The sequence below is a fragment of the Ctenopharyngodon idella genome, chromosome 6 (assembly GCF_019924925.1).
Source record: "Ctenopharyngodon idella isolate HZGC_01 chromosome 6, HZGC01, whole genome shotgun sequence".
Classification (NCBI taxonomy): Eukaryota; Metazoa; Chordata; class Actinopteri; order Cypriniformes; family Xenocyprididae; genus Ctenopharyngodon; species Ctenopharyngodon idella.
Window position 1 is genome coordinate 2,507,493 of NC_067225.1, and position 514,402 is coordinate 3,021,894.

Below are 514,402 nucleotides of genomic sequence, written 5' to 3' on the forward strand. Positions count from 1 at the left end.
TTGCGTATGTTTTGGGCCTTAGAGAGATGGTTACCAAGACCAGAAACACAAGAAGGTATAGTTCAAATGAATGTATATTTTTGGACATGATATCTTGTTAGAAATGCCTCATGCCACTCACATCCAGAACTGAACAAAGTGCTGGATTCATTGCTTCAGAATGCCTTCTTTGATCATTATGAAATCCAAATCTATGTGCACTTTTATAACAAGATTATCTACACGCATGAACATGCCTCAGTGTCACACATGTAGATAAAACACATTCACCTCATTCAACACTCCAGATTACGTTTGCTGAATTCTCCTTCTTCACTGCATGTATCTGTTTCTGAACACGCTTGTGCATGCCAGCACTGCACTGCATGTGTGTTTAATTATTCTAATCCGGTTCTCTATGTGCTCCCTGCTGACTTCATTGCATATATTTAATTCAGTAAAACACAAATATAGAGGCACACAAGTCGACTGCACACAAAACACTCATCTTAATCAACGAACCTCCAAGAGAGAGGAACAGAGACGTCTTTTCATAGTATTACTGTAGGCGGACTTGAAAAAGCAACATGCATGATGATCATTGCTGGTGTTAAACTGATGGCACTACTCACTCTGTCTGCAGCTCTGTTGATCTATTCATCAGTCCATCCGTGTGTGTGTGTGTGTGTGTGTGTTTGAGTTTATTACAGGCCTTTTAAAGCTTGTTAGCCATGGCCTGGCTTTAATTGGTTTAACCTCACTGCTGCTGCAGAAACAAAAAGTGAGCACCCACCTTTCAAGCGGCCTTACAAAAGTTGTATCATGGTTTCCACAAAAATATGAAGCAGCACAACTATTTTCCACATTGATAATAATAATCAGAAATGTTTTTTGAGCAGCAAATCATCATTAGAATGATTTCTGAAGGATCATGTGACACTGAAGACTGGAGTAATGCCTGCTGAAAATTCAGCTTTGATCACAGGAATAAATTACATTTTACAATATATTCACATAGAAAACAGTTATTTTAAAATTGTTAGAATATTTCACAATATTACTGTTTTTACTGTATTTTTTGTGATCAAATAAATACAGCCTTAATGAGCAGAATAGACTTCTTTCAAAAATCGTACAAAATATATATAGTGAAAATTATGCAACTGAATCACAAGTGATAGTACAATATAAACTATGTTAATATTATTTTTTAATTTAATATAAATAGGAAAACATAAATACATAATTCCCAGTACATCATGGGAGTGGGTGCTCTCAGATGACCTATTTTGCATTTTTTTCCATTTCCATGGTTACAGCATCTTCTCTGATTGGTGGATCTCTCTTCTGGATATTGGGCAGAAGGGTTCTTCTCTGGGAATTCTGCTAATAAACAAGATTTTAAACAACTTTCCATTTCAGTAAGTCAGATCTGAACAAAAAACATTTGATGGCATGAGTTAGAATATTTCAAGCGCTGTGAATAGTCATACAAACACACACGTTAGCTGTCTGAATCAGGACGTTCCATAGACTTCTAATATTTGTATATACAGCTAATTATGAATACATTAACCTAACCCTAATCCTAATTCTAACAGAAAACTTTCTGCATTTTCTTAAATTTACATTTTATGCATTTGGCAGATGATTTTATCCAAAGCCACCTACATTGCATTCAACATTTTTCCTAGTTCATACATTCTCTGAGAATCAAATCGATGATCTTAATATTGCAAGCGCTATGATCTACTGTTTGAGCTATACAGGAATGTGCTTTTTATGTGTCACCATTATGTTCAGTTAGTTTTAGTTTCATGGACTCTATGGCTGTTTCTCAATATGCATTCTTAAGCGATCTTGCGCCCTTGTGTTCTTGCTACGTCACACTATGTCAGAAATAGTGTCTTCGTCTGTCTGCCTGCACACACGCATTACATTATGTCCCTAAAAGAGGTTTTGTGAGGTTTAGCCAGTGTTAGGGAAAGTTACTTTTAATGTATTACAATATTGCGTTACTCCCTAAAAAAGTAATAATTGCGTTACTTAGTTACTTTTTATGAAAAGTAATGCATTACATTACTTTTGCTTTACTTTTTCTCACCTGGGCTGGGCTTGCTTGTTTTTTTTTGTTTTTTTAATAACAACAGAAAGTTCTATTTTTGGCAAATGTTAAGGCCCTTTCTCACCAACAGAGCTGGGAAAGTTACTTTCAAAATTTAATACATTATACAGTTGCAAGAAAAAGTATGTGAACCACTTGCAGAATCTGTGAAAATGTTAATAATTTTAACAAAATAAGGGAGATAATACAAAATGCATGTTATTTTTTATTTAGTACTGTCCTGAGTAAGATATTTTACATAAAAGATGTTTACATATAATCCACAAGACAAAAAAATAGCTGAATTTATTAAAATAACCCTATTCATAAGTATGTGAACCATTGATTCTTAATACTGTGTGTGGTTACCTGGATGATCTACGACTGTTTTTTTTGTTTTTGTTTTGTGATGGTTGTTCATGAGTCCCTTGTTTGTCCTGAGCAGTTAAACTGAGCTCTGTTCTTCAGAAAAAATCTCCAGGTCCTGCAGATTCTTCAGTTTTCCAGGATTTTTTGCATATTTGAACCCTTTACAGCAGTGACTGAATGATTTTGAGATCCATCTTTTCACACTGAGGACAACTGAGGGACTCAAACACAACTTTTAAAAAAGGTTCAAACATTCACTGATGCTCCAGAAAAAAACATGATGCATTAATAGATGCGGGGTGAAAACATTTGGAATTTGAAGATCAAGGTAAATTGTATTTAATTTGTCTTCCGGGAAACATGCAAGTATTTTCTGTGTTTTCACCCTCCGACCCCGTTTCCTTCTGAAGCATCAGTGAATGTTTGAACCTCTTTTAATAGTTGTGTTTAAGTTCCTCAGTTGTCCTCCTTGTGAAAAGATGGATATCAAAATCATTCAGTCACTGTTGTAAAGGGTTCAAATATGCAAAAGATGGTGGAAAACTGAAAAGTTTTTGGGATCTGGAGATTTTTTCTGAAGAACAGAGCTCAGTTTAACTGCTCAGGACAAACAAGGGACTCATGAACAACCATCACAAAACTAAAAAACAGCTGTAGATCATCCAGGTAATGACACACAGTATTAAGAATCAATGGTTCACAAACTTTTGAACTGGGTCATTTTAATAAATACAGCTATTTTTTTGTCTTATGGATTATATGTAAACATCTTTTATGTAAAGTATCTTACTCAGGACAGTACTAAATAAAAAATAACATGCATTTTGTATGATCTCTCTTATTTTGTTAAAATTTTGCACATTTTCACAGATTCTGCAAGTGGTTCACATACTTTTTCTTGCAACTGTATATTACTAGTTACTGTCATTTGAAAGTAATTAGTTACAATCTCAATCTCAATTGTCCAAACATTTTAGTAAATTGAGGGAACGAAATAGTAAATCGTGCACACAATTTTGTAAAATCGAGGGAACGAATTAGTAAATCGTACTTAAATCACAATTAAATTTTTTTTCTTGCATGTCATGTGCGGGGCTCCGTACATTTTGATATTGTGAAATCGATATTATTACAGTGCAAAAACTGTGTGCATAAACAGTGATTTCTTTAATCCTGTTGAAGATTAGTGAGGAGCAGCAGCAGCTGGCACAGCTGGCATCACATCTCCAGGAGGCAGCTGGGTGATGCTCAAGTGATGCTCAACACAGGTGACAAAAAATAATGCCCATAAAGCAATGATATAAATCTTAGGATGTAAATCCTGTTCTAGATTAATATAATATTAATATTATTTATAGAGTTTTGTGTCTCCTGAAAGATTAAAATTGATAAAAATCAATTTTTATTATAGCACAGACAACATATACTATAACATTTATCACTTTCAGCAGTGTTTTATTAATTTCTTATTATGTAATTTCAAAGGGTTTTCTGTAAAATTACACTGGGATATTCCATTTATGCCATTTATCACCTCTATGCTTCAGCCTTGCTATAGGTACAGCCAGGAGCATGTAGTCCACAGACCTAAGGGACCTTGATGGGACATAGCCAGTGGTTTTATGTGGTCAGAAAGGTAAATGTGACTAGTAAAGGTAAAGGTATGGGGAGACTTTAGATTTGGGTAGGCGGAAATTACATAAAAAAGGTAATATTCCTCCCTTCAGGTGCATTTGATTAACTTTTGCATACAACATGATAGAGACAAAATTCTTTTTTCCAGTGTTTGCAGACATCTAGTGGAAACAACCAAAAATGTCTGCATGGTGCTAGAGCACACAGGGCCTGAGTTATTCATTTTCAAAAAAGAATTTATAAAAAACACAGACAACATATACTAAGTTGTTTTTGTTTTTTTTTATCACTTCCAGCAGTGTTTTATGTAACTTCAAAGGATTTCCTGTAAAATTACACCAAAATTTTGTATTTAGACCACTCTATGTGGGTATGGGAAGCTTTTCAATTTGGGTAGGCCAAATCCAGGTGGAAATGCCCAAAATGGTACCCGATCTTAAGAGGCTAACAATATTGAAATAGAGATATTAAATATTTATTCAAAATTCGGCACATTTGCCTACAGAAAAGGCGATTAGAGAATGAAGGGAAACAAGAAGAAAGCGAAAGATCCCGTTTGTTCTGAGAAGCTTCTCTGGACCAATACTAATCTAACTCCAACACAATCTGTTTGATGTTCAATTAGCTGCACAAAGTCTCGTTCAGTGCTATTATCATCCAGAAGAGCGTCGCTCGCCTGCCTACACACTAACTGCCAGACTAAATGAAGTCTGAATTAAAGATGAAGCGGGGGATAGTCTATATGCCGTCGTTGGTATTGTGTGGCGACTGTATAATTGTTGTATTATATTAGTTGGCTGATAACCTGTACTGCTCTTGGCAGCTTGCTGATATGATTCTTATACAGAAGTAGCTGCATATTTGAACACTGTCAGCGGATGAAAAGCTCTAATCAGGTACGTGTGAGAAACCTTTGGACTATAAAACATCACTCAAGAGTCTCTTATCACACTCACTCAAGCACCTTTAGCCACGACTGCAGCTGACGATTTCTTATAGTTGTTTTAGTTTTACCTTCTTTCTTGCTCCTGCATTTACGTCTGTATTTTATCCATCTAGTACACATTACAGCAGCATGTGTGAATACTGTATCTTAAAACATGAGGAGCGGAAAAGATGTGCCTATTCCTGATCTAATGATCTGTGAACACTAATGTAGTGCAAAAGTGGTGTTTATAATATAAAACCGTAGAAAAGGTATGTACTTAGTCATGTAGTAATCAGGTAAATATGTTCTAAGAACATTTCGCTAACGTTCCAATTGAGTTATGAAAACGCTATTTCTAAATTTTCAAAATGTTTTAAAAACGTGGTTATGAGAATGTTAAGGGAACATTCCATTCTATCATTCTTTAAATTGGAATATTACTTTTGAATGTTCTCTGAATGTTCTAAAACAAGTATAGGCCTAACATTTAAAAAATGTTAGACAAACATCCAACTAAACCATTTTAGAAAAAAGTTCCATGAACAATGTATGTTTTGTTGTGTCCTTTTGTTCCTATTTAAGTGTATTATTTGAAATGAAAAACTGTCATTAATTTAGTTGAAAGAAACAATACATAATATTGTAATAGAATAAACAATAGTCTTTAGAGGCCTTGGCTAAAGGCTTTCGTTGGGAACAGGTCATACTGGTATGTTGAAATGGAGAGCTAATGCTGTTCCAGGAGCTCATGTTCATCCATGTGAAGCAGCAGCGTCTCTAAAACTGTCTGAGATGATACCAGATAGAGCCTAATGCCAGTTCTAATAAGACCCGGGAGTGTTACTGAAAACATTAACACTCCTGGCTTGTTTCTGAGAAAGAGCTCAGAACCATCTGGACCCGAGTTAGGACCTCTCGGACCAGAACACAGGACGCATATGTCTGAAAACAAGGTGGACCTGACAGTGTTCAGAATACTAATGTACTACTCACTGAATACTGCACAGCTCATGATATATACTAAAATGTTTTTAAAGAAAATAGTATATGAAACAATGCACATTTTAATTCAATTCAATTCACATTTATTTGTATAGCGCTTTTCACAATACATATCGTTTCAAAGCAGCTTTACAGGAAATGCATGTCAACATTACAATTTAGAGTGATCTGTTATCAGGGGTGACTGTCCAAATTATGTAATTTCAGAAATGTATATATACAAATCATGCAGTTAACTAACAATGTATTAATTTAAAATGATAATTAAAAAATGAGTATGATACATTATGGTCACATGACCTCATTATGTTGCACATTTAAATCAGCTCAATTTAATGCATTTGTGGAGACGTTTATCCAACACTGCATTCAAACTACACATTTTACGTGGTCATCCAGCCTGGTCTCATTGTTAATACGTAGGTATTAATACGTAACTTTCAAAGACACAAAACGTACATTTTTGTACGTTTAGAAAGGTGCTAAAACGTACAATTTTGACGTAATTATGGCACTAAAACGTAAAAATACTTACGTTTTTACAGCGAAAAAACGTAAAATATTTACGAATCTTTCATGTCATAAAGATATATGTATAATTTCCATTTTATCGTTTTGTAGATAAATGTAAGATCCCTAATCCCCATCCTGAACTTAAACCTACCCATTTTATACAGAATGTTAAAAGAATAAAACAAAGAACAGAAATGTGTAGGAAAATGACAATTTTAGTGAAAATATAACATTAAAACGATATTTTGAGCCACTAATCCTACACCTACCCCTACACCTACCCATAACAATTTCTTTAAACTACCTACTGTTATAAATAAAAGAATGACAGACAAACAAGCGTAATCACAATAATTTATTTTTTGCGAAAATGTCAAAAGTGGTACCAAAAGTAGTTGTGTGATGATGAGTTCCAGTCACAGTCCTCTCTGGCGGTAGGGTACAGAGTAGAATTTAACGTATTAATCCATGAAAATATGATAAATCCGGCTACTCTCCGTGAAGGCGCGACACTCATTTCAAATGTCAATCCACTGAAACACGGCATGTCGCAATCTGTGACGAAGCAGGTGAGAACCAATGAGCGTTCGATATCAGTGCCGTAAACCATGTCGTAACGCTTCTCGAGGGTGGCGCTACTTTCAAATTTGAATCATAACGAGCGCGAGCTTTGACTGTGGTGGTCGCTGTTGCTGAGAATGAAGATGAAGATCGATGGATAAAGGGCTGAATTTGGATCTGTTCCTTACAAACATGGATTCTAAAGATTTGGAGTACAGCGAACAAATAAAATGGATGTGATTTGTGAATTTATGTTGTGCTTTGGTGTATCTTATGATTGTATTGTCAGTCGCTGCATAGGAGAAAACGCCTTCTGTGTCTCACAGCAAACAAACTAAATATTACAAAATGGTTAAAGAATTACAGAAATTTTAATTGTTTCAAATTGTAGTCTTGTTTAACATTATGTAATCCTCCGAAACGAGCAGCACAAGTCACGAACAGAAATGTTATTTCATATTAAGTAGATGAGTAAACTGTTTTCAATAAATTCGACAAAAAACATCGTTAAATCATTAAAGCCACGATATTTAATATTAATACATGGAAATTCATATACATTCACACTTTACGTTACATGATTTACGTTTTTTTTTTGTTTTTTTTTGCTGTTAATACGTAAGTATTTTTACGTTTTAGTGCTATAAATACGTCATTGTACGTTTTTGTGTGTATGAAAACGTAAGTAAATGTACGTGTGGTAGAACCACAATTTACGTAAAAATATATAGGTTTTCTCATGAGATCACGTTGGGTCATCCACTGCCCGGGAATCAAACCTTTGGGTTTGGTGTTAATAGCACTGGGCTCTACTGTTTGAGATTTTATTTATTTATTTATTTTTGCATTTAAAAATGCAATTTTGTGTAAAAATGTCAACTTTTGTCGATCAAACAAGAGATTGGTAATCAATAGTATCTTCAGTAAGCTATCCATTAACTATTTCCCATTCACTCCTTTTTTGACATAAAACTAAATAATAACACATTTGTCACAAAAAAACAACTAACAATGTATAAGTGGAACTAAGCATGCAATAATGCATTTGAGCCCTTTAATATCTGCATAGCCAAATATAGATATTAAACTAATTCGAGCTCTATCTAACATTTATTTGAAGGCTATTGAATGTATCTGAAAGGAAAAAATGATAAAAATGGAGGAATAACCCAGAACAACCCAGAACTGAAGAAACATTTTTAAAAATTAAAGGAGGCAAGAAAGGGGGAAGGGCATGAGAGCAGCATTCAAGTTGGTGAAGTGTGTGACAGAAGTTTTCAAGTATAGCGGGACACACGATTCCTCGACGCTGCAGAGCTGCTGCATATTTGATGTTTCACTCAAGCTCATTCTCAGACCGTTCAGAGTCACGGCTGTTATTTCCACACCAGACCCAGCAAATCCTCAAATAGATTTTACTCCATTGAGGATTCACTGGGTGACAGTTTGCAGTCGCGTTTCCACACAGACTAAGAAAACAACAGTGAATGCTGGATGTTTTTTTGAGGAGGTTCTGGTGCTTCACTCCATTCCACATGAAGAAAAAGAAAGAGCTTTTTTTTTTTTTTTTCTATTTCTAGTGGCATCGTCACATCATATCGACTGTCTGCTGTTGTTTACGTGCCGTCTGCAGTAGTTTCTCTCTGACAGACTTGAGAGAGAATGAGTAATGATCATCTATAATGGATATTGCAATATGCAAAAGATAAGCATGGTATCAAACGACACAATTCATTGTTAAACCTGGAATAAATGTGTACAATGTCGACTCATTGAGCTGAACTCTCTTGCTCTGGACTCAACAGGAAGTATAAAGATAGATGCATAAAAGGGCTGGGCGATATAGCTTAAAACATTTTGATATTTTTGAGCCCTTCAATAATATTTATATCTCAAAATGTGTAAAAATGTATATTGTGAATTAAAAAATTAGATGTTTAATACAAGTAAAATAAAGCAAAAATCTAGTTTAAAATAATCAAGGCATATTTAGCACATTGTTTTACTAAAAAATTCAAGAAAGAATATTTAATATGCTTTTAAAATATATAAATATATTTTACAATTTGAATACACTGAAATGAACTGAGCTTATATAACGTTCTCCTACTCATGAGAAGACAAAAAAGGATTGTGAAACTATCGACACAGAATCTTCAATTTTCAAATAAGAAGTGCAGTAGATTCATCACAATATTCATGCAGTATATCATCAGCAAAATCATCACAAATATACCAAGAATACTCATATGTTACCCCGTCCTATACACCCCCAAAAACCCACATTCATCATCTGACTAAACAGACTTTCCTCCAGGGCCCTTTAAAATTGACAAAGCTTATAACAAACCATAATGCATGTTGATGAGAGCAAATGCATGTTTGAGTTTGTGTGAATTTTCTTACTGCATGGTGTATAGGCTAACTTTCAACATACCTCCAGAACTACTTCAGAAACCAGTTAAAAGCACCAAAATAAGCAAGATATCTGCTGGCTGAAATATCTTCGAGAAGAATGGGTTTCCTTCAGAGCGATTGAGAGCTAGGTTTATTCATGTGGGTGTGAGGACATGCGTCAGAGAGGCAGGTGTGTTCCGTCAGATAAAGCAAGCTGGAGATATCATGAACATACGGCCGGACTCATCTGATGATCGGGTCAGCTTGATAACAGCCTAACATTCTCACAACAGCTGTCAATCAAATGAAGTCATCTCCACAGCCGAGCTGATGGCTACTGAGATTAGGACGCCGGTCGCTTTACATAAGGTGTTTCTGTCAATGATGTTTTACACACTGAATTAGAAATGATCACATATCAGAATCACTGAAAGATCACTGGAAAAAAAAACAAAAAAAAACTGGCAGCTGTGGTTGCTAGAATAATTATGTAAAAATACAGTAACAATGTAAACATTTACAGAACAGCCTGTAAATTTTACAATTTAAAAATAATTTACCCCCTCACCCCCACCCCAAAAATTGTATTTAATTTTTACCTACAGGAAAAGACAACTAAGAAGAAACAATAATTAAAATGAAAAACCAACAAATGTGAAGTGTCACACAGGGAATTCAGGGAATGTCAGTATATTGCTTGTCACTGTAAATTATATGATGATTTGTTCTTTTTTTTTTTCTTTTCAAAAATGGTACATTTAACAATATCTGAATAACAGTAACTGAATATATTAAGGGAACATACTGTTAACAAATTAACAGGCTTTTACTGTAGCTTTTTTACTTTTAAAATTACAACCATTTTTATAGTGCAGATTCATTGTTTTTGGTGAAGTTCGAAACTTGTTTCAGTACATGAATCATCTAATCATGATTTACAGAATTACACAAATATGAAATTCTTTTTCTGTACAATTTGTCTAAATGAAAATATTCAGCATGCTATCTCCATAATAAATGATTACTTAGGTTTCTCCAGAGATTGAACTGGCAGGTCAGTCATGTGACAAGAAATCAGAGCTGATGCTGAATTTTAATTTTACAAAATAATTTGGAATCTAAAATTGCTAGAAAATAAAAGCTAATTGTCTAAACAAATTTTGTTCCAAATTTTAAGTTGATACCACAAATATTGAGTTTTGTTTCCATGGTAAAGCAATGTCCAATTTCAAAACGTTTTTCACAGGATATAATGAAACTGCTCTGAGACTTAAAGGTTGAGGATCCAAACACAATATTTATTAGAAGGGTAATCCACAATTGTAATCCACAATTGTAATCCAAAAGGCCAGGCAAAGGTCATATACCAGCAAAACAGTCCAAACAAAGATAAAACAAGATAAATAAGGCCCTGTCCACACAAACATGGGTATTTTCAAAACCGCAGCTTTTTCTATGCGGTTTGGCCGCTTGTCCACATGCAAACGCAGTATCCGGTCACTGAAACCGAACATTTTTGAAAACTCCTGTCAGGGTGAAGATTTTTAGAAACTCTGGTTACAGTGTTGTTGTGTAGATGGTGAACCGGAGATTTTGGCTTGTGACGTTGGAACCGAAACCTGTAATAACCTTTTTTCCAGGCTTCTGATTGGCCAACATGGCTTTATGGTTAGGGTTATATCACCACCTGTTGGTTTGTCATGCTCTTAACAGCGCTTCATAGCGTGTTTTTGTGTTTTCATGTAGATGCAATTTTTAAAAAAAACAAAGGAGTAAAAACTCTGTTTATAAAAATACCCGTGTACGTGTGGACTAGGCCTAAGGCTCAGAAATGCAGTAACAATCAGAAATGCAGTGATTACAGACATGCAAGACCTATAGCAAAGAGAAACTAACAAGCTAATGAGCAACAGCTGAATGTAATAATGGCTGATTAGTCCGGGCAGTGGGTTATGGGAAATGGAGTCCATGATAGGGAGGCAATAGTCCGGGGTGGAGTGCCCTCTGGTGGCTATGAAGGGCACTCAAGCAGTTGATCATGACACAGAATACCTAATTCAAGACAATTACTGAAATATCTAATAGAGAAAAAGGCAATAAAAAAAAGTGCCAAGTGTTTTACAACTAGACACTGACAGTTAACAGACTACAAATATAAAATCATCCAATACAATTTACCCCCCCAAAAAAAAAAAAAAAACCAATCAAAAATGACTTGAAAAATAAAAAAGCCACATTTACCATATTTATACTTTTACTCCCTTCAAGGCCTCTAATGTCTCTAATTATGATAATTGTGTAAATAATTAATGTTTCTCAACATTCTAAATCTAACCGATAATAGAATGTTGGATTTGTGGCAGTGTGAATTGGCCTTAAGACTTACAACTGGAGACTGTATGTTTCTCGTGGTTTTAATTATCAACATATCCATAACAGTAAGACAGTGAGAGAGAGAGAGAGAGTATGCAAATAGAAATCTGAACGCAGCCCTTGTGATCCATGGCAAGTTTCCCTTTGTTGTGCATCTTGCTGAATAGAACTTAGAAATATGATTCTGAAAGGAGCCGTGACAACAAAAGGAAATGAATCTTAATAAAGCCCAAACTCTCTTTGAAAAACCCCATTGAGACGGACACAACCTGATTCTCAGTGGTATGATGTGCTAATGGTGCTAATCTTCAAAGAACGCAGCAGGTTGTTTAAGCCACATTCAAACTCCATGGCGCTGGAATGAAAGGGGAACCATATTTCTGTGCCTTTTGTTTCCGTAATGCAGACCCACATATGGGGGACACACAAAGACAGATGAACACGCAATAACATAAAACCCCCAGAAAACAGAGGAACGGAACAAAGGAATATGATTTACCACATCTCACAACAATCAAACTTATTGGGCTTAATAAATTGTAAGATTTGTTCAGTTATGCTCAATGTTTTTGTCCTCATTGTGAACCATACAATTGCAGCACAGTGATGGTTGGCAGTTTATGAAACCAAAGATTAAAATGTTTGTGAGACCAAGAGTAATTTAACTGATAAATTTACATAAAAATAAATCTGAAATGTCTTTCAGAAACAAAGAGTACACTGAACACAATAGTGGGTCATATTGTTTCACTACATGTAAGCTGTCACAACCTGCTGTTAAACAGCTTATTATAAGCTTTTCTGCAAAATGTCAACACTTATGATTATGACAATCATGAATGTAAAAAATGAATGAATGAAACAGAAAAAGGTAATGTACAGCAATATCAAAAAAGTCCAACAAATATTTAATAAATTGCATAACTTTAAGTATTTTTAATGGTTGTGACAACTTGCCCAACCTGACATTTATGAATACAGTTCAAATCTACTTTCATTATTGTCAACCTGTCAGTGTAATTTTGTATCGACTTGTTATCAAACATGCATAAATAATATACATATTGGGAATGTATTTTTTTGTTGACTGAATTCAACAAAATTAGCTCTTGTGACAGACAACTTCCCTGTCACTATAATATTCCCTATTATTACCTGATATTTGGTTACAAAGCCTTCCTGTGAGTAAATTATAGAATCAGGCAATAATATCAAGCATTTAAATGCTGCTTTAAAAACCATGCAACTAATTGATAATTGCAAAATTAATATTTTCACATGGAACAGAAACAATCATGCTACTGAAATGCACCTCAGGCAACAACAATCAATTAAAATATTCATGGCAGGACTGACTGCAGCATGAAAATTATTTCATACAAATTAGCGTTTACTAATTAAGCAGCTTTATTTATAAAACTGTGTAGTGATTTCAGCTCTCTCTCTCGCTCTCTCTCTCACACACACACTACACATACAGCCTGTTAATAGATTATTGTGTTTCAGTAGATTAACATACATTCTAGGCTGCAATATTTAGCAATCCATTTTCATTATTTATTTATTTTTATTTTTTTTCACAGAGCAACAGGTCTGGATTTATAATGGAAGCCTCGAGGCAAATGACATACAGTATCTCACAGAAGTGAGTACACCCTTCACATTTTTGTAAATATTTTATTATATCTTTTCATGTGACAACACTGAAGAAATGACACTTTGCTACAATGTAAAGTAGTGAGTGTACAGCTTGTATAACAGTGTAAATTTGCTGTCCCCTCAAAATAACTCAACACGCAGCCATTATCTGTCTAAACCGCTGACCACAAAAGTGAGTACACCCACAAGTGAAAATGTCCAAACTGGGCCCAAAGTGTCAATATTTTTTTTGGCCACCATTATTTTCCAGCACTGCCTTAACCCTCTTGGGCATGGAGTTCACCAGAGCTTCACAAGTTGCCAGTGGAGTCCTCTTCCACTCCTCCATGACGACATCACAGAGCTGGTGGATGTTAGAGACCTTGCGCTCCTCCACCTTCCATTTGAGGATGCCCCACAGACACTCAATAGGGTTTAGGTCTGGAGACATTCTTTAGCAAGGCAGTGGTCATCTTGGAGGTGTGTTTGGGGTCATTATCATGTTGGAATACTGCCCTGCGCCCCAGTCTTCGCAGGGAGGGGATCATGCTCTGCTTCAGTATGTCACAGTACATGTTGGCATTCATGGTTCCCACAATGAACTGTAGCTCCCCATTGCCGGCAGCACTCATGCAGCCCCAGACCATGACACTCCCACCATCATGCTTGACTGTAGGCAAGACACACTTGTCTTTGTACTCCTCACCTGGTTGCCGCCACACACGCTTGACACCATCTGAACCAAATAAGTTTATCTTGGTCTTCTCAGAGCACAGGATATGGTTCTAGTAATCCATATCCTTAGTCTGCTTGTCTTCAGCAAACTGTTTGCGGGCTTTCTTGTGCATCATCTTTAGAAGAGGCTTCCTTCTGGGACGACAGCCATGCAGACCAATTTTATGCAGTGTGCGGCATATGGTCTGAGCACTGACAGGCTGACCCCCCTGATGTGATAGGGCATCTGCCCTTAGGTTCTTGTTGCCTGGACGATATGAGATGGTGAAGAATAAACGAGTGAAACGAGTGAAGAATAAAGCCCATCCTGCCTGCCTGGGGTTGAAACGTTTGGCGTCACAGAGATATTGGAGATTCTTGTGGTTGGTGAGTACCGTGAACTTCTCCTTAGCACCCTCCAACCAATGTCTCCACTCCTCCAACGCGAGTTTGATGGCCAGTAACTCTCTGTTTCGGATGTCATATTTGATCTCCGCCGGGAATAAGAAGGCGCGTGGATGGAGCCGTGCTGGATTCCCCAGCATTTACCTTCCCCTCGTCCATCTGGATGCTGTGTTCACTTTTGTTATAACTAAGGAACTGGATGGTGGACTGATGGAAGGAGCATTTTTCAGCTTTCAGGAAGAGCTGATGTTCTCTCAGGCGTTGGAGGACCTCTGCAACGTGTTGGCGATGTTTAGCCAGGCTCTGGGAGGAGATCAGGATGTCATCAATGTAAACGATCAGTGGCCTGTTGCATGAAGCTAGTTGAACAAACTCTGAGTTTCAGAGTAGGTTTGGAGTTGACCAGAATCCAGATAAATCCAACCTGGTTTAGATCAGGATCAACTGTTGCACAACGCTCGGTATAAACTTTCTCTGTCAACTCAGGTTTAATCCAGAGTTTGCAAAGCGCGTGCACCTGAAAGTCTGACATGTGCGGCAAACAGCCAATCACACGGAACAAGGAGAACGTCAGTTTGATTCACTTCTCGCGAGAGAGCCGCGCAATTCATGTCGCTTCTGAAGATTAAGAGATTGTTATGAAAAATATGAAATTAACCGCATTTACAAAGCAGGAATAAACACTGATGCAGTGAAAGTTTGAGAAGGCAGCTGAAAGAAAATATCTGACTATATCAATGCATGTGAATCAAACAAATAGACCAAATAATTAATATAGTTTCACAAATAGCTCAAAAGAATACATGTAAGCTTAATCTGTTTAAAAGCTTTATATATTATGCATGTATTATATTTATTTTAATTTAAAAGCAAAGTTTAATATTGTCAATTAATATAATCGGCCTAATTATATGAATATGTCATGAATTATTTATAATTTTAATTTATTTAATATAAATATAATGAATAATTAACAGCAAATGTTGAGAAATTTTGTCTCTAAAATGTTTTCACTATAAACTGATTTAATTTGGAGTGAGAGATACAGAGGGAGTGGCTTTATTGCATCAGATACATGTCACTTTACTCACAGCTGATTGGTCGAGTTTGGGTTTGTGATCTCTAACCCAGAATAAAACCTGCTCCGGAGCAGGTTAGCCGTGTAGCGTCAGTTACCATAGCAACAAACCCCGCTAAAAACCAATCCACCTTCATAAACCCGAAAAATCAGAGTTTGATCAAACTAATCTTGAACTTACCTGGGTAGAAACTGAAACCGGCTTTGTGCAACAGGCCACAAGAAGCGATGGAGAAACTCCCGGAGCACCTCATGCATGAAATCCAGCATGACGAGGTATTCATAGTGTCCAGTAGGAGTCACGAAGGCGGTCTTCCACTCGTCCCTCTCACATATCTGGATGAGGTTATACGTGCTGCGGAGGTCCAACTTGGTGAACACGGCTGCTCCACAAAGTTGTTCCAGGGCTGCTGGGATGAAGGGAAGAGGATACCGGAACTTGACGGTGATTTTGTTGAATGCTCTGTAATCAATGCAGGGCCGCAAGCCTCCATTCTGATTCCAAATGGTTTGGGCCCAGTGGAGTGCTCACCCCGTCAGCAGGGAGATTATGAAGGCGATCTTGGCTCTCTCAGTGGTGAAACGGTGCGACTGCATCTCTAGGGCCAGCGAACACTGCAGAAGAAATCCGTCGCAATCCTCCGCCGAGCCAGAGTAGGGCACTGGATTGGCCACGGGACTGGAAACCACAGGTGGTGAAGGAGTGGCGGTGTCGGGTGATGCGGAAGTGGTGCCAAGATGGAAGATGTTTGAGACACAGATGAACAGGGAGACGCTGGAGACATGGAGGATCAGGGGAGACGATGGAGAAACAATGCATACACAGTCCAGAGGTAAGTGTAGCAGGTGAGTCCTTACACAAAACGAGACCAGACAAAGTGCCAGAGTAAAGTGTGTGCTTATATGCTGCTGTGGTGATGAGGAGATGATGATCAGGTGCGGGTAATTAGTATTCAGGTGACAGTGATCTCTGTGATTGGGTGGTGATGGAGCCTGGCTGATCTCTGACACAGTTATTTTCAAGACTGGATTATTAGACTTCGATCAAGATAATTTTTAGATGACAAATGTCACAATTTTAGCTGATTTAGATATTTTTCACTTTAAATCACTTTTAATGATAATAATTTAAGAACTTCACAGACTTCAGGTTTAAATTTGAATATATATGAACATATATTTAAATCTTTACATCTCATCTGAATCTAAACAGTATTATCTCAACATCTATAATTACAACTGACAAATGAAAAATAGACATTTGTGATTTGCTGAGTCTGACCCAATATAATCACATCAATGAAAAAAAGTAATTGTTTTGCTAAAGACATAAATTAGCATCATAGTGCTTGAGTGAATGTGCTTTAGACTTTCTGGTTAAAAACACACAGAGGATATTCTCTGTATCTGGCTACTGGATGCTTTAATGGTTGTCAGCACAAGCTCTTCTCAGGTCCCTGTAAAGTGCTTTCATATAACTAACCTCAGAAATGATCCAATTTATGAAGCAGAAGCAAAAACAAAAAGATAGAAGAAATGTTTCTATATATTACCTTTCCTTCTTAAAGTAGTAAAAACAGGTTTACTCTCCAGATCACTCCTAAGCGTACATATAAACTTGAACTTCGCTGCAGTAACCTGATGAGACGAGATTCAAATCCATGACTTGATTCATGTTTAAGACAAATACACCTGCTGCATCACATCTGTCTTTTTGTATGGATCTTTATAGTCATGGGCTCTAAACGGTGCTGTAGCCTACTCAACACTCCCTCTCGGACACAGCGTTTTGAGAGCCTGAATCCGCTATTTTTTGAAACCGGGTTCCAGAGTGGATAAATCTGAAAACGACACCCTTGCATTTTCGTGTGTACAGCCAATCCGTATATTTTGTGAAACGATGATGTCATCACCACACGTGTTGACCCTATTCAGACACCACTAACAGCACAAAACAGCAACAAGAACAACAATAGCGGACTACATGCTTGTGTTCATGCTGCAGAAGCTACTGAGCCTATTAGCTTTACTAAAATAAAGCTTTATTTCTAAGCTTTACTAAAGTTTGTATACAGCGCGCAAGGTTTATACACATGCTCCAAGTCTCGTTCTCTGTTTTTAGTCTATCTCTGTGGCAGAATTACAGCGCCACATACTGATCTGGCATGTATACTACATCGTTTTGAGTCGGTTTCAGTGGTTTCGTGTGTACACAGATATTTTTTGAGATGAGGAAAAAAAAGATTGGATAGGGAAAGCTCTGGCTTCGTGTGGATCTAGCCTAATTTATTCACTATGGAGAAATGAGCTCTCCTACTCAGATAGATCGGAATGAAGGGACATATAGGACGGTTCTCAGATTATTGTGATGGCCAGTGAATCTGTAATCAGAGCAGTTCAGACTCCAGGATTTTTTTTTTAATCTAGATTTTCAGTGTCTACTCATCCCTTTCCTTTTCATGCAAATGATGGTTTAGCCCACCTGTGACTCCATTCAGCCTACACAGAATCTGAGGATCATCGTCAAATCTTTCAGGATGATGATACAACTGTTACTCTGACCAATGATGTTCTCCTCAGACAGAATGAGATGAGTGTTTGCTGCGTTTGGATCCAGTGAGGTCAGTCACTGCACATAAGAAGAGAGAACATTTAACATTACAAAACAACAGATCACAGTCTCTTCTTCATACGGTAATCCCGAACTACAATGTTTAAGCCTAGTCCCAGACTAAAATGCATGTTTCAGCTGTCTAAACTGAAAGTAACTTGCACTAATATATCTTAAAATATGTCCGTGCCATTAATTTGTATCAAGATGCACAACAGTAATGTTTTTTTTTTTTTTTCAAAATTAAAAAAAAAAATACTTAAATGTCCTAATTTAACTAAGGCCTAATCCTAGCTTAATCTAAACCCTGTCTGTGAAACCAGGCCATAGATGTTTACTTGATGAGGACATTCCATAGAATTTTGTTTTTTGTTAAAATGTTAAATGATAGAGTAACCCAAACCCTACCCCAAAATGAAATGCATTTTTGGAGTTAAATATTATCTTTGATAAATATTTTTAAAATGGCCGTGCGTTCCGCTCACAACTTGTCCTGCCTATGAAATCCCCCTTAGGCCAGCAAACCAATGAGAATGCAGGACAATGATGACATTCCATAACAAAAGAGTGAAGGCGCAAAAGCTGCTGTAGATCCCCTTACCCGGAAGTCTCCGTAACTGGCAGATTTCCGTAACTGACCGTCGTTTGGCAAATAAATAAATTACGGACAGTTACATACGCATTACCAAGATTTTATGATGTAGGCTTTATCAAACAAGGGATTTAATCCACGAATAGTATGCAGAGCATTCACAGCTTATATGGACTGCACACCACTGTATATTAGGGAATATATATATATACTTATCGTGAAATTAGGCATACACCATTTATCTTGTCTAACACGTCCATTTTGCCATCATTGCCTATATCCAGCAAAGTAAACCATCAGATTGAAGTGTGATTTTCACAAAACTGTACTTTTCAAGGTAAATTTAGGTGTCTTTCCAAAAAAGGACACTTGTAGACTCCAAAAGGACACCAAATAACCAAATGATATGATTCCATATAATTCATACATTTACCTACACCTAAGCACCCATAAAAAAAATCACAGCAAAAAACGTTTCAGAATTTACAGTGTATAGTATGTGCAACAGCAAAGAGCTTGTTTACATTTTAGACAAGTCAAGTTGCGATATTCAACAGGACCACATGGAGATGCCAAAAAAACCTAAACCAACTGCCTTGACCTGCATATATACTAAAGTACACAGCAACATGCACAGGACAAATCCAAACATTATCCTGAATGTGTGTGAAAACAACGTGAATGTACTGAAATGTACAATACAATGTACGATCAGAGCATACCCTCTCTCTCAAACCCTCTCACTTACCTCAAACCAGTGGCTCACAGCTGGAACGTCTGATGGCTCTCCTGACCAGGGAAACGGGGTGGTTAGAAGGCAGTTGTTAAACCTGTGGTGGACTGGTGAAGGGAGTTCTGTGCATCCACAGCAAAAATCGGTTCCAGCTGTGTTGATGGTTATGACAGTATGACTTCAGGTAATGGCTGATAACCATCAGATGAGAGGATGTCCGTTGTGAAGTTGATACCGATGTGAGACCATGGTCGTCTGGGAATTGGTAGAGGGACCAATTTAACTTCAGGCAGGCGAAGGGTGGTCTTTGTGATGGCACAGTTGGTGCAGCCTCTCACAAACCGAGCGACATCCTGAGTCATACTGGGCCACCAGTAATGGTTATGGAGGAGCAAGAGGGTCTGTTGGCTGCCTGGGTGCCCAGAGCCCAGTGAAGAGTGTACTGAGTTCATGAGGGAGAGGCGCAAGGTGGTTGGAACATATAGTCTTCCCTCAGGACCTCCCGGCAGAGCTAGATTAGTGCGACTGGCCACGGCTATCTGATCTTCCAGGGACCATTGGATAGGGCTGGTGATGATGGCTGGAGGGAGGATGGGTTCATGAGGTGATGGACAGGCTTCTGAAGAATACAGTCGAGATAATGCATCTGCTTTAAGATTTTTCTCACTGGGTCTGTAGGTCACCTTGAAACAGAAACGTGTAAAAAAAATAGGGCCCAGCGTGCTTGTCTTGGGTTAAGACGATGAGCTTCTCGTAGGTATTCCAAGTTTTGATGGTCGGTGATTACCTCAAAAGGGTATTTCGCTCCCTCCAGCCAGTGCCTCAAGGGCCAGTTTGATAGCTAATAACTCCCAGTTACTGATGTCATAATTTTGCTCCACAAGGGACAGTTTATTTTGAATAAAAGGCACATGGGGTTTTGGGGGATTCCCTTGCTGTTGTGACAGCACTGCCCCTATTCCCGTGGTAGATGCATCAACCTTGACAATGAAGGGTAGTTCTGGATATGGGTGAACCCATAGGGGCAGGGGAGGTAGGGGCAGTGTAAAAAGCATCCTTGAGTTGATGGAAGGCTTTCGTGGCAGTTGGACTCCAGGATAGAGATTTGGTCTTTCAGCATGGAGGTGAGTGATGAGATTATCTTACTGTAATTCTCAACGAATCGTCTTTAGTAATTGGCAAAGCCAAGGAATCTCTGAAGTTCCTATACCGTGGATGGTTGTGCCTAGTTGTGGATAGCTTGCACCTTTCCCTGGTCCTTTTCGGTGTCTTGGGTGCTGATGATTTAGCCAAGGAAAGTGATGGTGGTTTTGTGAAACTCACACTTCTCCAAATTGAGGTGAAGATGGTGTTCTCTCAGCTTTTGCAGGACCTGCGTAACGTGGTGGTGGTGGTGGTCGGCCAGGGTCTGATAGTAAATGAAGACTTGCTACACCATCCAGTGAAGAAGCCAACGCAGCGGCAGCGGTTGGAGAGCTTGTCGAAGCACTGTTACAAGCTCTGAAAAGGCATCAGAAGAGGGATTAGAAGTGGCACCGCCTTCCATAACTTTTGTGGTCTGGTTTTCTGTCACACACACAGAAGAGGAGATGCTAGGAGATCGTTGAGGAAGTTTATTGAACAGAACTCAACAAACAAGCAGGTAAGTAGACTTAGCTCAGTAACTGTTAAAGTGTTCTTGTTCAGCAGATGTAGAGAAGAACAGTCCACGAAGAAGAAGTAGTAATTCGGCAGAAGACAGAAAATCCACCAGGGTGATCATGAACATGAAATTGACTTCCTGTTCCACAGGAGTATAAACAGGACGAAACACAAAGGCCAAATTCCCATAATCATTCATCACAATGAGTAAAACCAATGAATATAGTTCTGATGTGCAGCAAAAGATTGTTGAGCTTCACAAAATAGAAAGTGGCTGTAAGAAAATAGCTAAAGCATTGAAAATCCCCATTTCCACTATCAGGGCAATAATTAAGAAGTTCCAATCAACTAAAGATGTTACAAATCTGCCTGGAAGAGGAGGTGTGTCTAAATCGTCCTGATGCGTGGTGAGGAGGAAAGTTTGAGTGGCCAAAGAGTCTCCAAGGATCACAGCTGGAGAATTGCAGAGATTAGTTGAGTCTTATCAAACAGCACCTACATCCCCACAAGTTGCTCAGGAGGGTTTCAAGAAAAATCCTCTGCTCTCATCCAGAAACAATCTCTAGCATATTCAGTTGTCAGACAAGACTGGATCTTCAAACGGGACTGGCTTCTATGGTCAGATGAAACTAAAAAAAGAAAAAAAAAACTTTTTGGCAGCAAACCCACCAGATGGGTTTGGTGCACACATGGATAAAAAGTACCCCATACCCTCGGTTAAATATACTGCTGGATCTTTAATGTTGTGGGCCTATTTTTCTGCTGGAGGTCCTGGACATCTTGTTCAGGTATCATGGATTCTATCAAACACCAACAGATAAAAAATCAAAACCTGACCGCTTCTGCTAGAAATCCAATAATGGGCTGTGGTTGGATCTTCCATCAGGACAATGATCCAAAACAAACATCAAAACCAACACAAAAATGTGTCACTGAGAACAAAATGAAGCTTCTGTCATGGCCATCCCAGTCCCCTGACCTGAACCCTAAAGAAAATGAGTGAACTGAAGAGCAGAAGCACCAACATGGAGCTGGGAATCTGAAGGATCTGTAGAGATTCTGCATGAAGGAATGGTCTCTGATCTCTTGTCAGGTGTTCTTTAAACTCATCAGGCATTATAGGTGAAGACTCAGAGCTGTTATCTTGGCAAAGGAGGTTGCAAAAAGTATTGAATAAAAGGGTGCCAATTAGGGATGCACCGGTATCGGTCCGATACCAAGCTTGTGTACTTGTACTTGTACTCATAAAAATACCCCTGATACCAAAGACCGATACCTCGCGTGACGTAATTGACAGAATTTTCCGTGCACAGAGACACCGGTGGCAGCATCAGAAACAATGTCAGCCTCAGAGGTGTGGAAATACTTCAAAATTAATGATGACAACCCACACATTGCGAACTGCATGCTTTCAATCACAATTCGTTATCGATTAGTGAAGGCGGGATAGGTGGAATCGCGCTGAATGACACAGACCAGAAGCGCGCTTGCGCGTGCTCTCTCTTTCTTGCACACGATTCCAGTTCTCTCAGACAGCGCGCGATCAGTTCTCCTCGCGCCTGAATGGTCAAATGCACACATAGTTGTCAAAATGTCCATCGTGTGGAGTATCTCACGTAAATACAGTCGGTTATGGCTTAAGTGGACGTAAACATTTGGGTGAAAACAGGATATTTGTCAGTATCCATGGATTCGGTCTTAAAAGGACCGTATCCTATATTTGTCATTAATGTTAATAAAACAACAAAAGATGTTAAATAAATGTATACATGGTAAATAAACCTACTGTATCTGAAAAACAAGTTCGGTATCAGTATCGGCGAGTACCAGAAAAAAATATCGGTACTCGTACTTGGTCCTTAAAAAATGGTATCGGTGCATCCCTAGTGCCAATAATTGTGGCCAACGTGTTTTGGAGAAAATGTGATTTCATAATGTGATTTTCGCCCCACTTTCAATTCTTTTCCTTCAATGAAAGGTTAGATTTTTGCTAATTTTATGAATTAAAGATCAAAAGAATAAACAATGCAGATTTATTTTTACAGTCATCTTTGATCATATTTATCAAGAGTGCCAATAATTCTGACCACAACTGTATATATATATTAGGGTAAATACATTTTCGGTACGCCTCTTTCGGTTCGGTGTATATAGATATATGGGGAAAAATATCATGCTGGATATCTATACTGATATGGACTGGGTAATGTGTTAGGAATGAAAGGATGGAAATGAAAATTATGATTATGAATTATGATCCACTAGAGGACATCAGACATCAGGCACCTGTTGTTCATTTCATTAACACCAAAGCAGCTGAAACTGATTAACAACCCCTTCTGCTACTTAACTAATCAGATCAATATCCCAGTTTAACTGACTTGATGCTATTCTCTGATTTAAAAAGTGTTCCTTTAATTTTTTTTGAGCAGTGTGTGTGTGTGTATATATATATATATATATATCTTGTCCAAATGAATCCCCTGATGGTAAGTGCAATGAAACTGCATCAGAAGCAGTATTAAAACAAGGAAGTACCTCAGTTAAATAGGAGTATTTTGGTTTTACACATTGTAGTGAACAGCACATTCCAGGGCCCAGTTTATGGCCGGGCCCCTCTCTGTCCGTAACAGCGGACAAAGGTTTGCTACATTTTGATTGGATCTTGGTGGACTAACACAAACAAACTGTCCAACGCCATCAGATAAAGATGTAAGGACAACATCCAGACCTCTCTTAGAGGGCAAGAAGAAGACCAAAAGCAAAGAGAGATCACAAAGATCCATCCAAAGCCATTCAAAACTATGTTTGAAAACCTTAGAACTGATGCAAACTACACATCCATTTCATACTTATTCACAGGAATAAGTATTCTCAGTGACAGCTATTTGTAGTGCAACATCTGACACAGATTCAGCTGTTAATGTACAATTGAATGAAAGCATGACGGTTCAATTTTCTTCCATCATGTTTAGTCTCTATTTGTTTAGAATATTGCCAAAGGTATTCTGGTGGTGGTTTGGAAAGTGAGAAATGCATTGGTAAACTTTAAAGACACTGTAAAGACTTCCAACTTTGTGCTTTATGCAAATGAGTTCCACAGGGGAAAGAAGGGTGGGCCACACTATGTGTGTCCCCTCTGATGCCAGCAGCCAATCACAGCACTCGAATGGAGAAGCGCCAAATTGCAATCTCCTCCTCATCGGAAAGGGATAAAGGTACCCTTTCAACAGACATTCCTTGTTCTGAGTCTGCCCTTCAAAGGGGAAAGACATAACAGATATACCGTTCTGGGTCTCAACTCTGTAAGGAGTGAGACATTAACAGATACACCGTTCTGAGTCTGTCCTGCACGGGGATAGGCATTGACAGATACATTCTCGTTCTGAGCCTCTGGTTCGTCCAGAGAGACAACAATAGATCCCATGATCTGAGTCTACAGCTGGCGAGGCAGCAACAGAGACGACCACGTTCTGAGCCTCCAGCCTGTGAGGAAAGAGACATTAACAAACACTACGTTCAGAGGTTCCGTCGACATCTGTAACGACAGTAACGACATCTGCAACAAGGTTAAGCTCAGGAGAGCAAACCTTCACTCCAAGGTACCTTCGTCTGCGTGTTCCAGATTGTTAAGGACCTTCTGCACCTACACCAGGGCCTCATCTGCGTGTTCCAGATTTTAGGACCCTTTGGTGCTTCCGGAGATCAGCATCCCGCAGAGCTTCGTGTTCAAGACTGTTGAAACAGATTCTGACTCCTCTCCCCACTGCATTGTCACCCAGCACAACCAGTGGAAGACGTCACCGTCATCGGACTCAACCACGTGGAACGTAAATATCACTTAACCAAACCTCTTTCCAGAGACCTTGGCATTGTTGTATATTATCAGTATATAATTTCCTAATTCCCATTAGATGTAATATAGCTGATGTTAGTTAATAACAAATAATCTTTCGTTTATTTGTTTAGTGCATAATAAGGTTCTCCACCTTATTATTTTTCAGAGAAACAGTTTATCTTTCCATAAGATAACGTAACTCTTCCATAGCCAAACCAACTTAATAACTTGTATTTTATGTATCTTATGCACTTTATTCCTTTATCATTCATGGTATTCATTTAGTAGTTGTGTTAGTTATTCTTTTTTATCTTTTGTTAATAAAATTTATTTTATTACACTTGTGTCTTTCTTGTGCTGATAATACAGAAAAGGCTCTACAAGTTAGCAATCTCACCAATCTTTCAGATAAATCAGCTGACCGCTTTACATTAACTCCAAATGAATGAAATCCCCTGTTGGGAGTGTTCTCATACTGCCAAGGTAAAGACCTTGAATGGTGCCCTGAACTAGGAAAAGGGGGGAAGTGGTCATCTGATGTACTCATAACCACACCTTAAGAGACGTGTGATCCAAAAATTACAATGTCAGTGGTGACGTGAGTACCAATCCCTATTTTACTTCGCATCCTTGGATGGGCGAAAGTAAAAATCACTACAACATTGAAGAAACACAGTCAAAAGTACTATGTTAAACCTGTACAGTAGATCACATGTGGCCACTCAGAGAGACAACATGCCAAACCTGCAGTCGAAGCATAACAAGTGTAGTTATATCTGACCAAGCAATCCACTGATTCTGAGTCAACTAAAACCTAACCTTTGTTCAAAGGATAGTTCACCCAAGAAAGAAAATTCTGTAATCATTTACTCATCCTCATGTTGTTCCAACCTTGCATACATTTCTTCTGCCAAGGACAGAAGATGACATTTAACTGAATGTGTGATAACAGTTTGGCGACCATCGACTTACATTGTACATTGTATAGGGGAAAAAAAACGTCTTGGTTACGTATGTAACCCTCGTCCCCTGAAGGAGGGAACAGAGACGTACGTCAGTAGTGACCGACGAATTGGGATATCGCCAGAGAGCCCTATCAGCTTCGAGTGAACTAAAACAAGCCAATGGAATTGGCGTGTGATATTTGCATAATGTGCATCGCCTCCGCCAGGTGGTATAAATAGGGGAGCAGATGCAATCGCACTCTGTTTTTTGCTGAGGAGACAACCTAGTCTGCACTGCAGCGAGGGTACAGAAACTGTGGTGACAGGACGTACGTCTCCGTTCCCTCCTTCAGGGAACGAGGGTTACATACGTAACCGAGACGTTCCCTTTCAGTCGGTCACATTCGACGTACGTCAGTAGTGACCGACGAATTGGGATCCCAAATAAAACGCCACAGTTATGAACCCCTTCCAGTGCCCAGCGCAAGCTCTAGCCACCCGGCGCACCAATGGGATGGGGAAGGGGGCGAGCTTATGCCGAGAGAGTCTATTGCTGTTCCGAAATACCCACTAAGTAAACTAGACTACACTGGGGAAGCGAACCCATAGGGGACGCTGCGGAGACCACTACTTACCCTGCAAAGGAGGAATTTACATGGAGAATACACATATGGACTGGCCGTGGGCAGTACGCATATGGAGAGCAAAGCTAGGGCTGGGTCTGCCTCCTCCGAAGGCAGCGCTTGCAGGTTCACTACCTGATCTCTGAAGGGAGTGGTAGGAACCTTGGGCACATATCCAGGCCAGGGTCTCAGGATAACGTGAGAGTCACCGGGCCCGAATTCCAGGCACGATTCGTCGACCGAAAATGCGTGCAGGTCCCCTACCCTCTTGAGCGAGGCCAATGCAACCAGGAGGACAGTCTTAAGGGACAGTACTTTTAACTCAACTGATTGCAAAGGCTCGAAGGGATGACCCCGGAGAGATGTAAGTACCAGGGTGAGATCCCAAGAGGGTACAGAGGGAGGGCGAGGCGGATTTAGTCTCCTCGCCCCCCTCAGGAACCTGACGATCAGATTGTGCTTCCCCAGCGGCTTACCATCAACTGCATAGTGATGTGCGGCAATAGCGGCAACATACACCTTGAGGGTGGAGGGAGACAGCCTTCGCTCCAAGCCCTCTTGCAGGAAGGAGAGCACAGATCTGACCAAACAAGATTGGTGGTCCTCTTGGTGAGAGGAGCACCATTCGATGAACAGGTTCCACTTCAACGCATAGAGGTTCCTATTAGAAGGAGCTCTAGCGGAAGTGATAGTGTCTACGACCGCTTGCAGGAGATCACTCAGAACCTCCGCGTCCCGTCCGGGGACCACACATGGAGTTTCCACAGATCGGGACGTGGGTGCCAGAGGGTGCCCCGTCTCTGAGTCAGGAGGTGCTGTCGCGAGGAGCGTGAGGTCCGAGAACCAGGTCCGAGTGGGCCAGTATGGAGCCACTAACAAGACCTGCTCCTCGTTCTCCCTGACTTTGCACAGGAGCTGTGTGAGAAGGCTTACTGGGGGAAACGCATATTTGCGTAGGCCCCGGGGCCAGCTGAGTGCCAGGGCATCCGTGCCGAGCGTGCCGCCGGTCAGGGAATAGAACCACTAGCAGTGGGCAGTCTCCGGGGAGGTGAACAGATCTATCTGTGCCTCGCCGAAGCGCTGCCAAATCAGCTGGACCACCTGGGGATGGAGTCTCCATTCGCCCGGAAGTGGAGGCTGCCGTGAGAGCTCGTCGGCTGCACGGTTGAGCACACCTGGGACATGAATGGCACGAAGCGACCTCAGATGCTTCTGACTCCATAACAAGAGATGGCGGGCGAGTTGCGACATGCGGCGGGAGCATAGACCACCCTGATGGTTGATGTACGCAATGGCCGCAGTGCATCCTTCGCCAGGAGGACAGCAATCCCCGCCCGGAGAACAGGTGCATTGTCCAGGGACACACGAGTGTAATGGACACCCCTGAACACAAGGGGACGCCGGGCAAACTGAATCGCATAGCCAAGTCTGATAGTACGAACCAGCCAGCGGGACGGGCTGGGAAGCGCTAGTCAGGCTTCCAGACACCGAGCCAGTGGGACCAAATGCACCACAGACGTACCGGGCGTGGGGCAGCGAGGTAGAGTGCCAGGACCCGACTCGGACAGCATAGCGGCCCAAAGTGGGGTCAGACTCTGCAAGGTGGCAGTGTGTATGGGAGACAGCACATGGAAGGTGGCCTCGACCAACACACTGGGACCTGCTGGCGAAGTGAGAGGGGGCTGAGAGCGGCGAGGCGGGGCCTTGCGCACTGCCAGCCGTGCCCTCTTGGGACCTGGAGGATTAGAAAACAGTTCTACTTCGTGGGTATCGCTGGACTCCGGAGAGGCAGCGGCAGAACAGACCAAAATTCTCCACCCGGCCCTCCTCCGGGAAGGGAGCGATGCGTCCATTGTCTCCCGAAGAACTGTTTACCTCAGCTCCAGGTCGCCCATTTCTCCAGGACCACTTCTCGCTAGCCAACTGGCTTGGCTGTGGGCTGAGCGGGCTGGGTTTTAGGCCAGCTTGTGAGATGAGAGCATCGAGAAAGTGTACTTTGACGACGACACACCTCTGCAAAGCTAGCCAGGGGTGTTTCCGGACCACCATTGTGGACATTGTCTGGCCAGGGGCCTGCGCTATGACTTGCATTATGCGTAGCTCAACCCCGACTCAGAACTACCCATATGCAATGAGTGCTTTGGCCTTCCACAGACTTGCCGGGGGCCAAGACCCATGCAGGGCAGAGGTGGTGTGCCCGTAGCACTGCCACCCCACCATAGAGGGTAGTGAGAGAGAAAAAACTTTTAATGCAGATTATGGCCTTTTTGGCGTTCCATATTTGGCACCAAAAAAGGCTTCCAAACTGCCAAGTTTTTCATGCACGTCCGGGCTAAAGACAGGGGGTGGGGCAAGGCGAGAACGCATCACACCACGCCCCCAGGGGCCCGGGAAAGCATGGTCGTTAACTCTGAATCTGATTCAGCATGAGCACATCACAACCGTGGGACGCTCAGCCTCATCTTCATGTCCAGAGCCCAACAATCCTCTCTCCAATGTAGCAGTCGACATCTGATCCTCTGCTGGAGCCCTGACTAAGACGCTAGGTCCCCCATGAGAAGGACCAGCAATCCACCCAGAAGCTACCACCATGTGGGACAGTGAACGTGGCCATCTAACTAGACGACACAAGGCGTGCTGAGCGCCAACATGACCATGTTGTTACTAAACAAAAACCACCCACAAACACAGTCACAACATGTTTGCGATGCAATAGAGGAGTGGGGGGCCCACAGAGATTGGCTCGGTGGGTATTGCCCCACTGTGATCCTCTGGTCACCCTGGCTTATTCACCAAAAGTAGTACTTTTCTGATTCAGAAGAAGAAACTAGATCGGGGAATAGGTGAGAGGACTCCACCTCATTTGAGGCGCTCGAGTCTCGACCACGCATCTAGAGCGCTGAACATTGCGCTGGGTTGCCATGGCAACACGCGTCGTCAGCCGGCAGCTCGACGGCACACGGTGCGCTGAGTGACTGCAGGTACACTTTTCACTCCCTGAGTCACAGACACAGAGGAACCGGCCCAAATTGCAAACCACACGGGGTATATAATGCTGTGAAAACAGCAGTTGAGAGCTGTATAAACAGCTCGAGAATCTCACTCTGGGAAAGCTCGCAGCCTCGCTGTACGGTGCCATAACGCCAGCACTGTAGAACAAAAGCTCTTCAAAGGCTTGAGAAGTCACTCTCAGTCTAATAGCAGGAACACACAGGTTGGCTCCGAAGCGAAAGAGTGCGATTGACTCTGCTCCCCTATTTATACCACCTGGCGGAGGCGGTGCGCATTATGCAAATATCGCACGCCAATTCCATTGGCTTGTTTTAGTTCACTCGAAGCTGATAGGGCTCTCTGGTGATATCCCAATTTGTCGGTCACTACTGACGTACGTCGAACGTGACCGACTGAAAGGGAGCAGACTTTTATATAGTTATACTCAAATACATATACAAACATTCACAGGATGAGATGAAACTTACTTCTGAATACACTCAAGTTTGTTCAGTGTGCAGGATCGTTCAGTAGATCTTGAGTCCTGATTGTCCTGGGTGATTGTATCTCAGATCCAGCTATCTCAGGTGTGAGGGGTTTGAACGCAGAGCTGAAGCCAGATAACAACAGCCTTTATCTCTCACCTCACAGCCCCATAATATACAAAGACACACAGAAAAAATGAAAACATCTGTGATATTAGAACAAAAGCTTAAATCTTTTGACCTCAATGAGGTGCTTATAAATTTCCTGTTATGATATATTATCACCAAACAATTGGCTTCAGTCTTTTTGTCAACTTGTGTTGGCCTCAGACATATGCACGCGTACATGCATACTCACGCTACCATACACTCACACACAGTTTTTCATAGTAATCAAAACATTATTTAGTTTGTTCATTAATCATGGGGACCTGTATACACACACAGTCTCTGTGTGGTTTATTCAGATCAGGTTATCGTTCAGTAATTTGACATGGAAACACTTTCTAAAGTCCCATGCAGAGATGATAGGAGAGTCAGAAAATAATGAGACAGGTGGACAAACAGCACTGAGACACAGGTAAGCAGAGACAGACACATTTATTAGCTTCAATGTAACCTCATAAACGGAGTTCACCTAACATTTTAAGTCATATTTAGAATAAAATTCACTTACACTAGTGTTTCTTGTTTGGAACACAAATTATAGTGTTTAGAATCATTTCTAACTGCCAATGTCAGATAGACAGATATTTACAATAAACAAGGTTTAATACACAAAACTATTTAAAACTATTTTTAGTTTCAGAGCTGAACAAAACTGTTTTCATGTTCAAAATCACCAATAAAATCACTGACATTTACAATTCAGACACTTAAATAGTTTTGAAAACGTGCTAATAAATGATGGTATAGATAAAAAAATGAAGGCGTTAATGCTAGATTTGAGACCGCTGTATATCAGCATACTTTATATTAAAATCTGGATGGAGACCAGCAAAGATCTCATTATTCATCAGCCTGTTTGAACACCTGCTCCAGAAAACATGGCATGGATGGAAATGCATATTAATGCACATTAGCTATGTAAACTTATGGTAGATTTGCATCTTTCTGGCATCCATATTTAGACTCATACAAGAAGAAAACAGGAGTGCATGAGTGTGTTACCATGCACACATACACACTGTACTAATGACAGCGCAAGTGTTTCAAACATCGGCACAATGTTTGACTGTAAGACAGCCAATTATCCAAAAATATCTTAATTCATATACCTCAGTCAAGCTTTTGTAAGCTCTGGCGCTTGTTTGTCTTGCATTAAAAACAGGTGGACTACCCCCGAGCCCTTGGGGTGTCTCTCTCATCTGGCTGCTGTGGGAACAGCTTGCAGGTCCAATGGGGAAACAGCTTTCAGATGAGTCGGCCAAATGTATTAACGGGTTTTGTATTTAGCATCAGCTCTCAGTTCGGTCTTATGCTTAATGTCCACTACGCTCATATCTGTTTCTAACTTGCAGCAGTTCAAACACAGGAACCATCCTGTAGTGTAGGTGATTTGGTTAAGAGGACACTGATAACAGGATTCTCTCATTAACATGGAGGTCTACAGGTTTACCCTGCATTGCACTTGCATTTCAAAGCTTTAGCCAATGGGCTCTCAATTAACGTAACCCATGAAAGAGCAATACAAACAGAACATATATTAAATTAAGGCATTTTGATATCTGATTTTCTTGACTCATTAATATGCATTATGTTTTACATTTATAATTAAGCTTTTGGCATACTCTAAATGACTTGAATTGCATTCAAACCACACATTTAATTAGTTCCATGCACTCTAAAAAATGCTGGGTTAAAAACAACCCAAGTTGGGTTGAAAATGGACAAACCCAGCGATTGGGTTGTTTTAACCCAGTGGTTGGGTTAAATGTTTGCCCAACCTGCTGGGCAGTTTTATTTAACCCAACTATTGTTTAAAAATTACTATATGGCTGGCTTAAAATGAACCTAAAATAGTAGGTTGGAAATTAAAAATCAGACATAATTACTAGAGGCAACAATAATCAAAAGGTGTTCATTTATTAATAAGCAATTTAATAAATGTTTATTGTTTAATTATTATTCATGAAACTTATTAATAAACATTAATTTCTTAAACATATTAATAAATGTTAATTTCCAACATATTTTGGGTTCATTTTAAGCAAGCAATACAGTAATTTTTAAACAATAGTTGAGTTAAATAAAATTACCCAGCAGGTTGGGCAGACATTTAACCCACCCGCTCGGTTTGTCCATTTTCAACCCAACTTGGGTTATTTTTAACCCGGAAATTTTTAGAGTGTGGGAATCGAACCACAGCCTTGCTGTTGCTAGCATCATGCTCTACTGTCTACAGAACTAGAAATGGTAATCAAATAAAGCATACTTAGAATATTTACAGTATCAGTATCACACATTGGCAACAGCTATTAATAGACCATATTAACAAAGAAAAACTGATAGCTACTTTCAAACATAAAATAACAAAATTTAATGAAATATTTGGCACCATTTCTGCATCTCTAAACATTGGCATACCCTGACAAGTGAATTAATGCCTCACTAATTACCCATATTACTTAAAACATGCAGGTTTTTTTTTTTTTTTTTTTGTATGTATCAATATTAGTGAATACCCTTTAAATAAACGTATAATCGATATTAATACATCAGAAAGTGTAAAACATTAAGACATTTGATATATTCTTTGGTATTGTGTTGCATTTTACTTATAGTGTTATTGTTATTGTATTATTCATTTTCCTATCATTAGGTATAGGTGTGTATAAAACTATATGATTGCATATATAGGTATATGTGTAGTTATGTGTATGTACATATATATTTGTATGTATGTATATGTCTATTTATATATGTGTATATGCACGTATGTATGTATGTGGACAAATATATGTATATGTGTGTGTATGTATACGTATGTATATATACATATGTTTTTGGCAATTAATTTGAATTACTTTGAACTGCTGCTGTATGATCTATATGAAGGACTTTAAAGCCCTGAATTACATGTACATCTAGTATATAAGTACCCTTACCTTCTTCCTCTCCTTTCTACCTATCATTATCATATATACATCTAGAGTCTTTCTTTTTTTTTCTTCTCCATTCTCTCTTTCTTTAGTTCTTTCTTTAGCTTCATGCATTCTTTTTTATCAACACTTGAATGTGGGTAAGTTTCAACATTTTATACAAAAAGTTGAGAAAATTGCATTTTGGTCAAAGACTATGCCTGGATCAGATTTAGAACGATGATCAAAACACAGATGGAGTAGATTGAGTCCATCAACACCCCCAAAGCTTCACAGTCGTTTCCTTTTCATGGGTTCATCATTTCATTCAGTAAGGCAGTTGTGATTTACATGCTGTTTAATGTTTGATCACGTTATTTTACATTTGTGTGAGCAATCCTCGTCTATCACTTGTTTCAGCTGCTTCTCCTGTGTTTTGATCTGGAGATTCTACTAGAAGATGCGTAATGCGACTGTATATAAAACTACTCAGTCAAAAGATTAAACACAACTTCAAAGCCAAGTATATTTCTAATAATTATACTTAGATTTTGATCGATTGAGTACAAGTGTCAAATATACTTAGACTTTTGTCAGCATAAGTCAAGTATACTTAAGTGCAATTTTAAGTATATTTCTGAGAAGTATATAAAAAGTAGACTGAAAGTATACCTTCTTATTTTTAGTTTAAAAGAAGTATACTAATAGAACACTTGAATTAACTTATTTTTTTTAAGGGAAAGCATGATCATTGGACAGCAAAATGCTCATTGGGTCAGCAGGGTCAGACAAAAACAGGTGGAGAAGAAAAGACACATGTTAACTGCAAAAGAATTAAGAATTAAGGTGCATTATTAAGTGTGAAACCATCAGGAACCCTTAGTCTCCAGCGCCACCATTTTCCAGCACTGCAACCTACCTGGAGTCTCCAGAAGTGCAAAGTGACAGGATCTCAGAGACTCAGGTTAGGTAAAGAATCCTAAAAATGACCCCCACTTAATAAGAATCACAAGCTGAAGTGTTGTGTTCCTCATGTACTAATGTTTGAAGAATTTATCTTCCAGAATCTGGCAGTAAGTTTTGTAAAATCATTTTTATTCCATATCTGCACGACAGACTTTTCAGGATAGGCGATGAACTAAAAATTAACTCCCACACCTTACTGCCAGATTCTGGAAGATAAATGTATACACAAGTAGTGTATACAAATCAGAGAAATGGGAATAAGAATAATGGTTTCTCATTGGTCCTGTGTTTCTGAATACACTAAAGTTCCCTGCTAATTAGCAGCAGCTTTAGAAGAACTCACTCTAGGCATGGTGAGACTGGCGTTGAATGGTAATGGCTGGCACACTGTGACACTGCTTGGCTTGGACCTTCCTCACTGGCACAGTCTGGTTTAGATCTGGCTTCAGATGTAGAGGTTGGCATACTGTCAGATGGCAAAGTTTGGCAGGGCACAGCAGAGGCTGGCATGTATAAACAAGGCTTGGCATGGCATGTGCCTGCGCTCTGTGCCACCCAAACCATAAAGAAGTTTAATTAGAGGACTAATGCCCACTTCTGGGGGTGGCACAGTAGGCAGCTTGCACAGACTGGCAAAAGCACACTGGGGAGCAGACCTGGACATGGCGAAGAGGAATAAAACACACACACACAAACCAGTGAACCAACAAATCCAAATGTAAAACCATGGAAGTGGACTTGCAAATCTCATAATCACGTACCTCTATTTTGCAGTTGCTCTTTCCCAATCTGTCTTTGTCCCACACTTGCTGCAGGATTTATTGAGTGTATTTGCATATTTAAGGAAATGAATACATGTTTATAGAATGCAGAGATGCTCTTTTATTTGGCCATTTCCTGCATATCACAAGAGGGGAAAAACTTTTCCACTTTTTTTTTTTTACATTTATGGTTTTATTTCTGCATTGAAATGTAGAGAATATAAGTGAAAATAAATTCATTTCAATATAATATTGTTTGATACAACTCAACTTCTCTTTTTGTTCCATGGCCCTCAATCAAGTTTGATTTTTGGCCCCAAAATTTGGGCACCTCTATCTTAATGAAATTTATTATTTATAACAATTATGCAACAAAACAAAATCTAATTATCTAGTTTTTATGAGTGAACTACATACCATATTAATGTGATCAATTGTGCTCATGCATAAACGTGCTCTGAATGCGTTAATCACAAAATCTATTGAAATGATCAAGATTTACATATGTGATATGACTAATTATAGCTAATTAAGCCTGACACTGCTACTAATGTGGCTATTCTGAGCCAGACTCTCCTTATTGATTGAATTTTCTTCTTAAAGCACATTAAATTGAAATTAAGAGAAACACATGGCCGTAAAAACACTGCTGTCAAAAACTCCAGTTTTTATAAAGAGCCACAGAGTTTTATATTATCACTCTCATATAGACAAACAGGCAGCGACGATCACACTGAAATCATAATCATCAGTGTATGGCTCGGGATTTCCAAAGGGCAGGATGGTGTTATCTGAAAACCGCAGATTCTCCTGCTCTTGACCTGAGCTTTCCTCACTCAATTCCATACGGATACGCTTCAATGTGCATCCAAAACCTTTCCATCTAGACAGAGATGAAGAAACACAGATATTAAATGTAAAGGAGTGGGATTATTGAAGAGATAATGGAGAGAATGCAGGAAAGAAATCAGGCTGATACGCTACATGAAATGGATTACAGATAAAGTGTTATTGAAACTGTAGTTTGCCATGCCTCAAACTACTATTTTAAAAGTAGTTAAACAATCAAGTTACGGAAAAAGCAATTAGCCACAGAATAAAATACAAAAAAATTAAGCATATAACATTGATGCAACTGAAGGGGATTATACTATAATTACCAGATGATTGATATTTATTTTTTCGGTATTTAAACTATGAAACATAAACACAAAACTTAAACATGAAACTTGAACAAAAGTTTATTCTAAATAATAAAACAAGAAAAGACAAAGAACTTCAAAACTAAACAGCAAAAATAGGACAACAGTATTTTAACAAAGAATTTTAACACTACAAAACAGAAGATGCAAAAAGCTACAAAGGGAATTAATCTTTATATGCTGTTGGGGTTGTGGGCAACCCCAAATTACGTTTGCTGATTTTTAAAAAAATGTTTCATGAGACTTAGTGACTGTCAACACTTGCTAGTTCTAGTCACACTCAGGATGTTCAGGGTCTCCCCAGAACCCACATTTTAATTTGTCAAATAAAATCACTAAATCAGCCACAACACTGAATAGGGCTGTAAAATCAATTAATCGTGATCACATCTAACATAAAAGTTTGTGTTTACATGATATAAGTGTGTGTATATATATTATTATATTTATTTGTATTATATATATGTCTGTGTGTGTATATATGTATGTATAATATATGTGTGTGTATATACAGTACAGTGAGTGCATAATTATTATGTAAGTTGATTTTCTGATCATAATTTTTTTCCAAGCACATTTTACTAATTCCAAACCACATCAATCTTAATAACTACTATTTTGTATTAAATCATTTATAAGTGATATATAATTGTTCATGAAGGCTGGAAGTGAAAAACGCCTTATATTCAAGTGTGCGTAATTATTAAGCAGGTTTTCTTTTACAGGCAAAATGAGCCAAAAAAGAGATTTAACTCTTATATTTAAATTTAAAAATTATTAAATGCCCATGAGAAGTGAGAAGCATACTGCATGCTAGAAATTGCAAAATTAAGGCATGACCATTGGACAGTGAAATGCTCATTGGGTTAGCAGGGTCAGAAAAAAAAAGGAGAATAAAGGACACATGTTAACTGTAAAAGAATTAAGATAAAGAATTAAGTGTGAAACCATCAGGAACCCTTTAGTCTCCAGTGCCACCATTTTCCAGAACTGCAACCTACCTGGAGTCTACAGAAGTGCAATTGGTGTCAGGATCTCAGAGACTTAGGTTAGGTAAAGAATCCTAAAAAATGAGCCCCACCTAATAAGAATCATATACTGAAGTGTGCAGACTGATTTTTTGTATAGGCTTTATAGACAGACAGATTGAGAGTGACTCTTGAAGGACCAGCACCACATCCTCTTGTACCACTGTTTGAAGAATTTATCTTCCATAATCTGGCAGTAAGTTTTGGAAGTTCATTTTTGGAAGTTCATTCATTTTTTGGAAGTCCATCTCCTATCCTGAAAAGTCCATCTTGCAGAGATGGACTAAAAATGATCTTCCAAAAGTTACTGCCAGATCCTGGAAGATAAATTCTTCAAACAGTGGTACAAGAGGATGTGGTGCTGGTCCTTCAAGACTCACTCTTAATACAAAGTCTATAAAGCCTATAAAAAAAATCAGTCTTCACATATTTTACTACACTTCAGCTTGTGATTCTTATTAAGTGGGGGTCTTCTTTACCTAACCTAAGCCTGAGATCCTGACACCTTGCACTTCTGGAGATTCCAGGTAGGTTGCAGTTCTGGAAAATGGTGGTGCTGGAGACTAAAGGGTCCCTGATTGTTTCACACTTAATTATTCACCTTAATTCTTAATTCTTTTGCAGTTAACATGTGTCTTTTGTTCTCCACCTGTTTTTGCCTGACCCTGCTGACCCAATGAGCATTTTGCTGTCCATTGGTCATGCCTTAACTTTGCAATTTCTAGTACTGCATTAGTATTGCATCCTTATCATAGGCATTTAATAATATTTGACTTTTCAGTCTGAGTTAAATCTCTTTTTTTGGCTCATTTTGCCTGTAAAAGAAACCTACTTAATAATTATGCACACCTGAATATACAGCGTTTTTCACTTCCAGCCTTCATGAACAATTATATATATCACTTATAAATGATTAAATACAAAATTAATAGTAGGTATTAAGATTGATGTGGTTTGGAATTGGTAAAATGTGCTTGGAAAAAAAAATATGATCAGAAAATCAACTTGCATAATAATTATTGAAACATGCATTGTATATGCACACACAGACATATATAATATATATAAATATAATAATATATATATACAAACATATACATTGTGAACCTTTTAGAATTTTCTATATTTCTTCATAAATATGACCCAACCATCATCAGATTTTCACAAAAGTCCTAAAAGAAGACCAAGAAAACCCAATCAAACAAATGAGACAAAATAGTATACTTGGTCATTTATTTATTCAGGAAAATGATCCAATATTACATATCTGTGAGTGGCAAAAGTATGCGAAGCTCTAGGATTAGCAGTTAATTTGAAGGTGAAATTAGGCTCTACCTGTTCTTAGATTTTTCAATCAATGGGATGGCAATCAAGTGTCTGTGTGTGCCCTGTTTTATTTAAAGAACAGGGATCTATCAAAGTCTGATCTTCACAAAACTTGTTTGTGGAGGTGTATCATGCCACGGACAAAGGAGATTTCAGAAAAAGAGTTGTTGTTGCTCATCAGACTCTGAATGGATGAAAAAGAGAAAAAGTTTATAAAACCATCTCTAAAGAGTTTGGATTCCACAAATGTACAGTAAGACAGATGGTGTACAAATGGAGGAAATTCAAGACAACTGCGACACTCCCCAGGAGTGATCAGCAAAGATCACTACAAAAGCAAGACAAGACGTGTAATAGTCCGCAAGGTCACAAAGGATCCCAGGGTAACTTTATAAGCAACTAAAGACCTCTCTCACATTGGCTGATGTTAATGTTCATATGTCCACCAACAGAAGAACACTGCATGGCAGAGCTGCAAAGAGTACTGCTTTCCAAAAAGAACATTCCTGCCCATCTGCAGTTTGCTAAAAATCATGGACAAGCCAGAGGGCTATTGGAAAAATGTTTTGTGGACGGATGAGACAAAAATATAACTTTTTGGTTTAAATGAGAAGCGTTACATTTGGAGAAAAAAAAAACAATGCATTCCAGCATAAGAACATTATCCCCTCTGTGAGACATGGTGGTCATGGTTTGGGCCTGTTTTGCTGCATCTTAGCCAGGATGAATTGCCATCAGTGATGGAACAATGAATTCTGAATTATATCAGCAAATTCTCCACGTTGTTGTGCAGGACTGATCAGCAGTTACCGGGAACGTTTAGTTGCCATCATTGCTGCACAAGGGGGTCACACCAGATACTGAAAGCAAGAGTTCACATACTTTTGCCATGCACAGATATGTAATACTGGATAATTTTTCTCAATAAATAAATGACCAAGTACATATTTTTTGTCTCATTTGTTTGATTGGGTTCTCTTTGTCTACTTTTAGGACTTCTAGCACCATTGTATATTATTTAAACAAACTTTTATGTTAGATGTGTTTAATCAATTTTACAGCCCTATAACACTGAACACAAACACACAAATGAAGTGGCAACCCTATAACATCCACAATGTGAAATGCTAGTGATCACACACACTTCAGTACAAAAAAAGCTTTGACAGAGTAATTTGTATTTTAATAATAATGATTTTAAGATGTGTAAACATAAAGCTATATACCTATGTAGAAATGGTAAATGAGCCAGAATAATCCTCTGCAGCCATAAAATTTTATATTTTAATTTTAAGTGTTTGTTTTTCAGTAGATGGCAGCAATCTTCCACAAAACTATCACACATTTTTCATGTTATGACCATGAATGAAATTGAGAAAATGTAGATCTTCTTTAAAAAGTGAATTTAAGTGAAATTATTACAAATTGAGGCAAAATAAATTTAAAAATACCATAAATCCTCCCAACTGTAAAGGAAAAACATTAATAAAGTGAGTGATATTAGGTTTGGTTAAAAAAAAAAAAAAACAGTACAGGGTGTCCCTCACACACCCTAAACGAACAGCGCAAGGGTTTAAAAGAAAATTGTGACATGTCAGTGTCAGTGTTTATTGAATAATCATTAAATTTCTGATGATCATCATTTCTCTTTCTTTCTCTGGTCAGTCTCTTGAATCTCATTCTCAACTGTTTGTGATATGATGGTGTTCGGCAGTCCGCTCTGCATTATTGAACTCAAATTCTCACAGCTTCTGTTTGCGAACAAACTTTTGGCCACTAAAGCTTCATATTTCATCTCGAAACATGAAATTACTGACCATTTTTCCTCTAGCTTTTCCACACTTTGTCTCAATATCACCAATATTATTGTCCTCTCTATTTATATCACGTCTCAGATACTTTGTCATTCTCTTCACTACAGTAGATGCTCTATGTAGTAGCGCTCCTGTTGCTCAAACACAAAGGTTGTGAGTTTGGTTCTCAGTAAATGCATAAACTGATAAAAATATACTTTGAATGCAATGTAAGTTGCATAAACATAGTCACTATGTTAAGCCAGTGTCTTAAGAACTAGTCTGGCCAACTAGCAGTTTGTCAAGGGGTAATCAGTTTAATCAGTTTTTTTTTTTTTTATTCAAATTTGACCAATCTACTTTTACTGACAGTAAAATTACTGAAGTTATGACCAGTGTTAAGAAGTTATGACCACAAAAAAACCATGACTAACTAACTAAGCAGTTTAAGCAACCAGCCACAGCCCCTCCTAACTGCTAGTTTGTCAGACTAGTTAAGGCAGGCTTAACTTAGCGGCTATGTTTATGCAATTGACCCCTGCAGCTGGACTGCACCTTCTGCAAAACTGTGGACATGGTAATAAAAAATAAAGTGTCCTCAAGGCGACACACGTCGTTGAAGCTGACAGTCAGACAGGCACGTACTGTATCATCCTCAGGCTTTTAAAGAGTACTAGACTGTGAACTCGGCCCAGGGTGCAAATCAATGAGCATTTCAAAAGACGAGGGTTTGGACCAGAACAACACTTGATTTCTGTGGCTTAGAGGGACTGAGAAAATATTACAAAAGCTTACAAAACTAAAATTGTTGTCATTTCTGCCTAGCCGTGAGGGTCTCTAAAATATTTTATGTTTATCATTGTTTCCATACATAATCTTGAAAAGAAAACCTCCTGTACTCTGTACTAAGGTTGCGTTTCAGCAACATAATCAATGATAACATAATGAAATGGACTCAACCTAATGATGGATGCAGTCTCTGAATCTAGCATGTAAATCCACCGGCACAATCCAGGTCTGTAAATCAATAAATCAAGCTGAACTCCAAAATCTATATAATCCAAAAGCAATAGGTCAAAACACAAATCACTGAGAGATCTCAGGAAACAGGCCCGGGTCAGAAACATGCTGAGACAACAATACATTACGAGACACCGAAATAGTCTACCAGCATTAGACAATTGTGAGGTTTTTGGGATGAAACTGGTAAACACTGACTACAACTGAGGGTGCAGGGATGTCTGATGAACTGATTTTTAATTGACCACTGGTGATCCCTGAAGCTGTTACTTTTAAGCACGTTGTCAGTGCATCAAATTCCTAGGGGGAAAACATAAATCCATAAAACTGTTAACTGTCAAACTTACTTAAGGAATCTCAATGAACAGGTCTTCTTCCATTTATTGTCATACTCTATCAATATGAGTCTAAGATCTCATTCACAGTGTTCACACACAGAAGGCCCACAGTCAACTGTGTGATTTGTCTGGTAAATGGCGTAAGAAATTGCTGCTCATTCTAATGGAGTGCTGAATATATTGAGCAAGTCTTAGTTTATCATCTGCTTGGAGTGTCCCATCAGCTTCGGATCATAAATACTTTTCAATGCATTATTATTTTATCCATTCTCAGTGCCTGGGGAATATTTTACTGCAGAGCTCTCATTCGGTCTCAGTCTTAAGAGTTGTTTCCATCCACATTCTTCTACCATCTATAGACTGAATCCTTAAACTCATTCTAAAATAAAGGGGCACTTTCACACTGGAGTTTTTGGTCTGGACACAAGCTTAGCAATTGTGTCAAAGTAATCACAAAGGTCATATTGTCATATTGACACCAAACACCCAATTAGAGTTAAAAAAATTTTTTTAAGCAGCACAACTGTCATATTATTGTTTCAACAACAAGAAATGTTTAAGCACCAAATCAGCTTTGCCACCTCAGGAATAAATTATTATTATTTAAAACACTGTTCTTTTAAATTGTAATATTTCACAAAATTTCTGTTTTTACTGTATTTTTATCAAGTACATGCAGCATTGATGAACATAAGATTCTAAAAACAAATTGACAGATCTTTTTCACGCAAGTCCTGTGCACGGCTGCCGATGACTTCCGTAAAGCCGAACGAAGCGCGTTGATGGGCGTGCTCTTGCTCTCTCGCTCTGGTCGATGTGTGCACATGCGCTCTTCCAGGAGAAGTGCCTGTACAATGAATTCCACCCATTATTACGTAATAAAGGGCCATACTAAAAAAAAAAACTGTCCGAAGTCTGTGAGAAATCTGAAGAGTATTTTTGGCACAGAAATCGGCACTTGTTTTTTGAAACTTTGGCCATGTTTAGCATGAGAATCCAACTCTTTAACAGTGTAAATAAGTCAGAATGCATGAAATACACTATATTGCCGAAAGTTTTGGGACGCCTGCCTTTACGTGCACATGAACTTTAATGACATCCCATTCTTAATCCGTAGGGTTTAATTTGGAGTTGGCCCACCCTTTGCAGCTATAACAGCCTCAACTCTTCTGGGAAGGCTTTCCAGGAGTGTGTTTATGGGAATTTTTGACCATTCTTCTAGAAGCGCATTTGTGAGGTCAGGCAGTGATGTTGGCGAGAAGGCCTGGCTCGCAGTCTCTGCTCTAATTCATCCCAAAGGTGTTGAGGTCAGGACTCTGTGCAGGCTAGTCAAGTTCCTCCACACCAAACTCGCTCATCCATGTCTTTATGGACCTTGCTTTGTGCACTGGTGCGCAGTCATGTTAGAACAGGAAGGGGCCATCCCCAAACTGTTCCCACAAAATTGATAGCATGAAATTGTCCAAAATGTCTTGGTACGCTGAAGCATTAAGAGTTCCTTTCACTGGAACTAAGGGGCCAAGCCCAATCCCTGAAAAACAACCCCACACCATAATCCCCCCTTCACCAAACTTTACACTTGGCACAATGCAGTCAGGCAAGTACCGTTCTCCTGGCAACCGCCAATCCCAGACTCAACCATCGGATTGCCAGACAGAGAAGCGTGGTTCGTCACTCCAGAGAACACGTCTCCACTGCTCTAGAGTCCAGTGGCGGCATGCTTTACACCACTGCATCCGACGCTTTGCGTTGCACTTGGTGATGTACGGCTTGGATGCAGCTGCTCGGCCATGGAAACCCATTCCATGAAGCTCTCAATGCACTGTTCTTGAGTTAATCTGAAGGCCACATGAAGTTTGGAGGTCTGTAGCTATTGACTCTGCAGAAAGTTGGCGACTTCTGCGCGCTGTGCGCCTCAGCATGCGCTGACCCCGCTCTGTGATTTTACGTGGCCTACCACTTCGTGGCTGAGTTGCTGTTGTTCCCAATTGCTTCCACTTTGTTATGATACCACTAACAGTTGACCGTGGAATATTTAGTAGTGAGGAAATTTCACGAATGGACTTATTGCACAGGTGGCAACCTATCACGGTACCACGCTTGAATTCACTAAGCTCCTGAGAGCGACCCATTCTTTCACAAATGTTTGTAGAAGCAGTCTGCATGCCTAGGTGCTTCATTTTATACACCTGTGGCCATGGAAGTGATTGGAAGACCTGAATTCAATGATTTGGAGGAGAGTCCTAAGACTTCTGGCAATATAGTGTAGCATTAGACCCCCCTTTAAAAAAATCTTAATTATTCTAAACTTGACCATTAGAACAAACCCAGAAAGCGACAAAAATTTTCCATAACACATGCTTATGTTGCATTCCACATGTTCTGGAATTCAGATCAAGAGTGCTTTCTCTTACACACACACACACACACACACACACACACACACTGCTGACTCTGAGTATTCTCTGCCTTGCATGGTGATCAAAGGGGTTTCATCTTCAGATGAGCTCTGCCCTTCCACATAACCTTACGCTGTCAAAGTTATCTCTTTCAAACACCCACACTCAGATGGTTTTAACCTGCTCTCTCTCTCTCTCTCTCTCTCTCTCTCTCTCTCTCTCTCTCTCTCTCTCTCACACACACACACACACACACACACCTAACTAGACATGAGGACACTATGACTTGACTGCTCTACTCAAAGTAATAATGTACAGCTGTTTAACTTTAGAGCTCATATCACAAGAAACAAAACGTTCCTTTATATTTTCAGATAAACGAGATCAATGTACTATGAAACTTGCTGTAACTTTCAAAGTCAAAGCTGCATATGCAAAAAAAAAAAGTGTTTATTTAAACTAAACAGCAGAAAGGATTTGTTCTGAACTTTTTTAGCTTTCTGTCATCACACAGATGAACATCAACACATGACGTCAACATTTACACATCACTGATCAGAAACTTGGTCATCCATTCAGAGTAATGAGGAAGACTGACAGATAATTTTCCTGAACAGCAGAAGAACTTGATAAAAGTCAAATGTAGTAAAATGAATTAATCATTAAAACTCCTCCAGAGTTCCACTCTGCAAAAAATAAAAATAAAAAAATAAAAGCAACTTAAACTTCTCTCTGTGACAATGCTACAAACATCTGCAGGATGTATCATGTCATACATTACATGATACAAAGAGGTTGATGAAGATGCACACAAACAGTAATGATGCTCTGTCTTTGTTTTAGGGTGACTTTTTAACATTCTGTCAAGGGTCTACAGATGAAAAATAGCCTTTTGGGCTAATTCTGGTACATTTACAGTGATGTTTATTAATGTGCATTGCCCCTGTTAAAAACTAAACTAAACTAAACTAAAGAGATGATTGAGAGTGATCTGGCTGGTAGCCAATCAGAACTAATCAGAATAATATCGCTGCAAGCAGTAATTACAGGGCAAAACACTTCAGTGTCATAAACTTTACAAGTAAATTTAATAGGAACAATTATCCCAGCAAATTTTAGAAAAGTAAAGTTACAAATGCGTATGACTTTTGACCAATAGGTGGCACAAATTGCTTTGCAATTTTCAGAACATTGTGCTCAAGGCACATGTATAAATTTCATGTCAGTTCACCAAAGCATTTCTGAAATACAACCTCAGATCCAGTCTGGTTTCATTGTGTTGAATTCATTGATGCATTACATGTGAATGGTTTGGTAGATCGAAAAGCTTTTGATAGCTTTTGGCCTGCACAGTCTGAAGATGACCTGAGACAAATTTTGGAAAGATTTGATGAAAACTGTAAAAGAAAGAAAAAAAAAGAAAGAAAGAAAAAAAATACAGATTTTTTTTTTTTAATTTAATGACCCTACACTTCTCTGACACCATTTTAGGACAAAATTTAAAAATGGTGGAAAGGCAATAATCACTGATCATACAACACTGGACATCACTGAACTCTGTATGACCCAAAGAGTCTAAACCAACCATACATTTTGGCCAAAATATTCAAGTTATATCTAAAATTATCCAATTGACAGACATCCTGTTTGTATTTTTGTCACGCTGCAGAGTCACTCAAGCTACTTTATTTTGCCTCGACATCTGAATTAAAATGAGTTTCTTTATACATATATGTGTGATTTGATTGCTATGTATTTTACTGTTTACACATTTAAATAACAGACAGTATCATTAAAGCTTCTTGTGGAAAGCTTCATGGGGCGGGTTCATGAAACATTCTTAAAGGATTAGTTCACTTTCAAATGAACATTAGCCCAAGCTTTACTCACCCTCAAGCCATCCTAGGTGTATATGACTTTCTTCTTTCTGATGAACACAATCGCAGATATTTTAATAAATATCCTGACGCATCCAAGCTTTATAATGGCAGTGAACAGAGGTCACGAGTATGTGCTAAAGAATGTGCTTCCATCCACATTCGTCCATCATAAACGTGTACTCCACACAGCTCTGTGGGGGTTAATAAAGAATCGGCTTCTGAAGAGAAGCGTTGCATTTGTGTAAAAGAAAATATCCATATTTAATAAGTTATGAAGTAAAATATCTAGCTACCGCCAGACCGCCTTCCGTATTCAACTTACGAAGAAAGTGTAAAACTCTTGCAGTTCAAAAAGCTTACGCTACGTCCTACACCTTCCTTATTCAACTTACGGAAAAAGTGTAACTGACATGATGCCAGTTTACACTTTCTTCGTAACAAGGCAGTCTGGCGGAAGCTAGATATTTTACTTCATCACTTGTTAAATATGGATTTTTTTTTTTTTACACAAACGCATCGCTTCACTTCAGAAGGCCTTTATTAACCCCCCGGAGCCGTGTGGAGTACATGTTTATGATGGATGGATGTGGATGGAAGCACTTTCTTCAGCTTATACTCGTGACCCCTGTTCACTGCCATTATCAAGCTCACCTCGGATGCGTCAGGATATTTATTAAAATATTTGCGATTGTGTTCAAGTCATATAAGAAAGTCATATACACCTAGGATGGCTTGAAGGTGAGTAAAGGGGTAATTTTTGCTTGGAAGTGAACTAATCTTTTACGAATAAAATTCTTCTTAACTGCCATATTTTTAACTTCAGAATAAAGTTAAGATTATTTTGTATTGCCAAAAACAGTTCTTGAAAATGTTCTGAACATTTTTTCTTAAGACTGTTCTAAAGACAAAACGTAAGAAGGATTTGAATTCCTGAATAGAATGTCCTTAAAAACCATCATACATATCCTCTTAAAGTTAAAATAACTTGTCTTAAATCCCCAAAGGTAAGAGGTTTAATTGAGGTTTAATTGAACTTACAAATGAATGCAACAGAACGCTCAATCTCTTTAAAACAACAACAACAAAAAAATTTAAAATACAAGGCACATTCATTTTATCATGAATTGCATTATTCTTACAAACTTCATCTTTAAAAATCTTTTTTCTTTTGCCAGATCATGTTGTTCCTGGTCTCTTATGGAGCTGCTACCTGTCTGATACTCAAAGAGAAAATGATACATGATCTACCATTATTTCCCTGAACATGCAGAGCAGAGAGTCACTGTATAACTGCAGTATGCTGTATAGACATTTGTGTTTGTTGTGACTAGTAAACTGTCTTTCGATGAAGAACATGTGGAACTAGTGGCCACCAGGTAAAACAGTACGCTAAGGGCCAGATTTACTAACAGCTTGCACCAGCGGAAACCCTCTTTTGGCGTTAAAACACTATTGTCAGGATTTACTAAAGACACGCAATGAAAAATTAGTGCTGAAAAGGCGTGGACAGTTATTTTTGAAGCTGGCCTTATTGCATATGCATTTGTAGGAGTTTCTCTTTCAGATGTTAAATTTATGGGAGGAGAGTATTTAAATGAATCATGCAAGGTGATTTACTAAGGTTTGTGCTAGTCAATTTACTGGCAATTGCCGCCATTATTTAAAGCCCAAAAAACATGTCTTAAACCAGATGCTAATTTGCACTGCTCTTGGTAGATTGCGTTGGTCATTATGGAAATGATCTGGCTGCATCTGTGTTCTTTAATGTGCACATTGTCAGTATATCATGTGCAGAACTTTCCACTCACATCGGCGCTTTAATGGGATTGCGCTCTCACGCTAATTTGCCGTTTAGTATAACTGGCCCTAAGAGTCAAACGGTAATACTAGCTTTATATGTATGAGTTACTTACAAAATACTTCAAAGAAACCATGGTAATACAAGTGGTCCAACAAAACACTATGGCTCATACACCCTGAGAGACTTGTGACCCAAATTACAACCTGTCTAGAATGTGGCTTTCCATCATCAAAACTAATCACAGAATGACTGAATATCCACCAACACAGAGACTCATACTACAGTCCTGCAACTGTTTGTTCTTTGAGGAGAATTTCATCTTCCTGAGCTGTTCTTTATTTGACTAAGTCTCGTCTACTCTGACTAGCGGAGGTCTCAAGGGTTCAGAAGCAATAAATTAATCATCACACTCACACACACACACTTTAGAGACTCCATCAACCCCCAACACATCTGATCATTGCAAAAACGTTGCCCCTAACGACAAGACCCTTCCCCCATGACGCATGCATAATTAACACGGTTGTAAATGAATTAATCATTATAAACATATTGATATAGATATAAAATTCATTATATAAATTCAGATCAATAAATCATCACAGAAAACATTCTCTCATCTCCTTCTAAAGGCAATATTGAGGTCATGCAAAGCACTGACTTCCTCTCAGGCATCCTGAAGGCCACATATGAAGGTGTCAGCTGCGTATTGGGAGGTCTTGAGGTTTACTTGTATGATTTTTTTTTTTTTTTTTCATCGAATGCCCGAATGACCTACTTACCACATTGCCAAAATATGCAGTACACAACCAGAACACATTTTTTTAATCATCACTCTGAATCCGATCCGGACAAAGTCTTTGACAAAAATGACATTTTCTCACCTTTTTGTTCAAAATGTTGCTTTTTATGAAACTTACCCACATTCAAGTGCTGAAAAAAAAAAAAAAAGCATGAAGCTAGAATATTTTTTGTTTGTTTAAAAGCAGAGGCTCTGTTCTTTCTTTTGATATATTGCATGTTCAGATATTCATACAACAAAATATTGAAAGTTTTGTGAAAATTATAAATTCTGGTGAAGACCTGAAATGAAGGTCATGTGGCAATGGCATGTATACCAGTGTGATTCATTGAGATACTATTATAGTTTTTATTAATATTTTGAATTAGTTTTTATTTTATATTTTGTTTTTATTTTAATTGTAGTAATTTTGTTGTGTTTTTGTATAGTTTTATAGTTTTCTATATAGTTTTTATTCATTTCTATTTCAGTTTTAGTTTTTTTAGTACATCAAATTAAACATTTTATTTCAGCTAGCTGCCAAGACAATATTTCATTTTTATTTAGTTTAAGTTTTTTATATTTATATTATTTTATTTCTAGTAATGAAACATATGGTTTTTGTTAACTATAATAACACTAATGTACTTTATACATTTAAATATTGTGTAAAATAGTGCACTTCTTATTTTTAGTATAAGTGACAATCGCCTCATCAACCATCTTGGATAATTGTTTTACTGAGCTTTTTGTCTAATTCTCAGTTTTCCTTTGCTATGAATGCATGCAATGTTTCAATTTGACCTCAAGAAATTCTCTTGCTAATAATTAAGAAGTCCATCTGCATCTATCGACATTGCACCTACAGTATGGTACTTTAAAATGCTGCCTATATAGGCAGTCTTTGAATTTGCAGTGATGTTCAGTCGGCATACACAAATGAGAAAGAAATCTGTCAAACAAAACTGTTTGTGCTAGTTTATAAAAAAAAACTTAAGACAAAAACAAGACTGTAATTTCACTCAAGACATTTTGCCTTTTTCTGTTTCTTTCTCTGCTCATATGTATTTCTAGCAGAACAGCAGAAATTGCCTTTTATCTGGGGTCGATTTTTAATGTGCTTGTAAATTGGTGAGTATTGACACACTGTCAAGGAGGAACAGTCGATGTTAACCGACTGAGTAAAGCAGCAGTCTGGACCCCAAACCCCTCCATCTGTGCAAACACAGATCGAATGTGACAGACAGAGAGAAGAAAGAGAGAGACGACTGCAGAGAGAAAAAAAAAAAAAAAATGGAGACAGTTGGAGGTTGCTGTTGGTCAAGTAAAAAGTAAAATAAAAATGAAGCATACCTGCTGTGTAAGAAACATGCAAGAATACATTCTTAGACAATACAAGGAAAGGCATCAATTTGTGCATGTCTACTGACACTTCATCTAGATGACTTTTGAAAGCAGTGTAGATCCTTCAGATGTTTCCTACAATATCTCACAATCATGCGAGCGAGATTTGCCTGTTGGTGGAAAAAAAAAAATGTTACTAATAATAAATTCAATATCATATGTTCTCAGCTTGAGATTTCTACTGTCAAATGACTGTTATAGCAGCTGTGTGAATATTAACACTACCTCAGGTGTAATGACAGACATTTGAAGGAAACTATCACCCCCTTGAGTACTGAAGTTTGTTACTGTCATAACAGAACTGTGCATTTGCAATGAACTGGCTAAGTATTCACTTCTGCACCCCTGTTTAGGTGTTTCTGGGCTGACAATAAAGCATTAGACAACAAAATGTTGCACATTATAGATACTTGGTAAAACTTTACAATAAGGTCTCATTTGTTAGTTATTTGTTGCATTAGCTAACATGAACAAACTATGAGCAATCAGAATTTATTAATATTTGCTAATGTTAGTTAATAAAAATACAATTGTTCATTGTGTCAGTTCACAGTGCACTTAGCAGATACATCTAATTTGAAAAATGTATTGTTAAATGTTAAAGTTAATGTAATTGTTAGTTATTAAATTGCTGTATTGTTCATTGTTATCAAATGAAACGTTATTGCAAAGTGTTAGCAGACATTATCACTGCAAAACACAACAAAAATACTGATTCAGAACATGATTTTTCTCCAGCGCAGTTATCACATAAAGTGCTGTTAGAGAACAACGCTGGATATTGTGAAAAATATGTGGACGTTTTTCTAAAACGTGTGACAGAATAGAAAAGTGTTATGCTTGATTTTTGCAGATACTTTTGGCATGAGGAGGTAAAAGATGAATAATAACATAAAATATGTGTTATAACAGATCTAAGTGTGTTTGCATGTTCTCCCAAGTGAACACATTCACTGCCAAGACGCACACAAACACATCCCAAACCCATCCTTCGCACAATCTCAAACACACACAAATCTTGTCACTCTCTTTCTGTTAGTCATACTGATTTTTTCATGCTTCAGTGTGTCTATTTCTTCCCTCAAACCCTTGGAAACAAAGAGAGAGTCAAAATGACCTCAATCTGTCTCCTTTCATTATACATTTTGACGTGCTCACTGTGGAACACCTTGAGAACTATAAACCTCTGCTCAACAACATGTCTGCATGCGTGTACATGAAAGTTGTGTTTATGACTGATATATTTATGTGCACAAAATGCATTTATATTATTTATATATACACCAACAGAAAAATTTATTATTGCATGCTTGTCTTGTCTGCAGTATCGCGCCCTCCCTCTGGCCTTTGCCCTTTTATTGTCATCTTCTCTCTTTATTTTGCATTTTTCTGATGTTTAAAAAAAAGAGCATTTTTTAAACAACTCAGATAAATGTGTGTCAAGATCTGACAGAAAACCAGACCTGCTGCCAAATTCAAAAATGGAAAACTACACCAAACACAAGATAATCCTATCAACACTTCCTGCTCTTTTCACTATATTTTCCTCCACACTTTAACAATCTCCCAGCAGACACAATAAATAACAAGATAATTGTCTTATTGTCTCTGTATCAGATGCACCGCCCACAGTTCATTCACTAACCATACAATGCAAACAAAAATGGAAAGCAAGCTCTCATCTAATTGGTTGGATTTATGCAAATTCCCTGAGTAAATGCACACAAATGCACACTCAGACGACACTGCATCACTCATCGGCATGATTGTGTCAATGACATTACTAAATGGGCCCAGGAATTGTCCACTGTCAGTAAAGAAACCATTGTCAGTAAACACAATCCGCCGTGCCATCTGCAGATGTCAACTAAAGCCCTATCATGCCAAAAGGAAGCCATATGTGAACATGGTCCAGAAGCGCCGTAGTGTCCTGTGAGCCAAGGCTCATTTAAAATGGACTGCTTCAAAGTGAAAAAGTGTTCTATGGTCAGACAAGTCCAAATTTGACATTCTTGTTTGAAATCACGGACGCCGTGTCCTCCCGGCTGAAGAGGAGGGAGACCTTCCGGCGTGTTATCAGCATTCAGTTCAAAAGGCAGCATCTCTGATGGTATGGGGGTGCATAAGTGCATACGGTATGGGCAGCTTGCATGTTTTGGAAGGCACTATGAATGCTGAAAGGTATATAAAGGTTTTAGAGCAACATATGCTCCCCTCCATACGACGTCTATTTCAGAGAAGGCCTTGTGTATTTCAGCAGGACAATGCAAAACCACATACTGCAGTTATTACAACAGCATGGCTTCGTCGTAGAAGAGTCCGGGTGCTGAATTCTATGGAATCCCAAGCATGCCAAAACTAAAAATAAATAAATACATAAATAAATATACAAAGAAATGTAAAAAAAAAAAAAAAAAAAAAAAAAACCATAAATAAATATATAAATAAATATACACAGAAAAGCAATAAATAAATAATTATTTATACATTTATTTCCTTATTTATGTATATATTTATTTTTTCCATATTTATTTATTTTTTCTTTTATTTATTTATACATTTAAATTTTTATATATTTCTACATTTATTTATTTATTTATTTATTTATGTATTTATTCCCATATTTGTTCATTTCCACATTTGTTCATTTCTACATTTCTTTATTTTTACATTTATGTATTTCTACATTTCTTTGTCTGTAAGGTAATGAGGAGGGCGTAGTTTACCTCAGACATAGCAATCGAGCCCAAAGTAGGCGAGAGCAAGCGTTGAGGCCACAGTGACACTTTGTGGTGTGGCCGAAATAGTGTAGCCTACTGAAGAGCCTGCAATGCTGGGATGAATGACTTGGATGGGCAATATGGCCAAAATCTTATATCACGGGTTAAGTTGTATATCACCCTAACTGTACTGTGTGACATGGATAGGCTACTCTTTATTCCGACATGGCCGTAGAACATCGTCTGGTCTGGATTTGTAAAATGTCCTGGGGCTGGCAAACATGAACAGCAACATCTTCTGACTTGTGACTGTCCACACGGGAAGTGACGTGACGTGACAAAATTTTCTACTGTAACCGACGCCTCGTTCTATTTGGATCTTTGAAATATTCGTTGTATTTATGCGTTTGTCACATAAAAATCACATGTGGTGCATGTAAAAGTAGGAAATATGAATGTGAAGTGAATTTGTGGTCTCATTTCAAATGCATTGATCAAAATGCTTGCATCGACTTCACTGTAGCCTATATGTGCGCTGCTTCCTTTCCATGTTCTGACCGGTGTCCGAATCTCAATCAAATGCAAGCCCATTCATTCAAATGATTGTTAATGGAAAATAACAAGCGCTTCCATTTCAGAGTCCCTATTTACAGATCTGTTGAAGATGAGCCTGTATCGCAGGCTCTTCAGTAGGCTACACTTCTTGTATTTTGGCCACACCACAAGGTGTCACTGTGGCCTCAACGCTTCGCTCTCGCCCTACTCTGAGCTCGATTGCTATGTCTGAGGTAAACCACACCCTCCTCATTACCCTACGGACAAAGAAATGTAGAAATACATAAATGTAAAAAATGTAGAAATAAAGAAATGTAGAAATGAACACATTTGGACATGAACAAATATGGAAATAAATAAATAATGCGGAAATAAATAAAAATCGAAATGAATAAATGTATAAATAAATAAAAGAAAAAATAAATAAATATGGAAAAAATAAATATATACATAAATAGGGAAATAAATGTATAAATAATTATTAATTTTAGTTTTTTTGCTTTTCTGTGTATATTTATTTATATTTTTATTTTTTTATTTTTGCTTTTTTACATTTCTTTGTATATTTATTTATGTATTTATTTATTTTTAATTTTGGCAGGCTTGGGATTCCATAGAATTGGCCTGCCTGCAGTCCAGATCTTTCACCTATAGAGAACATTTGGCGCATCATTAAACGAAAAATACGTCAAAGATGACCACGAACTCTTCAGCAGCTGGAAACCTATATCAGGCAAGAATGGGACCAAATTCCAACACCAAAACTCCAGAAACTCATAACCTCAATGCCCAGACGTCTTCAAACGGTTTTGAAAAGAAGAGGAGATGCTACACCATGGTAAACATGCCCCTGTCCCAACTATTTTGAGACCTGTAGCAGTCATCAAATTTGAAATGAGCTCATTTTGTGCATAAAATTGTAACATTTCTCAGTTTACATTTGTTAAGTTATATATGTTCTATTGTGAATAAAATATTGGCTCATGTGTTTTGAAAGTCTTTTAGTTTTCATTTTATTCAAATTTAAAAAAATGTTGGGTTGTATAATTTACAATCCTGTCTGAAATATTTCAGAGTGAAATAGAATATTTAACAAGAAAAATAGAGAGTAGCACTTGGTTTTATGAATTAGGAATTGACTGGATCAGTGGACAGTGGGTACATGCCATAACTGAGAGGCTGAAAAATAAAAAGGCTTAATGAAGTGAGTTCAAACAAAACAGTTTGAGAGGCAGAGCAGGTTAATACATTTTGATGACAGATTACATCATTCCATTTTCAACAATATTTTACTGGTCTGAGATCTGCAGACTGTACAGGCCACTGCAGATGTCACAAATGTGTTCATGGAACCAGCTGACGGCTTGCTTGGTGTCATGGTACAATTTCCTGCAGGAAGTCTCTATTTGACAGTTGGGTCCATGTTTTCATGGCATCTATGCCAGATTCTGACCCTCCATCTGCACATCTCAGAAAATGAGCTTTGTTTGACTCTTTATGCTCTTCACTTATGGCGTTTGGTCAGTGTCGTGGCCTCTGATCTCTGATGACAGCAGTGCAGCCCAGCGGGTCTTTTGATGCTGTTCACCATCTGCTGCTGTGTTTGACACAATCCTCTTCTCTTCTGCCTACAGATGAACCGTCTCCAGCATTAGACCCCTGTAATGCTGACGGAGAACAGTGTAAAGTCAAAAAGCATTGTGCTTATAAATATCTGTACATCCCAGAGGAAAACTTTATTGCTCTCAGGTTGCGCTTTTATACTCTAACTCAGGAAACTTAGACCGCATTTGCACTTAACCAATTATGATTTTTGTTCACAGATATCTAGCACAGATCGAATCTTGTTGCAGGCTGGTAGCAGAAACACAAGGTTTGGATTTTTTTCCCCACCCAATTAGGGACGCTTTCAATAGTGGCTCTAAACCTGATGCGTCACCTGACTAGGGATGGACGATTATAAATTTTTCAAAAGTCGATGCAGATATCAATATCTAAAGAGCAGGATGGTTGATGTAATAATGTTATGTGAAATTTAGAATTCAAAAACACCAAATAAAACATACACAAAATCATGGAAATGAAATGAATAAATATTGCGCAAAACAGGGGTTTTATAGGTGAAAAGATTTTTGGAAATGACAGGAGAAGGAAATAAAGCAGTTATTGGATAATGGTGATAATTTCAAAATAGTCATACATCAGCTGTTTACTACTTTCAATTATGTTTCAAGTGAATGTAAATGATATCAGATCTCTGCACTGTCTTATATTTTATTCAACTATCATTTCTGTCTCAGATGTTTCTCATAAAATTCCTCAGAAGAAATAAAAATACTCAAATAAGTCAAGAGTTTTCATTCACTATGAATAACTCTAGAGAAGACGATGTAGAGCAACTGATATATATATGAGCTGGATTTTTTGAATAATATTTAATAACCTGTTGCACTGCAGGTTTGATTATAGTGGGGTGTTAGTATTTTCTTATTTCTTGGGCTTCACTTTTTGACATTCTTTGTGCAACACTGCCTTGGGAAACCTTTTTCCATTATGTTATGTGCACATCATGGACACGCATAGACAAAACAAGTAGTCGTCCTTGGACACACTGACACACTCGCACGCAACCAAGAGTTAAAGACACACACACACAGTTGTGCACATACATTTCTTACTTGTTATTATATTTCTTGAAATAATTAAGGTTTGATTTAAGTAGTATGATTGGATGCTCAAGACATGCTGGAGATTGTTGTTTGACCTATAAATATGACCCTTCTTCCTGAATAAAGTTGAGAATGCCATGTACCACACTTGCTCTGTGTCTGCTGAGATATCTCTGCCGAGATATCTCATGCTGCTGCTGTTGCCACACATTACAGGGGTTGGAGTGCCTGTGCTCGACTGATGACTGAAAACACTGAGGCTACAAATAATCTACCTGCAATTTAATCTAACATGGGGTAAGAATTAAAAGTACCAAACTTCAGCTGTTAATACTGGATAAACTTTAACCTATATTTTACTATTATACATACTAACATCTCTTCCAATCTTCCAATCCCTTAAAAATCATCTTTGATCACCAAAATTACATTTTTAAATGTTTTTTCCTGTGAAAAAAAAAATTATTCATGCCTTATAATAGCTTGAATGTAACTTTACACCCTTGCTTCATTTAGTATATGCCGATCCATGAATATGCTAATTAGCCCAGCCTCCACTCACTCACACTAGCTCAGAGATCCACTCGGTCAACTTACTGAGGTAAACGCTGCACAATGGTATTGCTCTTTACAATGTCGGACACATAACGATAATTAATATGATTAGCCTTTTGCTTGACTACATTATCAAACAGCTAATAATATGTTGCTAATGTTACACAAACCATAGTTGCGTCCCAAATGATGCACTATACACTAACACTATACACTTACACACTATGTACTTATGCACTATGTACCTATCCATCTAGTGTATGAATGTTATAAAGTTATTTTGCCATTCAACATCGAAGTCTAATAGCCCCTCCCCCTCCGCTACGTAATTAAAGCTGTGACAGTTGAGTGCATAAAGTGTCCAACATTCCACACTTCGTTTTTTTCTTTAAATTTAGTGCATCATCCAGGTATTTAAAGTGCACTTTTTCTTTTTGGAATTTTCTGTGTGAACACACTACTCGCAATATTCATACTTAAAAATGTCATAGAATAGTGCACAAGTACGTGACCTTATGTTTTCATTCGCCACCTCATAGTCAGACAGCTGCATTCTAACAGTCAGTATCCTTAGAAACGCTTTGAACAACTCAGAACGTCAGTGGAGAAAGGCATATAGTTCATCATAACATCGTAATATACATCATACACCCACTATATTGCTAAATCTACCCAATTTTTCATATCAACAGAAAAATATACCGGGATAACCTTGCTCCTCTTGAGACTCCACTGCTTCGGAGCAATCATATTTAATGATATGCTAAAGCCCGCCGGCACATTGACGTGATCGGTTACAAGGTAGTTTGTGATGTAAGAAACACCAGCTATTTCAAACCACATTTTTTAGACTCTTTAGATCACTGTAGTTTTAAAGAAAAAAAACACTCAGCAATGGTGTTGACTGATGAATTTGCACATGGTTAGTCTTAAAGCATATTAAAAAGACCACATAGACATATAAACAACATTAAAAATTCGATTTTCACCACAGGTGGACTTTAAAAACCATCTTAAACTTCTTGAACTTCTCAAAAGAGCTAGAATATGTCCAGAATATCTCACTGTTGATAATGAACAGAAACCACCATGCAGATGCATTATAAATGCTTTCATTAAGAAAAGATTTAATTATCATATAGCAGTGTATGTCTAACCAAACATCATGACAAAGTGCCTCATAAAGCTCAGTCATTAGCACTCATCATACATTATATATATTTGGCTGCGATCTATTATTTAAGCTCTATTATCGACTGTGGCATGAGTTATTCTGCAGGTATGAAAATAGTTTTTCCATCGCTTTTAAAAGGTTAGTTCATCCAAAAAAAGAAAATTCTCTCATTATTTACTGACCTTCATGTCGTTCTGAACCTGTATGCCTATCTTCTTCATGCTGCTCGTTTCCATGCAATGAGGATAAATTTGGACAGCTCCAGATCTGCAAAAAAGCACAACAAAACTTTCATAAAATCTTCCATACAGCTTAGCACTATAGTCCAACTTATCTTCTAAAGCTATACGATGGCTTTGTGTGATGAATGGACATATAAGCGGTGCTGAAAACCATCGGTTCTTGTGTCTTGTAACATTATGGTTTGACTTTATAAGATCTGGAATATAGTGCATGAATCAAATAAACTTTAATATGGTGCTTGGAGCTTCTTCTTTGGAGCTTGGCAGATTCAATCACCATTTACTTTCATTGTATGCAATGAACTCTAAAGCTGAATAAAGCTTATTCTGAAAAGAACAATTGTGGAATATTCTTATGATATAACCTGTAATTATCTTTGAGGTCTAGCAAACACACAATAGAGCATCTGGGGAAGAAAGAGTTTCAAGGAAGAAAATTGGCTGTAAATATATGTAATTTGCAACAAGTCTCTAAAAGACGCAAAATTCAATCAAAAAGTTTCCTTGTATGAAACAAATTGAGACCATTCTATGCTCCCTCTGTGTGTGTGTGTTCAGAGGGATGGGGAGAAAGACTAAAAGTGTTAAGTAAGGGATAATCCATGGCTAGCTGTGCGTTGAACTATTTTAATGCACGATGTGGAGGCAAACAACCACCCGGCGTGAAGCGGAGTGCATTCAAATTGTTTAATGCACAGCAAGCCGTGGATTGTCCCGCTTATATGGTCATTTGCCAGCACTGACAACTTAAAGCTGTTATATTATTACTTAAAGCGTAATATTTGGCTGGAAGGGTAAAAATGACTGTTAATTCTGTCAGTTACGGCTCGTCAGATCAAGCATTCTGCTCGCTTTGAATCAGACACAGAGATAAAGTAATGCATATGATTACATTTATATGAATGAATTAATTATAGCATTTATTTGAATTCATTATCGAGAGAGAAAGATGAGAGATGCATGTGTGAATTACTTGCATCTGTTCAGCGTCTCTCTCTATTAACAGCGAAGTTGACTTTAATTACTTCAAAACCAGCAATGTTACCCCTCGTTGCTGAGAAGTGTAAAGTAGCGATTCAGTAGCGAAGGTATTTTATTAATAAAATTTCTGGGGCAGTGTTGATAAGTTTCTGTGCTCCTGAATGTTTCTATGTGCGTGCACAGCGTGATCTCCGAGTGACGCTTCAATGAAAATATTCCTAAATAATATTCAATATTCCTAAATAATAACTAGGGAGTAACAATTTAAATAATGTACATATATATATATATATATATATATACAGTATCTCACAAAAGTGAGTACACCCCTAACATTTCAGCAGTCATTTTAGTATATCTTCTTAAGGGACAATACTATAGAAATGAAACTTGGATATATTTTAGAGTAGTCAATATGCTGCTTGTATAGCAGTATAGATTTACTGTCCTCTGAAAATAACTTAACATACAGCCATTATTGTCAAAAGCTGGCAACAAAAGTGAGTACACCCTAAGTTATAACAGTTGTATGTTGTTTAACCATGCAAAGCCACATGTCCTATTCATCATGTTTTTGTCTGCTTGACAGGACCATACAAAGGTGTGGATCTTGTGTTAGAGCAGTTAAAATTTGGTGCTTTGAGTACAATTCTCTCATACTGATCACTGGATGTTCAACATGGCACCTCATGGCAAAGAACTCTCTGAGGTCTCCACAAGGATGGCCTAGGCTATAAGAAGATCGGTAACACCATGAAACTGAGTTACAGTACAGTGGCCAGGGTCATAGAGAGAGGTTTTCCAAGACGGGTTCCACTCAGAACAGGCCAAAGAAGTTGAATCAAAGAAGTTGAGACCTTGTGCTGTGCGTCAGGTGCAGAAGCTGGCTCCAAATAACAGATGCATGAGTGCTGCCAGCATTGCTTTAGAGGTTGCAGAAGCGGAAGGTCACCTTGTCAGTGCTCAGACCATACGCCATACACTGCAACAAGTCGGTTTGCATGGCCATCGTCCCAGAAGGAATCCTCTTCTGAAGCTGGCTCACAAGAAAGCCTGCAAACAGTTTGCTGAAGAAAACCTGTCCAAGAGCATGAATTACTGGAACCATGTCCTGTGGTCTGATGAGACTAAGATAAACTTGTTTGGCTCAGATGGTTGTCCAGCATGTGTGGCAACTTCCTGGTGAGAAGTACCAAGAAAATTGTGTCTTGCCTACAGTCAAGCATGGTGGTGCATCATGCATCAAGCATCATGGTCTGGGGCTGCATGAGTGCTGCTGGTACTGGGGAGCTCTGCTTTATTCAGGGAAACATGGATTCCAACATGTACTGTGACATTCTGAAGCAGAACATGATGCCCTCCCTTCAGAAACTGGGCTGAACGGCATGATAATGGCCCCAAACACACCGCCAAGATGACAACTGCCTTGCTGAGGAAGCTGAAGGTGAAGGTGATGGAGTGGCCAAGCATGTCTCCAGACCTGAACCCTATTGAGCACCTGTGGGGCATCCTCAAGCGGAAGTGGAGAAGCGCCATGTGTCTAACATCCAGCAGCTCCGTGATGTCATTATGGAGAAGTGGAAGAGGAACCCAGCAACAACCTGTGCAGCTCTGGTGAATTCCATGCTCAGGAGGATTAAGGCAGTGCTAAATAACAATGGTGCTCACACAAAATATTGACACTTTGGACACAGTTTTGACATGTTCACTTAGGGTGTACTCACTTTTGTTGCCAGTTATTTAGACAATAATGGCTGTATGTTAAGTTATTTTCAGAGGAAAGTAAATCTGTACTGCTATACAAGCTGCACATTGTCTACTCTAAAGTATATCGAATTTTCATTTCTATAGTATTGTCCCTTGAGAACATATAATAAAATCGTTGCTGAAATATGAGGGGTGTACTCATTTTTGTGAGATACTGCATATATATATATATATATATATATTTGTGAACTAATGTTCATCTTTGCCTTTTACGGAGTGTCTATTTAAATGGTGCGTTACCACCATTACTAATAATGAAAAAATTATTTAACAACAATAACTTATATATATAATCCCCCCTTTTTTCCTTACTTTTTCTCCCTCTTTTCTTTTTCCTCCTTCCTCTTTCCCCTTTTTTGCAGAGCTGTAAACTATCTGCCAGACCCATGTCCTTTAGGAAACTAAATAAATATGTAGGCCTACTAATGTAATTTGATGTTTTTCCCAGTAGTTCCTTAAGTGAATTCCCTTGAACCCCCAATCTTCTTATGCCTTCTTTCATCTTTATCCTTTCCCTCTCATACTTCTGACATTCAAACACCAAATGTTCGACAGAATCAATACTATTGCAAAATTCACACGTTACTGATGCTTACCTATAATATATAAGTTCTTATTTACCCCCAGTGTCTAACCTTTAGCCTAGTAAAATTATTTCTTCCCTTCCAGTCCCTCCCTGTCCCAACCTTTCATTGTATGCTGTATAAATGTCTCCCTTTCTCCTCTGCATCGCAACGACTCTGCCACTTTTCCATAATTTTCATTCAGATTTGGGCTTTAGTTTCTGATTAACTTATTGAAATTGATAATTCAAAAGAAAGCTGTATGCTTGTTTCTCTGCTGCATAAGGCACATCTTCCAGCCAATCAGAATCAAGCATTCAGACTGACTGTGTTATTTCCCAACCACTGTGCTGTGCCGTGACAGGTTGTCAGGTGTGCCATGGAAAATTACCAAATGCCAAAAAAGAAATAATGGAATAAAATAAATGCTATACAATCAAGAATACAGTATATAGTCGCTGTCAGACGGACGCTGTCCTCATTTTTGTTTTATTTTATTTTTTTAAATCAATGCTACTGGTCTTCCTTTACGCTTATGTGGGTTTTAAAAAAATTAATCAATGAAAATTATTTAAAAGCGATTAACTAAACCTCGTAATTCTATTGGATCTCCAAACTGTCAGTAAAACCTCATAACCCCTGAAGGAGGGAACGGAGACATTACGCCGATACTGACATAATGGGGTCTCGCTTGGGAGCCCAATCATCTCCAAGTGGTACAAAATGAGCCAATGGGAATTGACCAGTGAGATTTACATGCCGGGCCACACCCCCAGCATCCGGGTATAAATAGGACCGGCATACTCACTTCCATTCATATTTTGCTGAGGAGCCGAGATAGGTACCCGGCCATTCAGTGGTGACTCAGGGCTATGGCAAGGGGACGTAAAATCTTCGTCCCCTCCATTCAGTCAGTCACGTTCTACATTACGTCGATACTGACGTAATGGGGTCCAGTGGCTATAGCCAGTGAACCACGTTACGAGTGTTAGGGAAGCAGATGCTGGCAAGCTGCAGCATGCCCAATACAGGTGCAACCACAGAGTCGTAACCTTCCAGCGTCCGGAGTAAGCCCGTAGAAGTCAGAAGGAGGTGGCGTGTGGAAGACACATATGGACTGACCCGTGGGGCAGTAATGCATATGGAAATCTCTGAGGTAGGACCTACCTAACCAGGGAGGAACACTACAGAACAGAGATAGGGCAGAGCAGAGCCGCCCAGGGAAAGACACGGGTTTACCATCAGGGAAACCGTACCATGGACAAACACATATGGGATTACCCGCAGGGAATCACATCATATGGGCATCTAGCCCAGTACAAGGGCTGACCAACCTGGCATGCACACGAGTACCGGACCTGGCGTCGGACGCCTCCGCCGTGTCTGACTGCCACAGGATGCGGGAGGAACTCCACAGGGTTCACCATCTTGGGAACTGAACTGAGGAGCAGAAAAAGTGCTTGTATTACCTCGTCCGAGGGAAATGGCACAAGCAAGCGAAAAACCCGTGGCCATCTACGTGTAGACAGCACACGGGAGGACACCGGGTCCACTCGGAGATTATAAAATCTCACGAATGTGTTAGGTGTTGCTCAGCCTGCAGATGTCTGCTACAGAGGCGCCGTGCGCCAACGCCCAGGAGGAAGTTTGCAGCGCTATTTACGTGTAGACAGCACATGGGAGGACACAGCGTGAGCATCTTGAACGGGAGCTTGTGAAGGGCCTGATTCAAGACATGCAAATCCAAGATTGGCCGTAACCCCCCACCTTTCTTGGGTACTATGAAGTACGGGCTGTAAAACCCTGACTTCATCTTGGCTAGAGGGACAGGCTCTATTGCGTCCTTCGCCAAAAGGACCGCAATTTCTGCCTGCAGGACAGAGGCGTCTGTGCCTGCCACCGAGGTGTACAGGACGCCGCTTAACCTAGGGGGAACCCTGGCGAACTGAATCGCATAGCCGAGTCTGACTGTTCGAATGAGCCAAAGGGACGGGTTGTGGAGGCGTAGCCAGGCCCCCAAGCACCGTACGAGTGGCACCATCCAGACAGCAGAAGTACTTGTGAGGGGGCAGCGTGGACCATTGTGGCACAACCCGGGAGGCAGAGCGTCCCGAAGTAGAGGCTGTGAGTGGGGTGCACTCACATGGCTCCGAGTGTGCCATGAGGGACAGGGCAGGGTGGCGTGGGGAGGCTGTGCATCCCCAAGGCGCCAATGCCCTGCCCGTGGCGAATGAGGGTGGGGCTGAGAGTGAGGAAGTGGTGCATCGCACACTGTCAGCACAGACCCTGTATGGCCCAGAGATTTTGGAAACTGCTCTTTTATTGAAAAGGTGGGTACCGCTGGCGGAACAGAAATAAAACTAAACACAGGATTTTCCACCCGGCCCTCTCCCGCTGGAAGGAGCGGTGCCTCCACCGTCTCCTGAAGCAGAGCAGTTCCCTCCATCTCTGGGCCACCCGTCTCAGGGCTGCTTCGGAGTTTTCTTCTTCGAGGGCTTAGCGGCCTGGACGGGCTGCATCGCCTTCCTGCGAGAGGCTTGGGGAGGATGGGAAGGTTTCTGATTTCCCGGGAGCCTGTGCAGCCGCAGGGGGACGCTCTCGGCGACAAGCAGGTTGGGGGCCAACCTGCGCAGATTGGTGGCAACATCACGCCGGGGCAAGATGTGTTTTATGGCCTCCGTCTGCTTTTGTACTGCCGAGAACTGCTGGGCAAAGTCCTCGACAGTGTCGCCGAAGAGGCCGGCCTGGTAAATGGGGGTGTCGAGAAAAGCAAACTTTGTCGTCGTCCTTCATTTCGGCCAGGTCCAGCCAGAGATGGCGCTCCTGGACCACCAGGGTGGACATCGTCTGACCCAGGGCACGCGCCATGACTTTCGTCGCCCGGAAAGTGACGTGGGGAACCTCCGCAGAGGGTCCCGCGGCAGCAGACGGCAACTCGACTGCACATAGCATGCTAGAGGAGTGGGAGGTTCGTGGGGGCGGACCCGACAAAGAAGCTTCCACTGTGACCCTCAGATCTCACAGAGTGCTAAACAGACCAGCAGCTTTAAATACCGCGTGCAGCTAGGTAGCAACAGAGGGGACTCGTACCTCTGTATTAAAGAAGGAGAGTTGCGACCGCAACGCCAGCATGGACATGCCCTCGCAATGAGGGCATGTATCATCCACGAGCGTCGACTCAGCATGCTGTTTGCCCAGGCATGTGAGACAGCGATCGTGGCCATCAGAGGAGGTCAGGAAACGACCACATCCAGAAACACACAGGTGAAAAAACATCTTGAAAAAGACGCTGAATGCCGTGCTTGCTCTTTTAGGAACTGCTCTTTCAGCTGAAGCGCGCAGGGATGAGTGCCGCACCGTCCTGTGCCAGCGCGCTGTCACACACACACCGCTGAATGCGCCTTCCCACCAGCCAGAGAGAGATCCACGAGCTGCAGCCACCGGCACAAAACAATAAAAGCAATGAAAACTGCTGTTGAAGGAGATCACTCCAAGCAATTAAAATTGCTGTTTTGCTCTTAGTAGAAATTCACACTCTTTCTTGAAGGTGAGAGAGAAACGATCAGACAACCGATCGGCTCCGAAGCAAAAGTATGAATGGAAGTGAGTATGCCGGTCCTATTTATACCCGGAATTCGGGGGTGTGGCCTGACATGTAAATCTCACTGGCCAATTCCCATTGGCTTGTTTTGTACCACTTGGAGGTGATTGGGCTCCCAAGCGAGACCCCATTACGTCAATATCGATGTAACGTCGAACGTGACTGACTGAATGGGAACTGATGTTTGAATAAGCACAGCGTTTTCTTTACACAAGAAACAGTCTTTTTTTCTTTTTTTTGTTTTTTGAAGAGCGAAGAAGAGATTCACTGTTCCAGTGACAGACAAAATATGTCTGTCAAATTCGCTGGTCAAAAACCTTGCAACTCCATCTGAGCTTGATTTTCATAAAATGTTAATAGGCTATTATAATGACACATGCATGTGTTTTACATATATAAAGCCACAATACCAACTTTGATGACCCGATGTTTAATTATTTAAAAAATACAAGGTTTCCGCCCGACAGCGACGATGTGCAAATTTGTTGTTTTATCATCATCATCACCAACATCATATAGCTACCTATATATTACCTTATTGTGTTCATACCTGTGCCGTGGGATTTTTATCAAAACTGCCCTGGCAAAAAAAAAAAAAAAGGTTGGGAAACACTGGTGGGTAAATAATATATAACCATTCTCAGCAAATAAAGTAACCAAACTAATGCAAGACAATATCTGCCACAGCTGTACTGAAAATCTATAATACAAAAAATTAGTCAAAAAAATCTACAGAATTTCTATAAGAAAAATTCAAGATTATGTTTAGATTAATCTGTACAGTATTCACCTGTGTTCTCAAGTTTAGATGCTGATTAAAAGTTAGGACACAGATGTGAATCCTATTACAAGAGATATATTTTTCAAATTAACTTTTTCCTTCTGTCAGGGCAAAGTACTTTTGCTTTAAAGATCCAGCTTTATATTTCTCTTTAAAGTTTAATATATCAATCTACAAAATGTGAAAAAAAAAAAAAAAATTCAATGGGTATAAGATGTAATTTTCAAGATATATTCTCTGAAAATAATTCTTAATATCTCATGGTGATTTTGATATTTTCACTGAAAAACAAGTCAATCAAAACAAGATGTTTTTCAGTGTAGTCATTATTTGAGCTTGTTCCTAAATTAATATGACATTAAGATAAATAGCCAGAAAGACAAAAACCTGATCCATGATGAATCAACACAGACAGGAGGGTGTGTTTCCATAGTAACACGTGATGAAAGCGAGTGTACAGTCATGTTAAACATGGTCAAGCTATTGACCCAGAAACATCTGTAGAGCAAACCCAGAGAAATGGGGCGCGACAGACCTGCTGGGCCTGTTCGATGTGACAGCGGGAGCACCAGAGGAAGACAGCGAGAGATTCAGAGTGACGCTTGCATTTGAACCAACATCCATCCTTCCAGTTTAGCAGCATGAAAGATGGAGGAGGATTGAGAAAGAAATCAGAACAGGAGAAAAACAAGCCCAATCCACACCTGCTACTGCTCCTCTGAACACCTGCGTCCAAAACATTTCATTTCAACACACACAACAACATTAATAACCATGTCCGCATGGACTTTGGACAAATAGACCTCTGATGTTCACAAAGAGGAGAGAGATACAGGAGATGGTAAAATAGAGACAGAAAACTCTCTATAATGAGAAAATGCATGCAGTGATTATATGTGGATGTTTCTCTTATTTACTAGGGCATCATGCTGATTACACAGTAAACAGTCTTTTATGGCTTTCGTGCTGCGTTTGTTTAAAACACAGCATATACAGCAGAAACATGTTACCATGGAGACCAAGATGTTCCATGCAGTTTGTCCTGCATTGTCCTCTGTGTCTCTTTCTCTCTTTAGATCAGAAGGATGCAGCACCAGGGTGGAGTCTGACAGCTTTTTGAAGGCCTAGTGAAGTCTTATTCTGCAGTAAGCGAAAATGAGAAAATCCACAATATGGTTAATGAAGTAAATGAAAACACAAGGTGGCACTTTACATGAATGGGGTACAGATTGGTTTTTAAAGTTAGTCTTTGATTCACAAGTTCGCCTTCCCATTCAGTCTGAATGGTTAATGGTAAAACAAACTTGGCTTGCTGTCCTCGAAGGAGGCTCGAACCCGAGGCTTGGCTTGAGCTCCGAGTTAAAGGGTTAGTTCACCAAAAATTAAAATTCTGTCATTTATTACTCACCCTCATGCCGTTCCACACCTGTAATACCTTTGTTAATCTTCGGAACACAAATTAAGATATTTTTGTTGAAATCCGATGGCTCAGTGAGGCCTCTATAGCCAGCAATGACATTTCCTCTCTCAAGATCCATTAATGTACTAAAAACATATTTAAATCAGTTCATGTGAGTACAGTGGTTCAATATTAATATTATATAGCGACGAGAATATTTTTGGTGCGCCAAAAAAAACAAAATAACGACTTCTATAGTGATGGCCGATTTCAAAACACTGCTTTAGGAAGCTTCGGAGCATTATGAATCAGTGTATTGAATCATGATTCGGATCGTGTGTCAAACCGCCAAACTGCTGAAATCACGTGACTCTGGCACTCCGAACCGCTGATTCGACACGGTGATTCATAATGCTCCGAAGCTTCCTGAAGCAGTGTTTTGAAATCGGCCATCACTATATAAGTCATTATTTTGTTTTTTTTGGCGCACCAAAAATATTCTCGTCGCTTTATAATGTTAATATTGAACCACTGTACTCACATGAACTGATTTAAATATGTTTTTAATACATTAATGGATCTTGAGAGAGGAAATGTCATTGCTATGGAGGCCTTACTGAGCCATCGGATTTCAACAAAAATATCTTAATTTGTGTTCCGAAGGTTAACGAAGGTCTTACGGGTGTGGAACGACATGAGGGTGAGTAATAAATGACATTATTTTCATTTTTGGGTGAACTAACCCTTTAAACCCTGCCTATAAACAGTCCTGCATAGAAGGAGAATAAGAGAAATAGAGGAGGAGATGGGGAGGAGGAGGGATGCTGGAAGAATTGTCGCTGGGATGACGCAGTGACTGCTGCTTATATACGCTCGTAATGATGATTGACAGGACACATATATAATGATTCCAACCTCCCAAGTTTAATGAACAATACGAACAGAAGTGCAAGGTTAAGCACCTCCTCACATTAAACATTTTTTGAAAATAAACATAACTTTGTGTGACTATTGATACAATTCTATAGCTTTTTAGTAGAAAGTGCCAAGTTAAGCTTTCTGCAAAAGTAGCATGCTGTCCATCTCCCTCCCAAGCTCCACACTGCTTTAAAGTGACCTTCAGGAACTACAGTATCAACTGAATCCTTGATGTGATACTGTTTTGAAAAGCTTCAGAATGAGTCAGCATTGAGATTCACTTTACACAACAAAAGATGAAAATCCACAATGATGAAAGATCTGAGCATTGAATAAAGTTTTCAGGTTCATACACAGTGTACCGAGTTTTAAGAGCAACAACAGTTCTGGAAGACATACTATTCATCTCCATGAAGAAACTGTTTTTAGGGATAAAGTATAAACCCTTCAACATAGACAGAATATGAGCTACATTACCCACAATCCTCTATACACTATATCAGAAGTCTCTGTTACCATGGAAACACAGGAAAAATAATAGTGACCCCACATTCTCGGAGCATTATGAACAACACAATCAGATCAGTCTTCCTTATAAAAAAATATCTATACACACACACTGGTAATATTGATTGTCAATTGAATATTACTGTATTGTTATTACTGATTTGATTAATTGATTTTCAATGCTTTGTGGCATTAAGTAGTTCATTATCTCAAAAAGTACACATTTAAGTATACAGTCTTGTATCTTTATCTTTTTCCTACATTGTGTTATATCTAGCTTTGATTAAAAGGAATGGCTCACCATAAAAAGCAAATACTGTCATTATGTACTCACCACTTAGTTGATCGGCTGCCGCAGGACACGCAGAAGTCCATCTTTGCACATGATGGGATCACAAAAGTTTGAGTCATAAATGCCACGTGACTAATCATGCTGGAGCTGCAAGAGAAGTACATCATGTCAACAATGATTGGCTACTTTAAGTAGGAACATTTACAGGAAGTCATCAGTATCTGTGACGGCTGGCAGAGAAGAACATTAAACGAAGGCAGGAAGAACATGAGCTTGTGAATTATGAATCCTGAAGGTTAATGAAAAGTGTGGCTTCTTTCCGCCCCTATCATTAATAAGACACATGGCCTGAGGAAAACAGGAGATACAGGACATGTGTGCGGAATATACATACTCAGTACTGCACACTACTGTATATGCTGGATAATGCCTACTATTTTTATAAAGAATAGTCAGTGAAACTTTATAATCATAAGTGGTGTCCGATAATTATTTCCAGTAATTAATCATTTAAAAAATATAGTTAGGTTCATTTTACAAGTGATATCCTCGTGAGAACCAGGAAAAAAAAAGTCTTTTGAATTTAATTTTTAATTGTCATTACATTGTTTGGAGCACAAGAAACAAATGGAAAAAGTTTGAAAAAAGATATTTTATTCATTTGTTATGCTATGTCCACCGTGGTGGACATCAGGACTGACTTTTATTAAAAAAATAAAAAAGCATGAAAAGACATGTATAAGCAAAAACAGTTGATTTTTTTTTTTTCATTCATTAATCTTTTTTTAGGTTTCAGGATTTTCTTTCACTAAACATTGTATAAAGATGATTCTCAACTATGTTATGAAAGATATAACAGAATCATTTAAAGGTGCCATAGAATTGAAAATTGAATTTACCTTGACATAGTTGAATAATAAGAGTTCTGTACATGGAAATGACATACAGTGAGCCTCAAACACCATTGTTCTCTCCTTCAATCTTGTGCGTGAAAAACACCACAGTAAAAAGGGCGAATCCCATCATAACACCGACTGTTACGTAACAGTCGGGATCATTATTATTTACGCCCCCAAAATTTGCATATACCAGCCCATGTTCAAGGCAAGCCAGTATTAACATCGTGGAGCTGCACAGCCGAATCATCAGACGCAGGTATTGTGAAACAAGCAAGCAAGGACAATAACGAAAATGGCAGATGGATCGATAATAACTGTTCATGATAAATGATATCATGACATATTTAGTGATATTTGTAAATTGTCTTTCTAAATGTTTCATTAGCATGTTGCCAATGTACTGTTAAATGTGGTTAGAGTTACTATTGTTTCTTGCTGTATTCACGGAGATCAGAGCCATGTTGTTATTTTCATTTTTAACCCGAAAATGCTTGCAGTCTGTATAATTCATAGACGCAAGAGTGTGTAGCTTTAGCCACGTTAGCCGTGCAGCACACTATCAAACTCATTCAGAATCGAATTTTAGCAAACATCCACAAAATACATGCCATACTTACGTGATCTGATATGCTGCTTCACGAACAGTTTGTAAAGATCCATTTTGAGAGTTATATTTGCTGTATGAACAACTTCTGTGGTATTTATGCAATGTTTAATGGAGTCGCGAGCTTGGGGGCGGGGAGCACGAGCCTTTAAAGGTGTACACTAGAGCTGTACGATTAATCATAAAAAGTGTTCTTGGGGCAACATGTCATGAAAAAAGAAGTGTAATAATGGGATTATTTTCATAAGAATATCTAATATTTAATAGGAATATTGATATATAATTTCTTGCACTATTCACAAGTTTGTGTCTCCAAAATGCCTGATATGCCATGATGTAAGTCCTAGTGTCCTCTACAGTGGACATGTATGAAATCAAAGCCCTTTTTTGTAACAGAAAGTCATATTCTGATTTGATACCCCATAACAATATACTGAGATGTTGATTTATAAAAAACAATTTGAAAATTAGTCAGATTTAAGTGATAATTACAAAATAATATCATATTTCCATAAGAGTGCTAAATTTGATAATCAATGCCAATAACTTTTAAAGACCAAGGAGAGGAAGTTGTGGTGAAACCTCCAAACATTTGGTATCTCTGAAAAGCCCTGAATGTGCTCTTTACAGGACATTCAGACTTAAAACTGTGACACATACGGAGTCAGGGAAATTTGCTAAAATATAATGCCCACTACAGTGGACAAAAGTCTACGCTTGGGTCTCAGAAGGATATCACTTCCATGCAGTTCATTCATAACACTGGAAAGAGAAGGAAACGTTAAGCACACTGAATTGTGGAATATAGTATACCATTGTTGTATTCTGCACTTTAAATCAAATGTAGAAGGTCATCTGGGTATGCATACAGACAATTCACATACAATGCCTACATAGTATATATACACTATACAGCACATCTAGTCTGTCTGTTGTCAATGGTTGTGTTTGTAAAGGCATACTTTTAGTATTCTGCAGTCAACAAATGCACAGAGAGAGAGAGACGTTGAAAGGAAACTTTAAAAAAAAAAAAAAAAGAAAAAGAAAGAACAGATTCTCATGTTGAAATAGAACAATGGGATTCTAAAGCGGATCTGGGCCTATCAGGTCTTCTGTCTCGGTCAGATATGTGATTCTTGGCCCGACTGCCCTCTTATAATTAATTAAACACACAGAGCTTGTTTCTCATCTGTAATGTTGCCAAGCATATTGTGAGCTTATCTGCAGGTCATTTGAAACAGCTCAACAATGGCTCCGTTCCAAAGCCTACCTTCTGCATACATAGACAACTACCTTCTAAGTGTACATCCTGACTGTCACGGAACGCAAGTCACTACATCTACAAACAGCAACTTGAATAAAATAGTGCACCATACAAAAAGCACTCCACAGGTACACATAGAGACTTGACTCACAACTGATTTCATTATATTTTGCCAATTGAACTAATTTTAGATATTGAACAAACTGATCCAATTTTATCACTTGATCAAAATGACAGTGTGAAAAGTCACATTTGAAAACCAAATTGGATTTCCGCCCAATCATATCCATCATCATGCTTGCACTTCTGACATCAAGTCTGTTTCCAAAAGGTAGCATCTTAAAAATGCTTCTTACATACACAGGTTTTGGAACAGATCTCGAGTTGAAGAGTTTAAGATTTAATGCTTGACAAGGTAAAGCAGGATCAGCAGAACGGAAGAAAATCAGCCGACACAGGGTCAGGTAAACACAGGTGACCACGAGAACACAATCAGACGTGCTGCTCTCCTCTGGCTCTCTCCATGCCATTTTCATCCAGGGAATCACTCACGAGGCTTTGGCAGAGCATATGAGCGTTACTCATCCAATGGAAATGGCCCATTGGTATTGGTGTTGAAAATCTGCCTGTTCCCCAGCACTGGGTTTTGGCAGTCCAGCTTTGAGAGGTTGTGCAACTCAGCAAAGAATACTGTTACATTATCACTACACTGTAAAACTGAATAAGTTGGCAAAACTAAAAAAAAAACACAATCAGTTGCCTCAAAATTTTTAAGTTAAGAAATTCAAAGTTTAAGTAAGCAGAACTAGCAGATTTTTATTTTTAACTCATATTCATGTAACCTCAATGTAAACATTTTTATTAGGGTCAAGCTAATTCAGAAAATGTTAACTTGCTAATTTGCTAAAATGTTAATAATAGCATTACTTGCTGAATGAGTACAGCAATATAAAGCATTTAACATACTTGCTCTCAAACCAAGCCGCATGCAACACTTGCCACCATGATAGTAACTCTACAAAAACCCACAGAAACTCTTCTAAATTAGCATAAAAAAACAATCACTACTAAATCTCCCACTTAACATTAATCTTGCACAAAAAAATATTATATAACACCTAATTTTAGCACTTACTCTCCCTTTCAAGTGTCATGGGCAAAGCATGCTGGGAAATAGAAATCCTAGCCCAGTTTCAGTTCAACTTAAGTTTGTCTAAATTAAAAAAAATAAGTTAATAAAAATCAAAACAATGAAACAGTTCAGTTTACTAATATATATCAGTTCTGTGAACTTGAAAGAAAAAGAAAGTGATAAATACTCATAAGTTGATTTGACAACTAATTTGTTTAATTTAAGTTTGTCCTACTCAAACCAATTAATTATTTTGAGCGTTAGGGTTTACAGTGTATGCAGGGCAAATGCAGGGGTTACTTAAAGAAATAATTCAGCCAAAAATAAAAATTCTGTCATGTACTCAACCTCATGTCTTTCCAAACTGACTTTCTTCTGTGGAACACAAGAGGTTAAAAAAGCACCATAAAGGTATCACAAAAACACACACACACACACACGATAGCCTTGTGCCAGAAACATGAATATTTCCCTCCATTGTAGTTCTCAAATGTCTTTTACAATCATGTTCATTTCAGATGATATAAAGGCACATCCCACCAGGTTCAAATGTCAACGAAAAGACCAATGACCAATGACATTTAATGTAACAAGTTCTTGTTAATGCAATGTAATCACTGGTTCATCAAATGTCATTGGTTCTTGCATGTCTCTTTATTGATGTCAAACATTCTGCAATCTAATTTCTTTTGTGAGAAATAAAAAGTAGAGTAACTGATGACATATTTAATTTCTTGGTGAACTCATTCACTAAATAATAGCAACCACCTCCGAAACTGCTAATGTCAGATTGATGAAGAATATAAGACATTTTGCTAATTTAACCCATAATACATTTGAATTCAAAACATACTATTCTTCTACCCTGCAGAATACAGATGAGAAGAAAATATTTCTTATTCGATCTGCACAGATTCTCATCATTTGCGAGTCACCCTTGGTTGTAGAAGGGAAAACTTTCTGCAAAAAAAAAAAAAAAAAGCACATCCGAATTGTTTGGTTCCACTCACTGTCTTTTTGAGTGTATTAGGTGGGTGGTCTGCCTGGGATCCTGAGAATATTGTGTTTGATTATGCCATCCAACACCTGAGACCCTTTTGGCCCACGGACCACCCACGATCTGTTCATGGACCTCTGATGCATATCGCACACAAAAATGGTAGTTCAAATCTAATTGGTTACCTTGCGCAACTTCAGGGTTCACCAGACCGCCTAGAAATAGTCACATTTACAAGGCACCTGGTTGATAAAATGAGTGCGTTTGAGTAAGAACAAATCACTAATGCCATCAATGATGAAGTGATGCAAGACCAACACCATCAATGAATATCACAATATCAAGTTGTGATGATACTTGGCAATAACTTACGGTAATACAAATAACTTCATAGGGATGAATACTCTTCTCTACGGTCTACAGAGTTCAGCTTAATGCCTGGAGTCAGAGTGGGTTTGGGTTGGTGAAAGAACCAAGCAGACATTCAGCACTCTGGAGAGCAGCACCACACCAGAACACCTCCAGACGCTGGAGGCTGAGAAACCATGTGAGAACATGAACAAGATGCTTGCACTAATGGACAAATATTAGTGTAGACTTGTGCTGATCATCAAATCAAGCATTAGCATTAAAGGGTTAGTTCACCCAAAAATGAAAATAATGTCATTTATTACTCACCCTCATGTTGTTCTACTCCCGAAAGACCTTTGTTCATCTTTGGAACACAAATTAAGATATTGTTGATGAAATCTGATGGCTCAGTGAGGCCTCCATTGCCAGCAAAGTTACTGCACCTCTCAAGATCCATAAAGGTACTAAAAACATATTTAAAACAGTTCATGTGAGTTCAGTAGTTCTACCTTAATATTATAAAGCGACAAGAATACTTTTTGTGCGTCAAAAAAAAACAAAAGAAGGACTTTTCAACAATATCTATATGAGCCGATTTCAAAACAATGCTTCAGAGCTTTACGAATAGAATCAGTGAATCGGAGCGCCAAAGTCACATGATTTCAGAAGTTTAGCCGTTTAATAGGAGATCTGAATCACTAATTCGAAACAAAAGATTCATAAAGCTCAGAAGCTTCATGAAGCAGTGTTTTGAAATCGGCCCATATAGATATGGTTGAAAATTCGTTATTTTGTTTTTTTGTTTTAAGTATTCTTATCACTTTATAATCTTAAGATAGAACCACTGAAGTCACATGAACTGTTTCAAATATGTTTTTAGTACCTTTATGGATCCTGAGAGGTGCAGTAACATTGCTAGCAATAGAGGCCTCACTGAGCCATCGTATTTCATCAACAATATCTTAATTTGTGTTCCGAAGATGAACGAAGGTCTTACGGGTGTAGAACGACATGAGGGTGAGTAATAGATTACATTATTTTCATTTTTGGGTGAACTAACCCTTTAAGAGCAAAGCAATGGCAGTCAGTCAAAAGCATTAGTGGCCTTGTTTTTCTTTTTTAGACAACACCACACAAAAGGGCTGAAACCCTGCTCTGGAACAGCACCGCTTTGTGGTGCCAAACTTGTACAGTGTGAAACGATGCGGTGTTCAAATGTTACAACTAGATGATTAGCAATCGACAACCAATCGCGATAGAAAGTGAAGAAGAGGCCGTCATTCTTACCTTTATAGATCGAAAAGTTCACTCAGAAGAAAACTTTATATTTGTGTAATATAAGCAATGTGTAATATGAGGATGCGCAATGCTAGAGCCTTTATATAAAAAGGTCACGTGCTGCGTTTGTCCAGTCAGTGACACTGACACCACAAATATGCAGATAAAGACTTTTACCCGGGGTTTAGGAATGAGCAGTGTGAAACGTGAATAAAGATAACCCAGGATTCCGTTTACCAGGGGTTTAGAATGACCCAGGGTTAACAATTTCAAATGTGAAAAGCCCTAAAATATCCCTACCTAACAAATATATGGTTGGGTGGTGTTTTAACATGCCAGCTTCCTGGCTATTTTCATGGCAAGTAACAAGTTTAAATGCTATAAAAGAGCTATTTAAAAGGCTTCTAAAGTTTTGGATTCAGGGCTGACGTTAAAATTTCTTCACAGCACAATTTAATAAAATAGGTTTTGAAGATACTGGACTGAGAAACTGGCACGAGAGGCATAGCAGTGGATCTTCATTTGAAAAAGGAACAAATTTTTCTCTTTTTATGTGCTGGTTTTTGACAAGTGTTTATATTTTGTGGAAATCTGCAGAGGTTTCTAGGTAATTTGTCATTGTGTTATTTTCACATTGAAAATGATTTTAATTTAACCCATGATGGTGAACTCTAATGTACAGCATTTAAATAAAACCATCAGAAATGCCCAATATCATCCACTTTCACAGGTGTGTGTCTGTTTTACTTGTGCTGATGACTCTGGTTCTTGTTAATCCATCCTACACCCCCACCATCCTTCAGTGTGGATGAGGGACTTGACTGCTACCATCAGAAAGACACACTGCTCCTGTAGGGCTTGACCTGATTGGAGGAAAAGGAAACAACATCGAAAGATATCTGTTGAAGCGAGGGAAAGGCAGAGAGAAAACAAGAACGGAAAATGTGGAAAAATGCAATGCATGCTGCCTTTATATAAGCCAAAAACATTTTCTTCCCCTCAGAGCATCTTTACATCACAGACTTAGAATTATTCAAATTCAATTAATTCCCCTTTAAGCTTTGGATTGAAAAAAATCTCTTAAATGTTTTGAATGAAAATCTATCTGTGTAGATAGTAAATATGTCATAGATGAACATTACATTTAATTCAATGTAATTGAAGACAAAATTAGGCCACTTTAAACCATTTTGACATATTGAAGCAATTATTACTTAGATAAATAGACGGATGCATTTATTGATACCAGGGGAAATACAGGCGCCAAACAAAGCATGAAGTGCTGTAGTACACATGCACACAGTGCAGATAGAAAGAGAGAGTGTGTAATATGCATGATAATGCTACAGGGCCCATGAATAAGATGATGTGTCCTTGTGCAATGTCATTCCTCTTGGCTCGGGTATCAGCCAGCCGTCACACGCAGGCAAACTCTGTGGTAGAAGAAAGAGAAGACATTCCAACAGGCAGCAAAGATTCCCGGCAGCACGTCTTAAAACATTGTGCTAGAAGATGCCGGTGGCTAAAGCAGCTCTAAGACAAAGTGCTGCAGAGAGGATGAGCAGAATTATTCATGATACACCCCAGTTTGGCCACCAGCTTTTCTCTGCATCTGTCTTCTCTGACTCCAAGAGAGAAGCAAAACTCACAAGAGTTTTGATCCACTATTTGGAAGCGCTGGTGTTGGACTCCTCACAAAAATTACCATGGTAACCATAGTTAAATCAAGATTATGATGGTTTTACATTTTCAAATATAAAAATGTACTATTCTCAAATGTAACTCACATTTCAGTTTAGCTTCAGGAATGCTTTTAGTAGTTGCAGTTGTTATTTTATGCATATTTCTTTTCCATTTTATATTTTAGTTTTTAGTAATTATAGTTCAAGAATTTGTTGATAAAACCACCAAACGTTGAGCTTAGATTTACATCTAATAGAAGCAAGACCTTTGAGGATAGAAGCCGCATCCCTGTTTGCATAAGGATCAAAATTGTAAAAAAATATCAAATCAATATGCTTTTGTAATAACAATGGTGACAACCAAAGTGCCATAACTTACCAGTTTTATTTTAGTATAAAATGCTATTTGTAGGTTACCATTCTTAAAATGGGTCTAAACAACACAAAAAAGTAGTATACACAGTATACACATTTTCTGCATGCATTGAAAATACTTGAAGCATTGTGAAATGCAGTATTCAATGCACAAAGGAGTTTATATATATATATAAAATATACATATATATATGCTAGTATTCCATTCTGAACAGTGTGTCTCTGCCTGCATCATCATGAGCGGCTTCATAAGCCAGACATAAGGTTGTGATTAACACACTGGAAAAATCAAAGGACATACCGACTGTGATGCTCTTAGTCCAGGCGGGATCAGGCTGCGTGGAGCTTGTAAATCAGAGTGATGCCCACATTTCTGTGAGCCCAGATCAGAGCTGCTCACATGTGATGCGAAGTTTGCTAGGATGCAAAACAAGATCTTTATGGACTACAAAATCCAATCACATATTGTCATTCAAATTTTAAGTCACTCATAGTTTTTTTTTTTTTTTTTTAAAGGAACATTTGTGATGTGATCTGCGAAAACCCCTCACATGTTGAAATTTTACCTATCACAGGTTTCAATACCATATGAAAGCTGGATTCGAGCCCTTTCCAAATCTGTTTTTACTTCTTACATAGCTTGTCTGTAACAAAAGGTTATTTGAAGTCGGCTGATCGCTCTGATTTTCAGGAACGGAATTTTGAGAAAAACGGGTTTAAATAAATGTCACCCCCTTTTTTGGCACAGACATGAAAATGCACTATCCAAACATAAATGGTTGTAATTCAAGAATGCTTTGGAATATAGATATATAGAAGGTTGGTCTTGTTTTAAAGAAGACACATGTCAGATTATTGTAGAAGTGAAATAAATTATGAAAGTGATATAAAAAAAAAAAGTTATAGAAGTTTAAGTTTATGAAAATGTAAAAATATAATTGTTTATATTTTATAATAATATATTACAAAGCATGTTTTACTCTTAAACTGCAAGAAAATAGAAGCATAAAAGCCAAAAATGTCAACATTCCAAATTTTAGGTTGAAATATTTCAAAAATGAGCTTTCAGTAAGATTTTGTTTGGGCGCAGTACCAAACTTTTTCACTAGATGACACCCAAGCTCCATTACTGGCCATTTAAGGGCGCCTCCATTTTTTTGAGTGATCTGAACCATATATGTCCATATTTTCATTCATTTTATGAAGTAGACATCCTATTCAGAAGTAGTATGGGCATTTTGGCAGTATTTGATTTGAATTAAACCTCTAATAAACACATAATTAGAACATGTGTGTTCATTATAGCTCCGTTGTTCTCTTGTGCTCCGCCTTCTCACGATAACGTTGTATTAGAAAAAAAAAAAAAACTTTGCGTGCCATAGTTTATACAGGACTGGCGGGAAATTTGCATTAATACACCTTCATTCTACATGTTATGTGGTTTATTTTGATAGGTGAACTGTCCTTGTAGTGTTAAAAGAGGAAAAGCTATGGCCGTTTTTTTTTTTCTCCGCTGGGTGTGTTCTCGAACAGTAACGTTAGAGAAATTGCCACTATAAATCGCTATTTTTCTGCACTTAACAGGCGTATTTTTGCCAAGATATTTTCAGATATGATAGACAAGATAGAATGATAGTTTAATGAAAACCCAATTTTGACAAAAAAAAAAAAAAGATTATTTTCGACCTATTTTTTGACTTTACGGAAAACGTTCCATCGCACATCCGACTGGTTTTCCCAGATTTTACATTTACGTAACACATGCCAAACTCCACTAGCTACTTAAAGCAAAATCAATGAACAAACTGGTGTGACATCATTTCAAACAAAATCAGGGCTAAATGAAGTTTGTTTATAAGTTTGAACTTTCCGGAAAAGTCCATTGGTCAATGATGTAGGTGTGGCTCTCAGGCCCTGCTTTCTTTGCATGTAAATCTTCTCCAGTTCATTTCTTCTGTTCAGCCCGTTGAGGCCAGACGCGAGAAAAAACATAAGTTTGTATTACAAAGTGGCTCTCTAGTGTTTAAATTGCAGTCCTAACTGAAACAGTCAATTAACTTTTTTTCATACTTAATTACAGTATTAAGTATGAAAAAAAAAGTTAATTGACTGTTTCAGTTAGGACTGCAAAAGCTGAATGCTTTAAAGCAATCAAATGTTTAAAGTACTGAATTGCATAGCTGGTACAAACATATCCACGTCACAATGATCAGATGCTTTCTTAGCTACCATTTTTTCACCGCTCTCATTTTTATTGCGTTTATTTTGTTATTTAAAGGAAAGCGTACAGCACATATATACAGATTCATCTAAACATTGCTCTCAGCAGTGTGGGCGCCACTGAGATGTTCACTGACAGTATATCATTGTTCACGGATTTTTTTTTTTCTTTTTACCCCTAAGTAAAGAATGAAAAAGAACTTAACTGAGTAAATCAGGACATTATGCGAAATCTTCCAGAGCTGAATCACTCTCGTCAGGCTGAAGGTGAGGGAGAACAGGTGCTACTGAACCCCACAGAGCCGTCTGGCCCATGACTGAAGCACCCTGGGTCTGTTTCCATCAGACACACACTCACCTGTGAGATCTCCTCACCTGAGCAGCAGAGGGGCGGGAAGTGTCCTGTGTCCCGCTGGAGCTGGAGGTGACGGAGGGACAGGCAGAAAACCTGTAATTCTGTAATTTAGCCAGAACCTAGATAAAATGTGCTTTTCACACTTACACCCACACAAGGCCAGAAATAATTACATCTAAAAGCTAGCTGAATTTTTATACATGTAGAAACACTGAAAAAATAACACTGCCACTGACGTCTGCTAATTAGGAAGCTTTCTATGTGTTTATTTCAAAACTTCCTAGCACAGTTCTGAAAACTTTGCAGGCTTTCAGGGAATAGTTAATCTAAAAATAAATAAATTGTCATATTTACTCATCATCATGTCTTTCCAAACCTCTGAATTTCTTTTGGTGGAGCAAAATACTGGAAAAAAACTTTTTTTCCATAATGTAAACTAAGGCTGTTGAACTACAAGTGACAGAAAAATATAACATCATAACGCTATATTCCAAGTAGCAATGAGTAAAAGACGGTCTTTTACTAATTTTACACAGTTACTGGCCGAAATTTAAGTCATTATTCATTGATCAATATGCCATGCTAAAACACGCATAAGAAACAATGACAAATTAATAAACATCAAACCTTGACTAATAAAAAAGCTTTTGTGACTTGCGAGTCAAAGCATTGCTGTCAATGCTCACAGTCAGGCGTCCGTTCAACGGACGATGCTCCAGGTTCAAATAATTTCAACTTTGACCGCTTTGCCACATGAAAAACATTGTTTTAATATTTTTTGATTAACGCAGCATTTAAGATAAAGCAAAGGAATTTAAAATCCAATTAATTGGGGCAGATTAGTGTCATCTGGTGTCAGTGGTGGAAAGACAAAGAAAATCATGTGTAATACCATGGTATAACCTCTAGATGTCTGTAGAGGTCTACATAAATACATAAACAGGGTTACGCAATTTTTCTAGACATAATTACTTTTATTAGGTTTTGCATTTGGATTTTTTTTTTTATATATATGAAGACTTTTTTGTTTTAAATGTTGATCTGGACTGTCAGATTTTGCATTAATAATCAGTTAATATGTGTGCGCATAATTGTGCGTGTGTGTATTTTGCACTCATGTTTTACAGTTCATCCCGTTTATTGTGGTGTTCTTTAAATTTACATCATGCAGATTCAACAGAAATTATTAAAAATCCCTGATCTAAAAAGATTAAGTATTTACAGTACCATCAGAAAGACAGAAGAAAATCACCAGAGTCTTTTTAGCAAAAACATGTTTAATCTCTCCTTAATGCCTGTTTATTTACAAGTAGTAAATCTGCAAAAACAAAAAAACAAAACAAAAACAAAATTACACATGAATCGATACCAGTGACAGTCTGAGTCCTGAAGCATAATTGTTCAAAGGTCTTTTGTTATTTTAGTTTCACCAACAACACAAACCATTTTGCTTCATCTCTGTATTTTGTTCAGGTCTGAAGGAAAGATACTTCATTTTTTAGAAATTACTGGAAAGAAATGAAGCAAAGGAGGGATGAGGTTAGAGTTTCTATATCTGTGCTGCAGTATTATTGCATGTTATCAAGGTGGACCTTCATGGAGATCTTGAGTTAAAGAGCAGATTCATGAAAAGTGTAGAAGCCATTACAGGAACATATAAAAGAAGAGCAGAGAACACTTGAGAAGCACCAGTTTAGACACATTTCAATCTAAGAAACACAATGACAGGATCAAAATATAAATAAATTAAAACACAATGTGAATTTTTTTTTTTTTTTTTTTTTTTTTTTACATGTGATTTGAAATACAGGTGTAAACATTGAAAGTCCCTGGGAAGAACCGCAAGCCAAACGTTCAGATCATCATCAGTGAGTCCAGCAAACTGACCACAGCAGTTCTCTGGTCAAGAAATGACAAACTCAAGAGTGGAAGGAAGATCCTGAGATGTTTTGAACTCATTTTAAAGCATGTGAAATCAAACTAGACTGATTAGGAGGTCAACGGCCCATCCACTGCAGTTACACTGACCAAAAACATCAACACAACTTCAGTCAGTCGAATTCAACTGTGAGTGAGTCTGTGTGATACAGGATCAGTGGAGCAAAGTGCCGACATGCACCATCCTACTGACAGCACAAGGTTATTGCAAGAAGATTATATAGAGCAGATTTTAATGTCAAAATAAACCAGTCGAGCAGGGAAAAAAGTTAAAGTTTAAACAAAAGTGTTAAGATAAATCCTATTTTTCTGCTTTTTGACGACCTGGCTTTGACATCACTATCAGAGCGAGCAGATTACTTTAGTTACAACCAAGATAATAAACTGGATTTGAGGTTTGTTCACACCAAGAATGATAACTTTAATCATAAAATTTTAGCAGAGTGTAACGGCTCAGAGGACATATATAATTGGAATCACTTTGAGCAATTTATTTTTCCAGCTCATGAATGATTAAAAACATTGACAGCCAATCAAAATCCTTCCCATTTAAAGGTTTTATTTACAGAACATATCAGAAGTGCAAGCTTGGAATGAACAATGTTATTGTCCATTGGTGTGGATGCTAATGTAGTTATCGTTCTTGGTGTGAACAGGCCTTTAGCTTTTACTTAGCCATTTTAGTTGCATGTTATTGAGGAAAAGTTGCCAATATATCCGATATATTTGGTCTGATTTCCTGGAAAAGGAATCAGACCAAATATATCGGACCAATGTATTTGGTCTGATTTCCTGGAAAAGAAACAGCAAATTTTAAATCTAATAGACATGTTGATCTCATGGGGTCTTTAATATGAGAAACTGGCCAAAAAATCTTCAGAAGAGACTCATCAAGAACATGGAAGATTGAGTAAAGATAATAGAGAATCTAGAACAATATTTCACCACATTTCATACCTGCTCATACCACTTTACTGCGTTATGAAGCCATAAACAATAAAACATTCTCCCATGAACGATGGATCTCATGTTCAAGAGGAAACAAACGTATCAAAACAAAAGCAGCTCTTCAAATAGTTGGACAAACATGCAGTCGTCTCTTAAAGTGTTCGATGAAACCAGAGCGATTGATCAGTCTAAATCAATCAGGATTGCTCAGGTCCGTCTCATTAAAGACAAAAGGCCATTTCTCTTTTCTGATCACGGAGGCTGAAGGCCTGATGAACGAGCGTCTCCTCCCTCCGTATCGACATGCCGCAGAAACACTGACTCATGGATCTGAAACAATTCACTCGGCCTCATTTTCACTCATTTATTTCAGCTCAGTCTCAGTAAATGTAGTGATTTTTTCAGAAGATGCTGAAAGACCAGGATGATCGAGTGTAATGAGTACACGTGTACGAAAAGTGAGTTTGTTTGGTGTCTAAAATCAAGAGCCCGTCCTGTAGCATCTGATGAAATAGTAATTAAAGCTTTGCAGTTCAGTCAAAATAAAAAAATGTGTCATTTTTGGAAGAATTATCTCTCCTGTCATAATTTTTTTCATTGTAAAACAATCAGAGCACATTCCTACTTCACAAACCTTTTTCAGCATTAAACAACATTCAAATAAAACATGGCACAAGACAAGATTTTTATTCATATTTTTGTAATTTTTTTCCTTCTTTTTGTCATTGTGTAATGTCAAATTCACCTTCGTCAACACTACTGTATGTAAAGAATAAAACAGACGCACCGTTGCGTTTGCCCAACGTTGTGTACATGGAGATGGAGGCAGTTGCTCGTTGATTCTGTAAACTGTGCAAATTCAGCAGAAACACAAGTGGCAAAGAGAGCGGAGAGGGGCAGTCGATAAAATTTGTACAAAATAATAAAACATTGTAAACACGCAATCAGTGTCCTTTGATCCGCCGCGATCATTGGCTCGTGACACAGTCACATGACTTCATTAGAGGTCCTAAACGTCCTCATTGTCTCTTCAAAACAGGAAAGAGCGTCTTTGTCCGTGTTGTGTGAAAACATCCACCGCACTCAACAAATCATCCAAAAACAACGCAAAAAATCTACACCACCTACATTCAGCATTGTGGTTTTGTCCGTGTAAAAACACACCAACTGACTTTGAGAGTCCCGATCAGCTGGAAAGAGCCATCGTGTCAATCACCTGCTCCAGTTTAGACCTCAATCTCTGGCGGCGGGACTGTTCATCCCGCTCTAGAGCCGACAGGATCTACAAAAGCCGAACGAGAAAAACCAGTGAATACATGACAACGAGACAGCAGATGGAGAGCGTTTTGAGGCCTTTGCTACTTACCTCGTCCTTGTATTTGGTGATATAGGAGAAGATTTCGTGCAGCGCACTCATGCTGTTGAACTGACTTAAATGGAGACGCGATTGTTCAGCCAGATACGCGCTCATATCCTGATCGCTGATCGCAGGCATCCGAGAGATATCAGAGTAATACCTGCACATCACACACACACACAGCGATCGATTAGCAGTTTAACACACCCGTCAGCAGATCAAACACAGCAAAAAATGTTCATCCAGACATCTGCTGTAAATGTGTAGACACACTTTAGATAAAAGCTTCAAAGATCAAAGTTTCATATTCTACACTTCAGAGCATTTTATTACCTGTATGTGCAATTACAACATCAGCATTTCTAGCACTAAAAATGATTGAATGAGCTCTTTTTTTTCTTTCTTTTTTTTGCAGTTTGGTTTAAATAAATGGTGAACTACAGAGGCTGTTTTGCATTATGAACACTAGTCTATATTAGAATGTCTACATAGTAGGGTTGGACAATATATACACTACCGTTCAAAAGTTTGGGGTCAGTACATTTTTGTTAAATAAATAAATAAATACTTTTATTCAGCAATGATGCTTTAAATTGATCAAAAGTGACAGTAAAGACATTTACAATGTTACAAAAATTTTTATTTCAAATAAATTCTGTTCTTTTTCTACTTTCTATTCATCAAAGAATCCTGTAAAATAAATTGTATTACGTTTTCCACAAAAATATGAAGCAGCACAACTGTTTTTAACATTGATAATAATCAGAAATGTTTCTTGAGCATCAAATAAGCATATTACAATGATTTCTGAAGGATCACGTGACACTGAAGACTGGAGTAATGATGCTGAAAATTCAGCTTTGATCACAGAAATAAATTTAATTTTACAATATATTTACATAGAAAACAGTTGTTTGAAATTGTAATAATATTTCACAATTATTTTTCTCCTTTATTTTTGAAATGCAGCCTTGGCGAGAATAACCGATCCCAAACCTTTGAATGGTAGTGTAAAACAATTATACAATTATAGTGTAATAATCTCAATATTTTCAGCTTTTGATGATATTCAACACACAAACTATTTAAAATGTTAGATTTAAAAAATAGTAAAGAAATATAGCTAAAATAGTCAAGGCATGTTTTTACACGGTTTTTCACTATATAAACATAATCATTATACCAATATAACAATACATAGTGATAAAAAGATATATTTACAGTACATATGTTTTTGCTAAAAAAATAATTCTAATATATGAAAAAAATTCCACACAGAGACATCTGTGAACATTTTTAAATTGTTGATTCTAAATGATTCATTCTAACTGATTCACACAAACAGACATTTTGAACTGAATCATGTAAATGAATCAAACTTAAATACCAACTTAACTAATGGTATTTTTGCTACTGAAGTATAAGTCAGAGATGCTATTAAAAGATCTGTCATGATGCAAAACCTTAGGAAAGTTGGTCAGATAAAAAGTGCATATCTTGCGATATCTACAATGTAGCTTAACTGCACATTGTGAATATATTATGAACAGATATATCATCCAGCATGTCAATGGATATGGTAGCATGTAGCTTTTCTAGTGTAAACTCTATTTCAAAAGACTAAGAAACATTCTGTTAAGTAAAGTGAGCCCTTCATGAACATCCCCGTGTCATACCTCTCCACCCAGTTCTTGTAGTTAGGGATGTCTTTAGCGTAGAGCAGCTTGTTGGAGGGTGAGTCTTTGCCCAGCTTGTGTTCTGACGTGGAGCAGGAGTCCATGAAGGTCTGAGCCACTACGGACAGACACGCGTCTGTAATGCTGTTCTTATGAATGTCGAACACAAACTGAGGGTTCTTGATCACGTTCACCCAGAACCTCAGCGGCAAACTGCAGAGGAAAAGAAACAACGTTAGAATACAAAGAGAGGATGTAAACATGCTTTCAATGAGCTCCTCGATTTCCAGACCACACAAGCTCACCAGTTGCTCTTCCACGTGTGCCTGACGTCGGGATCTGATATCACGTGTCTGTCGGCCTGCTCGTCTAAGAAGTCGAACATGTATTTGATGGCCAGAGGAAGTGCGCTGCCCCGGTGGGCCGTACTGAAGATGGTCTCAAACAGGTCATCTACAAACTTCTGCAGTGTACCCTGTGAGAGATGATCAATCAATCAAAAATGAGCACAGACTGTTTGTGAATATTCTTTACAGAAAATAACATTTCCGTAGAGCAAAAATGTCATTTTGTAAAAGTAAACTGAAAAAGTAAAATTCTTCAATGTAAACTTATTAATCTTTGTAAAGATAAACGTAAAAATCTAGATTCTAAATTCTACAACTTTTGTAACTCTGTGCTCACAATTTTTACTTTTGCTTGTTTGTTCGTAGATCTTTATAGTAAATATCATTAATAGATTTGATATTCTGTTATCTAATGAAGTGACATTCAGACATTTTTAAGTGTGACTTGATTAAAGCTGCTGTAGATTCTGATGTACGTGTTCTTGAGCACTACAGAGCTGCTGGGAAATGCAACTGAGATTTCTGTGTACTGTCAGACGGAGACGGGAGCATAGGATGGATAAAGACCTAGTTTTTCCCAAACCGCTCAATAAGCAAAGGTCATTGGTCTAATTAAGATACAGTTCTTCATGAGAGTGGGACCACTGGTAAATGTTAATGAGCAACTAGTCATTCACACACAAAGGTCAACACTAACTGTCTGAGGACTTCAGCTAAGAAAATCAGACATGGGCTTCAAAAGTGAGGCAATTAGTTTGAATGTGTGTGTGTGTTTATCAAGACGGAGAATATTAGTGACAGATTTCAGTGTACTAAACACTCCTGAGTAATACATTAGAAAAATATAGTAAATTATAGTGATTTTTTCTGATTAAAAGTATGTGACAGTGTTGTTATTGTTAACTAAAACTATTAAAAAAAAAATTCAGTAATTTAAATAAAATCTAAATATAAGATCAAAAACTTAAACCTAAAAAACTTGATGAATTAAATTTGAATGAAAATTAGAACTGAAATGAATGTTTATGCAGTGAAGTCCTAAAATTACTAAAACTAAAGCTAAAAATAAAAATAAAAATAAAAAGCCAAATAGAAACATTCTTTAAAAAAAGCAACTAAAAGAAACAAAAGCACATAAAAAATGACTAAAACTCAAAAACAGAAAATGTATAAAAAATAAAAGCTAATTCAAATATGAATAAATACTATAATAATAATATTTAGCTGTGTCTCATTTATTGGCTGCATACATCATTGAGGCTGCCTCATTTCAGTAAAGTAACCACTATGTTCCAAAATAATTAAGAAATTACAACAATTTATGATTCACAAGGAATAACTGTCAATTTTATAATGGTTACTTTTATAAAATAAGATGTACGCGGCCGACAAATGCGACCTTCGAAATAAGACAGCTCATATAATACTAAAATTAGTTTTTTTTTTTTTTTCAGAATGGTATGCAGTTTGTACTACAGTACGTGGAAATCTATATGCACAAATACTCAGATGATCTACTACATTTGAAGTATACGATAGAACACTCTTCAACAATGCATCAATGCTTGACTCAACCTTCCATTTCCAGTCTAACAAACAAATGATTTATAATGAGTGATTTTTATTGATGCTATCTATTATTTTTAATATGCTTAATCTTCTCTTTTAGAAAGTATTTCTAAATGAAGAATATACTGCTTGAAGTTTTTCAAGGTACTTTTGATATCCCTGATAAAGTGCAGTATGCAATACACACTAAGTGCATCCCACGTGTTCTTGTGCACTATTCTATGCTGTTCTGTAGTATAAATAGAGTGAGTAGTGTGTTCAAACTGAAAATTCTAAATAGAAAAAGTGCACTTTAAATACCTGGATGATGCACTTAATTAACTGAAAAGTATGGAATGTTGGACACTTCATGCACTGAAGTGTCACAGCTGCAATTATGTAGTGGAGGGGTTATCAGATTCTGATGCTGGATGGCAAAATAACCTTATAAAATTCATACACTACACAGTTGAGTGTATAAGTACATAGTGTATAAGTGCATAGTGTAGAGTGCATCATTTGGGACACAACTCATGTCTCTTCTCACCTTGGTAGCCAGCAGGCGCGTCAGGTAGATCTCGGACACCATCTTGCTGCCGCGGTCGCCCTCCCTCTGGTCCATGTGGTCGTGGTTCTTCACCAGGTGCCAGAGTTTGGTTCCGCTCTCCAGGTCTGGCGTGATCATGGGCGTCCGCGAGCGAAGGCTGTCGGGACTGCTGGCAGTTCTCAGCATGCTCTCTATTGAGACAAAGTGACAAGAGAAATTACATTTATTACATTTAGTTGTTTGTCTTCGCTTCAGTAACTTCATGAGAAGCTTTTGATCTTAAAAAATATGCAAACAAACTGTATAACTAAAGAGAAACTAGACTGGAGAGAAATTATAAATTAAGAGTGAAATACAGGGGGAGTGACAGTCCAAAACAATATTACCTAGAGATAAAAACCTAGTGATAAATCAAAATTGGGCAGAGAGTAAAAACTGTTTCTTTTCTCTCTCTTCCTCCCTCACTGGCAAAACACAGACTCTGGATTTGATATCCATCATTTCCAGTCTGTCTGAAGCTCTGGACCGCTGTAATCATTCCACTGAGGACCAGAGCATTAGGATAGACAACAACACCACAAACACACAATACTGCTGCACAGAGGAAAACCATGCCAAAGAGAAACATATAAATAAAGAAAGACAGAAAGGCTATGTTCGGAATAAAATAGGCTACTACGGTAATGCTTACTACACTATTTATTCTGTATACTGCCTATTTTTTGACATTTGTGAAAAAATATAATTTAGTTTTTGCTATTTTAATTCATTTCTGAGTACAAATTTATTAAAATTTAGTTTAAAATTTATGCTGATTACTTCCAGTTTGTTACACTAGTAACGGAATACTGCCTTGGCAACTACAGAAACTGAAATAAGTAAGGAATGACTGATGACGGGCCGTTGAATTATTAGAAAATAATGCTTACCCGATGCGGCCACGACACAAAGCGTTGTGTCCGTTCTTCTGTGTAGGACTAATTTCTTACATGTCTAATCCCACACTTCCATTGCTAATTCCAAAGCGTAATTTTAGAGCTAGTAACGTAGGCTCGAACCATTGATAGCAGACTAATGCTGCTATTAATGCAGTTATTAGAGAGAGAGAGAGAGAGAGAGAGAGAGAGAGAGAGAGAGAGAGAGAGAGAAAGAGCGTGAGCATATTACGTAAGTCTGTGCATCTCTACTAATAGCGAAACTGTAAGTTTATCTGCTTCAAGAACAGCGCTGTTATTACCTTGCTAGTGGGAAATGTCATGTAGCTTTTAAGTTGTTAAAGGGTTAGTTCACCCAAAAATGAAAATTCTGTCATTAATTACTCACCCTCATGTTGTTCCACACCCGCAAGACCTTTATTCATCTTCAGAACACAAATTAAGATTTTTTTATGAAATCCGAGAGGTATATGACTCCTCAATAGACAACAATTTAATAACCACTGTCAAGGTCCAAAAAAAATTGTTAAATCGCTGTCTATTGAGGAGACATAGCGCTCTCGGATTTCATCAAAAATATCTTAATTTGTGTTCCGAAGATGAACGAAGGTCTTACAGGTGTGGAAGACATGAGGGTGAGTAATTAATGGCAAAATCTGACTTTACTGATAAAATCGTCAGAGCAGCGCTGACAACACATTTCTGTGCGAGTGTGTGTCCATACTGTATGTGTGTTCGAGTGAGAGAGCGAGTGGAAGAAAAAGAGTATGTGCTTTCCGACAATTTTTTTGCAATTTTGTTGCAAAAAACATTTATTTTATCCTATTGTTTACTATATGTATTTGCTTGGTCAGTGTCTTTGTGGGTTTTGGTTCTTTTGCTGTTGTAGGCTGTAAAGTGAAGTGAAATGGAACTATAACGTGGTCAAGACCTGCCTGGAACTACTTTAGCTGTGTTTCCCTGAAAATAATTACACACCTTAGAACGTTCGTCAACCAATCAGATTCAATCATTCAACAGCCCCGTAGTAGGGCAGGGACAATGCTATCGCGATTCGTGGATAATTTCTGATATTTTAAAAACGCATCGCAAATTGATTCTGAGTTTAGTTTTTAACAGCAGATGGTGCTCTAGGCTAGTTTTTAACTGCATGCTCAAATGCTCACGAAGAAGACCACTCGTGCGTTCGGCTGAGTCTGATAATGTATTTGGACCTCAGAATGCTTTTATGACGTGAGATTAATGTAAACAGCCCATTGCAATCACCCTTGTAATTCGCTTCAACCTTTTTGAACTTTATGAATAATTATTTTATAGAAGGTTTAAGTGGTGTAAGGAACTGGAAGGAAGCAGAGTACGTCTGTTTCTAAAACACGCAGTGCCACCTGCGGTTGAAAACTAAGCTCAGAATCAATTCGAGAGAGGATCACGATACATACTGAAAATATCAGAATCGATCCAGAATAATTTCTCGATTCGCAATGCATCGATGTATTGTCCCAGCCCTACCCCGTAGTATAAATAAGTTTAAGCTGAAGTATTAAATTGACTAAAACTGAAATAAAAAATTAAAGCTAAATAGAAATGTATTTAATAAAAACAAAAACTAATAAAAATGACAAAAACATTTAATAAATTACTAAAAACTTGAAAATATAAAAATAAAAGCTATACACTGGCAATAGACCTTATTCACAGCAGCGCCGTCTTTGATTTTTAACGGGAATGAAAGCGAGACTGTTAGGGATAGACATACATCTCTTCAGTGGGTTGTACTGCTATATAATGTGTTTTTGGATTGTTCTGCTGACGAAACACTGCAAAATATCTTTCCAAGAAATTTCAGTAGTCAAAAAACTCCCGACAACATGAGCCGTGAAAAATTATAAGTGATCTAGGAGCTTCATACAGGTTTTTATAGCGGATGCCTAACAGCCTCGCTTTCATAACTGTCATGGCGCTGCTCTGAATAAGGTCTAAGGAAGGTCAGGTTTAGTCCATTGTGGAATGCAGTATGTTCTGATTTCATGCTGCACTAGAGACAGAGAGAAGCAGAGCTCCCTCACCGTATCTGCTGAGGGATTTGGTGAACGTCGAGGAGTTTGAGATGTTGTAGGCGGAGTTTTGCTTAGGGACCAATGCGATTGCTGACCCATCTGTTACCTAGACAACAGAGAGAGAGACAGATTGACACTGACACTGTCTATTACCGACACAAATACATCAGACAATCAGCACTGGCCAATATCTGCATCAGTCTGATCAAGCTGATCAAGCAAAAATTGTAAAACTGAAATTTTGGAAAAACAAAACAAAAAGTACAATACTATATTGTAAAAAATGTGTAAACATGAAAAAGTTAAATTCTTCCATGTAAACCTATTAAGATTCTACATTTTAAAATCTACAGAGACACTTTTTTGTGACTTATAAATTGAGTCATATCAGATATCAGCCATAAATTCTAAATTGTAAAACTGAAATTCCGTAAAGACGAACATGTATAAATCTATTTTGTAAAATTACAATTTTGTAAATGTGAAAATGTTAAATTTGCACATTTGTAACAATAAATATGTAAAATTCTGATTCAAAATTCTAGAGCTTTTTTGCAAGCACAGACTTGTAATGTCGGTCATCATTTCAGTTATAAGCCATAAATTCTATATCATAAAATTTGTACATTTGTAAAGATAAACTAATCTAAATCTAAAATCTAGAGTTTTTTTGTGAACACATTTATTTCAGTCATCATATGATCATCAGACATAAAAATTATGATCAGTTATCAATATCTAGATCAGTGCATCTCTACTGCTTTTGTGGTTTTGTGAAGTGTTGCTATGGTTACCTGATCGTGCGCTATGTGTTAAAATGCTTCAATTGTCACCTAGTAACTTGCTGAGGGGTTGCCATGGTTACTGGGCAGCGGGGTGTAGAGGTGTTGCCATAGTAACCTGGCAGAAGATGTGCAGAGGCCACTGCAGTTACCTGATAGTGTGCCAGTGTGTTGAGACGTTTCCAGTCGTTGTCGATCTTAGTGGTGACGTCCTCGTCCTGGAGAATGATACGAGCCATGCGACCCTGCCGCCACTCTGTTCAGAGAAACACACATGAGCAAAAAAAATCATTCTATGTACAGATAATCTAGACATTTTTTTGCTGGTTAGCTGGTTATTTATGATCAATTGCTGGAGTTAAAGTCAACCTGGTTGAGCAACTTGTTCAAGCTGGTAGACCACACTGTAACCAACCACAATAAACCAGCTTTACTTGATTGATCATTATTTTCATACCGAGGTCCATGTCTCCGACTTTCGGCCGCTGCGAGTACGGAGTGCCTTTAAACACGGCGTCCAGCAGTTTCTCTTTGACCTGTGTGATGGTGTCGCAGTTCAGGCATTTAACGGTGACCTCTGCGCCGTTCTCATTCTCTGGGTTAATGCAGTGCAGCGTCTGCAGACCACAGCAAGCACAAAAACCACTTAAATAAATCACATAAACATTATTTACTGAAATAAAGTATAGCTGAATAATATTAAAGTGATTAAAGTGCCCCTATTACGCTGTTTTAAAGGTTCCTAATTTTGTTTTGGAGTCTCCTACAACAGGTTTACATGGATCCAAAGTCAAAAACACTTAAATTTTCTCATAATATCCATTGCACCATCAGCTCTTTTCTCACAGTGTCTGAAACGGTTTGATCAAGGATTCGGACTCTCTGAAACCCCTCCGAGAGCTGCTGATTGGTCAGATGGCCCAGTCTGTTGTTGGGTTTATACTTAAATATTACTAATATTTAAATTATATTCGAATTTAAAAGGCATAATTTCTGTTAGGGGGGAAAAAGGCTTTTGGCTTGTCTCTTGAGGCCACAAGAGGGTGCAATGACCAAAATATTAATGCACCACATTAAACTGTTTATTCAAATCAATGAAATAACATGACTGACTGTACAAAAAAGTGCATAACGTTTATAAATCAAATATAATGTCGTAAATTGCATAAACAATTATGAACAAAACAGTATCGTTTATTTATGCATAGTTTAATACAAAGCAAAAGCGCAGATCACAAGGAGTACTTTTTGTGTTTAAAAACATGAGATGCAGTAGAATGGGAAAAAAAACGCACAAGTCTTGAGGCATGTTTTTAAAAAGTTGAACTTTTAATTTTAAGTATTTCTAAACATGCGGCTTTCTGTTGCGAGATGAGAGTGCAATGGTCAAAGATGTCTGTCTAGCGCATGTTTACATAGAAAACAATGGAAAAGCAGTGCAGAAAATGCGTTCTGTGTGAACGGCTTGATTACGGTTTAGTTCTGGATAGGCTAAGAAAAACATTAAACCGCAACAACTCTAACATCATCATGATCATATCTTGTGCGCACACTTAAAATTAAAATGCACCTTTTTGCATTCGAATGTGGATTTTTAAATTTGACGAATATTCAAAATTCGAATTTTAATTTGACAGCCTTAGTCTGTTGTGATTGGTTGGAAAACAAACGCTCATTAACATATCTGAATATCAGCTCTTCCTCAGCACTTGATACACAGTGATATGAACAGTAACAATGGTGTTGATTTTACCACATCAAATCTCATCAAAGTGGATTTGCTTTGGCAGCAGAAAACAGCATCTTCTCGACATGTACAACACAAAGCAAACTCTTCCAGTCTCAGTAACAACTATGGTGTTTGAGGGCGGGGCAAAGCAGACAATGTTCACCGACAGCTAATGAAGACCATAGTCTGGCATTATTCAAATGAGTTACAAACCTACGTAGGTTCAGCAGGAAGTAAGACTGGAATTACTGACAACTCGTTTCAGGCAGTTCAGAATCGCTTCTTTGATCTTTGAAACTGCAGACTTTTTGCAAAAATCCCTATTAGACATGACATTTCATGTACTATCTGGGCACTTTAACACTTAAAACAAGCAATACAGACAACTATGACAAGATTCTGTCATAGCTTCAGATGCATTCAGAACCATTGCTTGTTGATTTTGAACTGGGAGTCACTGACCAGTGTTTTGTAGTCGATCTGTTGTCGGATGAGTTTGTCTTCACTGAGGGAGTATCTGGCCTCTCCGGTGATGGCGTCTATGGGCCCTTTTTCCATCTGCTGCTTTATAGCACAATACAGCATGAAGAGGGGCTCACCTGCACACTCCTGAACACACAGGACAGATATTAGAGAGTGAGATTAGACCTCAGAATAACACATGAAGACATACTCAAAGGGAAGCACTTGTATATTTAAGGGTCAGATAATAGAAAGTTTCTTGTCCTAAAACAGTCCCAAAACAGACCCAAATAACTCATGCATGCACACCTGTCTGACTCTAGGAGAAGCTATAACCAGCCAATTCATGCTTTTGCTTATAAATTAGGACCGTATAAGGTAAATTAATCCTTCAGTTTCTCCATTTCATCCTGGCAAAAGCACCATGCCATTTTGAGTTTCACTCAGCAGTAATATTAATAGCGAATGGCCGGTCATCATGGAATTTACACAACATAAGATTGCTTCATTTTGTGAGAAGTGAATAAGTGTTCATGAATATTTAAAATTATATGTGCCTGAAAAGCTTTCCTTTTTCCCAATGCACTTTCCATGGTTATGGATTTTCAAATACAGCCCAGTTTATATGAGAATTGGGGTTTATAAAAAGTCTTGAAAAATGTGGACACCAGGACAATCTGGGGACGCGTCCCAAATGACATCAATTTCTGGTCCTGTGGGCCGTTATAAATAAAGTGTCTCCATAACTGTGTGATCGAGGAAGTTTTCCACCATTGGATAACTGTGTCTGCAGCATCCATTCTTCCAATTTTGCCAATAGTAGTCATTTTCTCCACTTTGCCCAATGATTGACACTTGTGGATATATTTGTACTCGTGCCTCTCGCTCTCATTCTGCCCATTTCACAGCACTCCACCACTCTGTGACCATGAAATGAGTGCAAGTCATATACTGTTAGTGGGCCACGCCCTGTTTTTATTTTTGCACATCTACTCCAGCCACTTTATCTCACTAATAATGAAAAATCCCTAATTTTACCTATTTCATTATATAATTCAATACCTTTTGAATGAATGATGTTTCTGCTCTCTGGCATATTTATAGTTGGCTTTCATATTTGGTTTCTGATCATATATATTTGCAGTTGTAGCAATACTGACATCATGTAAAATTCTTTCACTATTACTATTTCACTGATCTAAAATAACCCATGCAAAGTAAATATGCAAGGTAGTATTCAGTAATATTATCGATTTAACTGGACTCTCATTGATCACTTGAACGAGAGTAAAAACACAATCAAACGGCTTGTTTCAAACTCTGAAATGTCTTGAAGAGCTAATGTGCAACTCCTACAAAAATAAATAAGACAAAACACAGAATCCTGTGACTCCCAGGAGCCTCAGCCATGTAAAAACGGCTGTTTAGACGTGGAAATGAGCGGCGGGGCACGTGAACAGACCCGAGGCGAACAGACGAGCGATGGAGGGTTAATAGAAGGCTAATGACTGTGGAGGAGAGAGCTGGAAAACACTTCAGAGCATGATAGGTGTCAAACAGCCAATCACACGCCTCTCTCTCTCCGTTTTACTCAGTCTCTTCCTCCTACACACATTCTCTGGCTTTCATCATTTACAACTGCTGCTCTTCTCGTCTCGGTCTCACTAATTTGATCATCATCTTCGTTCTATCAGTGCCGTCTGTCTCCTGAGAGTTTGTCTCTGATGCTTGACAGAAATGTTCCCAAACGAGAATGCAGAACACACCACAAGATCAGTGCATTAGGCTTTAAAGACAATATAATATCAAATTTTACTTTCTTAAAGGTGATGTGTGAATTTTTTTTTTAACTAAATACCTTCTTGTAGAAAAAAAAAAATTTGTAACACTGCTTTCAAAACATTGATTTGTTTGTTTAACACAACTGATTCGACCAATGGTGAGAGTTTGGGGGCGGGACTATCATTTTGATTGACCAATGGCAGAAGGGGTGTTCAGGAAACTAGTTTGAAAGTAAGCCACATTGTTTATGTTAAAGTGGCCATATTATGCCCTTTTACAATGTCTTGATTTTGTTTTTGGGCTCTACTAGAACAGATTTTCATGCTTGAATGTTCAAAAAACATAATTTTTTTCCCATATTTGACATTGTTGCAGCTCCTCTCTTCCTAGTCTGTCAGTAACACTCTGTTTAGCTCCTGTCTGTATGAAGCCCCTCCTTCTGAAAAGCACAATGTGCTCTGATTAATCAGCTGGACCAGTGTGTTGTGATTGGTCAAGCGTTTTGAGCGTGTTTGGGAAATGTCCCGCCCCTTACCATAACCACGAGTTTCTCCACACTACTAACTATCTCAACCAGGCCTCGCCTCTTTATTTTGAGTATTCCTTGGGCAGGAATTATTTAAATTAGGAAAATTGTGACGTGTTCATTCCTGGAAGAAAACTCAAGACTACAATGGAGGCGTTTCAGGGAGTTCAGAAACAGTGCACACTGATATAGAGACACTCCCGCTGTGCTTTGCAGAGCTTTTTCATGCTCAAGCAGCAACATTACACACTAAAGACAGTTGAACATGTAAAAAAGCATAATAGGTCCTCTATAAATGAACGCTGCTTCATGCAGTCTTAAAAATCTCATGGCTAATTACCCAAAGTAATTAAACTGTATAAGACTCAGACAACTTTAATCAGCAGAGCTCACGCTCTCAGGTGAAAACATTGAGCGACAAACAGCCGCCCGTGACTCCTGCTGGATGTTTGTTGTCTCTTGTGTCCCTCACTGGGATCCGTAGCATGAAGGTTCGGCCCATCCATATGCTGGCCCTGCCACGCTGGGCTCATTAGCACAGGGGATAATTAAACACACAGCTGTTAATGAGCAGCAGGAGACGACACACATACACACACACAGACGAATTGACTCTCACTCCAGTGTGTATTTATGGAAGCGCTTTATATTAATGCAGGTTTTTAAAGATTGTAATAAAGAACTTCCCCAGGGAGACTGATAAAGTACACCTGTCTGTCTTGTATCTGAATCTCAAGATGCAGCCACAAACAAACCCAAGGAGAAATATGAATTCAACAGCAAGGGCAACATGATGTTGGTACAGAAAGTGGGCTGCATGTGTCTGGACTTCAAATATGCAATTAAAAATCATAATGTTTATTCATTTTCTCTCAGGTCACGGTTGAAAAATAGTTTAAAACCGCCTAAAGTTGTTTGCTGGTTTCAGGTATGGCTTTAGTCATAGTCATTTAATCATTGTCTGTTGATGAAAATTTCCCTTACTTTGGTCAATACTTTGCCATGCAAAAAAAAAAAAAAAAACACACACACACACCCCCTCACACACAAGATACAGTAAAAACTATTGTGAAATATTACAATTTAAAAGAACTGTTTTCTATGTGAAAAGATTTAACATTTTAATTTATTCCTGTGATCAAAGCTAAATTTTAAGCATCAATACTCCAGTCTTTAGTGTCACATGATCCTTCAGAAATCATTCTAACATGCTGATTTGCTCCTCAAGAAACATTTCTTATTATCAATGTTGAAAACTGACTGTGGAAACTGTTTTTCTAGAATTCTTTGATGAATAGAAAGTTCAAAAGAACAGCATTTATTTGAAATAGATATATTCTGTAACATTATAAATGCCTTTACTGTCACTTTTGATCAATTTAAAGCATCCTTAATAAATAAAAGTATTAATTTTTTTCCAAAACAGTATCTAAATATATTTAATGATCATCATAAAGTGTATTTCGTCTTGACTTTGGTGCATTCAAAATCCAAGTAGTATGGAAATGGGTCAACTAAAAATAATCTAAAACTAAAAATAACAATATAAATGTTTATTTCATCTAACGCTGTTATTGTATATGAAATCAAAAATCAAAATAATTTTTAAACTAATATTTTTATCAATAATTTTGTTGACAAGATGGCTGGTTTAGTTGGTATCCCAGCCTGACAAGTGTCCAAAACCTCTCTAAAACCTGTAAACCAGACCAGACTGACCAGCATAAGACCAGCAAACCACCTTCAGCTGATAAATCTTTTTTAACATCGTTCAAGATACACAGAAATACAGTAATTCATTCCAGTTCCTTCACCTTACCTTAAGAAACTTGTAGAGGAGGAAAGTAAACCAGTTTGTTAGCATCTTCTCAGCCACAGATTCAGTCCTGAGGGGGAAACGGAGTAAAAAAATAAATGTCAAGGATTTATTTACTTGGGTGTCAGAGTCCCTCAGGGAACCTTTAAGAGCAGAGAGAGATGCTTTGAAGGCTTCTTCATTTCCCAATTTCCCAAGTCTCACAACAAGAAAAACAGCTATTCTGATAACCAACATCTTTTGGGGGGGTGTTGTATTAAACTCCCATTTGACATCAAAGTGCCGCGGCTGAATTATTCCACCAGCGGTGGTGAACGCAGCTCCGGGAAAAACCTTCAAAGGACCTGAGCGCAAAGCACACACGCTAATAATTTAGCATTAATAACAAACCAAAGCACTGCTCTCTTCCCTCGCAAAGCAAACCACTAAACTTCATTAAGAAAACACCAATTAAAAACATTCTGTATCTTCTGTCATTAAACAGAAACCTGGCGCACAATAACAACCCTCCGAAAAAAGTCCCTCGGAATGAGGCTAATTACACGGCTTGGTAATTAACGGACCTTATTAGCGCTAATCTGCTCACGGCGTGCGAGAGGAGGCGTAGACGAGGAATCTGGTGAAATATGTTTGTTTTTACCATCTCTGTTGAATTATTCACTCGTTCTGATGCCAAGACAGATGCAGAGGAGAATGATAAGGCACAAGAGCTCAACGTGAAACACAGACTGTGAGGAGTTATTAAAAAAACTGAGAATATTGTGCTGGAAACGTTCCTGGAGGGGTGAAAGATTGAGATTTGACTGCTCACATTTATTTGATCGTTAGGTGATGTTTGTCATGTCACAGAGAAGAGAAACTGAGAAGCTACAGTGGAACAAAATCACTCGGAAGCCAAATCAGATGAGAGATCAGTACAGTCGATTTAAAACAGACAGAATTATCATTACTGACAGTTTCAATGTCGATAGTGAGATATTGTTGCCACACATGAATATGACTTGGGTATGAATCTCAAAACATGTCAAGAACATGACCTGGTCATAATTTACTTTTCCAATAATAATAATAATAATAATAATAATAATAATAATAATAATAGTAAATGGGTTAAGCTAAATAAATAAATAAATAAATAAATAAATAAATAAATAAATAATAATAATAAATGGTTACATGAAATAAATAATAAAAATAGTAACAGGGATAGGGTAATAAATAAATAATTTTTAAGCTAAATTAATACATACATACATAAATAAATAATAATAAATGGGTTAAGCTAAATAAATAAACAAACAATAATAAATGGTTTTATATATATATATATATATATATATATATATATATTTTTTTTTTTTTTTTTATTATTTTTTTTTTTTTTAATGAGATAAAAATAAACAAAAATATTAATAAATAAAATGTATTTAAAAGATTATATTTTGTTTAAAGAAAATATTAAGAACCACTGGGTTTTTGTGCGTTATTGTCATGACAATTACTATAGTGACAGTATTTTCAAGACAATTAAACAAATTCTCATTACTGTAATGGCATAGATGAATTAAAATAGCATTTGTTGTATATTTTTGTAAATGAACTGATTAAACAAACCACTAATCAGTATGAAAATTGCTTAATTGTCATGCAAATAATGTTACAATTCGGAAAAGTCTTAATGGTCCTAAAACAGGCTTCATTTTTTTATGCAAAATATAATTTTTTCCTTTTAATTTTGGGGAAAACATCCATGGTAAATAAAGCCAAAGTGAAGGACGTGATATTTGTTTTTGTGATACTGATGTAAGACTGACATACACCATGTCTATGTTCTAGACTAAAGTCATAAACTCTTCTGACTCTCCCGCTCAATCTCTCATCACATCTCTCCTGGTCTTGTCACGTCTCCTCCAGGAGCTTCATCTCCCGCAGTGCTCCTCCCTCACGCTCATGCTCTGCAGGGAACGTGTGTGTTCAGGTGTGTAATATCATCTGACAGAAACAGAGGGATGAACCACATACGGCCGCGAAAGGGCAAAATGAGGAAACGGGGGGATGGAGAGCAAATGAATGATGGGAAAGAAAATGTGACCTCTAGAAGTCAAACTCACGATGTCCATTAACACCGTGTCCTAACCAGGTGTGACATGGGAACTTGAACGTCAAGTAAGATGCTGTACCTTCGCAGCAGGAGTTTGGGGTGGTTCTTGCTCTCCAGGTTCTTGTCGATGAGGTCAGACAGCAGCTGTTTCAGGACGCCGGTGGCGTACTCCATCTCGCCCTGCAAGGCGCTCATGATGAGAGATGCCACGTTCCCACGGTCACGCATGGAGAATGAGCGCTGAGCCTCTAGCGTCCGGATAAACGTCAGCAGGAAGTGCTTCTTATTCAAGAGCTGCCCGAACAGAGTCAAAGCCTTCTCCACATTCGCCGGCACCTGGGAGACAGAGACGAGAAACACTTCATCCAACTGCTACAGACCACATGAAAACATCAAGTCAAGTCACATTTATTTATTTAGCAATTTATATCATACAGATTGTTTCAAAGCAGCTTCACGGTAATAAACAGGAAAATAACAGAGTTAATGTTGCAAATTACATCAAATAAGAAACAAATTCATTTCAGCTATAAAGCTGTTCTGCAGAAGTCAATGGTGTCATTATTCAGCTCAATTCAGTTCAGTGTTGATTCAAGTCAGTTCAATAACTGTGCATAAAAAATGGGATAGGTAAAAAAAACAAAAAACAAATATTAATAATAATAATAATAATAAATGGGTTAGAATAAATAAACAAATAATAATAATAAATGAGTTAGGATAAACAAATATAATGATAAAATAAATAATAACAACAACAACAACAATAAATGATAATGATAAATAAAAAATAAAGGCAAAAATGCCAAAGATAAATCTTAAAAATAATATTAATAATAATAATAATAATAATAATAATAATAATAATAGGTTAAGGTAAATAAACATAATAAATGGGTTAGGATAAAATAAATAAATAAGGTTAGGATAAATAAAATAGAGTAAAATGAATAATTGGTTAAATAAATAGGTTAGGGTAAATAAAATAATAAACTAACAAAAACAATAAAAAAAATGCAAATGTTGCAAAGTTTATCAATTATAAAACAAACTCAAATTCAGCTGTAAGGCAGCTTAACAGAAGGCAATAGTGTCATTTTTCAGCTCAATACTGTTCAGTTTTGTTCTCATTCAATAGTGTCAAATCGATAATATGAACTTGTCTTTCAAACCCCAACTAAGCAAGCCAAAGGAAACCGTGGCAAAAAAACAAACTCCATCAGATGACAGTAGTGCAGAATAAACCTAGGTTTATTCCAGGGTTAGTTCACTTCTGGACTAACATTAGCCTGGGTTAAATCTGTCAGCACGTCTGTAGGGCTCGTACCTCCATCTCCTTCAACACCGGATGGTCCTCTATTCCAGGGAAAAGCACTCTCATGGCATAAGTGCGGTAATCCAGGAACGGAATTCCAGCTCCATCCAGATCCTGAGTCAACTCATGGATATCAGTCTGTAGCTCCGCAAACGCTGGAAACAGAGTCAGAGAAACTGTGAATCTCGGTGTCAAGCAAATAATAAAAAAGTGTTTCTTGAATTTTGATCAGATATTCAGTCCGTCAGAAGTACTGTTTATTAGAGGCGTTTACTAAGTCAAGCATCACTAGTACTAATGCTGATAGCGATGTGCTCCAAGAATACCCAAGAAACCATTTAGCAACACACCAGAAAACACCCTCACAACCACATAGCAACATGCTTAAACATGCTTTCCTTCCCAAACTTCCAATCCAGTCTGCTGCACCTGTCACTCGCCTAATCAATCTGGATGTTGTGGTTATTTATTGCCTCTTTTTATTCATCTTGGAGGACGTCTCATCACTTATCAGTGACCTGTCACTCTCACCTCCTACTATCCATCTCTTTTATCCTCTCTTCCCTGTCCTCATCCCTCTCTCCATGTCTGGAGACAGACAAGGTCGTCACCTCGGGCCCGACAGAGACAGATAATGGGCGACTCGTCTCACGCCCTTGTGACCGCGGCGGGAATGAGACGGGCGTTCAGTGCGCGCGTGTGTATGATAAATGATGTGTGCATCATGAGGTCATCGCTAACAGGAGACCAGAGAAAATAAAGCCAATCAGAGAGAGAGAGACAGCGAAGAGAAAATGGAGGAGAATGATAAAATTAAACTAGGAAAACCACTTGAAAAAGATTGAAGGTGAGTGATGAGATGGAGAGAACAAACAAATTAACGAAAGAGAACAAGAGAACAGATAACAAACAAACAAAAAAAGAATAAAGAGCCAAAGAAAACATGAAAGAAAGTGTGAAAGGAAGAACAGAAGGAAGAAATAAAGAAAGAAAGAAAGAAAGAAAATAACGAAGGAAAGAACGAAAAAAGATAGATAGAAAGCACAAAGAAAACACAAAAGAAAGAGTGAAAGCATGAAAAGTATGAAAAAAGAAAGAATGAAAGAGCAAAAGGAAAGAGATTGAAATCACAAAAAAGAAAGTGCAAAAGAACACAAAACAAATAGTGAAAGAAAGCGCAAATAAGTGAAAGAGCGTAAGAATGTGTGATAAAGCATAAAAGAAAGCACAAAAGAAAGAGCAAAAGAAGAGTGAAAGATAGCATAAAACATGACAGAAAGAAAGAAAAAACATGAAAGAAAGAAAGAAAGAAAGAAAGAGAGAAAGAGAGAAAGAAAGAAAGAAAGAGCAAAAGAAAAAAAAAAAGAGCAAAAGAAAAAAAAAAAGAGCAAAAGAAAGCACGAAATAATGAAAGAAAGTGTGCTGAAATGACGGCTGTTTTACCCTCTTTGCACTCCAGGGCGACTCTGGACTCCAGGTTGTGCATCTGTAGCTGCAGCCGTTTGAGCGTTCGATCTGCGTCACGGGATTTGCGCTTGTAGGCGATGAGGATGATGATGATGACAAGGAGAAGAAGGCCTCCTCCTCCCCCGATCCCGATTATGGCGGGAAGTGTCAGCAGGCTGTCGGAGTAGATCTGCAGAGTTCCTGGAGAGTAGCGGAAACCTCCAGCCAGGACCTGCACAACACACACACACACGCTGAGCCCGTCACATGATGATTGACAGGTGTCAAAGCTGGCACTGCACAGAAAACAGCAATTTTCTTTTTCTTATGTGGCAATATAGTTTGATAAAATGTCTGCGAAGAGTAGTTATTGACTAAACTGTAAAAACAATTCAGAAATTCATGAGCTCATGAACACATGACTGTCTAACACTATTCCTCATTTCATATGCAAAAAAGTCATCCAATCATGAAAGAGGTAATTTACATATGTAGCCTGTTTAAAGTTGTTATGAAAGCGGGAGTTGCGATAGTCTTTTCTTCCCTATCATGACATATATCCAAGTGAAACGGCTTCTGAAACAAGAACAAATGTAGGGCAGGGCTTGATTTTGTCTGTGGGGAATTGATTGGATGGTTGTGGTTTGCTATTGGTGGATCTCGTGTGAGTGACAGGTTGCCCCGCCCTCATCATCAGAGAAGAGAAGAGATGTCACTGCAAGAGGGAGGGGAAGTTATTCTGATTCAAGATAAGGCACATGAATTCAAATCATGATGTGTATCAATAAATCATTTATAATAAATACTGCAATATTCCATAAATAACAAAAAATGTAAATTGTGATTTCATGGTGACTTTAATTGTAAACTTCAGAGAAAGTGGGAAAATGGTCATGAAAAACTAAACTATGATTGTTTTTGGTGCAAGACTCTCATTATAATTGGACTTCAGGGGAAAATACAGTATAAAAGGAGCTCCTGAAACATGTGACTACTTTTTATCCAACAATATCCCTTTGTGAACGCACATCACAGCATCACATAATATATATCCCATAATTCCTCATTGCTCAAATAAAGCTGCATCTTTTAGAGGGTCTTAATAATGTAGATCACACTTAACCGGGTTTAAGGAGGCTAATGGGGTCAAACGAGCTAGTGTGAAGTTTTATACCGTGAGTAAACCGAGATACTGAGCTAAACGGTGGTCTCTCGTTGTCACACAGCTTCGATATGGGTCATAATATATGGGTCGAGGACAAACATGTGGGTCAAAGCGTCTCTGCCGTTCTCCCTTCAGGCTCGTCTCACACAGAAAGAGAGCAGACAGCTTGGGAAAAAACATTGGAGTGATGTTTTAATAACTCTGCCATACAAAATATAATTTAACGCACATGTTCAGCAAATAAAGACAGCTATTTAAAGATGAAACTGACTACATGTACATACAGATCTGCTTCTCAGATTCTTTGCAAACTCAGTGTAAATAAATACAACCCAAAACCCCCAGAGAGCAACGACAGAAACTCCCATCAGTAATCTGATGCTGAGAAACATGGACTGAAACGCAGAGGAAAAAAGATGAATGAGAGGAAGAGCCACAAATGAGACGGTGTGATAGTCGTGGGAAAGAGCAGAGTGATGTAAGACAGAAGAGGAGAAGGGAATCATCACATCTGTATTGAAATACACAACGCTGACACACTTACGGTGACTTTATGTTGGCCGGTGAGGTCCGGCCATTCACACAGCAGCTGCGTCTCTGACACGGTCAACACACACGGTTTGTCACTAATCAGAACGGTGTAGTTCAACCTGTAGTTACCAGCAGCTGAAGGAATCAGATTCTTGCCCTGAAACACACACACACACACATGCAGACATCTTTATTTTTATCATCTTATCATATACAGAAGATCATCCTAAAATACTCAACTCATAAGTTATGCTTTTGAATCACTGAAACTCAAATAATTAAAGGTGAAGTATGTAAGAATGTTTATGCTAAAATACAGTAGCCATTCTGTTAACATTAAAATTCTTTTAACCCAGTTTATTGTTCACTGATCATTATTAGTACACCATTCATGGGTTTATCTTCCCCAAGTGTAAAAATTGAGCCTCAGGCACCAAAACTGACAGTAGTCAGCCTCGATTTGTCAATCTCTTTCCATATATTCCATATATTCCAATATATAGCATGAGTTTGGGGCATGGCCACTGTAGCAGGTGGGGAGTTTGGGGCGTGGCTTCTGTAGCAGGTGGAAGGTTTGGGGCATGGTTACTGTAGCGGGTGGAGAGTTTGGGGCGTGGTGGAGAGATCGGGGCGTGGCATGGTAGAGAGATTGGGGCGTGGCTACTGTAGCAGGTGGAGAGTTTGTGGTGAGGCCACTGTAGCAGGTAGAGAGTTTGGGGCATGGCTACTGTAGCAGGTACAGAGTTTGGGGCATGGCTACTGTAGCAGGTGGAGAGTTTGGGGCGTGGCTACTGTAGCAGGTGGAGGGTTTGGGGCATGGCTACTGTAGCAGGTGGAGAGTTTGGGGCGTGGCTACTGTAGCAGGTGGAGGGTTTGGGGCATGGCTACTATAGCAGATGGAGAGTTTCGGGTATGGCTACTGTAGCAGGTAGAGGGTTTGGGGCATGGCTACTGTAACAGGTGGAGAGATCGGGGTGTGGCTACTGTAGCAGGTGGAGAGTTTGGGGCGTGGCTACTGTAGCAGGTGGAGAGTTTGGGGCGTGGCTACTGTAGCAGGTGGCAAGTTTGGGGTGTGGCTACTGTAGCAGGTGGAGAGTTTGGGGCGTGGCTACTGTAGCAAGTAGAGAGATTGGGGCGTGGCTACTATAGCAGGTGGAGAGTTTGGGGTGTGGCTACTGTAGCGGGTGGAGAGTTTGGGGTGTGGTGGAGAGATCGGTGTATGGCTTCTGTAACAGGTGGAGAGTTTGGGGTGTGGTGGGGAGATCGGTGTATGGCTTCTGTAACAGGTGGAGAGTTTGAGGCGTGGCTACTGTAGCAGGTGGAGAGTTTGGGTCGTGGCTACTGTAGCAGGTAGAGAGTTTGGGGCATGGCTACTATACCAGGTGGAGAGTTTGGGCCGTGGTTACTATAGCAGGTGGAGAGTTGGAGTGGAGAGTTTGGGGCATGGCTACTGTAGCAGGTGGAGAGTTTGTGGTGAAGCTACTGTAGCAGGTGGAGAGTTTGAGGCATGGCTACTGTAGCAGGTGGAGAGTTTGTGGTGAAGCTACTGTAGCAGGTGGAGAGTTTGGGGTGTGGCTACTGTAGCAGGTGGAGAGTTGAATGGAGAGTTTGGGGCATGGCTACTGTAACAGGCGGAGTGTTTGTGGTGAGGCTACTATAGCAGGTGGAGAGTTTGGGGTGTGGCTACTGTAACAGGTGGTGAGTTTTGGGCATGGTTACTGTAGCAGGTGTAGAGTTTGAGGCGTGGCTATTGTAGCAGGCGGAGAGTTTGGGGTGTGGCTACTGTAACAGGTGGAGAGTTTGGGGTGTGGCTACTTTAGCAGGTGGAGAGTTCAGGGTGTGGCTACTGTAGCAGGTGGAGAGTTTGGGGTGTGGCTACTGTAGCAGGTGGAGAGTTTGGGGTGTGGCTACTGTAGCAGGTGGAAAGTTTGAGGCTTGGCTACTGTAGCTGGTGGAGAGATTGGGGTGTGGCTACTGTAGCTAGTGGAGAGTTTGGGGCATGGCTACTGTAGCAGGCAGAGAGTTTGGGGTGTGACTACTGTAGCAGGCGAGCCAGACGATGTTTAGCCGGTCTGGGACAATGACTGATGCTTTACATGGGAAAAGACATTGAGCTTCCTGTAAGTGTAAGCCAAATTTCTCTGTATTTAGACCTTCAAAGATTAAACAGAAGGAAAATATGCTTTATTTTTATAATTTTGCTAGGTGCCACTAGTGTCGCAGAAATGACATACTTCCCCTTTAAATCAGTCTGTGTAATTGCAGATACAGATTTGAAAATGTTTCTATGTTAGTAGAAACAGTTTGTGCACAAAGCTTGTCCATTAAATCAGTAAAGAGCCAGAATCTGAAGTGGAATCTAATCTTGTTAAACTATTAAAAATATGTGAAATAAAGCTGAAATAAAATAAAATATAAATATTAGATGAAAAACTTAAACTTAACATGATTAAAAATGTTGCCTGACATAAAACAAGTTTAAATTGCAGTACTAAAATTACTAAAACTGAACTAAAAATAAATTAAAGCTAAATAGAAATATTTTTTTTAAAAATGACAAAAGCACACATAAAAATGATTAAAACTTAAATTAAAATGAAAATATAAAAATAAAAAGCTAATTCAAAATATTAATACTATAATAGTATATAAATAATACTAAAATAACACTGTTGTGAACCAGGATGGCTAAATTCCTCATGATTTCCATACTCATTTCCAACACACACTACCTCTCTCCGCCCAAGGGGCTTATGGGATGGCAAAACCTGGAGGCAGAAGCATGCATAAATATTTGCATGCTTCATTTAGAGACGCTTGATACTGAAGGGCTCCATTTAACATGTAGACTCAACTCATACTACGCATTACCCAGAAGGTTTTGCATGTAAAATTGAATTGCGCAGATAATCCGATGCATGTAATTTTTCTGAAATTGTTTAACGCTGTGCATGAAGTGAGAGACAGGACCTCAACACCACAGCACCAGCATTTTAATGAACTAAATTTTTACATTTTCTGAAGTAAATGAGAGGTGTGAAATGAGTGGTTGCCAGGTTGTTGCTATGCAGTTTCTACCTCAGTTGACTCAAGTCTATAGTATAACGGTATAAGATATAGTATAAGATCTCCTCTCACACTCTTACCTTCAGTATCAGAGGAGAACCGGGTTTGAGCTCCTGCATGGACGGACCGAAGGGTTCAATAACAGGATCGGGATAGAAACTGAAGGTCTCGTTCACCACCAAGAGTGTCTGAACGTTATCCATGATGAATCCGATCTCATCCGGCCCGCTGCCCACCTCTGAGAAGCCTCTTTCAGAGCCGGCCACGGACGGCACCAGACACACCATCACGGTGTTATTTAGCACAGTGCAGTTCTGTGAGAGAAAGAAAGAGAGGAAACCATCACAGATTACTGAAGACACTAACACTGCTTAAGAGCCAATAAAATGAAGACACAGGAAGTAGAGAAGAGGAAAACAGCAGCAAGAGCCGTTCAGATGAGCAGGTCAAGGAGGAGGAAAGGTTATGGTAGCCCTGCGGGACTTTCTCTGGGCTTTATAGAGACATTTTATGTTATATCCCGTCAGCCATTGACATTTTAAAGGTTAAACTGGGAAAAGGTGATTCAATGTCACACATACACAAAGAAAAACATGTGCAGGCACACAGGGCTTCGGTTGAACACACTTGTTTGTCTGTTCCTGCTCCTTTAGAGCTCAGAAGAGACAAAAAAGTACCATAAAACTAGCTTATACAGTAAAGTTTACAAGTTTGAGGTCAGTAAATGTTTTTGAAAGAAGTCTCTTCTGCTCACCAATGCTGCATTTATTTGATCAAAAATACAGTAATATTTTGAAATATTACAATTGTTTTTTATGTGAATGTATCTTAAAATGTAATTTATTCCTGTGATCAAAGCTGAATTTTCAGCATCATTATTCCAGTCTTCAGTGTCACATGATCCTTCAGAAATCATTCTAATATGCTGATTTGCATATTTCTTATTATTATCATTTCTTTGGACAAACTGTTGCTAAACTATTGGGTATAACTATAGAGATAAAGGAAGGAGAAAGAATAATGAATAGAATAAAATAACTACAGAGAGAATAACATGATAATTTCAGTCTGCAGCAGTGAATCTGTATATTAAGACACTTACGTTGACAGAACTGATGTTGCCGTATTTGGCTCTCATCTTCGGCTCTCTGACGGTGGCGAGGTTGCTGCCGGTGACCGTTAACGGGGTTCCACCACTAACAGAGAGGGAAAACAACAGCGTAAACCTCAAGAAAACATGGATTTCCTCTTAACCATCCAATTTTCATTTCCTCCTGAAGCCGCTTTAGCCAGTGGAGACTTTGACTGAATGACAATTTGAACACTTCTGTGCACTAAGAGTATGTATTGAACTGCTGAAGGTAAAGTATGTCATTTTAAAAATGCAGTGCACTACCATTCAAAAGTTTGGGGTCAGTAAGATTTCAGAAATTAATCAGAAATCAATCTGATTTCTGAAGGATCATGTGACACTGAAGACTGGAGTAATGATGCTGAAAGTTCAACTTTAATATTTTGTTTTATTTTCATATTTTATTTTTCACAATATTGCCATTTTTACTGTATTTTCAAACAAATAAATGCAGCTTTGGTGAGCAGAAGAGACTTTCAAAAACATTAAAAAAAAACCTTACTGACCCCAAACTTTTGAACAGTAGTGCATATGTTCATAATTTCAAAATATTAAATTTTTTTAATTAAAATGCATGTTTGTAAATTTGCATAGAAATACATAAAAATTAGTATTACTAGTCAGGATGTAAAAATATCACATTTATTTAATATGTACACAACAGACGTGAAGATGAAACAGCTGTTATTTGTGTGTGTGAACGGTGCTTTTGAGTGCTGTAAAATAATTTCCACAATTTCAAGCACAAAAACTAACCAGGGACTCTCTCCTCAGGCTAGGGCATTAACCTGTTTAACATGTCTTTCTCTTTCACAACTGTCTCTCTCTCTCTCTCTCTTCACTCATGTCTGTCTCTCGTTCTCTCTCTCTCCTGTGGACGTGAAATGCTTCTTCACAGTTCAATTCTGTTCAGGTCCGTTGGCAGGTTTTCTCTGTCTTCAGTTTCATGATGTGATGTTACTCAACCCTCCAGAGACAGAGCTGCAAATACTCACGCTAAAGCACCTGCGATCGCCACTAGTGGACTTTTTTATTTTCACAGAAAAAACACTCTCATATAATGCATGGATTCAAACTTAAAGGAACATGTCAGGATGTGGTAATGAGTCACACCTGGCGATGCTCCAGTCAGGCTCGATCTTCAGGATGGTGGGGTCGTCCGTGTAGTTGAACTTCACCTCCGGGTTTCTGAGCTCGGCTGCATTTATGTCCACCATCACTGGGGTCCCGCCTGTACCCAAACCCGCCGGAGTCACACACACGATCTCACGGGCGCTTCGCCTGCCAAACACACACAGCATGAGCAAAACCTCAAGATTTCCTTCTGTTAAAGGACTCATATCATGGAAAACCGGAATTTCTTGGTCTTCAGGAGTGAGAGTTTGATGTCAAAAACTAGTACAAATCAAACTCAACACTGTAACACACTTTACAACACATCAGATGGTTTCAAACATTTTGCAAGCATCTACTTTTTTGTTATTAAATATTTTTTTTATTTATTTATAAATTTTTTTATTAAGTATTTTATGCACATATATGGGCATTTCATCTGCCATCAGCCACTGACAAAGAGAGAATTTATTGGAATTTAGTTATCCACAACTAAATTATAACTGTGAGCAATGTAGTAAATATTGTGCTAATTTAATTAATTTTAAAAAAATGTGAATTTATTTATTCATTCATTCATTTTTATGTATTTTATTTTATACATTATTATGTATTTTATTTAAGTATTTTATGCACATATAAACATTATTCACAAATATTGTGCTAATTTATTTCATTTAAAAAAATGTATTCATTCATTTATTCATATGTATTTTATTTTTATTTTTATGTATTTTATGCACACATATACATTATTCACAACTAAATTACAACTATGAGTAATGTAGTAAACATTATGCTAATTTATTTCATTGCAAAAATTATGTGATTTTAATTATTATTATTTTATTTATTTATACTTTTATTTCTAAGTATTTTATACGCATATATGAACATTTTTACTGATCATAGACCTATATCACTCGTTTAAATGCATTTTACTTTCAGAATTAAATTTCAGAATAAGAACAGCAGCACAAACTCATCGACCTGAAGGTGTCTGAAGGAGAAGAGTGAAGCGGATCATGTGTGTGACGACACGCTTTCATCAGGTTGCATCAAGTTTAGAGGTTCAAAGATCACTCAGAGCCACGGCTCTGAACATGACAGACCTTAATCTGATCAAACGAACATATGCGCGTCTGACGGCGCGTTTAGTCATGTGACAGATAAGATGAGAAGATGAGATTCAGTCTGAAGGTTTGTTCTCATGTTTGATCAGACATGCATGTGCGTGTCCTCTATGTGCGTGTCCTTGTGTATGTGAAGTTGCTGTGTTGCCTAGGCAACCGTGTTCACAACACACTGGTGAGACCTGCCGAGTTCTGGATGTATTTTGACAAGACTGTCGTCACATGAGTGGAGGGAGGGGCTCCGACAACATGAACCCATCAATCACTTCTGTTTGCTTTTAGACTTGACAAAGAAAAAAGAAAACAGTCGCTCTGAACACCTCTGCCAGTTCCTGTCTGATGACAATATTTTAAACTTACTGCATAATATATTTTCCCAGAGACAATAAAGTCATAAAAATGACATACATTAACCCATGTTTCACCTCTACAATAATGTACTATGACAGCACCATAATTTTGCAGTTATCAGATGCTAAAGGGAAGATTTCAGGTGAAATTTCACCACAAAATCGAAAGATAAAAAAATAAGATGTCATATTTAGCTTAAAGAAAATGTTATGATTTTTTTGGTGTATATATACAGTACCGGTCAAAACATTGCTATTTTTAATGTTTTTGAAAGAAGTCTCTTATGCTCATCGAGCCTGCTTTTATTTGATCAAAATACAGAAAATAACAGTAATATTATGAAATATTACAATTTCAAATAATGGTTTTCTATTTTAAAATACTTTAAAATATAATTTATTTCTGTGATGCAATGCTGAATTTATCAGCCATTCTAATATGCCGATTTATTATCAATGTTGGAAACAGTTGTGCTGCTTAATATTTGTATAACCTATGATACATTTTAAAGGATTCTTTGATTTTTGATATTGTTAGAAAAACATTCTATTTCGAATAAATTCTGTTCTTTTTAACTTTTTTTTCATCATTGAATCCTGAAAGAAGTATCACAGGTTGCAAACAAATATTAAGCAGCACAACTGTTTCCAACATTGATAACTGAGTATCAAATCAGCATATTAGAATGATTTCTGAAGGATGTGGCACTGAAGACTGGAGCAATGATGCTGAAAATTCAGCTTTGAATCACAGATATAAATTATATTTTAAAGGATATTAAAATAGAAAACCATTATTTTAAATTGTAATAAAATTTCACAATATTACTGTTTTTTCTGTATTTTTGATCAAATAAATGTAGGCTTGATGAGCAATCTTTTAAAAAACACTTTTGACCGGTACTGTATGTATATGTATATGTATATGTATATATAAATGTGTATATATTACACACATTTACATACAGTACCAGTCAAAAGTGTTTTTTAAAAGATATATATATATCTCTTTTAAAAACTTTGGACTGGTATATATATATATATATATACACACACACACACATATACATACACATACACATATATATATATATATATATATATATATATATATACACACACACACACACACACACATATATAAATATATACACATACATACACAGTTTTTTTTTATTATTATAATACATTAAATAAGCATTAAGAATAATGGTAAAATAGATGCATTATGCTAATAAGAAAAAAAAAAACTAAATGGTCTTATAAAAGTTTTTATTTCTTTGTGCAAAAATGTAATATAAAATATAATGTTTAAATATTTAAAAAGTATTCAATCAAAATTATTTTAGTATTGTTTATATACTATTATAGTATTTATTAATATTTTGAATAAGCTTTTATTTTATATTTTCAGTTTATTATTTTTAAGGTTAGTTTAGGATTTAGTAATTTTGTTATGTGCTTTTGACATTTTTTTATATTTCCATTTAGCTACAATTTATTTTTATTTCAGTTTCAGTTTTAGTCATTTTAGTACTTCAATTTTTTTTTTTTTCAGGTCCAAAGCAACAATTCTAATTTTTGTTTATGTTTTTTTTCCTCCTAATATTTATAATTGATTTAATTTCAGCATTACTCTAATTAAAAAAAATATTTTTAATAGCTTTAGTTAACAATGAGGGACATATATGAAAGTGTAAAACCTAACAGGTTAAAGCTTAAATAAAGTATGTCTGATGTTAAAATGGTGTTGAAAATGACTGACTGAAATTAAAGCACATTCAGAGAAGCTGAACAGATGATCAGTACCTCTCGAAGCGGCAGGTGTTGAGTCCGATCTTGATGGAGACGGCACTGCCCGCATTCAGATGGCTGCCGTGAATGGTGATTCTCGTTCCTCCGGAGATCGGACCGTATGACGGCAGCACCCGCGTGAAGTACGGCGACTGGACATGACATGAGTCTTATGTGTGACATCAATTTGTGAGTAGTTTCTTGACCAAATCTGTGTCAGCGTGACACTAAACTCACCACAAACGTGAAAGCTTTAGGAGACACGGCCCTGTACTCCGGCAGACAGTCTCGGACACACACTTCCACCTGAGCTTCCTGCACACGGTAACCTGTGGCATCGGCCAAACGACACACAATCCTGCAGAGAGAGAAAGAGAGAGATGAGGGTCTTAGATGGGTCTGGATCCGGCCGCCTGCACTCACCGTTCAAAGCAATAACTGAGTGGCCGAACATGTGACAGGCAAGTTACAGCACTGACCGCAGGAGCTACATAAGCACACACCACTGTAATGAGATGCAGTAAAACCCTCGCTGGACTGTAAAACGGGTCTCTGTGATTAATGGAACGGACAGCAAACCCTCCCATCATGCCATCGGGAGGCTCGTCTCCGTCTGCAGCGAGTTATTAACCGCCCTGTGTCTGTGTCGAGCATTTCTAGTGTCACGCAGCAGCCGATGCAGCTTACGGCGGATAAGAAAAGAGTTTGTGTTTGCAATTAAACCCTGATGCTTGTTTAGTATGTTTTTCCAGGAAACTGTAAAGTCATTGTCACTCCGATTCAGCACCACGACTGAAAACAGTCTAAAAGACGCATTTGAAAGCGTTTAAGTTAGAAAACGACTCTAGCAAACAGACGTCACTGGTTTTCAATGAGATGGTGATTTACAGCGATACTAAAGATGCATCAATATTAAAATTATGACCTATAAGGCCTGTTTTCACCAAGGACAATAACTAACAATAACAATAAAATATACTTCTAAAATCATTCTAAACGTAAAAAGAATAGCAGGGGTCCATACCAATAACTCAACTATAGCCATAACGGCACAGAGAAATGACATCGCTGGAATCACTTTCAAGAACAATTTTATACAGCTGATGAATGATAAAAACATTGACAGCCAATCAGAATCCATCCTGCTTTAAAGAGCTCGAGCATTTAAAGCAGCAGACGACAAAACTGCAGTGCGCACTTAGAATAAACAGAACTATATTGTCCGTTGGTGTGGACATTAATATAGTTATCGTTAGTTATCGTCTTGGTGTGAACAGGCCTATTATGGGTCATTGACGAATAAGGTTTTATTTAAGTGTAAAAAAACATAATGGAGATATAATTCATTTTGAATTTTTATTAAGTGTTAACAATGAGATTGTGGTTTTTATAATAAATTAACACTGCTTTTGTCATTTTTTACAAGATGGACAAAATTTGCCACCCAAAAATTTCGGTTTTACCGAATGACACTTTTGGTTATACCGAATGACGATATTTTCAAACAATGCTAACAGGCTGATATCTAGCTAGCTAGCAAAAGGACAATCAAACATTTTATATTTAATACAAGTTTTTAAAATATTACAACATTTTCCATGTTTTATAGCGGTTGTACCGAATGACCTGATGTTTCGGGACATGCGTATGAGTGAGTGAAAACATACATTTTTCAAATAGTTAAGAGAGAGTTAGTTACTTTGCTTCATGACCATGTGGTCCTTTGCAGGTGACCATGTGGTCCATGTGGTCCTTTGCACATGATAATGACCGCATGACTTGATCCAAAATGGTCCCTTTATATTGGTTACTCCAAATTACATAAATGAAATTCATTTTTCCGGACATTCTTTCTCATAACAAAGCAATGACTTCTACACATAATTTTAATACCATTTTGCACTATGTTGATATATGTTATAAAATCATGCCAGAATAAAAAATATATACATTTTTGACCTTGGATGCATGTAAACCTGTTGTAGGAGACTCCAAAACAAAACTAGGAACCTTTAAAGTAGCATAACAGGGGCACTTTAAATTGAATTATAAAACAGAAACTCTGTCTGTATCAGAGACTCACTGCTCAGCGCTGACGTATTCCTCCTCGACGGGCTGACAGGCCACTTTCCCGATCCGCACTCCGTTCTGGATGTCTTTGAACTGAAGGCCCAAATTCTCTCCGGTGATGGTCAGTCTGGTTCCGCCCTGCCGTGGACCGGTCTCAGGAAACAACTGGACCAGGAGAGATCAACAGAAGAACGTGAATGAACTATTCCTTAAAAAGCAATAGTTTGGTGAAGAACATCAGATCCTAGTTCATCTGCGGCCACTGAGAGCTTCAGCCAAACAGCGCAGGAGACAAACACTAACGCGAAGAGCGAAACAAGAAGCGCAGAAGCAAACAGTAATTGGTTTCAGAGGGACTGCTTTAATTTGACATTCACACATTTATACAGATAGACGGTTGAAAATACGAAAGCGCAGCTTGAGAGAGAGTAAAGCAGAAGAGCAGAGAATAGGTGTACATCTTTTGAACAGATGGCTCTCAAAGCGCCTATGGTGTGCTAATAATCCATGTGATAAATTCATTCTTCTCCAAATTAAATTAACACCTAATCTAATAAGTAAAAAACGACAGCGGCGCCGCACAGATAGAGAGAGCGCATGAGAAATCGAATGACGAGAACAAAGGAGGAGTTTAATTAACACGAGGGGATGTAAATTTAGTAAGTAGACGTTCTAAAAGTTAATATTCCACTGACAGGAGGATTTGGAAGTTGAAAAGAAAATCTACTTCGAGAGAAACAGAGAGAGAAGAAGATCATCAAGAACAGAGTCTGTTTTAGTCAGGTACTACAGAAAGAAAGAAGAAAACTGTCCCTCATCAGCACCTGTAAAATTATCTGTGAGGAACCTGTCATGATATCAAGGGTTCAACAGGCAAAATAAGAAGAGAAAAGTTTATTCCTTATCCAATATGACTCTATAATAATAATAATAATAATAATAATAATAATAATAATAATGCAATAGTTTATAATGTTTACTTTATTTTTAAAATGTAAGTAAATCATTATTTTGAATAATAATACTAATACTATAAAATAATAATAATAATATATTATTATTGTTATTATTATTGTTATTAATCAAAATATTTTATTTACATTTATAAAATAAAAAATTCAAATATTTTTTAAATCAAACATTTTGCAATACTATAAATAATATTAATGCAATAGTAATGTTTACTGATTTTTTATTTTTAAAATGTAAATAGTAAAATATTATTTTGAAGAACATTAAAAATCACTAACAATAATAATAATAATTATTTTTAATCAAAATAATATTTTATAAATACATTTTTTTAAAAAAAATCAATAAACATTATAGCAATAATACTATTGTACTGTAAATTAAAAATGTAAATAATCATTAATAATAACAATAACAATACTTTTATTTAAAGAATAACAGTAAAATTATAATACTAACATTTAATACTTTTTGCTTTCAAACACTAAAACAGAGCTGTTATTTTGTTGGAAAGCATAGGGAGAACATAAAACATCTCTTTTGTTGACAACAGATTTATAATTAAGTCTCCTTACAAATTTTAATGTTTGAAAGCAAAGTATGTAAGACACAAACATGGAGCAGCATTTAAGGTTACAGTATCCATGCATTAAATAAATGTATTTTAAATGCATTTGAAAATGCAGCAATTATTTCTCCTTGGATTTAAGCGATTTACAGTCATACTGCTCAGGTTGGTAAATACCGAAATCCGCATAATACAAAAAACCCATATCGCTGGTTTGTTGTGTAACTGACCTTGGTGATGCGCGGGTGCGTGCAGCGGCTGTTGCCGGCAGTGGCGTGCATCCACGTGTTCTCCGGCTGGGCACATTCCTGCCGCAGAGAGCACTTCCTGTCCTGAACGCACCAGCCGCACTCAAAGCTGGGGTCGGCCTTCAGACACAAACCACAGCTCTCCCTCAACGCATAACACTTATACAGGTGCGCTGGAGAGAGGAAGACAGCTCCATGTAAGATTTTGGACATACTGAAACTATCTAAATCTCATGCTGCATCCCCTTCAAACCAGGATGTTGAACTTTTAAGCTTGCTACTCACAAAAGTGCAACAGAGCAGCACTTGGAAACTAGTCAAGTCAAGACAAGTCACCTTTATTTATATAGCACTTTTTACAATGCAGATTGTGTCAAAGCAGCTTTCCAGTGGTAACGGATAAATAATTTTGGCTGCACAGCAGCTCTTAAAGAAAATGGTGTCGTTGTCCAGCTTAAGTAAATTCAGTATTGATTCATTCAACACACAACTCAAAGCTTCTGATGCTATCTGGGAAAATGTTCAGAGAAAAACAGTGTAAAAATGTAAAAAATAAATTAAAAATGGATTAAAACAAACAAACAAACAAACAAACAAACAAACAAACAAGCAAACAAACAAACAAAAGATTAAAATACGAAAATAAGTAACTAAACAATAAATAATATTAAAATGAACAAAAAATACATTAAAATAAAAATATAAGAATAAAATAATAGATTTATTAATTAATTAAAAATATATTAAAAATAAGAAAATAGATAAATAAATAAGATTAAAATAAAAATATTTAATTAAAATAAATAGATACACAAAATTATATTAAAGAAAATAAATAAATATTTGATTAAAATAAATAAATAGATAAAATAATTAAAATTATATTAAAATAAGAAAAATAAGTAAATAAATGATTAAATAAAATTATTTTTTTTATTAAAATAAATAGATCAATATATAGATACATAAAATTATATTAAAATAAGAAATTAAATAAGTAAATAAATGAGTAAAATAAATAAATAATAAGATTAAAATACATTTTTGATCAATCTAACAGTTCAGTGCTATAATGAGAAGAAAAACAATAATTAACTTAATAGAAACTAAATATTTTCCAAATAATATTTAGACGTATTTTTAAGGTCTGGATCCTACGCATGAGGATGATCATATTTGGCATCGAATAGACTGAAAAAACCTCTGACACCATCTATCCTCTGTCTTTGGTCTTTGTGGACAATCAAAAAACTGCAAATGGTAACACTGCCATTTTATTTCTCTGAATGCTCTATTCAGACACAGTCAATGGAACTTATGGTCAGAAGTAAAGGTGATGATACACGGGGCAACTTTTTGAGCAATGTTGCCGGGCAACTTTCCCATTGAGAATGAGCAACAAATTTCTATCTGGATACTTTAGATCTGTCGTGGGCAGTTTTTTGAGATCCTCCAATCAGAATGCTAGCATCCGATCACGTGACTGGCTTGGAGATTTCAGAAAAAATTCAAACAAGATGGCGGCCCAAAACAGGGAATAGGTTGTTTGCAATTATGTGGTTCTGGTGACGCGCAAAATTAATGTGGAGGGCAAGCAGTGAAGATTAGAATGGAAGAGATGGAGAAAAGTCCGTACTGTGCTGGTTTAGAACAGTAAACAGAAAATCACAACATATTTTGGACGTGAACCTTATGTTATGAAGAGGAGCGATTTTTCTAGTGAATTGAAAGACTTGACTGCCATCGAGGACGTAGATATAGAGAATGTGAAGCTGCCGTCACGCAGTGTTCAAGTTCAAAAACAAAAAAAGGTAAGCAGGTATCCATATTCATTTCAGTATCGGCAGACGCAAAATTTTAAAGTTAAAAAACGATATAAGTTACGTAAACGATAAAAGCTCATTGTGGTTTCTTGGTTTGATAGATTTGAGCAACCATAAACGACGCAAAACATAGGAATTTTGAGTTTGTGATAGGATTCCTATACAGAAAAATCACTCCTTGCCCTCCAGCCACATTTCGCGTGCAGCAATGACGTCATGTGCAAACAACCTATTTACCTCACCTTTTGCCAAACTCGCTCTTCTCCCTTTTCCCATCATAAATCAGATCAAAAAGGCATTTATATTTAATAAAAACGAAGAAAATATTTGAAAAGTTAAAATAAAGTGCCTAACAAGTGTTTATAATGAAGTATTTATTGGGTTAGCAATAGATTTGCTTGTATCTGGTTGCTGCCAACTGTCCGTTGCCCTAATTAGTTGCCCTGTGTCTCACCAGGTTTCCCACTGACGGCAACATTACCCAGCAACATTGCTCAAAAACTCGCCTCGTGTATCATCACCTTAACAGTTGTGAAATATCCCACATCTGCTGTGAATGGACAGCAGCATGAGATTAAAATGATGCCAGGATTATCAATCACAAATGAGCAGCACAACAGCGCTGAAGGACAGGAATCATTTATTACAATATTGCACCTACTTTTCCTGCTTACAAATTGTGAAAGCACACTTGTTTACACAAGCAAAAGATGCTCTGAAACATTTATAAATGCTGCAACTCTCTGCAGCATACTGTGAAGGTTGCTAGGCTACCCGCTACAGCATGCCGCAGTGGTTGCCACGGTTACCTTGTATGTTGTAAGGGTTGTCGATGATAAAGTTTCCATTCCACACCACAGACAGATCAACAGGGAGATCGCTGATGTCACTTCCTTCATAGTTATACTGCAACACAAAAACACAAATTAGTGTAATGCGATTAAAACATGCATGAATGATTAAGATTTATAGTAAAAATGAACAGTGCTTGACCATGCAAAACTTGCTAGGGTCATGTTAGACGGTTGCTTTAACATGCAAATCACATGGGACTGTTCTCGACCTTTACTCTGTCATAATATGATATTTAGTTAGGAGCCGCTGCATGTATACTGCACACAGTGAAGGGTTTACAGAACAATGTCCTTCTGAACTCATGTCTTTGGTCACCCGGAGTAAAGGGCAGAAGAAATCAGCCCAAAAAACATCCATCAGCAACAACCCCTTTCATCCGTACTTAACTCTTCCTCCCTGTCATTAAAGTTTCAGTGAGACTGTTCTCCCACTGGACATTTTCCCAAGACAAACATCTTCTAGTTCTTTTATTTAACATGACTGTTGTTTGCTTAAAATATTACAGGTCCTTGAGAGGAGCTTCAGGTGTGTGTATGTGTGTGTGTGTTTGGTTTTTAATGTGTTGCTATGCAGTTACTAGGCTGTTCTGAGTGTTTTGGTTGCTAGTTTTATGGTTACAGAGAAATCATTGCTTTTGAAAATACAATGGTTTTAACATGCAACATCATTCATAACCCATTTTATTTCCGTAATGACGTCAGAAAGTAAACAATTTACACTCATTTGTCACATTATGTTACACTTTATTAGATTTACATAGATAATCATTTATTAATGGTTTTAAATATATTTAACTCTTTCACACATAGAGGTCACTACAGTGCTATTCAAAAAGCCATTTCCGTGGATATGCATGGGTTTTGACTGCACAGTTGCACATCAACCACTACAGTGGACTTTAGTGATTCATCCTATACAATTCCACCCTGAGGCAAGCCGTTGTGTGTGGGTTTTTTTTTTTTTTTTCTCTCTCTCCAAACCAAGATGGCTGACGGCCAGTCATAAATGCCAAGTTGCTCCGGAATATCCATCTATTCCTTCTATCCTAGAAGACTGTTGCAGGTAAATTAGGGTGTACTCACACTAGGCATGGTTGCCTTGAACCGTGCACGATTTGGAGCTTTACTCGCAAACTACAATTCCTGTTCATCAATAAGGTGAGAACCAGACCCGTTATAAACCCAAATACACTCAAATTAAGTACATGAATTGAAGTGTACTATCAAAGTAGTAATAAAGATGTTTGCCGTCGTAATGATGACAGTAGCGCACACAAAGAATAGCTGTTCCGTGCTCCAGCACGGTTAGCGCTCACACTGCATGCGAACCGCGCTCGAGCCCAACCGAACCGTGCTCTGGCCCACCTCTTCCAAGCGGGCCAGAGACGGCTAAACGAACTGCACCCGGGCACGGAACGATCACACTTGTCAAACGAACAGGGCTTTGGGGGTCAAACGCGCTCGGGCACGGTTCAGAGCACCTAGTGTGAGCACATCCTAAAAGTGTTGTAACATCAAGTAACATCTAAGGAGTCATATATTTATTAAATTTTTATTTTTGTTTTGCAAAAACAAAACAAAAATAATGACTTTATTCAACAATCTCTTCTCTTCTATGTCATTCTCCTATGTTGTTTACGTTTGTTATTTTTGTTTTGTTTTTGCGTACAAAATGTATTCGTCACTTCATAAAATTCAGGTTGAACCACTGCAGTCACGTGGACTATTTTAAAGATGTCTTTAGTACCTTTCTGGACCTTGAATGTGGTGGTTAAATTGCTGTCTATGGGGGATAAAAAAAAAAAAAACCTCTCGAGTTTCATAAAAAATATCTTAATTTGTGTTCCGAAGATCAGGTCAGAATGAAAAGTCATTAATGAATGAAAAGTCATTAATGAAAGTCATTCAGAATTTTCATTTTTGGGTGAACTAATCTTTTAATTTTAGAATTGGAGGAAATTCTGATTAATCATCTGTCCACTATATATTTCAGCTACAATTCATACTATTACTGTGACTGTTGTTCTTGAAAATACTTCATCTGCACTAACTTATAAATGTATTTGTGTTATTAGAATGTAATTTGCAGTTACGTCAAAAAAAGTAATCTGATTGCGTAATGCGTTACCAACACTGCTCATTTCAGAGATTGAAAACATCTGATCGCTAGTTTTGTTTCCACAGTCTAAAAACATCAATAGATCAATGTAGATTTCAATCTGAGGGCTTCTCAGAGTGGAGAGCTACGGTAGAAATTTGACCATTTTAAACAATCAGAATTATCAGCTAAGGGTAAATCAACACACTGTGGTGGACTGGAGGGAGCATGAGCGTTATCTACAAATAGTCTGAGTTGGGTTTCCAAAGAGTTGTATCACTGACATGCAACGTTCAACTTGTATGAAGTTCTTCGTCTGCTGGTCGAACAGAAAAAAACTCAATTGCTTTTGCAATAACTAATTATATTTTTTGTATATATTTTATAGTTTTCATATGATTACACAGTGAATACACACAGTGCTATTACTGTATTATGTTCAAAACAGTATCTCTTCAGTTAAAACCAATAACGCATACTGTCCACTCAAGTGGACACCTGAAAATCTCTGAAAAATATGTGTAAAAATAGTTCAGATCTTATTTCATGCCCTAAGAGCAATAAAAACACATAGAAAAAAAATCCTGACTGAGGTTGTCATAATTCATGCATGAAAGGGTTAATATATTAGAAAAATAAGGAATGTAGTCCCAGACCTCAGTCATAGATGAGAGACTACAGGAGAGCAGGAGGAATATTCATGTGTGTGTGTATCAGTGTTGGTGATGGTGAAGTCAGCAGGACTCACATGAGGAAACACACAGAGACACGTCTGAACCGCCGGAGAGAGCGACAGCATGAATCACTGAATAGAGATTAATGAAGGAGCACTACAGCGCTTCACCACAGCGCCGAGAGCAGCAACACGGAGGAATAAATAAATGAAATGCTTCAGAAAGAGAGCGAGAGGGATTCGGTACCAGTCATGCTCAGATAATTGGTTATTTTGAGAGAAGGCCTGCATTCAGTTGTTAGAAAGCACACACAACAGAGGTATCTAATCACTAACCTCACATATACGCGATAACAGTGATACCTGTCTTAGTATAAAGCACACACTCATCTGTCATTCATTATTTCCATTTGCACACGTGAGCTACGGATAATTAACTAAGCGCTAATGATTTGGTCTCTCATTAGCTCAGAAATGAAACATGATTTATGGTCTGTAAAAAAGAGCTCTGGTCTGTCTTACATGTATGTTATGGTAATTCATTCACCCTGCAGGCTGCAGACGTGCGATCGATTCATTTGGCGAGAGACTGACGAGTTTGAGCAGCCGGTTAACCTCTCACCAGCGTGGGAAGACGAACGCTCGCCTAATTAAATAAACGAGAAATGACACGGCAAGGCTGAAGAGGACAGTGTGCTTGCGTGTGTGAGTGGCCTGTATTAGATGATAATCACTGCAATAGGGTTTGATTTCATTTACTAATATATGTGTTCTATAAAAAGAGAACACAGACGCCCACAGCAGAACATGTGCTTCCTATTTCCTTGCCTCACCAAGATTATTACTGTTAACCAAAATCACTACAACAATAAATACCAGCAGTGAAAACTAATTTAAAAATGAAAATGGGGAAAAAAAATAATGCATGCATTAATAAATTCATTAATACATGCATAAATACTTATAATAAATAAATACTGTAGGTGCATAAATAAATGCATTAATGCATGCATAAATATTTTAAGTGTGTAAATACATAAATACTGTAAGGGCATAAATAAATGGATTAATGCATGCATACTGTAAGTGCATAAACAATAAATAAAAGCATGCACAAATATTGTAAGTGCATAAATAAATAAATAAATGCATTAAAGCATGCATAAATAAATGCATGAATACGGTGTGTAAATAAATAAATGAATAAATAAATGCATTAATGCATGCATAAATAAATAAATGCATTAATGCATACAACAATATTGTAAGTGCATGAATAAATAAATGCATGTATACAGACAAAAGCAAAGATGAAAAAAGCAAAATGACATTGAAGTTAAAACAAACTCCAAAAAATAAATAAAAATAAACTAGTGATTTTTTTTTTTTTTAGTATAATAAGCCAAGTTGTTGTCTTGCTTTTGTTTTGTCGGCCTGATCTTCACACCGTCACAGCAGTAATCAGACGGTTGGTGGTTCAAGTCTCATGTGGGACATGTGAAGGATGTTGATTTAGTGGCGTTCAGCTGATGGTTTAATGATCTTGTCCTTCCTCTGACCCTGTCTATTGTGTCCTGGAGCAGGACCCTCGCTGTGGGAACATGTCTCAATCCCCCTGATGCAAATGTTCAGTGGGGTTCTATATATAATCCTAGGGTTCTTCTTTTAAAGCCAAAATGGTTCTACATAAGGACAAATGTTTTAAATGATTGCACAATACTTTCACGTTTAATGGATTATTTCAGATGTTTTCTAGTGATAAAGTATGTTTACAAGCTGTTTAATTCATAAAAAGTTCATTAAAATATTAATAAAATATATAAATCTATAAAATGATGGAACTCCTAAAAGTTTCTATATATGAAGCACCTGACAGAACCGTTTAAGGTTCTATATACTGTGGAAACTTTTCTTCTAAGATTGCATATTATATATAATAAGAGTGTGTGCTTATATCAAACTCGTCTCATTCAACCAGATTCAGCCTTATTTGTTGCTTATTCAAAGATATATATACACATACAAAGCAGAGATGCAAAGCACATACAACAGAGATGAGTATAGAACAAAATAGTGTGAAATTAAATGTTGCAAAATAGTCTTATATTGCTGTTGCCACAGCTTGTGGCTTATTGTTTTCCATCTGTACGTCAGTTAAGAGTGAGAGAATCATGCATCATTCAGATTCATCTTCATACCATTACAACTACCATTACAATAATAATTACTCTCAAGTCCCTGCATATTCAATTGTAAACTACTTCTCTTGAGTGATTAATAATTTAAACCAGGTCTATATCTGTTGTCCCGACACCCACAGACACACACACAGACACACACTCTCTCTTCTCTCTCACTGAAGCAGGTGCAGTGAGTTTCTAAAAGCCTCTTCTGCTTCTGAACGCCCCCGGCTACAGTCTCCATCTCTCTTCGTCCTCTCTTTCTTCATTTTTCTTTACCGTAGTATCTATTACTGCTGTGTCGCTCTCACACTGTAATTAATCATCATTTTTTATCGGTGTCTCCTCTAATTGGTTCTCATCAGAACTCTGCTGCGCCTCACACAAACACACACAGATACACGCACACTCTCTCTCTCTCTCACACACACACACACACACACACACACACACACACACACACACACACACACACTCTCTCTCTCTCTCTCTCTCTCTCTCACACACACACACACACACGCGCACACACCTGCCGCCATCATCAGCTGTATGAGAGCCGCTCTATTAGTTTCTATTCTCCGTTCAGCCTGTTTTCTGACAGACTGAAAGAGCTTCATAAAGGAAGATGAATTAAACACAATGACAGTCTGTGCTGATATCGTACGTCAGTTTTACTGTCTTCATAAAACATTCATACTGTTACAAAAGATTTCTATTTCAAATAAATGCTGAACTTTCTATTCTGTAAAAAGTGTATCACGGTTTCCACAAAAATATAAAGCAGCACAACTGTTTTCAACATTGATAATAATCTTGAGCAGCAAATCAGCACATTAGAATGATTTCTGAAGGATCACGTGACACTGAAGACTGGAGTAATGGTGCTGAAAAGTCAGCTTTGATCACAGGAATAAATTACATTTTATAATATATTCACATAGAAAACAGTTATTTTAAAATCACAATAACATTTCTCAATCTTACTGTTTTTACTGTATTTTTAATCTAATAAATGCAGCTTTGGTGAGCAGAAGAGATAAAATGTCAGAAATAAATTTGTAATTATCTAGCTTGACAGCCCTTCAAACCACATTTCCCATGAGCCTCTCTCACTTCCTGCTTTCCATGTGCAGCTGTATCCAGTCAGAGGAATGTCAGCTGTGGTTTTCCCATGCAGCCGAGCGCCAGCTCACGATCACAGCTCTGAGCGTCTGGATGCGGTACAGACGCCACGAGGAAGGAGGCTGAAGAGGCGGAGTGTGTTTGTGTGTGACGCTGATGCAGTTTTTGGGTGCGTTCTGACCACTAGGGTGCAAGAAGAGCCTTCAGATGGAAACCACAATAACACAATACAACCGTATCATCCAGAGAGGAACACACAGCCAAACCCAGACAACAAGAAGCTCGTGTCCAAAAACACACACCCATCTAGACAGGCCTGACTGTTTATAATGCTTAAAGTCTGCCAAATAAGTTTCTGCTTTCAACTAATGGACAGCAGGACGAATCCTTCACCATCTGTGCTGCTTCAACAAAACAATGAGACACTGTCTGCGTGTGTGTGAGTGTGTTTGGATATAAATACTGTTCTCATCTGGCATTCTCCTTATTAGATCAATGCGCCAGTTATTAAGTATGTTTGCAACAGTGTGTGTGTAGGAATAACACAAGTTCACTTTAATCTTTCCACTCTGGATAAATAACCAGAACACACACACGCACACACAAACTGTAGATTAGCATTCTCATTATTGTATTGATCTGTTAAGACCCAGCACACGTTATCAGGAGCGTCACATACGCTGGCGTGTCTGTATGTACATGCATGTGTCTGATTTGATCATGTGAAAGGAGCTGAGCTCATTGATTTTAGACCATCAGATTCAGACTAACCTTCCATCAAGGTTTCAATCAATGTAGCACTGCTGATATTAATGTGAAGATTATATCAGCATACAGTGATAAGCATGATGCTTTTCACTGTGAGTTACTCTATGCAAGGACGTGAACGCAAACACTAATGCAAGCTCTATTTCGTGTGTTGTTGCCACTTGACTTCTGAAATGTTTTGGACCACAATTAAAGGGATAGTTCACCCAAAAATGAAAATTATCCCATGATTTACTCATCCTCAAGCCATCCTAGGTTTATATGACAATCTTCTTTCAGACGAACACAATCCGAGATATATTTAAAAATATCCTTAGTCCTCCAAGGTTTATAATGGTTGTGAATGGTAAATGGCGGTCGTCCACCGGAAGCTCGTTATTCGAATTTATAAAATTTTATATATGGATATTTTTCTTACAAAAACACATTCCTTCGCTTCAAAAGGCCTTTATTAACCCCCTGGAGCCGCATGGATAACTTTTTTTAATGGATGGATGCATTTTTTCTGTCTTCAGAATGTGAGTTACCATTCACAACCATTATAAACCTTGGAGGACTAAGGATATTTTTAAATATATCTCGGATTGTGTTCGTCTGAAAGAAGATTGTCATATAAACCTAGGATAGCTTGAGGGTGAGTAAATCACGGGATAACTTTAATTTTTGGGTGAACTAACCCTTTAAAGGGATAGTTCACCCAAAAATGAAAATAATGTCATTTATTACTCACCCTCATGTCGTTTTACACCCATAAGATCACAAAGTAAGATATTTAAGATATTTTTGATTAAATCTGATGGCTCAGTGAGGCCTCCATAGACAGCAATGCCACTGAAACTCTCAAGATCCATAAAGGTACTAAAACATATTTAAAACAGTTCATGTGAGTTCAGTGGTTCTACCTTAATATTATAAAGCAACGAGAATACTTTTTGTGTCGCCAAAAAAACAAAATAATGACTTTTCAACAATATCTCATGATGGCCATGAATCAGTGATTCAAACGGCTATCAAACGGCTACACAGCTGAAATCGTGTGACTTTGGCACTCCGGACCACTGATTCGATTCGTAAAGCTCCGAAGCATTGTTTTGAAATTGTCCATCATGAGATATTGTTGAAAAGTTGTTATTTTGTTTTTTTGGTGCACAAAAAGTATTCTCGTCGCTTTATAATATGAAGGTAGAACCACTGAACTCTTAAGAACTGTTTTAAATATGTTTTTAGTACCTTTATGGATCTTGAGATTTTCAGTGGCATTGCTGTCTATAGAGGCCTCACTGAGCCATCGGATTTCATCAAAATTTGTGTTCCGAAAATGAACGAAGGTCTTACGGGTGTAGAACGACATGAGGGTGAGTAATAAATGACATTATTTTCATTTTTGAGTGAACTAACCCTTTAACAATGCAAGTTCATGCTGCATTCTCAGCACTGCCACACGAGGCACTATAGCGGACATTAAACAGGCTTTCAATAGTTTGTAGTCAGTTAAGACTTTTTAATGTTTTTGAAAGAAGTCTCTACTGCTCACCAAGGCTGCATTTATTTTATCATAAATACAGTAATATTGTGAAATATTTATACAATTTGAAATACCTGTTTTCTGTGTGATTATATGTTAAAATGTAATTTATTGCTGTGATGCAAAGCTGAATTTTCAGTGTATATGGAAGTCCATTTCTGACACATAAGAAAAAAAAACATGCTTTTGTAATTCATAATAAAATAAACATTCCTAATTTCGATATAAAACGTTGAAATTATGAGATACGGTCATAAGATAAAAAACTAAATTATGAGCAACTATAAGAAAAAGCCAAAATTATGACATAAAAAGTAATAAGTATAAAAAATATAATTGTTTAAATATAAAAACAATTATTTTGTAAATTATATTTACATAAAATAATGTTTATGTAATAATCATGATTTTTTTCTTCTAATAACTGTGACTTCTGTTATAATTTTGACTTTTCATCTCACAATTATGATTTACCAAAGAATGATTTCTTTTCTAATGTGGTGGAAATGGGCTTTCATAAGTGTCACATGATCCTTCAGAAATCATTCTAATATGCTGATTTGCTGCTCAAGAAACATTTCTGATTATTATCAATGTTGAAAACATTTGTGTTGCTTCATATTTTTGTGGAAACTGTGATACATTTTATTCTCTGATGAATAGAAAGTTCAAAATATCAGCCTTTATTTGAAATAGAATATTTTGTAACATTATAAATGTCTTTACTGTCACTTTTGATCAATTTAATGCATCCTTACTGAAAAAAAGAAAAAGACCATACTGACCACAAACTTTTGAATGGTCGTGTACACCAAACCTCAAGTGTGAAATACTTCAGTATGTTTCTGTCACAATAAACAGCTATTCTTTAAAGACAAGTGCTTGTCAGTGTAACGTCGCTGTATGGAGTCTTGAAGACTCGTGTGAGATGGTGTGTGTGACTCACTGTGGTTTTCTGACACTGGATGCTGGAGCTGTTGAAGCGCAGCGCCGTCACACTGTACGTCTCTCCCTGGATGTGGAAGATGCACTCGTAGTTCCTCTGACCGGACTGAGGCTGCGGAAGGTTCCGGGCCGACAGCGTGATGGGCTTCGGGACGCCGACAGGAACATAAATCTGTGTGGACGGCAGAATCTGAGGACAATCCTGTAAAAAAAAAAAAAGACAAAAATCTGTTATCATCAGCTGACTCAAACAGGGAAATTATTCTTATTAAAACAACAAAACACAGGAAGGACATCGAATCATTAGTCGACCAGACCAGAGGACATGTTTGACATTTGGTTAAACAAGCCTGATGGGGAACATATGGAGCAACGTCACGCAAAGACCTGAAGGAGAAACGAGCTGGACGCTTATCTGGAGAACGTCCCAGAATACCTCACTTCTCTGTGTGTGTGTGTATGTCTGTGTTTGAACACTTGAGGAATAAAACATTCAGTTGAGTCCCACACCACTTCTGTTCAAAAGATCTAGTTTTGAGTCTCTTCTGCTCACCAGTGCTGCATTTATTTGATCTAAAATACAGTAAAACTGTGAAATATTATTAAAATTTAGAAAAGCTGTTTTCTATTGTAAAATATGTTAAAATGCAATTTATTCCTGTGATTAAAGCTAAATTTTCAGCATCATTACTCCAGGCTTCAGTTTCAACTGATCCTTCAGAAATCATTCTAATATGCTAATTTGCTGCTCAAGAAACATTTCTGATTATTATAAATGTTGAAAATAGTTGCTTAATATTTTGTGGAAACCGTGATACATTTTTTCAAGATTCTCTGATGAACGAAGTTAAAAAAACAACAACTTTTAATTGAAATAAAAATCTTTTGTAACATTCTACATGTCTTTACCATCACTTTAATGTGTCCTTGCTGTATAAAATGTTTTTAAAAAATCGTACTGATCCCAAACTTTTGAAGAGTATTTTATATGCAGCATGTGATGGATTCAATCAGCAATGCGGCACGACAACAAGCACAAAGGATGGAAAAACGAGAGGACAGAAGACACTCCACAGACATAGAAAAGCTCTAGTTGTATAAACACCATAAAAACAGTGTTACAGATGTGAATGGTAGTAGAACTGAGAACTGAAAGAGAGTAGAGGAAGTAGTTATTCCAATCTGATAGTGAATAAGATCTCATAACTTCTCTCTGAATGACGGCCTGATAAATGAAACTCTGAAATCAGTTCTTAATGCAGTGCGGCGTTAGGGAGCACTTATGAGTCTCACTGAGATGAAGAGGATAAAACCAAGAGCAGGAAATCACTGGATCCTTCAGGTGTCTAGACAGCAGAGGAGATTCCTCCTCAAACCAAAGGAAATTCTCCTGATGTTACTGATTTCATCTGTAAGCTGACAGTATTTTTGGTAACAGTGCTGGTTTCCTGTCTTGTGCTTATTTACCGTAAAGACTGACCACAGAAAGGCCGGTCAGCCACCCACACGCAACCTTACAGATGGAAATGAGGAGAAAGCAAGCTTTGAGCTCTAAATGTCCAAAAACAATCATGACTTTCAGGTGTTTCATTCAAATGTTTGAGATCAGTAAGATTTTGTTTTGAAAGAAATTAATACTTTTATTCAGCAAGGATGCATTAAATTGATCAAAAGGAACATTTATAATGTTACAAAGATTCTATTTCAAATAAATGCTGTTCTTTTGAACTTTCTATTCATCAAAGAATCATGAAAAATAAAATGTATCATGGTTTCCACAAAAATATTGAACTGTTTTCAACACTGATAATAATCCAATATGTTTCTTGAGCAGCAAATCAGCATATTAGAATGATTTCTGAAGGATCATGTGACACTGAAGACTGGAGTAATTCAGCCTTCATCACAGGAATAAATTATATTTTAACATATTCATATAGAAACCAGCTTTTACATTTTTATATTTCACAATATTACTGTTCAGTGCTTCCCACAGGTTTGAAATATACTTGCGGTGGTAGCTAGGTGGAAAATCCTCCTATTACCCACGGCACAAAAATGGTGTACTATATGTTACAAAACAACAAATAATGTGTGATTTTTAACAATATTTTTATTTACTGACATTCATTTTAATTACATAGGCTACTATTACATTTAATTACATACTAATATTATGCATTGTAAATTACAGCAAAATGCAAAATTACAGCAATTAAAATGATAGATTTCTCCTTGTTTTGTCATATAGTGTCTCTATAGTGTCTCTGATACTAGTAAAATCAATATATTGAATATGTGTCAAATGTTATTAGTCTTTTCTTCCTGTGTGGGAGCATCCCAGACAGATATTACAATAGTTTACTATGAATTAATGGAAATTAATTTAAATACAATTTATTGTGTAACCAAAATACCAATAATGCCCAGATGAGAAAAAAAATGTTTTATAAACAAGCCGGAAATACACATGGACTCTTATTTTGAAATGTCTACACTTTAGCAGGCTGATAATAGAGTACCTCAGGGATGACGCGGAAGCGAGTTAGCATTTTAGGACTTCCAGTTCCATCGCACTAAAGTCTATGGGTTTTTTTGAATGGGTTTTTGCTTAATCGCCTGAAATAAGGTCTGTGGTTAACAAAGCCTCTAAATATTTTCACGTTTTGATCTATGACATAAAACACACCAGTTATAACCCACTTGTGATTTTTTTAAACCTTTATTGTGTCTTAAAAAAACGGCGGTTGCTAAACAAATTGCTAAAAGGGACTACTTCCTTTGGCGGGGACTTTAGATGTTATCATGACAAACAGGACATTTGGACAGCATTTCTCATGAAAAAGTGGATAAGTATTCATACACAGCGCAGATCATAATCAGCGAGCATGTTTTTAAATAAAGTTGTTTTTTAAATAAAGTTTGAGGAAGCTTGGTGGTGGTGACGTTGATCCGCGACCATGGTGTGCTGTAGTCCGTTTATAGCCTACTGTTAGCTTTTTATATCTGACGACTTTATTTAGGCTTCAAAATGTATAAATGTTGTGTTAACTTGTAAAGATTATCTTGATAGACAAAATGTGTAAGTGTCATAACCCTTTGTTAAACACAGAGGTTATTTTTTGCGATTTTCTGAAAGTCTGTGGGAAAAATGCATAGGCTTTTGATCGAGGGAACCCGTGCGCCGCTAACTTCCAGGTTGGCCTACAAAAACATGTCATCCCTGAGGTACTCACATTACAGGTACATCTATTCAGATGAGAGAGATAAAATATGCATTCCTTCAACCTTCTCTAAAACATATATAAAGGCCATACATTCTCATATTTCATCACCTCGAGTTCATTAGCAATCGCTTGGCATAAATGTGCGCTATTCATTGATTGTGAATCACTTTGAAGCAGTCTGAAGCGCTGTTGCGCGAACCTGTAGAACGTGCAACAGCGCCGCCTTTGTGACATATCCACCACGTCTCTGCAGCGCACGTGGGACTAAACAGTTCTTGCACACACAGAACGAGCAGGTACGAAACATTTAGGGCGAGGGGAGATTTTCCACTAATTATTCGTGGCGAATGGTTTCATTATCTCGGGCGGATAAAAAAGTATAAGATGATAAAAATAATAAAAGCAAAAATGTGTATCCAAATATAAATTCTATGTGTGGGAAGCACTGCTGTTTTTACTGAATTTCTGATCAAATAAATACAGCCTTGGTGAGCAGAAGAGACTTCTTTGAAAACATAAAAAAAATCTCACCAATCGCAAACTTTTGAACAGTAGTTTACACACAAACACAATTATTAATATGGCAGCAAAAGCTGCTCAAAGATAATTGGTTTTACTTTAACAATGCCTGCTCCTAAATTATTTTATCTCTCCCCGTAAAACATTCATATTTGTTCCAGGAAGTGGGGCAGAGCAACCTCACATTTTCACATCTTTCCAGCGGCCCGAAGCACAAGCACCATAAAATCCACTTTCACAACAGCTTTGTGCAATAAATGGAAAATGAGCCGTAATACGACTTCAAGAAGGCCATCAGAAACCAACTGATCATTCTCAAGTCAGTGTGCTGAACTAATTTAAATATTTAAATTCAATTTATTTAAATTAAATGGCCTCATTTAAATATATCTGTTAAATTGAATGGAAAGCAAATGTCGTTTAGATGTCAGAGCTCCTCTGTATGCGATTACCCATCTACACACTCTCTATCAATTCAGACGCTGTTCCCAGTGCTGTCTACATAGGCAGCTGCCTTCAAAGACAACATCCCATCGCAAATACAACCTGATAGAACTGATGTGAAGAACACAAGACTCTATTAACACTGAGTCTGTCGTTAACATGTTACTAAACTAAAAACTTGATAATTTAAGCATAAATACAGAGCACACACAAACTCTGGGTAAAATTATATTACTTTTTCATATTAAAGAAGAAAATCAACATTTCTCTAGGCTCTGTCCGCTAATCTTGGATGAATTTTGCTGCCTTCAGGCTCCCTTGGGAAGTTCCTGCTTACAAGTTTGGAAATGTGAATTTGGTCAGTGAAAGTAAAAGATACAATTAGCAATCTCTCTTTTTCAATAATTGACAAAGATAATAAGCTTTTTATTGCTAATTCAACAGCAATGGGTGAGTATTTGGTGTGTAACTGATGTTGTGAGTATTTTATTCTTACACTGGCACAGAAAATGAAGTAGTAAATGCAGTTTATGCTTCACAAGCCTGTCGTCGCAAAATTCAATAGAATTAGTAGTGTTTTCTGTCCACTCTATAGCTATTCTTCATCAATAGCATAAAATACTTGAATAAATTAATTGTACAGTTGAAATGCACAATTACAACATTTATTTAATTAATACCAATCAGCGTTGTTAATGTTAACTAAAACTAAAGCTATTAAAAATCATTGTCAGTAACTAAAATAAAACAAAATGTAAATATTACAAATATTTATATGCCAAGGCAATTAGAAATATTAACTTGGCAAATAACTGAAAAAAAAAAAAAAAAAAAAAAAAAAATTCTAAAACTAAACCTGAAATAAAAAGTTAAAGCTAAATAGAAATAAAAAAAACTAAAACTAATAAAAATGACAAACGCACAAAACAAAATTCCTAAAACAAGCTAAAATAAAAAAAATTGAACGTAAAAATACAAGCTAATTTAAAAAGTTAATAAATAAAACTAAAACTGAAATAAAAATTACACCATCTCTGTTTGAGAATTGCAATTGCAGTTACAGTATTTGCGGAATTATCATTTTTACGTGGGTTGTGGATCGGCATGGCTCCTCAGCACAGACGAATCTATGTTTGCTGTCAGTCACCACATCGGTGTGGATACTGTACTTCGGAATCACAGATTCTACGTCTTGGAAGTATGACCAAAATAAGAATTTTCACCGGAAAATGTCATCTGAACAAGTAAGTAACATGTCTGCCATTTTTGTTCTGACCAACTGAGAAAAAAAAGCAATAAATCACGCTGCCAATGGTAATTAAATCTAACGATCGCTTGGCTCAGATCATGTGAAACCGTGCAAATTATTATTGTTATGCTTTGTTCTCAAATTGTTAATGTTAACAACATCAGCATTGCATGACTATTTGTATATTTAGTGTGTATTAGCGTTACCTGTAGATTTCAATTCCTGTAGCCACTCCACAGTCCGAAGTCTTTTGTTTTTGACTATGGGTGAATCTCCAGTTGTCACTGATGATTGTCATTTGGACCATTCTAGATTACAATCCGCCGTCAAAATGATAAGTTTAATTATTGCAGCTGCTGTAAGAAAAGGCTATAAAGCATCCTCCACATGCCTTATAGCCTACTAGCTGGGACTACTTCTCTATGTAAACAGACGTGACATAATGATGCAAAGACGAACGGCTGCATGCTCGAATTTCCCGCAGAAACCCACCAGTACCATCCGGATAACGAAACATTTTTACAAGCTTACAGTTGTGAATCGGGCTAAGGTAAGGAGATAGTTTTGAACACTGGCTGATTATGTACTTGCTCAAAAATTGATTTTGAATAATTTTTAACCAAAAAAAGTTACAGACTGCAGCTTTAAAGCTAAATAGAAATTTAAAATATGAATAAATACTATAATACTATATAAATAATACTAAAATAACACTGATACTAAAGACTTTCCATGAGCCATGATTCACTAATTGACAGATTTTGTTCAACTCCAAATCCCGACAGATTTCCCACCGGTAATTGTGACACTGGCGTTATTCATGTGAACACCTCATAAATATGATCATTCGCACTTGAATGCAGCATGATTCATGATTCACCACAATGCATTCTGGAATAGTCTTTTCTGTGAAGGACACAATATGATTCCGCTTTAGAATTCACCCAAAACGAGTTATCTTTCAGGACAGCACAGAGCTGCTGCCTATCTTCTGGAACAGTCTCCGCATCCAGAGCGCCAATGAGGCCTAAAAATACAGTCTAGGTAGGCAGCAGCTCACCGGCGTTTGTAGCAGAGCTGAAGGGGAGACAACATGCTAAAAATAAGAAGTGATGCATTTAAATATAAAAGTGACAGAAAGTGGGGAAAGCGTGAGAGAATGTGTGCTGGCCGCCAAGAACAAAGAAAGTGAAAGTGAGAGGGAAGACAAGAGAGGAAGTAATCAGTCTGATAAAGTCATTTCTCTGCACCTCCTTCTCTCTCTCTCTCTTCTCCTCTTCTGGTTTAATTATTCAAAGTGGATTAGATCTGTGCTTCAGCTGCCCAATGCATCCCAGCGATGAATATTACATAGTGGGGGGGAGATAAAACAGGGTGGCGGATATGAACTGAGAAGAAAGGAGCAGAGCAGAGAGAAAATGGACGAACAAAGACGAAAACAAGAGGCTTGGAGCAGAGAATTGTGGGTAATGGGGTCAGGGGTGACATCAAAGGCTATGCGACCTGTTTTCAAGGTCTCTATGGAATGCAGACGCTGTAATTAGTGCTGTAGTTATGACGACTGCTGTGTTTCACTGCATGTATGTGATAAAACTCCTGAACGTCTTCTATCATCTCGACTTAAACCAGCTGTCACTTGTCGTCTAGTTGTTTGCTCACTCCCAAGAAAAGAGGTCGGAAGATAAGAAAGAATCCTACACAAGGAATATCAGTGCGACGTGACAGGAAAAGTGAAGGAACAGACAATCGTAAAAGCAAATCATGTGTTAAAAATGAAGCGCAGACTCTTTCTGCCGCAATGATTCAAATCTTTTCCAACTCAAAGCCTCTGCTGATATATTCTTGCTTTTTTCACTCAAATGATGAACAAACGTTCAGCAGAGACCTGCTCAAAACAATGAGCAACAAACCACAACAAAGTGCAGAATACACAAATGCATGTGCAAAGTTCTGTGCCAAATATGTGAGAAGTCGAACTTGGCTTTGGAAGGTAAATAAAATCAGCGGTAACTTAATTAGCCTATTATAATGGAAGGATCATGTGACACTGTGACAGTGTGTTGTGACTGGTCAAGCACTGCCAGCGTGTTTGGGAAATGCCCCGTCCCTTACCATAAACGTGAGTTTCAACACACTACTAACTCAAACGACTAACTCAACCAGACCCCGCTCCTTTTCCATAACCCGTGAGTTTCAACACACTACTAACTCAAACTACTAACTCAACCAGACCCCGCTCCTTTTCCATAACTGTGAGTTTTAACACACTACTAACTCAACCAGACCCCGTCCCTTTTCCATAACCGTGAGTTTCAACAAAGTACTAACTCAGACTACTAACTCAACCAGACCCCGCTCCTTTTCCATAACTGTGAGTTTTAACACACTACTAACTCAACCAGACCCCGTCCCTTTTCCATAACCGTGAGTTTCAACAAAGTACTAACTCAGACTACTAACTCAACCAGACTCTGCCCCTTTTCCATAACCGTGAGTTTCAACAGACTACTAACTCAACCAGACCCCGTCCCTTTTCCATAACCGTGAGTTTCAACCAAGCGGCAACCTCCCTCAGTTTCTAATAAAGCCAATACGGAAGTGAATTAAACTGCAATTCATCGACTGGGTGAATTTGTTTTATAACTCATCTGTTTAAATTATATTAAGCCTTAAAGTTCTGCATAATTAAGGGTGTGGTCACTTGAGTGACAGGTAGATTGCCGCTGCTGTCTGTGAGCCGTCACTTACCTCAGCTAATTCCAGCCGCTGAATTTGCCATCTCTGCCGTATTTGTGCTTTTTTCTGGATTATTATAAAATAATATGGCTTGCTGCGTTAATCGTCGAGACCCGAGGCAGATTTGCGTCTGTGTACAAGTGCTCGCATGCGGAAGGTAAACAGAACACACGTTGTTGGATCGTGGCATTGGCTAAAAGTTTTGTTTGTGAGATTTACTACAATGACAATGGCGGGAGAATATTAAACTCCGACAGCACTGCTTGGATATTATAACTAAAACTGCTGCACTATTTTGAAAAATTATATTTTGGACGTGGGCTCATTTGTTTGTGAGAGTCTAATGTACGATCATATACAGTTTTACAACATAAACACTGTTCAGGTTGCATCATTTCTTGAAGAACGATGATGGAGAGCAGATCATTCAGAAGAAATGTTATGCAAACAATGGATAATATATCAATATTTCATGGATTTAACGCTTTTGTGGACAAAAAGTTTTTTGTTTTGCAATGCACACTCATGGAAATTTTACCCAATTAAGTGCCACGGATTGGATTGATCTCGCGGTGACGCGCTGCTAAGATGGCCGCGGCCTCATTTGCACTTCAAATATGCTATTCAGAAATCTACGAGTGACGTCACAGACACTACGTCCATATTTTTTTATAGTCTATGGTTTGAACACACTATTAACTCAACCAGACCCCGTCCCTTTTCCATAACCGTGAGTTTCAACACACTATTCACTCAACCAGACCCCGCCCCTTTTCCATAACTGAGTTTCAACACACTACTAACTCAAACTATTAACTCAACCAGACTCCGCCCCTTTTCCATTACCTTGAGTTTCAACACACTACTAACTCAACCAGACCCTGCCCCCTTTTTTGTGTATGCCTTGGGCAGAAATTACTTAAATAAGGAATACCGTGATGTGTTAGTTCCTGAACTCACTATTGATCCAGCTGACCAATCAGAGCACATTGTGCTTTTCAGAAGGAGGGGCCTCATAGAGACAGGAACTAAACAGATTATTACTGACAGACTAGGAAGAGAGGAGCTGCAACAATGTCAAATATGTGAAAAAAAAGAACATTCAAGAAAACCTGTTCTAGCAGGGCCCAAAAACAACATCAAAACTTTGTAAATGGGCATAATAGCTCCACTTTAATGATTATAATCCTGGTTGGAATCTGCTGTCTGGGTTCTGAGCAGCTGTGGAACCATCTAGAACCTGATTTATGCGCATGATGCTTGTGTGCTGTCAGCGGCTGGTAAGAGAGAAACTACAAGCAACCACAGTACGACTGTCGTCCAGCTGGCACAGACGGACGCGGTTACACACGCCAACGCCTTTCCTTCCCGCACCCCTCGTTTTATTTTCCACCTCTCCTCATTATGGCTCTTCCCTGCTTCTGAAAACTGTCTCACTCTCCGCCAGAGCATTTGTGAAATACATGGCGTCACATCTATAATGTAATCTCCCACGTTAGTGCCAGAACTTTCTCACTCCCCTCGTTTCACTCACACTTTCCCCCTCGCACACATCTGGAGTCTATTAGAGGAAACGAGTGTTTCATCTGCTCTCTTACAGGCTTTTAAAACACAGAATTATGGGAGATTCCCAATGGACTCGCATCAGCCAATGAGTGAGCGGCTCCGTCAACATGATGACCGGACTCTCTCGTCTTATCTCACTCGGTTCAGTACAACAGATCAAGTTTCTCATGAGTGAAAATCTGAGGACAGACATGCAGGAGGAGAAGGAGGAACCATGACCGATCACATGAGAGAGATAAACACGCCGGATAGTGTCCTAACCAGCCGGGATGCATCAGGTTTCCAGTGTCAACTCAGTGAAAGCGAGAACAAATCAATGACATCTCAGTCAATCAGAACATATTTGATTTTTAAACTCAACGTGAAATGTAGTTTGCAACCCATTATACTTGCATTGTGCAACACTTGTAGTTTGATGCATTTACAACTGAAACTGGATATTTAATGAGGGAAAAAAATGGGCGGGGCTTGATTTCATCCACCAGATTTGATTGGATTCATCATGAGGTATTTCTCCCATTTACTCTCTTATACATGTTGCACTAAGTAAATAGAGTCAAATTTAATTTCATGTTGATTTTTACATTTTCATAAAGAAATCTGAGGCTGTTCGCAGAAAAAAAAACCATGCAGGATTAGTGTAATATAAACATCTACAATAATTATTAAATTTTAATGATTAGTTACACTACCATTCAAAAGTTTGGGGTCATTAAGATTTTTATTTATTGCTTTTATTCTATATTAATGCTGTTATTAAATATTAATAAAAAATTAAAACAAATAATAATATTAAATAATAACAATAATAAATATTATATAAATAAATATGAATTATTATTTAATATTTAAAAACAATATTAATATTGAATAAAGATATCAAAGCATTAATATTGAATTAAGATTTTTATTTAATTCTTTTATTCAATATTAATGCTGTTATAAAATATTAAATAAATATTAAATAATAATAATAATAATAATAATAATAATAATAATAATTATTATTATTATTATTATTATTAATTATTTACAATAGTTAAAATTAATGCTGTTCATCATTAAAGAATGTATCACAGTTTCCACAAAAATATGAAGCAGCACAACTGTTTTTAACATTGATAATCAGAAATGTTTCTTGGGCAGCAAATCATCATATTAGAATGATTTCTGAAGGATCATGTGACACTGAAGACTAGAGTAATGATGCTGAAAATTCAGCTTTGATCACAGGAATAAATTACATTTTACAGTATATTCAAATAGAAAACAGTTATTTTACATTGTAATAATATTTCTCAGTTTTTACTGTCTTTTTGATCAAATAAATGCAGCCTTGGTGAGCAGAAGAGACTTCTTTCAAACACATGACAAAATCTTACCGACCTCAAACCTTTGAACAGTAATGAGCAGAAATTTTAGGAAGTGATGCGTTTCTCACCTCTGACATGTTCACACGTCCCTCCTGGAAGGAGCAGTCATTGGCGTTCTGTGTGCACAAATGTCTGTATTTACACCAGTGACACGGGAATGAGCCGTTCACACAGGACAAGCACCTGGAAGAGAACAGACAGAGGTGAGACGCACAGAATCAACCCCAAAAACACACTATACAGTAAGAAAGCACACCGCTCTGTGTATTCTGACCTCACATGCTCTCATTCTGCCCATGAAACTGTGTGAAATAATCTCTCATTCCCTCACAAAGACCCACTTTATTAGGTGTCTCCGGTTTAGAAAGAAAGTGATGACAAAAGAAAGAGAGAGCGATCAAAGAGACGAGGATTTCCCATTAAAACTTGACAAGAGTAGATAAGAAAAAAGAGAGAGACAAAAAAAAAAAAAAAGAAAGAAAAAAGCACACTGCCTACATACGCAGCTGGAGCAAACTAACTAAAACAGAAGCTTTTACCTTGATATGGATCACTACATATAGATGACAGCTCAAAATACACCGCACACACACAAGTGTTTGTGAAAACAGCTCATTTTTAATCAGATTGAAACGTTTCTCTCAGCTGACTCTCACAGACACTCTGAAACCATCTGAGGCTTCTGACTGCAATACAAAGTCATTTGTTTCAATTATTCAGTATTAAGTCCAGCAATTTGTTCACTCAGTGACATTAATTGATGCTTTAGGACAAAGAGCTCTGACCTCATAATGGTTTCAAGCACTGGGTCTAATTGACCAATCAGCTGCAGCGTTGAGAGCAGCTGTCCAATCAGAGTAGAGAAATGATTGCTTAATGAAATCTGGAATCTTAAAGAGAGCAGCATTCACAATGCATTTAACCTCTGATTGCGTTATCAGATAAATCAGAAAATTCCATCAAAAAAAAAAAAAAAAAAAAAAAAACAGAGAGAGAGAGAGAGAGAGAGAGAGAGAGAGAGAGAGAGAGAGAGGATATAATTTATATATGTGTAAGATACAAATATAAAAGTAATGTAATATAAAATACACATCTTTTAAAATATATATTAAAAACATTTTATATTACATTATTTTGTATTTTTATATTATTTTACAGTTACATTAATTGTTTATATATATATATATATATATATATATAAAATTTACAACATTACAATATAACTAAAAATTAATATAATTAATATTACATAGATAACTGTTTATATATTTTATGTTTCAATATATACACATAAAATAATTATATGTATATATAAAATAAAAATATATATAAATACATATTATATATATATATATATATATATCATATTATTCATTATTCATAATATAAATACACATATATCTTACAATTCAAAAGGATTACTATTGATTAACAAAATGTTAATCTTAGTCATTCAGCAATAGCATGCTGTCTTATTTTATGAGCATTTTAAGTATTTTAAGCAAAAGCGCCAAAGCGTCTGGTGCATAATTGTTGCATCTCTGAGTCCCATGAGGAAACACAAGCACATGTGGTTGAGTGTGTGTGTTTGTGTAGGTAATGATCCCCCATTGAGGCGCCATTTGTCAGTTTGTTAATGCTGCATCTCCAGAGACACATAATCTGCTAATCAGCATGAATAAATCGAGAGGGTGGCCGTGATGGAGAACAATTGGATGTAGGTGAAAACACAACATGTCTGAGATATGCAATAACACATATAAATAAAGACAGTAAAGACTTAAGATCTTTAAATGTCACAATGCAATATTCCTTAGTCAGGGCAGACGAATGAAAACAAGTCCATGAAGGACAGATGTACATGTTCAACATGATGAACTGGGTCTGGATTAGATTACAGTGTAATGAGTTTTTCTTTGCACTCTTAAAGGGGTCCTATTACGCTTTTGTACATGTCCATCTTTCTTTGAATGAGAAAGCTCTGTAAAGTTACAAAGTCCCTCCAGCAGGAGTTACTCTATTTATCAGTGTCACTGTTTCTGAACTCCCTGAAACGCCTCCATTGTAGTCTTGAGTCTTCTTCCGGGAACGAACACGTCACAGTATTCCTCATTTAAAAAATTCCCGCCCAAGGCATATGCTACATAAAGAGGCGGGGCCTGGTTGAGATAGTGTGTTAAAACTCGTGGTTATGGTAAGGGGCGGGACATTTCCCAAACACGCTTGAAGTGCTTGACCAATCACAACACTTGTCCAGCCAACCAATCAGAGCATGTTTTGCTTTTCAGAAGGAGGGGCTTCATAGATACAGGAACTAAACAGAGTGTTACCTACAGACTGGGAAGAGACAAGCTGCAACAATGTCAAATATGTGAAAAATGTGTTTTTTGAACATTCAAGCATGAAAACCTGTTCTAGTAGAGCCCAAAAACAACATCAAGACTTTGAATCTGGGGATCTTTTATACTGAAGACTTCAAACATTAAGTTTACCCCAAAATGTGGGTTATAATGATTGCTACAGCCACATTGATTGTTTAATCAAGAACCCTAAAATTATGTCTTTTCAAAACATTTCCAGTGGATAATTTTATAAAAGCTCCAGAACAAATAGGTTGTGAAAATTAGACATGACCCAGAGCCTTAAAACAGTACAATATATGTACATCCATCCATCACTGTTTCATTTTCATTGAACTCATTTCATTAAATTTGCCATCTATCCTGAGCATTTGCTTCCAATTTGTAATTCTTTTACACGTTTTCTTTCTTCTTAATGTTTCCCCCAATCTATTATCACCAACTGTTAAATTTAAACTGGTTCACTTAAAGCAGAGATTTCTTAAAATAAGTGGTAAGAAGATAATAAATGTGCCCTTATTTTTCTTCCTGACCCCTGCACCAATCCCTAGAGAGGATTTAATCCGCGTCCCGTCTGGAGTGGGGGTGATTTCAGGGTGTCCCCTGGTTTAAGCCCCTCACGCTGAGCTCTCTTCCCTGATCACTGATCAACATAAACCCCCCACACACACACACACACTGGTGGAGCGGAAATTTAACACTCGCCAGGAGGGTCATTTCCTTCTCTCACATTAAGATGCTGGACTGTTCTAAAGCCTCATTCAGAAGGACACCGAACACCTCAAATTCATGACCATCTCCATTTGGGTGAATCTCACAAAGAAACATCCAGGTCATATTTCTCTTCAAAAAGAAAAGAGATGAGAAACTGTATTTTGCAGATAATGAAGGGTATTTTTAAAACCATGAAGATGTTTTGCATTGCAATTTGATTATTTTCTTGACAATTAAGAACACCCAAATTCTCATTATCATAATGCAACATTTAATTTTTGAGTTAAAATTATTTTCTTTTTTATAACTATTTTTATTGCAAAAAAAGAATGTCTTGTCTTTGTATAAATAATCTACGAGCTCTTTGTATAAATATAAATATACATACATACACACAAACATTATATATATATATATATATATATATATATATATATATATATATATATATATATATAAAATTAATGATGATTATCAAATGATTGCCATTGTAAAACAATGATTTAAAAAAAAAATAATAATAATAATCACCATGATGTATAAAGGCATCACATTTTAATTGGATTTTTTTTAAATGAATTTTTTAAATGAAAATTAGATATTTGCTTTACATTATTAAAAAATATAATAATAAATTGTATTTTTTCTAAAGAAAAGGCAGTATGTGATGCTAAATGATAATATTTGAGGGGGAGAAATTGTTTTTAACTGCTATGAAATTGCCAAAAAATTGTAATGTTCAAAAATAGGCTTTATTTGCTAAATTCCTTATTTCTTTCTTTTGATTTCGAGGTGAAATATGACCTGGAAATGTTCTTGTCAGGTTTTGTGAAATTCACACTCTTGCTTTATTTCTTTATCATCTCCACAAAGCTTCAACAATGTCCATAAAAACACTTTATTATTGAAAATAAAACCCTATAATTGGCTGTTGTGCTTTTAGAGACTCGTTGAATAAAGAAGCATGTGATTATCCAATTATGATAATACTCATATGTAGTGTGTATTTTTCAAGTGCACAAGCTGGTCTTATCAGGGAAGAGCAGTGTGACCTAGTTTTAAAGCTCACTGCTGATAGTGTGTGTTTGTGTGTGTGTGTGTGGGAAGGTATTGTGTATCTGAGATGCTGTTACTCAGAGAGGTGTGTGTGTGTGTGTGTGTGTGTGTGTGTTATATCTCTGGAGACAGCTTTGGCTCATCTGTCCTGCAACAAGACACTCCACAGACCTCCCAAAAGAGTCCGAACCCATCTGGAGCATCTTAGAAGTGTGCGCACACACACACGGTCAGCGCAGTGTATTCATTGGGATGTTCAGCTGGGGGTCCCACTATCTGTAGGATTCTAACCACAGTCTGTTTTCAAGAGAATAACTGTCAATCAACACGCCACCGGTTGCCATGGCAACAGAAATATGACCCCACCCCCCTGAGTGGTGAGGAGCTTGTGGGTAAAATGAGAAGAGCAGAGATAAAGAGAGAGAGAGGAAGAATGGACTCACGATCTGTGGATGCTGCAGTTGTAGAAGGTGAAATCCACACTGGCAAATTTCTGTCCCGTTTCCCTCGATTTCAAGTAGAGCTTCACCACATGAGTGTCTCCTTCAGAGTGACGAACAAAAAGAGAGAAAAGAGGTCAGCAACATCTCTCTCTCATCATGAAGGATCATATACGTTCAATATTGTGCCACTGAATCAGTGGCTATCAAAACATTCATGTGTAATCAGTATTTCCACTGAAACCTTGAGTGGCTTGTTGCTTTAATACCACAAACAATGTAGTGCACTAGTGTGCTTGAGTATTAATATAGTATACAGGTTTATGTCTATCTACATTTATCTACATGCTGTACAACGGCAGCAAAATTTAGAGCCAGAACTATCCATTTTTCAACATGACACTAAGCACTTGTTGGATTTAATCAAGTCGAAATGTGAATTAAATAATTGGGACGAAAATTTAAATAATTTCCGTCCCAATTCACATCCTTCTCTATGAGTATGTACTTCACTAATGATAAAGAAACTATGCCAGCATTGGACATACAGCATCATAAAATGTGTTTTGAAACCACCGATCCCTTTGATGCTCAAGGCTTGTGTTTGCATGTAATCATTAGTATCTAACAAGATTCATTACCTTAAAATACAATGTTTTTAGATTCATACTGTTAAAAACTGCTAAGGCAGAATCAGCCTAAAAAATTCAGACAACTAAAACATTTGAATGCAATATTAGCTGTAATGCAGTGTTATTTTAGTATCATGGAGAAACTATTTTTAAAAATATTAAATATTTTGAATTAGTCAAAAAATTAGTCATTTTCTATTTTCGTTTTGATTTTAGTTAAAGTTTTTTTTTTGTCATTTTTGTATTTTTTTTATATTTCTATATAGGTTTTATAATTTTTTCAAATTTATTTTTAATTTTAGTTTTAGTTATTTAGTTTAAGTTTTTTTATATATATACATATTTCATTTCAGTTAACGTTTATTTGATTTCAAGTAACAAAGATTTTTGGCCACACTTTAGTCCAATTCTCACTATTAACTAACTATTAACTATGACTTTTGCCTCAATAAACTCCTAATTACTGCTTATTATAGTTTTTAAAAAATACTTAGACAGTTTTTGAAACTATGGCTCCATTTCTGAAAACTCTACACACAAAAACACAAAACACAACATGCAAAACATCACACATATCTTGCCAAAGCAAACACTTCATTCAAAACTATTTTAACTCTTCTAAAAATGGTATTTTTGCATAGTAACTCTACACACAAACATAAAATGATTAGCCACATACATGCCAAACTACACACAGATGCGAAAAATGTAAAACACTCTTGTGTCTTTTGCTTGTTCAGTTTGTCATAGCAATCACACGTATATGCATATGCACAAATACACTGTATATATTGTATGTATGCACAACTGATGAAGTTTACACAGTTATGGAACTGAACTGATTCAATACTGAACTTACTTGAGCTGTATAATGTTTACTGTAAAGCTGCTTTACAGCATAATTTGAATTTGTTACTATTGTGAAGCTTCTGTGAAAATCTATATTGTAAAAAGCACTTTAGAAATAAACGACTTTCTGACCCCTATATATATATATATACACAAACACTGTATGTATATATATATCTGTTATATATAAACAGAAATCTTTTTTTTCCCTCAAAAAGTTTTGATTTCTTTGTTTTGATTGTTTTTTGATTGATTGTTTTGATAAGTGTTTTCACACATGATCACTGGGTGTAGGTCATCAGTAAATGAGTGTAGCATTTAAATGGCAATGCTTCCCAAATAAACAAAAGAGCTGTTAGTTTTCAATGATGTGTCTAATGTAGAGAACTGTGTTTAGAGTTTTGCAAAAAGTTTGTTTTACAATAGCAAACTGAGTTTAAAGCACATAATATGCTTGTAGTCTTGCAGACTTGGTCTAAAGATGAGGTATATGAGTGAATGGTTTCACTGAGTGGGCCTCAAATACCACTTTAAGTGTCTAAGCAATTTAAAAAAACAAAAAAACAAACAAACTAATAGTTAGTAAGGTAGTTGTTAAGTTTAGGTATTGGGTAGGATTAAGGGATGTAGATGTAGGCATTAATATGTGCTTTATAAGTACTAATAAACAGCCAATATACTAGTTAAATGCATGCTAACAAGCAACTAATTAATAGTGAGAACTGAACCCTAAACTAAAGTGTTACCAAATTTTTTTTTTTATGGTTTTAGTTTTAGCTAACTGTATTAACCCTGCTGTACACGACCCATGCACATTCAGAACACTCTTTTTGTATTAGCATACAATGATTTGGGACTAAAGATTGTAAATAACTGAAATTTTGCAACTTTGATTCAACTTATTTTTTTCTTTTCCCAAAACATTCACTTTTGTGTTGATTCTCATGCTCAACCGAACAAAAAAACAAAACAGAACAGTGGCACATGGCTTTGATGCAGCATTTAATTTATATACTACTGTACACTATTCTACTGTACTAGAGCTGCCACAGACAGGTCAAAATGCGCACTTTCCAGAACCATTAATGCAAGCAAACATTACAAAATCCATCAGTTTTAGTATTTTTCTTTAATGGAACCGGATCTGAATAAGAGCTGGTTCTCAACCCCCAATCCTATTTGGTACACAGTAATCCCTCAAACTATATAGGACAGATTTAATGCGAATTGTAATGTAGCCTATGATCTGAAAACAACAACACTGAGTGAATCTCTGAAACAGACTGAAGATATGATATAATACCCATCATAAACATCAATCAAATCTGGTTCGTACTCGACTGGATTGATGTTACTCTTAAACTTCAAGACTTTTAGATCTAAAGGCGTCTGCTGCAATGCTTCTAGTTAGTAGTCGTTGACTGGTAGTGTATATCTACTAGTAGCCTAGAGCAGATTGAGTGTGTGTTTACTGACTGTGTTGGCGTGTGATGGGGACAAGCTCTTTGGCTGACGGCGAGAGGCAGTAGATTCGTGATCCGTGTATTGTTCCCTCGGTCTCTGTGTAATTCTCGAAGGAGCAATCCACTCCTGCGGAAAGATCCGGAACGTTGCGGGCCTGAAGGACCAGCTGGCAGATCAATGGAGAAAACAGACAAAGTGAAAAAGCTTGGCCCACGTCCCCATATTTCATCTGCCACGACACTGAAGGAGGCTTGTTTTTAAAATACACTCTACACGACATCTGCTGCTCCATATTGCTGCGTATCTGCTAACGCTCCATATGAACATCTATGGAAAAAGTGACAGATATAAATTGCTGTGCTTGTAGTATCTACTGTAGTTCACACACCTGGACTTCGGCCATGGTGACAGAGATGTTGTTGGGCTGGACCGTCAGCTCCACACACTGATCCACTCTGGAAGCGAATCTCTGGGGTTCATCTGCTCTCTCACAGCGATCACGGCGAGAACAACTGAGGCCAAAGAGAAAATAAACTTACATTACCACAAAAGTTCCAGCCTTGAGCGGTTCAGAGTATTAATAAACTCTAATATAATCAACACTGAGAGAAAGTCTGTGTAAACTCAAGGATTGCACATTGTCATTAAAGCTGCTTATGGGCTAAACATTCATTTTATCCACAGGGATTTCAAAAACATTCTTCAATAGAGAGTTTTAAGCCATGAATCAAACAAACCAGCTTCCAGACGAATCATAAATAAAAATTTAATTTTAAGCATATGAACTTGAGATACTGTGTACTTTCCAGACAGTAGACTATACAATTTCTGACATCTTGATTATGAAGTACATATTTATATACTTTATAATCAATACGTCAGAAATCGTATAATTTATTATACTAATATATGTGTGTATACTAATATGTGAGTTTGTGTGTGTATAAAGAATAATTAAATAAAATCTTAAATATATAATTAAAATAAACAATTATACACCTATTATAATATAAACATTATTATTATTTATTAAGAAATAAATAAGTACACACACACACACACACACAACTTACATTATTATTATTTAATTAATTAATATATTTATTTATATATATTTAGTTGGGTAGGGCCAACTAAATCTCTCTTCAATGGGAATTCGAAAATGAAACAAAATGTTTTAAAGATGTTAAAATCACATCAACTTTTACAGAAGCAAATATCATCACTTTGTGACCTCAGTGTTCAGCCTTAAAGTGTATGATATTGTTAAAAAAAAAAAGTGTCACTATGGAGAAAAATTGCATTTTTTACATCTGGAATCTGACTTTTGCACTACTTTGGCATTTAATGTGGATGTTACATAGGAAAACTATTTAAACTGCTTGCAAAAATGCTTTTTTGTGGCTGAAATTGTGGTAAAAAGGACTATTTGCTGCTAATGTTTGCTAGAAGGTTTGGCAGAACATAATATTTTTACAAAGACAGACTGATGCTCATGTGCGTTTATATACAGCGCTCAAATAATCCGCACTGGAACGCAACCCGAGCACTCAGACATGAACAGGCAGACTTCATGGATCCCTAAAGGGCAAATTCAGACATCTAAAGATAAAACTGACATCTGAATCTTCAGGGATAATGACTGAATGTGATGTTTATTGTGGAAGAGAGAATAATGGGAGTATGTTTTGGCTTTTAATTATTTTTTAACCACAGTTCAGTTCATGGCTGAAATCCAGCTAATGTTTCTCCTGTGACTGAGATCAGAGGAGCGTCAAGGACCCATTTATGTGAATCATAATGAATATTTTCTGCAGCCTGAGGAAGAGTTGGGTGAACTGAGACACTCAGAAAACAAGTTCAGGATGACATATTAACATGCATATAAATATCAGTCATCACTCTATATATGCCAATAATATGTCTTGGTAAGATGATTTTTAAATGCTTTCATGATCAAAGCTCTGTAGTTTTCAAACATATAATGCAATGCAACACAATGATGATTGAGAGATGAACAAAAACTTTCCTCAAAAGCCTGATGATCATATTTGAGACTCACATTTAAACATGATTTTTCTAAAAAAAATATGTATGGATTATCAAGTAAACCGAAGTTCCTTCAGTCCAGTATGTTCCCCTTGAAATATTACTAATAATATCAAAGTTATTACATTTACCAGTACAGATTTCACAGCAAAAAAACATGTGAATCACGAGCTGAAGGTGGAAGTTTGTACAATTATGCAGGAAATCCTTTTACTTGATAAAAAAAATTATGAACTATAAAGTCAAGAGAAAGTAGATTGCAGATGTAGTAGACTGTGTGTAACATGATTTTCAGAAAGTTTTGATCATGTTTTTCATGTATTAAACACGAAAACAGTACATTAATAGGGTAAAATCTTCAACTTATTTATGTCTGTCAAATTAGATGTTATGTAAAGTTAAGGAAAGGTGTTCATATGAAAGTGTTTGTAGACATGTAACCCCTGTGATGTGTGTTTGCTTACATGTTGTGAAGGACACACCAGCCGCAGTGAGGATCTTTGGAGCTCAGACACTCGGAGCAGTTTGTGTACTGAGAGCAGCTCTCCACCGGCACACGCGTCACCTGCAGAACACATACACAATCATAATCACACACACAGAGCAAATCAGAGTAAAACTGCTGTAAAGCAGCACATCCGTGATCAAACTATGGACACACGCTGGAGGGTGAGAAATGTTTGCTGCTGTATGCATGTGTACGGTAGAGGGGTGTATGTGTGTGCATATGGAAGGCACAGAATCAGCTTATCGCACGCTGTGCCTTCTGACAGTTACCACGGAGATCAACATTTGAGTGACAGGAACCCTGAAGCCTTCCTGCCGAAAACAGAACAACATCAGTGTGTGTGCAAGAGGAAGCAAATGAGAGGAAGGAAGGAAGGAAGGAAGGAAGGAACAAAGGAAGAAAGGAAGGAAGGAAGGAAGGAAGGAACAAATAAATAAAAGGAAGGAAGGAAGATTGAATGGAAAAAAGCTGTCAGAATAAAAGAAAAGTGAATGAAATAAAGAAATTAAACTAAGGAAAATACATGTACAAAAGTATAAAAAAAAAAAGTATGAAAAAGTTAATGAAAGAAGTATAAAAGGAAAGAATGAATGGAAAGAGGAAGTACAAAGTACAAAACTATTATAAGAATAAATGAACAAATGAAAATGTAGACAAATGTAGAACATAGAAAATAATTTAAAAAAGTACAAAAGAAAGAAATTGTGAAAGTGAAACCAGAGGGAAAAAAAGTTGTGCACACATACACACACACATAGTCAGGTGTGAATATCAGTTTACAGAGTGAGAAACAGTGATAGAAGGATGAAGACGAGCAGAGATGAACAGATGGTGAGATAGTGAGGTTGGAAGGGTCAGGTGTGTGTGTGTGTATGTACACCTGTATGTTTTTCTATCCCGGTATGGACTTTAACCTGAATGCACACAGACTCATGGGGACTCGTGTCACTGTGGGGACCTAAATTGAGGTCCCCATGAGGAAACAATACATATAAATCATACAGAATGTGTTTTTTTAAATGTAAAAATGCAGAACGTTTCCTGTGATGGGTAGGTTTAGGGGTAGGGTTAGTGTAAGGGGATAGAATATACAGTTTGTACAGTATAAAAACCATTACATCCATGGAGAGTCCCCATAAAGACAGTAAACCAGACAAGAGTGAGTGAGTGAGTGAAGGGCTCAGGGCACATAAGCTACTCTTTGAAATCAGTTCACCATATGCAGCCTGTCTGTGTGTGTGTGTGTGTGTGTGTGTGTGTGTGTGTGTGTGTGTCTGTGTCTGTGTCTGTGTCTGTGTGTGTGTGTGTGTGTGTGTGTGTGTGTGTGTGTGTGTGAAAACGTACAGTGAAAAATAAAGAAAACGAATATGCAATAAAGAAAACACTGTTTGACGCAAGCTCAATATTAATTTGTCATTTTAATACGTTGAAACTCATCATGTAACACACACACGCTGGCGAGCAGCCGTGAGCAGCGTTCATCTGATCTTCAGCATGTTAAACTGCAGCCTGCAGCCAATACACACGCAAATGAATTCAAGATAAACGACAGACACACACACACACTACACAACAACACCTGATGACAGTGTGTCAAAACACACACACACACACACACTCAATCTCAGACATGAGGAAAACTCAGCGCCTCAGGCTTCAAACGTCAATCAAAAATGTGACACGATGATGATGCGTGTATGTGACATGAATAACACACACACGGGTGATCTCTATATCAACCACTATATCTCAGGTAAAACAGAAACTCAAAGCTATCAGCTGATGTGGGAAATGGTTGCATTGGAGAGTTTTTACATACTTTGACAGTCAAAGCGTTGGGCGACACACACAGGACATGTTTTTAGAACATCTCAAATATAATATATATTTTGCAATACACATGAACAAATAGGACAGGACAGGGAAGGAAGGAAGGAAGGAAGGAAGGAAGGAAAGAAGGAAGGAAGGAAAGAAGGAAGGAAGGAAGGAAGAAGGAAGGAAGGAAGCAAGAAAGGAAGGAAGCAAGGAAGGAAGGAAGGAAGCAAGGAAGGAAAATCAGCAAAATCAGAATGACAAAAAGAAAGTTAAATGTAAAAAAAAAAAAAGTAAAATAAAGAAATTAAACCAATGAAAATACAAAAATGAAAATAAAAACATAAGTTAATAAAAGAAGAATGAAAGGAAAGACTGCAATAAACGAACAAATACACACAGTAAGGTCAGTAAGATTTAAAAAAAAAAAAAAAAGAAAAGAAATTAATAGTTTTATTCAGCAAGGACGGATTGATTAAAAGTGACAGTAAAGACATTTATAATGTTAAATGTTATAATATTAAAAAGATTTCCATTTCAAATAAATGCTGCCCTTTTCAACTTTCAATTCATCAAAGAATCATCGTTTCCAACAAAAAATATTAAAAATATACGTTTTCAACATTGATAACAATCAGAAATGTTTCTTGAGCAGCAAATCATCATATTAGAATGATTTCTGAAGGATCTTGTGACACTGAAGTCTGGAGTAATGATGCTGAAAATTCAGCTTTGATCACAGGAATAAATTACATTTTACAATATATATTCACATAGAAAACATTTTAAATTGTAATAATATTGCACTGTTTTTACTGTATTTTTGATCAAATAAATGCATCATTGGTGAGCAGAAGAGACTATTCAAAAGGCTCCGACCCCAAATTTTGAATGGTATGGTATATTTTGCAATAAACATGAACAAATATATTTCTTTTTATACAAAATGACTATGAAATCAATAGTTTTATATTGTATCATCACTACATAATTTGCAATGCTTCATGGGAGTAGTTTGTTCCCTCATTAAAAGGCATTTTGGCAAATCCTTGATTTATCTAACTGTTCTATAGTTTTAAACTAATATTGATCCAATGTGAAAGCTTTTTTAACTAGTGTTACAGTGTGTGCGGGCAGGCAGGCGAAGACACAGAAGAGTAAGGTTCCAACACTAAGTTTACTTATATTAATCCAAACTGGTAGCGATCCATACAGGTAGCAGAGTCACACACATATGCATAAACATGATCAGACAAAGAGTGCAGGAGAAGGTACCATAATATAACAAACTCAAACAAGATAATTAAATCAAACACAGCTGAAACGAACAAACTAATAATGACGGTAACCAAGGAGACAAACAAGTGGCAGGAATCTGGACAAGGAAGACACGTGACAAATGAAAACAAACTGAAAGTCCATGAAAACTAAGACAAACCAAACGTGACTGTGACAACTAGAGGAGCATGTCCTGTGTGAACGGCCCTTAATGCAGAAATGAGAGGAATCTCTCTCTCTCTTCCATTACTGTCAGCGGGTTTCAGTAAAAACATCAGACCCTACACACACACGATACCTCCCCCCCCAACACACAACTGAAGTTCTTAATTGCAGTAAGACTGGATGGTTCACTCTGTGCTGATATGAAGGATTATGGGATTAACTTTGCTCCAGATGATCAATGATTTGATTAGACAGAACAAAAAGGTTAAGACTCTAAAATGCACAGGCTTAAACACACGCTCCTGTGTGTCCATGCGATAACCTCCATCACACATTCACACCATCACAGCTCCTCTTTATTAAACCACAATTCTTTCATTCAACTTGAATCATTCATTAAAGAGCTCATATTCTACACCTGTAGCATTTATTTTATTCCATGCAATCCATTTATAATGTTAGTCAAGGTCTTTTGTTACTGTATATGTAAATAACCTCTGATATATGATTCATTAACCTCCACATTCCTGCATATTTCACACTGCTATTTATCAGCATGATTCTGATATGTTACTGTGGGCGTTCAAACACTACAAAAAATGGTTTTCTTACTTAGTAGTTTTGCTGTTTTTCCAGTACACAAATTATATGTTTGGAATTATCAAAGTTAAGTTTAAGTTTAAAACAAGAATGAATGTCTGCAATGGGGTCAGAAAAATAAACTTAATTCAATGGGAAAACAAGAATATTTTTCCTAATTAGCAGAAATCACTTAGACACTGTGAGAACAGAGCTGATGTTGCAATGGATATTATGAGAAAACGAAAATGTTCCCTTTTGATACGGTTCACTCGCATTGCATCAGTTTTGCTGACACTTATAGGGAAATCTCCTCTTTTCTCCGAATCCTGAAGCCCGATTGGTTCACGTCTGTGCAACTGTACAGACAATTAGCATTTCAGCCCGCCAAAAAGGGCAGGGTTGACTGCCTATATCAGTCACACTGGAACGCCATCAGATCAGAATCTTTTTCCTTCAGCACAAAGATAATCTCATTTACATTTTCACAAGAAGAGCTTTCCTCCTTCTCTTGATGCTATAACAGGTGCTGCTCTCCCAACTCCAGCGCGAGATAGAGCCTGTAGCACTTCAATCATTTGCCACTCGACTTCGGGCATGGCAAGGAAGATGGCAGCCTCTGGCCCATTCTTGTTCTGAGATGCCTGAATCGCACCCTCATGAGACGGCCATTCAGAATGATAACCCCCAGGGATTGGTTTATATTGGTGGATCTAAAAGACGCTTACTTTCATATCCAGATAGCCCCCCACCACAGACCGTTCTTGAGATTCACGTTCAAGGAGGTGGCATACCAATATACAGTCCTTCCATTTGGACTCTAACTCCGCAAGTGCGTAGACACAGCTCTCTCCCCTCTGAGGCAGATGGGAATCCGCATACTCCGCTACCTCGACGATTGGCTGCATTTAGCCCAGTCGAGACAGGAGCTATGCGCTCACAGATCCCTGCTCCTCAGACATCTGAGCGACTTGGCATTAAGAGTCAACTTTAGCAAGAGCTCGCTACTCCCCAGCCAACAGATTTAGTTCCTGGGGGTGGTATTCGATTCAGCCCAAATGCAGGCTCGGCTCGCTCAAGAGCACGCACTGAAAATCAGGAGCATGGAAGCCTTGTTCAACTTGGCGTCTCTTCTCCCCCTTAAGTAGTTTCAAAAGCTGCTGGGCCTGATGGCGGCAGCTTCCTCAGTAGATCGCTAGGCCTGCTCCACATGCAACCACATCAGCTTTGGTTGAAAGGCCATGTTCCACCCCACATGTGGCACACAGGCCAGCACCTTCTCAGATTGACCCACGGTTATGTCAAGGCCTTGGTCCCCTGGAAATCACCCCATTTCTAGCAGAACGGGATAATGCTGGGCTCTGTTTCCAGAAGGAAAGTGGTGGTGACGGACGCCTCCAAGGTGGATTGGGGCACCCTGTGCAATGGCTCATGGGAGACTCCCTTGATGAACTGGCACATCAACTGTCTAGAAATGATGGCGGTAATCTTGGCCTTCAAGGAGTTCTGGACGGAACTCAGAGGTCATCATTTCCTGGTCCGCTCAGACAACAGGACGGTGGTTGCCTTCATAAACCACCAAGGAGGTGTCAGGTCTTGCCCTCTTCACAGACTGGCAAGCCACCTTCTCCTATGAGCACAGGAGAACCTCCGCTCACTGAGGGCTCCTTGAACACAGGAGTGGACATGTTGTCCCGAGGCGGACCACCACCGGAACAGATATGGATCTCTTCGCGACGGAAGGACTCCCACTGCCAGACATATTTCTCGATGATCTCAGAGATGAGGGCACCATCCAAAGGGCACCTTTATGCCCAGAAATGGTCTAATTTCTGTAGCTGGTGCTCAGCTCAGAATTGAGACCCCACTGATTGCGAGATCATGTCAGTTCTCACATTCCTGCAGGAACTGCTGGATGGTGGACGTGCCTCCTCCACACTTAAAGTGTATGTGGCATCCATCACGGCAAACTGCACTCCGATGGCTGGCCAATCGATTTGGAAACACGACCTGGTCGTTCGGTTTCTCAGAGGGGCTAGGTTGAATCCTCCCTTGCTAGGTTCCATCTTGGGACCTCTCCACTGTGCTCAGGGCTCTCCGAAGGCCCTCCTTTTGAGCAGCTCGAGTCAGCTAACCTTTGGTCCCTCTCGCTCAAGACTGCTCTCCTGCTGGCTTTAGCATCAGTCAAGCAAGTTGGAGACTTCAAAAGTGCTTTATACCCCATTTAGAACGCAGGCGCTTGCGGCAGACGAACAGGCACCTCATCCACTCTGTCCTGTAAGGGCTCTCGAAGTGTATATTGAGCGTTCTAGCCAGTTTCGGCAATAAGAGGAGCTGTTTGTCAGCTACGGAGGCCACACTAAAGGGCTGCCAGTTTCAAAGCAAAAACTTTTCAGATGGACTGTGGATGCGATAGTGCTGGCTTACAAGTCGGTGGACTTGTTAGGAGTGAGGGCCCACTCCACTAGAGATATGGCCCCCTCTTGGGCTTGGTCCAGCAGAGTCTCTATTGCAGACATCTGTGTGGCGGCCGTCTGATCCTCACCATCCACTTTTATCAGATTTTACAACCTGGACAACCTTGTAGAACAGCGTGTTGCATTGTGTTCCACATAAGCATCAGCAAAACTAAGGCAATGCGAGTGAACCGCATCGAAAGGGAACGCTCTGGTTACTCCGGAACCCTGGTTCTCTGAGATATTGGGAACAAGCATTGCATAGCTGCCAGCGAGTCATGCTAGGAGCTGGTCAGTTGAAAGATTCTGATTTGATGGCGTTCCAGTGTGATTGATATAGGCAGTCAGCCCCACCCGTAATGCACCACGATTCAGAGCGTTTTTTGATCTTGGATGCATGTAAACCTATTATAGGAGACTCCAAAACAAAATTATGAACCTTTAAAATAGCATCATAGGGGCACTTTAAAATGCTGGCTGACTGAGGAGGAAGTTTTGAGTTTGATTCCCGTTCCGAGTGTCATCCAGATGTGTCTGTAATCTGGAGAGCTGTAAGAGCTGAGGGTGTCCTATCGTGCGGTGGTTCGCCCGGGGCTGAGCGGAGCGGATGGCGAGAAGAGACAGGCTATCAAACACTTTTTAATTAAGTGCTGGAGAACAAGGGGCCAATGCTAAATTACTCTGTCAGGGCTTTAAATGGAGCTTGCGCTTTTGCTGAGCAGCGCCTCAGACTCTCTGCCAGACGTTTTCATTATCCTCCGAAAAGTGAAGGAACAGGAAAAATAGAAACCGACAGAACACAAAGAGACAGGGAATAAAGGACTTCTTGTATTTTGCGGGCATATTCTTACTGTAGACACCATAATTTCATCTTTGCAAACTTCAAACAATGTCACTGTAGTCGCAAACACTCACATATAATGTCAAAATTCAAAATCATTAAAAAAAAAAGTAAATTCTTCCTTTAAAATGGTGGTTTAAAACTGTTTTTACATAGGCTTCTCCACTCCTTCCATCTGTCACTGGTCAGTCAAACAGATAGTCCCACCCCAAACTCACGTGATTGGATGATTTAGAAGTGGACATGTGCATGTGTGTTTACCTACATTTTATGACTGCATTAAACATTGCTCATCATTTCTATAATCATTCAGAGAATGAGAAACACACACTGAAAATTAAAGAGCAAAGCAACACATGAATATGTATTATATCAAAGCAGATTAACTTTAAACATCACACTTTACATAATATCATGAGTTTGTGATGATTATTATTGATTATGTGTCTGGCAGTGATGTTTTGATCTGGATTCAGAAGTGTATGTTCAACAGAAAATCAATGGAGTCTCATGTGACGTATAGAGCAGATACACACACGTCTGCATTACAGAGGTGTGTGTGTTTATGTATGTATGTATGTATGTGTGTGTGTGTGTGTGTGTAAGAGTGTGAGAGAGAGAGAGAGAGAGAGAGAGAGAGAGAGAGAGAGAGAGAGAGAGAACACTAAAACATCAATAATCAGATCAGATGACACTGTAATGTACATCATCTCATTGATCTCTCACTGTATGGTCTACATGTGTGTAAGAGACTAAAATAACTCTATACTTCATAACACACACATACATGACTGATAGATCAATGAGTAAAAGCCTGAAGCATTTAGAACAGTGCTTGTTTTAAAAAAAAAAAAAAAGTTCATAAATTATGTCCATTTTGTATTTTATTATTTCTGTTTCAAATATCAAATAAGTGCAATCACCTGACAATACAATAAACATCCTGATGCACCATGATTCAATTATATCATAATTGCATTAAGATTGAAACTACATCAAACAAATGAGAATGAAATATAATTGCTGCACAACAGAGTAGAACAGGTTTGCTGTTTAACCCTCCTTTTGTGTTCGGGTCAATTTGACCCACATTTAAAGTGTTTGAAACATTAGTTAAACTAGTTCTTTGTGAATTTCTGTGACTTTTTCCTCATTTAAGGTCATGAATGTCTATGCAAAGTTTCGACACATGGATGTGTTTTGGAAAGGCTGTGGAAATTTTGGTAATTATAATAATGGGATCAAACATTTGTTTTTTATGCAATTCATCAAAAAAATCAACATGGTAACACTTTACAATAAGGTCCCATTAACTAACATTAACTAACAATGAACAATTCATTTTAGAGTATTTATTAATCTTTGTTAATGTTAGCTAGTAATAATTCAACTGTTCATTGTTAGTTCAGGTCCATTAAAGGGGATGTATGTAGAATTTTAGCGACACATGTAGCCGTTAAGTGAACTGCAGCCAGAACTTATTGTTTGTGCATACGTAACGCACAAGAGGCTGAACGTGATTCAAGACCCTAATATACTCATGGCTAAGTTCTTTTTTGTTCTTTGCTTAGAAAGAAAGTTGGAAATACCTTTGCAGCAAATCGATATGTTGTTAACGAACATCCTGACGCCATCCACGCTGCTGAGAGCGACGTTTAGAAGAATATATAAATGTGTGTTGTGAACTTTCCTCTCAATAACAAAATAAACACACAACAAAAATGACAGCGGTGAGAAAACAGCAGTAAAGAAATCATCTGATCATAGCGATGTGGATATGTTTGCAGCAGCTCTGCGATTCACCGGCACCATGTCGACAGATTAGGTAATTAAAATGACACTGTTATGATAGTTTGATTATAAAGTATATTTGAGACTATAGAGTATATAAATTGAATTAATTGAAGTTTGAATTAATCCCTTTTCTTTGCACGACACATTGACATTACAGTTTGTGGTTCAACGGATCACAAAACTCACAGCTCGGATCATATTACGGTTTTTGAGCAACGGATAGGATAATTTTTCAGATCAGCAAGTAAAAAAAATATTTTGGGGGTGAGGGTAACTTTGCTTTCCAATTATTACCTAAAGCACACTTTAAGTACTCTGATACCACAGCAAAAACTACTAGCCTAACTACGTTAAAACATTATTAAAGGCAAGTGAACAGTCAGTAAAGAATAAGAACAAATTACAAGCATAGATAAACACAATATAGCCTAAAAAAATACAAATAAAGTAAAGTCTAAGTGTAGTATTCATTTAAGGTACAGAAATGTAATAATTAAATGTAAAATAACACTGTTCAGTGTAAATTTAATATAGATTAATCTTTGTTAAAGCTGTGTTTTGTAGTTTGAGTAACATTAATGAAATATAGACAACAGCAAGTATTTATAGGCTGCTGTCACTTTAAGACCGATAGCACGGATCCAAAATAATGATACACATTCTTCTCTTTTTCTCTTTACAAGAATACTTGCAGATACTGGTATTTTGACATAATTTTGTGTGCGTACGTGTCCATCCAAGTGCAAGTACACGCGAAAGAGGAATTATATGGAGTGAATTTTGTGCCATAATTAAACAAACAAATCCAGCATTTTCCAAACAAACTCAATCTGCTTTGCAAAGGGAAAACTCGACTCGCAAACGAACAGAAAGCAATGTGCAAATACAAAGGCCAGTTTGAGCGAGAACGCAGAGGAGTAACAAATGTATTGTGTTTTACAAATATAAATAAATATTTCACAAATAAATACAAGCCATCCTACAAATTGCATATAACCTGTGAACAAATACCAAACTTGCCGCTGCCAGGATTTGCATTTGCTCTCTAGCACTAAATTGATCCCCTAGCATAGCGCCATCTGCTGTTTTGGAAGAGGAAGTTGCTTAACTGCATTTGTGAGAAAATCTGTCTGGACATTTGTGAGAAAATCGAGCCGAGAGATCTCATAAAAAGGCAAGTGTCTCACAATCGTAACAGACAGCCAGGTATGCATTTATATGCTATAGGTTTGGTATTTGTTCACAGGTTATATGCAATTTTTTGTAGGATGGTTTGTATTAATTTATATTCGTAAAACACAATACATTTGTTACTCATCTGTGTTCTCGCTTAAACTGAACTTTGTATTTGCACATTGCTTTCTGTTTGTTTGCAAGTCGAGTTTTCCCTTTGCAAAGCAGATTGAGTTTGTTTGCAAAATGCTGGATTTGTTTGTTTAATTGTGGCACAAAATTCACTCGACAGAATTAATTCAAAGTTTGCTCGCTATCTGAAACGCGCCTCGGGTGTGTGCGGCTGTGTGCGCGAGTAAATTCTCTTTTGCCTCTTCTAGCACTGAAATGTTATAAAATCTATTGAATGTGCAAACTAGCAAGACAAAACACGTGCAAATTATAAACTTTCAGTCTATGGCGGTCAAACTGGAAATTAATTTGTGAATCATATGTGTGCCGAACCGTGGAGCCTGGTCCATTCGGATCACAGATGAATAATGATCCGTTTAACCCCTAATTACAGTACAGAATGGCTCTTTCTACATTATCCTGAACATTGTATAAGCATGTTTCATGTGTCATTGAACAGAAGGATCAGGAGTGTAACCATCACATCCTTTCAATTTTCCAGGCGTCCTGAGTCCTTCACATAAAAATCAGTCTACAGGCTTTCATAGACAACCTAGGACGTTGGGGAAGTGTCGTTACAAGCTGTTCTTTTGGTTGCATGAACATCACTTTTGTAAAAGCTTTGTGCAGAACCATCAGAGTTGTAATGATTGGATTATGCATAATGAACACAAAACCTATTTGTAGGACCATTAAGGTTTCTTGAAATTTGACATTTTCATGGCAATTAAGCACATTTTGACACCAAATTCTCATTGCAACACCGTACTGAAAATAATCCTGTCCAGGTAATTTTTAATTACAATCAGCATTATGTAGTCTGTAAAAGTGTGTGCTCACCTTTTTGTCGGTGAGCGTGTAGATGAACTGGAGGTCGGGGCTGAACAGCATGTCCCGTAGCACTGGACTGCCCTCGCTCACCGGGACATTCTCGTACACCAGCGCCGGTCTGGACGGACTCACCGAATTAATCAGAATCTGACAAAACAAGAGCATCAACATCTCATTAATATCTCATAACATGAGCGTAATCATCTCACACACAGAAACACATGACACAAGGCCAAATGCTTTCATCATGTGAAAACACAAACATCATTACAATAATGACATCAGACCGTCAGGACAACAAAAGCGTGCGCTAATCGCCACGAATATAATCATCTCTGTCTGCGTCTCTCAGGAGAGAATCGGAGAGAGGATGAGAGCGTTTCCATCCCTACACTGCCTGGATCAAATCCCTCAATTCAGCATCAATCTCTCCGTATGACTACAAGAGGATTAGATACATTAGCCGTTAATTGAATCATACAGTGAAGACAGACGCAACTGTTACACTGACACGAATGGCACATTTATACAGGCTTATATTGCACCAAATCACACACAATCCAATCACTGTGCTTAAAAAACACCAAACTAAACTTTAACAAATTCTTATCTGTTCACAAAGGCCATCTGAAATCAATGTCATTAAGTATTTTCTTTATTAATCATTATGATTTACTCAAACTCCATGCGAACTAATCAAATAGTTACGAGAAAGAAAAAACATTTAGCAAAAAGTGACAGTTCTAGTGTCAACTGCTGAAATAATGCTGAAAATTCAGATTTGATCACAGGAATAAATTACATTTCACAATATATTCACATAGAAAACAGCTATTTTAGATTGTAATAATATTTCCATATTTTTGCTCAAATAAATGCAGCCTTGGTGATCATAAAGGACTAAAAAAAAAATCTTACCAAACCCAAACTTTTGAACAGTAGTGTACATATGAAGTACAGAAGCAAATTTAAGTCACTATTCACTACAAATCTCAGCAGAACAAACATCTGCATATAGATTTTAAAGGACAGGAGGGTGAATGATGACAGACTTTTCATTCAGATAAAGTGAGCATATATGAGTATGAATGTAACGAGACCCAGTGGAAGTATATATTACTTATGTAAATATGATAGGGTGAGGGGAAACGTGCTGTTCTTGCATGTTGAACACATCCATCACTTCTATTGCTCTCAATAAACATGCACCATTAACTGAGCAGCATCTGACTGTGACGCAGTAATCGCTCTCCTGCGACGCGCTCGTGTGCTTCAGCGAACAGCATATGAGGATAGAGTATCTGAGCCTGTTAATATACCAACATTTCATCTCAAACCACATAAAATCACTTACACACACACTGAGCACACATGAATGAGCAATACACATATCAAATTGAGTTTTATTGCCATTACAGGCCCAATGCAAGGAAAATATTAAAATAAAGCCACCTGGGATCATGCTGCAACAAACGGCACAAGGAAATGACGGTGATCAATTCACAATAAATACAACAAAATCGAGTAAATTCAAAAGGAATGATTTGAACAATATATCAAGATGTCTTTATTGGCAAAAAAAAAATAAAAAAGGCATGGAAGTCCAGTTAGTTGAGATGTAATCAATATTTGAATTTGGTTATCCTTTATTTTAAAGAGTAATTACACAAATTAATCATGAGTAACATACAGTTTGTAACTAAACATGTTACTACAGGGTTACGGTTTGGTTTAAGGTTAGATGATTGCAATTATGCATAATTTACTGTTATTACTATAGTAAGAACTTGTAACTATGTCACCTTAAAATAAAGTGTTACCAATTCAAAAACTGCATGGAAGTCCTGTTAGTAGAATTGCTGAGATGTCGAATCAATATTTGCACTTTAAGTGTTTATACATCTGCAAAATGTCTCAAAAATGTATCTGGTGCATATTAAACTTGCAACATTTATGAATTTAAATGCATGTGAATCTGCAGTGTGACAAGTTTCATATGTTTATCACACATGTTGCCTAAAAGAGAATCTGATGCTTTCCACATGACGCTCACTTTAATAGATGTGACACTGATGTATCTGTGCTTACCAGGACTAGTAAAGTAAAATAAATACAATACAGGATGAGAAACAAAAGTATCTGCTCTTCATTATTATCATTAACTAAAACTAAAACAATGACTAATAATAATAATAAATACTTGAAACAAAACAAACATTAACCAAAATAAAAACTTAAATTTATTTTATTTCAGCTAGTTGCCAATTAAGGAAACATTTCTCATTTTCGTTTAATTTAAGTAAAACTAAAAAATAAACTTAAGAACAAGACATTATAAAATTTTATTATTAATAAAAGTTAACTATACAATGCAGTTAACTAATGTTAACAAATAGAACCTTATGGTAAAGTGTTAAAAAAAATACACAAAAACAAAATTACTAAAACTTTAACTACAATTAAAATCTTATTCAACATATTAAACTATAATGGTATATCAATGATAGTAAAATAACATGGGTACACACAAAGGTCAGTGTCTTTCGGAAATTGGACGAACTCCCACTCGAGTCATATTTACTACTGGGAAACTCAGAGATAAATGTGATACCCCAGTTGGGCAGGCCATAAACTTTATATATGGCGGAGGGGAGAATAAGGGTTACACTATTTTGATAGTCCACTTTAGATATTCCACTAAGTATAAGTAACTTTGCAACTACATGTCAACTAAATCTCATTAATTTGCAACTACATGTCAACTAACTCTCAGTAGAGTATTAGTAGACTGTTAGATTAGGGTTCGGGTTAGCAGAATATGCTGACATGAACTTGCAAAGTTACTTATGGACAGTAGAATGTCTGTTGGGGAGCATCAAAATAAAGTGTTAGCAGATGTTAAGCAGTCAGTCTACTAATACTCTAATGACTGCTAGTTGACATGTAGTTGTAAAGTTACTTATGTTTAGTAGAATGTCTAAAGTTGACTATTGAACTAAAGTGTTACCGAGAACGATCTCTGTGACTGGAATTATTTATTAGTTTCTTTCCACAACAGCTCCATCAGCTTGTCTTGAAGTTGAAGTAGTGCATATTTACATATATGAATAATCATTTGAAGCATACTGTATGTTTTATACACAGCAAAAATAGTGTATTCGTACCGAAAATCAAAATCTACAGGTGCTGGTCATATAATTAGAATATCATCAAAAAGTTGATTTATTTCACTAATTCCATTCAAAAAGTGAAACTTGTATATTATATTCATTCATTACACACAGACTGATATATTTCAAATGTTTATTTCTTTTAATTTTGATGATTATAACTGACAACTAAGGAAAATCCCAAATTCAGTATCTCAGAAAATTAGAATATTACTTAAGACCAATACAAAGAAAGGATTTTTAGAAATCTTGGCCAACTGAAAAGTATGAACATGAAAAGTATGAGCATGTACAGCACTCAATACTTATTTGGGGCTCCTTTTGCCTGAATTACTGCAGCAATGCGGCGTGGCATGGAGTCGATCAGTCTGTGGCATTGCTCAGGTGTTATAAGAGCCCAGGTTGCTCTGATAGTGGCCTTCAGCTCTTCTGCATTGTTGGGTCTGGCATATTGCATCTTTCTCTTCACAATACCCCATAGATTTTCTATGGGGTTAAGGTCAGGCAAGTTTGCTGGCCAATTAAGAACAGGAATACCATGGTCCTTAAACCAGGTATTGGTAGCTTTGGCACTGTGTGCAGGTGCCAAGTCCTGTTGGAAAATGAAATCTGCATCTCCATAAAGTTGGTCAGCAACAGGAAGCATGAAGTGCTCTAAAACTTCCTGGTATACGGCTGCGTTGACCTTGGACCTCAGAAAACACAGTGGACCAACACCAGCAGATGACATGGCACCCCAAACCATCACTGACTGTGGAAACTTTACACTGGACCTCAAGCAACGTGGATTGTGTGCCTCTCCTCTCTTCCTCCAGACTCTGGGACCCTGATTTCCAAAGGAAATGCAAAATTTACTTTCATCAGAGAACATAACTTTGGACCACTCAGCAGCAGTCCAGTCCTTTTTGTCTTTAGCCCAGGCGAGACGCTTCTGTTGTTCAAGAGTGGCTTGATACAAGGAATGCGACAGCTGAAACCCATGTCTTTCATACGTCTGTGCGTAGTGGTTCTTGAAGCACTGACTCCAGCTGCAGTCCACTCTTTGTGAATCTCCCCCACATTTTTGAATGGGTTTTGTTTCACAATCCTCTCCAGGGTGCGGTTATCCCTATTGCTTATACACTTTTTTCTACCACATCTTTTCCTTCCCTTCGCCTCTCTATTAATGTGCTTTGACACAGAGCTCTGTGAACAGCCAGCCTCTTTTGCAATGACCTTTTGTGTCTTGCCCTCCTTGTGCAAGGTGTCAATGGTCGTCTTTTGGACAACTGTCAAGTCAGCAGTCTTCCCCATGATTGTGTAGCCTACAGAACTAGACTGAGAGACCATTTAAAGGCCTTTGCAGGTGTTTTGAGTTAATTAGCTGATTAGAGTGTGGCACCAGGTGTCTTTAATATTGAACCTTTTCACAATATTCTAATTTTCTGAGATACTGAATTTGGGATTTTCCTTAGTTGTCAGTTATAATCATCAAAATTAAAAGAAATAAACATTTGAAATATATCAGTCTGTGTGTAATGAATGAATATAATATACAAGTTTCACTTTTTGAATGGAATTAGTGAAATAAATCAACTTTTTGATGATATTCTAATTATATGACCAGCACCTGTAGATAGCGTGGTGAATGTTTATTTGGTTGTCAATGAATAAACCTGGTGACCTCTTTCTTTCTGACAACAAAGCACTTGAATGCAGCGAGCTCATAATTATGTAATTATGACTTCAGAAGTGGGAAGTAGGACATTTCTGATAGCAGGTAAAGGCAGCATTATTACAGCTGGTGTCGCGTGTTTAGACTGCAGGTTAAAGTGACCCTGACAGTCACACAGGTAATAGATTTCAGAGTTCAAACAAAAAGTACACGAGAAGAGAAGGTTCTTAATCTGGTGCAACTCTTTGTGCCAGTCTGAACCCTGGTGGGGATCACAAAATTAAATATTCATCTATTTCAGATGAACGCACCTCTAAATGCACCTCATGCAATGGCAAACTGTGGGCCTGAGTCTCAAAAATCTGCAAAGTGCACAAGACTTCATGCTAAAAGTCAGTGCTGGTGAACTAAAGTCAGTTTCAGAGCACATGAGGTCTTGACTCGATTTGATGTTGGTGTGGTGATACTAATTGCTGCAGATTTGTGAGCATGCTTGCCATTTTTAAGTCAAGGTTGTATGTCAGCTCACATTCAGAACATGCTGTACATCTTCCACTGGTTTGATGAAGGCCATCCAGCGGTGCTGATCTCACTCCTTCTGGTCACACTTTGATGAAGCTGATGCTGTTTCATGTTTCAGCAGCGCATGCAGCGATGGATGAGGAGGGGCGACTGCAGACATCATGCATTTAACTTTAAACATGTGCTGACTAAATTTAAAATACATGTTCAACTGTACATAAACTCGTGAAATATTAATCAGACTAAAACAGGAACAAAAATACACAAAACCAAAATCTGAATGTTTACACAGTCCAGTGCTGCTGCATGAAAAACACACCAGTGTGCGTGTGTGTGTATGTGTGTGTGTGTGTGCGAGAGAGAGAGAGAGAGAGAGAGAGAGAGAGAGAGAGTGTGTGAGTGAGTAAGTACAGTTATGTGAAAGTGGAGTCAAATATAGTGTGAACTGTTGGTCCACAAGATTGTGTGTTCATTTAGCTATTGCTATTACTTTGTGGACAAAATTGTTTCCTGAAATGAATTACATGTCAAAAGCATCCCTTTTGCATTTTCTCAAATGTAAACATATTTCAAATAAGTAAATGTTTTATAAAGTTTAGGGGTAGGTTTTGTATTATAACAAATAATAATAATAATAATAATAATAATAAATTTAAAATAATTTATAATAATAACAACAACAACATAACAACAACAAATAATAAACAAATAATGACAGTAACATGCTAAATCTGACAAGCTGATTTTGGAAATTTTTGGATAAAAAATAAAAGTTCTCTTTCAAAGTTTGTGTTTGTCAATTACTTTCATAAAAACAATAGTATATATATGAATGTATGTATAAATAAATAAAATGTTTTTTATAATTATAACATTTTTCTTTAAAGGTTTGTGTTTGTGTTATAGTCATCAAAATAACTAAATAAATAATTGAGTTTATTAATTCCAAAAGTTCTCTTTAAATATTTGTGTTTGTGTTATTAAAAACATCAGTCTATGGTGTGTTTAAGTGTGTGTGTGAGTGTGTACTTGTTTTGGCTATACTTGTGAGAACCAAATGTCCTCACTTATATTGTGAAATACTTTGACAACCCACTAGAGAGGACATTTGACTGGTCCTCACTAGTTAAAAAGGCTTATAAATCAGCCAAAAGTTTTTATTTAAATAATAATAATGTTTTGCACATGTTTCTGTGATGGGTAAGTTTAGGAGAAGGGGTTGGGTTATGTGATAGAAAATATCATTGACCTGATATAAAAATCAATGGAAGTCAATGCAATGTCCTCACTAAGACAGCAAAACAAACATGTGTATGTGTAAGGTTGCTATGTGAGTGTGTGTGTCTGAGTATATGTGGCTGAGAGCCATGGGAGGCCAGTGGCGCGTGTGCCAATGAGTGTCTCTAGGCCTCTGGTCTCACAGAAGAGCTCCGGAAGGATAAAGGAGTGACAACAGCGAAGAACAAGAGAGGACCAGGCCTGGACTTTATGTTGTTGTTTTATTATGTTTATATGCGGCAGTCATTCGTGAGGGGCTGCTGCTTTACTTTCGTTTTGTTATTTATTTTATTTTTTTATTTTTATATTACATTTTTGCGTTAAACGTTCGCCAGTTCCAGCCTCCTCCTTCCCTGAGCCTTTAACTTTGCTACAGTGTGTAAGTTTAATCTGTAGTCACTAGAGGACTGGTCTTCCTGAGGGAGAAGCAGGCGATTACCAAAGCACTGATGCCTAAAATGAGTGTTTAAGGAAGCCAGACGTAATTAAACAATGACATATTCCACTTCCTGTCTCCGGATATTACTGCAGCGTCCACCCACACAAATCTACTCAACATCTCAAAGAGCTGGAGCTGCTTTAAGAGTCAAAAACAATGCTGGAGCCGAACCCTGTCATCTCACACACTGTCTGTCTTCAGTCAGCCTGCCAAAAGTTATAAATCTGTCCAGCCTGTTCCTCTTAAATTCAACAAAACCACCAGAGGAAGAGGGAGTTTTTTTTTTTGCATGTTTAAAAATATCTAAATGATTCATTGTTAATCTAATTCAAATATAAACTTATTTATAAAGCACTTTAAAAGTGTAGCAAAGTACAGTATCAAAAAAGATTTGTATCTAAATGCCAATAGTGAATTGAATTGATTCGCAGTCAAACCCTGTAAAGGAAACACAAACCATCTCAGTAACATTGTGAGTGTACAGTAATGTGCAGAGCGACAAGACACACTCACACACACTCAGCTGTGGCATGTGGCAATGGTGTGCTGACAGCTGGGTGGTCGCCAGGCAACCAGGTGGGAAACAGATGCTGCAGCTGCGGTCTGGCCTGTTGCCACAGTAACACCAGGGGCATCGACCCCTGGACGCGGCGTGTGTGTTGAAACTGAATCCGGTGCACAGTGAGTGAACTCACAGCGAGACTGTTTAAAGGTTCATCAGAGCCGACCGCAAGCCAACGTCAGCGCCGCCAATTAAGAGTGAAGTGTGTATCGATCGGTTTGTGTCAACAGCCGTGTGTGTGTGTTTCTGTGTGTGTGTGTGTGAGTGAGTGTGTGTGTATGAAAGAGTGTGTGTGTGTCAGAGAGAGAGAGAGAGTAATTAATGGCGCTCTAGGGGCGTCTGGAAGGAAGTTCTTGGGGTCAAACAGGAAGTGAACAACATCTCAATGAAGGCAGAAAGGTTCCGTGTCTGTGTGTCTCTGTGTCTCATGGCTGCAATTGACCGTTCGCAAAGACCCGCCCCCTTTAGTTACTGTTGCTATGTCCGACAAGCCATGTTCTCACGCAGTGAAAAAAAACAACGTGGAGAGGAAGCTGACAACGCGTCGACAGACAAGGCAGAGCAGGTTACTTTTGATATGAAACAGTCTCAAATTTTGTCATTTTTAAAGAAATGTAAACAATAAATACAATAAAACAATAAATAAATATCAAACTCCCAGCGAAGGGTCAATTATCAAATTAAACATTGGCAGACTAATTAGATGATATAATTAGATGATGAATTAAATCTCAAGTCAAGTAAACAAACTTGGTTATTACAATCATTTTGACCATCTGACCATTTTCAAATCTTTAGAGACAATGTCAAAATCACATCTACAATTAATATGGTACCATGGTAATACCATGGAATTATTTGGAGTGCCTTTCAGCACCATGTAAATGTTGAAGTTGAGTAAATGAAGGCAATCAAGCCACTGATTATTAGTTAGATTTATGTATTAATGGATTTTGTGCAATGATTTTCTTCAAACAATGTGCAAACCGAATGTAAACAAAGTTTAATATACAATAAAATAAGAGAACAGACACAACAAAATAATAATGAAATTCATTTGAACTATTTTTATAATTGATTCTATGGATTATATTTCAAAGTGTTACCATGTGATAATCACCACAGCACATTTCTGTAAGGGAGGTGACGTAAATAAACTGTTCTGATCAAACAATAGAACTGAATCATGGGAACGTTATGTTCTGGGAAAAGGAGTGTCTGCCAGTGAAAACCGCTGGCACATAAAATGTCTTTAAGTCGTGGCAGAGATCTGATCAAAGGTTTCAGAGGCCAGGACAGCCAATCTCTCACACACACACACACACACACACACACACACACACACACACACACACACACACACACACACACACACACACACACACACAAACACACACACACACACACACACAAGGACAGAACGGAGACGGCACTGGCTCATAACATACAGGAAGATGTTAATTTACTTCCACAGGTGGTCGGCACATTTCCTCTCTCAGCATTCCTCAAATCTTTCCACTGTCACAAACTAACAAAAATACAGCAAATCATTTACAATCATGCTCTAAAATAAAAAAAAACAAAAAAACAAAACAAAATTAAAATATAATATAAAATATTAAATTAAATAAAATTTAAAATAAAAATAAATAAAATTTAAAATAAAATAAAATAATAAAATACAAGGTAACATTGGTTAAAGTGCTGTTATTAAAAGTAAAACTAAATAGGAACATTAATATTGGCAATAACCGGCAAATCATACCTATAGTGATGGAGCCATTTGCTCTGTTCTGAGACCTAATGAGCAGCATTTTAAGAAACATTTTTAATACATCATAGTTGTGATCCTGATGCAAATTAATAAGAATATTGAAAATCAGTAGTGTCAATTCTCACCACCGACTGCAGTTGCTCCACTATCACAGACTAACAAAAACACATGTTCCTTATCAATAAAATAAAAAAAATAAAATATAAAATAAAAAATGAAATGAGTAATATTTGTTAAAGTGCTGTTATTAAAAGTAAACTAAATATGAAAAATAAGACTAAATATTGGCAATATTTGGCAAATCATATAGCAATGGAGCCATTTGCTCTGTTTCAAAACCAAGAAACTCCCTATGTAGGCAGCATTTTAAGACATCAGAGATGTGCTCCTGATGCAAATCAATAGAGACATCAATAGTGCAAATCAATAGTGATTGAATTCTCTCATGTGCTTCATGTGTGAGTCATTTATGTTGTTCTATCTCAGTTAGGATGCTGTCTATGTAGGTAGCGTACAGTGATGAGCAGAGCTGATCTCTCTTATATCTCACTCCACTAACTGCAAATGATCAAGTAATGTGTGTGTTTGGGGACAGGTGTGCAGTATGTGTGTGTGTCTCTAATGCAACAGGTTGCTATGGTAACCCTTCCTGAAGCGTTAAGCGCTGATCGCTGCAGAACAGAGCCAATGAACAGATCAATCAAAATGATTAGCTGGAGTACAGCGCGAAGATCACAGCTAATACACACTGAGATTGATCCGCAACAATTACACAGCAGAACACGCAGATGAGTGACAGAGCAATTACTGATGAAAATACAGACACACACACACACACACACACAGTCTTGTGACCAAACACTGGTTAATCAGAAGATACTTGGTCATTTTGTGATTATCGCACTGATAACAAATGCAGGTATATAAATATGATACAAGAGAGACACAGTGTTATTTTGTGTCCTCTGGGAATTCATAGCACTTTCCTAATAAGACATCCGTCTCCTGGCAACAGTTTCTATTAGCTAATTAACAGCCTAAATGAGGACATGCTTATTTCTGGCATCAGCACACACATACAAAAGATTAAAAGGATACTAGTTCATCCAAAAATTAAATCCTGTCATCATTTCCTTACCCTCATGCCGTTCCAAACCTGTTTGATTTTCTTCTACAGAAAACAAAACGAGATGTTCAGACTGCTGTTTTTGCATTTACTGAAAGGATACAGTGACCAGCGACTGTTATGATCAAAATAACATCAGTAGCATAACAGTAGACCAGAAGTCTTCCTTCTGAGTCATATATGAGTGAATAATGACTTAAATTGTGTCTGGTTTCTCACACAAAGCATCATACGAGTCCAGAAGACTTATGAATAGAATGCATGAATCAGATTGATGACTGTTATGATGCTTTAATAGTGTTTTTTTGTCGGTTTTGAAGGTTGACAGCACAAAATTCTTATTTGTATTTCCACACAAACTCATCTCTGATGTTTGGGTCACTTATTACATGCATTTGAAAATGTAAATTCACAAACCATCTTAAACTGAGAAGCAGCTGTTATTGACAAAAGAGAAAATTTAAGATTTAATGTTTCAAAAAGAAATCCAAGACAGCTGTACGGTAAAATATAAATTTTTCTTGCATATTTTCACACACAGTATATTACAGTGAAATATTATAATATCACAATATATGGAATATTACAAAATATTACAATATAAAATTCTTTTGTTTAATATTTGTATTATTAATAATAACAAAAACAATAGTAGTAGTTGTAGTTTTTATTTTTGTATGAACAAGGTTTCCCAAACTGGAGTTCACAAACCCCTGGGGGGTTTGTGAAATTGAAAATCTAGCAATTAATTCATAAAAATTAAATATTACAATAAAGAAATAATTTTTAAATAAAAACACCCAGAATAAATCATGGGAACATTATTTGTTTAGCTGCAAGTCATGTGACCATTAAAAAACATCAGAGAAGAACTGTGAACATGTGAATGTGTTGATAAATTATTGAAATATTAACTTTAAATCTCAGGGGGCTTCAAATAAATATTTTAGCTCAAAGGGCTTCGGCTGACAAAAAAAAAAAAAAAAAGGAATCCCTGCGTCAAAACATTACAACATACATACAAAAGAGGGACGAAGTCCCACATGTCCCCTATAGCATGTGCAGTTGAACAGCAGATGGTTGCATGTATAACACTCCTCCATCTCACCCACACACTCCAGAAGAGCAGATGACCTGTCTCACTTCATTATACAGACACAATACAGACACAGAGACAGAGAGAGACATCTTCATTTACTTGCTGTGAAATGTCTGTTAGCATGTTTTAGCAGTCTATATCTCATGCCATTCCCAAAAGCACCACACATTCATTCTCCTTGTCCTCTGGGAGAGAGAGACACGTTCCCGCTCAGAAGGAGAAGGTCTCTCTCCTCAGGCTGTTTACAGGCCCTCTGAACTCAGTTTCTTTTTTTTTATATGAACACAGCACAAACGCTTCTTTTCCACTATCTCTCAGTAGTTTAGTTATTATGATCGATGTTTCTTCCTCTCCTGAGAAACATTAGGCATCAGGAAAGCACTGTTCCCAATGGACAGATAGGGAAACAAGAAAAGAAGAAGGGAAAAACCTCTACTGAAATTTGGGACACTAATTCAGCGTGAGCCCAACCAAACATATGCATTAGTAGAGCTGGATGATTAATCGAAATAAAACTGTAATTGCAATATGGCTCAGTGCGATCATCAAACCACAAAAGCTGCGATTTAATTAAATAAATATATGCAACACGTTTTAGAGTGAATCCAGTGTTCATTCATGATCCAGTGCTATTATATTATTTCTTATTTTTATTATATACTTTTTTCTTTTATTATTACAAAATATTACAAGAGTTTTGTTTCATATTTTATTTAGTAATGAAAATCCTCATAAAAAATATAATAATACTTATTATTTTAGTCATATTGATATATAAAAATCACAAAACAAAAATTGCCGCCCTACAAACAAACAAACGCAGCAAACTTGCATTAAAAAAATGCACTTTCAATTATTTTTTAAATTATTTTTAACAGAAAAATAGCAATTGGATTTTTCCCCAAATCATGCAGCTCAATACATTAGTTAAACAGATTCACTATTTAACACCATCAAATCTCATTCATGGTTCAGCACTTTCAAACTTGCAGTCGAGCTCAGGTCACATGACACACCAGAACCAATGGTGTTTGTCAATGTGGCATCAAGCATCTAAAACCACTAGCTGATTTCATTCAGCTTCATTTACATAGTTGTGCATCTTTTCATGTGGCCACGTCTCTCTGGATTTTATCCATCGGGAATTGACTGGAAGGTGAAAAGGTTTTTGCATGTTATTCTTTGGTATTAATGTGCACTGAAGAATCGAGCAGAAATGTGTATTAAAAAGCAAATAAGGTCAATTTTGAGTTCATATTGACTTTAAATATTCAGCGTGATGAGGTCATACGACTACTATTTGACACAATTATCATTATATTCATTGTGTTCTAGTGTACTTCATGTTTCACAGAGGCGGTCAGAACACACATCTCGTACGCTGGCGGCAGTGCCAGTGATTGTAATAATCACACACACGTGTTTGGCTGCGGCTCGCCGCCGCTGAGGGGTTTGACCTCGCCTGATGGAGGGCCACAAACTATTACAAGCCTTTTCTGCTAAGAGCAGAGCAATTGAAAATCCATTCATCCGACAGACACACACACACACTGCCTCCATCTGCAGTTATTGGCCCACTAAACAGCATGATACACACACGTTATCATAAGAGCGACACGCACGTTCGCAGAGCAATTATGACAGAAGTCAAGAGTGTGTTTGAGAGACCCGTCTTTACCACAGATATTCACACACACATACACACACACTGTTTGAACTGCCATTGGCTGCAATCCGAAAACTTAGGCAGCTGACTTGCTGTCTGCAAAGTCATTGTCTGATAAGGCAGTGAAGCAACGTTGGCACACAAAACTGATTTTGGACAGAATTCTGAGGCAGCATAACAATTTAATGACCTACAACAAACTAGAGAGCCAGTGTTGGGTGTAATGCATTACACCCAATGATTTCAATCACATCCAAAAAAAATAAATAAAAAATGTCAGTGTTTTTCCTCACACAACTGCAATAAAAATTACCAAGCAAATTATCTACTGTTCTACAACCCATAATCTCACCAGGATATGAATGACTGTGATCAAAGCATTTCATTTTTCTTCTCAACACTGCATTTAATGCTGGATCCACCGATCATTAAAAGAGGATTAAATCAATAAAGAATTGTGCAGAACAGACACTAATTTTATACATAACTTTGTCATCTTATCACATATGCAAGTCGTTTTTATCTCAATCGGTTTCATGCCCTTCTGCAAAGCTCATGCCCAGACTATATAGACATCTTAGTAAAATCTACAATGATCCCAATCTCATCTAAATCAGTATAAACAGGGCTGCATGATAAATCGAAATTATCAAATGTACATGTCGCAATGTGCATATCGCAATGGCTTGCAATAACTTCATGATTTTAATACTGAATACTTGATAAAGATTACAAAAAGTCCAAGTTTTAGGTCACCGCAGACAGCAAAGAGTAGATTGGGCACATGACTGTTAAATACATGTGACATGCTTAATTTTATTAAATGTGATAAGTATTCACACGCACAGAAAGCCACCTCTCAGACAGCAAGTGATCCTGAATTCCACAGCATATATGGCCAAACACACACAAAATTGTCAAAATGTCCGTCTTGGTGAGTATTCACAAAACAGTCAGTTATGTCTTAAGTGGACTAAACAATTAAGAAAGTGCACGTGTAACAATATATTTGATCTGTGCATTAGCTCTTAAAGTGACAGCAGCCTAATAAACCTGTCTGTGTGCTTAATGTTAATCAAACAAAAAAAGTGAAAATCGCTCACTGCTCTTGACTAAATAACTTTTGAAGCTTTAATAAGAATCAGTGTATATTTAATTCACACAGTGAAGACAGTGTTTTATTTTCACATTTGATTATTCAATTTCTGTTATTAAATAAACCTAATGTAGGCCTACCCGAAACCCTAAACTCCCCTGGTTTACACTGACGTTAAAATAACACTTACTTTTTATTAGGGCTGTCAATAGATTCAAATTTTTTAATCACGATTAATCGCGCACCCTTTTGTGCGATTAATCGCACGCTTACGTGAAATTAAGCATACACCATTTATCTTGTTTAACACGTCCATTTTGCCATCATTGCCTATATCCAGCAAAGTAAACCATCAGATTGAAGTGTGATTTTCACAAAACTGTATTTTTCAGCTTTTTTTAAGCTAAATTCAGGTGTCTTTCCAAAAAAGAACATTTGCAGACTCCAAAAGGACACCAAATAACCAAATGATATGAGTCCATATAATTCATACATTTATGTACACCAAAGCAACTATAAAAAAAAAGTTTCAGAATTCACAGTGTGCAGTATGTGCAACAGCAAAGAGCTTGTTTACATTTTAAACAAGTCAAGTTGAGATACTGAACAGGACCACATGGAGAATCCAAAAAAACCTAAACCAACCGCCTTGACCTGCATATATACTAAAGTACACAGCAACATACACAGGACAAATCAAAACATTATCCTGAATGTGTGTGAAGAAAACGTGAATGTACTGAAATGTGTCTGTGCATAAATACAATGTGCGATCAGTGCGTCGAGAGCACTCATACATGATTTGTTTGTTTGCGCATCAACGGACTCACGCATACTTAATGTCCAACTCCTGTACGTCACCGCAATTGTCTTTACTTTGATTGCAATCCTCATCCATCAAAACTTTACTAGCGAGACACTGGTTTGCTTTATCCAGCCGAGAAACATAGATTTCATATCATCTGGCCATACAGCGGTGGGATGTTTTGATGTTCCGTTCAGACAGGAACAGCGCGATGCGGGTGGGCTCACGCTCTTCAGATACAATGACAGAATATGACAGAGAGTTCGTGTTTTAAAGCGAAACAGACATTGGAATGAACAAGACTCTATTCTCTCTGCCATCTCTGATGTTGCCTAATCAGCATGGACTTTTAAGATCATCTAACTGCGTGACGTAAATTATGATAATGACGCAATTTCATATGCTTCAGTGATTTATTTGCATTAAATTATTTTAATGCGTTAAGGATTTTGAATTAATCGCATGCGTTAATGCGTTAACGTTGACAGCCCTACTTTTTATGTAATGCTACAATAAAACACTGCTGTTCACTTTCAGAAGTTGTAGGGATGCTTTCTTCTCACCAAAAGAATGTGAAACGTGCATGCTGGTTATATCATTTTCAGTTTTTAAATATATTTAAATATAATTTAAATGTATTTTACACACTTAAAGCATGATCATAGTGCATATCGCATTATCTAACAAATTATCGCATTTTTCTTCAATATCGTGCAGTATACACGTAAAATCACAGACATTCAGTGCTAAAAACTGTAATTCAAATGTCATTTAGAAAACGAATAGTTTGAATAGTGCAAATGACAGTATTTTCATTTTTGAGTGAACTATTCCTTTAATCATTTAGCTTTTTTCAGTTTCAGTTCTTCAAACAGAACAAGATAAAGAATCACCCCCAAACGACACACACACACACACACACACCCACCCACGCACACGCACACGCACACACACGCGCGCACACACACACACACACACACACACACACACACACACACACACACACACACACACACACACACACAGTAAATCCTCTTTTATCCCTCACTGAACTCATTCTCGGCTGGCCTTGACCGCTGCGCTCCGTCAGATGCTACTTTTGGCCCTGATGTACGGCTCCGTGGGTCTGCCAGCGCAGACGGCTGCTCTCCAATGAAACTATGGATTTAACATTCAGTCAGTGGCACCGAACTGCTCCTCCTGAACACTCAAAGCACATCCATCGCCGGCAGACCCTCGATAATCACGCCAGAAAAATGAGCCCAACGAACAATGTTTGAACATGCTGAGCGTGCTTATATAGTCCTTCACGTGATGTACTGCGCTCTCGAACAGAGAGAGTCACTCAGTCACTTGTCAATGGACTGGATGAGTGCGCTTCATCTGAAAGAGGAGCTTCACATCCTCAACGCTTTATAAAACAGATATTTCTGCCGCTAAAATATGATTGAATGAGCTGAATTCTATATTAATATTAATCATGGTAAAACCATTGTAATGCACAACCTCTGTACTGCACAGACATCATTCAGAAATAAAAAGGTTGCACTATAATCCGACTGTGGTTCCGGTTTCAGATCCAGATATTGATTGCGGTGAAGCTCAGTAACACGCACACTTATGCATTAATATTTAATTAAGGTTAATCCTGAAATATAAACCTCTCGCTGGGCAAGACACATTCATTATGATTAAAGTCAGTTCAGTGACCCGTTACACTGCTGAGACTGCAGGTAAAGTACAGCGCTCTGTTTTTACATTTATGGGATGTGAGAGAGTGTTTAGAAAGCTCAAATTCACATGCACTTGAAAAAGCACTCTTGTATCTGTAGATCTAGTGTTTGGCTCTCAGTCTAATAAGCGCTTGCGTTCAGACAGAATTGAGTGTGACTGCAGCCCCACGAGACACACACCGAGTCAAAAAACAAAGCCGGCGATGGTCTAATAAAGCAGGACACGCTTTGCTGCTGTGGCATTTTCCCACTAAACCCTAATTTCCACACACATGCAGCTAATTAACAGGCTGGTAAAGCTGCAGTCGCTGCACTTCTGTAGCGCTCACACACTTCAATAGCTTCATTCTGACACTGTTACAATAACACACACCTCAGAGAAACACCTGGACACATTCGCACTGATTAAAATGTCAGAACAGCTGGGGAAATCTTTACATGCAGTGTGTGTTATTAAACCCAAGGCGAGCGTGTTTCAGTGTGTGTGAGGTGGGATTTCATTTCACCTGAAGAGATTGAAGACAACTGAAGAATCCCTGAAGTTACCATAGAAACACAATGATGAAGAAACACACAGAGATGGACAGATGCGTCGCACTGCATTAAACAAGCCTATGAAGAGAGGTTTATTATCTGAACATCACAGATGGACCTCAATGCAAAGAATACAAAGAAATATGCTATTAAGTATTACAGAGAGCCATGTAAATATATTTTTGATAATTATTTATTGATACATTTATTTATTATAATTTATTATTTATTAAAGGCACACTATGTAAATTTTTCGCCGCTAGAGGTCACCGATTCAAAACAGTCGAGTGTGACACATGCCTCGGAAGGAGCGGAACTTTTATTATGCCACAGTCGCCGCTTCTGCTTCTTCCAGTCAAGCGTATGTGGGGTAAAGCACCGCTGTTTTATCATATAGATACATTTGAGTGAGTTGAAAATGATGTTATAACGTTACTCGGCTGCTATGAGGCACTGCAGTAAGCTAGATCGATATTAGAATATCATATTAATAAATTCTGGATGGCTTTTGTTGATAAATGGCATGCAATTCATTTTAAAACATTGTATGACAGAGAAAATGCTGTATTGCTGTTACTAAAAATAAAGCTGCATCTGATTATGCTATGTTAGCTACTTGACAAAATAGTGTTCTTCTCTGAGGCAAGGTGAAAAACCTTGCCTCAGATTCCAGATTTAAGCTTCCAGATTTAAACAATAAGACTAAACGTGTTGAGCTATATAAAAATGATTAGTTTTCTGTCTATAAATGTAACCAAACAGTTGTTCCGTTGTCTAATAAAACATGTAATATATTAAAGCATCTTTGGTGTTTCCATGGTTTTTACAAAATAAAACCGGAAAATCGAGGGTAACGCAGGCATGACGTCACTGATAGGCAACGCACAGACAGTCCGTGTCCAGGTTAAAATTGCTTATTTCTCTGGATTTAAACATTCTTGGAAACTTCTGGGATAATATAAGTACACAAGTCAACAAAATATATAAATCTTACATATTGTCCCTTTAATGTAGGGGGTTTGTGAGTTGATGAAAAGCTAATAATTAATTATATCACAAAAATGTTGGAAAATCAAGATAAAACACCTAATAAAAAAGATTAAATATTTCATTTGTTTACCTTTATGTCATGTGACCATTAACCAATCACGAACATGCAAAAGCATTGATAAATTACTGAAATATTAACTCAAAATCTTAGTGGGGACTTCAAGAAAATATTTCACATCAAAGGGAGGAAAACAAGGTTTGGGAATCCCTAAACTAGAGCATGAAATAATGTGACATCCTTTAGTACAAAAAATAAATAATAATAAAATAATAGAGAGAAAAAGAAATTAGATGCAATGAAAAAAATAAGGCGGTACTAAAAGTGTTTAACAACAAACAATATATCTTTATAAATGTCACTAACGAATCATTCACAAAAAGTGTGCCTTATTTTTTTCAAATAAAGTCTGTGTTTACTTTTTCATGCTGACCTTACAGCCCTCGAAAAAAATCTGTAAATAAGCCTTAATTTAAAATTAAAACATGTCTCATTGATGAAGATCATGTGATCTACTCAGACATTAAGTTATTTCTCACACCTACTGCACGAAAAGACCAACCTGAGCATCACAGAGACAACTGTGTGTGTGTGTGTGTGTGTGTGTGTGTGTGTGTGTGTGTGTGTGTGTGTGTGTGTGTGTGTGTGTGTTTGTGTTTTTGTGACATATCAGGACACAAATTTGTATAATGACATGGGTATGACATAGGCATTACAAGGAGAGGGTGACTTATGAGGACATTACCCCATTTTTCAAAAGGCTTATACATCATACAGAATGAGTTTTTTTGAGAAAGTAAAAATGTGCACAGTTTCCTGTGATGGGTAGGTTTAGGTGTAGGGTTGGTGTAGGGCAATAGAAAATACGGTTTGTACAGTATAAAAACCATTACGCCTATGGAATGTCCCCACAATTCACAAAAACAAACCTGTGTGTGTGTGTGCGTATGCATGTGTGTGTGTGAGAGAGAGATTTAAAAGCTCTCAGAGCAGCATGTCATGAATATTTCAGCACATCAGAAAAGATGACAAGCTTTCTCTCTTTATAACTCACCCGTCCTGTCTCACTCTCTCTGACCACAGACAGAAAAACTGAATATATTTAAAGGTCAAAGAGGAATGTGCATGTGTTTGTGTGGTTAGTCCTAACACAACACTCACACACACTCACAGACAGACAGATGTGTCTTTGTGCTTTGTGTGTGTGTGAGTTTGAGGTGATGAACACTGTGCTCTTTGTGAGATGGTCCCGAGGCATCCGTGTGTATGTTTAGGACATGACCGTGGGAATGATCTAACAGGAGCTTCCAGTGGCATATGATCACCATGTGACTGTCGTGCACACATTTACACACACAGACGGCAGTCTACGCATCCAATTCCATCCACTTACATTTTTAAGCATCTGAACACAAGACAGCCGCGAGGTCTGCTGCAAAGCCAACGAAACTGCACACCAAAGTTAAAGTGAACAGAGAAAAGATGTTTAACCAGCAGAGGATGTAAAGTTCACAGACTGACCACTGACCTCTTTAGACTGAATTCATAGACTTAAAACTGCATGATTGGCAGTGTGTTGCATGTCTCTGACGTAATTTTGCTTTGTGTGTGTGTGTGTGTGTGTGTGTGTGTGTGTGTGTGTGTGTGTGTGTGTGTGTGTGTGTCAATCAATGATCTGAACGTCAGTACTGGAGAAGAAACGCTATTGTAAATGAAAAGACGATCTGAGGAAACGGAGCATTAACAGAGATGATCTTCTCATTTATTCATTCTTAAAGCTCCTCTAGTTCATGGAGTCTGTAATTGATTTACATCCTACATCATGAAACATAATCGACGACACAATGAGCCTGACGGCTGTCAGAGATCCAGCGGGGGAAAATGCTGAAGTGATTGTACTTCATTACTACATTTAAGTATTGTTTTTGGCAATCTGCACTTATGATACACAATCAACACTGAAACCGAACACTCTTGAACAGTCAAGTTCATTACCAACAGAGGGGATAAAAACTATACTTTCTTTCTTTAAAGTTTCAATTAGAAATTCAAAGAACAAAGTGCCTCTATCAGAGGTCATCACTCTTTAAATCTTTCCACTTTTACCATATTATACAGCTAAAAAGCTAATCACATCTCACTGACATTTGAACTATTGACATTGACAATCACTTAAAAAAAAAATCACAGTAAAAAAAAAAAAAAAAAAATTTAATTCACTACAACGATGTCTATAAGTGAAAGCATAAATGTCACATAAAACTGTAATTGGTTCATGAAACAGTCTCTTCATGACACTGACAGCTGGTCAATATTCACTGGTTCCCAGGCATGTAAATCACATAGAAGTCAACACAGTTGTGCCAAAAGTCTGTTTGCAATGGGATTTCCTTTAGGGTCAGTAAGATTATTTTAATGCTTTGAAAGAAGTCTCTGTGCTCATCAAGGCTGCATTTATTTGATTAAAAACACAGTAAAAACAGTAATATTGTGAAATATTATTACAATTTGAAAAAAAAAAAAAAACTGTTTTCTATATGAATATATTGTAAACTGTAATTTCTAATCCTGTAATCAAAGCTAAATTTTCAGCATCATTACTCCAGTCTTCAGTGTCACATGATCCTTCAGAAATCATTCCATATGCTGATTTGCTGCTCAAGAAACATTTCTGATTATTATAAATGTTAAAAACAGTTGTGCTGCTTCAGATTTTTTTCAGTCCTCTTTAAATAGAAAGTTCAAAAGAACAGTATTTATTTGAATTAGAAAATTTTGTAACATCATGAATGCCTTTATTGTCAATTTAATGCATCCTTGCTGAATAAAAGTATTAATTATAAAAAAAAAATCTTACTGACCCCAAGCATTTGAACTGTAGTGTATAACGCCCAACACACACATCATCCACAAAAACAATGCAAAACAACAGATGAACAGACGCTGATTGTCACAATGCACCCAGTGCCATCTGTAATAATCAGTCAACACCTAATCTACACTGATGAATCTGAGTAATAATAAATCAATAATAATCATTAAATGGGAAACGTGTCAGAGTGAATTGGCATGTTCATGACTGAGTGTGTGTGTGTGTTCTCGGCCAGATCTCATGCTGAGACACTAATTACAGACATGTAGAGCTCAGCATAACACACGCAACAACCAGCAGAGCTGTGATGCGCACACGCGTGTGTGTAATTAACCTCCGCGGCTCAAATCACAGCCAACGCTTTGAACTGAATGTAAGAGGAGCGATAATACAGAATTCCTCTGTGTGTGAGTAAGTGTGTGTGAGTGAGTGAGTTGTGATTTATGAGGACACAAATTTGTATAATGACATGGGTATTACACTTGTATTACGCCGTAAACATGAAATATGAGGACATTTCATGAGTCCTCATATTTAAAATAGCTTTAAAAACATACTAAACAATGTTTTATTAAAAATGTAAAAATGCAGAATGTTTTCTGTTATGGGTAGGTTTAGGAGTAGGGTAGTGTAGGGGGATAGAATACAGTTTGTACAGTATAAAAACCATTACGCCTATGGAATGTCCCCACAAAGATAGCAAAACAAACCTGTGTGTACAACCCTGTGCATTCCCAGATATTCCCACAATGCATCATTTATCCATCTTTTATTATTATAATTACCAACTTTTATTGTTTTACTAAGTCAAGTAAGTAACATTTTACTAGTGCCGTCATTTAATTTTGATGCATTTCACAATTACAGATTTGGCAGATGCTTTTATCCAAAACGAGTAACATTGCATTCAAGATGCTCGTTACAGAAATACAGGAATACAGCTGAACTGTTGGATGATAAAGGTGTGTGAATTTAATATACATGTCACATGATTTGAGAAATCAATGTTTGGAGCATAAACTGAACTTAACTTCAATACTTAAGTATGAGGGATAGTAATAATAAAGGGCACTAATAATAACAGTGATTTAAAATGTATGCAAGCATTCAACCACTAGCACATTATTAGAAAGAGTGAGCGAGACAGAGAGAGAGAAAGATCAAGTGTCTCAATAAACTGTCATCTGTTGAGGGTCACAGAGGTCAACAGGTCAGTGGGTCAGTAGATCAAATCCAGAGCTTTCAGGATGTTTAACTTCTAAAAACAGCTAAGCTTAAATCAACCCTGAGGATTAGCGTCTGATGACACAATGTGCATCAACTCAAAATCAAAATTTATTTTAGTTTTGCTTTATATCGGACACTGAATTCAGGGTCTGTCATTAAAGAGGACAAACACACACCTGCTATTGACACTCAAGGCCAGGAAAAGCTCAACAGAGGAATCTGCTCACAGACGCAGCAGCAGTTTTGTATGGAGCCATAATTAACAACATTATTACTCTGAGAGAGGGAGGCTGGCGGACTTTACTGTGAGTTTAGACCGCAGTGTGTGTGTGTGTGTTTGTGTATGTGGCCCAGTTGGCTCGTCCATCTGTTGTTGATTTGACCAGACTGAATCGTCTAGCGCGGTAAACCCAGACGGGAGAGCTCAAGAAGGGTTACTCATGCCCAGACGTGCTGCGACGCTCCTGATCAGCAGGATTAATCCAGGTTCAACAACTCCAGACACACACGAACATCTAAAACAGCCTTAACCAGCGACACACTAAAGATGAAAAAGCTCAATCGCAACATTACACTTTCAAAAAGTTTAATATATACAGTTATGTGGCTCTAAAGAAATGGTCTCACCGTGAATTAAAACTGCATACAATTGCTTGTTGCTTGATGACATTGTGCCTGGTTAAGACTAGTGTAAGGGCCTGATCTGAATTGGCTTCAAATTTCAGCAACAAGGACCTAGATGATGTCTTAAACTTAATTTGTATGATGGGAAAATATCACATTTACAAAGCAAGATATCTTAAATTTAAACCATATTGTAAACACGTTTACTATTATAATCACTTCAAAATATTGCCTCCATTAAAAACAAAGTTTTAAAAACCTCTTACATTACAGAACAATTTTTAAATAAATTGTAACTTTTTAAGTATTGAACTATTTATTTTCCTTTGTATTCCCCCACTTGTTTTTGTTCTCTAATGTCTTGATTTTGTTGAAATCCCATCTGGCTAGCGCGCTTCCCATAACGTTTACGCATTCGGTCAGTAGGCGGAAAGTAGGTGGACTTTCTTGACTTTTCAAACACATTTGACCACATGAGCGCCTACACTACAAAATCAATCCAGTCAAATGTGTTTTCAACTACCTCTGGAAGTGGTTGAAAGTGGACAAGCTGAAAACTTTTTACACCGTTTACACCTGTATTATAGAGCCGTCCACTTCACAGTTTTATCCGATTTATGAAAACGCATCTTGATACCAGGTATAAAGAGGGCCTTAGTTATTATTTTTTTATTTTCCATTCTGGGTCCTAAACACTACAAAAAGATGAACCCGAAAGTAACAAAAGTGAAAGACACACAGTAGACGTTGTGTGATAAAAGCACTTCTGTGACTGACTGTCACACACATAACATAAAGCTGCTGGATATTTCATTCACATCTTCAGTCAGTCTCTCAGGGATGGACAGAGTCTGTCCTCCATTTCACATCTCAGTGAACCCATCATGTGATGCTCCAGTGAGTCCTTCCACTCCTGCGAGACTCTAACACACACACTCACACATGCACACACACACACAATCACACATGATGAATTCTGAGCTCATCATACACACAAACACCTGATGCATACTACACATTTCACACCTCAAAACTGCAAAAATAAGTCATGTTGCCAAACTACCATTTACTTTTGAACACTTCAGCCAATTTGCACAGTTTCTCAAGCATCTAAAACACCAACAAAAGACCTACAAATAAGAATAACACAAGCAGAAGTGATTAATCTAGTGGAGAATGCAATACAAATAATGCTCTATTGAAATAGTACTCTATTGACCGATGCCGATAATTCAAATATTGGCCGATATATCGGGAAACCATGCAAATTATACGTCAACATTAGTGGTTGACGTCCGAGGTCTGAAAACCACTTTCCACAGCGCAACAATGCAATGCCTAAATCATAACAATGAAAATTATCAGCTACAAACAATGAAAACCACAGCGTAACAATGCAATTACTAAATCATCTCTAAATGTCTGTTGAACACATATAGACTGTTTAAAACACTACTTGTAGTAAACGAACAGTCCCAAGCACAACACCTGAATCTAATCAGCAAACACTGAATAAAAACATGCTTCATTAAAACCAACATTAAAATAGCATTTGCAATTTTTAAGGTTAACCAACAATTTTCCCTCATCATAGCAGCTTTAAACAAATTTAGAACACAAAACACCAAGAGTTGCATCATAAACCTCTTCAAACTACCTTCTTCTGTTCAACAGCGAGTTAAGTGAACAAAAAGATGACAACTTCGAGAGTATCAAAAAAAAAAACAATAAAATCTAGAACTGCACGACTCTTACCTTCTTCATTCGGCCGTTGCGTGTTCCAGCAAAAACCACTGTGTTGCTGCGATAATCGTAAGCAGCTACCGAAGTCATTCCATCATCTTTGTCTATGAAGAGCGGAATGCCCTCGATAGTGCTGGTGCCCCCTAGAGGCTGGTTAAAATCCTGCCCGCAGAAATCATCGTCAATCTGGAGAGGCTGAAACAGACAAACAGAGAGAGTTTAAGAGAGGGACTCCACCAAAAAGTCAATGCCTGGGTAAGACAGGCTGTCAGGGTGGGTTTTTCCTTAAAACAGTATCAGTGGAAGTCTTACACACACACACACACACACACACACACACACACACACAGTAGTAAGGCCATTTATTACATGGATGCCAAAACGGAAAAGCAAGGTCACTGTATTGCAGGAAACCCTGGAAGGGTAATGTAAGGACATGAAAGTTAGTGAGTGGGAAAAGGGTAACACATATTTACAATACTTATAAAACCAATTTACTGTTCTTGTTATTTTCCAACAGAATGTCATCTTAAAGTATCTGTTAATCATGTGATATACACACTACCATTCAGTGTTGAAAACAGTTGTACTGCTTGATATTCTTTTGGAAACTGATGAATTTTAAATTCAGCATTCTTTAATGAATAGAAAGCTCAAAAGAACAGCATTTATTTGTAATAGAAATCTTTTATAACATTATAAATATTTTACTCTCACTTTTGATCAATTTAATGCATCTTTGCTGAATAAAAGTAATAATTTCTTTCAAAAAAATAAAAATCTTACTGATCCCAAACTTTTGAACAGTCTGGAAGTATTTTAAAGATTTAAAGAAATTCTTCAATAAAGTTCAAAATTTAATTTGTGAAAAGGTGGTATTAGTAGAGTATTGTTTGAAATGAATAAATTACTCATCCCACAAAGCGAGTCATGGAACTAAATCATTTAAGATGAAGATTAAAAGTTTCTAAAAGTTGAAATCATGTTGACTTTTTTGGGTTCTGACCACTCATTCTAAATGTTACGATTACAAATAGAGATTCTGAATGGAATGTTTACTTCCAGAATAAAATGTTGTGAAATTTTCTTTTAGGGTTAGAGTTTAGGTTAGTCTTCGCTGTATATATAAACAACAGTCTGTGGTATGTGTGCTCATTCAGAAAGCTAAGTAAATGTGTATGTGTACGTGTACGTGTGTGTGTGTGTGTGTGTGTGTGTGTGTGTGTGTGTGTGTGTGTGTGTGTGTGTGTGTGTGTTCTGAAGCTGCCCAGGCACACATCAATAACCTTTCTTTCTTTCTGTCTATCTGTCTTTTCTCTCTTCACCTCCCCTTTTCTCTTTGTTTTTCTTTCTGTCTTAATCCATCCAGAAGAGTCTCTACCTCACAGCAGGAAGAAAGGAAACAGAAGAAAAGGAGGAGGAAAGAGTCAGGCGGGCATCAATTCACTTAGCAAACTCACTTTTTCTCCTCTGAGCTAAAAACCTGATGTCAAGCAGTCAGACACTTCAGACACAATCTCACACACACTCTCACACAGACACACACACACAAAGCCTGGCTGGAGGATTTATAGCTTTAAAAACATCAAAAGTAATTTAATTCAACATCTTTATGCCATCATGAGCTAAGCTTATTTAAATATCAGTCTTATGTAGTCAGACTTTTAACTATTAGCATAAAAGCAATCCCTGTGAACGGCTGTACAGAAAACCCCAGAACACAAAAACTAGTAGAATTTGGTATTGGATATATTTTAATTTTGATGCAATGCATTATGCGACTGTCTTCTCTAAAGAGATACAAAAACAGTAATATTGTGAAATATTACAATTTATTCCTGTGATCAAAGCTGAATTTTCAGCATCATTACTCCAGTCTTCAGTGTCACATGATCTTTCAGAAACTATTCTAACATGCTGATTTGCTACTCAAAAAACATTTCTGATTATCAATGTTGAAAACAGTTGTGCTACTTGATGTACTTTTGTGGGAACTGTGATACATTTTTCCAGGATTCCTTGAAGAATAAAAAGTTCAAAAGAGCAGCATTTTTTTAAAATAGAAATCTTTTTGTATTATAAATGTCTTTACTGTCACTTGTTTTGATTAATTTCATGTGTCCCTGATGAATAAAAGTATTAATTTCTTTCAAAAATATCATACTGACCCCAAACTTTTGAATGGTAATGTATCTGTTACTGCCTAAAAAATTTGGCCCAAAGCAGGCATCTGAAGGGCTCATGACCTTACGCTGCCTTCTGTGACGCCTTTATGCATTTTGGAACAGAGCTCTAGTCCCACTGCTATTTCACACTTGATTGATGGCTGATTTGATGCAGTATTTTCTCAATACTCATGGGTCACACAAAGAAGATGAGCATTACATTCACTCAAAGTGTGTGTGCTAAAGTAATTACATTCTCTCACACACACAAACGCACATTCACACTTTACTAGTGAGGTGAAAACTAATGCAGGACTAAACTGGTTGCAGAAAGACATACCAAAACACACACACATGCATAACTCCACAACAATGGGTGTGTGTGTGTTTTCAGACTGTTGATTATGTATCTGCCCAGGGCAGAGGCGAAACCAAACACAACACACCACATTCCAGAGGGAGAGAGGGACATGACTCTATATAAATTACGTTTCAAAAAGTTGAATGCGTTAAACAAGTTACATTAAACAAACACACTGCCCTGATCTGATCAGTGTGAATCATTTGAGCAGCACCAGATTTTCAACATTCTATTCTGATGAGATTTAAACGGCTGATTTCTGTGTTCCTGTGAGTAAAAATACACAAGCACTGTGCTTCTGTCAGACATACAGCATTAAATAGGTTAATTAGCAGTGTACTTGATCTCTGACAAAAAAAAAAAAAAAAAAAAAAAATTTCAAAAACCAAAATTATTATAAGCAATTTTGAATCTGATAAAGATTATATAAAATGAAAAGAACATTTGTTTGAAAACAATATTTTTAAACATGACACCAATTTGTTCACCATGGACTGCACCAATTATAAGCATTCAATTTAGATGGCAATATATAGTTATTCTAAAGTAGCATAAACCCTGAAAAAAATGTAATGGGCTTTTCTGGCATTTAAATTGTTAGAGTCAAGAAAGGCTCCAAAAAAGCTGCACAACACCCTATACACACTTTGGATGCAGATTGAAGTGCTTCAAATGAAACTTTTGGACTCACAGGGCAATAATCATTTGTCATACGAGTCTCCATTTAAAAGCACAGAAAAAAAAATTATATCACTAATCAACATCACTAATTAATGGCTAGTTAGTTGTTGGATGACTAGTCAACCATCTTGGAACTTAAGCACTGAAATTTGGGGTCAGTTATGTAAAGGCCAGGTTTATTAATAATTAAAAATGGCCATAAGATTTTAAAAGACATTAATTCAGTGGTAAATGAAAAGTGAGAAGAGGAAAAAAAAAAAGAAAAAAAAAAATATCGAAGAGTTCTGAACAATTTTAAATGTTGAAGTATTTAGACGTGACGCGTTCAACCGCTCTGTATCGGTTTTGCTTCCAAAAAATGTCTTTCATTCTCTATTAATCCATCCGCTTAGAGCTCTACCGATAGACTTTGAATATAAAGAAAGGGAAAAAGATCAAACCGATTTGGAATGAGTCAGAAAAATAAAAATGGGAATCTTTATCTCTAAGTGCTTGGTTAAATGAAAGCCATTCTTTGCCACTGAAAGCCCCAAGAAAGACAGAGCGAGTGAGACGAACAGAGACGAATGAGGAGAGAGAGATTAAGAGTGAGCGAACGAGAGGACGAAAAGCAAGCCCTGGTCCCAGAGGACCGTGATGGCAGAGAAGATGGGATCAAGCCTCGCTAAACGAATTAGAAAGCATGAGCGAGAGAGCAACTCATGAAATTTACTCAACTCCCCTAATGATGTTCCTGTCTGACTGAATAATGGAAGCACTTGGGAGAAAGACAGTGAGAGAAAACGGACGCAAAAGGAAACAGGAGGTGGGTGACAGGAAGAGTGCTTGTGATATTTATATTCTACAACATTTAATGAAGTTAGACTATTAGGCACAGTTAGACACAAGCTAACAGTGTAGTCAAGTTTCTTGACAATAGTTGTACTATAGTCTTATCCAGTGTCATCCTTTAATTTGCATCCCAGCCCAATAAGTAGACTGCGAAACACTGGGAGCAGTGTTTCTCAACTCCAGTTCCACCAACCTCCCAGTTTTAGATGCCTCCTTATTCAACACACTAAGAAGGTGATGAGTTAAATCACGTAGTGAGACATCTAAAACATTCTAGTAGGTGGGTCTCCAGGACTGAAGTTGAGAAACACTGCTATAGAGGACTTTACTAGGCCACTCCTCAACATTCCCTGTTGTCCTACCCTGACGACCCTAGTCTGATCTACAATTTCTCCACTTATATCTAATCACAATCACCCTTTGCACCAAGATAATGGAAGCTGAACTCTAGCAGGGGACATTACTGAAGCACACCCATTCATCCAACCCAACAAATCAATCGTCGTAGCCATGCAGTGTGTCTTAATGGCCTGCCATCAGAGACTTACCGAGTTGATGCATGGTAGCTCCTTGTTGAGTAACCAGGGCAAAGACAGCTTGCCCTCTCCTCTATAGCACGACTGAATCCTTTCCTTGATCTTCTCCTTTATTCTGGTTAGCGTGAACAGGCAGAGTGCTGATTCTTTAGGGGGTTTGGCCCGGTTCTTCTGGCCTTGGGAGAAGACTGTAAACAATATGTCCTCTTGCTCAGACACTCCCAAAGAGTTAGCAAGTTGCTTTCCGGGTTTGCTCAAGTAGGCGTCCTGGATCAGTCGATACTCTACACCATCTTTGGTGCATCCAATTGGGAATTCCACATAGGAATAGAACCTGGGATCAGCAGAACAGAGTCGGACAATCTTAGAGGTAAAGAACTGTTCCCCGCTGGCATCAGGAGAAGTTAGTTGGGTATCCAGCTGCAAGGTCAAGTAGTAGACAAACTTTTCACTGCTAAAGCTGTATATGTAGTAAATGTCAAATGCTGGGAATTTGGACAGCGTATCCGAGGGGATCTTCAGCTGGGATGAGACAAACTCATCCTGGTGGACAAAGCTGAATATGTCAGCATCCTCCTCATTGGCCATCAACTTACGGCTGGAAAGTGTTGGGAAGTACTCAGATTTCCCATCGATGGGCGTTCCAATGAAAAGCTTGCTGATATGACCGTCAGGGATGATGACGCCGGACATGGTTCCTGACTCAGCGACGCTGGAGAGGTAGTGTTCCTTACGGTGGTGTGGCTCGCCAAGCTTAAAAAGGTCATCCAGGCGCAGAAACTGACAGACGCCTTGCCAGGTGCTTCCACAAGCAATGAGTCGGTTTTGGGGATAGTCTATTAGCAGCAGCTTATTCACATTACTATTTGGGTAAAGGTCATGGGGGCATAACTGTACACTTGGAGGTGGATAGCATTTCTCGTTGTCCACTACCGGACCAGTCTCATGACTCCTCAACTTGGTCAAGTTGCTAGAGAGCTTGTAGATCCAGTTTACCGCGCCAACGTACACATCTCCTGTCTTGTTATGGATGGCTAAATGTGTCAGACCCCAGTCAGGGGGCGAGAAGGACTTAAATGGCTCCAGTGCTCCTCCAGAAAGGTGAGGGGAAATGCAGATAGTCAGCAGCCCAAGGAGCATTACCGTCCTTGGGCTAATAATGCATTGCGGCCCCTGCTGAGGCCACATATCTGCGCTGGTCCTCGCAAGTGAAGGATGTGGTGGTCCACACTATTAGTCTTCAATCTGGGACTTTTAAAGGAACTCAACAAAGAAAGGGAGGCAGCACAAGCCTTATCGATTCAACGCTTCCTTGCCTTCTCACACAAAAGTCATCCACTCCAACATCCACCTCAATTCCTCGTCCGGGGCTCCTGCAGGGCAAAAAACACATTATGAGTGCAAATGGAACATATCTGATTCATTATGCATCATTTCTCAAAGTCAAACAGTGGGGAAAGAGATTCAAGACAATATCTTTCGGTTTGCAACAAATCATTTAGAACCGTGTGGCTGAATGAGGTGAACCGAGTCAACTTTTAATTACTAAGACTGATAGCTCTGGGGGTGAAGATGGATTAGAGATGCACTGTAAACAAACTCTTCACTAAACAACACCACAGCAGAGTTGGACCCGCTTCAGTACAGGCATAAGACATCCATCATCACAAAGTGTCTGACAGCAGCTTTGGGTACATCAAGTATGCAGGTACATAACGGTGTCCCTTTAAAAGGGTGATGAAAAACATTGTCTAAAATACGTTTTTGAGGTCTGAGATTCTTGAAGTTGTTCTTAACTTTACAAGGACAAGAAAATTACATTGTCCTGTTTCAAGTCAACTTGAAATGATCTATTCCTTTTCTAATTCACAGCTCTGAGAACACAAATTGCAGTATAAAACCAATAGGTGCTCTACAATGCATTATGATGATTCATATGTGCATTATAATTGTTTTCTCTGTACACCATGATTATATGATCCAAAATTCTGTTGAAATAGTGACAAACCATTGAGTAAAATGTGGTAAACTGTACTAAAATATGCTATACAACAATTATTTGTAATAACTGGGCCCTAAGTTTAGACCAGGGGGCAAATTCCAAACGGATGGATTCCAAAAACGGATTGCAAACTATGCCCTACTCCCTTCAAAGGGCAGAGCCCTTGAAGTGGGGACTTTGGAGTGCCATAATGCGTGCCATAATGTAGCTGTTTGGAATGCACTTGGCGAAGGGAGCAATGAAAGACAACGCAATTTCCCATCTTCCCATTACAATGCAGCACGGTGTCCATCAGCTGATTAGCTGTTCTTACGACACAAATTTCTTCTTATTGCTGTTAACATAACTGTTGCAAATAAAGATACATTTTATATAGTTAAAAAAAAGTGTTATATATGTGTGTGTGAGTGTATTTCTCTGTTCTCAACTTTAAAACTTGCCATCTCATCTTTGGACAATGCAAGAAAACACATTTCTTATATATAAAACTTATTTAAACATAACATGACAAAAACGTGTGAAATATATCACACACAAAAAAAAAAAAAAAAACACCATCTAGCTTTAAAATGAATCACAAGTATTCGCTGAGTCACGTGACCATAATTTATAAATGATAAAATTACTTCCTTAAAGTGATCATAGCATGTACCCTTCGCAAACGGCCTTGTGGAAAGGCCCTTCGTGAAGGGACTCAGTTGTTCACTTTCGTTTCGAACACCCCTAAAAATGGTGCCCCCGTCTTGAAGTACCCTTCAAGGGCGCAAAAATGCCTTTGGAATTCGCCCCAGGGTTCCTCAAATCCAGCCCTGGAGGGACACTGCCCTAATCAAAGATACCTGAACAAGCTAATTAAGGTCTTCAGAGTTACTAGAAAATTACAGGAAGGTGTGTTTGATCAGGGTTTGAGCTAAACTCTGCAGGCAGTGGCTTCAAATCCAGCCCTGTTTAGATGTTGCCATTTAAATCAACAGATTAACAAATCCTGGACTGACATCTCAGTGAATAAAGATCTGGACTGGTAACTCAAAAGGGCAACCATGAAACCATGAAACCACAGGTTACTCCAGAGGAACTACCTGTAGCTGTTTTGAATAAAAGCACTTGATAAAAATTACTACCCAATTAATTGTTAGGGAAACAAATTGCAATTGTGCTGATGACAGAAAATACATCCAAACAAAACAAATGAGTTCACCACCATTTCCACTGGAAAAAATTATGAGACGGAACTACAAAAACAGGAAAATCTCAGCAACAGGAGAAAGCCGGAGGCAAGCGAAAACTGTGAAAGATAAAGGAAATAAAAAGAGGAGATAGAGCAGAGGGAAAATAGGAGGAATGTTTTCCTTTCTCTATCTTTTCTTTGCCCATTTCTTATCTCCATTGCTTTTTTCCTGTTCGGGTGACTGAGGACCTTCTTATCTGTCCATCATTCCCCAAGGACGAGATGATGGGAAGTGGCGTCATTCCACAGATCTCCAGAAACATGCGCAAAAAATGGACCACAGAAGGGAAAGTATTCCTCTGTCTATCAGCAGAGGACCAACCAACTAAAATCAACTTAATACCAGAGATGAGCTATCCTATTTTATACAGAAAAGTTGAATTACTTTGTTATTATTCCATACAAAAAAGTACAAGCATTACCAGTGTAACCCAAAATGGTTCCTACAATCATTGTTACTACTGTAAAACCAATAATATAGCTCTGCTTCAAACAGCATAAAGAAGCTTTCAGAATCTGTTAGTTTTTATTTTGATGATAGTAGTAGTGGCTAATAGCTAGTGTTTATTTTATTACTGTATTCATACATTTTATAGCAAGCTATAAAACAGAGCCAGTTGGCTCTTTAACAACAACAAAAAATGTACCACAGTATCCTACTTCCACGTTTTTGGACATGTGTCATTGTACCATTGTGTATTCTTCAAAGTACGACAAAAGTACATGAATATGGTAACCATTCAGTACCATGCTATTACCATCACTTTACTATAGTACCACCACTGTACTGTAAGGGAAGTCATAAGATGCCTCTGAGTTACTATGTGTGCATGTGCGTGCAAAACAGAGCAAAAGAAAAAAAAGAGAGGCAGAAACCTGTACTAGATTCCCAGTCTCATTTCTCTTCATTTGAGTGGATCGGTCGTGACAGAGTCGACCGTAAATATCAAACCAAATTGCATCTGTCTGTCCTCATATTGTTATCCGGCAATGTCATATTGTTATCCGGCAATGGAATGGTTAAAACAGTCTACACCTAAGTAGTGAGCTTAGAGATAAGGTATAAGAATAAAAGCGAATGAACATGAAAATATAAATGACAAAATGTACGCCAGAATGCCTCAGAAAGGACTGACAACTTAAGAGAATTATCAATCTCATCAAGAGATAAAAGAAATTCTTGCCTAACATCCCTGAACGCTTTCTTTCATCTTGTATTCTCATCTTCCACTTTTCGCCAATTTCCCATGAGTACCTGCACTTCAGACGATCAGTAAGTGCTTAAATGATGCCAATCAATGAATCTGCAAGTGCCTGAATCAGCCTCTGAATATTTATCTGTCTGTGCATGCTGCCATTATCATAGATATTCTTGTTTATATCACAGATCTCAGCCTAGCTCGATATTATCAGTGGCATCAGTTTCTGCTTGTGTCAGTCAAATGAGCCGCTCACACTTATCCTGCCTGAAAACCGCAGACTATTGTGCAAACACATTACAGTGCTAGAACCTGTATTTACTGGCACATCTACCACAAGCTTTATTTACGTACAAGCATCCAAAAACAATATGCAGAAACGTTTTAAATTTTTTATTTAATTAAATAACAAATGTAAAAATTAAAAACTACACCACCATGGAAATGCAATGTAATGCAAAAACATCTTTGCAAAAAAATGGTTCATTCTTAAGCAAAATATAATTTTTTTTCTTTCTTTTTTTTTTGTTGCTTTGGGCAAAAAATTTTCCCGGTGAGATTCACCCTTAGAAACCGCCACACTCAAACGTAACAAGTGCTGGAGTCCATTTCAGCATAAGGAACATGAGACAGAGTTAATATGGAAGTCAATTCATTCTCCATTTTTCCCACAGCTGCCCGAGGACACGTTATTCAGCGAGTCATCTCACAACCCCTCTGCTTTAGAAAACAGAGCATAAATTCACATACACACACTGTGGACAGACCTCTAAACCCGTCTCCTCAGATAATGGCGAGCGGTGGCAGGCGGCCGGCTGATTTATTACTTGTGGCATATCAATTACAGAACTCGCCTCTCAGATGGAGCGAGAATACACACAGAATACACTCTGAAAAAGACGAAATGTGTATAAAACACACAAAAGCAATATACTCATATAAAAAAGTAGTCTCAAATGGAAAAAAACAACACACAAACTATATGCCATACTCTTTAAAAAATAAAGTACTATACAATTTGCATTCTGTGCACAATATGCATACCCGAATTATGTTCTGTATTTGCCAAGATGTGCAGAACAGAGCACACCATGGATATTGAATCCCACAATGCAATGTGCTTGATATTGCTTTTCATTTGCAATGCGACTAACTAGACGGCACTTGTGGTTTTAAACATTAAGTTTAATGTTTAAAAACTACACTTTATTACTGCATAGAGAACAGAACACCATTTAGGATTACATTTTTTTAGTATATAATATTTGGGTGACTCTTCACTTTAGTTTCGACTGCTTGAATAATGACATTTCTGATATGTTAAACTCTGAACGATGGAGGATGGGAAGGAAAACACGAGTTCACAGGAAGTGGCCAGTCAGCAATGACACGGTCATTTCACAGCTTATTATCCCACTAATTAAACACAGTAAATAAGCCTCAGACAAACGAACTGCATGCAAAAGTCAACATGCGTGTTTATCCAGCAGTACACAGATGATACAGCGTTGGCCTATGCATGGAGGGGTGTGAATATTACAATGTACATGATAATCCAACACTTATGAATTGTATGCATAACATTTAACCATATTTCCCCCCAAAATACCTCTACTACTCTACAATCATAATAAATGAAAATAATCTTCTTCAAACATTGTAAGTTATTTTAGAATCTAAAACCATGCGAGCACAATTTTACTGTAGTAATACCTGAAGTAAGGCGGGGGAATAAACAGATGTTGTTTACACTTGTCCCTTTAATGTCTGACCCTGTCCAGCCCTCTTACCCCCCATGGAGTAAAATCCCCCTCACACACCCTCATCTTCAGCTCTGCCCCCGTATCCAGCTCTAAATTCTAAGAAACAGGTTTTTGAACCTCCCGCATGTCAAGATTACTGCACTCATGTAGCAAAGCAAACAGACATCTACCACAATACGTTTATAATAAAATATCTATACCTATAAAAGTATCATATGATCCCATTATCTGATCTGAACATATTTGAATAAGAAGGAAACCACCCAGCAACCACTCAGAACACCCTAGCAACCAAACAAAACACTACAGCAACAAAATAGCAACATTCTGTATTAAAATGAAAATAATTGCTGAAAGAAAAGTTTGGCAGAGGTAATATATTCTGTCATCTAAAGTCTCATTTTATCAGATCTTCTTACATTAACACTGATTTTAGTCATGAAAGCATGTTATCATCTATACACCAAACCGCTACGAGGTGAATCACAACAGTACAAACTTTGGTTTGAAGAAAAAAGTATTTAAAAATCAGACAAAAAGACAAAAAGGTACGAATCTTTTGTTTCGAATCAGTGATTTGGATCACGTATCAAAATGCCAAACTGCTGAAATCACGTGACTTTGCCGCTCCGAAACACTGATTCGAAACAAAAGATTCGAAGCAGTGTTTTGAAATCGGCCATCACTAGATATCATTGAAAAGTCGTTATTTTGTGTTTTTGGCACACAAAAAGTTCTCGTCGATTTATAATATTAAGATTGAACCGCTGAACTCACATGCACTGTTTTAAATATGTTTTGAGTATCTTTCCGGATCTTGAGAAGTTCAATGGCATTGCTGTCTATAGAGGCCTCACTGAGATCGGATTTCATCAAAAATAAGTTAATTTGTGTTCCGAAGATGAACGAAGGCCTTACGGGTGTAGAACGGCATTTAGGGTGAGTAAAAAAATGACATTTTCATTTTTGGGTAAACTAACCCTTTAATGATGGAAAGAACCTCAATCGAATTATATTTGAATTAAAAAAATTATTGAAAAAAAAAAATACACAATATTTTTTAGTAGTTTGGGAGTGTATGAAAATTTAATCAGAATTCAGAATCGTGGGTAATGTAGTTTTCTCCAGGAATTCTGCAGTTAAACACATTTAAAAAATAAGTTGAAATAATTATTTGTAACTGTCGAGACACGCAAACACTATACGAATGTAGCCGTCATTCCCGCTGTTAAATTATATACTACATACATATTAATACTACAGGTAAATTCAAACACGCCCTCTCTTGATCTTCCAGCGTTGTCTAGGCTAACTGTGTCGAGACCATATGTGAATGGTGAATTACTGTTATAACGCAGATAGAGCAGGAATCAAGGCTTCGTCGGGACATTCTTGCACAGAGAAGCGCAATTACACAACATTTTAAGATGAAGAGGCGCTCTTTGGTTTTCAACTATGGTAACTAATGTGCTCACTCACAGAATCAGACACTAATGCTTTTTATATAACATTTCCCATTATGAATTATCGTTTGGTTCGTTGGGTCGGATTGCTTTCACATCTCAAGTGAACTGCTCCAGAGTTCGTTTGAAAGCGTACCGAGACAACCTCTTCAAGGAGGTCTCGGTACGCTTGTTTGGTCCGCTTTTGTTGCGCACCTGAGTGCGATTGCTGCATTCACACCTGCCCAAATGAACAGCACCAAAGGGGACAACGAACTCTAATGCGATTCAACCAAACTAAATGAGGCAGGTGTGAAGTTATCATAAAAAAATCAATTACCTTTTGAAAAAAAGAATGGCATTTTGGCTTCCAGAACCGGACTGTTGCGCTCTATAGCCACATTTCCACTGTCGGGCCAAAAGCTAGCGTGCCAGTGCATGCCAGGGCATGTTTTCACTGTCACTTTCAGGGCTTGATCAGGCCTCCTCAGGTCTTTGGCCCGTCGAATACCTTGGTCCAAAGTGGGCCAACTAGAGCTTAAGGAGCGGTCATGAACAAAGGCGGAGTTTATCTGATTCAGGATAGTGTCAACACTGCTGCTCATTTCCTATGTTTTCATTTCAGGCTACCAACTAACCTCCACATTTAAAACCATTATATTCATATATGTGATGCTAAAGGCTACTTATGTTAACCATTTCGATAAATACACATATGATTATGGAAAAGACCGCTTGAAGAACATAGACAAATCATATACAATTATAATCGTGTATTTATTTGGTTTCATGTTCCACCCGTCTCTTCCCTGTGCCTTTGTTGATACCGGACTAACGCAGCCGTATATGTCATAAACGACATATACTCCGGTTAACTCATATAACTTATAACTCCAGTTTTCTGCTTGTGAGCTCCCTCTGTTGCTCTGGCAGAAAGGATAACAGCATAGTGAGATGGGAGATATCACTCAAACATCCTTCCTCAGATCACAATTTCATGGAAAATTAATAGAAATGCTCATTCTTTATAAAGAAATGTGATGTAAACATGATATTTTATCAATATTTTTCTAAATGTGTAAGCCTTTGGACTTAAAAGCCTTAATGGAGTTGAAGATCCCAATTAAATGGAAGCAGGCGCGACTGAATAAGTATGTGTGTTCTCTTTTTATGTGAGCTAATGATCAATACCTTCGTTCATCTTCAGAACACAAATTAAGATATTGTTGATGAAATCGGATGGCTCAGTGAGGCCTCTATTGAGAGCAAAGCCATTGAAACTCTCAAGGTCCATAAAGGTACTAAAATCATATTTGAAACAGTTCATGTGAGTTCAGTGGTTCTATCTTAATATTATAAAGCAACAAGAATACTTTTTGTGTGCCAAAAAAAAAAAAAAAAAAAAAACGACTAACAATATCTAGTGATGGGCCGATTTCAAAACAATGCTTCAGAGCTTTACAAATCGAATCAGTGGATCGGAGCGCCACAGTCATGTGATTTCAGCAGTTCAGCCGTTTGATAGGAGATCCGAATCACTAATTCAAAACAAAAGATTCATAAAGCTCAGAAGCTTCATGAAGCAGTGTTTTGAAATCAGCCTATCATTAGATATTGTTGAAAAGTCATTATTTTGTTTTTTTGGCGCACAAAAAGTATTCTTGTTGCTTTATAATATTAAGATAGAACCACTGAACTCACATGAGCTGTTTCAAATATGTTTTTAGTACCTTTATGGATCTTGAGAGTTCCAATGGCTTTGCTCTCAATAGAGGCCTCACTGAGCCATCGAATTTCATCAACAATATCTTAATTTGTGTTCCGAAGATGAACGAAGGTCTTACAGGTGTAGAACGACATGAGGGTGAGTAATTAATGTCATTATTTTAATTTTGGGGTGAACTAACCCTTTAAGTCTTTAAGTAAAGACCAAATGTTCGCTTCTGTCAAATGTTCGCTCATTTTGCAATCTAGCTAGTTTTCAGTCAGCTAGCCCCATGCTGGTCAAATGGAGGCATGTTAAGGGTGGGTTTTAGGGTAGTGCTGCGAGGCAACTGGCACGACAGTGGAAAAGCGGCTTATGACCTTAAAACTTTAACTGTTTTGGTAAACAGACATGACACTATGAAAGTAAGTGTTTGTTGAACATCCTTCAGCATTTATTTAATGTTGGACTTCATGCAAGTCCTTCACAGCAGAGTGGTTCATCTAGGACTGTGAATCGAAAGAATTTACGGACGTTCTCTCATTAAAACCATCAAACTACAGACCATGAAAGAGAAAACCAGTTGTCTCAAATTATTTCAAAACAGACCAAGATGACCAAAAACCTTCCATTACATCACCTCGCTAGTGGGATTACGAGACTGTTACCCAGAATCCCCTGCGTCGATGACTCGTGCTGCTGTTTGCTGTGATGATTCAGCCTGTTAACACTCCAAAGGAAAAGAGAGGAAACGAAGAACACAAGTGAAGCAGCAGCATGTGAACTCTGTCTGTCCTTCTCTCTTTCCTGCCGTCTTTCCCGTTTCCTGCTTTTCACATGGTCAGTGAAGCAAAAGATACAGTACGGCTACGGCATGTGTGTGTTTGAGAGATAAAACACAAGATAGAAAAATTACAGAAAAATTGCGCAAGTTCTTTAAATCAAACAGGTTCAGCGGAGAGGAATGAGAGAGGCATGCAATCTGAGAGGAGACAGAAATGAAAACACATCTGAGCAGTCAAACTCTGAATCACACGATGATGTGCATAATATACACGTGTGCATATTAGCATACATGCATAAGCATGACACACAGAGAGAGAATGAATGATTAACTAGTAAAACAGGCTAAATGTTGCCATGCAGCTACACAGACCTGTCGCAATTATTACATCATATCCATTGCGCTTTTTGCCAATGACTGATTAAGTTGCACTTTAAATTCCAGTCATATGCTGTTATGCAAATAAGGAAATGAAGTAAATTTTGAAACACATGAATTGTTTTTGGTGCAGCAGTGCATTATGTGAGTGCTTCAAATTAACTCCGATGCATGAAGAACAGGTGACCACCTCCTGAACAACTATCAAAAAAGCTAACTAACTATACTATAAAAACTAGTGCTTTAGTTTACACTTTACTGAAATATTAGCTTACAAAGCCTTAAATCATTGTGTGATAGTCATACTGTAGTCTTACTTTATTTTATCTTTTGAATTTTAAAAATATAAACTCATAGAAAACGAATAATTTCCACTGGTTTCCGGTCTCTCTCTCTCTCGGTTGTGTTCTGTAAGCTGTCTGTCTCTCAACACAAGAGAACAGTTTTAGAACGGTGACATTTTCCATTCGATTTGTTTTCTTGCCGTCTCAACTCTCATTTTGTGACCTTTACAGACAGATAATTCTATTCTGTCTTGCGTCTCATTTGCTGTGGATTCGTGTATGAGTGTGTGTGTGTTGACACGATTCCTGTGAGCTAATGAATGAGTGTGCGAGCACTCTGGACTCCCTCCTCTCTGTTTAGCATTCTCATTATCAGAAAGGATACATTTGCATCTTAAACACAAATTAAACCGTTGCAAATTGAATTGCAGATTTGTGCCACTGCACAAAGAGAGATAGACGGAGAGAGAGAGAGTCGTGTATAAAACAGGTGCTGATTGCGACATCAGGGAAAGGTGATGATGTCACACAATTAGACGCTTAAAAACGTTAACAGTGGAAAATGAAGATTGAGAAGTCAAAAAAATTGGTGTTATTACGAACACACTTGAATTCACATGCAGCTGTCTTAAAGGATTAGTTCACTTTCAAATGAAAATTAGCCCAAGCTTTGCTCACCCTCAAGCCATCCTAGGCGTATGACTTTATTCTTTCTGATGAACACAATCGGAGAAATATTAATAAATATTCTGACGCATCCGAGCTTTATAATGGCAGTGAGTGGGATCAACAAGAGCTGAAGAAAGTGCTTCCATTCACATCCATCCATTATAAATGCGTACTCCACGTGGCTCCGGGGGGTTAATAAAGGCCTTCTGAAGTAAAGCGATGCGTTTGTGTAAAAAAAAAAAAAATCCATATTTAACAAGTTATGAAGTAAAATATCTAGGTTCCGCCAGACCACCTTCCGTATTCAGGTTACGAAGACAGTGTAAACTGGCGTCGCGTCAGTTACACTTTTTCCGTGAGTTGAATAGGGAAGGCGTAGGATATAGCGTAAGCTTTTTGAACTGCAAGAGTTTTACACTTTCTTCGTACAATGAATACAGAAGGCGGTCTGGCGGAAGCTAGATATTTTACTTCATAACTTTTTTTTTTTTTTTTTTTTTACACAAACGCATCGCTTCACTTCAGAAGGGCTTTATTAACCCCCCCAGAGCTGTGTGGAGTACACATTTATGATGGATGGATGTGGATGGATGCATTTTTTTCCGCTCGTACTCATTGGTCCCGTTTACTGACATTATAAAGCTCAGATGCATCAGGATATTTATTAATATTTCTCCGATTGTGTTCATTAGAAAGAACAAAGTCATGTACACCTAGGATGGCTTGAGGGTGAGTAAAGCTTGGGCTAATTTTCATTTGAAAGTGAACTAATCCTTTAAAGAACACTTAAAAAGTACAAGAAAAAGTACACTCTTAAAAGGTTCCAAAAAGGAAGGTTTTGCAATGATGCCATAGTACTAGAACCATCTTGGATCCCTGCAGAACCTTAGTGAACAGTTCTTAAAAGAACCATTCTTTTCTTAGTGTGAAGAACATTTAAAACAATCTAAAGAACCTTTTTTTACTATAAAGAACATTTTGTGCAATATAAAGGTTGATGAACCATCAATGACCATAAAGAACCTTTATTTTTAAAAGTGTACTATTGTATTAACATGACTAAAAAAAGTAAATTTCTGGAAAAGTTTGGTAATTTGCATTTTGGATAATTGTTTGTAGGATGACACACACATACTGAAGCTTTTATAATTGGTGTTAAGTTTAATCACATCATGAGCACTAGTAAAGACAACTGACTTTACAAGCAATGCTGATAGTACAGATTACAAGAGTGACCGGCTGCAAAACCATAAGAGTGTCCGTATAATATATCCCGCAGATCTGTGTGGTTTATGGTCATCAAACTTCAACCTGCAGCTCAGCAAGAGACAAAACCACCTGTGACAAACCAACTGGTTCATTAAACCTCCAAACAGTGACTCAACCAGACAGACCAGCTCGACTGCTTTACCGCTGACACACACACACACACACACACAGTTTGAGTGTTTTGTTTTTTTTTGTGTGTGTGTGTGTGTGTGTTTTTTATTTACATGAATGACATCAGTGTGTGGTTTTCTCCTCTCAAACCTCAACATTTAAATAGGTAACGTGTAAACATACAGAGCTGGGAGATATACTAAAGATCTGAGATATAGCTTGTTTGCTACTTTAAACTGTATTTTCTCAAACTACAAGCCACTCGATTTAAACAACAGTCAAGCTACTCTTTAAACAAAAAAAGATATCCATGCTACAAACTACTAACAAAAAGTGGCTAACTAACCCAAAGCAACTCAGGCAACAATATGTTTTCAAATTTTTGGCACAAGACAATGGATATATAGTATTACTGTTTTTATTATATTTTTGACCAAATAAACACAGCCTTGGAGAGCAGAAGAGACTTCTTTCAAAAACATTAAACATTAAAAATCTTACCACAAACTTTTTTTTATGTAGTGTGATAAAAAAAGCCTATGTTTTAGCCAAGATCTACTACCTGACTGATTTGATCAGACTGCCAAGAGTTAAGATACACAGGATTGAAATAATGTAGAACGAGGCTTTATTTTATTATAGTAGATATAATATTTTTGCTTAATTCTCCACCCACGTCGCTTTAGTTTCACACACAAAAAACACATTTCTGATCGATTTTGTTTTTCGATAACCCTTCTTTGCCCTCTCATCATCTCTGTCTGCTGCTTTCATTCAATCAGACGCATTTATGATCAGAGTTTTCAGCATATCTTGTTCTTCCATAAGCGTCCCAGCGTGACACGCGTGTGCATAGGACGCTCTAGGCGTCTCCAGCAATCAGTTGTCTGATGCCAGCGCAATCAAGACGCTGATTTCTCATCGAAACCTCCAGCAGTGAAATCAAGCCGGCTGCAATGTGATTGGCTGACACTCTGCGATCAGAAAAACTCATGCAACTAATATAAAGAAAATGTACACGCACAATCTGGAGATAAAGAGGGATGCAGCTGAATGAGCACTGCATAAACCTAAAAAGCATACTTTGTCATATTTGATAGGCCTGTAAATGATCAACATATTCAAAACTTTGATGAAAAACCTATTGCACATAATCTACTACATGTCTTCTGTTGTCTGATTGCCTTTTAGTATAATTGTACAAATGTCCACCTTCAGCTTGTGGTTCACGTAAAATCTTTACTCATTTTGATAAAGTAAACGAAGGAATAACTTATATATTGTTAGTAATATTTCAAGGGGAACACTTACTGGACTGAAGCAACTTCGGTTTACTTGATTATCCAAAAATTTTATCAAATATGTTTGTTCATCGCTCAGTCATCACTAGACAACTACATTGGCTCTAAGGAAGAACTAACTATAAACTAGTTCTGCACATTCTGTATCTCACAATCCCTCATCCCTGTCTTATCACTGCTGGTGGTGAGAAACACCAGGGTTTTGTTCAGTTAAATTCCCTGTAATCTTTTCTCCGAGCCGATCACTGTTGCTCTGATACGAGCAGAGCCAAACTCTCAAATCACTCTGCTGAAAAAAACCCGCAGCTCCTGCCAATGTCCACACCTCTGAGTGCTGGCGGCAGGTGTAAGCGCTCACCGCCGCAGGCCGCAGACGCACACAGACCCCTGAGCTCAACACACTCACACCTCACACACCAGCAGGGTTGACACTGTGTTTGCTGTCATGGGTGTGAAGGGTTTCGGGATTACAGTTTGAAACGTGTGTTGTGATAATGCTCAAATTGTTAGACAATGTTTGATGTTAACTACTACACAAGCCATTATAATTAATGGACGCTAAATGATACATTTGAAAGGAAATGTTTCTGAAGCGGCAAATCAGTATATTAGAATGATTTCGGAAGGATCATGCGACACTGAAGACTGGAGTAATGTTGCTGAAAATTCAGCTTTGATCACAGGAATATATTCATACAGAAAACAGCAATATTTCACAATTTTAACTGTATTTTTGATCAAATAAACGCAGCCTTGGTGAGCAGAAGAGACTTTTAAAACATTAAAAAAATCTTTGAACAGAAAAGTTATTTACTTTATTTTTTTTTTTTTTTAGAAAATATTAGCATTTCTGTAGCTTAAACAGCAGAATATAGCGCTAACAACAACAACAACATCACCATCATGGGTTTGATTCTCAGAGAATGCATGAACATGATAAAATGCTCATTTAAATGCAATGCAAGTTGCTTTTTTATAAATGCATAAATGTTTGTTTGTTTAAGATTTAATGCCACGCGAGCTACCTTGCTATATTCACGGCGAGGACGAGATTTTTTTTTTTTTTTTTTCAAGATCAACAGAAAAAGAAAAGAGTTCTAACAGATTTCAAACTATCACAATCCATCAAAATATGCTTCAGTGATAATGGATTCTTAAATGCATAAATGTAAATACATCAACAAAAAAATTATTTTATCTAAATATAGCAAACTGGAGGCCACAAAACTCTCATTTTAATCTGTGCATCTTAATCATTTATAATAAATACTGCAATATTCCATAGAAAACAACAAGAACTTTCCATTTTGATTTAATGGTGACTTTAGCTACTACAGCTAAACATTATTCTGTCTGAATAGAACAAAACTGCAGCCAAAGTCAGTTTATTCAGAATCAATAATAAGCTCATCTCACTATATGTAAACACCCACAGGAGTGTTGACCGAGACGGCAGCTAGACTAGTTTCCCAGCTCTCCACATGGACCGTGTTTCTGTGGGTGTGTTAGTGTGTTTGTAGAGCAGCCACAAATGACAGACAGATTTGGCCTGGTTCTTCGTTTCCGTCTGGCACGGCCCTTTTATCCAATCTCCTGTACGGCAACCGAACGCCTACCCAGAAAACCGTCAGATGAGAGCTGAAGGGCGCGAGAGGGAGCGACCAGGTCACGGAGAGAGAAATATGTACCGTTGTAAACTGGGACAATCCCACATCAGATCATCCGACCAGATGTACGACATTCCCCTGCCGTGAGAAACACTCAGAACAGAGAGGAACAGAGTTGAGAGAAAACAACAGGGTGGAAGAGCTTCCTGTTAACACTCATTCATTCACATATTCTTTATTTGTAATATGCAGAATGAAATTTGATTACTCATCAAGGATTTGGAATAACAGAATTGGAGAGAACACAACACAACTGAGACCAATCAAATTCCATCATAATCCATGTCATCATTATTTCCACAACACCCACTTTCTAAAGCAGAAAGTTTAAAAAGGGTTTTAAAAAGTTTTTACATTTCAGTGTAACAAAACTTACATTTAAATACAATGATTACATTTAAAACAATTTACTATATTTAATAATTCTACAAACATTAAACTATGACAATTAAATTATTTAATACAAAGTAATTTAAATTAAATATTAAAATAAATGTATTATTAAATTAAGAATAAACAAATTAAAAAAATAAAAAAATAAATAAAAAAAATATGATTTTAATTAAATATCATCCCAGAAAAACATTAGGATGTAATAATCCACTAATGCTTTTTTAATAAATGTTTCTGGTCTCATTGTGAGTGATTCAGTCAGTGTATGTTACTCTAAAGAAAGAAAAGTATTTTTATACTTTATATCTTATATATATATATATATATATGTATTGTATATATTTATTGTATATATTTTTTCATTTTATTTTTTATATTTTATTTAATATTTTATATTTTTTCATTTTATTTTATTTTACTTAACCAGGAAGGAAAAAATCCTTTTTCCCCCATCTGAATGAACTTTTCTGCTGACATAACCAAGGCCATGTGGGTGGGAAATATATTAACCAATAATATCACATCCTTTTCATGATTCAATCAAATCAGAATAAGGGCGGGATGTAAAATCTAACATACATACACAAGCAGCCTCTACGTCTACATCATATGGGTGTCGCAATTAAAACATTTAAAATAAAACTTTTCCCATTTGTTTTGCCCAAAACTGTGCATCCATAAGCGGATTTGCACCCGATGATGTGCAACTATCCACCAACATCCCATTTCCTACAAAAATCACAATAACGAACAAATTTCCATGAACCTCTTTGATGAGATGAACAGCCTCTCACATACAGCTAAACGGGTTAAGCCCAAATTAACACCGTTGTCGTAGTTCGACCTCTGCGTTCATTTGCATCAGCCGCTTGTGTGGGATAAATATTTTCCCTTCAGCGTATGTCACGATCCAACCCCAAGAGTACAACGCCACTACATTTCACTCGCAGCAAACAATGCACCGATGCCTCATCACTGCTGACTCTCTAGACCTTTGACAAACACAAAAGCAGCGAAGACAAAGAGTGAGAGAGAGAGAATGAGAGGCAGATAGATGGATGAATGCGGGGCTTTTGAAGGGGTCGGGCGGATGGAGGGGTGGCGTGTTCGTGTGGGTGACGCCGCATTCCTGATGGACACTGAACCGTTTCACGCATCGCTGACCAGTGCTATGGAAACACACTAGCATTGGGCGGTATGATGGTACATGTGATGGTACATGAGACTCTGCAATATAGTTTATACCACAAATTTGGCAAAAATCCAATACCAAGAAGAAAAATACACCCTATTAGAAGAAAAGCTTCTGGCTTCTGTTTTGTGACATTAAAAAGTGCACTTTGTAGTTGAATTTCCAGCAAAAATAGCTATATTATTACATATGCCGTAACCATATATATATATATATATATATATATATATATATATATATATATATATATATATATATATATATATAAGGTCAAACACACACGCTGGCCTGTTTCAGCATCACATGCTGCTGGAATGTTAGTAATGTGAAATCAGGCTCCTTAAAAGGTGCAATGAGGTGTGAAATAACAACATTAGCACAGTACAGAAATTACACTATCAAAACACACAAAAGCCTCTCTGATATCTGATATACTCATTGAAGGATTATAGGAAAAAAGCAGGAATGTCATACTGCAATCTACGTTTGGCCATCACATACATGCTCTGTTCTAAAACCCAGTGAGCTGCCGAGGCAGAATTTAAAATCTTTATAGGTGCGTCAGATGCCAATGAGGTAGAAAGAATGTTTAAGGAACCGTCTAAGACACGGCTTTCTAAGCGGCTTCACATGCATTCTTCACAGAGAAGGCAATCCTTAAAAACACTGTGCCAAGATCAGTGGGGAAAAACATCCATCCATAATGGTGGACAAAGTAGGAATTCATTCAATGCCAATAAGTTAATTGTAACTGAAAAGGAACTATTTTACCAAATATTTGTGTGTGATGTATTTTTATGCTGGCTAGAGAAACACATTCCCTGTGTCCGAATATGCCCATTCCATACTCTATAGTAGGCAAAAAGCAGTATGTGAGCCAAGTAGTAATGTCCGAATTCATTGTATTCATTAACCGAAGTGTGCATCACAGACACTTCCCCGTGTCCGAATATGCCTACTTCCATACTTAATAGTAGGCGAAAAGCAATATGTGAGCCAAGTAGTATGTCCGAATTTATAGTATTCATTAACTGAAGTGTGCATCACATAGACACTTTACTATTCCATGAAGCCACAGGAGAGGATTTGTGAATGAAGCAACTGACACCATTGGTTACATGACAGTGACATAATGGTGGATGTAGTATGTCCAAATTTCAATCATGGTATACAGAACGTACATTTAAGACCAAACGTAGTAATATACAGTATGCGATTTCGGATGTAGCAATTGTTTGTTTAGCATCTTATGAACAAAATCATATGAAAGTCAAGTCTCCACATACATTTCCCATGAGGAACATAATTTCTATGATGGACAGAGTAAAAATGTATCTTAAAAACAACTGCCAAGGCTGTAGACGGCTCACTAGGTTGTGGAACATAGCTGAGTAAATAAATAAATGAGAGAAAGCAGCTCACACACAATTGACAGCCAAAATGCAAACAGCATTAATGCACTCATTTGCATGCATTTATAGTCCTCAGTGCTCCTTTCATGTCTCAACTTGTGTAACTTGCTCGCAAGTCAGCAAAAGAAAAGTGTTAAAGTTTTTGATACGTTTAGATTTTAGGCAAAGACTTGGAATATTGTATAGTATATTGACTAATTATGGTGTTTTTGTAATTTTTGGAGCTTGGCATTAACATTCCTTGTATGGAAAACAGAAGCTCGTACATTCTAAAATCTCCTATTGGCAAAAAAAATAATAATATGGGGAACAGCATGATGACAGATGACAGAATTTACATTTTTGGGTGAATTATTGCAAAGTGGTTGGGGCTAAATTAATTGCAGTAAACAAAAAAAGGAATTTGGATACAGTGCTGCCTCGCAAGCCCTGTAATAAAGCACCACTAGATATACAACCACTTAGTGCAATCAAACAAGACAAACATAGTGTGGAGAGCACGAACGCATAGGCTCATGGGAAGAAAACTGTTTGAGCAATGCCATAACTCAGCGAAGGAAATAAATCTCATTAGCTCTCACTGGAGCACGTTATAATTAAAACTATGTGTTGCAGTGTGTGTACATATGTCATTTATAATTGAAACATTCGCATTAGAGATTTGTTTCATGGTTTTTTTGCAATTATAAATGCACTGAGTAGAATTAAATTAAACAGTTTGCTGCAGTGCAATATGTGGGGCTCGCATTATTTACAAGCTGAGCTTAAGATGCTGAATTATTTAAACGTCTGTGCAGTTAAAACTGCAGGAGGAGAGCAGCCACAATACTGAGGAAAAAAAAATGTGTTTGAGTGAACGCATGTGTGTGTGTGTGTGTGTGTGTGTGTGTGTGTGTGTGTGTGTGTGTGTGTGTGTGTATATATATGTGTGTGCGCAACATGCAGAAAAAGCAATGCCGCAGCGCTGTGTGAAATCACAGGGGAGAACAGTGCTGCGATTGTGATTCTAGTGCAACGGTTCTCAACTGGTTCTGCTTCAGGACCCTGATTTTGCATTGAACATCAAAAGGTAAACATCTTTGAAGAAGTGAAATGCATCCATTTTACCATGAACTGCAGAGGCCTGACAATACAAAACTTTTAAACATGAAATAGGCTCAATAGTTTCATCATGCTGTCCATAACCAAAACTTGTATACACTTCTAAAAAGAAAGGTTCTTTATGGGCATTTATGATTCCATCAGTGGAACAAAAGATTCTTTAAAGTGGAAAATGTTTCTTTAGATTAGACAAGACAAAAATGGTTATTTTAGGAACTGTTCACTGAAAGGTTCTTTATAGGGAACCATAAATAGTTCTTCTATGGCAACGCTATGAAAATCCCCTTTTGAAAGCTTTATTTATAAGAGTGTACAGGTCACAACACACTAGTTGAGAACCACTGATCTTGTGATGAGTCGCAGATTGAAATTCACTCAATTCAGTCAACAACCTGCACCAAGAAGCATTACACTGCAAAAACAAGCAGAAAATACTGAGTAAAAAAGAAAAAATATTGGAGAGGTCAGACCTCCTGATTGCTGCTTTAGCCACTGACTGCATTTAAAGGAAAAACATTGCAGATTGGGGCTGGACCCCGGCCATTTACCAGGAACACATCCAAACACTGACATACATACAGCAGATGAGCAATGCGAGGAGAAAGAAAACAAGGGGGAGAAAAAGCAGAGCAAGTGGGAGTGGTGAGAGAAGTCAAGTTGACAAAGAGAGAGAGAAACATCATCCATATCATGTATGACCATTTCCTATCCTATCTGAATCACACATTATTTGTGTGACCCAAAAATGACTCGCACAGCAGTAAACATTTGTTTGATTTCCGTCCAAACAACACAAAAAGTATCACCACGTCACATGCTGCAAAACACACAAACACAAGTCCATGCTGCAGTCCAGATTCAGAGCATGAAGATTCATTCATTAATTCAGATTTTGCTCTCTTTTCATTCTGTGTGCTGTTCAAACACACTTGAGAGCATAAATGACAAGTTTAAAGGAATAGTTCACCCAAAAATGAAAATTATCCCATGATTTACTCACAATCCATCCTAGGTGTATATGACTATCTTCTTTCAGACGAACACAATCCGAGATTTAAAAATATCCTTAGTCCTCCAAGGCTTATAATGGTTGTGAATGGTAGGCCAAATTCTGAAGACAGAAAAAATGCATCCATCCATAAAAAAAAATTAACCCATACGACTCAGGAGGGTTAATAAAGGCCTGCTGAAGCGAAGGGATGCATTTTTGTAAGAAAAAATATCCATATTTAAAACTTTACAAATTCAAATAACGAGCTTCCGGCGGACGACCGTACGCATATTGCACACGTCAATTTGGGTGGATAAGCAACCTTTGACCTGAGGCGATGACGCAATGACGCACGTGGAGGCGCAGAGGAGAGAGCAAAACAAAACACTAGTCACGAATTATAAGTTTAAAATGAGAAATTTTAAAGAGATGTCGGAGGATTTCAATACAAGAGAAGAAGAGCTTGAGTTTGTTGCCCAGCCGTATTTGTTTGAACCGTGAGAGGCGTCTAAGCTTATGATACTCCTACATCCTGCGTCATACATCGCGTCAGAGGATTACTCATTTGCCGCAAGTCGGCTTGCACATTCTGTGTGTGGTCTTTCGCCGGAAGCTAGTTGTTTAAATATATAAAGTTTTAAATATGGATATTTTTCTTACAAAAACGCATCCCTTCGCATCAAAAGGCCTTTATTAACCCTCAGGAGTCGTATGGATTCATTTTTTTTTTATGGATGGATGCATTTTTTCTGTCTTCAGAATTTGGCCTACCATTCACAACCATTGGAGGGCTTAAATATATCTCGGATTGTGTTCATCTGAAAGAAGATAGTCATATACACCTAGGATGGCTTGAGGGTGAGTAAATCATTTTTGGGTGAACTATCCCTTTAAGTCTTAACTCCATATGACATTTTAAAGCTGAAGTGTGTAACATTTTAAGTGTTAAGGTACTTCAATTCCAGCTTAATATACAGAGACAACTTAAAGTAAACCATTTGATTTGATTTCCCTGAAAAAGTGTAAACATAGTGGCGCCATCAAATCATCACTCTGAAATGCCGCCCATCCAGCCTGACACAGCAACACTGACTCAACCAATGGCGTGAGTATCTGTTTGAAAACATTCATTATTTTGTGATTCCGTTTAGTGGAGCAGAAGTCACACACTTTAGCTTTAAGTTTACAACTACTCTAAACCAAATAGCAGGCAACTCACTGCATGTGCCAAAGATCACAGATGCTACAAAACAAATCTCTCAGATGTGCACACTATCAACAACAGGAAAGAAAGCAGCAATGAGCAACTGCCAATAAAATTGCGAGAAAGAGTGTGAGGGTGAAGCTGGAGCCAAAATACAAACAAACAAATTAACAAGCCAAAGTGGCAGTGAGCTGCTTCCCACGTCTTTTCAACCACTGTCTCATCTGTAATTTTGTTGGCTCTTTTTCCATACTGTGCAAAACCGACTACATGCCCTTCCTCTAAGTTGTTTGTTGACATGCAGTTATGAATCAACTCTCGAATAGCATAAGATTATGCAAGAATGGAATTACAGTCGGAGAGGAGGATAATCTCATCACTGATGCACCTACTCTACGATTAACTGTGTAAGCTTGTGCACTAAGTCAACAACATTACAAATACGAAACTGAGTCTTTAAATGTGCACAAGGCAACAAGCTTTTGTCTTAAGAGGATAGATGAACCTGTTCGCATAAATTATATGCATTCAAGTACAGTATAATCAGGAAAGTTTGCTTGCAGGGTGTAACCGCAAGCAATTGTCCGGCATTCCTGAAAAACAGCTCATCCTAAATAACAGATGTCACACAGAAGAGACAGAGAGAGACGGAGAGGGACAGAGAGAGAGAGAGAAAGAAAACGAAGGCCCTTTGAAGAACATTAAAAGTGTAGAAGATGAAAATAAAACTGGGAAAAGATAGATATTAATAATTTATAACTCAAAATGTTCACATGCCATCCAAAGAAAAACCACATTCCGCTGAAAGCTAGTTTCTGTTGCAGAGTTTTATTAAAGGTGATACAATTTTCTAAAACTAATGAAACTTTGAAATGCCTGTTTTTCTTGTTCTGGATCAGATTTTCTTGTGACATTCTTGATTCAAAGCACTTTAAAAAGTAACATAAATGCACTTCAAACCGAGGGCCACATATCAACAGAATTCAAATGGTATGAGTAATTCACAAAAACAGACTGAATGCTAGACTGCAAAGGTCACAATGAATGTTTGTTGTGACTACCATGAGTCTTGACTGAAGCTTGCAGAACATTTGTCTGCATTCTAAAGCATGATATCAGTGATCTGAGAGTCTCCAGTATAGTATGCTGACCAATATTGGAAGATAACTAGAGAATGAGGCAGCCACTGTCAACAATAAAGATGCAGCAATTCACTCAATATTCACTAATAATATTTGAAAACAGAAATTGGCCATAATCCATCAACAAGTCTAGTGGGTAAAGCCAAGTGGGTAAAGTTTTCAGCCAATGTTGATGATCTCAAAATGGGCAAATATCATCCAATTTATCAGTCTATCACTAGTATGGATGCAAGTGAACGCGTCATTTAATGGGAGGTTAAACTGTGCGGTGACTGCCTGAAGGTTGGACAGAGTTAGCAGTGTCTGTGTGTGAAGAAGACCTCTCACTGTTTGCTCTTTAACAAACAGAGTAACAGCCAGACCTCTTAAATGCTTTTTAATATCACCACTGGCCTTAGGACAAGAAAGAAACACACACATATACACACACAGAGAGAGAGAGAGAGAGAGAGAGATGAATAAAGAAAAAGGAAAAACATGTATGCTTGTACTTTTTCTTTTAAAAATAAATAAAACAAATTTTACAGTTTTAACTTAAGGAAGCCCTGTATTTTACCTTTTCCGAGTGGGTTTTACCATGTAAACAGCTCAAACTGAACATGCTAATTAAAGAAATGCAGCTAAAAACAGCAAAACTAATATATATAAAAAAACTTAACATCTAAAGTTTCCTTTAATTTGCTTGGGAGCCTTGATATGTCTCTGGAGTCACATGCTCTGATCAGAGATAATATTTTTACAGCGCACTAACATTATGTGTTATACCTTTTGTATTATAGAGCATAAGAGACTAATAGATCATAATGAGACATAGGCCGCATTTACATTACATGGTTCAAGAGACCCAATTCCGATTTTTTCCTTCCATGTGGCACAGATCGGATATGACCCATGAATGTGTAAGCAGGAAAAAAAACACATGGATTCTGATATTCTCAGATCGGTTTCAGACCTCCTTCATGTGTGGAAATAAATCTGATGCCATGTAAGCAGACAGATCGAATATTCCCATCAATGCGAGTCATACGTCAATGATAAAGTGATGGTGGCGAATGACGTCAACTCAGGTGGACACCAACCGCAATCACGTGACTCTTTTCAATGCCCAGGCTGCAACAAGGGCCGTCCTCTTTTTTTCTCTGCCTTAAGAGATCAATGTTTTGCTAACCTTTAAAGATGGTACGGAAACCAAAAGCTTGTATTATCAGTTTTTACTTCCTTTTCGGCTTAAGCTTTTCCGGGTCAGTACGTCTACCTTGGGTTGATTCACCAAGTGTATAGTGTAAATGCAGATATTGGATATGGGTCACTTTTAAAAGATGTAAGCTGGTTGTCAAAAGAAAAAAAGTCAACAAATCGGAATTGGGCATCAAGACCCACAGTGTAAATGAGGTACAGAGACTTCTTTCAGTCAGATTTTGGGGCTTGAAACCTTTGAGTGATAGAATGGCAAGGCGGCACACAAACATTTACCCAGTACCATGTGAGAGACTAGCAGAGAGAGAGAGATTATAAATAGAAGTCAAACAGAGGGTGAGCTATGGGCCAGAGAATACCACAATTATGAGCTCTCATGCTGCAGCCTGGGATGTTGACAACGCAAGAGGAGCACAAAATATACAAAGAAGAGTCTCTTGTAGTTGAACACCAGCCACTAACAAACAAATAATGCATGGTACTGCCATTGGTTTTGGGGCCTCTGAATGTATTATCCATGTAAATAACATGGATAATTGTTCAGTACCATGGTATATTCCATTACCATTTGAAACCATCACAGTACCATGGTAGTGTAAATTGTAATATGTAATAGCAGCAATCTTGCCAAGAAGATCTTATCTCTCTCCCCCACACATTTATTAATCTTCTCCATTTGGCCAAATTTATTTCACAACTCCACTCATATCATAATAATCTATAACAAAAACAATAGCCTGATTCTCTCCCTTTGTGCCCAATTTACTGCAGCGCTTGTATCTTTCTCTTCATAATTATGTCCCTGCTCATGCGATTTATTTCCAATCATTTTTGTCTTGCTGAGATCAATTATTTTGGTAAAGGAGCTAATCTTGGCCATTATTTTTGCTGTGGGTCTGAGCAAAACCAGTCACGCTAGTGAGGAGGAGAAGCCTACGCGCATGCGCACATCTGCCGTTTTACAGCAGCACGCGGGCCAGTTCGCATTCCAAACTCCATACATCACAATTGTTCCCGGCGTGAATCTGTGTGTAACGGATTTTTCACGGTAAAAAAACAGACACGTAGCAGTATTACAGGTCTTAATTCTTAGGTAAAGTTCATATAAGTTCATATAGATCAAGTCAGGTTCATATTCTAGACTGTGTGTGGTCTAAGAGACCTCAAACTAAGCTAATTTTATGGGAATTTCTTACTTGACTTACACGTTTCAAAGTCCTCCATTAAACATTTGACGTTTTGAAATAATTTTACACGCGTACAACATTGAGGATCTGGGGCTACAATAGTTGGATAATAGTAAACTCAACCTCAGCATGACGATGTGAATTTTATTCATAATTCATGCCCAAAAGGAGGGAGATGGCTTTAACTCGCTGACCCACAGGGCCTTAAGTCGTTTTTTTCATAGGTAAACCGTAAGATTATTCCCGTTAGGGTTGTGTTGGGAGTCGTGCCTCTTTCTAAACAAACGATTCCCTCACGCCTGAGGAAACACATTCCCAATTTCCATCTGAATGTCCGTCACGCTCCTAACCGTCACGTCGTGATAACAATGGAAAAGACAGGGACCATGAATAGTCGTCTGAGATGTCGAGACCAATCGTTTTTCTAAGGTCTATGTCTTAAACCCTGAAGAACCATCAGTAACCAAAATCCCACCAGTCCATGATCATTAAAAAGCCTGCGCGAGCTCAATGGTCATGTAGGGGCAGCTGATGCGGTCACGTCTGTCAACTTCTAAAAATCCTCGCAAATGGTTTACATATGGTTTTCATGCAGCGAACATAATCACATACATGCAGACCTACTGAAGAATGACCAAGAAAATGAATAGCATGTAGGCGCGTATAGGCTACACACACCCACGGACAGGCAGAACCTTAAGATGCACCGCAGCAGCAGCTTCCATAACCAGTTCTGCTGTTAACGCCCTTTTAACGCAACACACCGAGACTAATCATTTATAAATCAATTAGAGCCTATCGATTTTTACCAAAAGCAACATGTGGTCCTCTGAGATGAGGGAGCCTCTTAGAGCTGGATGGAGAAACAGGAGGGGTAGTTTAAAAATAGCCCGTTTAACAACATATGGTTCCGAGACAATTTCAAATCGGAATGTTCATAAACAACATTCTTGCAACGTCCGCGTCATTATTTATGAGCGAATTTCTCAAAACGATTTTGGAATGTCAGTTTCTTATCGGTTTCAGTAACTTTGACCTAACCCTACCAGCACAATCCGTCACCATGCCGCTTGCTGTTGTTCTTCTCGGGGATCTAAACGCTTTGACTCAAAGCACTTACAACCAAGACCTGAGTTTGTTCAACTCTACAACGTGTTTGGAAAGTATACAAAACGGATCAGGTAAACAAAACCGATACATTTGATACAAAACACTTTCATTCATCCGGAGCGTTCGAGGAAATGTAATCGGTAATAAATTCCCAGCCTTACATTCCATGATACGCGCTTGTAAAATAGATTATGTGAATATACACTTATACGCCAACAAACCATAGATCTAAATGTTCACAAAGTCTCTAAATATGATCAATACTCGAAACTCGAGTCTCGGAGAACAAGTGGAACGGCGGGTTCTTAAAGTTTTATACGTGGTGTTTGGATATTGTAAAAGCCAAATGCTGGTTTCCACACTTGAAACACCACAGCAGTTCTTAAATTACACACTACACGAGTCTAGTCTCAACGCAGCGCTATGCTCCAAGATCCTTCTTTCCAAAACTACTGCCGCGAAGATATCTACTCACATTTCTAACCATTTTAACGTAGACAGTTTAGATAATTCCTTTATGGTACTTACACGTTCGTGTGATCTTTGGATGGCATGTCGTAGTCATAGTTAAATTCCCAAACTCGTTGAAATATCCCGTTCCGTGGCGCGACAGGAAAGCGGCTCGGCGTTCAAAACGCGAGCAGTCTCGATCTGAGCAGCGCGAGGACTGACTGCACTGGAAACAATCAATCACGCGCGGAGTGCGCGCCCAGGCACTACTCTAGCGCGCCACCTTGCGGCGTGTATAAAGGCACGACACTGTAAACTTTCTTGTGAAGTTTATTCGCCAAACTTGATCCCAAAATTAAGCATAACACACTATACAGTGTAGTACACTATTAAATGCAGTATACAATAGAGTAAAATGCAATATACAAAAATGTTTTATTGTTTCACATAATATAAACAATACAAAAGCACAATACAGCACAACAAAATTACAATTACTTTAAATTTACATTTCTCGAAAAAGTCAGAACTTTAACAGTTTTTGTTTCACTTTACAGAAATCTTTACAGGACAGCAATCATACTGATCCTTCTATTATCAGTGACATTAAACCATAGGAAACTCAACTCGTGCTGAAAGCATTAACATAAAACATATTTACCATTAATGTTATGGAGTTAAGTACAGAATGGTGTGTTTGTGTGAGCATCTGATTACTTGAATAGAGAACAAAAGCTCTCTCAGGCCACAGAGTCGATTGATCCACTGGTGGTGACATCTCTTCACTCCACGGACTCACAAACATTGTGTGAATACAAGCAAGCATGCAAATATAAGCATTTGTCAATATAAATAGTTCATACAAAACAAATACAACATCATACAAATGCTACAAAAGGCTGAAGCTGCAACATAGCCAGATCTTGATCAATTTCACCTTTCATTAATTAATCACCCATTTAAAATCACCTTTGATTAATGTCTTCCTGACAGTCTTTTATTCTTTCATAAAAAAAAAAAATTAAAAAAACTCTCGGCAAACCACATCAAAGCCTCTGTGTTCATGTCACTTAATGACATGTCTTAGTATACAGGTCATACTGGCCAGCATCTGGTTCTCAGTCAGTGGTGCTCACATTAGATAATCACTTAAAGGGTTAGTTCACCCAAAAATGAAAATTATGTCATTAATTACTCACCCTCATGTCGTTCTACACCCGTAAGACCTTCGCTCATGCCTAGTGAGGCCTCCATTGTCAGCAAGATAATTAACATTTTCAGATGCCCAGAAAGGACCTAAAAACATATTTAAAACAGTTCATGTGACTACAGTGGTTCAACCTTAATATTATAAAGTGACGAGAATACTTTTTGAGCGCCAAAAAAACAAAATGACATTTCAACAATATCTAGTGATGGCCTATTTCAAAACACTGCTTCGAAGCTTTGCGAATCTTTTGTTTCAAGTCAGTGGTTCGGATCGTGTATCAAAGTCACGTGAACTATTGAAATTTTTGAAATCCTGTGACTTTGGTGCTCCGAACCACTGATTCGAAACACAGGATCACTAGATATTGTTGAAAAGTCGTTATTTTGTTTTTTTGGCGCACAAAAAGTATTCTCGTCGCTTTATAATATTAAGGTTGAACCACTGTACTCACATGGACTGTTTTAAATATGTTTTTAGTAGCTTTCTGGGCATTGAAAGTGTTAATTATCTTGCTGGCAATCCGAAAATGAAAGAAGGTCTTACGGGTGTGGAACAACATGAGGGTGAGTAATAAATGACATAATTTTCATTTTTGGGTGAACTAACCCTTTAATAAAACAACATTAATATGCTGAATGCATTTATTTAATTAAGTCACTTGATAAACGACAGCACAACAACAGTTTTTTTTTATTTTGTAATATATATTTTACCTCAGAACATACACTCACTGACTGGTCATCACTAAATAAAGTGTTCACCTTCTGTTCTTCTGAATCCTGTTAGAGGCGAAGCCACATGGCAAGGATTGGCAACCCTGCTGGGATGAGATTAGACAAGCTATTAAAACACACACACACACCCACACCAGACCATGTTAGTACAACCATGCACCACATTCCACTACTTAAAGACTGCAGCCATAAGGAGATTAACAACTCTGTTTTCTGCACAGGTGTCATATGGACATCCACACACCACCAGAGGCACAAGCGGCATTTATTTGCCATGGCCGATCCTGTCCCCACCACTCTATGAAATAGCTCAGGGCAGGGATGAATCTAATACAGAAGAAGATCTTCAGTTCTTCTAGTGTGTTACAGTGAGTGGTCACCCAGCACTGGAATTACTTTTAATGTTTAGCTGAGTGGTCATTGCAGACAGCAACAGCAGCATACATCCATTCTGTCTGTTCAAAAAACAAAATGCAAATTCCAGATATACATCCGCTGGCATAGTGCTGCAATTTTGGTTTATTAAAATTATTAGGCTTATAGACTTGACTGCAACCTGAAACCCTCATATTCAAAGCAACAAAAACATTCCCACTCGTCCAACCTGTCATACTGGACCATTAACTGGTGATCCATGTATTTATGCACTGATCTACAAATTCCTGGGATTGGCAGATGTTGTAAAGAAGGTATCAAGTTAAGACACTTTCCCCTGGTTTCACAGACAAGGCTTAAACTAGTCCTAAATGCATGTTTGAGCTGCAAAGCAACTTGCACAGACATATCTTAAAATATGTCAGTGCCATTGTTTTGTCTCAAGATGCACACCAGTAATGTTTTTTTTTTTTTTTTCCTAAGGCATGTTTATAAAAGCTACTTAAATGTCCTAATTAAACTAAGGCCTAATCCTGGCTTGATCTAAGACCTGTCTGTGAAACCAGGCCTTAGTTTACTACTTGACAATAATGATTGTTTCCTAAATTTGCTTTGAGAATTTTAATGTAAAAATGGTTTAAATGATTTTTTGGATATTTCTAAGCCAATTCTTATTGTTTATTTTTCAGCCTTTTCTCTATCTATTTGTCTACTTGTTTATCAGAACAGTACACGATCATGTTAAATTATTTGTGCAAAACCTAATTCATGGCCTGGTTTCACAGACAGGATTTAGTTCATTTAGGGTATTTAAGTAGCTTTTATAAACGTACCCTAGAAGAAAAAGAAAAAAAAAACATTACTGGTGTGCATCTTGAGACAAAACAATGGCACTGACATATTTTAGGATATGTCAGTACAAGTTGCTTTCAGTTAAAACAGCTCAAACATGCTTTTTAGTCTGGGACTAGCTTAAGCCAATTGTCTGTGAAACCAGGAGCATATGTGCTAAATCTTTTCTATTTCAGCAACTAGCACGTTTGTGCACCAAACTTTCTCCACCATTTTTAAAGCAAAGTGATGCTCATCTCACCTGTTTATTGTGATTTCACCTGTTAAATACTTTGCATGTCTCTCTTATGCACCGTGAAGTCATGTATGGAAACACTGCAATATGAAGCCTTCTTTTTCTGCTTTGAGGGTCGTTGTGCTTGCGTTCTTGGTTTCAGATTACATTCTGCCTCTTGTCTCTCTGGAATTTGAATTGACTATTTTGGCTTTGACCTCGGACACTTTAATGTTTACGGTCTTTGCATTATGGCTGGAGTTGAGCTTGTTAAAGAGTCCAAGGCACTTGTTTAACCGTGTAATTGTCTTTATAGCTTATAAAAAAGTTTGCCACATTCATATACACACACACAGTTCCTACTGAATTGCTGTTATATTGGCTGAGACATTTAAACCTCAGTCACTGAATGTAAATCTGTGATGGCTTCCTATACAATCACATCTAATTCCATCAGCTCAGCTGAAGAGACAACATACTCGACTCGAGTTACAGAGCTTTTGATCACAGCTACAGCTGCCCATATTAAGTTCATCATGATTCTATTTTGGAGTCTCATACATTGTAAAGTTTTGTTTTGAAGTCTTGTATTCTTGAGTAACATATTTGAATCATATTATTTAGGATTATTATTTTGATTTTGGAGTCTTATATTTTTTGTAACTATATATCTGGAAGGAGAAAGATTTTTGCTCAACCTATGTTGCTTTTCCTTTAAACAGCTGCTTTTCTGAGAATGACTTCTGTTGTGTCTCATGACAATTTTTTCAAGCAGATGATGGGTTTTCCAATTGAGCTTTGGTTTTTCCCACCACTAACTGCTAACTAAGACTGCTTGTTCATTGGATGTCTTTACTTGCATAAACCCAAAGTGAAACAATTACTATCATTTGAGAAACATTATGAATTAATCTTAATTTAATAAATCAGCCCTCATTATCAAATGACAGCAGAACAGAAGACGGCTGATGCTTTGAAACAAATTAATATTTCTGAGCTTTTCTCCTTGGATGTCTTCTCATTATCACTGATTAAAAGATCTCGGATATTAAACCCAATTAAAACCAGCTCGTGTGAAAAATCGTGTGAAAGACATGTTCAGTAGTTCTGATATTCAAACCACAACTGATGATTCACTGAGATATTTTTGTATGGTCTGGTGCTTATACTACTATAATTTGATGTGCAATCAAGTGCTGTTCAGACTAGGCGATTGACAATTAATGGCAAACTCCTATTGAAAGCTGAAAGAAGAACATACATGTTGTTTTTCATTTGTTAAAGCAGATCTGAAAGCAGGAATAGCCGAGCAATGAAAACTGTTTCTTAACTTCTCATAAGTCTCATAAAATGCCTACTTGCATAATTAGATACTGAAACTGCACCGAACAAAGCGGAAGTTTGTGACTACAGTGATGACCGCAGATGTTTATAACGTGATCTGTGGAATGTACAGAGTGAAAAAGTGAAAGCTACAGTCAAATCCTGCATATACAGAGACTGATCTCAGAAATTTTTCATATTTTAGAATAAAACTAAAGTCATCAAATGGATGGAACAGTTTGTAAATTATGCAACAAAACCAGATCTTATCTTACCTTAGATTTTTTTCAAAGTTGCCACTCTGCCTAGATTACAGCTTTGTAAAATCTGCTGTGCTGTAGTTGTTTGTTTGTTTGTGTGAACTCGATGTCACTTCAGCACAAAAATCCACAGATGTTTAGCACCATGAGAATGAGCACACGGCGGGGACTTGAAAACAGCTGAGGGAATGTCATCAGTCTGAGGACATTGGTTGGCTTCTATTCACTGGATTTGGCAAAGATTATGACATGTTTCTGAACATCCAGCACTGTTGTGCTAATATTTGATGCAGAGTATTTTCCTTGTCCATCTGTTATTGTACCATTTTCATTTTCAGATTTACTGAGCCCTAAATGACACATAAAAACAATGCCAGCATGGACAGGTTGCATGATGTCCTCATCCTCAAAAACAGTATGAATACATTTCAATGTTTGATTTTTGTTACTTTTGCACAATCAATGATTTTGGTCAACGCTTGATGTTCATTGTAAAAATTGTGTCCTAATGCAAAACTTGTCAAGAACAACTTTACTAGATCATTCTGAGAATTAAGGGTTAGTTCACCCAAAAATGAAAATTCTGTCATCAATTACTCACCCTCATGTCGTTCCAAACCCGTACGACTTTCATTCATCTTCGGAACACAAATTAAGATATTTTTGATGAAATCCGTGAGCCTTCTGGCCTCCGATATACTGCAACGCGATTACCACTTTCAAGGCCCAGAAAGGTAGTAAAGACATCGTTAAAATAGTCCATGACATCATTAAAATAGTCGTTAAAATATAACAATGTCAACAATTTTTCCTACATTGATCACGTAGTCAATACAGTGCAGCGCTACTGGGTTCTGCGTCAGAACGTCAGTATTGGCCGATGCCGTTCACATGAGCAGCACAACACGTGTGTGATGCTGACGTAGGAGCCGGCCAATGCTGGGTTGGCGTTCTGGCGTAGAACCCGGAAGCGCTGCAATGTGTGTACTACGTGATCAGCGTAAGAGACTGACATGGAAGAGAAGAAACTGTTGAATAAAGTTGCTATTTTTGTTCGTTTTTTGCACACAAAAAATTATTCTCATTGCTTCTTAACATTAAGGTTGAACCATTGTAGTCACATGGATTATTTTAACGATGTACCACCTTTCTGGGCCTTGAAAGTGGTAATTGTGTTGCAGTCTATCAGAAGGACTAAAAATTTCATCAAAAATATCTTAATTTGTGTTCTGAAGATGAACGAAGGTCTTACGGGTTTGGAACGACATGAGGGTGAGTAATTAATGACAGAATTTTCATTTTAGGGTGAACTAACCCTATAAGTGTTCATCTACCATGAAGTGGTGTAATGTAACGAAGTAATACTTTGTTACAGTACTTAAGTATTTTTTGGGAGAATCTGTACTTGAGTTTATATATTTCTGTCAACTTTTACTTTTACTCCACTACATTTCCTAAATAAAATGTATACTTTTACTCCGATACATTTTCCCAAAGCATTTTCGTTACTTACTACAAAATAAAGTAGGAAGAACACAGACTACAAGCAAGCATGTCCAAACAATGTGACAAAAACACCAACTGTTTAATTGTCACGATTGTTACCATTCATTTGCATTAGTTTATATCCATTTGTTCGCTTTTATGCATTCGTTATTCAGCGAAGTTCCATATTTAAACTGTATCCTCATCATGCAGCGACAGAAACATAAATTAGAAATGTATCCGATTTCAGTTCTTTTTTTATCGGCACTGTAGCCTAACACATATTTTAATTAGATAATCATCAAGTTTTCTAAAATAGAGGCAAATAATGTGTGAAAGTATACATATAATGTACCTTTGCTATGCCTTTGTGTGTAAAGATGGTAAAAATTTTTAAGCATGACTGTTTGGATTTATATAAAATGGTAACACTTTACAATAAGAGTCCATTTGTAACATTAAATAAGGTTAATAAAAGTATTGTTCATTGTTAATTACAACATTTACATTTTAACATTTTAAAGTTGTCTCTTACATTAGTTATAATGCACTATGAATTAACATGAACGATCAATGTATAATTAATATATTAGTATTTTTATATTTAAAAATTACAATAAAAATTTAGCCATTTTTTTAATTCAAAGAAACAAAATGTAAGAAAGAGTTGAAACTAAACACAATCTTGCTGCTCAAACTGTGTATAGAACAATTTTTAATATTTTTTTTGCTCCTTCTGTATTTTACATTTACTTGTACTTTTACTTTCAATACTTAAGTACGTTTAATGTCAAAAAAATACTTTCCGTACTTAAGTACAAAAAATATCACATACTTTAAAACTTTTACTCAAGTAAGATTCTAAACAGTGACTTTAACTTCTACCAAAGTAATTTTCTGGTAAGATATCTATACTTTTACTCAAGTATGGTTTTCGAGTACTTTATACACCACTGCTACCATGTATGATCCATAAAATAAAGCTTATTTAGCAAATTTAACAATATATATTGTTTAAATACATATGCATTTCAAACATTTGAGGTACCTCAATTCATTTTCTGTTTTGAATGACACATAAGCTTTGGTTGCTCATTAACACTTATCTCCTGCTTGCCATGCCATCACATCCGGTGACACATGAGATCACTTCAACCTTCTCTAAACACACACACACACTCCTCCACAAACAAACCATCAGAGCCATTCATCTCTGTCATATAACAGTGACAGAAATACAATATAGAGAAGAGCACAGAGAAACATCACACACAAACGCGTTTAACACCAACAGACACTGTCCATGTGCTTCTAAACAGGACCTATTATGCTTTATTATGTTCAATTTTTTTTTTAGTGTTTAAAGTGTTTGAGCATGAAAAAGGTCTGCAAAGTTCCAAAGCACAAAGTCCCTCCAAAGGGAGTTATTCTCTAAATCAGTGCGCACTGTTTCTGAACTACCTGAAACGCCTCCGTTGTAGTCTTGAGTTTTCTGCCGGGAATAAACACAACACAAATTCCCGCCCAAGGCATACACAGAATAAAGGGCGGGGCCTGGTAGGCAGGACATACACTGTGCGATTTTTGTCTGATTTTGAGCCGAATACTGACTCGTTTTCAGCTTTGTTGTGCGTGATTTGTCGTGCAGTGTACAGGGGGAACCGAGATAAACCTCTCCTGGCCGGCAATTGGATGTTCGGATGTCAGAAATTTTGGTCACCCCTCGTGAGGGTATAGCACAGTTGAAACAGAGCTACAAACCGATTGCCCTAAACTCAGTGATTCACTGCACCTGCGCAAAAACATTAGTTAAACTATTTCGTCTTTAATGCAGCAAGAAAGAAAATGAAAATAAGGAGATCTTTATGTTCTGTAGCTGTCAAACTAGCTGCAATTTAGGGAAATGAGAACTGTTGTCCATCATTTGGCAATTTGGTAATAAAGAAAAATGTCACTTCACAATATTGGAAATTTTTCCATTTAATGAAGGCGAGTCAGTAGATATTACACAAGCAATGTGTTTTATTTGAAAATGGACATCAGGAAGAATTAGCGCTGCAAGCTGTTTTCTCAGTGATCTGTTCTGAAAAACCCCTGAAAAAGGAAAAAACAAAGAATATGGGTGAAAGAATGGATCAGCACACACAGGCACCAGGGATTGTCTGTGCTAGAGAGAGTTGAAGGTGAGTAAAACATGTTTATATGTTGCTGCTGCCGTTTTTCTTCTGGTGACCTCAACCCATGCCTTGCTCTCTCATTGGCTGTAGTTCGTCGTGACACTTGACATCACAGGATGTCAAGTCGGCCGACAGCTCCAGATATTTATCATGCTAGTTATTTGTCAGGTGTCGGTGAGGCATTGGCGAGGCATCAGCAAGCCAATTTGATGCGTCGTTGAGTAGTTCACACATAAAGATTGGCGAGTGCTGATCACCCGCTGATTTGCCCCCGATCACCGCCGACCTGTCGGTGAGTTCGTTGACTTGCAAATCGGCTTAAAATCCTGTAGTGTGAACTTGGCATGAGTTGGTAACCCTACTGAAATTGCAGAGTGTATGCCCGCCTTGACTTAGAAGTGTGTTGAAACTCGCTGTTATGGTAAGGGGTGGGAAATTTCCCAAACATGCTCGAAGCGCTTGACCAATCACAGCACACTGGTCCAGCCGACCAATCAGAGCACACTGTGTTTTTCAGAAGGAGAGGCTTAATAGAGACGGAAACTAAACAGTGTTACTGACAGACTGGGAAGAGAGGAGCTGCAACAATGTCAAATATGCAAAATAATAATGAACATTCAAGCATGAAAACCTGTTCTAGTAGACCCCAAAAATCAAGACTTTGAAAAAGGCATAATATGGCCTCTTTAATAATCCTTCATAGCTCATAGTAGCTCTTCTAAGGCTCTTACCCAAGCAAGATGAGCCCTACCTGGGGTTCAGCTCTGAGAACGGCATCTGTTTACACCTGGAGGCGTGGAGATGATCCTCAAATAACTTTCTAAAGCGATAGAAGTGCAGTGGAGATCTGGTTTCTGTGTTTAACAGTCCTGAGGCAGTTTATTCAGGACCACAAAAGAGTCAGATAAATGCAAACACACGCCTGAGGTGAAATGATCAGTTATTACTGAAATAATCAAATATTGTGTGAATGAAGAAAACTCACAAATGCAAACATATTCTATAGCATGTTTTTGTGTTCTGTTACCTTACACCACACACTGCTGGGAGTCTCAGGTAAACCTGTTTTCCACGCTTCTCATCTCCCCAGAGCTCTTCATGTGAAATGACACTCAATCTCAAATGGTACCCTCAGGCCACCGTACAGCTACAGGAAGTGTTTTCACATATGTGTGCAATTTCACAAGTTTCTTTTCCTCAGCTATAATTGATGTATTTCTGTTTACTTGTATGTTTTGCAGCTTTGTCAAGCCAACAAACTTTTATGACATAGCAATCCCAAAAAAAATTCCACATTGATTGTTCTGGGTTCATTTTCCTAGGAAGGACTGGAGTTCAAGACCTTCATTGATTAGTGACATCACAGTAACCTATCGTTGACCTTTGACCTTATTACCTGCAGCCTTTGAACAATTACCAGCATTTGTAATAAGCATTTAACCTCATTTGTATTTGTGGTGAGAGAAGGACACACACACGCACACAAACACATTGTGTTACTGAATAGTTATGATTGGTTATAATAGGTGATGCCAGATGCTTTATAAAAATAAATAAAAATTGACAATTCACTTTCTGTCACCTTTATACATGCAGCATGTAGCAGATGCTTTTATCCAAAGCAACTTAAAAAAGAAGATCAAAAGCTCATGCATTCTGCTTATCTATTCACAAGATATGGATTAAGACATTTAACCAAAGTCTTATGGGTTTGGAATGATGTGTGTGAGTAAATGATGACAGAATTCTCATTTTAGGGTGATCTGTCCCTTTAACAATGTTTCTGTGATCTTTTGCCATTGATTGTGTGCTGAATTTAACAACTGCTAAAACACATACAGTGCTCAGCGTAAATGAGTACACTCCCTTTGAAAAGTAACATTTTAAACAATATCTCAATGAACACAAAAACAATTTCCAAAATGTTGATGAGACTAAGTTTAATATAACATCTGTTTAACTTATAACATGAAATTAAGGTTAATAATATAACTTAGATTACACATTTTTCAGTTTTACTCAAATTAGGGTGATGCAAAAATGAGTACGCCCCACAACAAAAACTACTATATCGAGTACTTTGTATGGCCTCCATGATTTTTAATGACAGCACCAAGTCTTCTAGGCATGGAATGAACAAGTTGGCGACATTTTGCAACATCTGTCTTTTTCCATTCTTCAAGAATGACCTCTTTTAGAGACTGGATGCTGGATGGAGAATGATGCTCAACTTCAGTATTCCCCATAGGTGTTCGTTTGGGTTCAGATCAGGAGACATACTTGGCCACTGAATCACTTTCACCATGTTCTTCTTCAGAAGTCCAACAGTGGCCTTAGATGTGTGTTTAGGATCATTGTCATGTTGGAAAAGTGTATGACGACCAAGGGCATGGAGTGATGGTAGCATCTTCTCTTTCAGTATAGAGCAGTACATCTGTGAATTCATGATGCCATCAATGAAATGCAGCTCCCCGACACCAGCAGCTCTCATGCAGCCCCACATAAGGACACTGCCACCACCATGTTTCACTGTAGGCACCATGCATTTTTCTTTGTATTCCTCACCTTTGCGACACCATACAGTTTTGAAGCCATCAGTTCCAAAAACATTTATCTTGGTCTCATCACTCCAAAGTATAGAGTCCCAGTAGTCTTCATCTTTGTCAGCATGGGCCCTGGCAAACTCTAGGCGGGCTTTTTTGTGCCTGGGCCTTAGGAGAGGCTTCTTGGACGACACCCATGCATGCCATTCTTCTGCAGTGTACGCCGTATTGTGTCACGGGAAATAGTCACCCCAGTTTGGCTTTCTACTTCTTTAGATAACTGCAGTGAACTTGCATGCTGATTTTCTTCAACCCTTCTCATTAGAAGACGCTCCTGTCGAAGTGTTAACTTCCGTGGACGACCTGGACGTCTCTATGTTTTGTGCAGTTCCATCTTTTTTACATTTTTGTACCGCTTTTGCTACTGTATTCTGACTGCTAAGTAAAGCTTTGCTGATCTTATTGTAGCCCTCACCTTTCTGGCGTAAAGAAATTATTTTCTTTCTCAGGTCTTGTGACATTTCTCTTCCATGTGGTGCCATTGCTGACAGCATGAAATGGGAAGGGGTTTTAACACCCTTTTATAGTCAACTGTCTGCTGGACACATGTGTAATGAATAATTAGACTCACCTGTGGTTGAATTCTTGTTAAATTAGACATTTGGAGTCTAAAGTTTAGCTTTGCTCCAGAGACTTTCAGTGGGGTGTACTCATTTTTGCATCACCCTAATTTGAGTAAAACTGAAAATTTTGTTCTCTAAGTTATATTATTAACCTTACTTTCATGTTATAAGTTAAACAGATGTTATATAAAACTTAGTCTTGTCAACATTTTGGACATTGTTTTTGTGTTCATTGAGATATTGTTTAAAATGTTACTTTTCAAAGGGGGTGTACACATTTACGCTAAGCACTGTATATGTATTTCTAAATTTTGATTTAATAGCATTTTACTTCTGAAATCGTCTCACTCATTCTTGAACCTGTTATTTGTATATATCTTGAGCAGAAACATTTCAAACTACATTTTAATGTTCCATTTTGCATCTTTATTTGAGCAGTGCTTCATAATTTATATAAAGTAAACTGTTAGTAAAATAAGATAATGACAGACCGACTATAATTTCCTAATCATAATGTTTGTTGGCATGAGAGTATGTTGCGGTTTGGCATCTGCATTATTATCTGGCAAACTGTGATTAAGGATGAAATTTACTGCAGATTACAGTTCAACGAGTCTCAAACTGTTTTCCTTCAGTCGTGCAACAGCCCGAACTATTCACCATCAAATACTCATTATTGCAAAGAGTTGGATTCAATTATTTGACATTATACTAAAGCAAGTAAACAGCATCATAATGAGAGCAGAACACGGAGCTCGATGGAAATTACGACAGAGAGGCTTTATTTTCATGAATATGCTTCCGCGAGTGTTAAATGAGCTGTGAAATGAGATTCCATCGCATACACACAGTGTTTAAAAAAGTGTTAAAGTGTTTAAAAGGAACACTGAAAGAAAGTAAAAAGCCAATCTCGTTTTTCAGGAGGAAATCTGGGATCATTACATTGACTTTTGGAAGACATCAGAGGAATTTGATTTTCTAATGGCATAATGAACACTGAGTGTGGATAAACATGCTTATATGCAAATGCAAGACACATACACTCGCACACACATACACACACTCGAGCACACACACCTTGCAGTGCCGCTGTCAACTCACACCAGAACTTCTAACAGAAGCTTATTGAGAGATTTACAGATTCACAGACACTCTGTCGCTGTGTGTGTGTGTGTGTGTGTGTGTGTGTGTAGTTCTGCAACAGCTCAATTTTTGCATTTTCTCATGGTTTGAAGGCATTTTGCACCTGTTGTGCAGAAACTTTCACTGAACTCATTTGCATTTATTCACTTTGCGTCTGTTTCTGAGCTTCAGGCTGTGAATGAAGTTCATTCTCTATTCAGTAACACAACACAAGTGTGCGAGGCATAAGAGCAAAACATTTTAATCAAAATCCCATATTAAATTAAATTAAAACCAGTTGAAATGACAATTTCCCTGATAATACTGAGAATAATAAACTTTTATTGCTCAAATGGTATTTTGGATGAGATAAACGGGGCATCCATCTATGATATATGAACATCTCCAGCAGAACATCTGTCTGTCTCAAATGACAGATATTACATCAACATGTTTAATCCAAATGACATTTAAATGCAGATACAGTCTATAAGATCAAGTGACATCAGTTACCTCTGAAGAAACTGATGCTGTGAATCAGTAATATATTCTCATATATAACTCATATGTTCATTGACTTCCATAATGAATAGCCTATGTAACAACAAACATGCTGCACTTGGTGATAACATGAATTTTATGACAACATAATGATGGTGAAAATCAATGAGTCTCTGATACTTTAGTTTCGTGTAGTCAGACCTTTGATGGCAGAAGGTCTGGACTCTATCGCAGCTTTCATTGGCCAAGGACCGCCCAAGAGGACGTTTGACAGGCATGTAACGCAACCAATCACATTTCGTCTTGTTCTGTGTCATGTTTAGGGGCATGAAAAAGTCGATGTCCCTACAATAGAGTGGTGTAGATATGACGTCACTTTGTAGGCCAACCCGGAAGTTAGTGGCGCACGGGTTCCCTCTATCGAAAGCCTATGCATTTTTTCCCACTTTTGGAAAATCGCAAAAAATAAGCTCTGTGTTTAACAAAGGGTTATGATACTTACACGTTTTGTCCATCAAGATAATTTTCACAGATGAACATAACTTTTATCAAGTTTGAAGCCTAAATGCAGTCGCCAGAAGTAAAAAGCTAAAGGTAGGCTATAAACGAACTACACCACGGTCGCTCGACTTCAACGTCACCATCACTAAGCTTCCGACAACTCTTTCAGTTTTTATCTAAAAACATTTTCCCAGCGCGTTTGAGTTAGAATAGTTTATAAGAGCACAATTATGAACATAATGAGGCTGTAAAAGCAGACTAAGCTTACCTTTTTGCCGTGATGACATTTAATGTCCCTGACTGCCTGTGTAGTCCCATTTAGCCACTTGCTAGCCGCCTTTTTCAAGACACATAACAGCTTAAAAAAATCACAAGTGGAGTAATACTGATGCATTTTATGTCGTAGAATAAAACGTGAAACTGTCTTGAGCTTGCGTTCACCACAGACCTTATTTCAGCCATTTAACCAAAATCCCATTCAAAAAACCCATTGACTTCAGGGCGATGGAACCGGAAGTGCTAAAATGCTAATTCACATCCGAATTTTGGCCTACAACGTGATGTCATACCTGCACCACTCTATAACAGACCGGCTTGCATCTAATAAATTATTCATTCAAGAACGTTGTGCAAGTTTACTGCAACAATGGAGCTGCTAACTTCACATACTTTTGAAAATCCAGCGTTTAGTTGATCCTGGTAAGCGCTTGTCACAGTTGCGAACATGGCGGCATTCTTCTTCCGCGAGGGGGTTTGGCGTCACGGCATTTGTTTCTAGGCCGTTAAAGAACGCGACACACGCGTCTCCTGGACATCCTGTAGAATGATGACAACTTCGAAACTCCTGAAGTGTTTCCAGATAAGTGTGCCATATGCATCATATGTTCAGCCAATGGTCTGTGGGCGTGACGTCTGACGCTGAGACTACTGATACTGTATATTTATATTCTCAGTGTTAATGTATATTATTCACATTAGTGGTCGCCAATCGCCATGACAGGTTTTTCAACACCTGATTTTTACCTCCATTTGTAAGTATAAGGTGTGGTATAATAACAGGGTTGAAATATTTAGTGTTAACAACTATGATTTTGTGCATCCATGATTTTCATCAGGCGTGAAACAAATGGCAGCATTTCCTGAGAAAGAGCCTGATCTGTTTTACTTGAGCTCAGTGTTTTTGACCCTTTATATCATATATTCTACTTCAAACAAGACATCAGTTTTATACTCTGGTATTATTTTAATATGGACTCAGCAAACATAATAAACCGCTGTGTTATTCAGTGTCAGAGATGCAGACGGCACACGTGTGAACTATATTTCTGTGGCCCGTCGTGTTTGAATCGATGTTTAACACTTTCTCTCTGATTCCCACATGGATGTTTAGTGATGGGAGATCAATACGGCACATCGAGAACACGAGATTCCATTTTCTGACCTGTTATCTTCATCCGTCTCCACCAGAGTTGCCATGACTACAACCAACAGGCCACCTTCCTCTCCTGAGCATCCGCTCCTCATAAAAACAAGTGTGAGTTTGAGATGAGCAATGCATGAAAATCCAGTCACATGCACTTGAATGGCATCTTGATAGAGATTTTATTGATCCCTGAGGGATCATTTACTCTGAAACAGACGCTGATTTCACCTCTCGCAGGATATGCATCTATTTCTGAACTTCATGAAACACTCAATTATCAAAGCACATGGATGTGTCACACTTCACTGGAGCTCTTAGATGCTTTTCTCAACTTACTGATGGAGAATCTCCAAAAATCAAACCTGTGTTTGTGCAGGTCAGAAAATTTCAAAGTATAAAAAGCAACCAAAGGAGGGAAAAACATTGCCAACTGCTCCATTTGTGCAAATCTAAATTGAAATGATGCAAAGATGGTTAAATGTTCTTTATGCCAATTATCGTAGATTAATATCACACTAATCTCACATAGCTGGACTTTCAAAGAGAGCTAGTCATTGGCTATGTTTCAATCCACCTATTTTTATGCAAATATTGGGATATCGCATTAAAAGCACTGGATGAAAACACCAAGATATGCATAAAAACCGATACGCTTAATTGAGGTGGATAATTTTTTTTTATCCTATAAAAAGACATGCACATAATCTATGATGAAACACATTTACTGAATAAATTACTTGATTTGCAACAATAAACTCAGATGACTTTGCCTCAGCAGTGGATGTGATTGGATAACTGGACTAATCAGCGGACCAATCGCATCACAGCATCTCAAATGTTGGTTTAGTGGTTCTGAAATGCCTGAGTCAAAGTCTGTCATCAGAATGGTTTGGTTTAATTCCCTCCCTCACACGATTGTCTTCCCAAACACCAGCATCCGAACGCAAGAGAACGTGATAAGTGTTTATTGCGTTTCATCTGCCGCTCTGAGACGCAAGTCATTTATGATGGAGGAAAAAAGAGTCACACTTTCTTCCCCGATTGGAGCAACTTAATTTTTATTAGATATTTTGCACCAATTTCCAAGGAAGTGACGATTTTGTTCTCTTGAACACATGGGATGGAAACGGTGCTATTCGCAATTTTTTATGCCATATTCCAATTTTGCGCACAAGTTCGCAAAATTCACAACTTTGGATGGAAACATAACTAATGACAGTGGAGAAAAGCACACAATTTCAAATCATGCACTGATGAAACATCTACTATAGTGAAATATTAGTGATTTATATGTTCCTTGCAAAAATGCATTTCCTCAGATTTCACAACAGCGAAGAAACATGCTTTTTGCCTCCATAATGTAGTTACATCATATTCATGTGCACAGACCTTCAGAAAATACAGTTTCAGACTGATCAACACTCTTCAAATTTACTGTTTGGAAAGCTAACAGAGCAATGAGAGACTGAAGAGATAAACAGAGTGCTGAAGAGACTTTATTTGCTCACAGTAAATGAAGATCAGCTCAACAAACCAACACAATCCTGATACCACAGACACACACACGCATTCACACACACAAATGAATCTGGATGGACGTCTTCTCACGCTGCATCAACCATCCTCTTCATCCGTGATTCACCAACATGTTCTGCAGAGAATGAACAAACCGACATGTCAACAAGTGCTTATTTCCATAATAAACGTCCTTCATCAATTCAAGCGTTCATGTGTCCCTCACCGCTTCTAGCTTTAGTTTGTTACCCTATAACCAGCACATGCTCAAGTCAAACTCTCCCACGCATGCACACACACACACACACACACACACACACACACACACACACACACAGAGACACACACAGAGACACACACTCACACATGCACTCACACGTTTTCACAATATTAGTGAGGTCCTCACATAGACGCAGTGGTTTCTATATGATGATGATATTTGCACACAGACCTGCTGAAATCAGATTTAAAACAAAACTCGATTCGGTTTATTATTTTTATTAAATTATTTTTGAGTCTTTCAAACAGTGAAGAGCTCTTTAAAAGTCACTTTTCAATATGTTTCACTATATTTGTGAGGACATTTTAAAAAAAAATTCACCAAAGACTATAGATATAGAAACACAGTTTGCTCCTATTACCTGTGAATGGGAGAAACTGCAACGCGCAATATGGTGGAATACGTCCCGCCTTCTAAGTAAAAGAGCCAATCGCTGATTGATAAAGTCATTGCCTCACTGCGGCTGCCGTTAGAAGCTCCGGTTCCCATAGAAACCTGAGACACGCGCTTAGGACTGCACATGCGCATTGGCTGGTCTACCCTGAAAAATAAGCTTTTTTAAAGCTATTTGAGTAGAAGAAACAACATTTATGGGGCAGTTCATTTCAGATTTTGTTGCTGATTTGAAATATGTTATTTAATTGTAAGTTCACCAAGCAGTTCATGAGATTTCAGGATTCCCCCATTCAAATAGATAGGACTTGGTCTTGAATGCCGGAAATAGCTGCCCGGAGGCGTTCAGACATTCCTTGAAAGTAGGGAGACCAGACGTCCCGTTTTTCCCGGGACAGTCCCGTATTTCAGCTCTATTTTTAGTGTCCTGACTTATTAAGAAAAAATCATGTTTTGTCCCATATTTCATCTTTCCTAAAATTTCATTATGAATATGTGATCATAGAACTAGTAGTAGTAAGTGTTCTGTCACAAGAACAGTCCAATCAATTTGTCGTAGAACAAAATTACCATCCAATCACAATTAGTTATTGATCAACTTGCCGTTAGTGAAGGCGGGATAGGCGGAATCGTGCCCCCAGTTCTCTCAGACCGCGCGCGATCAGTTCTCCTTGCCCTGAATGGTCAAATGCACACATAGTTGTCAAAATATCCATCATGTGGAGTATCTCCACGTAAATACAGTCTGTTATGGCTTAAGTGGACGTAAACAGGTGGGTGAAAATCGGATATGTGTATATTATGCAGTATATTATGCTGCCTTCACGTGCTCTTGGAATTATCGTAAATATGACTTTCCTAGGTAAAAATTCCACATGAATGCCCTCCCATTTCGAAATTTGAATGCGATGAGCTTGTAATCACAACTTCAGAAGTGGGAATTATCAAATTACCGATAGCACGTGAAAGCAGCATTACATCCATGATTTCGGTCTTAAAGGGACAGTAGCCTAATTAAATATTTGTCTGTCATTAATGTTAATCAAACAACAAAAGGTGTTAAATAGATGTATACATGTTAAATAAACCTACTGTATCTGTATCTCTATCTTATTTGTCGTGTTGTTTGTAATTTGTTTGTAAATTTCTTATATAGGCTATATGTGTGTGTGTGTGTATATATATATATATATATATATATATATTATGAAATAAAATTGCTCATATCATGGTCATGTTGCCCAACTCTTGCTCACCCGTCCCGTATTCCACCATGAGAAATCTGGTCACCCTGCTTGAAAGGGACTTTGATTTAACCCTTGCAAGTATGTAAACAAACTGTCTTAGTGTATTTAGAACACTATTGATTCTAAATAAACATTAATATAAGTATTTATAATGAAAAAATCTACTACTCAAAAGACTAAATTCAGTTGTTAATGTCTCTTATACTGGGACCATGGTTTAGTTTAGTCAGCAGTTTTTTGCATTTAAGTTTTTGTTTTTTCTGGTTTCACACCAAAGTAGCATTTGTTATTTTACTGTATTACTTAAATGAATTTAATGCTATTACATTACTTTATCATGAAAATAATGTCAAATGTTCATGATAAAGTAATACTATAGATTTACATTTCACTATATATATTTTACCATTCAGAGAACAGACAATATTCACAATACAGCAGCATATGATACGTGTCCTTTTTTTGTCAGTAGACGTTGTAACAAAGCTGCACATCTTCAATCCTCAACGCAGATGACACGCGGCCTTCAGCCCGACAACACCGAGCCAAAAAGGCCACAGCTGGAACGAGGCGTCCCAATCAAGCCAAAGGAGCGTAAAATGAAGATGCCAGCCTGAGCTGAGGAGCGCCGCGGGCATCACAAACCACTAAGCAGCTTCCTCCTGTCCCTGACGTGCAGATTGTGCTGAAGATTAATGAGTCGGCCGGCGGCTTCATCAGTGAGCAGCTTCACCTTCTGACTCTCTGAACAAGCACACGAGTCAAAGCTCACGCTGAAGACCTGCTGCCTCACTTTATTATGACACACAGCACCCTGCAGCCATCTGAATGGCCGACCGTCATTACAGTCCTGGACAGATGATGGGTCTCACTTAAAGACACACGACAAGGCTCAAAAAATAATAGACACTTTATACAGTATGACGACGGAAATGATTCAACTGATTATCGTTTTATAACAGATATATCTGATCAGATATCAGTAGACAAGTCTGCTATATGTTATTCTGCCTTCACGTGCTATCGGAAATTTGATAATTCCCACTTCTGAAGTCGTGATTACAAGCTCATTGCATTCAAGTTTCGAAATGGGAGGGCATTCATGTGCAATTTTTACCTAGAAAACTCGTATTTATGATAATTCCGAGAGCATGTGAAGGCAGCATTATTTACAAATGAGAGTGACTTATGAATGTATGTCTGTGTGTGTGTGTGTGTGTGTGTGTGTGTATGTATATATATATATATATATATATATATATATATACTGTATTTATACAACAGTTCTTTCTGGTTCTGATTGGCTGAGAGGTCTTTCCAGCCATGCGATATTCTACCAGTATCGCCACGGGAACCGTTTCACCGTTTGAATCACTCACAGCGAGTGTCATGGCGGACGAGCAAACCCACCATATTTTTGTAGATTTTTTTTTTTATATATTTATGAGTTTTATGATATATTTTTGAGTTTTTTAGGCAAGAATATAGTTGCTTAGACCTCAGATATGTGATTTATATGTAAACATAGCGCCTATTTGAAAATTTGTTTAGACGATTTCGGAGATGCGAGCTCCAGGCCGTCAGCAACCGTTCAGCGCTCATGTACCGGCAGAGAACAGCTTCATCTCGGCCAGTCCTTCAGGAATTTGCCGCTGGCTCTTATGTAGATAGTGTTTAAACATGAGGTATAATTCATTTTGGGTATATCAAACAGGCAATCTTTGGTCTTATTAATTTATTACTTGTTCCAGAGCTAATACATTTGCTTTAATGGCTATATTAAGTTTCATAACTTTATATTTACATTGAAATTAAATCCTGTAATGTTACTAACTAGAGCGCTGCTTTTGTACGTTTCTGAACTGTTTGCTTGTATTTATTTCCTATTTTACTTCTTATACTGTTATAATGACTCTTGTTGTTTCCGTTGTTTTAACTTTAAACATCTTACGAGACGCAACTGACAAATGCATTGACTACAGCTGTCATGGGAATGTCTTAAATGTTAAAAGGACAAAGACAAAAGATATCGCTTTCCTCAGCAGACATTCAAACTGATTTTTTGAATATAAGATTGACCTGAAGAATATCAGCTAGATGCAGGTAATACACTCGCTATCTGTCTCTCGTAATACTCTACATATTACAGTGAGTTTCAATGAAGTGATTCAACATTCCTTCATCACTAGTTCTAATGTGACGTTTTAGAATTAGTAACGGAGGCTTGGGCTCAACTGTTAAACTGTCAATTTGAGATTTGAATCCGTGGCGGAAGAAAGTAGTTCCTCACAAAAGAGGGTTTTTAAAGACACTCCGTTGTTGTTCTTATTTATTTACACACTTGTGCCGTCGAACTGCTGTATAAAAGCAACATCAGACGAGTAAGCCGTGCGATATGGCTGTATATCAGCTGATATACAGCCATATCACACGGCTACTTGTGTGATATTGCTCATATATATATATATATATATATACACACACACACACACATCAGCATATTAGAATGATTTCTGAAGGATCATGTGACACTGAAGACTGGAGTAATGATGCTGAAAATTCAGTTAAAATGACATTTTAACATTCACATAGAAAACATTTATTTTATAGTATTTTATAAATAGTAATTTATTATATATATATATATATCTCATAAAATTTTGTACAAAAGCACTAAATATATATATATAAAGGTATATATTTAATATATAATATATAATGTATTGTTCATGTTAAGAATCGAATCTTCTTTTAGTTTGTGTCCATCAAGTTCCAAATTAACACAATAATCTAACACGATTTCATTTTAAATCAAATCAAATGTGATTCTTTCATTTGTAAATTACTGAAATAATATTTTTTAGAAATAAACTATTTACTGTATTTATGGCATTAATTTATTGCATTTCCAACTATGCTATGATATATACCATTAGTATCACATAAAATTACTGATATATTCAACTTGTTTTTCAAAGCAAAGCATTTGACAAAAAATTTGTTGGGTCTGAAAACTGTCTGAGACACACAGTTACAGATTCAGATATTTAAAAAGAAGTAAGAGTAAGAAAGACTCATATACAGGACTTGGTAGACAGGAAGAGGTGAAACAGAATGACAATACAAAGATACTTGATTCATGTGGCACTTCTCATCCAGTACAGTTTGTGAAATCATCCAATATGAAATCCTGGAATATCCAGAATGAGGTTTAGTGTGAAAGCCTTACGAATATGACAGTCAGGGGACATCTACTGTCTGCTAGAGATATAAACACGATACCACAATCATCATGGTCAGAAGGAAACAATGTCTGTCAGCTTCATTATCTGCATCAATCACACAGACAGTCTTATAACTGCAGGACGGCACATGAGAAATGTCAGAAGCATTCATGATCTCAGGATCGTCTTGACATGCGTTTCTTTCATTATCAGCGCTCTTTCAATCAGCCAGCGGAGCGAGTTCTCGAACGTGGCATTAAACTTGGCTGATCTGCTCCAAAACACCTGGACAGGAAGATCCTGAAGTCGTTCACTATACTGTGATACATAGATGTTCTCAGTTGGAGATATCAGGATATGAAAGTGACCTCTTGTTTGAGGCAGAATATCATATGATTCGTAAGGGACAATGGGTGACGGGACGCAAGAATCGTTTTATGTCGTATAGTGTGCAATAGTGGATGATTAATTTCACATCTGTGATGTTGACTAATAGGAGCACAGAAGCTCTTCCGTATACAGCTTTCAAACATGGCAAAATGAAAGAGAGACGATAGTATTGGTGCTTCTAGGTGGAATTATGTGATGGAGGAAAAGGTTCATAGAGCTATGGCAACAATACTCCTGCCTTTATGATGTTTCCTCAAGGGACGACCACAACAGAGTGAAAAAAGATAAAGTAGTTTCTTTAGCCATTGTTTGTTTACAGTCTTGTTTCCGGAAGTCAGTCACTAGTTCTTCCTTCTCGATGACATCTCACACATGGTTAAAGAAGGCAAGCGATGATTGGTCGGGAAGCAACGTGTAGTCTTACATGTTTCTTGTCCATCAAAAATCATTAGGATATTAAGTAAAATCATGTTCCATGAAGACATTTGATAAATTTCCTACTGTAAATATAATTAAAAAATTATTTTTGTAAGTAGATACGCATTGCTAAGGACTTCATTTGGACAACTTTAAAGGCGATTTTCTCAATATTTTGATTTTTTTGCACCCTCAGATTCCATATTTTCAAATAGTTCTATCTCGACCAAATATTGTCCTATCCTAACAAACCATACCATCAATGGATTTGATATTCAGCTTTCTGATGATAAATCTCGATTTCAAAAAATTGACCCTTATGACTGGTTTTGTGGTCCAAGGTCACAAATGTCAAAATTATGAGATACTAAGTTATAATTATGAGATAAAGTGAAAAACATGTTTAAAAGAAAATCTTAATTATGACAATTATGAGATGCTTAGTCATAATTATGAGATAAAACACCAAAATAATAATACAAAAATCTTAATTATGACAGTCATAATTATGTGATAAAAAATAATCTAATCATTATGACAAAGTCAAAATTATGAGATAAAAAATAATTATGACAAGCTGAAATTATGAGATAGAGTCATAATTATGACAATTATGAGATGCTAAGTCATAATGAGGTAAATGTCAAAATGATGAGATAAGTCATAATAATGAGATAAAAGATTAAATCATGAGATAAAAAGTCAAAATTACTAGATAAGTTGAAATGAATGACAAAAAGTTTAAATTAAGAAAAAGTTGACATAAAAATTTGAATTTTGTCAAAGACTTTCATAATTATTTTTATGTCATAATTATTTTTTATGTCATGATTCGACCTTTTATGTCATAGTTTAGATTCTCTTCAAATAAAGGCAAAACTGGCCAAAAACCTGGCCAAAAACTAAATGTCATGCTACAGCAGATTATGAGAGTTATATGGAGAGGGTCTGCTTGTATGAATCTAGTGTTCATCAGTGAGTCAGACTGCTTAGACTCACTTGCTCTTCATTTATTTGCAGATGATTCTTTTGAATGTAAATGTCTTTCATTAGCGCTGTGTTTCACTTCAGTAGCAGTGTGGCATCGTGCCCGCTCTAGTTGGCATATGGCCACTGTGCCAGCTTCACACACACACACACACACACACACACACACACACACAGAAATCATCTTTAATAAAGACTGTTGTTATCTGTGTATGTGTGTATGAATGATCCAGTATTAAAATGAGCTGCTCACACACACACACACACACACACACACAGATCTGAGATGAGACACACAGCAGTGGTCGCCACTTCTTATTTCCTGCAGAGAAAATGACTCTGGCATGTTTTAATATGAACCAGCTCTCCATTACACAATGGAAGGGAAAAAATGAATAAAAATATCAGTATCGGCCAGTATTAACATATTGTTTTATTATCAGCATGGGTCTGATTAGACTAAAATTGGCAATATCATCAAGGCTGATTTCTTACATTTCAAACTGGTTCAATGACTGGTTGACTGTGCATTGTCTCTTTTATGTTATATACAGTAAGTATAACATTAATAATAATAATATTCCTGATAAAACACACAAACCCCACACGTACCTTCTTGGAGGTGTTGATGCAGTTCATGTAGTCTCTGGCCAGCTGTGAGCAGTGCAGCGTCTGCTGTCTGTTCAGTCTGTAGCAGTTCAACACCTGCGACTGCAGCTCAGGGCAGATGGGACTCACATGACGAGGCCTGATGACCAATAAACACTCTTACAAATACATATACACAGGCTTTATGGAACATACTGGTGGATGAGTAATATAATAATCACTACAACAAAAACTTTGATACCATTAATGATCACACCACTGTAAAATCAAAATAAACAAACATGGAATCACCTTAGTGCCAATATTATATTTTTCAGATATGACCTTTCAGATAAAGCGATTCTGAACTGCCTGAAACAAGTCATCAGTAATTTCAGTCTTACTTCCTGCTGAACCTACATAGGTTTGTAAATAATTTGCATAATGCCAGACTATGGTCTTCACTGGCTGTCGGTGAACAGTGTCTACTTTGCCCAGCCCTCAAACACTGTAGCTGTAGCAGAGACTGGAAGAGTTCGGTTCATGTTGTTCATGTTGAGAAGACGCTGTTTTTTGCTGCCAAAGCAGATCCACTTTGAGGATCTGCTTTGAGATTGATACGGTAAAACCGACGCCATCGTTACTGTTCGTATCACTGTGTATTACAGTTTTTTACAATTGCTAACATTGTTTACCAAGTACCTTTTCCAAACTCTTAACACAGCAACACACCTACATCACACAATTAGCCAAATAGTTAATTTTCTGCCCAAAACCCTACTTTGTTAAATAAATACAAACTCTACATTTCAAAATGCTAAAAAAAAAAAAAAAATTCCTACATATACTAACTCTATCAAAACACAGCAAACCTGATTCAAAATTGAATTGTTCTGTTAAAACACTAGCACTAGTTTTCTATCCAACATGAACATATAGTCAATCATAGCGCAATGACTGTCAAAATACTAACAGCTGATGGCATTATGAAAACTGCATTACTTGTCATGTTTTAGTTCTACCTGCAGACAATATGAATATCCATTGTTTTTATAATTCAGTTTCATTTTACTGCAGTAACAGTAGAATGCTTACATGTAAGCCATTTTACATTTTTGGTTGAGTGTTGAATGTGTGCATTCTTGGCAACATACTATGTAAAAGTGAATGAGTCATTACTTTATTGAATGTTCAGTAGAAAAAAAGAAGAAAGTAACAGAATTACTCAAATGGTCAAATGAGTCCTTTTCTTTTTCTGCTCCTCTGTGTTGTTCTGCATCCCAATGAACAAAACCAATTCAAAGAGTTTTACTGTATGTCCATGTAATGAAAAGAACATCAACACCTGACTATGCCTCCAACTGAGATTGGAATCTGCTATTTCTCAATATTTCAGTGATCTGCTATGATTATCAATTGTTTCAGTATTTGTTTTATATATATATATATATATATATATATATATATATTTTAACCCTTTTGAGCTGATATTGTTTTAGAAGTAGAGGTTTTGTACTATATTTAAAGATTGGAACATTAGATCTTAATTTCTGACATGCTGTGTTTAAGCATTTGTAAATAAGATGAAAAAGATCCATGATTTTGGTATGGGGTAAGCTTGTATGAAAAGAAAATAAGCATTTTAGAAATGTGTTAATTGACTGCACTTTGTGTGAAAACAACATTAATTGTGTTAATTTTATGGTCACAACAGACGGATGTTGTGCTAATTGTGTTTAGAGTTTTGAAAATGTGACTACAGACTGGACAAAAGGATGTTAGCAATTGAAAAAAATCTGTAAGTGCTGAGGAAGAGAAGAAATTCAGACATGATAATGAGTGTTTGGTTTCCGGCCAATCACAACAGACTGGGCCATCTGACCAATCAGAGCAGAGCAGCTTTCAGAAAGGAGGGGATTAGAGACAATGAATCCTTTATCGAACTGTTTCAGACAGAAATAAGGTGATGTGCAATGTACAGTGGGTACGGAAAGTATTCAGACCCCCTTAAATTTTTCACTCTTTGTTATATTGCAGCCATTTGCTAAAATCATTTAAGTTCATTTTTTTCCCTCATTAATGTACACACAGCACCCCATATTGACAGAAAAACACAGAATTGTTGACATTTTTGCAGATTTATTAAAAAAGAAAAACTGAAATATCACATGGTCCTAAGTATTCACACCCTTTGCTGTGACACTCATATATTTAACTCAGGTGCTGTCCATTTCTTCTGATCATCCTTGAGATGGTTCTACACCTTCATTTGAGTCCAGCTGTGTTTGATTATACTGATTGGACTTGATTAGGAAAGCCACACACCTGTCTATATAAGACCTTACAGCTCACAGTGCATGTCAGAGCAAATGAGAATCATGAGGTCAAAGGAACTGCCTGAAGAGCTCAGGGACAGAATTGTGGCAAGGCACAAATCTGGCCAAGGTTACAAAAAAATTTCTGCTGCACCTAAGGTTCCTAAGAGCACAGTGGCCTCCATAATCCTTAAATGGAAGATGTTTGGGACGACCAGAACCCTTCCTAGAGCTGGCCGTCCGGCCAAACTGAGCTATCGGGGGAGAAGAGCCTTGGTGAGAGAGGTAAAGAAGAACCCAAAGATCACTGTGGCTGAGCTCCAGAGATGCAGTTGGGAGATGGGAGAAAGTTGTAGAAAGTCAACCATCACTGCAGCCCTCCACCAGTCGGGGTTTTATGGCAGAGTGGTCCGACGGAAGCCTCTCCTCAGTGCAAGACACATGAAAGCCCGCATGGAAGGACTCCAAGATGTTGAGAAATAAGATTCTCTGGTCTGATGAGACCAAGATAGAACTTTTTGGCCTTAATTCTAAGCGGTATGTGTGGAGAAAACCAGGCACTGCTCATCACCTGTCCAATACAGTCCCAACAGTGAAGCATGGTGGTGGCAGCATCATGCTGTGGGGGTGTTTTTCAGCTGCAGGGACAGGACGACTGGTTGCAATCGAGGGAAAGATGAATGCGGCCAAGTACAGGGATATCCTGGACGAAAACCTTCTCCAGAGTGCTCAGGACCTCAGACTGGGCCGAAGGTTTACCTTCCAACAAGACAATGACCCTAAGCACACAGCTAAAATAACGAAGGAGTGGCTTCACAACAACTCTGTGACTGTTCTTGAATGGCCCAGCCAGAGCCCTGACTTAAACCCAATTGAGCATCTCTGGAGAGACCTAAAAATGGCTGTCCACCAACGTTTACCATCCAACCTGACAGAACTGGAGAGGATCTGTAAGGAGGAATGGCAGAGGATCCCCAAATCTAGGTGTGAAAAACTTGTTGCATCTCTCCCAAAAAGACTCAAGGCTGTATTAGATCAAAAGGGTGCTTCTACTAAATACTGAGCAAAGGGTCTGAATACTTAGGACCATGTGATATTTCAGTTTTTCTTTTTTAATAAATCTGCAAAAATGTCAACAATTCTGTGTTTTTCTGTCAATATGGTGTGCTGTGTGTACATTAATGAGGGAAAAAAATGAACTTAAATGATTTTAGCAAATGGCTGCAATATAACAAAGAGTGAAAAATGTAAGGGGGTCTGAATACTTTCCGTACCCACTGTATATTATGAGAAAATTAAAGTGTTTTTTGACCTTGGATGCCTATTGTAGGATACTCCAAAACAGAATTAGGATCCTTTAAAATAGCATCATAGCAGCACTTTAAACTGTGTTAAATATCAACTCAAGAACACAACAACACACATGGTCACTGGTCAAAGACTGACGAACACAAAACAGTAGTAGTAGTGCTGCCACCTAGTGGCCTGCTGAAATATTGTGGTGGAATTTGCTGATTTTTGTCTTTCTCACAAACAGACAGACATTGTACGGAGCCCCGGACATGACATGCAGGAAAAAAATAATAGGCTAAATCGTGCGCACAAATTAGTAAATCGAGGGTAAATTTTTCTTGCATGTCAGGTGCGGGGCTCCGTAACATTGAGAGCATTATGGTCCTTAAAAGATGAAGTCATTGATATTGAGCAACAAAAACAGATTTTTGCCCTTTCACAGAACAAAATGAGTCATTAAAGGCTAAAATGTTCTCTTAGTAAATTACGTTGTTCTGACATCTCAAAAAAAGTGTTATTATAGCAAACTAAAACTAAAATCATTAAAAAATGTGTTACTTAAACGTAACTAAAAAATAAAAAAAAACATTTCAGCTAAAAATTCTATTTCAGCTAGTTTCTCATTTTCATTTTGTTTAGCTGGATGTAGTAAACACTAATAAAAATGACAAAAACACAACAACATTACTAAAACTTAAATAAAAAATATTAATAAAATATTAATAAAAACGAATATTAAGATACTAAACCAGGGTTATTACAGCTAACTAAAACTAAAATCATAAAATATGATAAAAAAAAAAAACTTTATTTCAACTAAAACTTCAATGTCAGCTTTTCATTTAGTTTAGCTTAATGTACTAAAATAACTAAAACGGAAATAATAATTAATAAAAACTATTTAAAAAAACACTAATAAAAATGACAGAAACAGACAACAAAATTACTAAAACTTTAACTCAAATTAAAATGAAAACAGAAAATATGAAAATAAAATCTGGCTCAAAATATGAAGAGAAACTACTGTTTCTAATGAATAGAAGATACTAAAACAGCACTGTCACATACACACAGTGATATTTGTACTTACTTCACCGCAGCCTCTGCTTTAACCGCCTCTTGCGTGTACATGTGTAGAGTATGTTGATAGTAGTCAGTATTCTACACAAACACACAGAAAGAGCTGGAGTTTAGTCATGTGAAGCAGCATTCATTCATATAATACACAAGACAGTTCAAATCTTTGTGAAATATTGTATTTGTTTTCCTCCATTTACAATGAGCAAATGTTGATTTACAGTCCCAAACAGAAGCATTCATACCCTTTCTGCCATATTTATCATGCAAATTCATATGGGGAAATGAAAATAAATAAATAAATAAATAAAAATCAAGAAATCCCAGAATGACAGATCTCATGTTTCTGTTACCTTTTCTAAACCAATCCCACAATGCAATAAACACTCAAAAAACATTTCTTTTTATATGTGTATGGAGTAACTCAGCATTGTGAGGTTAACTGTGCCTCACAGGTTCAATTAAAGCCGCGTCATTATTTTTCTGACTCCGTCAGCACATCTCTTAGCCAGTGAATGCCAAGTGAGACGTCGTAACGTTTTATTTAGTGAGTTTTATGGGCATTTACACGGCAATTACCACAATAACAAAACACAGCAGTGCTGAACGTTTGGCCACATTCGCACGGCTAACTCAGATTGTTTTGGTGTAAGAAACCTTGACTGGCATTATATGGCATGTTGAGTTTTATCATTGCAATATCTGCTCCTTACTTCAGCTCTGAGCTGTTAAATTCAGTACGACGCAAAAAACAATACACTGTAAGTGATTATAATCTATCAATGTAATTACAATCTCACAGTCTCAGCTGGAGTAATTAGACTCTCTTGTCTTATTAAATCTACAATTCCTGAAGAAAAAAGAGGTAGAAAGAAACAGGAGGGACAGAAAAAGCATTAAAAATCATCTGTGTGTAATTAATAACAGAATTGTCATTTTAGGTGAATAATGGTTGCCTTATCAAACACCTCTAATAAGAGAAGTGAAGTTTCACAAATTCCATAATTTCTTCCTCAGAGCTATTAAGAGTCTAATGGGATAAACAGCAAATAACTAAAGCTCACTCATGTTCTACAGATGTCATTTTCCTCCACGGTTTCGCAGCCGCTTTCTCTCTCAATCGCTCCATCTTTTGATTCTCAGCTCGTTTTCTCGTTTCTCGCTTCATTAATACCTGATTCGCAGCTCTGTTGAAGCGTATCTGTGTATTTTCATCTGTCTTTCTGCTCTGGAATGTTTTTCCAAGTCAAATTTAGTTGTATAGTGCTTTTCACAATACACAATACAATTTCGAATCAGCTTTACAGAAAATCATGATGCTAATGTTTATAATATCTTCATGCCTTATACTGTAGTCACTTTTAGCAGATTACAGCTGGGCGATAATATAGTTTATTACACAGTCTGTTTTGTCAATCGCGAAATCCAGTGGTATGTTATTCCCTGTTATTACATGGCTCTGTGGAATACTTGATTCTGATTGGCCAATTGCGAAATCCAACGGTATGTTATTCCTCAATAACAACCGCTAAAAACAGATAACACAGGCTCATCTGCTATATGCTTGCTAGGAATGGTTTGCGTTTTGTGTTTGATGAGGTAATAAAATATTAAAAATCAGTCAAATCAATATTTTGTGTACAGTTACTTAATTGTGTCATCTGGTATCGCGGACTCGCTCTCTCTTGTTTCATACAAACGCAGCTGCTGCCATTTTGTGACTATTGTTTTGTTCACTGTGATGGATTATAAGATTACAAACAGGTACGATTTTAAATCAGTTTCATATCAGATCAATATCTCTCATCCAAATAATTATTTATGTGGCGAAATGCCATGTAATATGTGGTATGACTGTACCGTATCTCTTAAATGTCTGTCTAGTTTGAACTTGCTGCTTGCTAGCAAATAAATAGCTAATAAAATATTTCGACTCAGATCAATATTTCTGATTTTCTAATTTTCATGTCTAATTATTTACTTATGTGGCAAGTAGCCATGTAATAAGCTGGACAATGTACATCCAGCCGGTTGTTATCGCAAAAAATAAACCCCTTCAGGCTCATGCAAGATCACCTGCAAGTCCTGATCACCCTACAATCCAAAAAGAACTACAATTAAAATAATGGATAATCATTCATGTTTATTGCAAAATATGCATATATACAAACATTTATAGTAGTAGCATAGAAGACTCTCGATTATGGCATTTCCAGTGTTTCATGGGAGTAAAAGGGTGCAAAATAGTTTATTTGGTGCGATTTACTCATTTTGGAACCCTGATTGGTGGAGATTTTGTTTGCAGAATCATGGGTAATGTAGTTTTTCGCCTGGAATTCACAACTGTTTAAAAAATAAGTGAACTAATGTGCAATGATGGCTTCAACAGAAGTATATACCATCGATTAAAGGAACCCTGGGTATTAAGACTTGTATAGCTTAATATAACATAAATGATGTCTCTTACTGTAATATGTAGTAGAAAACCCATTAAAGATTTACGTTATTGAAAAAATCCATGACATATTTGGACAATGGGGGGCGCCATTTTGTTTAGGTGCACAGTGCATTCTACGTCGATGACGTCAAATGGTTGCACTCGGTGAGCTACTGACACTGCCCTGTTGCTATTTTTACCGCAATACAACTCAGAATATAATATACAATGCCAATTTTCAGTCGATGGGCTACAGAAGAAGCGATGCAAGTCTTCACTGCTTTACTATCGATAAGAGGAGAAAAGATTAGGAAGTTGTGATGAATGTGGACAAATAAAACTTCCTAAAGACCCGTGTCTTTGTTCTCTCCATTTTAGCCCTGATGCTTTTGATTCCATTTCATCTGTAAGTTTTGGTGCAACGGTATCTAGTAACTTCCCATTCTTTTCTCCTCTTATAGATCTTATAGATTCTCCTCAACATTGTATTTGGTCCTGGACCAAAGCATGTGAACTAGTGGACTTTCCTGGTGTGAATACACCCTCAGACTACAGTGAAGGACCGCGTACTCACCTGTCAATCAAGAGTCTTTGGGCAAGATTTGCTAAACGGAGCAAATTAGCGCGAGAGCGCAATTCCACAAATGCGCCGATGAGTTTTGCGTGTGATCTACTGCTGATGCGCAAATTAAAGAACACAGATGCAGTCAAATCATTTACATAATGACCAACACAATCTACCAAGAGCAGTGCAAATTAGCGTTGGGTCGCAAATAAGCAGAGCTGATGCTCATCAGATGCGGGTCGACACAGGCACAACTTGTTAAATGTAATATACAGATAACGTCTTCCTCTGGCATTCCAAAGAAATTAATACGAGTGGAAAATATTTTCTCCCTTCGACCACACGCTCTGTTCTCTGCGGTGTCTCCTGCTAGCAGCAACAATTGCAGCCATGGTTCAAAATGGGTTAAGACATGCTTTTTTGGGCGTTAAATAATGGCGCAAATACCAGTAAATTGACTAGCGCAAACATTAGTAAATCATGTTGCGTGATTCATTTAAATATTCTCCTCCAAAAATTTTGTGTCTGAAAGGGAAACTCCTACAAATGCATAGTATATGCAATAAGGTCAGCCGCAAAAACAACTCAGTCCACGCCTTTTCAATGCTAATTTTGCACTGCGTGTCTTTAGTAAATCCCGACAGTAGTTTTTTAACATCAAAAGAGGGTTTGCGTTGGCGCAAGCTGTTAGTAAATCTGGCCTTTTGATTGTTACATGTAGAATTAGAGGAAAGTAAGTGAATAACTGCTATATGTTTTTCTTAGTATAAAGAACATTTAAAAAAATCTAGAACCTTTTTTCACTATAAAAAACCTTTTGTCCAGTGGAAAGGTTCCATGAATGTTAAAGGTTCTTCATGGAATCATAGAAGCCAATAAAGAACCACTATTTTTTAGAGTGTAGGAAAAAGCTAAAACTGAAAGAGAGACAGATTGAAAGTAGCGTAGATTTGTGTATTCAGACTGTATGAATAATAATGAGAGAAATTACACCTGCTGTCCAGGTAAATCCTCTCAGATTGGAGCAGATATCAGTCTGATTATCGCGTCAGACCTGATATTTCTGATAACACGAGTAGCTGAGTCGGTTTTATTCTTGCAAATGCTTGACAGAGTGAAAAGCACAAACCTTTTTTGAGATGAAGGACATGAATATTACATGACAGTGTGAAGAGTGCAGATAGAAATGCAGAAGAGAAAGCCAGTGGGATCAGGATCTTTGTTCCTCTCTGTCTGTGTGTGTGTATGTGCGTGTGTGTGTGTGTGTGTGTGTGTGATGCGTTTGCGTCACGCTCAGGATTTCTCTTTGAGAGCTTAACCAAAGCGTTTCAGATTAGTGTGTGTAGGCTGAATCTTAAAAATGTGAGCTGTCATTTAAAGCATCACACACACAGACTGCAGCAGTATAACGCACACATGACAGACGAGAGCCGATTAAAGGTCTCACCTCAATAGAGCAGGAGAGAGAGTTACAAAGAAAAAAGATTTCAGGAATGGAGGAGTGTGTATCTGTGTGTGCAGAGCATCACATCCACTGTGTGTGCATCACCAAATGAAATTGCACAAATAATGAGACAGGTTTCCTTGTACACTTCCTCATCTTCCATGGGTTGGATGAACAGACAGACCCACTTAAACACTTATATTTTAATGAATCTAAAACAGACTTTTTCTTGATACAAAGTATAATTATTTTCATGAAAATTAAGCACAATTCAAAACCCCCCAAAATGAGGATTTTTAAACAACATTAATGAAAGTGTTGGTGGGAAATGTGTTTGTTATGAAAATAATGTCACAAAACATATTAACTTGATGCAAAGCATAATTATTTTTATGACAATTAAGCACATTTAAAACCCACCAAAAATGAGAATGGTATTTTTTTAATGACATTAATGAAAATGTAGTTGGGTTTAATTGTCATGAAAATAATGTAACAAAACATCTTATCTTAATGGTCCTAAAAAAATAGTCTATAAGCCTTCAAAAGTTTGGGGTCAGTAAGATTTTTTTTTAAAGAGAAATATATTAACACTTTTAGCCTGCAAGGATGATCAAAAGTGAAAGTAAAGACATTTATAATGTTACAAAAGATTTCTATTTCAAATAAATGCTGTTCTTTCAATTTTCTATTCATCAAAACATCCTGAAATAAATGTATCACAGTTTGCACAAAAATATGAGGCTGCTGAAAATTCAGCTTTGATCACAAGAATAAATAAAATTTAAAATACATTCAAATAAACAGTTATTTTAAATTGTAATGATATTTCACAATATTAGTGTATTTTTGATCAAATAAATACAGCCTTGGTTAGCAGAGTAGACTTCTTTTAAAAACATTAACAAAAATCTTACAGATCCCAAACATCTGAATGGAAGTTTACATTATTTATTTTCTTTTTAGTGAATATCTTGTGCATATTTCACTGTATATAGTTGTGTATATTATATTTGTGTGCAATTGTTTAGACACACACACACACACACACACACACACACACAGCTAAAGCGTAACTAAGCCTGTTAAGTCTCAGAGCAAGAGATGCTGAAAAGACATTGTGCCATAAACGCCGCAGGAATGATCCATCTATAACCTCAGTTCAACTTCATAGCTGATATGAAACACATTGATGTCCTTACTGTAATGTGTCATATACTGCATTAAAGGGTTAGTTCACTTTAAAATGAAAATTAGCCAATTATTTACTCACCCTCAAGCCATCCTAGGTGTATATGACTTTCTTCTTTCAGACGAATACAATCGGAGTTATATTAATAATCACGGTGTTTCATATCAAATTACTTCTATAGAGGTTAAAAAGCCCCCTGTTCTGGTTCTTCTCTTTGTTCCTGCTGATACTATGGTTTGCTGTTCAGGTAAAACCTCGGCCACCCGGGCCGGCGCAGCCGGACGGGCAGGCCTCATTCACTTCAAGCCATGCACAACTTCCTCAACAACAGGGTCAAATTAACCGTGCAAGTTTGACGTCATTTTCTTCATTCAACGCAGAAGATATTGATTACAACTTCAGCGCCACTGGACCGAACCATCAAAAATTTCTCCTCTGCCTGCAGATCCGGATGCTACTATACGTTTGTGTAAGAAAAATATACATTTTTAGCACGTTATAAAGTAAAAAAAACTAGCTTACGCCAGACCGCCTTCCGTATTCAACTTACGAAGAAAGTGTAACGCCTCTCGCAGTACAAAACGCTTATGCTACGTCCTATGCCTTCTCTATTCAACTTACACAACAAGCAAGTAACTGACGCATTGTCAGTTCTTTTTCCGTAAGTTGAATACGGAAGGCGGTCTGGCGGAAGCTAGTTATTTTACCTTATAACGTGTTAAATATGGATATTTTTCTTTCACAAACACATTTTGATTAAAAATAGTGTAAAACTTCCCAGCTTCCAGTTACAGCAATTGACTAAACACTTTCCGTTATACAGTCATATTTAACTTCAAATCTTCATGTTAATTTAAAAAACAGTTCATGAACATGTTATGTTAGGTTCATATTTAAATCCATATCTGTTAACCATCAGCTCTGGTCTTATAACATAGCAGGTTTGATAATTTTACAGTTTGTTTTATTTTTAAATCTTATACAACTTTATTGGGGTTTTGTAGGCGTTAAAGAAGCTGAAGGTTCAAAGGTTGACTTTCTCTTGAACATTTGCAACCTTTGAACCTACAACCTCTTTAACAACTACAAAACCCCAGGTCTTTAAATTTAAATATGTAAATATGGTTAACTCGAATAAGGTAAACAGACCTCCTGTGCACAACACCACAAGCCTGTAACACATTTAAAAACATTTCCGATCAATCAGCGTCCTTCACAGACGCTTCAGGCCACCTGATGCTTTTAATTGTTTCATTTTTTACAGCACTAAATAAATGAGTTTTTCCACAGCTATTGGCTTCCTATTTATAGTTTACGAGTTCATGGATTTCTTTTGAAATAAAGTAAATATATTATTTTGTTATATTTCAGTTCTTATAAAATTCATTTATTTTTTCTTCTGTTGCTGTGATTTTCTCTGTGTGAAACACATCAAATAAACACAAGTTCAAACTCTCTCTCTTTCCTTCCTCAGGCAGTTAATATTAATAAATGATCTAAAACAACTTTCAGAAGCATAAAATCACACATTTGGATTCTACCCACAGTTCAACTCTCCACATCGGTCACACACACACACACACACACACATTAAAGTGGCGTATCGCTAATCAGAAGAAGCAGATGAAGCCGCATAATCACCACCTCTGTTATCGAGTTTATGCAAACAGTTGTATTTATAAATGCTACATTTCATATGACCATGAAGACATCAGAGAGAACAAATCATCTTCAGCCTGAAGCACGTACAGTAACATCAAAGAGATGAGAGAAATGTGTAGAAATGTTTTAGATTTAGAGTGTTTAGTGGATTCTTCACCATCCGTCTGTGATGTGAGCATGTGTCTGTGTTTGTACTTCTGAAGGCCACATTTTGTAAATATCATCACAAATAAGCTAAAATCTGATGTGTGATGAAACAAAGGTTCATACAACCAAACCGAGTCTTAAGATCTAAAAATGGCACAGTTTGTGAGGAAGCGAGTTTGTGATGTACACACCTTCTCCTCCATCAGTTGTAGTTGCTCCTTGTAAAACTGTTCGAGATGTTTCAGTTCATTTTCTTTCGTCTTCAGCTGTCGGGCCTGATAGAGACACAGAATAAACCTCTCAACATCATGGGGTCATTTGCAATTCAACCAAACTCATGATGGCTTTTAAACACGGAAGATGTTCCACAGACACTAAAGCAGCGAGGATGAGCAGCACACACGATAAAGAGATCGATGATGTACCCGACACATGACGGAAACTGGCAGTTTAAGAAGTGTAGCAGCATGCAAGAGGACACAGACACAGGAATATCATCACAAACTCTCTGAATAATGATTCAATGATTCAAACTCCAGTACTAACATGAAGTAAAATAACACACACACACACAAAAAAAAAAAAAACAAAGTATGATGGGACAGAATGAAATGACACACTTCAGCTGCATGTATAAGATGATACACATTCAATGTGTATGTGTGTGTGTGTGTGTTTATTCACACTGACTACACAAATATGATCTGATGATCTGAAGACAAATACATATGATGACATACGGTAAACTTACAGTAGCAATAGCACGCACACACACACAGACACACAGATGCTCACAGACACAGACACACACACACACACACACACACACACACACACACACACATTTGCATGACACATGATTATCTGGACAACAGCTTTAAAGTCAACATGAAAAAAGGCTTGTCTTTATAATCTTCATCACAATATAATAACTTGCTCCGCCTCTGAAACAACAAAAAAATAATTTAAATTTAATACAAATTTAATAAAAATCATAACTGAGAATAAGAATTACAAAAAGTAAAACTTCTAAACATATTACAGTATTGAGAATTTGGGTAGAAATATGCATAATTGACACAAACAATACAAATTAATCATTAATTTTTTTATTGTTAACTAAAACTAAAACTATTAAAAATTGTTTTTGGTGAGTGAAATAAAATAAAATAAATATTAGATGAAAAACTTAAACATTAAAAATTTAAATGGACGTTGAAGTAGTAAAATTACTAAAACTGAAATAAAAATAAAATAAAACAAAATAGAAATATTGGGGGAAAAACTAATACAAATGAGAAAAACACTTAACAAAATCACTAAAATGAAAATATGAAAATCAAAGCAAATTAAAAATATTAATAAATTCTATAATATTCTATAAATAATATTTAATCAATCCCTACTATTTTAATAACCTTCCATTATAGACACTTTCATGACATAAAATCATCCTAGATTTCTCGTCAAATGTTGTGTTTCACTCCAGTAGCACTGGTTGTGAACACAGTTGCGTGTTGACTTTAAAATGACTCTGATGAAGAAACTGTGTGTGTGTGGTCTAATTTACATGCAGTTACAATGACACATAACAGCTAAAATAAAACTGAGATTTACAGCTAACGGCTGCCGCTGCTTACCCGAAAATGCAACTCATCCGACTGAGAGAGAGAAGAGAAATAATGAAAAAATTTTTACAGCTGACGACCCTCAATCATAGCATTCATTATAATTACATTTAAAGAAAGAAAGAAAGAAAGAAAGAAAGTTGGTTGTACTGAATATTATTTCTGCAAATTTTAATTTAACAAAAGCACTTGGACAGGATTCATAATAATGAATGAGCTGAAGATTATCACTCATCAGAGTGTGTAAATGAGCCTGAATATACATGCATGATTGATCAATGCTTTTGACAGTAATCAGAACCACATCAGCTGACAGAAAGACAGAGAGAAAGCACAAAAACAAAAGATTGCAATAATAATAATATTATTATTACTATATATAGTAATAATAAGCCAATTTCTGCCACATAATTTTTTTTTGTACATCATAATTATAATATAAAAAGTTGAAATGATTACATACTAAGTCATAATTATGACATAAAAATCTAAATTATGACATACTAAGTCATGAGATAAAAAGTGCAAATTATGACCTAAAAGACAGTATGTAATAATTTCTACTTTTTATCTCATAATTTTGACTTTCTATGTCAATTATGACAGTATGCACTGTAAAAAGTAATACGCTCTATCTACTCAATAAAACTGTGGCAACAGATTACACGCAATATTATTAATTAAATTCAACATATAAGAATTGAGTTAGAAATTAATCTTATTAATTTCTTAAAAGTCAACCACTTAAAATGTGTAAAATTATCAAACACCATTACAAAAACCACAAAGTGACATAAAAAGCAAAGAGTAAAACTGAATGGAACAACACTAAAATGTTTTCAATAAAGTCATCAACATCAACATCTAAACCTCTGTTAATTCTTGTGTTTCTCTTTCCTTCAGTGATTCTACTTGTTATCATCAGGTGTCTTCAATGTTGGCAATAAAAAATAAAGAGTTCTTAATTAAACTTTGACATCTGTCTGTTATTCAGATATTTTTGTTTAAATTTTACTCATTTTAATTGGTTGACGTTTAAGGAATTAATTTGATTAATTCTAACTCAATTCTATTTGTTGAATTTAATTAATAATATTGCTTGTAATCTGTTGCCAAAATATTCGACTTTTTAAGTCATAATTTAGATTTTTTTAAGTCACAATTATGACTTTTTCAGCTAAGAGAAGGTTAACTGAAAGAGAGAGTGCACACAAAAATAAAATATTGTGAGCAAAAAAAAAAAAAACCTTTATAAGAAAGCTTTACATGCAAAACAGGGTAACATTATTAACATTGAAGCCTGGTTATTATAAATGACACTATGTAATTAAATGGCAAGCATGGCCTCAAACAGCAACAGCAAGATGAAATCAAACGCCACTGCTGCCATCTAGTGCCACACTAATCATTTAATAATACAAGATGTAGCTGTAGTTGAAAAAGGTTTGTTATGCTTTTCCAAAACATTTGAATTATTTGTGTTTGTGGGACTTAAAGATATTCAATTAAACTAGTTTTTGATTTTTAAAAAACATATTTTAATTAAACATTAAAGCATGCAAATGTGAATTCAGAGGAGTGTGAAATCAACTGATCACATGTGTCATAAAGATAAATGCAAAAAATATCTGAGAAAAACACGAAGACACCGAGAGCATTTACTTATACTTTACTTACAAAATATTCTTTCATAAAATTAGAAACAATTTTGCTGAAATAAAACATGTTAAGATGCATGTGTCAGAGTAGCTGTTTCCATCCACCTATTTTTATGCGCGTTTTGGGATATTGCATTAAAAAATGCTGGATGGAAACGCCAAGATGTGCAGAAAATCTAAAAATGCACATATAAAACATATATCCTATATGTGCATAAACTACGATGAAATACATTTACTGAATAAATCCCTCGATCCACAACAATAAACTCAGGTGACTTTGCCTCAACAGAGGATGTAATTGGATAACTGTTTTATGCTATATTCCAATTGTTTGCATAAGTTAAATTTGCATTGCATGGAAACATAGCTAGTGTTTGGAGCAAAGACAGAAGAAGAGAGTGAATCACTGCGTGTGTCTCACCAGGCTGTGTGTTTTCTCCAGGTCCTGGCGTGTGTTTGTTCTCTCTCGCAGCACTGCTGGGTTCATGTCGTCTCCCGCCGCCTCTCGCTCTCGACGGGCGATCCGGGCCAACTCTTCCTGGACCAGAGCCTGTTCCCGCTCGAACCTACAGCCAAACACACAGACATCATGACTAAACTACTGCCCCACCAGTGACCAGCAAAGACTGTTCAAGAATTAGTCATGTTCAGTGAGCCAATTAGCCTTGATTCAATTGAGCGTGAGTCACATTTCAGCCGAAACCCAACTGTAATGCATGATAATCTCATTCTCATTACTGCAAAGTAAAAAAATTCATGATATATTATTTAAACTGCCAAGTATTTAAGCATCATGGTAGTATTAGATGTGATGATTTTCAGGATTTTTATCATAAACGTTTGGTCACACTTTAGTTTAGGGTCCAAAATTCTCACTATTAACTAACTATTAACTATGACTTTTGCCTCAATAAACTCCTAATTACTACTTATTAATAGTTAGTAAGGTAGTTGTTAAGTTTAGGTATTGGTAGGAAAGGGATGAATATGGTCATGCAGAATTAGGCTTTAATATGTGCTTTATAAGTAATAATAAACAGCCAATATCCTAGTAATATACATGCTAATAAGCAACTAGTTAATAGTGAGAACTGGACCCCAAACTAAAGTGTTACCAAACATTTTTGTTCATTGAAATAAAGATAAAATATAATATATTAGATGAAAAATTGAAACTGAATAAATAGTATTATTTAAAAAAAAAAAAAAAAAAAGACAAAGACAAAATTACTAAAAATTACTAAAAACAAATAAAAATAAAAACTGAAAATATAAAAATTAAATCTGATTCAAAATAACACTGATGCTTTTAATGTATGATGATTTGAATAAAAATAAAAAATCATCGCATTACAGTATGTTTTTACTTAAGTAAAAAATACTGTATTACGGTAATGAGCATTTATTTTATATATATATATATAATACTTTTTTAAAAAAAATTATAATAAAGTCTTGGAGATCAAGGCTTCCATTAAGCCATCAACATATGATCCCCCTTTGAGTTGTTCACCAGCAGATTTACTAACTTGTTTTCTTCCAGTTATCTTCCAGTTATCTAAATCCTCCAGCTGTGAGTCCGATGTCATCTCAGCTCGTCTTTTCAAGGAAGTGTTTGTAACCTTGAGCCAAGCTGTAACAGCCATTATTAACAGTTTTCTAGCAAATGGAGTTGTATCTGCTACTTTTAAACATGCTGTAGTTCAGCCTCTGCTTAAAAAACCCCATCTTGACCCATCTATCCTTAGCAATTTCAGACCTATCTCCAAACTGCCTTTTATTTCAAAGCTCTTAGAGAGAGTTGTATTTCTATATCAGTATGTCTAATATTTTAGATACTTTTCAGTCGGGTTTTAGATTAATGCACAGTACGGAAAATGCACTGTTGAAGGTCAGCAATGACCTGTTGCAGGTTTTCGATACTGGTTCTTATGCGGTGTTTGTCATGTTGGATTTAAGCACTGGATTGGATACACTTGATCATAGTATTCTGTTACATTGGTTGGAAAAGGTGGAGGGTAATTAGGGTGTTGCCCTGCAGTGGTTGGCCTCTTACCTCAAAGACAGAACCTTCTCAGTGAGCACTGGAAAGTTTTCTTCTTCGACGGTTCCCCTGTTATGCGGTGTGCCTCAAGGGTCTATTTTAGGCCCTCTTCACTTTTAACTTTATACGCTCCCCTTGGGTGCCATTTTTAAGAAATATAAGATCTCCTACCACTGCTATGTTGACGATCCGATTTTATCTACCAGCTAAAACTGACAGTAGTGATTCTTTGGATGCGCTTTGCAACTGTTCTGAGGAGATTAAATGTTGGATGGCTAATAATTTTTTGCAATTAAACAAAAGCAAAAGCGAAATTCTGATTTTAGGCCCCTCCAGGTCTCCATCTGTTTTTAATTTAGGTTCTCTTTCTGTTCAACCTCATGTAAGAAATCTTGGGGTTACATTTGATTCGTCACTAAATTTTGAGAAACAAATCAGTACAGTGGTAAAGGGCAGGTTCTTTCATCTGAGATTGGTTGCGAAATTAAAACAGTTTCTACCCCAGAAAGTTTTGGAGACTATAATCCATGCTCTCATAATATCACGCCTGGACTACCGTAATTCCCTATACTGTGGCCTGCCTAAAACTGCGATTTCTCACCTGCAAGTTGTCCAAAATGCTGCAGTGAGACTTGGAACAAAAAAGAAGGATCACATTTCTCCAATTTTAGTGACTTTACATTGGCTTCCTGTAAAAATTTCTGTTTTTGTGTACAAGGCTTTATCTGGTGTCACACCAAAATATATTAGTGACCTTCTGATTCCTTACTCTCCTCAAAGAGCACTTAGGTCGAGTAATCAGCTTCTCTTAACTGTCCCACATTGTCGCTGTAAAACTGAGGGTGGTCGGGCCTTCTCTGCTGCAGCAGAGAAGGAACAGTCTGCCCGTAAATGCTCGACGTTTTGTTGTACAGCACTTTGGAGCAACTCTGTTGCTTTTAAATGTGCTATAGAAATAAATTTTGACTTGATTTTGAAATATATATATTAATGAAAGACATGAAGATTAAGCACATGATTTACTGATTCTTATAGCAGAGTTGCAGTGTATATTATGGCAGAAGTTATTTTCAGAAATAATAATAGAAATAAATTTCCACTGTTGAACACACTAACCGTCTCCTGTGCTCCTCATGTGTCTCTGCTGCAGAAGGTCTGGAAGGCCCTGAAACATAAATATAACACAGTCAGATATGAGATGAAGGGGGATGTTGCTGTGGAGGAGCAGAAGCAGTCGGTACCTGGCTCAGGTTTGGCACTCTCTGGTTTGGGTGAAGCTGGTTTCTCTGGAGAAGATCCCGACTCCCTCATCCGCTGAAGAACATCACCGGACAGCTGAGAGCACACATAAAAATATCATAAATGATGCTCTAATCTAAATATCCCTTTAAAATACAATTGTGTTTATTTACAAAAGTGTAGAAACTTTTTTTTTTTCACTCAAGTATGCTTTTGGCTAAATACTGTTATTTTATTAAGTAAATACTTAGTATGTTACAATTTTGACTTTTTATGTCATGACGATTTACCAAAAAATTTTTTTTTTATCTTGTGTCAGAAATGGGCTTCCATACAATTGGCTCTGTGTTTGTTAAAACAAATGCAAACCACTTTTCTAAATCTAAATAAGTGACATTATCTGAAAGATATTTGTTATTTCACTACTACATAGCTGATCTGTTGTGAAGAAACACACACACACACACACACACACCTCACTGTTCACAGATCAGTCTTATCTCACTGTTTTGTATCTTTGACCTTGTGTGAGAGCAGATAAAATTACTGTAGGTTTCTATTTCACAGTACAACTATGATATAAAAGAACTGAGGATTAACTTGAGCACAGTGCTTTAAAATTAACAGATTTCATCACTATATCACATATGAATCAATGCAGTCAATGGAACGCTAACAAATCAACTGATGCTTTCACTTTCTCAGTGCCACTAAAGTTCAGAAGAGGACAATAAGGACAGTTACAATAGTTATCTTATAAAAACACAGTTACAATAAAATATCCCATTAAAATCATATAATGGTATAATAGTATCTTGCAGGACATAATTACATTCTAAGTCTGTGCTTGTAATAATGTGTTGTGGTGTCACCTTAACTCCCTGTAGGACTGTGACATTGTCCTGTTCGTCCAGTCCGTATGACACAGATCTGCTCCTACTGTCACCGGCCCCCATCAGCCGCCAAAATCACCCCAAATACTAAGATAGCAGAAATAAATTCACCCCGATTCAGTTCAGGGTCACTGTGTCCCTCTACATGCGGATAAAATCATCGAACATCCTATTACAGTTTACCAGGCGTCATCATGTGGCCGCAATGAACCATGGGAAATGTAGTTTTTTTTTTTTTCTTTTTTTCTTTTTTCTTTTTAATTTCTATTGAAGATAGAACAAATAATAAACACAACTTAGCATAAAATAGTGCAATACAAAACATTAATTAATAGCAGGGGATCCGAAAATAATATTTTAAACATGTTAATGACTTCTTGTTTTTAACAATTTCAGAGAAGATATAAAACAATAAGAGTCGGGAAGTTGGTAGACATCACATGACGACAGTGTGTGAAGCACTTTCGATATGACGTATAAATAAAAGCACAGGTCACAGAATGGGAACTGCTTTATTCATCTGGAATGTTAAAATGTAGAAGAAACGCCTGAACGTTCTTTTATTGGTAGTATAATAAGAAAATAAGACGTCTGGTAGTTCCTGCTTATAAAAAAACGTCATTGTAAGATACGTTCCAAAATAAAAGTCCTCGGTCCTCTGAGACAGTCTATGATTCAAGACGTTACAATACTGTGACATTCAAGTATTTTTGCTGGACCTCACTGTTCACCTGAATAAAATACATCTAATGTACTGCTATATACTGATGAAATAATAATAATAAAAACCCTGATCTTTAACAAAGCTTTTTAGGGAAGAAAAAAATATAAAATATCTTTGAGATATGCTTCTACTAGTAGGCTACAAAATCAGGTGAAATAATCAGGCAGTACGAGCAGTATGACATTTTGCACTGAATTTAAGATGATATTAGTTATTTTACAGTGGCATTACAGTGCAAAAAACAACTCCAAGATTAATTTGATTTACTTAAAATCCACTGATGTGCTCAAAAAACCCCAAAGCAAAGCATCCAAACACATCTCTAAATAGATACATTTTTAATCATAAAACATTTTCTCTCTCAAATCATAATAAAAGAGCAAAGAGAAATAAGCAATAAGAAACAAGCATTTTACTCAGACCAAATTTAATTGAAGATGAATTATAGTGTTTTCCAAAAACGCTGGCATTTTGTGTGTGTGTGTGTGTGTGTGTGTATGCACCAAGAAAATGTTACGTTGTTATTAACTTGCAGGATTTTTATCAAATAAAATAAACCGGGTCAAATGCTTTCTCTCAGTATGGTCCTTTTTTCTTGCATCAGGTTCTTTCTTCCACATGGAATGATGTTATAACAAATCAGACTTGAGCCAGTTCCATTTTCACTATCAATTAAAAAAACAAAACAAAGGTCAAGTTCACAATTTAAGCTTTAACTTTTAGGCCCAAATCTAATGACAGGCTAAAATGAAATTCAACAGATCACTAAAATAAATAAAAATCAAAAGAAAACACTACAATATAGCACTGAGAAACAAATGATTTCTAGACAAACGCCCAGCATGTGAAGCAAAGTCAAGGTAGATATTAGGGTCCTTAAGCCTTCAAATTACAACACACACCAAAACTCAAAATGCCTGGTGAGCCAAATGAATCATTTTCAGTGCAAAACAACCCTAACGGTAGAAAAGAAACATCAAAAACTGAGCAGATGTTTCGCTGGCATCAGTAGCATAACTCAGAAACTAGCTAATCCAGTCTGAAATCACCTAGAGATAAGATCATATATCATTTCAGAAGAAACATATTAGGTTATGCACTTCACAAAAGTCCAATAAACTTGCTTTGAGTACACAAATGTAAAATTAAGAGCACTGTTGTTACACAAGGAATGTTGGATTCATGGAATACAAATTTTTAAATAACAGCGCTGCCTGTGAAAAGGCAGTACATGACAAACTGAACCGAGATCCGCAGCATGTCAAATGTTCGTCTGGTCATGGAGGTCATTGTTCAAGCGTGTCTCAGGCGTTCAGGGCTCTCCAGCGGTCACTGTCGATGCTGTTGATGCTGTGTGCTCCTCCGTACGGTCCCGACACCACGTCGTCCAGGTACGAGCCGGAGCCGTCGATCTGCGTGCTGGAGTACGAACCGTGATCCAGCTCCTTCCTGCCCAGTCCAGAGGATGACGTGTTGGGCAGGTGCACGTCGGAGTCTTCTGGCTCATCGATTTGTGACTTGTAGGAGAAGAGGATTTTGGGCTCGGAACTGAAGAGAAATGAGGAAGTTTGTTACATGAAGAAAAATAGCTGTCATCTTTTGCTGTGTTGAAAACCCTGTAACACCTTTGGTGTTCCGGGTCAAAAATTACCGGCCTTTTAAAAATTGCTTGTAAATCACTCATATGCTATATTATCACTAAATATTGGATTCAATATTTTTGTCAGCTTGTTTTCTTTCAATTTGGACAGGTTTTGTATTTCTTTTTGGAACTGACTGATCATAGGCCTCATTGATCTGAGCTCATGCACCTCAGTTTTTGAGTGAAAAAAAAAAAAAAGCATTATCTGTGCATAATTTTGTCAATATTCAACAAAGTATGGAACAAATTTGCACTGTTTATCACACTAGTGTGCTTTAACCAGGAAGTTTCTTTTGAAATGCTTTGATGATCTGAGGATAAAGTTCATCTCTGTGAAAAAGAAAGCCTGTAATACTCAAATAGTTTGTTTGTGTACATGAACGTACGTGTTTGTGTGTGTCTGCACGGTAGCACGAGTGTGCATGTATCCACGCATACACAGGTCCACAGCCTTTATCTTTGCAAGCACACATGTACATATGTGAAGTGTAAACATGAACATGATGAACATGCTCCTGAACACTAAATGTTTCTCTCTTTATTATCTCCCCCATTCATTTTCAAGGTATGGACATTTTTGACTAATATAAGGTCAGATCAATGAGGCTTACATTCAGTCAAATTCAAAAATAAATACAAAACCTCACCTAATTAAAAGAAAACAAGTTGACAGAATCCAATATTTGGTGATAATACAGCATAACAATAGATTTATAAGCTATTTTCTTGTAGGCCACAAGTGTAACAGTGTGTGTGTGTATGTATGTGTGTGTGTGTATGTATGTGTGTGTGTGTGTGTGTGTATGTATGTATGTGTGTGTGTGTGTGTGTATGTATGTGTGTGTATGTGTGTCTATGTATGTGTGTATGGGGGGGTGGGGGAATCCCCCCAAAACTATAAAAATAATCCAAAAAATTTTGGGAAGTAGTTATACCCTGCGTGAGTCAGTAAGTTTCTGTCCAATGCAATAACATTAACTAACATTTTCGAGAAAAAGAAAATCTCTCTTCTCTCCTCTCAGACCCAAACACAACAAAAGGGATATGAACATTGTATTAAAATAGTTTCCTTTTGGACAGGAGGTGCAAAATTTAATGTTTTTTTAAAACATACACTACTGTTCAAAAGTTTTCTTTAAGTCTTTTTTTTTTCTAAAGAAATACTTTTATTCAGCAAGGACTTAAACTGGTCAAAAGTGACAGTAAAGACATTTATAACGTTATGAAAGATTTCCATTTCAAATAAATGCCATTTGAACTTTCTATTCATCAAAGAATCTTGAAAAGAATATGAAGCAGCTCAACTGATTTCAACATTGATAATAATCAGAAATGTTTCTTGAGCAGCAAATCATCATATTAGAATGATTTCTGAAGGATCATGTGACACTGAAGACTGGAGTAATGATGCTGAAAATTCAGCTTTGATCACGGGAATAAATCACATTTTATATTTTAAATTGTAATAATATTTATAATGGTACTGTATAATAGTAATCTTTTTTAAGTATTGAGGATACATTATGGATGCTAACTATGAAGTATTGCTATACAAAAAAAACAAACAAAAAAAACAAAAAAAACAGATAATATTTAGTGGCATCCAAATAAAGATTTTGTAGATTTTTTCATACTTTTATTCTTTTAAAAGATTTGGAACAGGGAAATAATTGGTTGTTTCCGCTCCTGTTATCATAAGTCCCCTGATTTTACCGTATTTCTGGATAATTTCTGTAAAAACTATCCAAACACAAAGGATGTCCAATTGTTCATAGTTGTACAACAGAAAGTGCAAAAGCTTACATGATATGATGGTTAGCACCAGTTGCTAATGACAGTAAATGTCTGTAAAGTGGAACTTGGCGCAGTCATGTAATGGACAACAAGAATTTCCTTGATCTTTTAAAACAGAAGATTTGATTTGGCATACAGAAGCATCACAACTCATAACTTCAGGAAATCAATGACTGTTTTTGATGTATTAAAAAATAAAACTTTCTGGTATTTTAAGGAAGTTGAAAACCACCACAGCCGATTCATCTCATCTAAATACAGTTACAGTTACTCAGTTCCGCATATAGAACTAAAGCATCACAATATGACAGGAATGAGTCTGTCTAGGGGGAATGGACTGATATGTTTGTAATATCCTGTGACAGAATTAACTGAAGCAGGTGGATCTACTTACCCGAAGAATCCTTTGAGGAACGTCACGTAGATCAGAGGAGCAAAGACAGAAAAGTACAGGAATGTGGTCACGTCCACACAGCTGCCAACACACAGAGGAACAGAAACAAAGTCACCATCAAAAATACAGTGGCTGTATTCATCTGGAATCCATTTAAACCTTGACTTAAATACATTTTTAGCAATTTGTTTAAGGTAAAACAAATTAATATTATGATATAATATCAATATGTTCCAATATTATGCTTTTTGAATATTACCTTTCATGTAGTGTGTAATAAAGCTGTTTGTGAATATAAAAGGTCTGCAAAGTTTCAAAGATCAAAGTGCAGATAAATGTTATTGTCTCCCAAAAGAATGAAATGATTCTGAACAGCCTGAGTCAACAGTAATTCCAGGCTATATGTTTGTAACTAATTTGCATAATATCAGCCTATGGTCTTCATTAGCTGCTGGTGAACAACATATACTTTGCCCCGCTCTCAAACACTGTAGTTATAGCTGAGACTGGACGAGTTTGGTTCACGTTGTTCATTTTGCGAAGACGCCGTTATCTGCTGCCAAAGCAAATCCACTTTGATGAGATTGATACGGTAAAACCGACGCTATCATTACTGTTCGTATCACTGTGTAAGTGCTGAGGAAGAGCTAAAATTCAGATATGATAATGGATATTTGGGTTTCCGACACACGCTGTATGCAGTTGACCAATCACAACAGACTTGGCCATCTGACCAATCAGAGCAGAGCAGACTCTCAGAAAGGAGGGGCTTAGAGACACTGAATTCTTTATCGAACCGTTTCAGACGCTGTGAGGAAAGAGCTGATGCTGCAATGGATATTATGAGAAAGTGTTTTTGACCTTGATGCATTTGAACCTGTTGTAGGAGACTCCAAAACAAAATTAGGAACCTTTAAATTAGTTTAAGGTTTTTAGCAAATATTTTAATATTTCTATTATCTTTGTCGCATTCTCAAATCATCAGACAAACCAAAGGCATTCTCAGATTCATGCTCATTTCTCAAACTTTTCACTCATATTTTTTATATAATGATAATATAATGTTGACAAAATAATGATTTTGTATTATATTAGAAGAGAATACAAAATAAAAGCTTTTTCACTTTTGGGCTTCACTCAGATGCATTTTTCAATCTGGAGAGCAGGACATAGTGTCAAATACATGATATAAAACATAGGAAATGAGATGTATACAAAATTAAAATATTTATGGATATCGCATAAAAAAGCTGGATGGAAACACCAAGATGTGCATTAATTCTAAAAATGCACAACGCAAGAGAACATGATAGTGTTTATTGCGTTTCGTCTGCCGCTCTGAGACGCAAGTCATTTATGATGGAGGAAAAAAGAGCCACAGTTTCTTCCGACTGCAGCAACTTCCATTTTTATCACAGATATTTTGCGCCAACTTCCCAGGAAATGACGATTTTGTTCTCTTGAACACATGGGATGGACACAATGCTTTATTTACGAATGTTTTATGCAATATTCCAATTTTGCGCGCAAGTTAAATTTGCTGAATTTGCTAAATTTAAAACTGTGGATGGAAACATAGCTAATGACACTTCTCTGTTAATTGGACTGCTAAAAAGTAAAAACATAATATGTTTGACAAAGACATGAATTCTCACCACAGGCCTTCGATGATGTCAGCGCAGAGCAGCGCACTTCCCAAACCCTGGACCAGATTCAACACGGACAGGATCGCAGCATACACATAAAAACTCCTCTTAGCTGCGGCGCGAGAATGAGAAACACATTCACATCATCATCTGAATGATCTGCCATTCCTACACGTCAAACACTGAACACACGTGACCAGAGGCATTTACTCACATGGTAATGAGATTCTCTCTCTGATTGGAGTTTTAGGTAGAATGACTATTAAGGAATACACCTAAAACAGATTTTAATGAAGAATAAAATTAATAACTGAATATATAAACTCAAAATGGATTCAAAAGAAAGGATAAGTACTTAATTAGGTACCAGGAAAAAGAAACAGGAGCTGGCCAGCCAGAAGTGCCGCCCACCGTGGCCGTAGATGTTGAAGTCTTTGGCGGAGAGGTGTTTGTCTGGGAAACGAATCTCCAGAGTCCCCTGAAAGAGCAAGAGATGTTGTATTAAAGCAATAAATAACCCACAGGACTTACAAACAGCTTTATTACACACTACACGAAAGGTCAAATCCAAAAAAGCATAATAGGGGGCACTTTAAAGATACACCTTCACTAAAGAGTTTTTGGTGCAATAAATGGCTCTGTAAACACACCTGTGTGATGGAGTACGCCAGAGACAGGACTGCAGTGATGGCCAACACACGCTTGATGCTAGACTTGCTCTCCAGATGGCCTGAACAAACACAATCATAACACACGCCACTTTAACAGGAAGTGCAGCACATACAAAAAAAACCTTCATTTGAATAGGCTCTCACTGCACAATAAGGGTGTATTCACACCAGGAAAGTCCAAGTGCGATTGCTGTATTCACACCTGCCCAAAAGATCCGCACCAAGGGGGAAACAAACTCGAGTTTGATTCAATCGAACCAAACAAGACAGGTGTGAATACACCCTAAGTTACAATCCAACATAACATAGAAATGTCTTAAAATCACTGTCACTCACTTTAAAAAGTAGATTTTTATGAAAAACAGATATGAGATCCCAAAATACACATGTATAAAGCAGGAACATACCAAAAGCCAATCCGAGTATGATGACGCTGAGCTCAATAGCTAATAAAAAGAACCTTGTAATTTCCCAAAGCACCTGTAAACACACAAATACATTAATTACAAATTACCAATGGATTTTCATCACAATTACACTACAGCCATCTTAATGTGTTCATTACATTGCCATCAAACCAGATACACCTGCAAGTCAACATGAAATTTAAGACTATATTTACTTTCTTAATTCATGTTCCTGATCTGATTGTGAATGATTCATTAGTCACATTATTCTAAAGATATAAATGTTTGTCATCATAATGTAATAATTTGTTCCATCTCAACTTTCTGTTTCAGCTCACTTGTCATATAAACACCATCCAGTTTCACAGTCTAATCAGTTTAGGATGGATAAAATCAAGCCCTAGCCTACATTTCTTCTGTCAACCTTTTCTCACTGACTATACATTTCACTAAGTACACTACTGTTCAAAAGTTTGGGGTTGATAAGATTTTGTAATGTTTTTTTTTAAATAAGTCTCTTCTGCTCACCAAGGCTGCATTTATTTGATCAAAAATACAGTAAAAACAGCGAAATATTATTACAATTTATTGAATTTATTGTAAAATGTAATTTATTCCTGTGACCAAAGCTGAATTTTCAGCATCATTACTCCAGTCGTCAGTGTCACATGATCCTTCAGAATCATTCTAACATGCTGATTTGCTGCTCAAGAAACATTTATGATTATTATCAATGTTGAAAACAATTGTGCTGCTTAATATACTTTTGTGGAAACCATGTTACATTTTTTTTCCTGGATTCTCTGATGAATAGGAACTAGAACAGCATTTATTTGAAATTCTTTTATAACAATGTAAATGTCTTCACTGTCATTTTCTATCAATTTAATGTATCCTCCTGAATAAACGTATTAATCTCTCACTGTATTAAGAATCTTTGTGACCCCAAACTTTTGAACGGTAGTGTGTCAAATACATTAAACAAAGCAAACTTGATAGGTCTAGAGCTGAATATAATGAAATCACAATATCATAGCTTAGATAACAGGAAAAAATAAAGGCATTTATTTTGAAGACATGTTTCAGGCCCAACACTTCTTTTCATGTCAACAAATTTCTTCTTAAGTTGTATGCAGCTCCATAAATAATTAAAGATTGACCGAAATCAATATGAATTAATCATTAAGATAGTTCTGTGTGATTGTTTGTGTTTTTACCTTATCTATGAGTGTGGCAGAGCTAGATGTGCTGACGGTCATGGAGACTACGGCACGTGTGATGCCTACAGCTGCCACCACAAACACCTGAACGGCACAAGAGAAAGAGCCTGTTACCACATACCAAACCTGAAAGTACAATCATTCAAACGCTGCAGGACGGTGCACAAACTTAACTTTAAAGGGATAGTTCACCCAAAAAATTTAATTATGCCATCATTTACTCACCCTCATGTTATTCCAAACTCATAAGAATTTCATTCATCTTCAGAACACAAATGAAGAAATATTTAATGGAATCAGAGAGATTTCTGTCCCTCCACTGAAAGTCCATTCACCCAAAACTCTTCAAAACATTCATTAAGAGATCATAAAGAACCGAGTGGTTTAATCCAAGTCTTCATATTAGAGATGCGCAGCTATATCGGCCAATTTTTGATCAATTTAAAACCATCAGCATATCGGTTATAGCATGAAAAATGCCAATATAACAAACCGATGGTTTATTAATTAAATGCGTGAAGGCAGTGAGTTGAATAATCCAACGTTTTTGCTCTGGGTAATAATTAAATACTTGCTAAAACAAAATAAAATCGGTACAAAATACAGCAAGGCTCGACAATAAGGACGGACTGCCCAGTATCAGCGTGAACGGCGCTCGGGACAATTGACGGAACTGTCCCAATCATGCCAGTTCTGCATCTTCATGAAAGTTTATCCTTTGCACGTGTTTTTAAGCCTTACGATTTTAAATATTCAAGCACAAGAAGATGTGAAAGATAACTAAATTTGGTACTCGCTGTGTGAGAAGTTTTGTGCACACACATCCAAAGCGCGCGCCTGGAAAGCACCGTTTTAAACAGCGTGCAAATACTGAATTGAGTTCCCTTTCACTTCTTATAATTCACACAAAATGATATCAAAATGCCCGTCTTGGTGAGTATCCTTGTAAACATAGTACGTTATGTCTTAAATGAACATAAACAGTTGAGAAATAAAATGCATATGCAACAGTATATTGGATCTGTGCAGCTCTTAAATTGTTAATCTTAAGAGCTTAGTGTTAAAGCTCTTAGAGGATTAATCTTTATTTAATTTATACAATGAAGAATATATTTTACATTTCATTACTGTATTCCTGTACATGAAAACTACTGTTAGACCTAACTGAAAAATACTGTTTATTTCATATGCATCTGTTGTATTTACGTATTTATGTTGACCTGTTAAATGTTAAATAGTTCCAATCCATGATCAGTAGAAATTATTTAATAATGCAGCAATAAACTAGCTAGTATACCTTAATCCATGCGTTTTTGAACTTTACTAATTTAAAACATGTTCAAAACACTAATATATTTTAAAGTTCAAATAAGAGAACAAGTGACAAATATCGGTATCGGAATCGGCCAACAGTAGTTTGTTAAATCGGTATCGTATGGGCCAAAAAAATCCTAACTGTGCATCCCTAGTTAATATGGATTTATTGTACCATCTCTATGAACATTTTGAAGAGATTTGGGGGAATAGATATCTTCATTTATATCTATATATCAATATATCTTCATTTGTGTTCTGAAGATTAACAAAAGTCTTATGCGTATATAACGACATGAGGGTGGGTAAAGGATGACAGAACTTTCATTTTTGGGTGAACTATCCCTTTAAGATTTAGTGCTAGAGGTTTCACAGAAACTGAAGAAAATCCCACAGAATTCAAACACTGCAGTTTCAGGTCATGCGAGATGTTTTGCTGCTTACCAGTATGTAAAACGCCACGAATATGGGGCTGGAGGTCAGACGGATCTTAGCGCGAGCAGAAGGAAGCTTCCACATCAGGAAAATGAGGAAAGCTACGTTTGGGATGAGCAGCATCAGATCCCAGAAACGAACCCTGTCAGACAAACAGAGACAAATTTTTACGATCTCGCCCTAAACAGAAGCTTTACTGCTGTGAGAGAGTGTGAAGACAGTGTTCATTAAACACGTTTAGATAAAACAGCACAGAAAACAGAAATTTATTACTACAATACTAGACCACACACACACACAAAACACACACAAGCACATCAAAAACAGGATTTTCAACTTTGATGCTGTGATGGAAAATACCTATTTACCCAATACCCACACATTCACCTCTTGGGAACCAGAAAGAAAGGTTTTAGTGTTTAGATTTTCTTTTTTTTTGTACTTCATTATATCCTTTGAATATTTTAATGTGTCTCTCTGTAGAAGACATTGGGTGTTGTAAGTGATGTCTTTGATTAACAAATATATTTTAGGTTTCAGACTAATTTTCCTCTTTAACTTGTTCTCTGTAACATTCATAAAAATAAAAAGATATGTATAAAATTGTTAAAATGTTTATAATAGCAATACCTGCAGTCAATGAAGTTTAATTTTAAGCTGAAACTTACAATAAACATAACACTTTAGTATAGGGAACACATATAAACTATTAACTACGACTTTTCCCTCAATAAACTCCTAATTTACTGCTTATTAATAGTTAGTAAGATAATTGTTAAGTTTAGGTATTGGGTAGGATTAAGAATGTAGAATAAGGTCATGCAGAATAAGTCATTAATATGTGCTTAATATTCTATTAATATGCATGCTAATAAGTAACTAGTTAAAAGACCCAAAAATAAAGTGTTACCTTAGATTTTTATTAATTTTTAAAGAAATTCATAGCTTTTTTCAACAAAAAACACATTAAATTGATCTAAAGTGACAATAAAGACGTTTATAATTTTACAAAAGATTATTTTTTTCAAATAAATGCTGTTCTTTGAACTTTCTATTCATCAAAGGATAATATATTTATTACAAAAATATGAAGCAGCACAACTTTTTTCAACATTGATAATAATCAGAAATGTTTCTTGATCAGCAAATCAGCATCTTTGCATCACAGGAATAAATTGCATTTTACAATATATGCAATAGAAACAGTTCTTTGAGATTGTAATAATATTTCACAAATATTAGTTTTTCTTTAGAAAACATTAAGAAATCTTGCCGACCCCAATCTTTTAAACATTAATGTAATACAAAACAGTACTGTTATAAAGAAAATATTATCTTGTTAAAGTTTCATAGGAATATTATTCATTTTTGTGTGCACTATTCACTTGTAGTGTAAAAAAAGTCCTGATGTCCCTTACAGAAATTCTCTGCTTAAAAAAACTCACTTTAAAAACTGTTTTGCTGACAAGAAATTACTCAGATATAATAGGAAATTTCAAACAATAGACCTACTGTTTTACTTTCTATTCAATTTGCTGATATGTAATTTTAATAAACAAGTAGAGGAAGTTGTCTTCGCTGATTGAGCAAACATCTGTAGTCTCTGAAGAGCCTTTTTAAGACACTTAAAACTAGGCTGAGCTCAGAGAGACATTCCCTAACACAAATATCCTCAAAGGAAAACAAAACTAAACATCCCAGGAGAATCAGAAGGGACTTTTAATAAAAATACAGAGGACAGTCCCATTTGATAGAGACATACTGGCACAGAAACGAAAGCAGAATTGAAAGCTCGTGTTGTAAATAGCCTCCACATCTAAAATCACATTTCACGCGCCTCACAAGCGTCTACTGTCAGATCCGACACAAGACCAACTGTATCTAAGAGAAAACTGAGCTTAGAAACTACATTCTTCAGGCATTCAAACACGGCAAAATGCTCAGACCAAAAATACAGTCAGTTTCACAACATATTTAACATAACTAGATAAAACGCATGCACTACACGGAAATAGAGTACATAGGCTAGATAAAGAAATTAGGAAGTATGCTTATATGCAAATAAGACTACATGATTTCAGACAATCAAAGAAAAGCCAAAGCAAAGAAAAAACTACAGATATTTTTTCTGCAAATATAACACCCTTGCATGAATGTGCACTGACATATAAAAGCACCATATCAAAGGACATACGTGTCCTGCAGACGGCCGTACCTAGACTGCCCGATGTCCTCATACAGGATCTGAAGACACTTGTGTGGTTTGGTGATGTTGATCTCACGGTCAGGGTTGAACTGAGAGCTGTTGTCCGCAGTGGGAAACACACTGGTGTTGCCATAATGGACCAAATTTGGCACATCAGTCACAGTCTCCAGCATTCTGGATTAAACCTCTGCAAGACACACAACTACTTCAATTTACACTCATTACACATATAATACATATTCATACACAAACCATTTATTTGCATGTAAAGCACATATTTAGGAGTTATTGACAATAAAATGCACAAGATTAGATTCACAACTGTGTCGAAACACAATCATTTCACGTAAAAAGAACTTAAACTTAAAATACTTTCGAAAATTCAAAATGTTGCCTTGGCAAGTACTAAAATCACTAAAACTGAAATAAAAATAAAGCTAAATAGAAATATTTTTTTACAAAACACATAAAATCCCTAAACTTAATCTAAAGTTAAAATGAAAACTGAAAATATATATATAAAAAAAAAAAAAAAAAAAAAATCACACTAATCACAATATTAATAAATACTATAATTGTGTATAAATACAAACAAAATAACACTGCCCCACTTTAGATAATTTAATGACTGGATGACTGTTCGTCGCCCCTTAAATATTCATTTTCATTTTCATTTATTTTTAAAAATATTATATTTCGAAGAGATCAGAATGTTTCGAATGTAACAAAGTTCTTCCGCTGGAATGTGTTTGTGTATTTAAAGATATATGACGTTACATAACAGCTCACAGTCTGTGTGAGAAAACACAACATATACTGATCCAAACACAAATTCAAAGCTTCAATGAACTAGAATATTCCTGTATGTGTATTGCACGAATGTGATATGTTTATATTGTAATGTATCATATAACACAATTCACACAGACCGCAATGATACATATCAGCTGATAAACCTCATAAACACAGCTCACCTTTAAGTGATGATGATCTCAGATCAGAGGCTGGTGTGCTTCAGCATTAACGTGATCATAGGTTATTATTTGAGGCATAATAACTTTAGTCGGTGTGTCGGTTGTTTGTTGTTTACAGGCGGAACGAAACTGATGCGTCAGCCGCGATTCGTTTGTCAGATAAAAGTCGGCGTGAATGCGTTGTCGTATCAAAGATGGCCGCCATCGATGCGACACTTCACAATAAAAGACTCAAGACAAACAATAAATGCATACAGTGTGTGTATAAAATTAACTACTTTCATAGGTTTTGTTTTATTTTATTTTATTTCAGTTTACTTTAGATCCTCCTGACATCCAGCTATGGAGTTTTGTAGTCTGTAGACGACATTATATTTTAGCGAATTTCTCTGAGACCTTACATGTCACCGTTTTGTCTGGCTGTCCTGTTAAGAGCACATTCAGGGCTTTTCAGAGATACCAAATGTTTGGAAGTTTTACCATGACCAGTCCCTCTCCTTTGTCTTTAAATATGGCTGACATTAATTTAGTGAACAAATTTAACACCCTTAAGGAAATATGATAATATTTTGTTAATATCATTTAGCCTACATCTGACTCATTTTCAAATTGTTTGTCATAAATCAACATATCAGGAAAAATGTTATGGGGTTTCAAATCAAAATACGACTGTGTTACGAAACAGGACATAGATTTAATATATGTCCACTGTAGTGGACACCAGGACTTAAAGCATGTTAATGAGGCATTTTGGGAGACACAACAAGTGAATAGGGAAATAAATTATATATCCTATGAAATATGAGATGATATTATAAAAATCTTGCCAATTATTACTCCCATTATTACACTTCTTTTTTCATTAGATGTTGCTCCAAGAACACATTAATATGCAAATTACATACAGCATGTAGATACATTGTATATAATGGGAAAAAATCCCATTTATGGCTGTTTTACACACATATTGCATAAAGCAAATGGTATATCAAATCATTCTGTTATATCTTTCATAACATAGTTGAGAATCATCTTTATACAAAGTTTGGCATAAAAAATCCTGTAACCTTATTGATTGGTGATTAAAAAAATCCAATTTTTTGACCTTTCATGTCTATTTATGTCTTTTTATTTTTTTAAAAACTGCATCCTGGTGTCCACTACAGTGGACATAGCATAACATATGAATAAAATATCATTTTTCAAAAATGTTATTTTTCCATTTCTTATGCTCCAAACAATGTAATGACATAAAAAATACAAAATTCACAAAACTTTTTTTTTTCTGGTAGTCAGGAGGATATTGCACTAATAATATATTGTTTAATGTGTTCATATTTGATTTGCATTTGTTATATATTATTTAAATCTTATTAATTAACTCTATTCTTTATCAGTACTAATATATAATTAATAATAGTAATAAATTTTTTTGATGATAATAAAACACGCTAAAATTGAAATTTATTTACATACTACATATAAATATACTAGCTATAACTATATATATATATATATATATATATATACAGGTGCTGGTCATATAATTAGAATATCGTAAAAAAGTTCTTTTTTTTATTGTAAATTATTTAAAAAAATGAAACTTTCATATATTCTAGATTCCCTACATGTAAAGTAAAACATTTCAAAAGGTTTTTTTTTTTAATTTGTTGATTAGAGCGTACAGCTAATGAAAGTCCAAAATCCAGTATCTCAAAATATTAGAATATTTACATTTGAGTTTCATTAAATGACCATCCCTACAGTATAAATTCCGGGTATCTTTTGTTCTTTGAAACCACACTAATGGGGAAGACTGCTGACTTGGCAATGGTCCAGGAGACAATCATTGACACCCTCCACAAAGAGAGTAAGTCACAGAAGGTCATTACTGAATGGGGTGGCTGTTTACAGAGTGATGTATCAAAGCATATTAAATGCAAAGTTGACTGGAAGGAAGAAATTGGGTAGGCAAAGGTGCACAAGCAACAGGGATGACCACAAGCTTGAGAATACTGTCAAGTAAAGCCGATTCAAACACTTGGGAGAGCTTCACAATGAGTAGAATGAAGCCGGAGTCAGCGCATCAAGAGTCACCACACTCAGACATCTTCAGGAAAAGGACTACCAAGCCACTTCTGAACCAGAGACAACGTCAGAAGCATCTTACCTGAGCTAAGGAGAAAAAGAACTGGACAGTGAACAGTGGTCGAAAGTCCTCTTTTCAGATAAAAGAAAATTTTGCATTTCATGTTGAAATCATGGTCCCAGAGTCTGAAGGAAGACTGGAGAGGCACAGAATCCAAGCTGCTTGAAGTCTAGTGTGAAGTTTCTGAAGTCAATAATGATTTGGGGGGGCCGTGACGTCTGCTGGTGTTGGTCCATTGTGTTTTATCAAGTGCAAAGTCAATGCAGCCATCTTCCAGGAGATTTTGGAGCACTTTATGCTTCCATCTGCTGACAAGCTTTATGGAGATGCTGATTTCCTTTTCCAGCAGGACTTTAGCACCTGCCCACAGTGCAAAAACCACTTCCAAGTGGTTTGCTGACCATGATATTACTGTGCTTTATTGGCCAGCCAATATGCCTGACCTGAATCTATGGGATATTTTCAAGAGAAAGATGAGAAACAGTCGATCCAACAATATACAGATGATCTGAAGGCTCAATAGTGCCTCAGTAGTGCCACAGGCTGATCACTTCCATGCCACACTTCACTGATGCAGTAATTTGTGCTAGGAGCAAGTCATTTGCTGTAATATGTCCTGCCGATCAAGTATTGAGTGCACAAAAGAACATACTTTAAAGAACTTGAACTTTTCTGTTTTGCAAATCCATTTTTTGATTGATCTTAGGAAATATTCTAATATTTTGAAATACTGGATTTTGGACTTTCATGAGCTGTACGCTCTAATCATCAAAATTAAAAAAAAAAACTTTTGAAATGTTTTACTTTACATGTAGGGAATCTAGAATATATGAAAGTTTCATTTTTAAAAATAATTTATAATAAAAAAATGAACTTTTTGATGATATTCTAATTATATGACCAGCACCTGTATAAACTACAGAGATCCCTATCTGAGCGACACTTCAAAATAAAAGACTAACCGTCTTTCCGAAGTCGATGGTCGCCGTGAAGGCAACACTTCAAAATAAAAGATAAAATAATCTTTGGGGTTTTAAAAAGACAATAGGCAAATAACTAGAAAAATGTAGATGCTACTGTTTATTTAAATGTAGACAGAACAAAAGTATTAATACACATGTTAAAAGAAAAGCACAGCAAAGAAACAGAAACAGAATTAGATTTTTTTTTTTTTTTTTTTTTAAATGACAAGCAAATGTAATGCAGGCTTGTATTAATGTCACATGCTCAAACGCAACATCACATGAGTCAAGAAACACCACATTTTGATTAAATTAAATATTGAAAGCAGAATGCACGTGACAATTAATGTGCAGCAAGATGCATTCAGTGCATAAGAGGTGAACATTAATGACGTATTGCATCATAACTTCATCAGAAAAGGGCAAATATGGATAAGCTGCAAAAAATATATTTGACAACTAGTGGCACAAGGTGAAAGCAGTGCAGAAACAAGTGGTTTACTCTAATGGCCATTTAAATAATCTCCCAATACACCTCTGTAATGGAGTGCATTAAACTTTAACCGTCTGCAATAATTCCATTGTAAGGTGTAGTACAGCATTTGTATGAAATAGCTAGTTGACTGTTATATGTGCTTTGGGCTGACCAGACATCATCCTTACAGCCAGATACACCGGGTGCGTAAAGCTGACTTTAAAAGTATGCAGATGAGTTTTATCCCCACTCACATCACTAATGCTGTAAAACGCTAAAGTGCCAGTGCTGAAGCTGAGGTGTATCTCCATTCTCTTCAGAGATGGCGTACGTCTAAGTGGTGTGTCCTTTCCTTTTTCGTACGCCCTCAGAAGGTTATCACAGTACATGAGGCACCAGGATCCAGCACTGCTCTCCAGACCGCTACCAGAACCGGATCGGGGAAGTTCACCGTAGCACACGGCCATAACCCAAGGACAACCCTCAGCCTGAAAGGTCCAAAGATGTTCTCCTTGGACGAAGCTCTGGGAGCTTAAAGCTTGGAAAAAACTGGTAAACCTCTGAGAACTGGCCGAATACGGCTGTTTGGCAACGCTAAAAGACACAGTTTTAAGGTCTTCCGACAAAACCAGATTGGGATGGATGGTATCGGGGTTAAATGTCACCTCAGATGGGTTGAGAACAACGCGTAGAGCCCGCTGAGCGGATCCAAGTCCAAGACGGAGTTGGTTATTTTGGTGCTCGATTTTCTCACAGACTTTTTTCAAATTGCTGGATAATTCCAGATCGCTCGTAAAGTCCCGCAGAGGCTCCACGGTCAAGCTGGAAACTTGGCTCTCGACATCTCGGACTCCATCACTGAAACACGGGTCTTCAGTCTCGCCCATTAATGCGTTGACCCGAAGTTCAGCCGATCTCAGCTGCTTCTGGAGGTCTGATAGCATCTGCACTCTTTTCCCAACAGCATCTTCTCTGGGCTTCAGTTCAACCTCCAGAAGTTTCATTCCAGTCTTTCTGTAGGTCTCCAGTAGCTCTGCCATCTCCTGTAGAACGCTGCTCACATCTTTCCTCAGATCAGCATGTGTCGCTTTGATCGCAGCCTCTCTGGCCGTTTCTTTATTGACCAGATCATCTACTACAGCAAGCTTTTCTTGAAGACTAGTTATAATTGGACTTAATATAGACCTCCGTCCATTGGCTTCCGTCCCCTCAAGAGAGATTTTCCCACAATCTGTTGACGTGGACTCATCAGTGTCTTCTGAAGATGGTTCATCATTGATCATCTTGTCCTCTGCACTGGAGTGAAGCTCACCACTGGCACTGTTGGCCTTGTAGTTCTCAACTATTTGTTTCAGTTTGACATTTCTCGGTAGGGACTCTGGGCTGAGATGTTCCTGTCCACATACTGGGCAACAAAGTTCTTGAGCAGATCCAGAAGTTTTATCCCTATCAGATGTTTCCAGGCAAACCAGGCAGAAACTGTGAGCGCAAGGAAGAGTGACCGGGTCGAGGAAGAGATGGAGACAGATGGGACAGGTGAGCTCTGACTCCAAACAGCCCTCTGAATATAAGTCTGCCATTATGATTATCTCTGTGTAATACAGAAAGAGAAAACATATAGTTAGCCTACATATATGGTCATTTGGCTTCATGCTAATAGATATGTGACAAAATGTCTCCCTTCATGAAAATAAAATTTTAATTAAAATTTCAAAATATAAGTACATCTGACATTCCATGATGAATTACGTGTAGCTATTTATTTTTACTATCAATTATGAACTTTCTCAATGTATCTTAATTTCATCATGGAATTTTGAAACAAATTTATAAAAATAGGCTTCCCTATAAGTGTTTAATAGCAGATAAGAATCTCATTAAATGGTCACACTTCAGTTTAGAGTCAAATTCTCACTATTAACTAACTATTAAATATGACTTTTGCCTCAATAAACTGAGAATTGGACCCCAAACTAAAGTGTTACCCATTAAATTAATAACTATTTTGTTGAAATCAAATAAAACAGCATCTAGCATTTTGCTAACAACCACTTTAAGTTAATAAGACGTTATTTGCTGAATGTTGAAAACATCCAGTTTTTAAAATGATTTAAAAACGTTTTTTAGTTGTAATGCAAATGGTAAGAGAACATTCAATTTTATCATTCTGCAAACATTATGGGAATGCTATTTTTGAATGTTCTCTGAACGTTCTGAATCAAGAAGTAAAATTTAAAAAAGTTACACAAACTTCATAAGGTTTCAGTAAAACGTTTCATGAATGATAACGTTTTTATGTTAACGTTTTGAGAACATTATTAAAGAACAGATAACCAGGAACAAACGTACTATTAACATTAGTGGAAGAACATTTGTCCATAACTTTAAGAGAATCTTGCCAGAACAGAACGTTTAGCAAAAGCTCTGAGAAGCTGGGATATAATTTGTGGTCAGATTGCCGAAGCTAAAATAAAGCGACAGGACGCCAACTAGCGGCGAATGGCGCGACCTGCAGCCATGAGCTCGCTGACAGACAGTGTGAACGAGGCTAGACTTTGACACCTTCCTCCAACAAATTTGTGGCCGTCAACCACTAAGACACACCACTCACTTTCATATCCTAAAACTCGCCATGCTGTTTATCGCGTGTAGTATAAGGGTAGAAACCCTTTCACAAAGACGTGGCCGCTTTTAGTTGTTTATGTTCAGCCATTTTTTCCAACATAAATTAGAAACGTGCATGTCTTACCTAGAACGCACACAGATGCAGATGCAGATGCACGTCGAACTGTGTGTATACAATCATCATAGCAACACAATATTATGTTTTCGTTTACATCAAGCCAAACGCGACGCACTCCCGTTAACGCCTGCAGTAGTAATCGATGCAGTTTCGTTTCCCTGCCGTTACCGTCGCACCGCCTACATCATCGCTCGTGTGTTACTGTATAACCCACAGAGATTACTACATAGACTCGATTAATTTATGGGTTTATGTCACAGTATTTCTACTTATATTTCTTTAAGGTTAATATGCTGCACATACCTGCATTTTCCTCTTAAATTTCCTCCTGATATTGAAAACGTGCTGTTTGCTACGTAAACCAAGTTACTGTTCATACAGACAGTGAGTGTATCGTTAAGAGGTGAAGGAGTGCCTGTGATCTGCATTTACAGCCATACACACCTTTATTTAGTCAAACTGCTGCAGCAGCTCAATCGTGTTTACTTAAGCATTTACTCCACACATCCGAGGTAACAACAAAACACTAATATGACGTAATTGGAGTTTACAGAAGTTGTCTTTGACCTGTTTTATCACGCTATATAAAAAAGAAGCACATCAATACCTTCCTTCATCTTTTGCTGATTTTATTTCTTTTTATATTTTGAACCACACCAGAAAAAAAAAAAAAAAAAGATAAAACTACAACAACCTCCATTAACAAATAAAAGTTCCCATTTGACAAAAATATTACTGATGTGGACAAGAACCGGATAAAAATAAGGTAGCTACATAATATAACCAATTTTTTTTATTAATTATAATAGATTGTTAAATATGTTTTTACACAGTAATAAAAATATAAAGATAAATAAATATATTTTGGCCAGCCAGGTAGTATCAACCTAAACATTTTTTATTTTTATTTTTTTTTGTCAAACGGGAACTTTTATTATATATATATATATATATATATATATATATATATATAAGTTTTTGGTTGATGTTTCCCTCTTTATAACCGGAGTTCAAAGTTTGGAATCATTCCTTATCCTTCCTATACAGAATGCAAAATTACATTTTTTGGTGTCACAGATCTTAGTTCTTAAAATCAGCATGTCAAAGGTGTCTAAATGCTAAACTATTTTCCAGCATGGATTCATGCATTCTTTGCACGTTACGTTTAACCACAATATTAGGATTTGAACTAATGAATGAGCAAGTAAGGCTTACTTTGGGAAACACCACTAACAGTCAAGTGAATTTTCAAGTGTCACTCAGTGATGTTTTTATTTTCAATGTGTTTTTTTAAATACAATAAATGGAAGCCAAATACATATAGATTGTCTTTGCTCAATTTGAAAGCTCAAAATAAATAGAAATACAATTTAGTTGTATAAAGTATTTGCCAATAAAACAAATTCACACTCTTACAGTAACCACTCAAATAAAGCATTTGTATAAAAAAAAAATAATTAAAAAATACAAATAAAAATCCGTCATAGGCCATTATTTGGCGGAGAAGTTGAAATGAACATACATTCATGAGAATCCCAGCTCAGTATTATAGTAATAGTGAAGGCACACAGAGGCTTTAACACAGATTCTTGAGTTTTGTTTCCATCTGTGGGGTCAAAAAACATTTCTGATAAAGAAAAGATGCTCAATATAGTGTTATCGCATTACAGTTGCATGTGTCATGCTGTGTTTGTGTAGATTCACAGGCTTGCTTGTGTGTGTGTGTGTGTGTGTACATCTCCAGTTTAAATGCTACAGCAGGTTTCCCTGTAAATGCACAGACACATTAAGCTCTATATAAAGAAGAAATATTGAGAAAGAGGTATAACTGATTGACATTGAGAGATGATTGGTGTGGAGTTAAACCAGACGGATGATGCGTCTAGATCAGATCAGCGAGGTCCAGCGGAGGCAACGGCTCCCTCCAGAATGAGAAATGGCTGAACTCAGGACAGTCGAAGGATGTGGTTGGATCTTTACAGATGAAGGGGAAGAAGTGATCCACCAGCTCGCTGAGATGAGAGTAGCTGAAACACACACACACACACACACACACACACACACACACACAATGCCAGTCAAAATGATTTTTTTTATTTGTGAATATTATCAATGAAAATAGAAGTAAGTGTGTGTGTGTGTGTGTGTGTGTGTGTGAGATGTAACTTACGAGGACTTGTTTGCTTTGGTCTTTTCTTGTATTAGTTCTCCTTTCGGGTTGACAGTGAATATGTGAGTCTCGGGCACACCAACCTCCTTATATGCATATGCATCCTAGACACAGAAACAAAATATGGTCAGACTTTTCCATAATTCCTTGGAAATGCATGTTTGTAATATTGCAGAAACCCTCACATTAGTTCTGTTGCCGAATGCAGCATAGAAGGGATGTCTGATGGGACTGAACAGATCTCTGATATCAGTGAGACAGGCGATCTTAAACACCTCTGGCTTCTTCTCAATCACCTCTCTGAAAAACACACACAAAGAATTACATTAACAGTAGTCTCAGCCTCGGTATCATTTGTGCAGTTATCTGTAAAGTGGACTTTAAGGTTCTGGCTACATGAGATTAAATTAAAGTCACCATGAAATCAAAATTGACAATTCTAATTTTTTTATGTAATGTTGCACTATTTATCCATGCACGTCATTATTTCTTTAAATTCATGTGCCTCGTAATCTTGAATCAGAATAACTTCCCCTCCCTCTTGCAGCGACATCTCTTCTCTTCTCTGATAATGAGGGCGGGGCAACCTGTCACATGAGATCCACCAATAGCAAACCACAACCATCCAATCAATTCCTCATGGACAAAATCAAGCCCCACCCTACATTTGTTCTTGTTCCAGAAGCCGTTTCACTCAGATTTACGTCATAATAGGGAAGAAAAGACAAGCTCATCTTCAATTTCATGGCGACTTTAACAGTAACACAGCCCACTTTTCTATGTGCTCACCTGTGTAATGCAGAAAACAGGCTGCTGGGAGCCAGTAGCACTGGTCCTTTGGGTAGGACAGTTCCTCTATCATTGACCCACTGTAAGTAACCCTTAGTGATGTCTGCCATGCCTATAGCTCGAGCCGAACAGTACAGGAACTTATAACCATTCCTGCAAGAGAAAAACAAAATCATAAATTATTGTTAAATACACCAGCATTCAAAAGCTTGAGGTCGGTAAGATTTTTAAAATGTTTTTAAAGTCTCTTCTGCTCACTAAGGCTGCATTTATTTGATCTAAGTATTGAAATATTATTACAATCTAAAATAGCTGTTTTCTATGTAAAACAGTTGTGCTGCTTCATATTTTGTGGAAACCTAGCATTTATTTGAAATAGAAATCTTTTGTAACCTTATAATTGTATTTACTTTTGATTAATTTAATGCATCCTTGCTGAATAAAAGTATTAATTGGGCTGTCAATATATCAATTACATAAATAAATGAATGCATCTCACACCATGCATTTTAAAAAAACAGCTAAACAGGGCAGACCAGAACAGCAGTGTTTTTAAAACTGTTCATGCTCATGGAATAATGGAAGTGAGATGTGATATTGCAAAGCAAATTGCATGAGGGACTTTGTCAACAAATATAGTTCTGTCATGACAACTCTCAGAGTGTTTGGTATGGTAAGGGAGATGACAATGTTGATATGTTTGGTCTTGGTGGAATAGATCTGTTACACTGCTGCTGCTGTTATTGCTGCTGCTGAAGAGCAAGTACGGGACTTGCTACTGCTAATACACACACGACACGCTGCTGTGAGCAAGTAAGACATGCTGCTGCTGTGCAATAGCATACATGAATTACCCGTAGCAGATCTATACAGGTGGAGCTGGGGAAGGTGGAGGGTTTCTGAAAGCGCGCTGCAACTGCTACAGCAAAGGCTGACCAAGTATTTGAAGGTTGAGCAGAGAGCTCATTGGCTACTGATACAGTAGAAACCAATCAGCTGTGCCTTATAGAGAATGATGTGATTACAAGCAGATTGAGTTAAGGACCCATCAGCCTGTGCCATCTTGTTTCATGACAGAACTTATGCAATTAATATATGCAATTAATAATTCATTAAATGGCATGCCCTTATTTCTAGTCTAACTCGGGGAAAAAAACTAAATTATTAAAGTATGATATGACACCTTTAAAATATTTGCATTGCCACTGCTTTAAACCTGTATCTATCAAAACTATTATAAAAAAATCGCACATGATAATAGTGAACTACAAATGTTTTATAAAAATCAGAAACTTGTGAATTGAACCTTGTGTGTTTCTTACTGATGTATTTTGTGATATAGTTTGGCGATGCCATGATGAGTCCAGTCTTTCCCCAGCTGCGGTAAAATGTGACCCAGTGCGTCTGACCTGATACCGTGAGAAAGGTGAACAACTGTTAGCATAATGTACACATAGTGACTTGAAATTCTGCAGAGGCTCAGACAAACACACGGACTCACTTAGTGATGGTTCCGTCGATGTCTGAGATGATGATTTTGTCATCATAGTTCCACAGGTAAATGGCAGCTTCACAGCGGCAGGTGCCCTGATACTGCGTGGTCACACTGAACACAACATTATTGGCCCCTTCACGCAGATTTAGACTCTCCTGCCACACACAATAAAATAAATAAAATCTAAAATTCATACAAGTCATTACACGTCTAGTTTATTAAAGAGGCCATATTATACCCTTTTACAAAGCCTTGATTTAGATTTTTGGGCTCTACTAGAACAGGTTTTCATGCTTGAATTTTAAAAAACACATTATTTTCCCCATATTTAACATTGTTGCAGCTCCTCTCTTCCTAGTCTGTCAGTAACTCTTTGTTTAGTTCCTGTATCTATGAAGCCCCTCCTTCTGAAAAGCACAATGTGCTCTGATTGGTCGGCTGGACCAGTGTGTTGTGATTGGTCAAGCGCTTCGAGCGTGTTTGGGAAATGTCCCGCCCCTTACCATAACCGCGAGTTTCAACACACTACTAACTATCTCAACCAGGCCCCGCCACTTTATTTTACATATTCTTTAGGCGGAATTATTTAAATGAAGAACAGTGTGACACTTCAGAAACAGTGCGCACTGATATAGAGAATAACTCCTGCTGGAGGGACTTTGTGCTTTGGAACTTTTCATGCTCAAATAGCAACATTACACACTAAAGAAAAATGAACATGGATAAAAGCATAATAGGTTCTTTTTAATAAATAACTGTTCAGTATGAAATGTCCAGGTAGTGTTGAGACATTTTCATGACATTCACATTAACTATATTTTCAACCCAAATTATCATTATTGTAATGCAACAAACCCTCTCCTTACTGTAATACAGTCATGAAAATGAATATCAATGGCATTTATCTACATTTAAAATAGTATTTCTTATTTCTATCTTTGATTCTGAGGTGCAATGTTTCAATTTATTTCCAAATTGTAGAAAGTCCAGTTGCTCCTGACTAAACTCTACCACTCAAACGATATTGATATTGACAACGATGATGATATTGTTAGATGTGATTCTTACGATCTGTTCAGAGGTCAACCGGAGGGATTTGCGATACATCTGACTGATGCACTGCGCTGTGTTCAACGTCTCACTGTTCTTCTTCATGGAGACAGAACCATCCTCATCACTCGAGAGTTCAACAGAACTCCTGTCCACATACAAAAAACAAAAACAGCAATTATTGACTTTACTGTCAAAGATAAAATAAGCAATGCACATTCCCACAGGTCAGCCATTAGTGTTGATAATACTGACTTTCATAATGTTTAACTGAAGAAAGAGTCAGTATGTCAAAGGTTAAGAGCTCTCTGAACAGGAGAGGAAGCCCATTTATTTACATGGTGCTTTCGTACCAAACTTACTTACAAAATTATGCAATGTTATAAAATGGCTGCATGAGATTGAGTGTGAAGAGAACAACTTGCTGTGATGTGGTGCACAGATTCATTCAATTTAAAGGTGTTTTCATCAAGTTTTGATTATGTTTAATTTGTTTTTTATTTGTCCTGTTATTTTTGGACTTTATACTGACAACTGTTGGCGTGGATGCATGAAGTTTGGTTATTAACTGTCGCTTTTGTTTTGTTCCTTTGCATCCTTTTTTGTCTCATATGACACACAAACAAGACATTTTATGATTTAATCCTAACACATTTTCATGCATTGTTGGTGGTTTGTGCTGGTGCATGGCTAGAGGAGGATTTGTCAAATGCCCTTTTCAATTATTTGTGTCAAATTATATCCATATGTAATATTCTGCATGCATGCAAACACATCTTACTTCAGTGAAGAGGGTCCAGCGATAGCGGCAGATGCTTCAAGCTGAATCCCTTCTGAGTCAGGCTTTGTGTTTCTCTAACATGGGAAAAATGTTCAAAATTAATGTGCAATGCAGTATTAGAGATATTCATGCGTAGTCAGCAGTTATTGTGCTCATGAGTCTCTTAAAGAGGAAACTGCACAATCATCTCAGAGTTGCTCGTTTCAGTTACAAACATAATTTCTTTACTGTTAGATTCTGTTAGTTCAATGAAATGGACTCAGTTTTTACCGCAATATTGTTCAAATCTTTCCTCCTCCAGGAGAACCACCAGCGGCCAGACTTCTTTGGCATCTTATCTTTGACTAGTTGGTCAATGGTGCTCTACAACAACAAAAAAGTCATTATCCGTGAATGATTAGTCATTTAAGCACTGATCAAGGACCTCTGAGTCAACCTACCTTTGGTAAAGTCTTCTGGAAAGCTTGAACTGACAGAATCATTGGAGCAGCAACGGCCCAGTTATAATACCTGAAACAAATCAACCGCAAAGCTAAAACAAAAGCCATATTATAATATTATCAAACTGCAGATGTGATGAAAGACCATTATGAAACATAAACAGCTCTGGCTCTAAAATCTGATTGTATAATCCATGTCTAAATCCCTAAAACAGCAGATATATGTGACTTCACCTCAGTTTAATTCTATGTTAATGCACCAAGTTGGTAACCAACCAACAGTTAGGCTTCTTATATTACTTAGAAGAATTGTTAGTATATTAATACTAACATTTTATCACTGTAGCAAACGATATCTTGTGGCTCTTTTTGCTAAATAAATAAGCATTACACATACTAACTATATTGAAACAAGTATTTTCTGTAAAGCATCTTTGAAACAATATGTATTGTGAAAAGTGCTATACAAATAAACTTGAATTGAAAATGTAACTAACTTTGAGTTGATGCAGATGACCAGATTTGGGTCTTCAATTATTCCAGGGTTGTTGACAAAGTCTTGATACTTGACAAGATGCTCCGTAAACTTCTCTGCAACACACGCACAAAAAGTTAAAAAAGACATCAGCTTAAAGCTTTTTTTTGTCTTTGCTGAAAATAAAATGCTGCATGAAACAACAAAATCTCAGCCAAACAGAATACATTTGATGTTTAATATACGGTTATTCGAAGCAGGGGTGTGGACTAGTAAGATTTCACTGTGGGTGGAGCTACACAGCACAATGCAACAAAAGCAGAAACTAAGCAACCAACAAAAATGTCTCGCATGTCTGTCTCGCTCTTTACCTTTACTAATTTGACTGATGTCTCCTCTCCCACATAGAGACATGGTCACGTCCAGCGAGTCTGTCGTAGAGTCGGACAGATACTCCGTGCCGCTGTCTGCGTTGGTGCTGCCCAGTGACTGAGGGGACAGCTGACCCAAGGGAGGAGACGGATCGGGTGGATGGGTCGAGCGGAGATCTGACGACTCTGCCTCACTGAAAAGACAGAGGGAGGAATTTAAAAAGAGAAACACCTACTCATTTTTATACTCTTTTCCAAATTTAAAATAATAGTCAAGTCATCAACAACTACCGCAGAACAGACAGAACCACCATAGACCACAAAGTTGATCAATATGGCTTTTCAGTGGCAGATTCTTAAAATGGACCCCAATATTGAAAGTTGGTCATATCTTTGATGTAGAGCGATTCTGCAATGTTGTGTGAATTTGGAGGCTCTCTGTTGTTGCATGAAGTATTGTTTGGATAATTACTCAATATTTTAAATAACAGTGATTCAAAAACAAAGATGAAAATATATGTGTGACTATACTGATCACAAAACAACTTATATATATATATATACCCAATTAATATTATATTTTATTGTATTATTAGTAATAATATACTCAAATATTATATTTTATTGCTGCAGTCCAACATTTAGTTATTGTGTAGAGAAATAAACCAATCAAATAAAACAAAATAGTTTTATTTTTATTTTATTTTTATTAATAGTTTTGCTATTATTATTTTATTACTAATTATAATATTAATTATATACTCAATGAATATTATATTTTATTGTTGTAGTCTATCATTTAGTTATTGTGTCAAAAAGCAGAAATAAAACAAAATAAAACAATAAAAAAAATTATTTTACTTTGGATTTCTTATTATTATTGCTAATAAAAAATACTACTACCACTACTACTACTATTAATAATATGCTCAATGAATATTATATTTTATTGTTGTAGTACAGCAAAAAATTAGTTATTGTGTCAAAAAGCAGAAATAAAACAAATCAAATAAATCAATAATTTATTTATAACCAATATGTTATGCATATTGGTTATTGAACCTTCTAACCTTTTGGGAAAATAGAGGGCAGCGACTTCAGGGTTAAGACTGGAGAGGTCATCTAGATAGATATCAGATGGTCCCAAATGTTGACTCCGCTTGACTAGGAAGAACACATACATGTAAAATGTTTCACATCATTTTCAAGCACTGAATTAGTACAGATAAAGTAATCCACTACCTTTCCTCTTGTCCTGAGAGTCTGTCGCTTTAGAGGAGGACTCAAGAACTGTCTGATCCTCTGATTGGATTATGGACTCCGGAGCTGGCATCACTCTAGCGTCATCAGCGTTCTGATTGGTCTGTAAAATCTCTAAACCCTCCTCTGAGTCTCCCGTCCTGAGTGTCAGTTTTTCCGCAGAGCTTTGGTGTTTCGGTAATACCGTGATTGTGTCCGCTGAGTTTATCTCTGTTTCTGCTTCTAAAAGCTTTGATTCAGTCTCACTGAACGTGACATGGGAAATGGTTTGGATTTTGGAGACGACCGAGATGTTTTTCTCATCACAGGTCTCTTGGCTTTCTATGTCAGCATCTAAACTACCTGCATTGTTGACAGCATTGGTCCAGTGGATTGTATTAGCAGAGCTAGTTATATCATACGTCTTAGTTTCATTGTCTGTGCTGCTAACAGTTTTAGCTGTTAAGTCTCCAGTCTCTTTGTTTTCCGGTGTGGTCAAGCAGTCATCTGTGGCCTGAAAGGTCACTACATGCGTTTCGGTGACCTTGACGTTCAGTTGTGTGTTAATTGATGAAGAAAGCACTTCATGAGGGTAATCTGAAGGAACAGGGCTGGTCGTACCAATCTGAGGTTCTGGTCTCACCACAGTCACCGTCGCTATAGAGTCAGTGGCGTCCACATCAAAGGATGTTTGTCGATGGATCGTGCGGAAGTGGGAGTGGTCAGAGGGCATAATGGGTGATAGCAGCAAATCAGATTCATCCCTCTCTGCCTGACATACCTACATGAACAAAGAAATCTTTTGTAAACTTGCACATGCAACCATCATAGATATTCTTCAGAAAAAGTTCTATAACAGCCTTGTCCAGGTACAAACCTAGAAAGGCAGCTCACTTGGCGTTGAAACATTCTGACATTTTGGAGTGACTTTATCTGTGATGAAAGCTACGCATGCAATACAGCACTGTACCTTGGGAAAAGCTCCCCAGTTCCACTGCATCTGAGGTCCTAAAGACTCCTGTGGCTTGCATAGCTCTGAATCACTCTTAGGAGAAGAGGGCCTACTGTAGAACACACTACAGACAGAGACAACAAAATAGGCAGAGCTGTCCGTTCAGATACTCTCAATATGAACAGAGAAAGTTAACATCATTTGAAGATGTTTAAGGATATATAAGTACCTCTCATTAACAGAACACTCTCCATCAGAGTGAGGATGAACGTCTCTGCTCTGAGCCCCAGACAGTTCCTCGCAGGGTTCCTCTGACATCGAGAAGTATATAGACTTACTGTAGAGAGTAAAACACAAACCATCAGTGATCTAATATAAATTTAAAACATTATCAAAGACAAGTAACAGTAGTTTTCAGGTAAAGGCACTGAATAAAGTAATCAAATGTAAAATAACACTGGATAGTCTTCACTGTATAAATTAAACATAATCCTTATTAAAATTTCAGAAGTTATTCAGTCAAGAGCAGTAAGTGATTTTTTTTTGTCCTGTTTATTGTTTGATTAACAATTAAAAACAGACAGCAGCAGAAATATTAGGCTGCTGTCACTTTAAGACCTAAAGCACGGAGTGTTTACCAGGATAACTTTGCAGAGATGGCTTTTTTTTTTCTTTTTTTTTTTTACATAATTTTGGTATGAATATTCAAGCGCAAGAAGACGTGAAACAGAGCTGATTTCAGTATTCACGCTCTGTTTGAAACGCGGCTTTCTGGGAGCGCACTTCAGAACACTAAACTTCCCAGCACGTAAGTAATAAATTGAGTTCCCTTGAATATTCAAATTGGCAAGGCTCAAACGATGCAGCGCTGACCTGTCAACTGTCCCGAGCATCGTTCATGACATGTTTACGTCAGGTTCTCACAACATTGCATTGTTAGAATTCATAAAAATGTTACCGGGCAACTGGTAATTGACACGGTTTCATATACTGATTTTTACTAGCATTTGGCGCTTGGCGAGTGTTAATTTAGGGCCCTGGTTTACATGTAGAGTTATAAGTTTTACACTTTATTTTACAGTATTTGCACTTTCAATGTACTTACAGTGTACTTACCCACGAAAGTACTGAATAATGAAAAGGCAACTACATGGGCTAAGGTTAGGTTCAGGGTTAGTACCTAGTTATTATCTAATATGTACATAGTATGTGCATGTGAAACAGGACTGTAAAATAAAGTGCTATGGTGTTATGCTTCAACTAAGTTTAATTAGTGCGTAAGTTGTAACTTAGGGCCCCTTTACGTTAAAACTATGCTGTAACTCATGCATAGCTGCTGCAACTAGTGCTTCATGAAATAAACAGCTACCAATCTTACTTCTTTCTGACATTTTCAGAAATTTCTGGAAAAGTAAATGTACAATAACCTTAGTAAACATCTAACCTGGCCGCCAAAAGTGAATCCTCCTTGAGGACATCCTGATCTAGACTTTCTCCTTTCTCGTCCGAGGAGGAACTAGCATCCTCACGCAGATGGTTGTCAGAACGCGCCCGTTTCCTGCGACGTTTTTTGCGACGACTGGAGGAAGACGTGACACCGCAGGGAGACTCAGTCGCCTCAGACACTTCTGGAACATCAGTGGGGATCGGAGAGGTGCAGAGATGAGCGGGAACCCTCGTCTGAGATGGACACAGAGAGAAAACCAAAGCAGAACATTAGACGAGAGATTAGTGAACTCGCAGGACAAACTTGCATCATCTGGACAGACCTCAAAATCCTCGTTCTCCTCCACGAAGAATGCCTCTCCATTATCTCCCAGCTTCATATGCAGGCTCACAGGCTCGCCATTGATCTCAATATCCACCTGTGGATGGACGAATACAGAGATTATGTGACCTGAACAAGGATCTGGATGAATATTTAGAAATATGGATTTTAAAAACCAACCAATTAACGAGAGAAATAAGATTTTCTTCTCTCGTTTGAAATAAAATGATATGCTATGTAGACATACTCAGACCTCAATCATTATCCTTGAGCTCATTAACATATGAACGCCCCAAATGTCAGTACATAGAATGAAGCACGCCGATAGGCAGAGGTCATTTACAGGTACAGAAGCAAAAAAGCATGTTTAACTGGTTAGAGAGAGTGGAAATGGCTATGAAAATCTTTGACATCATAAGTGGGCCTAAAAGAATGCTACAAGCATTTTAATAAAAAAACAAACAAAAAATGTAAAATGCTAGGGAAATAATATTGCTGAATGAAATTATGCATGGCATTAAATTTGCTGGAAAAAAAAAAATGTTAAATTAAGTTCAACTTTAATCAAGTTAAATGTGAATGAAAATATAACTGTCATTAAATATGCTGTAAAAAAATACATAATAAATAAATAAATAAATAAATAAATAGTTACATTTAAAATGAAATGAAATGCCACTGCTTTTAAATTAAAATATGACTGTCATCACTATCTAGCAAAATGTGTTACACCTTTAATATGAGAACTTCTGGGTAGTTATTTTCACTCTGTTTTTGACTCGCTTGTACATCTTGAAAACTATTTCCTGCTAACAAGATGTTCTACCCATATTCTGGTTTTAAAGGTTAGTTTCTAAAGGTTAGTTTCTAAGAAAGAGGAACATTTTGTCAGACAAGCATGAGAGCATTAACTAACCGATAGATCAACCACAGTAAGCCGTTCAGAACATAAACACAGTTTCCTCTAAATCTACACTAATAATTTGTGATGGTAGATAACTGAAGTTAACAAATTTCCACCTCACCACTTTCTCTTTGGACCGCAGAACTCCGAGTTTCCCAAAGCGTACATGGAACGGTGAGCACTGGTAGCTGCCATCAGGCTGGCGAACCACAATGACGTCGATGCCGCCAGTGAGTGTGGCCGGGTTTAGACCACGATAAAGCTCCTTTACAGTCACAAACACTGTCTCTGCCAGCTGACCCACGTAGTTCATGGTCTGGGACTGAAGAGTAAGAGACAAAGAATATGAATATGTGGCTTGTACGAGTTTTAGGTAATATTTTGTTCCTGACCCTTAATGTACGTCTTTGACCTTTGCACACAGAGCAAAAGTCTGACAGTGTTATCAGATGTTGACATTAAGAAACACCTAAACGTGTTGAAATCTCTTCAGCTCACTGCTGTCTGATTTCGTGATAAGCCTGAGGATGACATCTTTAACAGCTGGTTAAACATCTTTCTGATCCATTTTTTTTATATAAAGAAATATATAAATCAAGCAACAAGCTGAAGTAGCAAAACGCCAGAGGATGAGCTTGAGATGAACAGAGATTTTTGGCATTAAAAAAATCTCAAATCTGGCATCATAATTGAGGAAAAACGTCACATAAAAATACTTTGTTCAACAAACACCATATATGACCAGACCAGACCTTTTTTATTAATAATTAGGTCATTAATGAGTAAATAGTGCAGCCTCAGCCAGTTCTGGATGACAATCAAATAAACAAACAAAAACACAAACTCATTTCAGCATTTGGATTGTGATTTTCCAAAGGCAGATGCCTATTTAGAAAGCAGGGTGCCTGATGGCCAATATAAAGTCATAAAAAAAAACACTTCATCACAGCAAATAGGACATATATGAATACACGCACAGACGTAATGAGCACAATAATTACAAAAAAATCATAAACATTTCAGAATGTTTCAAATCAGAACTAACAATGCTGTCTGTAGCTGTGCGTTTTTGTACAGACACAAGGAGAACTATAACTTCAACTAACCAGCCTGGTTTAATGGTGCAAACTAGTGTTGCATTGGCTGATATGACAACTGACACACTTTGCCACAAATCATAAATCATCATAACATACATTTTAAGTTATTGTATAATTTATGCAGAGAGCAAACATAACCAGTAACAGGAGGGTTGCAGAAATACAGTGAGCAGCATTCAGTTGGTCATGTGACCTCAACATGTCAGACCTGAGCCGCTCCATGTAGAATAAAACATCTTTTATTAGGCCACTGATATGACATGGCCGCAGATATGAAATATGAACTTGACTGACTGTACATCATTTTAAACACATTTTTTTTTACCCTGTAAAGCCTGACCAAAAAATAAGTCAGAAAAAAACTTTGCATATGTGTTTTTGTTGAGTATCATATTTTTTGATACATCAGGATTTTATGGCTTATATAGTCTGATATAGTGAGAATACTGTATGGAGCTCAAACTCGAGGAGGAAAAAAAGCTCAGTTTTATTCAGAGGAACAAACTGAGCAGAAATAGGCAGATTTGGTGCAGATGCTGATATTTATAAGATGACATTCTGATATCTTGTAATGTAAAATCTCAACAGACTCCTTATTTTAAATGCATATAAATAATATCAGTCGTCAGTCTATCCCAATAATGTCTTAAGACGATATTTAAATGCTTAGTTTTATGTTCAAAGCTCTGTAGTTTCAAAACATACAATGCAATGCAATACAATGATGATTGAGATGAACAAATAAACCTTCCTCAAAAGCCATTATCATATTTGATAATCATGATTTTTCTAAACAAAAAAAAAAAAAAAAGGATAATCAAGTAAACCGAAGTTGCTTCAGTCCAGTGTTCATCTTGAAATACTATATTACTAACAATATAAAAGTTATTCTTACATTTACTTTATAAAAATCATCAAAGATTTCATAGCAGAAAGACACGTGAATCACGAGCTGAAGGTGGATGTTTGTACAATTTAAAAGGCTTTTACTTGATAAAAAGTATAAACTGCCAATCAGATGATAGAAGGCATGTAGTAGATTGTGTGCAACGGGATTTTCAGATCATGCTGATCATTTAGAGGCCTTAGAAATATCAAATATGATAGAATAGACTTTACTGAGCTAAAAATAGCTAAATTTAATGAGGAAAGAGTTCAAGGGATTTATAAATTATTAACCTGCTGTGCACTTCTCAAACATACAGAGGAAATTCTTCTGCTTGGATGATCCATGATGAGCACATACCCAGATTGACAGATGATGGTGATGAAGACCTGTAAAGCCTGGAACCCTCCACCCTCCAGCTGCCATTGAGGAGTAAAAATCTCCTTCATCCTAGAGCTGAGTTCACCACTAACTATCTGGATAGATCATCCGCACCACAGAGAATTGTGTGCAGAGCTTATTTTACCTAAATTCAAGCCCTTTATTCCAACTCTCTCTGTGAACGGTGTGTGTGGAATGAACAAAGAAGGCGATACTGGTGGTTCTGAGAGAGACCCAGTACATTCAAGCGCTCACACAACACACATCCCACCCAAACAAACACACACACACACATCTACACAACATCTATCACTCGTGTCTGAAATCACACACACACTGTGACCTGGCTGCACATACAGCATTAAAAACTATTATTCCAACATTAAACCAGCTAAACATGAAAACAGCACACACACTCTCTCTCTCTCTCTCTCTCTCTCTCTCTCTCTCACACACACACACACAGTATGAAAGCCATGCCAGCAGTTTGTAACAGGCTCAGCCATTCTTTTCATCTGCTATTGTGTGGATTTGTGTGTTTGAGAGAGAGAGAGAGAGAGAGAGAGAGAGAGAGAACAAACCGGCTGTTTAATTCTGTCAGACGACGCTCTAAATTTACAGACTGATGTAAACACTCATCCATTCAACGTCACATTCATCTTGACGATGACTCAACTCAAAACCGATGTACTGCTGTCAACGTTAAACCTTGCACAAGGGTAAGTGAGCGCACCGTAACTGTCTGTCAATCTTCTTGGTGACCTTAATGACCTCTAAACAGGCCAGAATTCATTAACATAGCTCAAATAACCTATCCTAGTTGCCTGGATTAAACTTTACAAGCGCAAAACAAGCTCATCCATGTGGAAAATTATGTCATTAAAACTTCAATAATAAATTTATACGTAGGCATAATTTGTATTTGTGTCTAAAACTAATTTTAAGTAATTAAGCATAACTTTAGGTCAAAATGAGATACATAAGTTCAGTCCAAATGTTTGACTGATATGACTGAATTTACGCTACCGTTCAAAAGTTTGGGGGTCGGTAAGATTTTTGAAAATAGTCTCTTTGGCTCACCAAGACTGCATTTATTTAATGAAAAATACAGTAAAAATTGAAATATTTTTACAGTTCAAAATAGCTGTTTTCTATGTGAATATATGTTAAAATGTAATTTATTCCTGTGATCAAAGCTGCATTTTCAGCATCATTACTCCAGTCTTCAGTGTCACATGATCCTTCTTATTATCATTATCAATTAACAGTTGTGCTGCTTCATATTTTTGTGGAAAACATGAAACATTTTGTTCAGGAGTCTGTGATGAACATAAAGTTGAAAAGAATAGCATTTATTTTGAAATACATATTTTTGCAACATTATATATGTCTTTACTGTCATTTTTGATCAATTTAATGCATCCTTGCTGAATAAAAGTTTTAACTTTGTTTTTTTTTTTGTTTTTTTTTTTAATCCATGTCACCTCAGTTAATACCAGTCATGGCAAGTTTATCACAAGTCAAGACGATCTAAACGTATCATGTTTGATCAGGACTGAGGACTGAGAAAAACTAACCTCAAAGAAAACCATTTAAGATCCAAAATCAATTTCTAAAAGTAATGGACGGGGAAACACACTACAAATTTCAGGACTCTGAGGGAATTAATTATTTAATCCAGTGAAGGTCTAACAATTAACTAAGTTACACTACGTCACTCTTAAAACATGAGAAGAAACCATGTTTTTTTCCTCCTATTTTAGAGGTTTAACATGATGAAACTGATTATGTAACACTCAAATGACTTCCAGAATAAAGAAATTAATATGTCAGAAAATTCAGATAAATAAATACGTTGTTTTGTAAGACTCCGTGTAAACCGTCGAGAATCAAAGTCATACAATTTGCAAATTGTTCTTACAATTCGCATACAAAGTTGTCTTTAGAACATGAAGCGATTTCCTGACTTTATGTTTCTATATTATAAACACTAAAGCTTAATGTAACAATCCAGATACTCTTTCAAATATCTCAGAATGATGCGGTTACACTCTTCATTGAACAAAAACACAGCGTTGCTCTTTATAAACACTAAACACTGATTTTAGCAGACAAAAACTGATAGACAAACACACTAAATCAAAATATCACGTGAAATGATAAAGGTAATGCGAATGCTCTCACCTCAAAAACAACAGCGATTCATTAAAAACTTCCTGCACTCTAACGCCCACGTCAGCGCGTCAATCAAATGACATCCAATGACAGGCTAGGACTCGTCTCAGGACACGCCCTCTTTCAGAGTCGCTCTGTTGACGTGTGAGTTTGTGTTCAGTTCCTCAAGTGTCAGTAAAGCACCGCTAGAGGGAGCTTGTGTAATGCTTTATTTATTTATTTATTTATTTTTTAATGCTTTTATTATTTATTCATTAATCTTTTATTATTTCCTTTTGTAGCAATTATTATAATATTTATGTGATGTATGTTATTTATAATAATAATAATTCTCTAAATAAATATTTACAAAACAATACGTTTTCGTTGTTATTTTTGACGTTTTCGAAAGAGTGTCACTCTTATTCTTAAAGGGATAGTTCACACAAAAATGAAAATTCTGTCATCATTTACGGATATATACTTATATATATACTATGGAAGTCAATGGGGGAAGTCAAACTGTTTGGTTACCTACATTCTTCAAAATATCTTCCTTTATGTTCAACACAAGAAAGAGCTTCATGCAGGTTTAAAACCATTTGAGGGTGAGTAAATAATGACAGAAATGTATATAAAATACTACCTTGTCACACTCATGACATTTGTATATTGTTCAGAGATCTGAAATAACTTATGGAAACATGCTAGCAATTACAATCAAACTGACAATAAAATCATAAATGTCCTTGAAGCGATTATGTAATTTGGATATTAATTATGTGTGCTCCAGCATTAAATAATAATAATTAAAAAAAAAACTATAACTGCTGTGCATGCTTATGCTCAATTATCATAATAGTTTTTAGTATTTAGACAATCTGTAAAGAGACACTTTGGAAATGGTAATCAATTCCAGCTTTAATGATGGGTATAAAAGACCTCTTCCAAGAACAGTAAGATAATAACTTCTATAATAATAACTCTCTCTCTCTTGTTTGGTTCATGGCTCATGTCATACTTAATGGCACTGGAAGACAATAACCAAACTACTGTCACACATAAAAGTTATTTAATATAAACAGAGTTATCTAATAATGTGTGAGGGAACAGATCTCTGTAATGAAGATTAATAGAGTGCTCAGTGGTAAATTTTGCGAGACCACTGTCCATCCAAGGTGTGTTAAACCATGGGTTTTGTGGAATGTACACAAACACATCCATCCTTCATGATGTGAGGCCAGTTCTCTCTAAATAAGGCAGCTTATCTCTTTTCCTGTCATTTCATGTTGATTCCTCCCTGGTGTCTCATTCTCTGTGTGGCGTACACACAAAGACAGCCTGAACATTCTTTGCCCTTATATGGCTAAATCCCTGCTGTGGGCCGGCTCTGTTTGGGAGAACAGAGACCTCTGATTGGCTGAGAGTAAAATGGGAGGGGCGCATTACTCGATCTGATGCTCTGAAGAAACTTTTGTGTCCCGTAAGTCTAACTGTCTCACTCTCCAGCACAAAAAACACCGTCCAGTGGACAGCACAATCCATTATCTGTAGCAAAGGTGAGTTTATTGTGCTTTGGTTTGGTTTTGTGTGCTAAGAAGTCTTTCCACAGAAGTTCTGGATGAATTTAGGACACTGAGGAAAGATCTGGATGGAGCTGGTGACGTATGATGGGGTTATGGAGCTAAAACTGTTCCAGGATCATCTCTCATACTGCTGAGAAAAGGATCTGGACATGTTAGGACTTTGTTTTAGTGTTCAGTGAGTGAATACTGCTCTCTAATGCAGTTCAGTGCATTTCTGTTATAGATCCAGGAGTTTTGTCCTTCTCAATGATGGTCACAAATTATATAATCTTTCATTAGAACAATGAATAATGTTTTTCTTTGCTTGAAGCTGTGACATGGTCGCAAGCGCTTCATCTGGAATACAGCTTTTGGCTTTTTTGTTAGTGTGCCGTTGAGGTCAAAAGTCAGAGGTGAGACCCATGACGTAACCATTGGCTAGAGGACAGGACCTGAAATGATTGCAATAGAAATTCATTAACAGACATAAAGAAAGCAACTATAGGGATATCATGATGTTGTTTGATTTTTGTGTAGTCTTTATTCAGAGGGCAACCAAACTTTACTGTTGTCAAACTGCCCAAGTTTTATGAAGCAAAATCACTGGATAGCTTGTTAGTGTCTCTCTGAATTCTGTAGATGTTTGCCAAGATGCAACAAACAAATGAGGGTAGAATGTAACAGTGTTTGGGTCATTCACGGATGTTCATAACAGCTAAAGTGAGTGATTGGCAGTTAGAGTACATTAGGACATCAACTTGAAGTTCATACATGTTGATTTGAGAGACACAAACCAACTAACACCACAGAATTCATCCAATCCATTGATAATACCAACTGATGATTGTGCTACTGATTTCCCAACATAATGATGTCACTTCCAGATTCATTTTTGTTAGTTAAATTGGTTTTACAAAAAATAAGAGGATGGAAAGTGACATTGAATTTGAGGACATAAAAAAACAAAAAATGATTGACAATTAAAACAATATTTAAACCCAAGTTTAACCCAATTTATCCAATTAGAACAAAATAATATTGTCTTATTCAGTATATTAAGGCATACTCAATGAGGGCATGAAAATGTCTTGCAGGGAAGAGAGTTTGATGTCCTTCAGGCAGTTGTTCCGGTCTGTTTCTAAATTCCTGCATTTAATCCTGTGGTCGAGTTGGACATTGTGTTCTGATGATGCTGTCACAACACACACAAACACACACACACACACATTGGGTTTTCGTGTTTTATGGGGACTTTCCATAGACATAATGATTTTTACACTATACAAACTATATATTCTATCTCCTAACCCTAAACCTACCCATCACAGAAAACTTTCAGCATTTTTACATTTTCAAAAAATCAATTAATATGATTTATAAGCTGTTTTCCTCATGTGGACCAAAAAATATCTCCACAAGGACAAGGATTTTGGATATTGCCATCTTTGTGGGGACATTTTGTCCCCATAATGTAGAGTTGATGTAAACCACACATACACACACACACACACACACACACACACACACACACTGCCTGAAAATAAGCAGTTAGTTAATCAGTTACATCAATTCTAGTCCTACTTCATACTCACAAAGCACACAGGACAGCCAGGAATAATGCAGTCAGAAAGTTTAAAATAGAGAATAAGGTAATTTTACACCAAAAATAAGTTAAGCAATTATTGGAGATAGACTTTTGGCATATTCATAATAGACGATTTCCCAGCTAACAGTGAACGTACTCAGAACCTTAGCTAATGTTCTGACAAGGTTCTCTTAAGGTTATGAACAAAAGTTCTTCCAGTAACATTAATAGAATGTTCGTTCAAAGTTATCTGGTCTTTGTTAATGTTTATCAAAACGTTAGCACAAAAACATTATTCATACATTGTTTATGGAACTTTTTTTTAATGAAATATTTTATTTAAAAGTTCTTCTAAAGTTTTTTTTTTTAAATGTTACTACTTGTTTTATAATGTTCAGAGAACATTCAAAAGTAACATTCCCATAACGTTTGCAGAATGGAATTTCCCCTTAAAGTTAACAAACAAAAGTAAAACATTTTAAAAACTAGACCTTTTGAATGTTCAAACAACATTCAGAAATAACGTTTTCATAACTTAATGGGAATGTTGGCAAAATGTTCTTAGAACATATTTTTGTTAGCTGGGTTAGTGCTGCTGTTCACTGTGAGATTAATGCCTTATAAAGACACTGAGCAGGTTGTTTGCATATGGACCAGGACTGATATAGAAAGAATGCATGGATCATCCCACAGCATTTGGTTGCTTCATTGAGCAGACATTGAGAAACTATGAATACAAGAGCAATAAAAACATAGACATGAAAATGAGTGTTAGCTGACTGTGGTCATCCATATAACATGAATTACTCATTCACAATGAATGAGGTATTGATAAATGTCATGGTTATGAAATGTGCTGCTGTTCACATGGGACTTAACAGAAACCATCTGTAACATCTTCTCTGATGCTAATGGCATTATAGGCCTTTAGGAATCTGCTCTGTTTACAGAATGTTTTCCTAGATCAAAATGTTTTCCTAGATCAAAGTTGACTAATATCTTTAAATCACAACCACTTTGGAGTTAATCGTATAGGGGCGACAGCTAACTAAATCAGTCTTAAAAGGCGCATTTTAAAGTGACTTTTGGTCTGTCTATAAATCCTCAAATTCAAAAATTCATTACAATCCTGTCTCAGCCGAGTAGTGCTTATGTGAGTGTTTCTGAGAGTTAAAATATGTTCTAAGAATGTTTTGTTTAAGTTATGACAATGTTATTTCTGAATGTTCTCTGGACGTTCAAAACGTTGAATGTTTTAAAAATGTTTTTTCTTAGTTGTGCGAACGTTAAGGGAACATTCCATTTTGCAAACATTATGAGAATGTTACTTTTGAATGTTTTCTGAAATGTGAAAATATCTTGAGCTTGTGTTCACCACAGACCTTCGTTCAGGTATTTTAACCAAAGACTCATTCAAAAAACCTGCTGATTTCAGGACGATGGAACCAGAAGTGCTAAAATGCAACTTGTTTCCGGGTTTTGACCTACAAAATTACGTCCTCCCTTCAGCATTGTATTGATCAATCTTAATCCGGCATATGGCCATTTAGTGTCTTTTGCATTTATGCAATATACTGGAGCCATACCTGAGAAGGGAGTCCAGAAGATTCAACAGTGTTCCTGGACACGTAATTTACGTAGTTGTAATTCATAGGTGGGGATTATGCTAATTGTAAATGAGCGTGCACGCGCGCCCTATTTATGAATTATTGTAATTCATTAACATACGTTTAGCTATCAAATCTGATGTTTACGAAGCGTTTATATATCCGGAGGAGAGTTTTCGGGAAGGTGTTTTACGCGCAAATTACTGCCCATTGGCTCTACTGTTTAGAACTGTTTTCTTCGGCAAAATAGAGGAAAAACAGACAATATTGACAATATTGTGTCTAAAATGTAAGTCACCTAATAACCTATTAACTTATTGTTTATTGAATTGTTGTATAAAATCAATATCACATTTGCAAATGTGCTGATATTCGGGAAAACAGCACTTTTGCATATGATATTAGTTATAATGTTTTTAAGAATATATTACTTAAAAACAAAAACTTATACACTTTTTTTGCACCGTATCTTGATTTTTTGATATTTTTTTTGCTCCAAGCCTCTTCAAATGCAAGTGGAAGCTTATTCTGTTGCAAGGCCTGTTTTTAAGTGAAACGGGTTAAACATAGCAAAGCCGCTACTAACTCTGGACCCTGTAATTGTTGCTTGCAGACATATTAAAGAACATCTTCTGCTCTTTCCTTAGACCTGAATCACCATCAACATGTCCAGCAAGCGAGCGAAGGGGAAAACCACTAAGAAGAGGCCACAGAGAGCCACTTCAAATGTGTTTGCCATGTTTGACCAGTCACAGATCCAAGAGTTCAAAGAGGCCTTCAACATGATTGACCAGAACCGAGACGGATTCATCGATAAAGAGGATCTGCATGACATGCTGGCCTCTTTGGGTAAGTCTGACAGAGAGGAACTGACATAATATCATGTGCTGTATACATCTAATGACATTGCCTTTGGTGTGTTTGTGCTCAGGTAAGAACCCGTCTGATGATTACCTGGAGGGAATGATGAGTGAAGCACCAGGTCCCATCAACTTCACCATGTTTCTCACCATGTTTGGAGAACGGCTCAATGGAACCGACCCGGAGGACGTGATAAGGAACGCTTTCGCCTGCTTTGATGAGGAAGGATCTGGTAAAACAAACACCGCTTTAATATAAAGAGTTTGACCATCATGGAGGGTTACACAGTATGGAGGCCAAACCTGCGAAAATTAAAAATAAATAGGGCTGGGTATTGACACAAATTCAAATGCTCAACCAGGCTGCAATTATTTCTATTTGAAAAAATTTAATACTGTAATACAGTCTATTTGAGTGTATTTTAAAATGTAAATTATTCCTGTGATACAAAGCTAAATTTTCAGTATCATTACTAGTCTGCAATGTCACATGATCCTGTAGCGTATAAATTAAATGATATATGTACTAGAATTTTATAACTGTCACTTCATTCAACAAATAGAAGATATGGAAGTAATTTCTCAAAATGCAGGTGCAAACAAAACACAAATGCCAGCAAAATAATTTTAAAATGCCTCAATATTCAAATGTAATTCATATTTCATACATATATAAAAATGTAAGGTCTTCTAGCTCTAACTTTATGTTTTATTCTCGTCTGCACAGGTTTCATTCATGAAGACCACCTGCGAGAGCTGCTGACCACTATGGGAGATCGTTTCACAGATGAAGAGGTGGACGAGCTTTTCAGAGAGGCTCCCATTGACAAAAAGGGAAACTTTAACTATGGCGAGTTCACTCGGATTCTCAAACATGGGGCCAAGGACAAAGACGACATGTAGACGATCAGAGCGCATCAGCCACAGCTGGACAGCACATTACAAACACATACATGAGAAACATCCACTGGTGAAAAACAGCATTTCATGCGACAAATATTTGGTGATCTATAAAATAAGTAATTCTATCTCTAAATGTATTCAGTACGATCAGATTACATTGCAAACCATCTACAATGTATATTTTGCATTTTTATGGGGGACTTAAGAAATATCTACAGTATGTTTGAGTAGGTTGAAGCAGCTGTGGCTCGATCTGTGCAACTCAGAAATTAAACTATTACATTGGAGATGCCATAAACCTGTTTAGATGTAGTGCAAATTTATTTTTGTGTGTGCATTTATAAGGATTCTCAGCATCTCCTTTTTATTGATCGAGATTAACCAATATCAGAGTATTTTTAAGGCAAGACACTACTGGCAAAACCATTGGGTTCAGTAGTCAGAGCACTGATCAGGGAGTTGGCCATTTTAATTACATTTCATTCCTAAAAACATGGTGACAGTTCATATTTTCTGGTTGTTGACACTATTTTTTGATTAATGGAGTAATAAAAAGAGAAACCCAAAATCCCCTCGTCAACAAAATCAAGAATTTTGAACCTGGCTTTATCCAGTGTTCTGTTCTGGAAATGTATGCAAATTAGCAAATATTTAAATTAGACCATGCATATTTAAACATAACATTTTAATACAAAAATGGTCTTAAGTTTACTGTGATTACTCAACTGGGGAAAGTATGGCTATATTATACACACACATATACATACACACACAAGTTAACAATTTTACCCTATATTCACATATTCACATGTAGTGACTTGCCTTATACATTTTGAAGTGAGATGGATATACAAAAAGATAAACATCTGAATATGAAATATCGGTCATCTCCTTTCAAAGCTGTATATTATCCAGGAAAAAAAAAAAAAAAAAAAAGAAAAAAAAAAAATATATATTGTGCCTCAGACTTTGGGATGTGTAGAATTTTCAGTGGTACTGCAACTTATATTTCCCCATCAAACCTGTGAATATCTGGCTTATAAAATGTGTGATTACATGTGGCAGCTCTCAGACATGAAGTCATCCACCATACAAACATGACGTATTTTATACTGAAATAAAGATGGTCTCATACTACAGTGAAATTCCCAAAAATCATTTGTGCACATGCAGAAATCAACAGGAGTCATTTCTGGACATCGAATTGATGAAAACATAAAATAAAGGAAATTAATTTCTCCAAAACATGAATACAAACATATGAAAAACAAGGCTTTTATTTCTCTGTAATGTTTGTACAAAGGACACCAAATAAAATCTCTGTGTCAAATGTTTAAGGCAGATATTGCACAGACTAGTCCAAAGGTTTTCTAAGGAAGCAGGTAAGGCACAAAAGCCAGTTTTACTGTCCTCAGTTATACATGCAAACATATGATCTTTAAAAAAAAAAAAAAAAAAATCCATCATGTATTTGGTCGTACAGGAGAGAGACACATATCTGATGTATAACACAAGTTAAAAGCAGGTCTATGCCAGACAAAAACCTGAATGATATTTACATGTTTCACATTGTCATCTAGAAGATCCATTTTGCAATAACAATAATACAGTTCTAGGAATATTAATATTGGCCTTTCTGACCAGGTGAAAAAATAGAGTATATGAAAAATATAGATAGTACTGTTCCAGTAACTAACTGAAAGATCACAGTGGTTTTGAGTTAATTAGATCTGTAGTACAGTTTGAGGACGCTACAATATGACAGTCGGTTTCTCATATTCAGCTCAGACATGGCTTAAAAATACAGATGCACCTTATAGATTCCTTAACTCAAATAATTAAAAAACGCCATTTGTTTCGTCAGAGAGGTAACATTACAATGACTCGAACCCACAAAAAAAACAAAAACAAAGTCAAGTGAAATCTGAAAACTACAATAAACAAACCTGAGACACACTGAAAACCAATGAGAAGTAACCTGTACAGTACTACAGAACATGACCTCTGACCTTTGCACTGACCTCACTGAGAAAAACTAATCAGAATTATGGCACGTTTCTGAACAAGTAAACTGAAATTATGTGAACTGCATCATAAAAAGACTAAAAGGTTAAAATCATTACTATAAAGACTAATCTGACTACCTTTACATGTTCTCAGTTTCATGGAAACTACAAGCAATAAATCATAATCCATCTAGATACTCTAGTGTCCAAAAAGAAAGACTGAGGGAATCGCTTATGAAGACACTGGAAATAATCTTCTGTTTCTAAATAATATTTGTCAGTTCTCTAGATACATTCACAGATTATGAGCAAGAAAGAAACACTTCAGTTCATCTCTGAGAGGTACACAAGACTCCTTTAGTGTCAAAAAAAACAAAAAAAAACACACTCTAAATTCACTCACTAACAATTTTAATAACCTCATAATGTCTCCCTCTACATTGTGATAGAGAATTTATGAAAATGTAAAACACTGTTAATGCAGATCTACTTCACCCAATACCATCAGAAAAATAAAGCTACAGCTCTACGCTCAAGTTACATGAGAACTGAAGAAAATCAATGTCAGCTCTGTCTTTGAGACGACCTCCCCTCCGCATCTCAGACAGACATGAGGCGTGAGCGATGATCTCTGCAGTACGATCAATTTCCCAACGACCGGCCACAGCACGGACGCACATCACGCCACGCCACACCAGAGAGCTCTCTGATATTATTCTGACTGGGAATGGACAAATGGTTCTGACATAATGACTAAGAGGTGAAATTAGACTATAAAGTGCAGGAAATAATGACAAAACACACTATTGGGAAAGACTTTCAAAGCTGAGATTGTAGAAGTAGAGGCTTCATCAGCAGTGGCTCTCAGGCAAAATCAGAGCAAAGTATTAAATCTAAGAGAACACATTTGGTCCCTAATCAGACTATTTAAACGCTGCATGCTGGTCTTCGCATTCACAGATCACAAAAAAAACAAAAATTAAGTAAAGCATGCTACATGATGGATAGACGTCTAGCCCTGGATATACTGATGCAAACAGGCAAGAGCTTCTTTATCAAAAATTCTGTAAGGCCACTTCAACAAACATTCAAAGGAAAATCTCTTGGCTGTTGTTTGTAAACCTGAGATGCACAGGTTTTCTTGAGTTGGGAGAATGCTTATGTTTCTGCCTGAAAGGACATCCACCTGGTCTTGAAGATCCCAGAGTCTGAAATGCTGGATTATTCACAAAGAGGGTTTTACGGATGCCCATAAACTTCATGTAGTTAAAAAAGGTAAGAGGTTTTGGTTTAAAAAGTGTTTTAAAAATGTCTCTGAAATACATCTTTGTGTTCAAAGAGAGGCTTCACTCCAGAATCCACTGAAGTGAACATCGGTAAAGAGGATCTCCGGGTATCTAGCAACATCCATAACAATGATTTTGAAAGAAATGTACTAAAAGCGCCCAGTTTTCCATCTGATCCAGAGGCTTCTGAGAAAAATGAGCAAACAAAAAGAGTTCAAAGTCAGTCTGCTTGAGTTTTTTTTTTTCCTCTCGCACTAATCAATTGACCGCTTCTGTGACCGTATTATGCACATACTGCGAAACCCACGTGCTCGCAGGTGGACCGGGTTGTCGGACGCTCCACAAGCCAGAAGACGTAAATCGAGCAGAATCTGTCACATTCTTGCTGAGGACATCGGACACACCGGCCGAGCTTAGATCGACGGGAAGGCCCGGATGAAAAGAGCGGCTCATGACAGGAACTGATACTGGTAATACTGCGCTCTCCATCAAGCCTGGTGCAGCATCAAATTCATCCCTTGAAGGAGTTTCTGCTCCGGAAATAGAGATGGTCTCCGAATTGCCATTCTGGACGAGCTCACTTGAACTTTCATTAGAAGGACCGTTTGCTTGCTGTTGCATCGTTTGCTCTTTCTGCCTGCAGTTTTCTTGCTCAGCTGCTCGTTGCAGGGCCGCGTCCACTAGAAGCTTCAGATCGCTGAAATCTTGTGCGCACAGCTCCGGTGGGGTAGGAGGAGGCGTGTTGAACAGGACTCCACTCGGGCTCACCGCTCCCAGGGTCGGGACAGAGGAGGAAGCAAGCGGGATGGTCGTCAGGTGTTGATCTTCGCTCCGAAATCCAGTTAGACCTTCTCGTCTCAGCAGACCTCGTGTGTCAAGCTGCATCAGAGCCTGAACACCTCCGTCTTGACTGCCTGAAGACGACAAACAACCGGCTCCGGCCAAAATTGCCGTTGCAGTGTTACCCAACAGCCTCAAGTCCAATGTTGGGGCAGGGCAAATGACAGAGGTGCGAGTTGAAGAGGCAGGGCATTCTGGGGAGGCAGATCTGTCTGGTTTGCTGGTGCGTCGTGACATTGTAAACTGAGTGGGGTCTTTGCCGTCTTTCCTGAGCAGGTCCGGAAGGAGCCTCCGGCGGGCGTTTATGAACCAGTTACAGATCTAAAAACAAGATTAAACATTCCAGTGTTTTAGAAACTTAAAATGCCATGTAATTATTTACATTAAATAACATTTAACCAAATACATACAGCATTACAAGGAGATATATACTATATCAAACTTCAACTGCTTGATTGCTTGCATTAAATCTAGTGTTGCCGTGATACTAAAATTGACTTCAATACGATACCCGACTAAAATACCTTGATAGCATGGCCAAAAAAAAACAAAAACAAACTGAAACAATGTTTTTTTTTTTTTAAATGTAATTTTATAAATTACAATATAGTTATTTTATCTGTTACTAAAAACAAACAAAGATGCACTCAAACAATATGACACACACTGTAAACCCGAACACTCAATTAATTGGTTGGACAGCATAGTATTTTTTTCTTCCATACAGGGCTCCAGACTGCGCCTAAAACGGTCGCATTTGCGACTAAAAATATTAATTTGCGACTGATATTTTTGCCGAGGTCTCCATTGGCGACCATACAAATTCACACGTTATGACTGTAAAATCTGCATGTTATTTGCGTATTCCGTGACCAGTAGCCTATCACATCATTTGCTGTGTTGACGTAATTAAATGAGATGCTGCATGTAAATGTTTCACTGAGTTAGAGCGCCGAAATATGAACAGGTAGGGAAAAATTGCACACACCAAACAGACGCCAAAGAACTAGAGCTGATGAAAGCCGACTGTGTTGTTGCCTCGCGTCGCCTGCGTCGGTGCAAAACAGCTGCATTTGCGTTCTGTTCCTGCGTAAACTGCCTATTTCTTCATATAAAGTCATCTATATTCGTCATTCAAAAGGGAAAACCGGCTCTACAGACTGCAGATACACACACAATGCCTTGCGTGCTTACCGTTTTGAATATCAATCTTGCTGATCACTTTCATTATTCCACTCCGCTCATGCTCAGATAAATTTAAGGTCATTAAAAGACTCCAGTGCCTTAAACAGTATAACAAGAGTATAAACAATCATTTTAAGGCGTCTTATATTTTGTGGATGGAAAAACAAATCGCGATACTCCCTAATGTGATGATTATTAATTTTATTAAATAAATGTGAGCGCTGCATGTTTTAAAGTCAAAAGATGGCGCTGTTGCGCGTTCTTTAGAGCAGCTCGCATTCAATGATTAGCGCACATTTGTCAACCAATTGCTTATGAACTAATGCTGATCAATTATCACAAAGTTTACTTTATATTATTTATATTATATTGTGTTGTAAACGGTTGTAGCAACGTAATTATTTAATCCTTATCTGAACTTGAATGAGCAGCAAAAGTAAAGCACATACATTTCAAAATAAGAGTCTCGCTGTATTTCAAAGTAATCAAAGTCAGATAGTATGTATATCAATTGCCTCTGTTTGTTATTTGGTTACACAAACCAAATTTAATATATTTATATATTTATATTTATTTTCATTTGATTCAAAGTAAACGGTTGTAGCTTCAGGAAGGAAGGACTAAGAACATTATTTGACACATAATATTCAATATAAAGATTTTACTAGCATCAGGGTTATTATAGTTAACAAACCATTAAAAACATTTTTTATTGCTTGAAATAAATGTTAATACTAAAATAAAAATATATACAAATTTTAAGTTCATTGCTGTGTGGCTCTTAAAAAAAATTATTTGGCGCCTGTTTTTCCCCCTATAGAAGCCAATGGCTCCTTAATTTTTTTTTTGTCTGGAGCCCTGTCCATACTATAAAAATTAAGTGGTGTCTCACAAATGGTGGGACACCACTTATCCATATTGGTTATCCATATTCTTTAAAATATCTTTTGTGTTCAGCAGAAGAAAGAAATTCATACAGGTTTGGAACAACTTGAGGGTGAGTAAATGACAGAATTTTCATGTTTGGAACTATCCCTTTAAAATATTATAAACATGAACATCATGATTTTCAGTAAAGCTGCTTTGAAACAATTGTTAAAAGTGCTATATAAATAAATTTGACTTAACTAAATGCATTTAACTCATTCTGTGAGTTTCTGCACTCTGACCAAAAATTTCCCAATGATTTATTCAGGTTTAATTCTATTAGAAAAAAAAAAAAAAAAAAAAAAAAAAAAAAAAAACACTTTAGTAGTCAATGAGGGGCGAGATCTGCTTGGTTACAAACATTCTTCCAAATATCTTCCTTTGTGTACAGCAGAACAAAGAAATATATACAGGTTTAGAACAACTTGAGGTGAGTAAATGACGACAATTTTCATTTTTGTGTGAACTATCCCTTTAAAATTAGCTTTTCACAAAAAAAAAAAAAAAAGTTCAATTTAAAGAGGTATTGTATTGGTAATACTGTCCTTTATATTTCTTAGTATATGGTCAAAAAGGAGAAAAAAAAAAAAAGGGGGGGGGGGGGGGGGGGGAGACAACAAAAACATGCATTTTTGGATTCTAACGTGGCGCCCCCTGTTGGCAAGGCAGTGAACCACATGCTGTGTCAGACAGACAGCTGGCTCTAATGGAGACCAGAGGAAATATGCAGCACAGGCCTCGCCGCCCGCATTCCTGCGCTCTGACAACACTGCAGCTCTCGCTCAAGGACAAAACACAGCGCAGACTGTGTGAGAAAGTCTTGTCTTTGAAGATTACGGCCAAATGTAAAAGTGAAGATTGGATAAAAGACACACAAAAACACAGTACTGGAAAGAGAATATTCCTCATACTCAACTTGATGCTTAGACTATTGACTCAGTCTGGTCCACTTTGCAGCTTATTCTGGCAAAAAGCATGCTCATTTGGACAGAAAGAGCACCACTGACATTCATAACCAAATTAACAGGTTTGTGAACTATATTCCAGGTCCTCTGAAGGAAGGTGAGGAACAGACCCAAACTTAAGTCTAAAGTTTGAATTAAATTTTTTTTTAAAATGGTAATTTGGCCTTCTTTTGAGCTTGAAAGCTTCAGTTTCATTGTAATTGCATGGAAATATCATACTGGTTTGAAACATGAAGTCAAGTAAAGGACAATTTTCAAATTAAATTATAAACTTTAAATACATGATACTTTCGCATCCACACTTGAAAGCTTCAGTTGTGTGCTAATTGCATGGAAACCATGTTTTGTGCTCACCTGTGACACAGACAAATGCGTCTGTCCAGACAGGCTCAGTTTCTCTTGCTCTGACGGATACGCATTGAAGCGATGCTCATACAGCCAGTCCCTCAGAACCTGAACAGACTCTTTGGGGAGGTTTCCACGGCGGCGGCGTTTGGTGGAAGACCCGCTTCTCCTGCCGCTGGTGGACAGGTTGAGAGGGTAACCGTCGTCTTCACATGGGTCACTGTCCGACATGGCAGAAAACTCTGTGTCTCCGTTCTGATCCTCCTCAAAAGCTGAGAAGACGAAGGCAGTAGTATATTATTAGTCTTGAAGTGCAACAGCAGATGGAATGAAAGTGATTCAGTTTAGGTCACAAAAAGTTTACAATGCCCTTAAATACCAGAAATACCACAAATGGGTACACTATGCAAAGTATGCACATTTTCTATATGCAGAAGATCTTCTAAATCTGGCAAAATGTGCAGTACAAAACATACTGCAACCTACAACGCACCCATTTCACTGGAACTAGAACTGTAAGTCTTTTTTTGGACTTGCATTAAAATGGCAAAATGAACACCTTTATTTCTGAGGAACAGAGAATCAGTTCTTTTCTTCCGCCTGAATCATCCCGGTCAGTCATTTAAAAGCATCCTGCAGATAAATCCGTTTGACTGCACTCAATTTACACATCAAAAGACTATTGACTCTGAACAGCTCCTCTCCATTCACACCTTCAGCATGACCCTCACAAACTGAGGGAAAGGCAGCTTATCTGGTGCTCTATTGGGCTCTACAGGTGGGCCAATCAAGCATTATCATGGGAGCATTATCTGCTGATTATTATGATAATCATTATGACCAGATGAAACAGACAGGAATTCTTGCAAATGATTCTGAACACAGCCATAACCAATAATATAAAAATACACAATAGAGTGTAATATGCTGATGCTAAAACGTTTTGCATTTGAATCTTTGATCACAAACATTACCCCTGTAAAGCCTGACATATGAAATAATCTTGAAAATGAAGTGTTTTTTGAAAACTGATATTTATATGGCCAAAAAGATGAAACTCTGATGCTTGTAATGTAAATCAATGAGATCTTTATAACAGTACAACAGACTACTTACACAACATTTAATTCTCAGTAATACACTATATCTCCCAATAATAATTGTACATTATTGTCCCAATAATAAGACTACAGTCACGGCCTCTCAGCATTAGACAAGGCCAAGAAACTCTGGACAAGCACCACAAATACTAATCTGAAGTTTCACGTTAAATCAAATCCTCAAAAAGTCCTTTTAAATTAATTGCACAACACTCAAAGTTTCAAAAATTATTGTTAATTGCATTACAGGATCTCCTTCAAACAATGAAACAACCTTCTGAATTCTTGACAGTGATGATAATACCAAGTTTCCACAGTCTTATTGAAGTAACAATCACAGTATGTGTCTAAACACTGTATTTTTGGCAGGAACTGCAGTCAGTGTGGTTATGGGAAAAGCATAGGCTTTCATTTATGTTTGATAACTACTCAGTATTCAGTGTTTCAGAGAGACATGAATCAGACACACTTCAGCAGCTCAGAGTTTCTTTCTCCTGTTGAAACCTGAAGCCCTAAAGAGCAGCTAAAAATGTGGGAGTTCCTGAGTCCCTCTTTAACAAAGCAGATTGTGTGTGTGTGTCTCCTCTGGACATTCATGTTTCAGTCTGCAACTGTATCCGTGTCACAGTTTTGCATATCGTTTGTAGCAGTATGCAGTTCTCTCTAATGTATTTGACAAAATGAAAACTTGTGTGTTTTTTGTGAAGGAGGATGAATAGTCCTGCATTAGAGATCATTATATAAACTCAAAATTACAGATGTTAAAACTACTTCGAGTAGAATCAGATTTGGAAAAGCTGGCCCTCAGAATGATACGTGTAAACTTAGGAAAACCACAACCAAACTATTAGTTCACGCACCTAATCTAATATAAAATCAATGCAACAAATGATTCATTTAACTCCATATACGACGTCATTTCCGTCTTCCTGATTTTCGTATTGCATATTGATATTGAAATGGATAAGTAGTAAATTTGCAGACCCAAACACTAGGGTCATAAGCAAACAAATACTAACAACAAATGACTGAATAACCTCTAAATCTCCAACGTAATTTAGTGCTACTTTCTCACTTTTAGAAAACGCTTAAATTTCACACAGAATACAAAAACGACCAAACAAAAGTCCGTTTGCAGACGCGAATAAACAAACGGGGCCGCAGACGCGCGAAAAAAAGCGATTCACCAAACAAACAAACGCGCGATGACGTCATCAGACCACAATGATACAATGTAACAAACGCGTCTAAGTCAATAAAGCTGGAAAGATTGGAAGGGCCCTTCAGAAAGGAGTTCAAATGTATAAAAAAAAATCAAACGCGTGGATCAGCTGCATTTTGAAAGGCGAGAATCAAAAGCACATCTGCGTTTCACGCGTTCAGACTGAAAATCACGCCACGATCACAGACGTGCAGATGGGCAGCGTGATCAGACACCAAAACACCATTCATACACTCACACGACACTCAGCATTCACTCGACACAAAACACGCGCATCTGTAAACGATTCTCACCTCTTTTGCTGGGCTTCATCCTGGATGTTGGAAAATAAAACACAAAATGTTTGGAAAAAAGTTGCTGGTGTGGAAACGCGGGTCCTCGTCAAACGGAGAGTGTGTTCTTCTCACACACTCACACACAGCTGTGTTGAGTTGAAGCTCCAGTTATCAATGAATCTGCTCATTAGCCATTAGTGTGTCATGAGGGAAATGATCCTGTTGACAAACAGCCGTTTACCTGCAGCACCGCTGCTCCACCAAACTCTCTCTCTCTTTCTCTCTCCCTCTATCCCTCTCTCCGTCCCTCAATGACAGGATCTAGATCCCTCCTCCACACTGCTAGGGGCCAATAAGGGCCCCACATCTGTGTGTCATCACTTTTTTACATTCAAAACTCACAATTCAAACACTTGTGCGAGTTTATTTCATTAGCTAAGTTTTAGAATTAATCATCATTTTATAGTTTGAAAACGTAATTCAATCTTCCAATCTAATTGAGTTCGATAGAGTGATTTTTTTCGAGTCTTATCTAAACTTTATTTAAAGTTTGTTATTATTTTGTATGAATGTGTGCTACAGTGTGCTGTGTGTCGTATCTTCTAACATACTGCAGTATGCATTACATTTTATATGTGCACATTTATAATATTTATTACTATCTTTTTTTTATTATGCATTTTTATACTTTACTGAAAGTCATTTTATTTTATAATTAATAAGATATAAATATATTTTAATATAAATAAAAATATACATATTTTCTGACTTTTAAAAAATATTTTCAGCTATAAATAACTGCATAAAATATAAACAATAAAAATTAATCTTTAATGTAATTTATAATTATTTAAAAATTTACTTTTTATGTAATTATTTTAAATAAAATATTTTCTAATTTATTTTATAATTTTGACTAATTATAATCTTTGTTTTCTTCTCCCCATTTTGGTTACTATTATGTCAGCAGTAAGAGAAAATTAAATTCATTGTAATTTAGCATTTTTTTTGTTGTAATATTAATATTTAAAATTTCTATCCAATACTAGCCTAATAATTTGTGTACCTTAGTACCCTACTTAGAATACAAATCTGCAATGTTTATTAGGGAAAATTTTATTATAGAGTTAGTTCTGAACCAAGATAACTTGTGGTGAACCTAAAAGTTCTTAACATTAAATAACATTAAATATATTAATTTCATATGGACCATTATGTTTCTGAAAAACAAAGTGCTTCTCTATAACAGCGTAACAGTGCTGTTGGGTGAAAAAAGGTCTTTTCATAATACAGTTCTTGCAGGAAATGGTTCAGTGTTTGTTTGCGTACAGATCAGATTTGTGATGTATTTTCTCAACCCCTGTGGCAAATCTTGCTCTTTCATATGCAGGAATGTGCAGTTCACAGTCACAGACAACACAGAACAACATTTCCTTAAACTCTGAAAATAAGTGCTCATTATTTCACCTCTTGGAAATCTTGGATTGTTTCCCATTTCAAGCAGGAAATAAAAATAAAAACAAACAATCAAACAAACAATAAAATAGAATATATATATATATATATATATATATATTTTTTTTTTTATTATACAATATGTTTTTACAATATTTGTATAATATAGTTTTATTATTTCTATTATATATATGTATAATAGAAATAATAAAACTATATTATAAAAATATTGTAAAATATAAGCAGCAATGAGGTACGAGAGGCTGTGCTGTATCGTGAATAAGTCACGGCTGAAGGGCTTTGTTAGGCACAACGCGAAGCTGAGCCCTTCAGCCGTGACTTATTCACGATACAGCACTAGCCTCAAGTACCTTATTGCTTTTATAAAAAGGTTTATAAAGCCAAAAAAAATATGTATCAATGCAACTTTCATTAAGTAAAATCACTAAAAGCCTTCCTTCCGCCAGAAAAATAGTCCCTGACCGTGAACAGCAACAGAAGTTACATTATTATGCCATTAGGTGGTGGCAAAGACTGTCTTTATGAGTGTGTCAGTCAGTAGCCAAGACTTTTACATTGAAAAGGCTGAATTGTTGTGAACACGGAACAAGAAGCAACTGACAAATGCTTTGACTAAAACCCCTGTTAAAAGGACAAGATATTGCAGCAGACATTTAAACAGATTTTTTATTATAAGGACTGACCTAAAGGAAAATGCTAAATCTGAATGCAGGTAATAAACTCACTCACTCGATCTCTTTTTCACAACGCTCTTCTACATAATACAGTAAGCTTCAATGAACAATGTAAATTGAGAACAAACTGTTTACGTTGCTAAGAGTGGTTGCTAAGTGTGTTGTGTAGTGATACACAGAATCGTTGGGTCATAGCCTGTTTATCGTGAATAAAACACAGCCATTGTCCAATCAGAATCAAGGACAGGAATTAAATAAACATTAGGAGTGTGTATATTATATATATACACAGGTGCTGGTCATATAATTAGAATATCATCAAAAAGTTGATTTATTTCACTAATTCCATTCAAAAAGTGGAACTTGTATATTATATTCATTCATTACACACAGACTGATATATTTCAAATGTTTATTTCTTTTAATTTTGATGATTATAACTGACAACTAAGGAAAATCCCAAATTCAGTATCTCAGAAAATTAGAATATTGTGAAAAGGTTCAATATTGAAGACACCTGGTGCCACACTCTAATCAGCTAATTAACTCAAAACACCTGCAAAGGCCTTTAAATGGTCTCCCAGTCTAGTTCTGTAGGCTACACAATCATGGGGAAGACTGCTGACTTGACAGTTGTCCAAAAGACGACCATTGACACCTTGCACAAGGAGGGCAAGACACAAAAGGTCATTGCAAAAGAGGCTGGCTGTTCACAGAGCTCTGTGTCCAAGCACATTAATAGAGAGGCGAAGGGAAGGAAAAGATGTGGTAGAAAAAAAGTGTACAAGCAATAGGGATAACCGCACCCTGGAGAGGATTGTGAAACAAAACCCATTCAAAAATGTGGGGGAGATTCACAAAGAGTGGACTGCAGCTGGAGTCAGTGCTTCAAGAACCACTACGCACAGACGTATGCAAGACATGGGTTTCAGCTGTCGCATTCCTTGTGTCAAGCCACTCTTGAACAACAGACAGCGTCAGAAGCGTCTCGCCTGGGCTAAAGACAAAAAGGACTGGACTGCTGCTGAGTGGTCCAAAGTTATGTTCTCTGATGAAAGTAAATTTTGCATTTCTTTTGGAAATCAGAGTCCCAGAGTCTGGAGGAAGAGAGGAGAGGCACACAATACACGTTGCTTGAGGTCCAGTGTAAAGTTTCCACAGTCAGTGATGGTTTGGGGTGCCATGTCATCTGCTGGTGTTGGTCCACTGTGTTTTCTGAGGTCAAAGGACTTTTGGATTGGAATTAGTGAAATAAATCAACTTTTTGATGATATTCTAATTATGACCAGCACCTGTGTGTGTGTGTGTGTGTGTGTGTGTGTGTGTATGTATGTATGTATGTATGTATGTATGTATGTGTGTGTGTGTGTGTGTGTGTGTATATATATATATATATACACACACACTAGTGGTGTTCTGAAATGAGGAGGCAAATTTTTTATTTATTTATGAATGTAAATTCATGTGCATTACTCTTAACGTTGACACATCTTCCTTGTTAAATGAACATTACATCAAAAAAGAAACCAAATACAATTCTATTTTGTAATTTTACATTAACAATGTATTGTAATAAATGTTCTATTTATCAAAACCAAGTCAATCTCATCAAGTTAGTGTTTTAAGCATTTCTACATTCATTCCAAAATAATAACTAAAGGCAATAATAATTTAAACAATATATTTTATTTGTGTATTGATGTTTTTCTTTTTAATAGTCAACTTAAGCTATTGGATAATCAGTCATGCTCCGTAAACACCGTCTGTCACAGACACGAATTGTATTTTTAATTTCACCAAGCTGATTGCACTAAAAAAACCCCGCAGTCATCGTGTTTTCAGTCCATTTCAAGCTTGATTTCAAGCCGGGGACACACACACACACACACACACACACACACACACACACACACACACACACACACACACATATATATATGTTCAACTCACGTTCAGTTTGTAATCCATTATGCTGAGAAATAAAGAGTCATAAACACATTTGAACTTAACTCAGATTTACTGTATTTCTTACTAAACAAAAGACCCTGACATACACAGCCTAAACTTCATACAGCATTAGACATATTCAACAAATCCTAGTCAGTAAAATATGTGCTTGTTTCATAAAATATTGATTATCAATCTTTATTATAATAATCTTAAATCTTGTTGCTACAAACTCTTGCATTTAGATTATTTATCCTCTGACAACCCCCCCTCCCCCAAAAAAACTATAGTAAAACACAGCTGAAGAAAGAGGGGCTGAATGACGTCTGGCGTCACGTCACGTCGAACATCATAACCTGACCGCTGTTGTGTTTCACCACTGGCCAGTCACTTAACAGGTGTAGAAAACAGTTTATCTAGAATCCAAGCAGCATGAACAGAGAGGGGCGAAACACAAATCCCTGTGTTGCACATGAGAGTTTCTCCAAAATTCATCTGCTGTAATCCATAAGAGGGCCGTGTTTGTGTCATCGTCCTCAGGGAAGCCCACAAACATGATCAAGATCACATGTGAACATACAGCGAGACAACAGGAGAAATAAAACATCTGTGATCTCTCACCAATCATGTGAAAATAAATCTCACAGCACTAAAACACTAGACAGTGAAAAAAAAAGGTTGTCAGGTGGACAATTTCAAGACATTCAACTGATATAATGATGTTTTCATAGAAAAAGATTGATCCAAGAAAAATAAATGATCATAAGATGGTATCTATAGAGTGAATAATAGAATAAAAATCAGACATGAGATTGTAGTGTATTTTTGCACGTTGACGTTGGTTGATTTGTCTGTAGTTCTCAGTGTCTGTGTGCTTGAAACATTCGGGCTGCAGGAGCGTCTGTTTCCATCTGAACCACTTCAGCATGTCAAGTTACCATCGTAAACATCCGGTTACTGAATCCCTGCACGGAATTGCTGTTGTGTACACACAGATAGTGCTGACAGGAACTTCTGCTCACCATGTGAAGATTCAAAACTCAATGTTAGGCATTTGGTGAACAACTGCATAAAATAAAATAATAAAATAAAATAAAGCTACCCATCATTTTTTGGGAAAATGCTTATTTTAACGTTTTCCCCCTGTTTGCATTACTATAATAATGCATCTGAATGTTTACATTTAATTTTTTTGTACGTCCCATTATTTTCAGCATTGTTTCTCACTACTCTAATGCAGTTTTTTTCTGTTTTGTCCCCTGCAAAATTACTGTAATAAATTAAAACAAATTTAAGTTAAATTAAAGTTAGTGAATTTATTAAAAGGTAGTATAAAAAACTACCATGACATAAATGCCATAAAATATAGAATATATAGTACTTATTTAAATTACTTACGCTTCATGGTAATATTTTTGTATGCTGATTTAATTGGGGAAATAGTGTCAACGACTGGTAAAATTTGAATAAATTGGGTTTCCCACAAGATTCGTGTTCCTGTACATCTGATATGAAACTTGAGTTTACTAAACAAAGGATATGTGTATTCAAATATTCATGCACATGATCATGATCCATTATTCTGGATTTATCTGTGGAACTGCAGGGTTTTCAGGAATGTCAAGACGTTTAAACGGCTGAGTATGTCAGACATTCAGCAGGCGTCAACGACTCGACCGACACCAAATGGAGGGAACGACTGGGAGAGGCTGAAAACTGAAGAGATGCAATTCACACCATCAGCGGCTCGGATGACACACAATAGGAGCCAATCACTGAGCTGTTAGTGGACGGGCAGTTTGGGCTGATTTGGGGGACATTTGTGGCCTCTTGGTCACTGAATGCAGAGCTGCAAATGGAAGATCATTTGAGTTCATGAGTGTGTATGTGATGAATACCTTAACATTAAAAAGTTTGGGGTCAGTATGATTTTATTATTATTTAAAAAAAAATGATCAAAAGTGACAGTAAAGACATTTATAATGTTACATTTCAAATTAATGCTGTTTTTTGAACTTTCTATTCATCAAAGAATCCTGATAAAATGTTTTCAACATTGATAATAATAAGAAATGTTTTTTGAGCAGCAAATCATCATATTAGAATGATTTCTGAAGGATCATGTGACACTGAAGACTGGAGTAATGATGCTGACAATTCAGCTTTGATCACAGGAATAAATTACATTTTACTATATATTCACATAGAAAACAGCTATTTGAAAATGTAATAATATTTCACAATATAACCGTTTTTACTGCATTTTTGATCAGCCTTGGTGAGCAGAAGAGACTTCTTTTAAAAACATAAAAAAAAAAAAAATCTTACGATCCCAAACTTTTGGTAGTGTGTGGAAAAAGTTATGAAAAGTGCAGTAAGTTTGTAACGGACAAATCAGATGGCAGAACATAAGCACAGGATAATAAATAAAATGCCAGTATTAGAATATGTGGATATGACACCTTAATTGTCAGTTTTATCATATAAGTAAATGGCTTTTCATAATTAAAACAAACCTAATCACCTCCTATGTATAAAGATGTTTTCATACAATTCATAGTCCAAATTGAGTCACATTTTAGTCCTGATTTCAAATGTGTATGTGTACAGCAAAGTAATTTTATCTAGTCATTGTCTGATATTATTCATCCAAATTATTCATTGGACAATTTAAATTAAATGTCTATAAAAAGGGTGCAATGATATGATGAGATACAAGCCTAGATTTGTGGTTTTAAGAAGAATCTGAAGTATGAAGTGCAATGAAGAATCATATTTAGCTCATTACTTAAAACAGAGTGATAAAAAAGTTTTATCGCACTGTCTAAACTGACCATAGAGCATTGCAACACTACGTGTTTTAAGGAGTGCTGACTAAACTGAGTAATTGTGATATCATGTTTGATACAAGGGTCATACAGTTACCCACAATAATGATTCACAGGCACTTCATTCAATGAAATATTAGGTTATGTTGTTTTCCTTAAAGGGGCTATATGTAGAATTCAGAAACCCTTGTTATTAGCGACACCAGTGGCCATTAAGTGAACTGCAGCTAGCAACTTACTGCTCATTCTCACGTAACACACAAGAGACTAAATGTGATTCAAGACCCGATATAGTCTACTCACAAAGTTCTTTTTCGTTCTTCGAGCCAGGCATACACTGCGATTTTCATCCGATTTCAAGCAGAATTCTGACTCGTGCAACTCTTTTGTTTTTTTGTTTTTGATAAAGGCGAATTTCAGCTTTGTTGTGCACTGTACAGGGGTAACCGAGAGGCGATTAACCTCTCCCGACCGGCAATCGGATGGTCGGATGAATTTCTGACATGTCAGAAATTTTGGTTGCCCCTCGTGAGGTTATCTCACATTTGAAGCAGTGCTACGAACCGACTGCCCTAAACTCAGTGTTTTTTTCCCCTCACTGCACCTGCATGTAAACAGAAATTATACTGCCTTCATGTGCTATTGGAAATTTGATAATTCCCACCTCTGAAGTTGTGATTACAAACGCAACGCTTTCAATAGGAGGAAATAGGACGTTCATGTGGAATTTTTACCTAGGAAACTCGTATTTATGATAATTCCGAGGGCATGTGAAGGCAGCATTAAACCATTACATCTTTAATGCAGCAAGAAAGAAAATGAAAAGAGGGAGATAAGTTCTGTAGCTATCAAAATAGCAGCAATTTAGTAAACTGCGCACTCTAAAAAAAAAAAAAAAAGGTGCTATATAGCACTAAAAGTGGCTCTTGGCTCGTAATCATAGGGGAACCACTTTTGGTGCTATGTAGAACCCATAAGAGGTACCATATCGCATTTTATTTCTTCAACAAATATGGTGCTAAACAGCACCAACAGTGGTTCTTTGGCTCGTAAAGAACCTTTAAAGGGGCTCAACAGGTTCTGTATACGGTAGCGGTGCTATATAGCACCTCAGTCATCCCAAAGAACCAGTGAAGAACCGCTGAAGAACCACTGAAGCACCAAGATTTGGTGCTATACAGCACTTAAAGTGGTTCCCTTATGATTATGAGCCATATAACCACTTTTAGTACTATATAGCACCATTTTTTAGAGTGTGTTGCCTCCAGTTCGTGTTGTAAAATGGATAAACCATATTACCCACGTCTTCCAAGCCACCTGCATATATGGCGCCTCTTTTATTAATTTACTTGTTCATTAAATTATTTGTTTAGTAACTCATTTATTTAATATTAACTTAATTTTATTATCACGGAAAATGTGAATCGTCCATCATTTTGCAAATGGTGATAAAGAAAAATGTTGCATCCCAAATGGGGTAATTTTTTTACGTTTTAAACCATGAAGGGGAGTCAGTGGATATCACATAAGCAATGTACAACTTTGCTTGAGTGTTATGAAGTCTCAAACCCCAGTCAATTATTATATATTATAGACTGTTAATTATTTTAATTATAGGCCTATAATTCAGGCATTTAGATGAATATGTAAATATGTGCTGCGCGCTTTCCTCTCAATAACAAAATAAACATACAACAAAAATGACAGCGGTGAGAAAACAGCAGTGAAGAAAGCATATGATCATAGTGATGTGGATATATTTTCAGCAGCTCTGCGATTCACTGGCATCATGTCGAGAGTTGAGGTAATTAAAATTACACCTATGATAGTTTGATTATAAAGTAAATTTGAGACTATAGACTATACATCTAATCATGTGAGATTATAGTTTGAATGAATCCCTTTTCTTCGCATGACACATTAACATAAAAATACAGAATAGCTCTTATCTTATCGGCATTATCCTGAACATCGTAAGCATTCATTTAATGTGTGAACGGAACAGAGGCTCTTGGGAACGTGCATAACCGTCACATCCTTTTGATTTTTCCCGGCAAGAACATCCCGAGTCCTTCACATAAAAATCAGTCTACGGGCTTTCATAGACACCCTAGGAAGTCGGGGAAGTAGCGTTTTTTTAAGTTTCGTCACAAGCTGTTCACACATTGGCAATAAAAAAAGTGATTAATACATAAATTCTTACATATAGCCCCTTTAAAGCAGAGCAGAAATAACAAGGAATATCAGGATTGAAAACCTGTACAAACTCATGGGAACTCGACAACCGTGACACTTCAGGACCTGAGATGGAGACATGACTGAGGTACAACAGCTTTCATTTGATATACCACAATGCATGACTTGTAAACATCAAAACAAATTAAACAGGAAATGGAAGAGCGCCCTCTGTCTGACCTGAAACACACTGACATTAGATCTGGAGTGGATTTACCAGCGTTCACACCCGACTGAAGAAAAGCCTTTCACTCTGTTCCATAAGGGACAGAAATAAGGGACGAGGAGCATCACTGGCTGAAGGAAGAGATGAAGAAGAACAGAAACCGAAGCGTATAACAGGAAGACGTTGATTTCAGCGGGCAAAGACGTAAGCGCTGGGTGACAGACGTGTGTTTCTACTTATCCAAAATATTAGAACATTTAAAACAATCTCATATAGAATTTAGGACAAAAATCATTATCAATACCAGTTCTCGATGTTAATTATCATATCAATAATTATATTAATGATTGCAACTAATAGGATTCTTTGTGAGGATTTCCTTGGCAGTCCCAAAAATGTGTTCTGTTCGCACTGCTTCATTTCGGTCTCCCTCTCTCACCTCTGTTTTATTACATGTTGCCGTCAAATGACAAAAGCAGCTTTTCATATTGTGTGATGCCGGAGCCCTTGATCTTGGTACGGTGTGCATCTTTCCCGCTTTCTCAGAGTCGCGTCTGGGCCTCGGGCACGTAGATCTCGATGCTGTCAGCGCTCTCGGTGGCCGAGTTCTGTTTGACAGACTGAGCTCTCTTGGCCGCCATGAGCCTCTTGCGAGCCTCCTGTCTTTGTTTGTCCACTGCGTCGTTGCTCTTCTCGCGGCCCAGAGTCGGTTTACTCTTCCCAGGCTTCTTGGGCACCGGAGGAGCCTGTTTCTGGTTCTCCTGAACGTCACACAGCCGGAAAGATCAGAGATGAAGAGGCATGGCAAACAGATTCTTAATGCATATGTTTCTGAGTCAGTGTTGTTAATTGAAATAAAGCTGCAATAAAATAAAATATAAATATTAGATGAAAAACCTAAACCTGAAAAATTTAAGCTGAAGTACTAAATTGCTAAAACTGAAATAAATATACTCTAAGAAAGACTTTTAAAAAATTAAATAAATTAATACTTTTATATAGCAAGGACATGTTAAATTGATCAAAAGTGACAGTAAAGACATTTATAATGTTACAAAAGATTTCTATTTCAAATAAAGGGTGTTCTTTTGAACTTTCTATTCATTAAAGAATCCTGAAATAAAATGTTTTTTTTTCTTTAAAAAATATTAAACAGCAAAAACTTTTTGACACCAATAATAATAACTATTATTAATAATTGAGTACCAGTAATAATAGAGCAGCAAATCAGCATATTAGAATGTTTTCTGAAGGATCATGTGACATTGAAGACTAGAGTAATGATGCTGAAAATTCAGCTTTGATCACAGGAATAAATTACATTTTACAATATATTCACAGTTATTTTAAATTGTAATAATATTTAATGGTTTTTACTATATTTTAATTAAATAATTGCAGCATCGGTGAGCAGAAGAGAGTTCATTCAAACATTTAAAAAATCTTAATCATTGCATACTTTTAACCAGTAGTGTAAATTAAAGCTAAATAGAAAAAAAAATAAAAATAATAATAATAATAAATATATATATATATATATATATATATTAATAAATGACAAAAGCATAACAAAATGACTAAATCTTAAACTAAAACACAAAAGCAAAAAGCTAATTCAAAAAATGTATAAATACTATAATACTAAAATAACACTGTTCAGAGTGAGAATATCTACATTGACAGTTTGCAAATGAAAATTTAATACCCACATTTATTTCTATACCTGCTGATGGTTTCATTAGTTGTGTTTGTACCTGCTTCTCAGGCGAGTCTCCATTTAGCTTCCAGTCATTTGATTTGAGATGATAAAGTTCGTCAAACTTGAGGCTGATGTCTTCTATTGAAAGCTGCAGAAGATCCCAAAACCCAGCCAGATCTTGTGCCGTGGGTCTCGGGTTTGCGTTCACATTCTAAACAGACAGCAAAAAAGAACAAAAAAAATGTTTTATTTTTAATATTAAATAATTCACAAGCATTTCTTCAGTTGTCCACAAGAGGGCGACACATCTCAAGATATGAGGTCATGTTGATTGTGCGATAAATGTGTGGCGCTCTTGGCATTTTCTGATTAGGAGAAGCTGATGTGATGTTTATTGGAATGCTATTGTTTCTGATATTTCCTGGAGAAAAGTCTGGCTGATTCTGAATAAATACTTAATTACTAATGAGATAAGTTTACATTCGAATTGTCCATCGTGTATATCCTGTTAATACCTTCTTAAAGAAATTCAAAAAAGATATTGATATAAACTGGTCTTTTTGTAAAAAGCACCCAGAGACTATAGTGCATTTATTTTGGCTTTGCCACTACTCTAAATTATTGTGGAAAGTCATTTCCCTATTTGTTATTGAGAACATTGGATTTGTTTTACTTTGGGAAAGTGTTTTGTTTGCAATTGTTAATTGGAAAAAAAGAGCATTTACCAAAAAAATATATACTTCATCTTATTTTGTTAAAAAAAATTATATACATAAATGTGAATTTTCAGGTCAGAAACCACTTTATCTTTTGCTTGTGTGCAGCATTACTTTGGGACTATCTCTAATTCATGTATAAAGCGGCTTTAAAAACAATTGAAACATGTAAGTCTTCTAATCTTTTCATTTGATATGTGATCTCTTCTGATTAGTTATATACCCCTGTCTTGTACTTTTTTTTGTTTTTGTTTTTTTCTTTTCCTTTTTTTCTTGTTTATTTGTTCTAAATTGTGACTGCTTCTTTCTTTGTTTATATAATGTTCTCAAAAAAAAAAAAAAAAAAGCTGATGTGATTACTAATGCTAAACTTTAGCCAGAACAGACACTGTGTTTAAGTTGACGAATAAAAACAGACCAAAATATAGAACTTTTAAAGATCCTCATTAATAAAACACAAGCAGAATAATGTGTATCCACCTTATTCCTGACAAGCCCACTGCATTTTGAATTATGGGTGGCACTTCTGGTTTGGGAAACTTCCATTCAAAAAGACTGAAACTAATCATTTCTAATCATAAGGTTGTCCTACATATAATGCTTATCCGTCAGTTTGACTGAATGAGGTCAATTTTCCTTCACGTTTTATTTTCAGATATCATGAGAATAACGTTACGCTTGGTATTTTACCATTACATGTTATAACAAGAATATCTATGGCAAGAGCTCTTTTCAGTCACTGCATTCTTTTTCTCATGATTATTTTTTTTTTGCCTTTGAATTCTGCTGTAATAGTATAAAAAAATGACAACATATACTGCAAATTTTTTGTCTGTTCTCCCAGTTTAATTAACGATATGTCCCCTTAATAATTCACAGGAATGCACAAAGAATCTCTCGTTTTTCTCCTCAAATCCTCACGTCTCTTTCCAGGTTTGTTTTCACAGGTAAATACAATGTATTAAATGACGGAAATCACTTTGAAATAGTATCACACAGTGCTGAAGTTAATGAACATTTTTGATTAAGGCAACGTATATAACATAACACAGATATATAATACTACAGTGATATTTAACCAGTCTGTTATTGCTGTGAAAAGAATCACGCTTTTGGGGTTATTCATGGTCTGTTGAAAGTACCTTGTTGATGCTTTTACACTTTTAAATGTCCTTTAATGTTCAATGGTTGAAGGGTGAGAGTATCTCAGTATCCCAGTTTAAAAAAAAAAAAAAAAAAAAACGTATTATTGCGTTCATAGAGTGAGCCTTTCACTGATTGTTTACAGTTTGATGGAAGTTGCACCCATAATTTGTGCAAAGCGTCATGGGGCAGTTTTACAAAAAATATGCACAGATTTATTCTGCTCAATATTCAGGGTTATTATAGTTAACTATAACTACAAAAACAAGATTTTCATTATTTGAAATAAAATGAAAGTTAACTGAAATAAAATGAAGTATAAAACTTCAGCTAGCTGCCAAGGGAACATTTCTTATTTTCATAACTAAAACTTAAATAAAAATTTATAAAAACTATATTTATAAACATTTTTTTCAAAAACACTAAATTACTAAAATATTAACTAAAATTAAAATAAAACTATTCAAAATATTAATAAAAAACTAAAGCAGTAAAATAAAGGCCAGATCACACCAAGAACTATTAATATAATGATAACTATATTAGCGTCCACACCAGCGGATGATATCGTTCTGTTTATTCTAAGTTTTGTCGTCTGCTGCTTTAAATGCTCGAGCTCTTTAAAGCAGGATGGGTTCTGATTGGCTGTCAATGTTTGTATCATTCATCAGCTGGAAAAAATAGTTCTGAAAGTGATTCCAACAATGTAATTTCTCTGTGCCGTTATGGTTATAGTTATGGTGTAAACTCTGATTCTTTTATATTTAGAATGATTTTTAGAACTGTATCTTTATCGTTATAGTTATTGCCCTGGGTGTGAACAGGCCTTAACACTCTCAGAAAATAAAACACTGAAAATAAATAATTGTCCACTAGAAACGGTGGTAAGACATACTTAATGTCCCACTGCATTTGTGTCATATTAAATGTGCCATCTTATCTTGAATAAAGTCATTTGTGTTTGAACTAATGTGATTGACCTACCAGGTTTTGTTCACACAGGCCTCTGAACTGCTGAAACTTCTGGGACATAAGGAGCTGAGCACTGCCCACCGCGCTACGGACCTTCCCCAACACTACAGACAGATAGCAGAGAGAGACAGACAGCAGAGATCTGTAAGTGTTGAGAGAAAGACCTGAGGAAATCTAATCAACTAAAACAGAGTATTAAACAGAGACACTGAATTATGGTAGAAACACCAGAGCTGCTCAAAACACATGTAATTAACCTAATTAAAGAGGCACTTTCATTAAGAAAAATCAAACCTTTAAAAGGTCTTAACTAATGAACTACCTTGCCAATTAAATCACAAAAACACCTGAAATCACCTATAGCAGTGACCTCAAAATGTACAGGAGCAGTGTTTAATAGTAAACAAATAATACTGATCTTAGTATTTATTAATATTCTGAAGTAGCTCTTATTTTTTTTATATTTACAGTCATTTTATGTACTTCAGTCATTTTTATTAGTATTTTTTTTTAAAATATGTCTATTTTGCTTTAATTTATTTTTATTTAAGTTTCATTAATTATAGTACTTAAACTTATTTTATTTCAGTTAGATGCCAAGGCAAATATAAAGTTCTGTCATGAAACTCTAGATGGCACAGGCTGATAGCTTCTTGACTAGATCTGATTGGTACAGCTGATTGGTACCTGCTGTATCAGTAGCCAATGAGTTTGTTGCTCAACCTTCGAATACTTGGTCAGCATTTGCTGTAGCAGTTGCAGCACACTTTCAGAAACCCTCCACCTTCCCCAGCTCCACCTGTATAGATCTGCTACAAGTAATTCATCTATGCTATATTATACAGCTTGCTCTGCAGCAGAAGCAATAACAGCAGCAGGGTAGCAGATCTATACCGCCAATCTATACCGTGCTTTTACATGCATGTTCTTAACCCGATTATGCTTAATAAGCCGACAATGCACATGATCACAAGTTTACATGCACACCAGTAAGATGACAACTCACAAATATCAGCTTATTGAAATAACCAGTTTTCCCCATTTACATGCAAACCAGTAAACTTACAAAGCAAGTAAACCGAGTTTACATGACTTTATTTATAAATCAGGTTATTTCCCTGTACTGACGTCAAAAAATAATCATTTACGTATCTGACTCTGAGTACTCCATATGTTATGTCAGTTGTGATGTTAAATAAAGCTTGCAACATGTCAGCGAGAAACTTACGGCTCATATATTATTCTCTCATGCAGTTACAGATGCAGCGTTTTGACTGAACTACTTCTACTTCTGCTGCACGAGAGATGAGAACACATTTTTACAGTTTTCTGGGTCTTGAAAGAGTCTGCGTTTGCGATATATTTCCTTCTTCCTTTCCTGCAAAACGCTCGCTCTGTTTGGATGCGTTTGAATCTACACTAAAGATGCGCTTCTGTCACGTATCACACATGCGCACTTCAGTAAGGAGACAGAAAGCAGGTTACTGCATTTACATGCCGCGCAAAATTGGGGTAAGAGGCAAAAAACTACCTGTTCCGACTGGTTTATGCTTAAGCCATTTAAGACCTTACTCCGATAAAAGAAAACGGCTTACCGCGTGTAACGCATGTAAACGCCTTATCCCCCCTTTCCTTTATCAGAGTAAGGTCATAAACATCTTAAGCATAAACAGATCGCCACAGCTAGATTTTTGCCCCTTACGCCAATTTCGCCCAGCATGTAAACGCATTAACCTGCTTTCTGTCTCCTTATTGAAGTGCGCATGTGTGATATGTGACAGGAACGCGTGGATTACTGTGGATTTAAGAGCATCCAGACAGAGCAAGCGTTTTGCAGTAAGGGAGGAGAAAATATATCGCAAACTCAGACTCTTTCTTGACCAAAAAAATTATAATAGCGCTTTCATCTCGTTTGGTTGTTTATTTATATTTTATTGCCATATCAGCATCTATGGCTATTTTCATGGCAAGATCAATATATTAAAAATAAATAAATAAACAGAATTACCACAGTAGTAGTAAAAAAAACAACAGTTGATAATTAACTCGCATAAAAATATAACAAACATTATACAATATTTTTCGTTTCAATATTTGATAAAAAACTTTTAGATTTAAGATTTTTAAGATTATTCCTGGTGAAACATTTTTAAAAACATCCATTAAAGAACTTTCTGTGTAAAAACGTTTCCTAGTGACATTCAAAGCAGTGCGCTTTCATCTCGTGCAGCAGAAGAAGAAGTTGAACAGTCAAAATGCTGCATCTGTAACTGCATGAGAGGATAATATATGAGCCATAAGTTTCCCCCTGACATGTTGCAATGCTTTATTTATCATCACAACCGACAAAACAAATGAAATGCTCTGAGTCAGATATGCAAATTATTACATTTTGACGTCACTACCGGGAAATAACCTGATTTATTAATAAAGTTGTGTTGTTGGGTTTTTGGTTTGCATGTAAACCCGGACAACAAGTTATTTCAATAGTTTTTGCGAGTTATCAGCGTACTGGTGTACACATGCTCATTGTCATATCCATTACCATACCAAACACTCTAAGAGTTGTCGTGACAGAACAAATTTTTGCTACGTTTTTTATCTAATATTTATGTTATTTTATTTCAGCTGTATTTAAACTATTTTAAATATTTTTAGTTAACAATAACAACACTTTACAACAGACTATATAGGGTCTTAATTAAAATCTAATAGTTTTCTAAATACAGAAAATAATTACCTCAGTATAAAACCTATAGAAGTCAATGGAAAGCCTGTGAGCATCTGATGAGAATATATGGAGACGTCTGGGCTAGTGTGTGTGTGATTACGTGTGTGTATCATCACTAATCAGTGTTAATCATCTAGATTAGTGCACTTCCTCAGATTAAACGCCTGTCTGTCTGCTCTTTTGACATAATGCACACACACATACACTCATGTGAGACAGCAGCTTGAGACCTTTAGATTTTGGAGTACACTGAGGGCACTTAGTGGCCACAAATGGGACGCCCTACGATCTCCAGTCCACAAGAACACGCTAAGCACTACAAGCGGTCTTACCCTCCTCTGAGAGCTGGTGCTCTTTGGTTTCTTTCTCCATCTGACCGCACCAGCCCTCCATCCGGCCCGTCTCAGCCTGCAGGAGCTTCAGGAACCAATGACCATCCCGTCGGCACGCCGTCGCACCCGTCGTGGCCGTCAGCGGCTGGGCGGAGCCTCCGTTCCCCGTTCCGTTCCCGCTCTCCAGCCAGGGGTCGGGCGGGGGCAGCGAGGACGGGTCAAGCGCAGGATCCAGACTCTCCGAGAAGGACGAGGAGCTACTCTGCGTGGTCGAGCGATTAGTCAGGATCTGTCGGGAGGGGCCGCTGGTAGTAACGACGACATCGTTGTCATGGTTACCGTTGTCAAGGGACAGCTGGGGGGGTGAGTCCACTGATTGGCTGGCGCTGTTGACCATGATTTTCTTCTCTGTGTTTTTGGAGTTGGATGGGAACGTCAGAGATGTGAGCGAGAGATCTTGCGTGTCTGAGTCCGTCTCTTGTCGAGAGGCCATACTACTGGAGCGGCTGAAACTAACACACACACAAAAATATGAGCTAAATGAGGTCACTCAAAAATCCTTATCAATCACACAGACATATTAAACCACACAGTCTCCCAGTTGATTCTATTTAATGCTGCAGCGGACAGCAGAAAATAGGCCGTCTTTAAGCCAAAGCATAAAGATATCTGCCCTATCGGGTGACTACAGTCTTGACAGGCCAATGATGTTGGCATGAACTGCATTTGTGTTTGACATCAAATACAATGAGACAGATTTAAATAGACCCTTAATTTAAATGAAGTCAAGTTAATTCACTTATGCAGTTTTTGAAGAACCTTGTCAAAAGCATATAGAAAAACTAATGAGGAAAAATGCTTCCAGAACCAAGGCTGCTGAGAAAGTGAGCTCTGTTTCAAAAGGCTTTATCATACAGTAAGCAAGGAACAGGAAGTGAAACAAACTCACGTCCAGCCGTCCTCCACTTGAACTCCGATTGACTGGAATCTGGCCAATGGTGGCGTCTCTACTTTAGCCTGGATTTCCTGAATACAGTCGACCTGCAAACAGAGGTGCCGTATAATTGATCAACATTAAACTAAAAAGAGGGTCTGCAATGATAAAAATCCACTCAAATTTAAGTATGTGACATTTTCAGTTCAATAAACTCACTTGAATTCCAATGGAAGAAAGCTTCCGTCGTGGTACAGGGTCTATAGGATGTTCGTCCGCAGCGAGAGCTTCTCCTTTCACCTGCTCATTATGGGACTCGCGGAGAGGGTTGGGAGAGATTACCACAGCCGCTGGGATCTGGGGTTCCCGGGGCGCCGCTACAGGAATCTGGGGTCGTGACCCTTTGGCCAGACTGTTGGCCCGTGTGCTGTCGAGACTGTCTGAGGAGTTGCTGCGCCCCGATTGGCTGTTGACCTCGCTCTTGCGGTCGTGGTGGTCAGGGTAACAGTCCTGTGCGGATTCAGTGCTGCTCTGCACGGTGACGGAGATGAACGGTTTGGAGGTGGTTCGAGGGGGAACAGGAGGCGGAGCCACCTTCTTACAGCTGGTCATGCACGTGGAGACTTCAGACACGGAGAGAGAGAAAGAAACAAAAAATATTTAGAGTGATCCATGTAATGTCACTCAAGTTTAGTATGCAAAATATGAAATCATCATCATTCATCTCTGAATTTCTTTGGTAGTTGATTATATATATATATATATATATATATATATATATATATTACACACATATACATATCTATACACACACACATACACACATATACATATACATACATATATACGTCAAATGCCGTTCTTTTGAACTTTCTATTCATCAAAGAATCCTGAAAACTAAAATGTACACAGTTTCCACAAAAATATGAAGCAGCAAAACTATTTTCAACATTGATAATAATCAGAAATGTTTTTTGAGCAGCAAATCAGCATATTAGAATGATTTCTGAAGGATCATGTGACATTGAAGACTGGAGTAATGATGCTGAAAATTCAAGCTTTGATCACAGGGTTAAAAACTCCATTTTAACATATATTCAACATAGTTATTTTCAGTTTTAATAATATTTCACAGTATTACTGTTTTTGCTGTATTTTTGATCAAATAAATGCAGCCTTGGTGAACTTTCAAAAACATTAAAAAATCTTACAGACCCCAAACTTTTGAACGGTAGTGTATATCCAAATTAAATTCAAAAATAATAATTCAAATTCATAGTCAGAGTACATATAATATATTCATAAATATAATATTAAAGCTGACTCACAACATCACACAAACCTGCAAAAGCTGAGACTGAGGAGCAAAATCAAAGTCTTCAGGCTTTTTTTCTAACAATAATAATAATTATTCTATACTATTAATAATAGCACTAAGCTGTATTTTGGTCTCATCCTCACAGCTCCCAGTGTGTAAATGTGTCTGTGTGTTTTGTCTGTGTTTATGATGGCAGTCTGCTCTGACGTCAAACACAGCCTGAGACCTTTTTTTCCAACAACACAGTTGTTTTTCCAGCCCTGTAGTGGCCCCAAAATGTATTTGGACTCCAAAGACACACTAAAACATCTGAATGTCACTGTATTAGATAACAAAATCAATCCAAGTCTCATTTATTGTAAAGTAAACTAAAAAAAGAAGCACAAACACACTACAATTGAAACATAACAAACAAATAATAAATCATGAACATGAAGACAGTCAGTATTTGCATGTTTGTGGTTTACATATACTAAAAATAACCAAAACACCAGCTGATTCAAAGAAATCGAGACTGAGATGATGAAGAAAAGTCAATGTTAGTGAAAAGAAAACATCCTGGAACATTTGAGTGCAAATACTCAATCTAATGAAATGATATTCAGACATTTAAATGTCCAAATACTTTTTGGGGGTCACTGCATATGAATGTTTGACTCATGGGGAATTTATATGTTCACTTAATTTAATGTTTGGTCAATTTGTAGGGGGTTAGAGAGAAATAAAGTGGATGGATGCCCAATATAAACCCTATGTGTGTGTCTCAGTATGAGTTCACTGGGGTGGAGTTGGCAGATGGAAACGATGGCAAACATAACAAGCCCACAGGAATCCTGTGTGTGTGTTGTAAATCTGGGCGTCAGAGCTGTAATGTGTGTTTCATACTCAAACATTAGCATGCTGGGAAAAATCTGTAAAGGTTCCCAAGACTCTCAAATTATGCCCTAATCATAACCAAACATCAATAGACAAAGAGATGGATTGAGCATAATATTCGCAAAAAACCCATTGCTACATTAAACATACAACTATAACAAAAACCAAACTCATTTAGTGCAGCTGTACATGTTAAATAAGCACTCATGACAGGTCATAAGCCCAGCACAAACATATGGACAAAAGCTGATCTACATGTGTGCATTCATGTTAAAACTCTCCCTAAAGTGAAATGTCACATGTATCAGTTTGTGAATGTATAAAGGGAAGTTGGGTTGACTAGTCAGCTTAGCTGAGGTCAGCTTGTTTATTTAGTGCTTTAATGGGATTAATTTGGAGATGCAGCTTGGTGTTACTGTGAATTATTCATCAGAGCATGTTTTTCCAAAGAATCTAATCAAACTAATACGCTCTTTCTCTAAAACAACTTTCTTTTTCTGTTTGTTACTTAGGCCTAGTGGGTCACTGGATCATGTTACGCAATAGCCAATTATTAAATTAGGCATTGTTTTAGCAAATGTGCATTCTGTCAGTCTCACAATTAAATAATTTCTCATTGAATTTCCTGTTTTTTACTCTGAACTATATCACATTACAGAAGTAAAATGGGTTGCAAATGGCACTTTTTCCTCTCTATTTGGAAAAAATTGTTTAAAAAGTGCCTCATGTTAACATAGAAGACCAGAAGATAGGGCTGTGTGATTAATCAACCGATTTTCGACTTTGATTTTGGCTTCCAACAATTATGAAAACAAGATAATCAAGGTAAAACAATTATTGTGCCGCTGCCGCATTCCATCCAGTGCACCTTTCTTCACAGCGGTGCACTTTCGTTCCTCCAAAAGCCCAAACTTAACATCCAAATCAGCCAAATAAGTGTGTTGTAAAATGCAGTCTACTGTTGCTAATCTGCGGGACATGTTTGATATTAAACAGCGTTATTAAAAGTGCATTAAGACACAAAAGAGACATTGTTCCCCAGGCGGCTTTCTGTGTGAGCCAAACGTGGATAAGCAAATGGGCTTTGAATACGCGCCTAAACACACGTACATACAAAAATGTCAAAATGCCATTTTGGAGAGTATTCACATAAACACAGTGGGTTATGTCTTAAGTAAACATACACAGTTGAGAAAGAAAACGTGTGTGTAACAGTATATTAGATCCATGCAGCTCTTAAAGTGACAGCAGCCTAATAAACCTGCTGCAGTCTGTCATTAATGATAATCAAACAACAAATGACAAAGGAAAATCAGTCACTGATCTTGACTGAATGACATAAGTAGCTTTAATAAGGATTTATTGTGTACAATAAGACTATATGCAGTGTTATCTGCAGTGTTATTTTACATTTGATTATTCAATTTTTTTGTTGTATGCTATTACTTATCTGAATACCACTGTGAGTACATCTTCCTGAAAAACTTAAAACACACTCTTAAAAAATGATCGGTTGTTTCAACCCATGTTTGGGTCAAATTTGACCCAAGCATGGGTTAAAACAACCCAGAATTTTTTTTTTTTTTTTAGAGTGCACCGTTTATTTAATTTGTACATTCATTGTGTTTATTTGTCCGTTTTGTTTAGTTTCTTTGTCCGTTTTGTTTAGTTTCTTGGTTCTAATTGTATTACCGACTGTTTACTTGTCTGATGCAATTATTTTGAGGACCATTTTCTTACATTAGTTAATATTAGTTTTTGCTGAAGTATCGATAATTGTGAAATTTCAAAATAACTTATTGTGAAATAAGACTTTGATCATATTGCTCAATAATAATCATGTTAAATAATCGTGACCAAAAATAATGATTTTTGCCACTATCAAGCAGCCCTACCAGATAACCTGCATGTTATCAAGTTATTTATTAATCATCAGGAGGAAAGATCTTCTGTAAACATTGATATCTGTTTGTCTGCCTTAAAGTGCCCCATTATGCTACTTTAAAGGTTCCTAATTTAGTTTTGGAGTTTCCTACAACAGGTAGACATGCATCCAAGGTCACAAACTTTAATTTTGTCATAATACACATTGCACATTGTAAACTTATTTCTCAAAGAGTCTGAAACAGTTTGATAAAGGATTCAGTTTCTCTAAACCCCTCCTTTCCAAGAGCCTACTCTGCTCTGATTGGTCAAATGGCCCAGTCTGCTGTGATTGGTCGACTGCTTACAGCACATGTTGGAAACTAAATGCTCATTATCACATCTGAATTCTGAACTCCGGATCTTACTCAGCACTTAATACACAGTGATACAAACAGTAACTATGGCGTCGGTTTTACCGTATCAATCTCATCAAAGTGGATTTGCTTTTGCAGCAGAAAACTGTGACTTCTCGGCATGAACAACACAAACCAACCTCTTCCAGTCTCAGCTACAACTACAGTGTTTAAGGGCGGGGCAAAGTAGACGAAAGCCAATGAAGACCACAAGCTGGCAATTATGCAAATTATTTACAAACCTACGTAGGTTCAGCAGGAAGTGAGACGAATTACTGATGACTCGTTTCAGGCAGTTCAAAATCACTTCTTTCTTTTGGGAGACAAAAACTCCATTTATCTGCATCTTTGAAACTTTGCAGACCTTTTACATTCACAAACCGCTTTATTACACACTACATGAAATGTAATATTCAAAAAAGCGTAATAGGAGCACTTTAACATCTAAGTACCTAAAAACTTACTCAATATCAGGTCTCTAAAGATCTCCATCACCCAGATGTTATAAAGCAACATCAATTACATTTTTTTGTAAAGGTTAAATATGCTTTTCAGGCTATATAAATAAACACATTAAAATCAACCTAAAATCCATTCTAAGTCAAACTCTCTTCACAACATGAGTCAACACTGGTGTGGTCAGTGTATATGAGGGATCCAGTATGACTAATGATGACTATCATTCAGGTGTGGCCATGATCTTAATAATCCTACTTTCTCTGCAGCGCCTTCACAGATTGTCTGAAAGACCAGCATAGTTGAGTTCAGAAAGGTTTAATTCGCTTGCATTCAACAGTAAAACAGCCATTATGAAATCAGCATTACTTGCAGCTGGTTTAATTTTGCAGGTCTGTTTGGAGCAGCTGCAGTAATGTCTGTGTCAGCATCATAGATCGCCTGTGGAAAGAGTCTCTATGCTTCTGCATGAATCATTCATTAGGCAAGAAATCCCAGTTTTCTGAAGAGCAGAGGCTTGCGCAAATGAAGTACATTGAGAATGAAACTAGACATTTAACTGAGCCATGAGGGAATGTTAATAACTTACTGAACAACTCTTGTTAATGACTGTTACTTTGTGTGAAACTCAACTCAAGACCTTATTCTAAAAGCAAAGCACTACTTTTCTTAAGTGCCTTAAGTAGAAATCACTTTAAGCTTTAGATGGAGAGCTCTGTCTGATGTTAGTTTTAAATCCGGATGTGCACTACATATCATGGTAAAGAATGATCCCACTAGTCATTACTAATTCCTCTTATGCAAGTTAAAAATAAAGTTATAAATATTAAAAGTTGACCAAATAACATCACACAAAAGCACCCAAGGCAGGAACTTCAACAGTTAAAAATATCTTGGTGAATTTCATGAAAACTGCATTTCCCTGCATTTGGCACTAATGGTCTGTATGATCTACTTAAGCTTTCTCAGATCATATTTCACAAGAAATAAATTACATTTTGAAATTATAGTAATTATAGTTTGCATGAAGTAAACATTCCAGTAATGAGAATATAATGACAATGAAAACTGAGAATAATGACAAATACTAAAAAGTTCAAAAGTATAACATCAGACTGCATTACTAAAGATTTTTTTTAGGGAAAAAATGTCATGCTTATCATGACAATGATAAGCATGACGGTTTTTGGGGTGAAACCCATCTTGGTTTTTGGGGTGAAACATGACTTTTCTTTGTGAGATTTTAATCTGTTAACTGTCAGTAGTAGCAGGACACTTGGCACGTTTTATTTATTAATTTTTTTTCCTTGTCACATATTTTAGTAATCATCATAAATTAGGCATCATTCAAAAGCTTAAACACTCAAGATTCATCCTGTGAAACCGGTTAATATTGGACATTGTGTTACCATGAAAAGGATACTTTAAACCCTTTTAGTGGCTCAATTTTTGTGATAACAACTTCACATCTGGAACAAACCTTGGTTAGACATATGGCTTTGATTTTCTAGCAATTTTAGAGTCCAAATTATGTTCCAAGGTATATATTTTCTATATTATATACACACATATATATATATATATATATATATATATATATATATATAAAATGTTTAGTTCAATACATTTGCTTTACAGTAAACAAACTTCTATAACTTTTTTCCACTTTCACTTTTTGAAGTGCTTTCACTTCTGCAATAATCTGAGTGTCTTCTTTAAAAAAATCTTTAGGTCTGTATTTCAAAGCATTTATGAATTACCGTGAATAACCATTTACATTTAGATCAATGTTCAAAAATAGGGGTGACAGTTAACAGGTTAACTAACTTTTTGAATTAGGGAGCAACCTCTACAATATATTTCTGTCTGAAATACCATTTTATCATAGCCAATATCCTGATGACCATCTTCTTTATTATTTTGTGAGACCATACAGAGGTGTATTAACGGAGTGATTGAGTGTTCTGCTGATTCATGTTTCAAAGCTAATCAACAATGCTAAAAATGACTCATTTCAGTATTATGAAATGTGTCTGAAGACGTAGTCTCATATTTGTCATCCTGTAATTACATAAATTCCGACATTATGTGAACGCAGTATGAATCCTATGAATTCTAGTATCAGTACATGATTCAGAAGGTACTCCTTACTGTTGCATAGTACCAGAAGACAAAACACGACTGTGACATCATCACTCAAACACACACACACACACACACACACACACACACACACACACACACACACACACACACACACACATTCTTGTCATGTCTGTGACATAAATTTAAAAGAAAATTCCTATCATTTAGATGTCAGGTCTAGACTGAGCCTATTGTTGGAAAGGTCATGTTGGGGACAGTCATGTGACCTCATAAGCAAGAAGTTTGGTTATGTTGTCAAGGTTTTTATGCTATACAAGAGTGTTTCATGACAAACCAAATCTTATGAAAATGTGTTGGAGAGGAACCGTTGCTGTTAATTCACTTTTATGGCTCTTTACCTTTCCAATATGGACAACCATTGCTAAATGAAGCATCTAAGGCATTAATAATAATGTTCAATGCAAACTGAATGCCACATCAGGGAAAACTTATGTTATCAGTCAGCACACTTAATTTCTGTCAATTATTTTCTTTTAAATATACTGTGCAACGAAACCAGCCAAAAAAAAAAAAGTATCTCTATGAGAGGAAAAAAAACATTTTCATCTGTAATGCATAATGGCATCTGTTCCACAAATAAGCTCTCCAATTTAGTTCATTATTTGCTGAAAAACATTTTCCTTTTCTTTGAAAATAATTTGGAACATCCTGACCAATAATACGGCAAACAAAAACACAAATCCTGTAAGACAGCAATAAGAAGCTTTACGTAGAAAAAAAGAGCAACAGAAGTAAAAATGCACAAATGACAAACAGGGTCATTGTTGTAGTTGCTTACTCATGTGGAATGAAACTCCGGCGGAATATGAGCCCTAAATCGGAGCGACGCTGTGACCAACCCTGCTGGAATCTGCAAGGATTAGGTCATTATGTGGATTTGGCCTTTAGTGTGGGAAATGTGCAAAATATGGAAACATTCCCATGACAGTCAGAAATCATTGATAGGTGCAAACCCAGAAGAACATTTACCACAGTAAAGATTTGTTATTAGGCATAATGCATGATAAACCTGATGTGACAGGACTGATTTTTCCATCAAGACGCAATTTGACTGTCTACAATGATGTGCCTAAAAGTGTCTTCATTTCTATGTTTTTGACCAAGTGTGTTTGACATGTCATGCAACGTTGTCAACATGAACTCAGTTTCTTCAGAACCTGAAAATGCGATGCCTTCTTTGCCTGTAAGGTTTACGAATCTGTGTTCGTTACAAACACATGCACACTTTTGTCAGAGTGGAACAGATGCAATTAAAGTGTTTAACATGCCTGTTTATTGCAATTAAAATAGGCATTTGCCACAGTTTACTAGGATTGTGTGGTTACTACGATTATGAGTTTAAATTACACCAATTTGATCTAAGTATTGTGTTTATATGAAGTAAAGTTTAATCACAATTTATTGCCTAAATCTCAATAAAATCACATTATGAGGGTGCATGTAAACATAGGTGGTTAAAGGGTTAATTCACCCAAAAATGAAAATTCTGTCATTTATTACTCACCCTCATGCCGTTCCACACCCGTAAGACCTTTGTTAATCTTCAGAACACAAATTAAGATATTTTTGTTGAAATCTGATGGCTCAGTGAGGCCTCCATTGCCAGCAATGACATTTCCTCTCTCAAGATCCATTAATGTACTAAAAACATATTTAAATCAGTTCATGTGAGTACAGTGGCTCAATATTAATATTATAAAGCGGCGAGAATATTTTTGGTGCGCCAAAAAAACAAAATAACGACTTATATAGTGATGGCCGATTTCAAAACACTGCTTTAGGAAGCTTCGGAGCGTTATGGATCGCGTGTCAAACCGCCAAACTGCTGATTCATAACGCTCCGAAGCTTCCTGAAGCAGTGTTTTGAAATCGGCCATCACTATATAAGTCGTTATTTTATATTAATATTGAACCACTGTACTCACATGAACTGATTTAAATATGTTTTTAGTACCTTTATGGATCTTGAGAGAGGAAATGTCATTGCTGGCTATGGAGGCCTCACTGAGCCATCGGATTTCAACAAAAATATCTTAATTTGTGTTCCAAAGATTAACGAAGGTCTTACGGGTGTGGACCGGCATGAGGGTGAGTAATAAATGACAGAATTTTCATTTTTGGGTGAACTAACCCTTTAAACTTAGAAAGTTCACCTGCCGCTTTAAAAACGTGAGTAAACTCAACTTCAAGATAACCTTTGTTTCAACTCACATAGTAAACTTTTGAAAACTTCAGATCAAAATCCAAAACTTGTCTCGGCAATTGGAGTTAAAGAGAAGAAATAAGTTAAAATAATTTAATAGGGCTATCATGTTTTACAGTATAATCAATGTTGCATGACACAGTAACAGCCAATCAGAACATATTGGTGCAGGAATTTGGGCCAGAGTGATTAGCTATTTAATTTTTAAATTTTCAGCAAGCTATATAGTTCACATAGGTCAAAATGAAGGTCATTTGTAGACGTAGATTAAATGCATTATAAAGCTCAACTGATCACAGCTGTCTCATTCCATCAGACAGGATTAGAAACTATTTAATCATAACGAGTTTTACTTGCTATTGCTTTCTTGAACCTGTTTCCAAGATCCTTTTTTTCAGCTCTACTATACAAACACACACCTCAAGCGTGAGTGAAGATCAGACAGATAAAAGGTGTTGAAACGTGAACGGCACCATCCTGTCAAAAAACATCAGCAGTCTCACATCTAACATCTGTTCTGCCCAAATAACACACATAATGTGCTAAAATACACTGCATTTTTCTATAACACAGGAATGAGGAACACCGACCGTCACACATAACTTTGCTATCATACACGATGAGCCTCAGGGGTAAAACAGGAGCAATACAAACAAACATTATAATATGAGGAAAAAAAGTACAAATCAGTGAAATTATACTCATAAATCTTGTCAACATGTCAGAAAACCACAATGAGAAAGATTTAACAATGTCTTTACCTCACAATAAACATCTACACTGATCTAGTCTTCAGGTCTTTGTAAGAAAGAGCTTTCTGAGTTTAAAGTGGAGAAACTGTACTGAAGAAGAATCAAAATTTGGTACTTTCTGGTTAAGATTTCAGTAAATACATTGAGACCTGGCTTGATAAGTGCAATAAACATTAAATATATTTATTCCCATAATCCAGACCCAATAATTTGGACTAGGTTAATCAAATGATTAACAACAGGAGCTGCTTTTTATCCAGCTTTCTGTGCTCTAAAACTCTTGGGTTCTTTCCTCGGGTGCAGCAGCACACAGTAGGATCTTTCATAAAGCGTTTTGAGAGTGATAACCTCCTCAAGGTTACCAAAAATTGAAGCAAGAATGAGCAAATGGTGATCCCAAACCTTCTGACCAGAGAAATCCCACATTTAATTTGCTGTTTTATGTTCTAGGACATGGGTGTGTTTGTTGGTTCAGTAATTATGGGTGTGATGAAAGCTGCATAACTAATAAAAGCCCTAATTACAGGCCTTTCTTTTGCTGACAATTCATCTATGTGTGTGTTCTTCACCTAAGAAGCAGCTCCCTAAACCTAGTCAATGAAATACTACTAGAACACTCATTTTGCCTAAAAGAGTATAAGCAGTTACTCGATTAGTTCACTAAGAAGTTTTTAAAGGGGTCCTATTATGCTCCTTTTCAAAGTCTTGATTTTGATTTTTGGGCTCTACTAGAACAGGTTTTCATGCTTGAATGTTCAAAAAAATATATGTATATATTTTTCCCATATTTGACATTGTTGTAGCTTCTTTGTTCCTGGTCTGTCAGTAACGCTCTGGGGTGCGTTTCCCAAAAACATCGTTAGCCAACTAATATCGCAAGTTCTGTCATTACTAACATAGTTTAACGATTTGGTGTTTCCCGAAACCATCGTTCAAACGAACATTCGCAACTGCATCACAAACTTTTGTTAGAAGCATATTTTCTTGTTTTTATGACATGTGGACTTAATAAATTGTTATCTTGAGCAAAATAAGCAAGCTGACATTAAGTACAATGTATATCTTTTATTTTGAATATATACAAATGTCATTTACATATTTTAGTTTGTCAAGAGATTTTAAGCACAGTTTTTGAAGAGTATGCATGTGCGTACCTGCTCTATTGGCTACATAAGAACGAGCCTATGCTTGAATCTGGAAATAAAGCAAAATAACTGAGAAAAATAAGAATTTGTCCTCAGATGCCATTGTCCGTAATTTATAGCAAAAAATCTAGCATTCGATTTCAAACGGATTCATTTAAAGAAGTTATTACTCCACCACCTGCGTGACATCATTCACTAACGTGGCTGAACGACAGGTTTGCGACAATACGGATTTGGGAAACAATTGTGACTAGCTTGATTTGTTCAACGATGCATCCTACTATGGTAGTGAAGCAGTGAGTTACGTCATTGTACAGGAAATGCACCCCCTGTTTCCTGTCTATGAAGCCCCTCCTTCTGAAAAGCACATTGTGCTCTGATTGGTCGGCTTGACCAGTGTGTTGTGAATTGGTCAAGCGCTTCAAGTGTGTTTGGGAAATGTCCTTCCCCCTTACCATAACCGTGAGTTTCAACACACTACTAACTCAACCAGGCCCCGCCCCTTTATTTTGCGTATGCCTTGAACAGGAATTATTTAAATGAGGAATACTGTGACGTGTTCATTCCCGGAAGAAAACTAAAGACTACAATGGAGGCATTTCGGGGAGTTCAGAAACAGTACTTACTACAGTTGCACGAATAATTGTTAAAAGATTGCGATGTCGATTCAAACACCCATGCGATCTCATTCCTAAACGACAATGATTCGTCTATGTCTATTACACCTTTGAAAAAAAAAAAAATAATCACACCGGAACATTCAAAGGGATCAAGATAGAGCAAATCCTTTCTGGTGCTTCAAATACCGATTGTATAAATTATATTGTTACACCACTAGGTGGTGACAAGTGACTTAAAAATGTTGACTCATTCATTCAAGAGATTCATTCAAAATGCTGATTCATAATGGAACAAGTGAAGTCTTTGAGTAAGTCACTGAATCATTGGCTGCATCCAAAAACCTAGGCAGCTGACTTGCTGCCTCGCTGCCCTATCAGGCAGTGACTTGTAAGGCAGCATTTGTGCATGAAGGCACCTCACGAAGCTGATTTCGGACAGACTTCTGAGGCAGCGTAACAGTTTAATGATCTATCGCAAAACAGCGCAAGCTTTAGTGAAAACTAAACAAATATTTAATTACTACAGTAGTCATTTCTCACTAGAAATGACATCAAAAGTGGAAAATGTTGGTCAAAAATGTACATTTACACACAAACTGACCAGCAAACGCAACTTTCGGATGCCATCTTTATTTTTCTAGCTCAACTGTCAAAGAATGTAAAGCACAGGATATTAAAGGCAGCGAAGGATACATCTATGCTGCCTTCAAAAATCGATCAGAGGAAGGTATCTCAGGAAACAGGAAGTGAAGCTAACATAGAATTCGGACGTGCCTTGATGCCTTCCTACCTTGAAATGTGTCCTCCGAAGGCAGCATTTTCCAGTTTCCGGACGCAGCCATTCTTTCAAACAGATTTTTTTTTTTTAATTATTCATTCAAATTAATTAAACATTTTAAATAGATTCCATCAATTAACATTTTGTCAGAACCTTTAGTAAATTACATGTTATTTTGTTTAGTTGTCTGTTCAGAATCGTGGGAGAATCATGATCTCTATTTGAAACAAAAAAAATTGTGATTCTCAATTTATCCAGAATCATGCAGCTCTAGTGCGCACTGATATAGAGAATAACTCCCTTTGGAGTGACTTTGTGTTATGGAAATTTGCAGACCTTTTTCATGCTCAAACAGCAACATTACAAACTAAAGAAAGATGTTTTTGTCCTTTTTGGCACTTGACAGCCATTGCATGGACAAAAGCATGTGTGAAGATTCTTTCCCCTTTCATGATGCACAAAAAATAGCAGCATATTGGTTCAGATGGACATGAGGATGAGTAAATAATGACAGAATTTTCATTTAGTGCTGAGCTACTCCTTAAAATGGGCTTATTGTCCTCCCAGCTTTCTAAAAACACTTTCCAATGAAGCCACATCAGTCACTGGAGGCTGCTGCGTCAGCTACTTCTAAACCCTGTTGATGTTTAAATGCTGTAAAACCCCAAAGTGAAGAACTATAGCAACAGCAGTCATGTAAACAAAGACTCTAGATTGCCATGAGCGGAGTGAAACCAACAGAGATCTTTCTTTGTAATATCCATCCTGTACTATCCACTGTTTAGAAGTTGTGAACAATCAGATCAAGCAGCAGAGAATGTGCTTTTGAGTACTTAAAGTCAACAATAAGGTCACTTTTGATTTCATGTTGACTTTAACACAAAGATTGCCACCAAAACTGCATCTACAGAAATCATATCTACAGAAACTATAAAGCAAATATGGCATTAATGCTGCATAAGACTCTCCAGCATAAGAGCTTTGAGCTTAGATGGAGAAACGGTTAAATAATTGAGCAGATCCATGAACTTTCCTGTGAGTGCAGGAAAAAGTCTTGGAAGCTAAAAGTGAGGAGGCCCATGGGAATCACATCTATTTTTTTTTATCAAACATTAAGGCTGCACGATAATGGTTAAGCTGATAATGACGATTATTTTGCTCAAGAATTGTGATTATTAATCACAGTTTTTTTTTTTTTCACTGGAGAATTTTCTTTTTACATTTCAACAGAATTAACAGCACTTACATTTAAGCACAAATAAAGAGAATGTCGATTCATACACAGGGTTTATTTACCTCATCTAGTTTCCTTTTGCATTGCACTGCAAAAAAATGCTTTTCCTATTTAGTTTTTTTTATCTTGTTTCCAGTCCAAATATCTAAAAATTCTGCATTTACTAGACAAGTAAAAATGACTTAAGATATAGTCTTTTTTTCTGAAAAAAATAAAAAATAAAATAAATAAATAAAATCAACTTCATTTTATTTTTTTTCCCCCCAGAAAACAAGACATAATATCTTATGCTATTTTACTTATACAGTAAATGCATCTTGATTTAAGAATGTTTAGATATTTGGACTGGAAACAAGACACAACATTTCATGCAGTGTGAAGACTTTAAGAAAAAGCTTAAACTGTGGAATTCCTCATATAAATTCCAATAATAGGCCTAATTATGTCAACTAATTCAAGAAAAAAAATAAATAAATTCAGGATAAATAACCAGCAGGCCAATATCACAGACGATTATGCTTAGACTAATTAATCAAGAGAAGCAAAAATCATGATCATGATTAAAATATGATTAATCCTGTTAAGCTCCATGCCATGAAAGATGCAGGTGAAACATGCTTTATGCAAGTCGGTCATTGTGAAAAAACTAGGTGCACTGTTTCATTGTTTCAGAACAAACATCCTGGGAGTTGGCCGACTATTTATCCAACCCACTGGACTGACAAAACTCACTTTGAATGTCTTTTGTTGCTTAATACTGCATTTCCGGGAACTACAATACAAAACATTATACAACAATAGCCAGACATCAAGAGAGCGCTTACAAGAATGAGGCTCTTATAGTTTAGATGCCCATAACTCATTACAGAAAACTACAACACAAAACATTATACAACAATAGCCAGACATAAAGAGAGCGCTTACAAGAATGAGGCTCTTATAGTTTAGATGCCCATAACTCTTTACAGAAAACATCTGAAAGGAATATAAGGGTGTACTGTTTGTGTAAAATAGCCCCTCCATCAGACTGAATCTATGATCTCTGGTATGCATATTTTCTCCAAGGCCTGTTATCAGAGCTGCAAATGAATGAACCCGTTTCAGAGTGATGCACAGCAATTAAATGCAAAGAGACACCTTTAACTAGAGTGATGTGTGTAATGTAAAACCTCTTCATTGCTGTAATGATAAACACAGTGAATGCTCCTGTCTGACAGGGAAGTCAAGTTCAACTGCTCTACAAAAGTCATCATCAGCTCTCTTAAGTCTCATTACAGATGATACTTCCCCTTGGAAACTCATGACAACTGTAATGGGAACACTGCACTGCATTTAAAGGGTGTGTGTGAGAGAGAATGAGGGTAAGTGTGTGTGTCATTGATAAACTGTACTTCCAAAAAAATGTGAAAAAACAGCTTGTATAAAAATCAGCTTGTATAATAACACAGACATAAATAATTATGAATAATCACAATAAAATGTTATGATTCATTTAATTAATAATAACACTTATTATTATTATTATTATTATTATTATCATTATCAGTCTCACGGAGCAATACAATAGCTGGACGTGAAATATAATAGGAAAAGACGTAAAATAATTTGCCATATTAAAAAATAACACAATTCTAAAGCTAATGCACACATGTGTGAATGTGTATAAACGTGCGTTAATGTCGTTCCGCATCATATGAAAAAAAGTATCTGGTTCTCACCTGCTCTCGCGCTGGAAACGATGCTCAACTCGTCGCTGTTTCGCGCATATACTGAGATTTGTATTAACGTACCATCATCACCATCATCATAAGAGCGTCCACGTCGCGGAAAGAAAGAACCGTGTGGAAACGCCTTCGTGACATGCAGCGGAGTATTGTTGAAGGAAACACCGCGTCGGAAATCACCATTGGACAAACGAGTTGTCAGTCATTGTTTTGCGTATAAGCGATTGGACAACAGACCGCTAGATCCCGCCTCTTAAATGTGTGACGGAAATACTAGAGCCCGCCCCCTTCTGATGATAGTAGTGAATGAAATGGAGAGGGGGCGGGTCTCTCTCTCTCTGTCCCTCTTTCTGCTGCACAAGTATAAAATGAAAAATAAAATAAAATTTTATAATTGTGCAGAGTATAGGCCTATAAAAAACAAAACAAAAAAAAAACAACACATTTCACAAAAAGAAGTAACATACAAAACAACAGTACAAAAATAAAAGAAAATAAATATTCGTTTACATAAGCAACTCCATACATGAAGTCCATTACTCAGGGAAGACTGGTGCTAGTTGTCATATGGTTTTGTGTTTCATAATTGTTTTAATGATTCATTTAACTAAAAAGCCTATAGGCTGTTTAATGGCAGGTTTCATTCAGTGCTTGAAGTGGAAAAAATAAAGTGCCGGTATTCCCCCTCATTTACTAAAAACATGTAGGTTTGAACAATACATACAATAAGTTCTACACTACCTATCAAGTCAATCCCTGAATACTAACCAAATCATATTCATTAATATTAGAATAGTGACAAACCAATTTATAATATAGACAAACCTTATATTACTGTAATTGTCTAGATTGGCAATATGTTAATCTGCCCGATATATTAAACCATTCCTTTTTTTTTTTTTTCTATTAAAAAAAATTACAGAACATGATTTTACCAATTTGCCACTTCCATAATTCAAAGTGACATCAAATACCACAAATGCCTATAAATGTCACAATCAGCTGCTGGGTCATTATTTAGTAAAACAAAATAACTGCATGATGTTTCTCTGTCTCTGTCATTCACTCTGATAAGCAGCAGTGCATTGACTGAGTGCTGTCTGCCACTCCACTGTATATATATATATATATATATATATATATTCATGATTTATCACAAATTTTCACAAATCTTTTGTCAAATCAGCTGAGGTTCACAAATGTTGTTCAGATAACATAATATTTTGAGTTTCTGTTGAATAAACTAATCTCTTCCTTTGTATCAACTTAAATTGATTTTAAGGCAACTTTAGGCTACTTTAAAACTTTACTTTTAAACCAAAAAATCATTTTTACAGTGTGATTGTGTCTTTTATAATTTGTGTGCATGATGTTAATCTAATGCCACATCCACAATAATATGTTTCAATTTAAAAAATTAAATTTTCAAATGAAAATAAAATTTTCTAAAGTGTCTTCATGTTCCGTTTTCGCTGGAGGAATAGTGTGATGAAGGAGGGGTAAACGCAGCAAAATTTTTACAGTGGATGGAAAACTGTCTTGTATCGCTTCTGCATCACATTATGTAAACAGCATTTATGACAAAGAACTGAAGATACAGATATAACAATCTATCGATAAACACACCTGGTCCTCTGCTTCTGACGCTGCACCGCTGCGGAATGGAACATGCTGAATGCTCTGACAAGAAAGACGGTGGGAGGAGGCGATCACGAATTAGTGTATACAGATTACGGAACTAATCACAATTTTTTAGGGGGGCTGACTAGAAAAAGGGCCTAGTGACGTCCCTGATACCGGCAACGTGTGAGAAGTGCCAGTGTTGTGCCGAATTTCGACCCCCTGCCAGATTATTACCCCCTATTATTGGTAGGTTTAGGAGTAGGTGTGGGGGAGGGGTTAGGATTAGAGCGATTGGCTCTTATTTAGAAGGCGGGACTTATTCCGCCATATTGCACGTTGCACATTCTCCCATTCAAAACAATACGAGTGACATGTCTTGTGTTATTCTATAGCCTTTGATTGCACCAAAATAACATTACAAATGTTCTGTTGTTGGATGCACCAACGAACATACGACTCCTGGCATCCAAGCCACTGAGGACATCGTGCTTGAATTTCATTTTTGAAGGAATGGCGGTAAAGTGTTATATATTTGTTTATATATTTATATATAGTTGTTTCTGAAGGATGGGACAATACCAACGCTCTAACTTCATATCCAGGACAAGTAAATATGGCACTTCATATTTTGTGAATGTTCGTATATTTTCTTTCTGAATGAGCTTTCTAGAATGCTGTACAGCTAATATGGCTAAAGTTACCATAGTCTCTGACTGTATTCACAGAGACTAACATAGAGCTATGTTGTTAGTTTTATCCCAAAAACATTCACCTTTTGTGTAATTCATAAACGCACATTTATTATGCACTGTATAATCAGGTGACAGACTTTTTTACGCTTTCTGTAAGATAAGAGAATTGTACTAATAGTAATAGTGTATCAATGTAACCCCACAACAACTACATAAATGTATTCAATAACCATTCAGAAACGTCCAGGTGCAGTCTAAAATTTGCTCTTCCTGAAAAATATCCTAAAAAGCTCTTCCTGATTCTCTCCATTTGTGTCCGACTCCGGTTCAAACACGTAAGGCTGCAATCCACAACTGGTTATTTCTGACATTTTGGCTGCGTGAGATTCAACTGTTTTGTAGACGGAGTATGCAAAGCTTGTGTAAAGGAGCAGCAGCTCATTTGCATTTAAAGGGACACACAAAAATGGCGCGTTTTTGCTCACCCCCAAATAGGGGCAAATTTGACAAGCTATAATAAATGATCTTGGGGTTATTTTGAGCTGAAACTTCACAAACACATTCTGGGGACACCAGAGACTTATATTACATCTTGTGAAAAGGGGCATAAAATGTCCCGTTTAAATAATGAGACCGAGCTTTTTAGTAAATTATTGCAACCAGGTAATATGCATTTATGTGACGAAGGCATAGTTAGCTAGCAAACTGTAGGCTGTAGTAACTTGCGATTGAGCGGGTGAACCACTGACATATTTAAAACAGTTCATGTGACTATAGTGGTTCAACCTTCATGTTATGAAGCGACAAGAATACTTTTTGTGCGCCAAAAAAAAAACAAAATAACGACTTTATTCAACAATATCTAGTGATGGGCGATTTCAAAACACTCCTTCATGAAGCTTCGAAGCTTTACGAATCTTTTGTTTCGAATCAGTGGTTCGGAGCGCCAAAGTCACGTGAACCATTGAAATTTCGAAACACTTACGACGTAACGAAGCCTCGTTTACTGCAATCACGTGACTTTGGCAGTTTGAGATCGTTTGATCGCTCCGAACCACTGATTCGAAACAAAAGATTCATAAAGATTCGAAGCTTCATGAAGCAGTGTTTTGAAATCGCTCTTCACTAGATATTGTTAAATAAAGTCATTATTTTGTTTTTTTTTTGGCACACAAAAAGTATTCTCGTCGCTTCACAACATTAAGTTTGAACCACTGTAGTCACATGAACTGTTTTAAATATATCTTTAGTACTTTTCAGGGCGTTTGAAAGTCTAAATGAACTTGCTCTCAATGAAGGCCTCATAAGCCATCGGATTTTATCAAAAATATCTTAATTTGTGTTCCGAAGATGAACAAAGGTCTTACAGGTGTGGAACGACATGAGGGTGAGTAATAAATGACAGAATTTTCATTTTTGCATGAACAAACCCTTTAACTTCAAAAAAATAGACTCAAATAAAAAATCAACTCAATATTCACTTTCTATTATATTAGAAATATTCACTTGAGTAATAAAAACTTTATCTCCTACATAAATGCATATAATAAAAATAAAAAGTACTTAAAATACAAAAAAAGTGCTTTTGAACAACTGACTTTCGCATATCAAACTATTGCACTTCAGCTTATTTTGTGTTATTAGATCAACAACATGACCCATCCTTTATTTATTTATTTTTTTAAATATAACGTTGCATGTTCAATATTAACAGAGGTATAAATTCTTAAAATTCAGTTCTTTTTTTAAATGTTCTCTTCTTTTTGTAATGGAAATAATCCAGAGGTTATTATTCATTTCAGCGGTCAGTCTGTAGCTGATGCTCATCTGATGTGTGTGGTACTCACCGGTGCTGTTGCTGTAGGTGCGTACTGTTGTTGTCGTGGTGGGCGGTGGTGAATCAGAATCCATTGATGCTGTGTCATCATCGTCTTGTGAACAGCCAGCCTGAATGGCACGAAGATAACTATGGCTACGGGACCGGAAGCATGTGGGCATGGGCATATCGGGAGGCTCATTGCATCGTGAGTGAGGATGAATGTCTTCCAACTCATCTCCATAATGCCGGCTCAACTCCATGTCTCGCATCTGGTGAGACAGCGGCAGGTGATGTGGGTTGGCATAATTGAAAAAGAACAGTGATGGTGTGATTGGCTATGTTCACAATAGCATCACTAGCTGCAGTATTTCATAATGTGTGTGCATGCATTTGAAAACCTCATGAGACTAGAGCATTTTTTATCTGTTCAATTCCTAATTAGTCATTTAGCTAATGCTTGTATCCAAGGTTTCTTATCTTTTGCAGTGATAATCTCAAAGGTCACAAGTGACACACAGATAAATCAGCTCATTAATGAAGTTATTTAACAGAAAGACTGTCATTATTTTCAGTGCAAATTGCTTTTTTTATGGAGTATTAATTTTTATGCTCCACCATAATATATGTAATTATGATGCTTCAGAGGATTTTCTGCTCAGTCAGTGTCATTGTGTAAAGGTGAACTCATGTTCAGCCTCATCTGTTGTCCTGTAATTAACTCAAAGGTCATGTGGGCGTCTGACCTGACTGATGCAGCTGCCGCGTCCGAGAGTGCTGCAGCCCTGACTGAAGTCATCATCATCCCAGTTTGGGAATGGAGAACTGCCTCCGATGCAGTCCAGGTTATCCAGACTGCGATTCCCAGAGAACTCCCGCAGAGAAGGAAGACAACTGAGGACAGGAAGGGGAAAGGGGTCACAGAGAGAAGAGAACAGGCAGGAGATGAGAGAACGGTCAGATGAGAGCACTCTATAGTCTACCTCAGTGGTTTTCAAACTGGGGTCAGGGGACCCTCAGGGGCCACAAGCGGGTGCTTAGGGGGTCCATGGAAATGTTTAGAGAAAAACATTGTAAATAAATAAATAAAGAGGGAAAGATTTAAATATGTAAAAATGTTTAAATAAATAAATAAATAAACAATTTGATTGAAATAAATAAATGAATTAAAATAAATTATAAATAAATGAGTAAATAAATACATAAATATACAAATAAATAAATAAATAAAATTAGATTCAAATGAATAAAAATTAGATTAAAACAAATAAATAAAAAAGTAAAATAAAATAAAATAAATTAAAATGAGTAAATAAATATATAAATAGACAAATAAATAAAAACAAATACATTTAAATAAATAAATCTGATACTAGAAAAATATGAATAATGTAACTTAATAGAACCTAAATATTTTCCAAATAATATTTGACATATTTGTAATATTATTCTTTTTTTTTTCACAGTATAAATTGCATTTTTATACAAGAAACTTCATAGATGCATTTTAAATTTAAGAATGGGGGTCCCTCACATGGGGACAATCATATTTGGGGGTCCATGGCATCCAAAAGTTTGAAAACCCCTGATCTACTACATAAAAAGCAAATGGAAATGGTGAAGCTGTAACGACACTACTAAAGAAACATTTATTTATTAGGAAATGTAATATCTTTCCAGTTTTCTGTTTAAAAAAAATTATCTATCTATCTGTTCATCCATCTATCCATCCATCCAATCAATCATCCACCCATCCATCCATCCATCCATCCATCCATTGTTCTGTCTCTGTCTGTCCACCCATCCATCCATCCATCAAATAATCCACCCATTTATCCTTCCATCATTCTGTCTCCATCCATCCATCCAGGCTGATTGATGTCATTAGTCTGGTGACCACAGGAGACCTGAAAATTGCTGCACCAGTTCCTAAAAGAGATACTGCTAATGACCAATCAGCAAAGTACCGTTTCCATTCAACGTCCAATCAGAGTTATAGCAGTTAGGATGAGCATTAGCAGAGCTTATAAACTCTGAGGATGCTTTCTCTCTATCTCTCCAAATCTCATTTATCTGCAATGGTGCAGTGCAACCAAAATCCCAACATTAAATCACACTTGTGCACAAATGGACTGTATGGAGAAAGCAACTTCAGAGACTAAACATCTCAGAGTAGGAGAACTGTTTAAAGAATGAGTCTTGGCCAATAGCAAACCAGTTTTCAATCAGCACTCCTAATTTGAGAGGAGTTTGAGAAAGCAGCACTGGTGCGACGACTCCTTTGTATGGTCAGTGAGGAGCAGCAGTCGGTCAGTCACTGCACTGACCTGACAGAGCGTCCGATCTGCTGCAGAGTAGTAATGCTGTGGAGGGGGGACCAGAGAGCCTCCAGATCCCCCTGCAGCATGGAGTAGTCCAGCAGACGGCTGGAGAGAAGGCAGGGTTACAGGGTAAGATGGGAGTGGGGAACGGGGAGGAGCTTTATATAGTAGAGAAAGCGGGAGGTGCTTAGAATAGAAGAGGTGGGGCTTCAAACCAAGAACTTTGAGTCATTTTGAGTAAAGAATACAAAAAAAGGGAAACTCATAAATGGTGAAAACACACAGAGAGACAAAGGCTATGTTCAGAACAGCATACTAACATACTACTCTTAATTTTTCAGCACAAGAAAGTAAGTATACTGTGAACTATATGCACATTTTCTGTATGCACTGAATCTCTGAATAACATACTATATTTGCTCACAATGCAATGTGATTAATGAACCAGCTGTGATTTCTGAATAATTATTTAAAAACATTATTAGTATTATATTGTTTCATTTCCTTTTTTAAAAGTTTAATAATGTTTACATAATTTAAATATTTTATTCACTATTATTAAAAATAGTAATCAGAATACAGTGTATACTGCATACTATTCGGTAAGCAATAAGTTAGTATATCATTGGGAACACAGCCTAAATCAGGGTTAGGAGAGGAAGGTAAGAGGTATTAAGGTCAATCTCACAAAAACATGTCCCAGTCATACTTTATCACAAAACCTAAAAAATAGTGTAAAAATTATATTAAGCCTATTTGTAGGGTGTTTCAGTGTTTTATTATTGTTAAATAAAACTATAAAACATCTTTTTGATAATTGAAATAAAGCTGAAATATAAATAGATTACAACTTAAAATTAAAAACTCAAATGAAAAGAAATGTCTTGACAACTAAATCAAATAAGTTGAAGTTGAATTACTAAAATTACTCAAACTAAAACTTAAATAAAAATAAATTAAAGCTAAATAGAAATATTAACAGCATCAAACTAATAAAAATGACAAAAGCTCATAAAAATAAATAAAATTAAAATATAAAAATAAAAGTTCATAAAAAATATCAATAAATACTATATATTTAGCAAAATATGTAGTTTTACTAAAATAACACTAGGGTCTTAGTACTTTAATAAAGCAGTAAGATTCATCTTGCACAGATGCAAATATTTATTTAAATCAGCATTCATGAGTTCACACTTACAAATGATTAGATAGAGTAAAAGATTATGTGTATTTGGCATGCTGTTTGGGGGAGGGCTCCGAGCTCGGAATGTCGCCCAAACCCAGAGTACCCCCCGTATCTTTGGTTAGGATAGTAACCAGGCAAGTGTGAAGAGACAGGGTGGTTGAGGGATGCAGAAAAAACTGTTGAGGAACATATAGTATCTCACAGAAGTGAGTACACCCCTCACATTTCTTTATTTTATTATATATTTTCATGTGACAACACTGAAGAAATGACACTTTGCTACAATGTAAAGTAGTGAGTGTACAGCTTGTATAACAGTGTAAATTTGCTGTCCCCTCAAAATAACTCACAGCCATTAATGTCTAAACCGCTGGCGTAGTGAGTACACCCCTAAGTGAAAATGTCCAAATTGGGCCCAAAGTGTCAATATTTTGTGTGACCACCATTATTTTCCAGCACTGCCTTTGGCATGGAGTTCACCAGAGCTTCACAGGTTGCCACTGGAGTCTTCTTCCACTCCTCCATGACGACATCGCGGAGCTGGTGGATGTTAGAGACCTTGCGCTCCTCCACCTTCCGTTTGAAGATGCCCCACAGATGCTCAATAGGGTTTAGGTACCCTCAGCTTCTTTAGCAAGGCAGTGGTCGTCTTGGAGGTGTGTTTGGGGTCGTTATCATGTTGGAATACTGCCCTGCGGCCCAGTCTCCGAAGGGAGGGGATCATGCTCTGCTTCAGTATGTCACAGTAAATGTTGGCATTCATGGTTCCCTCAATGAACTGTAGCTCCCCAGTGCCGGCAGCACTCATGCAGCCCCAGGCCATGACACTCCCACCACCATGCTTGACTGTAGGCAAGACACACTTGTCTTTGTACTCCTCACCTGGTTGCCGCCACACACACTTGACACCATCTGAACCAAATAAGTTTATCTTGGTCTCATCAGACCACAGGACATGGTTCCAGTAATCAATGTCCTTAGTCTGCTTGTCTTCAGCAAACTGTTTGCGGGTTTTCTTGTGCATCATCTTTAGAAGAGGCTTCCTTCTGGGACGACAGCCATGCAGACCAATTTGATGCAGTATGCAGCATATGGTCTGAGCACTGACAGGCTGACCCCCCACCCCTTCAACGTGTGCAGCAATGCTGGCAGCACTCATACGTCTATTTCCCAAACACAACCTCTGGATATGACACTGAGCACGTGCACTCAACTTCTTTGGTCGACCATGGCGAGGCCTGTTCTGAGTGGAACCTGTCCTGTTAAACCGCTGTATGGTTTTGGCCACCGTGCTGCAGCTCAGTTTCAGGGTCTTGGCAATCTTCTTATAGCCTACGCCATCTTTATGTAGAGCAACAATTCTTTTTTCAGATCCTCAGAGAGTTCTTTGCCATGAGGTGCCATGTTGAACTTCCAGTGACCAGTATGAGAGAGTGAGAGCGATAACACCAAATTTAACACACCTGCCCCCCATTCACACCTGAGACCTTGTAATACTAACGAGTCACATGACACCGGGGAGAGAAAATGGCTAATTGGGCCCAATTTGGACATTTTTACTTAGGGGTGTACTCACTTTTGTGGCCAGCAGTTTAGACAAATTATGGCTGTGTGTTGACTTATTTTGAGGGGACAGCAAATTTACACTGTTATACAAGCTGTACACTCACTACTTTACATTGTAGCAAAGTGTCATTTCTTCAGTGTTGTCACATGAAAAGATATAATAAAATATTTACAAAAATGTGAGGGGTGTACTCACTTCTGTGAGATACTGTAGGTGAGTTGGCTACATATTTATAGGCCTCCTCTTATGCTGACTGGGTAGATAATTTGAACGTGCTCCTCCTGAACTTTGTTAATAAAATATCTTTTTACAAGTTCACACTTACAAATGATTAGAGAGTAAAAGAGCATGTGTATTTGGCGTGCTGTCTGGTGGAGGGCTCAGAGCTTGGAATGTCACCCGAACCCAGAGTACTCTCCAAAAAAGCCAATGAACTTGGGACAGCAGCCAGGAATTTATAAACTAACCCCCAAAAATGTGTGCAATGAAGTGGCAAAGTGGTGTTTGCGGGGAGGAGCTTGTTTGCTTGACTGGGAGGGCCCATTCAGCATCCAATGGGAGCCTGCAGCTCACAGCATCGGACGGACGAGCCCTGCCAGCTGTCGAACAGGGAGTGAGTGATTCTAAACACCCAACCAGGAGGGCTCACACGGCATCCGACGGGAGCCTGCAGCTCACGCCATCGGATGGATGAGCCCCACTGCCAGTCAACAGGTGTTACAAGCGATTCCAACCGCCTAACCAGGAGGGCCCACGCAGCATCTGATGGGAGCCTGCAGCTCTCAGCATCAGATGAGTAAGCCCAGCTGGTCAGTCGAACAGGTTATAAACGATTCTGACCGTCCGACCGGGAGGGCCCACGTACATCTGACGGGAGCCTCACGGCATCAGATGGGCGAGCCCCACCGGCCATCCGACCGGGCATAAGCAAGTTTAATTCCTGACCGGGAGTGCCCACACAGCTACTGATGGAAGCCTGCAGCTCACGCCGTCGGATGGGTGAGCCCTAACCGGCAGGAGAATAGGACGAACGTGATTCTAGCTGTCTGTCCGGTAGGGCCCGCACGGCATCCGACAGGAGCCTGCAGCTCATGGCATCAGGCGAGCGAGCCCCACCGGCCATCTGTGCAGGCATAAGCAAGTTTGATTCCCAACCGGGAGGGCTCACTCAGCTACCAATGGGAGCCTGCAGCTCACAGCATCGGAATGGTGAGCCCGCCGGCAGGTGAACAGGGTGTGCATAAAACCATTCGACCGGAGAGGCCCACGCAGCATCCAATGGGAGCCTGCAGCTCACAGCATCAGAAGGGTGGGCTCCAACAGTAGGTGAACGGGGTGTACAAGCTTCCTTCCGACCAGGGGGGGCAGCATGGCATCCGACGGCAGCCTGTAGCTCTCGGCATCGGACAGGCAGGCCCCAACCATGGCCGGAAGGGCGCATGAGACTCCAGTCACCCTACTGAAAAGCCTACGCATTATTCGACGGGAACCTGCAGCTCACAGCATCGAATGGGTGAGTCCCGCCGGCAGGTCAACAGGACGCATGTGATTCCAACCGCCTGAACGGGAAGGCTCCGACAGGAGCCTGCAGCTAACAGCATTGGATGAGCAAGCCCTGCCGATAATCGAGCTGGGGTGCAAGCGACTTTGACCGCCCAATCGGGAGGGCTCGCACGGCAGCCACTGTGGTTGCTGCCCCTATATGAAATGAGTGGCTGGAGAAATCATCAGCTGGGATGTCAGATTGAATGAGAACTAATTTGAGGTGTTTTTGGAACCAAAAGCGCATGACGGGGCGGTTGTAGTCATCCACGAAAAGTGGGTCGGATGTGGATTTAGCCTGTAAGTTTCTGAAGTGAAGGTAAGATAAGAGAAAATGGAATGGCTGAATAGGTGACAGGAGATTGAAGATATAGATGAAATGGACTTTTTTCTGTTTTGCTTTGTTTAATGAAATAAAATATATTGTTTCGTTAAAAACTGATGGATCCGAAATTGTAGGATGGGCATTGGGTTGAAATTGGAGGTGATGGCGAGTTCGGAGCACCTGAGAAAAACGAAGAAGGCTAAGATGAACATTGCGTTGAGTGTGCGGCCGGTATTTGTAGAGTGATAGCCTAAGCGAAGGGTGGAGATACACTTAGTCAGAATGTCCAGAGTTATGGGTTTTCTGGAATCCATGCGGGTAGGTTGAGATCTCAAAAATACCTTTGATAGGGAGGGAGGTCTGTGCGTCATTCATCTTGGGGGAAACTGAGCCATGAATTAATTTGTTAAAGAACTGGATCCCAGTTAAATAGCCTCTAATGGAACCAGCTTGGAGGTTTTTGATGCTGTTTAGATACGAAATAAATGAGGTGAAGGAGAGCAGGGAAAAATCGGGAAACGGCAGATATGGAATGACTTAAACCTTCTCCATACAGTCAGGTATGATTGGAGGGTTCTAGGGGAAACAGCTAGGAGGATGGAGTCAAGCGATGCGTCGAGCAGAGGTTTTAGTGGTTGATTTATAGGAAGATCAACTCTGAATAGGAGGAACTGGGATTGGAGTTAGGTCTGTCTCTGGAGCCAGCAGCCTGAATTTCTGATAAAATCTGTGCTCTGATGTTGCTGGCGACAGGGGGCAGTTCCAAAGCAATGGCATTCAGTGGTATGGGCATCTGTGTTGCAGAAAAGAGGGAAAAATTACGATGTAGCCTGTGGAAGAGAGTTAGGAGGGGGAGGCTCAGGGGTCAAAGTTGTTTGCGGAGGCAGCCTCATGCTTGGGTCGGCCCCTGGGGCTTGGGTTGTAACAGGGTAGGTAAAGGAAGAAGAAAGCTGGGGTGGAAAATAGGCCATCTAAGCCTGTGCTGCTAGCGGAGGAAAGCTCATGCTAGGGTCCGTGGTTGGAGCTGTAGGCCAAGGACAAGAGATTTTGAGACTGATGACTGGGCCTGCACCGCTAGCGGAGGCATCCTCACACTAGGGTCTGCTGAAGGAGCTGTAGGCCACTGGTAGGGGAAAAGGTTAGAGGCAGGATAAGGGAGTGTTATCTGGGCCTGCATCACTAGCGGAGGCAGCCTCACGCTGGCCACAGACAATGAGGACAGTCTGAGACAGTGGGATGAAATGGCTGAGATGGCTGAGCTTGCTCCACTAGCAGAGACAACCTCACGCTAGAGACAAGGCATTCGTTGAGAGGGGCGGGCATTTTGTATGGGGTGCGGCACCAGGAAAAGCCGCGGTGTATGACTGAGCGGAGGGAGGAGGAGAGTGGGGCCTGGCAGCAGTGGAATCTGGGACGCGGCCCGGGCTTGCTGAAGGCCTGCTGCCATGGCCCGACACTCGTCTTCTAACGTGTGAATCAAAACGCGAGGGAGAGGAGATGTGAGATGAAAGGGCAGCCTTGCGGGATTATGCACATTGTGAAGTGTAAGTGGCCAAGCAAAGACAGCAGTTTGCGTTTAGAACAGTTTGGACTGTCTAGGAAGGTGGACACGACCAGAATATCCTATATTTTTCTTTGTGCAGTGAGGCCTGGAAATGAACTGTATCTAAGTTAATGCCCAGAATTCAATGGACGCAACTGGACCCAGGGTTTTATCCTGGGCAACTGGAATCCCGAGTTCAGGGGAAAACATGCAGGGCTGAGAGATCGATTATTAAACGTTTTTGTAAATATTTTCTGTCTTTTTTTTTCCATTGGTTTTCTCAAAGTGATTCACCTTTCTTGAAGTGTTCACCTCTGACACATTGGATTGATACTGTAATCATTGTTTGATGTTGGAAGATCATCAAACAGCAAAGTACAGTCTGATTTAGATGATTGTTTGTTCCTTTATCTGTTGCTGGTTTGAGTGGCACACATGCATTCATTTAGTGAAGTTCAAAAGAGACTTGCTTATGGTAAAAGACAAAACGCTTTGCATGATAAAATGTTCGCCTTGAATTTATTAAATTGTGTTCGACAATCACTAAAGGACCACTAAACTTAATTAATTAATTAATTTTTCTTCTCATACAGTGCTTATCCCGATCTGGAAATTACTCAAATCAAAAATCCATACTTTTCCAAACTACATAGGAACCCTCAACATAACATTATCTTCATCAGTTATCTGTTATGGGCCGCTACATCACTTACCGATGTTCGTTTGTTCTAAATCAGATAGAGATGAAGTGGAAGATTACATTTATTTGAATCCATTAGTGAGAATGATTGCGTGTATGAATTTGTTCTACCAGTCTATGCAGTGTCTCTTAACCAATAGTGAAGCTGTTAAATTACTTCAAAACAGAAATACATATATGCTATAACTTTCAGTTTCTAAGCGATTTTATTGATAAATCACAGGACAGCGTTGACAATAAGTTCTTAATGATTCTGTTTATGACTGTGCGTGTGATCTGTATGTAATGTGTGAGCTACTGTTAGTTTAGAATGGCAAATCACTTGTACAGAAACAGTTTAAAACGCATATTCCCCTGATCAAATTTTAGTATCCTGATGACATAAACTGTACTCGTGATTTAGCGATTGAAAGTGAAATTCTACCAGGGACAGAAAACAAGAAGGATCTGAGCTGTGCTCTTACGGGTTTGAGTCGACGGGGGTGGAGAGTGTGAGCTGGCTGGGACTGAACCTACGACGTGGCGTGCTGAGGGCCTGCTGCGTAGGCATGACGCTGGAAGGAAGGCCCGTCCCTTTGCGGGAAGAGGGCGGCATTGCCCGAGACGCAGGCTTGGTGCTCGATAGGCCTTATTGTCCATTTTTCTATGGCAGGAATGATTTTATGGGCTGGAGTATAGAAAGACATGAAAGGAAATTGCAGATGTTTCGCCTCAGCATGCAGGGACCCATTTGTTTGGGCTGACGCCTGCGAGATAAAGCTGAGGGATTGGCGGCGGAGGAGAATCGCTCCTTAGGCCAGAGGATTGCGGCAAATATTCCTCGAGGACCAAAGATTCTTCATCAATCGAGAAGAGCTTGATTTCGGACATGTTGTGAACATAGAGTGGGGCCAAATGCAGAAAAAACTGTTGAGGAACATAGGTGAGTCATCTACATATTTAGGCCTCGTTTTATGCTGATTGGGTAGATCATTTGAACGTGCCCCTAACAAACTTTGTTAATAAAACGTCATGAAATAAAGCACAACCAATGTAATAAATACTTTACAATTTATTCAAAACATCTTTTTTTTTTGCATTAAATGAGACAACTCATATGCGTTTTTGCGATCAGTATACCGTGATCTTACCTGTGGAAAAAAATCACAATTGGTTGATGGTGACAATGCAGACTTAATGAAAATAGCAACATTGCTGTTTAGGAGCAAAAAGGTGCTTTTTTTGTCTTTTTCTTTTTTACATGTAAACAGCAGAAAGGTTGTGGAGAAGTACAGCATATGGAGAGAGAGAGAGAGACTAGCTGTGCTTAATCTAGCACATGAACAAGCACAGCTGGATTCTGAGTGTGTTTGAGAGAGAAATAAACACAGTTTAACTCATCCGGATGCAGAAGGCATGAAATAATGCAGCTCACACCTCAGACGCGGTCTTTGGCATCTTGACAGACAACCAGTATGTGTTTCCGTGTTTGTACCCTATTATATTTCCAGCCTTCGGCACAGAAACGGGTCGCTGGCGTTTTGCATACAGTGTATTAATGTTTTAATTTACAACAGTTTGTAAAGAACAGAAAAATAATATGTGTGTGTATTAAACATATTCACTTACTTTCTTGAAGGGAACTGGTCACTTAGTGATTGCTGTGTTGCGCGTAAGTAGCTCTGCCTCCGTGCGGTGCTTTTCGGTGAGGGTTTTGGACTCACATCGGAGTCGTCGCTATCCTCAAGGTCAGCCATGGCTTTCACATAACTGCCGCTACGCATCCGTCTACAGGGGATCTCACCCATGGGCCCACTTCTGCCCAGAGTCCCCGTCCACTCACCGGTGGAGGGCATCTGAACAAACACCAGAAAACACCATCAGACAAACACTGTAGACGCACATAGATTGCTCAGGGCCCATCTGACTTATCGACCAGAATTTGCTGAAGATTTGCGATGTCCATGGCATCACTACAATACATTTTTCAACTATTTTCTTCAGTGTTTTATGTACAGCCAATAATGTAAACTGTTGTACTTCACGGTCATTTTGTTGGTCTGGTGACAGTCACCAGATTACAGTATGTCACTTCTCAGACATTCCAAAACCTAAACCCAACAAACGGTGATTCAACATTCAATTGTCGCAAACAAATGCCGACCAACAGCAAAAAGCAAAAACATGTGTTGACCAGCGTCTTTCAGTACAGTGAGAATTGGCCTTAAAAGCCACGATACACAAGTGAAATCGAAGAACGAACTAGCATGACACAATTTCGAACAAAATTGGGCTACAACAAAGTGTGTTTGGAGTTTGAAACAGCTTGCAAAAGTGAACTTTTCAGGGCTGGGCATCATAAGCCTAAGTAGATCGTAGAACCAAACTACTCTATAAACAACTTTGCTCACGATGCTTTTGAGAAACGCAGCCCAGAAAAGTTTGCTCTGGCTGGTAAACACCTTCGAACTACCATTGGTTCCTGGTGATGACGTAATAGTAGGTTTGGCCCTAAGGCTCCACCTTCTTTGACATGGAAATCTTCTCCTGTTCATTTCTTCTGTTCAGTCCATCGAGGTAGGACATCCACGAGTAAAAACATGCACGCACTGGAGAGCTGCTTTATAGTAGAAACTGAAGTTGTGCTTCCAATTGAAAGCAACACTGACACTGTTTTTTCATGTTTAATACCATAAAGCTGAATACTTTAAAGCAATCTATTGTATAAAGTGGTATAAAGAAATGTGACTTGACTGTAGTGCTGAATCACAGAGCTGGTGCAAACATATCCACATCCCTATGATCAGATGCTTTCTTCGCTGCTGTTTTCTCACTGCTGTCATTTTTGTTTTGTTCTTGTTATTGAGAGGAAAGCGTGCAGCACATATTTACATATTCAACTTAATGCTGCTTCCAGCATTGGGATGTTCAATAACAGTATACCATTGCAAAGGTATATCTTCTTTTTACCCATAAGAAAATGAACTTTGCCTGTGAGCATATCAGGGGATTTAAGCATTTGCGTTAAAAATGCAGTATACTTTGGGTTTAACACACCTGATCTAATGACACTCTATCGCCCCCTTGTCTACTGAGGTTTGCTACCACCACAGCAACACAATAACTGTGTTTAATTCATGCACTCACCCTCCCTCGCACCTGTAGGAAGTGGCAGCCCAGATCCTGCTGGACGGACTTTGACTTCAGCAGGGTGCGATCCAGCGTGGCCGAGCCCTTCTGGCACACTTGCCTCGTGGGTCCTAACGTTAGCGTGGACCAGGGTCCCCCTTTACCAAAGTTCCCATCAAAAATCGGCCCTCTCCCTCCTCCGACACCACCACCAACACCACCACCAGGTCCCGGGAGTGCCGGGAGCCCCTGATGCTTTAGGTCACTGTTACTCTTTGAAGATTTCAGCGTGTGCTCGCTGATGGTGCTGTAGCCCTGCATGAAGTACCTGGATGCCACCTGGCCGTCCGGCCCCGGTCCGGATCCCACCCCTTGCCGGCCCAAAGTCATCATGGCCATGGGGTTTCTATAGTTACTTATATCGCTGTCCAAGTCGTCGGAACTCCAGTATCCAGACATATTGGACCGTGGCCTCCGTTTGGCCGTTCCTTCACTCTTCGCCCGGTCTTTGCTTTTACTCCGATGATGTTTGTCATCGCTGCCTGATGGTCTGCTGTTGCGACCATTCATGTTACTCTTGATGGCGGAGTTTTCCAGCGACTGAGATTTAGCGAAAAGTTTCTGGACAGAGTGAACTAAATAGCGTATTTTTCCCGGACTGTCCGTGCGCTGCTGTTGTTGCTGTTTCGTTGTTGTCACAGCGGTGCTGCGATGGAACTGTAATGTGCTGAAGCCGTCCTGTTGCCCTGGCAGCTGTTTCTCGAACTGGTCCAGGAGGTTGGGTGGCAAACGGTTCATCTTTCCTGCTCCTAAATGCCAAAAGAGCAAGAGAGTCGATAATTAGGAAAAACTCTGGATCTTATTCACATTAATCGTAACCAACGTAAAAATTTATGTTGTTTTTTTAAAAAAAAGTCTTAATAAAAAGCTTTTGAAAGAAGACTTGTAGAAGACAATTTTGCTTCTCAGATCAACTTTTATAAAAGTTTCTTAAGACCAGGGCTCGACATTAAGACATGTGCTTGTCCTTTGGATTAGCTTGTCTGGAAAAAACAGGATTTTTTGTAGTGTAAATATAATTTATTCTGAAGCAATATTCTCATCAGTGTTCAATCAGCTTTGACATATTAAAATCTGCATATTTGTGATATTTACCCTGGGGGCATTTTTTTTTACCATTTTATAAATATGAATTTTTGACTCAACCAATTCGTTCAAAATGCTGAATCATTCAGTAATGAAAACATGGTTGAGTGTTGCTGTGAGATGCACTATGTTTCTCCTGTGATCTTTGTTTGGAACTATTTTCGCTGTTGAAATTGTGTATAAAATGTAAGTGACTTAATATTAACGACTTGTTTATTGAACTGTCGTTTGAAATCAGTGTCATTTTCAATCGTGATGGTATTCAGGAAAACAGCACTCTTGGACATGTGATGTTCCTTAAACTGTTGTTGTATCATAAGTGTTGTATCATTGTGTGATGTTGTATCACATTGTAATGTAGTCAAGGCAGGGAAGAGGAGAGGCTGGATCCAAATGTAGGCAGAAACTTAATAAAACAAGAGATAATCCAAACATGAACAAGGAATCCAGAACACTAGGAACAAAGGGCAAAACATACACTACATCCTCACAAAGACAATGAATGACAAAGACTGACTGAAAGACACACAGCTTTTATAGGAAGGGTTAATAAGGTAATAATGCACAGGTGGATGTAGTCACACAATACTGAGTCCAGGCAAAGGTTTATGGGAAACGTAGTTCGTGATGCAATGGTAAAGGACTAGGAAGGAGTGCCCTCTGTTGGAGATTAACGACACTCCAGCTGGTGGATGACACAATGTTATAAATAAAAACTCCACATTTTGACACATTTTTACTGCAGTATGTTAACTGAGTTGCTGCACTCATTTGTTTAGATTTTTCCTCTACAAGCTGCGCGAGCCTCAACAGCGCAACCTTACCGTCAGTACATTACATATTATTCACTATCAATCGCCTCTTACACTAAATGTAATAAAATCAGAATCATTCTCACGTTTTGGTGATTCCCTAGTATTTTTTGTTATTGATGTTTTAATCAGACCACTTCTCCGGTCGGGCAAGTAAAATTCTTTTTCACTTGCCCCTTCAAAAATTGTCGAGACAATCCTTCAATTTTTTACCCGATATAGTTGCCGATCCGCTGGTGATCATGGCGGTCCGTCCCACTCCGAGACCCATTCCCATGGACATAGATGTCCCCAGCGTCCCTGTGCTGATTCCCCCGATACTGTCGGCTGCCGAGTGACCGAACTCCCCCTGATCAAAGTGCGAGTTATAGTGGATCCGGGGGAAGGTGCTGCTGGAGGACAGCTGGTTGTTGAGGGGCATCAAGCAGTCGGGCGGAAGACCTCCCGGGCCAGGTGACGGGGAGAAGTGGTGCGGGTCCAGGGTTCCGTAGTGGTCCATGGCTGCTGGTACGGGGAACGAGGTGTGAGAAAGTGTGGAGGCCGCAGACGGGTGGTACAGGTGACTGGGAGAACGGGGTGGCTCGCAGTTGGAAAGGTGACGGGTGCGCTGGGGGGTGTAGCCTTTCATGGCAGAATGGGGCGATGCCCCCCCACCCTAGATGAGGAGCATGAGCCCACCGGGAAGAAACAGAAACCCTGGAGAAAAGCAGACAAGAGACAGAATTAGAATATACACGGTGAAAGATGATTTTTCAAGGTTGTAAATCAAGGATTATTGGAGTTTGTTTTATAATATACTAAAATACTATTTCAGATTTTCTATAATCATTTGTGAAATTTACTAGCAATTTCCAAGTGAAAATTATTTCAAAGTAAATCCTACACCAAATGTTTTTTCCAGTTTAGAAACAGTGACCTTTGCATTTATTTTAAAGAGTTTGTGCTGGGTGTTAAACATTTATGAGCACTACTAATAGTGATGCTTTGCTAAACATTATTTGTCTTTTTTGATAGACTGGCATGTTTTCAATCGTGAAAATTCCCAACTCCTTACCATAACTTTACCTATCACAACTAAGTGCCTAACCCGAACTCTTACCCTAAACCTACCCCTAACCTAATTATAACCTTATCCCTAAAACCAAGTCTTGACCCTCAAAAAGGCCTTTAAAGGGGTCTCGGAAATTTCACTGGCCAGTGTCCTCACTCTGATGGTCTAAACCTCAAACGGGCCCTTACAAAGATAGTTGTAAAAGTACACTCTCTCTCTCTCTCTCTCTCTCTCTATCTCTTTCTCACTCACACACACACACACTTCATATAGTCACTCCTTCCTGTACAGTTTTATTCTTCCTTTTGACAGCCAAAATTGTGGTATAACACGTGACACAATTTTTCCAAAACCCATCTCTCTCTCTCTCTCTCTCTCTCTTTCTCATCACATGCCAGGATTGTGCTCACAGACGGGCTTCATGGAGGTAAATCGGATTGAAGCGCTTGATTGCCCAGACCGTCTGCACCGCGCCGTCACTCCTGCAAAACCTGCCTTCAGGAGATGAGCTTTAAGCTTTACAGGGACCAAAATCCTGCCTCAGTATCTAGATATGAAAGAGCAGCCAGAGACGGCAAACGGCACAGACGGCAGGAGACATGAGTGAGAGACAGAAAAACAAAGAGTTAAGTGGACAGACGTGACAGTTGAAGCCGAGCCGCCCATCAGCGGGACACACAAACAAAGCAACATGTTTCCTGTGAGAGGAGACGCGTGATTTCAGCTGAACTGAGTGCAAAACAACCGCAGGAGCCACAGATGAAGGCAGGTGATGGAACAGCAGAGAAAAGGTCATTAAATCTCAGAAGACGACAAAAATAAAGGAGCTTAACATGCTGTTTCCTGAAAAAACACACACACTTACACTGCAAAAAACGTTTTAAATCTTGTTAAACATAAAATATCTAAATGTACTTAAAGTCAGCATGAAATGGAAGTTGTGATAGTCTTTTCTTCCCTATTGTGATGTATATTCAAATGAAACAGCTTCTGGAATAAGAACAAATGTACTTGCTTTTGTCCATGGGGAATTGATTAGATGGTTGTGGTTTGCTATTGGCGGATCTCATGTGAGTGACAGGTTGCCCCGCCCTCGTCATCAGAGAAGAGAAGAGATGTCGCTGCAAGAGGGACAAGTTATTTTGATGCAAGATTACGAGGCACATGAGTTTAAACAAATAATTATGTGCACAGATAAGTCATTTATAATAAATACTGCAATATTCCATGAAATAAGAAATAAGAATCCATTTTGATTTCATGGTGACTTGCAGATATAAAAATGCAGATATTAGGCATTAGTCTAATATAGCCACATGCAGTAATTATCAGCAGATTTTGAAAGTTGGAGAAAATTACTAAAATTGCTGGTGATGTAGTGGTCAATATCGACACAGTTCATATGTTTTGTTTAGATACAGCGCCACCTAGAATCAGAACCATGTGTCCTCAAAATGTCCTTTCCCCCCACATAGCATTTATTTACCAGTTATGAGCCTTAAAAATGATCTGCTAAACAATTACAGTTTTTCTCAGTCGCTTTGGTGCATTCCTCAGATCACAACTGAAATTTTCAAAACTACTTGTTCAAAAGAGCAATTTCTCATTCTTTTAAACAAATTGCAAATGCTTTGGTACATTCATGCAATTGATTATGCACAATTGCAGAACCTAAGGTGCTGTAAAGACCCATTGAAAAACCTTTATTTTTAAGAGTGTAATGCTTCATATTACAGTAGCATTTTTACACTTACAGTAGCATATTACACTTGTAAAATAAACTTTATACAGATACATACTATATCACTCACATACACGTTTGCATATACAGTGTATGTATATAAAGTCTTGTCTTTTCTTTTACATATCTCATTGAAATTATACTGTAATTTGTTGAGAGCCCAACTTTAAAAAGCATAACTGTGAATCCTGTCCAGTCTCTTGCAATCATTATCCCATATACAGTAATGTGTCAATTTGTACTGTTAAAACTGATATATGCAATACAGAAAAAGTGCAGTCTTGTGCAGTTTCAATCACTGTCATCAAAATTGTAGCCAAAGTTTACATCTGAAAATACTGACAGAGTAAACTGTTATATTGACAACATGGCTAAACATTTTGACTAACTTGTTTGTGAACAATGACACAAGGTCTTGTCATTTTGATGGCACTGATATGTTTATTGATATAAAAACTTGCTTTTGAGAGATGAACTAAGGATTTTGAGTAAGTTACAAGCTTTTGCAGGTAATCCAATGTGTGGTGGTGTTTGTACGAGAAATGAACTTACTGTTTTGCAAATTTTAAGGACGATTTGAGAAATGCACCAAAGTGACTGAGAAAAACTGTAAATGAATCAAGTTTCCTTTTGATATTCTTTTATTTTTTCATAACCATCTCATGATACAGTCCAATTCTAATATCTCACATGATTAATTTATGAAAATTAAAAGAAGATTGATTGGCAAAAGTGATATTTTTCCAAAAGAAAAGATTTTACAGTTTTTTTCAATTGCTTTGGCACATTTTTCAAAACAGTCTTAACACTCTCTAAACTGTAAGTGCAAATGTCACAACTGTTGAACATCAGAACTCTATTGAATGTAAATATTTTACAGTAAATACAGATTCAAACAATAGGTAAAATTTGACTGGGAAAAGTCAATACTGTAGTACACACACAAAAAGGAGCATTTGTATTTATACAGCACATTTATTTTTTGCAGAAGTGTGTTACATGTAAACTGAAAATTCTCAGTTGTTCATTTTTACACACTCTATTACTGTATGTCTTTCTCTAACACGTACATATCTTTTTACACATCTTCCTATTGCTCTTCCATGACAAGAATTTTCAGTTCATGTAACACATTTCTACAATAATAAATGTACTGTAAAAATACAAATGTATTTACCAAGCCCACCAAGCCATGCGCATTTATTAATTGTGCAAATTGTAGACAATTGTACTCATTCTTTTGCACACATGTGCCAAAACACATGCAATTTGTTTAAATCAATAAGAAATTCAAATCTGATGTGAACAAGAAACTAACTGTTCAGAGATCTGAAGATATTGTTCTGAGAAAAAAGTCTCATTTGAGAATTGAGCCAAAGCGATTGAGGAAAACTGTAAGATCAAAATGATTTGTCTGTTTTGTGAAATAATTTTCATGACAATGAAGGCTGTAATAAAAATTGTAATACAAATACAGAAATAGAAAAAAAGACATTTTTAAAATATCTAAATAAATACAATCAGCATAAATATACACCGATCAGGCATAACATTATGACCACTGATGAAGTGAATAACACTGATTATCTCTTCATCACGGCACCTGTTAGTGGGTGGATATATTAGGCAGCAAGTGAACATTTTGAACATTTAAGTTGATGAGTTAGAAGCAGGAAAATTGGGCAAGCGTATGAATTTGAGCGAGTTTGACAAGGGCCAAATTGTGATGGCTAGACGACTGGGTCAGAGCATCTCCAAAACTGAAGCTCCTATGGGGTGTTCTCGGTCTGCAGTGGTGAATATCTATCAAAAGAGCTGGCGACAGGGTCATGGGCGGTCAAGGCTCATTGATGCACATGGGGAGCGAAGGCTGGCCCATGTGGTCCGATCCAACAGAAGAGCTACTATAGCTCAGATTGCTCAAGAAGTTAATGCTAGTTTTGATAGAAAGGTGTCAGAATACAAAGTGCATCGCATTTTGTTGCGTATGGGGCTGCATAGCCACAAACCAGTCAGGGTGCCCATGCTGACCCCTGTCCACCGCCGAAACGGCTAACAGTGGGCAGGTGAGCATCAGAACTGGACCACAGAGCAATGGAAGAAGGTGGCTTGGTCTGATGAATCATGTTTTCTTCTACATCACGTGGATGGCCGGGTGCACGTGCATCGCTTATCTGGGGAACATATGCCACCAGGATGCACTATGGGAAGAAGGCAAGACGGTGGAGGCAGTGTGATGCTTTGGGCAATGTTCTGCTGGGAAACCTTGGGTCCTGCCATCCATGTGGATGTTACTTTGACACATACCACCTACCTAAGCATTGTTGCAGACCATGTACACCCTTTCATGGAAACGGTATTCCCTGGTGGCTGTGGCCTCTTTCAGCAAGATAATGCGCCCAGCCACAAAGCAAAAATGGTTCAGGAATGGTTTGAGGATCACAACAATGAGTTTGAGGTGTTGACTTGGCCTCCAAATTCCCCAGATCTCAATCCAATCGAGCATCTGTGGGATGTGCTGAACAAACAAGTCTGATCCATGGAGGCCCCACCTTGCAATTTACAGGACTTACAGGATCTGCTGCTAACATCATGGTGCCAGATACCACAGCACACCTTCAGGGGTCTAGTTGAGTCCACGCCTCGACGGGTCAGGGCTGTTTTGGCAGCAAAAGGGGGACCAACACAATATTAGGAAGGTGGTCATAATGTTATGCCTGGTTGGTGTATATGTAGTATATATATAATATAATGGTTATGAGAGAAGAATAATGTGCATTAAAATAATGTCCAAAATTCTTTAAGCAAAATATGACTTCATTTTGGAGTGAAATATGGCCTGTGCATTTGGTGTATGTGTTTCTGACTATGCGTTGTTCATCCCGTCTGTCTTTAGCCTGAGGATCTACTCAGGCTCTAATAAACATGAATTAGTCTGATGCTGCTTTCAAACATACACCTCTGTTCACTGGAGAATTAAAATGCTGTCTACACAGATTGTTAGTGTGAATGTTTAACTCTAGTGTACAGGCCATATTTTTCAGACTTGTTGGTCAAGCGTCACCATCTGCTATGGAGTGTGAGGTGTGTTTAGCACAGGTGGGCTCTGATAAAACACACACACACACACACACGCACGCACGCACGCACGCACGCACACACACACAGGTTTAAAACGCAGATTTATTAAATATGTAACAGCAGGTCTCTATCTATCAAGGGGTCTGAAAAACAGGCTGCTCACTCATTCTGACAGCAGGGGGTGCCAAGAGGCAAAACATGGTGCTGGACCACCTGAAATCAAACCAAAACTCCCCTTGAGGAAGTCTCTGAAGATAAAGTAAAATAAAGTCAGATATGCAGTAATAAGCATCTGGTTCCACTGAACTTCCACATCTAAATACATTGACCCAGTCTACCTAGTCAAAACTTATTTGGACACTTAAGTCATATTCCAATGTCTGAGTTTCATTTCATTATATAATAAAATATGAAATCAAATGCCTGTATGTGTCTCAAAAGCTGCAGGACACTTTTCTTAATCATGTTTTTAATCAGCTGGTGCTCATCAAAAAGCCATTCTTAAACAGATCCTGATCACAGGTTGTGCAAATGACCCTGAACACACACACACACACACACACACACGCACACACACACACACACACACACACACACGCACGCACGCACGCACGCACGCACGCACGCACGCACGCACGCACGCACGCACGCACGCACACACACACACACACACACACACACTCATCATCTCAAACCATCAATTTGCCAGAGAAACATCTCAGTCAGACTGAGGAAACCATCTGTTCCCCTCACCACCCCACACACACCCAATCCCTCTCACACCTCTTTCTCACTTTCTATCACTCTCTTTTTCCCCAGACTCCATCTACCCATCTACATGAGACAAGAACATAAAGACTCCATCATCACACAAAACATCTGACAGACAGATTAGATAGATAGATAGATAGATAGATAGGTGAGTGGTATCAGTGAGTGTCCCTGAGAAAGTCTCACAATAACCTTGTCCTAATTACATTCTTCAGTCCTGCTTTTTGCCCTATTTCCACAGCTCCAAATATATTCTCTCTCTTACACATATACACACACATACACAGATGACCATACACACAAACATCAACAAATCAATTATACACAATTACATGAGGACGGTCCCGACGCTGCTCATAGCTACATCTGCTCCGCCCATAATGAAAGTGAAACATTCACAGCCAATCAGAACATATTTGATGTTTCATATACATCTACATTTACATGTAACACAACAACACAAGCTGAAGTAATTGGGTGGCCAGAGCGACGCCACTGAAATTAGAAACACAGTGACCAATAACCTGTTCTGGTGCTTGTCGCGATCGCGGCTGGTTAAGACAAAAACTCATTAACACAGAGATTTTATCACTAATCGCATTGCGCCTGGTAAGAACACGGTGTCAAAGATGGTCAAATGTGTTATTAGCTCATTATCTACTTCAAGTGAAGCATTTCCCGCATGTGGACTAGAAAATGTGTGCTGGTCTCCTAATAAGACAGACTCCTTTTTCTTCTCCTTTTCTACATTCTTTTGCCCGCTGACATGAGATTAATCAATTGTGACTAGGCTTTCATAAAAAAAAAAAAAAAAAAAACTAAATTCTTTGGTCTCCACTTTTTTGCTCTTTTAATGTTGAAACAAAATGTCAAAATCACTACTCATAATTTAAAGGGGACCTATTATGCCCCCTTTTACAAGATGTAAAATAAACAAACAACTTTTTGAGGGTGAGCAAAAACTCGCCATTTCAGTGTGTGCCCTTTAAATGCGCTCGGCCTAAGAGGGCGGAGCTTCAAAAGCTCATTCTCTGGTGTCAGGAGTCAGTCAGGACGCACTATAATGTCAGAAACTGTGAATATATGCTGCATGGAGATAGAACAGGTATAGTTTAGTTTAATTATGGTTATAACTTATATTGTATTCTTGTTTTTATCCACTATATTAGTACAAGCCTGTTTACCGATGAGTTTTGTAACGTTTATTGTACTTCACACAAAATATGAAGCATCCGTTTTCACTCTAGAAAATCACTGTAAGAGCTTAATAAAACAGAGTGCAAGAGTGCATAAAAATATTATCCATAAACTCTCTCTCTCTCCCTTGCATTATCATCAACATACATAGCAAAGTACACAGTAACACTCGTTACAATTAACAGCAAACAAATATATAAAGACCTTATGCCTTTTCGGGTGGTGCTTAATAAACTGGTAAACTTTATATCCGTAAATCAACTCCGATGAACTGTAATAAAGTGCTCTCACCTTTATTACTGCTGTATCCAGTATCACTCTGGAGACTGTAAGCTGGATCACAAACAGTTTGTACTGATCTATCCTTGAGTAACAAATTTTTAGCACAACCTCTGTTTTGTATTGTCCCTTTGTATTGACATTCGTTCACAAAGCAGTCCGGTGTGAAATGATTCGCGCAGACATAAACGAATTTCAGTAGAGTTGAGGGAGCATTTTTTTGAAAACAAAATTAATCCACCTCGTCTTCAGCGGCTCAGATTTAGGGAGTAAATTGAGAGAGCTATGTCGATTAACCCATCCAGCTACAGAACACCTAAAACCCTTGGGAGACGTTCTTGTAAGTGCAGCAATGGCGGACTGTGTACAACTCGCTGTGAATTCGCTCAGGGCAGTTCTATGTTAAAACAGCAGTGTCTGTCAACATTCGTGGGCGGGGCCTGTGGCTAATGTGATGTCACACTGCCAGGAACCTGCGAACAACCTGTTCTGAGACACTGCTTATGATTTATAGGGATTAAAAAAAAAAAAGGAGTTGTTGGATTTTTATCATTATAGGGTGGTTGTGTACACACACTGCCAACACACATTTATGTCCAAACACCATGCAAAAGTGAATTTTGCATAATAGGTCCCCTTTAAAGTAGTTAAACTAAATACACTTTGTTGGTAAAGTAAATACACTATAAGATCCTACAGTCAATTAAGCAATGGTTTTTACAATATTAACAAACACAGTATTTATTAATATGACGTACTGCCCAACACCGTGAAGTTGAAGTACAAAAAGTTACCTTTTACAAATCAGAATCACAAAATATAGCAAATCTTACTGAGCAAAAAGCTCATTTATTTCTCAAGTGCTTAATGATGTAATACGATACAAGGTCAAAGCAATTGTTTCATTGAGATAATAATGAGCTCTTTCAAAGAGGCCATGTTTGCATAATGTGCTCGCTGTGGAAATTAATAAGGAGAATCTGAATTTTAAAGTCAAAATTTACAATTTTAATGCAAACGTGTGCTATGGAGCGTACAACACCAGCTGAGGACACAACGGTTAGGTGAACGTAGAGGACAAGCAAAACTTTTTATCCAAACCACCTTACAGTTCACTCATAACAAGGTTGAAGTATCAGATGGTAATACTATTTTGGTATGAAATGATGAGTTAACAAAACATACTTACATTTGTAGGTCATCCTAATTCTGTGAGCCAAACCCAGCAGGTGAAATTTTCTGTTGAAACAAAACACACATGCAAATGAGTCATTAGCATATATGCAAAACAAATAAAGATCAGTATTATATTCATGAGACTGATCTCTCGTTTAGAATTGACTATTCTAAAAACAACAGTGGTGCTGTCATGGTACGGGTTGGATGTTTTATGGATGTGTAACAGGAACACAATCCCACTGTGCTGAAAACAGAATCGCTGTCATCAGTCTTTACCTCTTTATCTATGAGCTCACATTCATGCATATTTAATGCAACATCACAATGCCTTTAAAGTTTCACAGGGTGAAGTTTCATGACCTAAAACGTTGCGTCTGAGTAATATGTACATGTCTGTGTGCTGAAGATTACTCTCTTCCTCCAGAACACCGACACCATCCATATTCATGGGATTATAGTACAAAACACTATTAATATACATGAAAATCACACACTCTTACTGCAGAGAACCGCTGCGCTACACAACAACAGTTGAGAATCTACTACACGAGTGAACTAAAAAGTGGGGAAAAACATGTCAAATGAAACGGACCTTATACTTTCTGAAAACACATTTGCGGTGTTTCTGTGAACAGCTCATCAGTGTTAGTCTAAATATATACAATACTGTTCCAAAGTTTTGGGTCAGTAAGATTTTTTTTATATATATATATATATATATATATATACACATATATATATATATATATACGTTTATTTAGCAAACATGCATAAAATTGATTTACTGTGACAGTAAAGACATTTATAATGTTACAAAAGATGTCTAGGTAAAACTTTACAATAAGTTTCACTAGTTAACATTAGTTACCTACATTAGTTAACATGAACTAATAATGAACTGCACTTCTGCACATTTATTAATCTTTATTAATGTTAATTTCAAAATTAACTAATACATGATTAAAATCTTGTTAACATTAGTTAATGCACTGTGAACTAACATGAACAAACAATGAACAACTGTATTTTCATTAGTAAACACAGTAACAAATGTATTGCTCATGGTTAATTAATGTTAGTTAATACATTAACTGACGTTTAACTAATGAACCTTATTGTAAAGTGTCACCGATTTCTATTTCAAATAAATGCTGTTCTTTTGAACTTTCTATTCATCAAAGAATTTTGCAAAAAAAAAAAAAAAAAGGTTTATGTTATGTTTATGTAGGTTTATTTATATGAAGCAGCACAATTGTTTTCAACATTGATAATAATCAGAAATGTTTCTTAAACAGCAAATCAGCATATTAGAATGATTTCTGAAGGATCATGTGACACTGAAGACTGGAGTAATGATGCTGAAAATTCAGATTTGATCACAGGAATAAATTACATTTTACAATATATTCAAATAGAAAGCAGCTATTTTAAATTGCAATAATATTACTTCACAATATTACTGTTTTAGCTCAGTGAGGCCTCCATAGCCAGCAATGACATTTCCTCTCTCAAGATCCATTAATGTACTAAAAACATATTTAAATCAGTCCATGTGAGTACAGTGGTTCAATATTAATATTATAAAGCGACGAGAATATTTTTGGTGCTCCAAAAAAAGCAAAATAACGACTTATATAGTGATGGCCGATTTCAAAACACTGCTTCAGGAAGCTTCGGAGCGTTATGAATCAGCGTGCCGAATCATGATTCGGATCGCGTGTCAAACCGCCAAACTGCTGAAATCATGTGACTTTGGCGCTCCGAACCGCTGATTCGACACGCTTATTCATAATGCTCCAAAGCTTCCTGAAGCAGTGTTTTGAAATCAGTCATCGGTCAATAAGTCGTTATTTTGTTTTTTTTCGAGCACCAAAAATATTCTCGTCACTTTATAATATTAATATTAAACCACTGTACTCACATGGACTGATTTAAATATGTTTTTAGTACATTAATGGATCTTGAGAGAGGAAATGTCATTGCTGGCTATGGAGGCCTCACTGAGCCAACGGATTTCAACAAAAATATCTTAATTTGTGTTCCGAAGATTAACAAAGGTCTTACGGGTGTGGAACGGCATGAGGGTGAGTAATAAATGACAGAATTTTCATTTTTGGGTGAACTAACCCTTTAAGTGCATTTCTAGGTTATAGATAAACCATAATTATTTATTTATTTTTTACAAAATGAGAGCAAAACACAAAAGTATGCAATGATATGAGAAACATATGACATGCACAAACAGAAATGACAGCTTGCCCTCTTACAATTGCCTTCTTGTGATCTCTCTCTCTCTCTCTCTCTCTCTCTATGTGTGTATGTGTGGTCCCTATGTTATGGGGACAAAATGTCCCCACAAAGATGGCAATATCTGAAATCCCCATGAGAAAAACAGCTTATAAATCACACCGTAAACCCTAATGCTCAAAATAATGAATTGGTTTGAGTAGGATAAACTTAAATTAAACAAATTAGTTGTCAAATCAACTCTTATGAGTATTTAGCACTTTCTTTTTCATTCAACTTCACAGAACTGACATATTTTAAGTAAACTGATCTGTTTAATTGTTTTGAGTTTTATTAACTTATTTCTTTTAATTTAGACAAACTTAAGTTGAACTGAAACTGGGCTGGGATTTCTATTTCCCAGCATGCTTTGCCCATGACACTTGAAAGGGAGAGTAAATGCTAAAATTAGGTGTCATATAATGTTTTTTGTGCAAGATTAATGTTAAATGGGAGATTTAGTAGTGATTAATGTTTTGTTATGCTAATTTAGAAGAGTTTCTGTGGGTTTTTGGAGCGTTACCATCATGGTGACAAGTGTTGCATGCGGCTTGGTTTAAGAGAAGTACATTAAATGCTTTATATTGCTGTACTCATTCAGCAAGTGTTATAACATGCTATTGTTAACATGTTAGCAAATTAGCAAGTTAGCATTTTTTGAATTAGCTTGTTATAACTAGCTAAGTTTACACTAATAAAATTGTTTACATTGAGGTTTGTAACTAAAATATATGAGCTAAAAATAAAAATCTGCCAGTTCTGCTTACTTAAACTTTGAATTTCTTAACTTAAAATTTTTGAGGCAACTGATTGCCTCAATTTTTTGGGGTTTTGCCAATTTATTCAGGTTTACAGTGTACTAAATGATGTTTTTTGAAAATGTAAAAATAAAGACAGTTTAGGGGTAGGGTTAGAATATACAGTTTATAGAGTAAAAATCATTATGTCTATGGAAAGTCTCCATAAAACATGAAAACCCAATGTGTGTGAGTGTATGAGTGTGTGTGTGTGTGTGTGTGGGTGATTTCATCCGGTCCTACTACATTCCTAATTAATACAATCAATCATCTCACAGACTTAATTATGCCACAGATGCAAAAATGATTACAGGGTCAATATGACGATAAGACAATCTCAGGCAAGAAATAATACACACAGTTTCTAGCTTGTGTTAATTGCTGTGTTTTTCTATTTTTATTTATCTCATCCGCTTTATTGATTCTTTAATCTACTTCATTGAGACTAGAACGAGCAGGGTTAAAAAGCTCTCTGATTTCATCTTTCTAGTTCCTACTAAACTTTCTCATGTGCCTCATCACTAACACTTCTCAGAGGAAACGCCCTGGTACTAAAGGAAAAACCTTTGCATTTTTAAAATAAAACATTTACATTTTAATGAACCACCTTTCCCGTTGAGGACGTCCCCTCAAGGAGTTAATGTTTTAAGATTCTAGTACAGTTGGGCTGAAAACTCTGCTCACAAAATCCTTGAACTGCCCTGCTGTGTATCTGTGGCATGATGGATGATCTCATGTTCACATTACAGAAGGACACGTCTGAACCTGAAGCCCCATGGAGAACATCACACTCTCTAAGCGAACTCTCTTTGCTCTGATGTTTCAAGGCCATGCTGTACGACGGCAGCAAGAAAAATATACCATTTCTATTTTAATATTATATAATTTTTAAAGTGGCCATGTTATGCCCTTTAACAAAGTCTTGATTTTGATTTTTAGGTTCTACTAGAACAGATTCCCTTTCAGTCGGTCACGTTCGACGTACGTCAGTAGTGACCGACGAATTGGGATATCGCTAGAGAGCCCTATCAGCTTCGAGTGAACTACAACAGGCCAATGAAGTTGGCGTGCGATATTTGCATAATGCGCACCGCCCCCGCCAGGTGGTATAAATAGGGGAGCAGATGCAATCGCACTCTGTCTTTCGCTTCGGAGCCAACCTGTGTGTTCCTGCTGTTAGTCTGAGAGTGACTTCGCAAGCCTTTGAAGAGCTTTTGTTCTACAGTGCTGGCTTTATGGCACCTTACAGCGAGGCCGCGAGCTTTCCCAGAGTGAGCTTCTCGAGCTGTTATACAGCTCTCAACTGCTGTTTTCACAGCATTATTTGCCCCGTTGGTTTGCGATTTGGGCCGGTTCCTCTGTGTGTGTGACTCAGGGAGTGAAAAGTGTACCTGCAGTCACATCGCGGCTGTTCCCTGTGTGCTTCGGCACAAAGAACAAGAGCTTCTAAAAGAGCTTCACAGACAGACACTGCGTCTTTTTCAAGACGTCATTCTGTCTGTGCGTTTCTGGAGGCGGTCGTTTCCTATCCTCACTGACGGCCACAATCACTTTCTCTCATGTCTGCTTAGCGTGCTGAGACTGTGTTTGTGGGTGGTTCATATTCTCTTGTAAAAAAAGAGAGCATGCCCACGTCGGCGCGTTGTTCGTCTTGCCTTTCTCGTAAGGGCTTGAGCGCTCAGCGCGCCGTGTGCCGTCGAGCTGCCGGCTGACAGCGCGCATTGCCATGGCAACCCAGCGCGTTGTTCGGCACTCTAGATGCGTGGTCGAGACTCGAGTGCCTCAAACGAGGTGGAGTCCCCTCACCTATTCCCCGATCTAGTTTCTCTTTCTGAATCAGGAAAGTACTACTTTTGGTGAATAAGCCAGGGTGACCAGAGGATCACAGTGGGGCATTACCTGCCGAGCCAATCTCCGTGGGCCCCCCACTCCTCTAGCGCATCGCAAACATGCTGTGACTGTGTTCGTGGGTGGTTTATGTTTGGTAAAAACATGGCCACGTCGGCGCTCAGCGCCGTGTGTCGTTCAGTTAGACGACCACGTTCACTCTCTCACATGGCTGGTAGCTTCTGGGTGGATTGCTGGTCCTTCTCATGGGGGACCTAGCATCTTAGTCAGGGCTCCAGCAGAGGATCAGATGTCGACTGCTACATTGGAGAGAGGGTTGTTGGGCTCTGGACATGAAGATGAGGCTGAGCGTCCCACGGTTGTGATGTGCTCATGCTGAATCAGATTCAGAGTTAACGACCATGCTTTCCCGGGCCCCTGGGGGCGTGGTGTGACGCGTACTCGCCTTGCCCCGCCCCCTGTCTTAGCCTGGACGTGCATGAAAAACTTGGCAGTTTGGAAGCCTTTTTTGGTGCCAAATATGGAACACCAAAAGGGTCATATCTGCATTAAGTTTTTTCTCTCTCACTATCCTCTGTGGTGGGGTGGCAGTGCTACGGGCACACCACCTCTGCCCTGCATGGGTCTTGGCCCCCAGCAAGTCTGTGGAAGGCCAAAGCACTCATTGCATATGGGTAGTTCTGAGTCGGGGTTGAGCTACGCATGATGCAAGTCATAGCGCAGGCCCCTGGCCAGACAATGTCTACCATGGTGGTCCGGAAACACCCCTGGCTAGCCTTGCAGAGGTGTGTCATCGTCTAAGTACGCTTTCTCGATGCTCTCATCTCACAAGCTGGCCTAAAATCCAGCCCGCTCAGCCCGCAGCCAAGCCACTTGGCTAGCGAGAAGCGGTCCTGGAGAAACTGGTGACCTGGAGCTGAGGTAAACAGTTCTTCGGGAGACGATGCCCGCATCGCTCCCTCCCCGGAGGAGGGCCGGGTGGAGAATTTTGGTTTGTTCCGCCGCTGGCTCTCCGGAGACCAGCGGTGCCCACGGAGTAGAACTGTTTTCTGACCCTCCAGGTCCCAAGAGGGCGCGGCTGGCAGTGCGCGAGGCCCCACCTCGCCACTCTCAGCCCCCTCTCACTTCGCCAGCAGGTCCCAGTGTGTTGGTTGAGGCCGCCTCCCATGTGCCGTCTCCCATTCACACTGCCACCTTGCAGAGTCTGACCACACTACGGGCCGCTATGCCGTCCGAGTCGGGTCCAGCACTCTACCTCGCTGCCCCACGCCCGGTACGTCTGTGGTCCATTTGATCCCGCTGGTTCGGTGTCTGGGAGCCTGGCTAGCGCTTTCCAGCCCGTCCCGCTGGCTCATTTGTACCATCAGACTCGGCTATGCGATTCAGTTCGCCCGGCGTCCCCCGGTGTTCAGGGGTGTCCATTACACTCGTGTGTCCCTGGACAATGCACCTGTTCTCTGGGCGGAGATTGCTGTCCTCCTGGCGAAGGATGCAGTCGAGCCGGTCCCTCCAGCCGATTTGAAGTCAGGGTTCTCCAGCCCCTACTTCATTGTACCCAAGAAGGGCGGTGGGCTACGGCCAATCCTGGATCTGCGTGTCCTGAATCGGTCCCTTCTCAGGCTGCCGTTCAAGATGCTTATGCAGAAGTGCATTTTCAAATGCATCCGTCCCCAGGATTGGTTTGCAGCGATCGACCTGAAGGACGCGTACTTTCATGTCTCGATTCTGCCTCGTCACAGACTCCTACGGTTTGCGTTCGAGGGTCGGGCATATCAGTACAAAGTCCTACCCTTCGGGCTGGCCCTGTCGCCCCGCGTCTTTACGAAGGTTGCGGAGGCGGCCATTGTTCCGCTCAAGGAACAGGGCGTTCGCATCTCAACTACCTCGACGACTGGCTCATCCTGGCCAGCTCGTGGGAGCAGTTGTGCGAACACAGGGACATGGTGTTAGCTCACCTCAGTCGGTTGGGTCTTCGGGTCAACTGGGACAAGAGCAAACTCTCCCCCGGGCAGAGGATCTCTTATCTCAGTAGGGAACTGGATTCGGTCGCCTGGACTGCGCGCCTCTCTGAGGAGCGCGTCCAGTCAGTGTTGACCTGCCTGAGTACGCTCAAGCGCAGGACGGCGGCCCCACTGAAACTCTTTCAGAGGCTCCTGGGGCATATGGCATCCGCAGCCGCAGTCATGCCGCTCGGATTGCTTCATATGAGGCCGCTTCAACACTGGCTCCGCGGCCGGGTCCCGAGATGGGCGTGGCAGCGCGGTACGTTCCGTGTCCCCGTGACACCGAACTGCCGTCGCACCCTCACCAAGTGGTCAGACTCTTCGTTCCTGCGGGCTGGAGTTCCCCTCGAACAAGTGTCCAGGCATGCTGTGGTCCACACAGATGCCTCTGCCACGGTGTGGGGGGTCACGTACAACGGGCATGCAGCATCGGGTCTGTGGACGGGGCCCCAACTGCATTGGCATATCAATTGCCTCGAGTTGCTAGCAGTACGTCTTGCACTGGGCCGCTTCCAGGAGCTGTTGACAGACAAGCACGTACTGGTCCGCTCGGACAACACTGCGGCCGTTGCGTACATCAACCATCAGGGTGGTCTACGCTCCCGCCGTATGTCGCAACTCGCCCGCCATCTCTTGCTATGGAGTCAGAAGCATCTGAGGTCGCTTCGTGCCATTCTCGCCCCAGGCGTGCTCAACCGTGCAGCCGACGAGCTCTCACGGCAGCCTCCGCTTCCGGGCGAATGGCGACTCCATCCCCAGGTGGTCCAGCTGATCTGGCAGCGCTTTGGCGAGGCACAGATAGATCTGTTCGCCTCCCGGAGACTGCCCACTGCCAGTTCTATTCCCTGACCGGCGGCACGCTCGGCATGGATGCCCTGGCAATCAGCTGGCCCCGGGGCCTACGCAAATATGCGTTTCCCCCAGTGAGCCTTCTCGCACAGCTCCTGTGCAAAGTCAGGGAGGACGAGGAGCAGGTCTTGTTAGTGGCTCCATACTGGCCCACTCGGACCTGGTTCTCGGACCTCACGCTCCTCGCGACAGCACCTCCCTGGCCCATTCCTCTGAGGAAGGACCTCCTGACTCAGAGACGGGGCACCCTCTGGCACCCGCGTCCCCACCTGTGGAAACTCCATGTGTGGTCCCTGGACGGGACGCGGAGGTTCTGAGTGATCTCCCGCAAGCGGTCGCAGACACCATCACTTCCGCTAGAGCTCCTTCTACGAGGAACCTCTATGCGCTGAAGTGGAACCTATTCGTCGAATGGTGTTCCTCTCAACCAGAGCGAGAGGACCCCCGATCATGTTCGGTCAGAACCGTGCTTTCCTTTCTGCAAGAGGGCCTGGAGCGAAGGCTGTCTCCCTCCACCCTCAAGGTGTATGTTGCCGCTGTCGCCGCACATCACTATGCAGTTGATGGTAAATCGCTAGGGAAGCACGATCTGATCGTCAGGTTCTTGAGGGGGGCGAGGAGACTAATCCTCCCTGGCCCCCCTCTGTACCCTCTTGGGATCTGACCCTGGTTCTTACATCTCTCCGGGGTCGTCCCTTCGAGCCTTTGCAATCAGTCGAGTTAAAAGTACTGTCCTAAAGACCGTCCTCCTGGTTGCATTGGCCTCGCTCAAGAGGGTAGGGGACCTGCACGCATTTTCGGTTGACGAATCGTGCCTGGAATTCGGGCCCGGTGACTCTCACGTTATCCTGAGACCCCGGCCTGGATATGTGCCCAAGGTTCCTACCACTCCCTTTCGAGATCAGGTAGTGAACCTGCAAGCGCTGCCTTCGGAGGAGGCAGACCCAGCCCTAGCTTTGCTCTCTCCCGTCCACGCTCTGCGCCTGTACGTGGACAGAACGCGAAGCTTTAGGACCTCAGATCAGCTCTTTGTCTGTTACGGAGGCCAGCAGAAGGGAAAGGCTGTCTCCAAGCAGAGGATGGCCCACTGGATAGTGGACGCCATCGCCCTGGCGTATGAGTCCCAGGGCGTGCCTTGCCCGCTCAGGTTGAGAGCCCACTACACCAGAGGAGTGGCCTCTTCCTGGGCGCTGGCGCACGGCGCCTCGCTGACAGATATCTGTAGAGCTGCGGGCTGGGCGACACCTAACACGTTCGCTAGATTCTATAGCCTTCGTGTAGAACCGGTATCTTCCCGTGTACTCGCTTCCACCAGCCGGTAGACGCGAAGAGCCCGTTCTAGTGTCGGCTTGCAATGCCACTCCCGCCCCCTGGGGCGGATACGTGCATCCTTTTTACTCCAGTCGAGTTCCCCGCTTGGCGAACCCTGTCGAGTTCCTCCGCCTCCCCCTTCGGCTCGGACATTGCGGAGTGTCTGATGCCAGGCCAAACCTCCGTCACCGACGTTGACGTTTGGCTGGGTTCCACATGTCGTGACCCCTCCACGTGAGCGGTCCCATGTGTGTATTTGTCCACGGTCAACTCCCTACGGCGAGCCCGTGTCTTTCCCTAGCAGAGCCAGCTCTGCTGTCACCTGTCAGATGAGTCTCCCCCCTACCCAGGTGGAGCCATCCCAGGGACTCCATATGCGTACTGCCCACGGCCAGTCCATATGTGTACTCTCCACGTAAATTCCTCCCCTACAGGTGGGTAGTGGTCTCCGCAGCGTCCCCTACGGGTTCGCTTCCCCAGTGTAGTCTAGTTTACTTAGTGGGTATATCGGAACAGCAGTAGACTCTCTCGGCGTAAGCTCGCCCCCTTCCCCGTCCCACTGGTGCGCCGGGTGGCTAGAGCTTGCGCTGGGCACTGGAAGGGGTTCATACTGTGGCGCTTTATTTGGGATCCCAATTCGTCGGTCACTACTGACGTACGTCGAACGTGACCGACTGAAAGGGAACGTCTCGGTTACGTATGTAACCCTCGTTCCCCGAAGGAGGGAACGGAGACGTACGTCCCGTCGCCACAGTTGCTGTACCCTCGCTGTAGTGCAGACTAGGTTGTCTCCTCAGCGAAAAACAGAGTGCGATTGCATCTGCTCCCCTATTTATACCACCTGGCGGGGGCGGTGCGCATTGTGCAAATATCGCACGCCAACTTCATTGGCCTGTTGTAGTTCACTCGAAGCTGATAGGGCTCTCTAGCGATATCCCAATTCGTCGGTCACTACTGACGTACGTCTCCGTTCCCTCCTTCAGGGAACGAGGGTTACATACGTAACCGAGACGTTTTCATGCTTGAATGTTCAAAAACATTTAAGCATTCTCTGTTTAGTACCTGTGTCTAACCATAAAGTGCTCTGGTATCTCTGAGCTTTACACAAACAGCCACAGAATGAATCTTTGAAAGCATTACACATTATTTGCATGTACTGTAGTGGTGCATTTGAATATTTCATGACCGTTGTCACGTCCTTTTAAAATGTCTAAGTCTTGATTTATTAAAGTACAACCGCAATGCCCTGTTTGTCTGAGAGCGGCAAGAACAGATACTGAGCCACTTAAAAACTAGTTGGGCTTCAATTGAGTTCATAGACTCTTCTTTCTACGTGTATTACAAAGAGAGCAAGCTCCAATCAGTCAGAGCTTTACTGAACTTGAAATAAACTGCAAACAATCCACCCTTTCAGGCAAGAGACTTTAGATGTTTAATGAGATGCCAGACTCACTGACCCTTCTGCGGTATGGAGTGGCTCTAATTGGTGTGAGTTTTTTGAGATAACAATTTAATTTCTTTCTTTGAGCAGAATAAATGTAGTATACTGCACGTCTCCGTAACTAATCTTGAGCATTTTGCGATCATCTTCAAATTTGATCAATCAGAAAATGGATTTTCTTGCAAAAGTTTTAAAATCCCTTCTGTGACCCACAACATCTCCTGCTCCTGAATTCATCCGAGACTCTCGCTGACATTAACACACACTTCAGTTTTTTGCTGCTTCCCTTCCTTACCTCTTCCCACACCTTTCCTGAGCTTAAAAGATTTGAGTTTTGAACTCTGTCCTCCACTGATGTCAGATATTGTACAATGTCAGATATGGCCAAATTCAACTGTATAAACCACCTTTTTGTATCCTAATGTTCTAATTATCATGAAACTGTCAGCAAATCACCATCTCTAAACCCGCTTATTTCTCCAGATCTGAGCTTCTCTTGGTTTAACTAGTTCTGTTGGACTCTTTCACAACTACACTGAGTCATTTCGTTTGCGATTAGGAAAGAGAAGCTCACCAACCTCAATGATATCTCAAGGTGGACGGAAGATTTCTTGAACTAGTTCAAAGTACCATTAATTACAACAAAAAAAGTGTTACAACTTTGGGTAACACTTCACTTGAATCCTTTATGTATAATGCATTATAATATTATAATTTTAATAATTAATTTTGCAATAATAATATTTATAATATTTGCAGATTCATTGTTACATCTGAAATTGGTTGTTTGTGTGTTTTAATACATTGTACTTTCTAAAGGTGTGTTCAATGAATACATAAGTATTATAATGTATTATAAATGTGGTTACAATTATTCATAAAATCTTACAATGCATTATAAGGTGCATTACAAGGCATAATTAATACTTTTATAATGCATTATGGCTTTAAGAAAGTGTTCCAGACTATATATTTATCTTTAACTATGTATTGTTATATGAAAAACCAGTCTGGATTTACATTGATAATTCACCCCAAAATTAATATTTACCATCATTTTCTCCCGCATGCCATTCCACATCTGTATGATTGTATTTCTTTGTGGAACAAAAGACGATATTTTGAAAAATTTTGAATTTTTGAAAATATGAAAGTCAACAGCAATCAGTGTTGTTTTGAACCTCATCTTCATTATATGGACAAAGATACATTTACTTGAGAATGAGAAAAGATTTTAAGTTTTGTTTTAATAAAAATGTATTAAAATAAGTGAGTTTAAGCCTAAAAACATCTGGCAACAAGGTCAGAAAAATAAACCTAATTTCAAGCGAAAAGACATTTATTTTTTTATTTATTTAAACTCATTTAATTTTGATTAATTTTTCATTAGAAAAACAAGACTTCTTATGTTATGCCATATTTGCTTCTCAAGTAAACATTTCTTGATATAAGAATGTTTAGATGTTTGTACTGAAAAGCAAGACTGGGGAATAAATTCACTTTTTGCAGTGATTCTTGAACCGACATGAGGGTGATTAAATGATGACAGAATGTTTCTTTTTGACTCGCAAGAATTTAGAAAAATGTTGTACGTTATCCAGCCTTTCTCTCACATCACATTCAATCAAACATGCAAACTAAAACTCAAAACTGGTGCTATAGTTTTAGCAGCAGTGAACAGAAACAATAGCAGATTATTTCAGAATGATGCTCCTTTGGTATCAGTGCCGATACTCAAGAACCATTAAAAACTAAATATCATGATTTCTTTTTATTTATTAAGAACCAATTCTCAATTCCCAGCCCTATGGTTGAGGGTCAAACCGCTGTCATCCCCAGGTGTAAAAAAAAAAAAAAAAAAAAAAGAAAAGCCTAGATGATCCTAAATGATCAACTGACCTCCATTATCCACAACTGTCCCTTGCAGTTACTTCATGACCCACAGTATATTGAGAATCAGACCCTCTTCGGCTCTTATCTCCTGGTGAGGACTTTAGTTATATCAGGACTAAATCAAAAAGCTGCAGCCCGACTCGCATTCACCCTCCAGAACGTGTTTCTTCTGCTCTCTAATTTGGCCTCTTGTGCCTGCAGAGATACCAGTCGAGTCGTTCCTGGCCTGTGGTGCATTAAAAAACCTGCCCTCGATACCTACAAAACAAGATCAAATAACACAACCCTGTCTTTTTCATCTCTCTCACCCCAAATCTCAAAAAAGCAACACTGACTTCTTATCAGTTTGCATGCTGGTCTGTTATTGTGGTATCATAGGCGTAATTTGCGGGTGGGACATGTCCCCACCACTTTTTGCCAGGGTTGATATTGTCCCCACCACTTTTTGAAACATCTTGCGGCACGAATGTATACTAATACAAAAGAAACATCTCTAGTTGATTAGCAATTCGTTCGTCTGAGTTAAATAATAGGCGATCTGGCGCTGAGATGTGTTTTTGAAATCTAATATGCTGAATTGCTGCTCAAGAAACATTTATGATTATTATCAATGTTGAAAACAGTTGTTCTGTTTCATATTTTTGTGGAAACTATGATTTTTCTAGATTATTTGAAGTTCAAAAGAGCAGCATTTATTTGAAATAGAAATATGTTGTAACATTATAAATGTCTTTTTTGTAACTTGATCAATTTAATGCACACAAAGCATTAAAAAAAAAGCATTAAAAACATGTCAGTCAGATGATCTTTTACTGTCTAAGTGGGTGTTTCTTGGCTAGAATAAACTATAATGCACACTAGATTATATGCTGGAGGTCAAAGGTCTCTCTACATAAAAATAGCCACAAAATTACATCAAAGTTTCAAGAGTATGTTCTCAAATTCCCCTCGGATGGAGAATAAATGGCATTCTGAACAAAAAGAGGAAAAGATCTATATACTCCAAAGAGATTCTGCTGTAATCTCGTTTTGAATCCATGTCAATCTGTCACAGAAGATTGAATATACCGTAGACAGGCAGGTTTAGATTAATAGTAGTTCTGGCATTTAAGAAAAAAACGAATGAAAGAGAGATGAAATAAAGAGCTGAAATGTTTGATGTCTCTCATGCTGTATTTAAAGGGATTAAATATGATCATTACAAGCCCAGATAAGACTGACTCTGGGTTAAGCTGGAAGAAAAAAGCCAGAAGAGAATGAATCAGCCTACTGACAGAGACTATTAATGTAAAAGTAGTATTGAAGTAAAACTATTTTATAACAACATTTACGACTATTCATCATTTCAAATTCCAAGCCAGATGGCTCTTTTATAAAGTCAGATGCATAAAAGTCTGATTGAAAAAAATATTTCAAAGCCTTCAGCTTTGTGCTCATCCATGTTAAAGTTTATTGTTTTATTTTAAAATGTCTTTTTGATTGGAAAACACAATTCAAACCTGCATCATCCTCATGAGCAACACAGCGGTCAATGCTTCTGGACAACATGCAACAAACTAAATAAAAAAAAAAAAAGCAAAAAAAATAAAAACAAACAAACAAAAGTTTTCAACCAGGTAGTCTCACCCCAGACTCACACTATTGGTTAAGTCAGAAGTTGATGTATCATGCATGCAGTTGTCACAGTACACAGTAAAACACAACACATTTATTTAACTAAATCGTAGCCTTCATGATTTGATAAACGTAATCAGCAATATTGCGCTATATTGCCCTCAGAATATTTCGGTGTATGAATATCTAAACATGCAATATATCAAAAGAATGAACAGAGCCTCTGCTTTTAAACAACAACAATAACAAACATTTTATATAGCTTTATGCATTCTTTTTCTAGCAATAGGTAAGTTTCATAAAAAAAGCAACATTTTGAACAAAAAGCTAAAAAAATTCAGAATTCATATTGAGAACGATGATCAAAACACAGATGGAGCAGATGGAGTCCATCAACACCCCCAAAGCTTCACAGTTGCTTGCTCTTTAGGGGTCGATATTTCATTTAGTAATTCAGATGGCATTTTTTTATGTGCGTCAGCAGTACTTCTATCACTTTTTTCTGCTTCTTCTTCAGCTGTGTTTTGTTCCGGAGATTCTGTACTCTTTTAGAACGTAATAGTGCCCCTACCATATAACAGTCAAAACACGGATTACAGGAAAATTCCGCCAATGGCAGGGAAAGACTTAAAGTCCCCCTCTAGTCAATAATTTAATCCCTTAAAACTCATCTTTGATCACCAAAATTACATATTTGAACATTTTTTCCTGTGAAAAAAAAAAAAAAAAAAAATCTTAATGCCTTAAAATAGCTTGAATGTAACTCTACACTCTTGCCTTATTTAATATACATGGATCTATGAATATGATAATTAGCCCCGCCTCCACGCACAAGCTCAGACGAGATCCACTCGGTCAATTTACTGAGGTAAACGCTGCACAATGGTATCACTTTTTACAACGTCGGACACATAACGGTAATTAATATGATTAGCCTTTTGCTTCACTATGTTATCAAACAGCTAATCATGTGTTGCTAATGCTACACAAACCATGTTCACATTCACGAGTCAGACAGCTGCCTTCAACAGTCAGTATCCTTTGAAACACTTTGAACAACTCAGAACGTCAGGGGAGAAAGGCATATAGTTCATCATAACATTGTAATATACATCATACACCCGCTATATTGCTAAATCTATATGATTTTTCATATCAATAGAAAAATATACCGGGATAACCTTCTTTTAAGACTCCCTTGCGTGGTCAGTTAATGATATGCTAAAGCCCGCCGGCAAAAGGTAGTTTGTGACATCATAAACACCAGCGATTTCAAACCGCGGGTTTGAACTGTCTTTGGTTTACTGCAGTTTTAAAGAGAAAATACTCAGCAATGGTGTTGACATATGAATTTGCACATGGTTTGGCTTAAAGCATGTTAAAAAACACCACATAGACCTATAAACAACATTCAAAACTTGATTTTCACCACAGGGGGACTTTTAGTATTAAAAAATTAAATATGCCATTTAATTTTATTAATATCACATGGAGAAATGCAGTGGTGGACGAAGTACACAAATCAAGTACTTGAGTAAAAGTGCAGATACGTGTTATAAAATATTACTCAAGTGAAAGTATTTAGTGCTCCTTTTCAATTTTACTTGAGTGAAAGTACAAAAGTACTTGATTTTTAATGTACTTAAGTAAAAAAGTACTAATTGTTGAATGTTTATTTTGTAATTTTATATAGGCCACTTATATAATTTAATTTTATATTATGTATTTTATATAATCCTATTGCTCAAAATAATTATGTCAAATATACAAAACATAAAGGGCTAAATACATAACATTTTAAGAAATTGCTACAGCAGAGGGGAAGATGAACGTGCATGTGTTATTTTAATTTGTGTTAGAGTTGCACGATTCTGGATAAAATGAGAATCAAGATTTTTTTTTGTTTCTTTCAAATAGAAATCATGATTCTGAACAGACAACTAAACAAAATTGCGTATAATTATTTACTAGAGGACAAAATGTTAATTGCTGCAGTATAAAAATATTTAATTAATTAATTAATTTTAAAAAATGGGTTTGAATGAATGATTTAATGACTCACTCAACTACTTCATTTCGTTTCATTACTGGATGAATCAATGTTTTTGAACAAATCTTTTGAATGAATCATTCAATGTCAAATACATTTTACGTCACTTTGGCGCCTCCTAGTGCCGTAACGATGTAATCGATACAACCGTTATTTGAAGCGGCAAGTTAGTTTTAAAATGTAATTTGATCTGTTTGAATCGAGATCGAGATCTGTAGACACATTGATGTAGACGTGTCGCATTAAAGCATTTCAGTGGGTTTAAACAGATCGCCCTTTACAGCAGATTTAGTTTAAAAACAACTGACAGTTGTGACCTAAATATGATTTTCACTTACAACAATTCATCCTAACATTCAACATTAGTGGGCTGACTTACTTTTCAACATCAGTCGCGCGCGCACTCAGAGGATCCCCCAGTTCTTGGCTAATTTTCAGTCAGACAGTGAAATTCATTCACTGGAGAGTCGCTCTGAACGGATCATTGAATCAGTGATTTGTTGACTCGAGAACAGCTGCAATACGATCAATCCAATTCGCGTATGAATTGTTGATGTGATTTGTGAACCGATTTAACAGGATGATTGAAAAGAATCAGTTCGTGCACGAATCGGACACCGCTTTTGCGTCTCTGACCATGTGACGATTTCTTCATTTTAAAATAAAGAGTAACGATATGTTTTATGAGTGGAGTAAAAACTACGATCTTATGCTTTGAAATGTAGTGAAGTAAAAGTACTTAAGTACAGTAACGAAGTAAAAATACTTCGTTACTGTCCACCACTGGAGAAATGTGTGCTGTTCAGTACAGTATGCATTACCATTGCAAAGGATAAAGTCGATTGTTAGATAACTACTTTCATATCGCTTACTATTTATTTCATTTTGAGTATTTTAAACAAAATGTTCATTCATATTTTTTTAAGTGTAACTTTTCAATATTTAACACAACAGTATAAAAAAAACCTAAAAAAGAGGACATGCACATGTGTTTTTCAAAAGTTTTTCTAGTCTCAAAGAGGGGAAGGAGCTAAATGACACTCAGAATCACTTCATTTACCATGTACACGTTGCTGGCAGTCACGCTAACAACACAACGAAGCACAACTAGCAATGATGAAGACTTCAACAAATGACATCACTCAAACTAATAACTGCATGAACTGACAGCGTCCTACAGCATATGTCATATAGGCTGCACTGTAACCAGCTCTGAGCTCAGACTGCAGAGATTAACGTCCTGGAAGATTAGCATGTCATATAAACAGAGTGCTGCGTTTTCAGACCCTACAGAGATTACAGTGCAACACTGTGTGTGTGTTCAGTGCTGCTGGGCAGCCCTGCTATCGTCCCACTGGATCTGAACTGATTTAATGCATTTTAAAGGCCTTTACTGTAAGCGTGGCTGGCAAAAGAGATATCTGTCATCCTATCCTTGCGGTCAATCTCATTTCTTCCAGTATCCCAAGGGAATCCAGATCCCAAGAGCCTTTGTTCTTCTCAGCACCTTCTCACGGCATAAACTAGCATGGTCGCTTTTATAGCTTCTGCTACTAGGGTAAACATAATTACTGCTTCCAAATGATAATTAAACCCGCAACTATTTTCAATTATCATAGTGGGGTAGATGCCATAAGGCGCACAGGGACACATTTATGACAATCATAGTGGTTTTTGTCACACTGCGACTCGGTGGCTAAATCACCATAAAGCAGCTCATACATCAGCCAGAATCATAAATACTCATAATTAAATAGCAATCTCCACACTGCGGATTTTGCCTGATTTACTTATCCAACAATATGACTGTAAAAACAATCAATCTTATTAATATGCAAGGTTATTTTTTCGAAAAAATTAAATTTTGTTATTAGCAGTGTTGGGAAGCTTCACGAGCATTCAGAAAGTGTTTTTGAAAGAAGTCTCTTCTGCTCACCAAGCTGTATTTATTTCATCAAAAATACAGTAAAAACAGGAATATTGTAAACAATTATTACAATGTTAATTAACTGTTTTCAATTGAATATATTTTAAAATGTAATTTATTCCTGTGATTACTCCAGTCTTCAGTGTCACATGATCCTTCAGAAATCATTCTAATATGCTGAATTGCTGCTCAAGAAACATTTCTGTTCCCTTTCGTGGGAACTATCGACGCTACGTCGAATGACGTGATGGGAACCCTCTGCGTGATTGCGTCGTGAAGCACTTCTGTATCCAACCAATGATGAGACGAGACGTCAGAGGCGGGTGACGTCACGGACCAGGAAACTATAAAGCATACCCAGAACAAAGAACGCTAGCTTCTGTTGTCTTCAGCAAGCGCTCTCTGTATCTTGTGTGTCTTATTTAGTGTTGTCTGTCCCGTTTTCTGCTCACAGTGATCTCTTCGTCTGAGGACAAGAGTTTCAAAAGCACTCACAAGACACGATATATATATATATATATATAATGGCGGAAAAAATGAATAAGCAGCAGTTCATCAAGTGTGTGCCTCCCTGCACGCGATTCATCTCGGGTGGGGACACACACGAGATGTGTGTTGTTTGCCTGGGAGTCGAGCATGCACAGGCAGCTCTCGAGGGGGCTGTCTGTGTACACTGCGAGCGGCTCACTCTCAGAGTATTAAGATCACGCCGCGCGCTCTTTGAGGAGGGTGCCGCGGCGAGTGTTCCCCGCGGATCTGGTCCCGCTGCTGCTGAGGCACAGCGGAGGCTGCATTCGTGGGGATCACAAATGGATCTGGTAGAGGGGGGAGAGACGGGCTCTGCCTTATCTCTCCCCTTACCTGCCAGACCCAGTGTCTCTCCTTTGGCGGTGGAAGCACGCGCTGCGGTTTCTTCCCCCCGGAGGGAGACACCGACGCTTAACATATCTTCCTCTGAGGAGGTTGACGTGGTGAGCGTCGAGGCTGGAGATGAGGACCCGCCATCCTCGTCTCCAGCTTATGAGGAGCTGCTGGAGGTAGTAACCAGGGCAGTCGATAAGCTAAAAATAGACTGGCCCGCGGAGAGAAGCGAAACGAAACCAAAAAGCAAGCTTGATGAGCGCTTTCTCCCCGCACGGTCACTACCCCAGCGTCGGGGTCTGCCGTTCTTTCCCGACCTCCACACCGAGGTGTCGAGGTCGTGGAATAGACCTGTGCAATATCGTGTGTTCAGCCCCCAAACATCCACATATAGTAACATCGTGGGGCTGAAACACCACGGCTATGGGGCGATGCCTCGGGTCGAAGAGACGCTTGCGAGCTATCTCTCGCCCGAGTCTGCATCGTCCCTTAAGACCCCGACATTGCCCACTAAGCCATTAAAGACAACATCGGGCTTGGTGGGCAAGGCTTATTCGGCAGCAGGTCAGGCTGCAGCTTGCCTTCATACAATGTCCATTCTGCAAGCTTACCAGGCTGATCTGCTGGGGGAAATAGATGAAAGCGGGGAAGCGACATTTGAGACCATACAGGAGCTCAGGAGGGCGACAGATCTAGCTCTCCGGGCCACCAAGGAGACGGCCAAATCAATTGGCCGCTCTATGGCAGCCTTGGTGGCCACAGAGAGGCACTTATGGCTCAATTTGTCAGATATAAAGGAGAAAGATAAGAACATCCTCATGGATGCGCCGCTGTCTCCTGTGGGCCTATTCGGCGACGCAGTGTCATCTGTCGTCGATAGGTTCCAGGAGACACGTAAACAATCAGTGGCCTTCCAGAGATTCCTTCCCCGCCGTATTCATCCCCCTGGGGCTGCTGAGCGGGAGCAGCCTCAGCCGATAGCCGGCTCCTCGGCGCACAGAGCGCAACAGAAGGCCAGTGTGGCCACCCGTGCTCCCCCGCAGAGAGCTTGGGGACCGGGGCGGCCAGCACAGGCGAAGTCTTCCGGGGGTAGGGCGGATCTGAGGACCGTCATTATTTCCCGGAAGGCTTCAAAAAAGAAGTCCTGACGCCAGCTATCCGGGACTTACGAGGGCAGCCCCTCCCGGAGAGGTTCGGGTATTAAAAAATCTGGTACCTGTTCCCCTTCGGCGCCCTCAGGGGGCCGTTCTGCCAACCCTGCCACCCAGTGTGCGTCAGGGCGCAGCGGCCTCCACCGATCCTCCGAGGAGGGTCGGTCATCACTTGATTCGTTTGTCTGCCGGTGCGCCGTGTCAGACCAACGAGCCAAGTGCTCAAAAAACATCAGAGGCCAGTCTCGAGAGACTGGTTCCCTTAGTAGAATTTATGGAAGAATGGAAACGTCTCCCGAACATTTCGAAATGGGTGCTGCTCATTGTAGAACAGGGTTACAAAATACAGTTTGGCTCTCGGCCGCCCGGGTTCAACGGGGTTCTTCCAACAGTGGTGACCCCAGAGCAGTCTCTGATTATGGAACAAGAGGTTATGACACTCTTGCAAAAAGGAGCTATAGAAAGGGTTCCTCCTCCCAGCAAGCTGTCAGGGTTTTACAGCCGCTACTTCATTGTTCCAAAGAAGGATGGAGGATTACGTCCGATCATAGATTTACGTGTGCTAAATCGATCTGTACAAAAGTTAAAGTTCAAAATGCTTACACTCAAACAGATTATCCCACAGATCAGGTCCGAGGACTGGTTTGTGGCGATAGACCTGAAAGACGCATACTTTCATGTATCCATCCATCCTCATCACAGGAAGTTCCTCAGGTTTGCTTTCGGGGGCGAAGCTTACCAATACAAGGTTCTTCCCTTCGGCCTATCTTTATCACCCCGCACGTTCACGAAGTGCGTGGATGCAGCTCTGGCTCCGTTGAGACTCCAGGGCATCCGCGTGCTGAACTATATCGACGATTGGTTGATATTAGCTCAAACAGAACGATTGGCAGTTCAACATCGAGATGTTGTTCTGTCGCACATGAAGAAGCTTGGGCTGAGGCTCAACGCCAAGAAAAGTGTGCTGGTCCCGAATCAAATTACCAACTACTTAGGTTCCATTCTCGGGGCCGTGAAAGGGGTGAAGTTAGGCCAGTCACTCACTGTAAAACAGTTTCAGAGACTGTTGGGTCTTATGGCAGCTGCGTCCAACGTGGTAACTTTTGGCCTTCTGCACATGAGGCCCTTACAGTGGTGGCTCAGGACCAGGGGGTTTTCTCCGAGGGGAAATCCTTTTCGCATGATCAAAGTCACGCGGCGATGCCTTCGTGCTCTGGTCATGTGGAAAAAGCCTTGGTTCCTGTCCCAGGTACCCGTGTTGGGGACTTCTCGTCGTCGTGTAATGCTTACGACGGATGCTTCCCTCACGGGCTGGGGGGCGATCATGAGTGGTCGCTCGGCTCAGGGTTTATGGGAGGACCATCAGCTCTCCTGGCACATAAATCGGCTGGAGATGATGGCGGTATTTCTTGCATTGAAACACTTCCTCCCAGACCTGAGGGACCATCACGTGTTGGTCCGCACGGACAACACGACGGTGGTCTCATATATCAACCATCAGGGGGGTCTGCGGTCTCGCCGACTTTGCAACTTGGCCCGTCGGATCCTCCTGTGGGCCCAGGGAAAGCTCCTCTCATTGAAAGCAGCATATATTCCAGGGCATCAAAATGTGGGAGCGGACGCCCTGTCGAGGCAGTAGTACGCCAGGAAGGGGTCAGCCTAATACTGGTGGCTCCGTACTGGCCGACCAGGATATGGTTTGCGGACCTAATGTCCCTGTTAGACGGCTCTCCATTGGAGCTTCCTCTCAGGCAGGATCTCCTGTCTCAGGCGGGCGGCACAATACTCCATCCCCGCCCAGAACTATGGAAACTGTGGGCCTGGCCTCTGAGGGGGCAAGGCTCATAGAGGCTGGTCTCCCAACCGAGGTTGTGGAGACCATCCTTCACTCCAGAGCTCCCTCCACAAGGAAGCTATATGCATATAAATGGAAGTTGTTTTCTACTTGGTGTAGCCAACGAAATACGGACCCTGTCCAGTCATCTGTTAGCCTTGTGCTTCAGTTCCTTCAAGAAAAATTCTCGGAAGGATTATCTACTTCAACATTGAAGGTTTACGTAGCAGCTATCTCGGCTTATCATGCTCCGGTAGGGGGTTGCTCGGTGGGTCGAGACCCTCTTGTCATACGCTTCCTCCGTGGCACGCTGAGGCTGAGGCCTGCAGTGCGCACAAGAACTCCAGCCTGGGACTTGGCTATAGTGCTAGAGGGGCTAGCTGAGGCTCCCTTCGAACCACTAGAAAAGGTGTCAGGGAAATTCCTCACTCTAAAAACGATATTTCTTCTGGCAATCTCGTCTCTTAAAAGAATAGGAGATTTACAAGCACTGTCAGTTGCTCCTTCGTGTCTGGAATTTGCGCCTGGTATGGTTAAGGCTTTCCTACACACTAGACCTGGCTACGTGCCAAAGGTCCCCACCAACGTCCCAGGTCCTATTGTGCTCCAGGCTTTTTGTCCTCCTCCTTTTGTAGATCCGGATCAGGAGAAACGCAATCTGCTTTGCCCCGTCAGGGCCTTAGATACATATGTCCACAGAGCTGCCCTGTGGCGAAAAACAGACCAGCTGTTCGTATGTTATGGGTCCCCTAAGAAAGGGGGCCCAGCATCTAAGCAGAGGATGAGTAAGTGGGTGGTCGAGGCCATCTCACTTGCCTATGAAACGGCCGGACAGCCATGTCCTCTAGATGTCCGTGCTCACTCCACCAGGGGTATGGCGGCCTCCAAGGCATTAATGTCAGGAGTATCATTGAATGATATATGTGATGCAGCTGGTTGGTCGTCCCAGCACACATTCATCAGGTTTTACAACCTAGACATGAGCGCTACTCCGGGTTCCTCGGTTCTGTCCACAAGATCGCAGACAGGCACTCGGTGATACGGCGTAGTTGGGACAGCGTTCCCATCACGTCATTCGACGTAGCGTCGATAGTTCCCACGAAAGGGAACGTCTCGGGTTACTGGTGTAACCCTTGTTCCCTGAGTAAGGGAACGAGACGCTACGTCACGTTGCCGTACCCCCAGCGTACCTGGGAGCGTCTTGCTTCAGCCATAATTCAGAAGCTAGCGTTCTTTGTTCTGGGTATGCTTTATAGTTTCCTGGTCCGTGACGTCACCCGGCTCTGACGTCTCGTCTCATCATTGGTTGGATACAGAAGTGCTTCACGACGCAATCACGCAGAGGGTTCCCATCACGTCATTCGGCGTAGCGTCTCGTTCCCTTACTCAGGGAACAAGGGTTACACCAGTAACCCGAGACGTTTTTTATCAGTATTGAAAACAGTTGTGCTGCTTCATATTTTTGCGGAAACCATGATCAATTATTATTTTTCAGTATTCTTTGAGGAATAGAAAGTTCAAAAGAACAGCATTTATTTGAAACTGATTTTTTTGTAGCAATGTAAATGTATTTAGTGTCACTTTTAATCATTTTAATGCATCCTTGTTTAATAAAAATTTTTTTTAGTAAAAAAAAACCTTACTGACCCCAAACTACAAGCTAATCCCAATTCACAGTTGTTACAGTCATCCTAAAATTACACAAGTTATCAAAGCTACCAAAGAAAAAGTAGCTTACTAAGCTATGTAAGGGACCAATATGTTTTTAATTTATATTAATAAATTATATTAGAATATTAAATTATTAATAATAACGGCAGTTTTTATCAGGAATAAAAGCAATGAGGGTCTCAGATATATTCACACTTAATACAAATGAATAACTTGGTCAAAACATTGATGAATAGAAGCATTTAACTCAACTAATTTTCTTTTTTTTTTTTTTCAATTTTTGATCATTGTCTCGGCCTGGTAGTAAAGCTGTGTACACAATACAAACAATGATGCAGAGTTTTGTCATGCAGCTACTTGTTAGAAAAAATAGCTTGTTAGTGGAAATATCACCTGCCATACAACTGAATATGTTGAGTTAATATCGTCACTACTTTTTAACCTACACATCTACACTACAGCACCTCATGAATCAAGTCACAATAGAATAAATGATTTTGCCACACATAACGTGGCCTGTGAGCCAGACACCCTGGATTCATACATCTGGGAAGATGGATAGTTGCCTGTGAGCAAATGTGAAAACTGAATGGAAGGGGAAGGAAGATAAATGAACCCAATCAAAAGCGCTTTACGTCTCCCCAGACTACAGTCAACCACCAAAAAGGAACAGTTTTGACATCCACACTGCACAAAAGATTTTCTTACTCTGTATTTCTGACGTATTTTACAGTACAAATATCTTAACATTCTTAAATCAAGATACATTAACTTGAGAATCGAGTTGATTGAAAGAACCAACATTTTTGTAGCTTTTTCCTCCTGAAGTGCACCACAAAAACACATAATTAACTTTTTTTGATAATTTCCCACCCCTAGTCTAACCTTAAAGGGTTAGTTCACCCAAAAATGAAAATTCTGTCATTAATTACTCACCCTCATGTCGTTCCACACCCGTAAGACCTTCGTTCATCTTCGGAACACAAATTAAGATATTTTTGATAAAATTTGTTGGCCCAGTGAGGTCTGCATTGCCAGCAAGACAATTAACACTCTCAATGCCCAGAAAGCTACTAAATACGTATTTAAAACAGTTCATGTGACTACAGTGGTTTAACCTTAATGTTATAAAGCGACGAGAATACTTTTTGTGTGCCAAAAAACAAAATAACGACTTTATTCAACAATATCTAGCGATGGGCGATTTCAAAATACTGCTTCATGAAGCTTCGAAGCTTTACGAATCTTTTGTTTCTTCGTCACAAATCTTCATCAAACTGTCAAAGTGACGTGATTTCAGTAAACGAGACTTCGTTACGTTAATAAGTGTTTAGAAATTTCAATGGTTCACCACTGGGGGGCGTGACGTTGGCAGTTTGATACACGCTCCGAACCACTGATTCAAAACAAAAGATTTGTAAAGCTTTGAAGCTTCATGAAACAGTGTTTTGAAATCGCCCATCACTAGATATTGTTGAATAAAGTCTTTTTTTTTTCGGCGCACAAAAAGTATTCTCGTCGCTTCATAATATTAAGGTTGGACCACTGTAGTCACATGAACTTTTTTTAAATATGTCTTTAGTAGCTTTCTGGGCATTGAAAGAGTTAATTGTCTTGCTCGCAATGCAGGCCTCACTGAGCCATTGGATTTTATGAAAAATATCTTAATTTGTGTTCCGAAGATGAACGAAAGTCTTTCGTGTGTGGAACGATATGAGGGTGAGTAATTAATGACAGAATTTTCATTTTTGGGTGAACTAAACTTTTAAGAATTCAACTGGCTGTTTTTCTACTGTACCTTTAAGACTTCACACAGCATAGCTGTCAGGGCGGGGCAAGCTGCCGAATACTGAATATGTGTTGATATGCAAATGTGGCATATGCTAATATGCTCATGATTTCATAAACACCTCTTAGATTTCTTTTTGGAGGCTTGCTTAGGAGTCCATTATATACAGAGCAGAATTGTAGCGACGCCTTCATTGAGCATGCTGTTTTGTGATATTTGTCCTCACTCATGTCCAGAGAAATTACAGCAAAACCCAGAGGACATCATTGTTCAGGAACAGGTCTGAACATGCAACACCCTACAGAATCACTCTGAAAAATGAAATGCAGTGCCTGTGTGTCTGTCTGCTCGCTTTAAACCCTCTGCTGCTCCTCATTTAGGGGTCACACTCATACTCTCTCAGTCAAAAGTGGCCGAACACCTCAAATGATTCCCCCCCCCCAATTTAAAATATATATATATATATATAAAATTTAATATTTTGTATTTTGTGGGAACTTTATGGTACTAAGTAATATTTATGCAATAATTATGATCCATTTGTTTCCATAATATTATTAACTGTATAGCATTATAACATTATAACAATAATACAATACAATTAATTAATTTTTTTAATTATTTCTCAACTAATCCCTTCATTGTTGTGTGCTTTTTTTCTGCATCTTGGCTGATTTGTAGCTTTCAAATTATTTTCCATTCTTTTCTATGGCGGCCATTTTTAGCCACAAGGAGTACAAGTGTGACTATGTTTTTTGGGATCGTTTAAACTTTTCGAATCTTGATTTGTTCACATATCAAGTGCCACAAAAGTCACCATTTCCACCAATAAAACAAAATCAAAACATAACAGTTTTTTCAACCAAAGAGCACCAGAGTTTAAAAAAAATAGTTCAGAAATAGCACGCAAAAATGACACTTTTCTCAACATTTACAAACACACAAGTTGTTTCACACCTGTATGACTTCCTTTCTTCCCCTAAACAAACTGTTTTCCATACAATGAAAGTGCATGAATCATATGGACTATTTTTAAGGTGCTTTTTCTGTCATTTTTGGAGCTTCCAGCCACATTTCATTGTATGGAAAACAGAGACTATAGCATTTTTCAAAATATTCCCTTTGGAGTTCAACAAACGAGAAAATCCATGCTTGAAGTAAATGATTTTCATTTTTGTACTTGATTGTACTTTGATTTGCACAAATGTCTGAATATTTATCATCCTGAAATTAATGAAAACAGTCTAAATTTATTAAATTAATTCAAAGTAATTATTTTAATTGTAAATACCATTTAAGCACTTTGAACAAAGTACTGTAGCCATCAAACAAAGATCAATGCTTCTCAGTAGCAGTGTCAATATTTCATTAAACAGTGACATTGTTGTTTTTGGCTTTCTTCCATCTGTCTCTGCCAGCTCTTAATCAGCTAAATTGCCTGTAGTTGTTAGTCACTGGGTTCCCTTTAGCAGTTTAAATGGTCTCATAAATCAGTAATGTTGGAAAGGACTGTGGGCAGACTCAGAGAAAGATACATGCCATCAGGAGGAAGGAAGTTAGTCTGTCATGTTTAACAGCAGCAATGACTAAGCAGAATAAAGCCCAAGATCAGCGGCTCCTTCTAGCTGTGTGACTCAGTTCTGTTGAGATCTATATACAGGATGACTGCATGGTAAGATGCAGCAAACTGCAACAATGCAGAAGAGCTGATAACAAGGCTTTCATAATGACAGATTCTATACATGGCAAGGAAAATGTGTCTGTCCAGTGAAGGTGTGTGACATTAGCATTGTATAGTTATTTGCATCAAACAAATACATTTGGAAATGCAAAAGTGATATGACAAACAAAAGGTAAATATAACCCACCAAACAACTAAAAAAATCTTAATGAGTTTATTTTTTTATTCATATATATATACAGGGTGCGATTTGTAGGGGGGTCTATGTATCCCTGCCTCTGCTGAATTATTTTTATCCCTGATGTGGATAAAAAAATATCCCCCCAGGGGTTTCTACTCCATAAACCACCAACAGAGCATATAAAATACAGAAAATAAAATTATTTTTTAAAAACATCGCCAAGTAAAACGCTGCAACATGACAAAATCAGAAATGGACTTTAACCATTAGAGTTCCCGCTTAGAGACCGTCTGGGATTTGTGATCCTCACGTGCCTCAATCCATGCAGAGCTTTTCAGAAAGTCAGTGCACCGCGCAACATTAATCTTTTTTTAGAGTGACAGTATGATGAATACAATGTTTCTGCTCTAAACTCACTCTGTTGTGACCTAATGCAGATATTATAATAAACGTACACATAAATGTATTATGAGACAGACCGCAGAAGTTTACCGTCTCCGTAAAGTGGGAATTATCACGCAATATTGATTGATGGATCGGCAGAGAATCATCTTTCTGCAAATCATTAGTTATGGTTCTATTCTATCTAAAGAAATATGAGGTAAACATGTGAATACACATTTCTTAAAATGTGTGCACTTTTGGACTAAAAGTTTGTATGTTGTGTACCGAAGCATGTGTTCAAAAATAAATGGGAGTAAACGTGATTGAATATTTACAGGTTTGTGTCTCATTATTCTATTCAAAATATCAATAACTACCAATTGATATTGCATGATTTTGCATTCCTATCAGAAATTAAGAATTATTTGTGTCATTGTTAATAGTGGCCAAATATCAAAGTTATCTAATCTATCTAACTTCAAAGCTCAAGGTTAAATCAGAATATTTATTGTAAAAATGTTTCTGTAATCACAGAAACAGCTGCCAAAAAAATTTATTTATGTGGGAAAAAAAACTTTTCAAAACATCCCCCCCTCTCTGTATATATAATATATATCTATCCATGCAGTAAGAAAAATGCATGTATATTCAAAAAGTTTGGACCTTCCATTGAAAATGACAGACTTCTCTTTGGTGACATATACAAGACGTCTCCAATCATTTAGTCCGCATAAACTTGCGTTCATTTGCTCCACTTTTTAGTGTCACACCCACATCTCAACATCCAATCAACAACCAACAGATTGAACCAAGTCCCCGCCCTACATTTTTTCTTTTTCGATAATCTGTTACACTTGGATGTAGGACACAATAAGGAAGAAAATATTTGTCGTTACTTCCATTTCATCGCAACTTTACCTCTTTCCCCGCCATTGATGGAATTTTCCAGCTTTCTGTGTTTTCACTGTTATATGGTAGGGGGCGCTATAACACATCTTCTGAAAAAGTACAGAATCTCTGGATCAAAACAGGCAAAAAAGGAGCAGAAACAAGCGATAAAAGCCTTGCTTATGCATGTTGAAGTCTTTGAAGAAAAAAATAACTATTTTCTCAGCGTTTTGTTCAAAATTTTGCTTTTTTATGAAACTTCTCCAAATTCAGGTGTTGATAATAGAATGCATGAATCTAGAATAAATTCTTTCTTTTGATATATTGCATGTTCAGATATTCATACAACAAAACATTCTGGGTGCCATTATCAAAAATGCTGGCAGTGGCTTTTTTAAATAATGCTAGCAGGCCTTCATGGTCTAAAAGGGGGTTCACACTGTTCACACGGCAGGTTTGGTTGAATTAAAATGAATTGCGGTGCGACTGCTCTGTTAGTTCAGTTCAAATGAACAAGTGTGAAGGCTGCAAAAACCAGAGCCAAAGCACGCATTTCACCAGCAAAAATGCTGAAGTTGGGTGCTCGACAAAAAAAACAGTAAAAAACAGAAAAAAGCCGGCATACCAAGGCTCCAAAAATACAAAAATTTAAGAATGGGCTCTCACGACGGTAACATTTCAAGCATGCAGGCTCTTCATCAGACAAGTGTGAACACTGCAATCCGAACCAAACAAACAGACAAGACCCTGGAAAAGGTGGGTTGTTTTGGATGTTTGGTAAGTTCTGTCACAAAATATACAGCCATTAAAGCCTTTTTTGTTTTGTTTTGTATCTTTGGGTTCGGTATTAAAAATGGCAGTGTGAATGCCAAGTGAACCAGGACTAAATGTATCATTTTCTTTTTTGGTCTGGACCAAAAGAACCAAGAAAACCAAACTACAAGTGTGAACACACCCTAACCCTGAATGTCCTCATGAGGATCTTGGATGGGTCTAAGATCTGCAGTAAGCCCACATAAAAACGTTCAACATCTTCAGCCCAGAAGATTCATGAGAAGTGACTCCTATTACAGGCCATGAGTATGAAGTGTGCTGCAGATGGATTGTGATGATATGGCGTAATGTGAGTGGAGTTTTGGGCCACTGCTCTGCTCAGCAGATTACTGATGAAAGCACCTTTGCCGTTTTGAATAGTGCATGAATGGAATTAGTGCATTAATCCTGGCCATCCCCAGGCTCTCACATGCCCTACTTTCCCAAAGAGAGCAGAGCCTGGCCATGCATTCAGTGCACTTGTTCCTGGAACTATTAGGAATTGTGGCAAAAAATGGCTGTGAGAATTCAGGGAATGCTGAAAGAAAGGCAATACAATGATCCAGATGGAGACTTACAGCTTAAGGCTTTATTACAAAGCTCTTTAAAATGTAACATATAAATATATGCATAAACATATACACACACATTCACACAGACATACATATATGTATATTTGACTATCAATAAAGTCTGATTGCATCGTAGAGGAATATTCAAGATTCAGTTCAAGTTAAGATAAATCACATCCATTTTGCCATATTGATTACCACAAAAAAGATTTAGTCCTTCCTTTCGCTTAAAAAAGCAAAAATCTGGATTACATTGAGACACTTACAATGGAAGAGAATGGGGCCAATATTGATATTAAAATATTACCTGTTTCAATAGTAAAGCCACAAGATGTATAAAAAAAAAAACATGATTTTAGACTTTCTAACTTTTTCTGTCTAAAGTTATATGTAATGCCTAAAACTTTTAAATGACTGTAAAAATTATTTAAAGTTGCTCTCTGTAGCTTTTTTTGGTTAAAAATGATCCAAAATCAATTTTTGAGCAAGTACATAACCAGCCAGTGTTCAAAACTATCACCTTACCTTAGCCCGATTCACAACGGTAAGCTTGTAATAATGTTTTATAATGAAATCGGTACTGGTGGGTTTCCGTGGGAAATTCGAGTCCAAGAAGAACAAGAGAACAAGTCCCAGTAGGCTAGTAGGCTATATGTGAGGATGCTACTGGTAGCGGATCATTTATAGCGTTTTCTCACAGCAGCTGGAATAATTAAACTTATCATTTTAATGGCGGATTGTAATCCAGAAAGGTCCAAATGACAATCATTAGTGATAACTGGAGATTAACCCGTAGTCAAAAGCAAAAGACTTCGGACTGCGGAGTGGCTACAGAAATTGAAATCTACAGGTAACACTAATACACACTAAATACACATAGTCACGCAATGCTGATGTTGTTAACATTAACAGTTTGAGAACAAAGTATAACAATAATAATCATTTGCACGGTTTGGTGTGATCCGAGCTAAGTGATCGTTAGATTTAATCACCATTGGCAGCACTATATATGCTTTTTTCTCAGTTGGTCAGAACAAAAGTGGCAGATTTGTTACTTACTCCTTCAGATGACATTTTCCGGTGAAAATCTTATTTTGGTCATACTTCCAAGACGAATCTGTGATTCTGAAGTACAGCATCCGCACTGATGTGGTGACTGACAGCAAACATTAGATTCATCCGTGCTGAGGAGCTGTGCCGATCCACAACCCACGTAAAAATGATAATTCCGTAAATAACTGCAATTGCAGGTTTCAAACAGAGATGGCGACAAAGAGGCAAAACTTACGGACTGCAGCTTTAAACAGCTTTACATAATAATACATCAAATAATAGCTCAAATAATACATATTTTAACAGAATATTTAAGCAAAAATAAATAAATACATTTCAACTTGTCCCTCCTTTTCTTGCAACAAAATGGAAGTTACAGTGTTGGACATGCAGTGGAAGTCAAAGGGCATGATTTTTGAAGGATTTTAAAGCAGAAATGTGAAGCATATTATTTTACAAAAGCATTTACATTAACTTGAACTGAACCCAAAATATTCCTATAATAACTGCCCACTTAGACAGGAAAAGATACAGAGACCAGCCACAGTTTGCTGTTGTGAATCTGAAACATATTATTCCAGAATGATAGATCAGTGTAATAGCATTAATACAAATAACTGAGCAGGAACTGTTTCAGATTTCCATTAAATTATCTCAGTAAAAAACAAAATGAGCTTCTCTTTTTGCTTTCCACTTCCTCTTTCTTAATGTATTCTCTCTGGGGAATCATAAGGTGAACGCAGGCAATGCATCATTCTGCACTCCTCTAGACTTTATTGTGAATTCTGTACTCATGCATCAAGTCTCCAGGGTGATTCTATAATAGTGAGGGATGTATCCTCAAAAGCTGCCTCTGTCCCACATCTCTGGAGTTACAGCTGCGTTCTGCGGGTGTCCCATGGGGCACGAACCAAAATGGAGTCTGAACCAGAGTGTGATTGAGTCTGTACCAGACATATAATACAACCGACAGCATTGCTAGAACTGACTGCAATCTAGTGCGCTGAAATTCAACCTGTGCTGCTCAAAAATATCACCAATCCTGCACTTTATCAATCGATGCAACATCTTTTCTAGAGGTCATCTGAAATGAATAGGATGCTTTGGCATACACATATGAATAGAATGAACAAAATAGAGGAGAATTAAGCAAAAGGCATTTCCCCTATTTAAAGGGTTCGCTCACCCAAAAATGAAATTTCTGTAATTAATTACTCACCCTCATGTCGTTCCAAACCAGTAAGACCTTCATTCATCTTCGGAACACAAATTAAGATATTTTTGATGAAATCCGAGAGCTTTCTGACCTCCCTATAACCAGCAATGTCATAACCAATTTCAAGGCCCAGAAAGACATTGTTAAAAATAGTCCACGTGTCTACAGTGGTTCAACCTTAAAGGGTTAGTTCACACAAAAATGAAAATTCTGTCATTAATTACTCACCCTCATGCCGTTCCAAACCAGTAAGACCTTCATTCATCTTCGGAATGCAAATTAAGATATTTTTGATAAAATCCAATGGCTCAGTGAGGCCTCCATTGACAGCAAGACAATTAACACTTTCAATGCCCAGAAAGCTACTAAAGACATATTTAAAACAGTTCATGTGGCTACAGTGGTTCAACCTTAATGTTATGAAGCGACGAGAATACTTTTTGTGCATCAAAAAACAAAATAACGACTTTATTCAACAATATCTAGTGATGGGCGATTTCAAAACAGTGCTTCATAATGCTTCGAAGCTTTACAAATCTTTACGAATCTTTTGTTTCAAATTAGTGGTTCGGAGCACGTATCAAACTGCCAAAGTCACGTGAACCATTAAAATTTCAAAACGTTTCGAAACACTTATCACGTAACGAAGCCTCATTTACTGAAATCACGTGACTTTGGCAGTTTGATACACGCGACGAACCACTGATTCGAAACAAAAAATCCGTAAAGCTTCAAAGCTTCATGAAGCAGTGTTTTGAAATCGGCCATCACTAGATATTGTTGAATAAAGTCGTTATTTTGTTTTTTAGCGCACAAAAAGTATTTTCGTCACTTCATAACATTAAGGTTGAACCACTGTAGTTACATGGACTGTTTTAAATATGTACCTTTCTGGGCATTTGAAAGTGTTAATTATCTTGCTGGCAATGCAGGCCTCACTGAGCCATCGGATTTTATCAAAAATATCTTAATTTGTGAACGAAGGTCTTACAGGGAACAACATGAGGGTGAGTAATTAATGACAGAATTTTAATTTTTGGGTGAACTAACCCTTTAATGTTATGAAGCAACGAGAATACTTTTTGTGTAAAAAAAAAACAAAAAAAAAAACGACAGTTTTTTTCTCTTTCTTCTCAGTTTTCTACGCTGTTGCACTGTTCTGAACTCCCTAAAATGTCTCCATTGTAGTCTTGAGAATATATTTTATTGTTATCGTTATAGTTACAGTATCTTTCTTGATGTGAACAGGTCTTTATTCTCTATATCAGTACGCACTGTTCCTGAACTCCCTGAAACGTCTCCATTGTAGATTTGAGTTTTCTTCCATGAACAAACATGTAACAATATTCTTCATTTAAATAATTCCCGCCCAAGGCATATGCAAAATAAAGGGGCGGGGCCTGGTTGAGTTAGTTAATAGTGTGTTGAAACTCATGGTTATGGTAAGGGGCGGGACATTTCCCAAACACGCTCGAAGCGGTTGACCGATCACAACACACTGGTCCAGCCGACCAATCAGAGCACATTGTGCTTTTCGGAAGGAGGAGCTTCATAGAGACAGGAACTAAACAGAGTGTTACTGACAGACTGGAAAGAGAGGAGCTGCTACAATGTCAAATATGGGGAAATTAATGTGTTTTTGATCATTCAAACATGAAAACCTATTCTAGTAGAGCCCAAAAATCAAAATCAAGACTCTGTAAAAGGGAATAATAGCTCCCCTTTAATTCTTGTTGCATACCTATGAATAGCACAAACACATTTGAAACTGAATTTTATCCTTTCAAATGTGGTTCTAAAAACTGATATGCATCTGATAACTTCAAAATCAGATTTAGACCAGTTACTGTTGTTTAGAAGCTCAAGAGTGGTAGAGTAACAGTAGAAACACACCAAAGACAATGCCAGCACATTTAGTGAGATTAATGAGCGATGCATGCTTGAGCGTGTTGTGGAATCATGAGAGCCATGATGGGCTTCAGCTTGTGGTCTTCACAGTGGGTTTAAATACTGATCTCTGGAGAGAGCAGACCACATGTCCACTCCTGCTGCCAGTGAATCCACATCCAACTGCTGCTGGAGTTTAATCTACACATGGTGACAGCTGACTCACACGCTTAATGAGGACAGAAGCAGTGCCAGTGTGACATTTACATTTGTGCACTTGGCAGTCACTTTTATCCAAAGCATTGTATCAGTATGTACATTCTCTGGGAATCAAACCCATGATTTTGGCTTTGGTTTGCTAGCACCACAATCTACCTGTTAAGCTACAGGAACACCATGTGACATGCTGACTGATATTGCACAGAGATAAATTAAGCGGTCATCAATTATCAGGCCGTGCTCCATATCTGGACCAGAGTGGAAGTTCTTTTGACCCTAGTTTTTCTAAACATGATCTGCTACTGTTGATGTTCACATATTCGATTGCATTTTATCAAATTACAACAACTATATTTATGCAAATAAAAGTCACAGCAGTTGATTGTTGTTTGTTCTTCTCATTTTAATCTGTAGTGCTTGTAAATAGTGATAAATGAGTTCATGCATACACCAGGGCAATTTTCACCAACAGGAAGGCAGTGATTAAACAAAACCAGAGGGGAACCATCAGGTTCAGGGAGTAAAAACTTTTTAATAAAAATTCATTAATTCTAATGTTATTTTAGGAATTTATAAATTGACAATAAACATCTAAATCGTTTTGAGGAAATAAACCCTTCAAATCTGCTTATTCAGTTTGTGTTGTGTCTCCATATTAGGATTTTTTCCACCTAATGCTTTCAGCTCTGTGATTGGTGGTCCAGCTGTGAAATTACAGAGGGCCAAGCCAAAGCAAGTCAATGGAGAGACAAATTTCAAATGACAGGAAAATTGACCAATCATATCGTCCCTCTAAATGGGTGGGCCTTGTTATCAGTAAGTTTATGAAGCGTTCCACCCGCTGTGGACAACACAATCAAAACAAAAAGATGGTAAAATAACTAGCGCCATTTGCTATGGAAACCGCAAGTAACATTAACGAGGAGGGCATTGTTGCTAATTTATTATCCACAACGTTTTCAAGATTAACTTATAAAGAAAAGCTGGAGTTAATTGGCAAAGGAAGACCTACACCAGAGCATAATTTGATGCAGAAAGCCAACTTTTTGAAGCATTTCAACCCCAGCAATTATAAGCGATAGCCCTAGAAGACAGCAACAACCAAAAAGCTTTACTGCTTTTTACGGTTTTTACTGTTTACTGTTTGGGTAAGTTATTTAATACCTAATAGGTAAGATGACTGATTTTATTCTGGTCGCCACTGCCACGGTTTTATGTTTGTTAAGCTTTATTTGAGAAGACAGTCATTTTGCAGAATTACTGGTCAGTCTGTAAATGTACCAACTCAGCGACTATTATGCACATTTGCTGTAATTCTGCATAATAGTTCATAAGTTTATTACGGTCTGTTACATTCATTTTAATCGGCTGCTGTAAAAATGCCACAAACACTGTTCACCGTCTATGATGCGGAAGTGACTGTCACTATTTTGCTTTGGTCTGAGTGCTGTCATGTGTCGGCTTACAAATTGTGTTCGTTTGCACATCCAGATTGTGTGACGATACAATTATTTGTCATGAGGATTTAATGAGGATTTATTACATTTTGTTTTACTTTGGTGATAACTCTCAAACTCACTGTGCTGCTGACTGCTTGTTGCATTTCTAAGGTTACTTATGCAGCACTATAGGAGAGGACAAGTTAAGATAGGCTGATTTTAATCAATGAATGAATGAATGAATGAATAAATAACAAAAACTAAACAAATGTTATATTTCAGAGTGAGGCCGCATCTCTTTGGTTTCAGTTCAGACCATAGTGTTCTCACTGAGATCGTGTAGTATGTGGTGAATTTGAGGGAACAGCAAGATAATGGTGAAAAGTCATGTGAGAGAAGACAGTGCCTCCACATCGCCGTGATCGGCTGATTACCCTGTCAAGGCTATTGTGTTTACAACTCGTCCACAAATCAGACTGAATGAGTTAAACTAACGGAAATGGATGGACCACTTACAAAGCAAACAACTTGCTCATCCCCTTCAGCCACGTCCGAATTGAAATGAACTTGAAATGATCTGTGAGTGAGGCGGTTTTAGCAGCACTCTGCTCAGTTAAATGAAAGCTGCACCTCCCTGATCATCACGACTCCTGCTGTGTTTACTGAGCATTTATTGACTTGTAGAGACTTTTTCCCATGAAGTACTTGTTTTTCAAGTTAACATTTGGCCACCATCAAATTTTCATTTGGATCACAGTATTCACGTCACAGTATTCCTCCTTTAAATATTTCCCGCCAAGGCATATGCAAAATAAAGGGGCAGGGCCTGGATGAGATAGTTAGTAGTGTGTTGAAACTCACGGTTATGGTAAGCGGCGGGACATTTCTCAAACACGCTCAAAGCGCTTGACCAATCACAACACACTGGTCCAGAATGACCAATCAGAGCACATTGTGTTTTTCAGAAGGAGGGGCTTCATAGATACAGGAACTAAACAGAGCGTTACTGACAGGCTGAGAAGAGAGGATCTGTAACAATGTCAAATATGAGGAAAATAATGTGTTTTTCGAACATTCTAGTAGAGCCCAAAAACAAAATCAAGACTTTATAAAAGGGCATAATAGGTCTACTTAAAGAGTGTAAGGCATGCATATAAACATCATGAACTGTGTGTGAATTAACATAAATTCCTGAGTCTTCTTGTGAATGATGAGAATGAGTTATGAATATATTTGAAGGGGATTGTGGGTCTCTGTTGCACAGGAGTGTCTGCAGACAGGACTGTTATATTAACATGACAAAGTACCACCCCGTCTGCCATGCTGATAACCACAGTGACGGGTGGTGAGAGAGCGTCTCACTGGTGCTTCTCAGTGAGGACGGTCCATCAAACTTACCAAGAAAGAGACAGCAGAGAATTCAACACGTTAGACCCTAAAGCCACTGTCACAACCAATAAAAAATAGAGCTATGCTTTTTTTTTTTACAGTTAACTGTTATTATACACACCCAGAGTTTGATGGACCGTGAGTGTCGGAGCAAAATCTGAGCAATAAAACGTCTCCATTAGTCATATTACAGCAGCAAACATACATTGTTGTTGTCGAGTTGTACAATAACACGGATAAGTTGCTCAGAGGCGTGTGGTGAGGATAATGCTGTTATTTTTACAAAGCACTCATATCAAGTTGAATGAGACTGTGACAAACGTGAGGAGCAAATCATTTGTCTCAGTCCACGCTTGAACATTCACTTCAGTTCTGCTGAAGTGAACTCTAGACTGACTTTTACAATGTTACAAACCATTTTCCTTCATACTAGGAATTAGACCCCCGAACAGCTATATATATTAATGTATAAAGAGCCAATTTATATTATAAATATGTGTAAAATATTATTTAGAAAATATTTAATCTTTTATATTACAATATTAGTTTTTTTTTTTTTCAATTTAATATAGTACTGCACTGTTAGATTTATTTATTTTAAAATATTTGTACTGTTTATTTTAATTTTAATTGTTTTATTAATTTATTTTATTAATTTATTTAATCGTATTTCTATTATTTATTTATTTATTTATTACATGTTTTTACAATAATGTTCTCTAAACCTTTTATTTTTTCCAACTTTCCAACTAACTTCTTCCAGTCAAATCTCTGTGATATTCTCTATGGGGATTCTTTTTTATACCAGATGAATCATTTAGCATGTGTCCGATTCAGTCTTTGCTATAAATGACCTTTGAAATCATGTTAATTGTAGATGCATAGAGAGATGAATGTGTAACTGTATGGCATATTACATAAGCCATAAAAATAACATGCTCATCGTGAATCTTAAACACTGCATATAACTTAAGGTAGAGCGCTTCTATTGGAATGAATCCCTGAAGTTCACGCTGACTGAAGAACCTCATGTGTCATCTAATTATCCGTGGTTTCCTGGCTGCCGTTGTACTGTGCTGTGATAAAGGTCAAACGAGTGCTTTGGCAGCACTGACTGATTGACAGGTCACTTAGGGCAGGTTGAGAGGCAGTCAGAGTTTAATGGTGTTCGGATGTGCAGTTGGTGTCTCTGTGGGCCCGACTGATGTGATGTGATGCGCTCCGACTGACTCACTCTGACACTGAGAGCTAAAGGTCATCAGAGTGCAGGGGAGGAGAGCACCGAGACACCAGCAACCTATTCTGTCATGACTGTACTCACACACACGCAAATCATGTTTACAGTAGGACAATGTTTCTTTGAGTAAACCTAGTTAAAGTCACCATGAATCGAAATTGACAATTCTTGTTTTTTTATGGAATATTGCAGTATTTGTTATAAATGATTTATCCGTGCACATCATTATTTTCTTTAAATTCATATGCCTCATAATCTTGAATCAAAAAAACTTCCCCTCCCTCTTAGAGTGACATCTTTTCTCTGATGATGAGGGCGGGGCAACCTGTCACTCAAATGAGATCCACCAATAGCAAACAACAACCATCCGATCAATTCCCCACGGACAAAATCAAGCCCCACCCTACATTTGTTCTTGTTCCAGAAGCTGTTTCACTTCACAATAGGGAAGAAAAGACTAGCACAAATTCTGCTTCACGCCGACTTTAATGTATGGTCTCTAAACTATATTAAAATATTGATGAAACGTGTATGAAAATATATTTTTATCAGAGAAACCATAATTTTAACCAACTATAAGTTGTTGCCAGATCGATTCAAAATGTTTAATGTAAAATTCAGTAAAGCAATCTAATTAAAATAATCAAGGCATGATTTCAACACTGTTTTTCACTAAATCAACTCAAGGAAGAATGATATGTAATGTTTTTCATATATCACACTAGCAATATATATAGTATAAAGAACATTTATCTAAAATATTTTAATACATGAATGTTATCTGACAGAGACTGACATTTTGTTAGGTATACTGAATGTCACAGGCTAAAGGAAAAGAGCATTGTGTAATGTTGTTAAAAGAAGGCTCCATTTATTACAATTTAAAATAAGTGTTTTCTATGTGAATATACTGTAAAATGTAATTTATTCCTGTGATCAAAGCTGAATTTTCAGCATCATTACTCCAGTCTTCAGTGTCACACGATCCTTCAGAAATCATTTTAATATGCTGATTTGCTTCTCAAAAAACATTTCTGATTATTATCAATGTTGAAAACAGTTGTGCTGCTTCATATTTATGTGGGAACTGATTATTTTCCAGGTTTCTTTGATGAATAGAAAGTTCAAAAGAACAGCATTTATTTGAAATAAAATCATTTGTAACATTATAAATGTCTTTCCTGTCACTTTTGATCAAATAAAAAACTTACAGACCCCAAACTGTAGTATATATATATATATATATATTATATACTGTTTATATAATATATATCCAAATCCATGAACAGAAGCCGTATTTATCGCATTTGTTCTGTATTTCAGCATATTGGATTTGAAATATAAGCAGAAAGTAAGGTTTGTCAAGCATGTATGTTTTTGTACACAGTCACCTCTGTCATATGAAATCAGAAATAATTGGACAGCCGCACTGTTCAAAGAGTTAACAAAAGGTCAGCCGTTAATTGTACCAGTTGTACTTTCATTTGACAACTAAAAACATGTTCCTGCCAGTAAAGCAGACACCATAAAGCTACAAACATCAGAAAACATGGGAATCTTGATTGGAATCACCAATGGTCCACAGTAAGAACATGCCAGTGAGATCAACATTATGAATGACATTCACCCAGTTGCATAAACATTGCTACTAAGTCAAGACTGTGTCTTTAGTTTGACCAACTAGCAGTTAGTCACAAGATAATCATTTATACTTTTCAGATACAAATTAGACAAATCTACCTTTTTATAACCGATTATGACCAGTCTTGAAGAAAAAAAATTGATTCGTTTCAGTTCAATCATGACAACTCTCACAATAGATTTAGCATGTTGTTGGATATGGCAATGTTAACGTATTTGGTCTTGGCAGACTAGATCTGCTAAGCTGCTGCTGCTGTTGATTATTGCTGCTGCTGCAGAGCAAGTATGGACTTGCTACTGCTAATAGATACACAGACATGTTGCTGTGACTGTGTGCATATAAGATATGCTGCTGCTGAATAAACAGATATACACAAATCCAGTAGCAGATCTAGGCAGGTGGAGCTGGAGGAGGTGGAGGATTTCAGAGGAACTAATGTGCTGCATGACCAGCTTACAGCAATCACTGAACCAGACTATTTATATGTTGAGCAAGCAATCTCATTGGCTGTAGGATCAGCAGAGGCCAATTAGCTTGTGCCATGCAGTAATGATGTGATTGCTTGCAGATTGCATGTAAAGGACCAATCAGTCTGCATCCTCTAGAGTTTCATAACTGAACTAGATATTTCAAATAAAGTTATGTTTTTAAAATATTTTTCCTGAATGTTCACTATGTAAAACAATTTGAGAAAGTTGTTGAATGTGAATGATTTCCTCTACACTAAATATGATTTTTTTACTGATTATTTTTTATTATTATATACCTAATCATGTATTTCTATGAAAAAGGGAGAAAAACAATAAAGTTAGCTGTCCATAACACCCAAATACCACCCTATAATGCTAAGTAAGATTAACCAGTCACCAACATACGGTAACTTATGCGGGAATCTCACAAAAAATAAAAAAATAAATAAATTAAAAAATCAGAATATATATCATCCCAAAATCTAAAGAAAAGAATTAATTATATTTTGCAAATAGAAAATGAGTCCTATTTTTAGAACCAGTAAGTCTTTTGCATTGTGACAATTAATGACAACTGAGCAATCACAAACACCCCAGTCACCATCATCTCTGTCTGTGATCCAACAGCAATTTCCTGTTTGATGTGCAAAGGTAATAAATGAGACTTCCCAGAAATTAGAGCTCATCAATACAAAGTCCCCGATTACAAAAAACAAGCAGCATGAGCCACAAACACAAGAAATCAAAGTGAAGCATCAATACAGTCCTGTTGATCATTTGGGTTTAATGCCTTTATCGCTTTCACTGTGTAACGGTGTATGCAGGCAGGCAAACGAAGACACAGAAGAGTAAGGTTCCAACACTAAGTTTACTTATCATATAATCCCAACAGCAGGTTGACATACACACTGAGTATGACAGAGACCGGACAAGGAGTGCAGGAGAGAGAACAACTTACGTAGAAAACACAAACAAGGATAATAGAACACAGCTGAAACATACTAACTAATAATGACTGTAACCAAGGAGATAGATGAGTGGCGGGAATCTGAACACGTGACAATAGAAAACAAACTGAAAGTCCATGAAACCTAAACTAACTGAAGATAACTGTTACATCACGTCCCCTTCTGGCAAGGCGCAACCTCATGCCGTAAAGAAATGGCATATGGAGGGAGCTCGGGAGGAGGACGTGGATGAGGTGAAGGGATGGTTGCAGGACATGGCGAAGGGATGGTGATGGCAGAACGAGGCAAAGGGATGGTGATGGCAGGACGACCAGGTAAAGGGATGGTGATGGCAGGATAACCATGTAAAGGGATGGTGATGGCAGGATGACGAGACCCAGATGGTACAGGTGGAGGAAGTCTGATGACGCAGACCCAGAGCTCCACAGAGCTGACAGTCCATGGCGGAGGCAAAGGTGGAAGGAGCTAAGATGTGGTAGGTGTGGCTGCCGACATCTGGGGGATGACCAGCGGAGATGAGTGCCCAGGATGCGAAGGGGCAGACGGAGGGCCATAGGAGGAGCTGAGCGACATTGCTGATGCTGGAGACCCAGGTGATGTCACGGCGGTGAGCATCTTAGTTGGAGCCAGAGTACTCGAGGAAAGGGCGACACCGGTGAGACTGAGGACAAAGGCGATGCTAAAGGGAGGAAGGAGCCTGCTGCAGCCATAGGGGAGGAGGGACGGAGCGCAGCAGATGGCCCGTATGTCCATGGCATAGGTGGAGCCGGTGGGACGAGGGAACCCGGTGGAGCCACTAGGCCGAGGGTCCCTGGTGGAGCTGAAGGTGGGAGGAGCCAGGACGAAGCCGACAGGTCGACGGGCCGAGATGGAGCGAAGGGATCCGAGGCCTGAGGCAAAGCCACAGGATCCTTTAGCACAGGCACTGCTGATGGTTGCTCGACCTGTGGCTCGACGTCCCAGCAGGGCATCTCCAGACATGGCGCAGGGCTGCAAGCTTCTAGCAGCGGTGGGGCTGGAGGACTGGCTGAGCTCTGTGACGATGGAGATGACACAAGACTGTACATGGTGTCTGGGAGGTTTATGGTGTCGTGAAAGTTCACCCCAATCCAAAACAGGGTCTTCAGGGTCTCGCCATTGAGTGGGCAGATGATGGCAAGATGAAAAAACCCAGCAGAGAAAGAGAGAGAAAAAAAATATATATATATCGGTGCTCTCCTGAGCCACCTGGATGAACTTAGCATTCCAATACATTTCTTGGGGTTCTGGTCTTCTGTAATGGTGTATGCAGGCAGGCAGACGAAGACACAGAAGAGTAAGGTTCCAACACTAAGTTTACTTATCATATAATCCAAACAGGTAACAATCCAAACAGGTAGCAGGTTGACATACACACTGAGTATAATGGAGACCAGACAAGGAGTGCAGGAGAGGGAACAACTTAAGTAGCAAACACAAACGAGGATAATAGAACACAGCTGAAACATAACTAACTAATAATGATGTTAACCAAGGAGATAGATGAGTGGTGGGAATCTGAACACGTGACAATAGAAAAAAACTAAAAGTCCATGAAACCGAAACTAACTGAAGATAACTGTTAAACACTGATTGTTTAATTTAGATAAAGAAATGGAGACTCAGTAGTTAGTACAAGGAAACGGTTCCACTAAAAACATTGATTACAGCATTTTTCTATATAAACCTACTATAACATTCACTCAAAACTCTCTCTCTCTGGTTCTGGTTCAGAACATTTTTTGAAACTAAACTGTAATCTTCATCATACCTCAACCAGTGTTATTTTGGTATTTATTATATATTATTATATGTTTTATTTTTTTTATTTTCATATTTTGAGTTTTCATTTTAATTTTAGCTTCATTTTCTCATTCATCTTATTTATGTTTTATTTGATTTCAGCTTTATTACAATTAGAAAAAAGGTTTCTTAGTTTTAGTTAACAATAATAACCCTGATTACATTTTCTCATTAACATATGACTGTCCATATTTACATATTGACACCTATTTAATATTCACCAACTTAGTTAGGATGTTGTTACTCATTTCACATGTGAAAAGGTAAAGGTAACATACATAAATAAAGAATACTTAAAGGTACAATAGCAAAACCAGCCCGTTTAATTGTAAGATTAGAAAATAACCATGAAAAACTAAATTATGAAATTGAAACTAAATACCATGACTAACATGCTACAAAAGAGCAGAACATGCCATTAATGCCAGTTCTCAGTACAGTGAAACACAAAGCTTCATGTGATAAAACTGATAAATACATAAATTAAATATGCAGTATCTCTCTTTTAGGAATCTAAAGCATCAAATCATCTGACCTTATTCAAAAATGGGATGAGACAGAACAAAGCTATAAATCAAAATGAAAACAGATTTCAGTAAGAATCTCAACTCACCATCTGAGCAGTGTTTGTCTAGGCTGGCATTTCTCTCTCTCTCTCTCTCTCTCTCTCTCTGACATATAACAGACAGCAACACTTCCTGTTTTAACGGGAATGACAGGATGTTTGGGAAGCAGTACAAAACAGGAAGAGCTCTTATTCTAGTTAACACTCTGTAGAGCAACTTCATTCACTCAAAAACATCATGTTGATTACTAGTGTAAGTGTGCACGCAGATCTAAATATTAGACATTACATATTACAAAACAATTACGATTTTTATTTAGTGACAATCTAAACATATAATGCAAAAAAAAAAAAAAAAAAAGACTTCAATTTAAAATTAGGGTGAGATTTGACATTATGATATTCACCATTCAGTTATCAGCTATTCTGAACCAATACAAAATGCATGACTGCATGAAATGCACAAAACTCCATTCACACTCTGTATTTTTGCTCACACAAAGAATGAGATGAGATAGTAATTCAGCTGAGCACATTTATGTACCATCCAGAGGGCTAAAAGAGTGTTTTGGGGGCTTTGTACTGTAGAATTACTGCCAGGTCAAAGGGGACAGACAAAACTACATCCCTCTGAGGTTAAAACACACACAGCAGCTTTATACTCGATCTGGACACACATACTCCTGCTTTAAGGTGGATAAAAGAAGATTGTGTGTTTCCCCGCAGGTCTCTGGAGTGTGTCCCAGCTGCACCATTATGACAGATGTGAACCTAAAGGAGATTCAGCTGAAGCTTTTGAGACTCACATGCACTCAACAAAAACACCCTCCATTATAAATCTCGCTGTAGTAGAACTGGTTTGCGCTGTTTGATGGAAACGTTGGAAAAACGTGCCCCTACCTACACATTTTTGCAAAACTCAAAACACGTACCAATACATACAGTACAAATCATTGCAGCGTCCAGCTGAAATGAACACTAGAGACAGTAAAACAACGACAACTTTTATTCCTTTTCACTCACAATTATGATTACATTTTTATATTTGCATTACATAACCAGCTCCATATGTTTGGCTTTTCTGATATAGTAAACTTGCTCAGTAGCTCACCTGGTACAACAACCAATTTAATAAAACGTTGCCAGATTTACATTCACCTGTTTCAAATAAAACCGAACACGCTTTTAGCACCATTTACTGGACATTTCACTTTGAAAATGTCGTGAAATGTGCAAGACGCAACGCAACGTAATATCGTTTTGCAGAAATGTCGCCAGGCACGTTTGTTCAATGAGCCTGGGTTGCTCAGTTAATACTGTAGTAGGTATTTCTATGCAGTTTTCAATGGGCCGGACTGCTTTATATTAGTAATAATTGAGAGCACTGAGTAATATGAAAATAAGTAATGTTAGTGTTACAGTTTTGGGGTAAATTATGATTCATTTGCTAAGAATAATCTGATCTTTTGGTCATGATATAAATAAAACTAGAAAATAATCACTGGAGATGAAGCACCTTTCATTTGTAAAGTATTTCATTGACTTAAGTATCCAAGAATAGGCATTACCACATGGTTATGCAATAAATTAACTAGGGTTGTCAATTTAATGCATTCATTTATTTAATTAGTTATGGAAGAATAATGCGATTAAAATGATTTAACGCATTTAATGCACCCGCCCTGCCAAAGACCTAGGCCATTTTAAATTTCATACATCTGATTAGTGACGAACATGAAGCAAGGCAACAACTCACTGTGTGATGGAGCCTATAGAATGCAGTTAGAATGGCCCTAAAATTCAAGATATCAGGGCAAAAATGCCCCTGCATGAGTCTTTGGTCCCTATTGTACACCCGGCGCAATGTGGCGCCAGGCGCGACGGGTTTTTTGCTGGTTTCAGCCTGACGCAGTTATCATTTTCATGTCCTGCGCCACGTTGTTTAAATAGCAAATGCATTTGCACCCATTTGTGTGCCCATGGGCGTGCTGGTCTGAAAACGAGGTGTGTTCAGGCGCGTTGTTGGCGCATTACTATTTTGAGGAAACTGAAACAGACTGCGCCATTGACCAACTGAAACCTGGTCTAAAGGCCGGAACACACCAAGCCGACGGTTGGCCGTCGGGCAGTTTTTGTTCGTCGGCCGACTAAGTTTTCTCAGTGTGTTCTGCATCGTCAGCTGAAGTTGGTCCTCGTCGGCTTTTTTCCGGCCGATTCGAAATGTTGAATCGGCGTCGGCGCTCGTCGGTCCATCTGATCATTCTGATTGGCTGTTCAGCTACTGCTACCTGCTGGTACGGAAAGGCATTTCATCTTGCGCAGGCGCAGAATGGGCATGCTACTTGGCCGTCGGGTGTCGAGCGTCGGTTTGGTGTGTCAGGGCAACTTTGGACACAGACGCTGCCGACGTGAGCCAACCCCGCAGTCTGCTTTCATCACCACTAGTTCGTCGGCGTCGGCTTGGTGTGTTCCGGCCTTAAAGTCAATGGCGCAATATTTGTTTTGTTATTTCAACAGAACATTAGTAATATGTGCCTATATGTGGGTGCACAATGCACATACATTACTGGCTTTTCCTGTAGATGGTCTGCTCACGCTTTAACCTCGCGCACAAGCAGATCCCTTTCCTCACTATAGATGCGTTCATTTTTTCCGCTTGCAAATTCCGCCTTGTAAATAGCGAATATGCCATGGCGCGAGCTCAACTGGCTTTTATAGGGAATGGGAGACGAGACTCTGGTTGGTTTATTGCGCGTTACACCCAAAACACACCCATTACTCATTAAGAGAATAGGGACAACCCTTTCAGACAATGCGCCGGGCGCACCGACCATTTTTCCTGTCCTTAAACTAGCACTTGCACTGTGCGCTTTAGACTATGCACTTAGATTGTTAAAATAGGGCCCTATGTCTCAAAAAAATTGGGTGAACCAATGATTCAATGTCCTATTTATAAAGAGAGACATTTACTTAATTTCTGAATGAAACAGCCATTCGAATGAATCGAATGAATTAATGACTCAATGACTTACTTATTAAGACATTTACTGCCACCTACTGGCACTTTTAGTTTCTTGTTTATAGTATCAATTCATTAAAAAATAATCTCATATTTTGGGAATAGTTTGCCCAAAAATGAAAATTCTGTTTATTTACATTTACTAAACCTCATGTTGTTTCAAAACTGTATGACTTTCTTTCTTTTGCGGAACATAAAAGATGAAAAATGTTGTTAACCAAACTGTTTTGGTTTGTAAATATATCTAAATGCCAATTCAGATGCAGCTTCCGAAAAAAAATCATGGCCCTTGTAGTTAAACGTTTGTGTAATAAATTCTATATTGAATCAAATAAATTAATAAAATATTTCTTTCTAAAGCTGCTTTTTATAAAGTCTATTTGATGCTTTTCTCATGTAACACAATAATGACTTTACATTATCTTTTGGGGGCAATTTCTCAGCCAAATTTGATGTGCGATTAATTTCTGATTAATTCGATTAATTAATCGGCACATCATGTAATTAATCAGATCCAAATTTTCATCGCTTTACATCGCCCTGATATAAACCATTTTTTTCAACTGAATTTCTTGCATAAATCAATGGTGTGATATAATACGTACCATTACCATGATATAAAATTACTCATATTGAGATATTAAGATACCAACAACAAGGCATGTTTTTTCTCCAGACTACCTCTCAAAAATGCTTTCAGGATATGAACCTAGAAGTACTCTCAGATCTTCAGATTGTCAGCTGAGAGAGGAAGAGACAAACATAAGAGGAACATTTATATTATTTGTCTGTAATTGAGTGTTTGGCCTGCCAGTGTATTGACTGTTTTTTTTGTTTTTTTTTTAGTGTGTGTGTGTGTGTGTTGGCAGGGAATGATTTAATAAGGCTTAGCGTGCTGTATTTGTGACATCCGTGTCCTCTAAATGACTGGCGCAGTGTTGACACGTAAACATCATAACAGCGGAAGCTTTAGTCAAATGAATTCACTCCTTCCGGCTCAACAGACGTCAAACACATGAGAATTTGGACAGCGGGCACTGATCTAACTGCAGGTTGAGTTTAATTTGACTTTAATATGACAGCTATGTCATGCACACATTATTTCTGGCAGGTGTCAGTTATTGACAAAAATGTGTTTGCAAGTTTCCAGATGGCTACAATGTGTTTGAAAAGTTTAGGAAGCTAGATATTCATTAGCTGTATATATAGTCTTCTTGTTTTCAGAGTTATATCTGTCAAATATTTTGTATTTATTACTTTTGTACATGGAAATTTGGATCACAAATTCTACACACGTTTTCCAATCAATCAAGCTTTCAACTATAACAGAGGCACAGCATCAATGGCAGAAAAAAGCAAACTGGAAAAACCTAAACAGCAAAAACAAACTAATTTAAGCCTGTAAACAACTGGACATCTGTGTAGGAGAGCTGCTTAAGATCATCTCTCATGCAACACAGCATGCATATTTATCAATGAGATGTTTATCAGCTAAAGGTCTGTTTGCAGGGCAAAAACGCTTCAAGGCTTCTATGCTAATGGCTATAATGGACGGTGCGTGTTAGCATCTACAAAATCATATTCCAGTGATTATAAATCAACCTCATTACAACATCCTAGTTGCCAGTACTATTAGGTTAAACTGTGAACTACAGTAGCTATAGTGCACAAATACAAACTACAAATATATAATAAAATAGCAGAAAAAAATGTATAATACATAATATTGAATACAAAATAGCATGATTGTTTTGAAATATGAGATTGTTTCAGTAACTTTTTGAAACAGAAACCCACAACATTTCTCAATACTAACTTGATTCATTCTGAAATCCTCAAATATTCTATGATTTCAGCATAAAAGTTTGATTGTTAACTAAAACTATTAAATATTAATTGAAAATAAAAGTAATTTAAAAAAACGTAAACATAAAAATTAAATGAATATTAGATATAGGCAACTAACTAAAATTACTAGAACTTAAACTGATACATATATATATATATATATATATATATACATATATATATATATATACACACACTATATATATACACTATATATATATATATATATATATATATATATATAATAACGCTCTATAGAAATATTAAAGAAAAAAAACAATAAAAATGACAAAAACTTATTAAAAATTTTATAATAGTATAGAGTTAATTTGGTACGAATAATAACCAGGATTCTAATCAATTCCTGATGGATAAAATATGGTTCCATCCAACGTTACTTTCCTGAATATTCTGTTCCAATCAGAAATGTGTCACATTACAGAAGTTAAATGTGTTACAAATGCTGTTTCATGTCATCTTTAAGGTTAAACGTAGTTGATCTCTTTCAGGACATTCAGCTCTCTCTGATACAAACTGCAGCTCAATGGATAGAGCCGATGCCACGTCTTATCTCTCCTCAACAGCTGGACTAAGACTGGAGGCTGATGTTTTATCATGATCCAACAACACAGATGCTGAACACAGGAAGAGTCCAGGACCTTCAAGATTTCAGATATCTGTTTTGTTTGGTTAAGCTTGTGTTTCAATTTTGATTACATAAAAGGAGTGAGAACCTAAAGGAAAATTGGTAACACTTTGTTAACATTTGTTAACATTAGTAAGTGATTTCTGAGAAACATTGTTGCTATTTGAAATTGACACCCAAACAAACACACCCTCCCTTCATTGCTCCGCCCCCAAAATAATGAACACACTATGCAACACAGGCGACCACTAATAGCTGGCACTAATGCAAGTGTGGATGAATCTGTGATTCAAGCTGTGATTCAACAACAACAGCATAACTTGGTTCTGTGAAACAGAAAAACACCAATGTTACTCACTTATCGAGCAGAAACAAAGCAACCTCGGCATCTGTTTTAAGGTCTTCCAACTTAGGTCTCTCCAGTGCTAGGAAGCTTTTCTAATATTAACGCGGGTCCTAAAGCTCTTGCCTGATCGTATCCCTTTTTCTTCCAATTATATTGGATATATTACCTTTTATATACATTAATATATTACCTTTTTATCTTTGGTAATATCTCAGCCATCTCTCTTTCTACAGTCTTTCTTCAAATTTCCCTCTTGCTCACTCTCTCTCCTCCCCCATAATAAGCAGACATGCACCCTACTGCTGATTGGCTACAAGTGTGTTGTGCTGCTCGGTCTGGGGTGCGTTTCCCAAAAGCATTGTTAGCCAACTATGGTCACAAGTTCCGTTGAATTGTGTTGGAAACGACGGAACTTGCGACCAAAAGCTGCTTTTCCACCATTGGGCCAAACCGTTCTCGTTGCTTAACCATTCCATTCCGTGCCAATCCGGCCCAGCCGGTACGGATATAGTTTCATTTTCCACCGTGGAGCTGATAACTAAGATCTTTGGAATGTATTTCTAGTGAAACTGTATGCTGATCAGACAATAAGAAATAAATGGGTCATTGACGAATAAGGTTTTTAAAAGTGTAAAAAAACATGATGGAGATATAATTAATTTTTAAGTTTTATGAAGTGTTAACCATGAGATTATGTGTTTTTTTATAATCAATTAACAATTTTTTTTTTCATTTTTTACAAGATGTCAAAAAAAAAAAAATGTTTCACCAAAAAAATGTGTCATTTACCTAATGACACTTTTGGTTATACCGAATGACAATATTTTCAGACAATGCTAACAGGTTGATATCTAGCTAGCTAGCAAAAGGACAATCAAAATTTTACATTTAGTACAAGTTTTTTAAATATTACAAAATTTTCCATGTTTTATAGCGGTTGTGCCGAATGACCTGATGTTTCGGGACATGCGTATGAGCAAGTGAAAACATGAATTTTTCAAATAGTTAAAAGAGAGTTAGTTACTTTCCTTCACGATCATGTGGTCCTTTGCAGGTGTCTGAATGGTCACATGATATTGACCATCCAAAATGGTCCCTTTATATTGGTTACTCTGAATGACATCAGTGAAATTCATTTTTCCGGACATTCTTTCTTATAACAAAGCAACGACTTCTACACATAATTTTAATACCATTTTGCACTATGTTGATATATGATGTTATAAAATCATGCCAGAATTAAAAAATATATACATTTATTACATTTTAAGATATTTTAATCACAAATGAACTGGCTGTATTGGCCTTTGGACGGTTAAACCGAATGACCATTTGACACTTCAAAATCTTTAAAATACCTTTATATGTAGCAAAATATAATTAAAGCCTTTTGGGTTCAATAAAAGAGATCTATTTGTACTACCTTACATACTTTGGATGTCATATCTTTTTTTTTTATTATTATTAATGCCTTTGGACAAAAAAATGACCCATCACGTCATTGACCCAAATATAAAACTGAGCAGAACTTTAAGTTCCACCTGGATGTGCTTTTTGTCATAAAATTCAGTCATTCAGTCATATATGTATGTAAAGAACTGGTTTAAATTGGCCTGACTGACGTGTCCTATTTGCTGTCCAAGTACACTTAGTGTTTTGCCTTCTCTGTCAGAGGGATCGCTCCGTCATGTACCCTGCCTGCGGGTTTCTCCGACGCTGCCGTCGTCCTGCGTGACAATGTTATTTGAAATCCCGACTGGCAGGCAGAAAGTGGAGTTTTGCAAGAATGCGGCCTACCGAATAATTGCTGGTTTATACAAGAATAAATGCACAATTATGTAAACACGCTCTGTAATAAATCTGTCATATTACGCATTTGAGTCTTCCTTGAAGACATATACATGGGAAAGAGAGAGAGCAGGAATAAAAGGCTGGGTTTTTAAGCTTTGGTTGGATTTGTCTTCAATAAGCTTCCAGCAGATTAAAGCATGTTAATGTAATGCTGCTTACACACACTGGACACACTGTTGTGTGTTTGAATGGAGTCAATGCCACTGTCTGTCATGTAATCAGTACAAAGACATGCTGCAGATTTACTGAGTGGCTTCAGGCGAATGATATTTAGAAGGAACACCAAATAGAACATCACTAGTGTATCTATCACTATTATACTGTCAGCTCGTAGTTGACGCAGGGATTAAAAAAGCAGGATTTAAGTGCAGCAGTTATACCAAAATCAAAATACTCAGGTTACTTTAGACTCTCAAAAGACATGAACAGAACAACCACAATAAAATACATGAGAACAGACAACCAAGGCTACAAACTGAGGGATATAAATACAAAGGATAATCAATTAAACTAAACGAGAAACAGGTTGTAATCAAACAATGAGTAACCAAGGAAACAAATGCAAACAAGGGAAACACTGAAAAACCAACTCAGACAGAGACCAAACGTGACATATATTTTATTACATCAAATACACTACAGTTTTAAAAATTGGGGTCGGTAAGAATTTTTAAAATTTTTGTTTTTGAACATCTCTTCTGCTCACCAAGGCTGCATTTATTTGATAAAAAAAAAAAAAAAAAACAGTAATATTGTGAAAAATTATTACTATCTAAAATAGTTGTTTTCTATATGAATATATTGTAAAATGTAATTTATTCCTGTGATCAAAGCTGAATTTTCAGCATCATTATTCCAGTCTTCAGTGTCACATGATCCTTCAGAAGTAGTTCTAATATGCTGATTTGGTGCTCAAGAAACATTTCTGATTATTATCAATGTTGAAAACAGTTGTGCTGCTTCATATTTGTGTGTAAACCGTGACAAATCATGGTTCTTCAATGAAGAGAAAGTTGAAAAGAATAAAATAAAAATAAAATAGATATTGAAATTAATTACATATGTTAAAATTTTAATTTAATTAAAACTAATTAAGTGATTTGCTAATCAATTGCATATCAATATTTGACATGAAAAGATCCTAAATTAAGATTAATAGAAAAAATTCAAAGAAATTACATTATTGCGGCAGACTGAACAGACTTGTTTTATCATATTATATAGAGCATCAGTCTATCACTGTACTTGAAAACACATCAAGTCGGTATTTCAAATTGCTCCGATGGCAGGAGATTTCCTTGTTCTTACTGCGATTGTATTTGATATTTAAACAGATTTTCAATTCTCAGTCTTTATACCTTTTTCTAAGAAAAACTACAAACTCTGACTTAAAGATTTAAGATTGAAAACTTAAAAATGCTGTGTTTTTGTATGTTGAAAGATATCTCTGAGCTGTTTAAACGACTGTCTGACCATTAGATCACACATTGTTTGCCTGACCTTTCCCCGAAAAGGTCAACGTTTCATTAGCTTGTTCTTTAAGACTTTCAAGGCCGAGTCGATCAATACACCTCTAACTGAAGGACAGGCGCTGGGTCTAAAATACTCACGCCTGTCAATATCAACAGCACTGTCTGTCCATCCGCAAATTATTTAGCCAAGCCAAGACAGACTGTTCTGAACAAACTCTTTAGAGACATTTTCTGAGAAGGTTGCCACACTAGATCAATACAAAAAATACAAGATCAATGAGAAATTGAGTCCAGCTGAGCACAATTCATCTCGGTGGAATCTCACACATTAGCACAGGAACACAAAGATCTCTTGCAGCTAGTTGTGCTCCACTGAATTCAATTTATTTCACAAGCCGCCTAACTCGCTCCATCTCAAATCCAGTCCCCGCCTGGGAATGGAACCTGTGCAAGGACAAACGATAACAACCTCTGACCTCAGAGTCTCTGTGTCTCATTCCTCAGGCGATTCGGGCTCAATCAGCCTCGACACTGATCCAGTCTACATAATTCCCACTTGTGCTGGTGAAGCACTTAGGTTTTGTCTGACCTTAGTTACAATTTTTGTTCTCCACACCCAAGACCCTGAGAGACAGGTGACACTGAGGTCAGGATTATAGAGCGCAACAGTCTAGTTCCAGAACTAAAAACTCCATAGAGAAACTGATTTTTAACTATAACTTATAAACTTTTAAAAACAGACCTACTGTGATATTGTTAATCAATGGTATTTGCTTATTTCAATTTAATTTTAAAATAACCATATAATGGCAGAATTTGTGGGTAAAAACTACATCACCCATGATGCTGTATAGAAAATTCCACCAATCAGAAAGATGAAACAAGGAACACCCGCCAAAAGTAATTGTGCCGGTCTCCTTATGCTCTCAAAATACTTGCATATTTAATATATCTGCATGCAGAATAGTTATCTGCATATTTTGCTTCAAAACAAAGATTGTAATCTTGTGATTCACCTCGTATCTGGTTGGTTTGGTTCATGGCTTATAACTTTTTTTTTTTTTTGAAATCCCTATGGGAGAAATTAATGGAAAAAATACTTTTGGAACCAATGCTGCTGGACAGGCACTGTTGCACTCTATTGCAAAAAAATGTGTAAAAGTACATTTACAAGGTGTGATGTTTACTTACCTAAGTTCAACATTACAAAAAATAATTACAAAAACATAAAAAACACTTTGAAAAAAGATTTTGTATGGAAAATAAGGACCTTTTAAAAATCTAGGGGCCCTATTTTAACAATCCAAGTGCATAGTCTAAAGCGCACGGTGGGGAAAATGGTCGGCGCGGTCGGCGCGCCCGGTGCATGGTCTAAAAGGGTTGCTCCTATTCTCTTAATAGGGGCTTTCGCACCGGAGGAACCTTTTCATAGTTCCTAGAACTATTGGCTGAAGTACCCGGATTTTGCTTTGTTCGCACCGCAGGAACTAGGAACGACTTTAGTTCTAGGAAATCCTTTTGGGGAACAAAATTAGCTCCTACTTCAGAGTAGGGTGGAAACATGGAAAACAGCAATAACAGCATTTACCTGTTGTCTGCAGGGTTGAGTTCTTTTCTCCGCCTCAATACTGAAAGTTGTCATGGGAGATTTTGTCTCTTAGCCCCAATTTTTGCTCTTTCAGACGCCACTGTCGGCCGCTTCACATGCGAATGCAACCAGGAACATGACCCGGAGGAGAAATTAGTTCTTGGGGAACTATCCTAGTGGCTAGTTCCTATAACTGAGTTCCTAGAACTATTCGGTGCGAAAGCCCCTAATGAGTAATGGGTGTGTTTGGGACGTAACGTGCAATAAACCAATCAGAGTCTCATCTTCCATTCCCTTTAAAAGCCAGATGCGCTCGCGCCATGGTGGATTCACTATTTACATGGCGGAATTTGCAAGCGGAAAAACGAATGCTTCTCTAGCGAGGAAAAGGATCTGCTCGTGCACGAGGATAAAGCGTGCAAGCAGACCATCTACATCTAATATTTGGCATGTGTGTGTAATATTTGTGTGCTGCTGCGTGTCCCTGCGTGTGTGTAATAAGCAGAGTGTACATGCGTTGTGTACCCGCCTATAGGTACATATTACTAACGCGCTCTTTAAATAACAAAACAAAAATTGTGCCATGGACTTTAGACCACGTTTCAGTTGGTCAATGGCGCAGTTGTTTTCAGTTGCCTCAAAATAGCAACACGCCAACAATGTGCCTGAACACACCTCGTTTTCAGACCAGCACGCCCATGGGCGCACAAATGGGTGCTAATGGGTCGCACCCGGCGCCGCATTGCGCCAGGTGTATGATAGGGCCCAAGATGTTTTTGTAGTCATGTTGGTTTCATGTTTTTGCTTTATTTTCATGTTTTTATTTCTTAAAAGTAATGTAATGCAGAAACAAACTGCAAAGAAACTATCCTCTTTACAATACATTTTTCAAGGTATTCATCGTATTTATCATAAAAGATCTTTTATGCATTTTAAAAATACATAAATAGATCCAGAAAAAAACGTTGGTGGTCAAAAATCATTTCTTATCATTGTCAATATTGAAAACAGTTGTGATGCTTAATATTTTTGTGGAAACCGTGATACAATTTTCCAGGATGCTCTGACGAATAGAAAGTTTAAAAGAACTGCGTTTATTTGAAATAGAATTTTTTTGTAGTAATGTAATGCTTCATCGCTGAATAAAGGTATTAACTTTAATATTAAAGTATTAAAAAAATCATTCTAAACCTAAACTTTTGAATGGTAGTTTTAATATTTTTATATTTTACTTCCACTACCAACCAAAATAAAATAAAATAAAATATAAAAACATAAAAAAACATGTATTAAAACTAATGCAATGCAGAAACAATGCCAGAAAAAAATATCCTCTTAAAAAACAACAACAACAACAACAACAAAAAAAAACACACAAACATGTTTCAAGGTTCATTGTATTCATCATAAAAAAAACTGTATTCAAGTCATTGTTTGTATGGATTGCATTTCAATTTATTTTTGAATAAATAAATAGATGCATCATATCATTGACCCAGATACAACTTCCTCTCAATCTTTTATTAAATTATGCCATGTAACAAATATATTTCAGCATAAAATCCTTTCTGGACTTTACAATATTTCGACTGCATGAATCAAGAAATGCAATTTTAGAAACTGCACTCCCCAAATAAGCTTATATCTCCTTGCATGTATTACTCGACTGAGTGAATTCATGGATCATGTGGCTGTTTAATTGACCAAAACATGAATCATCGTTTGACAGGCATTTGATCAGAAACGCCACTGAGATGAAACAATTTAATTAGGACGCCCGACTTCAGATTGGTATCGTCTGACAACTGAAAGAGTCTGTGCAAATATCAACCTGTTTAAAGACTGACAGCAAACGCAGACCGCTGCTTCATTAGGCTGGAGAATGTCTATGAGCTTTATGTTTATAGGTCGATAGAGCACATTATCAGTCATTATTAATACATTTGCATAATTAAAACAGATTAAAACAATAACGATCACTATAGGATGTTTTAAAATTAGGCTGTAATTGCATATCAAATCTTTCAAACAAACTAACCGAAGGATTACTAAAACAGCCTGTGCATTGATGTGCATTTTGCATAAATGACTGCGTACAGTAATTAGTGAGGTTCAATTTCTGACATGAAATCATAAAGAACAGAGCAATAACACTGCAAAATACCCCAACAGACCATTTTACAGACTACATATGGTCTATTAACCCAAGAGTAAGAAATGTAACATGGTAAAGGAACAAAAGGACTGAAAAGACTACTTTAAAAACACGGAACGCTATGTAAAGGAATAGATGAGTCTCTGTTAAGTGCTAATGTTGTGCAAGAACATCTATAATGCACTTCAGTCAAACACAATTCAATTAGGTGTTTCTCATTAACATTCACAAGAGATGCTGTGCCTTCATAATATGATTTCTGGATACATAATCAATGCACAAACCATCTGTACAGACAAATCAACATCCCACTATACACGTTTACTTGTTTGGATGAGGTTAGCATCGCAGTTACTGACTCAAACCATAGTCATATTCCCTTGCATGTCTAATGCACAATTTTTTGCGTTCCATTATAATATTTCATAATTAGTTTCTGGTATAAGTTCCTATAATGTACATTCCTACATTATTATATTGGTAACACTTAATAAAGTTTCATTTGTTAAAGGGTACATAACACACACAGTTTCTGCCAATCTCATGTTAATCTTGAGTACAGTGCATCCTTCATATCTCTGAAAAGTCTTTAGTTTTATCAGATTTATAAAAGAAAGATACACTGTCCTGAGTCTTTCCGGAAACAGCCGAGCTCCTGGAGGCGTGCCGTGAGCGAAGCTAAAGAGTGACGAGCACGCGCAGCTTTTGAGTAACGATCGTTTGCAAGCTATCAATAGTCAGCTAAACAGATGTATTTAAACACACAATACACCATCGCATTATCCTTGGATAACTTTTGAATCACTATAATGAATATAGCGGATAGTGAATGATGAATAATGAATTTATGAATTCACTACGTTCGTATTGTTTACATTATATGCACTTAGGCACCTATTGCCAACAAAACAGACATTTGATGCATTTTTACTCACCACCTGTGGTTCTGACTTATGACCTGGACCATTATCGCTGTGACCGCTCCACCTTTTTTTAGTTTCAAATTATCTGTAAATCCAGCGTTGAACTGGGCCTTGTTTATAAAACCATTAGCGCCGATCCTGAGGGCTCGAGCAGCCACAGAAAAACACGAGATATTCTCCATTCATTTTAACCAATAAAAAATTGATTGCAACTATTAGACACGACTTTATCCTTATTTTGATAGTTAATTTAAGGCGGTTTCTATGGTTATTTTAATGACAAAAATTGAGAGCGCATCAATGTAATGCATGAGCACAAATCTCTCAACTCCACTTAACGCTAGGTTCTTTGGGAAGCAAGGTTATCTTTCTCTCACAACAAAAACCACACTTCTTTAGTGACACTGTTGATTTTGTAGTCTAAAAACAAAGTGATAAATCTTTCTCGTGCAGCGCTGCCGACGACTTCCGTAAAGGCAGGAACACACCAAGCCGACGCCGACGGACTAGTGGTGACAAAAGCAGACTGCGGGGTTGGCTCATGTCGGCAGCGTCTGGGTCCAATGTTGCCACTGTTGGACGGCCAAGTAGCACGTCCGATCTGCGCCTGCGTAAGATGAAATGCCTTTCCGTACCAGCAGGTGGCAGTAGCTGAACAGCCAATCAGAATGATCAGATGGCCTGACAAGCTCCGACGCCGATTCGACATGTCGCGCGTTCTTTCGGGAGAAGTGCCCATACAAGGAATTCTGCCCTTGATTACATAATAAAGGGCCATGCTCGAAAAAAACTATCCGAAATCTGTGAGAAATCTGAAGAGTATTTTTGGCACAGAAATACTCTGTCATACGTTCAACTCGTTTAGCATTAGAATCCAACTCTTTAACAGTGTAAATGAGTCAGAATGCATGAAATAGCATTAGCTCCCCCTTTAACATTACTTAGCTACATAACATGAACTAACAATGAGAAATATAATTTTAAAGCATTTATTAATCTTAATGTTAATTTCAGCATTTACTAATGCTATCTATCTATCTATCTATCTATCTATCTATCTATCTGTCTGTCTGTCTGTCTGTCTGTCTATCATTAACAAAGAGTTAATGTTAGTTATTTTAATGTGTTAGTTAATGTTAGTTAATGCATTAACTAATATTACTCTAACTAATGGGACCTTATTGTACAGTTACAAAAAATATACTTATTGTATATTTTTAATAAAATCATCATCAATCCAGCATCAATCCAGATATGCATGCAATTTTTTTGCATTTGTTATTTGAATTTGTTACATTTGCACCATTTCTCTATAATAAGCAAACCTCGACAGCAAACGCGACTAAACAATCACATCAAAACATACAAAGGCTCCTGTGCAGTACCTCACACAACACTGTGCATGTTTCTAGCCCAGGCTGATGGTCAGTGTTCCTGTGAAGTCCCTGCAGTGGAAAAGCGGTCAGCCAGGGGAATTCTGCGCTCAGCTTTGTCGTGGCATAGCTCTACTTTTTGCTCTACTTTCTGCTCTAGTTTTGTGATCTCATTCAGGTCCCGTTTGTCCTGTTTGAGCTTCTTTTAGCTCGCTGATGTGTCCTCAGGTACGTGTCCAACGTCATAAGATGTTTCATTTGTTACCCTCTCAACACACCATTTGAGTTCACTGAAAAGAGTTTCATGTTTACAAAAGCTTTTCTAATCAATGACTACATTTCCATGCACCCTCATAATGTGATTATAATGAGATTAAGGGAAATTGCAATTAAACTTTACCTCATATAAACACAATACTTAGAATGTGATTAAGCTCATAATCGTAGTAACCACAATCATAGTAAAATATGTGGCGTAATAAAACAGGCATGTAAACACTTTAATGGCATCTATTCCACTCGGACTGAAGTGCGCACGTTTGTAACAAACACGGATGATGTCATCATGCGCAGATTTGTAAACATATCGGCATCGCATATTTGGGTTCTGAAGAAAATGAGTTCATGTTGACAACTTTGCATTACATGAATATTATGCAGTATACTGATGGATGAAAACATCGAAATGAAGACACTTGAAGACATAAATCCAATATATCCATAGAAATGTGTTTTGCATTTGACATAAATAGATTAAAACATTGGTCAGTAACACACCAACTGTAAGTGAGTTCATCATTTGTGCTGTACATATGTGAATAATGGTGGTAAAAGTAACCATAATTCTTAGCGAATAATCAAAAAAATTAAAATTCCATGTAAACACGAGTGAAGAAGTCTTGCTTGTGTAAAAAATTAAGGTGCAATTAAGTCCTTACTCTGATTATTGGAAATAATCACATTATTGGTGCACATGTAAATGTAGTCATTGTTTTATGTCATGAAATGGAGAAATAACTACCAAATTTTTGAAGTAAGAAGATTACAGTAACACGTGACTTCTATGTTTTAAAACTTCACCCGTTATTGGTTGAACTCATTGGTTTGAATGGATATTTAATGAACAAATGATTGGAATATCTCACAAAAATCACTAAAAATAAAGACAAATCTCTGTTTTTAAAACACTATTAGGGAGCTTTTTAGTTGGTACTTGCAAATGTTTTAACTAATCCTTTTTCTCTTTGTTTTATGATTTGATGAATTGTATGTGTTCAATGTTATGTATGTCCTCCAGGAGATTGTTATTCTCCCGCCATGCTGCTGTTTTAAATAAAAAATCTGTTCTTAAGTGACTTGTGTGCCTAGTTAGATAAATAAAAATAAAGTAAATGCAGTAGTTGCTACATGCCCACAAAAGCAAATTCAATACATGACCCTAAAAAAATAGCACCATGTGGGCGCTTCTCGACCTGAATAATCTGCAATACGAACCTGAAAGGTCAAAAGTCTGGCTATGTGAGAGAAAGGAGAGTCTGGGCATGTAATTAATGCTTTGGAAGTCACACTGGATGAAAAGTGTTTGCTAAATGGCAGGTAACTGCAGTCACGGTCATTTAGCAAACTAAGGTCATTTCAGTAAAAGAGACGCCACGTGTTTGTGCACCTCTGCCAGCTGATGACAGGGGACATATAAACGTGTCAGTGCAGCAGCAAGGTTTTCAATCTCTGCAAACGCTCTGCTGATATCAGGGGACCAGGTGGCAAAGACCTGCAGACACACACACACTTCAGCTTTAGACAGTCAGTCAATGTCAGTCATGAAAACAACTTCTGTTCATGCTGCAACTTCACTTTATATGTGTGTGCTAATTATTTTTTTACCTTTATGTTATTATACATCATATTGATTTATTTTCTTTTATTCTAGCTTTAAAAAAAAAAAATGTGGGGAGTTGAAATAAAAAAGCATGTGGGAGTTGATGTGTCCTGCGGTGTGACATGTTATAGTCCATCTAAAGTAGCATTTCTTTAATTCTTCTATAACTATTCTGCATGCAGCTTTTATGAGCACATATTAAATGGAGAGATGACAGAGAATATTTGTACTCTTAAAAAGTTTTTTTTTTACACTTCAGGACCATTTAAAATGAACTAAGCAAAGGGGATTAAAAATGTTACATTTAAGAGAAGTACATTTCATGTACATTTTAATCTAAAGTTTTGGATGCTAATTAAATAAAATTGACACATTATGCATCAACTACATTTTGAAAATGTAAAGCTTTTTAATCTAGTGTCTGTTTTGTTTTTATCCATCCATAAAGGAACAATTCGCCCAAATAAGCAAATTCTGTCATCATTCACTCTTGCTTGTGTCGTTTAGATCTTGTACTTTATTTTTTCTTTGAAACACATGAGATGATGCAGAATGTGGATGTTGATTTAAACTGACAAACTCCAAAAGGACAAAAAGCACCATAAAAGATGTCCATATGACTCATGGTATATACAAGAGCTTCGGAAATCTTCCCGTCTGTAGCTCTCACATCTTATTGGTGGTTTTGTTTTTAAAATTGCTGGATCATGATTGAAATAATGTCACATATGATGATGAACCTGGTGCAAAACATCTGAAGGCACCATTTTTAACTGAACACAATGAGATTTTAGAACTACAGTGGAAGATTTTCAGTGAATAACACCTTAAATTTCAGGCTTTTCCTTGCACAAAGCAACATATTACTTAAAAACACATGGAATATAGTGCACTGGGCTACACTGACAAAAGAATTGGTTTAGGATTTACATTGAAACAATTTTCAACTTTCAAAAAAATTTCAGTGTACTTTTATGTTTTTTTTTAGTAAATCATCATTTTTGTATTGAAAATAGCAGCCTGGAAACCAATAAATATCTTAAGAAACTAAAAAATACAGGGTCTGAATGACATGAGGGTGAGTAAAAGATGAAAAAGTCATTTTTGGCAGGACTATTACTTTAATATGAAGTTCAAGATACTTTTGAATAAACTGAGATAACCTGTTAAACATTTAAACTGAATTGTCAATTTAATTTGAATAATCCGATCAATCCATACTGACTCACTCGGTAGCCTAACAAACAATTAACAGAAACTAATGACTAGTTTATACAAAGTTCTGTCATGAAACTCTAGATGGCACAGGCTGATAGGTCCTTAACTCAATCTGCGTGCAATCACATCATTCTCTATAGGGCGCAGCTGATTGGTTCCTGCTGTATCAGTAGCCAATGAGCTCACCTTCAAATACTTGGTCAGCATTTGCTGTAGCATTTGAAGCATGCTTTCAAAAACCCTCAGCTCCACCTGTGTAGATCTGCTACGGGTAATTCATGTATGCTATTGCACACCAGCAGCATGTCTTACTTGCTCACAGCAGCGTGTCATGTATGTATTATCAGTAGCATGTCCCGTACTTGCTCTGCAGCAGCAGCAGCGGCAGCCACAGCAGCACCAATAACCAACAGCAGCAGCAATAACCAACAGCAGCAGCAACAACAGCAGCAGTGTAGCAGATCTATTCTGCCAAGACCAAACATTCCCATGCAAAACATTCAGAGAGTTGTCATGACAGAACTGTTTATACTCTATGTTCAGTCCCTACTGTACAGCAAACCAACATGGAAGTGCATGTCTATCTCTCACAGGGGTGACCTTGAAATGAACAGAGAAGCCTTGAGCCATCGTCATGGAGACAGGATGCAGCTCAAGCCCGGCCTCTGTGGGAGAGTGTGTGTGTGTGTGTGTGTGTGTGTGTGTGTGTGTGTGTGCAGGGGGGTGTCAGTGTGACTTAAGGCCAGAGATGGTGACAGAGTGAAAGGGATGAAGATAAAACCATGAGCCCATGATGCAAGTGAAAGAGAGAGATACTACAGGTGAACCTCACTAAACCTGTCAAGAACATGTGCCAGGCACCCCAAAATTAAAAGAAAGAAATGGGAAATTATATTTCTATACAATATATAAAGCGTTTTTTTTAAACAATTTTTAAAACCAACTTTTTGACAGTATTTTCAAAACAATTAAACACATTTTTATGCATTACTATACATTCCATAGGTAAAATGATTTTTATACTGTACAAACTGTATATTCTATCCCCTTACACTAACCCTACCACTAAACCTACCCATCACAGAAAACGTTCTGCATTTTTACATTTTTAATAAAACATTGTTTAGTATGTTTTTAAGTCATTTTAATTATGAGGACTCAGGAAATGTCCTCATAAACCATGTTTGTGCTGTAACACCAGTGACAGTATAATAACCCCTTTTACAGATTTTTGTCCTCATAAATCATATAAACAAGCACACGCGCACACACACACACGAACACACGCACACACAGGCACAGGAAGTGATGGTACTGAGATGGGTTTGGCTTCCTTTCTGTCTCTGCTCCATAATCTTTTTTAGATTACTGTAATACAGCTGTCTTCCTCTCACACTTACTCTCTCGACCGTTCTCTCTCTCCTGCTCTTCTTGTCTCTGTCTGTCTCTTTATTATTGGCAGAACAAAGCCGTCCTGTTATAATCTCCTCCTGCCAAGCTGCCATCACATTTAGACAAGACATGAAACTTCTGTTCCATTTTATTGCCCAAGTAATTTCCAACAACATTTGCATTAATCCAAGCCCTCCATTAGCTCTATCAGTCTGAACAATCTCCCTCCAATTAAACCACATAAAAGACATTTTATTAATGTAATTAGAAATGATTGAACACATTTTCATTTACATATTCTCAGTATGTGTCATTTTAAATAATACATTGAAGAGAAGACAGATATAAGATGGAGGGGTTTCAGAAAAGTGGGTTGGGCGGAGACTGTGCTCATACGGGGTGTGGCCTTACAAGTGAGGATTGGTTGTAGTCTGATGGTGCAGAAGGGGAGGGGCGGGGTCTGGAGGGAAAAGGGGTGGGGCTTGAGAGAGAAAGCAGTAGATTTCACCCACCACACCTGTATTTTTTAGGTTTGGGGAAGTAATACGAAGACAAAAAAGAGTGAGTGAGTAAGATGAGAAAAACACGAAAAGAGGATGAGACCGAAAAACACATTCAAGTGATCAAGTGAAAACCATTAGGGTGAAAAGTGAGAAACTCCCTTATATTACAGCTGTGGCCCGTGTCATTCATAAACGCTCTGTACACGCTTTCTCCAGCTCGCGAGTGCTTTCGACTCATGAGTCATGTGCTGCAGAGTGCAATTAACCCCCTTAGCACAGTCATTCATTTAACAACCATCACAAACATCATGAAGTCAGACTGTAAATAAACAGTGGTCATGACTCCACAAATCCATCAATCATTTCTGTAAATCTCATGTTATTAAATGTCATGTTATAGAGTGACATCCTGATGATTTTCATTTCCATCTGGTCTTAATGTACGTTGAAATGGTTTGTAAAATAACTAATATATGTATCATATCTTAGTGATTTATATTGGTGTTTATGTAAATACTGTTCATATGCTACTTACTATATACTGTATGCAACCCATATAACCATCTGCAGCTTTCATCAGCAGCACCTTTGACATTCTCTGATCTCTCAGAGCACAAGGATATGGCACTAATTAACAAGCCTGGTGATTTAGACATGACCCCGGCCACCTCTTCAGCTCTGGATCAATGAAGGGACGAGATCTGGGTCATCATCGCATGTGTGTGTGTGTGCCTGTATCTGGGAAGCAACTGTGAATCAGTAGTTTGTTAAGCTAAAATGGCATAGGTTGCTCCAATACAAGCTACTAACAAAAATACAGTGAAGCTACTTAATTAGACAATATCATTTTAATTGTATATAACTGTACAATGAAATTATCTGGCAAAAAACAAAACAAAAAAAACAAGGGTTTCTGAATAAATATCAGAGGTGTAAAGTACTTGAGTAAATGTAATTAGTTACTTTACTTAAGTATCTTTTTGGCTACTCTGTAGTTGTACTGAGTATCAAAGATATTGGCAACTTTTACTCTCTACTTGACTACATTTTTGAGCAAGTAAATGTACTTTTTGTGATGAGAAATGCAATTACAAATTACATTTTTCATGGCAGATAACTTTTTCTGCAGCAGTTTTTTTTCCTGATATAAAGAAGCGATATTGCCATCTAAGGGCATTGAAGGTACTATATCTTGTGTGTTTTGCCTTTACTCACCCAAAACTTGTCAACAAGGATACTTTACGTGAATGTGAGTGCATTAGCAGTTAGTTGCGGATCGCAGATGTTTTATTTATTAGATGAGGAAATGACTGCAGCTGGTGATGAGGCTCAAGCCAGCACATACAGTAGACTCTGACTATTTAATTTTACTTAATATTGTTTTATTTATCCGCTATATAGACAAGACCGTTTTGAAGGATATTGGTTTACTTATTGCCTTTCTGTGCACTTGAGCTCAACTGAGACTTGAGAGTTTGTAGACGTTTAAAAGGTTGTTGTGTCGACCTTGGTTTATTGCAATATTGAGGTGTTCAGTTTTATTTTGATTTTAGAAAATAAACTTGATTTCTCATCTTACAAATCAATTGTTTCTTATTTTCACTGGCTTGTCTCTCAGGACTAGTGCATTTCTGAGCCTACATTCAGCATGAGTAAAATACTTAAGTAATGTTAAAATTAGATACTCTAAGACTTTTACTCAAGTTGTATTGGAATTGGTTACTTGTAACTTGTAGTGGAGTCATTTTCGATGTAAGGTATCAGTACTTTTACTCAAGTATGGTTTTCAGGTACTCTTTACACCTCTGATCAATATATTTTAAAGAATTAGTTTACTTTCAAATGAAAATTAGCCCAAGTTTTACTCACCCTCAAGCCATCCTAGATGTATATGACTTTCTTTTTTCTGATAAACACTCTCTGAGATATTTTAATAAATATCGTGAATGGGACCCACGAGTATGAGCTGAAGAAAGTGCTTCCATCCACATCCATCCATCATAAACGTGTACTCCACACGGCTCCGGGGGGGTTAATAAAGGCCTTCTGAAGTGAAGCGATGCGTTTGTATAAAAAAAAAAAAAAATCCATATTTAACAAGTTATGAAGTAAAATATCTAGCTTCCGCCATTCAACATACAAAGAAAGTGTAAAACTCTTGCAGTTCAAAAAGCTTAAGCTACGTCCTACGCCTTCCCTATTCAACTCACGGAAAAAGTGTAACTGACGCAATGCCAGTTTACACTTTCTTCGTAACTTGAATATAGAAGGCGGTCTGGCGGAAGCTAGATATTTTAATTCATAAATTGTCAAATATGGATTTTTTTTTTTTTACACAAACGTATCGCTTCGCTTCAGAAGGTCTTTATTAAACCCCCAGAGCCGTGTGGAGTACATGTTTATGATGGATGGATGTGGATGCAAGCACTTTCTTTAGCTCAAATTTGTGGGTCCCGTTCACTGCCATTATAATGTTTGGATGCTTCAGGATATTTATTAAATATCTCCGAGAGTGTTTATCAGAAAGAAGAAAGTCATATATACCTATGATGGCTTGAGGGTGAGTAAAGCTTGGGCTAATTTTCATTTGAAAGTGAACTAATCCTTTAATTAGAGCGACAACATCAAACTTAAGCATTTAAACACAAACATTTGAACTAAATACTACAAAAAAAAAAAAAATTAGAATACAGCCTAATTTATGTTATAGGCTCATAAGGGGTGTGGCCTGACAAGTGAGGATTGGTTGGATTCTGATAAGGGCGGAGTCTGTGGGCTGATCATCAGTGGGTGAGGTCTAAAATTGAAAGGGGTGTGAGAGAAGAAGGTTGGGCTGAGGAGGTGGAGTGCAGCAATGGAGGGCAGGGCCTGCTGGATAAAGGGGTGGGGCTTGAGAGAGAAGGGTGTAGATATAAACTAGAATACAGCCTAATTTATGTTCAATTTAAATTAGAATCTGTTCACAGAAAAGATTTACTAGAATGAATCATACTTTCTAAAACATCTCAGTTCCAGTAGGGTCTAAGATGCTCATGCTAATGTTCCCTTTGATTCTTCAGCACATCTGTATCATCAGCTCACCTGAACATCACATCAAACTGTGGTTGGTCACTGTACATGTCAATCAGATGATCTCTTCCTGTCTAAGTGATCAGAACAAGTGTAATGTGCTGATAGAGAAATGAGGTCTAAGTACTGTAACATCAATCATTCCACTCACTGCAGGTAAGGAACATCATCTGCTATGTATGATCTGGAATGAAATGTTTAATCTAGTTGACCTGCAAAAGCATCTGTGAGTACAGTAAAGTAAAGCATAACTAAGTTGTTCTGTAAGTCTATAAAACGATTTATGTCTGAGGAGATTTATTGAGCCTACAGGCGAGATTAAAGCAGGATTAAAAGGAAAAGCTGTTAAACCTGCCCCTTTAAGACCCGTAGGAAACATCCCGTTAAACGTGTCTGAGCTATGTCAGGAGAGGATGGCGAGATCCGGAAGGGTGTTTTTAACGACAATGACACGCTTGTTGCAGTCATTATCACAGCAACTGCGGGTTTTACAGCAGTTTATGAACAGAACTTTTCACATTTCACAGTCTCAACATATCATATATTTGGGCTTTAGTTTACTGTGATGGAAACAATCCAATTTAACTAGATTTTATCTTTAATAAAATGTGCAAAATGAGAGAAAACACTGGTTGTAATTTAGTGTAATATAATGCATGGTTTAAAATGAATTGTAAGAATGATAGTCTGACTCTCACTGATGTAAGTGTCTTGAGTGCAGTGTTGTTATTGTTAACTAAAATTAAAACTAAAACCAAGTAAAACTGAGGTAACTGAAAATAAAATAAAATAAAATATTAGACAAAAGACATTTGAAATGCTGCATTAGCAACTACCTGAAATAACTAAAATTAATAATAACAAAATAAATGAAAAAACTAAAATTAAAATGAAAACTGAAAATATATCAAATAAAAGCTAACTTATAATAATACTAAAATGATAACACTTTAGCGTCTAATCCTCACTATTAACTACTTGCGTATTAGCACGCATATTACTAGGATATATGCTGTTTATTAGTACTTATAAAGCACATATTAATGCCTCATTCTGTGTGACAATATTCTACATCCCTTAATTCTACCCAATACCTATACTTAACAACTGCCTTACTAACTATTAATAAGCAGTAATCAGGAGTCTGTTGAGGCAAAAGCCATAGTTAATAGTTAATAGTGAGAATCAGACCCTATACTAAAGTGTGACCACTAAAATAACACTGCTTAGGTGATTAAGACAAAACATCACATCACGACTCAGTGTTATGATGTGTCATATATGCAAATACTTTTCACACAAAGGCATTTTGACTAAAAAAGTATACACTCGTTCAAACCACTTCAGCACATCATTGGTTTCTTGCATGTCTTGTAACTGATTTCAGAGTGCCAAGTCTGAATATGAAGAATGAGATTTTAAAACAGCAACACAATGGAAGAGCTTCAGCGAAAAACAACTTAAATTTGGGTCTGTTCCTCATACAAAGCATCATATGACTTGGAATATAGCACACGTCATATGGACTAATTTTTGGAGCACCCTCGACACCATTCGCTGGTATTGAATTGAAAAAGAGCAGCATGAACATTCTCATGAACAAGCTCAGATGTGCCTTTTATCATTTGAAAACTGGGAAACTGGGAAAAGCAGTACAGTGTCACTCTAGTTTCGGTATTGTCCACCTCAGAGACATTAAAGAATTAACCTTCCAAATATGCCACTCAGTCCCCAGAGAACAAGAAAAGATCAGGTCTATTTCTGCGGCAGGTACCAGGGGCCGTTGTGTTACACTGGTCTTTTATCGTTGACTTACAGTTCATTCAATGGCCATCAGGGTCCTATTGAACATCAGTCTTTCTTTCTTGCCCTTTATATTTCCCTCTTCGTCTCGCGGCAGTCTTTCTCTCCCTTTCAGCCTGACTGCTCTTGTCCTCTTGTCTGTCTCTCTCTCTCTTTCAAGTCACAGCTGCGGCAACAACAATTAGGTCAAGCTCCACACTTGGGCCTATTTTAAGCTTCCTCGCTCACAAAAGACTACAAATGATCCAATATCAGCTTCTGCATTCAAATCAAAGCAAGTGCAAGTCTGATTCACAGCAAAGTGTATAACGAAAATAAATTTTTACTATTTTTACGTCCAATTTGGTTTAAAATGACCATGAAATGAAACCCTACATGTTCCTGATCTTATTGTGAACAATTAATCTGTTTGGGGTCAGTAAGATTTATTTAATGTTTCTGAGAGAAGTCTCTTCTGCTCACCAAGGCAGCATTTAGTAAATCAAAAATACAGTAAAAACAGTAATATTGCGAAATATTATTGCAATTTAAAAGAAGCCCGTTTCCGCCACTAAACAAAAAAATGAAAACAGTAATTGCGACTTTTTATCTCAGAATTCTGACATTTTATCTCACAATTGCGAGTTTATATCTCACAATTCTGACTTTTTTTCTCACAATTCTGACATTTTTTCTCACAATTGCGAGTTATAAAGTCACAATTCTGAGATATAAACTCGCAACTGTGTGATATAAACTCGCAATTGCGTGATATAAAGTCAGAATTGCAAGATATAAACTCGCAATTGCGTTATATAAAATCAGAATTCTGACTTTTTTTCTCATAATTCTGACTTTATAACTCGCAATTGTGAGAAAAAAAGTCAGAATTCTGAGATATAAACTCACAATTGCGTGATATAGTCAATTCTGACATTTTTTCTCACAATTCTGACTTTTTTTCTCCCAATTGTGAGATATAAACTCAATTGTGTGAAAGTTTATGTCTCGGAATTCTGACTTTATATCACACAATTGTGAGTTTATATCTCAGAATTCTGGCTTTATATCATGCAATTGCAAGTTTATATCTCGCAATTCTGACTTTATATCACACAATTGCGAGTAATAAAGTCAGAATTACGAGAAAAAAAGTCAGATTTCTAACTTTTTATCAAGCAAGTCAGAATTCTGAGATAAAAAGTCGCAATTACTGTTTTTATTTTCTTATTTAGTGGTGGAAACGGGTTCCATAGTTTTCTATATGAATGTATTGTAAAATGTAATTTATTCCTGTGATCAAAGCTGAATTTTCAGCATCATTACTCCAGTCTTCAGTGTCACATGATCCTTCAGAATCATTCTAATATGCTGATTTGCTGCTCAAGAAACATTTCTTATTATTATCAATGAACTTTTATTTTACAATTGCTGAATTTGTAAGAATGTTGAAGCCTTTTCTGTCACATTTGATCAATTTAATGGGTTTTTGCTGATTAAAAGTATGAATTTCTTTTAAAAATCTTACCCCAAACTTGTGGACGGTAGTGTACCTCTGATTCAATTTGATTAATAATAACTTTTTAGAATTCCTCTCATTGATTCTGATGCGATTCTGAAATCTTCAACAGTCAAATTTATGTTACCAATTTCACATCAACACAAAACAAAGTTAAAAACCTCATTTTACATCCACTGTGCCATGTTCATAAGTGAAACAGGATACAGGAAATAAACCAAACTCTGATATTAAACAGACTCAGGTCCATCTCAGAAGCTTTAGTCTGAAAGCTCCCTAAATAACAGCTAAAATGGTAACTTGTTTTTAAGACTTACTACAGTATGAAGAAAAATTATGAAGGCAAACATTTTCTTTGGAATGATGTGATGAATCATTCAGAATAAGACCAGGAACATGAATTAAGACAGCAAATAGAGTCAATTTGGGTTTCAAGAAATCTCTCAAATGCACAAATCAAAACACTTCCTCCTCATCTCCGCTCTCTCTCACACACAGAGTGATTCAGAAATATCCCACACCAGATGCTCTCCGACAGTCATTAAGGGTCCTACACATAAGCGTGTCGCCCTGCAGGCAAACAAGATCAAACTGGTGTTTGGTGTCTTGGCCCTGTTCCTCTCTGAAACACAGTTCACTCTGATTCACTTCACATGAATGAATCGATGCTTCACTCACTCACTCACTCATTTACACTCAAGGGATTTACTCGCCTTTGTGTTTGTGCACCAGTTCAACTATTAGTATCATTAGCTGTCTGAGAAGTCATCAATGTCTTATTCTACATTAAAAAATCATTTAAATTATATTTGGTTACTGTGTTTTCCAAGTCATACGTAAGTCACTGCAGGTCAAAACTACATTGTTGAGAGGGGAAAAAAACAGATTTTGCATCAGTGTATAAGTCACATTTGATTACGACAGTCAGAATTAAATTTAAAATAATGGTAAATATTTTATTTTTAAATCATTATAAACACTATAAACGTATTTTATTTCCACTCACTCCACAACAAATCCTTTAAATTTAACAGTATTCAGAACAGGATTGAAAATAGTGTTGTTTATAGTGGCATTCATTATAAGCAACATTTATTATAAACACCAAGCCTAAATAAATGTATTTACAGTGAAACTGAAACTACCGGTATGTGGAAAATTCTCAGTACAAATAAACTTGGGCATGTGTTGCATGCTTGATACTAAATACATTATATAAGTTGCTTTGGAATATAAGTCATTTCAGATCTTAAAAAAAAGGACTTATATTCTGGAAAATAGTCAGATCTGCATACACACTTTTAAATTACACTAACAATTTAACAACATAAATATAAATTTGACAGTAAAATATCAAAAAAGTTGTTTGTTCATTATCTTAACTATTTCCTATATGTCTGAAGAATTACTCAAGACATCATGTCTCAAGCTCAGCATGCATTATTTTCTGTTTGGAGAGGTTTTACAAGTGGCATGAGCATTGAAAGCACTCGGCAGGTCTGACAGCTCTCATAATTTGTGTTAAAACACACTGGAAACTTCACGTGTCACATTATGATGTTGTAACTCATTTGCATTTATTAATTTAGCAGACGCTTTAATCCAAAGTGTCTTACCAGTAAGGAAAATCACAAGCAATTTATCATGAAAGATCAATAAATTAGCATACTGTAAATCCTTTTTCAACAAAAGTACGTATTTTTCATGAAAAATGTAAACGTTAGTCAATGTTTTATGCTTACAATAGAGCTAAAATTCAGTCTTGTTTGCTGATGTCTTTAGTGTTTAACTGTGCTGAACAGTCCTTGGAGTAATAATAATAATAATAATAAAGGAAAGTCATTATGTTCCTGAAATTTATGGAAGATTACTGGTAAATGCTGCCAAATGTACTACCATTAAATGTTTTTGAGGACATTTTCTCACCCAACTGTGGATAAACCCCAAGCAAATAAGCATATTTCACATGGTACTTTAAATATCAAGAGTTCAAAACAAATTAAACCATCTCTTTCATGCAATTTGTAATGCTGACATCCTGCAAATCTTCCATACAAATGCTTGTGTGGAATTCAAGAAGAAAACAAGAGCAGCTCCTGACCTGCTCAGACACACATGCGTGACGTTTGATCGATTCCTCTCCAAAAAGACACGACGAGAGTCGGATAATCATTACAGCAGCACACACAGACATGAATACATTGACCTATGAGCACCTGTGACGCTCAGAGATTTCAGCGTGTTCCAGACAAATGAAAATAGATTAATGTGCCTGATGGTTTCATAGACGGGTTATCTACTGAGGTGGACGGCAGGAGAGTTGTGTTATACCTGTCTGTCTCAGGAAATGTACAACATGAACTTATAATGGAATGGCTTCTACTAGCAGACTACGCATGCCTGCAATAAACAACAAATCTCAAAATATAGCTGGGTGATATAGCTAAAAAATATATTTTTCAATATTTATGCAAAAACCAATAATCAGTACTTTTTTTGTGGTTGGTGTTTTCATTCAAAAGGAATCCAATTCATCAACTGCTGGAAAGAATAAAAAGAGCATTCCCTGAAAGCAAATCCGTCGTCTGAGAGTTCACGCACCTTTGGTCACGTACGCCAGCGCTCGCATCTGCTCGACACTGATGTCAAACTCGATTCAAGATGTCACTTGAACTTCTGAACTAGCTGCTCGTTTCTCCCACTCTTAACATTCAGAGATTGACAGAGACACAGAACTTCTTTAATAAGTCTGCAAAAATTAGGACACAAACCTACACTGACTCTAATAAATGAACATACTATGTGAATATGGATGCACACAAACAGGAACAGATACCAAAAGAGCACAACAAACAAACTACACATAAGGGGAAATTCAGAAAACAACTCAGTTGGGGTTAGTAAGTTTTTATTATTATTATTAATGAAATTAATACTTTTATTCATTAAGGATACAATAAATTGATCAAAAGTGACAGTACATACATTTCTGTTACAAAATATTTCTATTTCAAACAAATGCTATTCATCAAAGAATCATGAAAAAAGTATCATGATTTCCACAAAAATATGAAGCAGCACGACTGCTTTCAAAATTGGTAAAAATCATAAACGAGCAGCAAATCAGCATATTAGAATGATTACTGAAGGATCATGTGACACTGAAGAATGGAGTAATGATGCTGAAAATTCAGCTATGATCACAGAAGTAAATTACATTGTACAATATATTTATTTTGTAATAATATTTCACAATTAAACTGTTTTTACTGTATTTTTTGTCAAATAAATGCAGCATTCATGAGCAGAAGAGACTTCTTTTAAAACATTTTAAAAATCCTACCGACCCCAAACTTTTGAATGATAGTGTAATAATGCACAAAAATGCAAATCACCTGCGTCCCTTTGATCAGACTGAACAGAACAGATTTTGTACTTAAAAGTGAGACACCAGCTGTTCTGCACAGCTTGATAAGAAACCTTGAACAGCGTTTCATCTTCATCTCTTATCAAAAACACAACAGTGCAGTCAAGGTCAGAGTCCAAGTGCACAGAGAACGACATCACAAACAACAGAGACGATAGACTTTAATAACGGTAATCTTTGACTTTGCAAACCTTACTAATTAAATAAATTAGTGAGGCAAAAAGACCAAAAGGTTATTTTAGCAGAAGAATCATACTGATTTTGATTCATGAATAACTCTGGTAAGAGCAGCCAAAATCCTTTAAACCGGTTCTACTGCAGATTTTTGCATAGACTTGTACTTCTATTTCAGGCAAGACACCACAAAAAAAACTAATAGATATAACCACACTTCCCCAGTTGATTATGTTAATAACTGCAAAAAATTTTTTTACTATTAAAAATACACTAATTAAAGGCACAATATGTTTTTTGGATTAAAATATCTAAGATTTTTTGATTAAAATATCCAAAAACCACTAGAACAGTGTTATATATTTTGTTGACTTGTGTACTTACATTATCCCAGATGTTTCCAAGAATGTTTAAATCAAGAGAAATAACCAATTTTAACCATGACACGGACCGTGTCCGTGTGTCGCCTATCAATGACATCACACCCACGTTACCCTCGATTTCCGGTTTTATTTAGTAGAAACCATGGAAAAACAAAAGACGCTTTAATATATTATGTGTTTTATTAGACAGGTGAGCAACTGTTTGCATACATTCATCGACAGAAAACTAATTGTTATATAGCTCAACACAGTAAGTTTTATTGTTTAAATCTCGTTTTCTTGATTTACCGCAAGTACCATGTTTTACCATGACTAATATTGATATAGCTTACTGCAAAGTGCAATAATTGTCTCATAGTAGCCGCCAAGCGAACGCACAGAGTAGCATTATAACAACTTTCAACACACAAATGTATCTAATATGATAAAACAGAGCTGCGTTACCCAACATACTCATGACCGGAAGAAGCGGAAGTGCTCGTCTGTGGCATAATAAAAGCTCCACTTCTCTCGAGCCGTGTCGTGTGTCGCACTTGTCTCCCATTAGCAATCGCTCCAGTGGCCTCGTTCCACTCCAATGGTTTTCAGCCACACCCTGCTTCATACTACAGTAATGTTAATAAATCTTTAATACATTAGCTCATCCATGAATATGATTTCTGCCCGAGTCTCGTTGGACTCTTTTCCACCGGCTGTGGACGTGAAGATAACAACTCCCATGATTCCGCGAAATCAAGACGTCATCAAGCTACACCTTTGTTTTGAATAAGCGACCTCTAGAGGCGAAAACTACATAGTATGCCTTTAAACATGCACTAATATGCATACATTTCCAGGGGTTTTCATGGAGGGGATTTTGGATATATCTTTTTGTCACTCCATAAATCAGAAAATACTGTCAGCATCCATAAAAAAATCACCATGTTTTAGGAATATAATGTTATATAAATCAGCAAATGATATGAACAAATCCCTCTGTAAAAACCTTTAAAATATACAGTAGATAGGAATAAAACTGTTAGTTTGGTGTAAGTGCTGCTGAAGTGCAGGAGAAAAAATTAATTTGGAGAAAATGGCCTTTAAAGATATGTACTGTAATTAAAATACAGATGCATTTAGATAAAGTGCAATAAAATAAACACAAAAAAGTGTATTTTGGATGTTTTCTTTCCACTAGTCTAAAACAACACATTATGAAAAGCATTTATTAATAAAAAGCAGGTATTAATAACTTATTAAAGCAGTAATAAAACGTTATTTCCAAACAGTGAATAAAAAAAGGTTTTTGCCTGTAGTGTCTTGCCTTAAAATACGACCACAGTTGTAATTGACAGTACACAGATTTAATTTGCGCTTGAGAATCAGGAGTAGCCTTGATGTAACAGCACATGTGAAAAAGCCAAAGCCACCCAACTGAAGCTGTCCCCAATCTCAGCATAATTGGCCTGATTTGTCGAGTTGCACGGCCAGAGAAGTGAATGGAAGTCATCAAACTTTAATGTACTGCTTTTAATATGCTCCCGAAGGAGCGACGAGTCTCTTTGGAATTAGACACCGTGTCCTAGACTCGCCAGCGCACAGACCGGATGGAACGAGATGATTTTAAAGCACAGCATGCGGTTAGTCAATTACAAGTGAAACGTTCTGTGCGACTCTCAGTACGGAAGCACACAGGGTTCAACAAAGACCCGACCTGAAGTAAACAAAACCAAGCAAGCAGACACAATCAATGGACCCTGGCAGTTCACACTTTAAAGCGCTCATTTCATAAGAAATCAAATATTTCTTGATCCCAAAAACAGTTCATTCTACTTTGAAAATATACTGTAAGGTAACAGAACAAATACCATTCCTAAACTAGAACTAACATTAACTAACAACCAGTAGCTTAATTACATGCAGCACAGCTATTAGTGATGATTAGTTCATAAACAACTCATTATTTTGAGTCTGAACTGGTTCACAAAACCAGCCTGAATGACTCATTCACAAATCAGTCCAAGCAGCACTCAAGTCAACAACTCTTTCAGTCATATTTGACTCACAGTGAGTCAAGATCAATTGTCAGAGCTACATTAGTGATATTCAATTCATGAACAACTCATTTTTTAATCTGATCTTTTAAAATAATCAACTGAACTGGTTTGCAAAACCAACCTGAATGATTCTTTCACAAATCTGACTGGATTAGTACAAACTGTTCTCTAGTCAACAACTCAGTCTCTTGTATTTGACTCACAGTGAGTCAGGATTGAGCAGCACAGCTACATTAGTGATTTTCAATTTGTGAATAACTCATTCTTTTGTGTCGGATGTTTTCAATTAATCAAATGAACTGGTTCACAAAACCAGCCTAAATGATTTGTTCACAAATCAGACTGAATCGTTCCAGTGGTACTCTTTCAGTCATATTTGACTCACAGTGAGTCAGGATCAATGTCGTAATGAGCAGCACAGCTACACAGTAAAACCTCCAGTGTTAACTGAACACTGTTAGTGTTAAATTAACATTGCCAGTGTTTATATAATCCACACCAGATTATATAAACACCGGGTGACACTGGAAGTGTTCATTTAACACTGGATGTTTTGCTGTGTACATTAGTAATATTCAGTTTGTGAACGACTCATTCTTTTGAGTTGGATCTTTTAAAAAAATCAATTGAATTGGTTGGCAAAAACCAACCTGAATGATTCTTTCACAAATCTGACTGAACTGCTCCAAACAGTCAACTCAGTCTCTTTCACACATATTTGACTCACGTCGAGGATCGATTGTCTGATTCATAATGAGTCGATTCGAAATGAGTAGCACAGCTACAGTATATTAGTAATATTCAATTTGTGAACGACTCATTCTTTTGAGCCTAATCTTTTCAATGAATCAATTGATCTGGTTCACAAAACCAGTCTGAATGATTTGATCACAAATTGGACTGAATCATTCCAAGCCACAACTCATTTTTTTTTTTTCGAACATGAATCACAGTGAGTCAGGGTTGTCAGATTCGTAATGAGTAGCACAGCTACGTTACTGATATTTAATTCATAAATGACTCATTCTTTTGAGTCTGATCTTTTAAAATAATCAACCGAACTGGTTGGCAAAACCAACCTGAATGATTCTTTCACAAATCTGACTGAATTGGTCCAACCAATCAACAACTCAGTCTCTTTCACACATATTTGACTCACAGTGAATCAGGATCGATTGTCCGATTCAAAATGAGTAGCACAGCTATATTAGTGATATTCGATTTGTGAACGACTCTTTCGTTTGCGCTCTTTTGAGCTGATTAATTATTCCAATCTTTTCACAGTCCAAATAAAAACACTTGCGCAGACATGTATATATCCTCTCTCTACTCACTTTTCATCTGTTCATCTATCTGATGCTCTTGTATAACCAAAGCCTGGCTGTTCTGACCTCTCCAACTCTGCCTTCTGTTGTCTGTTTCTTTCATTCTGTTCATTTCTCTCTCCATCCATCCATGCATGACAACTGAAGAGCGAGCAACTACAGGAATGCAAAACGGACTATTTATATTGACAGCAATATCCTGGTAGAGGGCAGAATGTGGTAAATATCTACGACTGATTTATTAGAGCCATGAACGCTGTGAAGGCCGTCACCAATGTGAAGGTCTACCAATAAATCAGTTCACCTACACTCTATAGAGCACATAGAGAAACAAACACACCAAAAACCTCGCCTTGAGATTAAATGCTCATTAAAATGGCACAAGGTCTCACACAAAAACTAATTAAATTTGAATATGAAAAGAAAGCTGCTCACGGTGATATGTGCATGGAAAAGAAAAACCTCTTTGGGAAGAAATTGCTCATTTCGAATCCCGTTTCAAACACAGTAGCATGTCTTTGATTTGATTTATATCCGTTGATTTGCATTATAATTGAGAAATGCCATGTATTGCTCTTGATTACACATTGTACATCTGGCCAAAAGTGGAGCTTCTGCATAATTAAAAGAGAAGCATAAACAAAGCAAATGTGCAATCCTAAATAACCCAATCAGCTGATCGTGTCTCGCTAATGTTTTGTTCCTGACGGTTCACAGGTGACGTACGGCTCCTCCGTCAAGCGTAAAAGTTAAAAGAGAAACAGAAGAGCATTAGAATGAAATGAAAAGGATTAGGAAGACAGACAATTAGGACATGAAAATGAGAAAAGATGTTTCAAAGTTCCCTGGGAACAGCTCTGAAAAAGAGATTCAGTGCCTTTCTTTTGGACCACAGATTAAAAGTGATTCAATAAAAGGAAAAAAATGACAAAATCTCTTGTGTAAAGTTGACAAACTCAAAAGTAACCATATCTAAATGAGCATTATTTTTCAGTGCACTCAACACTGTAACAGAGAAGTGTTGGTTTAACTTAAAAAAGTAAGTTACCTGGTTGCATTAAAATTTTGAGTTCACTGAAATTAAAAATTTGAGTTAATACAATGAAGGTAGGGCTGGGCGATATGGCAAAAGAATAAAATCTCGATTTTTTCAAAACAATTCACGATTTTGGTTTCAATTTTTTTTTTTTTTTTTTTTTACTGTTTAACTAGTCAACTTAAAAACTTAACTACAATATGATTTAAGTAACATTCTCTTTATTAACAATCTGGTTAAAAAAAGTTCCATTCCAACTGCACGACACATGAAGTGATCAACATGGTGTAAATGTAAAACAATTTGTTAAATATCTTTGCAGAAATATGCCTGAAATATGAAGACAAATGTTGTACAAACTTATCTTAAACACATCCTATATACTCAGAAATAATATAAAATAAGAAAATGCTAAATATTTCTTAGCCAAAAAGTAATAGCAATAAATAACACCAGTAATAGGCTATTATTAACAGCAAATGCTTTGTAAAAACAGTAAAAAAACAGCAGCTTTCAGCCTGTCACCATCATGCAAACATGAAATATCAAACCGGTTTACAGGTTTTTGCATTCCATTGCGCTATTTGTCCTATTGTTTTTATGTTTGGCGGACATGTTTAGGTGTTGCACTCGTGTCTCGCGTCTTTTGCAGTGTCTTACCCATGAAACGGCATTCTAAAAACACGGCGGTCAAGTTAAAAAAAAGTTCAACTCGCATTTAATAACTTTGCCTTTTTTTCTCATTCCACTGCCTGCGTCTCATTTTTGTAACGCAATAACGCATTTCTGAATGAACAGCCGCTTAAGAATAGTGATGTCACATAAGCGTCACATGAGAGCAGGTTAATCAGGCGCGCCGGCGCTATCATGTGGTCGGATCATTTTCTTCTCCTAATACTAACATTTTTATTCAAAATATTATTGTTTTCTGTATAGCTGAATTGAACTCATTTTTATAATTGATTCATTTTACAGTGTCATTGATCTGAACTGAATCAACACTGAACTGACTTTAGCTGAATAATGACACTATTGACTTTTTTCAAGCTGCTTTACAGTAGAATTGAAGTCTGTTTGCACCATCAATCATTAAATTCCTGTTTATCAATGTAAAGATGCTTTGAAACAATCTGTATTGTATAAAGCGCTATAGAAATAAAGGTGAATTGACTTGCCTTTTCACCATCAAATAAATTCCTGATGGATAAAATCAAGTCTCGTTATGAGTATTTTCACTAATAAAAAAAGTCACAGTATGGAGGTAAGATGGTTATCAGCACTGCTTCATGTTCACCAGAGAAGATTCATGTGGCTCAATCTGTTCTGCGGTCAATTGGGATGATTTTATGTTTGCCATGTTGTTTTTCCCAATACAAATGACATGATCTTACAGATCTTATAGCTTCTTCAGAAGGACAAATCAGTTTATAACTGTCTTCTCTGTAGCAGATGTGAGCCGTGGTCACGGTCAAACCGCTAAAAATACATCTCCTCCTCTCTCATTCGGTTTTCCTTATCACGTCTTGTGTCTCTTCAGTTTCATACTGTGTCTTTCTTGCTTGAGGGGGGTGAGCTTCTAAAAGATTCATTCGTAGCTCAAGGGCTTGTGGCACCTTCATCGCTTGTAGCCATTTTCGTACAGGGCAATTTTTACATTTTCACTTTGAAAAAGTGATTTTGAACAAACTAAAACTTCAGCATGTGTTCCAGACATGAATGATTATCATGTTGAGCAGAGGTGTGCTGATCAGACACACAATTTTCACATGCTGGACATTGACAAAACAGTCAATAAGAGCAAAACACCCTAGCAACCACATAGCAATATGCTAAAAACACATTTTGCATAGGCAAAACCATTTACATGTTATACACAGTTACATTGTTTATAGTCCAGACATTAGTTAAAGGTATACTGTAAACAATGTTTTTTTCGAAGTTGTAATTAAAACAAAGACAATTGGTGTATGTTTTACAAGAAAATACTTTTTGACTTGAAAATTTTGTTACACTTTATTTTGATGATCCATTTTAGACATTATACTAACTTTGCAACTACATGTCAGTAGTAGACATGTACATTAGTACATTAGACTGTAGTAGATTATTAGTAACCTCTTAGGTTAGGGTTCGGGTTAGTAGAATAAGTTGACATGTAATTGCAAAGTTACTTACTGTATAGTTAGTAGAATGTCTAAAGTGGACCATCAAAATAAAGCATTACCAAAAATTTTTGTGCTAATACTTTGTAATTATTTGTGAAATTTACTATCAATTTCTGAGTAAAAATTGTTTCAAAGGAAATCCTTTAAAATTTTATTTCAGTGTCCCTAAAAAAGTACATTGAAAAATGAAAATTCTGTCATTATTAATTACGATATTTTGAACATTGGGTTTCAAACAATACTTTCATTGTATGAAAAAAAAAAATACAGATAGATTTTTCAAAATCGTCTTTTGTGTTAAGTAGAAGAAAGAAGGTAAGTAAATGAGTGAATGATAATGGAATTTTCACTTTTGTGAAACTGTTCCATGAAAACACACACACACACACACACACATGTTGGGTTTTCGATAACACTACAATAAGATTCATTTGTTAACATTAGTCAGTGTATTAACTAACATGAACTAACCATGAGTAATACATTTGTTACTGTATTTACTAATCTTTGTTAATGCTAGTTAATAAAAATATAGCAGTTCATTGTTTGTTCATGTTAGTTCACAGTGCATTAACTAATGTTAACAAATACAACTCTTGATTTTAATAATGTATTAGTAAATGCTGAAATTAACATTAACAAAGATTAATAAATGCTGTAGAAGTGCAGTTCATTATTAGTTCATGTTAACTAATGAACCTTATTGTAAAGTGTTACCGGGTTTTCATGTTTTATGGGGACTTTCCATAGACATAATGATTTTTACACTGTACAAACTGTATATTCTCTCTCCTAACCCTAAACCTACCCAACACAGAAACACATTCTGCATTTTTACATATTCAAAGAAAAAAAAAAAAAACATCACTTAATATGATTTATAAGCTGTTTCCCTCATGGGGACCAAAAAAAATTTCCGCACAAGGACAAGTATTTTGAATGCTGCCATCTTTGTGGGGTCATTTTGTCCTCATAATGTAGAGTTTCCACACAGACACACACACACATTCACAGTTGTGGCTGGAGATTATATCACTCCATATGAAAAGGTACAGAATAAATAGCACTTATTAAAATTTTGAGCAGGAGAGCAGGATATTTGATTCAGCCAATTTGGTGTTGAGTTTAATTAAATGCCTGAAGTAGTTAGGCTGCATCCCAATTAGCATACCATTATAGTATGTGAGAACAGGATTAGTGCATCTCAAATCAAAGTACACTGAAATAATATGCCAAAGGTGTCCAGATGGTACACTATTTTAGTGGATTATTGAATTATACATCCATGCATGCTTTTTGGGCTAATATCGCCCACAGCTATATTGAGGAAGTGTGGCAAGAAATGTGATGCCAAAATTGCCAGTGAAGTTTTAAAAAGTGTGAACTAAAAGTAAAATAATGAATTTCAAACCCCAATTAACCTCCATTTCTCTGCACAATAACGTCTAATACCTTATCAATAATGGCTGAATGATCTTCATATTAAATATTGATCCTATTAATTTATTAATACTGCTGAATTTTATTATTTGTTGAATATGCAATTTAATGTATTTCATATCAAACCTTCAAGGTGAGGTTTTTGTGATGTTTGATGTAACTTTAAACTTTAGAAGTAAATGAAAAACAATAAAGGATGAAAAATAATGATTTATTGTTAATAATGACTTTTTATATGGCTATAATTGCACATTTTACAGTGGCACTTGAAATTAGATCATAAAGAAAATAAGTTTTATCGTCTATCTACTGTAAAGCAGCAGCTAATGGGGATCATTTTGCCATGACACCTGATAGTTTCAGTGGTTAAACGAATGGTTTGGCTAAAAGGCACCTTGCACACATTCCTGTTCATTTTAATCTACATTGTTAATGAAGGTCTCAGCATGACACAGTAAGGTGTCAAAAATAGAACATCTTTTTTAAACACATGGCTTGTGGCGGAGTCGTACTGCCATGATGTATCGGTGCGGCACAATCAGTCTGGAGAGAGACAGACTGACACAGAAACAAAATGTGTGCAAGTGTTGCATTTTCATAAGTCAAACATCTACATCCAATAGGGACAGTGTTGATGTCATGTTTACTTTAAAGGTGATGGTTGTAATTTTTCAATGTTAAAATACATCCTCTGTCTTAGCCTAATATTTAGAGTCATTGTAAGAAAGACATTTGTAGGATGAATTCCCAAAAAAAAAGTAACTCTGTGATGCTTTCAAAACATTGATCAGATGGTTTGAGCAGCCTGACACAGGAACATTAGCTCAACCAATGGTGCTTCAGTTTGGGGTGGGACTATCTATTTGTCCAACCAATTGAAGATGTTTGGGAAACAGGTTTAAAAACAAGTCATTATTTGTGAAATTCCATTTAGCATAAATTACACTGTGACGAGCAGGGCGAGGTGACGCGAGTGTTAACGAGCATCAGCTGCGCGTTGCACCGGTCTCGAATCTCTCATGGAGGAGCTCCGGAAGCATAAAAGGGGAGCGACGACAGCGAAGGACGAGAGGACCAGGCCTGGATTTTACTTTATGTTTTATTATGTTTGTGTGGCCAGCAGACGTCCGTGAGGGTCTGCCGGCATTACTTTCGTTTTGTTCTTTGTTTATAGATACGGGAAGAAGGAGGCGGGAACCGGCGAACGGTAAACACAACTTTAATATATAAAATAAACAAATACCACACGAAAGTAATGCCGGCAGACGTCTGTGAGGGTCCACACAAACATAATAAAACATAAAGTAAAGTCCAGGCCTGGTCCTCTCTCGTCCTTCACTGTCGTCGCTCCCCTTTTATGCTTCCGGAGCTCCTCCGTGAGAGATTCGAGACCGGTGCCGCGCCGTTCCCTCATGGCTCTCGCCTGCCCTGCTCGTCACATACACATTTTATATTTAAATACTAAAATGAAAATAAAGTTACTAAACATAAAAATTAGCAAAATTAAATTAAAATGAAAAATACATTAATATTTTAGTGAAGAAAAATTGAATATACCTCCACTCTGTGTATATACATAAAAAATTGTTTTAAAGAAATTACTAATTTTATTCAACAACGACATTCTATTAGAGCAAAGCGACAGTAAAGACATTTGTAATTAGTTAGAAGTTAAAAAATTATTTATTTTTATCAAAGAATCCTGGAAAAAAATATTTCATGAGCAGCAAATCAGCATATTAGGAAGATTTCTGAAGAATCATATGACACTGAAGACTGGAGTAATGATGCTGAAAATTCAGCTTTGATCACAGAAATAAATTACATTTTACAATATATTCACATAGAAAGCAGCTATTTTAAATCATAATAATATTTCACAATATTACTGTTTTTATTGCATTTTTTGGTCAAATAAATGCAGCCTTGGTGAGCAGAAGAGACTTCTTTCAAAAACATTAAAATCTTACCATCCTCAAACTTTTGAACGGTAGTATATATGTATATGCGACATTTTTAAAGTGATTATGCACAGCATGATCAACAGAGAATGTAATTTTAGTGCATTTTGTGGACTTTACAATACATTAATTAAAGGGTTAGTTCACCCAAAAATGAAATTTCTGTCATTAATAAGTACTCAGGTTGAAGGTTCAACTTCTTTATCAATATCTTTACTACTTTTCTAAACATTGAATGACAGTAATTACACTGATGTCTATGGGGGATAAAAAAAACTTTGGATTTTATCAAAAATATCTTAATTTGTGTTCCGAAGATGAACAAAGGTCTTACAGGTTTGGAACTACATGATGGTCAGTAATTAATGACAAATTTCATTTTTGGGTGAACTAACCCTTTAACTCGATTATGAGTAACTTCATATATTTCAGAGCACAAACCATGCAGCAGCTGCAACTGATGTGATAAGAACAACCTCACTGCAAAACAACAAACTGAGCTACTGCAGAAATCTGAGCTGTACTGGAGCAGTGTTCGGTAACACAGTGGAATAAACTTTTTGAGCTTGTAACTAAATTATGTATTTACCAGACAAATCCTCTCTTTCTACCTTCTTCAAAAGTGTGATTTTTCATTCAGTGCTAATTTGAGAAAGACAAACAGCTCGGGGCTTTCAGGACAGCCTGCTTGACATTTTCACAGCTTCAATTATTCACACTTTTGACAATACAGCCGACAGCCCAAAAGGGTACAGCAGCTAAATGAATAGAGCATGTTATTTTCTCTTTTCTTTTTTTTTTTCTTTTTTTTGTCAGTTTTCTCTTTCCTGCTCATGTCCTTCTTTCTGTCTGTCTAGTATAAATTCCTCCTCAAAATATGGGCCGTATAGAAAGGTCAGAATCACCATATTTCACCATGTGTCGGTACAGTATGTACTTTGAGTAACGCAGTGGCACAATATAACAGGACATGTGCTGAGTTTTTCTTAGCTATAAAAATGACATGAAACAGTCCATTACATCCATAATTCCATTTCTGAGTGCAATGAAGATGCATGATACAATAGCAGCCTACAACAATGAAAAAATATTATTTATGGCCTAAATGAAGTTGAAAATGAGAGTCATTTCAGATTCTGGCACAGTTTCACTGTGATAAAAGATTATGAAGATAAACATGTTTTTCTTTGGAATAATGTGCAATGAGGGATTGACCAGAAATGTCTATCAAAAAAATAAACTGGTTTAGTTTCAATTTCATGTTGCCTATAAGCAAATTTCACCATGGCGAAGTGTCTTTTTGTTCTTCTATCTAGTTTTTCCATCTACAATCTCTCTCACACAGCATAGCAGGGGTTTATAAGGAAAACTGTGTCATCAAGAAAACAGAACAGAGAGTTTTTTGCATCTCTCTCTCTCTTCCCGATTGATGCAACACTGGGAAATCAGGCAGTCGATCTACAGAACAGCTCTTCTTCATTTCTGCAGATATTCAATACAAGGAAGTGCATGAATAATGTAGAGGCCAGCGACGCTCTGCTTTATCAGCGGGCTGCTTCTGTCCAGATAGTGTTATAATGTCACAATGACACGTCCTTCACTTTTACACACAGCAGTCTTTCATGGGCAATTAGGCCTATTTGTCCTCACGTATGTAGGTTAGAACCATCAGAGCTGTGATTTGTTTTATATAAAAATCACTGCTGGGATTTAGAAGGTCATTTGAAATCTAAAATAGCTTGAGGAGAGTGTTTTCTCCAGGGTCTGAGTGACACACCAGAGAGAACAGTGACATTTCGGAATTAACGTAGTGAAAGTCTTTTCTGCTGATGGATTTAACGACATGACGCCTGAAAACAAAAACACAAAGCTGATTCACTGACGTCACCACAGTTCTGCTACAAAACCTACTGAGCTCCTTCACTGCCTTCTCAGACAACATCAGCTGAAACAGAACCTCATAAAAGACTAGAACACTCTTTACAAAATTTACAATTCATGGAGGCACAAATATTGGGTAAAATAGTCATTTTTATAATTTTTTTAAAATATTATATAAATATATATAGCTAGTTTAAAAGTTTGCGATCAGAAAGCTTTTTTTTTTTTTTAAAAATACTTTTATTCTACAAGGATACATTAAATTGATCAAAAGTGACGGTAAAGACATTCATAAAAAGATTCTATATTTTAAATAAATACTGTTTTTTGAACTTTTGACAAAAATATGAAGCAGCACAACTGTTTTCAACACTGATAATAATCAGAAATGTTTCTTGAGCAGCAAATCAGCATATTAGAATGATTTCTGAAGGATCATGTGACACTGAAGACTGGAGTAATGATGCTGAAAATTCAGCTTTGATCACAAGAATAAATTACATTTTACAATATATTCACATAGAAAACAGTTATTTTAAATTGCAATAATATTTCACAATATTACTGTTTTTACATTATTTTCAATCAAATAAATGCAGCCTTTTTGAGCATAAGATACTTCTTTGAAAAACTTTTTAAGAAAAAGCCTACTAGACACTTTGGTGGGTTGAATTTTATATATATATATACATTTTCAATTGTAGTTTTTTAAAAAGGCATCTGAAATAATAAAGTGCAATGTAATGTTGTCAAAAATATCGATTTTTCGATATCGATACTGAAATATCGAAAACGCTTCCAATACTTATTTTCCGCAGAATAGATACGATACCAGCTGCGTTTTTTCTCTGTCTCATCTCTCCGACAGCGAGTTGACACACAAACCCACCTCCCCTCACTGACTTGTTTCATTTGCACCGGATGAATATTGTTAATGTTACAGGGCTTGAAATTCGGCATGGGATTGCGCGTATTGTGCATAATTTTACTCATTCCCACAGATCTTGTGTTCACACCCAAAGTGCGCAAACATAAAGCCGCTTCTCAGTACTAAATTGAGTTCTTTTTCGCTGCTTATGGTGCTTAAACAGACAAATACACACAAAATAATGTCTGAATGCTGGTCTTGGTGAGTATTCACATAAAGACAGAGAGTTATGTTTTAAATGAACGTAAACAGTTGAGAAAGGAAACGTATGTGTAACAATAAAATAGATCTGTGTGTCAGGTCTTAAAGTGACAGCAGCCTAATATACCTGCTGCTAAATTGTAAGATAAAATTAAAAATATCTACAAGGCAGTTTTCCTTATTGTATCGATGTCAAAATTGTGGCCAGTGAAATTGCTGAGTGCCTAGTAATTTTGGAAAACCACTAGCCACAGTGGCTGGTGAGAAAAAAGTTCATGTCAAGCCCTGTATATAACTAATATTTAAGAAGAAGAAGAAGTTTTATTTATATAGCGCCTTTCCATAGCTCAAGGTTGCTTTACATAGTGCTATACAATACATTTGCAAACCCACATACACAATACAAACACATAAGGCCACATATAGCCACAATATCTAAAATACATATTAAATAGATACGTTTTTAGCTGAGTCTTGAAGGTAGACAAAAATTATATATTACGAAGTGTAAGGGGTAGTGAATTCCATAATTTAGGAGCATTAACACTAAATGACCTACCACCATTTAACACTGAATATTAATAATGTATATATTTAAAATAATTATATTTATCAACAATAATCTTAAATTAAGCTTTTCCACCGAATGCATTGCATTGCATTCTGGTGTTTGCCTTCTCTGCAAAGGATGCATGCAATAATGACAAAATTTAACAAAATTAGGTATTTATTGGGGACAGCCTTCATGCTACCAGTGCAACTGTGTCTGTGATGCCTAAAATGTTTTGGAATGGCATTGTGGTGCACATTCATTTGACCAATGGCACATTTCTATTACAGCCATTTTATCATCGCCAACCTTTAGGTTTAATGTGTGTGAACTTCTGTGAATTTGGTCTCTGCTCCAACAATGTACACGTACAAACATCTTTTGTTCCTAATAATAAACAACACTGTAGCAATACCATTATATGTATGAACTTATTTTTCCAAAACAGGCAATGCAAATAGTCATTGTGTATTTGTAGTGAAGCTCACAGCTGATTGGTCTGTGATTAGTGGACATTCTTTGGTGATGTGCAGCCTTGACTCTTCCAGCGTTCATGGCCTCAAGACAAGACATCAGTCGCTTCTAGTTCAGCTTCTTATTTTTCTTTTTAGCACAAGAGCATATTGAGGCCGCTAAAGCAGTTAGATGGGGCTTATTCAGGCCAAGAAAAAAAGCATCCACACATACACACACATGCTTACTGAAATAGTGCTGCTAAAGTGAATGTTAATTTGGTGGCATAAAGACACAGCTGGTACTGTGAGACGCGAACATTGTGTCACATTTCAGCAGCGAGCGCGCACACAGAAAGAGCTCTCAGCCTGAGCCCTGTTTAAATATGAGTAAGCACTATTGAAAAGGCTATTGATCTGGCTATGATTAGCAGTCCATTCATGGCCTTTGCTGTGGCTGTTGGCCCTCGCTCCCTTATTGACTCGCCGTGATGGACTGACTTCGGCCCATTCAAGAGAAGCCTGTCTGTGTGTTCACAATGGCAGACTGAGATAAGATAGAAACTTCACTGCTGTTTGAGGGGTTTCCATTGATAAGATTGTTTGGAGGTTTCTAATGAAAGCCAGAGTCAATGTTTGTGCGGCCATCATCAATATTAAAAGCAAAACTTAACAAGTCTATAGTGGATATAAGACAATGTACTACAAATCTGAGCATTTAGTGTTGAGTTTAGAGCATGAAAGAGATCTTGTGCTCAAAACTGAATGCACAAATTAATTTCAACATTTATTTGTTTGAAATCTCAAACTTTAAAGCCAATTTAACATGAGCTGACTCCTCGGCTCTGTTCCAAAACCTAGTGATGCACCTACACAGGTAACATAATTATTATTAAAATAATGTTAAATAAAGTTTTGATTTTAGCCATCATGAACTAAAAATAAAAAGCATTTATTAAACTAGGCTAATGTTAATTTATAAATACACTATTGTTCATTGTTAATACATGTTTGTTCATAATACATTAGCTAATGTACATTTCATTTATATAAATGTACATTAATTATAACATTAATCAAGATTATTAATTGCTGTAAAAGTATTGTTTATTGTTATTTCATTTTAACCACTGAATTAATGTTAACATACAGAAACTTATTGTAAAATATCACCATAATAATTGTGTTGCCTTCTAAGAAACCTTTATTTGATCAAAATTTATAGCAGCATTGCATGCATTCTTCAGAATGCATTTTTATATGAATATGATTATTTCAGTAATGAAAATAAAATTCTAATTAAAAATGGACTATATTACCCAGTATTTGTGTACAGTTTAGAGTTATGCATCATCTTCATAACTTCATATAATATCTTCATATCATCATAACTCTTTCCCCTTCGCTTCATGTGAGATGCTATTTGTATGACACACATTTGCTGCCTATGTAGAGCGCTCCAAATCTGTCACTTATGAGGCCCCATTTCAGTTAAGGTGCTATGTAGATGGTAGACAGCAATGCAGAGTCCTGGCATTTCATTTTCACTGATCGCATCCGGATACTCAGCTACGGTCAGTGAAGTTGCAAAAAAAGAGAAAAGAATAAGAAAAATGGATTAGATAATCCAATAATAAAAGTTTGTAGACTAAGGGCTGGTTCACACAGTAAAAATGCAAGACATTGGTCAGTGGAACGGAAAAAGAGCAAGGTCTAGAGACGCATTTTTAAAAGTTTAACTTATTTTTACTTGAGCGCTGCATTTTTAGAATGTGGCGTCATGCGCCACTTGTGTCCCAAATGACACACTATACACTATACACTATGCAGTTGAGTGCATGAAGTGTCCAACATTCCACACTTCATTTTTTTGGTTAATTAAGTGCATTATCCGTGTATTAAAACTGCAATTTTTTAATTTGGAATTTTCACTGTGAACACTATGTGAACACTCTATTTATACTACAAAACAGCATAGAACAGAGCATAAGTACATGAATTGGGATGCACCTGCTGCAAAAGACGTGAGCGCAACAGTTAAAGACATTCGTCTAGGTTGTGTTTACATTGAAAAAAGATGGAAAAGTAGCGCAGTGTAATGGAAAAACTCATTCTGTGTGAACGGCCCCTAAACATGCACTTCTAATGTGCCCTACAGCACTGTGAAAACTGTTTAATGTGTAATCTGTTGGATTATTGTCTTTGTACTACATATACTGCTTTGCTGATAAGTGATATGCAAAATGACCTTTCTAAATATCATTGTCGTGCCTGTATAGAGTTGAATTATTGCCAGGACCTGTAGAGAAATGTAATTTAATTCTCCCATGTCTGGACTGAATGACATAAAGTGAACGTGAAGGTGAACGTGTATTTGCAAATGTTTGTACAAAAGAAACTAACTAACTAGCTGATAATATAATGAGAACACTTTACAATAAGGTCTCATTTGTTAACACTAGTTAATGCATTCACTAACATAGTATTTATTAACCTTTGTTAATGTTAGTTAATAAAAATGTTCACGTTCATGTTAGATCACAGTGCATTAACTGATGTTAACTTTTGATCTTGTAAATGTTTTAATAGGCCTATATGTTGAGATTAACATGAAGAATAATGCTGTATAAGTATTGTTTATTGTTTGTTCATATTAACCAATGTTGTTAACTTATGTTACCAAATCAAACCTCACTGTAAAGTGTTACCAATATAATATAGTTGCAATATTATGCTGCTATAATTTAAATAATAATAAAAAAACATTACTATATTTTTAAAACAGCACAAGATGAAAATTGATGCAGTGCAGTATAAAATGCACTAGAGAAATGCAGCAAAAGCCAAGATATCTAGGTCTTCTGTGAGTTGCTAAAACAGTGCACGCAAATGTGCTCAGAGAAGAATCAAGTACTTGCCAAGCCATCAGCCTGTTATAGAGCAGCATCACAGATGACAGTCACTGCGACAGATAAAACTAAAAGCTAACACAACAATCTGAGCAGATTTGTTGTATTTTTGAAGCTGTTAAAAGGACAGACATTAGTTATGCAACACAGTGATCGATTTATAGAGTTATAAAAGTTGAGGACAAACTTTCTGACGTAAAAGTCATGCATAGAATGACAAAAAGGGGCATTTTGCAGAAAGTTGAAAGGTCAGAATCAAATAAATGTAGCTTAGGTGGGCAGTTACCGGAAACAAGAACAAGAATGATGGAGCTGGAAGCACAAACAAAACAAGCTGAGCTGTAGCTTACAATCTGCTCTATGCATCCATTATCTTAAAGGTGCCTGTATGACAAGACTAAAAATGAGACTCAGACACAAACAATCAAATGAACCATCACTAGCTGCAACAGCTTCATTCACATCTGATGATACAGTATGTCACAGAACAGTCAGGCTGCTTCTAGTGGACAATTCAGTTTTAACAAAAAGGCATTTGGCAAAGGCTTATTTTAAAAGAAATATGAAAAATACTGCATGAATAATAATTACATTGACCTCCTGAGATGATCAAACTCATTTTCTGACAGAATCAAGCCCTATTTTGCATCTTGTTCGTGGAAAAAGGCATGTCAATGTGTAAAACTGCACTTATTTCAATTTTTTAAATTCATACAGCAACACAAACATTTTACTTTGGACTTAATTGAAACTATTCTTGACCTCCATGGAGAAATGTCACGATCTAGAGGTCAGAAGACAATCTGAACCCAAACTTCAGCCTACAATCAATATCTGTGATTCACCATCAGATACACAACAGGAATTAATTTGGCTGCTAGCTTTCTTAAACAGCTCTTTTCGTCATTTAATAAAGTCCAAGTCGACTGAACACTAGAAAGTCATTTTAAACTAGAGCAAAACCAACAATTATCACTGATGCTGTTATCACCACCGGGCTGTTTAAACCCATATATAGGCTGACAGTGTTCATAATTTCCCTTAATTTATTGCTTATTAGCTCAAATGCATCAACTACGCGACACTCAAAACGATAGCCTCCTGGCTGTGTCTCAAATCATAATTAACGCACTACATAGTACTTTGCGTTCCGTGCAGCAGCACTTAGGAGCGTTTCGAATCAAAACGGTCCAAGTAGTCTAGGTAGTCAGCTGACTAGGTTTTGAGACACAGCCCAAGCCCCTCACACTGTGTTCCGGCTCATCAGACAGAAATACACGGGTATACTTACAAAACAACCGCAAAACACACATACTGGCACATACCTCAACTCAAACAGCATACAGTAAATGCCGCGACAGGTTCTGATGTTCTAATATCTGATCTGAGACTAGAAGGTTCAGCAGATCGAGGAGTTTTACCTCAGATGTTCGGGTGACTGTCTTCCGTCGCTCTTGAGAAACATTAAACTTCCCAGCACCGCTCTTCGTCTCAATGTGAGCTCAGGTCTGGTGGTGTACGAGACAGCGCGCGCGCGTGTGATTATCAGAGGAAACACGTTGCATTTCTCCTTAAAATCACTTTATCTCCGGCGAACGCGAAAACGAGCCACTCTGATCTCCATCACTGCGAGATTCATCCGAGAGGGGAGCAACACAAACACTGAGAGGAGAGAGAGAGGTCTGCGTGTGCGTGTGTGTGTGTGTGTAGTGAGAGAGAGAGAGAGAGAGAGAGAGAGAGAGAGAGAGAGCGTCCAGAACTAGATCAGCACCACGGACAGCGACACCCTTTCATTCAGTTTTGAGACATTTAGCAAGTAAATAAAACATGATAGACGTGTTACGTATTATTAAAAAAAATAAACCTTTTCCTTTCCTATAATCACTAATCTTTAAATATTTAAAAGTTTGCTAATAATATACTTTTAAAGGAATAGTTCACTCAAAAATTAAGGCACAGCCATGTTGTTTTCAAAACCCGTAGCCTATGACTTTCGTTCTTAAGTGAAATGCAAAAGATTTCCTATTTATACATCTAAATTGGACGGCAATTTATGCTTCCAAATAGATTAAAATAGAAATTCCAATAAAAGGAAAAAAGGGGAGAAAACACTAAAAACATTATAAAAGTGGTTCATACAACTCTAAAGTCTTCAGAAGTCACAGCTTTGTGTGAGAAATTATTATTTCTTTATTTTTTTTTAGCCTACTAAATAGTTTTAAAAGAAAACTAAAAACGTATTATTATTTACATTATTATTTAGTTTTAATATCCATCTTTTATGGATTTTATGTATACTATTTTTATCCTATTATCCTTATAAAGTGGGTTTAAATTTTAATGTTATGTTATATTAATTATGGTATTTTTCATTTGTTTTCATGTAAAGTTCTTGGTGCTTATTGTAATACTTTTTATGGTAAAGCAGTTTGAGCTGCATATTATTGTGGTATAATCTATTTTACATAAACCCCTCCCTGAATGACAATACAAAACGAACTGCAGTGTGGTTGAAGTTAGAAGATCAATTAGATTTTCTTAATAAGAAAATCTAATAAAACAATAAACCAAAAACAGGGGTTGGTCAATCAGATGGTCTCTTCCTGTTTAAGTGGGTCATTCTGAGACAGAATAATCTGCAATGTGTACCAAAATTGATGCTGATATTTATAATTCAGACTACATGAGACTAACAGACCAATGACAGAAGGAACAAGAGGAACTCTATTACAGGACAGAAGCAGGAGCATTATGTTTGTACATGTTAAGATTGAATTAAACTGTTACACAAGGGACAGAACATTCTTGTCCAGACAGACTGGTGTTAAAATACTGATAATAGTTTGTTCTGGATATTTTCCAGGCTCTTCTTCAGGCCTAGAGTTGCATTGAATCAGAAACACACTGTCTCTTCTTTATTCACCTGTGCAGAAGCAAGCAGGTCGGTGACACGTCACATACACTGATGTCTTCTGGGAGGAGATGTTGGGAATGTCATGTCAGCCGTGATCTGAAGAGGTGAGTGAAGCGTTTGACTCATTTGAAGTGATTCGATGAAGTGATGCTTGATGTATTTGGATGCAGTTATTTTATGCAGAGTGAACTGGGTTAAAGTTGACATCTAAGCAAGTGCACAAACAAATATAATGCTGACATGTACCACTTGCGTGATACTTTTTTAAATTTCTTTCCATTATTAAGAGTCATGTTAGCTTAGCTGTAGGGACACTCCTATTGTGTAATACCTTTATGCTGTAACATGAAAAATGAGTATGTTTGTGTAACTTGATGTGCTATAGAAATACTGTATGCTCTGGTCAAGCTCAGACTTAACATTGTTAGTTTTTACTTTGTTTAATTACACAATGACAAGAAAATAGTCATGTCTTGTTTTGGTGTCATGTTCATGTTCATTTTCATGCTTCATGTTTTATTTTCAAGTTCAGCTTCTTGTTTCATTGCTATGTTTGCTATGTTTTGCTCCCTGTTGTCATGTGTTTTCCTCATGTGATCTTGCCATGTGCTCCCCTTTCGAATGTGTCATGTTGTCATTGGTTGTTTTAGTCATATGGTTTCTCAGTTCTGTTTTGTGATTGGGTCATTAGGCTTGTTCGACTTAATGCGGCGCCACAAAGATCGGCTGCTGCCTGACAAAAGCAATGCATTCTGGTTAGAAAATTTGTCCGACTTTGCTCGGCTCTGCAGCCGCCTTACGATCACATGTGCCATCAAAATACAGTGAGAGCAAAACGAGACCAGCCGCCTAGGTCAGGTGCTGCAGTTGCTCAAAATCGTCTGAGAAAGCCTTGATGACGACACACTTTGATGTCACCTGGTGGAGTTTGGGTTCCTTGCCGCTGTTGCCTCTGGCTTGCTTAGTTGGGGACACTTGACATTTGACTTGACATTTGATATTCAACAGTGCTTTGATCTGCCTGCATTGACACTATTCTTTAAGAGCTGCTGTGCAGCCAAATAATGTACCAGTTATCAATGTAAAGCTGCTTTGACACAATCTACATTGTAAAAAGCGCTATATAAATAAAGGTGACTTGACTTGACTTGACTTTATTCTCATTGGTCAGATTCTGTGATAACAAGGACAACGTGTGTTGCGTGTTTTTCTTAGACAGGTTCCTGTATTTAACCAATCTTGATATTGAATATCTGATATTCAAAACATGAGAATTTCAATCGCATCCACTTCTTCGGCTATAATCAACGCAAAAATCGCGTGGTCTGCCATGAATGACATTGGTTCAGCACACTACGGAAAGCATGAAGTGTCCACCCTGACGGCCATCTTTGTACTCCTCCCCTGCCTGCAACCGTCAGATCTCGCCAGCCGGTGGCAGGCTAGTGTAGTCATCTCGAACAAGCCTATTGTCTTATTTGTTCACAGGTGTTCCTGGTTTGTCATTAGTCTCTTTGTATAATTAGCCCTCATGTTTGCCTTCTTTGTCAAGTATTGTCTGTGTAACTGCTGTTGGTGAGCTCCATGTTTCTTATTTCCTGTTTTGCCAAGCCATGCCAAGCCAAGTAAAGTCTTTGTTTTATGTTTGATCATGTAAAGTAAATAAACTGCACTTGGGTTCTTCTGCAACTTGCCTTCAGTGGACTATATTACAGAATACTTGACCTACCATGAATCCAGTAGTTTTTCTTCTTTGCCTATGTCAAGTAAACAGGACTATTGAGGGACTATGTTGATTGTTTTTTGAACTTTCCAACCATGTGGATTTTAATGACATAGCACTCAAGGACATTTTTAGGATTTGGCTAAATGATCCATTTCAGTCTCGAATGCCAGGGGCCCAATTCATTGAGTATGCTCTGTTAATGAGTGGCTCATCATTTGAGGAGCCCCGCAATCCTACAGTACCCACCACACCAGAGTGTTTCTACACCCCAACTATCATGTCAGGAGTTGTTCACGTCATGCCAGCCAGGTCAGTGCCTGTTCACGTCATGTCTGCCAAGTCAGAGACTGTTCATGTCATGCCTGCCCAGCCACATTCTGTTTGTGTCATGCCTGCCCAGTCAGAAATGGTTCACAGCACACCAGCCCAGCCTGAGTCTCTTCACGTCATGCCTGCAAAGACAGAGACTGTTCATGTCATGCCTGCTATGCCTGTGTCTTTGTACAAGATGGCTGCTACTGTATGCCTGTGTCTTCAGACAAAATGGCTACCACACCAGAGCCTCTTCACATCATGGCTGCCACTCAAGGGACTCTTCACACATGGCCACCAAACCAGAGTCTCTTCACGAAATGACCGCCAAGCCAGAGTCTCTTCACGACATGGCCGCCAAGTCAGAGTCTCTTCACGTCATGGTCGTCAAGCCAGAGCCTCTTCACGACATGGCCGCCACTCAAGAGCCTTTTCATGTCATGGCAGCCAAGCCGGAGTCTCTTCATGTCATGGCCACCAAGCCAGAGACTCTTCACGACATGGCCGCCAAACCAGAGCCTCTTCACATCATAGCTGCCACACCTGAGCCCTCAGCCAAGATGGCTGCCATACCTGAGCCCTCAGCCAAGATGGTTGCCACGTCTGAACCCTCAGCCAAGATGGTTGCCACGCCTGAGCCCTCACCCGAGATGGTTGCCACGCCTGAGCCCTCAGCCAAGATGGCTGCCACGACTAAGCCCTTGTTTCATTGCTATGTTTGGCCATGTGCTCCCTGTTGGTATGTGTTTCCCTTGCTCCTCATGTAATCTTGCCATGTGCTCACCTTGTGAATGTGTCATGTTGTCATTGGTTGTTTCAGTCATGTTAGGTTTCTCAGTTCTGTTTTGTGACTGAGTCATTGTCTTATTTGTTCACAGTTGTTCCTTGTTTGTCATTAATCTCTTTGTGTAAATAGCCCTCATGTTTGCCTTGTTCTTTGTCAAGTATTGTCTGTGTAGCTGCTGTTGGTGAACTCCATGTTTCTTGTTTCCTGTTTTGCCAAGCCATGCCAAGCCAAGTAAAGTCTTTGTTTTATATTTGATCATGTAAAGTAAATAAACTGCACTTGGGTTCTTCTGCAACTTGAATTGAGTGGACTACATTACAAAAATGAAGATATTCCTATATTCCTACAGTGCTCAAGTTAGTCATGTTTAAGTTTTTTATGCATCTTTTGAAATGTGAATATTATCATAAAACTGATTTGTGTCATTTGATCAAACAAAATGCATATTTTAGAGAAACACAAACCACCTAATGCCGCAAAACATCACAGAATCCATCAAATCCATTGAGAATACTTATTAATGTTTGTGCTGCTGTTTGTCTTCTAAAATGATGTCATGTTACTGTAGGATGATGTCATTAAGGAACTGGCTGTTGTTAGTTAAAAGGATTTTACAAAAAATATTAGCAGGATAGAAAGTGATATCAAGGACACACAGGGGAAAAAACTAATTGATTAAAAATTAAAACAATATTAGCAAACAAGTTATGTTTAAATTAAAACATTTCAATTAGAGAAAGAAAATAAAAATGAATGTTCACTGTACACTTAACTGTCATATTATGATATAGAAGTAACTAATATGATTTCCGTCATCAAAAATATTTCGAATTAAATACCTTTCATAAAAGGTACTGCATACAAATCATCTAATTAAGGATGTTTGCTGTTTACTGAGAGGTTAAAAGTTTGTGAGGTTGAACACATGTATTCCTGCTCCTCTTCTATCCTTTGAAAAAGCTTTTAGCCTCAAGCTGCCAATAGGAATCAGTCACTACAGTCTACAGTTAGTTGCTTTGGATTAAATGTCTGACAAACTGAACATTTTTGCATGCTTATCCTTTTTACTCCCTTCTCTCTGCAGAAGCTGATGGGATGAAGTGAGATTCAATCCGAAACTTTCCTTTTGATCCTACCTCAAACATATTTAAGCTCTGTCCTGAACCAGACTCTAACCCAAACTGCCCTCAAACTTCTACTCTATCCTGAAGTGACCTGAAACAGAGTATACTTCTCATATATGAATGCATTTACGTAACAGCAATAAACTATTCATCTCTTCTTTGGTGATTGATGATGGAGATTATTAGAGTGATGGAAATGATTAAAAGTCTGGGGTCATAAAGATATTTATACAGTGAGAACTTAATACTTGTATTTAGCAAGGATACATTAAATTGTTTAAAAGTGACAGTAAAGACATTTATAATGTTACAAAAGATTTCTGTTTCAAATAAATACTGTTCTTTTAAATTTTCTATTCATCATAGGAATTCTATTTAACCCTCACTGAAGAGCCGTGCTGATGCACAACCCAGGTAAAGTTGATAATTCCGCAAATAACTGCAATTGCAGGTTTCAAACAGAGATGACGACAAAGAGGCAAAACTTACAGACTGCAGCTTTAAATTGTAAAAATATTTCACAATATTACTGTTTTCACTGTATTTTTTTTTTTTGTATTTAATTAATTAAATAAATATAAAATAAAACATACTGAACCCAAACATTTGAACGCTAGTGTCTGTAATATATGTGTTTGTGTGTGTGTGTGTGTGTGTGTGTGTGTGTGTGTGTATCATTCTCCCTTATCAGTTGGTCAAATTAAGTAAAGTATCAATCACACCATAGAAGAATCCAATTTAAAGACAGAAGACTTTTGACAGAAGAATAAAAATAACATTCAGAACGACATTAAGGTGAGTAAACATCGGTGACAGAATTTACATTTTTGACTCAACCAGTCCTTCAAAGTTTATTGTCAATATCTTTTGTTCAGTATTCAATAATCTCTCTTCTGCTCACGCTCAAACACACACACACACACACACACACACACACACACACACACGCACAAACACAGTGAATTTAATATTGAGTGTTTTCCTGGTCAATCACTCCAGTCAGTCAGTGTAAATGGTTTTGTAGCCACAGGCAGAGAATTGAGCTGGATCTCATTGTCAAATCTTAACAGCACTCTCTTTCTCTCTCTCTCTCTCTTTCTGTGAGGAAAAGACTTAGTCAGTAATCAATACAAATGCTACCATGCCAATCAATGCATTCAAAGAAAACAAATAAACAAAAACAAATCATTCAGCCTGATTCACTACCTCTGAAACAAAAACAGGCCAATCAAACCAAATTTTGCTGTTTATTTTTTATTTATTTTTGTGCTTTTGTTTATGTTTATTATGCAACTCTAGCTTATTTAAAAAATCTTTGCTATGCGCTATGAATATTGTCAGCACTTATGACAAATTACTTGTGATGTTTCTCATTTCTCAATTGTCTCAAAAGTCACTTTGGATAAAAGCACATCCTAAATAAATACAAATGTAAATATCACTTCTTAAAGGTGCAATGTGTAAATTTTAGGAGGATCTATTGACAGAAATGCAATATAATATACATAACTATGTTTTCAGTGGTGTATAAAGACCTTACATAATGAACCATTATGTTTTTATTTCCTTAGAAATAAAGAGCCATTTATATTTACATACAACGCGGGTCCCCTTACATGTTAAGTCACCATTTTGCGCTGGAATGTTTCTACAGTAGCCCTAAATGGACAAACTTCTCTACAGAGCGCGTTTGCTTGACTGGCTACTCTCTGCTGTCTCAGACATCTTTGTTCTGTATAGGTTATTTGCACATGACGTCATTGCTGCATCGCGAAATGCGGCTGGAGGGCAAGGAGTGATTTTTCTATATAGGAATCCTATCACAAACTTGAAATTCCTATGTTTTGCATCGTTTATGGTTGCTCAAATCGATCAAACCGAGAAACCACAAGGAGCTTTTATCATTTATGTAACTTTGAATTTTAACATTTGAAGCTACTCCTTTATGCCTTTCTGTGGTCGTGGCTCCCAAACGGTGTTCCAACATCGTACAGTGAGAAAGTTACAAAGACGGCCGTTGTCATGTTTTGGCCTTGTGACCAAAGATAGCCTGTGATAATTTAACATGATCATCTCACAGTGTGTTTGCTGCTACAGTCTACGTCTACTGACCAATAAAAATGCAACATGAAATGTCATATTGATCAACATGACATGGCGCTAAAACTTAAAAATACTTACCTCAAGCTCCATATGCAGAATTGGCATGTAAAGTTGGCCTCTTTTCCCTAGCCATGACCGCGTCCATATTCTCCTCTTTCGCTTCCTTTTCTTTTTTTCAACGCACATAAAAACCACAATTGCCAAAGTGCGATTCATCTTGCTGTATTTGTTTACCACTAGCGCATGCTGATGACATTTTATTCTTCTATACTAGCTTGTGTTGTAGCCTATGGTTCAATAGGTGTCATCATCGTACATCATACGTCATACCCAAGTTTATTACATCCATGTCCTACAGTGTGATTTGTAATGATCTTATAGGATGGCCAATATCCCACAGTCTGTAGCAGGCATTAAAGTTGGCATGAAACGGAAGTTGTGACCATCTTTTCTTCCCTATTGTGACGTATATCCGTGTGAAATGTCTTTTGGAACAAGAACAAATGTAGGGCGGGGCTTGATTTTGTCCGTGGGGAATTAATTGGATGGTTGTGGTTTGCTATTGGTGGATCTCATGTGACAGGTTGCCTCGCCCTCGCGCCAGTAAACATGTCATCAGAGAAGAGAAGAGATGTCACTGCAAGAGGGAGGGGAAGTTATTTTGATTCAAGATTATGAGGCACATTAATTTAAATCAATAATGATGTGCACCGATAAATAAATTTGGAATAAACAGCAATATATACAGAAAATAACTGCAATATTCCATAAAAAATAAGAATGGTCAATTTTGATTTCATGGTGACTTTAACTGTGGTAAAATCCCTCTAATGCACGGCCTCTTGTGACTTATTGCTTTAATAAAGTACAGCAACAGAAATATGATAAAAGACAATGTTCAGTAAATAAATACATTAAATTAATAATAATGTTTTTAGAATAAGCTATTTTTCTGCCAAGTACTTCATTAGCTTAACTGTAGACTGTTTACAGTTTCCAAACAACTTCTAGACTTGAATATGTTGTGCATTTATTCACATTTATCAGCAGTTCTAAGCGCAGCTCATCTAATTAAGTAATGAGAGAATTACTCAAAACTAGATGTTTATTCTCAAAAAACCCTGGTGTTTTAGAGTATTATTTTATGTTGTTTTATATTATATATGCCATGTATTTTATTGTGTTTCTTTGGTAAGCTTTGCTGTGTTAAATGTGCTATATAAAAAACGTTACATATACATTTTACTATTCACAATCTGATGTGTTTTGTGGAAATATAACCATCAAGTAATTCATATCCAATAATCTGCACCTCTACTCACAAAACAACAGTTATTCTGCCTTTGTTTACTCTGTTAAATGTATTTTTAGCACATCAAATAGAGAGAGATGAACAGAGATGTCAAAACCACATGAAGAGCTTATGACGTGGCATCTGATCGGCAGATGGTTGTGAGACACATGAGAACATCCATGTTCAGATGGGAACAGCTGCCCTCCTCCAAATTCAGCACAAATCTGTTTAGTGACAACAGCTAAAAATGATCTCAAACAAACTACTTTTAGGGTAATGTTTTTAGGATAAAAGATTACACTCAGATTGCTTAGACAGGACAGAGAGGGTGCAGCAGAGCTCTAGTGTTTTAAATGCTGTATTAAAACAATATTTTTGGAGCACCACTTCAAATATGCAACCATCCATGCAAAATACAACTGAATAAAATGACTTGAGTGGAGCATTACCACAATATTCTGTACCATTTTGTGAAGAAAAGAAAAAAAAAAACAGTATGCAGAATATTTAATTTATCCAGTCAGATTGATGAAAATGTAAATAGTGATTCTGCTACAACTCTGCACACTTTCTTGCCCACAGGGATGAGATACAGGACTTGTTTGGTACTCCTTTCTAACTGTATGTATCTCTCCCGATATCATATCCACTGTAAACCGGATGAGCAGCATAACAAAAGGCAAATGGTGTTATTTCTGTTTCTCTCTGAGTGTTGTTTCTCCATGGGCCGCAGATGTCAGATCACTCAAGGTAAGCCAGCCTTGCTTCAAGCATTGTTTAATATTTCACATTTTCAGTAAAAAACCTTGACTGATGCAGCGTGGGAAACATTCACATCTCATGCCGTCAATGAGGTGCATTAAACAAAAAACATTAACCTGGCTGTCTAAACCATGACATGCAGCACAACTGAGTTACATTGCTTTTAAATAAAGCTAATTGCATTGACTTCTAGTCTTAACCTCAGGTGGTACGGATCTAAAATCTCATGCATATTGCACACAAAACTGAAAAAAAAAAAAAAAATCTAAGACTAAGTGTTTCTATTATCATTGTGGTCTTTTATTAATTTACTGACCTCTTAATGACACATACATCAAAACAAACTGTGGTTAGTTACTGTCCTTGTCAGTCAGCCGGTCTCTTTCTATTTAAGTGAGTAGTTTTCCCAGATTTAACTAACTTATGGGGAAAGTTTTGTAAACGTATACCAATTCATAATGCTTTCGCATATACAGTAAGCAACCACTTAGAAGGTTATGATTTAAAGTGCCCATATTATGCTTTTTCGAATTTGACCTTTCATGTATAATGCATGTGTAATGCAGCTGTTTGTGAATGTTCTGCAAAGTTTCAAGAAGTGCAGATAAATGGAGTTTTTGTTTCCCAAAAGAAAGAAATCAGTAATTACAGTCTTACTTCCTGCACGAAACTATGCAGGTTTGTAACTAATTTGCATAATACCCGCTTGTGGTCTTCATTGGCTGCCGGCAAACAACGCCTACTTTTCCCCGCCCTGAAACACTGTAGTTGTAGCTGAGACTGGAAGAGTTTGGTTTGTGTTGTTCATGTTGAGAAGACGCTGTTTTCTGCTGCCAAAGCAAATCCAGTTTGATACGGTAAGACCGACGCCATTGTTACTGTTCGTATCACTGTTTATCAAGACCTGAGGAAGAGCTGAAATTCAGATATGACAATGGACGTTTGGTTTCCGACCAATCACAACAGACTGGGCCATCTGACCAATCAGAGCAGAGCAGACTCTCAGAAAGGAGAGGTTTGGGGACACTGAATCCTTTATCGAACCATTTCAGACACTGTGAGGAAAGAGCTGATGCTGCAATGGATATTATGAGAAAATTAAAGTGTTTTTTGACCTTGGATGCAGTTAAACCTGTTGTAGGAGACTCCAAAACAAAATTAGGAAACAAAATGAGGTCTCTCCTTCTGGTTGAACACTGGTGTCTCATATTGCTGATGCTGCTGTTTTATGAAAGCAATAAGCCATTTGTTGCTGTGCTTTACAGTGATTTTACTATGGTTAAGAACAGGCTTTACCTTAAAATCATTGATGCACATGATGATATTTTTAATTCTTTTACCTTTAAGGATGTCCTAAGGGAGGTTTGGACAGATTTAACACACACACACACACACACACACACACACACACACACACACACACACACACACACACAGGTTTGTTTTGCTATCTTTATGAGGACATTCCATAGGCGTAATGGTTTTAATACTGTACAAACTGTACATTCTATCCCCCCTACACTACCCCTACCCCTAAACCTATCACAGAAAACATTCTGCATTTTTAATAAAACATTGTTTAGTATGTTTTTTAAGCTATTTTAAATATGACTCATGAAATGTCCTCATACTGTATTTCATGTTTACGTCATAATACCAGTGCAATACCCATGTCATTATACAAATTTGTGTCCTCATAAATCACAAAAACGCGTGCGCACACACACACCTGTATTCACACTAATTGCTTTTACACATAAAAGGACACTTACAACTTCACAGGTTAATTTTGTGCAATGACATCACAATCATAACATTACATTGCTTTTCTTACCAGCTGCTTGTGAGACCGAACAAATCATTCATCTCGCCTTGTTTCACGGTCTGACTATAAATTGCACTATCCACACCTCTTCATGAGCTCTCAGAGGTGCTCTTACAAAGGTCTCTGTGTTTTTTCTCATTAATTATCACCTCCAAACATGCACTTTTACAGCATCAAAACACATCTATTCTCAAAGCCACAATTCGCATGCTTTCCAGGGTAAGAGAGACACACAGAACACGTACGAAACACAAAGAAAAGTTTTTTAGGTTGGAGTGAATGAGCTTGCAGTCATTATGAGCTGACTTCAGGAACATAATAGAGATGTTATTGGTTTCACTTGTCTTGAGTGATAGTTAAATGACATTCTGTCTTTAGATTACCACAGTCCAGACACTAAAACTACACCTGTCAGCAGATGCACATGAACTTACCTTACATTTAAACTTGAATTAAATATGAGTGAAATTGCTTGTTACTTACAGTGTACGGGAAGTGCGTATTTGATTCACAGAGAAAGGTGTGTGTGTGGGAGTCGAATCTAATTACAGCAATGCAGTTGGAAATAAAGACTGAGGAAACCGTCTCAACTCTTCCCTCGTTTCAACAGGGAATGTCAGCAGAAACAGAGATCAGCGAAATGTGTGCCAGCCCAGTTCTCTCTTCGATCTCTTTTTTCATGCAACTGATATGAAATATCAAGTGTCATCTGAATTACTGTATGCAGCCTTTGGCACACTTTGTTGTATGCTGTAGTATATTTTAGTTCACATTTAGCAAAAGCTGCTGGTCTTCACTAGAGGCATCAAATGGAATGGCAAAAGACTGATTGTTTCCAAACAGCCTCTTCTGCTCACCAAGCCTGCATTTATTTGATTTAAAATACAGTCAAAACAGTAATATTGTGAAATATTATTACAATTTAAAGTAACTGTTTTCTATGTGAATAAATTGTAAAATGTCATTTATTTCTGTGATTAAAGCTGAATTTTCAGCATCAAGTGTCACATGATCCTTCAGAGATCTTTCTAATATGCTGATGTGATGCTCAAAAAACATTTCTGATTATTTTCAATGTTGAAAACAGTTGTGCTGCTTCATAATTTTGAATAGAAAGTTCAAAAACAGCATTAATTTGAAAATAAATCTTTTGTAACATTATGAATGTCTTTACCGTAACTTTTGATCAATTTAATGCATCCTTGCTGAATAAAAGTATTAATTTCTTTCTTTCTTTCTTTCTTTTTTTTTAAATTAAGGGCAGTGTATAAATGTATTGCAAAATATTTTATTCTACTGAAGTAGATGTTTTACCAGTGCACAACTTTTTGGGAGGGCTAACAGAGACTTATAATGACTCTAAACATTAAAATAAAATGAAAGAAAGTACTTTATAACAAAACTCCATAAGTACAAAATTCTTCTAAATCAATACAATGTGTTTTAAAAACATAGCTATTATATCTCACTAGTTCAGGCACCTTCTCAGGTGCTCAGTAATCCTTGTGGGTCACCATGATTTTGCCAAGTAACACATGTTCCTGGATCAGCATATTTTGTTGATCCTGGAACAACATTCTTGTCTAAAAATTTAGTCTTAACCCTATTCCTACCCCTAAACCTAACCCTACCCATAATTTATCCCTAAAATCAGAGGGAAATGATAGGTGAATAACACTGATGTAGAAGCACTTAACCCTGGTTGTAAGCCTAAACTTGACATAAACCGTAAATTTTTCCCTCAAATCTGATTGGTTGATTGGAATGTTGTTCCAGGATCAACAAAGATGTTGATCCAGGAACATGTTTTACTTGGTAAAATCATGTTCACCATGGTTGTGCATGTGCTATTGTGTGTATGTTTATCAAGGCACTGCCTGTTTCTCTGCTGGATTCTGTGATGTTGGTTTGAACCTCCGGAGCTGCTATTTAAAACCCACATCAGCTACAGAGGGAGAGTTTGCTCAGCCCAAGGCGAACAGCACACTCACAACACATGGCCTGCACACACATACTGCTTCAAATGCTCAGAAATCACACTTTGGCATTCAGCCTAAATGGCCACATGTCATTTTTCCATTCCACTCATCCGACTTTAGTCTCTCCCTGTCTGTCCATCTCTCAAACACACATGAGGAACAACAACACAAGCGCTTGAGGAAGCGTCACTATCGACCCTCTTGTCTGGTTACAGTAAATCCTGTAAATGGCACGACCGTCTGTTTCCTCTCTGACTCTGCACATTTAATTGAATGAGAGGGTCGAATGCCGTTGTTGTCCACTGCCAAGCCACTGCAGGATTAACTGGGGCATTTTAAAAAGCAGATTATGGGTGGATTTTGGAGCAGATGAGAACTGTTTTGTTCTCTTCATGTTCCATTAACTAATTGTTACATCTTACCTCGCATGCTCCTCTGATCACACTGACACGTGGTGTATGATGGGAAGCAGGAGGGACAGAGAGAGAGTGCAGTGCATCAAACACAACACCCAGTGGAAGAAACTACAGCAAAAAGTACAAAGATTTGCATTTTCAGATGAAAATATGCTTTGAGACAGCAAAAGAATTGAGTTAAAGCTTTAAAGCTTTGGTTCCGTGTAAGGGAAATGCTGCACTAGAGAAGCCTCACATGACGCTTTGCTCTCAGCTGTGCACGAGAATAATGCGTCTTTGCAGTATAAAGGTCAAAATGGTAGATGCTTGAGTAAATGTTAAAAAGAAAAGACCAATGATTCATTCTGCAAATACTTCATCACTGTCAGTGAATTGTCAACAAGTCAAAGGAAGATTTTTGAACAAAATTTGACAAAAAAAACAAAACAATAAATGGATGGATGGATGGATGGACAGACAGACAGAGACAGAACAATGGATGGATGGATGATTGGATGGACGGACGGGCAGAACGATGGATGGATGGATGGATGGATGGATGGATGAACAGACAGAGAATGATGGATGGATGGACAGACAGAGAACGATGGATGGATGAATGGATGGACAGAGAATGATGGATGGATGGATGGATGGACAGACAGAGAACGATGGATGGATGGATGGATGGATGGACAGACGGACGGATGGATGGATGAATGGATGGACGGACGGACGGACAGACAGAGACAGAATGATGGATGGATGACAGAGACAAAACAATGGATGAATGGATGGATGGATGGATTGATGAATGGATGGATGGACAGACAGAGACAGAACAATGGATGGATGACAGAGACAGAACAATGGATGGATGGATGGATGGATGATGGATGGATGGATGGATGGATGGATACAGAACGATGGATGGATGACAGAGACAGAACGATGGATGGATGGATGACAGAGACAGAACGATGGATGGACAAACAGAGACAGAATGATGGATGCATGGATGGATGGATAGATGGATGCATGGATGGATGGATGGACAGACAGAGAACGATGGATGGATGGATGGATGGATGGATGGATGGATGGATGGACAGACAGAGAATGATGGATGGATGGATGGACAGACAGAGAACGATGGATAAATGGATGGATGGACAGACAGAGAACGATGGATAAATGGATGGATGGACAGACAGAGAATGATGGATGGATGGATGGATGGATGGATGGATGGATGGATGGACAGACAGAGAACGATGGATAAATGGATGGATGGACAGACAGAGAACGATGGATAAATGGATGGATGGACAGACAGAGAATGATGGATGGATGGATGGATGGATGGATGGATGGATAGATGGACAGACAGAGAACGATGGATGGATGGATGGATGGACAGACAGAGAATGATGGATGGACAGACAGAGAACGATGGATAAATGGATGGATGGACAGACAGAGAACGATGGATGGATGGACAGACGGAAGGACGGACGGACGGACGGACGGATGGATGGATGGATGGATGGATGAATGGATGGACGGACGGACGGACGGACGGATGGACGGACGGACGGACGGACAGAGACAGAATGATGGATGGATGACAGAGACAGAACAATGGATGGATGGATGATGGATGGATGGATGGATGGACAGAGACAGAACGATGGATGGATGACAGAGACAGAACGATGGATGGATGGATGGATGACAGAGACAGAACGATGGATGGACAGACAGAGACAGAACGATGGACGCATGGATGGATGGATAGATGGATGCATGGATGGATGGATGGATGGATGGACGGACAGAGACAGAACGATGGATGGATGGATGGATGGATGGATGGACAGAGACAGAACGAAGGATGGATGGATGGATGGATGGATGGACGAACAGACGGAGACAGAACGATGGATAAATGGATGGATGGATGGATGACCAAGACAGAACAATGGATGGATGGATGGATGGATGACAGAGACAGAATGATGGATGGATGGATGGACAGAGACAGAACGAAGGATGGATGGATGGACAGAGACAGAACGAAGGATGGATGGATGGACAGAGACAGATGGATGATGGTGGATGGATGGATGGATGGATGGATAGATTGACGGACAGAGACAGAGACATAAACAGAACGATGGATGGATGGATGGACAGATGGAGACAGAACGATGGATGGGTGGATGGATGGACAGATGGAGACAGAACGATGGATGGATGGATGGATGGGTGACCAAGACAGAACAATAGATGGATGGATGGATGGATGACAGAGACAGAATGATGGATGGATGGATGGATGGACAGAGACAGAACGAAGGATGGATGGATGGTCAGAGACAGATGGATGATGGTGGATGGATGGATGGATGGATGGATGGACAGACAGAGACAGAAACAGAACGATGGATGGATGGATGGATGGACAGATGGAGACAGAATGATGGATGGATGGATGGATGGATGGATGGACAGATGCAGACAGAACAATGGATGGATGGATGGATGGATGGATGGATGACAGAGACAGAATGATGGATGGATGGATGGAGACCGAATGATGGATAGATACATAGATAGAAAGAGAGAGAGTGGGAGAGAGAGAGAATGAGAGAGAGAGAGAGAGAGAGAGAGAGAGAGAGAGAGAGATAAAATACTAAAATGTCCTCAGGCTATAGGGCATCCCAGCTTGTTTTTAACCCCACCACTACAACTGAAACCTTCAAGTGTAAAAATCAGGCCATCAAATCAGAGCATAGCCGACAGAAGAGCCCTTCCCTGCCCTGAACTCTGCTCTGAATCACAAGACAATTCTGCTAGCATTACAGTAGCTGCGTCCCAAATGGCGTACTATACACTATGCACTTATACACTATGTACTTATGCACTATGTACTCATACATGTAGTGTATGAATTTTATAAGTTTATTTTGTCATTAAACATCAGAGTCTGATCCTAATTAAAGCTGCGACAGTTGAGTGCATGAAGTGTCCTGACACTCCACACTTCGTTTTTTCCGTTAATTTAGTGCATCATCCGGGTATTTAAAGTGCACTTTTTCTTTTTGGAATTTTCTGTGTGAACACACTACTCGCACTATTTGTACTTAAAAACATCATAGAATAGTGCATAATTACGCGAATTGGGACGCACCTTGTGTCCATGATGTACATATTAGATGTTACAATTAATTAGCAAAGTTCAAATCAAAACAACATGCAATTGCAAGCAGCTCCACAATAAATGAGTTCATGTAGTTCATTAGTATTCATCAGTATTTACTAATGAAAATATTAAATAACATTGAGCACCAACTGCAAATTTGACTGCAATTTTATAACAGGGCCAACAATGCAGGCTCGGGTTTAGGATAATTCCTCATTTGGCTCTGAAAACATTATCCAAATGGCTGAGTTCCATGTTTAACCAGCTATATTTGTATCCACAAAGCGTGAAAACAAGTTTACCCTTTTCCAAAAATATTCTACTCATCTATTCATCAAGGAAAATGAATGCATATTTTGACAAGGTTAAACTCTGAAAAAACAGATTTCTGAAAATTGCAACTATGTTACATAATTCACTATGTCGTATCTCTATCTAATCAAGTCATGCATATTATTATGATTATAAGAACTTGAGGGTTAAAGACATGCCAGTATATTTTTAACCACAGCCAAGAATGCGTTTAACTAACCAAACAATCAGTTAGAAGGACAGTCCACTGCACGCCATCTGGGAAAAGTGTGTCATCTGTTATGCACCATGTACTTCACATACTGCCTCTTCTGGGGGTGCATGAAGAGGAGTTTTCATTGGTGGCTTTCCCTTAGTGCAAGTGTGACCACCCATAAAGTAATTCAGCTGAGGGAAAGCAGCCAATCACAGCTCTTCTTGCAGTCTCCTAGAGGCACTTGACACATGCATTACGAACTGATGCACAGCCTGTTACCCAAATCATGTGAAAAGTACTGTATAAGGCACCATGCATATAGGGTTCAGCATCCGAAACTCTGAAAATGAAAACATTTTTTTTTCTTTCTAAGCAAATTATCAGTAAAAGAAGGTGCATTTAAAAAATGTTGATCATCAAGCTGAGAAGGTCAAGCTAAGTATTTTATGATCTTATTTACATGAAGTTTACAAATTTTGGTTTATAGTTATAGTTTAAATGTATATTTCCCACAAATCAGAGAGAAAAAAAATGTGTTTGATCATTTTGGTAACAAGACAGAATGGATGACACATGTAAATACACAAAAAAGTAAAACTAAACAAAGCTTTTCATTCTGCTTTGGCAAACATATCTTTAAAGTGATAGTTCACCCTAAACTGAAAAATAAGTCATCATTTACTCACCCTGGTGTTGTTCTAATGCCGTAAGCCCTTCTTTCTTTTATAGAAAACAAAAGAAGAATTTTTTAAAAAATTGTCCCGCTCATGCACATCCATATAATGGCAGTGAATATCGACCAGCATCAAGCTTTTTAAAAAAGACGCAAAAGTATAACAATGATTCCATGAGACACGTGCCGTATTTTCCACATGGTCCGTGGGTATACGATAGGGGTTGGTGAAAAACAAATCGAAATTTAATGACATTTTCGTTTATTTAACGAAAATCCTGACCTTGGCCATCGGTCTTCAGTGTACGGCTGCACGACGTGCTCGTTTGTGAGACTCTATTAGCACCGCAGTTCACTCCGACTCGCACAGAAAACTCACACAATTTGTGAGAAATCAAGATTAATAAATATGTGACATGAAATACAATCCATGTAGGCTACCTTCTTCTCTGAGGTTATATATCACGTATACAAATGTCATTCTGACTGTCATCTCTGACAAATGGAGTTCCGGTCTGGAGGTATTTAACTCAGTGAAGAAAGTAAACTGATACTTTTTTTGGGATTTCTAGGTGTTGGATTTCATGTCGTGCCTTAATTAATCTTGATTACTCACAACTTGTGTCCTTTTTCTGGGCTAGTCGGAGTGAACTGCGGCGTTGATAGAGTCTCACTATTTTGGGTTAGTTGACCCAAAAATGAAAATAATGTAATTTATTATTCACCCTCATGTCGTTCCACACCCGTAAGGCCTTCATTCATCTTCGAAACACAAATTAAGATATTTTTGATTAAATCCGATGGCTCAGTAAGGCCTGCATTCACAGCAATGACATTTCCTCTCTCAAGATCCATAAAGGCACTAAAAACATATTTAAAACAGTTCATGCGAGTTCAGTAGTTCTACCTTAATATTATAAAGAGTATTATGAATCAGTGACTCGGAGCGCCAAAGTCACATGATTTCAGCAGTTTAGCCATTTGATAGGAGATCCGAGTCACTGATTCGATTCGTAAAGCTCCAAAGCTTTGAAATCGGCCCATCACTATATTGTTGAAAAGTTATTTTGGTTTTTTTTTTTGTGCACAAAAAGTATTCTTGTTGCTTTACAATATTGAACTTAATATTGAACAAATATTGAACTCGCATGAACTGTTTTAAATATGTTTTTAGTACCTTTATGGATCTTGAGAGAGAAAATGTCATTGCTTTGAATGCAGGCCTCACTGAGCCATCGGATTTAATCAAAAATATCTTAATTTGTGTTCCGAAGATGAATGAAGGCCTTACGGGTGTAGAATGGCATGAGGGTGAGTAATAAATGACATTATTTTCATTTTTGGGTGAACTAACCCTTTAGCAGAGAAGACCAATGGCCAAGGTCAAGAATTTCGTTAAATAATACATTATTTGCATTATTGGAATATAGATGGAATATATGGAATGTGTCACATGGGATCATTCTGTGATACTTTTGCATCTTTTTTAAAAAGCCTGATGTTGGTCGCTATTCATTGCCATTATATGGACGAGTGCAAGTAGGACACTTTTTAAAAAATTCTCCTTTTGTGGTCCATGAAAGAAGGGCTTACAGCATTAGAACAACACCAGGGTGAGTAAATTACTTAATTTTCATTTTATGGTGAACTATCCATTTAAGATTAGAAAAATAAATAAATAAAAATTAATAATAAATAACTAAACAAATAACTAAATAAATAATTCAAATGTAGTTTTTACTGTGCAAATGTCGTGTCCCAAACTCGCACCAAACTTTCAGCACCCTAAAGAGGGTATTTACTGCACAGACAGCAGGTCTTTAGAGGACAACACTACCATGTGCGGGCCCTGAATGTAGTCTGAACATAACCAGTGTAAACACAAGCAAATGTATTCATATTATTTATGAAGTTCACTGCAATCCGAGGGAAATAATTAAGCCTGCCTGCACATTTTACACTAAAATCAAAGGAATTCTAATTTCTCTTCATTCCTTATTCTTACCAGGTTTAGCTGAAGACATCAAGTTGTATAAATATTTAAATTAGGCCAATTATCATATGCACAGGCTTTGCATAAGCCAAATAAGTTCACCACCCAACCACACACTCAGAGCAAAACATGCATCCGATGAACAAGAGGGCAACCACAGGCAACACTGAAACGTACAGTAAGTAAACAAACTAAACTCATGAGCTGATTACTGAATAAAATAAATCAACAGTAATGGTGACCACACTATTATTACAATTTGTTTTGCATATTTCTATACATCAAATACTCTCTTTCGTTTCGTACTCTCTTAAGTTTAACTTGGGTTTTGTTTTATTTAATTTCTCAAAAGTATGAGCAATAGTAATAATGATGCTTCTGTTAGCAAACACCACTAACAAGTAAAAAGTCAATGATCTGCCTCTGTTCTCCAAAAATATAAGGTGTCATAGCAACAGAAGCAGAACATTTTGCAGGTTGTTTGAAAGGTTTGAACATCTCTGAAAGAACAGAACACCACATCAATTACAGGACATGAAGAAGAAATCTTTACAGAATGTGCGAGCTGAAGACAGGAGAGAAGGAAACTTAAGCCTCAGCTTTTTTTTTTTACAAGACAACAAAAGATCAGAGAGTTCCCAATTCGGCATTGAGCAGCACTGGTACACATAGACAAGATGACCTACTTAGAGTTTGGGCTCAGAGTAATTCCTCATGCTGGACCTGAACTGTGCAAATATATGCTGGAAAACATGATAAAGCAATGCTAAATGCAAACAGGCTAACAACTCTTGAGTGTGTTAAAAATTAGCAGTGTTTGCTAGGACAATAATCACTATTAATACTTAGCTAGTGATCTGAACAAACTCCTAGCCCTGAATATTCAACTCACAATCATGCAGTTTATGGAGAGATATTACTTTCTAAAATTATCAGACTTACAATTTTTATCTGACTATATAGGATTGTAAAAAAAAAAAAATCCCACAGATTTAAGAAATTAAGAATGTCTTAATGTACAAATACATTAAGAATAATGCATTACAATGTACTATAAATACATTAAGAATAATGTAGCAACCACCAAAGAACTCTCTAGCAACTGTTATGAATACCTCATAGCAACGTACAAAACTCCACTCAGAACATTAATAAGCACAAAGCAATGTCTTGCCAGCCACCCTCAACCCCATTGCAACCACATAGCAACACTGTAAAAAATTAGTGTGATTTTAACTGTAAAATTTTGTACAAACGCTACAGAAAAAAAAAAAAAAACAGGTAACAATAAGTTCCTGTAGTTTATGAAACATTGTAAAAGATCTAACTGGATATTTCATGTAATTTTACAGTAAAATGCTGTTAATCGTACAGTTTTTAAAAGTAAAAAAGAACAAATCAACATATAATTTACAGTCAAAAACTGTAAACTGACATTCCCAGAACTCCTTAAGTTACACTTCACATTTGAAGTAATTTTGTTTTGTTTAAATAATCATGTTTCTTAATATTTATTTGGGTTTTATTTTACATCTTCTGTTGTTTAATGAATGTTTATTGCATTATTCAAGTGTCATGTGTGTTAGTATATGTTAAAGGTACAAAACAGATTTTAGGAGCAGTGCGAGTTGTTGAATTTACTGGATTAAATTTAAATTTTCTTGTTTGTAAATTACAGTTTTATACTGTAAAATTTACAGGTTGTTTTGTAAATATGTTTACAGTTTTACTGTATTTTTACAGAATTATTCTGGCAACCAAAGCTGCAAGAGACTGACAGGGAAGAGAAGAGATTGTTGAATAAAGTCGGTATTTTTGTTGTTGTTTTTACGCACAAAAAGTATTCTCGTCACTGGTTGAACCACTGTAATAACGTAGACTATTTTAACAATGTCTTTAGTACCTTTCTGGGCCTTGACAGTGGTAATTAAATTGCTGTCTAATATGTCAAAGAGCATATCAAAGAGCTCTCGGATTTCATCAAAAACATCTTAATTTGTGTTCCGAAGATGAACGAAGGTCTTGCGGGTTTGGAACGACATGAGGGTGAGTAATTAATGACATAATTTTCATTTTTGGGTGAACTATCCTTTTAACAAACACAAAGCAAAGCCCTGCCAACCATCCTTAAGCCACGAGCAATCATTTAACTGCATTATCAACATACTAAAACCATTCAGAACACCTTATGCGTATAGCAACTCCATAGCAACCACCCTCAACCCCCTAGCAATACACTAAAACACAATAAAAATCCTCCAGAACACCTTAACAAGCACTGAGCACTTAACTGCATAGCAGCATTCTAAAACCATTTAGAACAACTAAAACACATAGCAACACCATGCCAACCACCCACAATCACATAGCAATACACTAATTCCTAAGTACGTCATCATAAGCACATAGCAACGCCCTGCCAACCATCCATAACACCCTAGTTACCACACAGTGATGTGTCAAAAAACTCCTTGGAACATCTTAGTAGGTAAATAGCAATGTCATAGCCATTCCCCAAGCCACTGCATAGCAACACACTAAACATCCTCCAGAATACTTTAACAAGCCCATAGTAACACCCTACCAACTACCCTCAACCCCCTAGCAACCATTAACTTCATAGCAGCATGATAAAACCATTCAGAACACCTTATGTGCATAGTAACACCCTGCCAACCACCCTCAAGCCCATAGTAACCAGTTAACTGCATAACAACTTGCTAAAACCATTCAGAACACCTTAAGTGGATAGCAACACCCTGCCAACTCCCCTCAACATCCTAGCAACCATTAACTTCATAGAAGCATTGTAAAGCCATTCAGAACACCTTTAGTGCACAGAAACATCCTGCCAACCCCCCTCAAGCTCCTAGTAACCACTTAACTGCATAACAACTTTCTAAAACCATTCAGAACACCTTAAGCGTATAGCAACACACTGCCAACCATCCTCAAGCCCCTAGCAACCATAATCTAACTCGGGTCGCTGGAGGCGCAGTTGCGCTATATGTCGGAGTGCTACCCACAAGGCTACCGGCTCCGACCAGAACACCTTTAAGAGCATACTGTAGCAACACCCTGCCAACCATGCTCAACCCCTAACAACCACATAACAACACACTAAAAATCCCCAAGAACACTATAATAAGCACTTAGCAACGCCCTGCCAACCACCCACAATGAGGCAAAAAAAACAACAACCTTGGAACACTATAGTAGTCAAATAGCAATGCCCTATCCATCACCATAGCAACTGCTTGGCAACACCATGGAAACCACCCCTAACACCCTAGCAACCACACAGCAACATCTTGGCAATCACCCCCAACAGCGTAACATTGTGTTGTGCACATTACATTTAAATATGTAGTTCTTCATTCTGGATTTGAATTGTGTAAATGTCTGCTTGAGAATATGATGAATACAACAGTAGAAAATGGAAACAGTGTAACAGCTCAATGCTTCGTTAATCATTTCCATTATCAGCCTCGTTGCCATAACAATGACCTATCTCGTCCTCTGATGACTGTATCATTTATCATGATAAGCATCACTATACGGCTCCTGCACGCTGAAGGATGCAAACAGGTCACCTCTCTTTCTGTCTATCTGCAGTGCGGCTTTAAAGAATCACCCAGGGCTTGTGTGTGTTTGAGCTCTCCGACGGCTCTCTGACCCAAATTCAGCTTCTCTCCATCCAGCAGACAGGTGGAGATTCGCCACACTCCACCTCGGCAGGACTGTGCCGCAGTGTTCTGCATGTGATCTTAAAGCAGCTATATTTATTCTAAGGAGGACACTGTGCTGCTTTTCCTCTCGGAACTTCTGATAAGTTGACGCTGGGCTAAACGGGCCACAGAAACCATTAGGGAGTCTGAATTAGGCTGAGTCACATGCACAACACACTCGTATGAACTTGGAGTTCTATGACAAAAACACAATGTTCTACTTTTCTTGCATTCTTGTTTCTCTTCACACAATAAAATATATGCAAATGTTTTCATCAAAGAACAAGGTCTCGGCTGGATTTTTATGTTTTTCCCTCACACATTGCAAATTCAACACCCACATACACAACAAATGTATCACTGTGTTCACACACTGCACGTTAATTAATTCGTGCCTGACCGGAGCTTTACTTCTCATATAAATGGATATGAGTCTTGGGTCCCGCTCCATAATGAGAGCTGGTCATCGTAGTGTAATATTTGGCTCCATCCAGTGTAAGGCAAGGGTACTACAATTGCAGATAGATAGATGGATGGATAGATGGATAGATAGAATGATAGATATATAGAACGATAAACAATAGAGTGGTAAATAGATCATTCTTCTCTCATGGCTAGTGTACTTAGGCACAAATCCCAAGTCTTCTTGTGAAACTTGTTAGTTTGATAAACTATTATCTAACATCAATTTAACAACAGTAGCTAGTTTTAAAAATGGTGATTTTGACCGATCACATCCTACAATTAGAATCATACAACATTCACATTAAAGTTGGCATGAAATTTGACTTCTTATTTCTTATGGAATATTGCAGTATTTATTCTAAATGATTTATCTATGCACATCATGAGCCTTGTAAACATGAATCAAAATAACTTTCCCTCCCTCTTGCAGCGACATCTCTTCTCTGATAACAAGGGCGGGGCAACCTGTCACTCAAATGAGATCCACCAATAGCTAACCACAACCATCCAATCAATTCCCCACAAACAAAATCAAGCCCCGCCCTACATTTTTCTTGTTCCAGAAGCCGTTTCACTTGGATATACATCACAATGGGGAAGAAAAGATTAGTGCAACTTCTGTTTCACGCTGACTTTAAATACATTTAAAATGTTTAAAATTGTGACATCCAAAAAGTAACATTAAATTTAATATGATTTTACAGTAGCAATAATAACTGTAGAAACCATGGTATTTGGGTAGAAAAAAGGGGTTACCATGGTAAATGTTAATTTTTTTTTTTTTTTTTATTAAATGTTCAGTGTTTTATTCTTTGTTACTGCTATAGTACTTGAAGCTGCAGTCCGTAGGTTTTGCCTCTTTGTTGCCATCTCTGTTCGAAACCTGCAATTGCAGTTATTTGCGAAATTATCATCTTTACGTGGGTTGTACATCGGCACAACTCCTCAGCGTGGATGAATAAGAATTTTCACCGGAGAATGTCATCTGAACAAGTAACATGTCTGCCACTTTTGTTCTGACCAACTGAGAAAAAAAGCATTACAATAAATCGCGCTGCCAATGGTGATTAAATCTAATGATCGCTTAGCTCATATCACATCAAACCATGCAAATTATTATTGTTATACTTTGTTCTCAAATTGTTAATGTTAAAGGGGTGGTTCAATGCGATTTCACTTTTTTAACTTTAGTTAGTGTGTAATGTTGCTGCTTGAGCATAAACAGTGTCTGCAAAGTTACAGCGCTGAAAGTTTAATGCAAACGGAGATATTGTCTTTTAAAGTTACGGCAGTTTAATGCCTACAAAAACGACCGGTTTGGACTACAACGAGCTTCTTCCCGGGTTGGTGACATCATAAACCCTGCAAAACACGCCCCCGGTAACACGCAACACAGTGGGCGAGGCCATGTCGCGCAGCATAATGGAAGCGGAAGAGTTGTGTACACCGGACGCGAGCGATGCGACGCGTCAAAAGATAATAGAACCCGTTATAATCTGTGATATTTTCTACACTGGATACGGCGCCGAAGACAGCTTCCAGAATCTACACGAGTTCAATGCTGGATTTGCACAAAGGCTTTTATTGAAAGATGGAGCAGTTCCCACTTTAAAAGCAGGAGCTGCTGTTTATTGGCTTCAAACTGTAAGTACGTTTTATTGTTTGTACATGTCTTTTAAACGTATAGTTCTGTTGCTATTTTTGGTGGCATCAAGGACGTAATCAAAGACCAACGCGTTTTTGCTTCGCTAGCCAGTTCAAACTAAATTCAAAACTTCTATGTTCATAGACAAACAGTTGTTCATGCTATAAATTAAACGCTACCTTTACAAAAATGCTACTACTCAGTCATGTATTCAGCTACAGTAAAGCTTTAATCAGGATAAAACTGTATATTGAAAGCTAACAAACAGCGGTGACAGCATATAAACACTTTGACACAAATACAAAATGAAATACCATTCATAAACGTAATTTAAAAGCCGCGATTGCAGAGGTTCTGCCTGACCCTCTTCATCTGGGTCTGATTCGGGCTCAATTTGATACAGCAATATAGACGCCATTATTTACATTTCCACCTAAGCGCGTAACGAATGGTAAGGGGCGTGGCGTTTCTGTTTCCGGTTCAGCGAATCACGATACACTGGGCCAGCTAACCAATCTGAGCCCATTGCGTATTTCAGAGGGCGTGGTATCATAGAAGCAGGAAGTCAAACGAGCCGTTCATATGACAGTGGAAACAGAGGTATAGAATAAAGGTAAAATATATGAAAAATACAGCGTTTTCAAAAAAAACAAAGCATTAAGACATGTTAAACTGTGCCCCAAAAACACAATCAAGCCTAGAAAAAAAACACTGAACCACCCCTTTAACAACATCAGCATTGCTTGAATACATGTATTTAGTGTGTATTAGCATTACCTGTAGATTTCAATTTTTGTACACTCTAATCTCTAATTGCCCATTTGTCATACCATACAATCTGCCATCAAAATGATAAGTTTAATTATTCCAGCTGCTATGAGAAAAGGCTATAAATGATCCGCCACATACAGCATCTTCACATCTTCACATCGTTCTTTATGTAAACAGACGTGACGTAATGACACAAAGACGAACAGCGGCATGCTCGAATTTCCCGCAGAAACCTACCAGTACCACCCAAATTAGAAAACATTATAACAAGCTTACCGTTGTGAATTGAGCTAAGGTAAGGAGATAGTTTTGAACACTGGCTGGTTATGTACTTGCTCAAAAATTTATTTTGGATCATTTTAAACCAAAAAAAGTTACGGACTGCAGCTTTAATAAAAGTAACGTCTAATATGTCTAACATGGAAATTGTAAAACAAAGTATGAACTTTTCTTTCTTTTTGCCCAAAGTAATCTTCCAGTCACTGTGAACTCTCTCTCTCTCTCTCACACACACACACACACACACACACACACCTGTTGTCAGCAGCACCTGCCGCTGTTCTGTCACCTGTCCTTCACGTTCAGACACATGGGGTAAAACACTACAGATTACAGTACATGTGGAGTTACAGAGAACAACATTGGAGTACAGAAAACTGCTCAGGGTGAGTGAGAGAGTGTTTTTATCTTTTACTTTTTCTATGAATGAAAACACAAACTGCGCTGAAGCGTGTTTATACAAAAACAGCAGAAGTCTATAGCATGTGCCAGTTAAACAGTCAAATAAATGTGTGTGTGTTTCCTAGCTCCCAAAAAGGTCAAAACTGAAGAGTGTTGATAGAGAAACTGAGAGAAAGATTGGAATACTGAATCTTTTAAATACCTTTTTTTTCTAAACATGAGATAACAACAGAGATAATAAAAACCTATTTGTGCTTCAAACATCTCTTAACTGTGGCCTTATATTTATCTGAATGCTGTTTAGGGCTGCTGTGACAGTGAATTCTATCAATATTGCAGCATTTCCAGCAGAGATTGATTGATTGTTTATATAGGATTCAGTTCAATCTGCAATTCGTGTGATACACAATAGGGGGTGCTGTACAGAATCTAAGAAATCGTTTTGATAAAATGTCATTTCTTTGTACAGTTTACTGGTGTAGATGTAGCCTATTTGTAATAAATTTAATACAGCTATCAGCATTGATGCTATTTTAATGTACCCAAAAATTAAAAACTCATTTACTAAAGATCATTTGATTCACTCTGAATCCATATGACTTCTTGGTAATACTTCATTTTACAGTGTCTTTGTTACACATTACATGTACTTACTATAGTAATAACAGTAAATTACCCATAATTACACGCAACTAACCCTACACCAAACCCTAACCCAGACCCTGCTCACCTATTGCCATCATCCATTAATACTTTTATACCTGCAGTTTTCGGTTGAGTAAAACAGGATATCAGTGTTATCACATCTAAAAGGTGAACAAATATCAGTTTAGTATTCCTTTGCTCAGAGAGAAATCATGTCTTTCTTGCTGAGAGCATAATGGGAGTTGAAATGGAGGCTTTTGAAATGGAAAGTGCAGGTTTATGTAACGCAGCTGCAGCTTTACAATAAAACCCTGTGATATCAATTCATTCACTGAGAGACTGTTGATTTTGGATCTGATCCATTCAGTTCATGTCAATGTATAAAAAAAAAAATGTTTCTGTTTTACATCAGTAGCTCGATTTACTCTCAGGCATCATGTGACTGAGGTCTTTTCTTTCCTGACATATTAACAGAAGTCACGACAATACACAACCGGGTGGAACACATGAATGAATAACCATTTAAAAAGAGCTATTCAAATTATTCATATGGAGGGGTGTATTTAGTGTGCAAGACAATATTACATCAGCTGTGAGGTAACTGGAAGCAGACCAGACACATATTACAACATTTAACCACAGTAAATATTATTACGTTTTAAAATAACTGTTTTCTATGTGAATATATTGTAAAATGTAATTTATTCCTGAGATCAAATCTGAATTTTTAGCATCATTACTCCAGTCTTCAGTGTCACATGATCCTTCAGAAATCATTCTAATATGCTGATGTTGTATGCTCAATGTTGAAAACAGTTGTGCTGCTTCATATTTTTTCAGGATTAGAAATAGAAAATTAAGAAAATAAAGAAATAGAATGTTCAAAAGAACTTGAAATAGAAATTGTTTTTAACATTATTAATAATTTAACTGTCAATTTTGATCAGTTTAATGCATCCTTGCTGAAAAGAAGTATTCATTTCTTTCAACAGTAACTACTTTATTTACTAATGTTTCCTGATCTATTTTTAAAATCAGTAGTTGTATGTTAACATTAATGTATTGTGTGAACTACCATAAACAAACAACGATCAATTATTTTGTTAACTAATATTAACAAAAAATAAAGCTGTAAAAATAATATATTGTTAGTTGTTGTTAGTTCAAATGCATTAACTAATGTTAGCAAATGAGACAGAACAAAAAAGTTTTACTGAGAAAATTATGAATATAATTCACCCAATACTAAAAAGTATTAATAAAGGATAGTCAGTCTGAAATGTATTATTTTATCTTATCCAAAGATGTGTGCAAAGTATTAGCTAACTGTAGCAACATACAGTAACTCTGTTAGAATCAGTCCTTCACTGCTTCACAAGCACTTTTTTAGAAGTCACTGCCTATGTAGAGCACTCTAAAGCACTCACTTATAAGTTTCTATTTTAGTCAGAATGCACCCTTATAAGGCAGCTGCCTATATAAGGCAGATCACTAGGCTTTGGAATAGAGCCCTAGTGTTGTAAAATAAAGCTTGATTCTGCCACGGAATAAAAAAGTAAAGGTAATTTTTATTCTCCTAATTCTGACTTTTTTCATGCAGTTGCAAATTTAAAACTCATACTTATTTTCTCAGAATTGTGAGATATGTGAGTAAAAATCATCAGCTTTTATTGGAAAATTAAACATTTTATTAAACTTTGATTGTCTTAATCTTTTAAACAACTGAGAAGATATTCAAACTACATTTTATAAAAAAAAAAAAAAATCACCTGTCAATTTTATAATATAACATCAGCATATTAGTCAAATTGGTTGACTGCAGGGACTTATCTCAAGATCACTCATTTAACCATTAATCTATTGCCAAAATTATTGAAAAAAAAAAAAAAAAAGACCATTCAAGAATAGAAAATTATTGAAAATATTCAAATCAGGAATGGCAGAATCAGAATGCACAGATGATGCAAAAAAAAAATGTCCGTCAAAATATAACGTACAACTTCCTGTTTCCATTAGGAACCAACACATGTTGACACAAGTTTTTGGATTGGATTGGTATTTATTCTCTTTAGCATGCAGCGTGAAGTATTTCACTCAGTTCCCTCATTTCGATTCAATTTCAGTGAGTGAAGAACAAATTTATGTATTATGTTATGTATTATGTACGTTATCGTCTCTGACAGACAGCACGTTGAAGCCGCACAGGCTGCCATTTTCTCCCTCAGAAATCGGTGACACATTCAAAACATCCGGTAGTGTGGGTTTTCCAGGAAATGCGTGCACTCGCTGAATCTCTGCTTCTCGTAAATACCACAGTGTATTGTGCACGTTATTGTTTGACAGACATCAATGTTATGATATTCAAATGATGTGGATTTGAAAACAGATGAATCGTAAGGTAATAATTATTTAATAATTAACTAATATTCCAACTGACAGCCAACCTAAGTTTTTGTCGGACGTGGTAATGTGCGTGAGGTGTGAACTGTTTGATTTTTGGGTAATTATTAAATGAGCTGGAGATGTTCAAAATGCTTTTTGTGTAGATCATTATATTTATTTTACAAAATGAAGTTTATTTTGTGGCTTAAATTACATGTTACTCTTGTTGACTGACATGTTTGACTTGTCGAAAATGTTACATTCAGCTGTGGAGTGTTTTTTATTTTATTTTTATTATTGTCTCTTATAACAGAAATCTTTTAGATAAACCCATGAAAATGCAGGTCCTGTTGTAAATAATAGTTAAAAATCACTTTTTAAAACTATTGTTCCCTTAGCAGATTTTGACTCATATATAAAAACAAATGCTATAATATAAAAATATAATAATAATTTTTTTTGTATACCGTTTACTTTTGTAATAATGTATTAGACAACTGTTAAACAGAGACCATAAACTAATGAATATGGAAAATGGGAGCATTGTGTGCTTAGGCGCTGGCATTATCAATGCTGTCAAAATAAAAGTCCCACTTCCGACACATCGGCCAAACGGAAAAACATACCGGCCAATGCGAGATTTAAAAAAAGCCAAATATTGGCCTTCGCGATATATCGATTGACTACTCATACTTGTGAGAAAAAGTCCAAATTGTGAGATAAATTACCTTTTTTATCTTGTATTATGTGGCAGAAATGAGCTTAGTGAACCACCAACATGTGTAACAGAACAATATATATCCCTGCTGAGCAAACAATGACCTGTCTGTAACTGTTATAATAACAGAATACATGTGGTGGTAACAAAATGAATATGGGTTAAATTTCTGCTTGTTTCAGGAAGGCGAGGTCACGTTTAATCTCTCATCCCCTGATAAACGTCTCTGAGACACTCCCGCAGTCAGAGAGCCAGACATGAAGTCATTGTTATCAGGCCTGTGTGGGTCACGCTCATGTCACGTCTGCAGCCTGTGTTTGTACAGGAAGTTTTGTCTGACTGGCTGAAGCCTTGAGAGAACAGAGCAATAATGAGTGTTATCGTGCCTCTATGGTTGTTACAATAAATCCTAGATAACACAGACATTCTAATGTGTAATTCGTGTCTGGAGGGAGAAACTGAGTGCAATGTGATATTTGTGTAAATCCTTTCGAAGTCATTTGTAACAGGACGATCATGCGGTCTTATAACCCCAATATTGAAATAAATCAATGTGAAATGCATATTTCAGAGAGAAACAGAATAATCAACAAGAAGAACTCAATCAGGAATTGATTAGATATTCAAAAGTGTCTCTATATGACTGACAGGTGGTTGAAAATTAAGTATTGATGATGTTAGATGAAAAAGAAAATAATAACTTTATGAAAGATTACAATGTGCACTGATGAATTATTCTCTTTAGATGAGGAATATTTTATTAAGAAACTATGTTCATGTCTTTTGAAATTTAGTCTTTTTTTTTTTTCTTTTATTGAACTTTTAATCTCTTCTCTCTTTTTTTCCACTGTGATCCAAAAGAAAAATAAGCAACGTCAGGTGATAAGTTGTTTTGGAGACGGCGCATGTTGCTACATTTCAATTAGGGAAGCACAATATTAAAATTCTGGCTGATGGAATAATTACTTTCATGTGGCTGATAACCAATAAATGGCTGGTATTTAAATTATTTTCTATTTTGTCAAAAATAAATTAAAAATAAAACACTAAAAACTAAAATAAATCATTTTTTGCATCACACCAATATAATGTACAATATAATTTCATTTAACAGTTTTATTAAATTATCAGTGTTTTTAAAGATTAATTTTGAGTGTGATGATAAAAAAAAAAACTGTCAAATAAATGTCCAGTATGACCTGTTACTAAATTAAACGATATCATATCAGCCAATAAATTACCAATATTGTACCAATATATTGTGCATCTCTACTGAGAAGATAATGATTTATTTATTAATTTTTTTATTTTTTGTCTAATAACATGCACTGATGAATCATGCACAATTGGAGCAGGAAAAAAAGGTAAATAGCAAATTCTGATTTCATGTTTGATTTTATACAATTCCCAGTTTTAGAGGATCTTTAAATCGCCTGTTCTCCAAACCTCCGAACACCTGTTGGTCACATGAGGTTGACGAGCTGACCCTGTCTCTGTCTCTGTCTCTCTATCTCTCTCTCTCTGTGTGTGTGTGTGTGTGTGTGTGTGTGTGTGTGTGTGTGTGTGTGTGTGTGTGTGTGAGAGAGTGAGAGAGAGAGAGAGAGAGAGAGAGAAAAGTTAATTTTGCACTTAGGTCTGGATGTGATAGCTCAGCATAAGAACAAATGGAGGTAGACAGAGGTCTGTGTGTGTGCGTGTCAGAGTAATGGCTGATAACACACTCAGTGTAAACACATCTCCTCAAAAATACAGAGACTCAGCAAAATAAGTGTGTTCGCCTGCAATGTCCAGACATCATCCATCTACACACACACACACACACACACACACACGTGCGTATCTGCTGAGCTTAAAGCAAACACTCAGAAAAGATTTGACAGGAGTGTCTGACCTCTGTAATCTCCACAAATACATTCACCAAAGTAACTCACTCATGTTCCTTTCATGGTCACTAAAGGGATAGTCCACTCAAAAATGAAAAAGCATGAGTGTGAAATTTTCATCTTTGGGTGAACTATTTTAAAAACCCTTTTGTTCTGAAACACTGCAGGTTCTCATCAGCCAGTAGAGGGCACTGTTTTATGTCTGTCCTTCTGTAAAATCACAGTACTCAGACAGGCATGCATGCATTCAAATTCATATATCAACATACAGTATATTGTTGTTGATAACGCTGTGAAAATGTATGAAAACTCTCTCTTCTCATGTGTCTGCACGTTGACCGGATGTTCACCCAGATTCACTGCGCTTCCTCCTCCTGTAAGTCTCGTTACTATAAGCCCCTCGCCTCTGATAAAGTTTCCTGAGTCTTTGTACAGTCATAATGAGTTTCAGCCGCTCTGCAATGCATCTGAGATTCATTAAATCAGAGGAGGTGGAGGAGGATAATGCAGCACAGTCTCTCAGTTTGTAAGAGTCGCCGGTTCTGCAGTCTGTTCAGGGTCAATGTGCTGCTGGGAAGTTCACATGACATGTCGAGCAGTGACAGCCGTGTCCCGCAGTGTGACATACTATATACAACATTTTTCTAATTCTTATAGAAGTATTAAGCGTTTTTTTTTTTTTTTTTGAGGTCATACAAATTGAGAAGCTACATAGAATATTTTTAAAAGTGCATCTGCCGTACCGTACCATTTATGTGAACTGCAAAACAAAGATAAAAGGGTGAATCTCATTGAACATATCTGGGTCATGTTTCACCTCAAAATCAAAAGCATATATGTTTTACATAAAGAAAATGAAGATAATTAATTGCATATTAACACACACACAACCATTCAAAGGTTTGGGGTCAGAAAGATTTTTTTAAACAAATGAATACTTTTATTTAGCAAGGAAATATTAAAATAAATAAGTAGCTGTTCTTTCTATTCACCAAAGAATCCTGAAAAAAAAAACAAAAAAAAAAAACAGTATCACTGTTTCAACAAAAATAGAAGCAGCTTAACTCTTTTCAACATTGATAATAATCAGAAATGTTTCTTGAGCAGCAAATCAGCATATTAGAATGATTTCTGAAGGATCATGTGACACTGAAGACTGGAGTAATGATGCTGAAAATTCAGCTTTGATCACAGGAATAAATTACATTTTACAATATATTCACATAGAAAACAGTTATTTTAAATTGTAATAATATTTCAAAATATTACTGTTTTTTGTATTTTTAGTCAAATAAATGCAGCCTTGGTGAGCAGAAGAGACTTTTTTTAAAGGGTTAGTTCACCCAAAAATGAAAATTCTGTCATTAATTACTCACCCTCTTGTCGTTCCACAGCCGTAAGACTTTCATTCATCTTCAGAACACAAATTAAGATATTTTTGATAAAATCCGATGGCTCAGTGAGGCCTCCATTGCCAGCAAGATAATTAATACTTTCAATGCCCAGAAAGGTACTAAAGACATATTTAAAACAGTTCATGTGACTACAGTGGTTCAACCTTAATGTTATGAAGCAACGAAAATACTTTTGTGCGGCAAAAACAAAATAACAACTTTATTCAACAATCAGTTGAATCAGTGGTTTGGAGCCTGTATCAAACTGCCAAAGTCACGTAATTTCAGTAAACGAGGCTTCGTTACGTCATAAGTGTTTCGAAATTTCAATGGTTCACCACTGGGGGGCGTGACTTTGGCAGTTTGACACACTCCGAACCACTGAATCGAAAAAAAAGATTCGTAAAGCTACATGAAGCAGTGTATCAACATACAGTATATTGTTGTTGATAACGCCATCACTAGATATTGTTGAATAAAGTCTTTATTTTGTTTTTTTTTGGCATACAAAAAGTATTTTCGTCGCTTCATAACATTAAGGTTGAACCACTGTAGTCACATGAACTGTTTTAAATATGTCTTTAGTAGCTTTCTGGGCATCTGAAAATGTTAATTATCTTGCTGGCAATGGAGGTTTCACTGAGCCATCGGATTTTATCAAAAATATCGTCATTTGTGTTCCGAAGATGAACAAAGGTCTTACAGGTGTGGAACGACATGAGGGTGAGTAATTAATGACAGAATTTTCATTTTTGGGTGAACTAACCCTTTAAAAACATTAAAAATCTTACCGATCCCAAACTTTTGAACTGTATTTTTGAACACAATTTTGAAATGTGATCCAGATACTTTCTCTTTCCCTAATTTTCTCTAATATTCAATCACACATAAAGGCTGAAAAGGACAAGGCCACTTGAGAGAATTCAAAATGCTTTAAAGTCAAAGATAAGTATCAATAAAATGACGGTCCTTCAGCAAACTACAACTTCTAGCAACATTTAACATTGAAAGTTTACACAATATAGTGTAGACAGAGTCTTCACATTACACATGTGCTTTATAAGCATTTCCTTTGGCTGAGAGCATATGACTGTCCAGTTTCTATACAGGCATTCACATTAAACACAAGCATGAGTTCGGTACACACATTGTGTCTGTATATCTGAACGGCCTGAGCCGCATCTGCAACGATTTAAAATGTCAAATTGAATTAGAGCTGCTCTCCATCCTGTGTGTGTGTGCATGTTATTGGATGGTCGAGCCATGTGTGTTTGTCCTGAATACTGAATGCATGCATACCTTCAGCATTGCACAGGGGGATTGTGTTTCTCCTAAATTCAACAGAGAAGAAAAGAGAAACACAAAGCTATTTTAATGACAGTAAAATTTATTTCCGCCCACATTACGGTCAGCAGCGGTGTAGAAACGACCAGCTCTGGGGTGGAAATACACGGTGCTTTTAGGTGTGTTTGCCATGATTAGCTCGTCTGGCTCATACTATATTTAAATGGGGTGTGTCTCACACACACACACACACACACACACACACACACACACACACACACACACACACACAGAGACATTATTCAGGTGCTCTGTTTGTCTTCTCCACCCATATCCAGTGCACACAAACCCCTGCAAACATCAGCTAATAGAGAGAGACAGATCTGGAGATTTAACATGTATTTTATCAGATAAGAAAACAAACAAACAAAAAGAAGAGAAATGTTACAAAAAGTGCCACCATCACTACCACTCTTAGGCACATCATGATGGTAATACCATGGTATTCTCAGAAGTATATTATGTTACACCATGTAAATACTATGTTATGTAAACTTGGTAAACATGACCATGGCATACTATACATCAAAGCACCATGTTGGCATTGAACATTTTGGCCATCATCATCATCATCATATGTAATTGTAGCCATAGTCCAGATACACAGAAATAAAAGAGATATACTGTACATAATAAGACTATGAAATGACTTTCATTTCTAGTTTTAGTACAGTGGTTTCTCCTCATGTACAGACACTTTTTTTTTTTTTTTGGTCACAGAAGGATATAAATGGATTTGACAGATGAAGTGAATCATTGTCTGGAACTGAAAGAGATCCAATGAAAAAAAAAAAAAAAAAACCCAGTTCACACATTTATTCGTGCACTTCTATTGTCTCATTATTGAAATTGAGAAGAGACCTCCATTCAATGCACCGACACCACCCTAAAACACACACACGTTTTCTATCATGATGGGGACTTTCCATTGACTTCTATCTCTTATACTTAAACGAACCTTCACACAAACCTTTCTGCATTTTACACTTTCACTGAAACATTATTTAATTAAGCTGGTTTAATGTAAACATTTGCCCAAAGAGAGAAAGACAAACACACACACACACACACACACATGTTGGGTTTCCATGTTTTATGGGGACATTCCATAGACATAATGGTTTTTATACTATACAAACTGTATATTCTCTCACCTAAACCTACCCATCACAGAAAACATTTTGCTATTTTAGATTTTCAAAAAAACATCATTCTGTATGATTTATAAGCTTGTTTCCTCAAGGGGACCAAAAAATGTCCCCACAAGGTCAAAAAGTTCTGGTATTGCCATCTTTGTGGGGACATTTGGTCCCCATAACCACACACACACACACACACACACACACACCTGTTCATTCTGCTGTGGTGTTTTCATGAGGTTTATTATGTCGACTTGACAAGGCCAACATACTGTTATTGTTTAAACTTTATATCTGTCAGGCCTGTATAATCTTTAAGCTTTTAAAATCATTTTAAATCTTCAGGCCAATCTTTGTCAAGCTGATCTCAAAGTCAAGGTTTACTAACTCTTTTCTAGTCTAAATAAGAGAATCTTCATGCTGGAAATGTCTCAAAATACCACCAGAGGTCTTTGTCTCTATAATATATAAGCTAATATATATAAGCATGTTTTATATTTATTGATGCACCTGTGTTTTGGTGCATTTGATGTGTTACCTGTTATACATTGTGTCATAATCATGTGTCGTTTGTTTGTAATGCTACTTTGTAAGTGCGCTGATCCAAAGTGATGAGCAGCCTTGCTGGTTTCTAGTAGACTGTGGCAGAATCTTGACCGATTTGAAACCTTATAATGGACTGATCTGCAATGGAGCCAGTGGTGTAAAGTATTTGAATAAATGTAAATAGTTACTGTACTTAACTCTTTCCCCGACTTTGAAGGAATTTTCCATCATTTATGACATGCTTCCCCACCATTGACGGAATTTTCTGGCAATCCCTGTTTTCACTAGGGGGCGCTATTAGGGGCCGTTCACATATCGCGTCTTTTTGCACGCGCAAGTTCGTTATTTCAAATGTAGCCGCTCGTTTTTTCCAGGCGTGCCTATGCCGCGGCAAGATGAAAACATCTCAACTTTTCAGAATACCGCAGGTCATGTGACAAGAGCCAACTGATCAGCTTCTGCCTTTCCGTAACAACATCGAAAGCTCAGCTGAACAGCTGATCATAGCTGTACAGGGAGGGTTTTTATTTCTCATCTCCATAAATATACCTAGAAGTAAAGCTAATGCAAGGGCTAGAAATCAATTAATCCTTTGCCGATACTTCCTCGTCGTCGTGGAGAGCACAGTTCATGGTTGCATAGTAATGACAGACGCCACGGGAGCGCAAGCACTTTGGAAAGATGGAGAGCACAGCGCGGCCGTGCTTTCCGCGCATTTTTAGACGCAACATGTGAACGGCCCCTTACGCATCTTCTGAAAGAGTACAGAATCTCTGGATCACAACACAGGCTAAAAAGAAGCAGAAACAAGCGATAAAAGCATTGTTTATTACTTCAGATATTAAAAAAGCATACATATAAAAGCATTGCTTTGGGGATGTTGACGGACTCGATCTACTCCATATGTGTTTTAATCATTATTCTGAATACAGTCTGGATGAAGTCTTTGACAAAAATGTGATTTTCTCAGTTTTTTGTTCAAAATGTGCTTTTTTTAAACGAAACTTACCCACACTCAAGTGTTGACAAAAAAGAATGAAGCAAGGATAAGGAGGCTCAGAGGCTCAGAGTTTGATTTTTACCAATAAACCAAAAATAAATAAACTAACATTAAACAAAAGGCGCAGCTTGCACAATCTACTCCTCCTTGATTGTCTTGTTAAGATGACGCAGAAGTGCATTCCAAAAAAAGAGTTTTTTTTTTACCCCTACACCCTTCATCCCTTCGAAGCTCCCACTCCGGAGGGTAAACCTTTTGAAGGGATTAGGGCATAGGGATGAGCCCTTCCGAATAGAACACAAGGTTTTTTACATTTTGCAAGGCACCTAACTTTCTGCAGCAGTTTAGTTCTGCTACAAAAGAAATGATATTGCCATCTACAGGGCATTGAAGGTACTATATACTGCACGCTTTGCTCTTACTTACTGAAACTTGTGAACAAGACTACTTTATGCGAATGTGAGTGCATTAGCAGGTGTTTCATACATGAGATGAGGACATGGCTGCAGCCGAAAGCAGCACATCCAGTGCAAGTAGGCTCTAACTAGTTAATTTTACTTAACATTATTTTATTTATCCATTATATATTGAAGAAAACTTTTTGAAGGTTTATTTAAGCCTTTTTGAGCACTTGAGCTTAAAGGGATAGTTCACCCAAAAATGAAAATTCTGTCATCATTTACTCACCCTTAAATTGTTGTTCCAAACAGTTGTGGGGCACCATTGACTTCCATAGTATGGAAAAAAAAAATACTATGGTAGTCAATGGTGCACCACAACTGTTTGGTTGAGTTTTGAGTTATATATCTAATGGATATCACTGGATATCTAAGGGTTTGGATTTTAGCCTGATTTAGCAAAGGCTAGATTGTGTTTCTGCTGGATTTGTTTTCATTACAGAAGACTTGACCACACAACGTGTCCTTCTGAGTAATTAAACATACATCAAATCATGAACTACACGCAGCTACAGTGGTCATTCATTCTCCTTGATAAATGATGATGGAAATCCAGACAAATGGAGCAGTTCCTGTTTCAGTGTTTTGTTTATTTTCATGCAAATCTTTTCCCTCATGGCAATGTCAAGATTGGTCAATGGAAAGGTCATTGTTTCCTTGGAAAGTATTGTAATGAGCCCTGAAGTCACTTGTTCTCCATTCAGAGCCTCGACAACCACTTGTGCCAAAAAGAGCAACAACAACCGCTCTGTTTTCCAGTCTTAAAGCCCAATTGATTGCAGAAGATTAATTTTCTCAAAATTGTGAAAATTGCACTGTAAATCACAACCTTTGATGTTAAGTGAAATATTACAAAGTTTTATGAGAAAAAAAACTTAAATTGTTTTATGAGGAATATATATAGTACTCACCCCATGAAGCATAGCTATTGATGTATAGATGCTGCCATCATCCATCGCCGATGGCTGACAGACATCATGATGTTGAGCCCCCAACCCCTCCCCCCGCCAGTGCAATGCATGCTTTCAATTTCCGCGCAGTTACTTCAATTTTTTTTTTTTTTTCTGATTAGATAAGAATAACATAATGAAGTTGTTCCTGATAACAATACAAATTACATTCAGAACAATTCAGTGAACACAATTTAAACAGTAAAGATTTTAGTGTGCAAAAAACGGCAAACAAATTATAGGCTACTAGATGCATCCGGACCCTGGCATGTTTCGGATCACACCACAAGCACTCAGGATTGTTTGTGGTAATGATATTTTAGCAATATCTCCTAGTAGTTTTATCTAAAGCCAAACGCGCTTCATTCAAGCCCTTTCCGCTCCGTGCGCTTTCTCTCTTTTTCCTGACTTTTTCCATTAACGGTGCGTGTCCACTGGCACGGAGCAGAGTGAGCGTTTTTAATTCGTTCCTCACAGTGTCTGAAATGGTTCGATAAAGGATTCAATCTGTCTAAACCCCTCCTTTTCGAAAGCCTGCTCTGCTCTGATTGGTCATATGGCCCATATGGCGTCTGTTGTGATTGGCCAATGGCTTACAGCATGTGTCAGAAACCAAACACTCATTATCATATCTGAACTTCAGCTCTTCCTCAGCACTTGATACACAGTTATACGAACAGTAACAATGGCATCGGTTTTACCATATCAGTCTCATCAAAGTGGATTTGCTTTAACAGCTGAAAACAGTGTCTTCTTGAAATGAACATCACAAACCAAACTCTTCCACTCTCAGTTACAACTACAGTGTTTGAGGGCAGGGCAAAGTAGACATTGTTCACAGGCAGCTAATGAAAACCATAGGTGGGCATTAGTTACAAACCTACATAGGTTAGGAAGTGAGACTGGAATTACTGACGACTCGTTTCAGGCAGTTCAGAATCACTTCTTTCTTTTGGGAGACAATAACTCCATTTATCTGAAATTTTTGCATTCACAGACAGCTTTATTACACACTACCCCTGCTGAAAGAACCAGCATATGCTGGTTAAGGTAGGTTTTGGAGCTGGTATGCTGGTTTGAGCTGGTATATGCTGGTCCTGTGCTGGTCCATGCTGGTCCTATGCTGGTCTTATGCTGGTCTTATGCTGGTCCATGCTGGTCCTATGCTGGTTCAGCTCAGAACCAGCATAGGACCAGCATAGGACCAGCATAAACCAGCTCAAACCAGCATACCAGCTCCAAAGCCTACCTTAACCAGCATATGCTGTTTTTTTCAGCAGGGACATGTAAGGTAACATGTAAACCTATTTGTACAACACCTCCAAAACAAAATATACACTGTTAATATACACTATCTGATAATTTACTTACCAACCTTGTCTGTGCAAAGTTACCCTTCTCACAACGCCTGTTATAATCATTAAAAGCCAGTAAACCTTTACGATTCAACCAAAATACACAAGGATACTGGAAAGGGATGCAACATAACAAACCAAACTAACTACATACATAATAGGGCTGGGAAAATAATATCGATTTCTCGATTTTAATTGATTCTCATTTTTACGAACCTATATCGATTCGTAAATCCCAAGAATCTATTAGTCTAGTCTGTTTTCAGTTGATGAATGAATAGAACATTGTAGCACTCTTCCCATCTAATAAATGGCAATAAGCTTTGTGCTTTGCTACTTTTGATATGAAACAAAGTCTCAGATTTCAAATTCTGTCTATTTTATTACGAAATTCAAAAAAATAACCGTTTTGGCGCTGTTTGATGTGGCGTGACAGATGGCTGTAGCCTCAGATCAAGAGAGGCGGCAACGCGAAGCGCGCGTGAACTGATAATCTCCTCCGCTTTATTACCAGTTACAGCGCGAAATAAACATCAATGAATACCCAAAGGTATGTTCAAAGATACAGTACAACTTACCGAAATCCGTATCCTGACTCATAGAATAGCTCAATCAGTGTTTCAAACAAGAAAGACAATAAAACAGCTTGTAAACATGTCACATAACGTCATTTTTACCTCAGAAACCATATTCAGTGACCATAAATTCATTAGTCAGCTATACAAAATGAACTCTAGAGAATAGCATTTTTCTAAATATGCACCATATTACACATTTGTTATAATTTATAATGTTCTTCAATATTTAATGCATGTTTGAATAAATCTGTCAAGTTTTTATAACAGCCACCATTTAAATAATGTATTTCAAAAAACTAATTGGAGTAGAAATATAATTACATAATTGTGAAGTTAGTATTTTAACTTTATTATTATAAAAATTTCTTTAACTTCCACTAATTTACGTGTTTGTATACAAATTAGTTAATTTTAATCTTCAATATTATAGTAATGTAGAACTGATTCCCATGTGTTTACAGCATTAATTGAGAGATTTTTTTTTCCTTGAGAAAATTTGAGATGTACTGTTCTTTATATATATCCAAAATAATCTATATTCTGCCTAGAAAAGTAGTCCCACCTCAAAAAGGATGATTTAGACACTTTGCAGACAACACACAAATAACCTTAATTTTTACACATTTAGTACAAGAACTTCAATAAAAAAATACTATACTACATTTCTCTATATGCTACATAAACAGATCCAGATGTTGCGGATCTTGCTGTAAATCTGAATTTGGCATAGAATTTTCAACATTCAAATCAACATTCAAAAACAATGATTTCTCCAACCAGACGGAACAATTCTTTTCTTTCAATTTCATCTTTCTTAAGGCTTTGCTTTAAAAAATAAAAAAGGCTATGGTTTTGTCTATGCAGTAATTCTCTTTGATGGTGAACATCACGGTTCAAAAGCCTCATTCTTAGAATCACTTTGATAACGTTTCCTCACGAAACACTGCAGGATAAAGAAGAAACAGATGGACAATGATGATCAGGTTACAGAAGGTCCAGCTGTGCTGTTTAGGTAAAAAAAAAAAAAAAAAAAAACACATTAAAAAAGAGAGAGAAGTAGAAGAGAGTAAATATGTTTAAGACAATGAACAGAAAATCTGCTTGTAAACCAACAAACACTAGTTTACACCATTTGTTAGAATTTCAGCATGCCAGGTTGACACACACATACACACACACACACACACACACACACGTATGAAAAAGAACAGTGTGAACAATCTGGTAAACATCCCTGATGAAATAAAGTCAAACAGGTTTGGAGCAACATAAGGATGAGTAAATGAGAGAATATTCAAAATACCGCTTATAATCTTTGGATTAGTGCTGATCTCACAGGGATTTACTGAAATTATACTGGGGCTGTAAACACAATTTACTACGTGCATATATTTATAAAACTATGATGGAGGGATTACTGCTTTTATTTGTGAAGAGAAGACGTGAGACAAGATGTTTTAGAGTGAGAGAGAATATGAGAGATTGTGTGTGTGAGAACAAGAACATCAATCCTTCCTTTCTGTTTTTCTCATTATTATGTTGAGTTTTTTAATTTGACTTCTAAAACATAATTTTTCAATAGTAACTCCAATTTGTGGTGTTTTTTTTTTTTTTTTTTTTTTGCTATTGCTCAGACACATGTTAGTGATCTGAACAAACACCTACGTATTAACCTTGGGTATGAAATTCATTATACCTGCACATTTAGTGGACGATAAAAGAAAAAAAATCTAGTTCTTTCTGATTGTCTTTGTTTTTGTGTTGTTATGAACTGCCTCCTGTATCTCCAGACATATCTGCTTCACATGGATCAGTGTTTTAGACAGGCTTTGATCAGACTCTTATAGTTCAGACTCTTTCATTTATGAGCATCAGATAAATGTTAAAACATAACAGAGATCTTTCTATCTGCTTTTTCCCCATAAATCTCACTCTCTGTCTTTCTTCTTCACTCGTCTGTCCGTCTAATTTCCAGTAAAGCAGGAAGGCACTGAACTGTTGATAACTTTTTATCTTTATTCGGTAATCACTGAGAAGCACAAGAGCTCCATTATCTACACCGATATTCAGTGTCCTTGATGTTATCCATGTAATGTTCTGGACTAACTGGTAAAACCATAATTCATTCAATGTTCATTTTGTTTAATGTCTGGCCAGAATCATCTGTCTTATTCTGTACATGTTGACATGTTGAGTCAGGCGGTGGCTTGTTAAAGTCAACATGAAATCAAAATGGACACTATTTACTTTCTTAATAAATGTTCTTGGTCTTATTGTGCATGATTTATAGATGATGTCTGTTTTCATAGTGTTTCAAAATCAAAATGTTTCCTCACAAACTCGCTCTACCTCTGTAACTTCCAATTACTCTTATTTTTCAACCACTTGACACACTTTTCAACCAAATGTCGTCATTCAATCAATTGTCAATGGCAAAAATTAAGACCTGCCCTACATTTTTGTTCTCAATAAATATCCTGTTTCACTAAGTGTTATTGAACCAAAATGTTCACTAATTGAATCAAAGATGAAATAAAATAAAACTTGAATAGAAACTTGAAACTTAGAAAATAGACTTATAAAATAGAAACAGAAGAAAGAAAATTGAACTTAAATGAGTTTAAGTTGAAATACTAAAATGACTAAAACTGAAATCAAAATAAATTAAAGCTAAATAGAAATATAACTAATAAATACTAAAATTTAAACAAATTAAATTTATAATATACAAATTTAAAAAATATAATACATATATGCAAGTAAAAGCTACTTCAGGAATTAATAAATAGTGTATAAATAATACTAAAATAGCACTGCATGGTTTCTAAAAAAAAAAGAAAGATAGAATTACAGACAGAACGTTAGATAGATAGATAGATAGATAGATAGATAGATAGATAGATGGCACAAAAAAACAGTGGTTGGTCACTGTACATGTCAATCAAACAGTCTCTTCTTGTGTAAGTGGGCGGGTCTTGATCATAATAGGCTGCAAAGTGGAACAGACTTTATGCTGATAGTTAAAAGTCTGGCTTCATGAGACTGTGTGTGTGTGTGTGTGTGTGTGTGTGTGTGTGTGTGTGTGAGAGAGAGAGAGAGAGAGAGAGAGAGAGAGAGATGGACATTCCTTTTAAGAAACCATCAATGTTTTTCATTTGTCAGTCTCCTCTTGAGAGCGTCTGTGAATAATATTCAGGTGT

At 37.4% G+C, this 514,402-nt stretch overlaps 8 protein-coding genes and 2 long non-coding RNA genes across 25 annotated transcripts; 2 read left to right on the forward strand and 8 right to left on the reverse strand.

Annotated features, from left to right (window-relative positions):
- Nucleotides 1-54,247: 54,247 nt before the first annotated feature.
- Nucleotides 54,248-68,804, reverse strand: LOC127514452 (uncharacterized). Its single transcript, XR_007930639.1, has 4 exons — nucleotides 68,700-68,804; nucleotides 66,552-66,681; nucleotides 57,789-57,873; nucleotides 54,248-54,875 (listed from the first exon to the last, which is right to left on the reverse strand). It is a non-coding gene; the product is annotated as an uncharacterized LOC127514452 (long non-coding RNA).
- Nucleotides 68,805-81,071: 12,267 nt separating this feature from the next.
- On the reverse strand, nucleotides 81,072-218,515 carry plxna1b (plexin A1b). 2 transcript variants are annotated; one of them, XM_051896889.1, is made up of 32 exons: nucleotides 218,348-218,514; nucleotides 191,101-192,461; nucleotides 186,527-186,709; nucleotides 161,552-161,689; nucleotides 150,399-150,499; nucleotides 148,274-148,397; nucleotides 147,898-148,051; nucleotides 144,944-145,043; nucleotides 140,439-140,553; nucleotides 129,258-129,458; nucleotides 119,901-119,997; nucleotides 117,251-117,441; nucleotides 115,494-115,645; nucleotides 113,648-113,768; nucleotides 113,426-113,562; nucleotides 110,134-110,301; nucleotides 108,991-109,084; nucleotides 107,969-108,202; nucleotides 104,836-104,979; nucleotides 103,124-103,358; nucleotides 101,693-101,835; nucleotides 100,445-100,701; nucleotides 98,268-98,334; nucleotides 94,141-94,287; nucleotides 92,407-92,566; nucleotides 92,102-92,205; nucleotides 91,177-91,273; nucleotides 88,176-88,366; nucleotides 86,039-86,208; nucleotides 85,734-85,946; nucleotides 84,067-84,217; nucleotides 81,072-83,982 (listed from the first exon to the last, which is right to left on the reverse strand). In XM_051896889.1, the coding sequence occupies exons 2-32, from the start codon at nucleotides 192,274-192,276 to the stop codon at nucleotides 83,887-83,889; spliced, it is 5,661 nt and encodes a 1,886-aa protein (XP_051752849.1). In that variant the 5' UTR covers nucleotides 192,277-192,461; nucleotides 218,348-218,514; the 3' UTR covers nucleotides 81,072-83,886. The 2 variants fall into 2 exon arrangements, with proteins under 2 accessions (XP_051752849.1, XP_051752850.1); XM_051896890.1 differs by lacking the exons at nucleotides 81,072-83,982; nucleotides 84,067-84,217; nucleotides 85,734-85,946; ... (19 more) ...; nucleotides 129,258-129,458; nucleotides 140,439-140,553 and adding an exon at nucleotides 144,381-144,797 and having other exon boundaries at nucleotides 218,348-218,515.
- An 8,248-nt stretch (nucleotides 218,516-226,763) lies between these two features.
- LOC127514174 (uncharacterized) lies at nucleotides 226,764-238,960 on the forward strand. Its single transcript, XR_007930577.1, has 3 exons — nucleotides 226,764-226,905; nucleotides 233,580-233,723; nucleotides 237,520-238,960. It is a non-coding gene; the product is annotated as an uncharacterized LOC127514174 (long non-coding RNA).
- On the reverse strand, nucleotides 235,093-262,476 carry chchd6b (coiled-coil-helix-coiled-coil-helix domain containing 6b). 3 transcript variants are annotated; one of them, XM_051896700.1, is made up of 9 exons: nucleotides 262,230-262,476; nucleotides 261,360-261,453; nucleotides 261,235-261,283; nucleotides 258,496-258,640; nucleotides 256,426-256,446; nucleotides 254,977-255,060; nucleotides 247,352-247,422; nucleotides 242,678-242,813; nucleotides 235,093-235,263 (listed from the first exon to the last, which is right to left on the reverse strand). In XM_051896700.1, the coding sequence occupies exons 1-9, from the start codon at nucleotides 262,311-262,313 to the stop codon at nucleotides 235,240-235,242; spliced, it is 708 nt and encodes a 235-aa protein (XP_051752660.1). In that variant the 5' UTR covers nucleotides 262,314-262,476; the 3' UTR covers nucleotides 235,093-235,239. The 3 variants fall into 3 exon arrangements, with proteins under 3 accessions (XP_051752660.1, XP_051752662.1, XP_051752661.1); XM_051896701.1 differs by lacking the exon at nucleotides 235,093-235,263 and adding an exon at nucleotides 236,441-236,476; XM_051896702.1 differs by lacking the exon at nucleotides 256,426-256,446.
- Nucleotides 262,477-263,384: 908 nt separating this feature from the next.
- tpra1 (transmembrane protein, adipocyte asscociated 1) lies at nucleotides 263,385-275,897 on the reverse strand. The gene is made up of 11 exons (XM_051896699.1): nucleotides 275,678-275,897; nucleotides 274,713-274,890; nucleotides 272,507-272,639; nucleotides 270,746-270,832; nucleotides 269,529-269,601; nucleotides 269,101-269,180; nucleotides 268,818-268,928; nucleotides 268,665-268,725; nucleotides 268,460-268,562; nucleotides 266,805-266,885; nucleotides 263,385-264,522 (listed from the first exon to the last, which is right to left on the reverse strand). The coding sequence occupies exons 2-11, from the start codon at nucleotides 274,874-274,876 to the stop codon at nucleotides 264,279-264,281; spliced, it is 1,137 nt and encodes a 378-aa protein (XP_051752659.1). The 5' UTR covers nucleotides 274,877-274,890; nucleotides 275,678-275,897; the 3' UTR covers nucleotides 263,385-264,278.
- A 2,986-nt stretch (nucleotides 275,898-278,883) lies between these two features.
- Nucleotides 278,884-282,561, reverse strand: trim107 (tripartite motif containing 107). 3 transcript variants are annotated; one of them, XM_051897398.1, is made up of 2 exons: nucleotides 282,451-282,561; nucleotides 278,884-280,854 (listed from the first exon to the last, which is right to left on the reverse strand). In XM_051897398.1, the coding sequence occupies exon 2, from the start codon at nucleotides 280,841-280,843 to the stop codon at nucleotides 279,404-279,406; it is 1,440 nt and encodes a 479-aa protein (XP_051753358.1). In that variant the 5' UTR covers nucleotides 280,844-280,854; nucleotides 282,451-282,561; the 3' UTR covers nucleotides 278,884-279,403. The 3 variants fall into 3 exon arrangements, with proteins under 3 accessions (XP_051753358.1, XP_051753357.1, XP_051753356.1); XM_051897397.1 differs by lacking the exon at nucleotides 282,451-282,561 and adding an exon at nucleotides 282,310-282,445; XM_051897396.1 differs by lacking the exon at nucleotides 282,451-282,561 and adding an exon at nucleotides 282,013-282,202.
- A 686-nt stretch (nucleotides 282,562-283,247) lies between these two features.
- Nucleotides 283,248-299,098, reverse strand: zgc:123305. Its single transcript, XM_051897395.1, has 20 exons — nucleotides 298,992-299,098; nucleotides 294,562-294,762; nucleotides 293,538-293,633; nucleotides 293,213-293,448; nucleotides 291,998-292,105; nucleotides 291,787-291,892; nucleotides 290,820-291,597; nucleotides 290,648-290,741; nucleotides 289,578-289,771; nucleotides 289,229-289,322; nucleotides 288,732-288,801; nucleotides 288,562-288,654; nucleotides 288,292-288,365; nucleotides 287,529-287,658; nucleotides 286,467-286,615; nucleotides 286,288-286,374; nucleotides 284,966-285,118; nucleotides 284,362-284,476; nucleotides 284,177-284,280; nucleotides 283,248-284,033 (listed from the first exon to the last, which is right to left on the reverse strand). Exons 2-20 carry the CDS (start codon nucleotides 294,751-294,753, stop codon nucleotides 283,889-283,891), a joined length of 3,018 nt encoding a protein of 1,005 aa, XP_051753355.1. The 5' UTR covers nucleotides 294,754-294,762; nucleotides 298,992-299,098; the 3' UTR covers nucleotides 283,248-283,888.
- A 1,192-nt stretch (nucleotides 299,099-300,290) lies between these two features.
- Nucleotides 300,291-306,620, forward strand: myl9b (myosin, light chain 9b, regulatory). The gene is made up of 4 exons (XM_051896894.1): nucleotides 300,291-300,520; nucleotides 304,366-304,567; nucleotides 304,650-304,811; nucleotides 305,306-306,620. Exons 2-4 carry the CDS (start codon nucleotides 304,384-304,386, stop codon nucleotides 305,479-305,481), a joined length of 522 nt encoding a protein of 173 aa, XP_051752854.1. The 5' UTR covers nucleotides 300,291-300,520; nucleotides 304,366-304,383; the 3' UTR covers nucleotides 305,482-306,620.
- A 120-nt stretch (nucleotides 306,621-306,740) lies between these two features.
- On the reverse strand, nucleotides 306,741-315,965 carry LOC127514241 (homeobox protein TGIF2). 2 transcript variants are annotated; one of them, XM_051896892.1, is made up of 3 exons: nucleotides 315,651-315,965; nucleotides 313,045-313,307; nucleotides 306,741-309,934 (listed from the first exon to the last, which is right to left on the reverse strand). In XM_051896892.1, the coding sequence occupies exons 1-3, from the start codon at nucleotides 315,667-315,669 to the stop codon at nucleotides 309,032-309,034; spliced, it is 1,185 nt and encodes a 394-aa protein (XP_051752852.1). In that variant the 5' UTR covers nucleotides 315,670-315,965; the 3' UTR covers nucleotides 306,741-309,031. The 2 variants fall into 2 exon arrangements, with proteins under 2 accessions (XP_051752852.1, XP_051752853.1); XM_051896893.1 differs by lacking the exon at nucleotides 315,651-315,965 and adding an exon at nucleotides 313,595-313,747.
- A 3,815-nt stretch (nucleotides 315,966-319,780) lies between these two features.
- On the reverse strand, nucleotides 319,781-469,602 carry dlgap4b (discs, large (Drosophila) homolog-associated protein 4b). Of its 10 annotated transcripts, none has more exons than XM_051897240.1 (15): nucleotides 469,342-469,601; nucleotides 376,730-376,779; nucleotides 369,487-369,592; nucleotides 367,634-368,116; nucleotides 365,493-366,271; nucleotides 363,963-364,189; nucleotides 355,495-355,593; nucleotides 353,914-354,061; nucleotides 353,199-353,439; nucleotides 333,705-334,108; nucleotides 333,501-333,592; nucleotides 332,552-333,063; nucleotides 329,501-329,592; nucleotides 326,713-326,868; nucleotides 319,781-325,719 (listed from the first exon to the last, which is right to left on the reverse strand). In XM_051897240.1, the coding sequence occupies exons 4-15, from the start codon at nucleotides 368,046-368,048 to the stop codon at nucleotides 325,501-325,503; spliced, it is 3,384 nt and encodes a 1,127-aa protein (XP_051753200.1). In that variant the 5' UTR covers nucleotides 368,049-368,116; nucleotides 369,487-369,592; nucleotides 376,730-376,779; nucleotides 469,342-469,601; the 3' UTR covers nucleotides 319,781-325,500. The 10 variants fall into 10 exon arrangements, with proteins under 10 accessions (XP_051753200.1, XP_051753192.1, XP_051753197.1 ...); XM_051897232.1 differs by having other exon boundaries at nucleotides 365,481-366,271; XM_051897237.1 differs by lacking the exon at nucleotides 469,342-469,601 and adding an exon at nucleotides 469,246-469,303 and having other exon boundaries at nucleotides 365,481-366,271.
- Nucleotides 469,603-514,402: the final 44,800 nt, after the last annotated feature.

What these genes read in the sequence shown, in the direction of transcription:
- plxna1b (XM_051896889.1), bottom strand. Translation starts at nt 192,276, where the DNA reads ATGTGGCCTCAGCAGGGGCCGCAATGCATTATTAGCCCAAGGACGGTA. An exon ending in GAATACGTCAGCGCTGAGCA is followed by an intron (nt 113,769 to 115,493) that starts GTGAGTCTCTGA and finishes CTCTCTCTGCAG; the next exon opens with GATTGTGTGTCGTTTGGCCG. An exon ending in CACACGTGGAAGAGCAACTG is followed by an intron (nt 85,947 to 86,038) that starts GTGAGCTTGTGT and finishes TTTCCTCTGCAG; the next exon opens with TTTGCCGCTGAGGTTCTGGG.
- chchd6b (XM_051896700.1), bottom strand. Translation starts at nt 262,313, where the DNA reads ATGGGGGCCGGTGACAGTAGGAGCAGATCTGTGTCATACGGACTGGAC. An exon ending in CGGATGAGTTGCATTTTCGG is followed by an intron (nt 255,061 to 256,425) that starts GTAAGCAGCGGC and finishes TGTCTCTATCAG; the next exon opens with GCCCGACAGCTGAAGACGAA. An exon ending in TACAACTGATGGAGGAGAAG is followed by an intron (nt 247,423 to 254,976) that starts GTGTGTACATCA and finishes GTGTTTGTGTAG; the next exon opens with AATACTGACTACTATCAACA.
- tpra1 (XM_051896699.1), bottom strand. Translation starts at nt 274,876, where the DNA reads ATGCTGGAGACTGTGACTGATGTGCCAAATTTGGTCCATTATGGCAAC. An exon ending in AGAGAGAATCTCATTACCAT is followed by an intron (nt 268,563 to 268,664) that starts GTGAGTAAATGC and finishes CTCGCGCCGCAG; the next exon opens with CTAAGAGGAGTTTTTATGTG. An exon ending in TTCCTCAAAGGATTCTTCGG is followed by an intron (nt 264,523 to 266,804) that starts GTAAGTAGATCC and finishes ATTTCTCTTCAG; the next exon opens with TTCCGAGCCCAAAATCCTCT.
- trim107 (XM_051897398.1), bottom strand. Translation starts at nt 280,843, where the DNA reads ATGGCAGACTTATATTCAGAGGGCTGTTTGGAGTCAGAGCTCACCTGT.
- zgc:123305 (XM_051897395.1), bottom strand. Translation starts at nt 294,753, where the DNA reads ATGAACTACGTGGGTCAGCTGGCAGAGACAGTGTTTGTGACTGTAAAG. An exon ending in CATTCGGCAACAGAACTAAT is followed by an intron (nt 284,281 to 284,361) that starts GTGAGGGTTTCT and finishes TTCTGTGTCTAG; the next exon opens with GATGCATATGCATATAAGGA. An exon ending in ACCAAAGCAAACAAGTCCTC is followed by an intron (nt 284,034 to 284,176) that starts GTAAGTTACATC and finishes TGTGTGTTTCAG; the next exon opens with CTACTCTCATCTCAGCGAGC.
- myl9b (XM_051896894.1), top strand. Translation starts at nt 304,384, where the DNA reads ATGTCCAGCAAGCGAGCGAAGGGGAAAACCACTAAGAAGAGGCCACAG. An exon ending in TGACATGCTGGCCTCTTTGG is followed by an intron (nt 304,568 to 304,649) that starts GTAAGTCTGACA and finishes GTTTGTGCTCAG; the next exon opens with GTAAGAACCCGTCTGATGAT. An exon ending in CTTTGATGAGGAAGGATCTG is followed by an intron (nt 304,812 to 305,305) that starts GTAAAACAAACA and finishes TCGTCTGCACAG; the next exon opens with GTTTCATTCATGAAGACCAC.
- LOC127514241 (XM_051896892.1), bottom strand. An exon ending in CGCATTTGTCTGTGTCACAG is followed by an intron (nt 309,935 to 313,044) that starts GTGAGCACAAAA and finishes TCTTGTTTTTAG; the next exon opens with ATCTGTAACTGGTTCATAAA.
- dlgap4b (XM_051897233.1), bottom strand. Translation starts at nt 368,048, where the DNA reads ATGAAAGGCTACACCCCCCAGCGCACCCGTCACCTTTCCAACTGCGAG. An exon ending in CGGATCGGCAACTATATCGG is followed by an intron (nt 366,272 to 367,633) that starts GTAAAAAATTGA and finishes TTTGGCATTTAG; the next exon opens with GAGCAGGAAAGATGAACCGT. An exon ending in CAGATCGGACGCTCTGTCAG is followed by an intron (nt 354,062 to 355,494) that starts GTCAGTGCAGTG and finishes TCCTGTCCTCAG; the next exon opens with TTGTCTTCCTTCTCTGCGGG.